Source organism: Coregonus lavaretus, assembly GCF_964263955.1.
Source record: "Coregonus lavaretus genome assembly, chromosome: 39".
In the NCBI taxonomy this organism is placed as follows: domain Eukaryota; kingdom Metazoa; phylum Chordata; class Actinopteri; order Salmoniformes; family Salmonidae; genus Coregonus; species Coregonus lavaretus.
This window is the reverse complement of record NC_140026.1, coordinates 30569409-31146124: the sequence shown is the minus strand read 5'-3', so window position 1 is coordinate 31146124 and position 576716 is coordinate 30569409. Positions and strand designations below refer to the sequence as shown.

The 576716-nt window shown below is 40.7% G+C and overlaps 1 protein-coding gene across 1 annotated transcript; it reads left to right on the top strand.

Annotated features, from left to right (window-relative positions):
- Nucleotides 1–164143: 164143 nt before the first annotated feature.
- On the top strand, nucleotides 164144–572201 carry LOC311113065 (uncharacterized protein; the record flags this gene model as incomplete). Its single annotated transcript, XM_084156203.1, has 38 exons — nucleotides 164144–164395; nucleotides 164576–164651; nucleotides 400670–400714; nucleotides 409808–409815; nucleotides 444135–444161; nucleotides 446074–446100; nucleotides 449393–449452; nucleotides 450439–450510; nucleotides 451125–451241; nucleotides 455939–455974; nucleotides 491508–491534; nucleotides 501011–501055; nucleotides 509919–509963; nucleotides 516925–516957; nucleotides 518050–518085; nucleotides 519842–519886; nucleotides 522208–522270; nucleotides 524638–524706; nucleotides 525995–526039; nucleotides 526347–526391; nucleotides 527389–527466; nucleotides 545615–545638; nucleotides 546655–546699; nucleotides 546903–546947; nucleotides 547178–547258; nucleotides 547469–547531; nucleotides 547795–547845; nucleotides 552048–552074; nucleotides 558050–558130; nucleotides 558911–558946; nucleotides 559148–559201; nucleotides 559329–559382; nucleotides 559541–559567; nucleotides 559962–560015; nucleotides 566926–567012; nucleotides 567320–567397; nucleotides 569093–569131; nucleotides 571028–572201. The coding sequence occupies 38 exons, from the start codon at nucleotides 164144–164146 to the stop codon at nucleotides 571052–571054; spliced, it is 2124 nt and encodes a 707-aa protein (XP_084012329.1). The 3' UTR covers nucleotides 571055–572201.
- Nucleotides 572202–576716: the final 4515 nt, after the last annotated feature.

The window sequence follows — 576716 nt, the reverse complement described above, 5'->3', positions numbered from 1 at the left end:
TTGACCACTAACGCAACCAATTTGAGAAAAATGGTATGATATAATAAAATCTTCCCCTACTACTCTGCTTTTCAAATTCACAATCGATTTCAAAATTGCATCAACCAATCAGAAACTAGCGCTGTTTTAGAAAGGCACTGTTGGTGGGTTACTATCTGCTGTAAATCTTGTCAAAAATTAGCAGATTCACTACATTCCAAACAACTGCCGATTTGACCACTAACGCAACAAGTTTGAGAAAAATGGTATCATATAATGAAATCTTCCCCTACTACTCTGCTTTTCAAATTCACAATCGATTTCAAAATTGCATCAACCAATCAGAAACTAGAGCTGTTTTAGAAAGGCACTGTTGGTGGGTTACTATCTGCTGTAAATCTTGTCAGAAAATAGCAGATTCACTACATTCCAAACAACTGCCGATTTGACCACTAACGCAACAAGTTTGAGAAAAATGGTATCATATAATGAAATCTTCCCCTACTACTCTGCTTTTCAAATCCACAATCGATTTCAAAATCGCATCAACCAATCAGAAACTAGAGCTGTTTTAGAAAGGCACTGTTGGTGGGTTACTATCTGCTGTAAATCCTGTCAGAAAATAGCAGATTCACTACATCCCAAACAACTGCCGATTTGACCACTAACGCAACCAATTTGAGAAAAATGGTATGATATAATAAAATCTTCCCCTACTACTCTGCTTTTCAAATTCACAATCGATTTCAAAATTGCATCAACCAATCAGAAACTAGCGCTGTTTTAGAAAGGCACTGTTGGTGGGTTACTATCTGCTGTAAATCTTGTCAAAAATTAGCAGATTCACTACATTCCAAACAACTGCCGATTTGACCACTAACGCAACAAGTTTGAGAAAAATGGTATCATATAATGAAATCTTCCCCTACTACTCTGCTTTTCAAATCCACAATCGATTTCAAAATTGCATCAACCAATCAGAAACTAGAGCTGTTTTAGAAAGGCACTGTTGGTGGGTTACTATCTGCTGTAAATCTTGTCAAAAATTAGCAGATTCACTACATTCCAAACAACTGCCGATTTGACCACTAACGCAACAAGTTTGAGAAAAATGGTATCATATGAAATCTTCCCCTACTTCTCTGCTTTTCAAATCCACAATCGATTTCAAAATCGCATCAACCAATCAGAAACTAGAGCTGTTTTAGAAAGGCACTGTTGGTGGGACACTATCTGCTGTAAATCTTGCCAAAAATTAGCAGATTCACTACATTCCAAACAACTGCCGATTTGACCACTAACACAACAAGTTTGAGAAAAATGGTATCATATAATGAAATCTTCCCCTACTTCTCTGCTTTTCAAATCCACAATCGATTTCAAAATCGCATCAACCAATCAGAAACTAGAGCTGTTTTAGAAAGGCACTGTTGGTGGGATACTATCTGCTGTAAATCTTGTCAAAAATTAGCAGATTCACTACATTCCAAACAACTGCCGATTTGACCACTAACGCAACAAGTTTGAGAAAAATGGTATCATATAGTGAAATCTTCCCCTACTACTCTGCTTTTCAAATCCACAATCGATTACAAAATCGCATCATCCTATCAGAAACTAGAGCTGTTTTAGAAAGGCACTGTTGGTGGGTTACTATCTGCTGTAAATCTTGTCAAAAATTAGCAGATTCACTACATTCCAAACAACTGCCGATTTCACCACTAACGCAACAAGTTTGAGAAAAACGGTATCATATAATGAAATCTTCCCCTACTACTCTGCTTTTCAAATCCACAATCGATTTCAAAATCGCATCAACCAATCAGAAACTAGAGCTGTTTTAGAAAGGCACTGTTGGTGGGTTACTATCTGCTGTAAATCTTGTCAGAAAATAGCAGATTCACTACATCCCAAACAACTGCCGATTTGACCACTAACGCAACCAATTTGAGAAAAATGGTATGATATAATAAAATCTTCCCCTACTACTCTGCTTTTCAAATCCACAATCGATTTCAAAATTGCATCAACCAATCAGAAACTAGAGCTGTTTTAGAAAGGCACTGTTGGTGGGTTACTATCTGCTGTAAATCTTGTCAAAAATTAGCAGATTCACTACATTCTAAACAACTGCCGATTTGACCACTAACGCAACAAGTTTGAGAAAAAAGGTATCATATAATGAAATCTTCCCCTACTTCTCTGCTTTTCAAATCCACAATCGATTTCAAAATCGCATCAACCAATCAGAAACTAGAGCTGTTTTAGAAAGGCACTGTTGGTGGGATACTATCTGCTGTAAATCTTGTCAAAAATTAGCAGATTCACTACATTCCAAACAACTGCCGATTTGACCACTAACGCAACAAGTTTGAGAAAAATGGTATCATATAGTGAAATCTTCCCCTACTACTCTGCTTTTCAAATCCACAATCGATTACAAAATCGCATCATCCTATCAGAAACTAGAGCTGTTTTAGAAAGGCACTGTTGGTGGGTTACTATCTGCTGTAAATCTTGTCAAAAATTAGCAGATTCACTACATTCCAAACAACTGCCGATTTCACCACTAACGCAACAAGTTTGAGAAAAACGGTATCATATAATGAAATCTTCCCCTACTACTCTGCTTTTCAAATCCACAATCGATTTCAAAATCGCATCAACCAATCAGAAACTAGAGCTGTTTTAGAAAGGCACTGTTGGTGGGTTACTATCTGCTGTAAATCTTGTCAGAAAATAGCAGATTCACTACATCCCAAACAACTGCCGATTTGACCACTAACGCAACCAATTTGAGAAAGATGGTATGATATAATAAAATCTTCCCCTACTACTCTGCTTTTCAAATCCACAATCAATTTCAAAATTGCATCAACCAATCAGAAACTAGAGCTGTTTTAGAAAGGCACTGTTGGTGGGTTACTATCTGCTGTAAATCTTGTCAAAAATTAGCAGATTCACTACATTCTAAACAACTGCCGATTTGAACACTAACGCAACAAGTTTGAGAAAAAAGGTATCATATAATGAAATCTTCCCCTACTTCTCTGCTTTTCAAATCCACAATCGATTTCAAAATCGCATCAACCAATCAGAAACTAGAGCTGTTTTAGAAAGGCACTGTTGGTGGGATACTATCTGCTGTAAATCTTGCCAAAAATTAGCAGATTCACTACATTCCAAACAACTGCCGATTTGACCACTAACACAACAAGTTTGAGAAAAATGGTATCATATAATGAAATCTTCCCCTACTTCTCTGCTTTTCAAATCCACAATCGATTTCAAAATCGCATCAACCAATCAGAAACAAGAGCTGTTTTAGAAAGGCACTGTTGGTGGGATACTATCTGCTGTAAATCTTGTCAAAAATTAGCAGATTCACTACATTCCAAACAACTGCCGATTTGACCACTAACGCAACAAGTTTGAGAAAAATGGTATCATATAATGAAATCTTCCCCTACTTCTCTGCTTTTCAAATCCACAATCGATTTCAAAATCGCATCAACCAATCAGAAACTAGAGCTGTTTTAGAAAGTCACTGTTGGTGGGATACTATCTGCTGTAAATCTTGCCAAAAATTAGCATATTCACTACATTCCAAACAACTGCCGATTTGACCACTAACGCAACAAGTTTGAGAAAAATGGTATCATTTAATGAAATCTTCCCCTACTACTCTGCTTTTCAAATCCACAATCGATTTCAAAATCGCATCATCCAATCAGAAACTAGAGCTGTTTTAGAAAGGCACTGTTGGTGGGTTACTATCTGCTGTAAATCTTGTCAGAAAATAGCAGATTCACTACATTCCAAACAACTGCCGATTTGACCACTAACGCAACAAGTTTGAGAAAAATGGTATCATATAATGAAATCTTCCCCTACTACTCTGCTTTTCAAATCCACAATCGATTTCAAAATCGCATCATCCAATCAGAAACTAGAGCTGTTTTAGAAAGGCACTGTTGGTGGGTTACTATCTGCTGTAAATCTTGTCAGAAAATAGCAGATTCACTACATTCCAAACAACTGCCGATTTGACCACTAACGCAACAAGTTTGAGAAAAATGGTATCATATAATGAAATCTTCCCCTACTACTCTGCTTTTCAAATCCACAATCGATTTCAAAATCTCATCAACCAATCAGAAACTAGAGCTGTTTTAGAAAGGCACTGTTGGTGGGTTACTATCTGCTGTAAATCTTGTCAGAAAATAGCAGATTCACTACATCCCAAACAACTGCCGATTTGACCACTAACGCAACCAATTTGAGAAAAATGGTATGATATAATAAAATCTTCCCCTACTACTCTGCTTTTCAAATCCACAATCTATTTCAAAATTGCATCAACCAATCAGAAACTAGCGCTGTTTTAGAAAGGCACTGTTGGTGGGATACTATCTGCTGTAAATCTTGCCAAAAATTAGCAGATTCACTACATTCCAAACAACTGCCGATTTGACCACTAACACAACAAGTTTGAGAAAAATGGTATCATATAATGAAATCTTCCCCTACTTCTCTGCTTTTCAAATCCACAATCGATTTCAAAATCGCATCAACCAATCAGAAACTAGAGCTGTTTTAGAAAGGCACTGTTGGTGGGACACTATCTGCTGTAAATCTTGTCAAAAATTAGCAGATTCACTACATTCCAAACAACTGCCGATTTGACCACTAACGCAACAAGTTTGAGAAAAATGGTATCATATAATGAAATCTTCCCCTACTACTCTGCTTTTCAAATCCACAATCGATTTCAAAATCGCATCAACCAATCATAAACTAGAGCTGTTTTAGAAAGGCACTGTTGGTGGGTTACTATCTGCTGTAAATCTTGTCAAAAATTAGCAGATTCACTACATTCCAAACAACTGCCGATTTGACCACTAACGCAACAAGTTTGAGAAAAATGGTATCATTTAATGAAATCTTCCCCTACTACTCTGCTTTTCAAATCCACAATCGATTTCAAAATCGCATCATCCAATCAGAAACTAGAGCTGTTTTAGAAAGGCACTGTTGGTGGGTTACTATCTGCTGTAAATCTTGTCAGAAAATAGCAGATTCACTACATTCCAAACAACTGCCGATTTGACCACTAACGCAACAAGTTTGAGAAAAATGGTATAATATAATGAAATCTTCCCCTACTACTCTGCTTTTCAAATCCACAATCGATTTCAAAATTGCATCAACCAATCAGAAACTAGAGCTGTTTTAGAAAGGCACTGTTGGTGGGTTACTATCTGCTGTAAATCTTGTCAAAAATTAGCAGATTCACTACATTCCAAACAACTGCCGATTTGACCACTAACGCAACAAGTTTGAGAAAAATGGTATCATATAATGAAATCTTCCCCTACTACTCTGCTTTTCAAATCCACAATCGATTTCAAAATCGCATCAACCAATCAGAAACTAGAGCTTGTTTAGAAAGGCACTGTTGGTGGGTTACTATCTGCTGTAAATCTTGTCAAAAATTAGCAGATTCACTACATTCCAAACAACTGCCGATTTGACCACTAACGCAACAAGTTTAAGAAAAATGGTATCATTTAATGAAATCTTCCCCTACTACTCTGCTTTTCAAATCCACAATCGATTTCAAAATCGCATCATCCAATCAGAAACTAGAGCTGTTTTAGAAAGGCACTGTTGGTGGGCTACTATCTGCTGTAAATCTTGTCAGAAAATAGCAGATTCACTACATTCCAAACAACTGCCGATTTGCCCACTAACGCAACAAGTTTGAGAAAAATGGTATCATATAATGAAATCTTCCCCTACTACTCTGCTTTTCAAATCCACAATCGATTTCAAAATCGCATCAACCAATCAGAAACTAGAGCTGTTTTAGAAAGGCACTGTTGGTGGGTTACTATCTGCTGTAAATCCTGTCAGAAAATAGCAGATTCACTACATCCCAAACAACTGCCGATTTGACCACTAACGCAACCAATTTGAGAAAAATGGTATGATATAATAAAATCTTCCCCTACTACTCTGCTTTTCAAATCCACAATCGATTTCAAAATTGCATCAACCAATCAGAAACTAGCGCTGTTTTAGAAAGGCACTGTTGGTGGGTTACTATATGCTGTAAATCTTGTCAAAAATTAGCAGATTCACTACATTCCAAACAACTGCCGATTTGACCACTAACGCAACAACTTTGAGAAAAATGGTATCATATAATGAAATCTTCCCCTACTACTCTGCTTTTCAAATCCACAATCGATTTCAAAATCGCATCAACCGATCAGAAACTAAAGCTGTTTTAGAAAGGCACTGTTGGTGGGTTACTATCTGCTGTAAATCTTGTCAAAAATTAGCAGATTCACTACATTCCAAACAACTGCCGATTTGACCACTAACGCAACAAGTTTGAGTAAAACGGTATCATATAATGAAATCTTCCCCTACTACTCTGCTTTTCAAATCCACAATCGATTTCAAAATCGCATCAACCAATCAGAAATTAGAGCTGTTTTAGAAAGGCACTGTTGGTGGGTTACTATCTGCTGTAAATCTTGTCAGAAAATAGCAGATTCACTACATCCCAAACAACTGCCGATTTGACCACTAACGCAACCAATTTGAGAAAAATGGTATGATATAATAAAATCTTCCCCTACTACTCTGCTTTTCAAATCCACAATCGATTTCAAAATTGCATCAACCAATCAGAAACTAGAGCTGTTTTAGAAAGGCACTGTTGGTGGGTTACTATCTGCTGTAAATCTTGTCAAAAATTAGCAGATTCACTACATTCCAAACAACTGCCGATTTGACCACTAACGCAACAAGTTTGAGAAAAATGGTATCATATAATGAAATCTTCCAATACTTCTCTGCTTTTCAAATCCACAATCGATTTCAAAATCGCATCAACCAATCAGAAACTAGAGCTGTTTTAGAAAGGCACTGTTGGTGGGTTACTATCTGCTGTAAATCTTGTCAGAAAATAGCAGATTCACTACATCCCAAACAACTGCCGATTTGACCACTAACGCAACCAATTTGAGAAAAATGGAATGATATAATAAAATCTTCCCCTACTACTCTGCTTTTCAAATCCACAATCGATTTCAAAATTGCATCAACCAATCAGAAACTAGCGCTGTTTTAGAAAGGCACTGTTGGTGGGTTACTATCTGCTGTAAATCTTGTCAAAAATTAGCAGATTCACTACATTCCAAACAACTGCCGATTTGACCACTAACGCAACAAGTTTGAGAAAAATGGTATCATATAATGAAATCTTCCCCTACTTCTCTGCTTTTCAAATCCACAATCGATTTCAAAATCGCATCAACCAATCAGAAACTAGAGCTGTTTTAGAAAGGCACTGTTGGTGGGATACTATCTGCTGTAAATCTTGCCAAAAATTAGCAGATTCACTACATTCCAAACAACTGCCGATTTGACCACTAACGCAACAAGTTTGAGAAAAATGGTATCATATAATGAAATCTTCCCCTACTTCTCTGCTTTTCAAATCCACAATCGATTTCAAAATCGCATCAACCAATCAGAAACTAGAGCTGTTTTAGAAAGGCACTGTTGGTGGGATACTATCTGCTGTAAATCTTGTCAAAAATTAGCAGATTCACTACATTCCAAACAACTGCCGATTTGACCACTAACGCAACAAGTTTGAGAAAAATGGTATCATATAATGAAATCTTCCCCTACTACTCTGCTTTTCAAATCCACAATCGATTTCAAAATCGCATCAACCAATCAGAAACTAGAGCTGTTTTAGAAAGGCACTGTTGGTGGGTTACTATCTGCTGTAAATCTTGTCAAAAATTAGCAGATTCACTACATTCCAAACAACTGCCGATTTGACCACTAACGCAACAAGTTTGAGAAAAATGGTATCATTTAATGAAATCTTCCCCTACTACTCTGCTTTTCAAATCCACAATCGATTTCAAAATCGCATCATCCAATCAGAAACTAGAGCTGTTTTAGAAAGGCACTGTTGGTGGGTTACTATCTGCTGTAAATCTTGTCAGAAAATAGCAGATTCACTACATTCCAAACAACTGCCGATTTGACCACTAACGCAACAAGTTTGAGAAAAATGGTATCATATAATGAAATCTTCCCCTACTACTCTGCTTTTCAAATCCACAATCGATTTCAAAATTGCATCAACCAATCAGAAACTAGAGCTGTTTTAGAAAGGCACTGTTGGTGGGTTACTATCTGCTGTAAATCTTGTCAAAAATTAGCAGATTCACTACATTCCAAACAACTGCCGATTTGACCACTAACGCAACAAGTTTGAGAAAAATGGTATCATATAATGAAATCTTCCCCTACTACTCTGCTTTTCAAATCCACAATCGATTTCAAAATCGCATCAACCAATCAGAAACTAGAGCTGTTTTAGAAAGGCACTGTTGGTGGGTTACTATCTGCTGTAAATCTTGTCAAAAATTAGCAGATTCACTACATTCCAAACAACTGCCGATTTGACCACTAACGCAACAAGTTTGAGTAAAACGGTATCATATAATGAAATCTTCCCCTACTACTCTGCTTTTCAAATCCACAATCGATTTCAAAATCGCATCAACCAATCAGAAATTAGAGCTGTTTTAGAAAGGCACTGTTGGTGGGTTACTATCTGCTGTAAATCTTGTCAGAAAATAGCAGATTCACTACATCCCAAACAACTGCCGATTTGACCACTAACGCAACCAATTTGAGAAAAATGGTATGATATAATAAAATCTTCCCCTACTACTCTGCTTTTCAAATCCACAATCGATTTCAAAATTGCATCAACCAATCAGAAACTAGAGCTGTTTTAGAAAGGCACTGTTGGTGGGTTACTATCTGCTGTAAATCTTGTCAAAAATTAGCAGATTCACTACATTCCAAACAACTGCCGATTTGACCACTAACGCAACAAGTTTGAGAAAAATGGTATCATATAATGAAATCTTCCAATACTTCTCTGCTTTTCAAATCCACAATCGATTTCAAAATCGCATCAACCAATCAGAAACTAGAGCTGTTTTAGAAAGGCACTGTTGGTGGGTTACTATCTGCTGTAAATCTTGTCAGAAAATAGCAGATTCACTACATCCCAAACAACTGCCGATTTGACCACTAACGCAACCAATTTGAGAAAAATGGAATGATATAATAAAATCTTCCCCTACTACTCTGCTTTTCAAATCCACAATCGATTTCAAAATTGCATCAACCAATCAGAAACTAGCGCTGTTTTAGAAAGGCACTGTTGGTGGGTTACTATCTGCTGTAAATCTTGTCAAAAATTAGCAGATTCACTACATTCCAAACAACTGCCGATTTGACCACTAACGCAACAAGTTTGAGAAAAATGGTATCATATAATGAAATCTTCCCCTACTTCTCTGCTTTTCAAATCCACAATCGATTTCAAAATCGCATCAACCAATCAGAAACTAGAGCTGTTTTAGAAAGGCACTGTTGGTGGGATACTATCTGCTGTAAATCTTGCCAAAAATTAGCAGATTCACTACATTCCAAACAACTGCCGATTTGACCACTAACGCAACAAGTTTGAGAAAAATGGTATCATATAATGAAATCTTCCCCTACTTCTCTGCTTTTCAAATCCACAATCGATTTCAAAATCGCATCAACCAATCAGAAACTAGAGCTGTTTTAGAAAGGCACTGTTGGTGGGATACTATCTGCTGTAAATCTTGTCAAAAATTAGCAGATTCACTACATTCCAAACAACTGCCGATTTGACCACTAACGCAACAAGTTTGAGAAAAATGGTATCATATAATGAAATCTTCCCCTACTACTCTGCTTTTCAAATCCACAATCGATTTCAAAATCGCATCAACCAATCAGAAACTAGAGCTGTTTTAGAAAGGCACTGTTGGTGGGTTACTATCTGCTGTAAATCTTGTCAAAAATTAGCAGATTCACTACATTCCAAACAACTGCCGATTTGACCACTAACGCAACAAGTTTGAGAAAAATGGTATCATTTAATGAAATCTTCCCCTACTACTCTGCTTTTCAAATCCACAATCGATTTCAAAATCGCATCATCCAATCAGAAACTAGAGCTGTTTTAGAAAGGCACTGTTGGTGGGTTACTATCTGCTGTAAATCTTGTCAGAAAATAGCAGATTCACTACATTCCAAACAACTGCCGATTTGACCACTAACGCAACAAGTTTGAGAAAAATGGTATCATATAATGAAATCTTCCCCTACTACTCTGCTTTTCAAATCCACAATCGATTTCAAAATTGCATCAACCAATCAGAAACTAGAGCTGTTTTAGAAAGGCACTGTTGGTGGGTTACTATCTGCTGTAAATCTTGTCAAAAATTAGCAGATTCACTACATTCCAAACAACTGCCGATTTGACCACTAACGCAACAAGTTTGAGAAAAATGGTATCATATAATGAAATCTTCCCCTACTACTCTGCTTTTCAAATCCACAATCGATTTCAAAATCGCATCAACCAATCAGAAACTAGAGCTGTTTTAGAAAGGCACTGTTGGTGGGTTACTATCTGCTGTAAATCTTGTCAAAAATTAGCAGATTCACTACATTCCAAACAACTGCCGATTTGACCACTAACGCAACAAGTTTGAGAAAAATGGTATCATATAATGAAATCTTCCCCTACTACTCTGCTTTTCAAATCCACAATCGATTTCAAAATCGCATCATCCAATCAGAAACTAGAGCTGTTTTAGAAAGGCACTATTGGTGGGTTACTATCTGCTGTAAATCTTGTCAGAAAATAGCAGATTCACTACATTCCAAACAACTGCCGATTTGACCACTAACGCAACAAGTTTGAGAAAAATGGTATCATATAATGAAATCTTCCCCTACTACTCTGCTTTTCAAATCCACAATCGATTTCAAAATCGCATCAACCAATCAGAAACTAGAGCTGTTTTAGAAAGGCACTGTTGGTGGGTTACTATCTGCTGTAAATCCTGTCAGAAAATAGCAGATTCACTACATCCCAAACAACTGCCGATTTGACCACTAACGCAACCAATTTGAGAAAAATGGTATGATATAATAAAATCTTCCCCTACTACTCTGCTTTTCAAATCCACAATCGATTTCAAAATTGCATCAACCAATCAGAAACTAGCGCTGTTTTAGAAAGGCACTGTTGGTGGGTTACTATCTGCTGTAAATCTTGTCAAAAATTAGCAGATTCACTACATTCCAAACAACTGCCGATTTGACCACTAACGCAACAAGTTTGAGAAAAATGGTATCATATAATGAAATCTTCCCCTACTACTCTGCTTTTCAAATCCACAATCGATTTCAAAATCGCATCAACCGATCAGAAACTAAAGCTGTTTTAGAAAGGCACTGTTGGTGGGTTACTATCTGCTGTAAATGTTGTCAAAAATTAGCAGATTCACTACATTCCAAACAACTGCCGATTTGACCACTAACGCAACAAGTTTGAGTAAAACGGTATCATATAATGAAATCTTCCCCTACTACTCTGCTTTTCAAATCCACAATCGATTTCAAAATCGCATCAACCAATCAGAAACTAGAGCTGTTTTAGAAAGGCACTGTTGGTGGGTTACTATCTGCTGTAAATCTTGTCAGAAAATAGCAGATTCACTACATCCCAAACAACTGCCGATTTGACCACTAACGCAACAAGTTTGAGAAAAATGGTATCATATAATGAAATCTTCCCCTACTACTCTGCTTTTCAAATCCACAATCGATTTCAAAATCGCATCAACCAATCAGAAACTAGAGCTGTTTTAGAAAGGCACTGTTGGTGGGTTACTATCTGCTGTAAATCTTGTCAAAAATTAGCAGATTCACTACATTCCAAACAACTGCCGATTTGACCACTAACGCAACAAGTTTGAGAAAAATGGTATCATATAATGAAATCTTCCCCTACTACTCTGCTTTTCAAATCCACAATCGATTTCAAAATCGCATCAACCAATCAGAAACTAGAGCTGTTTTAGAAAGGCACTGTTGGTGGGTTACTATCTGCTGTAAATCTTGTCAAAAATTAGCAGATTCACTACATTCCAAACAACTGCCGATTTGACCACTAACGCAACAAGTTTGAGAAAAATGGTATCATATAATGAAATCTTCCCCTACTACTCTGCTTTTCAAATCCACAATCGATTTCAAAATCGCATCATCCAATCAGAAACTAGAGCTGTTTTAGAAAGGCACTGTTGGTGGGTTACTATCTGCTGTAAATCTTGTCAGAAAATAGCAGATTCACTACATTCCAAACAACTGCCGATTTGACCACTAACGCAACAAGTTTGAGAAAAATGGTATCATATAATGAAATCTTCCCCTACTACTCTGCTTTTCAAATCCACAATCGATTTCAAAATCGCATCAACCAATCAGAAACTAGAGCTGTTTTAGAAAGGCACTGTTGGTGGGTTACTATCTGCTGTAAATGTTGTCAAAAATTAGCAGATTCACTACATTCCAAACAACTGCCGATTTGACCACTAACGCAACAAGTTTGAGTAAAACGGTATCATATAATGAAATCTTCCCCTACTACTCTGCTTTTCAAATCCACAATCGATTTCAAAATCGCATCAACCAATCAGAAACTAGAGCTGTTTTAGAAAGGCACTGTTGGTGGGTTACTATCTGCTGTAAATCTTGTCAGAAAATAGCAGATTCACTACATCCCAAACAACTGCCGATTTGACCACTAACGCAACAAGTTTGAGAAAAATGGTATCATATAATGAAATCTTCCCCTACTACTCTGCTTTTCAAATCCACAATCGATTTCAAAATCGCATCAACCAATCAGAAACTAGAGCTGTTTTAGAAAGGCACTGTTGGTGGGTTACTATCTGCTGTAAATCTTGTCAAAAATTAGCAGATTCACTACATTCCAAACAACTGCCGATTTGACCACTAACGCAACAAGTTTGAGAAAAATGGTATCATATAATGAAATCTTCCCCTACTACTCTGCTTTTCAAATCCACAATCGATTTCAAAATCGCATCATCCAATCAGAAACTAGAGCTGTTTTAGAAAGGCACTGTTGGTGGGTTACTATCTGCTGTAAATCTTGTCAGAAAATAGCAGATTCACTACATTCCAAACAACTGCCGATTTGACCACTAACGCAACAAGTTTGAGAAAAATGGTATCATATAATGAAATCTTCCCCTACTACTCTGCTTTTCAAATCCACAATCGATTTCAAAATCGCATCAACCAATCAGAAACTAGAGCTGTTTTAGAAAGGCACTGTTGGTGGGTTACTATCTGCTGTAAATCTTGTCAAAAATTAGCAGATTCACTACATTCCAAACAACTGCCGATTTGACCACTAACGCAACAAGTTTGAGTAAAACGGTATCATATAATGAAATCTTCCCCTACTACTCTGCTTTTCAAATCCACAATCGATTTCAAAATCGCATCAACCAATCAGAAACTAGAGCTGTTTTAGAAAGGCACTGTTGGTGGGTTACTATCTGCTGTAAATCTTGTCAGAAAATAGCAGATTCACTACATCCCAAACAACTGCCGATTTGACCACTAACGCAACAAGTTTGAGAAAAATGGTATCATATAATGAAATCTTCCCCTACTACTCTGCTTTTCAAATCCACAATCGATTTCAAAATTGCATCAACCAATCAGAAACTAGCGCTGTTTTAGAAAGGCACTGTTGGTGGGTTACTATCTGCTGTAAATCTTGTCAAAAATTAGCAGATTCACTACATTCCAAACAACTGCCGATTTGACCACTAACGCAACAAGTTTGAGAAAAATGGTATCATATAATGAAATCTTCCCCTACTACTCTGCTTTTCAAATCCACAATCGATTTCAAAATCGCATCAACCGATCAGAAACTAAAGCTGTTTTAGAAAGGCACTGTTGGTGGGTTACTATCTGCTGTAAATGTTGTCAAAAATTAGCAGATTCACTACATTCCAAACAACTGCCGATTTGACCACTAACGCAACAAGTTTGAGTAAAACGGTATCATATAATGAAATCTTCCCCTACTACTCTGCTTTTCAAATCCACAATCGATTTCAAAATCGCATCAACCAATCAGAAACTAGAGCTGTTTTAGAAAGGCACTGTTGGTGGGTTACTATCTGCTGTAAATCTTGTCAGAAAATAGCAGATTCACTACATCCCAAACAACTGCCGATTTGACCACTAACGCAACAAGTTTGAGAAAAATGGTATCATATAATGAAATCTTCCCCTACTACTCTGCTTTTCAAATCCACAATCGATTTCAAAATCGCATCAACCAATCAGAAACTAGAGCTGTTTTAGAAAGGCACTGTTGGTGGGTTACTATCTGCTGTAAATCTTGTCAAAAATTAGCAGATTCACTACATTCCAAACAACTGCCGATTTGACCACTAACGCAACAAGTTTGAGAAAAATGGTATCATATAATGAAATCTTCCCCTACTACTCTGCTTTTCAAATCCACAATCGATTTCAAAATCGCATCATCCAATCAGAAACTAGAGCTGTTTTAGAAAGGCACTGTTGGTGGGTTACTATCTGCTGTAAATCTTGTCAGAAAATAGCAGATTCACTACATTCCAAACAACTGCCGATTTGACCACTAACGCAACAAGTTTGAGAAAAATGGTATCATATAATGAAATCTTCCCCTACTACTCTGCTTTTCAAATCCACAATCGATTTCAAAATCGCATCAACCAATCAGAAACTAGAGCTGTTTTAGAAAGGCACTGTTGGTGGGTTACTATCTGCTGTAAATCCTGTCAGAAAATAGCAGATTCACTACATCCCAAACAACTGCCGATTTGACCACTAACGCAACCAATTTGAGAAAAATGGTATGATATAATAAAATCTTCCCCTACTACTCTGCTTTTCAAATCCACAATCGATTTCAAAATTGCATCAACCAATCAGAAACTAGCGCTGTTTTAGAAAGGCACTGTTGGTGGGTTACTATCTGCTGTAAATCTTGTCAAAAATTAGCAGATTCACTACATTCCAAACAACTGCCGATTTGACCACTAACGCAACAAGTTTGAGAAAAATGGTATCATATAATGAAATCTTCCCCTACTACTCTGCTTTTCAAATCCACAATCGATTTCAAAATTGCATCAACCAATCAGAAACTAGAGCTGTTTTAGAAAGGCACTGTTGGTGGGTTACTATCTGCTGTAAATCTTGTCAAAAATTAGCAGATTCACTACATTCCAAACAACTGCCGATTTGACCACTAACGCAACAAGTTTGAGAAAAATGGTATCATATAATGAAATCTTCCCCTACTACTCTGCTTTTCAAATCCACAATCGATTTCAAAATCGCATCAACCAATCAGAAACTAGAGCTGTTTTAGAAAGGCACTGTTGGTGGGTTACTATCTGCTGTAAATCTTGTCAAAAATTAGCAGATTCACTACATTCCAAACAACTGCCGATTTGACCACTAACGCAACAAGTTTGAGAAAAATGGTATCATATAATGAAATCTTCCCCTACTACTCTGCTTTTCAAATCCACAATCGATTTCAAAATCGCATCATCCAATCAGAAACTAGAGCTGTTTTAGAAAGGCACTGTTGGTGGGTTACTATCTGCTGTAAATCTTGTCAGAAAATAGCAGATTCACTACATTCCAAACAACTGCCGATTTGACCACTAACGCAACAAGTTTGAGAAAAATGGTATCATATAATGAAATCTTCCCCTACTACTCTGCTTTTCAAATCCACAATCGATTTCAAAATCGCATCAACCAATCAGAAACTAGAGCTGTTTTAAAAAGGCACTGTTGGTGGGTTACTATCTGCTGTAAATCCTGTCAGAAAATAGCAGATTCACTACATCCCAAACAACTGCCGATTTGACCACTAACGCAACCAATTTGAGAAAAATGGTATGATATAATAAAATCTTCCCCTACTACTCTGCTTTTCAAATCCACAATCGATTTCAAAATTGCATCAACCAATCAGAAACTAGCGCTGTTTTAGAAAGGCACTGTTGGTGGGTTACTATCTGCTGTAAATCTTGTCAAAAATTAGCAGATTCACTACATTCCAAACAACTGCCGATTTGACCACTAACGCAACAAGTTTGAGAAAAATGGTATCATATAATGAAATCTTCCCCTACTACTCTGCTTTTCAAATCCACAATCGATTTCAAAATCGCATCAACCGATCAGAAACTAAAGCTGTTTTAGAAAGGCACTGTTGGTGGGTTACTATCTGCTGTAAATGTTGTCAAAAATTAGCAGATTCACTACATTCCAAACAACTGCCGATTTGACCACTAACGCAACAAGTTTGAGTAAAACGGTATCATATAATGAAATCTTCCCCTACTACTCTGCTTTTCAAATCCACAATCGATTTCAAAATCGCATCAACCAATCAGAAACTAGAGCTGTTTTAGAAAGGCACTGTTGGTGGGTTACTATCTGCTGTAAATCTTGTCAGAAAATAGCAGATTCACTACATCCCAAACAACTGCCGATTTGACCACTAACGCAACAAGTTTGAGAAAAATGGTATCATATAATGAAATCTTCCCCTACTACTCTGCTTTTCAAATCCACAATCGATTTCAAAATCGCATCAACCAATCAGAAACTAGAGCTGTTTTAGAAAGGCACTGTTGGTGGGTTACTATCTGCTGTAAATCTTGTCAAAAATTAGCAGATTCACTACATTCCAAACAACTGCCGATTTGACCACTAACGCAACAAGTTTGAGAAAAATGGTATCATATAATGAAATCTTCCCCTACTACTCTGCTTTTCAAATCCACAATCGATTTCAAAATCGCATCATCCAATCAGAAACTAGAGCTGTTTTAGAAAGGCACTGTTGGTGGGTTACTATCTGCTGTAAATCTTGTCAGAAAATAGCAGATTCACTACATTCCAAACAACTGCCGATTTGACCACTAACGCAACAAGTTTGAGAAAAATGGTATCATATAATGAAATCTTCCCCTACTACTCTGCTTTTCAAATCCACAATTGATTTCAAAATCGCATCAACCAATCAGAAACTAGAGCTGTTTTAGAAAGGCACTGTTGGTGGGTTACTATCTGCTGTAAATGTTGTCAAAAATTAGCAGATTCACTACATTCCAAACAACTGCCGATTTGACCACTAACGCAACAAGTTTGAGTAAAACGGTATCATATAATGAAATCTTCCCCTACTACTCTGCTTTTCAAATCCACAATCGATTTCAAAATCGCATCAACCAATCAGAAACTAGAGCTGTTTTAGAAAGGCACTGTTGGTGGGTTACTATCTGCTGTAAATCTTGTCAGAAAATAGCAGATTCACTACATCCCAAACAACTGCCGATTTGACCACTAACGCAACAAGTTTGAGAAAAATGGTATCATATAATGAAATCTTCCCCTACTACTCTGCTTTTCAAATCCACAATCGATTTCAAAATCGCATCAACCAATCAGAAACTAGAGCTGTTTTAGAAAGGCACTGTTGGTGGGTTACTATCTGCTGTAAATCTTGTCAAAAATTAGCAGATTCACTACATTCCAAACAACTGCCGATTTGACCACTAACGCAACAAGTTTGAGAAAAATTGTATCATATAATGAAATCTTCCCCTACTACTCTGCTTTTCAAATCCACAATCGATTTCAAAATCGCATCATCCAATCAGAAACTAGAGCTGTTTTAGAAAGGCACTGTTGGTGGGTTACTATCTGCTGTAAATCTTGTCAGAAAATAGCAGATTCACTACATTCCAAACAACTGCCGATTTGACCACTAACGCAACAAGTTTGAGAAAAATGGTATCATATAATGAAATCTTCCCCTACTACTCTGCTTTTCAAATCCACAATCGATTTCAAAATCGCATCAACCAATCAGAAACTAGAGCTGTTTTAGAAAGGCACTGTTGGTGGGTTACTATCTGCTGTAAATCTTGTCAAAAATTAGCAGATTCACTACATTCCAAACAACTGCCGATTTGACCACTAACGCAACAAGTTTGAGTAAAACGGTATCATATAATGAAATCTTCCCCTACTACTCTGCTTTTCAAATCCACAATCGATTTCAAAATCGCATCAACCAATCAGAAACTAGAGCTGTTTTAGAAAGGCACTGTTGGTGGGTTACTATCTGCTGTAAATCTTGTCAGAAAATAGCAGATTCACTACATCCCAAACAACTGCCGATTTGACCACTAACGCAACAAGTTTGAGAAAAATGGTATCATATAATGAAATCTTCCCCTACTACTCTGCTTTTCAAATCCACAATCGATTTCAAAATTGCATCAACCAATCAGAAACTAGCGCTGTTTTAGAAAGGCACTGTTGGTGGGTTACTATCTGCTGTAAATCTTGTCAAAAATTAGCAGATTCACTACATTCCAAACAACTGCCGATTTGACCACTAACGCAACAAGTTTGAGAAAAATGGTATCATATAATGAAATCTTCCCCTACTACTCTGCTTTTCAAATCCACAATCGATTTCAAAATCGCATCAACCGATCAGAAACTAAAGCTGTTTTAGAAAGGCACTGTTGGTGGGTTACTATCTGCTGTAAATGTTGTCAAAAATTAGCAGATTCACTACATTCCAAACAACTGCCGATTTGACCACTAACGCAACAAGTTTGAGTAAAACGGTATCATATAATGAAATCTTCCCCTACTACTCTGCTTTTCAAATCCACAATCGATTTCAAAATCGCATCAACCAATCAGAAACTAGAGCTGTTTTAGAAAGGCACTGTTGGTGGGTTACTATCTGCTGTAAATCTTGTCAGAAAATAGCAGATTCACTACATCCCAAACAACTGCCGATTTGACCACTAACGCAACAAGTTTGAGAAAAATGGTATCATATAATGAAATCTTCCCCTACTACTCTGCTTTTCAAATCCACAATCGATTTCAAAATCGCATCAACCAATCAGAAACTAGAGCTGTTTTAGAAAGGCACTGTTGGTGGGTTACTATCTGCTGTAAATCTTGTCAAAAATTAGCAGATTCACTACATTCCAAACAACTGCCGATTTGACCACTAACGCAACAAGTTTGAGAAAAATGGTATCATATAATGAAATCTTCCCCTACTACTCTGCTTTTCAAATCCACAATCGATTTCAAAATCGCATCATCCAATCAGAAACTAGAGCTGTTTTAGAAAGGCACTGTTGGTGGGTTACTATCTGCTGTAAATCTTGTCAGAAAATAGCAGATTCACTACATTCCAAACAACTGCCGATTTGACCACTAACGCAACAAGTTTGAGAAAAATGGTATCATATAATGAAATCTTCCCCTACTACTCTGCTTTTCAAATCCACAATCGATTTCAAAATCGCATCAACCAATCAGAAACTAGAGCTGTTTTAGAAAGGCACTGTTGGTGGGTTACTATCTGCTGTAAATCCTGTCAGAAAATAGCAGATTCACTACATCCCAAACAACTGCCGATTTGACCACTAACGCAACCAATTTGAGAAAAATGGTATGATATAATAAAATCTTCCCCTACTACTCTGCTTTTCAAATCCACAATCGATTTCAAAATTGCATCAACCAATCAGAAACTAGCGCTGTTTTAGAAAGGCACTGTTGGTGGGTTACTATCTGCTGTAAATCTTGTCAAAAATTAGCAGATTCACTACATTCCAAACAACTGCCGATTTGACCACTAACGCAACAAGTTTGAGAAAAATGGTATCATATAATGAAATCTTCCCCTACTACTCTGCTTTTCAAATCCACAATCGATTTCAAAATCGCATCAACCGATCAGAAACTAAAGCTGTTTTAGAAAGGCACTGTTGGTGGGTTACTATCTGCTGTAAATGTTGTCAAAAATTAGCAGATTCACTACATTCCAAACAACTGCCGATTTGACCACTAACGCAACAAGTTTGAGTAAAACGGTATCATATAATGAAATCTTCCCCTACTACTCTGCTTTTCAAATCCACAATCGATTTCAAAATCGCATCAACCAATCAGAAACTAGAGCTGTTTTAGAAAGGCACTGTTGGTGGGTTACTATCTGCTGTAAATCTTGTCAGAAAATAGCAGATTCACTACATCCCAAACAACTGCCGATTTGACCACTAACGCAACCAATTTGAGAAAAATGGTATGATATAATAAAATCTTCCCCTACTACTCTGCTTTTCAAATCCACAATCGATTTCAAAATTGCATCAACCAATCAGAAACTAGAGCTGTTTTAGAAAGGCACTGTTGGTGGGTTACTATCTGCTGTAAATCTTGTCAAAAATTAGCAGATTCACTACATTCCAAACAACTGCCGATTTGACCACTAACGCAACAAGTTTGAGAAAAATGGTATCATATAATGAAATCTTCCCCTACTTCTCTGCTTTTCAAATCCACAATCGATTTCAAAATCGCATCAACCAATCAGAAACTAGAGCTGTTTTAGAAAGGCACTGTTGGTGGGACACTATCTGCTGTAAATCTTGCCAAAAATTAGCAGATTTACTACATTCCAAACAACTGCCGATTTGACCACTAACACAACAAGTTTGAGAAAAATGGTATCATATAATGAAATCTTCCCCTACTTCTCTGCTTTTCAAATCCACAATCGATTTCAAAATCGCATCAACCAATCAGAAACTGGAGCTGTTTTAGAAAGGCACTGTTGGTGGGATACTATCTGCTGTAAATCTTGTCAAAAATTTGCAGATTCACTACATTCCAAACATCTGCCGATTTGACCACTAACGCAACAAGTTTGAGAAAAATGGTATCATATAGTGAAATCTTCCCTTACTACTCTGCTTTTCAAATCCACAATCGATTACAAAATCGCATCATCCTATCAGAAACTAGAGCTGTTTAAGAAAGTCACTGTTGGTGGGTTACTATCTGCTGTAAATCTTGTCAAAAATTAGCAGATTCACTACATTCCAAACAACTGCCGATTTCACCACTAACGCAACAAGTTTGAGAAAAACGGTATCATATAATGAAATCTTCCCCTACTACTCTGCTTTTCAAATCCACAATCGATTTCAAAATCGCATCAACCAATCAGAAACTAGAGCTGTTTTAGAAAGGCACTGTTGGTGGGTTACTATCTGCTGTAAATCTTGTCAGAAAATAGCAGATTCACTACATCCCAAACAACTGCCGATTTGACCACTAACGCAACCAATTTGAGAAAAATGGTATGATATAATAAAAACTTCCCCTACTACTCTGCTTTTCAAATCCACAATCGATTTCAAAATTGCATCAACCAATCAGAAACTAAAGCTGTTTTAGAAAGGCACTGTTGGTGGGTTACTATCTGCTGTAAATCTTGTCAAAAATTAGCAGATTCACTACATTCCAAACAACTGCCGATTTCACCACTAACGCAACAAGTTTGAGAAAAACGGTATCATATAATGAAATCTTCCCCTACTACTCTGCTTTTCAAATCCACAATCGATTTCAAAATCGCATCAACCAATCAGAAACTAGAGCTGTTTTAGAAAGGCACTGTTGGTGGGTTACTATCTGCTGTAAATCTTGTCAAAAATTAGCAGATTCACTACATTCCAAACAACTGCCGATTTGACCACTAACGCAACAAGTTTGAGAAAAATGGTATCATATAATGAAATCTTCCCCTACTTCTCTGCTTTTCAAATCCACAATCGATTTCAAAATCGCATCAACCAATCAGAAACTAGAGCTGTTTTAGAAAGGCACTGTTGGTGGGACACTATCTGCTGTAAATCTTGCCAAAAATTAGCAGATTCACTACATTCCAAACAACTGCCGATTTGACCACTAACACAACAAGTTTGAGAAAAATGGTATCATATAATGAAATCTTCCCCTACTTCTCTGCTTTTCAAATCCACAATCGATTTCAAAATCGCATCAACCAATCAGAAACTGGAGCTGTTTTAGAAAGGCACTGTTGGTGGGATACTATCTGCTGTAAATCTTGTCAAAAATTTGCAGATTCACTACATTCCAAACATCTGCCGATTTGACCACTAACGCAACAAGTTTGAGAAAAATGGTATCATATAATGAAATCTTCCCCTACTACTCTGCTTTTCAAATCCACAATCGATTTCAAAATCGCATCAACCAATCAGAAACTAGAGCTGTTTTAGAAAGGCACTGTTGGTGGGTTACTATCTGCTGTAAATCTTGTCAAAAATGAGCAGATTCACTACATTCCAAACAACTGCCGATTTCACCACTAACGCAACAAGTTTGAGAAAAACGGTATCATATAATGAAATCTTCCCCTACTACTCTGCTTTTCAAATCCACAATCGATTTCAAAATCGCATCAACCAATCAGAAACTAGAGCTGTTTTAGAAAGGCACTGTTGGTGGGTTACTATCTGCTGTAAATCTTGTCAAAAATTAGCAGATTCACTACATTCCAAACAACTGCCGATTTGACCACTAACGCAACAAGTTTGAGAAAAATGGTATCATATAATGAAATCTTCCCCTACTTCTCTGCTTTTCAAATCCACAATCGATTTCAAAATCGCATCAACCAATCAGAAACTAGAGCTGTTTTAGAAAGGCACTGTTGGTGGGACACTATCTGCTGTAAATCTTGCCAAAAATTAGCAGATTCACTACATTCCAAACAACTGCCGATTTGACCACTAACACAACAAGTTTGAGAAAAATGGTATCATATAATGAAATCTTCCCCTACTTCTCTGCTTTTCAAATCCACAATCGATTTCAAAATCGCATCAACCAATCAGAAACTGGAGCTGTTTTAGAAAGGCACTGTTGGTGGGATACTATCTGCTGTAAATCTTGTCAAAAATTTGCAGATTCACTACATTCCAAACATCTGCCGATTTGACCACTAACGCAACAAGTTTGAGAAAAATGGTATCATATAATGAAATCTTCCCCTACTACTCTGCTTTTCAAATCCACAATCGATTTCAAAATCGCATCAACCAATCAGAAACTAGAGCTGTTTTAGAAAGGCACTGTTGGTGGGTTACTATCTGCTGTAAATCTTGTCAAAAATGAGCAGATTCACTACATTCCAAACAACTGCCGATTTGACCACTAACGCAACAAGTTTGAGAAAAATGGTATCATATAATGCAATCTTCCCCTACTACTCTGCTTTTCAAATCCACAATCGATATCAAAATTGCATCATCCAATCAGAAACTAGAGCTGTTTTAGAAAGGCACTGTTGGTGGGTTACTATCTGCTGTAAATCTTGTCAGAAAATAGCAGATTCACTACATCCCAAACAACTGCCGATTTGACCACTAACGCAACCAATTTGAGAAAAATGGTATGATATAATAAAATCTTCCCCTACTACGCTGCTTTTCAAATCCACAATCGATTTCAAAATTGCATCAACCAATCAGAAACTAGAGCTGTTTTAGAAAGGCACTGTTGGTGGGTTACTATCTGCTGTAAATGTTGTCAAAAATTAGCAGATTCACTACATTCTAAACAACTGCCGATTTGACCACTAACGCAACAAGTTTGAGAAAAATGGTATCATATAATGAAATCTTCCCCTACTTCTCTGCTTTTCAAATCCACAATCGATTTCAAAATCGCATCAACCAATCAGAAACTAGAGCTGTTTTAGAAAGGCACTGTTGGTGGGATACTATCTGCTGTAAATCTTGCCAAAAATTAGCAGATTCACTACATTCCAAACAACTGCCGATTTGACCACTAACACAACAAGTTTGAGAAAAATGGTATCATATAATGAAATCTTCCCCTACTTCTCTGCTTTTCAAATCCACAATCGATTTCAAAATCGCATCAACCAATCAGAAACTAGAGCTGTTTTAGAAAGGCACTGTTGGTGGGATACTATCTGCTGTAAATCTTGTCAAAAATTAGCAGATTCACTACATTCCAAACAACTGCCGATTTGACCACTAACGCAACAAGTTTGAGAAAAATGGTATCATATAGTGAAATCTTCCCCTACTACTCTGCTTTTCAAATCCACAATCGATTACAAAATCGCATCATCCTATCAGAAACTAGAGCTGTTTTAGAAAGGCACTGTTGGTGGGTTACTATCTGCTGTAAATCTTGTCAAAAATTAGCAGATTCACTACATTCCAAACAACTGCCGATTTGACCACTAATGCAACAAGTTTGAGAAAAATGGTATCATATAATGAAATCTTCCCCTACTACTCTGCTTTTCAAATCCACATTCGATTTCAAAATTGCATCAACCAATCAGAAACTAGAGCTGTTTTAGAAAGGCACTGTTGGTGGGTTACTATCTGCTGTAAATCTTGTCAAAAATTAGCAGATTCACTACATTCCAAACAACTGCCGATTTGACCACTAACGCAGCAAGTTTGAGAAAAATGGTATCATATAATGAAATCTTCCCCTACTACTCTGCTTTTCAAATCCACAATCGATTTCAAAATCGCATCAACCAATCAGAAACTAAAGCTGTTTTAGAAAGGCACTGTTGGTGGGTTACTATCTGCTGTAAATCTTGTCAAAAATTAGCAGATTCACTACATTCCAAACAACTGCCGATTTGACCACTAACGCAACAAGTTTGAGAAAAACGGTATCATATAATGAAATCTTCCCCTACTACTCTGCTTTTCAAATCCACATTCGTTTTCAAAATCGCATCAACCAATCAGAAACTAGATCTGTTTTAGAAAGGCACTGTTGGTGGGTTACTATCTGCTGTAAATCTTGTCAAAAATTAGCAGATTCACTACATTCCAAACAACTGCCGATTTGACCACTAACGCAACAAGTTTGAGAAAAATGGTATCATATAATGAAATCTTCCCCTACTACTCTGCTTTCCAAATCCACAATCGATTTCAAAATCGCATCTACCAATCAGAAACTAGAGCTGTTTTAGAAAGGCACTGTTGGTGGGTTACTATCTGCTGTAAATCTTGTCAAAAATTAGCAGATTCACTACATTCCAAACAACTGCCGATTTGACCACTAACGCAACAAGTTTGAGAAAAATGGTATCATTTAATGAAATCTTCCCCTACTACTCTGCTTTTCAAATACACAATCGATTTCAAAATCGCATCAACCAATCAGAAACTAGATCTGTTTTAGAAAGGCACTGTTGGTGGGTTACTATCTGCTGTAAATCTTGTCAAAAATTAGCAGATTCACTACATTCCAAACAACTGCCGATTTGACCACTAACGCAACAAGTTTGAGAAAAATGGTATCATTTAATGAAATCTTCCCCTACTACTCTGCTTTTCAAATACACAATCGATTTCAAAATTGCATCAACCAATCAGAAACTAGAGCTGTTTTAGAAAGGCACTGTTGGTGGGTTACTATCTGCTGTAAATCTTGTCAAAAATTAGCAGATTCACTACATTCCAAACAACTGCCGATTTGACCACTAACGCAACAAGTTCGAGAAAAATGGTATCATATAATGAAATCTTCCCCTACTACTCTGCTTTTCAAATCCACAATCGATTTCAAAATCGCATCAACCAATCAGAAACTAGAGCTTGTTTAGAAAGGCACTGTTGGTGGGTTACTATCTGCTGTAAATCTTGTCAAAAATTAGCAGATTCACTACATTCCAAACAACTGCCGATTTGACCACTAACGCAACAAGTTTAAGAAAAATGGTATCATTTAATGAAATCTTCCCCTACTACTCTGCTTTTCAAATCCACAATCGATTTCAAAATCGCATCATCCAATCAGAAACTAGAGCTGTTTTAGAAAGGCACTGTTGGTGGGCTACTATCTGCTGTAAATCTTGTCAGAAAATAGCAGATTCACTACATTCCAAACAACTGCCGATTTGACCACTAACGCAACAAGTTTGAGAAAAATGGTATCATATAATGAAATCTTCCCCTACTACTCTGCTTTTCAAATCCACAATCGATTTCAAAATCGCATCAACCAATCAGAAACTAGAGCTGTTTTAGAAAGGCACTGTTGGTGGGTTACTATCTGCTGTAAATCCTGTCAGAAAATAGCAGATTCACTACATCCCAAACAACTGCCGATTTGACCACTAACGCAACCAATTTGAGAAAAATGGTATGATATAATAAAATCTTCCCCTACTACTCTGCTTTTCAAATCCACAATCGATTTCAAAATTGCATCAACCAATCAGAAACTAGCGCTGTTTTAGAAAGGCACTGTTGGTGGGTTACTATATGCTGTAAATCTTGTCAAAAATTAGCAGATTCACTACATTCCAAACAACTGCCGATTTGACCACTAACGCAACAACTTTGAGAAAAATGGTATCATATAATGAAATCTTCCCCTACTACTCTGCTTTTCAAATCCACAATCGATTTCAAAATCGCATCAACCGATCAGAAACTAAAGCTGTTTTAGAAAGGCACTGTTGGTGGGTTACTATCTGCTGTAAATCTTGTCAAAAATTAGCAGATTCACTACATTCCAAACAACTGCCGATTTGACCACTAACGCAACAAGTTTGAGTAAAACGGTATCATATAATGAAATCTTCCCCTACTACTCTGCTTTTCAAATCCACAATCGATTTCAAAATCGCATCAACCAATCAGAAACTAGAGCTGTTTTAGAAAGGCACTGTTGGTGGGTTACTATCTGCTGTAAATCTTGTCAGAAAATAGCAGATTCACTACATCCCAAACAACTGCCGATTTGACCACTAACGCAACCAATTTGAGAAAAATGGTATGATATAATAAAATCTTCCCCTACTACTCTGCTTTTCAAATCCACAATCGATTTCAAAATTGCATCAACCAATCAGAAACTAGAGCTGTTTTAGAAAGGCACTGTTGGTGGGTTACTATCTGCTGTAAATCTTGTCAAAAATTTGCAGATTCACTACATTCCAAACAACTGCCGATTTGACCACTAACGCAACAAGTTTGAGAAAAATGGTATCATATAATGAAATCTTCCAATACTTCTCTGCTTTTCAAATCCACAATCGATTTCAAAATCGCATCAACCAATCAGAAACTAGAGCTGTTTTAGAAAGGCACTGTTGGTGGGATACTATCTGCTGTAAATCTTGTCAAAAATTAGCAGATTCACTACATTCCAAACAACTGCCGATTTGACCACTAACGCAACAAGTTTGAGAAAAATGGTATCATATAATGAAATCTTCCCCTACTACTCTGCTTTTCAAATCCACAATCGATTTCAAAATCGCATCAACCAATCAGAAACTAGAGCTGTTTTAGAAAGGCACTGTTGGTGGGTTACTATCTGCTGTAAATCTTGTCAGAAAATAGCAGATTCACTACATCCCAAACAACTGCCGATTTGACCACTAACGCAACAAGTTTGAGAAAAATGGTATCATATAATGAAATCTTCCCCTACTTCTCTGCTTTTCAAATCCACAATCGATTTCAAAATCGCATCAACCAATCAGAAACTAGAGCTGTTTTAGAAAGGCACTGTTGGTGGGATACTATCTGCTGTAAATCTTGCCAAAAATTAGCAGATTCACTACATTCCAAACAACTGCCGATTTGACCACTAACACAACAAGTTTGAGAAAAATGGTATCATATAATGAAATCTTCCCCTACTTCTCTGCTTTTCAAATCCACAATCGATTTCAAAATCGCATCAACCAATCAGAAACTAGAGCTGTTTTAGAAAGGCACTGTTGGTGGGTTACTATCTGCTGTAAATCTTGTCAAAAATTAGCAGATTCACTACATTCCAAACAACTGCCGATTTGACCACTAATGCAACAAGTTTGAGAAAAATGGTATCATATAATGAAATCTTCCCCTACTTCTCTGCTTTTCAAATCCACAATCGATTTCAAAATCGCATCAACCAATCAGAAACTAGAGCTGTTTTAGAAAGGCACTGTTGGTGGGATACTATCTGCTGTAAATCTTGTCAAAAATTAGCAGATTCACTACATTCCAAACAACTGCCGATTTGACCACTAACGCAACAAGTTTGAGAAAAATGGTATCATATAGTGAAATCTTCCCCTACTACTCTGCTTTTCAAATCCACAATCGATTACAAAATCGCATCATCCTATCAGAAACTAGAGCTGTTTTAGAAAGGCACTGTTGGTGGGTTACTATCTGCTGTAAATCTTGTCAAAAATTAGCAGATTCACTACATTCCAAACAACTGCCGATTTCACCACTAACGCAACAAGTTTGAGAAAAACGGTATCATATAATGAAATCTTCCCCTACTACTCTGCTTTTCAAATCCACAATCGATTTCAAAATCGCATCAACCAATCAGAAACTAGCGCTGTTTTAGAAAGGCACTGTTGGTGGGTTACTATCTGCTGTAAATCTTGTCAAAAATTAGCAGATTCACTACATTCCAAACAACTGCCGATTTGACCACTAATGCAACAAGTTTGAGAAAAATGGTATCATATAATGAAATCTTCCCCTACTTCTCTGCTTTTCAAATCCACAATCGATTTCAAAATCGCATCAACCAATCAGAAACTAGAGCTGTTTTAGAAAGGCACTGTTGGTGGGATACTATCTGCTGTAAATCTTGTCAAAAATTAGCAGATTCACTACATTCCAAACAACTGCCGATTTGACCACTAACGCAACAAGTTTGAGAAAAATGGTATCATATAGTGAAATCTTCCCATACTACTCTGCTTTTCAAATCCACAATCGATTACAAAATCGCATCATCCTATCAGAAACTAGAGCTGTTTTAGAAAGGCACTGTTGGTGGGTTACTATCTGCTGTAAATCTTGTCAAAAATTAGCAGATTCACTACATTCCAAACAACTGCCGATTTCACCACTAACGCAACAAGTTTGAGAAAAACGGTATCATATAATGAAATCTTCCCCTACTACTCTGCTTTTCAAATCCACAATCGATTTCAAAATCGCATCAACCAATCAGAAACTAGAGCTGTTTTAGAAAGGCACTGTTGGTGGGTTACTATCTGCTGTAAATCTTGTCAAAAATTAGCAGATTCACTACATTCCAAACAACTGCCGATTTGACCACTAATGCAACAAGTTTGAGAAAAATGGTATCATATAATGAAATCTTCCCCTACTACTCTGCTTTTCAAATCCACATTCGATTTCAAAATCGCATCAACCAATCAGAAACTAGAGCTGTTTTAGAAAGGCACTGTTGGTGGGTTACTATCTGCTGTAAATCTTGTCAAAAATGAGCAGATTCACTACATTCCAAACAACTGCCGATTTGACCACTAACACAACAAGTTTGAGAAAAATGGTATCATATAATGCAATCTTCCCCTACTACTCTGCTTTTCAAATCCACAATCGATATCAAAATTGCATAATCCAATCAGAAACTAGAGCTGTTTTAGAAAGGCACTGTTGGTGGGTTACTATCTGCTGTAAATCTTGTCAAAAATTAGCAGATTCACTACATTCCAAACAACTGCCGATTTGACCACTAACGCAACAAGTTTGAGAAAAACGGTATCATATAATGAAATCTTCCCCTACTACTCTGCTTTTCAAATCCACATTCGTTTTCAAAATCGCATCAACCAATCAGAAACTAGATCTGTTTTAGAAAGGCACTGTTGGTGGGTTACTATCTGCTGTAAATCTTGTCAAAAATTAGCAGATTCACTACATTCCAAACAACTGCCGATTTGACCACTAACGCAACAAGTTTAAGAAAAATGGTATCATTTAATGAAATCTTCCCCTACTACTCTGCTTTTCAAATCCACAATCGATTTCAAAATCGCATCATCCAATCAGAAACTAGAGCTGTTTTAGAAAGGCACTGTTGGTGGGCTACTATCTGCTGTAAATCTTGTCAGAAAATAGCAGATTCACTACATTCCAAACAACTGCCGATTTGACCACTAACGCAACAAGTTTGAGAAAAATGGTATCATATAATGAAATCTTCCCCTACTACTCTGCTTTTCAAATCCACAATCGATTTCAAAATCGCATCAACCAATCAGAAACTAGAGCTGTTTTAGAAAGGCACTGTTGGTGGGTTACTATCTGCTGTAAATCCTGTCAGAAAATAGCAGATTCACTACATCCCAAACAACTGCCGATTTGACCACTAACGCAACCAATTTGAGAAAAATGGTATGATATAATAAAATCTTCCCCTACTACTCTGCTTTTCAAATCCACAATCGATTTCAAAATTGCATCAACCAATCAGAAACTAGCGCTGTTTTAGAAAGGCACTGTTGGTGGGTTACTATATGCTGTAAATCTTGTCAAAAATTAGCAGATTCACTACATTCCAAACAACTGCCGATTTGACCACTAACGCAACAACTTTGAGAAAAATGGTATCATATATGGAAATCTTCCCCTACTACTCTGCTTTTCAAATCCACAATCGATTTCAAAATCGCATCAACCGATCAGAAACTAAAGCTGTTTTAGAAAGGCACTGTTGGTGGGTTACTATCTGCTGTAAATCTTGTCAAAAATTAGCAGATTCACTACATTCCAAACAACTGCCGATTTGACCACTAACGCAACAAGTTTGAGTAAAACGGTATCATATAATGAAATCTTCCCCTACTACTCTGCTTTTCAAATCCACAATCGATTTCAAAATCGCATCAACCAATCAGAAACTAGAGCTGTTTTAGAAAGGCACTGTTGGTGGGTTACTATCTGCTGTAAATCTTGTCAGAAAATAGCAGATTCACTACATCCCAAACAACTGCCGATTTGACCACTAACGCAACCAATTTGAGAAAAATGGTATGATATAATAAAATCTTCCCCTACTACTCTGCTTTTCAAATCCACAATCGATTTCAAAATTGCATCAACCAATCAGAAACTAGCGCTGTTTTAGAAAGGCACTGTTGGTGGGTTACTATATGCTGTAAATCTTGTCAAAAATTAGCAGATTCACTACATTCCAAACAACTGCCGATTTGACCACTAACGCAACAACTTTGAGAAAAATGGTATCATATAATGAAATCTTCCCCTACTACTCTGCTTTTCAAATCCACAATCGATTTCAAAATCGCATCAACCGATCAGAAACTAAAGCTGTTTTAGAAAGGCACTGTTGGTGGGTTACTATCTGCTGTAAATCTTGTCAAAAATTAGCAGATTCACTACATTCCAAACAACTGCCGATTTGACCACTAACGCAACAAGTTTGAGTAAAACGGTATCATATAATGAAATCTTCCCCTACTACTCTGCTTTTCAAATCCACAATCGATTTCAAAATCGCATCAACCAATCAGAAACTAGAGCTGTTTTAGAAAGGCACTGTTGGTGGGTTACTATCTGCTGTAAATCTTGTCAGAAAATAGCAGATTCACTACATCCCAAACAACTGCCGATTTGACCACTAACGCAACCAATTTGAGACAAATGGTATGATATAATAAAATCTTCCCCTACTACTCTGCTTTTCAAATCCACAATCGATTTCAAAATTGCATCAACCAATCAGAAACTAGAGCTGTTTTAGAAAGGCACTGTTGGTGGGTTACTATCTGCTGTAAATCTTGTCAAAAATTAGCAGATTCACTACATTCCAAACAACTGCCGATTTGACCACTAACGCAACAAGTTTGAGAAAAATGGTATCATATAATGAAATCTTCCAATACTTCTCTGCTTTTCAAATCCACAATCGATTTCAAAATCGCATCAACCAATCAGAAACTAGAGCTGTTTTAGAAAGGCACTGTTGGTGGGATACTATCTGCTGTAAATCTTGTCAAAAATTAGCAGATTCACTACATTCCAAACAACTGCCGATTTGACCACTAACGCAACAAGTTTGAGAAAAATGGTATCATATAATGAAATCTTCCCCTACTACTCTGCTTTTCAAATCCACAATCGATTTCAAAATCGCATCAACCAATCAGAAACTAGAGCTGTTTTAGAAAGGCACTGTTGGTGGGTTACTATCTGCTGTAAATCTTGTCAGAAAATAGCAGATTCACTACATCCCAAACAACTGCCGATTTGACCACTAACGCAACCAATTTGAGAAAAATGGTATGATATAATAAAATCTTCCCCTACTACTCTGCTTTTCAAATCCACAATCGATTTCAAAATTGCATCAACCAATCAGAAACTAGCGCTGTTTTAGAAAGGCACTGTTGGTGGGTTACTATCTGCTGTAAATCTTGTCAAAAATTAGCAGATTCACTACATTCCAAACAACTGCCGATTTGACCACTAACGCAACAAGTTTGAGAAAAATGGTATCATATAATGAAATCTTCCCCTACTTCTCTGCTTTTCAAATCCACAATCGATTTCAAAATCGCATCAACCAATCAGAAACTAGAGCTGTTTTAGAAAGGCACTGTTGGTGGGATACTATCTGCTGTAAATCTTGCCAAAAATTAGCAGATTCACTACATTCCAAACAACTGCCGATTTGACCACTAACACAACAAGTTTGAGAAAAATGGTATCATATAATGAAATCTTCCCCTACTTCTCTGCTTTTCAAATCCACAATCGATTTCAAAATCGCATCAACCAATCAGAAACTAGAGCTGTTTTAGAAAGGCACTGTTGGTGGGATACTATCTGCTGTAAATCTTGTCAAAAATTAGCAGATTCACTACATTCCAAACAACTGCCGATTTGACCACTAACGCAACAAGTTTGAGAAAAATGGTATCATATAATGAAATCTTCCCCTACTACTCTGCTTTTCAAATCCACAATCGATTTCAAAATCGCATCAACCGATCAGAAACTAAAGCTGTTTTAGAAAGGCACTGTTGGTGGGTTACTATCTGCTGTAAATGTTGTCAAAAATTAGCAGATTCACTACATTCCAAACAACTGCCGATTTGACCACTAACGCAACAAGTTTGAGTAAAACGGTATCATATAATGAAATCTTCCCCTACTACTCTGCTTTTCAAATCCACAATCGATTTCAAAATCGCATCATCCAATCAGAAACTAGAGCTGTTTTAGAAAGGCACTGTTGGTGGGTTACTATCTGCTGTAAATCTTGTCAGAAAATAGCAGATTCACTACATTCCAAACAACTGCCGATTTGACCACTAACGCAACAAGTTTGAGAAAAATGGTATCATATAATGAAATCTTCCCCTACTACTCTGCTTTTCAAATCCACAATCGATTTCAAAATCGCATCAACCAATCAGAAACTAGAGCTGTTTTAGAAAGGCACTGTTGGTGGGTTACTATCTGCTGTAAATCCTGTCAGAAAATAGCAGATTCACTACATCCCAAACAACTGCCGATTTGACCACTAACGCAACCAATTTGAGAAAAATGGTATGATATAATAAAATTTTCCCCTACTACTCTGCTTTTCAAATCCACAATCGATTTCAAAATCGCATCAACCGATCAGAAACTAGCGCTGTTTTAGAAAGGCACTGTTGGTGGGTTACTATCTGCTGTAAATCTTGTCAAAAATTAGCAGATTCACTACATTCCAAACAACTGCCGATTTGACCACTAACGCAACAAGTTTGAGAAAAATGGTATCATATAATGAAATCTTCCCCTACTACTCTGCTTTTCAAATCCACAATCGATTTCAAAATCGCATCAACCGATCAGAAACTAAAGCTGTTTTAGAAAGGCACTGTTGGTGGGTTACTATCTGCTGTAAATGTTGTCAAAAATTAGCAGATTCACTACATTCCAAACAACTGCCGATTTGACCACTAACGCAACAAGTTTGAGTAAAACGGTATCATATAATGAAATCTTCCCCTACTACTCTGCTTTTCAAATCCACAATCGATTTCAAAATCGCATCAACCAATCAGAAACTAGAGCTGTTTTAGAAAGGCACTGTTGGTGGGTTACTATCTGCTGTAAATCTTGTCAGAAAATAGCAGATTCACTACATCCCAAACAACTGCCGATTTGACCACTAACGCAACCAATTTGAGAAAAATGGTATGATATAATAAAATCTTCCCCTACTACTCTGCTTTTCAAATCCACAATCGATTTCAAAATTGCATCAACCAATCAGAAACTAGAGCTGTTTTAGAAAGGCACTGTTGGTGGGTTACTATCTGCTGTAAATCTTGTCAAAAATTAGCAGATTCACTACATTCCAAACAACTGCCGATTTGACCACTAACGCAACAAGTTTGAGAAAAATGGTATCATATAATGAAATCTTCCCCTACTTCTCTGCTTTTCAAATCCACAATCGATTTCAAAATCGCATCAACCAATCAGAAACTGGAGCTGTTTTAGAAAGGCACTGTTGGTGGGATACTATCTGCTGTAAATCTTGTCAAAAATTTGCAGATTCACTACATTCCAAACATCTGCCGATTTGACCACTAACGCAACAAGTTTGAGAAAAATGGTATCATATAGTGAAATCTTCCCTTACTACTCTGCTTTTCAAATCCACAATCGATTACAAAATCGCATCATCCTATCAGAAACTAGAGCTGTTTAAGAAAGTCACTGTTGGTGGGTTACTATCTGCTGTAAATCTTGTCAAAAATTAGCAGATTCACTACATTCCAAACAACTGCCGATTTCACCACTAACGCAACAAGTTTGAGAAAAACGGTATCATATAATGAAATCTTCCCCTACTACTCTGCTTTTCAAATCCACAATCGATTTCAAAATCGCATCAACCAATCAGAAACTAGAGCTGTTTTAGAAAGGCACTGTTGGTGGGTTACTATCTGCTGTAAATCTTGTCAAAAATTAGCAGATTCACTACATTCCAAACAACTGCCGATTTGACCACTAACGCAACAAGTTTGAGAAAAATGGTATCATATAATGAAATCTTCCCCTACTACTCTGCTTTTCAAATCCACAATCGATTTCAAAATCGCATCAACCAATCAGAAACTAGAGCTGTTTTAGAAAGGCACTGTTGGTGGGACACTATCTGCTGTAAATCTTGCCAAAAATTAGCAGATTCACTACATTCCAAACAACTGCCGATTTGACCACTAACACAACAAGTTTGAGAAAAATGGTATCATATAATGAAATCTTCCCCTACTTCTCTGCTTTTCAAATCCACAATCGATTTCAAAATCGCATCAACCAATCAGAAACTGGAGCTGTTTTAGAAAGGCACTGTTGGTGGGATACTATCTGCTGTAAATCTTGTCAAAAATTTGCAGATTCACTACATTCCAAACATCTGCCGATTTGACCACTAACGCAACAAGTTTGAGAAAAATGGTATCATATAGTGAAATCTTCCCTTACTACTCTGCTTTTCAAATCCACAATCGATTACAAAATCGCATCATCCTATCAGAAACTAGAGCTGTTTAAGAAAGTCACTGTTGGTGGGTTACTATCTGCTGTAAATCTTGTCAAAAATTAGCAGATTCACTACATTCCAAACAACTGCCGATTTCACCACTAACGCAACAAGTTTGAGAAAAACGGTATCATATAATGAAATCTTCCCCTACTACTCTGCTTTTCAAATCCACAATCGATTTCAAAATCGCATCAACCAATCAGAAACTAGAGCTGTTTTAGAAAGGCACTGTTGGTGGGTTACTATCTGCTGTAAATCTTGTCAAAAATTAGCAGATTCACTACATTCCAAACAACTGCCGATTTGACCACTAACGCAACAAGTTTGAGAAAAATGGTATCATATAATGAAATCTTCCCCTACTACTCTGCTTTTCAAATCCACAATCGATTTCAAAATCGCATCAACCAATCAGAAACTAGAGCTGTTTTAGAAAGGCACTGTTGGTGGGTTACTATCTGCTGTAAATCTTGTCAAAAATGAGCAGATTCACTACATTCCAAACAACTGCCGATTTGACCACTAACGCAACAAGTTTGAGAAAAATGGTATCATATAATGCAATCTTCCCCTACTACTCTGCTTTTCAAATCCACAATCGATATCAAAATTGCATCATCCAATCAGAAACTAGAGCTGTTTTAGAAAGGCACTGTTGGTGGGTTACTATCTGCTGTAAATCTTGTCAGAAAATAGCAGATTCACTACATCCCAAACAACTGCCGATTTGACCACTAACGCAACCAATTTGAGAAAAATGGTATGATATAATGAAATCTTCCCCTACTACTCTGCTTTTCAAATCCACAATCGATTTCAAAATCGCATCAACCAATCAGAAACTAAAGCTGTTTTAGAAAGGCACTGTTGGTGGGTTACTATCTGCTGTAAATCTTGTCAAAAATTAGCAGATTCACTACATTCCAAACAACTGCCGATTTGACCACTAACGCAACAAGTTTGAGTAAAACGGTATCATATAATGAAATCTTCCCCTACTACTCTGCTTTTCAAATCCACAATCGATTTCAAAATCGCATCAACCAATCAGAAACTAGAGCTGTTTTAGAAAGGCACTATTGGTGGGTTACTATCTGCTGTAAATCTTGTCAGAAAATAGCAGATTCACTACATTCCAAACAACTGCCGATTTGACCACTAACGCAACAAGTTTGAGAAAAATGGTATCATATGATAAAATCTTCCCCTACTTCTCTGCTTTTCAAATCCACAATCGATTTCAAAATCGCATCATCCAATCAGAAACTAGAGCTGTTTTAGTAAGGCACTGTTGCTGGGTTACCATCTGCTGTAAATCTTTTCAGAAAATAGCAGATTCACTTCATTCCAAACATCTGCCGATTTGACCACTAACGCAACAAGTTTGAGAAAAATGGTATCATATAATGAAATCTTCCCCTACTACTCTGCTTTTCAAATCCACAATCGATTTCAATATCGCATCATCCAATCAGAAACTAGAGCTGTTTTAGAAAGGCACTGTTGTTGGGTTACTATCTGCTGTAAATCTTTTTAGAAAATAGCAGATTCACTTCATTCCAAACAACTTCCGATTTGACCACTAACGCAACAAGTTTGAGAAAAATGGTATCATATGACAAAATCTTCCCCTACTTCTCTGCTTTTCAAACCCACAATCGATTTCAAAATCGCATCATCCAATCAGAAACTAGAGCTGTTTTAGTAAGGCACTGTTGGTGGGTTACTATCTGCTGTAAATCTTGTCAAAAATTAGCAGATTTACTACATTCCAAACAACTGCCGATTTGACCACTAACGCAACAAGTTTGAGAAAAATGGTATCATATGATGAAATCTTCCCCTACTTCTCTGCTTTTCAAATCCACAATCGATTTCAAAATCGCATGAACCAATCAAAAACTAGAGCTGTTTTAGAAAGGCACTGTTGTGGGTTACTATCTGCTGTAAATCTTGTCAAAAATTAGCAGATTCACTACATTCCAAACAACTGCCGATTTGACCACTAACGCAACAAGTTTGAGAAAAATGGTATCATATGATGAAATCTTCCCCTACTTCTCTGCTTTTCAAATCCACAATCGATTTCAAAATCGCATCAACCAATCAGAAACTAGAGCTGTTTTAGAAAGGCACTGTTGAGGGTTACTATCTGCTGTAAATCTTGTCAAAAATTAGCAGATTCACTACATTCCAAACAACTGCCGATTTGACCACTAACGCAACAAGTTTGAGAAAAATGGTATCATATAATGAAATCTTCCCCTACTACTCTGCTTTTCAAATCCACAATCGATTTCAAAATCGGATCATCCAATCAGAAACTAGAGCTGTTTTAGAAAGGCACTGTTGGTGGGTTACTATCTGCTGTAAATCTTTTCAGAAAATAGCAGATTCACTTCATTCCAAACATCTGCCGATTTGACCATTAACGCAACAAGTTTGAGAAAAATGGTATCATATGATGAAATCTTCCCCTACTTCTCTGCTTTTCAAATCCACAATCGATTTCAAAATCGCATCATCCAATCAGAAACTAGAGCTGTTTTAGAAAGGCACTGTTGGTGGGTTAATATATGCTGTAAATCTTGTCAAAAATTAGCAGATTCACTACATTCCAAACAACTGCCGATTTGACCACTAACGCAACAAGTTTGAGAAAAATTGTATCATATAATGAAATCTTCCCCTACTACTCTGCTTTTCAAATCCACAATCGATTTCAAAATCGCATCATCCAATCAGAAACTAGAGCTGTTTTAGAAAGGCACTGTTGGTGGGTTAATATATGCTGTAAATCTTGTCAAAAAGTAGCAGATTCACTACATTCCAAACAACTGCCGATTTGACCACTAACGCAACAAGTTTGAGAAAAATGGTATCATATAATGAAATCTTCCCCTACTACTCTGCTTTTCAAATCCACAATCGATTTCAAAATCGCATCAACCAATCAGAAACTAGAGCTGTTTTATAAAGGCACTGTTGGTGGGTTACTATCTGCTGTAAATCTTGTCCAAAATTAGCAGATTCACTACATTCCAAACAACTGCCAATTTGACCACTAACGCAACAAGTTTGAGAAAAATGGTGTCATATTATGAAATCTTCCCCTACTTCTCTGCTTTTCAAATCCACAATCGATTTCAAAATCGCATCATCCAATCAGAAACTAGAGCTGTTTTAGTAAGGCACTGTTGCTGGGTTACCATCTGCTGTAAATCTTTTCAGAAAATAGCAGATTCACTTCATTTCAAACATCTGCCGATTTGACCACTAACGCAACAAGTTTGAGAAAAATGGTATCATATAATGAAATCTTCCCCTACTACTCTGCTTTTCAAATCCACAATCGATTTCAATATCGCATCATCCAATCAGAAACTAGAGCTGTTTTAGAAAGGCACTGTTGTTGGGTTACTATCTGCTGTAAATCTTTTTAGAAAATAGCAGATTCACTTCATTCCAAACAACTTCCGATTTGACCACTAACGCAACAAGTTTGAGAAAAATTGTATCATATAATGAAATCTTGCCCTACTACTCTGCTTTTCAAATCCACAATCGATTTCAAAATCGCATCATCCAATCAGAAACTAGAGCTGTTTTAGAAAGGCACTGTTGTTGGGTTACTATCTGCTGTAAATCTTTTCAGAAAATAGCAGATTCACTTCATTCCAAACAACTTCCGATTTGACCACTAACGCAACAAGTTTGAGAAAAATGGTATCATATGACAAAATCTTCCCCTACTTCTCTGCTTTTCAAACCCACAATCGATTTCAAAATCGCATCATCCAATCAGAAACTAGAGCTGTTTTAGTAAGGCACTGTTGGTGGGTTACTATCTGCTGTAAATCTTGTCAAAAATTAGCAGATTTACTACATTCCAAACAACTGCCGATTTGACCACTAACGCAACAAGTTTGAGAAAAATGGTATCATATGATGAAATCTTCCCCTACTTCTCTGCTTTTCAAATCCACAATCGATTTCAAAATCGCATGAACCAATCAAAAACTAGAGCTGTTTTAGAAAGGCACTGTTGTGGGTTACTATCTGCTGTAAATCTTGTCAAAAATTAGCAGATTCACTACATTCCAAACAACTGCCGATTTGACCACTAACGCAACAAGTTTGAGAAAAATGGTATCATATGATGAAATCTTCCCCTACTTCTCTGCTTTTCAAATCCACAATCGATTTCAAAATCGCATCATCCAATCAGAAACTAGAGCTGTTTTAGAAAGGCACTGTTGGTGGGTTACTATCTGCTGTAAATCTTTTCAGAAAATAGCAGATTCACTTCATTCCAAACATCTGCCGATTTGACCATTAACGCAACAAGTTTGAGAAAAATGGTATCATATGATGAAATCTTCCCCTACTTCTCTGCTTTTCAAATCCACAATCGATTTCAAAATCGCATCAACCAATCAAAAACTAGAACTGTTTTAGAAAGGCACTGTTGTGGGTTACTATCTGCTGTAAATCTTGTCAAAAATTAGCAGATTCACTACATTCCAAACAACTGCCGATTTGACCACTAACGCAACAAGTTTGAAAAAAATGGTATCATATGATGAAATCTTCCCCTACTTCTCTGCTTTTCAAATCCACAATCGATTTCAAAATCGCATCAACCAATCAGAAACTAGAGCTGTTTTAGAAAGGCACTGTTGTGGGTTACTATCTGCTGTAAATCTTGTCAAAAATTAGCAGATTCACTACATTCCAAACAACTGCCGATTTGACCACTAACGCAACAAGTTTGAGAAAAATGGTATCATATAATGAAATCTTCCCCTACTACTCTGCTTTTCAAATCCACAATCGATTTCAAAATCGCATCATCCAATCAGAAACTAGAGCTGTTTTAGAAAGGCACTGTTGGTGGGTTACTATCTGCTGTAAATCTTTTCAGAAAATAGCAGATTCACTTCATTCCAAACATCTGCCGATTTGACCACTAACGCAACAAGTTTGAGAAAAATGGTATCATATAATGAAATCTTCCCCTAATACTCTGCTTTTCAAATCCACAATCGATTTCAAAATTGCATCATCCAATCAGAAACTAGAGCTGTTTTAGAAAGGCACTGTTGGTGGGTTAATATATGCTGTAAATCTTGTCAAAAAGTAGCAGATTCACTACATTCCAAACAACTGCCGATTTGACCACTAACGCAACAAGTTTGAGAAAAATGGTATCATATAATGAAATCTTCCCCTACTATTCTGCTTTTCAAATCCACAATCGATTTCAAAATCGCATCAACCAATCAGAAACTAGAGCTGTTTTATAAAGGCACTGTTGGTGGGTTACTATCTGCTGTAAATCTTGTCCAAAATTAGCAGATTCACTACATTCCAAACAACTGCCAATTTGACCACTAACGCAACAACTTTGAGAAAAATGGTGTCATATTATGAAATCTTCCCCTACTTCTCTGCTTTTCAAATCCACAATCAATTTCAAAATCGCATCAACCAATCAGAAACTAGAGCTGTTTTAGAAAGGCACTGTTGCTGGGTTACTATCTGCTGTAAATCTTGTCAGAAAATAGCAGATTCACTACATTCCAAACAACTGCCGATTTGACCACTAACGCAACAAGTTTGAGAAAAATGGTATCATATGATAAAATCTTCCCCTACTTCTCTGCTTTTCAAATCCACAATCGATTTCAAAATCGCATCAACCAATCAGAAACTAGAGCTGTTTTAGAAAGGCACTGTTGTTAAGTTACTATCTGCTGTAAATCTTTTCAGAAAATAGCAGATTCACTTCATTCCAAACAACTTCCGATTTGACCACTAACGCAACAAGTTTGAGAAAAATGGTATCATATGACAAAATCTTCCCCTACTTCTCTGCTTTTCAAACCCACAATCGATTTCAAAATCGCATCATCCAATCAGAAACTAGAGCTGTTTTAGTAAGGCACTGTTGGTGGGTTACTATTTGCTGTAAATCTTGTCAAAAATTAGCAGATTCACTACATTCCAAACAACTGCCGATTTGACCACTAACACAGCAAGTTTGAGAAAAATGGTATCATATGATGAAATCTTCCCCTACTTCTCTGCTTTTCAAATCCACAATCGATTTCAAAATCGCATCATCCAATCAGAAACTAGAGCTGTTTTAGAAAGGCACTGTTGGTGGGTTACTATCTGCTGTAAATCTTTTCAGAAAATAGCAGATTCACTTCATTCCAAACATCTGCCGATTTGACCATTAACGCAACAAGTTTGAGAAAAATGGTATCATATGATGAAATCTTCCCCTACTTCTCTGCTTTTCAAATCCACAATCGATTTCAAAATCGCATCATCCAATCAGAAACTAGAGCTGTTTTAGAAAGGCACTGTTGGTGGGTTAATATATGCTGTAAATCTTGTCAAAAATTAGCAGATTCACTACATTCCAAACAACTGCCGATTTGACCACTAACGCAACAAGTTTGAGAAAAATGGTATCATATAATGAAATCTTCCCCTACTACTCTGCTTTTCAAATCCACAATCGATTTCAAAATCGCATCATCCAATCAGAAACTAGAGCTGTTTTAGAAAGGCACTGTTGGTGGGTTACTATCTGCTTTAAATCTTTTCAGAAAATAGCAGATTCACTTCATTCCAAACATCTGCCGATTTGACCATTAACGCAACAAGTTTGAGAAAAATGGTATCATATGATGAAATCTTCCCCTACTTCTCTGCTTTTCAAATCCACAATCGATTTCAAAATCGCATCATCCAATCAGAAACTAGAGCTGTTTTAGAAAGGCACTGTTGGTGGGTTAATATATGCTGTAAATCTTGTCAAAAATTAGCAGATTCACTACATTCCAAACAACTGCCGATTTGACCACTAACGCAACAAGTTTGAGAAAAATGGTATCATATAATGAAATCTTCCCCTACTACTCTGCTTTTCAAATCCACAATCGATTTCAAAATCGCATCATCCAATCAGAAACTAGAGCTGTTTTAGAAAGGCACTGTTGGTGGGTTAATATATGCTGTAAATCTTGTCAAAAAGTAGCAGATTCACTACATTCCAAACAACTGCCGATTTGACCACTAACGCAACAAGTTTGAGAAAAATGGTATCATATAATGAAATCTTCCCCTACTACTCTGCTTTTCAAATCCACAATCGATTTCAAAATCGCATCAACCAATCAGAAACTAGAGCTGTTTTATAAAGGCACTGTTGGTGGGTTACTATCTGCTGTAAATCTTGTCCAAAATTAGCAGATTCACTACATTCCAAACAACTGCCAATTTGACCACTAACGCAACAAGTTTGAGAAAAATGGTGTCATATTATGAAATCTTCCCCTACTTCTCTGCTTTTCAAATCCACAATCGATTTCAAAATCGCATCATCCAATCAGAAACTAGAGCTGTTTTAGTAAGGCACTGTTGCTGGGTTACCATCTGCTGTAAATCTTTTCAGAAAATAGCAGATTCACTTCATTCCAAACATCTGCCGATTTGACCACTAACGCAACAAGTTTGAGAAAAATTGTATCATATAATGAAATCTTCCCCTACTACTCTGCTTTTCAAATCCACAATCGATTTCAAAATCGCATCATCCAATCAGAAACTAGAGCTGTTTTAGAAAGGCACTGTTGTTGGGTTACTATCTGCTGTAAATCTTTTCAGAAAATAGCAGATTCACTTCATTCCAAACAACTTCCGATTTGACCACTAACGCAACAAGTTTGAGAAAAATGGTATCATATGACAAAATCTTCCCCTACTTCTCTGCTTTTCAAACCCACAATCGATTTCAAAATCGCATCATCCAATCAGAAACTAGAGCTGTTTTAGTAAGGCACTGTTGGTGGGTTACTATCTGCTGTAAATCTTGTCAAAAATTAGCAGATTTACTACATTCCAAACAACTGCCGATTTGACCACTAACGCAACAAGTTTGAGAAAAATGGTATCATATGATGAAATCTTCCCCTACTTCTCTGCTTTTCAAATCCACAATCGATTTCAAAATCGCATGAACCAATCAAAAACTAGAGCTGTTTTAGAAAGGCACTGTTGTGGGTTACTATCTGCTGTAAATCTTGTCAAAAATTAGCAGATTCACTACATTCCAAACAACTGCCGATTTGACCACTAACGCAACAAGTTTGAGAAAAATGGTATCATATGATGAAATCTTCCCCTACTTCTCTGCTTTTCAAATCCACAATCGATTTCAAAATCGCATCAACCAATCAGAAACTAGAGCTGTTTTAGAAAGGCACTGTTGTGGGTTACTATCTGCTGTAAATCTTGTCAAAAATTAGCAGATTCACTACATTCCAAACAACTGCCGATTTGACCACTAACGCAACAAGTTTGAGAAAAATGGTATCATATAATGAAATCTTCCCCTACTACTCTGCTTTTCAAATCCACAATCGATTTCAAAATCGCATAATCCAATCAGAAACTAGAGCTGTTTTAGAAAGGCACTGTTGGTGGGTTACTATCTGCTGTAAATCTTTTCAGAAAATAGCAGATTCACTTCATTCCAAACATCTGCCGATTTGACCATTAACGCAACAAGTTTGAGAAAAATGGTATCATATGATGAAATCTTCCCCTACTTCTCTGCTTTTCAAATCCACAATCGATTTCAAAATCGCATCATCCAATCAGAAACTAGAGCTGTTTTAGAAAGGCACTGTTGGTGGGTTAATATATGCTGTAAATCTTGTCAAAAATTTGCAGATTCACTACATTCCAAACAACTGCCGATTTGACCACTAACGCAACAAGTTTGAGAAAAATGGTATCATATAATGAAATCTTCCCCTACTACTCTGCTTTTCAAATCCACAATCGATTTCAAAATCGCATCATCCAATCAGAAACTAGAGCTGTTTTAGAAAGGCACTGTTGGTGGGTTACTATCTGCTGTAAATCTTTTCAGAAAATAGCAGATTCACTTCATTCCAAACAACTTCCGATTTGACCACTAACGCAACAAGTTTGAGAAAAATGGTATCATATGACAAAATCTTCCCCTACTTCTCTGCTTTTCAAACCCACAATCGATTTCAAAATCACATCATCCAATCAGAAACTAGAGCTGTTTTAGTAAGGCACTGTTGGTGGGTTACTATCTGCTGTAAATCTTGTCAAAAATTAGCAGATTTACTACATTCCAAACAACTGCCGATTTGACCACTAACGCAACAAGTTTGAGAAAAATGGTATCATATGATGAAATCTTCCCCTACTTCTCTGCTTTTCAAATCCACAATCGATTTCAAAATCGCATGAACCAATCAAAAACTAGAGCTGTTTTAGAAAGGCACTGTTGTGGGTTACTATCTGCTGTAAATCTTGTCAAAAATTAGCAGATTTACTACATTCCAAACAACTGCCGATTTGACCACTAACGCAACAAGTTTGAGAAAAATGGTATCATATGATGAAATCTTCCCCTACTTCTCTGCTTTTCAAATCCACAATCGATTTCAAAATCGCATCATCCAATCAGAAACTAGAGCTGTTTTAGAAAGGCACTGTTGGTAGGTTACTATCTGCTGTAAATCTTTTCAGAAAATAGCAGATTCACTTCATTCCAAATATCTGCCGATTTGACCATTAACGCAACAAGTTTGAGAAAAATGGTATCATATGATGAAATCTTCCCCTACTTCTCTGCTTTTCAAATCCACAATCGATTTCAAAATCGCATCATCCAATCAGAAACTAGAGCTGTTTTAGAAAGGCACTGTTGGTGGGTTAATATATGCTGTAAATCTTGTCAAAAATTAGCAGATTCACTACATTCCAAACAACTGCCGATTTGACCACTAACGCAACAAGTTTGAGAAAAATGGTATCATATAATGAAATCTTCCCCTACTACTCTGCTTTTCAAATCCACAATCGATTTCAAAATCGCATCATCCAATCAGAAACTAGAGCTGTTTTAGAAAGGCACTGTTGGTGGGTTAATATATGCTGTAAATCTTGTCAAAAAGTAGCAGATTCACTACATTCCAAACAACTGCCGATTTGACCACTAACGCAACAAGTTTGAGAAAAATGGTATCATATAATGAAATCTTCCCCTACTACTCTGCTTTTCAAATCCACAATCGATTTCAAAATCGCATCAACCAATCAGAAACTAGAGCTGTTTTATAAAGGCACTGTTGGTGGGTTACTATCTGCTGTAAATCTTGTCCAAAATTAGCAGATTCACTACATTCCAAACAACTGCCAATTTGACCACTAACGCAACAAGTTTGAGAAAAATGGTATCATATAATGAAATCTTCCCCTACTACTCTGCTTTTCAAATCCACAATCGATTTCAAAATCGCATCATCCAATCAGAAACTAGAGCTTTTTTAGAAAGGCACTGTTGTTGGGTTACTATCTGCTGTAAATCTTTTCAGAAAATAGCAGATTCACTTCATTCCAAACAACTTCCGATTTGACCACTAACGCAACAATTTTGAGAAAAATGGTATCATATGACAAAATCTTCCCCTACTTCTCTGCTTTTCAAACCCACAATCGATTTCAAAATCGCATCATCCAATCAGAAACTAGAGCTGTTTTAGTAAGGCTCTGTTGGTGGGTTACTATCTGCTGTAAATCTTGTCAAAAATTAGCAGATTTACTACATTCCAAACAACTGCCGATTTGACCACTAACGCAACAAGTTTGAGAAAAATGGTATCATATGATGAAATCTTCCCCTACTTCTCTGCTTTTCAAATCCACAATCGATATCAAAATCGCATGAACCAATCAAAAACTAGAGCTGTTTTAGAAAGGCACTGTTGTGGGTTACTATCTGCTGTAAATCTTGTCAAGAATTAGCAGATTCACTACATTCCAAACAACTGCCGATTTGACCACTAACGCAACAAGTTTGAGAAAAATGGTATCATACGATGAAATCTTCCCCTACTTCTCTGCTTTTCAAATCCACAATCGATTTCAAAATCGCATCATCCAATCAGAAACTAGAGCTGTTTTAGAAAGGCACTGTTGGTGGGTTAATATATGCTGTAAATCTTGTCAAAAATTAGCAGATTCACTACATTCCAAACAACTGCCGATTTGACCACTAACGCAACAAGTTTGAGAAAAATGGTATCATATAATGAAATCTTCCCCTACTACTCTGCTTTTCAAATCCACAATCGATTTCAAAATCGCATCATCCAATCAGAAACTAGAGCTGTTTTAGAAAGGCACTGTTGGTGGGTTAATATATGCTGTAAATCTTGTCAAAAAGTAGCAGATTCACTACATTCCAAACAACTGCCGATTTGACCACTAACGCAACAAGTTTGAGAAAAATGGTATCATATAATGAAATCTTCCCCTACTACTCTGCTTTTCAAATCCACAATCGATTTCAAAATCGCATCAACCAATCAGAAACTAGAGCTGTTTTATAAAGGCACTGTTGGTGGGTTACTATCTGCTGTAAATCTTGTCCAAAATTAGCAGATTCACTACATTCCAAACAACTGCCAATTTGACCACTAACGCAACAAGTTTGAGAAAAATGGTGTCATATTATGAAATCGTCCCCTACTTCTCTGCTTTTCAAATCCACAATCGATTTCAAAATCGCATCATCCAATCAGAAACTAGAGCTGTTTTAGTAAGGCACTGTTGCTGGGTTACCATCTGCTGTAAATCTTTTCAGAAAATAGCAGATTCACTTCATTCCAAACAACTTCCGATTTGACCACTAACGCAACAAGTTTGAGAAAAATTGTATCATATAATGAAATCTTCCCCTACTACTCTGCTTTTCAAATCCACAATCGATTTCAAAATCGCATCATCCAATCAGAAACTAGAGCTTTTTTAGAAAGGCACTGTTGTTGGGTTACTATCTGCTGTAAATCTTTTCAGAAAATAGCAGATTCACTTCATTCCAAACAACTTCCGATTTGACCACTAACGCAACAATTTTGAGAAAAATGGTATCATATGACAAAATCTTCCCCTACTTCTCTGCTTTTCAAACCCACAATCGATTTCAAAATCGCATCATCCAATCAGAAACTAGAGCTGTTTTAGTAAGGCTCTGTTGGTGGGTTACTATCTGCTGTAAATCTTGTCAAAAATTAGCAGATTTACTACATTCCAAACAACTGCCGATTTGACCACTAACGCAACAAGTTTGAGAAAAATGGTATCATATGATGAAATCTTCCCCTACTTCTCTGCTTTTCAAATCCACAATCGATATCAAAATCGCATGAACCAATCAAAAACTAGAGCTGTTTTAGAAAGGCACTGTTGTGGGTTACTATCTGCTGTAAATCTTGTCAAGAATTAGCAGATTCACTACATTCCAAACAACTGCCGATTTGACCACTAACGCAACAAGTTTGAGAAAAATGGTATCATATGATGAAATCTTCCCCTACTTCTCTGCTTTTCAAATCCACAATCGATTTCAAAATCGCATCATCCAATCAGAAACTAGAGCTGTTTTAGAAAGGCACTGTTGGTGGGTTACTATCTGCTGTAAATCTTTTCAGAAAATAGCAGATTCACTTCATTCCAAACATCTGCCGATTTGACCATTAACGCAACAAGTTTGAGAAAAATGGTATCATATGATGAAATCTTCCCCTACTGCTCTGCTTTTCAAATCCACAATCGATTTCAAAATCGCATCATCCAATCAGAAACTAGAGCTGTTTTAGAAAGGCACTGTTGGTGGGTTAATATATGCTGTAAATCTTGTCAAAAATTAGCAGATTCACTACATTCCAAACAACTGCCGATTTGACCACTAACGCAACAAGTTTGAGAAAAATGGTATCATATAATGAAATCTTCCCCTACTACTCTGCTTTTCAAATCCACAATCGATTTCAAAATCGCATCATCCAATCAGAAACTAGAGCTGTTTTAGAAAGGCACTGTTGGTGGGTTACTATCTGCTGTAAATCTTTTCAGAAAATAGCAGATTCACTTCATTCCAAACATCTGCCGATTTGACCATTAACGCAACAAGTTTGAGAAAAATGGTATCATATGATGAAATCTTCCCCTACTTCTCTGCTTTTCAAATCCACAATCGATTTCAAAATCGCATCATCCAATCAGAAACTAGAGCTGTTTTAGAAAGGCACTGTTGGTGGGTTAATATATGCTGTAAATCTTGTCAAAAATTAGCAGATTCACTACATTCCAAACAACTGCCGATTTGACCACTAACGCAACAAGTTTGAGAAAAATGGTATCATATAATGAAATCTTCCCCTACTACTCTGCTTTTCAAATCCACAATCGATTTCAAAATCGCATCATCCAATCAGAAACTAGAGCTGTTTTAGAAAGGCACTGTTGGTGGGTTAATATATGCTGTAAATCTTGTCAAAAAGTAGCAGATTCACTACATTCCAAACAACTGCCGATTTGACCACTAACGCAACAAGTTTGAGAAAAATGGTATCATATAATGAAATCTTCCCCTACTACTCTGCTTTTCAAATCCACAATCGATTTCAAAATCGCATCAACCAATCAGAAACTAGAGCTGTTTTATAAAGGCACTGTTGGTGGGTTACTATCTGCTGTAAATCTTTTCAGAAAATAGCAGATTCACTTCATTCCAAACATCTGCGGATTTGACCACTAACGCAACAAGTTTGAGAAAAATTGTATAATATAATGAAATCTTCCCCTACTACTCTGCTTTTCAAATCCACAATCGATTTCAATATCGCATCATCCAATCAGAAACTAGAGCTGTTTTAGAAAGGCACTGTTGTTGGGTTACTATCTGCTGTAAATCTTTTCAGAAAATAGCAGATTCACTTCATTCCAAACAACTTCCGATTTGACCACTAACGCAACAAGTTTGAGAAAAATGGTATCATATGACAAAATCTTCCCCTACTTCTCTGCTTTTCAAATCCACAATCGATTTCAAAATCGCATCAACCAATCAGAAACTAGAGCTGTTTTAGAAAGGCACTGTTGTGGGTTACTATCTGCTGTAAATCTTGTCAAAAAGTAGCAGATTAACTACATTCCAAACAACTGCCGATTTGACCACTAACGCAACAAGTTTGAGAAAAATGGTATCATATAATGAAATCTTCCCCTACTACTCTGCTTTTCAAATCCACAATCGATTTCAAAATCGCATCAACCAATCAGAAACTAGAGCTGTTTTATAAAGGCACTGTTGGTGGGTTACTATCTGCTGTAAATCTTGTCCAAAATTAGCAGATTCACTACATTCCAAACAACTGCCAATTTGACCACTAACGCAACAAGTTTGAGAAAAATTGTATAATATAATGAAATCTTCCCCTACTACTCTGCTTTTCAAATCCACAATCGATTTCAATATCGCATCATCCAATCAGAAACTAGAGCTGTTTTAGAAAGACACTGTTGTTGGGTTACTATCTGCTGTAAATCTTTTCAGAAAATAGCAGATTCACTTCATTCCAAACAACTTCCGATTTGACCACTAACGCAACAAGTTTGAGAAAAATGGTATCATATGACAAAATCTTCCCCTACTTCTCTGCTTTTCAAATCCACAATCGATTTCAAAATCGCATCAACCAATCAGAAACTAGAGCTGTTTTAGAAAGGCACTGTTGTGGGTTACTATCTGCTGTAAATCTTGTCAAAAAGTAGCAGATTAACTACATTCCAAACAACTGCCGATTTGACCACTAACGCAACAAGTTTGAGAAAAATGGTATCATATAATGAAATCTTCCCCTACTACTCTGCTTTTCAAATCCACAATCGATTTCAAAATCGCATCAACCAATCAGAAACTAGAGCTGTTTTATAAAGGCACTGTTGGTGGGTTACTATCTGCTGTAAATCTTGTCCAAAATTAGCAGATTCACTACATTCCAAACAACTGCCAATTTGACCACTAACGCAACAAGTTTGAGAAAAATGGTGTCATATTATGAAATCCTCCCCTACTTCTCTGCTTTTCAAATCCACAATCAATTTCAAAATCGCATCAACCAATCAGAAACTAGAGCTGTTTTAGAAAGGCACTGTTGCTGGGTTACTATCTGCTGTAAATCTTGTCAGAAAGTAGCAGATTCACTACATTCCAAACAACTGCCGATTTGACCACTAACGCAACAAGTTTGAGAAAAATGGTATCATATGATAAAATCTTCCCCTACTTCTCTGCTTTTCAAATCCACAATCGATTTCAAAATCCCATCAACCAATCAGAAACTAGAGCTGTTTTAGAAAGGCACTGTTGTGGGTTACTATCTGCTGTAAATCTTGTCAAAAATTAGCAGATTCACTACATTCCAATCAACTGCCGATTTGACCACTAACGCAACAAGTTTGAGAAAAATGGTATCATATAATGAAATCTTCCCCTACTACTCTGCTTTTCAAATCCACAATCGATTTCAAAATCGCATCAACCAATCAGAAACTAGAGCTGTTTTATAAAGGCACTGTTGTTGGGTTACTATCTGCTGTAAATCTTTTCAGAAAATAGCAGATTAACTTCATTCCAAACAACTTCCGATTTGACCACTAACGCAACAAGTTTGAGAAAAATGGTATCATATAATGAAATCTTCCCCTACTACTCTGCTTTTCAAATCCACATTCGATTTCAAAATCGCATCAACCAATCAGAAACTAGAGCTGTTTTATAAAGGCACTGTTGTTGGGTTACTATCTGCTGTAAATCTTTTCAGAAAATAGCAGATTAACTTCATTCCAAACAACTTCCGATTTGACCACTAACGCAACAAGTTTGAGAAAAATGGTATCATATGACAAAATCTTCCCCTACTTCTCTGCTTTTCAAACCCACAATCGATTTCAAAATCGCATCATCCAATCAGAAACTAGAGCTGTTTTAGTAAGGCACTGTTGGTGGGTTACTATCTGCTGTAAATCTTGTCAAAAATTAGCAGATTTACTACATTCCAAACAACTGCCGATTTGACCACTAACGCAACAAGTTTGAGAAAAATGGTATCATATGATGAAATCTTCCCCTACTTCTCTGCTTTTCAAATCCACAATCGATTTCAAAATCGCATCAACCAATCAGAAACTAGAGCTGTTTTAGAAAGGCACTGTTGTGGGTTACTATCTGCTGTAAATCTTGTCCAAAATTAGCAGATTCACTACATTCCAAACAACTGCCAATTTGACCACTAACGCAACAAGTTTGAGAAAAATGGTGTCATATTATGAAATCCTCCCCTACTTCTCTGCTTTTCAAATCCACAATCAATTTCAAAATCGCATCAACCAATCAGAAACTAGAGCTGTTTTAGAAAGGCACTGTTGCTGGGTTACTATCTGCTGTAAATCTTGTCAGAAAGTAGCAGATTCACTACATTCCAAACAACTGCCGATTTGACCACTAACGCAACAAGTTTGAGAAAAATGGTATCATATGATAAAATCTTCCCCTACTTCTCTGCTTTTCAAATCCACAATCGATTTCAAAATCCCATCAACCAATCAGAAACTAGAGCTGTTTTAGAAAGGCACTGTTGTGGGTTACTATCTGCTGTAAATCTTGTCAAAAATTAGCAGATTCACTACATTCCAAACAACTGCCGATTTGACCACTAACGCAACAAGTTTGAGAAAAATGGTATCATATAATGAAATCTTCCCCTACTACTCTGCTTTTCAAATCCACAATCGATTTCAAAATCGCATCAACCAATCAGAAACTAGAGCTGTTTTATAAAGGCACTGTTGGTGGGTTACTATCTGCTGTAAATCTTGTCCAAAACTAGCAGATTCACTACATTCCAAACAACTGCCGATTTGACCACTAACGCAACAAGTTTGAGAAAAATGGTATCATATAATGAAATCTTCCCCTACTACTCTGCTTTTCAAATCCACAATCGATTTCAAAATCGCATCATCCAATCAGAAACTAGAGCTGTTTTAGAAAGGCACTGTTGGTGGGTTACTATCTGCTGTAAATCTTTTCAGAAAATAGCAGATTCACTTCATTCCAAACAACTGCCGATTTGACCACTAACGCAACAAGTTTGAGAAAAATGGTATCATATAATGAAATCTTCCCCTACTACTCTGCTTTTCAAATCCACAATCGATTTCAAAATCGCATCAACCAATCAGAAACTAGAGCTGTTTTATAAAGGCACTGTTGGTGGGTTACTATCTGCTGTAAATCTTGTCCAAAATTAGCAGATTCACTACATTCCAAACAACTGCCAATTTGACCACTAACGCAACAAGTTTGAGAAAAATGGTGTCCTATTATGAAATCTTCCCCTACTTCTCTGCTTTTCAAATCCACAATCAATTTCAAAATCGCATCATCCAATCAGAAACTAGAGCTGTTTTAGAAAGGCACTGTTAATGGGTTACTATCTGCTGTAAATCTTGTCAGAAAATAGCAGATTCACTACATTCCAAACAACTGCCGATTTGACCACTAACGCAACAAGTTTGAGAAAAATTGTATCATATAATTAAATCTTCCCCTACTACTCTGCTTTTCAAATCCACAATCGATTTCAAAATCGCATCATCCAATCAGAAACTAGAGCTGTTGTAGAAAGGCACTGTTGGTTGGTTAATATATGCTGTAAATCTTGTCAAAAAGTAGCAGATTCACTACATTCCAAACAACTACCGATTTGACCACTAACGCAACAAGTTTGAGAAAAATTGTATCATATAATGAAATCTTCCCCTACTACTCTGCTTTTCAAATCCACAATCGATTTCAAAATCGCATCAACCAATCAGAAACTAGAGCTGTTTTATAAAGGCACTGTTGCTGGGTTACTATCTGCTGTAAATCTTGTCAGAAAGTAGCAGATTCACTACATTCCAAACAACTGCCGATTTGACCACTAACGCAACAAGTTTGAGAAAAATGGTATCATATGATAAAATCTTCCCCTACTTCTCTGCTTTTCAAATCCACAATCGATTTCAAAATCCCATCAACCAATCAGAAACTAGAGCTGTTTTAGAAAGGCACTGTTGTGGGTTACTATCTGCTGTAAATCTTGTCAAAAATTAGCAGATTCACTACATTCCAATCAACTGCCGATTTGACCACTAACGCAACAAGTTTGAGAAAAATGGTATCATATAATGAAATCTTCCCCTACTACTCTGCTTTTCAAATCCACAATCGATTTCAAAATCGCATCAACCAATCAGAAACTAGAGCTGTTTTATAAAGGCACTGTTGTTGGGTTACTATCTGCTGTAAATCTTTTCAGAAAATAGCAGATTAACTTCATTCCAAACAACTTCCGATTTGACCACTAACGCAACAAGTTTGAGAAAAATGGTATCATATAATGAAATCTTCCCCTACTACTCTGCTTTTCAAATCCACAATCGATTTCAAAATCGCATCAACCAATCAGAAACTAGAGCTGTTTTATAAAGGCACTGTTGTTGGGTTACTATCTGCTGTAAATCTTTTCAGAAAATAGCAGATTAACTTCATTCCAAACAACTTCCGATTTGACCACTAACGCAACAAGTTTGAGAAAAATGGTATCATATGACAAAATCTTCCCCTACTTCTCTGCTTTTCAAACCCACAATCGATTTCAAAATCGCATCATCCAATCAGAAACTAGAGCTGTTTTAGGAAGGCACTGTTGGTGGGTTACTATCTGCTGTAAATCTTGTCAAAAATTAGCAGATTTACTACATTCCAAACAACTGCCGATTTGACCACTAACGCAACAAGTTTGAGAAAAATGGTATCATATGATGAAATCTTCCCCTACTTCTCTGCTTTTCAAATCCACAATCGATTTCAAAATCGCATCAACCAATCAGAAACTAGAGCTGTTTTAGAAAGGCACTGTTGTGGGTTACTATCTGCTGTAAATCTTGTCCAAAATTAGCAGATTCACTACATTCCAAACAACTGCCAATTTGACCACTAACGCAACAAGTTTGAGAAAAATGGTGTCATATTATGAAATCCTCCCCTACTTCTCTGCTTTTCAAATCCACAATCGATTTCAAAATCGCATCAACCAATCAGAAACTAGAGCTGTTTTAGAAAGGCACTGTTGCTGGGTTACTATCTGCTGTAAATCTTGTCAGAAAGTAGCAGATTCACTACATTCCAAACAACTGCCGATTTGACCACTAACGCAACAAGTTTGAGAAAAATGGTATCATATGATAAAATCTTCCCCTACTTCTCTGCTTTTCAAATCCACAATCGATTTCAAAATCCCATCAACCAATCAGAAACTAGAGCTGTTTTAGAAAGGCACTGTTGTGGGTTACTATCTGCTGTAAATCTTGTCAAAAATTAGCAGATTCACTACATTCCAAACAACTGCCGATTTGACCACTAACGCAACAAGTTTGAGAAAAATGGTATCATATAATGAAATCTTCCCCTACTACTCTGCTTTTCAAATCCACAATCGATTTCAAAATCGCATCAACCAATCAGAAACTAGAGCTGTTTTATAAAGGCACTGTTGGTGGGTTACTATCTGCTGTAAATCTTGTCCAAAATTAGCAGATTCACTACATTCCAAACAACTGCCGATTTGACCACTAACGCAACAAGTTTGAGAAAAATGGTATCATATAATGAAATCTTCCCCTACTACTCTGCTTTTCAAATCCACAATCGATTTCAAAATCGCATCATCCAATCAGAAACTAGAGCTGTTTTAGAAAGGCACTGTTGGTGGGTTACTATCTGCTGTAAATCTTTTCAGAAAATAGCAGATTCACTTCATTCCAAACAACTGCCGATTTGACCACTAACGCAACAAGTTTGAGAAAAATGGTATCATATAATGAAATCTTCCCCTACTACTCTGCTTTTCAAATCCACAATCGATTTCAAAATCGCATCAACCAATCAGAAACTAGAGCTGTTTTATAAAGGCACTGTTGGTGGGTTACTATCTGCTGTAAATCTTGTCCAAAATTAGCAGATTCACTACATTCCAAACAACTGCCAATTTGACCACTAACGCAACAAGTTTGAGAAAAATGGTGTCCTATTATGAAATCTTCCCCTACTTCTCTGCTTTTCAAATCCACAATCAATTTCAAAATCGCATCATCCAATCAGAAACTAGAGCTGTTTTAGAAAGGCACTGTTAATGGGTTACTATCTGCTGTAAATCTTGTCAGAAAATAGCAGATTCACTACATTCCAAACAACTGCCGATTTGACCACTAACGCAACAAGTTTGAGAAAAATTGTATCATATAATTAAATCTTCCCCTACTACTCTGCTTTTCAAATCCACAATCGATTTCAAAATCGCATCATCCAATCAGAAACTAGAGCTGTTGTAGAAAGGCACTGTTGGTTGGTTAATATATGCTGTAAATCTTGTCAAAAAGTAGCAGATTCACTACATTCCAAACAACTACCGATTTGACCACTAACGCAACAAGTTTGAGAAAAATGGTATCATATAATGAAATCTTCCCCTACTACTCTGCTTTTCAAATCCACAATCGATTTCAAAATCGCATCAACCAATCAGAAACTAGAGCTGTTTTATAAAGGCACTGTTGGTGGGTTACTATCTGCTGTAAATCTTGTCCAAAATTAGCAGATTCACTACATTCCAAACAACTGCCAATTTGACCACTGACGCAACAAGTTTGAGAAAAATGGTGTCATTTTATGAAATCTTCCCCTACTTCTCTGCTTTTCAAATCCACAATCAATTTCAAAATCGCATCAACCAATCAGAAACTAGAGCTGTTTTAGAAAGGCACTGTTGCTGGGTTACTATCTGCTGTAAATCTTGTCAGAAAATAGCAGATTCACTACATTCCAAACAACTGCCGATTTGACCACTAACGCAACAAGTTTGAGAAAAATGGTATCATATGATAAAATCTTCCCCTACTTCTCTGCTTTTCAAATCCACAATCGATTTCAAAATCGCATCATCCAATCAGAAACTAGAGCTGTTTTAGTAAGGCACTGTTGGTTGGTTACTATCTGCTGTAAATCTTGTCAAAAATTAGCAGATTTACTACATTCCAAACAACTGCCGATTTGACCACTAACGCAACAAGTTTGAGAAAAATGGTATCATATGATGAAATCTTCCCCTACTTCTCTGCTTTTCAAATCCACAATCGATTTCAAAATCGCATCAACCAATCAGAAACTAGAGCTGTTTTAGAAAGGCACTGTTGTGGGTTACTATCTGCTGTAAATCTTGTCAAAAATTAGCAGATTCACTACATTCCAAACAACTGCCGATTTAACCACTAATGCAACAAGTTTGAGAAAAATGGTATCATATAATGAAATCTTCCCCTACTACTCTGCTTTTCAAATCCACAATCGATTTCAAAATCGCATCATCCAATCAGAAACTAGAGCTGTTTTAGAAAGGCACTGTTGGTGGGTTACTATCTGCTGTAAATCTTTTCAGAAAATAGCAGATTCACTTCATTCCAAACAACTGCCGATTTGACCACTAACGCAACAAGTTTGAGAAAAATTGTATCATATGATGAAATCTTCCCCTACTTCTCTGCTTTTCAAATCCACAATCGATTTCAAAATCGCATCAACCAATCAGAAACTAGAGCTGTTTTAGAAAGGCACTGTTGGTGGGTTACTATCTGCTGTAAATCTTGTCCAAAATTAGCAGATTCACTACATTCCAAACAACTGCCAATTTGACCACTAACGCAACAAGTTTGAGAAAAATGGTGTCCTATTATGAAATCTTCCCCTACTTCTCTGCTTTTCAAATCCACAATCAATTTCAAAATCGCATCATCCAATCAGAAACTAGAGCTGTTTTAGAAAGGCACTGTTAATGGGTTACTATCTGCTGTAAATCTTGTCAGAAAATAGCAGATTCACTACATTCCAAACAACTGCCGATTTGACCACTAACGCAACAAGTTTGAGAAAAATTGTATCATATAATTAAATCTTCCCCTACTACTCTGCTTTTCAAATCCACAATCGATTTCAAAATCGCATCATCCAATCAGAAACTAGAGCTGTTTTAGAAAGGCACTGTTGGTTGGTTAATATATGCTGTAAATCTTGTCAAAAAGTAGCAGATTCACTACATTCCAAACAACTACCGATTTGACCACTAACGCAACAAGTTTGAGAAAAATGGTATCATATAATGAAATCTTCCCCTACTACTCTGCTTTTCAAATCCACAATCGATTTCAAAATCGCATCAACCAATCAGAAACTAGAGCTGTTTTATAAAGGCACTGTTGGTGGGTTACTATCTGCTGTAAATCTTGTCCAAAATTAGCAGATTCACTACATTCCAAACAACTGCCAATTTGACCACTGACGCAACAAGTTTGAGAAAAATGGTGTCATTTTATGAAATCTTCCCCTACTTCTCTGCTTTTCAAATCCACAATCAATTTCAAAATCGCATCAACCAATCAGAAACTAGAGCTGTTTTAGAAAGGCACTGTTGCTGGGTTACTATCTGCTGTAAATCTTGTCAGAAAATAGCAGATTCACTACATTCCAAACAACTGCCGATTTGACCACTAACGCAACAAGTTTGAGAAAAATGGTATCATATGATAAAATCTTCCCCTACTTCTCTGCTTTTCAAATCCACAATCGATTTCAAAATCGCATCATCCAATCAGAAACTAGAGCTGTTTTAGTAAGGCACTGTTGGTTGGTTACTATCTGCTGTAAATCTTGTCAAAAATTAGCAGATTTACTACATTCCAAACAACTGCCGATTTGACCACTAACGCAACAAGTTTGAGAAAAATGGTATCATATGATGAAATCTTCCCCTACTTCTCTGCTTTTCAAATCCACAATCGATTTCAAAATCGCATCAACCAATCAGAAACTAGAGCTGTTTTAGAAAGGCACTGTTGTGGGTTACTATCTGCTGTAAATCTTGTCAAAAATTAGCAGATTCACTACATTCCAAACAACTGCCGATTTAACCACTAACGCAACAAGTTTGAGAAAAATGGTATCATATAATGAAATCTTCCCCTACTACTCTGCTTTTCAAATCCACAATCGATTTCAAAATCGCATCATCCAATCAGAAACTAGAGCTGTTTTAGAAAGGCACTGTTGGTGGGTTACTATCTGCTGTAAATCTTTTCAGAAAATAGCAGATTCACTTCATTCCAAACAACTGCCGATTTGACCACTAACGCAACAAGTTTGAGAAAAATTGTATCATATGATGAAATCTTCCCCTACTTCTCTGCTTTTCAAATCCACAATCGATTTCAAAATCGCATCAACCAATCAGAAACTAGAGCTGTTTTAGAAAGGCACTGTTGGTGGGTTACTATCTGCTGTAAATCTTGTCCAAAATTAGCAGATTCACTACATTCCAAACAACTGCCAATTTGACCACTAACGCAACAAGTTTGAGAAAAATGGTGTCATATTATGAAATCTTCCCCTACTTCTCTGCTTTTCAAATCCACAATCAATTTCAAAATCGCATCAACCAATCAGAAACTAGAGCTGTTTTAGAAAGGCACTGTTGCTGGGTTACTATCTGCTGTAAATCTTGTCAGAAAATAGCAGATTCACTACATTCCAAACAACTGCCGATTTGACCACTAACGCAAAAAGTTTGAGAAAAATTGTATCATATAATTAAATCTTCCCCTACTACTCTGCTTTTCAAATCCACAATCGATTTCAAAATCGCATCATCCAATCAGAAACTAGAGCTGTTTTAGAAAGGCACTGTTGGTGGGTTAATATATGCTGTAAATCTTGTCAAAAAGTAGCAGATTCACTACATTCCAAACAACTGCCAATTTGACCACTAACGCAACAAGTTTGAGAAAAATGGTGTCATATTATGAAATCTTCCCCTACTTCTCTGCTTTTCAAATCCACAATCAATTTCAAAATCGCATCAACCAATCAGAAACTAGAGCTGTTTTAGAAAGGCACTGTTGCTGGGTTACTATCTGCTGTAAATCTTGTCAGAAAATAGCAGATTCACTACATTCCAAACAACTGCCGATTTGACCACTAACGCAGCAAGTTTGAGAAAAATGGTATCATATGATAAAATCTTCCCCTACTTCTCTGCTTTTCAAATCCACAATCGATTTCAAAATCGCATCATCCAATCAGAAACTAGAGCTGTTTTAGTAAGGCACTGTTGGTGGGTTACTATCTGCTGTAAATCTTGTCAAAAATTAGCAGATTTACTACATTCCAAACAACTGCCGATTTGACCACTAACGCAACAAGTTTGAGAAAAATGGTATCATATGATGAAATCTTCCCCTACTTCTCTGCTTTTCAAATCCACAATCGATTTCAAAATCGCATCAACCTATCAGAAACTAGAGCTGTTTTAGAAAGGCACTGTTGTGGGTTACTATCTGCTGTAAATCTTGTCAAAAATTAGCAGATTCACTACATTCCAAACAACTGCCGATTTAACCACTAACGCAACAAGTTTGAGAAAAATGGTATCATATAATGAAATCTTCCCCTACTACTCTGCTTTTCAAATCCACAATCGATTTCAAAATCGCATCATCCAATCAGAAACTAGAGCTGTTTTAGAAAGGCACTGTTGGTGGGTTACTATCTGCTGTAAATCTTTTCAGAAAATAGCAGATTCACTTCATTCCAAACAACTGCCGATTTGACCACTAACGCAACAAGTTTGAGAAAAATGGTATCATATGATGAAATCTTCCCCTACTTCTCTGCTTTTCAAATCCACAATCGATTTCAAAATCGCATCATCCAATCAGAAACTAGAGCTGTTTTAGAAAGGCACTGTTGGTGGGTTAATATATGCTGTAAATCTTGTCAAAAATTAGCAGATTCACTACATTCCAAACAACTGCCGATTTGACCACTAACGCAACAAGTTTGAGAAAAATGGTATCATATAATGAAATCTTCCCCTACTACTCTGCTTTTCAAATCCACAATCAATTTCAAAATCGCATCAACCAATCAGAAACTAGAGCTGTTTTATAAAGGCACTGTTGGTGGGTTACTATCTGCTGTAAATCTTGTCCAAAATTAGCAGATTCACTACATTCCAAACAACTGCCAATTTGACCACTAACGCAACAAGTTTGAGATAAATTGTGTCATGTTATGAAATCTTCCCGTACTTCTCTGCTTTTCAAATCCACAATCAATTTCAAAATCGCATCAACCAATCAGAAACTAGAGCTGTTTTAGAAAGGCACTGTTGCTGGGTTACTATCTGCTGTAAATCTTTTCAGAAAATAGCAGATTCACTACATTCCAAACAACTGCCGATTTGACCAATAACGCAACAAGTTTGAGAAAAATGGTATCATATAATTAAATCTTCCCCTACTACTCTGCTTTTCAAATCCACAATCGATTTCATAATCGCATCATCCAATCAGAAACTAGAGCTGTTTTAGAAAGGCACTGTTGGTTGGTTACTATCTGCTGTAAATCTTGTCAAAAATTAGCAGATTTACTACATTCCAAACAACTGCCGATTTGACCACTAACGCAACAAGTTTGAGAAAAATGGTATCATATGATGAAATCTTCCCCTACTTCTCTGCTTTTCAAATCCACAATCGATTTCAAAATCGCATCAACCAATCAGAAACTAGAGCTGTTTTAGAAAGGCACTGTTGTGGGTTACTATCTGCTGTAAATCTTGTCAAAAATTAGCAGATTCACTACATTCCAAACAACTGCCGATTTAACCACTAACGCAACAAGTTTGAGAAAAATGGTATCATATAATGAAATCTTCCCCTACTACTCTGCTTTTCAAATCCACAATCGATTTCAAAATCGCATCATCCAATCAGAAACTAGAGCTGTTTTAGAAAGGCACTGTTGGTGGGTTACTATCTGCTGTAAATCTTTTCAGAAAATAGCAGATTCACTTCATTCCAAAGAACTGCCGATTTGACCACTAACGCAACAAGTTTGAGAAAAATTGTATCATATGATGAAATCTTCCCCTACTTCTCTGCTTTTCAAATCCACAATCGATTTCAAAATCGCATCAACCAATCAGAAACTAGAGCTGTTTTAGAAAGGCACTGTTGCTGGGTTACTATCTGCTGTAAATCTTGTCAGAAAATAGCAGATTCACTACATTCCAAACAACTGCCGATTTGACCACTAACGCAAAAAGTTTGAGAAAAATTGTATCATATAATTAAATCTTCCCCTACTACTCTGCTTTTCAAATCCACAATCGATTTCAAAATCGCATCATCCAATCAGAAACTAGAGCTGTTTTAGAAAGGCACTGTTGGTGGGTTAATATATGCTGTAAATCTTGTCAAAAAGTAGCAGATTCACTACATTCCAAACAACTGCCAATTTGACCACTAACGCAACAAGTTTGAGAAAAATGGTGTCATATTATGAAATCTTCCCCTACTTCTCTGCTTTTCAAATCCACAATCAATTTCAAAATCGCATCAACCAATCAGAAACTAGAGCTGTTTTAGAAAGGCACTGTTGCTGGGTTACTATCTGCTGTAAATCTTGTCAGAAAATAGCAGATTCACTACATTCCAAACAACTGCCGATTTGACCACTAACGCAGCAAGTTTGAGAAAAATGGTATCATATGATAAAATCTTCCCCTACTTCTCTGCTTTTCAAATCCACAATCGATTTCAAAATCGCATCATCCAATCAGAAACTAGAGCTGTTTTAGTAAGGCACTGTTGGTGGGTTACTATCTGCTGTAAATCTTGTCAAAAATTAGCAGATTTACTACATTCCAAACAACTGCCGATTTGACCACTAACGCAACAAGTTTGAGAAAAATGGTATCATATGATGAAATCTTCCCCTACTTCTCTGCTTTTCAAATCCACAATCGATTTCAAAATCGCATCAACCTATCAGAAACTAGAGCTGTTTTAGAAAGGCACTGTTGTGGGTTACTATCTGCTGTAAATCTTGTAAAAAATTAGCAGATTCACTACATTCCAAACAACTGCCGATTTAACCACTAACGCAACAAGTTTGAGAAAAATGGTATCATATGATGAAATCTTCCCCTACTTCTCTGCTTTTCAAATCCACAATCGATTTCAAAATCGCATCATCCAATCAGAAATTAGAGCTGTTTTAGAAAGGCACTGTTGGTGGGTTAATATATGCTGTAAATCTTGTCAAAAATTAGCAGATTCACTACATTCCAAACAACTGCCGATTTGACCACTAACGCAACAAGTTTGAGAAAAATGGTATCATATAATGAAATCTTCGCCTACTACTCTGCTTTTCAAATCCACAATCAATTTCAAAATCGCATCAACCAATCAGAAACTAGAGCTGTTTTAGAAAGGCACTGTTGCTGGGTTACTATCTGCTGTAAATCTTGTCAGAAAATAGCAGATTCACTACATTCCAAACAACTGCCGATTTGACCACTAACGCAACAAGTTTGAGAAAAATTGTATCATATAATTAAATCTTCCCCTACTACTCTGCTTTTCAAATCCACAATCGATTTCAAAATCGCATCATCCAATCAGAAACTAAAGCTGTTTTAGAAAGGCACTGTTGGTGGGTTAATATATGCTGTAAATCTTGTCAAAAATTTGCAGATTCACTACATTCCAAACAACTGCCGATTTGACCACTAACGCAACAAGTTTGAGAAAAATGGTATCATATAATGAAATCTTCCCCTACTACTCTGCTTTTCAAATCCACAATCGATTTCAAAATCGCATCAACCAATCAGAAACTAGAGCTGTTTTAGAAAGGCACTGTTGGTGGGTTACTATCTGCTGTAAATCTTGTCCAAAATTAGCAGATTCACTACATTCCAAACAACTGCCAATTTGACCACTAACGCAACAAGTTTGAGAAAAATGGTGTCATATTATGAAATCTTCCCCTACTTCTCTGCTTTTCAAATCCACAATCAATTTCAAAATCGCATCAACCAATCAGAAACTAGAGCTGTTTTAGAAAGGCACTGTTGCTGGGTTACTATCTGCTGTAAATCTTTTCAGAAAATAGCAGATTCACTACATTCCAAACAACTGCCGATTTGACCAATAACGCAAAAAGTTTGAGAAAAATGGTATCATATAATTAAATCTTCCCCTACTACTCTGCTTTTCAAATCCACAATCGATTTCATAATCGCATCATCCAATCAGAAACTAGAGCTGTTTTAGAAAGGCACTGTTGGTTGGTTACTATCTGCTGTAAATCTTGTCAAAAATTAGCAGATTTACTACATTCCAAACAACTGCCGATTTGACCACTAACGCAACAAGTTTGAGAAAAATGGTATCATATGATGAAATCTTCCCCTACTTCTATGCTTTTCAAATCCACAATCGATTTCAAAATCGCATCAACCAATCAGAAACTAGAGCTGTTTTAGAAAGGCACTGTTGTGGGTTACTATCTGCTGTAAATCTTGTCAAAAATTAGCAGATTCACTACATTCCAAACAACTGCCGATTTAACCACTAACGCAACAAGTTTGAGAAAAATGGTATCATATAATGAAATCTTCCCCTACTACTCTGCTTTTCAAATCCACAATCGATTTCAAAATCGCATCATCCAATCAGAAACTAGAGCTGTTTTAGAAAGGCACTGTTGGTGGGTTACTATCTGCTGTAAATCTTTTCAGAAAATAGCAGATTCACTTCATTCCAAACAACCGCCGATTTGACCACTAACGCAACAAGTTTGAGAAAAATTGTATCATATGATGAAATCTTCCCCTACTTCTCTGCTTTTCAAATCCACAATCGATTTCAAAATCGCATCAACCAATCAGAAACTAGAGCTGTTTTATAAAGGCACTGTTGGTGGGTTACTATCTGCTGTAAATCTTGTCCAAAATTAGCAGATTCACTACATTCCAAACAACTGCCAATTTGACCACTAACGCAACAAGTTTGAGAAAAATGGTGTCATATTATGAAATCTTCCCCTACTTCTCTGCTTTTCAAATCCACAATCAATTTCAAAATCGCATCAACCAATCAGAAACTAGAGCTGTTTTAGAAAGGCACTGTTGCTGGGTTACTATCTGCTGTAAATCTTGTCAGAAAATAGCAGATGCACTACATTCCAAACAACTGCCGATTTGACCACTAACGCAAAAAGTTTGAGAAAAATTGTATCATATAATTAAATCTTCCCCTACTACTCTGCTTTTCAAATCCACAATCGATTTCAAAATCGCATCATCCAATCAGAAACTAGAGCTGTTTTAGAAAGGCACTGTTGGTGGGTTAATATATGCTGTAAATCTTGTCAAAAAGTAGCAGATTCACTACATTCCAAACAACTGCCAATTTGACCACTAACGCAACAAGTTTGAGAAAAACGGTGTCATATTATGAAATCTTCCCCTACTTCTCTGCTTTTCAAATCCACAATCAATTTCAAAATCGCATCAACCAATCAGAAACTAGAGCTGTTTTAGAAAGGCACTGTTGCTGGGTTACTATCTGCTGTAAATCTTGTCAGAAAATAGCAGATTCACTACATTCCAAACAACTGCCGATTTGACCACTAACGCAAAAAGTTTGAGAAAAATTGTATCATATGATAAAATCTTCCCCTACTTCTCTGCTTTTCAAATCCACAATCGATTTCAAAATCGCATCATCCAATAAGAAACTAGAGCTGTTTTAGTAAGGCACTGTTGGTGGGTTACTATCTGCTGTAAATCTTGTCAAAAATTAGCAGATTTACTACATTCCAAACAACTGCCGATTTAACCACTAACGCAACAAGTTTGAGAAAAATGGTATCATATGATGAAATCTTCCCCTACTTCTCTGCTTTTCAAATCCACAATCGATTTCAAAATCGCATCAACCTATCAGAAACTAGAGCTGTTTTAGAAAGGCACTGTTGTGGGTTACTATCTTCTGTAAATCTTGTCAAAAATTAGCAGATTCACTACATTCCAAACAACTGCCGATTTAACCACTAACGCAACAAGTTTGAGAAAAATGGTATCATATAATGAAATCTTCCCCTACTACTCTGCTTTTCAAATCCACAATCGATTTCAAAATCGCATCATCCAATCAGAAACTAGAGCTGTTTTAGAAAGGCACTGTTGGTGGGTTACTATCTGCTGTAAATCTTTTCAGAAAATAGCAGATTCACTTCATTCCAAACAACTGCCGATTTGACCACTAACGCAACAAGTTTGAGAAAAATGGTATCATATGATGAAATCTTCCCCTACTTCTCTGCTTTTCAAATCCACAATCGATTTCAAAATCGCATCATCCAATCAGAAACTAGAGCTGTTTTAGAAAGGCACTGTTGGTGGGTTAATATATGCTGTAAATCTTGTCAAAAATTAGCAGATTCACTACATTCCAAACAACTGCCGATTTGACCACTAACGCAACAAGTTTGAGAAAAATGGTATCATATAATGAAATCTTCCCCTACTACTCTGCTTTTCAAATCCACAATCAATTTCAAAATCGCATCAACCAATCAGAAACTAGAGCTGTTTTATAAAGGCACTGTTGGTGGGTTACTATCTGCTGTAAATCTTGTCCAAAATTAGCAGATTCACTACATTCCAAACAACTGCCAATTTGACCACTAACGCAACAAGTTTGAGATAAATTGTGTCATATTATGAAATCTTCCCCTACTTCTCTGCTTTTCAAATCCACAATCAATTTCAAAATCGCATCAACCAATCAGAAACTAGAGCTGTTTTAGAAAGGCACTGTTGCTGGGTTACTATCTGCTGTAAATCTTGTCAGAAAATAGCAGATTCACTACATTCCAAACAACTGCCGATTTGACCACTAACGCAACAAGTTTGAGAAAAATGGTATCATATAATTAAATCTTCCCCTACTACTCTGCTTTTCAAATCCACAATCGATTTCATAATCGCATCATCCAATCAGAAACTAGAGCTGTTTTAGAAAGGCACTGTTGGTTGGTTACTATCTGCTGTAAATCTTGTCAAAAATTAGCAGATTTACTACATTCCAAACAACTGCCGATTTGACCACTAACGCAACAAGTTTGAGAAAAATGGTATCATATGATGAAATCTTCCCCTACTTCTCTGCTTTTCAAATCCACAATCGATTTCAAAATCGCATCAACCAATCAGAAACTAGAGCTGTTTTAGAAAGGCACTGTTGTGGGTTACTATCTGCTGTAAATCTTGTCAAAAATTAGCAGATTCACTACATTCCAAACAACTGCCGATTTAACCACTAACGCAACAAGTTTGAGAAAAATGGTATCATATAATGAAATCTTCCCCTACTTCTCTGCTTTTCAAATCCACAATCGATTTCAAAATCGCATCATCCAATCAGAAACTAGAGCTGTTTTAGAAAGGCACTGTTGGTGGGTTACTATCTGCTGTAAATCTTGTCCAAAATTAGCAGATTCACTACATTCCAAACAACTGCCAATTTGACCACTAACGCAACAAGTTTGAGAAAAATGGTGTCATATTATGAAATCTTCCCCTACTTCTCTGCTTTTCAAATCCACAATCAATTTCAAAATCGCATCAACCAATCAGAAACTAGAGCTGTTTTAGAAAGGCACTGTTGCTGGGTTACTATCTGCTGTAAATCTTTTCAGAAAATAGCAGATTCACTACATTCCAAACAACTGCCGATTTGACCAATAACGCAACAAGTTTGAGAAAAATGGTATCATATAATTAAATCTTCCCCTACTACTCTGCTTTTCAAATCCACAATCGATTTCATAATCGCATCATCCAATCAGAAACTAGAGCTGTTTTAGAAAGGCACTGTTGGTTGGTTACTATCTGCTGTAAATCTTGTCAAAAATTAGCAGATTTACTACATTCCAAACAACTGCCGATTTGACCACTAACGCAACAAGTTTGAGAAAAATGGTATCATATGATGAAATCTTCCCCTACTTCTCTGCTTTTCAAATCCACAATCGATTTCAAAATCGCATCAACCAATCAGAAACTAGAGCTGTTTTAGAAAGGCACTGTTGTGGGTTACTATCTGCTGTAAATCTTGTCAAAAATTAGCAGATTCACTACATTCCAAACAACTGCCGATTTAACCACTAACGCAACAAGTTTGAGAAAAATGGTATCATATAATGAAATCTTCCCCTACTACTCTGCTTTTCAAATCCACAATCGATTTCAAAATCGCATCATCCAATCAGAAACTAGAGCTGTTTTAGAAAGGCACTGTTGGTGGGTTACTATCTGCTGTAAATCTTTTCAGAAAATAGCAGATTCACTTCATTCCAAACAACCGCCGATTTGACCACTAACGCAACAAGTTTGAGAAAAATTGTATCATATGATGAAATCTTCCCCTACTTCTCTGCTTTTCAAATCCACAATCGATTTCAAAATCGCATCAACCAATCAGAAACTAGAGCTGTTTTATAAAGGCACTGTTGGTGGGTTACTATCTGCTGTAAATCTTGTCCAAAATTAGCAGATTCACTACATTCCAAACAACTGCCAATTTGACCACTAACGCAACAAGTTTGAGAAAAATGGTGTCATATTATGAAATCTTCCCCTACTTCTCTGCTTTTCAAATCCACAATCAATTTCAAAATCGCATCAACCAATCAGAAACTAGAGCTGTTTTAGAAAGGCACTGTTGCTGGGTTACTATCTGCTGTAAATCTTGTCAGAAAATAGCAGATGCACTACATTCCAAACAACTGCCGATTTGACCACTAACGCAAAAAGTTTGAGAAAAATTGTATCATATAATAAAATCTTCCCCTACTACTCTGCTTTTCAAATCCACAATCGATTTCAAAATCGCATCATCCAATCAGAAACTAGAGCTGTTTTAGAAAGGCACTGTTGGTGGGTTAATATATGCTGTAAATCTTGTCAAAAAGTAGCAGATTCACTACATTCCAAACAACTGCCAATTTGACCACTAACGCAACAAGTTTGAGAAAAATGGTGTCATATTATGAAATCTTCCCCTACTTCTCTGCTTTTCAAATCCACAATCAATTTCAAAATCGCATCAACCAATCAGAAACTAGAGCTGTTTTAGAAAGGCACTGTTGCTGGGTTACTATCTGCTGTAAATCTTGTCAGAAAATAGCAGATTCACTACATTCCAAACAACTGCCGATTTGACCACTAACGCAAAAAGTTTGAGAAAAATTGTATCATATGATAAAATCTTCCCCTACTTCTCTGCTTTTCAAATCCACAATCGATTTCAAAATCGCATCATCCAATAAGAAACTAGAGCTGTTTTAGTAAGGCACTGTTGGTGGGTTACTATCTGCTGTAAATCTTGTCAAAAATTAGCAGATTTACTACATTCCAAACAACTGCCGATTTAACCACTAACGCAACAAGTTTGAGAAAAATGGTATCATATGATGAAATCTTCCCCTACTTCTCTGCTTTTCAAATCCACAATCGATTTCAAAATCGCATCAACCTATCAGAAACTAGAGCTGTTTTAGAAAGGCACTGTTGTGGGTTACTATCTGCTGTAAATCTTGTCAAAAATTAGCAGATTCACTACATTCCAAACAACTGCCGATTTAACCACTAACGCAACAAGTTTGAGAAAAATGGTATCATATAATGAAATCTTCCCCTACTACTCTGCTTTTCAAATCCACAATCGATTTCAAAATCGCATCATCCAATCAGAAACTAGAGCTGTTTTAGAAAGGCACTGTTGGTGGGTTACTATCTGCTGTAAATCTTTTCAGAAAATAGCAGATTCACTTCATTCCAAACAACTGCCGATTTGACCACTAACGCAACAAGTTTGAGAAAAATGGTATCATATGATGAAATCTTCCCCTACTTCTCTGCTTTTCAAATCCACAATCGATTTCAAAATCGCATCATCCAATCAGAAACTAGAGCTGTTTTAGAAAGGCACTGTTGGTGGGTTAATATATGCTGTAAATCTTGTCAAAAATTAGCAGATTCACTACATTCCAAACAACTGCCGATTTGACCACTAACGCAACAAGTTTGAGAAAAATGGTATCATATAATGAAATCTTCCCCTACTACTCTGCTTTTCAAATCCACAATCAATTTCAAAATCGCATCAACCAATCAGAAACTAGAGCTGTTTTATAAAGGCACTGTTGGTGGGTTACTATCTGCTGTAAATCTTGTCCAAAATTAGCAGATTCACTACATTCCAAACAACTGCCAATTTGACCACTAACGCAACAAGTTTGAGATAAATTGTGTCATATTATGAAATCTTCCCCTACTTCTCTGCTTTTCAAATCCACAATCAATTTCAAAATCGCATCAACCAATCAGAAACTAGAGCTGTTTTAGAAAGGCACTGTTGCTGGGTTACTATCTGCTGTAAATCTTGTCAGAAAATAGCAGATTCACTACATTCCAAACAACTGCCGATTTGACCACTAACGCAACAAGTTTGAGAAAAATGGTATCATATAATTAAATCTTCCCCTACTACTCTGCTTTTCAAATCCACAATCGATTTCATAATCGCATCATCCAATCAGAAACTAGAGCTGTTTTAGAAAGGCACTGTTGGTTGGTTACTATCTGCTGTAAATCTTGTCAAAAATTAGCAGATTTACTACATTCCAAACAACTGCCGATTTGACCACTAACGCAACAAGTTTGAGAAAAATGGTATCATATGATGAAATCTTCCCCTACTTCTCTGCTTTTCAAATCCACAATCGATTTCAAAATCGCATCAACCAATCAGAAACTAGAGCTGTTTTAGAAAGGCACTGTTGTGGGTTACTATCTGCTGTAAATCTTGTCAAAAATTAGCAGATTCACTACATTCCAAACAACTGCCGATTTAACCACTAACGCAACAAGTTTGAGAAAAATGGTATCATATAATGAAATCTTCCCCTACTACTCTGCTTTTCAAATCCACAATCGATTTCAAAATCGCATCATCCAATCAGAAACTAGAGCTGTTTTAGAAAGGCACTGTTGGTGGGTTACTATCTGCTGTAAATCTTTTCAGAAAATAGCAGATTCACTTCATTCCAAACAACCGCCGATTTGACCACTAACGCAACAAGTTTGAGAAAAATTGTATCATATGATGAAATCTTCCCCTACTTCTCTGCTTTTCAAATCCACAATCGATTTCAAAATCGCATCAACCAATCAGAAACTAGAGCTGTTTTATAAAGGCACTGTTGGTGGGTTACTATCTGCTGTAAATCTTGTCCAAAATTAGCAGATTCACTACATTCCAAACAACTGCCAATTTGACCACTAACGCAACAAGTTTGAGAAAAATGGTGTCATATTATGAAATCTTCCCCTACTTCTCTGCTTTTCAAATCCACAATCAATTTCAAAATCGCATCAACCAATCAGAAACTAGAGCTGTTTTAGAAAGGCACTGTTGCTGGGTTACTATCTGCTGTAAATCTTGTCAGAAAATAGCAGATGCACTACATTCCAAACAACTGCCGATTTGACCACTAACGCAAAAAGTTTGAGAAAAATTGTATCATATAATTAAATCTTCCCCTACTACTCTGCTTTTCAAATCCACAATCGATTTCAAAATCGCATCATCCAATCAGAAACTAGAGCTGTTTTAGAAAGGCACTGTTGGTGGGTTAATATATGCTGTAAATCTTGTCAAAAAGTAGCAGATTCACTACATTCCAAACAACTGCCAATTTGACCACTAACGCAACAAGTTTGAGAAAAATGGTGTCATATTATGAAATCTTCCCCTACTTCTCTGCTTTTCAAATCCACAATCAATTTCAAAATCGCATCAACCAATCAGAAACTAGAGCTGTTTTAGAAAGGCACTGTTGCTGGGTTACTATCTGCTGTAAATCTTGTCAGAAAATAGCAGATTCACTACATTCCAAACAACTGCCGATTTGACCACTAACGCAAAAAGTTTGAGAAAAATTGTATCATATGATAAAATCTTCCCCTACTTCTCTGCTTTTCAAATCCACAATCGATTTCAAAATCGCATCATCCAATAAGAAACTAGAGCTGTTTTAGTAAGGCACTGTTGGTGGGTTACTATCTGCTGTAAATCTTGTCAAAAATTAGCAGATTTACTACATTCCAAACAACTGCCGATTTAACCACTAACGCAACAAGTTTGAGAAAAATGGTATCATATGATGAAATCTTCCCCTACTTCTCTGCTTTTCAAATCCACAATCGATTTCAAAATCGCATCAACCTATCAGAAACTAGAGCTGTTTTAGAAAGGCACTGTTGTGGGTTACTATCTGCTGTAAATCTTGTCAAAAATTAGCAGATTCACTACATTCCAAACAACTGCCGATTTAACCACTAACGCAACAAGTTTGAGAAAAATGGTATCATATAATGAAATCTTCCCCTACTACTCTGCTTTTCAAATCCACAATCGATTTCAAAATCGCATCATCCAATCAGAAACTAGAGCTGTTTTAGAAAGGCACTGTTGGTGGGTTACTATCTGCTGTAAATCTTTTCAGAAAATAGCAGATTCACTTCATTCCAAACAACTGCCGATTTGACCACTAACGCAACAAGTTTGAGAAAAATGGTATCATATGATGAAATCTTCCCCTACTTCTCTGCTTTTCAAATCCACAATCGATTTCAAAATCGCATCATCCAATCAGAAACTAGAGCTGTTTTAGAAAGGCACTGTTGGTGGGTTAATATATGCTGTAAATCTTGTCAAAAATTAGCAGATTCACTACATTCCAAACAACTGCCGATTTGACCACTAACGCAACAAGTTTGAGAAAAATGGTATCATATAATGAAATCTTCCCCTACTACTCTGCTTTTCAAATCCACAATCAATTTCAAAATCGCATCAACCAATCAGAAACTAGAGCTGTTTTATAAAGGCACTGTTGGTGGGTTACTATCTGCTGTAAATCTTGTCCAAAATTAGCAGATTCACTACATTCCAAACAACTGCCAATTTGACCACTAACGCAACAAGTTTGAGATAAATTGTGTCATATTATGAAATCTTCCCCTACTTCTCTGCTTTTCAAATCCACAATCAATTTCAAAATCGCATCAACCAATCAGAAACTAGAGCTGTTTTAGAAAGGCACTGTTGCTGGGTTACTATCTGCTGTAAATCTTGTCAGAAAATAGCAGATTCACTACATTCCAAACAACTGCCGATTTGACCACTAACGCAACAAGTTTGAGAAAAATGGTATCATATAATTAAATCTTCCCCTACTACTCTGCTTTTCAAATCCACAATCGATTTCATAATCGCATCATCCAATCAGAAACTAGAGCTGTTTTAGAAAGGCACTGTTGGTTGGTTACTATCTGCTGTAAATCTTGTCAAAAATTAGCAGATTTACTACATTCCAAACAACTGCCGATTTGACCACTAACGCAACAAGTTTGAGAAAAATGGTATCATATGATGAAATCTTCCCCTACTTCTCTGCTTTTCAAATCCACAATCGATTTCAAAATCGCATCAACCAATCAGAAACTAGAGCTGTTTTAGAAAGGCACTGTTGTGGGTTACTATCTGCTGTAAATCTTGTCAAAAATTAGCAGATTCACTACATTCCAAACAACTGCCGATTTAACCACTAACGCAACAAGTTTGAGAAAAATGGTATCATATAATGAAATCTTCCCCTACTACTCTGCTTTTCAAATCCACAATCGATTTCAAAATCGCATCATCCAATCAGAAACTAGAGCTGTTTTAGAAAGGCACTGTTGGTGGGTTACTATCTGCTGTAAATCTTTTCAGAAAATAGCAGATTCACTTCATTCCAAACAACCGCCGATTTGACCACTAACGCAACAAGTTTGAGAAAAATTGTATCATATGATGAAATCTTCCCCTACTTCTCTGCTTTTCAAATCCACAATCGATTTCAAAATCGCATCAACCAATCAGAAACTAGAGCTGTTTTATAAAGGCACTGTTGGTGGGTTACTATCTGCTGTAAATCTTGTCCAAAATTAGCAGATTCACTACATTCCAAACAACTGCCAATTTGACCACTAACGCAACAAGTTTGAGAAAAATGGTGTCATATTATGAAATCTTCCCCTACTTCTCTGCTTTTCAAATCCACAATCAATTTCAAAATCGCATCAACCAATCAGAAACTAGAGCTGTTTTAGAAAGGCACTGTTGCTGGGTTACTATCTGCTGTAAATCTTGTCAGAAAATAGCAGATGCACTACATTCCAAACAACTGCCGATTTGACCACTAACGCAAAAAGTTTGAGAAAAATTGTATCATATAATTAAATCTTCCCCTACTACTCTGCTTTTCAAATCCACAATCGATTTCAAAATCGCATCATCCAATCAGAAACTAGAGCTGTTTTAGAAAGGCACTGTTGGTGGGTTAATATATGCTGTAAATCTTGTCAAAAAGTAGCAGATTCACTACATTCCAAACAACTGCCAATTTGACCACTAACGCAACAAGTTTGAGAAAAATGGTGTCATATTATGAAATCTTCCCCTACTTCTCTGCTTTTCAAATCCACAATCAATTTCAAAATCGCATCAACCAATCAGAAACTAGAGCTGTTTTAGAAAGGCACTGTTGCTGGGTTACTATCTGCTGTAAATCTTGTCAGAAAATAGCAGATTCACTACATTCCAAACAACTGCCGATTTGACCACTAACGCAAAAAGTTTGAGAAAAATTGTATCATATGATAAAATCTTCCCCTACTTCTCTGCTTTTCAAATCCACAATCGATTTCAAAATCGCATCATCCAATAAGAAACTAGAGCTGTTTTAGTAAGGCACTGTTGGTGGGTTACTATCTGCTGTAAATCTTGTCAAAAATTAGCAGATTTACTACATTCCAAACAACTGCCGATTTAACCACTAACGCAACAAGTTTGAGAAAAATGGTATCATATGATGAAATCTTCCCCTACTTCTCTGCTTTTCAAATCCACAATCGATTTCAAAATCGCATCAACCTATCAGAAACTAGAGCTGTTTTAGAAAGGCACTGTTGTGGGTTACTATCTGCTGTAAATCTTGTCAAAAATTAGCAGATTCACTACATTCCAAACAACTGCCGATTTAACCACTAACGCAACAAGTTTGAGAAAAATGGTATCATATAATGAAATCTTCCCCTACTACTCTGCTTTTCAAATCCACAATCGATTTCAAAATCGCATCATCCAATCAGAAACTAGAGCTGTTTTAGAAAGGCACTGTTGGTGGGTTACTATCTGCTGTAAATCTTTTCAGAAAATAGCAGATTCACTTCATTCCAAACAACTGCCGATTTGACCACTAACGCAACAAGTTTGAGAAAAATGGTATCATATGATGAAATCTTCCCCTACTTCTCTGCTTTTCAAATCCACAATCGATTTCAAAATCGCATCATCCAATCAGAAACTAGAGCTGTTTTAGAAAGGCACTGTTGGTGGGTTAATATATGCTGTAAATCTTGTCAAAAATTAGCAGATTCACTACATTCCAAACAACTGCCGATTTGACCACTAACGCAACAAGTTTGAGAAAAATGGTATCATATAATGAAATCTTCCCCTACTACTCTGCTTTTCAAATCCACAATCAATTTCAAAATCGCATCAACCAATCAGAAACTAGAGCTGTTTTATAAAGGCACTGTTGGTGGGTTACTATCTGCTGTAAATCTTGTCCAAAATTAGCAGATTCACTACATTCCAAACAACTGCCAATTTGACCACTAACGCAACAAGTTTGAGATAAATTGTGTCATATTATGAAATCTTCCCCTACTTCTCTGCTTTTCAAATCCACAATCAATTTCAAAATCGCATCAACCAATCAGAAACTAGAGCTGTTTTAGAAAGGCACTGTTGCTGGGTTACTATCTGCTGTAAATCTTGTCAGAAAATAGCAGATTCACTACATTCCAAACAACTGCCGATTTGACCACTAACGCAACAAGTTTGAGAAAAATTGTATCATATAATTAAATCTTCCCCTACTACTCTGCTTTTCAAATCCACAATCGATTTCAAAATCGCATCATCCAATCAGAAACTAGAGCTGTTTTAGAAAGGCACTGTTGGTGGGTTAATATATGCTGTAAATCTTGTCAAAAATGTGCAGATTCACTACATTCCAAACAACTGCCGATTTGACCACTAACGCAACAAGTTTGAGAAAAATGGTATCATATAATGAAATCTTCCCCTACTACTCTGCTTTTCAAATCCACAATCGATTTCAAAATCGCATCAACCAATCAGAAACTAGAGCTGTTTTAGAAAGGCACTGTTGGTGGGTTACTATCTTCTGTAAATCTTGTCCAAAATTAGCAGATTCACTACATTCCAAACAACTGCCAATTTGACCACTAACGCAACAAGTTTGAGAAAAATGGTGTCATATTATGAAATCTTCCCCTACTTCTCTGCTTTTCAAATCCACAATCAATTTCAAAATCACATCAACCAATCAGAAACTAGAGCTGTTTTAGAAAGGCACTGTTGCTGGGTTACTATCTGCTGTAAATCTTTTCAGAAAATAGCAGATTCACTACATTCCAAACAACTGCCGATTTGACCAATAACGCAACAAGTTTGAGAAAAATGGTATCATATAATTAAATCTTCCCCTACTACTCTGCTTTTCAAATCCACAATCGATTTCATAATCGCATCATCCAATCAGAAACTAGAGCTGTTTTAGAAAGGCACTGTTGTTGGGTTACTATCTGCTGTAAATCTTGTCAGAAAATAGCAGATTCACTACATTCCAAACAACTGCCGATTTGACCACTAACGCAGCAAGTTTGAGAAAAATGGTATCATATGATAAAATCTTCCCCTACTTCTCTGCTTTTCAAATCCACAATCGATTTCAAAATCGCATCATCCAATCAGAAACTAGAGCTGTTTTAGTAAGGCACTGTTGGTGGGTTACTATCTGCTGTAAATCTTGTCAAAAATTAGCAGATTCACTACATTCCAAACAACTGCCGATTTGACCACTAACGCAACAAGTTTGAGAAAAATGGTATCATATGATGAAATCTTCCCCTACTTCTCTGCTTTTCAAATCCACAATCGATTTCAAAATCGCATCAACCAATCAGAAACTAGAGCTGTTTTAGAAAGGCACTGTTGGTGGGTTAATATATGCTGTAAATCATGTCAAAAATTTGCAGATTCACTACATTCCAAACAACTGCCGATTTGACCACTAACGCAACAAGTTTGAGAAAAATGGTATCATATAATGAAATCTTCCCCTACTACTCTGCTTTTCAAATCCACAATCGATTTCAAAATCGCATCAACCAATCAGAAACTAGAGCTGTTTTAGAAAGGCACTGTTGGTGGGTTACTATCTGCAAATTCCAAACAACTGCCAATTTGACCACTAACGCAACAAGTTTGAGAAAAATGGTGTCATATTATGATATCTTCCCCTACTTCTCTGCTTTTCAAATCCACAATCAATTTCAAAATCGCATCAACCAATCAGAAACTAGAGCTGTTTTAGAAAGGCACTGTTGCTGGGTTACTATCTGCTGTAAATCTTTTCAGAAAATAGCAGATTCACTACATTCCAAACAACTGCCAATTTGACCAATAACGCAACAAGTTTGAGAAAAATGGTATCATATAATTAAATCTTCCCCTACTACTCTGCTTTTCAAATCCACAATCGATTTCATAATCGCATCATCCAATCAGAAACTAGAGCTGTTTTAGAAAGGCACTGTTGTTGGGTTACTATCTGCTGTAAATCTTTTCAGAAAATAGCAGATTCACTTCATTCGAAACAACTGCCAATTTGACCACTAACGCAACAAGTTTGAGAAAAATGGTATCATATGACAAAATCTTCCCCTACTTCTCTGCTTTTCAAATCCACAATCAATTTCAAAATCGCATCAACCAATCAGAAACTAGAGCTGTTTTAGTAAGGCACTGTTGGTGGGTTACTATCTGCTGTAAATCTTGTCAAAAATTAGCAGATTCACTACATTCCAAACAACTGCCGATTTGACCACTAACGCAACAAGTTTGAGAAAAATGGTATCATATAATGAAATCTTCCCCTACTACTCTGCTTTTCAAATCCACAATCGATTTCAAAATCACATCATCCAATCAGAAACTAGAGCTGTTTTAGAAAGGCACTGTTGCTGGGTTACTATATGCTGTAAATCTTGTCAGAAAATAGCAGATTCACTACATTCGAAACAACTGCCGATTTGACCAATAACGCAACAAGTTTGAGAAAAATGGTATCATATAATGAAATCTTCCCCTACTACTCTGCTTTTCAAATCCACAATCAATTTCAAAATCGCATCAACCAATCAGAAACTAGAGCTGTTTTATAAAGGCACTGTTGGTGGGTTACTATCTGCTGTAAATCTTGTCCAAAATTAGCAGATTCACTACATTCCAAACAACTGCCAATTTGACCACTAACGCAACAAGTTTGAGAAAAATTGTGTCATATTATGAAATCTTCCCCTACTTCTCTGCTTTTCAAATCCACAATCAATTTCAAAATCGGATCAACCAATCAGAAACTAGAGCTGTTTTAGAAAGGCACTGTTGCTGGGTTACTATCTGCTGTAAATCTTGTCAGAAAATAGCAGATTCACTACATTCCAAACAACTGCCGATTTGACCACTAACGCAACAAGTTTGAGAAAAATTGTATCATATAATTAAATCTTCCCCTACTACTCTGCTTTTCAAATCCACAATCGATTTCAAAATCGCATCATCCAATCAGAAACTAGAGCTGTTTTAGAAAGGCACTGTTGGTGGGTTACTATCTGCTGTAAATCTTTTCAGAAAATAGCAGATTCACTTCATTCGAAACAACTGCCAATTTGACCACTAACGCAACAAGTTTGAGAAAAATGGTATCATATGACAAAATCTTCCCCTACTTCTCTGCTTTTCAAATCGACAATCAATTTCAAAATCGCATCAACCAATCAGAAACTAGAGCTGTTTTAGTAAGGCACTGTTGGTGGGTTACTATCTGCTGTAAATCTTGTCAAAAATTAGCAGATTCACTACATTCCAAACAACTGCCGATTTGACCACTAACGCAACAAGTTTGAGAAAAATGGTATCATATAATGAAATCTTCCCCTACTACTCTGCTTTTCAAATCCACAATCGATTTCAAAATCACATCATCCAATCAGAAACTAGAGCTGTTTTAGAAAGGCACTGTTGCTGGGTTACTATATGCTGTAAATCTTGTCAGAAAATAGCAGATTCACTACATTCGAAACAACTGCCAATTTGACCACTAACGCAACAAGTTTGAGAAAAATTGTGTCATATTATGAAATCTTTCCCTACTTCTCTGCTTTTCAAATCCACAATCAATTTCAAAATCGGATCAACCAATCAGAAACTAGAGCTGTTTTAGAAAGGCACTGTTGCTGGGTTACTATCTGATGTAAATCTTGTCAGAAAATAGCAGATTCACTACATTCCAAACAACTGCCGATTTGACCACTAACGCAACAAGTTTGAGAAAAATTGTATCATATAATTAAATCTTCCCCTACTACTCTGCTTTTCAAATCCACAATCGATTTCAAAATCGCATCATCAAAATCAGAAACTAGAGCTGTTTTAGAAAGGCACTGTTGGTGGGTTAATATATGCTGTAAATCTTGTCAAAAATTTGCAGATTCACTACATTCCAAACAACTGCCGATTTGACCACTAACGCAACAAGTTTGAGAAAAATGGTATCATATAATGAAATCTTCCCCTACTACTCTGCTTTTCAAATCCACAATCGATTTCAAAATCGCATCAACCAATCAGAAACTAGAGCTGTTTTAGAAAGGCACTGTTGGTGGGTTACTATCTGCTGTAAATCTTGTCCAAAATTAGCAGATTCACTACATTCCAAACAACTGCCGATTTGACCACTAACGCAACAAGTTTGAGAAAAATGGTATCATATAATGAAATCTTCCCCTACTACTCTGCTTTTCAAATCCACAATCGATTTCAAAATCGCATCAACCAATCAGAAACTAGAGCTGTTTTAGAAAGGCACTGTTGGTGGGTTACTATCTGCAAATTCCAAACAACTGCCAATTTGACCACTAACGCAACAAGTTTGAGAAAAATGGTGTCATATTATGAAATCTTCCCCTACTTCTCTGCTTTTCAAATCCACAATCAATTTCAAAATCGCATCAACCAATCAGAAACTAGAGCTGTTTTAGAAAGGCACTGTTGCTGGGTTACTATCTGCTGTAAATCTTTTCAGAAAATAGCAGATTCACTACATTCCAAACAACTGCCGATTTGACCACTAACGCAACAAGTTTGAGAAAAATTGTATCATATAATTAAATCTTCCCCTACTACTCTGCTTTTCAAATCCACAATCGATTTCAAAATCGCATCATCCAATCAGAAACTAGAGCTGTTTTAGAAAGGCACTGTTGGTGGGTTAATATATGCTGTAAATCTTGTCAAAAATTTGCAGATTCACTACATTCCAAACAACTGCCGATTTGACCACTAACGCAACAAGTTTGAGAAAAATGGTATCATATAATGAAATCTTCCCCTACTACTCTGCTTTTCAAATCCACAATCGATTTCAAAATCGCATCAACCAATCAGAAACTAGAGCTGTTTTAGAAAGGCACTGTTGGTGGGTTACTATCTGCTGTAAATCTTGTCCAAAATTAGCAGATTCACTACATTCCAAACAACGGCCGATTTGACCACTAACGCAACAAGTTTGAGAAAAATGGTATCATATAATGAAATCTTCCCCTACTACTCTGCTTTTCAAATCCACAATCGATTTCAAAATCGCATCAACCAATCAGAAACTAGAGCTGTTTTAGAAAGGCACTGTTGGTGGGTTACTATCTGCAAATTCCAAACAACTGCCAATTTGACCACTAACGCAACAAGTTTGAGAAAAATTGTGTCATATTATGAAATCTTCCCCTACTTCTCTGCTTTTCAAATCCACAATCAATTTCAAAATCGCATCAACCAATCAGAAACTAGAGCTGTTTTAGAAAGGCACTGTTGCTGGGTTACTATCTGCTGTAAATCTTTTCAGAAAATAGCAGATTCACTACATTCCAAACAACTGCCGATTTGACCAATAACGCAACAAGTTTGAGAAAAATGGTATCATATAATTAAATCTTCCCCTACTACTCTGCTTTTCAAATCCACAATCGATTTCATAATCGCATCATCCAATCAGAAACTAGAGCTGTTTTAGAAAGGCACTGTTGCTGGGTTACTATCTGCTGTAAATCTTGTCAGAAAATAGCAGATTCACTACATTCCAAACAACTGCCGATTTGACCACTAAGGCAACAAGTTTGAGAAAAATTGTATCATATAATTAAATCTTCCCCTACTACTCTGCTTTTCAAATCCACAATCGATTTCAAAATCGCATCATCCAATCAGAAACTAGAGCTGTTTTAGAAAGGCACTGTTGGTGGGTTAATATATGCTGTAAATCTTGTCAAAAATTTGCAGATTCACTACATTCCAAACAACTGCCGATTTGACCACTAACGCAACAAGTTTGAGAAAAATGGTATCATATAATGAAATCTTCCCCTACTACTCTGCTTTTCAAATCCACAATCGATTTCAAAATCGCATCAACCAATCAGAAACTAGAGCTGTTTTAGAAAGGCACTGTTGGTGGGTTACTATCTGCTGTAAATCTTGTCCAAAATTAGCAGATTCACTACATTCCAAACAACTGCCGATTTGACCACTAACGCAACAAGTTTGAGAAAAATGGTATCATATAATGAAATCTTCCCCTACTACTCTGCTTTTCAAATCCACAATCGATTTCAAAATCGCATCAACCAATCAGAAACTAGAGCTGTTTTAGAAAGGCACTGTTGTTTGGTTACTATCTGCAAATTCCAAACAACTGCCAATTTGACCACTAACGCAACAAGTTTGAGAAAAATGGTGTCATATTATGAAATCTTCCCCTACTTCTCTGCTTTTCAAATCCACAATCAATTTCAAAATCGCATCAACCAATCAGAAACTAGAGCTGTTTTAGAAAGGCACTGTTGCTGGGTTACTATCTGCTGTAAATCTTTTCAGAAAATAGCAGATTCACTACATTCCAAACAACTGCCGATTTGACCACTAACGCAACAAGTTTGAGAAAAATTGTATCATATAATTAAATCTTCCCCTACTACTCTGCTTTTCAAATCCACAATCGATTTCAAAATCGCATCATCCAATCAGAAACTAGAGCTGTTTTAGAAAGGCACTGTTGGTGGGTTAATATCTGCTGTAAATCTTGTCCAAAATTAGCAGATTCACTACATTCCAAACAACGGCCGATTTGACCACTAACGCAACAAGTTTGAGAAAAATGGTATCATATAATGAAATCTTCCCCTACTACTCTGCTTTTCAAATCCACAATCGATTTCAAAATCGCATCAACCAATCAGAAACTAGAGCTGTTTTAGAAAGGCACTGTTGGTGGGTTACTATCTGCAAATTCCAAACAACTGCCAATTTGACCACTAACGCAACAAGTTTGAGAAAAATGGTGTCATATTATGAAATCTTCCCCTACTTCTCTGCTTTTCAAATCCACAATCAATTTCAAAATCGCATCAACCAATCAGAAACTAGAGCTGTTTTAGAAAGGCACTGTTGCTGGGTTACTATCTGCTGTAAATCTTTTCAGAAACTAGCAGATTCACTACATTCCAAACAACTGCCGATTTGACCAATAACGCAACAAGTTTGAGAAAAATGGTATCATATAATTAAATCTTCCCCTACTACTCTGCTTTTCAAATCCACAATCGATTTCATAATCGCATCATCCAATCAGAAACTAGAGCTGTTTTAGAAAGGCACTGTTGTTGGGTTACTATCTGCTGTAAATCTTTTCAGAAAATAGCAGATTCAATTCATTCGAAACAACTGCCAATTTGACCACTAACGCAACAAGTTTGAGAAAAATGGTATCATATGACAAAATCTTCCCCTACTTCTCTGCTTTTCAAATCCACAATCAATTTCAAAATCGCATCAACCAATCAGAAACTAGAGCTGTTTTAGAAAGGCACTGTTGCTGGGTTACTATCTGCTGTAAATCTTGTCAGAAAATAGCAGATTCACTACATTCCAAACAACTGCCGATTTGACCACTAAGGCAACAAGTTTGAGAAAAATTGTATCATATAATTAAATCTTCCCCTACTACTCTGCTTTTCAAATCCACAATCGATTTCAAAATCGCATCATCCAATCAGAAACTAGAGCTGTTTTAGAAAGGCACTGTTGGTGGGTTAATATATGCTGTAAATCTTGTCAAAAATTTGCAGATTCACTACATTCCAAACAACTGCCGATTTGACCACTAACGCAACAAGTTTGAGAAAAATGGTATCATATAATGAAATCTTCCCCTACTACTCTGCTTTTCAAATCCACAATCGATTTCAAAATCGCATCAACCAATCAGAAACTAGAGCTGTTTTAAAAAGGCACTGTTGTGGGTTACTATCTGTTAATCTTGTCAAAAATTAGCAGATTCACTACATTCCAAACAACTGCCGATTTGACCACTAACGCAACAAGTTTGAGAAAAATGGTATAATATAATGAAATTTTCCTCTACTTCTCTGCTTTTCAAATCCAATATCGATTTTTAAAATCGTATCAACCAATCAGAAACTAGAGCTGTTTTAGAAAGGCACTGTTGGTGGGTTACTATCTGCTGTAAATCTTGTCAGAAATTTGCAGATTCACTACATTCCAAACAACTGCCGATTTGACCACTAACGCAACAAGTTTGAGAAAAATGGTATCATGTAATGAAATCTTCCCCTACTACTCTGCTTTTCAAATCCACAATCGATATCAAAATCGTATCAACCAATCAGAAACTAGAGCTGTTTTAGAAAGGCACTGTTGGTGGGTACTATCTGCTGTAAATCTAGTAAAAAAATTGCAGATTCACTACATTCCAAACAACTGCCGATTTGACCACTAAGGCAACAAGTTTGAGAAAAATGTTATAATATAATGAAATCTTCCCCTACTTCTCTGCTTTTCAAATCCAATATCGATTTCAAAATCGTATCAACCAATCAGAAACTAGAGCTGTTTTAGAAAGGCACTGTTGGTGGGTTACTATCTGCTGTAAATCTTGTCAAAAATTAGCAGATTTACTACATTCCAAACAACTGCCGATTTGACCACTAACGCAACAAGTTTGAGAAAAATGGTATCATATGATGAAATCTTCCCCTACTTTTCTGCTTTTCAAATCCACAATCGATTTCAAAATCGCATCAACCAATCAGAAACTAGAGCTGTTTTAGAAAGGCACTGTTGGTGGGTTACTATCTGCTGTAAATCTTGTCAAAAATTAGCAGATTTACTACATTCCAAACAACTGCCGATTTGACCACTAACGCAACAAGTTTGAGAAAAATGGTATCATATGATGAAATCTTCCCCTACTTTTCTGCTTTTCAAATCCACAATCGATTTCAAAATCGCATCAACCAATCAGAAACTAGAGCTGTTTTAGAAAGGCACTGTTGTGGGTTACTATCTGTAAATCTTGTCAAAAATTAGCAGATTCACTACATTCCAAACAACTGCCGATTTGACCACTAACGCAACAAGTTTGAGAAAAATGGTGTCATATTATGAAATCTTCCCCTACTTCTCTGCTTTTCAAATCCACAATCAATTTCAAAATCGCATCAACCAATCAGAAACTAGAGCTGTTTTAGAAAGGCACTGTTGCTGGGTTACTATCTGCTGTAAATCTTGTCAAAAATTAGCAGATTCACTACATTCCAAACAACTGCCGATTTGACCACTAACGCAACAAGTTTGAGAAAAATCGTGTCATATTATGAAATCTTCCAGTACTTCTCTGCTTTTCAAATCCACAATCAATTTCAAAATCGCATCAACCAATCAGAAACTAGAGCTGTTTTAGAAAGGCACTGTTGCTGGGTTACTATCTGCTGTAAATCTTGTCAGAAAATAGCAGATTCACTACATTCCAAACAACTGCCGATTTGACCACTAACGCAACAAGTTTGAGAAAAATGGTATCATATGATAAAATCTTCTCCTACTTCTCTGCTTTTCAAATCCACAATCGATTTCAAAATCGCATCAACCAATCAGAAACTAGAGCTGTTTTAGAAAAGCACTGTTGTGGGTTACTATCTGCTGTAAATCTTGTCAAAAATTAGCAGATTCACTACATTCCAAACAACTGCCGATTTAACCACTAACGCAACAAGTTTGAGAAAAATGGTATCATATAATGAAATCTTCCCCTACTACTCTGCTTTTCAAATCCACAATCGATTTCAAAATCGCATCATCCAATCAGAAACTAGAGCTGTTTTAGAAAGGCACTGTTGGTGGGTTACTATCTGCTGTAAATCTTGTCAGTAATTAGCAGATTCACTAAATTCCAAACAACTGCCGATTTGACCACTAACGCAACAAGGTTGAGAAAAATTGTATAATATAATGAAATCTTCCCCTACTTCTCTGCTTTTCAAATCCAATATCGATTTCAAAATCGTATCAACCAATCAGAAACTAGAGCTATTTTAGAAAGGCACTGTTGGTGGGTTACTATCTGCTGTAAATCTTGTCAGAAATTAGCAGATTCACTACATTCCAAACAACTGCCGATTTGACCACTAACGCAACAAGTTTGAGAAAAATGGTATAATATAATGAAATCTTCCCCTACTTCTCTGCTTTTCAAATCCAATATCGATTTTTAAAATCGTATCAACCAATCAGAAACTAGAGCTGTTTTAGAAAGGCACTGTTGGTGGGTTACTATCTGCTGTAAATCTTGTCAGAAATTTGCAGATTCACTACATTCCAAACAACTGCCGATTTGACCACTAACGCAACAAGTTTGAGAAAAATGGTATCATATAATGAAATCTTCCCCTACTACTCTGCTTTTCAAATCCACAATCGATATCAAAATCGTATCAACCAATCAGAAACTAGAGCTGTTTTAGAAAGGCACTGTTGGTGGGTACTATCTGCTGTAAATCTAGTAAAAAATTTGCAGATTCACTACATTCCAAACAACTGCCGATTTGACCACTAAGGCAACAAGTTTGAGAAAAATGTTATAATATAATGAAATCTTCCCCTACTTCTCTGCTTTTCAAATCCAATATCGATTTCAAAATCGTATCAACCAATCAGAAACTAGAGCTGTTTTAGAAAGGCACTGTTGGTGGTTTACCATCTGCTGTAAATCTTGTCAGAAATTAGCAGATTCACTACATTCCAAACAACTGCCGATTTGACCACTAACGCAACAAGTTTGAGAAAAATGGTATCATATGATGAAATCTTCCCCTACTTCTCTGCTTTTCAAATCCACAATCGATTTCAAAATCGCATCAACCAATCAGAAACTAGAGCTGTTTTAGAAAGGCACTGTTGTGGGTTACTATCTGTTAATCTTGTCAAAAATTAGCAGATTCACTACATTCCAAACAACTGCCGATTTGACCACTAACGCAACAAGTTTGAGAAAAATGGTATAATATAATGAAATTTTCCCCTACTTCTCTGCTTTTCAAATCCAATATCGATTTTTAAAATCGTATCAACCAATCAGAAACTAGAGCTGTTTTAGAAAGGCACTGTTGGTGGGTTACTATCTGCTGTAAATCTTGTCAGAAATTTGCAGATTCACTACATTCCAAACAACTGCCGATTTGACCACTAACGCAACAAGTTTGAGAAAAATGGTATCATGTAATGAAATCTTCCCCTACTACTCTGCTTTTCAAATCCACAATCGATATCAAAATCGTATCAACCAATCAGAAACTAGAGCTGTTTTAGAAAGGCACTGTTGGTGGGTACTATCTGCTGTAAATCTAGTAAAAAAATTGCAGATTCACTACATTCCAAACAACTGCCGATTTGACCACTAAGGCAACAAGTTTGAGAAAAATGTTATAATATAATGAAATCTTCCCCTACTTCTCTGCTTTTCAAATCCAATATCGATTTCAAAATCGTATCAACCAATCAGAAACTAGAGCTGTTTTAGAAAGGCACTGTTGGTGGGTTACTATCTGCTGTAAATCTTGTCAAAAATTAGCAGATTTACTACATTCCAAACAACTGCCGATTTGACCACTAACGCAACAAGTTTGAGAAAAATGGTATCATATGATGAAATCTTCCCCTACTTTTCTGCTTTTCAAATCCACAATCGATTTCAAAATCGCATCAACCAATCAGAAACTAGAGCTGTTTTAGAAAGGCACTGTTGTGGGTTACTATCTGTTAATCTTGTCAAAAATTAGCAGATTCACTACATTCCAAACAACTGCCGATTTGACCACTAACGCAACAAGTTTGAGAAAAATGGTATAATATAATGAAATTTTCCCCTACTTCTCTGCTTTTCAAATCCAATATCGATTTTTAAAATCGTATCAACCAATCAGAAACTAGAGCTGTTTTAGAAAGGCACTGTTGGTGGGTTACTATCTGCTGTAAATCTTGTCAGAAATTTGCAGATTCACTACATTCCAAACAGCTGCCGATTTGACCACTAACGCAACAAGTTTGAGAAAAATGGTATCATGTAATGAAATCTTCCCCTACTACTCTGCTTTTCAAATCCACAATCGATATCAAAATCGTATCAACCAATCAGAAACTAGAGCTGTTTTAGAAAGGCACTGTTGGTGGGTACTATCTGCTGTAAATCTAGTAAAAAAATTGCAGATTCACTACATTCCAAACAACTGCCGATTTGACCACTAAGGCAACAAGTTTGAGAAAAATGTTATAATATAATGAAATCTTCCCCTACTTCTCTGCTTTTCAAATCCAATATCGATTTCAAAATCGTATCAACCAATCAGAAACTAGAGCTGTTTTAGAAAGGCACTGTTGGTGGGTTACTATCTGCTGTAAATCTTGTCAAAAATTAGCAGATTTACTACATTCCAAACAACTGCCGATTTGACCACTAACGCAACAAGTTTGAGAAAAATGGTATCATATGATGAAATCTTCCCCTACTTTTCTGCTTTTCAAATCCACAATCGATTTCAAAATCGCATCAACCAATCAGAAACTAGAGCTGTTTTAGAAAGGCACTGTTGTGGGTTACTATCTGTAAATCTTGTCAAAAATTAGCAGATTCACTACATTCCAAACAACTGCCGATTTGACCACTAACGCAACAAGTTTGAGAAAAATGGTGTCATATTATGAAATCTTCCCCTACTTCTCTGCTTTTCAAATCCACAATCAATTTCAAAATCGCATCAACCAATCAGAAACTAGAGCTGTTTTAGAAAGGCACTGTTGCTGGGTTACTATCTGCTGTAAATCTTGTCAAAAATTAGCAGATTCACTACATTCCAAACAACTGCCGATTTGACCACTAACGCAACAAGTTTGAGAAAAATGGTGTCATATTATGAAATCTTCCCGTACTTCTCTGCTTTTCAAATCCACAATCAATTTCAAAATCGCATCAACCAATCAGAAACTAGAGCTGTTTTAGAAAGGCACTGTTGCTGGGTTACTATCTGCTGTAAATCTTGTCAGAAAATAGCAGATTCACTACATTCCAAACAACTGCCGATTTGACCACTAACGCAACAAGTTTGAGAAAAATGGTATCATATGATAAAATCTTCTCCTACTTCTCTGCTTTTCAAATCCACAATCGATTTCAAAATCGCATCAACCAATCAGAAACTAGAGCTGTTTTAGAAAAGCACTGTTGTGGGTTACTATCTGCTGTAAATCTTGTCAAAAATTAGCAGATTCACTACATTCCAAACAACTGCCGATTTAACCACTAACGCAACAAGTTTGAGAAAAATGGTATCATATAATGAAATCTTCCCCTACTACTCTGCTTTTCAAATCCACAATCGATTTCAAAATCGCATCATCCAATCAGAAACTAGAGCTGTTTTAGAAAGGCACTGTTGGTGGGTTACTATCTGCTGTAAATCTTGTCAGTAATTAGCAGATTCACTAAATTCCAAACAACTGCCGATTTGACCACTAACGCAACAAGGTTGAGAAAAATTGTATAATATAATGAAATCTTCCCTTACTTCTCTGCTTTTCAAATCCAATATCGATTTCAAAATCGTATCAACCAATCAGAAACTAGAGCTATTTTAGAAAGGCACTGTTGGTGGGTTACTATCTGCTGTAAATCTTGTCAGAAATTAGCAGATTCACTACATTCCAAACAACTGCCGATTTGACCACTAACGCAACAAGTTTGAGAAAAATGGTATAATATAATGAAATCTTCCCCTACTTCTCTGCTTTTCAAATCCAATATCGATTTTTAAAATCGTATCAACCAATCAGAAACTAGAGCTGTTTTAGAAAGGCACTGTTGGTGGGTTACTATCTGCTGTAAATCTTGTCAGAAATTTGCAGATTCACTACATTCCAAACAACTGCCGATTTGACCACTAACGCAACAAGTTTGAGAAAAATGGTATCATATAATGAAATCTTCCCCTACTACTCTGCTTTTCAAATCCACAATCGATATCAAAATCGTATCAACCAATCAGAAACTAGAGCTGTTTTAGAAAGGCACTGTTGGTGGGTACTATCTGCTGTAAATCTAGTAAAAAATTTGCAGATTCACTACATTCCAAACAACTGCCGATTTGACCACTAAGGCAACAAGTTTGAGAAAAATGTTATAATATAATGAAATCTTCCCCTACTTCTCTGCTTTTCAAATCCAATATCGATTTCAAAATCGTATCAACCAATCAGAAACTAGAGCTGTTTTAGAAAGGCACTGTTGGTGGTTTACCATCTGCTGTAAATCTTGTCAGAAATTAGCAGATTCACTACATTCCAAACAACTGCCGATTTGACCACTAACGCAACAAGTTTGAGAAAAATGGTATAATATAATGAAATTTTCCCCTACTTCTCTGCTTTTCAAATCCAATATCGATTTTTAAAATCGTATCAACCAATCAGAAACTAGAGCTGTTTTAGAAAGGCACTGTTGGTGGGTCACTATCTGCTGTAAATCTTGTCAGAAATTTGCAGATTCACTACATTCCAAACAACTGCCGATTTGACCACTAACGCAACAAGTTTGAGAAAAATGGTATCATGTAATGAAATCTTCCCCTACTACTCTGCTTTTCAAATCCACAATCGATATCAAAATCGTATCAACCAATCAGAAACTAGAGCTGTTTTAGAAAGGCACTGTTGGTGGGTACTATCTGCTGTAAATCTAGTAAAAAAATTGCAGATTCACTACATTCCAAACAACTGCCGATTTGACCACTAAGGCAACAAGTTTGAGAAAAATGTTATAATATAATGAAATCTTCCCCTACTTCTCTGCTTTTCAAATCCAATATCGATTTCAAAATCGTATCAACCAATCAGAAACTAGAGCTGTTTTAGAAAGGCACTGTTGGTGGTTTACCATCTGCTGTAAATCTTGTCAGAAATTAGCAGATTCACTACATTCCAAACAACTGCCGATTTGACCACTAACGCAACAAGTTTGAGAAAAATGGTATCATATAATGAAATCTTCCCCTACTACTCTGCTTTTCAAATCCACAATCGATTTCAAAATCGCATCAACCAATCAGAAACTAGAGCTGTTTTAGAAAGGCACTGTTGGTGGGTTACTATCTGCTGTAAATCTTGTCCAAAATTAGCAGATTCACTACATTCCAAACAACGGCCGATTTGACCACTAACGCAACAAGTTTGAGAAAAATGGTATCATATAATGAAATCTTCCCCTACTACTCTGCTTTTCAAATCCACAATCGATTTCAAAATCGCATCAACCAATCAGAAACTAGAGCTGTTTTAGAAAGGCACTGTTGGTGGGTTACTATCTGCAAATTCCAAACAACTGCCAATTTGACCACTAACGCAACAAGTTTGAGAAAAATTGTGTCATATTATGAAATCTTCCCCTACTTCTCTGCTTTTCAAATCCACAATCAATTTCAAAATCGCATCAACCAATCAGAAACTAGAGCTGTTTTAGAAAGGCACTGTTGCTGGGTTACTATCTGCTGTAAATCTTTTCAGAAAATAGCAGATTCACTACATTCCAAACAACTGCCGATTTGACCAATAACGCAACAAGTTTGAGAAAAATGGTATCATATAATTAAATCTTCCCCTACTACTCTGCTTTTCAAATCCACAATCGATTTCATAATCGCATCATCCAATCAGAAACTAGAGCTGTTTTAGAAAGGCACTGTTGTTGGGTTACTATCTGCTGTAAATCTTTTCAGAAAATAGCAGATTCAATTCATTCGAAACAACTGCCAATTTGACCACTAACGCAACAAGTTTGAGAAAAATGGTATCATATGACAAAATCTTCCCCTACTTCTCTGCTTTTCAAATCCACAATCAATTTCAAAATCGCATCAACCAATCAGAAACTAGAGCTGTTTTAGAAAGGCACTGTTGCTGGGTTACTATCTGCTGTAAATCTTGTCAGAAAATAGCAGATTCACTACATTCCAAACAACTGCCGATTTGACCACTAAGGCAACAAGTTTGAGAAAAATTGTATCATATAATTAAATCTTCCCCTACTACTCTGCTTTTCAAATCCACAATCGATTTCAAAATCGCATCATCCAATCAGAAACTAGAGCTGTTTTAGAAAGGCACTGTTGGTGGGTTAATATATGCTGTAAATCTTGTCAAAAATTTGCAGATTCACTACATTCCAAACAACTGCCGATTTGACCACTAACGCAACAAGTTTGAGAAAAATGGTATCATATAATGAAATCTTCCCCTACTACTCTGCTTTTCAAATCCACAATCGATTTCAAAATCGCATCAACCAATCAGAAACTAGAGCTGTTTTAGAAAGGCACTGTTGGTGGGTTACTATCTGCTGTAAATCTTGTCCAAAATTAGCAGATTCACTACATTCCAAACAACTGCCGATTTGACCACTAACGCAACAAGTTTGAGAAAAATTGTATCATATAATGAAATCTTCCCCTACTACTCTGCTTTTCAAATCCACAATCGATTTCAAAATCGCATCAACCAATCAGAAACTAGAGCTGTTTTAGAAAGGCACTGTTGTTTGGTTACTATCTGCAAATTCCAAACAACTGCCAATTTGACCACTAACGCAACAAGTTTGAGAAAAATGGTGTCATATTATGAAATCTTCCCCTACTTCTCTGCTTTTCAAATCCACAATCAATTTCAAAATCGCATCAACCAATCAGAAACTAGAGCTGTTTTAGAAAGGCACTGTTGTTGGGTTACTATCTGCTGTAAATCTTTTCAGAAAATAGCAGATTCACTACATTCCAAACAACTGCCGATTTGACCACTAACGCAACAAGTTTGAGAAAAATTGTATCATATAATTAAATCTTCCCCTACTACTCTGCTTTTCAAATCCACAATCGATTTCAAAATCGCATCATCCAATCAGAAACTAGAGCTGTTTTAGAAAGGCACTGTTGGTGGGTTAATATATGCTGTAAATCTTGTCCAAAATTAGCAGATTCACTACATTCCAAACAACGGCCGATTTGACCACTAACGCAACAAGTTTGAGAAAAATGGTATCATATAATGAAATCTTCCCCTACTACTCTGCTTTTCAAATCCACAATCGATTTCAAAATCGCATCAACCAATCAGAAACTAGAGCTGTTTTAGAAAGGCACTGTTGGTGGGTTACTATCTGCAAATTCCAAACAACTGCCAATTTGACCACTAACGCAACAAGTTTGAGAAAAATGGTGTCATATTATGAAATCTTCCCCTACTTCTCTGCTTTTCAAATCCACAATCAATTTCAAAATCGCATCAACCAATCAGAAACTAGAGCTGTTTTAGAAAGGCACTGTTGCTGGGTTACTATCTGCTGTAAATCTTTTCAGAAACTAGCAGATTCACTACATTCCAAACAACTGCCGATTTGACCAATAACGCAACAAGTTTGAGAAAAATGGTATCATATAATTAAATCTTCCCCTACTACTCTGCTTTTCAAATCCACAATCGATTTCATAATCGCATCATCCAATCAGAAACTAGAGCTGTTTTAGAAAGGCACTGTTGTTGGGTTACTATCTGCTGTAAATCTTTTCAGAAAATAGCAGATTCAATTCATTCGAAACAACTGCCAATTTGACCACTAACGCAACAAGTTTGAGAAAAATGGTATCATATGACAAAATCTTCCCCTACTTCTCTGCTTTTCAAATCCACAATCAATTTCAAAATCGCATCAACCAATCAGAAACTAGAGCTGTTTTAGAAAGGCACTGTTGCTGGGTTACTATCTGCTGTAAATCTTGTCAGAAAATAGCAGATTCACTACATTCCAAACAACTGCCGATTTGACCACTAAGGCAACAAGTTTGAGAAAAATTGTATCATATAATTAAATCTTCCCCTACTACTCTGCTTTTCAAATCCACAATCGATTTCAAAATCGCATCATCCAATCAGAAACTAGAGCTGTTTTAGAAAGGCACTGTTGGTGGGTTAATATATGCTGTAAATCTTGTCAAAAATTTGCAGATTCACTACATTCCAAATAACTGCCGATTTGACCACTAACGCAACAAGTTTGAGAAAAATGGTATCATATAATGAAATCTTCCCCTACTACTCTGCTTTTCAAATCCACAATCGATTTCAAAATCGCATCAACCAATCAGAAACTAGAGCTGTTTTAAAAAGGCACTGTTGTGGGTTACTATCTGTTAATCTTGTCAAAAATTAGCAGATTCACTACATTCCAAACAACTGCCGATTTGACCACTAACGCAACAAGTTTGAGAAAAATGGTATAATATAATGAAATTTTCCTCTACTTCTCTGCTTTTCAAATCCAATATCGATTTTTAAAATCGTATCAACCAATCAGAAACTAGAGCTGTTTTAGAAAGGCACTGTTGGTGGGTTACTATCTGCTGTAAATCTTGTCAGAAATTTGCAGATTCACTACATTCCAAACAACTGCCGATTTGACCACTAACGCAACAAGTTTGAGAAAAATGGTATCATGTAATGAAATCTTCCCCTACTACTCTGCTTTTCAAATCCACAATCGATATCAAAATCGTATCAACCAATCAGAAACTAGAGCTGTTTTAGAAAGGCACTGTTGGTGGGTACTATCTGCTGTAAATCTAGTAAAAAAATTGCAGATTCACTACATTCCAAACAACTGCCGATTTGACCACTAAGGCAACAAGTTTGAGAAAAATGTTATAATATAATGAAATCTTCCCCTACTTCTCTGCTTTTCAAATCCAATATCGATTTCAAAATCGTATCAACCAATCAGAAACTAGAGCTGTTTTAGAAAGGAACTGTTGGTGGGTTACTATCTGCTGTAAATCTTGTCAAAAATTAGCAGATTTACTACATTCCAAACAACTGCCGATTTGACCACTAACGCAACAAGTTTGAGAAAAATGGTATCATATGATGAAATCTTCCCCTACTTTTCTGCTTTTCAAATCCACAATCGATTTCAAAATCGCATCAACCAATCAGAAACTAGAGCTGTTTTAGAAAGGCACTGTTGGTGGGTTACTATCTGCTGTAAATCTTGTCAAAAATTAGCAGATTTACTACATTCCAAACAACTGCCGATTTGACCACTAACGCAACAAGTTTGAGAAAAATGGTATCATATGATGAAATCTTCCCCTACTTTTCTGCTTTTCAAATCCACAATCGATTTCAAAATCGCATCAACCAATCAGAAACTAGAGCTGTTTTAGAAAGGCACTGTTGTGGGTTACTATCTGTAAATCTTGTCAAAAATTAGCAGATTCACTACATTCCAAACAACTGCCGATTTGACCACTAACGCAACAAGTTTGAGAAAAATGGTGTCATATTATGAAATCTTCCCCTACTTCTCTGCTTTTCAAATCCACAATCAATTTCAAAATCGCATCAACCAATCAGAAACTAGAGCTGTTTTAGAAAGGCACTGTTGCTGGGTTACTATCTGCTGTAAATCTTGTCAAAAATTAGCAGATTCACTACATTCCAAACAACTGCCGATTTGACCACTAACGCAACAAGTTTGAGAAAAATCGTGTCATATTATGAAATCTTCCCGTACTTCTCTGCTTTTCAAATCCACAATCAATTTCAAAATCGCATCAACCAATCAGAAACTAGAGCTGTTTTAGAAAGGCACTGTTGCTGGGTTACTATCTGCTGTAAATCTTGTCAGAAAATAGCAGATTCACTACATTCCAAACAACTGCCGATTTGACCACTAACGCAACAAGTTTGAGAAAAATGGTATCATATGATAAAATCTTCTCCTACTTCTCTGCTTTTCAAATCCACAATCGATTTCAAAATCGCATCAACCAATCAGAAACTAGAGCTGTTTTAGAAAAGCACTGTTGTGGGTTACTATCTGCTGTAAATCTTGTCAAAAATTAGCAGATTCACTACATTCCAAACAACTGCCGATTTAACCACTAACGCAACAAGTTTGAGAAAAATGGTATCATATAATGAAATCTTCCCCTACTACTCTGCTTTTCAAATCCACAATCGATTTCAAAATCGCATCATCCAATCAGAAACTAGAGCTGTTTTAGAAAGGCACTGTTGGTGGGTTACTATCTGCTGTAAATCTTGTCAGTAATTAGCAGATTCACTAAATTCCAAACAACTGCCGATTTGACCACTAACGCAACAAGGTTGAGAAAAATTGTATAATATAATGAAATCTTCCCCTACTTCTCTGCTTTTCAAATCCAATATCGATTTCAAAATCGTATCAACCAATCAGAAACTAGAGCTATTTTAGAAAGGCACTGTTGGTGGGTTACTATCTGCTGTAAATCTTGTCAGAAATTAGCAGATTCACTACATTCCAAACAACTGCCGATTTGACCACTAACGCAACAAGTTTGAGAAAAATGGTATAATATAATGAAATCTTCCCCTACTTCTCTGCTTTTCAAATCCAATATCGATTTTTAAAATCGTATCAACCAATCAGAAACTAGAGCTGTTTTAGAAAGGCACTGTTGGTGGGTTACTATCTGCTGTAAATCTTGTCAGAAATTTGCAGATTCACTACATTCCAAACAACTGCCGATTTGACCACTAACGCAACAAGTTTGAGAAAAATCGTGTCATATTATGAAATCTTCCCGTACTTCTCTGCTTTTCAAATCCACAATCAATTTCAAAATCGCATCAACCAATCAGAAACTAGAGCTGTTTTAGAAAGGCACTGTTGCTGGGTTACTATCTGCTGTAAATCTTGTCAGAAAATAGCAGATTCACTACATTCCAAACAACTGCCGATTTGACCACTAACGCAACAAGTTTGAGAAAAATGGTATCATATGATAAAATCTTCTCCTACTTCTCTGCTTTTCAAATCCACAATCGATTTCAAAATCGCATCAACCAATCAGAAACTAGAGCTGTTTTAGAAAAGCACTGTTGTGGGTTACTATCTGCTGTAAATCTTGTCAAAAATTAGCAGATTCACTACATTCCAAACAACTGCCGATTTAACCACTAACGCAACAAGTTTGAGAAAAATGGTATCATATAATGAAATCTTCCCCTACTACTCTGCTTTTCAAATCCACAATCGATTTCAAAATCGCATCATCCAATCAGAAACTAGAGCTGTTTTAGAAAGGCACTGTTGGTGGGTTACTATCTGCTGTAAATCTTGTCAGTAATTAGCAGATTCACTAAATTCCAAACAACTGCCGATTTGACCACTAACGCAACAAGGTTGAGAAAAATTGTATAATATAATGAAATCTTCCCCTACTTCTCTGCTTTTCAAATCCAATATCGATTTCAAAATCGTATCAACCAATCAGAAACTAGAGCTATTTTAGAAAGGCACTGTTGGTGGGTTACTATCTGCTGTAAATCTTGTCAGAAATTAGCAGATTCACTACATTCCAAACAACTGCCGATTTGACCACTAACGCAACAAGTTTGAGAAAAATGGTATAATATAATGAAATCTTCCCCTACTTCTCTGCTTTTCAAATCCAATATCGATTTTTAAAATCGTATCAACCAATCAGAAACTAGAGCTGTTTTAGAAAGGCACTGTTGGTGGGTTACTATCTGCTGTAAATCTTGTCAGAAATTTGCAGATTCACTACATTCCAAACAACTGCCGATTTGACCACTAACGCAACAAGTTTGAGAAAAATGGTATCATATAATGAAATCTTCCCCTACTACTCTGCTTTTCAAATCCACAATCGATATCAAAATCGTATCAACCAATCAGAAACTAGAGCTGTTTTAGAAAGGCACTGTTGGTGGGTACTATCTGCTGTAAATCTAGTAAAAAATTTGCAGATTCACTACATTCCAAACAACTGCCGATTTGACCACTAAGGCAACAAGTTTGAGAAAAATGTTATAATATAATGAAATCTTCCCCTACTTCTCTGCTTTTCAAATCCAATATCGATTTCAAAATCGTATCAACCAATCAGAAACTAGAGCTGTTTTAGAAAGGCACTGTTGGTGGTTTACCATCTGCTGTAAATCTTGTCAGAAATTAGCAGATTCACTACATTCCAAACAACTGCCGATTTGACCACTAACGCAACAAGTTTGAGAAAAATGGTATCATATGATGAAATCTTCCCCTACTTCTCTGCTTTTCAAATCCACAATCGATTTCAAAATCGCATCAACCAATCAGAAACTAGAGCTGTTTTAGAAAGGCACTGTTGTGGGTTACTATCTGTTAATCTTGTCAAAAATTAGCAGATTCACTACATTCCAAACAACTGCCGATTTGACCACTAACGCAACAAGTTTGAGAAAAATGGTATAATATAATGAAATTTTCCCCTACTTCTCTGCTTTTCAAATCCAATATCGATTTTTAAAATCGTATCAACCAATCAGAAACTAGAGCTGTTTTAGAAAGGCACTGTTGGTGGGTTACTATCTGCTGTAAATCTTGTCAGAAATTTGCAGATTCACTACATTCCAAACAACTGCCGATTTGACCACTAACGCAACAAGTTTGAGAAAAATGGTATCATGTAATGAAATCTTCCCCTACTACTCTGCTTTTCAAATCCACAATCGATATCAAAATCGTATCAACCAATCAGAAACTAGAGCTGTTTTAGAAAGGCACTGTTGGTGGGTACTATCTGCTGTAAATCTAGTAAAAAAATTGCAGATTCACTACATTCCAAACAACTGCCGATTTGACCACTAAGGCAACAAGTTTGAGAAAAATGTTATAATATAATGAAATCTTCCCCTACTTCTCTGCTTTTCAAATCCAATATCGATTTCAAAATCGTATCAACCAATCAGAAACTAGAGCTGTTTTAGAAAGGCACTGTTGGTGGGTTACTATCTGCTGTAAATCTTGTCAAAAATTAGCAGATTTACTACATTCCAAACAACTGCCGATTTGACCACTAACGCAACAAGTTTGAGAAAAATGGTATCATATGATGAAATCTTCCCCTACTTTTCTGCTTTTCAAATCCACAATCGATTTCAAAATCGCATCAACCAATCAGAAACTAGAGCTGTTTTAGAAAGGCACTGTTGTGGGTTACTATCTGTAAATCTTGTCAAAAATTAGCAGATTCACTACATTCCAAACAACTGCCGATTTGACCACTAACGCAACAAGTTTGAGAAAAATGGTGTCATATTATGAAATCTTCCCCTACTTCTCTGCTTTTCAAATCCACAATCAATTTCAAAATCGCATCAACCAATCAGAAACTAGAGCTGTTTTAGAAAGGCACTGTTGCTGGGTTACTATCTGCTGTAAATCTTGTCAAAAATTAGCAGATTCACTACATTCCAAACAACTGCCGATTTGACCACTAACGCAACAAGTTTGAGAAAAATGGTGTCATATTATGAAATCTTCCCGTACTTCTCTGCTTTTCAAATCCACAATCAATTTCAAAATCGCATCAACCAATCAGAAACTAGAGCTGTTTTAGAAAGGCACTGTTGCTGGGTTACTATCTGCTGTAAATCTTGTCAGAAAATAGCAGATTCACTACATTCCAAACAACTGACGATTTGACCACTAACGCAACAAGTTTGAGAAAAATGGTATCATATGATAAAATCTTCTCCTACTTCTCTGCTTTTCAAATCCACAATCGATTTCAAAATCGCATCAACCAATCAGAAACTAGAGCTGTTTTAGAAAAGCACTGTTGTGGGTTACTATCTGCTGTAAATCTTGTCAAAAATTAGCAGATTCACTACATTCCAAACAACTGCCGATTTAACCACTAACGCAACAAGTTTGAGAAAAATTGTATCATATAATGAAATCTTCCCCTACTACTCTGCTTTTCAAATCCACAATCGATTTCAAAATCGCATCATCCAATCAGAAACTAGAGCTGTTTTAGAAAGGCACTGTTGGTGGGTTACTATCTGCTGTAAATCTTGTCAGTAATTAGCAGATTCACTAAATTCCAAACAACTGCCGATTTGACCACTAACGCAACAAGGTTGAGAAAAATTGTATAATATAATGAAATCTTCCCTTACTTCTCTGCTTTTCAAATCCAATATCGATTTCAAAATCGTATCAACCAATCAGAAACTAGAGCTATTTTAGAAAGGCACTGTTGGTGGGTTACTATCTGCTGTAAATCTTGTCAGAAATTAGCAGATTCACTACATTCCAAACAACTGCCGATTTGACCACTAACGCAACAAGTTTGAGAAAAATGGTATAATATAATGAAATCTTCCCCTACTTCTCTGCTTTTCAAATCCAATATCGATTTTTAAAATCGTATCAACCAATCAGAAACTAGAGCTGTTTTAGAAAGGCACTGTTGGTGGGTTACTATCTGCTGTAAATCTTGTCAGAAATTTGCAGATTCACTACATTCCAAACAACTGCCGATTTGACCACTAACGCAACAAGTTTGAGAAAAATGGTATCATATAATGAAATCTTCCCCTACTACTCTGCTTTTCAAATCCACAATCGATATCAAAATCGTATCAACCAATCAGAAACTAGAGCTGTTTTAGAAAGGCACTGTTGGTGGGTACTATCTGCTGTAAATCTAGTAAAAAATTTGCAGATTCACTACATTCCAAACAACTGCCGATTTGACCACTAAGGCAACAAGTTTGAGAAAAATGTTATAATATAATGAAATCTTCCCCTACTTCTCTGCTTTTCAAATCCAATATCGATTTCAAAATCGTATCAACCAATCAGAAACTAGAGCTGTTTTAGAAAGGCACTGTTGGTGGTTTACCATCTGCTGTAAATCTTGTCAGAAATTAGCAGATTCACTACATTCCAAACAACTGCCGATTTGACCACTAACGCAACAAGTTTGAGAAAAATGGTATAATATAATGAAATTTTCCCCTACTTCTCTGCTTTTCAAATCCAATATCGATTTTTAAAATCGTATCAACCAATCAGAAACTAGAGCTGTTTTAGAAAGGCACTGTTGGTGGGTTACTATCTGCTGTAAATCTTGTCAGAAATTTGCAGATTCACTACATTCCAAACAACTGCCGATTTGACCACTAACGCAACAAGTTTGAGAAAAATGGTATCATGTAATGAAATCTTCCCCTACTACTCTGCTTTTCAAATCCACAATCGATATCAAAATCGTATCAACCAATCAGAAACTAGAGCTGTTTTAGAAAGGCACTGTTGGTGGGTACTATCTGCTGTAAATCTAGTAAAAAAATTGCAGATTCACTACATTCCAAACAACTGCCGATTTGACCACTAACGCAACAAGTTTGAGAAAAATGTTATAATATAATGAAATCTTCCCCTACTTCTCTGCTTTTCAAATCCAATATCGATTTCAAAATCGTATCAACCAATCAGAAACTAGAGCTGTTTTAGAAAGGCACTGTTGGTGGTTTACCATCTGCTGTAAATCTTGTCAGAAATTAGCAGATTCACTACATTCCAAACAACTGCCGATTTGACCACTAACGCAACAAGTTTGAGAAAAATGGTGTCATATTATGAAATCTTCCCGTACTTCTCTGCTTTTCAAATCCACAATCAATTTCAAAATCGCATCAACCAATCAGAAACTAGAGCTGTTTTAGAAAGGCACTGTTGCTGGGTTACTATCTGCTGTAAATCTTGTCAGAAAATAGCAGATTCACTACATTCCAAACAACTGCCGATTTGACCACTAAGGCAACAAGTTTGAGAAAAATTGTATCATATAATTAAATCTTCCCCTACTACTCTGCTTTTCAAATCCACAATCGATTTCAAAATCGCATCATCCAATCAGAAACTAGAGCTGTTTTAGAAAGGCACTGTTGGTGGGTTAATATATGCTGTAAATCTTGTCAAAAATTTGCAGATTCACTACATTCCAAACAACTGCCGATTTGACCACTAACGCAACAAGTTTGAGAAAAATGGTATCATATAATGAAATCTTCCCCTACTACTCTGCTTTTCAAATCCACAATCGATTTCTAAATCGCATCAACCAATCAGAAACTAGAGCTGTTTTAGAAAGGCACTGTTGTGGGTTACTATCTGTTAATCTTGTCAAAAATTAGCAGATTCACTACATTCCAAACAACTGCCGATTTGACCACTAACGCAACAAGTTTGAGAAAAATGGTATAATATAATGAAATTTTCCTCTACTTCTCTGCTTTTCAAATCCAATATCGATTTTTAAAATCGTATCAACCAATCAGAAACTAGAGCTGTTTTAGAAAGGCACTGTTGGTGGGTTACTATCTGCTGTAAATCTTGTCAGAAATTTGCAGATTCACTACATTCCAAACAACTGCCGATTTGACCACTAACGCAACAAGTTTGAGAAAAATGGTATCATGTAATGAAATCTTCCCCTACTACTCTGCTTTTCAAATCCACAATCGATATCAAAATCGTATCAACCAATCAGAAACTAGAGCTGTTTTAGAAAGGCACTGTTGGTGGGTACTATCTGCTGTAAATCTAGTAAAAAAATTGCAGATTCACTACATTCCAAACAACTGCCGATTTGACCACTAAGGCAACAAGTTTGAGAAAAATGTTATAATATAATGAAATCTTCCCCTACTTCTCTGCTTTTCAAATCCAATATCGATTTCAAAATCGTATCAACCAATCAGAAACTAGAGCTGTTTTAGAAAGGCACTGTTGGTGGGTTACTATCTGCTGTAAATCTTGTCAAAAATTAGCAGATTTACTACATTCCAAACAACTGCCGATTTGACCACTAACGCAACAAGTTTGAGAAAAATGGTATCATATGATGAAATCTTCCCCTACTTTTCTGCATTTCAAATCCACAATCGATTTCAAAATCGCATCAACCAATCAGAAACTAGAGCTGTTTTAGAAAGGCACTGTTGTGGGTTACTATCTGTAAATCTTGTCAAAAATTAGCAGATTCACTACATTCCAAACAACTGCCGATTTGACCACTAACGCAACAAGTTTGAGAAAAATGGTGTCATATTATGAAATCTTCCCCTACTTCTCTGCTTTTCAAATCCACAATCAATTTCAAAATCGCATCAACCAATCAGAAACTAGAGCTGTTTTAGAAAGGCACTGTTGCTGGGTTACTATCTGCTGTAAATCTTGTCAAAAATTAGCAGATTCACTACATTCCAAACAACTGCCGATTTGACCACTAACGCAACAAGTTTGAGAAAAATGGTGTCATATTATGAAATCTTCCCGTACTTCTCTGCTTTTCAAATCCACAATCAATTTCAAAATCGCATCAACCAATCAGAAACTAGAGCTGTTTTAGAAAGGCACTGTTGCTGGGTTACTATCTGCTGTAAATCTTGTCAGAAAATAGCAGATTCACTACATTCCAAACAACTGCCGATTTGACCACTAACGCAACAAATTTGAGAAAAATGGTATCATATGATAAAATCTTCTCCTACTTCTCTGCTTTTCAAATCCACAATCGATTTCAAAATCGCATCAACCAATCAGAAACTAGAGCTGTTTTAGAAAAGCACTGTTGTGGGTTACTATCTGCTGTAAATCTTGTCAAAAATTAGCAGATTCACTACATTCCAAACAACTGCCGATTTAACCACTAACGCAACAAGTTTGAGAAAAATGGTATCATATAATGAAATCTTCCCCTACTACTCTGCTTTTCAAATCCACAATCGATTTCAAAATCGCATCATCCAATCAGAAACTAGAGCTGTTTTAGAAAGGCACTGTTGGTGGGTTACTATTTGCTGTAAATCTTGTCAGTAATTAGCAGATTCACTAAATTCCAAACAACTGCCGATTTGACCACTAACGCAACAAGGTTGAGAAAAATTGTATAATATAATGAAATCTTCCCCTACTTCTCTGCTTTTCAAATCCAATATCGATTTCAAAATCGTATCAACCAATCAGAAACTAGAGCTATTTTAGAAAGGCACTGTTGGTGGGTTACTATCTGCTGTAAATCTTGTCAGAAATTAGCAGATTCACTACATTCCAAACAACTGCCGATTTGACCACTAACGCAACAAGTTTGAGAAAAATGGTATAATATAATGAAATCTTCCCCTACTTCTCTGCTTTTCAAATCCAATATCGATTTTTAAAATCGTATCAACCAATCAGAAACTAGAGCTGTTTTAGAAAGGCACTGTTGGTGGGTTACTATCTGCTGTAAATCTTGTCAGAAATTTGCAGATTCACTACATTCCAAACAACTGCCGATTTGACCACTAACGCAACAAGTTTGAGAAAAATGGTATCATATAATGAAATCTTCCCCTACTACTCTGCTTTTCAAATCCACAATCGATATCAAAATCGTATCAACCAATCAGAAACTAGAGCTGTTTTAGAAAGGCACTGTTGGTGGGTACTATCTGCTGTAAATCTAGTAAAAAATTTGCAGATTCACTACATTCCAAACAACTGCCGATTTGACCACTAAGGCAACAAGTTTGAGAAAAATGTTATAATATAATGAAATCTTCCCCTACTTCTCTGCTTTTCAAATCCAATATCGATTTCAAAATCGTATCAACCAATCAGAAACTAGAGCTGTTTTAGAAAGGCACTGTTGGTGGTTTACCATCTGCTGTAAATCTTGTCAGAAATTAGCAGATTCACTACATTCCAAACAACTGCCGATTTGACCACTAACGCAACAAGTTTGAGAAAAATGGTATCATATGATGAAATCTTCCCCTACTTCTCTGCTTTTCAAATCCACAATCGATTTCAAAATCGCATCAACCAATCAGAAACTAGAGCTGTTTTAGAAAGGCACTGTTGTGGGTTACTATCTGTTAATCTTGTCAAAAATTAGCAGATTCACTACATTCCAAACAACTGCCGATTTGACCACTAACGCAACAAGTTTGAGAAAAATGGTATAATATAATGAAATTTTCCCCTACTTCTCTGCTTTTCAAATCCAATATCGATTTTTAAAATCGTATCAACCAATCAGAAACTAGAGCTGTTTTAGAAAGGCACTGTTGGTGGGTTACTATCTGCTGTAAATCTTGTCAGAAATTTGCAGATTCACTACATTCCAAACAACTGCCGATTTGACCACTAACGCAACAAGTTTGAGAAAAATGGTATCATGTAATGAAATCTTCCCCTACTACTCTGCTTTTCAAATCCACAATCGATATCAAAATCGTATCAACCAATCAGAAACTAGAGCTGTTTTAGAAAGGCACTGTTGGTGGGTACTATCTGCTGTAAATCTAGTAAAAAAATTGCAGATTCACTACATTCCAAACAACTGCCGATTTGACCACTAAGGCAACAAGTTTGAGAAAAATGTTATAATATAATGAAATCTTCCCCTACTTCTCTGCTTTTCAAATCCAATATCGATTTCAAAATCGTATCAACCAATCAGAAACTAGAGCTGTTTTAGAAAGGCACTGTTGGTGGTTTACCATCTGCTGTAAATCTTGTCAGAAATTAGCAGATTCACTACATTCCAAACAACTGCCGATTTGACCACTAACGCAACAAGTTTGAGAAAAATGGTGTCATATTATGAAATCTTCCCGTACTTCTCTGCTTTTCAAATCCACAATCAATTTCAAAATCGCATCAACCAATCAGAAACTAGAGCTGTTTTAGAAAGGCACTGTTGCTGGGTTACTATCTGCTGTAAATCTTGTCAGAAAATAGCAGATTCACTACATTCCAAACAACTGCCGATTTGACCACTAACGCAACAAGTTTGAGAAAAATGGTGTCATATTATGAAATCTTCCCGTACTTCTCTGCTTTTCAAATCCACAATCAATTTCAAAATCGCATCAACCAATCAGAAACTAGAGCTGTTTTAGAAAGGCACTGTTGCTGGGTTACTATCTGCTGTAAATCTTGTCAGAAAATAGCAGATTCACTACATTCCAAACAACTGCCGATTTGACCACTAACGCAACAAGTTTGAGAGAAATGGTATCATATAATGAAATCTTCCCCTACTACTCTGCTTTTCAAATCCACAATCGATTTCAAAATCGCATCAACCAATCAGAAACTAGAGCTGTTTTAGAAAGGCACTGTTGGTGGGTTACTATCTGCAAATTCCAAACAACTGCCAATTTGACCACTAACGCAACAAGTTTGAGAAAAATGGTGTCATATTATGAAATCTTCCCCTACTTCTCTGCTTTTCAAATCCACAATCAATTTCAAAATCGCATCAACCAATCAGAAACTAGAGCTGTTTTAGAAAGGCACTGTTGCTGGGTTACTATCTGCTGTAAATCTTTTCAGAAAATAGCAGATTCACTACATTCCAAACAACTGCCGATTTGACCACTAACGCAACAAGTTTGAGAAAAATTGTATCATATAATTAAATCTTCCCCTACTACTCTGCTTTTCAAATCCACAATCGATTTCAAAATCGCATCATCCAATCAGAAACTAGAGCTGTTTTAGAAAGGCACTGTTGGTGGGTTAATATATGCTGTAAATCTTGTCAAAAATTTGCAGATTCACTACATTCCAAACAACTGCCGATTTGACCACTAACGCAACAAGTTTGAGAAAAATGGTATCATATAATGAAATCTTCCCCTACTACTCTGCTTTTCAAATCCACAATCGATTTCAAAATCGCATCAACCAATCAGAAACTAGAGCTGTTTTAGAAAGGCACTGTTGGTGGGTTACTATCTGCTGTAAATCTTGTCCAAAATTAGCAGATTCACTACATTCCAAACAACGGCCGATTTGACCACTAACGCAACAAGTTTGAGAAAAATGGTATCATATAATGAAATCTTCCCCTACTACTCTGCTTTTCAAATCCACAATCGATTTCAAAATCGCATCAACCAATCAGAAACTAGAGCTGTTTTAGAAAGTCACTGTTGCTGGGTTACTATCTGCTGTAAATCTTTTCAGAAAATAGCAGATTCACTACATTCCAAACAACTGCCGATTTGACCAATAACGCAACAAGTTTGAGAAAAATGGTATCATATAATTAAATCTTCCCCTACTACTCTGCTTTTCAAATCCACAATCGATTTCATAATCGCATCATCCAATCAGAAACTAGAGCTGTTTTAGAAAGGCACTGTTGTTGGGTTACTATCTGCTGTAAATCTTTTCAGAAAATAGCAGATTCAATTCATTCGAAACAACTGCCAATTTGACCACTAACGCAACAAGTTTGAGAAAAATGGTATCATATGACAAAATCTTCCCCTACTTCTCTGCTTTTCAAATCCACAATCAATTTCAAAATCGCATCAACCAATCAGAAACTAGAGCTGTTTTAGAAAGGCACTGTTGCTGGGTTACTATCTGCTGTAAATCTTGTCAGAAAATAGCAGATTCACTACATTCCAAACAACTGCCGATTTGACCACTAAGGCAACAAGTTTGAGAAAAATTGTATCATATAATTAAATCTTCCCCTACTACTCTGCTTTTCAAATCCACAATCGATTTCAAAATCGCATCATCCAATCAGAAACTAGAGCTGTTTTAGAAAGGCACTGTTGGTGGGTTAATATATGCTGTAAATCTTGTCAAAAATTTGCAGATTCACTACATTCCAAACAACTGCCGATTTGACCACTAACGCAACAAGTTTGAGAAAAATGGTATCATATAATGAAATCTTCCCCTACTACTCTGCTTTTCAAATCCACAATCGATTTCAAAATCGCATCAACCAATCAGAAACTAGAGCTGTTTTAGAAAGGCACTGTTGTGGGTTACTATCTGTTAATCTTGTCAAAAATTAGCAGATTCACTACATTCCAAACAACTGCCGATTTGACCACTAACGCAACAAGTTTGAGAAAAATGGTATAATATAATGAAATTTTCCCCTACTTCTCTGCTTTTCAAATCCAATATCGATTTTTAAAATCGTATCAACCAATCAGAAACTAGAGCTGTTTTAGAAAGGCACTGTTGGTGGGTTACTATCTGCTGTAAATCTTGTCAGAAATTTGCAGATTCACTACATTCCAAACAACTGCCGATTTGACCACTAACGCAACAAGTTTGAGAAAAATGGTATCATGTAATGAAATCTTCCCCTACTACTCTGCTTTTCAAATCCACAATCGATATCAAAATCGTATCAACCAATCAGAAACTAGAGCTGTTTTAGAAAGGCACTGTTGGTGGGTACTATCTGCTGTAAATCTAGTAAAAAAATTGCAGATTCACTACATTCCAAACAACTGCCGATTTGACCACTAAGGCAACAAGTTTGAGAAAAATGTTATAATATAATGAAATCTTCCCCTACTTCTCTGCTTTTCAAATCCAATATCGATTTCAAAATCGTATCAACCAATCAGAAACTAGAGCTGTTTTAGAAAGGGACTGTTGGTGGGTTACTATCTGCTGTAAATCTTGTCAAAAATTAGCAGATTTACTACATTCCAAACAACTGCCGATTTGACCACTAACGCAACAAGTTTGAGAAAAATGGTATCATATGATGAAATCTTCCCCTACTTTTCTGCTTTTCAAATCCACAATCGATTTCAAAATCGCATCAACCAATCAGAAACTAGAGCTGTTTTAGAAAGGCACTGTTGTGGGTTACTATCTGTAAATCTTGTCAAAAATTAGCAGATTCACTACATTCCAAACAACTGCCGATTTGACCACTAACGCAACAAGTTTGAGAAAAATGGTGTCATATTATGAAATCTTCCCCTACTTCTCTGCTTTTCAAATCCACAATCAATTTCAAAATCGCATCAACCAATCAGAAACTAGAGCTGTTTTAGAAAGGCACTGTTGCTGGGTTACTATCTGCTGTAAATCTTGTCAAAAATTAGCAGATTCACTACATTCCAAACAACTGCCGATTTGACCACTAACGCAACAAGTTTGAGAAAAATGGTGTCATATTATGAAATCTTCCCGTACTTCTCTGCTTTTCAAATCCACAATCAATTTCAAAATCGCATCAACCAATCAGAAACTAGAGCTGTTTTAGAAAGGCACTGTTGCTGGGTTACTATCTGCTGTAAATCTTGTCAGAAAATAGCAGATTCACTACATTCCAAACAACTGCCGATTTAACCACTAACGCAACAAGTTTGAGAAAAATGGTATCATATAATGAAATCTTCCCCTACTACTCTGCTTTTCAAATCCACAATCGATTTCAAAATCGCATCATCCAATCAGAAACTAGAGCTGTTTTAGAAAGGCACTGTTGGTGGGTTACTATCTGCTGTAAATCTTGTCAGTAATTAGCAGATTCACTAAATTCCAAACAACTGCCGATTTGACCACTAACGCAACAAGGTTGAGAAAAATTGTATAATATAATGAAATCTTCCCCTACTTCTCTGCTTTTCAAATCCAATATCGATTTCAAAATCGTATCAACCAATCAGAAACTAGAGCTATTTTAGAAAGGCACTGTTGGTGGGTTACTATCTGCTGTAAATCTTGTCAGAAATTAGCAGATTCACTACATTCCAAACAACTGCCGATTTGACCACTAACGCAACAAGTTTGAGAAAAATGGTATAATATAATGAAATCTTCCCCTACTTCTCTGCTTTTCAAATCCAATATCGATTTTTAAAATCGTATCAACCAATCAGAAACTAGAGCTGTTTTAGAAAGGCACTGTTGGTGGGTTACTATCTGCTGTAAATCTTGTCAGAAATTTGCAGATTCACTACATTCCAGACAACTGCCGATTTGACCACTAACGCAACAAGTTTGAGAAAAATGGTATCATGTAATGAAATCTTCCCCTACTACTCTGCTTTTCAAATCCACAATCGATATCAAAATCGTATCAACCAATCAGAAACTAGAGCTGTTTTAGAAAGGCACTGTTGGTGGGTACTATCTGCTGTAAATCTAGTAAAACAATTGCAGATTCACTACATTCCAAACAACTGCCGATTTGACCACTAAGGCAACAAGTTTGAGAAAAATGTTATAATATAATGAAATCTTCCCCTACTTCTCTGCTTTTCAAATCCAATATCGATTTCAAAATCGTATCAACCAATCAGAAACTAGAGCTGTTTTAGAAAGGGACTGTTGGTGGGTTACTATCTGCTGTAAATCTTGTCAAAAATTAGCAGATTTACTACATTCCAAACAACTGCCGATTTGACCACTAACGCAACAAGTTTGAGAAAAATGGTATCATATGATGAAATCTTCCCCTACTTTTCTGCTTTTCAAATCCACAATCGATTTCAAAATCGCATCAACCAATCAGAAACTAGAGCTGTTTTAGAAAGGCACTGTTGTGGGTTACTATCTGTAAATCTTGTCAAAAATTAGCAGATTCACTACATTCCAAACAACTGCCGATTTGACCACTAACGCAACAAGTTTGAGAAAAATGGTGTCATATTATGAAATCTTCCCCTACTTCTCTGCTTTTCAAATCCACAATCAATTTCAAAATCGCATCAACCAATCAGAAACTAGAGCTGTTTTAGAAAGGCACTGTTGCTGGGTTACTATCTGCTGTAAATCTTGTCAAAAATTAGCAGATTCACTACATTCCAAACAACTGCCGATTTGACCACTAACGCAACAAGTTTGAGAAAAATGGTGTCATATTATGAAATCTTCCCGTACTTCTCTGCTTTTCAAATCCACAATCAATTTCAAAATCGCATCAACCAATCAGAAACTAGAGCTGTTTTAGAAAGGCACTGTTGCTGGGTTACTATCTGCTGTAAATCTTGTCAGAAAATAGCAGATTCACTACATTCCAAACAACTGCCGATTTAACCACTAACGCAACAAGTTTGAGAAAAATGGTATCATATAATGAAATCTTCCCCTACTACTCTGCTTTTCAAATCCACAATCGATTTCAAAATCGCATCATCCAATCAGAAACTAGAGCTGTTTTAGAAAGGCACTGTTGGTGGGTTACTATCTGCTGTAAATCTTGTCAGTAATTAGCAGATTCACTAAATTCCAAACAACTGCCGATTTGACCACTAACGCAACAAGGTTGAGAAAAATTGTATAATATAATGAAATCTTCCCCTACTTCTCTGCTTTTCAAATCCAATATCGATTTCAAAATCGTATCAACCAATCAGAAACTAGAGCTATTTTAGAAAGGCACTGTTGGTGGGTTACTATCTGCTGTAAATCTTGTCAGAAATTAGCAGATTCACTACATTCCAAACAACTGCCGATTTGACCACTAACGCAACAAGTTTGAGAAAAATGGTATAATATAATGAAATCTTCCCCTACTTCTCTGCTTTTCAAATCCAATATCGATTTTTAAAATCGTATCAACCAATCAGAAACTAGAGCTGTTTTAGAAAGGCACTGTTGGTGGGTTACTATCTGCTGTAAATCTTGTCAGAAATTTGCAGATTCACTACATTCCAAACAACTGCCGATTTGACCACTAACGCAACAAGTTTGAGAAAAATGGTATCATATAATGAAATCTTCCCCTACTACTCTGCTTTTCAAATCCACAATCGATATCAAAATCGTATCAACCAATCAGAAACTAGAGCTGTTTTAGAAAGGCACTGTTGTGGGTTACTATCTGTAAATCTTGTCAAAAATTAGCAGATTCACTACATTCCAAACAACTGCCGATTTGACCACTAACGCAACAAGTTTGAGAAAAATGGTGTCATATTATGAAATCTTCCCCTACTTCTCTGCTTTTCAAATCCACAATCAATTTCAAAATCGCATCAACCAATCAGAAACTAGAGCTGTTTTAGAAAGGCACTGTTGCTGGGTTACTATCTGCTGTAAATCTTGTCAAAAATTAGCAGATTCACTACATTCCAAACAACTGCCGATTTGACCACTAACGCAACAAGTTTGAGAAAAATGGTGTCATATTATGAAATCTTCCCGTACTTCTCTGCTTTTCAAATCCACAATCAATTTCAAAATCGCATCAACCAATCAGAAACTAGAGCTGTTTTAGAAAGGCACTGTTGCTGGGTTACTATCTGCTGTAAATCTTGTCAGAAAATAGCAGATTCACTACATTCCAAACAACTGCCGATTTGACCACTAACGCAACAAATTTGAGAAAAATGGTATCATATGATAAAATCTTCTCCTACTTCTCTGCTTTTCAAATCCACAATCGATTTCAAAATCGCATCAACCAATCAGAAACTAGAGCTGTTTTAGAAAAGCACTGTTGTGGGTTACTATCTGCTGTAAATCTTGTCAAAAATTAGCAGATTCACTACATTCCAAACAACTGCCGATTTAACCACTAACGCAACAAGTTTGAGAAAAATGGTATCATATAATGAAATCTTCCCCTACTACTCTGCTTTTCAAATCCACAATCGATTTCAAAATCGCATCATCCAATCAGAAACTAGAGCTGTTTTAGAAAGGCACTGTTGGTGGGTTACTATCTGCTGTAAATCTTGTCAGTAATTAGCAGATTCACTAAATTCCAAACAACTGCCGATTTGACCACTAACGCAACAAGGTTGAGAAAAATTGTATAATATAATGAAATCTTCCCCTACTTCTCTGCTTTTCAAATCCAATATCGATTTCAAAATCGTATCAACCAATCAGAAACTAGAGCTATTTTAGAAAGGCACTGTTGGTGGGTTACTATCTGCTGTAAATCTTGTCAGAAATTAGCAGATTCACTACATTCCAAACAACTGCCGATTTGACCACTAACGCAACAAGTTTGAGAAAAATGGTATAATATAATGAAATCTTCCCCTACTTCTCTGCTTTTCAAATCCAATATCGATTTTTAAAATCGTATCAACCAATCAGAAACTAGAGCTGTTTTAGAAAGGCACTGTTGGTGGGTTACTATCTGCTGTAAATCTTGTCAGAAATTTGCAGATTCACTACATTCCAAACAACTGCCGATTTGACCACTAACGCAACAAGTTTGAGAAAAATGGTATCATATAATGAAATCTTCCCCTACTACTCTGCTTTTCAAATCCACAATCGATATCAAAATCGTATCAACCAATCAGAAACTAGAGCTGTTTTAGAAAGGCACTGTTGGTGGGTACTATCTGCTGTAAATCTAGTAAAAAATTTGCAGATTCACTACATTCCAAACAACTGCCGATTTGACCACTAAGGCAACAAGTTTGAGAAAAATGTTATAATATAATGAAATCTTCCCCTACTTCTCTGCTTTTCAAATCCAATATCGATTTCAAAATCGTATCAACCAATCAGAAACTAGAGCTGTTTTAGAAAGGCACTGTTGGTGGTTTACCATCTGCTGTAAATCTTGTCAGAAATTAGCAGATTCACTACATTCCAAACAACTGCCGATTTGACCACTAACGCAACAAGTTTGAGAAAAATGGTATCATATGATGAAATCTTCCCCTACTTCTCTGCTTTTCAAATCCACAATCGATTTCAAAATAGCATCAACCAATCAGAAACTAGAGCTGTTTTAGAAAGGCACTGTTGTGGGTTACTATCTGTTAATCTTGTCAAAAATTAGCAGATTCACTACATTCCAAACAACTGCCGATTTGACCACTAACTCAACAAGTTTGAGAAAAATGGTATAATATAATGAAATTTTCCCCTACTTCTCTGCTTTTCAAATCCAATATCGATTTTTAAAATCGTATCAACCAATCAGAAACTAGAGCTGTTTTAGAAAGGCACTGTTGGTGGGTTACTATCTGCTGTAAATCTTGTCAGAAATTTGCAGATTCACTACATTCCAAACAACTGCCGATTTGACCACTAACGCAACAAGTTTGAGAAAAATGGTATCATGTAATGAAATCTTCCCCTACTACTCTGCTTTTCAAATCCACAATCGATATCAAAATCGTATCAACCAATCAGAAACTAGAGCTGTTTTAGAAAGGCACTGTTGGTGGGTACTATCTGCTGTAAATCTAGTAAAAAAATTGCAGATTCACTACATTCCAAACAACTGCCGATTTGACCACTAAGGCAACAAGTTTGAGAAAAATGTTATAATATAATGAAATCTTCCCCTACTTCTCTGCTTTTCAAATCCAATATCGATTTCAAAATCGTATCAACCAATCAGAAACTAGAGCTGTTTTAGAAAGGCACTGTTGGTGGTTTACCATCTGCTGTAAATCTTGTCAGAAATTAGCAGATTCACTACATTCCAAACAACTGCCGATTTGACCACTAACGCAACAAGTTTGAGAAAAATGGTGTCATATTATGAAATCTTCCCGTACTTCTCTGCTTTTCAAATCCACAATCAATTTCAAAATCGCATCAACCAATCAGAAACTAGAGCTGTTTTAGAAAGGCACTGTTGCTGGGTTACTATCTGCTGTAAATCTTGTCAGAAAATAGCAGATTCACTACATTCCAAACAACTGCCGATTTGACCACTAACGCAACAAGTTTGAGAAAAATGGTGTCATATTATGAAATCTTCCCGTACTTCTCTGCTTTTCAAATCCACAATCAATTTCAAAATCGCATCAACCAATCAGAAACTAGAGCTGTTTTAGAAAGGCACTGTTGCTGGGTTACTATCTGCTGTAAATCTTGTCAGAAAATAGCAGATTCACTACATTCCAAACAACTGCCGATTTGACCACTAACGCAACAAGTTTGAGAAAAATTGTAACATATGATAAAATCTTCTCCTACTTCTCTGCTTTTCAAATCCACAATCGATTTCAAAATCGCATCAACCAATCAGAAACTAGAGCTGTTTTAGAAAAGCACTGTTGTGGGTTACTATCTGCTGTAAATCTTGTCAAAAATTAGCAGATTCACTACATTCCAAACAACTGCCGATTTAACCACTAACGCAACAAGTTTGAGAAAAATGGTATCATATAATGAAATCTTCCCCTACTACTCTGCTTTTCAAATCCACAATCGATTTCAAAATCGCATCATCCAATCAGAAACTAGAGCTGTTTTAGAAAGGCACTGTTGGTGGGTTACTATCTGCTGTAAATCTTGTCAGTAATTAGCAGATTCACTAAATTCCAAACAACTGCCGATTTGACCACTAACGCAACAATTTTGAGAAAAATTGTATCATATAATGAAATCTTCCCCTACTTCTCTGGTTTTCAAATCCAATATCGATTTCAAAATCGTATCAACCAATCAGAAACTAGAGCTATTTTAGAAAGGCACTGTTGGTGGGTTACTATCTGCTGTAAATCTTGTCAGAAATTAGCAGATTCACTACATTCCAAACAACTGCCGATTTAACCACTAACGCAACAAGTTTGAGAAAAATGGTATAATATAATGAAATTTTCCCCTACTTCTCTGCTTTTCAAATCCAATATCGATTTTTAAAATCGTATCAACCAATCAGAAACTAGAGCTGTTTTAGAAAGGCACTGTTGGTGGGTTACTATCTGCTGTAAATCTTGTCAGAAATTAGCAGATTCACTACATTCCAAACAACTGCCGATTTGACCACTAACGCAACAAGTTTGAGAAAAATGGTATCATATAATGAAATCTTCCCCTACTACTCTGCTTTTCAAATCCACAATCGATATCAAAATCGTATCAACCAATCAGAAACTAGAGCTGTTTTAGAAAGGCACTGTTGGTGGGTTACTATCTGCTGTAAATCTAGTAAAAAATTTGCAGATTCACTACATTCCAAACAACTGCCGATTTGACCACTAAGGCAACAAGTTTGAGAAAAATGTTATAATATAATGAAATCTTCCCCTACTACTCTGCTTTTCAAATCCAATATCGATTTCAAAATCGTATCAACCAATCAGAAACTAGAGCTGTTTTAGAAAGGCACTGTTGGTGGGTTACTATCTGCTGTAAATCTTGTCAGAAATTAGCAGATTCACTACATTCCAAACAACTGCCGATTTGACCACTAACGCAACAAGTTTGAGAAAAATGGTATAATATAATGACATTTTCCCCTACTTCTCTGCTTTTCAAATCCAATATCGATTTCAAAATCGTATCAACCAATCAGAAACTAGAGCTGTTTTAGAAAGGCACTGTTGGTGTGTTACCATCTGCTGTAAATCTTGTCAAAAATTAGCAGATTCACTACATTCCAAACAACTGCCGATTTGACCTCTAACGCAACAAGTTTGAGAAAAATGGTATCATATAATGAAATCTTCCCCTACTACTCTGCTTTTCAAATCCAATATCGATTTCAAAATCGTATCAACCAATCAGAAACTAGAGCTGTTTTAGAAAGGCACTGTTGGTGGGTTACTATCTGCTGTAAATCTTGTCAGAAATTAGCAGATTCACTACATTCCAAACAACTGCCGATTTGACCACTAACGCAACAAGTTTGAGAAAAATGGTATAATATAATGACATTTTCCCCTACTTCTCTGCTTTTCAAATCCAATATCGATTTCAAAATCGTATCAACCAATCAGAAACTAGAGCTGTTTTAGAAAGGCACTGTTGGTGTGTTACCATCTGCTGTAAATCTTGTCAAAAATTAGCAGAATCACTACATTCCAAACAACTGCCGATTTGACCACTAACGCAACAAGTTTGAGAAAAATTGTATCATATGATAAAATCTTCTCCTACTTCTCTGCTTTTCAAATCCACAATCGATTTCAAAATCGCATCAACCAATCAGAAACTAGAGCTGTTTTAGAAAAGCACTGTTGTGGGTTACTATCTGCTGTAAATCTTGTCAAAAATTAGCAGATTCACTACATTCCAAACAACTGCCGATTTAACCACTAACGCAACAAGTTTGAGAAAAATGGTATCATATAATGAAATCTTCCCCTACTACTCTGCTTTTCAAATCCACAATCGATTTCAAAATCGCATCATCCAATCAGAAACTAGAGCTGTTTTAGAAAGGCACTGTTGGTGGGTTACTATCTGCTGTAAATCTTGTCAGTAATTAGCAGATTCACTAAATTCCAAACAACTGCCGATTTGACCACTAACGCAACAATTTTGAGAAAAATTGTATCATATAATGAAATCTTCCCCTACTTCTCTGGTTTTCAAATCCAATATCGATTTCAAAATCGTATCAACCAATCAGAAACTAGAGCTGTTTTAGAAAGGCACTGTTGGTGGGTTACTATCTGCTGTAAATCTTGTCAGAAATTTGCAGATTCACTACATTCCAAACAACTGCCGATTTGACCACTAACGCAACAAGTTTGAGAAAAATGGTATCATATAATGAAATCTTCCCCTACTACTCTGCTTTTCAAATCCACAATCGATATCAAAATCGTATCAACCAATCAGAAACTAGAGCTGTTTTAGAAAGGCACTGTTGGTGGGTTACTATCTGCTGTAAATCTAGTAAAAAATTTGCAGATTCACTACATTCCAAAAAACTGCCGATTTGACCACTAAGGCAACAAGTTTGAGAAAAATGTTATAATATAATGAAATCTTCCCCTACTACTCTGCTTTTCAAATCCAATATCGATTTCAAAATCGTATCAACCAATCAGAAACTAGAGCTGTTTTAGAAAGGCACTGTTGGTGGGTTACTATCTGCTGTAAATCTTGTCAGAAATTAGCAGATTCACTACATTCCAAACAACTGCCGATTTGACCACTAACGCAACAAGTTTGAGCAAAATGGTATAATATAATGACATTTTCCCCTACTTCTCTGCTTTTCAAATCCAATATCGATTTCAAAATCGTATCAACCAATCAGAAACTAGAGCTGTTTTAGAAAGGCACTGTTGGTGTGTTACCATCTGCTGTAAATCTTGTCAAAAATTAGCAGATTCACTACATTCCAAACAACTGCCGATTTGACCTCTAACGCAACAAGTTTGAGAAAAATGGTATCATATAATGAAATCTTCCCCTACTACTCTGCTTTTCAAATCCAATATCGATTTCAAAATCGTATCAACCAATCAGAAACTAGAGCTGTTTTAGAAAGGCACTGTTGGTGGGTTACTATCTGCTGTAAATCTTGTCAGAAATTAGCAGATTCACTACATTCCAAACAACTGCCGATTTGACCACTAACGCAACAAGTTTGAGAAAAATGGTATAATATAATGACATTTTCCCCTACTTCTCTGCTTTTCAAATCCAATATCGATTTCAAAATCGTATCAACCAATCAGAAACTAGAGCTGTTTTAGAAAGGCACTGTTGGTGTGTTACCATCTGCTGTAAATCTTGTCAAAAATTAGCAGATTCACTACATTCCAAACAACTGCCGATTTGACCACTAACGCAACAAGTTTGAGAAAAATTGTATCATATGATAAAATCTTCTCCTACTTCTCTGCTTCTCAAATCCACAATCGATTTCAAAATCGCATCAACCAATCAGAAACTAGAGCTGTTTTAGAAAAGCACTGTTGTGGGTTACTATCTGCTGTAAATCTTGTCAAAAATTAGCAGATTCACTACATTCCAAACAACTGCCGATTTAACCACTAACGCAACAAGTTTGAGAAAAATGGTATCATATAATGAAATCTTCCCCTACTACTCTGCTTTTCAAATCCACAATCGATTTCAAAATCGCATCATCCAATCAGAAACTAGAGCTGTTTTAGAAAGGCACTGTTGGTGGGTTACTATCTGCTGTAAATCTTGTCAGTAATTAGCAGATTCACTAAATTCCAAACAACTGCCGATTTGACCACTAACGCAACAATTTTGAGAAAAATTGTATCATATAATGAAATCTTCCCCTACTTCTCTGGTTTTCAAATCCAATATCGATTTCAAAATCGTATCAACCAATCAGAAACTAGAGCTATTTTAGAAAGGCACTGTTGGTGGGTTACTATCTGCTGTAAATCTTGTCAGAAATTAGCAGATTCACTACATTCCAAACAACTGCCGATTTGACCACTAACGCAACAAGTTTGAGAAAAATGGTATAATATAATGAAATTTTCCCCTACTTCTCTGCTTTTCAAATCCAATATCGATTTTTAAAATCGTATCAACCAATCAGAAACTAGAGCTGTTTTAGAAAGGCACTGTTGGTGGGTTACTATCTGCTGTAAATCTTGTCAGAAATTTGCAGATTCACTACATTCCAAACAACTGCCGATTTGACCACTAACGCAACAAGTTTGAGAAAAATGGTATCATATAATGAAATCTTCCCCTACTACTCTGCTTTTCAAATCCACAATCGATATCAAAATCGTATCAACCAATCAGAAACTAGAGCTGTTTTAGAAAGGCACTGTTGGTGGGTTACTATCTGCTGTAAATCTAGTAAAAAATTTGCAGATTCACTACATTCCAAACAACTGCCGATTTGACCACTAAGGCAACAAGTTTGAGAAAAATGTTATAATATAATGAAATCTTCCCCTACTACTCTGCTTTTCAAATCCAATATCGATTTCAAAATCGTATCAACCAATCAGAAACTAGAGCTGTTTTAGAAAGGCACTGTTGGTGGGTTACTATCTGCTGTAAATCTTGTCAGAAATTAGCAGATTCACTACATTCCAAACAACTGCCGATTTGACCACTAACGCAACAAGTTTGAGAAAAATGGTATAATATAATGACATTTTCCCCTACTTCTCTGCTTTTCAAATCCAATATCGATTTCAAAATCGTATCAACCAATCAGAAACTAGAGCTGTTTTAGAAAGGCACTGTTGGTGTGTTACCATCTGCTGTAAATCTTGTCAAAAATTAGCAGATTCACTACATTCCAAACAACTGCCGATTTGACCTCTAACGCAACAAGTTTGAGAAAAATGGTATCATATAATGAAATCTTCCCCTACTACTCTGCTTTTCAAATCCAATATCGATTTCAAAATCGTATCAACCAATCAGAAACTAGAGCTGTTTTAGAAAGGCACTGTTGGTGGGTTACTATCTGCTGTAAATCTTGTCAGAAATTAGCAGATTCACTACATTCCAAACAACTGCCGATTTGACCACTAACGCAACAAGTTTGAGAAAAATTGTATAATATAATGACATTTTCCCCTACTTCTCTGCTTTTCAAATCCAATATCGATTTCAAAATCGTATCAACCAATCAGAAACTAGAGCTGTTTTAGAAAGGCACTGTTGGTGTGTTACCATCTGCTGTAAATCTTGTCAAAAATTAGCAGATTCACTACATTCCAAACAACTGCCGATTTGACCTCTAACGCAACAAGTTTGAGAAAAATGGTATCATATAATGAAATCTTCCCCTACTTCTCTGCTTTTCAAATCCAATATCGATTTCAAAATTGTATCAACCAATCAGAAACTAGAACTGTTTTAGAATCGCACTGTTGGGGGGTTACATCTGCTGTAAATCTTGTCAAAAATTAGCAGATTCACTACATTCCAAACAACTGCCGATTTGACCACTAACGCAACAAGTTTGAGAAAAATTGTATCATATAATGAAATGTTCCCCTACTTCTCTGCTTTTCAAATCCAATATCGATTTCAAAATCATATCAACCTATCAGAAACTAGAGCTGTTTTAGAAAGGCACTGTTGGTGGGTTACTATCTGCTGTAAATCTTGTCAGAAATTAGCAGATTCACTACATTCCAAACAACTGCCGATTTGACCACTAACGCAACAAGTTTGAGAAAAATGGTATCATATAATGAAATGTTCCCCTACTTCTCTGCTTTTCAAATCCAATATCGATTTCAAAATCGTATCAACCAATCAGAAACTAGAGCTGTTTTAGAAAGGCACTGTTGGTGGGTTACTATCTGCTGTAAATCTTGTCAGAAATTAGCAGATTCACTACATTCCAAACAACTGCCGATTTGACCACTAACGCAACAAGTTTGAGAAAAATGGTATCATATAATGAAATGTTCCCCTACTTCTCTGCTTTTCAAATCCAATATCGATTTCAAAATCGTATCAACCAATCAGAAACTAGAGCTGTTTTAGAAAGGCACTGTTGGTGGGTTACATCTGCTGTAAATCTTGTCAAAAATTAGCAGATTCACTACATTCCAAACAACTGCCGATTTGACCACTAACACAACAAGTTTGAGAAAAATGGTATAATATAATGAAATCTTCCCCTACTTCTCTGCTTTTCAAATCCAATATCGATTTTTAAAATCGTATCAACCAATCAGAAACTAGAGCTGTTTTAGAAAGGCACTGTTGTGGGTTACTATCTGCTGTAAATCTTGTCAGAAATTTGCAGATTCACTACATTCCAAACAACTGCCGATTTGACCACTAACGCAACAAGTTTGAGAAAAATGGTATCATATAATGAAATCTTCCCCTACTTCTCTGCTTTTCAAATCCAATATCAATTTCAAAATCGTATCAACCAATCAGAAACTAGAGCTGTTTTTAGAAAGGCACTGTTGGTGGGTAACTATCTGCTGTAAATCTTGTCAGAAATTAGCAGATTCACTACATTCCAAACAACTGCCGATTTGACCACTAACGCAACAAGTTTGAGAAAAATTGTATAATATAATGAAATTTTCCCCTACTTCTCTGCTTTTCAAATCCAATATCGATTTTTAAAATCGTATCAACCAATCAGAAACTAGAGCTGTTTTAGAAAGGCACTGTTGGTGGGTTACTATCTGCTGTAAATCTTGTCAGAAATTTGCAGATTCACTACATTCCAAACAACTGCCGATTTGACCACTAACGCAACAAGTTTGAGAAAAATTGTATCATATAATGAAATCTTCCCCTACTACTCTGCTTTTCAAATCCACAATCAATATCAAAATCGTATCAACCAATCAGAAACTAGAGCTGTTTTAGAAAGGCACTGTTGGTGGGTTACTATCTGCTGTAAATATTGTCAGAAATTAGCAGATTCACTACATTCCAAACAACTGCCGATTTGACCACTAACGCAACAAGTTTGAGAAAAATGGTATCATAATGAAATCTTCCCCTACTTCTCTGCTTTTCAAATCCAATATCGATTTCAAAATTGTATCAACCAATCAGAAACTAGAGCTGTTTTAGAAAGGCACTGTTGGTGGGTTACATCTGCTGTAAATCTTGTCAAAAATTAGCAGATTCACTACATTACAAACAACTGCCGATTTGACCACTAAGGCAACAAGTTTGAGAAAAATGGTATCATATAATGAAATCTTCCCCTACTTCTCTGCTTTTCAAATCCAATATCGATTTCAAAATCGTATCAACCAATCAGAAAATAGAGCTGTTTTAGAAAGGCACTGTTGGTGGGTTACTATCTGCTGTAAATCTTGTCAGTAATTAGCAGATTCATTAAATTCCAAACAACTGCCGATTTGACCACTAACGCAACAAGTTTGAGAAAAATGGTATCATATAATGAAATCTTCCCCTACTTCTCTGCTTTTCAAATCCAATATCGATTTCAAAATTGTATCAACCAATCAGAAACTAGAGCTGTTTTAGAAAGGCACTGTTGGTGGGTTACCATCTGCTTTAAATCTTGTCAAAATTTAGCAGATTCAGTACATTCCAAACATCTGCCGATTTGACCACTAACGCAACAAGTTTGAGAAAAATGGTATCATATAATGAAATCTTCCCCTACTTCTCTGCTTTTCAAATCCAATATCGATTTCAAAATCGTATCAACCAATCAGAAACTAGAGCTGTTTTAGAAAGGCACTGTTGGTGGGTTACTATCTGCAGTAAATCTTGTCAAAAATTAGCAGATTCACTACATTCCAAACAACTGCCGATTTGACCACTAACGCAACAAGTTTGAGAAAAATGGTATCATATAATGACATTTTCCCCTACTTCTCTGCTTTTCAAATCCAATATCGATTTCAAAATCGTATCAACCAATCAGAAACTAGAGCTGTTTTAGAAAGGCACTGTTGGTGGGTTACTATCTGCTCTGAATCTTGTCAGAAAATAGCAGATTCACTACATTCCAAACAACTGCCGATTTGACCACTAACGCAACAACTTTGAGAAAAATGGTATCATAATGAAATCTTCCCCTACTTCTCTGCTTTTCAAATCCACAATCGATTTCAAAACCGTATCAACTAATCTGTAACTAGAGCTGTTTTAGAAAGACACTGTTGGTGGGTTACTAGCTGCTGTAAATCTTGTCAGAAAATAGCAGATTCACTACATTCCAAACAACTGCCGATTTGACCACTAACGCAACAAGTTTGAGAAAAATGGTATCATATAATTAAATCTTCCCCTACTACTCTGATTTTCAAATCCACAATCGATTTCAAAATCGTATCAACCAATCAGAAACTAGAGCTGTTTTAGAAAGGCACTGTTGGTGGGTTACTATCTGCTGTAAATCTTGTAAAAAATTAGCAGATTCACTACATTCCAAACAACTGCCGATTTGACCACTAACGCAACAAGTTTGAGAAAAATGGTATCATATAATGATATCTTCCCCTACTTCTCTGCTTTTCAAATCCAATATCGATTTCAAAATTGTATCAACCAATCAGAAACTAGAGCTGTTTTAGAAAGGCACTGTTGGTGGGTTACATCTGCTGTAAATCTTGTCAAAAATTAGCAGATTCACTACATTCCAAACAACTGCCGATTTGACCACTAACGCAACAAGTTTGAGAAAAATGGTATCATATAATGAAATCTTCCCCTACTTCTCTGCTTTTCAAATCCAATATCGATTTCAAAATTGTATCAACCAATCAGAAACTAGAACTGTTTTAGAATCGCACTGTTGGGGGGTTACATCTGCTGTAAATCTTGTCAAAAATTAGCAGATTCACTACATTCCAAACAACTGCCGATTTGACCACTAACGCAACAAGTTTGAGAAAAATTGTATCATATAATGAAATGTTCCCCTACTTCTCTGCTTTTCAAATCCAATATCGATTTCAAAATCATATCAACCTATCAGAAACTAGAGCTGTTTTAGAAAGGCACTGTTGGTGGGTTACTATCTGCTGTAAATCTTGTCAGAAATTAGCAGATTCACTACATTCCAAACAACTGCCGATTTGACCACTAACGCAACAAGTTTGAGAAAAATGGTATCATATAATGAAATGTTCCCCTACTTCTCTGCTTTTCAAATCCAATATCGATTTCAAAATCGTATCAACCAATCAGAAACTAGAGCTGTTTTAGAAAGGCACTGTTGGTGGGTTACTATCTGCTGTAAATCTTGTCAGAAATTAGCAGATTCACTACATTCCAAACAACTGCCGATTTGACCACTAACGCAACAAGTTTGAGAAAAATGGTATCATATAATGAAATGTTCCCCTACTTCTCTGCTTTTCAAATCCAATATCGATTTCAAAATCGTATCAACCAATCAGAAACTAGAGCTGTTTTAGAAAGGCACTGTTGGTGGGTTACATCTGCTGTAAATCTTGTCAAAAATTAGCAGATTCACTACATTCCAAACAACTGCCGATTTGACCACTAACACAACAAGTTTGAGAAAAATGGTATAATATAATGAAATCTTCCCCTACTTCTCTGCTTTTCAAATCCAATATCGATTTTTAAAATCGTATCAACCAATCAGAAACTAGAGCTGTTTTAGAAAGGCACTGTTGTGGGTTACTATCTGCTGTAAATCTTGTCAGAAATTTGCAGATTCACTACATTCCAAACAACTGCCGATTTGACCACTAACGCAACAAGTTTGAGAAAAATGGTATCATATAATGAAATCTTCCCCTACTTCTCTGCTTTTCAAATCCAATATCAATTTCAAAATCGTATCAACCAATCAGAAACTAGAGCTGTTTTTAGAAAGGCACTGTTGGTGGGTAACTATCTGCTGTAAATCTTGTCAGAAATTAGCAGATTCACTACATTCCAAACAACTGCCGATTTGACCACTAACGCAACAAGTTTGAGAAAAATTGTATAATATAATGAAATTTTCCCCTACTTCTCTGCTTTTCAAATCCAATATCGATTTTTAAAATCGTATCAACCAATCAGAAACTAGAGCTGTTTTAGAAAGGCACTGTTGGTGGGTTACTATCTGCTGTAAATCTTGTCAGAAATTTGCAGATTCACTACATTCCAAACAACTGCCGATTTGACCACTAACGCAACAAGTTTGAGAAAAATTGTATCATATAATGAAATCTTCCCCTACTACTCTGCTTTTCAAATCCACAATCGATATCAAAATCGTATCAACCAATCAGAAACTAGAGCTGTTTTAGAAAGGCACTGTTGGTGGGTTACTATCTGCTGTAAATATTGTCAGAAATTAGCAGATTCACTACATTCCAAACAACTGCCGATTTGACCACTAACGCAACAAGTTTGAGAAAAATGGTATCATAATGAAATCTTCCCCTACTTCTCTGCTTTTCAAATCCAATATCGATTTCAAAATTGTATCAACCAATCAGAAACTAGAGCTGTTTTAGAAAGGCACTGTTGGTGGGTTACATCTGCTGTAAATCTTGTCAAAAATTAGCAGATTCACTACATTACAAACAACTGCCGATTTGACCACTAAGGCAACAAGTTTGAGAAAAATGGTATCATATAATGAAATCTTCCCCTACTTCTCTGCTTTTCAAATCCAATATCGATTTCAAAATCGTATCAACCAATCAGAAAATAGAGCTGTTTTAGAAAGGCACTGTTGGTGGGTTACTATCTGCTGTAAATCTTGTCAGTAATTAGCAGATTCATTAAATTCCAAACAACTGCCGATTTGACCACTAACGCAACAAGTTTGAGAAAAATGGTATCATATAATGAAATCTTCCCCTACTTCTCTGCTTTTCAAATCCAATATCGATTTCAAAATTGTATCAACCAATCAGAAACTAGAGCTGTTTTAGAAAGGCACTGTTGGTGGGTTACCATCTGCTTTAAATCTTGTCAAAATTTAGCAGATTCAGTACATTCCAAACATCTGCCGATTTGACCACTAACGCAACAAGTTTGAGAAAAATGGTATCATATAATGAAATCTTCCCCTACTTCTCTGCTTTTCAAATCCAATATCGATTTCAAAATCGTATCAACCAATCAGAAACTAGAGCTGTTTTAGAAAGGCACTGTTGGTGGGTTACTATCTGCAGTAAATCTTGTCAAAAATTAGCAGATTCACTACATTCCAAACAACTGCCGATTTGACCACTAACGCAACAAGTTTGAGAAAAATGGTATCATATAATGACATTTTCCCCTACTTCTCTGCTTTTCAAATCCAATATCGATTTCAAAATCGTATCAACCAATCAGAAACTAGAGCTGTTTTAGAAAGGCACTGTTGGTGGGTTACTATCTGCTCTGAATCTTGTCAGAAAATAGCAGATTCACTACATTCCAAACAACTGCCGATTTGACCACTAACGCAACAACTTTGAGAAAAATGGTATCATAATGAAATCTTCCCCTACTTCTCTGCTTTTCAAATCCACAATCGATTTCAAAACCGTATCAACTAATCTGTAACTAGAGCTGTTTTAGAAAGACACTGTTGGTGGGTTACTAGCTGCTGTAAATCTTGTCAGAAAATAGCAGATTCACTACATTCCAAACAACTGCCGATTTGACCACTAACGCAACAAGTTTGAGAAAAATGGTATCATATAATTAAATCTTCCCCTACTATTCTGATTTTCAAATCCACAATCGATTTCAAAATCGTATCAACCAATCAGAAACTAGAGCTGTTTTAGAAAGGCACTGTTGGTGGGTTACTATCTGCTGTAAATCTTGTAAAAAATTAGCAGATTCACTACATTCCAAACAACTGCCGATTTGACCACTAACGCAACAAGTTTGAGAAAAATGGTATCATATAATGATATCTTCCCCTACTTCTCTGCTTTTCAAATCCAATATCGATTTCAAAATTGTATCAACCAATCAGAAACTAGAGCTGTTTTAGAAAGGCACTGTTGGTGGGTTACATCTGCTGTAAATCTTGTCAAAAATTAGCAGATTCACTACATTACAAACAACTGCCGATTTGACCACTAAGGCAACAAGTTTGAGAAAAATGGTATCATATAATGAAATCTTCCCCTACTTCTCTGCTTTTCAAATCCAATATCGATTTCAAAATCGTATCAACCAATCAGAAAATAGAGCTGTTTTAGAAAGGCACTGTTGGTGGGTTACTATCTGCTGTAAATCTTGTCAGTAATTAGCAGATTCATTAAATTCCAAACAACTGCCGATTTGACCACTAACGCAACAAGTTTGAGAAAAATGGTATCATATAATGAAATCTTCCCCTACTTCTCTGCTTTTCAAATCCAATATCGATTTCAAAATTGTATCAACCAATCAGAAACTAGAGCTGTTTTAGAAAGGCACTGTTGGTGGGTTACCATCTGCTTTAAATCTTGTCAAAATTTAGCAGATTCAGTACATTCCAAACATCTGCCGATTTGACCACTAACGCAACAAGTTTGAGAAAAATGGTATCATATAATGAAATCTTCCCCTACTTCTCTGCTTTTCAAATCCAATATCGATTTCAAAATCGTATCAACCAATCAGAAACTAGAGCTGTTTTAGAAAGGCACTGTTGGTGGGTTACTATCTGCAGTAAATCTTGTCAAAAATTAGCAGATTCACTACATTCCAAACAACTGCCGATTTGACCACTAACGCAACAAGTTTGAGAAAAATGGTATCATATAATGACATTTTCCCCTACTTCTCTGCTTTTCAAATCCAATATCGATTTCAAAATCGTATCAACCAATCAGAAACTAGAGCTGTTTTAGAAAGGCACTGTTGGTGGGTTACTATCTGCTCTGAATCTTGTCAGAAAATAGCAGATTCACTACATTCCAAACAACTGCCGATTTGACCACTAACGCAACAACTTTGAGAAAAATGGTATCATAATGAAATCTTCCCCTACTTCTCTGCTTTTCAAATCCACAATCGATTTCAAAACCGTATCAACTAATCTGTAACTAGAGCTGTTTTAGAAAGACACTGTTGGTGGGTTACTAGCTGCTGTAAATCTTGTCAGAAAATAGCAGATTCACTACATTCCAAACAACTGCCGATTTGACCACTAACGCAACAAGTTTGAGAAAAATGGTATCATATAATTAAATCTTCCCCTACTACTCTGATTTTCAAATCCACAATCGATTTCAAAATCGTATCAACCAATCAGAAACTAGAGCTGTTTTAGAAAGGCACTGTTGGTGGGTTACTATCTGCTGTAAATCTTGTAAAAAATTAGCAGATTCACTACATTCCAAACAACTGCCGATTTGACCACTAACGCAACAAGTTTGAGAAAAATGGTATCATATAATGATATCTTCCCCTACTTCTCTGCTTTTCAAATCCAATATCGATTTCAAAATTGTATCAACCAATCAGAAACTAGAGCTGTTTTAGAAAGGCACTGTTGGTGGGTTACATCTGCTGTAAATCTTGTCAAAAATTAGCAGATTCACTACATTCCAAACAACTGCCGATTTGACCACTAAGGCAACAAGTTTGAGAAAAATGGTATCATATAATAATCGTTTGTGTAGCCTGTGCAGAGAGGAGAGAACAGGGATAGGCAGAGGCATAGTTGACAGGCTGTAGCAAATGGCTACAATAATGCAGAGGAGATCGGAATGAAATGAACTAAACATCTGGGAGAGTAGAGAGCAGGGCCTCCCTCACCAAAAACTTCTACCTCAGAAACTATAATTGTTTCACTGAACCACCCAAACAAAAACTCTACCAACTTCCACCTTTAGAAATCAGAATTGTTGTGAACCACAGCGGTTCAATGTTTAAAGGAATAGACTCAACCCACTTTATTCAGCTAGCTAACTATGACACCATAGCTAACTAGCATGCTAGCATCCAACAACACACAGTTTAGCACCAACACTTGGTCGCAACAAACCACCAATAGTGTGTTAACACACTAAGCAGATAATTCGTGTCCGTGTCTAGTTCCTTTCATAACGCAGCAATAATTAAACGTTGGCTAGCTAGCACAAATATATTGTATTTAGCTGCTACAGTACAGTTAGCTGGTCGTGTTGGCTAGCTAGCAATGGCTACTGTGTTGACTTTGTTTGAAAAACGGCTAGCTAGCTAGCTTCTTGCTACACCCGGCACCGCCGAATACAATGCTAACCTACAATAACTACCCACAACAGCCCACGATGCCTAACTATGACGCCATAGCTAACTAGCATGCTAGTATCCAATAACACACAGTTTAGCACCAATACTTGGTTACAACAAACTACCAATAGTGTGTTAACACACTAAACAGATAATTCATGTCCGTGTCTAGTTCCTTTCATAACGCAGCAATAATTAAACGTTGGCTGGCTAGCACAAATATATTGTATTTAGCTGCTACAGTACAGTTAGCTGGTCGTGTTGGCTAGCTAGCAATGGCTACTGTGTTGACTTTGTTTGAAAAACGGCTAGCTAGCTAGCTTCGTGCTACACCCGGCACCGCCGAATACAATGCTAACCTACAATAACTACCCACAACAGCCCACGATGCCTACCTACTATTAGGGATTTATTATTCTCCTAAACTGATGGGATGACTAACTTAGAAATAATGCATTCTTGACTGGGCTAATGTAGGCTGTGACACCTGGCAAGGCTGTGATTGATGTGAAGAGAAGATAAGGATTGTGTCTTCAAATACAAGACTATAATGGTTCATTGTGATCTATGAGTCTTCCTTTGACATGGGAATGATGTCTAAGGGAGCTGGCTCTTCTCACTATGACAGGTTTTTATGATAATCTTGTGCCTGCCTGAAGTGTGTAACAAAGGGCGCCGAAGAGATGAGACCAACCCCCTGCATCAACGTATTGGCTGAGATAGTTTAAACTGCTCAAGTCTTTACTCTAATTGGCCAGCAGAGAAGTGGGAAACTTCCTCTGTCTAGTATTTGGGTATTGTTTCTGGAGCAATGTGTTAGTTCTCTGGAATGTCCTGCGAGGCATATCAGAGAGCCCGTATATACGAAACATCATATTTACCATTGAAGGTTTTTGCATTAATTAAAATAACTAGTATACCTTAGAAGTCGTGTTGACCTCTTTTGTTCCTAATGCCAGATTTGAATTGACGCAACTTTGACAATTGGTGACCCCGACGTGATCTGGTAGAAGGGACTTCGCTGGATTCTTTCCGGCCCATTGGTCATCTCTTTCATTGGACTGTGTTTCACAAAAAGTCCGGACAAAATTAAAGGTAAGCAGATGCCTATTGTTAAATAACTGAAAATCTGCAAATTGGCTTTATTCAAATTAATTTTGTGAAACAACTGTCTGATGTAAGTGAACTAAATTATCAAACCATTATGAGTAGATAAGCACAATATTGTGACATGCAAGCCTTTGGTAGATGTGATGTTAAAACATTGGTACCATTGAGTATTGTTTCTTTGACACATATCCAGAAGAGATATGGCTAGGTTCTGAGAAAATACTGAAGTCTCCAGGCTAGGATCACCAGGGGTGAGAACTGTGAGATACAGGGAATTATTGGCTAAGGGCGTTGACTGCTGACACATATCCATCGAGATATGGCTAGGATTAGAGGAGCGCCAAAATTTTAGTTGAGTATTGTTTCTTTGACACATATCCAGAAGAGATATGGCTAGGTTCTGAGAAAATACTGAAGTCTCCAGGCTAGGATCACCAGGGGTGAGAACTGGAGATACAGGCAATTATTGGCTAAGGGCGTTGACTGCTGACACATATCCATCGAGATATGGCTAGGATTAGAGGAATGCCAAAAATTTTAGTTGAGTATTGTTTCTTTGACACATATCCAGAAGAGATATGGCTAGGTTCTGAGGAAAATACTGAAGTCTCCAGGCTAGGATCACCAGGGGTGAGAACTGGAGATACAGGGAATTATTGGCTAAGGGCAGAGGAGCGCCAAAATTTTAGTTGAGTATTGTTTCTGAGACACATATCCAGAAGAGATATGGCTAGGTTCTGAGAAAAATACTGAAGTCTCTGGACCACAAATGGTGGAACCGTGAGATACAGGGATTCATTGATCAAAGTGTAACGTTGTGGCACATATCCACTGAGATACGGCTACGATCATAACGGGCACTTAAATTTTAGATAGTGTTACACTACTGACAAGTATCAGAGGGCGAGATACAGCTAGAATCAGGGGGACACTGGGTGTTGTTGTATGCATGAGTGCGTGAATGATCACAGACTAAATAAAATAGTGAATAGGGGTTATTAAAAAATAATAAACCTGTATATTAAGACGTCTGTCGCTGTCCAAACGGTATAATTTGGGAATAACTGTTGGATTTGTGGTTGCTTAAACCATATAACCCGTTAAAAACAATTGGGAACATAAAGCTAAAGTGATGAATTGTGTGACTGAACTAAAACGGTTGAATTGATATATTGAAATATAACGTTTGGTGTTTGAAATAGCATAATACTGCTTTTGAATAGTTGTGTCGAAACAATTCGGTTTAGTATTTGATTTGAGGTTTGATGTTTGACATAGAATAATACTGGTTTTAGGTGCTTGGTTTGGGCTATTTGGTTTATTATTTGATTTAACGTTTGATGTTTGACCGTGCAAAATACTGGTTAAACAATTAGACCGAAATAATTCGGTTTATAAACGTGCACCAACTTTAACTAATTAGGTGGGAATTATTTGATTTAAATAAATGGACTGGAGTACTTTGAGTAACGGCGGAATATTGGAGGCGCGCTGGGACGAGAAGCAGCTCCTCACAGCTCCTCAAAAAGGTAGAGTTGCGAGGGGAGGGGCTGGAGAGAGCGAAAGTGTGGCTTTTGGAGCCATGAAAAGACTGGGAGATGGCTGGGAACGCATGTGGGTATCTGGCGAGAGAGTGTTCTAAACTTGCTCACCGAGCGTAGACGTGCGTTGGGTGAGAAAGTAGAGAATATTTACATGTGCGTTTTTGGTAATTTGGCAGACGCTCTTGTCTAGAGCGATTTATGGGAACAATTGGGGTTGAGTGCCTTGCTCGAGGGTACATCGGCAGATTTTTCGCCTGGTCGGCTCGGGGATTGTAACCGGTGACCTCTCGGTTGTTGGCGCGGCGCTATTGGTTACTAAACTGCCAGCCGCCCCATATGAGTTTAAGATTGTGGCGTTGTTGGATAATATGATGACGGAATAAACTGACCATAAGTAATGTTGTTTTAGACGTAATGTATAATATAGTACAAAGCAAATAGAGGGTTAAATCGAACTAATTATCATGGTAGAGCTAACGTAGAACAGTGAGGGAACTTCATTTTGTGTCAGAGGGTAAAATGAGAAATCATTGTAATATGCTATTGGTGGAAATCTATTTATCATTTCAAGGCATGGAGTAACAATCTGCATTTATGAGTGTAAAATCCACGGCTGATGTGTTGATTGAATGGGTACGATGGAGTATTTGGTTTGGTAATGTTGAATGGAGTATTTGTAGCGAGCGTGTTTAGGGGGTAAATAGAAAAACTAAATTATACAATAGGGAATCAAAGAGAGAGATAGTTTTTTGCTGAGGTGAAAGCTACTGCGATTTTCATTTGGTGACGTCACTTGCTCTATGAACTGGAAGTAGTTACTTTGAGAGCATCGCAGATGGTGTGAAGTGACTGGCGTTGTCCCTGGTTCGAACACAGGTAGGGACAGTAGACAAAGCTTTCACAATGGGGCTATATACCTAAATTACTATGTGGATTGAGAAATGTGAAAGATTGAATTAGATAGCTTAAATATAACTATTCTAGAAAAGTCTATGAAAATATGTAATAAGGTTACCATGCGCTCTCCCCGAAGGAGCAAGGGGAAGGTGAGAGACAGTATAGTTCAGATGATAAGAATGTCATTAAGCGTATGCTGACCAACGATAGCAAGTATTTGTTTTATTAATTAGGGCATAATCAGAGAGAACAGTTAAATACATTGAATAGCGAACTGAAATGGGTTAGCGGGGAAATACAAGATAGATGGACCATTTTGAAACTATAATTTATTTTGGTTGGGATGAAAGTATGCATTGGCTGTTGTGCTGGGGAATGGCGCCAGCCTGTAGTGGGTTATGGATTTGTTACATAAACTTATATTTTGGACTGGGGTGATAAAATAGGCTACAATTGTAGCATAATCAGAAAAAAGACACAATTTAATGTGAATTAGTTATTACAATTGTTGTTGATAGTTGTTACGGTTATTATCATTGATCCAGTAATGATATAAGGATAGTAGAGGAAGGCAGGGGATTTAATCTCATTTAGGGAAGTTATATTAGGAAGAAAATACCATTAAATGAGGGAACATTTGATGTAACTGTGATTGTATTGGCTAAAAACTCAAATATGACATATACAGGGAGGACAGGAACAATGGAAGGGAAGACAGGTTTTCCTAGGGAGTTGAATAAATAATTGATAAATGGATCATTTGAGATGAGATCACATGTAGCAAAGTTAGGGTAATCAATTAAATAATCATAGTATACTCGAGGAATTTTGAGTGGTTTAATGGATTAGTTAGGAGGAATTAGAATGATACAAACAATTATTAATGGGTTAAGACTGGGAATATCTATCATGTTTTGTGTGTACTACCATCTTTAGAATATAACTAGGAGAAAGAGATTAGCTCATCTCAGTTAGGCAGAATTTAGGTCATAAAAGCGAGCTATCAAATTGAGTGAGGCCTGGCTATTTGTGATTGTTGTTTTTTCAAATTGGGTTAAAATGGGTTCACAGAGCCAGAGGCTGTACAGAGAAAGGTGGAGCCCCCATGTTGTCCTAGTGAAAGAACATTCAGAGGAATGTTTATCACTAGGTAAATATATAAAACAAGGGAAGAACATTACTGACTGGCAGAATACACCAAATGGGGATCAGTATGGCCACTCCACTGGGAGATATAGAATAAAGTTGAATGGGAGAGCAAAAACCCAGCCCAGTGTCCATCTGGAGATAAGTTTTAACGGATGACAGGAAGAGATTTTCTTAACTCAGGAACAGGAGGCTGAGTTAGCAGCAATTCTGTTCAAATTATGGTCACAAGGACAACAAATGTAGGACTAATAATGGGGGTAGCTCCAGTAAAAGTGATTCCTCGATTCAATAATAGACCATACCAAAAATGATACTATGAAACCAGAAGCAATAAAAGGGATAACACCTACATTTGAGCATTTACTTAAGGGAGGGGTGATAATTCCTGGAGATGTGGTACAATGCAACTCTCCATTATTTCCTGTTAGAAAGGAGGCACCTAGCGCCGACTGGAGGATGGTCATGGACTTACAGTTAGTTTCAGAAAGTCTTACAATCTTTGCCCAGGCTATAACTAATAATTTGGGAAAGTTTGAACATAGGGAAGGATGCAAATGTTAGTTTATATAGATGATATTCTATTGGCTAATCCCACTCAGGAGGGATGTATGAGGGATACAATCCAATTGTTAACCTTCCTGGAAGAACAGGGACACAAAGTGAGCAGAAAGAAACTTAAACTTTGGTAGATCGAGGTCATTTACCTAGGACACACTATAACACAGGAGGGGAGAATGTTAAACTCATCCATAAAAACTGCTATATTTGGAGCGCCAAAACCGTTAAAACAAAAAACAAATGATGAGCTTATTGGTAATGATAAAGTGCTGTAAAGTTTGCGTACTCCATTATGTACTGCATACGGGTAAATTAAGTGGTCTTATCTATGGGAAGGCAATGGTAGCCCATGGTAAAGTAATTTGGAACTCTAAGGAGGCATACATACATCAGGGATGTTATCCAAATGGTAGAGAGTAACGAGGGATATGACATTGGTAGTGATTTAAAGATGATGAGGTTTTTTGGTGGGCTATTAGATATAACTGGGTTAATCATGAACATAGATATTTTATTCTTTGTTGCTAGACAGAAGACTTAGGTGACTTAAGAAATAGACTTGTCATGTCCAACAATTAGTCTTCAGGTCAAGCCCGGGAGAGCCTGGGTAGAACAGAGTTTGAACTAAACATAAGTATTTTTACAAGATAAGAGATTGATTGATTGGATTACTAAATGATTCTGAACTGGATGAAAGTTGAATTTAGCTGCCATAAAAGACAAAGGAAGTGGGAGGAGCAATAAAGGAGCAAAAGATAATCTAAAAAATGAAAGGCATGGCAATAGGATGATAAATTACATAAGGATGGTTTAGAAAGGTGGTAATATTGACACATGGGCAAATCATGTGTCAAAAAGGGGGAATGATAGGATTAAATAATAGTGATAGGATTAAATAATAATGATAGGATTAAATAATATTGATAGAATTAAATAAAAATACTTAAAAAGAAAAAACAACAATAGAAATTGAGAGCTGAGCATGTATGTGTGAAGATAGTTTATTAACCACACCCGTATGTCAGAGGTTTTGTGCCCCACAGGTGAACTAAAGGAGAAGGTGACCCACTCTATCACACCAGGAGACTGGGTGTGGATCCAGTCCCTAAAGAAGAAAAACTGGAAGCAGCCCTGTTGGGAAGGGCCCTATCAAGTCCTATTAGATCAATCTGGGTGCATGTCACACACTGCAAAAAGGTAAACCCAGTTACACCTGATGAACAAACACAGAGTTAGGAGAAAGATCCGATCACCACTATGGTTCGGGGGTTGGCTCCTTAACGAAGATTCCCTTACCCTGTCTGATCATCCCTGTGTGAGTTTGGTAGAAGGTAAAGTAATGGGTTGGCGTCTGACATGTTCTCAGGGCGATGGTGGGGATTCACAGGTTTCCTGACGGTAGGTAGCTGTCTGATTGTGGGGGCCATATTCCTAACACACTCAAACCCTTCTGATCAGCCAAAAGTAGTAGTTAACCTAAAACAAGTTGATAAAATAATACCTGAGCACAGTCTATGAAGGCATAGGAGACAGCTAGACGTAGGGAAAGGGGAAGATTAGGGACTTTAGGGGAGGACATCACTATATGTGTGTCGCCGTGTACATCCTGGGACTATGTAGTTGCTCATATCGAGAGCGTGGGGGATATGTAAATCTCCATACACAGTTTGGGGACAGGTGTAGTGTTGTGAGGGTAGGGAATTACCAGAAATGGCAGTGCGACCCATAGAAGGGTAGGTACTGTCTGAAAGTCTGAAGTACGCAAAAACAGGTTTATCCCCATGCAAACCACCTGGGAATGTGGTGAAAGAGTCTTGTAGTAACTTGAACTATCAGTATCCCCGATAACAAACTCATTCCGACCTAGGTTGCCTACGTTTGAAGTCTCAGGGGATTCTAATCGTTTTTCTAGGACTAGTAAGATAGGATACAGAGTAGGGCATCTTAGCTCTGCTCCTACACAGAGAATATCACAACTGAAAGAAAACATGACTAATATTTCCTTTTTGTTGCAGCCAGAGGATTGTAGGAACTAAAGCCAGGCCCGTGCTGACATCTGATGGTTGCGTGGTGATAACTGATTGTGAACTCACCTACATACGCAAACAATCAAATGTGTCAGAGACTGGTGAGTTGTCAAATAGAAAGTAGGACCTCCTCCTGGGATCCTTTGATGAAAGGATCCTGTGATGGGATAGGAGTACCTCGAGAGGTTCCAGAACAATTCAAAGCTAGGAATCAGACCGCAGTTGAGTTTGAATCAAGTATTTTTTGTTGGTCAACAATTAATAAAAACGTAGATTGGATAAATTATATTTACTATAACCAGCAAAGATTTATAAACCACACTTGTGATGCAATAAAGGGATTAGATGAGCAGACAGCGGCAACTATCTTAATGACAAAGCAGAATAGAATAGCGTTAGATATGCTTTTGGCTGAGAGGGGCGGAGTTTGTGTTCTGTTTGGATCTATGTGCTGTATTTTCATCTCCAACAATATAGCACCGGACGGGCCCGTGACAAAAGCGCTTGAGTGACCATCACCACGATGGCGAATGAACTGGTTGAGAACTCTGATATTGATAGCTCCATAAACGGTTGGTTTGATAACATATTTGATAAATGGAAAACTATTGTTGTAACTATTCTGGGTGAAGTTATAGCTTATATGGGTATACTTGTTCTTTGTGGATGTTGTCTTATTTCCTGTGTCTGAGGTTTGGTGAGAAAGGAGATGGAGAAGGTGATTTCCCACAGATGGTGAGATAAGGCCCAATCCTGGACTCCAACCTAGGAATGGAGGATATGACCTACCAGGCTTGGTGGAGTGACACTAGAGGGTGTCTAAAGGGGGCCAAAATATACTTCTCTGTTTGTGTTTTATGTTTTAATAGTCTTATGTTTTGTGTTCTATTAATCCTGTGTTTTATGCTTTATTAATCAAGTTAACCATGTGAATGTTTGTCTTTTCTTATGTGATGGTTTGAAGTTCCTTGGTGACTGGTAACAATTTGCAAGTGGGGTGTAGATGAACTGAGGGTTTGCATTTTTAGTAACATTATGGCTTATTCATAAAAGTGTGATTTTTTGTTTGTTTTGTATTATAATGAATGAAGATCTGTGTTTTCTTGTTTTTTGAATCACACCTTATTTGGTGTGAAAAGGGGGACTATTAGGGATTTATTATTCTCCTAAACTGATGGGATGACTAACTTAGAAATAATGCATTCTTGACTGGGCTAATGTAGGCTGTGACACCTGGCAAGGCTGTGATTGATGTGAAGAGAAGATAAGGATTGTGTCTTCAAATACAAGACTATAATGGTTCATTGTGATCTATGAGTCTTCCTTTGACATGGGAATGATGTCTAAGGGAGCTGGCTCTTCTCACTATGACAGGTTGTTATGATAATCTTGTGCCTGCCTGAAGTGTGTAACAAAGGGCGCCGAAGAGATGAGACCAACCCCCTGCATCAACGTATTGGCTGAGATAGTTTAAACTGCTCAAGTCTTTACTCTAATTGGCCAGCAGAGAAGTGGGAAACTTCCTCTGTCTAGTATTTGGGTATTGTTTCTGGAGCAATGTGTTAGTTCTCTGGAATGTCCTGCGAGGCATATCAGAGAGCCCGTATATACGAAACATCATATTTACCATTGAAGGTTTTTGCATTAATTAAAATAACTAGTATACCTTAGAAGTCGTGTTGACCTCTTTTGTTCCTAATGCCAGATGTGAATTGACGCAACTTTGACACTACAATACCTAACTACAATCTAAATACATAATTAAGCCTTACTCGACAAAGCCCAAGCTATGTATAAAGCCAAACTTACCCGACGCCAGCTGACTGGGTGGCAGACAAGAAGACATTTGTCTTCTGCAATCAGTAGGTGTAATTAAGTACAGTAGCTACTAACTACCTAACGTTGATGCCTCAGATAATGAGGTTAGAAAAACAGCTGAATGGTAGGTAGCTAGCTGGCTTAATTACAGGTACTCTTAAGCGTGAAATAACATTGGAAACAACTATCCACCGTTGCTAAACATTACCAGTAGCTACCCGCTACCCGCTAGCTAGCCTCGTGCTTCGCCGGGCTCCGCCGTATACAATACTTACCTACAATAATTACCTACAAAAACCTACAATAACTACCTAAATAAACTACCTACAATACCTAACTACAACTACCTACCTACAATCTAAATACATGGTTTAAGCTTTACTCAACACCATATAAGAAGCCAAGCTTACCTCCTGCTAGAGAAAACACAACCTCTCCCGACCTAATCAGCTTCAAAGACTACACAAGGTAAAGGATGTAATCCTGATATCCACAGTGTAAAAGCTCTTCAAGTCACAATGTTTTCATTATAATGCCTTTATACCATTTTTAATGACATCACAAAATATACATTAATTTTCCATATTCCATTTCTCATCATTCCCAACGTTTGGATGTTGAAATATATTGTCCCAATGTTCATTGTTGGATGTTGAAGTTTTTGGGCGGCAAAAAGTATCTGAAACAAAGGCATTCCTTTCACCATACTAGAGTGCCAGAGATAGATTCTCCTCCTCTCTAATTTATGGCAGTATTAAAGTGTCAAGACAGGCACAGCCAGCCAGCCCCCACCCCTCCCTCCGTGGGTAAGAGGGTCTGGTTTGTGTCGGCCATTTGCCAAGCTGATGTGAGGCCTTTGATCCTCACCCAGGGAGTGTCTTGACAGTCCCCCTCTGGTGGTTCAACCTTGGAAGGATTCTGCAAGTTTGCAACCCACCATAAATAATGACCACGGGATGTCCTGGTTGTGGATCATCATTGCAGGCCTGTCGTCCGGTTGTTCAGGCTGGTAGATCTAGGCAGTATCTTAAACAGACGTTAACAACGCACAACACTCAGGCAATACAACATTACATTTCTTCCCCAAATGGGCGGCCTTGTGGCACAAACTGGTGGTCGTATGGGGAACTTGTTTGTGGCAATATCTTTTCCTTAGTGTCAAAGGAAATAAAAAAATGAAAGAATAAAAACACAACAAAAGATATAAAAAATATACGTCCCCCACCTTAATCATCTACTTGGAGCCTATTCAATGTACGTCCATGGTCTTGGCTAAATGATCTATCATGACATTTGTCTAATGTCATATCTAGGATGATCCTACTTGAAGGTGGGTAGTTAAGGCAATCTCTAAAATGGCAGCCTGAATGACAAAGCTTCCATTGGTGGCACTAAAGGGCTGATCTGATTAGGTCTTCCATTGCGCGTATTCAGCTGTGTACATAGTAGGTGCACACGCCAAGGGCAATAAGATCAAGGATCATGGTAACAGTCAGGATACTGTCTGGCACCATCCAAGAGCAGGTGACAGACCAATCTTTTGGCTTATAGCCAATCGGGCCAAATTAAAGTGCCTCATTCAGTACGCTAAGATCAACAGTCATCGGTCCCTCGTACTAAATTTGGTTTTGAATAGCTGGTGGTAACTCAAGGGAACGTTTATCAAAAGCGTCAGACATTTCAATATCTGTGTCTATCCTGTCGTCAGGAAGTTGGTATAGGGCTAGGTCGTCTACGTGGATAATCGCCCCCTCTGGTACCTTAACAAAAATTGTCTGATTGGGGAGGTTCAGTTGGGTGGATGAGTCATGGCATTCGTAAGTCATAGTGGCGGACGTGAATGGGGTGTTAATCAGCCATTGATTCCCTACCACTTCCACTTGCGTTGTGGTGACTCCATCTCTTGCTGTTAGTTTGCCTCTACAGCGTTCTTCGCTGGTGATAGGCTTAAGGCCACAAAGGTGCTCAGTGTTATCCTTGATGAAGGGTTTGATAGGGCACAATTAGTGGACGTCTTTGGTTAGAGTGCACATTAAAAACAGGTTAGGGGTGAGATAGAAATTCAGATTCTGCACCAAGAGGTAAGTGGATCTGGCGTTTAGCTCCAACAGCGGGTTACCATTGATAGTTAGCCCCAGTTCTAATAATTGCGGCGAGGGTTGGAAGAACACAGTGGTGCCTTCTATCCGTTAGCCGGGCTCCAGGTTCAGTCTTATAGAAACCTCTGTGGTTCTTGCCGCTATCACCACGGCAGACTCAGTTATCACATTGCAAGCTTCAGGAATAGTCTGCCCTGATGCCATTCGCACAGGGTCGAAAGACAAGGCATGTTGAGCTGGCTGCGCCAAAGACAAAATAACTTGGTATATGGTATCGAGTTTAACACCCAATCTCACCAAAATGTCAGCTCCCACATAGACTGTATGCGGGAGGTTCGCCACAACCAGTAAGTAGTGAAATACTTCCTTGATTCCAATCCGGATCGATAGCGCACATACCCCTAAAGAGGTGAGTGTTGTCTGGTGAGTTGTTCCCGATGGGAATCTGAATGTTTTCGGAACAAGGGGGTGGCAGTTAGCCGCTTTTGAAATGTTGTTGAACATTTCCAAACTGATTGCAGATTTTTCGGACCAGGTCGCCAGTATGGCATCCTCAACCATTGTGCCGTTTAGGGTGGTATGTGGAGGGTGGTATGTATCGGCTGGTGATTCACCCAAGCTACATAGAAAAACCTCATGTTCGGTTAGTTTCCGAGTTGAACTAGTCACTGGTCCTCAACATGCAGCTTCATTAAATAGTACCCGCAAAACACCAGTCTCAACGTCAACAGTGAAGAGGCGACTCTGGGATGCTGACCTTCTAGGCAGAGTTGCAAATAAAAAGCCATATCTCAGACTGCCCATCTTAATCTTTTATTTGTATTGGCCAGTCTGAGATATGTCTTTTTCTTTGCAACTCTTTTTCTTTGCAACTTTCTCGCATGGAATAGCCTTCATTTCTCAGAATTTGATTATTTGTTTAGCAGTCTTATAGCTGTGGGGTAGAAGCTGTTAAGGAGCCTTTTGGACCTAGACTTGGTGCTCTGGTACCGTTTGTCGTGCGGTAGCAGAGAGAACAGTCTATGACTTGGGTGACTGGAGTCTTTGAAAATGTTTTGGGCCTTCCTTTGACACCGCCTAGTATATAGGTCCTGGATGGCACGAAGTTTGGCCCCAGTGATGTATTGGGCCATACGCACTACCCTCTATAGCGCCTTATGGTCGAATGCCGAGCAGTTGCCATACCAGGCGGTGATGCAACCGGTCAGGATGCTCACGATGGTGCAGCTGTAGAACCTTGTGAGGATCTGGGGACCCATGCCAAATCTTTTCAGTCTCCTGAGGGGGAATAGGTGTTGTCGTGCCCTCTTCACGACTGTCTTGGTGTGTTTGGACCATGATAGTTTGTTGGTGGTGGACACCAAGGAACTTGAAACTCTAGAAACACACTCCACTACAGCCCTGTCGATGTTAATGGGGGCCTGTTCGGCCCTCCTTTTCTTGTAGTCCACGATCATCTCCTGTCTTGCTCACATTGAGGGAGGGGTTGTTGTCCTGGCACCACACGGCCAGTTCTCTGACTTCCTCCCTATAGGCTGTCTCATCGTTGTCTGTGATCAGGCCTACCACCGTTGTCGCCAGCAAACTTAATGATGGTGTTGGAGTCGTGCGTGGCCATGCAGTCGTGGGTGAACAGGGAGTACAGGAAGGGACTAAGCAGGCACCCCTGAGCGGCCCCGTGTTGAGGATCAGCATGGCAGATGTGTTGTTGCCTACCCTTACCACCTGGCGGTGGCCCATCAGGAAGTCCAGAGGGAGGTGTTTAGTCCCAGGGTCCTTAGCTTAGTGATGAGCTTTGTGGGCACTATTGTGTTGAACACTGAGCTGTAGTCAATGAACAGCATTCTCACATAGGTGTTCCTTTTGTCCAGGTGGGAATGAGCAGTGTGGAGTGCAATTGAGATTGCGTCATCTGTGGATCTGTTGGGGCGGTATGCGAATTGGAGTGGGTCTAGGGTTTCTGGGATGATGGTGTTGATGTGAGCCATGACCAGTCTTTCAAAGCACTTCATGGCTACCGACGTGAGCGCTACGGGGCGGAAGTCATTTAAGCATGTTACCTTCGCATTCTTGGGCACAGGGACTATGGTGGTCTGTCAGTCAGGGAGAGGTTGAAAATGTACACGCCCTGGTAATCCATCTGGCTTCGTGGCCTTGTGAATGTTGACCTGTTTAAAGGTCTTGCTCACATCAGCTACAGAGAGTGTGATCACACAGTCGTCCGGAACAGCTGGTGCTCTCATGCATGCTTCAGTGTTGCTTGCCTCGAAGAGAGCATAAAAGGCATTTAGCTCGTCTGGTAGGCTCACGTCACTGGGCAGCTTACGGCTGGGTTTCCCTTTGTAGTCAGTAATAGTTTGCAAGCCCTGCCACATCTGACGAGTATCAGAGCCGGTGGAGTAGGATTCAATCGTAGTCCTGTATTGACGCTTTGCCTGTTTGATGGTTTGTCAGAGGGCATAGCAGGATTTCTTATAAGCGTCCGAATTAGTGTCCCGCTCCTTGAAAGTGGCAGCTGTAGCCTTTAGCTCGGTGTGGATGTTGCCTGTAATCCGTGGCTTCAGGTTAGGATATGTACGTACGGTCACTGTGGGGACGAAGTCATCGATGCACTTATTGATGAAGCCGGTGACTGAGGTGGAATACTCCTCAATGCCATTGGATGAATCATGGAACATATTCCAGTGTGTGCTAGCAAAACAGTCCTGTAGCTTAGCATCCGCGTCATCTGACCACTTCCGTATTGAGAGAGTCACCGGTATTTCCTGCTTTAGAATTTGCTTGTAGATAGTGTGGTCTACAGCTTATCATGAGGTACTCTACCTCAGGCGAGCAATACCTCAAGACTTCTTTAATGTTAAACATCGCGCATCAGCAGTTATTGACAAATAGACACACACTCCCACCCCTCATCTTACCAGATGTAGCTGCTCTGTCCTGCCGATGCAAAGAAAACCTAGCCAGCTCTATATTATCCGTGTTGTCGTTCAGCCACGACTTGGTGAAACAGTAGATATTACAGTTTTTAATGTCCCGTTGGTAGGATAGTCTCGACCGTAGATCATCCAATTTATTTTCCAATGATTGCACGTTCGCCAATAGCACGGATGGTAGTGGAGGTTTACTCACTCGCCTACGAATTCTCCGAAGGCAGCCCGACTTCCGCCCCCTTTAACTCCGTCATTTCCTTCATGCAAATGATGGGGATTTGGGCCTGGTCTCGAGAAAGCAGTATATCCTTTGAATCGGACTCGTTACATCCTCACATACGCTGGATAGGAGCAGTGAAATCGGTTGTTTTACAGGATCAGCCATAGTAGTACAGCACCCCTGGAGCAAATTAGGGTTAAGTGCCTTGCTCAAGGGCATGTCGACACGTTTTTCACTTTGTCAGTGCGCGTATTCAAACCAGCAACATTTCGATTACTGGTCCAACTCTCTAACCGCTAGGCTATCTGCATTGCATGAAAATATTTGCTGAAAAAAATCTATAAAAAATTTAAGAAACTAAAGTAAGTAAAAAAAAGTAACATACAATAACAAGGCTATATGTGCGGGGGTACAAGTTAGTTGAGGTAATATGTACAGTACCAGTCAAATGTTTGGACACACCTACTCATTCAAGGGTTTTTCTATATTTTTACTATTTTCTACATTGTAGAATAATAGTGAAGACATCAAAACTATGAAATAACACATATGGAATCATGTATTAACCAAAAAAGTGTTAAACTAATCAAAATATATTTTACATTTTAGATTCTTCAAATAGCCACCCTTTGCCTTGATGATCTTTGCACACTCTTGGTCTTCTCTCAAGCAGCTTCACCTGGAATGCTTTTCCAACAGTCTTGAAGGAGTTCCCACATATGCTGAGCACTTGTTGGCTGCTTTTCCCTCAATCTGCCATCCGACTCATCCCAAACCATCTCAATTGGGTTGAGGTCGGGGGATTGTAGAGGCCGCTTTCCTTTTTGGTAAAATAGCCCTTACACAAACTGGGGGTGTGTTGGTTCATTCTCCTGTTGAAAAATAAATGATAGTCCCACTAAGCCCAAACCAGGTGGGATGGCGTATCACTGCAAAATGCTGTGGTAGCCATGCTGGTTAAGTGTGCCTTGAATTCTAAATAAATCACAGACAGTGTCACCAGCAAAGCACCCCCACACCATAACACCTCCTCCTCCATGCTTTACGGTGGGAACTCCACATGCGGAGATCATCCGTTCACCAACACAGCGTCTCACAAAGACACAGCAGTTGGAACCAAAAATCTCCAATTTGGACTCCAGACCAAAGGACAAATTTCCACCGGTCCATTGCTCGTGTTTCTTGGCCCAAGCAGGTCTCTTCTTCTTACTGGTGTCCTTTAGTAGTGGTTTCTTTGCAGTAATTCGACCATGAAGGCCTGATTCACTCAGTCCCCTCTGAACAGTTGCTGTTGAGATGTGTCTGTGACTTGAACTCTGTGAAGCATTTATTTGGGCTGCAATTTCTGAGGCTGGTAACTCTAACGAACTTATCCTCTGCAGCAGAGGTAACTCTGGGTCTTCCATTCCTGTGGTGGTCCTCATGAGAGCCAGTTTCATCATAGCGCTTGATGGTTATTGCAACTGCACTTGAAGAAACTTCAAGAAAGTTCTTGAAATGTTCCGTATTGACTGACCTTCATGTCTTAAAGTAATGATGGGCTGTCGTTTCACTTTGCTTATTTGAGCTGTTCTTGCCATAATATGAACTTGGTATTTTACCAAATAGGGCTATCTTCTGTATATATCCCCTACCTTGTCACAACACAACTGATTGACTCAAATGCATTAAGAGGGAAAGAAATTCCACAAATTAACTTTTGAGAAGGCATATCTGTTAATTGAAATGCATTCCATGTGACTACCTCATGAAGCTGGTTGAGAGAATGCCAAGAGTGTGCAAAGCTGTCATCAAGGCAAAGGGTGGCTATTTGAAGAATCTCAAATGTAAAAGATATTTTGATTTGTTTAACACTTTTTTGGTTACTAAATGATTCCATATGTGTTATTTCATAGTTTTGATGTCTTCACTATTATTCTACAATGTAAAAAATAGTAAAAATTAAGAAAAACCCTTCAATGAGTAGCTGTGTCCAAACTTTTGATTGGTAGTGTACATGTAGGTAGGGGTAAAGTGACTATGCATAGATAATAAACAGTGAGTAGCAGCAGCTTTAAAACAAAAGGGGGTCAATGCAAATATTAATTTTATTAATTGTTTAGCAGTCTTATGGCTTTGGGGTAGCAGTTATTAAGAAGCCTTTTTGGACCTAGACTTGGCGCTCCGGTACCACTTGTCGTGCGGTATCAGTGAGAACCGTCTATGACTAGGGTGGCTGTAGTCTTTGACAATTTGTAGGGCCTTCCTCTGACACCGCCTGATATAGAGGTCCTGGATGGCAGGAAGCTTGGCAACCAGTGATGTACTGGGCCGTACGCACTACCCTCTGTAGCACCTTGCAGTCGGATGCCAAGCAGTTGCCATACCAAGTAGTGATGCAACCAGTCAGGATGCTCTCGATGGTGCAGCTGTATAACTTTTTGAGGAGCTGAGGACCCATGCCAAATCTTTTCAGTCTCCTGAGGGGGAATAGGCGTGGTCGTGCCCTCTTCACGACTGTATTGGTGTGTTTGGACCATGATAATTTGTTAGTGATGTGGACACCATTAACTTGAAGCTCTCGACCCGCTCCACTACAGCCCTGTCGATGTGAATGGGGGCTTGCCCGTCAGGAAGTCCAGGACCCAGTTGCAGAGGGAGGTGCTTAGTCCAAGGGTCCTTAGCTTAGTGATGAGCTTTGAGGGCACTGGTGTTGAAGGCTGAGCTGTAGTCAACGAACAGCATTCTCACGTAGGTGTTCCTTTTGTCCAGGTGGGAAAGGGCAGTGTGGAGTGCAATAGAGATTGCTTATTCTGTGGATCTGTTGGGGCGGTATGCGAATTGTAGTGGGGTCTAGGATTTCTGGGATGATGGTGCACTAACACCTGCAAGTGACTTGTTTGTTGGAAGTGTTGCAAGCAAGTGAAAGTGATGAAGACTTGTGTCGACTATTAGGAGAAGGGATAACAACTAAATGAGACTGATGCCATTGCATGAAGACAAACACCATATTATAAACATAAGCGAGGCCACAAATGTGTCCAATAATTGACACTAAATGACTATCAACACTTGCAATGCAATACAATGCAATTATTGCTTTTGTGCTGATTTTGACTATTTATCAAGCACACGTGGCGCTTATACTGATGTTTAGGCTACTGATGTTTTCATCATTTGACCGCCAGACTTGCTGACGTTGCATCTTGGTGGTTGGTGTATTTTTTTGACGTTATAAAAATACGCTCTCACTGTGTTCCAATGCACATGCTTTTTGTTTCATAGTTGTAACAGCAGCACTCCACAAATACAATAGATTTACCCTTAAATGTTGGTGTTTTAACAAAAATGAATGAAAATAATATTGTGTTCTTTAAAATTATTTATTTTTCATATTCTAATGTTACTCCAGACCTTCATAAACACAAACAAATTATCATTTTTGCGATAACATGTATGAAATGTATTTATTTGACAGTTAGAATGTGAGCATTCACAATGACTGCTGGCCTGGCAGATAAATGAGTCAGATAAATGAAAAGTTGATTTTTGCTGGAGTCTCCGGACTGATAGATACATGAAGAGAAATGTTTTCCCCACAAGCGTTTCTTCGCGATATGTGTACTCTCTATTACTCAGACTTTTCCTCTATCAGCTGACCTTAAATTAGCTCTAGAATTGTTCTCATCTATTTTTATCTCTCTGGCAGACAAACACGTTCCTCCTCTCTTACCTCAAACTCGATTCCACTTTGCCTCCGATGGTGAAGAGCAAGACACAGTAGTCCTCCGGTTCTCATCGTGGGAGGTGTTAATACGGAAAGTGGTCCAAGGTAGTGGCTACTGCAGAGGAGTCCAATCTCGTAGAGTACTCTGGATTATCCCCTCAGTCATTTAGAATTGTTCCAACAAAAACAACACACAGTCTTAAAGTCTCCTTAGCCAGAAGCGAGACATTATTTTACATTTCAGTCATTTAGCAGACACTCTTATCCAGAGCGACTTACAGTTAGTGAGTGCATATATTTTTCATACTGCCCCCCCCGTGGGAAACGAACCCACAACCCTGGTGTTGCAAGCGCCATGCTCTACCAAGTGAGCTACAGGAGGGCCTGTTTTAGGACCCTGTTCTCCTCTAGTAGTTCAATAATCCAGACATTTGAGGCAATGAGTTATGTACGCTTTTCACAAGTGTATACTGTAAGTCACTAAATTCTTCCTCATTCACTACGGTGAACATATCACAGGTCTCACATTTCACGGCTTTACCGCCCATCTCCAGGTCCAACTCCAAATCAGAGGTATCCGACATGCTTATACTTGGGTCCTGGCTACAAGAGCCAATCATGAGTGAGATAAGCTTTGCAGGTGACAGCCAGGTAACCTAGCTAGGTGGAGCTAGCCCGGGCTAGCCTGCTAACGTTAGCACCAGAAGACGGTAAAATCCAGCAAACACTAAAAACATGTTTTAAAGGTATAAAATGTATAAGTGTCTTAAAAATATAAAAAGTATAAAACACAGAAACGCTGTATCGCCACTCAAACTTCTGCTTCCTACTTCCTGGTCATGTGATGAGGTTAGTGCCATGATGGAGGAAGCTTTGAATTGGTCAGTAGCCTAGAGTTGGTATGAGAAGAGTGTCATCCTCCTGCATCTCACATCTGCCTGTAGTTATTAAACTGCCTGCTGGACCCATGGGTTGAGGGCCAGTGGCGGTCGGTGCCGTTTAAGATGAGGGAGGATTATTTTTATTTTTTTATGAGCATGGTCTTATTTCTATTACAACATATTGGATGAATGTCATTCATATTCCATTCACCCAGCTCAATGTAACATCGATAGGTTTAGGCTACTACATGATACTTGAATTTTCCCTATACCCATCATGAGGTTGCTGCAACCTAGCCTATGAATGAAAGTTTACAACGTAGGTGCATAGGTTGAGAGAAATGTGAATAATCAAGGTGACACAGTGACACACTCAATACCGCCTTGCACACTCTTGCCTGCATCTCGCTGATCTAGAGTGTAATCATTAGTCCAACAGTTGCAAACGACAGTTTCTATTGGAGAAATACAGATATGTTTATCCCGTTTCATTCCGTTTGCTTTCGTTTAAGAAAGTTTTTCAACAGAATCGGCAGAATGAATATACCCCTGATCAAACGCAAACACAGTTCACTTTCATAGCTGCCACATACAAACATCATGATCGCTTTGATCGTTGTAGCTATAATTCCTTCTCGCATATACGCGCTCTCCTCCTCTCACCGTTTCCCTTCGCTTGTGGATGTCAGTGCACAACACATCAGCTGTCTATGACCTTATATCGTTGTCACGACCATATTAGCTAACTTAATAGTCAACATAAATACTAGAACTAAAGTGTTAGTAAACCCGCTACAATTATGCAGTACAGTCAGCAAGCAGTTTAGCAGTTACATTGGTGGCAATAACTTAATAAAACCAAACACTTACCTCGACATGGAAGAGTTCCAGTGTTGGGTAGCCATAGGCAGCTAGCTAACATAGGATCCCTCTCTGTTTGAGCAGGGTGTTGCAGCTCTATTAATTTGTTGTATTTATTTACTTGTTTTGTTTTGTTGGGGCAAATCATACTCAAATGAACTTTTTGTTATTGTTGATGCTGTTGACATTGTTGTTATTGAGGTTTTTATTCTGATACCCGTTGTTTTTGTACTATACTCTTATTTTATTCTATTGAATGATTGAACAGCTGAAATTGTACTCTACACACAACAGATTTGTATATGCTAGGTAAGTGTAGGCATACTATCTTTATAAGCACATCAATATGATATTAACAGCAGAAAATGTTTTGTCTTTGTGACATGAACACATCCATAAAATAAATTAAAAAACGTTTTAATATAAATGTATCAAACTGGGAAATATGTGTGCAATGTCCACATGTAGCCTATGCCTATAGGGATATTAGTAGTTCTGGGATTTGTCCCCTTGGAAATATCTAACAGTGGTCATAAGGAGTGACGAGACGAGACAAAACGAGCAATTTATAGAACATTGTGTTGTAGGACAGCTGAGCTGACTGAAGACGTGGGCGTTCAACTCGCAGTTGTTTCCACGGTAACATGACGTAATGAAACTTTGAAACAAAGTTGCAAGCTCCTTTTGTAGCAAGGTCTTGTAGAACCCTGGTTTTTGCTGTCGTGGCAGAACTGTGATTTAACAGAGAAATATCAGCTAGCTAGCTAGATAGCCTAGCCAGCTGCAGCTATCCCCAAGCAATGCTAGCTAGCTAGTTGCTGTCCAAATGGTTACACACAAGGTCAGTGTTGGCTTTAGCTTACAGTACATTCGGAAAGTAATCAGACCCCTTGACTTTAAAAAAAACATTTTGTTACGTTACAGCCTTATTCTAAAATGGATGAAATTGTTTTTTCCCACTCATCAATCTATACACAATACCCCATAATGACAAAATAATAACAGTTTTGTATATATTTATTTTTGCTAATTTACTAAAAATAAACTGAAATATCACATTTTGTTGAACCACCTTTGGCAGTGATGACAGCCTCGAGTCTTCTTGGGTATGACGCTAAAATCTTGGCACACCTGTATTTGGGGAGTTTCTCCCGTTCTTCTCTGCAGATCCACTCAAGCTCTGTCAGGTTGGATGGGGAGCGTCGCTGCACAGCGCTTTTCAGGTCTCTCCAGAGATCTTCGATCAGGTTCATGTCCGGGTTCTGGCTGGGCCACTCAAAACTGTTTCAGAGACTTGTCCCAAAGCCACTCCTGCGTTGTCTTGGCTGTGTGCTTAGGGTGGTTGTCCAGAGAGTTTCTCATGGTCTGAGAGTCCTTTAGGTGCCTTTTGGCAAACTCCAAGCGGGCTGTCATGTGCCTTTTACTGAGGAGTGCCTTCCGTCTGGCTACTCTACCATAAAGGCCTGATTGGTGGAGTGCTGCAGAGATGGTTGTCCTTCTGGAAGTTTCTCCCATCTCCACAGAGGAACTCTGGAGCTCTGTCAGAGTGACCATCGGGTTCTTGGTCACCTCTCTGACCAAGGCCCTTCTCCCCCGATTGGTGGTTCCAAACTTCTTCCGTTTAAGAATGATGGAGGCCACTGTGTTCTTGGGGACCTTCAATGCTGCAGAAATGTTTTGGTACCCTTTCCCAGATCTGTGCCTCGACACAATCCTGTCTCGGAACTCTACGGACAATTCCTTTCGACCTCATGGCTTGTTTTTTGCTCTGACATGCACTGTCAACTGTGGGATCTTATATAGACAGGTGTGTGCCTTTCCAAATCATGTCCAATCAATTGAATTGGACTCCAATCAAGTTGTAGAAACATCTCAATGATGATCAATGGAAACAGGATGCACCTGAGCTCAATTTCGAGTCTCATAGCAAAGGGTCTGAATACTTATGTAAATAAGGTATTTCTGTTTTTTATTCTTTAATACATTTGCAAAATTTCTAAAAACCTGTTTTCGCTTTGTCATTATGGGGTTTTGTGTGTAGATTGAGGATTGTTTTTATTTAGTCCATTTTAGAATAAGGCTGTAAAGTAACAAAATGTGGGAAAAGGGAAGGGGTCTGAATACTTTCCGAATGCACTGTACACATAGAACTGAATTAGCTGACCATCGAGATTGCGAGTCAGTCAGGAGGGGAGAAGTCCTCAACTTTAAAACTTCTCTCCATAGCTTAACTTACCACGCTGTCACTATTCACTACTGCCCTTGTTTGTTGTGATTGAATGGCAAAGACATACCCAAGAAACATTCACATCAAACCACAACCCCAAACAACTCTCGTTGGCTTCAGTCATAGCATTTCTTAAGCGGCAATATGAAAAACAAGGTGAAATCAGGAAGTTCAGCCCCCCTTTAACAATACACACCAATTGACTCTTTAACAATTTTACCAACAAGCAGAATTGTGCACTAGGCTCTTTTCTGTCCTTCTGTGTGACTCCTCAGTGTAACCCTCGGGGTCTCAACATTCTAGAAGCCTAACTTAAGGGAACGCATAATACTTCTGTCCTCCTGCAAAAGAACAGGGTGATAGATTACTGAAGAAACATACCAGTTGAATACTAGGGAGAATACTTAGCCACTAGATGACACTGTCGCATAAGGCATGAAGCTCAATAGGCCTTCTGCAAAATGCACTACTAAGGCACTAGACTCAAGATAAGTGTTAGCTCTGAGATGACTGGAAAATCCACGGGATATATGCAGTGAGTGACTGTCCTCACCTTGTCACAAAGTATATATTCTCAGACGAGATATAGACTGGCAGGGGAGACAGAAAAAGGAAATTGCAGTATAAGCATTAGAGAGCTATACCTTGGACACAGCATTCTGTAGCAGATTGCATAATCTGGGTGGTTCTATAACCAGGTTAACACTGAAAAATCTCATCAGAAATTTTTTGTATTGACAGAAATGTAATGGAATATAGCCAATACTGTTCAAAGTTGTTCTGTTAAATTCATGTATGTGACAAGTAGCCGGAAGCGTGCTGGTACAAGCCCAGGTCAGGCGATGAAAGTGGGAACTGACCTGTCAACCGAAGGGCTGCTGTTCTCTGGTCCCAGGTGATATTCACTGTCATTGTATCCTTGAACAAGGCACTTAACCGCTGCAATCCTCCAGCAGTGCTGTTGTGCTTTTGTTCTGTGTTTGTGTGTGTGGTTGGGTATTATGACAGCAAAATGATCAATTTCTGTTGAAATTGAGACCGTAAAGGATCTGTTTTATTTCTATGCACAAATGTTTTTTGTTTTAATCATCACATACACTGCATAGGAGCAGTGAAATCGGTTGTTTTACAGGATCAGTCATAGTAGTACAGCACCCCTGGAGCAAATTAGGGTGAAGTGCCTTGCTCAAGGGCATGTCGACACATCTTTCACTTTGTCAGTGCGAGCATTCAAACCAGCAACATTTCGGTTACTGGCCCAATTCTCTAACCGCTAGGCTATCTGCAATGCGTGAAAATATTTGCTAAAAAAAATCTATAGAAAATTCAATAAACTAAAATAATTTAAAAAACAATACCGAGGCTATATAGAGGAGGTTACTGGTACCGAGTCAATGTGCGGGGGTACAGGTTAGTCGAGGTAATTGAGATAATATGTACAGTACCAGTCAAAAGTTTGGACACATCTACTCATTCAAGGGTTTTTCTATATTTTTACTATTTTCTACATTGTAGAATGTAGAAGACATCAAAACCATGAAATAACACATATGGAATCATGTCTTAACCAAAAAAGTGTTAAACTAATCAAAATATATTTTATATTTGAGATTCTACAAATAGCCACCCTTTGCCTTGATGATATTTGCACACTCTTGGCATTCTCTCAACCAGCTTCACCTGGAATGCCTTTCCAACATTCTTGAAAGAGTTCCCACATATGCTGAGCACTTGTTGGCTGCTTTTCCCTCACTCTGCAGTCCGACTCATCCCAAACCATCACAATTGGGTTGAGGTCGGGGGATTGTGGAGGCCAGGTCATCTGATGCATCGCTCTCCTTCTTGGTAAACTAGCCCTTACACAGCCTGGAGGTGTGTTGGGTCATTGTCCTGTTGAAAAACAAATGATAGTCCCACTAAGCCCAAACCAGATGGGATGGCATATCGCTGCAGAATGCTGTGGTAGCCATGCTGGTTAAGTGTGCCTTGAATTCTAAATAAATCACAGACAGTGTCACCAGCAAAGCACCCCCACACCATAACACCTCCTCCTCCATGCTTTACTGTGGGACCTACACTTGCGGAGATCATCCGTTCACCAACACAGCATCTCACAAAGAGACAGCAGTTGGAACCAAAAATGTCCAATTTGGACTCCAGACCAAAGGACAACTTTCCACCAGTCTAATGTCCATTGCTTGTGTTTCTTTGCCCAAGCAGGTCTCTTCTTATTATTGGTGTCCTTTAGTAGTGGTTTCTTTGCAGTAATTCGACCATGAAGGCCTGATTCACTCAGTCCCCTCTGAACTGTTGATGTTGAGATGTGTCTGTGACCTGAACTCTGTGAAGCATTTATTTGGGCTGCAATTTCTGAGGCTGGTAACTCTAATGAACTTATCCTCTGCAGCAGAGGTAACTCTGGGTCTTCCATTCCTGTGGTGGTCCTCATGAGAGCCAGTTTCATCATAGTGCTTGATGGTTTTTGCAACTGCACTTGAAGAATCCGTCAAAGTTCTTGAAATGTTCCGTATTGACTGAACTTCATGTCTTAAAGTAATGATGGACTGTCATTTCTCTTTGCTTATTTGAGCTGTTCTTGCCATAATATGGACTTGGTCTTTTACCAAATAGGGCTATCTTCTGTATACTCCCCCTACCTTGTCACAACACAACTGATTGACTCAAATGCATTGAGAGGGAAAGAAATTCCACAAATTAACTTTTGAGAAGGCATATCTGTTAATTGAAATGCATTCCAGGTGACTACCTCATGAAGCTGGTTGAGAGAATGCCAAAAGTGTGCAAAGCTGTCATCAAAGCGGCCATGTGAAGCATTTCAAATATAAAATATATTTTGATTTGTTTAACACTTTTATGGTTAATACATGATTCAATATGTGTTATTTCATAGTTTTGATGTCTTCACTATTATACAATGTAAAAAATAGTAAAAATAAAGAAAAACCCTTGAATGAGTAGCTTTTGACGGTTACTGTACTTGGATGTACTGTACTTGATGGGTACTGTACTTGAGTCAGCGTTTATTGCTGGCATGTCATGCCTAATCTTGCCAATGAAAAAATCTGTAAAGTAGTTGGCAAAATCAGTCGGTTTTGTGATGAATGAGACATCTGATTCAATGAATGATGGAGCTGAGTTTGCTTTTTCCCCCAAAATGTCATTGAAGGTGCTGGATACTGCTTTCAGGCACATTTCTGCAGCTATAGTAAAGATGTGATCAGTACATGTTGATGATTTCATTCCTGTGCTGTTTGTAAATACCCTGGTAGGTTGACTGATAACCTGAACCAGGTTGCAGACACTGGTTACAGTTTGAAGCTTTTTCTTGAGTGGGCAGCTTGATGAAAGCCAGTCAATATTTAAATCACCCAGAAAATATACCTCTCTGTTGATTTCACATACATTATATAGCAGCTTCCCACAAGAATGGGCTTTAGGTGAGGTAGATGAACCTTTAGCCATATTACATATTTAACATGAGATCATCTCTAAGCTTTACAGGAATGTGGTTCTGAATATAGACCGCAACACCGCCCCCATTGGCATTTGTCTTTTCTGTAACTGTTATAACCTTGTATTGCTACCACTGTATCATCAAAGGTATTATCTAAGTTAGTCAGAATATGAATTTCATCTGTTACTAGCAAGTTATTAATTTCATGAACCTTGTTTCTAAAGCTACATATGGTAATGTGGGCTATTTTGAGCACTTTTCTGGGATGCTTGCTTGTTTTCATTGCTTTACTGGGAAGTTTAGCAGAAGTAGGTATTTTCATGTTATTTATGTTAGTGCAGGGTGAGCTGCACACAGTGGACTTCCTGCTCGGGCACACCGCCTCAGTACTAACAGCCTAAATCTGGTCAATAGGCACATGATTGCTGCATACAATAGCTCTAGGATCATTCTTGGCAGTTCTAGGGACATTAATTCGGTTATTTACAATGTGTCTACTAACGCCCATGGTATAATGTACATTTGCTAACGCATTATGACGACTCAGCGACACAATGGAAAAAATGGTGCTTTGAATTTACTTAATTCAAATGTGTACATCAGTTCCACATGAATGAAACATGTTAGATAAACACAATTATTATTTTTCAGTTTACTTTTCTTTTTGTCAAGCAAATATAATTTGTTCAAGTAAATGCATTGTAATGGAATAGAATCAATTTAACATGATTTGGTAAAGCTCATTTTATTTGAATTAAATGTGTAGCTTCAAATGGATTTGATCATGTTCCCTAAACCTGATCACTACTTAATAATTAACATTCTTTTATTGATGATATTACTCATAATTATGTAGAACTTTGTCCATAATTTATGTTATGGACAAGGTTCTACATAATTATTAATGTAAGCACAAGATGAAATGCTGCCATTTTCTACCAGACAAGACCACTGCCTGTTTTTAAATTTTAGTCATTTAGCAGACACTCTTATCCAGAGCGACTTACAGTTAGTGAGTGCATACATTATTTTTATTTTATATGCTGGCCCCCTGTGGGAATCGAACCCACAACCCTGGCGTTACAAACGCCATGCTCTACCAACTGAGCTACATCCCTGCCGGCCATTCCCTCCCCTACCCTGGGCCAATTGTGCGCCGCCCCATGGGTCTCCCGGTCGCGGCCGGCTACGACAGAGCCTGGATTCTAACCAGGATCTCTAGTGGCACAGCTAGCACTGCAATGCAGTGCCTTAGACCACTGCGCCACTCGGGAGGTAATGCAACAGCTTTGTTAGAAAGTTTGTCCCCATTCAGTTCCATAAAAACCTTCTGTAAGACTTCAAAGGTGTAGCGGAGATCAGTAGGGTAACTGAAGTTCATGGCATACATGAGGCCGAACAGCATTGCAACAGCAAATGCTACGTTGCCCAGATCCTGCAGCACCTTGACGCCTTCAAGGACAATCCCAGTGTCCTCTGGTTCCTCACTTGTGGTATGGTCTTTGATAATGTAGATCCCCACAGTAGTGTCCTCAATGGCTGCCTTGGTGGACACTTCATCCATGCCCTGAACAAGACACAAAGGCAAAACTTGTCAATCATTCAAAATGTATCATTCATCAATGAAGTGTTTACAGTTAGGGACTCTAGATTGCAAAAAGTATAGCTCATGAAGCGCAAGAGCATGATCCAGACAGAAATAATTCAAGACTGGAGTCATTTTAAGTGTCAACTAAATCAAGAACTGCTGGTAATATTTGAACACCGCCTATTACAAGGCTAAAATTAAAAGTGGTTCTAACCAAGATTTCCATTCTATTCCGATTGCACTTGAGACATAGCCAATTTGATCACTGTATTCAGCATTCATGCAAACAAAAAAATACAGTCTTTCATCTGAATAATACAATTCTGAAGAAAAAAAAATTGTGCATCTAACCGCAGCTAATGAAATAAGATGGAAGACAGAGGAGATGACAAAGTAATAGAATAGCTAGTGATAGAATATGATGGTGGCACGGAACAGGAGAGGAAGAGAAAGAATAAGGAAGGAAGAAGAAAACACTTCAATCTATTAACATACCACATATTCCTGAACAAGGTTTTCTGGGTCTTCACCCATATACACACACACACTCCCTTTATGATGCACTCTCGTCCGACATCTATGTTGCTATTCTAAGAGAAGAGAAGAAGGATTGTTTAATTCATGTCTCATTTTGAAGTCAACTTTTGGTGTAGAACCACATATGAATGTGTCTTTTGAAGCATAAGGAATTCTTACATCAAATCAAATCAAATCAAATTTTATTGGTCACATGCGCCGAATACAACAGTTGCAGACATTACAGTGAAATGCTTACTTACATCAGCCATAGGTGCCATGATTGATATGAGTCTTCTGTCCTCCTCTTCTTTGGAACAACTTCAGCAGGTTATCTGAGTGTATATCAAGTTGAGAAAGAAATGTGGACTGGAGTGGGGTTGTGGTGATTCTCCTAAACTCAGCATTGACCTGAAAATAGTAATTCAAGAAATTAGATTAAAAACTGCAGAAAGGGAAATAGACTGGAGATGATCACACAAGCAGCAAACTAGAGGGTTCTCTATAGGGAGAGAAATAACTAAGCAGACAGCACAAATGGTGATAACTCTGAATAAGGTTCACTTATGTGGCAAGCTGAGGGAAAATAATCTTCTACCTTCACCAACAAATCCCAGATAACATACCCAATAGGTCAACAATAAGACAAGCATGGCTAACTTACCATCAATGACTTCAAAGAGCATAGGCCATCTTGCCATGAAGTCCTCTACCATGGGTGCATCACGGACAACTTCATATCTCCTGTATGCAAAAGTCTTCTCCATTTTGAACTTCACTGTCTCTCTGTTGTTCCTTTCCGCATGTCCTCGAGGCTCTCTTCTGTTTCTCCTGAGGGATATGTGGGGCAAAGTTCACTTCTGCTCTCTTTGCCCTTTTAACACCATAGGCTGCACTTGACTTCCCTGCAGGTTTGTGCTTCAAGGAGTTTATCGTCACCTCTGGACATCCCAGGCGAGTGTGGTAGTTAGCCAGTTTGTATTTCAAACTGGTTTTCCATCCACCACATCCAGTGAAGGAACACTTCTCAGTCATACATGGATGTTTCTTGATTAGACTCTGTGCAACCTCTTCCATCTCTCCATCAGTGGCATACACTTTATACTGGACAATTTCTTGCAACAAGCCATTGAGTATGTCTGACTTCAACTTAGGCTCTGGAACAAGTAGAGTTCCACTTTCAAGGTAAGCTGAATTGGCCTGCTGAAGTTTTAGCTCAGCATCATAGGACAATCGAGGCACACAGAACAAAGTAGGCCAAGAGCTAGTAGACTCTGGAGAAGACAGTATGTCAGTGTCAACTTAGCCACTGGATAGTGTTGAGTCATCGATGTGGCGTCGATTGAAGGTGGAGGTTGTCGGGAGTAGGGTTTTGCTACTGCTGGAGGTTTTAGCACAGTGAATTGTGGGGGGTCTCTGACATGTCAATAACTTTAAGAGTAGCTTTGTCCTCTACGTCTGTCATTGAGGTCAGGTTAAATAACTCATTTCCAAAAATAGGGTCCATGAACTGAAGTCTGAAGTTGCTGTGAAGTCCCCACTGCTTCTTTACATCGTTCAAAAGCTCAGTCACAGATTCAGATAGTCCACAAGGGAAGGTCAGTCTCTGGCAGCTGCCATCAATCAGGATGATCTTCATGATTGCAGGAGTTGACATTATCTTGCTTCGTAGTCTGCAAAGAAGACAGACAAGAACGACAGTCAAGGATTATTCTTCATGGTCCATAAAATTTTTATTATATTTGAATGTTGTAAGAAATATCGTTTTCATATCTATTTTCTACTGATTAGGCAGGCATGCATATTATTTGATATTCAACCAGTATGTGCTAAACATACTTAACCTCTTATTGGATATGCCATTTCAAAGTCACCATGCGGACTGATCCAATGATTTAGTCAACCAGTGGATAACTGTCTGCCAGTTCACTTAGTGCCACTAGAGTGACATCTCTTGTGGGAGCAGGACTAAGTTAAATGGCTCTATAATGTTCTCTGTACCAACCACACAGTTCCTTGTCAATGAAAAACACACTCTCATGCAAAATGTAAATTTGAACAATTTCACCAAAATCTGGTAATCCACCTGCTAATGTATGGGCAACTATCATTCCCTTCCTGTAGGTTATGCCCTTACTTGTCACAAACTGGGTAAGATGAACCTCAGGTGTGTCAGGGTACTTCTGTCTAATGGCTTCAGCTATTTCATTTTTGAGTAAATCCACTGGGAGAATGGACAGTTGAGACCTCAAGTTCAGACTTGCTAAGATATGGAGAGCTCAACTGGTAAGCAATCATCATCTGATGCTTGGAGGCTAATGAAACAGGCACATTTTTGAAGCACCTTGAGTGTGATAACTTGCTTAAAAAAGCTATGTTTGGCCTCAAACCGCATTGTCCATAGCCTTACAAGAGGACCAAAAAACCTAATCATCTGGGGGCAGTGTTCTAGATAATGATGCTTCGGTAGAAGCCTAACGCCATGGAACAACACAATTATTTTGCTTTCTAGATAAGAAATAGAGTCATCACTATGCACAGGGGCAACAACAAGCTCAATGATGTCTTTCAGGTTCATAAGTACAAGCCATGCTGGCTCATCTTCAGGTACAAGGGGGCCGATCAAAAATGGTAACAACCTTAGCAAGCACCAGTTTTCATGAGCGTTTCCACCCACTGTTTCTACTGGACAAACTGTGTGGTCTTGTCTGACCACTTGTAGGGGAAATTCAGAATAGCTTTATTCAGGTCATCCAATGTAAAAAGTTGTCTTGATACAAGTAATGCTAAGCAGTGAGACAGCTCGTTTGGGACAATACCCTCAAAAATATTGTGAGCAAGATCTGGAGGATAGACAGAGATGACGTGAAAATGAGAAGTTGCTTGTGAAAACAGTGTCTTGAGCTTGTTTTACATGAGTCTCATTAAGTTATTTTGTTCTCAAGCTGAAAGCACCAGATGCAACTTCATGTAACTGAATATCACAACACTTTCCTGTGCAAAACCTGCAATAGTACTCCCCTGAGAAACTCTCAATGAAACCAGCTATGCCGTAAACTCCCAGATTGTCAGCCACTACACTCTGTGCTGTACCTTTGACAGATACACCTAGTAGAGGGGCATAAACACCAAGTTCCTTCAAAGTTCGTAGATCTCATTGAAGAGGTTCTAAAACCTTACCATAACCATAGGTTTTAACATCATTGCTCTTGCACAGAACTGCTAAATAAATGTATGATCAAGAGGAATGAGACCCATGGGGCAAGTTAGCGAACACCCAATAAACAGCACACAGCTTGTGTTTCTTCTGTGAAGTGCCAAGGGGATTACACGTTTCGAAGTCGTCCACATAAAGACCTAAGAGTATCCTTAGCTCTTCTCCAGAGATAAAAGAGATCTCCTTAAAATATGAACCATCTTTGGAGGACTTGTATTGATATGATTTACATTTTACATTTTAGTCATTTAGCAGACGCTCTTATCCAGAGCGACTTACAGTTAGTGCATACAGTATTTTATCGAACCCACAACCCTGGCGTTGCAAACGCCATGCTCTACCAACTGAGCTACATCCCCTGCCGGCCAAATCCCTCCCCTACCCTGCACGACGCTGGGCCAATTGTGCGCGCCGCCCCATGGGTCTCCCGGTCGCGGCCGGCTACGACAGAGCCTGGATTCGAACCAGAATCTCTAGTGGCACAGTTTAGCACTGCTATGCAGTGCCTTAGACCACTGCGCCACTCGGGAGTTGATGGTCCAATATGATGGTCCAATATTAATGTCCTACTGTCCCCAATGACTCTCAACTACTTTATCAACAATGTCTCTTCTACTTAAAAGCTTCTGTAATGACTTCAGTATTGGGACATACTGGAAAGTGTGTCTATTTTTAGCGTTGAGTATGTATTCAATTGGCTCCACAACACTGCAGTTCTCCTTGTAATACTGCTTACGCTGATTAGCAGTGCGAAGACGACCACCTTTTTCAATAGACTTTTGCACAGGATTACCAGAACAAACTGCAACAGCAATTTCTTTAATGGTCGATTCATCCCCTTGGAGGTTATGTTGACGAAAGATGCCACTAACAAAGTCACTAGATAAAGGGACAGGTGCGGAACAGATCACATGATGGAGCTCCCTTAAAAACTCATCAATAGCTGAGCTTGGCACATGGACCAAATGCTCTAATTTCAGTAGAGAAGCTACAAATCTTTCCTCAATAATAGTTGCTAAGCCTTTAGTGGTACAATACAAATCAGAATAAGCATTGGCATCATCAACAAACTCTTCTTCCTGACTATTTGCAAGTGATTCATCCGCTGATGGTGAAGATACTCTAGTAGTTGTGACTACTCCAGGTTTAAAATCCAACCATGTGTGAGAGCAATGTTTGTGATTTTTGTGAGATTTGTCTGAAAATTACAGCCTACAAACATACAAGTGATAGTTTCATAACTCTTGAGATGGCTGTTGATGTGTACAAAATATTCATTTTCTGATGCTAAATCATTACAAGCACATAGATGACAACTGAATATTGCCACGTTTGTGAGATTTTTAGTAACCTCTGTTGAGTGGACTTTACTTTGGTACACAATTAAGGCATTCCAGGTCTTAAATGCGCATGGACAGTCAATGTATGTACATGGGTAATGGACAGTACGGCCGTAATGTGGGTGCTTTAACTTGTAATGATGCAAAAGTTGGGACCTACTTGACACGAATTCTGAACACTCCTTACATTTCCACATTCACACAACACTGAAAAAAAGAGAACAGAAATACCATAAGACCTAAAGACTGACATTCTGAGATAATTTTTTGGGGGTATTAAAACAACCTCTGATAACAGTACTCACCAACACTATTTAGCCTTTGAATGGGTAGACAAAGCAGCACAAATGTAGTAGGCAAACATCATGGACATGTAAATATACATTTTGTCCATGAAATTATATTTATTTTCATTATGAAATGTTTGATTAAATTATCTATTGATTTATGCATGCATCCACTCATATGCACATACGTTGATTTTTTTGTTTTGTTTGTCAAATCATTTTAAATGTATTGATAAATGGACACCCATAATATAGAGTAACACTAAAATGCTAAAATGAACTCCACATCCCATTTCAATAAGTCTGTATGTTACCTTTGCACCACGTTTTCCAACATGGAGGCAGCCATGGGCAAACTGTTAAACTGCATGAAAGCACCAATCCCATAGGATTAGGTGTATAATCATTAGATCTTAAATATGTAATGAAAAATAAAAAATAAAAAGCATTCAATGCCACGAATTTGATGCAAATACATTAACTTTGACAATTTGTAACTTTTACCTCACAAGGAAAAAAAAATTGGCGCACTAAATGCTGCTGCAATGTGATTGCAGACGATGTCGTGCACAAGCACCAAAGCATTAGGTAGCTAGCAAGTTAGCATTTTAGCTAGCTCAAGCGGTGTGCACTCCTCAGCAAACCTTAATTAGTTATTGGCTTGGTAAATTCAAAGTTCTTGACCAATAGGTAAATATCATGGTGTTTCGCCAACTAACTTTACCTAAGGAGGACATAATGTTAATCATTGACCTAGTCCTGTTTTACTGTTCAGAAGCTAGCTAGCAACATCGTCTTTTACCTTTAGCTGCCATGCCAATATGTTTCAGACTCAAGAGCACAAAATGAGGATATGGAGCAATCACTAATAACGTTACTGCTTACAACTCTGACTACAACCACACAGACCTTGACCAAGATTCTAGGTACTTGTAATATTCATATGTGTCAGCATTGGTACTGTCTTCTCCGCTAACGCGCCAGCGTTCTTTCTGGAAGATTCTTCTCTGGCGCGGTTTGAATTGTTCCTCATTACTTGTCATGAATTAGCTTTATTGGTTCACACTCGCCCTACATGATTCAAACTAGTGCTAAATGACTAAAATGTAATGTAAAAATGTAGTAGATCTGATTTTGCTTCGTGTTGCATTGATTACAAGCAATGAAATCGCGTTGAGAGGAGGAACAAAACATGTTTGAGTAAATAATTTTCATTTTAGTCATTTGGCAGACACTCTTATCCAGAGCGACTTACAGTTAGTGATTGCATACATAATTTTTTTATTTTTCATACTGGCCCCCCATGGGAATCGAACCCACAACCCTGGCGTTGCAAACGCCATGCTCTACCAACTGAGCTACATCCCTGCCGGCCATTCCCTCCTATACCCTGGACGACGCTGGGCCAATTGTGCGCCGCCCCATGGGTCTCCCGGTCACGGCCGGCTACGACAGAGCCTGGATTCAAACCAGGATCTCTAGTGGCACAGCTAGCACTGCGATGCAGTGCCTTAGACCACTGCGCCACTCGGGAGAGTACGAATCACACATAATATGTTTTCGTAAATCTGACAGCCCACCTCGTCCCGTTTTTTCAGTGTAGGGTTAACTGAGCTGGGCTTGGGTCATTGATAAGTCATTGTCTCAACGCAGCCTCGTAATGCTGTGAAAGGATCCATGAACCCAAATGATTTGGGTGGATCCCATCCTCCTTATAAAAAGTGTTTTGTTTCCAAAAGGTATCGAAATTGTCACACACTGACACTCTCACACAAAACCCACACACATGCACATACATTACACACACACACGCATACCGACACAACACAAACACTCATTATATGCTACTGCTACTCTGTTCTTTATTTTACTCTTATTATTATCTATCTTGATGTCTAGTCACTCCAAAAATAATCTGTAAACCACCAAGCGGTATTGTCTGTAAGAGAATGACAAAACGATATTAGACTTTCATGGGCAATCATTGTGTACTGTCTGTATTCCTACTGTAGCAGCTCAATGCAGAACATGACACATCTCACAGACACACGTTAGCTAGCGAGCTAGCTACAACACACAGGTATAGTTACTCAAAGACTAATATGAGTCATAAAGCCCATCCTTTACTCTTCATCATCATCATCAACATATTTATCAAATGTTGCTCCTAATGAGATGCACTGAGGCTTGCTAGACTAGCTAGCTAATGTTAGCTAGCTAGCTATAACATTAGGCTACTGTACATTTTGTGTATAGCAAACAAAGCCAGCTTAACTTGGCTAGCTTGCCTTGTAGTGGTACTAGCAAGCCCCGTTATGGCTGAATCGATCACGAAATTATACTGTACTGAACAACACTGTCTCGTGTAAAAAGATAGCTTCTATTGCTAGATAGGTACCGACAGCAAAACAACTTACTTGATTGTCATTTGCCCATCTAGTCCAGCTGGTCTAGGGTGCCGCCGCAGTCTCCAGCACCCCTCTCATCACTCAATCAATCTTCATGAATCATCAGAAGCAGCCTTTGAAATTATTTATCAATCTCGGATAGACAGTGCACATAGCTCCCATGAACCTGTAGAAACTAGTACCACCCCCGTTTTGAAAAGCCCGCCTTTCAAGGGTGGGAACACAATTGGACAAGGAAGAAGGGCTCCCGTCAGGCTGTAGTCTTTACAAAATGAGTCAACCTAGATATCCTGCAATGTCGTGGCAGATAGGAAGTCCAATGCCAGTGGTCACAGACGTCAGTTCAACATCTAGTTTTGATTTACATTTGGTTGAGTTGTCAACTAATGTGAATTCAACATGAAATCAACAAAAAAAATCACGGCCATTGGATTTAGGTTAAAAGTTGGGTAAAAAAAAAAGACGATATGCCTTTACGTTGATTACTTTTTGTAAAACCAATTAGAAACACAAATGCCACAATAGTTGCTACAAAACATGACTCAATTCATTTTAGATCAGACAGCAGGCTCAACCAACCAATGTGTCGGTATGGGTGTGTGTGTATCATTGGTTGAACTCTTCTGGTGTGAAAATTCGAAAATACAGCTATGGTGCATAATTATCACTGAAACACCTCTCATCACAAATAGTGTTTAGCATGAAGTTTCCCTTTAAAGTTGTAGTTTGTCAGACAATTGTGGCATTTGCATCTGTTAAAAATGAGAATTGTTTATCATGGGTAAAAGCCAGTACAGATCATACATTATCTGATATTGTCTGTAATTTAATCTCTAAATTGGCACCCATTTGTCCTGTCAAATTAAATACATAACATGTGATTGTTGGATCCAGAAGCATGAGAGGAGCCTGTCAATAAATTATGTTAATTAGACAGGACAGATTTGGAGGCTGTTACTGTAATAACGAAAGGGAGCGTGCTCTGTTCTGTGCACTGTGCAAAAACATTTGCAATTCAAGTGCGATTTCTGCTCTCATTGTAGTAGCCTCTACCTTGCCAGTTTTATTTTCATGGTTTTACTGCAAGTAGCCTACGGTGTCGATTATTATTTTCTCCAGCAGTGCAATTACTTTGTAGGGGTTGCTTCAAGCCATGAAATCAGTCACAGGTTGCACTGTTTTGCAGCGCCTCAGAGCGAGGGTCTTTGGTGCGAGCGCTTCACTGTCGCTGTAGGACCAGTTTACCTCATTGTGCGTTGACGTTGCGTCGTCAGACACATAGGCTAGACATAATAGAGTTTGAGTGCCTGAATTTAAATCATTCTTGACGGACTGTACATGCAGATTGCACTTAGTTTTGCATGGTCAAGAAATAGTCAAAAGTTGCAGAAACCAGGGGATCACCTAAGTGCACGGAAAAAATGGAGAGAGAAGCGGCATCTTTGAAGCAGCAATATTGCAGCATAACTGTCATGAACGTTATCTCGTCTTTATTCTCTGTGGCGTCCCTTTCCTTTTGCATATTATTAAGTGTGCAAACATCAGAGATCACGGACAGGGTTCTGGATTTGGAAACTGGACATGGCGAGCAAATCTTTCACGGAGTCCCCAGCTTTTCCGTGGATCAGTTTAATTCATTGATTCAAGAGAGAGTGGATGAGCTCCTGTCACAGGTAAGCATCACACGTGCACTTGCTACCAATATGGCCTGGTTGGCAAATGACTGAACGCTTGTAGCCTATTATTATTTATTTAACAATATGAGTGTATTCCCTAATCTGTTTTAATCTTTAATCTAGCCTCTGCTTTTCAAGTTTAGGTAATGTAGCCTGATGTTTGTTTTACATTTACAGCGCTCCTATGAAAATTTCTCGAAGATACGGATTGCCCGACAAGTTAGCAATACTCCTGATTGCAACTGTCCCCCAGGTAAGAGCGCGTTTATTAATGAACTTTACCATCAGTGTGTTATTGAGTTTGTTTAACAATAGTGATAAAGTAGCCTATCATAAGGAGGCTATCCTATTGTAAGAATGCTATCATATATGCCTATCTAAATATTGTTTGTGCCCACTAAACCCATTTATGCTATAGACAATGCTTTCAACTGCATTGATTAAAAACATCACAGTCACAGGAGACATAAGACAACCATGGTGGTTTACATAGCCTATATGTTTATTAGCCAGCATGGGGCAATGATGTATAAATACTGAGAGGGTCTATTTTCAAACCATTTAATTCCTAGAGCAAATACCAGAAAATATAGTTAGCCTAATATGAAGCTCCCAAATGTGTTATTTTATGATGGGCTACAATTGCTTTTTGCTATGCATTTCAATTATGGGATGCGCAAAATGGGTAGAAGTTAAGTCAATATGCAGTATAGGCTATTGCCAGGTCCCAGAGGAGAGACTGTTCACTTTGGAGCATGATGTGACACTATTCTTGTCTTTCCTTCTGTGTTGATAGTTGAGGGGAGTCTGAAGGATGCAGACAGCTGAATCACTGCTACAGCAAACAGAATGTGTAGTGTTTAACGTCTATACATGGAAGCGCTGAGAAGTTGTGAGGAGTGGGCGGTGTCTCAAAGCCTGCTCAGTACTCTTGCATATTTTACCCTCTGATAGGTTACATAGCCTACAGTCATGCACATGTGCTGATAGTAGTCACACACAGAGCAAGGATGCAGACAACAGTAGACTCATTGTGTTCATGTAGACCACAACTATTCTTTAGCCATGAATAGCTCATCAGTGATTTGATATTTTTGTGTTAGATCTATACAGGCTAAGGGCAGGCATATCAATGTAAAATAAATAAAACCCTCACATATTCCTCAAAATAACCTACCCTTCTGTCTGGTATACCCCACTGTCTGTTTTAAGGATTCCTTTTTTCATGGTATTTATTACACTGTATAACCTTGATAAATCCACTGAAATAACCCATTTTCACCAGCAGATGGAAACACTTATTCTTGGAATACTGATCAAGATCCAAATAATCAGGGATTATATGTGGTTATGTGCTGTTGAGGAGATTATGTTGGGGCATTTTTGCTACACTGTCCTCGGTTTTATAGAATCAACAGAGGCACACTCTGGACACTGAAGGACATAATTTATAGTATGAAACAGGCCTTTGTCACACTTTTACTTTGTCTATGCAATTATTTTTTCTTGAACATTGCTCATTAAATTAATAACATTGTAATAGACATTGAACAATGTTGTATTAGGCTATTGGTTGCTGTGCCGTTAGAGAGCCCATATAATTGATTTGTTGATTGGAAAGAATGAGGAACATGAATGATGGATGGCTCTGCAACATGGGTCACATTATTAAGTGCACTTTTGTCCATCAGTCATATCTTACCTCATAAACACATGTTCATGATCAAGAAACTCAACCAGGAGGATAGATTAGATGAGGTAGTCTGACTATTCATTGTTGAGCTTTGCTCCTATAGACCCACAGGGTGTACATGCTTTTGTTCCAACTATATACTCATACACCTATTCAGATAATGAAGGGTTCGATGATTAGTTGAATTGGCAGTGTTTTAGTGCTAGTGTAAAGAACGTCACACTGCTGGCTAGCGAGTACCACTTCCTCCTGATTCGGCTCATACTGAGGCTCGAACCCAGAACCTCTGCCGCGCAAACACACGTGACCCCCTTACCCAGTCGCGCCATCGAAAAGCTATCTATTTGGCAGCGCAAGTGTGGACACTTCAGGCGGTGGAGTGAGTTTCACACATCCTCTTGTGCTACACTAGACTAGAACAAAAGCCTGTACACAATGGTTTCACCGTCGTTATCATATAAAGACACCAATGGAAATATTTCAATTGGGTTGTAAGAGTATGGTAGGGTGCAGTTTTGTACATTCTATAGCAAGTCCAGCTTTCACTATACTATTGCCAATACTTGCTTCGAAAGCCTCATTTTTTAAAACCAAGTGTCTCCTTTCTCTATCTGAATGGATTCACTCAACGTAATCCTTGCTATGGTCACAGCCTGTGGCTCAGGCACAGACTTTTTCAGGGGGAACCATAATGTATTTTTCACAGTCTGCCAGAGTTGATGGAGCGGAAGCTCAGATAGAGAGATGGGCCATAGCTTCAGGATAAAACATTTCAGGTTTAGCACACAAAGTAATCTGGGACCTTAAGTTTAAAGTGGAACTGATAGCGTTTTAACTATTTTCCAGATATGAAACAATCAGTAAAAAATATCAAATTCCCAGTTTATGCTACAAAATCAACTTTATAAGAGGTTTTAAAAAGAGGTTCTATATTTGACTCAACGTTCCATGATGTACACTAAGGCATTGTTGGCAGAATAGATGTATGCAGTTCAATGCATGATTAATATAATTCAAAAATACATTTCTTGTTAGTCCCAAAAATATTGCTATCAGGTTGTAAATCACAGCTGGCCTGGTACATCGTTTGCTGCCTCCATTCGGGATCCACTGTTTCAGTTTCAGTGACTCAATATTCTGGACAAAAACGGACGAAGATAACTAAAGACTGGGAATGTCAATACAATCAAACTAGCAAGGGCAATGATCACAAGTCAGTCATAACGTGGCTAATAAACTAGCATATCTATTTATGTAGCAAGCTAAAAACACGGAGCCTAACGTTAGCTAGATAGATAGATAGCTAGCTAGCTGCTAGGAGGATGTCATTTCATGCCATTGGACTTTTTCCCCTCATATTGTTTTTCATTGGCTATACACAACTAGAGATGCAGTTGTCATTTGGTTAGCTAGCAATAACTTTTGTTATCCAGTTAGCATATCTCTTGCATTCGCAAATTCAGAACAACTGATGAATTTACGAACGCGCAACAACCGCTGAATATGACCAGTGTCAGTAAACTTAGACAAAAAAAGTAATAGTTAGTCAGTAACGCCCTAGATAACATGTAAACAGCCTAACCAGCTCTGCTACGGCGAGTAAAATGGTCAGTGAGGTGTTCTCTCATTTGTGTCTGGAAGTAACTAGCTAGCAAGCTAGCCAACTTTAGCCAGTTAGCTTGGGTGCTTGGTTGGGACAAGCATGCATTGGCAGGCAAGCTGCAGAAGGACGAGGAGGCTACAATTCCCCATCGTTTATCAGTGCAATTTCGACGGCCAACTAGCCCGTGTGGCAAATGGCTTGTTTGTATAAAGGCCTACTATAGCTCTGATTGGCTATAGTGCACCGGTCTGTGTAGACTCCGGTCCTGGACAAGACAGATGTTTTTATTTGGTTTTATTTACTGCAGTGTCGATTAATTGTCCAAACTCATGGCCGCTTTCCCACTCTATATTGCTATTAAATTTTCACAAATGCTTTAGAATGTTATGGAAATACGTCAGAAAACGTTTTAAAAAGTGTCATATTCTTCCTGGGGTTGTATATGAACAGATTTTAATGAGATTTCTTGTTTCTAAAATGCTGTCAGTTCCACTTTAAATGCAACATTGTTTCACACACAAGTTATTTTCAAAGAGATGGCTAACAACAGCAAGCGCGCTGCAATAGTTCCACTCACCATATGATGATCATTTGAAACTTAACTTCTTGTTGAAAGTTATTCTTGAAAAGGGAGAAGGTAACAAATTAGCAACAACATCGTCTTTGATAACACCTGCTGCAGCCCCTGCAAACTAGCCGACAACAAAAGCTAGCTAGCTAGACCGTGGGAAAACTACTGCTCGCTATTGTGCAGTGACCTGTTTTCCTTCAAGAAGGCAGGTTCCATAAGTTTTTGTAAATAGGGCCCACCCATTAAGTCAAAATGTGATTGGTTGATTCCACTGTCACTCCAAAATGTTGCCCTAATACAGTTGAATGGCAGATGCCTTTATCTAGCTTCTGATGGCCTAGCCAAAGGCTGATTAGCTATATTTATCTCCCCAGAGACCAGCAAAGAAAAATCCTCATTGGATTTTTTTTCTTCTCTTCAGTGTTAACCCTTTCATTTCCAACAAAAAATGAAGAAATTAAATCAGAACATAATAGAAAATAATATGATTATTATTATATTATTGTAGTCATTATTTGATAAATCCTTAGCCCTTCTCTGAAGGCGTAGAAGGCCCCACTGTCTTTGGGTTAGTAATAATTTGTAGAGTGCCTCTATTTTCCCTCAGCATGCATTTCTTCACTATTTTGAATGTCTAAAGAATCCATATGTTGTTTTGAAATATGAACACAGAAATACTGGACATTTTGAACTCTTATTATGGGGGTGATTTGACATAATTACAATCATGCTCTCGACTCGGACTCGATTTGCCCTGGTCTTGGTCTTGAATCGGTCTCGCTTTACATGCAGCAAGCGGTGGTGCTTTGCTCTTGCGTTGTATATTCACACCCCACCTCTCTCAATCCCCCCTCAAACACCCCCTTCAATTTACGCTTCAAAAACCTTGGCAGCCAAACGCATGCCAAAGGCCTTAAGGAAAAGAACAACAGCATGTAATATGAATGTGCGGTGTATGACTGTTTTTCAGTTTTGCTTGTCAATGAAAGGGGTCAACGAAAGGGCATATTGCTACTTTAGCGTAACTCTGTAATTGATCATTACAGATATTTGTTCTGACTCTGCGTGTTAGAAAGTTTTTTCTCATCTGCTATCGCACATTAAAGCCTGGTGTATTTTGCAGTGGCAGTAGCAACACACACAAGGCTACACAGACACATGCCCAACATGTCAAACAGCCAGAGGAATCGCTCCCTCTCCACTCTCTGTGACGGGATAGGGTTACAAGCTAGCGCTTTTCCCTCCAAACTCTCCCAACCGGATGGCCTGATCGTTTGCGTTTTTGTCAATCTTCTTAGACATCGGCAGCAACTACTAAAACAGGTACAGTGGGGAAAAAAAGTATTTAGTCAGCCACCAATTGTGCAAGTTCTCCCACTTAAAAAGATGAGAGAGGCCTGTAATTTTCATCATAGGTACACGTCAAGTATGACAGACAAAATGATTTGCAAATTATGGTGGAAAATAAGTATTTGGTCGATAACAAAAGTTTCTCAATACTTTGTTATATACCCTTTGTTGGCAATGACACAGGTCAAACGTTTTCTGTAAGTCTTCACAAGGTTTTCACACACTGTTGCTGGTATTTTGGCCCATTCCTCCATGCAGATCTCCTCTAGAGCAGTGATGTTTTGGGGCTGTCGCTGGGCAACACAGACTTTCAACTCCCTCCAAAGATTTTCTATGGGGTTGAGATCTGGAGACTGGCTAGGCTACTCCAGGACCTTGAAATGCTTCTTACGAAGCCACTCCTTCGTTGCCCGGGCGGTGTGTTTGGGATCATTGTCATGCTGAAAGACCCAGCCACGTTTCATCTTCAATGCCCTTGCTGATGGAAGGAGGTTTTCACTCAAAATCTCACGATACATGGCCCCATTCATTCTTTCCTTTACACAGATCAGTCGTCCTGGTCCCTTTGCAGAAAAACAGCCCCGAAGCATGATGTTTCCACCCCCATGCTTCACAGTAGGTATGGTGTTCTTTGGATGCAACTCAGCATTCTTTGTCCTCCAAACACGACGAGTTGAGTTTTTACCAAAAAGTTATATTTTGGTTTCATCTGACCATATGACATTCTCCCAATCCTCTTCTGGATCATCCAAATGCACTCTAGCAAACTTCAGAGGGGCCTGGACATGTACTGGTTTAAGCAGGGGGACACGTCTGGCACTGCAGGATTTGAGTCCCTGGCGGCGTAGTGTGTTACTGATGGTAGGCTTTGTTACTTTGGTCCCAGCTCTCTGCAGGTCATTCACTAGGTCCCCCCGTGTGGTTCTGGGATTTTTGCTCACCGTTCTTGTGATCATTTTGACCCCACGGGGTGAGATCTTGCGTGGAGCCCCAGATCGAGGGAGATTATCAGTGGTCTTGTATGTCTTCTATTTCCTAATAATTGCTCCCACATTTGATTTCTTCAAACCAAGATGCTTACCTATTGCAGATTCAGTCTTCCCAGCCTGGTGCAGGTCTACAATTTTGTTTCTGGTGTCCTTTGACAGCTCTTTGGTCTTGGCCATAGCGGAGTTTGGAGTGTGACTGTTTGAGGTTGTGGACAGGTGTCTTTTATACTGATAACAAGTTCAAACAGGTGCCATTAATATAGGTAACGAGTGGAGGACAGAGGAGCCTCTTAAAGAAGAGGTTACAGGTCTGTGAGAGACAGAAATCTTGCTTGTTTGTTTGTAGGTGACCAAATACTTATTTTCCACCATAATTTGCAAATAAATTCATTAAAAATCCTACAATGTGATTTAATAAGTGGCAGGTCAGATTGAGCCATCTGTGTGGTTTGGTGCATGGAGGCGCATGCATGCATGCATTTGCTGTGTAATTACTGAGTGCAAGGTAAAGCTAAGCAGACTCCCAGCTAGCCACCAGAGACAGCTGCTTCTCATTAGCAGCAGGGCCGGGAGACATGTGCTGGAGTCTAGGACTACTGTGGGGGGGCATCCTGGACTGCAGTCTATAGTGGTGCCCCCTTTTTATAGTGTGGTCTGTCTGTCTGTGTGTGTGTGCATGTGCGTGCATGTGAACACGTGAAATGGAGGGACAGACAATGAGTGATAAAATAAACTTGTGTGTTTGTATGAATCCTATTTAATGTTTATGTTTGCAGAAAAAAAGCATCTGCATTCTGTAGTGGACAATAAGAGCCTCAATTTCACAATGAGTCTTGGCCTCACATTGTCATAAATGGCATTGGTGTCAGTATGACTGCCCACTCCAACAAGCTGAATAATTTGCTGTGTGTCAACTGAGGGGCTACATTGACTAATGGACATGTCTTATCTGTGAGACAAGGCCAGAATTCTAGAAATAGCACAGAGTGGCTTTACCTTTGACACTGCAATGACCTTGAGAGGTGGGGGGGACGGCCGACTTACTCTCCATCATTGACTGTACATTAGAGCATTCCCTCAGGTTAGAGAGGAAGAAAAGGCTGATAGCATGACTTATGAGCAATGTCACATTGCCAGACTGTACTGAAAATTTAAGCGCTGTAAAACTGTTCCCTGTAAATGTACAGCATTATATTGTAAGCTGTACATTTTACAGTGAAGTTCTCCTTGAAATTAAAACAATACATTTGTACATAAAATACATTTAATCAAATTGGTAACAACATTAACAACAAATTAACCACAGCATTGACAATAGAAGTAACCTTCCCGATAGCCATGATTGGCTGAGATAATGAGTGGGCTGGACATGCCGAGAGATGAGTTCGGATTGGTCTGCCATATAGCAAGCTTCTGTCTATTTGAGGTGGTCAGTATGTGTAGGCAATCCTGTCTATGTTTCGTGTAGTAGAACTGCATAAGTGTTGCTCTCCACTTTCTGGAGGACCGAGTTTTGAAATCAGTGGAATTAGAGTATTCTAAGGAGATGGAGAAACACCTGTCTGCGGATTACAACTTCAAACTAAGGGCAACCATGGCATCCGTGACAGGGAGAAGCATCCATCCATGATGTATACGGGTAAGATAGTCTAGCTAGCTACACTTTCAGATATTACAAGTTTTTAATTTTGACAGAAAGTCATTTTCATTTAAAGTTAAAGTGTACTGTTAGCTACATCAAATAAAATCAAATTGTATTTGTCACATGTGCCAAATACGACAGGTGTAGACCTTACAGTGAAATGCTTAGCCCTTAAGCCCTTAACAAACAATGCAGTTTTAAGAAAGAATACCTAAAAAGAAGAGAAAAAAACCCAATAGCGAGGCTATATACAGGGGGTACCGGTACCGAGTCAATGTGCGGGGGCACCGGTTAGTCGAGGTAATTGAGGTAATATGTACATGTAGGTAGAGTTATTAAAGTGACTATGCATACATAATAAACAGAGAGTAGCAGCACATTGGGGGGATGGGAGGGGGAGGGGGAGTGTGGGGGGCGGGAAATGCAAATAGTCTGGGTAGCCATTTGATTAGATGTTCAGGAGTCTTATGGCTTGGGGGTAGAAGCTGTTTAGAAGCCTCTTGGACCTAGACTTGGCGCTCCGGTACCGCTTGCCGTGTGGTAGCAGAGAGAACAGTCTATGACTAGGGTGGCTGGAGTCTTTGACAATTTTTAGGGCCTTCCTCTGACACCGCCTGGTATAGAGGTCCTGGATGGCAGGAAACTTGGCCCCAGTGATGTACTGGGCCGTACGCACAACCCTCTGTAGTGCCTTTCGGTCGGAGGCCGAGCAGTTGCCATACCAGGCAGTGATGCAACCAGTCAGGATGCTCTCGATGGTGCATCTGTAGAACCTTTTTGAGGATCTGAGGACCCATACAAATCTTTTCAGTCTCCTTAGGGGGAATAGGTTTTGTCGTGCCCTCTTCACGACTGTCTTGGTGTGCTTGGACCATGTTAGTTTGTTGAGAAAAAGTATTTGTCCAGTTCAAGGTGAGTAATCGCTGTTCTCATGTCCAGAAGCTGTTTTCGGTAATAAGAGACGAGAGCAGCAACATTATGTACAAAATAAGTTAAAAACAATGCGAAAAAACAAACAAAATAGCACGGTTGGTTAAGAGCCCATAAAACGGCAGCCATCCCCTCCGGCGCCATTATTGTAAAAACCTAGCTAGCTAACGTTAGCTGGCTGGCTCGCTAGCTAACGTTACGTGTCTGATCTTATTATTCGGATCTCAGAGCCATTTGCTTTGCTAGTTATAGCCTAATGTTAGCTGGTTGGTTAGCTACCTGCAGATTCATGCAGGGTAGTAATGTCATGAGTTGGGATTATGGTTAATTGTTTACCTAGCTAGTTAGCTACATGTCTTAACAAAAGACTCCACTATGCAAGTAACCATTTCAATAGAATGTCACTGCGACAACTGTTGATAGACGTTGCTGGTAAATTCTACTCCGATTTTAGAGCACTCTCATCTGAGTGTGCCAGAGGCACACAGAATAACTGATGAATTTACTAACGCTCAACACTCCAGTGTCAGTAAACGTTGGCAAAAACGCATAAATTGTTGCCAGCAGCATAGTTGCAGTCACCAACGCTCTGGATAACATAACAGCATAACCAGCTCTGCTAGGGCGAGTAAAATGGTCAGTGAGCTGTTCTCTTTTGTGCCTGGAAGTAGCCATCCCTGACATCCATGGAGAGCTCATGGTCTTGGCCATGGTGGAGAGTTTGGAATCTGATTGATTGATTGCTTCTGTGGATAGGTGTCTTATACAGGTAACAAGCTGAGATTATTATTATTGTCACTGTTCAAATAAACCTACCATAAAAATTATAGACTGATCATGTCTTTGTCAGTGGGCAAACGTACAAAATCAGCAAAATCGTACACATTTTTTTCCCTCACTGTACATAAGACCGAATCAAGGCAGTTGGTGACATTTGATTTGAAATCATCATATTATCAGCGAGATTTAAAAAGTACTTCCAGCTCACAGAATTTCTGTCATTTTCGAAATAAAAGTCCCCCACATAATAGTAGAAAGTGTCAATAACCATTCATGATATATGAAAAATAAATATTAACAATTATTCATATTTGTTCATATTTAAGTGACATTTGCATTAAATGTGGGTTTTAAAACATGTTCCAAGGTAAAATACAGTGGGGAAAAAAGTATTTAGTCAGCCACCAATTGTGCAAGTTCTCCCACTTAAAAAGATGAGAGAGGCCTGTAATTTTCATCATAGGTACACGCCAACTATGACAGACAAATTGAGGAAAAAAAATCCAGAAAATCACATTGTAGGATTTTTTATGAATTTATTTGCAAATTATGGTGGAAAATAAGTATTTGGTCACCTACAAACAAGCAAGATTTCTGGCTCTCACAGACCTGTAACTTCTTCTTTAAAGGCTCCTCTGTCCTCCACTCGTTACCTGTATTAATGCCACCAGTTTGAACTTGTTATCAGTATAAAAGACACCTGTCCACAACCTCAAACAGTCACACTCCAAACTCCACTATGGCCAAGACCAAAGAGCTGTCAAAGGACACCAGAAACAAAATTGTAGACCTGCACCAGGCTGGGAAGACTGAATCTGCAATAGGTAAGCAGCTTGGTTTGAAGAAATCAACTGTGGGAGCAATTATTAGGAAATGGAAGACATACAAGACCACTGATAATCTCCCTCGATCTGGGGCTCCACGCAAGATCTCACCCCGTGGGGTCAAAATGATCACAAGAACGGTGAGCAAAAATCCCAGAACCACACGGGGGGACCTAGTAAATGACCTGCAGAGAGCTGGGACCAAAGTAACAAAGCCTACCATCAGTAACACACTACGCTGCCAAGGACTCAAATCCTGCAGTGCAAGACGTGTCCCCCTGCTTAAGCCAGTACATGTCCAGGCCCCTCTGAAGTTTGCTAGAGTGCATTTGGATGATCCAGAAGAGGATTGGGAGAATGTCATATGGTCAGATGAAACCAAAATAGAACTTTTTGGAAAAAACTCAACTCGTCGTGTTTGGAGGACAAAGAATGCTGAGTTGCATCCAAAGAACACCATACCTACTGTGAAGCATAGGGGTGGAAACATCATGCTTCGGGGCTGTTTTTCTGCAAAGGGACCAGGACGACTGATCCGTGTAAAGGAAAGAATGAATGGGGCCATGTATCGTGAGATTTTGAGTGAAAACCTCCTTCCATCAGCAAGGGCATTGAAGATGAAACGTGGCTGGGTCTTTCAGCATGACAATGATCCCAAACACACCGCCCGGGCAACGAAGGAGTGGCTTCGTAAGAAGCATTTCAAGGTCCTGTAGTGGCCTAGCCAGTCTCCAGATCTCAACCCCATAGAAAATCTTTGGAGGGAGTTGAAAGTCTGTGTTGCCCAGCGACAGCCCCAAAACATCACTGCTCTAGAGGAGATCTGCATGGAGGAATGGGCCAAAATACCAGTAACAGTGTGTGAAAACCTTGTGAAGACTTACAGAAAACGTTTGACCTGTGTCATTGCCAACAAAGGGTATATAACAAAGTATTGAGAAACTTTTGTTATTGACCAAATACTTATTTTCCACCATAATTTGCAAATAAATTCATTAAAAATACTACAATGTGATTTTCTGGATTTTCTTTTCTCATTTTGTCTGTCATAGTTGACGTGTACCTATGATGAAAATTACAGGCCTCTCTCATCTTTTTAAGTGGGAGAACTTGCACAATTGGTGGCTGACTAAATACTTTTTTTCCCCACTGTAAATGCCCCCAATGCGAATCACTGTATATGGAATACATATTGGCTTAGAGCAATAACTATTCTGGGTGGCGCAGTAAAAGTATTGTAGGGAATAGTCAGTGGGGTCTGTAGAATGTATATATGGTGTCATTTCATGGGGCTTTGAATATACAGTGATGCTGGCCTTTTACTCCACCCATTCCATTGGCGGCCAAATCACATCACATGTACGCTTACTGCACCACAGAAAACCTACTAACTAAACAACACTGAATTAAAGGGTAACTACACAAAAAATCTAATTGTCTTAGATTTTTCCCAGACATGAAATGTCATCCCCTGATATGGTTTAAGCATTGTTGTGAACACAGAAAATCACATTTTGTTGTTTTTCTATTTAAAAAGTGTGAACCAACTGTGGGAAACCAGAAAACTGAATTTAGCAGACGCTTTTATCCAAAGCGACTTAGTCATGGGTGGTCCCGGGAATCAAACCCAATATCCTGGCATTGTAATGCTCTACCAAGATGCATGACAGGGCAGCTTTGTGAAGCCTCAATTTAATATTATTTATAAGGCCTTTATTAAGCGGTGCTTATGCCACCCTTTATAAAGCACAGGTTTAAGTCACATTTGACATTGGTGATTGGGAGACCCATGGGGCGGCGCACAATTGGCCCAGCGTCGTCCAGGGTAGGGGAGGGAATGGCAGGCAGGGATGTAGCTCAGTTGGTAGAGCATGGCGTTTGCAACGCCAGGGTTGTGGGTTCGATTCCCACGGGGGGCCAGTATAAAAATAAATAATGTAACTGTAAGTCGCTCTGGATAAGAGCGTCTGCTAAATGACTAAAATGTAAATGTCAATGTGATTATGTCACACAGTTATGCCACATTTATGAACCCTTTATAAAGCATGACATACGGTTATAGATGATTTGTAACACATATATGTTGTATTCATGAAGGCTCTGCCATTTCCTGGTTGCTAAAACTGTAATAGTTTGCCTAATTTCAATTTATGTGGAAAAAATAGCTAGTATAGTGTAGAGAATCATTTTATCTAATATTTTCCAAAACCAAAAAGAGTGTTGATTCATCTGTTTGAAGCTGGTGTACAAAACCCGAAAGTAAAAGACGCAAAAACTAAACTTAAGAACGGGAAGCATAGAAATAGCGCACATAGAACAGCGTCTTAGACTTGCTCTCAAGTAGAATGACTGATCTATAACTCACATTTTATTTGAATTTGGTCGGGTCGCCCAAAAAGTTACATACAAGACTTTAGATGTTGGTTGGCAATAAAGATACTTATAAACAAGTCAAGGTACCTGCCCAGCAGCTGCTGAAAATATTCTTCCACTTCATCGCCACTTCAAGAAGATATTTACTAAGATAGTCTGAGCTTCATGTGTCACACCCGACAGCATGAGGTTGGCTCCTGAAACTGATCATTTGAATACAGCTATTATTGTAAAGAAATACAGTAGGCTTCCAATTACAGTTAATAACAGTATTTTTCAGAATTTTATCCATAATGCAGTGCAATCTACAGCATTAATGCTGTATTTTACTGTGGAAATTAGAGAAAAGTCTTAGTGTGGGCTGCATATGAAAACAGACTGAAAGAAGTAAGAAGCCTAGGAAGGAGGGGAAAAGGACCTATCATGGCTGCCGTTGCAGGTCTCTCCATCCTTCTGTCGGACAGCTCTTGGCAGCACTCCTGAGAAAGTCATCTAGTCTGGAATAGTTGGAAAGTGGGAGAGATCATAGTTCTGGTCCCCGGGTCTTACCACGGTTACATGGAGGGGTTTCATCACCACAACACATGGCACACCCCCAATTGAATTAAGGAATTGCAATCTCGTTTGAGCTTTGCGACCAACACAATACATATTTTTTTAAAGGTTTTACTGTTGTGAATGTGCAACCTTGGAAGAAATACTATATAGGGGAATACCAGTCTAGCTTTATTTGAGATGCCGTAAGGCACTGTAGGATGGACTCAAAGAAGCTCTTAGTGTAGGAAGATCAGTGGAGTTCTTTGGTACTGTTAAAATGGAATAACTAAACTGTACATTCAAACTGGTGCAGTATTTCAGTTGATTCTGTATGTTCACTCAAGCGAGAGAGATTTGAATGAAGGGCTGCACAAAGGGAAGACGGGAGAGATTTTATTGAAAGCTCCAGAAAGTCCTTTTGCTCACTGCACTACCACTGAGCTACTTGTTCGGCTGTGGAAGAAAATGTCTGTCTGTCTGTCTGTCTGTCTGTCTGTCTGTCTGTCTGTCTGTCTGTCTGTCTGTCTGTCTGTCTGTCTGTCTGTCTGTCTGTCTGTCTGTCTGTCTGTCTGTCTGTCTGTCTGTCTGTCTGTCTGTCTGTCTGTCTGTCTGTCTGTCTGTGTCTGTGTCTGTGTGTGTCTGTGTGTGTCTGTGTGTGTCTGTGTGTGTGTGTGCATTGGCTACAGTTCCTACCCAAGATGGTTTATCATGTGTCCAATCTCCATGGCCCCTTCAAAGACCACTTGTCTCCCTGAAGACAAAAAGTCACCCCATGCACCTTCTGTTTTCCCCCCACGAGGTCCATCATCCCTGGGCCCGCCTGTACGTATCCTGGGCCTCTCTGATGGAGGTGGGTGGTGGATTTCACAAAGGAAAGCTCACCCACGCTACATCCGATGGGTGCTTTTTGACACTAGGGCAAGAAAGTTCCAGTCACCCCGCCCCTCTTCTCTCTGTTCTACGAGTTCAACTAGCCTGAGCTTACCCTCAATCCTACATACTATCACAATTTTTTTCATTAGTATTATTATTATTTCTTATTTTACCAGGTGAGTTGACTGAGAATACATTCTCATTTACAGCAACGCCCTGGGGAAAGGTAAAAAAACGTACAAAAAATACATAGTTAACACACAAAATATATAAGCAAGCAAAAAAACACTAACACAATAATACAAACATAAGCATAGAATCATAAGAAAAGCACATTCTTGCTCACACAGCTGTCTGAACTGCCTCAGAGCCACCAATTAATCAAATTTCAGTGAAATCTGTCGCCCATTCCACAAGCAAGGTGCAAAATAGCTAAAGGCAGATTTACCTAACTCTGTTGAGATCAAAGGGATCTCCAGAGTTAGCCATCCCCGAGACCATGTCTGATAGCTTGTATTTCTGTAGGTTAACCGACAAGTGAGTTACGGTGGTAGTTTATGCAAGAGGGCTTTATAAACAAAAACCATACAATGCATCGATCTACAAGACTCCAAAGAGGGCCAGCATACTTTCTGATACAGAGTGCAGTGATGTGTGCTGAAACTGTTGCCCGTAATAAAGCGGAATGCACTAAGATAAACTCAGTGGTAGAAAAAGTATCTAATTATACTTGAGTAAAAGTAAAGATACCTTTATAGAAAATGACTCAAGTAAAAGTGAAAGTCACCCAGTAAAATACTACTTGAGTAAAAGTCTAAAAGTATTTGGTTTCAAATATACTTAAGTATCAAAAGTAAATGTAATTGCTAAAATATACTTAAGTATCAAAAGTAAAAGTAAAAGTATAAATCATTTAAAATTTCTTATATTAAGCAAACCAGACGGCACAATTGTCTTGTTTTTTATTTATTTACGGATAGCCAGGGGCACACTCCAACACTCAGACATAATTTACAAACCAAGCATTTGTGTTTAGTGAGTCCACCAGATCAGAGGCAGAAGGGACGACCATGGATGTTCTCTTGATACAGTAAGTGCGTGAATTGGACAATTTTCCTGTCCTGTTAAGCATTCAAAATGTAACGAGTACTTTTGGGTGTCAGGGAAAATGTATGGAGTAAAAACTACATTATTTTCTTTAGGAATGTAGTGAAGTAAAAGTAGTCGAAAATATAAATAATAAAGTAAAGTACAGATACCCAAATAAACTACTTAAGTAGTACAAGAATGGAATTAAGAAATATATAAATATTAGGATGAGCAATGTCGGTGGCATTGACTAAAATATAGTAGAATACAGTATATACATATTAAATGAGTAAAGCATTATGTAAACATTATTAAAGTGACCAGTGATTCCATTTATATTTACATAGGGCAGCAGCCTATTTAACTCTCTGATGGCCTTGAGATAGAAGCTGTTTTTCAGTCTCTCGGTCCCAGCTTTGATGCACCTGTACTGACCTCGCCATCTGGATGATAGCGGGGTGAACAGGCCGTGGCTCGGGTGGTTGAGCCCCACCTGTTTTGAGCCCCACCTGTTTAGCTAAAAAATAAAAATAAAAATACGTTTTGTTTTTTTGGCCTGTTTTGCATGTTATTTTGGCATAAAAATACGTGTCACATATCAGTTTGCAAACAATCAACCAAAAATAAATATCAATGAGTTAATAAAGCCACATACTTTCTTGAGTAAGGCAGCTCCAAAATGCAGGTGTTTCAGCCTAGCTCAGTGCTTTCTGTTGTGATGGGGCAGCCAGCAGAAAATACAGAGCGTAGGGGTTGGTAATGTTCTCTAGTTGCGCCGTGATTGGCTCATTGTTCTGTCACTCATGGGGACACTACGTCACCGCAAAATCTACAGGGAGAGCTCGGAAATTCAAGCCCCTTGGGTGCTGCCATAGAGTTACATTAGAAGTGCCCATCCAAGAAGGCTCAAGGTCATTGGCCACAGATAAAATGATGTCAAATCACGTTATATGTACCGTAGCTATGATTGGACTGATCATGTCAACATCATACTTTCAAAATCTTAGCTAGCAAGCTAGCAGTCATCATCATGAATCAAGTTGACAATCTACTGACAAATCCTTATTACACAACAAGTTGTAAATTGCAAATTCAACAATGAGTGGTTTGGAAGGAATCAGTGGCTAACTGCAAGCAGTGCAATGCAATCACTAGCTTGCTGTTCAGTGGAGTGGGTGTGTGGTCCCAAGTCTGGGTTTAAGGGTCTCTTTTCCAAGCTTAAAAGGATAAACATTCAACATTTGCCATGCTGTCAATCCAGCATGATTTCTGCCGCGCTCAAAACAACTGGAACCTCTGAACTGGAAAATCTGACTTCAGTGAGTTCAAGACAACTGTTGAAAGCACCATAAATCCAGAGAATGCCAGACTTTGATGACAAAGTTTTATGACAATTTGCCACGAAGGACTGCCACGCCACCTTCCTGTTCAAGTGAGCACAGCACAACAACGTGAGTCCAGAAATGTCTTGTATGCTGCTGCATAAATGACGTAATATGCCAGAGAGGTATGTATACTGTAGCTAAGAAAGTAATACTAAGTGTATGATGTGTAGTAAGCTGTTAGTAGCCCATGTGCCTCACTCTGACTTGGTGGTGCACATTTAGCGTATAGCCTGTTTTAGATAAATGTCATCATCGAATATTGTAAGAGCTTTCATTGTCTGCTTATATGCTCTGCTGATAGCCAGGTGTAGAAGTGGTAAGTTGTTGGGACTGCTGTTGGGACTCTGCTGTTGGGACAGCTTTATGTAGGCCCTAATAGTTTGTGTCCACCTTTTGTCACGTTATAGTGCAAAAAATCATAACTGCCTGGAGGGCAGGCAGTGTGCCCCCGGTGATGCGTTGGGCAGACCGCACCACCCTCTGGAGAGCCCTGCGGTCAATTGTGGATCTGTAAAAGTTTGTGAGGGTCTCAAGGGCCAAGCCAAATTTCTTCAGCCTCCTGAGGTTGAAGAGGCTCTGTTGCGCCTTCTTCATCACACTGTCTGTGTGGGTGGACCATTTCAGATTGTCAATGATGTGTACACTGAGCAACTTGAAGCTTTTCACATTCTCCACTGTGGTCCCGTCGATGTGGATAGGGGCACCACTCCACCAGGGCCCTCACCTCCTCTCTGTAGGCTGTCTCGTCATTGTTGGTAATCAGGCCTACTACTGTTGTGTCGTCTGCAAACTTGATGATACAGTTGGAGGCGTGCATGGGTGAACAGGGAGTACAGGAGGGTGCTGAGCACGCACCCTTGTGGGCCCCTGCATTGAGGATCAGTGTAGTGGAGGTGCTGTTTCCTACCTTCACTACCTGGGGGTGGCCCGTCAGGAAGTCCATGACCCAGGTGCACAGGGTAGGGTTCAGACCCAGGGCCCAGAGCTTAATGATGAGCTTGGAGGGTACTATGTTGTTGAAGGCTGAGCTATAATCAATTAACAGCATTTTTACATAGGTATTCCTCTTGTCCAGATGGGATAGGGCAGTGTGCAGTGCGATGGCGATTGCATCGTCTGTGGATCTATTGGGGCGGTATGTAAATTGAAGTGGGTCTAGGGTGACAGGTAAGGTGGAGGTGATATGATCCTTAACTAGCCTCTCAAAGCACTTCATGATGACAGTCATGTAGTTCAGTTACCTTTGCTTTCTTGGGTACAGGAACAATGGTGGACATCTTGAAGCAAGTGGGGAAAGCAGACTGGGATAGGGAAAGATTGAAAAGGTCCGTAAACACTCCAGCCAACTCTGCTCATGCTCTATGAACACACCTAGGGATGCCGTTTGGGCTGGCAGCCTTGTGAGGATTAACACGCTTAAATGTCATACTCACGTCGGCCACGGAGAATGAGAGCCCACAGACCTTGGGAGTGGGCCGTGTCGGTGGCACTGTGCTATCCTCAAAGCTGGCGAAGAAGGTGTTTAGCTTGTCAGGGAGCAAGACGTCTGTGTCCTTGACGTAGCTGGTTTTCCCTTTGTGATCCATGATTGTCTGTAGACCCTGCCACATACGTCTCATGTCTGAGCCGTTGAATTGCGACTCCACTTTGTCTCTGTACAGACGTTTTGCCTGTTTGATTGCCTTACGGAGGGAATAACTGCACTGTTTTTTATATTCAGCCATATTCCCAGTCACCTTGCCATGGTTAAATGTGGTGGTTCGCTCTTTCAGTTTTGCGCAAATGCTGCCATCCATCCACGGTTTCTGATTTGGGTAGGTTTTAATAGTCATAGTGGGAACAACATCCCCTATACACTTCCTGATGAACTCAGTCACCGTGTCCGTGTATACGTCAATGTTATTCTCAGAGGCTACCCAGAACACATCCCAGTCCACGTGATCAAAACAATCTTGAAGCATGAATTCCGATTGGTCAGACCAGCGTTGAATAGACCTTAGCACGGGAACTTCCTGTTTGTTTCTGCCTATAGGAAGGGAGGAGCAAAATGGAGTAGTGATCTGATTTACCGAAGGGAGGGCGGAGGAGGGCCTTGTAGGCATCCCGGAAGGGGGAGTAGCAGTGGTCGAGTGTTTTACCAGAGCAAGTACTACAGTCAATGTGTTGATAGAACTTCGGTAGTATTTTCCTCAAATTTGCTTTGTTAAAATCCCCAGCTACAATAAATGCGGCCTCAGGATATGTGGTTTCCAGTTTGCATTAAGTCCAGTGTAGTTCCTTGAGGGCTTTCGTGGTATCGGCTTGAGGGGGAATATACACGGCTGTGACTACAACCGAAGAGAATTCTCTTGGGAGATAATACGGTCAGCATTTGATTGTGAGGTATTCTAGGTCGGGTGAACGAAAGGACTTGAGTTTCTGTATGTTATCACAATCACACCATGAGTAGATAATCATGAAACATACACCATCGCCTTTCTTCTTCCCGGAGAGTTCTTTATTCCTGTCATGATTAGCCATGATTCCGTGAAACAGAGTATGTTGCAGTCTCTGATGTCTCTCTGGAAGAAGATCCTCGCCCTGAGCTCGTCTACTTTACATTTACATTTTAGTCATTTAGCAGACACTCTTTTTTTTTCATACCCCCCATGGGAATCGAACCCACAACCCTGGCGTTGCAAACGCCATGCTCTACCAACTGAGCTACATCCCCTGCCGGCCAAACCCTCCCCTACCCTAGATGATGCTGGGCCAATTGTGCGCCGCCCCATGGGTCTCCCGGTCGTGGCCGGCTACGACAGAGCCTTTATTGTCCAAATACTGAACATTAGCGAGTAATATACTCGGAAGCGGTGGATGGTGTGCACGCCTCCTGAGTCAACTAGAAGTCCACTCCGAATAACTCTTCTCCGCCGGCGGCGTCTTGGAGCAGCCTCTGGGATAAGTTCAATTGCCCTGGGGGGTACGAACAAAGGATCCAATTCGGAAAAGTCGTATTCCTGGTTGTAATGCTGGTGAGTTACCGCCAATCTGATATCCAAAAGTTATTTTGAGCTGTATGTAATAACACAAAAAAAATTCTGGGCTAATAATGTAAGAAATAATACACCAAAAAACAAAATACTGCAAAGTCTGTCGGCGCCATCTTACTCCTGTTCTGTTAAGTTTATCTGGTTAAACCTTGTTTTTACCCATTAACGCTAAAGCGAAATGTTTTGCCCATGGCCTTCCCCTCACAACTCATTGAAATGATTTCTATTTTAAGGATTCATTTATGAACATGTAATCTGTTTGATTGCAAATCTGGTCCTCATTAGCACCATTTTAATGGCAATGTCCCTCCTGCTTGCTTGAATGGAATTGAATGATTTATTTAGCATAATGACCTGTATTCAAACTAAAATGAGCCAGTGCTCTTCCGCTGTAGAACCAACTCTGTTCTCTGTAAATGTCAGTTTACGGAATGTCATGTACTTTCTGGATTTGCTGCCAATCAAGCTACATTGGCATGACTCTAGATGACAATATGGAAGAAATACATACTACTTGAGGTACTACGACTTTGTCTGATCTTAAGAAGTTAAACCCCTTCTACAGAATGCAATTCACATTTCCGGTCATTACTAAAACACAGACTGCTTTTCCAGTATCTGTCATCCATTTCTGATGCTCGTGAACTGCATCATGCCGGTTTGTTCACATCACGTCAATGCAGAGCCCTAGAATGGCATCACAGCCCTAGGCATTACCTACATGACCAAGCCCCTTCCTACTCTCCCTTGTTCCCCTCAGCCTCTGGCTTAGCGCCCCATGCCTTTTTAGCCTTGCAGACACAGGCAGGCACAGATGCTGCAGATCTGCACTCTGTCAGCCTAACAGTCACTAGAAATAAAATGGGCTGGTGAGTAAAATAATATATATGTGACATGGTATGAAGCTAAACTGTTGCAGGTATGTATCTCACACGCAATCTGTGGTCGACACGTCACACGACGTATTGAAACTCCCAAAGAAAAAGGAAAACTCAACCTTGACATACAGTGTATGCTCATATCATATATGCTAATGCTCATACCGTAGTTCAGATGTGACTTGAATGTGGCAGTTATGATGTGTTCTCCATTTAATGCCAGGTTCTCCCTTTATTGTGGACAAGAGCAGAGAATAGCCTTCTTTGATAGATACATACCTGACCTGCAATGACACCTTAAAGCAATTTGTTTTAACTTGCAGTGTGTAGAGACAATCCTTAGCATCTGGGAATTGTGCTTGTACACTCTTAGAAAAAAGGGTTCCAAAAGGATTCTTCGGCTGTCCCCATAGGATAATCCTTTTTGGTTCAAGGTAGAACCCTTTCGGTTCCAGGTAGAACCCTTTTGGGTTCTACCTGGAACCGAAAGGGTTCTACCTGCATCCAAAAAGGGTTATTCAAAGGATTCTCCTATGGGGACAGCCGAAGAACCTTTAAGATTCTATATAGCAAGAGTGTAAGGTCAGGGATGAGTTGGAACAGTTCGTAACATGTCAATGAGACAGAGGTCGGGTCAAGCTAGGTGAACGTAGGGGTTCAACTGTCTTTTCTCTGAATTAATGAATGGACTAAGCCAGGAGTCTTTGCAACAGGAGTGTGAGAATGTTGTAATACACTTTGAAATAATACGAGGACAGGTTTGGAATAATTTTCAGAACCGTTCAGGAACCTCTTTGTTGCTGTTGTTTGGAATGTCGACTGAAGTCATCCAAGACACACTTGTGTAAAACAACATTTTTATCATACATTTTCAATTTGTTTACATTGGGTAGTGGAAGTAGAATAATTAGAGCTGACGTATCTGACAGTCCATTTTCAATTTAAAAACCATTAGTCTCAATAAAAACTCTCCGACTCATCCAAGGACAACATTGGAGCGGACGATGTTTCAAAGTGAAAAAATGAAGAGAACTAATTAGTTTTGCTCAGCCATTGGCCTAGGGATGTCTGCTCCCAGACTCCCCTTGGGCTGTGTGACGTCAACCTCAAAGGGAAGATATTGAATCAGACCGTTGGCCTTTCCTGCCAACGATGCCTTGTGGCTAGACTGTGATGATCTGTGTCTTGGCTAAGCCCACCCGAGGCTGCACTCTTCTAATCAGCTCTTCCTCTACCAAGCTGTGTTAAATGTGATGTAAAATCATGCAGTGTATGTAAAAGACTAATAAACACATGTAAAGGCTCACAATCTCTAACATACACACTCTTGCAAAGTCAAAAGCACACATGCATGCTCAGATCTATGCATATATGCACTAATGCTATGCCTATAGCTTCTAGATATCACATTTACATTTAAGTCATTTAGCAGACGATCTTATCCAGAGCAACTTACAGTTAGTGCATTCATTTTAAGATAACTAGGTGGGACAGCCACATATCACAGTCGTAGTAAGTACATTTTTCCTCAATAAAGTATCTATCAGCAAAGTCAGAGATAGTAAGGGGGAACAAAGTCAAGTGCGATTGTTAGTTCACAAAAGGCTTTTTTCCCCTCTTTTTATTTTATTTTCTTATATTTAAAAAATATATGTTTTTAACTCGACCGATAGATTGTGGGAACGGTTCAGTTCCTCTGTTAGGTTCACTTGTTTTCATGAGAAACAGAAAAATGTGGACATGCCATATCGTGGTCCTCTGTAGCTCAGCTGGTAGAGCACAGCGCTTGTAACGCCAAGGTAGTGGGTTCGATCCCCGGGACCACCCATACACAAAAAAAATTATGCACGCATGACTGTAAGTCGCTTTGGATAAAAGCGTCTGCTAAATGGCATATTAATAATATTGATTGTTTGGAAATAATCTTCAACCTAACCTCAAGCTGTTACTCAATGTGTCCAGAAGTCATGGAATAGTAATATAGCTTGCAAGGTACAATTTTCAGAAATTCTAGGAGGTTTGAATATGTATTCTTGTTTGTGCACTGTACAGAATTGTGTCGTGAATGTGCTCTCAAATCGAATCTTTCATTGATCAATGTTTATTTAATGCTTCAGTGTATCAACCATATGATATGCCAACACAGTGACTTTGTTATTTTTTAGTAGGCCTGTAAGAGATGTCTCGAGGGTTACCTCAAAGATGTCTAACATTGGGTTGCCAGGTGGCAAATTACTCAGTCTAATGCAAGGTGTGCCTGCAACCCTTCTGTGTCAGTGTCAGATAAGGTTCAACGGTTGTGACCCCATGACCATAGAGGTGCCTCATGGTCCATGGTAGCGTGATACCTGCTAATGGCCCTTGCACTTGTATCTGATGGAGCAAAGGGTGAAAACAGCTGTGTAAGCTGCAGCTAGGTCAGGAATACCCACGGCGAGAGTGGTAACCCTTCGCTTTAATTTAATTGGACAGTCATTTGATATGGGCTGAGCTGTCTAGACGGCTGGTAAATTGAAATTTCGACGGCTTGATAAATGTTCCAATGCTCCGTATGGTGGCCCGAAAATAGTATGTCTAATTTCCGGTCTCGTTTAGCATGAATAATGCTGCTCTAGCAAGTCCTTGTGGCTTTTTATATCTTATAGAAGACAATAAATATAAATGCACGCTTGGAATATCAGTGTGTGTTATATTATAGTGGTAGTGATTGGTATAAAAGAGGACAGACATAGAAGATTATATCAGTTAATGAAGCAATCCATCTGGAAACAAGTTTGTAGGCTAGGCTATATTTTAGATAACATGAAACATGTTGTAATTAATATATTTTTTCTCCCATAGAAACTTTTGTAGTATCTCAGACGGAGTGTGCCTACTTTGAGTAGCCTATACTCTATCATTCTCCAAACTCAGACAAGAACACAATGCATACCTCCATTACTAATCATTACCCCTATCTCGTAGCCAACTGGTGGAAACATGCTAACAGCTAGGGAGGTGTTCTTTTGAGGCATGGACTCATTGGATCTATCAAAGCAGCCCTATATCTCCCGACTTTTGACCTGTCACTCCATCACAACTACACACTTCCAGTGGTGCCTGGGAGCTGATTAATATGCATCATCTCTCCAGAGCTACACTGCCATTTGGCAATGGATTCTTATCTCACCACAGAGAGAAATCGACTTTCTCGACAGGCCTTAAAGAGAGGCTGAACTTGCTGATTCCGCCTTGATTTTCCTCCTTCTCATTAAGAAATGCGACTGAAAAGACGAGATTTGTGTCTTGGAGGCGTGCCTTGATGTGGGTGATTCTTGTTTGTCTTCACACACTGTGAAGCGTTTGTACATTCACTCTGGCATAACAGTAACACAGTTACAGTCACTCACCTGTCTAGATACCTTGAAAACAGTCTAACCAGCTCTGTTAGGGTTCCGTCATTTGTGTCTGGAAGTAGCTAGCAAGTTAGCTAACTTTAGCCAATTAGCTTCAGCTGGTGTGCAACCATGGAAAGTTAGTTTGATGTTGGATATCTCGATGGGGCTAGTTAATAAATAAATTACACAATGTACAACAGGACACACCCAATATTTTCATGTTGCATACCTTTTAGTTTTCTCATTAAATGCTTTCAATATTTTATATGAATATTAACAATTTATAGTTGATTTTAGTTTTTTCAGTCATTGAAATGTGGAGCTATTGAAATGTGAAAATATTGTTTCAATGTACATTGTCACATTTTTGGACGGTACCTTACTAGCCCCATAGAGATATCCAACATCGAACTCATTTTTTTTTGTTATTTCTTTAATTTGTACCTTTATTTTAGGCCGTTTTCAACCACGAAAGTTGATTTCCATGTTCAGAACCTCTTTAAAGCCCCAGTGCAGTCAAAATTAAGTTTTTCCTGTGTTTTCTATCCTATTGTATAACAGCTGACAAGACTAACACTATAAAAGTGTGAAAAAATGTGATCAGTATTATTTTCTGATAGTTGCTGGTTGAAAATACAATTTACATAGGACCTTCTAATCAGCAGGTTTTGCATGGGTGCCTGGTGACATAACCAGGCGGTATAAGTTAATAGACCAATAAGAAAGAGAGTTCCAAACCTCTCTGGCAATAACAGCTAGTTTTCAGGTTACATATCCCTCCTATTAGGCCCCTCCAATTAGGCCCCTCACTCAGACCACTCCCAGACAGTCCTAGCAAAATTATTTCATTTTTATAATTTTAATAGAAAATTATTACAGTAAGGTAATTAAGTAGTTGTTACCCACAAATTATTTTATACTGAGATAACAAAAAAGGCTACATTGGGCCTTTTAAGTTATAAAAGCAGCGAAGGACAGAACAAGACACGCCCACCACACAGTAAAATGTGTTAATCCAGTATGCATTATTCATGGTTTTGTAGAATTAAGCACACTGTTTTTGAGATTATTTATCCTTCAGCACCTCCAGGGAGATGCTTTAATTATATTTTGGGTAACTGCTGATTTCTGGGAATGGGTAATCATTAAAAAAACGTAAAACATTACACACAGGATCAACAGACATGTTGAATTCCATGTAGTAGTCCTGTGCTCTTGTGGACTCATTTGCTTTATGGGAAATTCTTGGAACGCTTCTTCAGTTTACAAGCAACTGTCACATGTTTTGCAGGAGGTGAACAGGTTGTAAGGGATCAATCCCATATGCTACTCGACATACCTATATGTACAACTGTTTCCAATTATCCTCATAGGACATACATTATCAATGATTATACTGTAATTAATTACAATTGTGACACTTCAATGTATAATAAAGGTATACTTCTAATACTTCCTTTAATCCCTGACATTACTGGACTGCTCGTTGTAATCTTTGGCTTTTTAAACATACTTGCCAGAATGCCTTAAAATGTAGTGTAAATCAGAGCTAGTACCCATGAGAGAACACAGATTAGCACTCCAAGAATTGTGAGCTGGAGGATCAATAAAGCAGATTGAGCGGTTAGATTATAATGTGAACAAAATATACAATGGGAGGGGAGTGAGTACCTTCTTTGTATGCTTTGTTAGACAGAGTAGAGATAGTGGGAAAGTGCGTCAAACGGGCAGTGGGCCTGATTCGAACCCACGTCAACACTGAGAGATACAGCATGTGTGCTGTAGGCGGTGGCACTGAACGCTAGACCACCTAGGCCATGGGAGTCAATGCTTTTAGAGGCCATCATGAGTTGAGGCAGTTCTTTCCTGCTGTCCATGTGCAGATGGAGGCCAACAGAACTCAAGGGCAGCTGGATATCAGTTTATCTGCTCTTTAACGCATGTCAATGGTGTAAAGCTGTCAGAGTGGAGCGGGCATGTCTGCTGAAGCCTGGTGATTAGAGTGACAGTTGTATAGGGCCAACCTTCCCCTTTCCATTCATCAAGATAATGGATCAGGGGTGTAGGCATGGGTGGGCCATCCAATCAGATTGAGCAAAAAATAATACATTATTTTTGACAAAAATAGTCAAAATCAAGGTATCATTATTGTTTATTAATCAATATAATATTACATCATTAAAAAACAAAACAGTACAATACAGTTGAGGACAATAAATATATTTATTGAATACCTCATCTTATTCGTTATAGAAAGTATATATTTTTTTTATGAAATTGTGTTGTCCATATCGTCTGACAATGGTCAAACAAAAGTGAAACTGCACTCCCTGCTTTCACTTGATGTTAGCATTGTCTGACTATCAGTCCTTTGATTTCAGAAACTCTCATTTGTAGGCTGCTGAAGTCAAACAGAGGGAATAGACATAATGTCTGTATTGCTCCAAATGTCAGACCCAATAAGACTATGGGGTTAGTGGGAGTTTCCTCTATCTCTCCACTCAGGGGGACTAGGGAATAACACTACATAACTCAATGAAACTCAAGAGTTAAACCAAAGATGCTCTGGGCCATATGGACTCCCAGAGGAATGTAGTCATTCCAAGGCACCTTTACGTGTGAAGTTCATACCGATAAATCTAAGTTGGTCAGTCATGGATTGAGTTGCTATTGCTAAGTTTGTGATGTTTATTATTTAATGTATTGTAAAGTTGTTATTGTTCTACATACCAATGTAAAGGTGTAATTGTTATCTTTTAGACAAATCATACATTTCCATATTAAAGCTGTGAATGCATTAAATGGAAATTTGATCATTTCAGTAACTTGTTTTAATTGTTTAGGATATCTGGCCATATTAGCTAATTTTATATGATAGCTTTCAACTCTTTTGGTTTGTATAATAACCCCAAGGTGCAATTTTCGTCACAGTCAAAGCTGACTGGATATTACTGGCAACCTCTAAATCTCCATTACACTGAGGTGTTGGGCTTGGAGATGTATGTGGTTGGTAGACCCCAAGGCTGTGTTTTAACAGGCAGGAAAGACAGCAAGGCGATATCAGTGGCTCGGATATGAAGCTACCTCGGCGAGGTGCTGCCTGAGGCAGGGCTGGAAGGCTGATGAAGGGAGCCTCTCCCTTCTTTAACGCCCATAGTGACAGTATGCCAATGCTGCAAAATACAGGCTCTACTTTAGTCTGCTAGTCAGGGTACAAAGGAAAATTGGAAAATTACTGAGGATAATAGCGGATGATATTGCCATTCCTATTTGCCATATCTTTAATCTAAGCCTACTAGAAAGTGTGTGCCCTTAGGCCTGGAGGGAAGCAAAAGTCATTCCGCAACCCAAGAATAGTAAAGCCCCCCTTACTGGCTCACATAGCCGACCAATCAGCCTGTTACCAACCCTTAGTAAACTTTTGGAAAAAATGGTGTTTGACCAGATACAATGATATTTTACAGTTAACAAATTGACAACAGGCTTATAGAGAAGGACATTCAACAAGCACGGCACTTACTCAAATGACTGATGATTGGCTGAGAGGAACTGATGATAAAAAGATTGTGGGAGCTGTTTTGTTAGACTTCAGTGCGGCTTTTGACATTAGTCATTTGTGTAAGTGCAGTGCTTGTTGAATGTCCTTCCCTATAAGCATGCTGAAAGCCTGTTGTCAATTTGTTTACAGTAAAATATCATTGTATCTGGTCAAACACAATTAGTCTGCTGATGGAAAAACGTATGTGTTATGGCTTTACACCCCCTTCTATATTGTGGATAAAGAGTTACATGTCTAACAGAACACAGAGGGTGTTCTTTAATGGAAGCCTCTCCAACAAAATCCAGGTAGAACCAGGAATTCCACAGGGCAGCTGTCTAGGCCCCTTACTTTTAAAAATCTTTACTAATGACATGCCACTGGCTTTGAGTAAAGCCAGTGTGTCTATGTATGCGGATGACTCAACACTATACACGTCAGCTACAGTGCCTTGCAAAAGTATTCATCCCCCTTGGCGTTTTTCCTATTTTGTTGCATTACAACCTGTAATTAAAATGGATTTTTGGGAGGTTTGTATCATTTGATTTACACAACATGCCTACCACTTTGAAGAGGGGAGGCGGTGAATACTTTTTCAAGCCACTGTACTACAGCGATTGAAATCACTGCAACACTTAACAAAGAGCTGCAGTTAGTTTCAGAATGGGTGGCAAGGAATAAGTTAAATAAACCCTAAACCTCAACTAAATCTTGTGATAAATAATGTGGAAATTGAGCAAGTTGAGGTGACTCAATTGCTTGGAGTAATCCTGGATTGTAAACTGTCATGGTTGAAACATGTTGATACAACAGTAGCTAAGATGGGGAAAAGTCTGTCCATAATAAAGCGCTGCTCTGCCTTTTTAACAACACTATCAACAAGTAAGGTCCTACAGGCCCTAGTTTTGTCGCACCTGGACTACTATTCAGTCGAGTGGTCAGGTGCCACAAAGATGGACCTCAGAGAATTACAATTGGCTCAGAACAGGGCAGCACGGCTGGCCCTTAAATGTACACGGAGAGCTAACATTAATAATATGCATGTAAATCTCTCATGGTTCAAAGTGGAGGAGAGATTGGCTTCATCACTACTTGTTTTTGTAAGAAGTGTTGACATGCTGAATGCACCGAGGTGTCTGTTTAAACTACTAGGATACAGCTCGGACACCCATGCATACCCCACAAGACATTCCACCAAAGATCTCTTCACAATCCCCAAGTCAGGAACAGACTATGGGAGGCTCACAGTACTACATAGAGCCATGGCTACATGGAACTCTATTCCACATCAGGTAACTGATGCAAGCAGTAGAATCAGATTTAAAAAACTGATAAAAATACACCTTATGGAACAGTGGGGACTGTGAAGAGACACACACACACAGGCACAGACACACATACACATGATAAGACACGCACTCTCCACACACGTACACATGGATTTTGTATTATACAGTGGGGAAAAAAAGTATTTAGTCAGCCACCAATTGTGCAAGTTCTCCCACTTAAAAAGATGAGAGAGGCCTGTAATTTTCATCATAGGTACACGTCAACTATGACAGACAAATTGAGAAAAAAACATCCAGAAAATCACATTGTAGGATTTTTAATGAATTTATTTGCAAATTATGGTGGAAAATAAGTATTTGGTCACCTACAAACAAGCAAGATTTCTGGCTCTCACAGACCTGTAACTTCTTCTTTAAGAGGCTCCTCTGTCCTCCACTCGTTACCTGTATTAATGGCACCTGTTTGAACTTGTTATCAGTATAAAAGACACCTGTCCACAACCTCAAACAGTCACACTCCAAACTCCACTATGGCCAAGACCAAAGAGCTGTCAAAGGACACCAGAAACAAAATTGTAGACCTGCACCAGGCTGGGATGACTGAATCTGCAATATGTAAGCAGCTTGGTTTGAAGAAATCAACTGTGGGAGCAATTATTAGGAAATGGAAGACATACAAGAGCACTGATAATCTCCCTCGATCTGGGGCTCCACGCAAGATCTCACCCCGTGGGGTCAAATTGATCACAAGAACGGTGAGCAAAAATCCCAGAACCACACGGGGGGACCTAGTGAATGACCTGCAGAGAGCTGGGACCAAAGTAACAAAGCCTACCATCAGTAACACACTACGCCGCCAGGGACTCAAATCCTGCAGTGCCAGATGTGTCCCCCTGCTTAAGCCAGTACATGTCCAGGCCTGTCTGAAGTTTTCTAGAGTGTATTTGGATGATCCAGAAGAGGATTGGGAGAATGTCATATGGTCAGATGAAACCAAAATAGAACTTTTTGGTAAAAACTCAACTTGTCGTGTTTGGAGGACAAAGAATGCTGAGTTGCATCCAAAGAACACCATACCTACTGTGAAGCATGGGGGTGGAAACATCATGCTTTGGGGCTGTTTTTCTGCAAAGGGACCAGGACGACTGATCCGTGTAAAGGAAAGAATGAATGGGGCCATGTATCGTGAGATTTTGAGTGAAAACCTCCTTCCATCAGCAAGGGCATTGAAGATGAAACGTGGCTGGGTCTTTCAGCATGACAATGATCACAAACACACCGCCCGGGCAACGAAGGAGTGGCTTCATAAGAAGCATTTCAAGATCCTGGAGTGGCCTAGCCAGTCTCCAGATCTCAACCCCATAGAAAATCTTTGGAGGGAGTTGAAAGTCCGTGTTGCCCAGCGACAGCCCCAAAACATCACTGCTCTAGAGGATATCTGCATGGAGGAATGGGCCAAAATACCAGCAACAGTGTGTGAAAACCTTGTGAAGACTTTCAGAAAACGTTTGACCTGTGTCATTGCCAACAAAGGGTATATAACAAAGTATTGAGAAACTTTTGTCATTGACCAAATACTTATTTTCCACCATAATTTGCAAATAAATTCATAAAAAATCCTACAATGTGATTTTCTGGATTTTATTTTTTCATTTTGTCTGTCATAGTTGACGTGTACCTATGATGAAAATTACAGGCCTCTCTCATCTTTTTAAGTGGGAGAACTTGCACAATTGGTGGCTGACTGAATACTTTTTTTCCCCAATGTAGATATGTGATAGTGGAGTAGTGGCTTGAGGGCACACAATGTGTTGTAAAATGTGTTATGAAATGTAATATTTTTAAATTGTATATAACTGCCTTAATGTTACTGGACCCCAGGAAGAGTAGCTGCTGCCTTGGCAACAGCTAATGGGGATCCTTAATAAGTACAAATACAAAGAGGGATTAATAGAGTAAAGAAATCCTGTGACAAAGTAATGGGTCTATTTTATTTTCTGCATGACATGGAACAACAGTTATTTGAATATCACTGAGCGATAAACCTGTGGCATTTGGCTCGGGCACAGGGGATAATTAGATGGAGAGAAAATGGGAGGGAAGGGCAGTATTTAGGAGAGGGCAGTGGAAGTGGAGTCATAGTTTAATATCCCTCTCTTAATAGTTGGGGCCATTCTACTCCAGCTACAGTAGTTTGCTCCCCTCTGGCCTGTTCTCGGATTAGCGCTTCCCGGCCAAAGTTAACAAAAGCGGAAGTGGAGAAATGACTTCCCTCATTCTCATGGATACCGCTAATGCCTCACCAGAGCCTGTGTGAAAGAGACTGATTTTATTGGGATGTGAGAATGAATGTGTGTTGAAGCATGCCATTGTCCGTTCATAGCTGTTTACAGCCACTGAAGCAATACCTCGTAATCAGGACCTAATTTCATTACAAGATTGGTGTTGAACGGACATTATCTTATTTTCTTCATCTGCATTAGAGACAGTTGCGGCTTAATTAAAATAGGCAGTCAGCAATTTACTTGAATCGGTTTAGACAAACATGTTGTCAGGGTTCAAACCTCCGCTTTCTGACTGGAACTTTTAAACAGTTGAATCTTTTTGGGCCAAGTAAGATGTTCTGAGGATTCCTGAAACAGGACACATATTCTTTAGCTAGAACAAGTGGCACTAAGTCACCGGTGGAGCATTAATGTGGGTGAAGCACTGCTGCCCTCCTCTTGATCTTGAAATTGGGTCACGTTCTGCCCCCTTCCCAAACCAACTGTGTTTAATTGCCCTGCGCTAAAGAATTTCCCATGTGCACACAAGTCGAGTCTTAATGATTGTTCACTTAACTCGCCTCATTGTGTTGCTGTCTATGCTACGGCTGCCAAGATTTTTTTCCCTCCTATGGCAAGCCCCGATGGTAAAGAATGAGCCAAAGCAAAACACTCTCTAATTGATAGGGGTTATCTCCTCAAAAAACCTGACGCTCCCCTTTGCTACCATTCCCTGCCATATGAAAGCCTTTGTTTAACAGTTTGATTTCAACCAGCGGCAACATTTTCTTTACAATCAATCTTTTAATCATGAAAGTCTTACTCATACTTTCTTCTATCCCAACTTCCTCCCTCCTTCTCTCTCTCCCTCCCTCATTCAATCCCTCCCTCTCGCTCCTGTTTCAGTGAAAGTAGCCTGACATGCTTTTTGGATACATGGCTGGTGGTTGTTTATTTTGTATGGTGAATGGGCTAGACGAAAAAGCTGCCAAAAAAACACCAAACCACAAACAGGAAGTGGACTGGTGGGAAAAATGCTTCTCAAGCGGAGCGCGGCTGATACGGGTCCCCCCGAGAGGGTCGGGTAACTGAACGTCCTCAAACGGTCCTGAAAATATTTATTCCTTTTTCTCTGCTTTGAAGTTGCTAAAATCGGAAGCAAACAGAGGACGCTTAGCACTACAGCCTCGGCGAAGGAGTTTGAAAAGGAGTTTTGTGACTTCAGCGATAAATTGTACAAATGTCTGAGGAGCTATAGACATTAAATGGGTAATGCAAAAACTCCCGTCCCTTGGAGTATGTGAGAGCTTTGATGATATTAAAGGCCACACTGTCCTATCCACTGTGACAAATATCAAAGGAGCAAAAGGTTTCATCTAATGATACATCCTCTGTGTATGGGTGCATTTTCCATCCAATGACCATGACGTGTCATTCCACGAATAGTGTCTTTTGGGTAGTGAAATATTGTCTAAAATACCTTTTCACTTAATTTCACAAAATGTTTACATTCTGTCATAAAGAGCACATGTTCAACTTCATAACAAACATGTTTTCCCATCTCAAGAGGTTAAATTAAGAAAAATGACTATAAAAGTGACTATTAAAGTGACAGGGTTCACCGTAACAAGGATGAAGATTTCATCTTAAATCATCCATAACTCCTCTTGTGACAGGGGGAATGGAAGATTGTTGTGTGCAACAGGTAGGGGCAATTAAATGCAAGCTTTAAAAAAAAATTGTTGAAATTGTTAAAAGATTTTTAGCCTATGGGTAACAGGGTTGATGTGTTATGCTCGACGTGCTGTTTTCCACCACAAAACACCGGCCATAAAGAGCCGAACCAACTCACCTGCTTTTACACCATGATTTGACTATAAGATGTTAAATGTTTCTTTAGATTTGTTTACTTTTACCATATTAAAATGATTGTTCAGTTTACATAACAGGGTTGACCTTAAACCTGGAGGGACAAGTGTAAATTAAAGGCCCAGTGTAACAAAACACATTATTTTCCTGTGTTTTCTTAATACACTGCTCAAAAAAATAAAGGGAACTCTAAAATAACACATCCTAGATCTGAATGAATGAAATAATCTTATTAAATACTTTTTTCTTTACATAGTTGAATGTGCTGACAACAAAATCACACAAAAATTATCAATGGAAATCAAATCTGGATTTGGAGTCACCCTCAAAATTAAAGTGGAAAACCACACTACAGGCTGATCCAACTTTGATGTAATGTCCTTAAAACAAGTCAAAATGAGGCTCAGTAGTGTGTGTGGCCTCCACGTGCCTGTATGACCTCCCTACAACGCCTGGGCATGCTCCTGATGAGGTGGCGGATGGTCTCCTGAGGGATCTCCTCCCAGACCTGGACTAAAGCATCCGCCAACTCCTGGACAGTCTGTGTTGCAAGGTGGATGGAGCGAGACATGATGTCCCAGATGTGCTCAATTGGATTCAGGTCTGGGGAACGGGCGGGCAGTCCATAGCATCAATGCCTTCCTCTTGCAGGAACTGCTGACACACTCCAGCCACATGAGGTCTAGCATTGTCTTGCATTAGGAGGAACCCAGGGCCAACCGCACCAGCATATGGTCTCAGAAGGGGTCTGAGGATCTCATCTCGGTACCTAATGGCAGTCAGGCTACCTCTGGCGAGCACATGGAGGGCTGTGCGGCCCCCCAAAGAAATGCCACCCCACACCATGACTGACCCACCGCCAAACCGGTCATGCTGGAGGATGTTGCAGGCAGCAGAACGTTCTCCACGGTGTCTTCAGACTCTGTCACGTCTGTCACATGTGCTCAGTGTGAACCTGCTTTCATCTGTGAAGAGCACAGGATGCCAGTGGCGAATTTGCCAATCTTGGTGTTCTCTGGCAAATGCCAAACGTCCTGCATGGTGTTGGGCTGTAAGCACAACCCCCACCTGTGGACGTCGGGCCCTCATACTACCCTCATGGAGTCTGTTTCTGACCGTTTGAGCAGACACATGCACATTTGTGGCCTGCTGGAGGTCATTTTGCAGGGCTCTGGCAGTGCTCCTCCTGCTCCTCCTTGCACAAAGGCGGAGGTAGCAGTCCTGCTGCTGGGTTGTTGCCCTCCTACGGGCTCCTCCACGTCTCCTGATGTACTGGCCTGTCTCCTGGTAGCGCCTCCATGCTCTGGACACTACGCTGACAAACCTTCTTGCCACAGCTTGCATTGATGTGCCATCCTGGATGAGCTGCACTACCTGATCCACTTGTGTGGGTTGTTGACTCCGTCTCATGCTACCACTAGAGTGAAAGCACCGCCAGCATTCAAAAGTGACCAAAACATCAGCCAGGAAGTATAGGAACTGAGAAGTGGTCTGTGGTCACCACCTGCAAAACCAGTCCTTTATTGGGGGTGTCTTGCTAATTGCCTATAATTTCCACCTGTTGTCTATTCCATTTGCACAACAGCATGTGAAATGTATTGTCAATCAGTGTTGCTTCCTAAGTGGACAGTTTGATTTCACAGAAGTGTGATTGACTTGGAGTTACATTGTGTTGTTTAAGTGTTCCCTTTATTTTTTTAAGCAGTGTATATTTCTACACTAAGAGGTTGGAATAATACTGTGAAATGGTGTAAATGATGATAATGACATCACCGGGTGGTAAATTAGTTAATAGACCAATGAGAAAGAGAGTTCCAAACCTCTCTGCCAATAACAGCACATTTTCAGTTTTCCCCTCCCCAGTCAGACCACTCCCAGACAGTCCTAGCAAAATTCTTGCTTGAGAATTTGCTAAATAGCTAAGGATATATGTATATTTTTAACCATTTTAATTGAAAACAATTACAGTAAGGTACTTAATTGTTACCCAGAAATGATTTGATATTGAGATAAAAACGGTTGCACTGGACCTTTACCCACGTGGCACAGATGTCAATTAAATGTCTTTTCCATGTTGGTTCAACATAATTTCATTGAAAAGCAACAAAACTAGGGCATTACAATGATGGTGAAACCTTGGAAAAATCATGGGGTTAAGTGGGTTAAAATCTTCCTAGAAGTTGGACAAACATGACGTGGGACATTCCTAAATTGGTATTTTCTGTGAAAACAAATAATTTATTTAAATGAAAACACACTGCTATTGGATTTTATTTTACATGGTTTAGTTAGAGCATAGATGAATGTGATCCAACTGTTCCAGCAGGGCTGGTTCATGTACAGGGAGTATGCAACTCCCATGGACACCTCTAATCCAGTCTATGTATGCCATGCACAGAGAAAGTAGTTGAAACCCAAAACTTGTCTTTGGGAAGAAGTGGGTCAAGTAACACCCAATATTGACGTACTGGAATACAAAAAAATATCAATCTGGTAGCTGGTTAGGGGTGTTGCAGCTCAAGCTCATGCCAGACAGATGGTTGGCACAGCTCCAGCCCCCACCGAGGAGAAAATAGCCCAGTCTAACTCCTGAGGCTCCTGGGACAGAGATAAAACAGAGAAGAGTGTGCGTGAACTCCGGGCATCTCTGCGTAACCCTGTGCCTCTTCTTGACATTTCCAAACGGTGGCATGTAAACAAGGTTGCCTACCACAGCAGGTGTGAGGAGCAGGGGAGCTCTGCACCTCCTCAGCTCCCGCAAGAGCCACACTGTAGAATGTCAGTATTTGCACACCATTTCAAAGCCACCCCTGTTTTGTATCACTCACTGCATCTACTGGAGGGGGTTTGTCCACCTGCAACCTCGGCGATGTCAGGGATGCATTGTGGCATTGGCTTCTGGCATGTCCCTCCCTGTCTCTCAAGAATGCGTGGAAAAACACTTGGTTTTGATTCGAGTTGTGCGCGGATGGTCCAAGGTTTCCATCAACAGTATCTCTCATGTGGTACACCAGCCCTGCTCTCGACTACCCCCGAAGCCGTCCTCTTAACAGGCCTCCAAAACATGAAAACGTCTGGACATAGTCACAGTGAATTTTAAGATTTAACAACCTGGTTGAGTCTAAACTGGATTTTATTCTGTACATTTTATGTGGATAGTATAGAATGGCCAGACTCAACCACTCTTCAGAGGGCAAAGAGGAGGCAGATTGAAAAGTAAGAAAAGTACATAAGGGATAAAGGGTTATGTTAAATTGGAAAATATTGCTAGGAACAAATTCCCAACATAAACAACCTAATGAAAGATGAGGAAGATGCACAAAGGTGTATAAGATTATCTGATAACCCTTAGGGAAGCAAAACAAAGACCAAGCAAAAATGATCAGATGGGCCCACCACTCTGTTGCAGCAGAGCTCAGGACCTTGTGGTAAATAAGTCCAGTGGGGTGCTACTGCCCGTTTTTACTGTGTCGCACTGTTTTAGTATCCTTTTATAGCCTCCTTCCTTCCTCCTCACACTCCACATTCTTATGAGTGCCCAGGCACACTGGGGAGTGAGGAAGTCAGCATGGTTTATTAAGTGAATGTGGCACACCACCCATGTCATTGAGCACAACAGAGAGTCTGTTTGAAAAATAATACTAAGCCAGAGACTGTCTGGATTGACCAGTGGTAATAAGGCCTCCAGCTGTGGTTCACAGAGTTTTTTTTCTGGCTAAGGACTTCTGCTGCTAGATCTGCTGAGGAAAGGCCCAGTTCGTTTCATTTGCCACCTCAGCTTGCAAAAAGAATGTACCAGCTATTGACCACATATCTCTACCACTTAGTCAAAATTAGTTTGTTCAATTTAAAGGGATTGTTCACTCAAAATGCAAATGTATTATTTTTCACTTACCTAGGCTGCTGTCAATCAACTCAGGCAACCTCAAAATATTATATATTTTCTAGATTGTGTTGGGGTTTGGTTTTTACACCATGCCAACAGTATACACAGTTCAATTTGGGGTTACCTTTGGTTGTTAGAGCATACAATAATAATATATGCCATTTAGCAGACACTTACAGTACCATTCAAAAGTTTGGACACACCTACTCTTTCAAGGGTTTTTCTTTATTCTTACTATTTCTACATTGTAGAATAATAGTGAAGACATCAAAACTATGAAATAACACATATGGAATCATGTATTAACCAAAAAAGTGTTAAACAAATCAAAATATATTTTATATTTGAGATTCTTCAAATAGCCACCCTTTGCCTTGATGACAGCTTTGCACACTCTTGGCATTCTTTCAACCAGCTTCATCAATCAATCAATCAATTTTATTTTATATAGCCCTTCTTACATCAGCTAATATCTCGAAGTGCTGTACAGAAACCCAGCCTAAAACCCCAAACAGCTAGTAATGCAGGTGTAGAAGCACGGTGGCTAGGAAAAACTCCCTAGAAAGGCGAAAACCTAGGAAGAAACCTAGAGAGGAACCAGGCTATGAGGGGTGGCCAGTCCTCTTCTGGCTGTGCCGGGTGGAGATTATAACAGAACCATGCCAAGATGTTCAAAAATGTTCATAAGTGACAAGCATGGTCAAATAATAATCAGGAATAAATCTCAGTTGGCTTTTCATAGCCGATCATTAAGAGTTGAAAACAGCAGGTCTGGGACAGGTAGGGGTTCCATAACCGCAGGCAGAACAGTTGAAACTGGAATAGCAGCAAGGCCAGGCGGACTGGGGACAGCAAGGAGTCACCACGGCCGGTAGTCCCGACGTATGGTCCTAGGGCTCAGGTCTCTCAGTTGGCTTTTCATAGCCGATCATTAAAGAGTTGAAAACAGCAGGTCTGGGACAGGTAGGGGTTTCGTAGCCGCAGGCAGAACAGTTGAAACTGGAATAGCAGCAAGGCCAGGCGGACTGGGGACAGCAAGGTGTCATCATGCCCGGTAGTCCTGACGTATGGTCCTAGGGCTCAGGTTCTCAGAGAGAAAGAGAGAACGAGAGAATTAGAGAGAGCATACTTAAATTCACACAGGACACTGGATAAGACAGGAGAAGTACTCCAGGTATAACCAACTAACCCCAGCCCCCCGACACATAAACTACTGCAGCATAAATACTGGAGGCTGAGACAGGAGCGGTCCGGAGACACTGTGGCCCCATCCGAAGAAACCCCCGGACAGGGCCAAACAGGAAGGATATAACCCCACCCACTCCGCCAAAGCACAGCCCCCGCACCACTAGAGGGATATCCCCAACCACCAACTTACAATCCTGAGACAAGGCCGAGTATAGCCCACAGAGGTCTCCACCACAGCACAAACCAAGGGGGGGGGCGCCAACCCAGACAGGAAGATCACGTCAGTAACTCAACCCACTCAAGTGACGCACCCCTCCCAGGGACGGCATGAAAGAGCACCAGCAAGCCAGTGACTCAGCCCCTGCAACAGGGTTAGAGGCAGAGAACCCCAGTGGAGAGGGGAACCGGCCCGGCAGAGACAGCAAGGGCTGTTCGTTGCTCCAGCCTTTCCGTTCACCTTCACACTCCTGGGCCAGACTACACTCAATCATATGACCTACTGAAGAGATAAGTCTTCAGTAAAGACTTAAAGGTTGAGACCGAGTCTGCGTCTCTCACATGGGTAGGCAGACTGTTCCATAAAAATGGAGATCTATAGGAGAAAGCCCTGCCTCCCGCTGTTTGCTTAGAAATTCTAGGGACAATTAGGAGGCCTGCGTCTTGTGACCGTAGCGTACGTATTGGTATGTACGGCAGGACCAACTCGGAAAGATAGGTAGGAGCAAGCCCATGTAACGCTTTATAGGTTAACAGTAAAACCTTGAAATCAGCCCTTGCCTTAACAGGAAGCCAGTGTAGGGAAGCTAGCACTGGAGTAATATGATCAAATTTCTTGGTTCTAGTCAGGATTCTAGCAGCCGTATTTAGCACTAACTGAAGTTTATTTAGTGCTTTATCCGGGTAGCCGGAAAATAGAGCATTGCAGTAGTCTAACCTAGAAGTAACAAATGCATGGATTAATTTTTCTGCATCATTTTTGGACAGAAAATTTCTGATTTTTGCAATGTTACGTAGATGGAAAAAAGCTGTCCTTGAAACAGTCTTGATATGTTCGTCAAAAGAGAGATCAGGGTCAAGAGTAACGCCGAGGTCCTTCACAGTTTTATTTGAGACGACTTTACAACCATCAAGATGAATTGTCAGATTTAACAGAAGATCTCTTTGTTTCTTGGGACCTAGAACAAGCATCTCTGTTTTGTCCGAGTTTAAAAGTAAAAAGTTTTCAGCCATCCACTTCCTTATGTCTGAAACACAGGCTTCTAGCGAGGGCAATTTTGGGGCTTCACCATGTTTCATTGAAATGTACAGCTGTGTGTCATCCGCATAGCAGTGAAAGTTAACATTATGTTTTCGAATAACATCCCCAAGAGGTAAAATATATAGTGAAAACAATAGTGGTCCTAAAACGGAACCTTGAGGAACACCGAAATGTACAGTTGATTTGTCGGAGGACAGACCATTCACAGAGACAAACTGATATCTTTCCGACAGGTAGGATCTAAACCAGGCCAGAACTTGTCCGTGTAGACCAATTTGGGTTTCCAGTCTCTCCAAAAGAATGTGGTGATCGATGGTGTCAAAGGCAGCACTAAGGTCTAGTAGCACGAGGACAGATGCAGAGCCTCGGTCTGACGCCATTAAAAGGTCATTTACCACCTTCACAAGTGCAGTCTCAGTGCTATGATGGGGTCTAAAACCAGACTGAAGCATTTCGTATACATTGTTTGTCTTCAGAAAGGCAGTGAGTTGCTGCGCAACAGCTTTTTCTAAAATTTTTGAGAGGAATGGAAGATTCGATATAGGCCGATAGTTTTTTATATTTTCCGGGTCAAGGTTTGGCTTTTTCAAGAGAGGCTTTATCACTGCCACTTTTAGTGAGTTTGGTACACATCCGGTGGATAGAGAGCTGTTTATTATGTTCAACATAGGAGGGCCAAGCACAGGAAGCAGCTCCTTCAGCAGTTTAGTAGGAATAGGATCCAGTATGCAGCTTGAAGGTTTAGAGGCCATGATTATTTTCATCATTGTGTCAAGAGATATAGTACTAAAACACTTAAGTGTCTCTCCCGATCCCAGGCCCTCGCAGAGCTGTGCAGATCCAGGACAGCTAAGCCCTGGAGGAATACGCAGATTCAAAGAGGAGTCCGTAATTTGCTTTCTAATGGTCATGATCTTTTCCTCAAAGAAGTTCATGAATTTATCACTGCTGAAGTGAAAGCCATCCTCTCTTGGGGAATGCTGCTTTTTAGTTAGCTTTGCAACAGTATCAAAAAGAAATTTTGGATTGTTCTTATTTTCCTCAATTAAGTTGGAAAAGTAGGATGATCGAGCAGCAGTGAGGGCTCTTCGGTACTGCACGGTACTGTCTTTCCAAGCTAGTCGGAAGACTTCCAGTTTGGTGTGGCGCCATTTCCGTTCCAATTTCCTGGAAGCTTGCTTCAAAGCTCGGGTATTTTCTGTATACCAGGGAGCTAGTTTCTTATGACAAATGTTTTTCGTTTTTAGGGGTGCAACTGCATCTAGGGTATTGCGCAAGGTTAAATTGAGTTCCTCAGTTAAGTGGTTAACTGATTTTTGTCCTCTGACGTCCTTGGGTAGGCAGAAGGAGTCTGGAAGGGCATCAATGAATTTTTGTGTTGTTTGAGAATTTATAGCACGACTTTTGATGCTCCTTGGTTGGGGTCTGAGCAGATTATTTGTTGCGATTGCAAATGTAATAAAATGGTGGTCCGATAGTCCAGGATTTTGTGGAAAAACATTAAGATCTACAACATTTATTCCATGGGACAAAACTAGGTCCAGAGTATGACTGTGGCAGTGAGTAGGTCCAGAGACATGTTGGACAAAACCCACTGAGTCGATAATGGCTCCGAAAGACTTTTGGAGTGGGTCTGTGGACTTCTCCATGTGAATATTAAAATCACCAAAAATTAGAATATGATCTGCTATGACTACAAGGTCTGATAGGAATTCAGGAAACTCAGAGAGGAACGCTGTATATGGCCCAGGAGGCCTGTAAACAGTAGCTATAAAAAGTGATTGAGTAGGCTGCATAGATTTCATGACTAGAAGCTCAAAAGATGAAAACGCCATTTTTTTTTTTTTTTTTTTTGTAAATTGAAATTTGCTATCGTAAATGTTAGCAACACCTCCGCCTTTGCGGGATGCACGGGGAATATGGTCACTAGTGTAACCAGGAGGTGAGGCCTCATTTAACACAGCAAATTCATCAGGCTTAAGCCATGTTTCAGTCAGGCCAATCACATCAAGATTATGATCAGTGATTAGTTCATTGACTATGACTGCCTTTGAAGTGAGGGATCTAACATTAAGTAACCCTATTTTGAGATGTGAGGTATCACGATCTCTTTCAATAATGGCAGGAATGGAGGAGGTCTTTATCCTAATAAGATTGCTAGGGTGAACACCGCCATGTTTAGTTTTGCCCAACCTAGGTCGAGGCACAGACACAGTCTCAATGGGTATGGCTGAGCTGACTACACTGACTGTGCTATTGGCAGACTCCACTAAGCTGGCAGGTTGGCTAACAGCCTGCTGCCTGGCCTGCACCCTATTTCACTGTGGGGCTAGAGGAGTTAGAGCCCTATCTATGTTGGTAGATAAGAGGAGAGCACCCCTCCAGCTAGGATGGAGTCCGTCACTCCTCAGCAGGTCAGGCTTGGTCCTGTTTGTGGGTGAGTCCCAGAAAGAGGGCCAATTATCCACAAATGTTATCTTTTGGGAGGGGCAGAAAACAGTTTTCAACCAGCGATTAAGTGCTGAGACTCTGCTGTAGAGCTCGTCACTTCCCCTAACTGGGAGGGGGCCAGAGACAATTACTCGATGCCGACACATCTTTCTAGCTGATTTACACGCTGAAGCTATGTTGCACTTGGTGACCTCTGTCACCTGGAATGCGTTTCTCTGGGCTATAGTTGTGAAGGCCATTTTTTGGGGGATCATTTTATGTATATTTGTTATACCTAAAAGGGTCAAAAAATTCAAAATCAAATAGCTAAATGATCCTCTTAAAAATAATTCCATATGGTTTCCTGCTACCCCTCAATAATCCTATTGTGGAGCTGTGCACCTCCACCAGGGAGTAACTTGAGGTGTGCACATATGTGGCCAGGCTTTGATCTAACCCAACAGGCCGGCATTCCACCCATTGGTTTTGTGAATAGGGGCAAACTGGTCCCCCTAATCCTCTGGGATCACTTGATGTTTTCTTTTGGGATTTTTCAGATGATTTCATGTGCAATTTTTTGCTGCCCAAAGCTGGGACCCTAAACCCCATATCCTTGGAGAATCTGCTCCTCTGGCCATGGGATATACCTACAGTGGCTTGCGAAAATATTCACCCCCCCCTTAGCATTTTTCCTATTTTGTTGCCTTAAAACCTGGAATTAAAAAATATTTTTTGGAGGGTTTGTATCATTTGATTTACACAACATGCCTACCACTTTGAAGATTTTTCTATTGTGAAATGAACAAGAAATAAGACCAAAAAAATTGAGCGTGCATAACTATTCACCCCCCCAAAGTCAATACTTTGTAGAGCCACCTTTTGCAGCAATTACAGCTGCAAGTCTCTTGGTGTATGTCTCTATAAGCTTGGCACATCTAGTCACTGGGATTTTCACCCATTCTTCAAGGCAAAACTGCTCCAGCTCCTTCAAGTTTAATGGGTTCATTAATCTTTAAGTCATGCCACAGATTCTTAATTGGATGAGGTCTGGGTTTTGACTAGGCCATTCCAAGATATTTAAATGTGTCCCCTTAAACCACTCAAGTGTTGCTTTAGCAGTATGCTTAGGGTCATTGTCCTACTGGAAGGAGAACCTCCGTCCCAGTCTCAAATCTCTGGAAGACTGAAACAGGTTTCCCTCAAGAATTTCCCTGTATTTAGCGCCATCCATCATTCCTTCAATTCTGACCAGTTTCCTAGTCCCTGCCGATGAAACACATCCCCACAGCATGATGCTGCCACCACCATGCTTCACTGTGGGGATGGTGTTCTCGGGGTGATGAGAGGTGTTGGGTTCGCGGCAGACATAGACCTTTCCTTGATGGCCAAAAAACTCAATTTTAGTCTCATCTGACCAGAGTACCTTCTTCCATATGTTTGGGGAGTCTCCCACATGCCTTTTGGCGAACACCAAACGTTTGCTTATTTTTTTCTTCAAGCAATGGCTTTTTTTCTGGCCACTCTTCCGTAAATTCCAGCTCTGTGGAGTGTACGGCTTAAAGGCGTCCTATGGACAGATATTCCAATCTCCGCTGTGGAGCTTTGCAGCTCCTTCAGGGTTATCTTTGGTCTCTTTGTTGCCTCTCTGATTAATTCCCTCTGTGGGTGGCCCTCTCTTGGCAGGTTTGTTGTGGTGCCATATTCTTTCCATTTTTTAATAATGTATTTAATCGTGCTCTGTGGGATGTTCAAAGTTTCTGATATTTTTTATAACCCAACCATGAGCTGTACTTCTCCACAACTTTGTCCCTGACCTGTTTGGAGAGCTCCTTGGTCTCCTTGGTCTAGGGATGTAGCTCAGTTGGTAGAGCATGGCGTTTGCAACGCCAGGGTTGTGGGTTTGATTCCCACGGGGGGCTAGTTTGAAAAAAATTAAAATAATGTATGCACTCACAAACTGTAAGTCGCTCTGGATAAGAGCATCTGCTAAATGACGTAAATGTGAATGTCTTCATGGTGCCGTTTGCTTGGTGGTGCCCCTTGCTTAGTGGTGTTGCAGACTCTGGGGCTTTTCAGAACAGGTGTATATATACTGAGCTCATGTGGCACTTAGATCGCACACAGGTGGACTTTATTTAACAAATCATGTGACTTCTGAAGGTAATTGGTTGCACCAGATCTTATTTAGGGCCTTCATAGCAAAGGGGGTGAATACATATGCACTCACCACTTTTCCGTTATTTATTTTTTTGAATTTTTTGAAGTAAGTAATTTTTTTCATTTCACTTTTCAATTTCGACTATTTTGTGTATGTCCATTACATGAAATCCAAACAAAAATCCATTCAAATTGCAGGTTGTAATGCAACAAAATACGAAAAACGCCAAGGGGGATGAATACTTTTGCAAGGCACTGTACTCTTGGGGTGTTTCCTTTCACAGTTTAAAGTGGTGGAGCCATTAATCCAGGCTCTTTTAGGCAGCTTGTGAGTATTAGCAGCTACTGGAGGTTCCATTAGAGAACAAAAGGCATCTCAATACTCCTGTAGTGATATGCTATTCTGTGAGGTGCACAGGAAGCTTTTCTTCGATGGCATGTGTGTTAAACCAGTGCTGACCATCATGAGGTCAAATGCATCAAGTCAAAATGAGGCCAGAGAAATGTTTACCATCACACAAAGGAAGCCTTCATAAGGAGAATGCCCTGGCCCCTAGTATGTATTGTATACTGAATATGAGTGTATAATTCTTTAATAATATATAAATATATCATTCTTTAATGATACATTATGATCATGTTACTCACCAGCTCTTGTTGTCAGCTCTTGATAAATGGTGAAAAGCTGATGCATTTAATGCCTAAATAGTAAAACAACAGCCTCTGCGGGTCTTTGGTCAGTGTTATAGTTTTGTGGTTTGAGAGTGAGGGTTAGAAAGCACTGTGTCAGCTCCAGATTCAACTGAGCCGAGGTCACCGCATATAAGTGGCACCAGGCTGGTTGCTCATGTTGACAAGCCGGCAGGCAGACAGGCAGACTCGCCCACAGCCGTCTGGTACAGGGACAGGAGACAGACTGATGGCCGACTTTGAGGTCTCCCTGAGCCCATCCATCAATCGTCACCTTTCTGAGCCAGGGAGGCTGCTGGGAGATGCCACAGATACCACCCAAACGTCAATACTGACAACAGGAGGGGAGCTGGGATGTGGAGGCCACTGTTCATGGTTGGGTGCACTCAGAGTGGATAAGGCCTTTGACCTTAGAGACCGCACATAACATTTCAACATTTAGTCAGAATTAAAAAACAGGACATCATGAGGTTTTCTGGCCATCTGTTGAAATGAGTCCCTACGAGCTCATACTAAAAATGGTATCCTAACATACAGTATGTTGAGACTTGAGATACATATGCTCCAGATATTTGAGCGATACATATTTGGAAAGAAGTATTACTAATAGAGGATCATGATTTTCATACAGTACTTGTGAAATACAGCAATGTAAATGTGTCAACCACAACTGATTTACATCTCTGATCCTTTTTATACCATAGAATTAAACAAATGCTCATGTACAGTATGTTGTGCAGTTTGGAATGAAAGTGTATAGAAAGTTTGGAAACTGAATCAAAGTAAAATACATTATACACCTACTCATTATGCAGTGAAAGACACCTCAAAGTCATTATAGTAAGTAAAGCACAGATGCTAGGGTCAAAAACACGTTTGGGGAATGAGATGCATGCCCTATGGTGCAGTCCTCAGATCCCTGGAGATGTTGGCGAGGTGACAATGTGAGTGGAGAGATTACTCAACAGATTACTTGAAATCCTTTGCCCCGAACCCTGAATCTCACCATACCAGGTCACTTCAAAAGCACATTTAAACAGTAGAGACAAAAGGTACTTTGAGAAGGGCCTTGGTCACATACACATAATTAGCTGATGTTATTGCGTGTGTAGCGAAATGCTTGTGTTCCTAACTCCAACAGTGCAATAGTATCTAACAATTCACAACAATACACACAAATCTAAAAGTAAAAGAATGGAATTAAGAAATATATAAATATTAGATCGAGCAATGTCGGAGTGGCATTGACTAAAATACAGTAGAATAGAATACAGTATATACATATGAATGAGTAAAGCAGTATGTAAACATTATTATTAAGTGACTAGTGTTCCATTATTAAAGTGGCCAGTGATTCCAAGTCTATGTAAATATTGCAGCAGCCTCTAAGGTGCAGGGTTGCATAACCGGGTGGAAGACGGCTAGTGATGGCTATTTAACAGTCTGATGGCCTTGAGATAGGAGCTGTTTTTCATTCTCTCGGTCCCAGCTTTGATGCACCTGTACTGACCTCGCCTTCTGGGTGATAGCGGGGTGAACAGGCAGTGGCTCGGGTGGTTGATGTCCTTGATTATCTTTTTGGCCTTCCTGTGACATCGGGTGCTGGAGGGCGGGTAGTTTGCAGACTGCACCACCCTCTGAAGAGCCCTGCAGTTGCGGGCGGTGCAGTTGCCGGTGGTGATACAGCCCGACAGGATGCTTTCAATTGTTCATCTGTAAAAGTTTGTGAGGGTTTTAGGTGCCAAGCCAAATTTCTTCAGCCTCCTGAGGTTGAAGAGGCTCTGTTGCGCCTTCTTCACCACACTGTCTGCGTGGGTGGACCATTTCAGTTTATCTGTGATGTGTACGCAAAGGAACTAGAAGATTTCCACATCTCCACTGCGGTCCCGTCGATGTGGATAGGGGGGTGCACCCTCTGCCGTTTCCCGAAGTCCATGATCATCTACTTTGTTTTGTTGACGTTGAGTCAGAGGTTATTTCCCTGGCACCACACTCCCAGAGCCCTCACCTCCTCCCTGTAGGCTGTCTCGTCATTGTTGGTAATCAAGCCTACTACTGTTGTGTCGTCTGCAAACTTGATGATTGAGTTAGAGGCTTGCTTGGCCATGCAGTCATGGGTGAACAGGGAGTACAGAAGGGGGCTGAACACGCACCCCTGTGGGGACCCAGTGTTGAGGATCAGCAAAGTGGAGATGTTGTTTCCTACCTTCACCACCTGGGGGCGGTCAGGAAGTCCAGGATCCAGTTGCACAGGGCAGGGTTCAGACCCAGCTTAATGATGAGCTTGGAGGGTACTATGGTGTTGAATGCTGAGCTATAGTCAATGAACAGCATTCTTACATAGGTATTCCTCTTGTCCAGATGGGATAGGGCAGTGTGCAGTGTGATGGCGATTGCATCGTCTGTGGATCTATTGGGGCGGTAAGCAAATTGAAGTGGGTCTAGGGTGACAGGTAAGGTAGAGGTGATATGATCCTTGACTAGTCTCTCAAAGCACTTCATGATGACAGAGGTGAGTGCTACGGGGCGATAGTCATTTAGTTCAGTTACTTTTGCTTTCTTGAGTACAGGAACAATGGTGGCCATCTTGAAGCATGTGGGGACAGCAGTTATCTAAGTCAGAAGGTGCTCCTCCTTTATGTAGGGGAGGACTTGCCGCTTCCCAGATTTTAGGGATAACACTAGAAACAAATAAGTGAAGCAGAGAGCTGCAGTAAGAAGGGATTAAGTGAATCCTATGGATTAAAACAAATATATATAAATCACTTAGTACACAGTTCATATTGGAATCCAGCCAGAGTTAGTATATCCAGCAGTTGGAATTTTTATTCACCCGTAACCTACATTTGTAATGACTGCCAGGGTTAGGAAAAATGAAAATAAAGCCTGTGAGTCTATTAGTGCATCATTCTCTACAGTCTGTTCTGAGGTGACTAGACAACTCCCTCTAGTGAAATGAGATTACTTTTCAGAGACTATCCTTTCAAGCAGGTGGCCAGCTGAAGCAAAATTGTCATTAAAAGCACCACAAATTCCAATTTTAGTACGGGACCAGAGAATGTCAGAATCTGCTGGGGCAATGAGGGGGTGGAGTTTTGTTTAGAAAATTTGACCACTTTAAAGAAGTTAAGTTGATTACCACCACTCTCCGATACACAATTCAAGAAATATGTTGATTTTGCTTTTCTAACCAGAGATAGATATCTATTTCTCGAATGTCTGAAGGACTGCAAATGAGACATAGAATCAGTCAGTCTAGCCTTAGCCCAAGCTACACTTATTTCCAGTAATTTCATATACAACTCATGCGTGAGCCAAGGATTAGATCTGTCTTTCACCCTTAGCATTTTGTGTGCCACATGTTTATCTGCAACAGAGTTAAACAGGAAAATAAAACAATTATGGGCCTGATCTGAGTCAGTGATAGTTGTCACAACCCACCAGTCACAACCTCAGCTCAGACAAAAAATGTTGCTAATAAAATTACCAAAATGTCTCTTTGTAATAATGCATGAGTGAAATTTAGGTAGCTTAACATCTCTTATGCAGGCAATGGGACAATGGTCACTGAACTCATTGGAAAATACCCCATTGGCTGTAAACTTATGAGCGGTATTTGTTAGAATAATATATAAGAGTAGATTGTTCAGGGTGTTTAAAGTTGGGGCGAGTTGGTTTAGTTATCGGCTGAGTTAGATTTAGCTCAGTACAAATATCTTTCAGCCCATCAGATACTGGCATCAACTAATCCAGATTAAGATCACCCACTAATATTCATTAGGATTTAGCATAGTTAGACAGCAGGTAAAACAATTTGTTAAGAGCACTTAAGAAGGCAGAGGGAGGGCGATAAATTCCCACTAGTGTCAAATGGGCATTATTACCAAGGCCCACATTTAGGACTAGACATTCAAAACATTTAAGTTGCTCCTTATGTGTATGGCAACACCACCTCATCTGCCAACTCTATCAGATCTAAAAACATTATAACCAGTCAGAGACACATCACAGTCCGGTATAAACTTATTTAACCAAGATTCAGTTCTAACCAGAATGTCCACGTTGGTCTGAGTTACAATAAAATCAATTTTCCAAATCAAACTTCTAGCACTTACATGAATCAGGTGCGTGATTTCAGATCAGACGGAGTCTCTAATACGAATATGCCATGTTCATCAGGTAATTCCCTATTAGAAAATACCATTGGGTTGGCTACAATTGGAATAGATACAAGATTGCCTAAAACTGAGCCATTAGGTCTATGCCTCGAATTAGGATGTTGATTAAAACAAGAGTCAATTAGGTTTCCTGTTGAGGGAAAGGACTGATATCCCATAATTTGTTGTAGTGCCTCTTCTATATTAGCACTTAGCATCTGTGATGGGTGATTTGAAGGAGTCAGGCGCAGGAGGTTAAATCACAGAATACAGAATTTATTCCGGAATACAGTTACGCAGAAATGCGTCAAACAGTCCAGTGCGCAAAACAGGCGCACTGGAACCAAACAGGCACACAGGGAAAATAACCCGGCAATACAAAATACACGGAGCTCAACCGAGCTACACTCTCCTCGCAATAAACAATCCCACACAAGGACAAGGGGGCAGAGGTAACACTTATACAAGTACGGATGAGGGGATATGAACCAGGTGTGTGTAATAAACAAGTCAAAACAAATGGAATGATGAGATGAGGAGCGGCAGTGGCTAGAAGGCCGGTGCCGACGAACGCCGAAGCCTGCCAGAACCAGGAGAGGAGGCAGCTTCAGAGGAAGTCGTGAGAGGCAACTCTCACCTCCTCTCCTGTTCGGGTGCAAGCCGTCCCTTTTTAAGAAAGGAGGACATTCCCAAAATAAGTTGAAATTGTCAATAAAATCCAATAATCTTTCAGGACAGCGTTTCAACTTAATCCAAGAGTCCAACAATAATACCCAGGATAAACTATCAACTCCACGATCGTGAGTAGGAATAGGGCCAGAAAAGATAACCCGTTTCCCAGTATTCCCTAGCCTGTCCCAAAGGAATTCAAAACCTGTGTGCAGCTTCAGATTTTGGTCTAGGATGACTGGAAGATCTCGGGCAATATCACGCACCCTGGCTCCAGGAAAGCAGAAAGTCTTTGCCCCGGCAACCACCACATCAAAGAAAATGGAACTCCTGATGATGGCTACCCTGGGAGGAGGGGGTCATGGATTCTCAGATCGCACAGATCCAGCAACCCTGGATGGCTGAGTTGGTGGGCCTGTGGGCCGTGGTCTGTGGGACGCTCCATGGAATGGCCGACTCAGTAATCCAGGACCAGAGGTTGAGTTGAAAGGACGGGGAGAGCGGAGTAAATCCCCATCGGAGGGCCCCGGTGAAGTCAGGGGGCTCAGATCCGAAAAAAACTGTTACAGAGCCACAGGTCTGGATGAGAGGGGAGAAGGAGGATGCGTTGGAATAATCCTTCTCTCCTATTTCTAACTGGATTCCACTTTGCTTCCAATGGAGTAGAGAAAAACACAGTAGATCTCAGATTCTCGTCGTTGGGATGTGTTAATACGGGAAAGTGGTTCAAGGTAGTATCCTCAGTAGCTACTGCAGATGAGCCCAGTCTCATAGAGCACCCTGGATTTCCCCCTCGGTCATTTAGAATGGTTGCATCAAAAACAGCATGCAGTCTTGAAGTCTCCTTAGCCAGAGCAAGACGTTCTCTTAGGACCAAATTCTCCTCTAGTAGCTCAATGATCCGCTCCTTTGAGGCATGGAGCTGTTTGCATTTATCACAAGTACAGTGGGGAGAACAAGTATTTGATACACTGCCGATTTTGCAGGTTTTCCTACTTACAAAGCATGTAGAGGTCTGTAATTTTTATCATAGGTACACTTCAACTGTGAGAGACGGAATCTAAAACAAAAATCCAGAAAATCACATTGTATGATTTTTAAGTAATTAATTTGCATTTTATTGCATGACATAAGTATTTGATACATCAGAAAAGCTGAACTTAATATTTGGTACAGAAACCTTTGTTTGCAATTACAGAGATCATACGTTTCCTGTAGGTCTTGACCAGGTTTGCACACACTGCAGCAGGGATTTTGGCCCATTCCTCCATACAGACCTTCTCCAGATCATTCAGGTTTCGGGGCTGTCGCTGGGCAATACGGACTTTCAGCTTCCTCCAAAGATTTTCTATTGGGTTCAGGTCTGGAGACTGGCTAGGCCACTCCAGGACCTTGAGATGCTTCTTATGGAGCCACTCCTTAGTTGCCCTGGCTGTGTGTTTCGGGTCGTTGTCAAGTACAGTGGGGAGAACAAGTATTTGATACACTGCCGATTTTGCAGGTTTTCCTACTTACAAAGCATGTAGAGGTCTGTAATTTTTATCATAGGTACACTTCAACTGTGAGAGACGGAATCTAAAACAAAAATCCAGAAAATCACATTGTATTATTTTAAAGTAATTAATTTGCATTTTATTGCATGACATAAGTATTTGATCACTTACCAACTAGTAAGAATTCCGTCTCTCACAGACCTGTTAGTTTTTCTTTAAGAAGCCCTCCTGTTCTCCACTCATTACCTGTATTAACTGCACCTGTTTGAACTCGTTACCTGTATAAAAGACACCTGTCCACACACTCAATCAAACAGACTCCAACCTCTCCACAATGGCCAAGACCAGAGAGCTGTGTAAGGACATCAGGGATAAAATTGTAGACCTGCACAAGGCTGGGATGGGCTACAGGACAATAGGCAAGCAGCTTGGTGAGAAGGCAACAACTGTTGGCGCAATTATTAGAAAATGGAAGAAGTTCAAGATGACGGTCAATCACCCTCGGTCTGGGGCTCCATGCAAGATCTCACCTCGTGGGGCATCAATCATCATGAGGAAGGTGAGGGATCAGCCCAGAACTACACGGCAGGACCTGGTTAATGACCTGAAGAGAGCTGGGACCACAGTCTCAAAGAAAACCATTAGTAACACACTACGCCGTCATGGATTAAAATCCTGCAGCGCACGCAAGGTCCCCCTGCTCAAGCCAGCGCATGTCCAGGCCCGTCTGAAGTTTGCCAATGACCATCTGAATGATCCAGAGGAGGAATGGGAGAAGGTCATGTTGTCTGATGAGACAAAAATATAGCTTTTTGGTCTAAACTCCACTCGCCGTGTTTGGAGGAAGAAGAAGGATGAGTACAACCCCAAGAACACCATCCCAACCGTGAAGTATGGAGGTGGAAACATAATTCTTTGGGGATGCTTTTCTGCAAAGGGGACAGGACGAATGCACCATATTGAGGGGAGAATGGATGGGGCCATGTATCGCAAGATCTTGGCCAACAACCTCCTTCCCTCAGTAAGAGCATTGAAGATTGGTCGTGGCTGGGTCTTCCAGCATGACAACGACCCGAAACACACAGCCAGGGCAACTAAGGAGTGGCTCCATAAGAAGCATCTCAAGGTCCTGGAGTGGCCTAGCCAGTCTCCAGACCTGAACCCAATAGAAAATCTTTGGAGGAAGCTGAAAGTCCGTATTGCCCAGCGACAGCCCCGAAACCTGAATGATCTGGCGAAGGTCTGTATGGAGGAATGGGCCAAAATCCCTGCTGCAGTGTGTGCAAACCTGGTCAAGACCTACAGGAAACGTATGATCTCTGTAATTGCAAACAAAGGTTTCTGTACCAAATATTAAGTTCAGCTTTTCTGATGTATCAAATACTTATGTCATGCAATAAAATGCAAATTAATTACTTAAAAATCATACAATGTGATTTTCTGGATTTTTGTTTTAGATTCCGTCTCTCACAGTTGAAGTGTACCTATGATAAAAATTACAGACCTCTACATGCTTTGTAAGTAGGAAAACCTGCAAAATCGGCAGTGTATCAAATACTTGTTCTCCCCACTGTATATAGGTCAGTATACTCTTCCTCTTTGACTACAATGAACATGTCACAGGTCTCACATTTTATGACTTTGCTCTCCATCTCTGGATCTGACTACAAAACAGAGGAGTCTGACATGCTTATACTCAGGTCAGAAACGGCAGTCCCAGCTACAAGAGCCAACCACGGCATGAGACAAGCTTTGCCAGTTACAGCTAGGTAACCTAGATAGTCGAAGCTAACCTACTAATGCTAGCTAAAAAATCCAGCCAAACACAGCGTGTTAAAAGCAGCACCAACACTGTGGTCCCGAAAACAAGGTTTGAAAATTATAAAATGTATATGTGTATAGAAATATAAAATCTTGTAGCAGCTAAGTGTTTTCTTAAAAGTATAAAACACTGAAGCGTTGCACCGCCACACACACACCAAACATGTCTACTTCAGTGGTGTGCATATCACATCGCTCGTGCTGCTCCAAAGGCATCAGTAAGGTGGGTATTGAGGGTACACAAAATAAGTTTGTACCCTGGGAAACAGAAATGTACCTTTACACCGTACCCCTTTTTTTAGAGAGTGAGAGTGTGATTATTATGCCTTTATATTCAAAATATTGGGTACAAAACTGTACCATTATCTTTATCTTGGCCAGGTCGCAGTTGTAAATGAGAACCTGTTCTCAACTGGCTTACCTGGTTAAATAAAGGTGAAATAAAAATAAATAAATAAATTTTAAAAAATAACTTTTTATCCACACGTAGCCTAAAAGGTACTAAACAGTACCATGTGAGATCATTATTTACCTCTGAATGTATATTTTGATATTTTTGTACCCAAGGGAACAATACTGTAGTCTAACTGTACCCTTATTTCTAAGAGTGCATGGTCGGACATTGTTCTGGGAAATGTTACTCAGAATGAGAGACTGTGGTGAAAAGTTTATAATGTAGGAACTATAGGCAATCTTCAGGGAGAAACCAACCAGCATGTTTCATTCAATATGTCCTTTGTTTGCCGAACACATAGCCTCTGACTTCACAACTCCCCGCTATATGGTCCATGTTAGGATCTGCAGTCAAGCAGCTGCATTGTGGATCTGGTTTGATGAGGGGTAATGCCAGAGTCTTATGGACATCTAAATGGTCCTTACTGATGGTGACTGGCTTAGCACAAACATAGAAACCTCAGCATTGATAAGCCCTGCCCAGTTTCACATTACTAACACAGTGGGACTCACACTTGGATAGCTGGAAAGATTGTGCTTATCACTCTGTCAAAATCCATAATTGCCCAGTTGATAGACTGTATGAGCTCCTATTGATAGTAATCTAATTTCCAGAGAAGTTGTCTGAAGAACATTGCTGCTGACTCACCAATCCATCCTCTGGTCATACAGTGGCTTGCAAAAGTATTCACCCCCCTTGGCATTTTTCCTATTTTGTTGCCTTAAAACCTGGAATAAATTTTTTTGGGGTTTATATCATTTGATTTACACAACATGCCTACCACTTTGAAGATGCAAAATATTTTTTATTGTGAAACAAACAAGAAATAAGACACAAAAACAGAAAACTTGAGCGTGCATAACTATTCACGCTAGTACGTAGGGCTTGATTTGGGATTGGCATGTTGAAGTAAAGTAGAGCGCTGGAATTGAAACTGTCATTTTGTGGTCAATACTTTGTAGAGCCACATTTTGCAGAAATTACAGCTGCAAGTCTCTTGGGGTATGTCTCTATAAGCTTGGCACATCTAGCCACTGGGATTTTTGCCCATTCTTCAAAGCAAACTGCTCCAGCTCATTCAAGTTTGATGGGTTCCGCTGGTGTACAGAAATCTTTAAGTCATATGACAGATTCTCAATTGGATTGAGGTCTGGGCTTTGACTAGGCCATTCCAAGACATTTAAATGTTTCCCCTTAAACCACTCGAGTGTTGCTTTAGCAGTATGCTTCCTGCTGGAAGGTGAATCTCCGTCCCAGTCTTAAATCTCTGGAAGACTGAAACAGGTTTCCCTCAAGAATTTCCCTGTATTTAGCGCCATCCATCATTGCTTCAATAATGATCAGTTTCCCAGTCCCTGCTGATGAAAAACATGCTGCCACCACCATGCTTCACCGTGAGGCCATGCTTCACCTCTGGCCTGCTGGCTCCCCTTCCTCTGCGGAAGCATAGTTCCCACTCAGCCCAGTCAAAACTGTTCGCTGCTCTGGCACCCCAATGGTGGAACAAGCCCCCTCACGACGCCAGGACAGCGGAGTCACTCACCACCTTCCGGAGACATTTGAAACCCCACCTCTTTAAGGAATACCTGGGATAGGATAAAGTAATCCTTCTGCAACCCCCCCAACCCCCCCCCCCCCAAAAAAAACACAAAAAAAACAAAAAAAACAATTGTAAAGTGGTTATCCCACTGGCTATAGGGTGAATGCACCAATTTGTAAGTCGCTCTGGATAAGAGCGTCTGCTAAATGACGTAAATGTAAATGTAAATGAGAGGTGTTGGGTTTGCGGCAGACATAGTATTTTCCTTGATGGCCAAAAAGCTAAATTTTTGTCTAATCTGACCAGAGTACCTTCTTCCATATGTTTGGGGAGTCTCCCACATGGCTTTTGAAGAACACCAAACGTGTTTGCTTTTTTTTTCTTTAAGCAATGGCTTTTTTCTGGCCATTCTTCTGTAAAGCCCAGCTCTGTGGAGTGTACGGCTTAAAGTGGTCCTATGTATAGATACTCCAATCTCCGCTGTGGAGCTTTGTAGCTCCTTCAGGCTTATCTTTGGTCTCTTTGTTGCCTCTCTGATTAATGCCCTCCTTGCCTGGTCTGTGAGTTTTGTTAGGCGGCCCTCTCTTGGCAGGTTTGTTGTGGTGCCATATTCTTTCAATTTTTTAATAATGGATTTAATGGTACTCCGTGGGATGTTCAAAGTTTCTGATGTTTTTTTTATAACCCAACCCTGATCTGTATTTCTCCACAACTTTGTTCCTGACCTGTTTGGAGAGCTCCATGGTGCCGCTTACTTGGTGGTGCCCCTTGATTAGTGGTGTTGCAGACCCTGGGGCATTTCAGAACAGGTGTATATATTCTGAGATCATGTGACAGATCATGTGACACTTAGATTGCACACAGGTTGACTTTATTTAACTAATTACGTGACTTCTGAAGGTAATTGGTTGCACCAGATCTTATTTAGGGGCTTCATAGCAAAGGGGGCGAATACATATGCACGCACCACTTTTCCGTTATTTATTTTTTATAATTTTTTGAAATAAGTATTTTTTTTTCATTTCACTTCACCAATTTTGACTATTTTGTGTATGTCCATTACATAAATTACAGTTTGTAATGCAACAAAATAGGAATAACGCCAAGGGGGTTTAATACTTTTGCAAGGCACTGTAGATACCATTTTGGAATGTACGTGGTGATAGCATGATCACAGGAAAAAACCTGTCATTAATGACAGTAAATAGTGTGTTAGTATTACGTTAGCAATCATCAACCCTATTCATAACAGCTGTAACAATATGCTACAGACTCATTTCTGTGTGGGGCATGTGGGCCATTAGTCAAGTAATGAAGACCCCCAACCCTGAACTATCCAAGGAACTGGGTCAGGTAGACTACATAGACAAACATTGGCAGTAGAATGGTAAGTAATGTTATTGTGAAGTGGAAAGTCTAGTAGCAACAACGGCTCAGCCGTGAAGTGGTAGGCCACACAAGCTCAAAGAACGGGACCGCCGAGTGCTGAAGCGCATAAAAATCATCTGTCCTCGGTTGCAACGCTAACTATCGAGTTCCAAACTGCCTCTGGAAGCAACGTCACCACAAGAACTGTTCGTCGGGAGCTTCACGAAATGGGTTTCCATGGCCGAGCACCATGTGCAATGCCAAGCGTCGGCTGGAGTGGTGTAAAGCTCGCCGCCATTGGACTCTGGAGCAGGGGAAACACGTTCTCTAGAGTGATGAATCACGCTTCACCATCTGGCAGTCCGACGGACAAATCTGGGTTTGGCGGATGCCAGGAGAACGCTACCTGCCCGAATGCATAGTGCCAACTGTAAAGTTTGGTGGAGGAAGAATAATGGTTGGGGCTGTTTTTCTGGGTTCGGGCTAGGCCCCTTAGTTCCAGTGAAGGGAAATCTTAACGCTACAGCATACAATGACATTCTAGACGATTCTCTGCTCCCAACTTTGTGGCAACAGTTTGGAGAAGGCCCTTTTCCTGTTTCAGCATGACAATGCCCCCGTGCACAAAACGAGGTCCATACAGAAATGGTTTGTCGAGATCGGTGGGGTAGAACTTGACTGGCCTGCACAGAGCCCTGACCTCAACCCCATCGAACACCTTTGGGATGAATTGGAATGCCGACTGCGAGCCAGGCCTAATCGCCCAAAATCAGTGCTCGACCTCACTAATGCTCTTGTGGCTGAATGGAAGGTAGTCCCTGCAGCAATGTTCCAACATCTAGTAGAAAGCCTTCCCAGCAGCAAAGGGGGGACCAACTCCATATTAATGCCCATGATTTTGGAATGAGATGTTCGACAAGCAGGTGTCCACATACCTTCACGTAAAGTAGGGTGCTTGCTTCAAGCTCTTATGCACCCAGTATTCCTACTGGCATGATGAGCTGTTCAAAAGGGCCATGCACCTGTTACTCCCTTGGCTCTCCCCAAAGCATGACAACTGGCTCAAAGTCAAAACAGTGGGTCTGAGAGGAGCTCAGCCATGTCTGTCACTGGATCTGCCGAACCCCTCTGTTTTGCATCTCAAATAGCCTCTGGCAACATTGCTGCAAAATGCAAGGACTTGTTCAAATAATTTTTCTAGATAGTCCAGCCCTTTACATTTCATTGAAAACTAGTCTTAATGCCTGAAGCTATAGTAAGAAAAAGGACTCTTCAAAGGTTTGAGATGAATGTTTTGTACAGAGGGAATAGGACTTATTATTCAATATGAGAAAGGTTTGGCCATGTCTTCAAAAGTAGGTTAGGCAGTTCCTGTAAGACTCTCCCATGCAATAAAACACAACCAAATAAAAAATGGAGGTCAAAGTTTGGAATTGTGTTATTGGTTGGTGGCCAACAAGGCGAGGACAGCTGTGCCCACCCCAGACAACATTCTGTAAGTGCACTTCCCCTTTTAGGGAAGACACATTTTTTATACCATGGGCATGCTACTCGTACGGTATACATTACAGCCAATCGCATTTCATTAAACATCACATGGTTAAAGGGGGGCTGAGGTCAGCACGTCATTACATTTGTACCGTTGTATCTCCTAAAATAAGGGTGTAGCGGAAGGGTGGGGAGCAAGTGCTTTTTCAGTTGGGAGGAACATTCACATTATTGCAGATAGGAATATTAGGTATAGACCGGGCATCATTTTATTCCACATAATGGAGAGTTGCGTCTATTCTATCTGGCATTTTCTATCTGCATCGTTGAGAATGTTCTACTTCACTAAAAAAGTCCCAGGCCAAAGCACTGACATTGCAGAGTCTACTCTTTTCCCATGGAAATGTGTCCTCCATGCTCTACCCTGGGTTTATCAATCCCAATTACATACATATAGCATGTATGTTCGCATTACACTCAAAATGAAGCGTCATCCAGTGAAATTGCCCTTTAGAGCAGAGATTCTCATTTCACTAATGTAAATTAATTGCACAGGTGTAGAATAATTGTTTCTAATCCTTACAATTGACTTTGTTTATTTGGGCTGTCCTACTGAAAATAACTTACTTCATTTGACCCTTAGCCACACCATAATACAGGGTTATTCCACGAAGAGAGTGCCTTTTATGTCCCTCAGACATTATGTGTGTAAGTTTTGATTTACCTTTGGTTGAGTTGTCAACTAATGTGAATTAAATGCGAAAACATCACCCTGTCATTGGATTTAGGTTAAAAGTTGGGTGAAAAAAAGACAAAATTCCCTTATGTTGATAACTTTTTGTAAATCCAATCAGTTTTCCACGTTGATTCAAGGTCATCATATTGAATTTCTTGGTTGTAATGATGTGGAAACAACGTTGATTCAACCAGTTTTTTGCCCAGTGGGTTTTGATTAAACATTCGCTTTAACAGTTTGATCAAAAGTTTGGGGTCACATAGAAATGTCCTTGTTTTTGTCCATTAAAATAACTTCAAATTGATCAGAAATATAGTATAAACATTGTTAATGTTGTAAATGGCTATTGTAGCTGGAAACGGCAGATTTTTTATGGAATATCTACATAGGCGTACAGAGGCCCATTATCAGCAACCAACAGTCATGTGTTCCAATGGCACGTTGTGTTTGCTAATCCAAGTTTATCATTTTAAAAGGACAAATACATTAGAGTGTCTAGTTTGAAAATCAGACGCCTCACAGGTCCTCAACTGGCAGCTTCATTAAAAAGTACCCACAAAACATCAGTCTCAATGTCAACAGTGAAGAGGCGACTCCGGGATGCTGACCTTCTAGGCAGAGTTGCAAAGAAAAAGCCATATCTCAGACTGGCCAATAAAAATAAAAGATTAAGTTGGGCAGTCTGAGATATGGCTTTTTCTTTGCAACTCTGCCTAGAAGGTCAGCATCCCGGAGTCGCCTCTTCACTGTTGATTAGCAAACACAACGTGCCATTGGAACACAGGACTGATGGTTGCTGAGAATGGGCCTCTGTACGCCTATGTAGATATTCCATTAAAAATCAGCCGTTTCCAGCTACAATAGCCATTTACAACATTAACAATGTCTACACTATATTTCTGATCAATTTGATGTTTATTGCTTTTCTTTCGAAAACAAGGACATTTCTAAGTGACCCCAAACTTTTGAACAGTAGTGTATGTCTATGTTTTAACTCAATTAAACCATGTTACAAATTCCAATAGCAGTGTGTTTTCATTAAAATAAATTGTGTTTTCTCTGAAAATCCCAATTTTGGCACCTATGGGCCATTCAGTTCGGGGTTTGGCCCCGTAATTTCTCCTTGGGAACTCTACTTGTATGCCCATTTGTATAACTTTTTGACAATCTGGGCTTGAGATAGTGGCCCCATGCAAGGAGAATCTAACAAAACCAAATATGTGACTCGTTTCAGGAAACTAGGCGTATGTCGCGCGTCACTACATCACAGGAGAGCCATTTGAACATAAACATATTTTTATCAAAATGCGTTTCTTGGCAGAAATGCCTTCTGGAACATGTGAACTTTCATGTGCCTTAATAACAAACTTGTATGCCATCTGTAAATACGAATAAAATTGTTACATTACGAGCCTAGTTGGTTTAGCCACAGAAAAAAAGCAGCAACCTTCCTGCTAGCCATGATTGGCTGAGATAATGAGTGGGCTGGACATGACAAGAGATCGAGTTTTGAAATCAGTGGAATTACAGTATGATAGCTAAGGAGATGGACAAAACACCTGTCTCCAAAATACATCTTCAAACTAAGGGAAACCATGGCATCCGTGACAGAGAGGGAGAAGCATTCATCCATGTATATAGGTAAGATAGTCTAGCTAGCTACATTTTCAGATATTACACATTTCTAATTTAGTCAGAAAGTCGTTTTCATTTCAAGTTAATGTACTGTTAGCTAGCTAGCTAATGTTAGCTGGCTGGCTCGCTAGCTAACGCTACATGTATGATCTGTGTAGTAATATTATTAGTATCTCAGAGCCATTTGCTTTGCTAGTTATAGCCTAATGTTAGCTAGCTAACATTGAACCTGGTTGGTTAGCTACCTGCAGATGAATGCATTGTAGTAATGTCATGAGTTGGGATTATGGTTATTTGTTTAGCTAGCTAGCTACATGTCTTAACAAAAGACCCCACTATGCAAGTAACCATTTCAATAGAATGTTCATGATGTCAATGCGACAACTGTTGATAGACGTAGCTGGTAAATTCGCTCTGGCTATCTACTCCGATTTCAGAGCACTTTGTCGTCTGAGTGTGCCAGAGCGCAGAATAACTGACAAATTTACGAACGCTCAACACCTGTTGAATATGACCGGTGTCAGTAAACGTTGGCAAAAAAGCATAATTCAATTGTTACCAGCAGCACAGTTGCAGTCACCAACGATCTGGATAACATAAAAACAGCCTAACCAGCTCTGCTAGGGCGTAAAATGGAAGTAGCTAGCATGGTAGCCAACGTTAGCCAGTTAGCTTGGGTGCTTGACTGCTTCTTAAGAGGGTGTGAACGATGCTGAATGGGTGTAGACAAAGAAGCGCTCTCCAGTGGGTGTACCAAAACATTCAAAGGCCATTTTCTCAAAAGTGAGGTTACAAGTTTATCAACTTTCAAAGCAGAATTACTTTCCCATTGTTCCCCAACTGTAGTGTATGATATACAATTTTCTCTACTTGATCCAATGTAAAAAACACAATTTCTAATTTTGCTACATTAGACCGAATCGAGCCGGTCGGTCACCTATAGCTGCAAGCAGCAACGAAGGCTCATAGCTTCAATATTTCTTTTTAAAGGGGGCTGAATTCACTGATTCCGCCTTGGTTTTTCTCCTCCTCATAAAGAAAAATGAGATTTGCATCTTGGAGGTTTGATGTGGGTGTGTTATGTTCACTATATCGTAACCTGGCAGTAATTGTTGTTTGTTCTTCTTCACTCACCGTTGTTTGTGTTTCTTCACTCACCATCCTGAGCCACCATACTATCTATGACTCTGGCTAAAGGAATGACAGTTGTGTGGATGTTTGTTGGGGGAAAAAACAAGCGGTTTAAAAAGAAGTCTTGTTCTTTCAACATAATATTGGTGACAATGTATTGTAGCTATGTCTCGTTCATTGTCTCATGTCAATCAAACAAGTCCTGAGGCGCTGTGTACTAATGACTCAATTGGGTAGTTCTGCTGTCTGTAAAGAAATGGATGGGCTGTAGGTTGATTCTGCTGCCACGATTGGAACGCTTGCTGGTGTGCTCTGATAATTTGGGTGCTGCCAGGTAGGGGTCCCGTGTTAGTCAACATGTGGGCAGGATTTAAACCCAACGCTATGAAAACAGTAATATCTTTGATTCCTTAAAATAAAAATAAAAACAGTTTTGAAAAATACTGACATTATGACCAATTTTATTCTGCTTACACTTTTTAGTCAATTTTGGGACTACAATTAATGTTTATGACTATTTTAACCATATCCGTTTTTTCCCCGTTCAGCTCCTCTTTAATTTGAATGAAAACAAATGTATTTTGTTAGTGAAACACACTTCAAATCAAACTTTTATTCATCACTTACACAGTTTACAGAAGGTACAATGGTGCAGCGAAATGCTTACTTGCAAGCTCCCTCAACAATGCAGTACAAATATCAGTATCAATAATAATCAAAAGTCAATCAAAAATAACAAGTAAGTAGAATAAACTCATATGCATAGCAATACAACTGATATATACACCTATATAATAAATGTTGAATGTGCAGTTCAAGTGTGACTGTATTTACAATATAAAGTGGATAGTGTTTTGGTCGCGCTGTTGAATACATTTACTGAACAAAAATATAAACGCAACATGTAAAGTGTTGGTCCCATGTTTCATGAGCTGAAATAAAGATCACCCAAATGTTCCATACGCACAAAATCTTATTTTTCTCAAATGTTTGTTTATATACAGTGCATATACAGTGCATTTGGAAAGTATTCAGACCCCTTGACATTTTCCAAATGTTGTTACCTTACAGCCTTATTCTAAAATCTACACACAATGCCCCATAATGACAAAGCAAAAACTGGTTTTTAGACATTTTAGCAAATTTATTCAAAATAAAAAACAGAAATACTTTATTTACATAAGTATTCAGACCCTTTGCTATGATACTCGAAATTGAGCTCAGGTGCATCCTGTTACCATTGATCATCCTTGAGATGTTTCTACAACTTGATTGGAGTCCACCTGTGGTAAATTCAATTGATTGGACATGATTTGGAAAGGCACACACCTGTCTATACAAGATGCCACAGTTGACAGTGCATGTCAGAGCAAAAACCAAGCCATGAGGTCGAAGGAATTGTCCGTAGAGCTCCGAGACAGGATTGTGTCGAGGCACAGATCAGGGGAAGGGTACAAAAAAAATTCTGCAGCATTGAAGGTCCCCAAGAACACAATGTCCTCCATCATTCTTACATGGAAGAAGTTTGGAACCACCAAGACTCTTCCTAGAGCTGGCCGCCCGGCCAAACTGAGCAATCGGGAGAGAAGGGCCTTGGTCAGGGAGGTGACCAAGAACCTGATGGTCACTCTGACAGAGCTCCAGAGTTCTTCTGTGGAGATGGGAGAACCTTCCAGAAGGATAACCATCTCTGCAGCACTCCACCAATCAGGCTTTATGGTAAAGTGGCCAGATGGAAGCAACTCCTCAGTAAAAGACACTACTACAGCCCACTTGGTGTTTGCCAAAAGGCACCTAAAGGACTCTCAGACCATGAGAAACAAGATTCTCTGGTCTGATGAAACCAAGATCAAACTCTTTGACCTGAATGCCAAGCGTCACGTCTGGAGGAAACCTGGCAGCATCCCTACGGTGAAGCATGGTGATGGCAGCATCATGCTGCGGGGATGTTTTTCAGCAGCAGGGACTGGGAGAACCAGTCAGGATCGAGGGAAAGATGAACGGAGCAAAGGACAGAGAGATCCTTGATGAAATCCTGCTCCAGAGCGCTCAGGACCTCAGACTGGGGCAAAGATTCACCTTCCAACAGGACAACCACCCTAAGCACACAGCCAAGACAACAAAGGAGTGGCTTCGGGACAAGTCTCTGAATGTCCTTGAGTGGCCCAGCCAGAACCTGGACTTGAACCCGATCGAAATAAATAACTAAAAGCTGGTGCGTGCATATGTATTCACCCCCTTTGCTATGAAGCCCCTAAATAAGATCTGGTGCAACCAATTACCTTCAGAAGTCACATAATTAGTTAAATAAAGTCCACCTGTGCACAATCTAAGTGTCATATGATCTGTCACATGAGCTCAGTATATATACACCTGTTCTGAAATGCCCCAGAGTCTGCAACACCACTAAGCAAGGGGCACCATCAAGCAAGCAGCACCATGAAGACCAAGGAGCTCTCCAAACAGGTCAGGGACAAAGTTGTGGAGAAGTACAGATCAGGGTTGGGTTATAAAAAAATATCAGAAACCTTGAACATCCCACGGAGCACCATTAAGTCATTACTAAAATATTGAAAGAATATGGCACCACAACAAACCTGCCAAGAGAGGGCCGCCCACCAAAACTCACGGACCAGGCAAGGAGGGCATTAATCAAAGAGGCAACAAAGAGACCAAATATAACCCTGAAGGAGCTGCAAAGCTCCACAGCGGAGATTGGAGTATCTGTCCATAGGACCACTTTAAGCCGTACACTCCACAGAGCTGGGCTTTACGTAAGAGTGGCCAGAAAAAAGACATTGCTTAAAGAAAAAAAGAAGCAAACGTTTGTTGTTCGCCAAAAGGCATGTGGGATACTCCCCAAACATATGGAAGAAGGTACTCTGGTCAGATGAGACTAAAATTGAGCTTTTTTGCCATCAAGGAAAACGCTATGTCTGGCGCAAACCCAACACCTCTCATCACCCCGAGAACACAATACCAACAGTGAAGCATGGTGGTGGCAGCATCATGCTGTGGGGATGTTTTTCATCGGCAGTGACTGAGAAACTGGTCAGAATTGAAGGAATGATGGATGGCGCAAAATACAGGGAAATTCTTGAGGGAAACCTGTTTCAGTCTTCCAGAGATTTGAGACTGGGACGGAGGTTCACCTTCCAGCAGGGCTATGACCCTAAGCAAACTGCTAAAGCAACACTCGTGTGGTTTAAGAGGAAACATTTAAATGTCTTGGAATGGCCTAGTCAAAGCCCAGACCTCAATCCAATAGAGAATCACTTAGCGGAACCCATCCAACTTGAAGGAGCTTGAGCAGTTTTGCCTTGAAGAATGGGCAAAAATCCAAGTGGCTAGGTGTGCCAAGCTTATAGAGACATACCCCAAGAGACTTGCAGCTGTAATTGCTGCAAAAGGTGGCTCTATGTTACAGGAGTGTGTCGCAGTTCCGGAGTGACCCACTAGTTGTCATCCTCCGACAACCATAGGCACCTCCTCACTCACAGTCGGGACTAATTATCTGCCTATTGGTGTCACCTGTGGGTATTTGATTCACCTGTGTATTTATGCCCTCACTTCCCTGTGTTCCCTTGCTCAGTTTTCTCTGCTAGTTCTTCGATGTCAAGCAGTACGTATCAGTGTCGGATCACGTGATGGAGTTACAGGTACTCGAGAAGTGTTCTCCCTATGTCATTGTGTTTTTCCAGTCAGAGTTAGTATTTCGTATTGTTTGCTCTCAGCCTGTTTTTTGGAGATCTATGTGCTCCTCATTTGTTTTCGTGTATAGTCCGTTGTTTTGTATCATGGTTTTTGGACCTCCAGTAAAGATCCTTGTTTCACCATCCTTGCCTACTGCCTAATGTCTATCCTGCACCGCACCTGGGTCACACCTCACACCAACCCTTACAGCTCTACAATGTATTGACTTTTAGGGAGGTGAATAGTTATGCACGCAAGTTCAGTTTTTTTTTTTTTCTTGTTTCTTTCACAAGAAAGAAAATATTTTATCTTCAAAGTGGTAGGCATGTTGTGTAGATCAAATTATACAAACCCCCAAAAAATCAATTTAAATTCCCGGTGTAAGGCAACAAAATAGGAAAAATGCCAAGGGGGGTGAATACTTTCGCAAGCCACTGTATATGTTTTCCTCTGCCTGTCATCATGACATAACATCAACGCTGATGGTATTAGCTGGTCCCGTCCAGTAAACATGGGCACTTTGGGTCCAGACAAGGCAGTGCTCGGATGGGTTTGGTGTTGTGCTTGGATTAAAGAGCTGTACACCAAAGATGGCCCTGACAAAGCATACACTGTCTTCAACCGCATTGCACCCTGGGATACCCTTCAGAACACTACCTCACACTGTGTGCCGCTGCTTAACTCATAATCCCATTCCTATACACACTGTCATGTGTGTTTATTTTTACCAACATAGTCGTTCGAGTCCCAATTAGGAATTTGGAAACAATTGTCAGATTTAGTCACCGTGTTAATATGGTATTTGCATGGCATGCAATAAGGGATCATCCAAAACATTAAGGACTCCTGCTCTTTCCATGACATAGACTGCCTAGGTGAATCCAGGTGAAAGCTATGATCCCTTATTGATGCAACTTGTTAAATCCACTTCAATCAGTGTAGATGAAGGGGAGGAGAGAGGTTAAAGGAGGATTTTTAAGCCTTGAGACAAGGATTGTGTATGTGTGCCATTCAGATGGTGAATAGGCATGACAAAATATTTAAGTGCCTTTGAACGGGGTATGGTAGTAGGTGCCATGCGCACCGTTTTGTGTCAAGAACTGCAACGCTGCTGGGATTTTCACGCTCAACAGTTTCCTGTGTGTATTCGCAATGATCCACCACCCAAAGGATATCCAGCCAACTTAACACAACTGTGGGAAGCATTGGAGTCAACATGGGCCGAGAGCAGGAAAGAGTAGTGGAACGCTTTCGACACCTTGTAGAGTCCATTCCCCAACGAATTGAAGCTGTTCTGAGGGCAAAAGAGGGGGTGCAACTCAATATTAGGAAGGTGTCCTTAATGTTTTGTACACTCAGTGTATTTGTCATTACTAATCTTTAAATTAGTCATTTCAAATTTGAACCACACTAGATAATGTTAATTATTCAATATGTCAACTGTGGCATTGCTCTGATTTGAGGCCAAGCACATAAGGACCACTGGATTTGAAATCTGTTTTTGAACTGGAGCACAATGGTTAAAACAGTTTGCAGGCACCACTTTTTACATCTCAATGTTGCACTCTAGTATGATCCTTAGAGAGACCCTGAACGTGGGCAAGACTCGTACTGGTAATGACTACAGCGTGGGAGTTGGACTAGGGATGTCCCTAGCTCACACTCATTCTGCCTTTAATGTGTAGTAAGACTCTAACAGGTTGAAGCCTGTTTCGCAATCAACGATTGATTGTTAGGTTAACCTGCGCTTATCCATAAAATGTCAAAGCACCAGTTGACTACCTCTTGATTATTTGGGTCTAATGTACTGATTGCTTGTCTTTAGAATGGCATTAAAAATCTGTATCTTGGATGTACTTTAATTTCTCCTTTACCCCTTTCACACTATTCCGACCTGAACCATAATCTTACTTTTCACTTTGCACTCTCCAGCACACCTCAGCTCGCTAAAAGCAAGCTGAGCTGACTCGATAACATATTTAGTGCCATCCCGATTATAAGTGGTCTGAAGGCTTGAGACTCATGCCGTATTCCATAGAACTCTGAAACTTCCAATTCTACTGCCACAACAATTTAAGTGCAATGAGCTAGGTGAAAAGAAAGAAGGCTAACCCTAACGTAATGGAAACACTGTAAATATGGTTTGGCTCCGCATGAAAGTGTGAAATATATATTTATCTAAGTACTTTATTTTAGGATTTCTCCTTTTCAGCCATCAGTTTCATTCTATTTTTACAACTCTTTCCTATTCTTGCTTGTGCCATACATCACAAAAAAGAGAACAAAGATAACTTAATTTTGGTGAGTGTTGATTGTTTGTGCAATTGAAAAAAGTTCTACTTTTATACAGCTGAAATGTTTACAAATTAGATGCACTGAAATGAAAGCAATTTTCGATAATCTACACACGGATTATAGTGATATACTGTCTGATCTCGCAAACAATTTAAAGTATGTATAGGTACACTATATATACAAAGGTATATGGACACCCCTTCAAATTAGTGGATTTGGCTATTTCAGCCACACCCGTTACTGAAGAGCTCAGTGACTTTCAATGTGGCACCGTCATAGGATGCCACCTTTCCAACAAGTCAATTCATCAAATTTCAGCCCTGCTAGAGCTGCCCCGGTCAACTGAAAGTGCTGTTGTTGGTGAAGTGGAATAGTCTAGGAGCAACAACGGCTCAGCCGTGAAGTGGTAGGCTACACAAGCTCAAGAACGGGACCGCCGAATGCTGAAGAACGTAGTCCTCGGTTGCAACACTCACTACCGAGTTCCAAACTGCCTCTGGAAGCAACTGTTCATCGGGAGCTTCATGAAATGGGTTTTCATGGCCGAGCAGCCATACACAAGCCTAAGATCACCATGCACAATGCCAAGCGTCGGCTGGAGTGGTGCAAAGCTCGCCGCCATTGGACTCTGGAGCTGTGGAAACGCATTCTCTGGAGTGATGAATCACGCTTCACCATCTGGCAGTCTGACGGACGAATCTGGGATTGGCGGATGCCAGGAGAATGTTACCTCCCACAATGCATAGTGCCAACTGTAAAGTTTGGTGGAGGAGGAATAATGGTCTGGGGCTGTTGTTCATGGTTCGGGCTAGGCCCCTTAGTTCCATTGATTTAGAGTTGTTAAATGGTGTGACGAGTATGTTGATATAATGGTAACTGTTGTAAAAATGCTGCTTTTAACAACCATCAGAATTGGTTAAAAAAACGGTTATGCATGTGTCGTGACGTGACTTTCATTAATGTGATGACTGTTATGTAACGAATAATTACCTACTAAGTTTAATTGTTACTAGATTAAATTAATCATGTAACAATTAACTCATTAGGAATTTGGGGCTCCACGGGAGAAGTTGTTTAACGAGTTACCATCTCCCGAATTAAACTCAATAATATATAGATATCGATAACAGTCACTCATTAATCATTTACCTCATATCAGTCTCATTCTGAACATCGCAGACTTCTTGAATCTGCACAAACCCGAGTCTTACTGATCATTCCGTACCACACATTGATTTGATTATTTATTTACTACCAAACTAAATGATAACACAGGATACACACACACACAGGAATAGGTTATTGATTAGCAACTTCATACGATGACGACAGGTCCCTAGCGGACTAACACAATGTGACACTTGTTACAAAAGATGGAGAGTTAAAGAAAGAGAGAAAGCGAGAGAGGAAGAGAAGCAACACTTGGATACATTTGGGAATTACTCTCACAGTAATCCTAATACCTTGCCCCGAACTGCCAGCCCTTTTGGGTAAGAAGGTATTTACGTTTTGAAAGTCTTCGTCGTGTATCTCTGTTGGACCCAGGCCTTTGTGGAAAGGGTTCGATTGGGCCTTCTCCTTCGGATGGGCCTTCTACTTCATTCTCAGATGTAAGGCTCTGATTGTCCACAAGAGGTCACAATGTCCTTCTTAGTTGTCTGTTTACTTTCACTTGTTCTGTAAGTAGTCTTCTGAGGACGGCGTATCGATGATCCCCAGAGGGGTGTAGTAGACGATGGTTTGAAGAGAGTAACAGGATGGTCCCACTTAAATTCACCTTCTTAGATACAGTACTTAGAACAGCTAATCAGTCGTAACATTGATTGTTAGAGAGGCGACTTTGTCGTCTTCACCTCGTGTTGATTTTCAGGGTCGTAACCAATGGAGACAAAAGCTGCAGCTTGAGTCCGTCTGGTCTGTTGGTTAATTCTTATTCCTCGGGTAAAAAGGGGCGTTTCCGTCATACTGACACGCTCTCTCAGCTCCCTCGGGCGTGGCTAGTTACGAGGCAAAATATTATCATCTCTAGGATCTTGTTAGAAAGCTAAAATCACATTCCTATCTTCACGAAAACTTTGTCTTCCTCCTTTATATTTTCTACCCAAGGTAAAGGATGTAATCCTGATATACACAGTGTAAAAGCTCTTCAAGTCACAAAGTTTTCCTTATAACGCCTTTATACCATTTTTAATTACATCACAAAATAGACATTAATTTTCCATATTCCATTTCTCATCATTCCCAACATTCGGATGTTGAAATATATTGTCCCATTGTTAATTTTTGGGCGGCAAACGTCTCTGGAACAAAGAAAATCTCAGTCTTACTATACTAGAGAGCCAGAGGGAGAGTTTTTACAAACTATTTATGACCGGCTGTTAAGTCCTAAAACCGGCACAACCCACCCCCCTCTCCTCTCCTGTGGGAGAAAGAGTCATGACACATGTCAACATATTATGCAAAAATTAAGAGTAGGCAAAGTGATCGTGTCAGGTGAAAATTATATCAAAAGTTTTATTGCAACATTTAATGTACAGTCACTGTGGTTGTCTGAGGCGTGCTAAAGAGCTGGCGATGCTTCATCATGATTGGTTATTCCCCAATTTGCAACAATGTCAATCACTATCTTTCCTTTGCATGTCCTATTCCTATAAAGGAATCCCATTTTAATTCCTAACTTAACTAACTCATCGATATGCTTTTTGAAAGATAGCTTTTCGTCAATCCAGATACCCAGATATTTATAAGTGGGGACACAATCAATTTGGGCACCATCTAATGCATAAATCATCGGAAACATCTTTAAGATTTTTGGAAAATTAAATATACTTAGTTTTACCAGCATTAAGTACCAATTTCAGTTCAGCAAAGGCTTTCTGTAAAGCAAAAAAGGCAGATTGCAGTTCTGAAAGAGACTTGTCAACAGAATGGGCAACAGAATACACAACAGTATTGTCAGCATACAAGTGGATGTTACAATTTCTTACAGACAACCCAATATTGTTTATATAGATAGTAAAAAGTACAGGGCCCAACATTTACCCTTGGGGGACACCTTTAGTAATATCAAGGAAACCTGACTTAACACTATAAGAAGAAACATATTGTGTCCTGTCTGACAGTTAGTTTCAAACCAAAAACAGGCTGCCTGACCCAGGCAAATTTCAGACAGTCTACAAATTAATAATGAATGGTCAACAGTCTTGAAAGCCTTCAACAGGTCTATAAAAATGGCAGCACAATGCTGCCTTTTGTCCATGCAATTTACAATGTCACTAAACACCAAAGAAGCAGCAGATATACTGCTATGACCTGGCCTGAAACCAGACTGATTACATTTTGAAACTAGAAACCACCTTTGTGGCGAGAGAGCACATGGGCAGCCTTCCAGACCCTAGGGATAGCACCCAAGATAATTATGATGTAAAAAATATGTGTCAATAAATCCACAATTACAGGATCAGAAAGCTGCAGCAAGAAAGAATCAAGCAAATCAGCCCCAATGAATTTTTTTAACATCAATCTTAAGCAGAGTGTCTAGCGCATCACAAGTAGAGAGTTGCTGAAATGAAAACAAAGATTCACTAGAAGTTCACGGATTTTCCATTCTGCCAACTAAAGGCTGGGAGAGGGAAGAGCAGTCGATAGATTGATCAGGGTCAATTGAACCACCATTTCTTTCAAATAAAAGGCCTGCGGACATAAAATGTTGATTAAAAGCATCACTTATCTCATTTTTCGAAGTAAAGATGCTAGACCCTGACACAACTTGATTAGGCAAGGAGGGGGAGATTAATTCCCACACTACTATTTTCTAAATGTTCTCCAAATCACCAGCAGATTCTGAGATAGAACTTAGAAAGTAGCATGATTTAGCTTTCTTAACTGAGGAGGTGCATCTATTTCTCCATTGCCTGAAAAGCTGCCAATCTACAGAGTCAGTTTTTCTAGCCTTGGCACAGGCCTGATTTCTCATCATAACAAGATCTTAATGTTCTATAGAGAGCCAAGAATTTGTTCTACTTTTACTGTAAGGCGTTTTTAAAGGGTGTGAGTTTGTCTGCCAGAGAGATACAAATAGATGAAAACAGTTCTAGAGCTAATTCAGGGTCAGGCATGCAGCTGATAGAGAAAAAGTCAAATATTCTTAAAATGGTCTGAGGCTGGGGTAAACCAATCTAGATTAAAATCCCCTAAAAAGATCCAGTGACCTAGGGCAGCACAGAGTTAGTACTTGGTGTCTATCGCTCATAAAGATCTAACGTTACACCAGCTGCCCACCCAGATTTGCTGTTAACTTTAATTGTCCAAATTAAGATCACTGCCAACGGTGAGCTCAAGCCCTTAGGAGAGTATTGTGTCTATGACAAACATACTGTAATATCCAGCTGCTGCATAGGGGAGACAGTGGGGAGCTAAGTGTTCGCACTGCGGGTAGGTTACAATGAGCCACAAATCAAAGGTACTCCACCCATTACTGGAGATGTCAAGTAAAGCACTGGAGAATGTATACCAATCTCCAATGTGTGTGTGTGTGTGTGCATGGATGTGTGAGTGTGTGTAATAGGGCCCGATTCAGACTTAGGAAATGTACACCTTTCCTACGCATTTCTCAGTAGTTGGTATTCAACTTTACCTTATGCAGGCGTGGTTCTGTTGCACACGCTGAATAAATGTAATTCAACCGCTGAAAACCCTCCCACTTGTTGGCAAACAGATTTTCTCTATTTCATTCAATAGGGTTTTCAGTACATTTATCTAAAGCCATCCCTTTAAATTTGGTGTACCTTTAATTTGAATTTTCTTAACAGACTCACAAGAATATATGGAGAGAACGGTTCAGAATATTAGGGATGAATGAAAAAAAGCCATGTAAATACACATGTATTCGTCTACTTTTCAGCACCAATTGGTAGATTTAAAAATACTCTGATCTTGTTTATTATTTAGGTTTAGGAAAGTATTTATGAATAATAATAAATAAAAAAACTGGTCTGGAGAGTCTTTACGCATGAAATATATAGGTGAATAAAAGTATAAGAGTGGTTTGATTCATCCTTAAAGGTGTGATATTGAATTGTTCATCCATTAAATATTAGGACTCCCGAGTGGCGCAGTGGTCTAAGGCACTGCATCACAGTGCTAGCTGTGTCACTAGAGATCCTGGTTCGAATCCAGGCTCTGTCGTAGCCGGCCGCGACCGGGAGACCCATGGGGTGGCGCACAATTTGTCCAGGGTAGGGGAGGGAATGGCCGGCAGGGATGTAGCTCAGTTGGTAGAGCATGGTGTTTGCAACGCCAGGGTTGTGGGTTCGTTTCCCACGGGGGGTATAAAAAATAATGTATGCACTAACTGTAAGTCGCTCTGGATAAGAGCGTCTGCTAAATGACTTAAATGTAAATGTATATTGGAAGGTGAGAGAAGTGTATAATAGGGGATGAACAGTAGTCCTATAAAACTACTCTAATAATCTTCACTAATCATGGAACTGTGATGACAGCGGTCCAGTCATCGTGAACCGTGCGCCAGGCTCCAGGTTTAAACTGCTACAGTGCCTTGCAAAAGTATTCATCCACCATAACTCACGGACCAGGCAAGGAGGGCATTAATCAGAGAGGCAACAAAGATAACCCTGAAGGAGCTGCAAAGCTCCACAGCGGAGATTGGAGTATCTGTCCATAGGACCACTTTAAGCCATACACTCCACAGAGCTGGGATGTACGGAAGAGTCTTATTTCTTGTTTGTTTCACCTCAAAAAATATTTTGCATCTTCAAAGTGGTAGGCATGTTGTGTAAATCAAATGATACAAACCCCCAAAAAATCAATTTTAATTCTAGGTTGTAAGGCAACAAAACAGGAAAAATGCCAATGGGGGTGATTACTTTCGCAAGCCACTGTATACTGTCATATGCGCATGGCTACAGAAGCCTATAGCTTGGGTCTCCAAATTTCATCACAAGTTATAAGGCCAGCATTTCATAAACTTCACTGTGGAAAAGGTGATAGGTTGATATGCTTCAGTTTGCTGCCATATGACTGGTTTCACCTTTCACCTTCACTTTTTCCACATTTTGTTAGGTTACAGCCTTATTCTAAAATTGATTAAATTGCTATTTTCCCTCATCAATCTACAAACAACACCCCATAATGACAAGGCAAAAACAGGTTTTTAGAATTCTTTGCTAATTTATAAAATAAAACAGAAATATCACATTTACATAAGTATTCAGACCCTTTACTCAGTACTTTGTTGAAGCACCTTTGGCAGCGATTACAGCCTCAAGTTTTCTTGGGTATGACGCTACAAGCTTGGCAAACCTGTATTTGGGGAGTTTCTCCCATTCTTCTCTGAAGATCCTCTGAAGCTCTGTCAGGTTGGATGGGGAGCATTGCTGCGCAGCTATTTTCTGGTCTTTCCAGAGATGTTCGATCGGGTTCAAGTCCGGGCTCTGGCTGAGCCACTCAAGGACATTCAGAGACTTGTCACGAAGCCACTCCTGCGTTGTCTTGGCTGTGTGCTTAGGGTCGTTGTCCTGTTTGAAGGTGAACCTTCTCCCCAGTCTGTGGTCCTGAGTGATCTGGAGCAGGTTTTCATCAAGGATCTCTCTGTCCTTTGCTCCGTTCATCTTTGCCTGATCCTGACTAGTCTCCCAGTCCCTGCCACTGAAAAACATCCACACAGCATGATGCTGCCACCATCATGCTTCACCGTAGGGATGCTGCCAAGTTTCCTCCAGACGTGACACTTGGCATTCAGGCCAAAGAGTTCAATCTTGGTTTCATTAGACCAGAGAATCTTGTTTCTCATGGTCTGAGAGTCTTTAGGTGCCTTTTGGCAAACTCCAAGTGGGCTGTCTTGTGCCTTTTACTGAGGAGTGGCTTCCGTCTGGCCACTCTACCATAAAGGCCTGATTGGTGGAGTGCTGCAGAGATGGTTGTCCTTCAGCAAGGTTCTCCCATCTCCACAGAGGAACTCTAGAGCTCTGTCAGAGTGACCATCGGGTTCTTGGTCACCTCCCTGACCAAAGCCCTTCTCCTCCGATTGCTCAGTTTGGCCTGGCAGGCCAACTCTAGGAAGAGTCTTGGTGGTTCCAAACTTCTTCCATTTAAGAATAATGGAGGCTACTGTGTTCTTGGGGACCTTCAATGCTGCAGAAATGTTTTGGTACCCTTCCCAAGATCTGTGCCTCGACACAATCCTGTCTCTGAGCTCTACAGACAATTCCTTCGACCCCATGGCTTGGTTTTTGCTCTGACATGCACTGTCAACTGTGGGGCCTTACATAGACAGGTGTGTGCCTTTCCAAATCATGTCCAATCAATTGATTCTACCACAGGTGGACTCCAATTAAGTTGTAGAAACATCTCAAGGATGATCAATGGAAACAGGATGCACCTGAGCTCAATTTCGAGTCTCATGGCAAAGGGTCTGAATACTTACGTAAATAAGGTATTTATATTGTATTTTATTTATAAATGTGCAAAAATGTCTAAAAACATGTTTTCGCTTTGTCATTATGGGTTACTGTTTGTAGATTGCTGAGGACATTTTTGTTTTTGTATCCATTTTTTAATAAGGCTGTAATGTAAAAAAATGTAAAGGAGTCTGAATACTTTCCGAAGGCACTGTAAAACAATTGTCATTTATATTTGCAATCCCCTTATCCAAATGGCTTAATCATTTACCTTGCTCTTACCAGTCTGTAAATTACGTTGCATTGAGAATGGTGTTATTTCTATTGGAAAAATAAAGTAGATGTTGTTCCACTTGGAACCGACAGGTTGCTCGACCTTATTCATTGTTTCAATGAGCGTAAAGGTGGTGGGAATTAAGAATAATGTGTATCTGTAGACATATATCTGTTGATACATATCTGTAGACACACCTCTGCCACACCTAGGGCTGTTACGGTGACCATATTACCGCCACACCGGCAGTCACGAGTCATGATGGCAGTCAAATTCCATGTGACCGTTTAGTCACGGTAATTAGGCTTCTCCAAGCTCTGATGCTGCTGATGGTCATTAGTAGCCTACCAAATGTGCTAACTGCCTAGTACTCAGCACTCCATTGTCCCTCTAATCACTCTGACATCAATGCAAATGTAATCGAAAATCTAATCTAACACTTCATGAGAGCCCATGAGCTCATGTTGCTCAACATTTCTATATGCAATGCAATTTTGTGAGAAAACAGAGTGATGGCCTCTATCAAAAAGAGGAGGATCCCATCAGCTTTCTATAGGCTAGGCCTACTATATTTATTTCTCAACTTTCCTAATATTAAGCACATTGCTTCTCTTTATAGCCTACCTGGCTGGCATGAAAATGTACCACAGGAAAAGCGTCCTCCATTCACTATTTAAGTGCATAGATGACATGTATTTTTTTCCGCTGCCCCTGTTTCGAGACAGGTGCATGATAATGGTCCATTCTAATTCCAAACAAATTTCACACATATATTATTTAGTATATGTAAAGACAAGATGAAATCAAGAATAGTGTGATTGGTGACAATATTAGGCTATCACTTGTGAATGATATATCACTTATGAACGATGCCCAGCTTCAGGCAAAAAACAGTGCAGGCTTTTTTTGCTAGTTTTTCTAATCATAGTCGCACACCTCATGTAGCCTAGCCTATAGGCCTATTTGTTTGTATCACAACTAAAGTGGCCAAATAACGTCTTAAAATGAAGCACATTAATCCTCTTTAGAACTGGTGTAGAGCCTAACTGGCATACATACGCAGCACATGAGCTTCAAGTTTGGGGAAGATACATTTCACCATAAAAATGCACCTTTATAATAAAAGCATTACATGCATAATCGCATTTGTGGTCACTTTTGAGAATGGTATTTTTCTGCTAATGGAACATTCGCACTTATAACCTACTGTCGTGTGTCGTGTGCGCATTACTGTGCTTATAATGTGAAGAAATAGCTTAATAGTTAATCAACATTTTAAGCTAAACGTTCTCATCTGTTGTGACAGGCTCATAGCTTAAAATAGGTTTGTTAATGCCAGTGGTTGTATTAATTTGGGATCTACCGCATCCCACAACTGTCCCAGACTATGTTTGGAATATTTATTTCTAGCACAGAATAGAATAGGTCAACTTTTGTACTATGGGGATAGTACATTGACATAGGCAATTGCTTTTGCTGTTCATTAGGTCTACTCATCTTGTTGGCTGACGAAAAGTAAATGTGGACAGTTCTTCCAATATCTTCAATATGTGCCTCGGAATTGGATAAGGACACACGCAGTTGCGTCCCCGATGTGTCTGTCTTCACTTGTAGCCTGTGAGAAAGACCTGATCATGTGACGGTGAGCCATGTGTGTGAGAGGTGCTTCTGCATGCAGCCAGGAGAAGGGAATTATAATATTCAGCCCAAGGGCACAACAGCCACTGGCCGCAAAATACATTGATTTCTTTTAGGGGGTATTACGGCCACACAAATGGGATGCAGCCGGGAAATTTGAGGAATTATCAAGTGCTTGTCAAATTGTGAATGAGAGACTGTAAGGTTCTGTATTTATTTTCTTAGTCAACCTTGTGTTCTTGAACGTAGCCCTGTCTTTCATTTTTGTTCATTGATTTCACCTGTGTTTGTTACTCACCTGGTCTCATCAGCTCCTTATTTAGTTCAGTTCATTCTGTTTTTGCCTTGTGAGGTATTGTTCATTTTGACTCTACTAAGCCTTTTCCTAGCTCGTTTCTGAGAACCAGTTATAGCCTTCAGTCCTAGTTTTTGATTCTCCTGCCTGTTTGCCTACCTGTGTATGACCATTGCCTGCCTTTGACCACTTCCTGCCTTTTGCGAAGGCGAAATAAACACCAGCCGCGCCCTGCGCGTGAATCTACACCTTTTTCTCCCTGAGTATTCATTACAGAGACTGATGATGTGTGTACAGCCTGTGAGAAAACAAAGCAGAGTTAATGCCTTTCATGAGACTTTTTTTCAAATCATAATTATAGTCGCATCATGCAGCCTTAGAATGTATAAAAAATCTAAACATATAGCCCAACATTTGTATCACAGCTAAAGTTACATCAATAACTCTAAATTAATATAGGAATAACTGTTTCTTTGTTAACCGCTCAACACAGAATAGCCGCATGTGCGCTCTTGTAACGTGTACGCTGGCAGTCAGGAAGAAAGTACAGGGAGTGAATTTAATAATAAATAATACATAGAACAAAACAAGAAACACGAGTAGCGTACAGACATGAAACACTGAAACAGAATCAGTAACGCCTAGGGAAGGAACCAAAGGGAGTGACATACAGTACCAGTCAAAAAGTTTGGACACACCTACTCATTCCTTTATTTTTACTATTTTCTACATTGTAGAATAATAGTGAAGACATCAAAACTATGAAATAATACATATGGAATCATGTAGTAACCAAAAATGTGTTAAACAAAACATAATATATTTTATATTTGAGATTCTTCAAATAGCCACCCTTTTCCTTGATGACAGCTTTGCACACTCACAAAAAACATATTTCTCTAAAATTTGGTGCGCACATTTGTTTACATCCCTGTTAGTGAGCATTTCTCCTTTGCCAAGATAATCCATAAACCTGGCAGGTGTGGCATATCGAGAAGCTGATTAAACAGCATGATCTTTACACAGTTGCACCTTGTAGTGGGGACAAAAAAAGGCCTCTCTAAAATGTGCAGTTTTGTCACACAACACAATGTCACAAGTTTTGAGGGAGCGTGCAATTGGCATGCTGACTGCAGGAATGTCCACCAGAGCTGTTGCCAGAGAATGTAATGTTTATTTCTGTACCATAAGCCTCCAACGTTGTTTTAGAGAATTTGGTAGTACGTCCAACCGGCCTCACAACCGCAGACCACATACAGTGGTAAAAAAAAGTATTTAGTCAGCCACCAATTGTGCAAGTTCTCCCACTTAAAAAGATGAGAGAGGCCTGTAATTTTCATCATAGGTACACGTCAACTATGACAGACAAAATGAGGAAAAAAAATCCTGAAAATCACATTGTAGGATTTTTAATGAATTTATTTGCAAATTATGGTGGAAAATAAGTATTTGGTCAATAACAAAAGTTTCTCAATACTTTGTTATATACCCTTTGTTGGCAATGACACAGGTCAAACGTTTTCTATAAGTCTTCACAAGGTTTCACACACTGTTGCTGGTATTTTGGCCCATTCCTCCATGCAGATCTCCTCTAGAGCAGTGATGTTTTGGGGCTGTCGCTGGGCAACACGGACTTTCAACTCCCTCCAAAGATTTTCTATGGGGTTGAGATCTGGAGACTGGCTAGGCCACTCCAGGACCTTGAAATGCTTCTTACGAAGCCACTCCTTCGTTTCCCGGGCGGTGTGTTTGGGATCATTGTCATGCTGAAAGACCCAGTCACGTTTCATCTGCAATGCCCTTGCTGATGAAAGGAGGTTTTCACTCAAAATCTCACGATACATGGCCCCATTCATTCTTTCCTTTACACGGATCAGTCGTCCTAGTCCCTTTGCAGAAAAATAGCCCCAAATCATGATGTTTCCACCCCCATGCTTCACAGTAGGTATGGTGTTCTTTGGATGCAACTCAGCATTCTTTGTCCTCCAAACACGACGAGTTGAGTTTTTACCAAAAAGTTCTATTTTGGTTTCATCTGACCATATGACATTCTCCCAATCCTCTTCTGGATCATCCAAATGCACTCTAGCAAACTTCAGACGGGCCTGGACATGTACTGGCTTAAGCAGGGGACACGTCTGGGTCTGCAGGATTTGAGCCCCTGGCAGCGTAGTGTGTTACTGATGGTAGGCTTTGTTACTTTGGTCCCAGCTCTCTGCAGGTCATTCACTAGGTCCCCCCGTGTGGTTCTGGGATTTTTGCTCACCGTTCTTGTGATCATTTTGACCCCACAGGGTGAGATCTTGCGTGGAGCCCCAGATCGAGGGAGATTATCAGTGGTCTTGTATGTCTTCCATTTCCTAATAATTGCTCCCACAGTTGATTTATTCAAACCAAGCTGCTTACCTATTGCAGATTCAGTCTTCCCAGCCTGGTGCAGGTCTACAATTTTGTTTCTTGTGTCCTTTGACAGCTCTTTGGTCTTGGCCATAGTGGAGTTTGGAGTGTGACTGTTTGAGGTTGTGGACAGGTGTCTTTTATACTGATAACAAGTTCAAACAGGTGCCATTAATACAGGTCACGAGTGGAGGACAGAGGAGCCTCTTAAAGAAGAAGTTACAGGTCTGTGAGAGCCAGAAATCTTGCTTGTTTGTAGGTGACCAAATACTTATTTTCCACCATAATATGCCAATAAATTCATTAAAAATCCTACAATGTGATTTTCTGGAAAGAAACATTCTCAATTTGTCTGTCATAGTTGACGTGTACCTATGATGAAAATTACAGGCCTCTCTCATCTTTTTAAGTGGGAGAACTTGCACAATTGGTGGCTGACTAAATACTTTTTTCCCCCCACTGTATATTCAAATTTTCTTTCTCTCTAACACCCCTTCTCCATCTGTCTTGCCTTTGTGGTCACTTAAACGTTTTAATCATAGAAGTTAATCAAGCACATTCTCATTTGATTTCTGGACCTCTGACCTAATGGCTTTATGATGGCACTCTGTTGCACATTGCTGGGTTTGTACAGTATGTTTGGTATCATAGCAACTGAAGGGATAAGTGTTCTGTTGGGTGGCTTTTGAAGCCCATTCGATGAAAGGCCAACATTGTCAGCATCCAAAATATATGTTTGTGTGTGGATGTGTTTGATGCGGCCTTGTCATCTTCATGAGGCGGTATGTTTGTTGACTCACAGTGGGAGGCCTTTGTCAGGGCTTGGCATTACAAACACCAGTCGTTCAAATGCCAGAAGCACTCAAACCGACAGCACTACAGAAAGACTACCATTTTTTTGTTTTGCACAGATACATGGTCTGTGACTCTCTCCTCTTAGGTGGCCATTGCATTGATTTATCTCCTTGTGTTCAGAATTGTACAGGCCATAACAATTATAATTTTAATGGTAATGTGTGAGATTTCTATTATTACAGTCAAATGCAGACTAAAGAATGTACAGAATGTTTATATTCAAAGAGAGTTATCACTATAACTGAAGTTTCCAGTGATGTACTAGTCAGCTTCACTGAGTGTACACCAGCATAGTACAATATAGTGCTTAGCTTCACTATAATACACCACTTACAGTACCAGTCAAAAGTTTGGACACACCTACTCATTCAAGGACTGTTCTTTATTTCTATTATTTTTTACATTGTAGAATAATAGTGAAGACATCAAAACTATGAAATAACATACAGTGGGGAGAACAAGTATTTGATACACTGCCGATTTTGCAGGTTTTCCTACTTACAAAGCATGTAGAGGTCTGTAATTTTTATCATAGGTGCACTTCAACTGTGAGAGACGGAATGTAAAACAAAAAGTAATTAATTTGCATTTTATTGCATGACATAAGTATTTGATACATCAGAAAAGCAGAACTTAATATTTGGTACAGAAACCTTTGTTTGTAATTACAGAGATCATACGTTTCCTGTAGGTCTTGACCAGGTTTGCACACACTGCAGCAGGGATTTTGGCCCACTCCTCCATACAGACCTTCTCCAGATACTTCAGGTTTCGGGGCTGTCGCTGGGCAATACGGACTTTCAGCTCCCTCCAAAGATTTTCTATTGGGTTCTATTGCTTCATGGTTGGGATGGTGTTCTTGGGGTTGTACTCATCCTTCTTCTTCCTTCAAACATGGCAAGTGGAGTTTAGACCAAAAAGCTATATTTTTGTCTCATCAGACCACATGACCTTCTCCCATTCCTCCTTTGAATCATCCAGATGGTCATTGGCAAACTTCAGACAGGCCTGGACATACGCTGGCTTGAGCAGGGGGACCTTGCGTGCGCTGCAGGATTTGAATCCATGACGGCGTAGTGTGTTACTAATGGTTTTCTTTGAGACTGTGGTCCCAGCTCTCTTCAGATCATTGACCAGGTCCTGCCGTGTAGTTCTGAGCTGATCCCTTACCTTCCTCATGATCATTGATGCCCCACGAGGTGAAATCTTGCATGGAGCCCCAGACCGAGGGTGATTCACCGTCATCTTGAACTTCTTCCATTTTCTAATAATTGCACCAACAGTTGTTGCCTTCTCACCAAGCTGCTTGCCTATTGTCCTGTAGCCCATCCCAGCCCTGTGCAGGTCTACAATTTTATCCCTGATGTCCTTACACAGCTCTCTGGTCTTGGCCATTGTGGAGAGGTTGGAGTCTGTTTGATTGAGTGTGTGGACAGGTGTCTTTTATACAGGTAACGAGTTCAAACAGGTGCAGTTAATACAGGTAATGAGTGGAGAACAGGAGGGCTTCTTAAAGAAAAACTAACAGGTCTGTGAGAGCCGGAATTCTTACTGGTTGGTAGGTGACAAATACTTATGTCATGCAATAAAATGCAAATTAATTACTTAAAAATCATACAATGTGATTTTCTGGATTTTTGTTTTAGATTCTGTCTCTCACAGTTGAAGTGATAAAATGATGATCAAAATTACAGACCTCTACATGCTTTGTAAGTAGGAAAACCTGCAAAATCGGCAGTGTATTAAATACTTGTTCTCCCCACTGTATATGGAATAATGTAGTAACCAAAAAGGTGTTAAACAAATCAAAATATATTTTAAATGTGAGATTCTTCAAATAGCCACCCTTTGCCTTGATGACAGATTTGCACACTCTTGGCATTCTGTCAACCAGCTTCAACTGGAATGCATTTCCAACAGTCTTGAAGGAGTTCCCACATATGCTGAGCACTTGTTGGCTGCTTTTCCTTCACTCTGACATTCGACTCATCCCAAACCATCTCAATTGGGTTGAGGACGGGGGGATTGTGGAGGCCAGGTCATCTGATGCATCACTCCATCACTCTCCTTCTTGGTAAAATAGCCCTTACACAGCCTGGAGGTGTGTTGGGTCACTGTCCTGTTGAAAAACAAATGATAGTTCCACTAAGACCAAACCAGATGGGATGGCGTATCGCTGCAGAATGCTGTGTTAGCCATGCTGGTTAAGTGTGCCTTGAATTCTAAATAAATCACAGACAGTGTCACGAGCAAAGCACCTCCACACCATAACACCTCCTCCTCCATGGTTTACGGTGAGAACTACACATGTGGAGATCATCCGTTCACCCACACCGCGTCTCACAAAGACACGGCGGTTGGAAACAAAAATCTCAAATTTGGACTCCAGACCAAAGGACAAATTTCCAACGGTCTAATGTCAATTTCTCGTGTTTCTTGGACCAAGCAGGTCTCTTCTTCTTATTGGTGTCCTTTAGTAGTGGTTTCTTTGCAGCAATTCGACCATGAAGGCCTGATTCACACAGTCCCCTCTAAACAGTTGATGTTGAGATGTGTCTGTTACTTGAACTCTGTGAAGCATTTATTTGGGCAGCAATTTCTGAGGCTGGTAAATCTAATGAACTTATCCTCTGTAGCAGAGGTAACTCTGGGTCTTCCTTTCCTGTGGCGGTCCTCATGAGAGCCAGTTTCATCATAGCGCTTGATGGTTTTTGCGACTGCACTTGAAGAAACTTTCCAAGTTCTTGAAATGTTCCGTATTGACTGACCTTCATGACTTAAAGTAATGATGGACTGTCATTTCTCTTCACTTATTTGAAATGTTTTTGCCATAATATGGACTTGGTCTTTTACCAAATAGGGCTATCTTCTGTATACCCCACTACCTTGTCACAACACAACTGATTGGCTCAAACAAATTAAGAAGGAAAGAAATTCCACAAATTAACTTTTAAGAAGGCACACCTGTTAATTGAAATGCATTCCAGGTGACTACCTTATGAAGCTGGTTTAGAGAATGCCAAAAGTGTGCAAAGCTGTCATCAAGGCAAAGGGTGGCTATTTGAAGAATCTCAAATATAAATATATTTTGATTTGTTTAACACTTTTTTGTTTACTACATGATTCCATATGTGTTATTTCATAGTGTTGATGTCTTCACTATTATTCTACAATGTAAAAAATAGTAAAAATAAAGAAAAACCCTTGAATGAGTAGGCGTTTCCAAACTTTTTACTGGTAGTGTAGTTTCATTAAGGCTTATGCTGCCCATGGTAAACTAACCAATCCAAATACCAGGAGAGCCATAAGCAATAATTAGCTCTAAAATTGATATTCAGAATAAAGGTCTGTGTAAGCACATTCTTAGCTTGCAGTAGTCAGACTCTAAAGAGGTGTCAAATCCTTGAGGTGACAGATCGTCTGAAATCCTGTCAACTGCAGATACTGCTGTGGGGAAGCAAGTAGCCCGGGACTGAGCAGGAGTCTGCCAAAATCACTCAAACTTGACTGGATTGTGTGTGTCTATTCCCTGATCCACGGCACTTGCGGCTCATGGTATCAAGTGCAACAGGGGGTCAGGAATTCAAGGAGGTGGGAGTCTGTGTGTGGAGTTGGGATTAGGGGAAGGGGTGAAGGGGGTTGAGGTTGGGGGTTGTTGAGGCGCTAGAGCAGCTGGCAACTCCAGTCCTTGTGCGTTTTAAATGTCTGGCACTGGACCCAGAGCCAGGAATCTAGCCATTCATCCCCTGCGAGAGTAAACAAGATATTAACGTAGGGCTAGGTCGGTGTCCAAGGTCACGGCCACAACAGCCTTTATGGAGATGCAGATTTTGCCACATCTCCTTTTTGGAGATGGATAGGGTGTGACAGAGGAGGATGTATTTCAGGAAGAAGATAGAGGGGCATCAAATAATTTTTCTTAGATTGGCATAGCCGGATCAGGAAAAAGGATAAACTTGTGACTTAAACAGAGAACAATATTTGTCTTCACCTCAGTGTTGAGGAGTGAGAGATGCCTTTAAGAAGCTGTCTCTCTGCTGGGCTTTGGGCTACTTGGTTGATGGCAAGGAAATTACCCCCCAGTTTGACTGAGCACACTGAGATAGCAAAATCGACTAGTAGCAGCACAGAAGGTCTTTAACTAGTCTTTCCTTTTACCCAAATGACAGATGTTAAATGAGGAAATTATAAAAGAGCGACTCACTTTGTTTGATACAAGCCACCCTTGCTTCCCTTCTCTTCCCTAGAACCAAGTTTGGGATTGACTGACATAGTTTTTAGGTTCAGACCCCTCAAAGTTGTCAGCATTGGGCCTCATCGGTCAGTCGCTTACCACTCAGCCTCCATTTGAAGTGCACGGACATAGCTCTCTCTCTGACCACATCTTCCCCCCTGCCTGACCCCTCTGGCCCCAAATCACCACCTCATGGCCCAGAATGTTTTGGATCCGAAACAGCAACAGGTGTTTCTCTTGGCTGCCGGGCGACTGAATTCAAAACGTTTTACAGCTAGTGCCATTGCACTGAAAATGCGCCTGTGCCTTGTCTCACACAAGCCAAAAGTCAGGCTGTGCACTTATACCCAGACTGGGTAGCCATGCATGTGGACATTACTCACAACTGTCACCGACTGTGGCCACATCACATCTCAATATCAACTGAGCTTGACCTCACACTGTCTGGTTACCGCAGCTTCGCTGTTCTCTCTACCACACATATCTATGGCCTGAAATCAGTTGGCGTCTTGGATATATTTGTGTGATTGTCTTTTATTGAATGAGTTTCAAGATCTTCATGTGTTACTGAAGTGCCTAGTAGAAGTCCCCTGTAGCTCAGTTGGTAGAGCATGGCGCTTGCAACGCCAGGGTTGTGGGTTCGTTTCCCACGGGGGGCCAGTATGAAAATGTATGCACTCACTAACTGTAAGTCGCTCTGGATAAGAGCGTCTGCTAAATGACTAAAATGTAGAATATACTGAAAGCACGAGAGGAAAACATCTCCCTGGCTTACTTGGTCTGTACTATTGAGGTGAATGACACCTGTTATTTAGCGGGGTATTACATTTACAATCTTATGTGACATCGTTACACAACACTCCAAAATAAGCTCTTGCGTAGCTCACTGATCCTGCTGTCCAAAGGACAAATGCAAAAGCCAAACACCCACATGCACAAACCACGCACACCCACATGCACAAACCACACACACACACACACACACACACTTCCCTTGGATGTTTTGTGTGGGAATGTGGTTCACTGTCTAACAACATTTAAGCCTGCTGACATCAGTCTATCAAAAGGTCAGTGAAGAGGTCAACGAAAAATAAATCACATTTAAGTGAAGTGAACGGCAGCCTCACACATTCTTCCTTCCACTCTCAGTGAAGTGATTAATAATTTAAAAGCAGCACTCTCTCGCATGTGGTCACCTTTTCTCTCTTGCTATGTTACCCTGTTAGCAATTTCTCAACTTCTGACATGTAGGAGACATGTTCTTTCACACAAGGTCATGTCACGCATGGCTTGGTAGGTTGAAGTGTACTCTTGGTTCAGTGTTGGTGGCTGTTTTACTTATATTCTGTTTGGCTTTGTAACCCTGCACTCTTGAATGAAGCCCACAATTTTTGTATGCCTACTCAACAACATACAGTACATTTTTATTCAGAATATATACGGTACTTTTGCTTGGTTAAGTCCTTTACAATATGTGACCAAACTGCCATTACAAACTGATGAAAACACCTTCTGACCATAGTCTCCCATACAAACCCAATGCATTTTTATACAGTCCAACACATGTTGGGTTATTGGGTTTGTTTCAAATAAAGCCTTTCACAGCTCTTACATGACTGATATCATTCACATAATTATATTTAAATGGATGTTGACAGGAAATAAACATATTTGCCTTGTAGTTGACACGGCCTTATTGGATCAAATCAAGTAATATGTGCTGTTAAGGCCTCTACATATGTTTGTTCCATTCATAAATTTGCTAAAGCTTAAGCCACACATGCCTTTAACAACTCCTGTCATTTTAAGGCCTCCTTTGGGTTCTATTTGAAAACTGTTAGATTTTGCGCCAGAAAAACTGATAGATCAGAAGGGGAAATCATTTGCAATCCTTTCATAAACATATATAGCCTCCAATTTCCTCGGCTGCTGCACTCGGAGAGAGCATAATGTTGCCTCTAGTTTGCTCAATATTTATTGAAAAGCACAGCATGGTTGCATTTCATTTTGTTTGGAAACTGATATGTTTACAGTTCAGCAAGACTTTTTGCAAATAAATGAGAAAGTTGAGTGCTAAAGCGTTGTTTCTTTGCAGCTCAATGTGGAAATAAGTTAATTTCATGACTGTAAATTGTTTCCGTTCTAATTTAGCCTATTTATAGCCTCTATAATTATTGGTGCTTAATAGCCACTATCAGCCCCTGAGCAGCTATTTGCATTTATGGGTTTGCTAATGAAACTAAGAGTATTTCACAGTCTGGCATTAGGTTTAGTCTCTTTCCTCCTGTGCCTGGGCAAGAGGGATACATATTATCTGTCTCATTTTCTTCTTTTTTTTTTTACCGCTGATTACTTACCATTATGCCCCCTCTGGCCTATGAAGTGTATAGTAATGTAAAAAAAAAAATGTGTATCCTTGGATGTTTTGTGTGGGAATGTGGTGCTATGTTGACACTCTTGGTATCTATTTCTTTGATCATTTTTGGTAATCAGGGGCAATCCACACCATTAGCCTGGTCTGTGGCAAATTATCCATGCCCACCAGACATATCCCAAGCTATTTGTTTTCATTAATATATTTTAATATGTTTAAGTATGTCTGTGATACATAGACTTAAGTATATAAATATTTTAAATACATTTAATGCATTTAATGTCTTTTTTTGCATTTAAGTATATTAAATACATTTAAAATGATCTAAATAGGGACACTTTTTTGTATAGTATATTAGAGAAAGAGCAAAACAAATATACTTTTCTGGAAACTTAAGTCAATTTTATGTATATTTCTCATAAAGAAGAAGTAAACTAAAATGGTATTTGAATTAGAATTCCTGTATTTTCATTACAAATAAATTGTATTTCTAATGCGTTTCAAGTATACTTTTACAAATAAAGTTCTACTCATTAATCACATTATCTATTGTAATTAGCCATGTAAATGTTACCTTGATAGACCAAGGCATCTTCTCACGCTATATACAAAGCAGTTGTGGCTGGAGCAGCAATTTACAAGTATTTTTTTTATAACTGCGCAGAAGTGTCATTTCAGACTTTAGTTGTTCCATTTAAGGTGATAAATTAACATAAAAAACATGTGTAATGTGTAATATGTCATGTGTAATTAAAAGTACATGTCCCGATCGTCGGATACAGAGGACCAAGGCGCAGCGTGGAAGGTGAACATATTTATTAAATAATGATTACACGAACAAAAACAACAAATCGATACGTGACGTCCAAAGGTGCAAAAACACAAACCTACACAGGAACAAGATCCCACAAACACTGTGGGAAAACAGGCTGCTTAAGTATGGGTCCCAATCAGAGACAACAAGCAACAGCTGATACACGTTGCCTCTGATTGAGAACCACACTGGCCAACATAGAACTACAAAACTAGAACGAAAAACAAATGAAAACTCACACCCTGGCTCAACATACTAGAGTCCCCAGAGCCAGGGCGTGACAGTACAGTATCTCCTATCTAAAAACATTGACCCCTATAGGTTTGAATATTGACTTTGATCTCAGGCCCTTCTTATGAACAAATCTAATTTATTATGAACAAGTCTGATTAATGAAAGTATTCTTTCTACAGCTTATCAGCGTACACCAAATATAATCCCCTTTTTGATGATGCTTATTATGCATTATGGTTGAACCAAAAGATGACATGTAACAAAAATTAATTAAATTCAAAAAATGATATATATATATATATATATATATATATATATTACATTTAATAATAATGTATGTTGATGCTAATATTATGTACAATATCTAATTATGTTGCCATATGATAACAATATCGTAATATATTCAACATGCTGTAAACTATTGTCTTTTAGCACTTCCACTCAATTAATTCTCATCAACCTAATAACTATGACACACCCCTCACTATGGTCATTGGTTGCACTAATTGCACTGTTTGTCTACATAACCTGGTTCAAGCATTCATGACATTACCCTGAAGAAGGCACAGTGATGCTGAAACGTTGGTGGTTTATCCAATAAATTAATGGGAGTTTATATATAGAGAACAATACACAAATCTAAAAGTAAAAGAATGGAATTAAGAAATATATAAATATTAGGACGAGCAATGTTGTCAATGCCACTCTGACATTGTTCGTCCTAATATTGACATATTTCTTAATTCCGTTATTTTACTGGATTGTTGTGTTTTGTTAGATACTACTGCACTGTTGGAGCTAGGAACACAAACATTTCGCTACACCCGCAATAACATCTGTAAATATGTCTATGTGACCAATAAAATTTGATTTGATTTGATTTTGAGTGTGCGACTCTCTTTATTTATTTTTATACCGTTTGTAAACAATTATTATCAGTAGCTAAGTTTCCATCCAATTGGTGACATATTTTCATGTACTTTTTGCTTAGGTTTTCATGTACCGAATAAAAATAAAAACTTCAATGTGTTTCCATTGCATTTTCAACTCTACCGATAGTTTTGTAACGAAAACTGCTGCGTTAAATAGCATTACATTTTACATTTACGTCATTTAGCAGACGCTCTTATCCAGAGCGACTTACATGAGCAATTAGGGTTAAGTGCCTTGCTCAAGGGCACATCGACAGATTTTTCACCTAGTCGGCATGGGGATTAGAACCAGCGACCTTTCGGTTACTGGCACAACGCTCTTAACCACTAAGCTACCTGCCGCCCAAATCGGCAGGTAGGCAAATGTGCCTACTCTGGTCTTGGCACGCGTGCTCTAGCCAACAGCTCACAGATAGCCTACAGTGCGGGCATTATGGATAAGAGTGAGAATATTTGTATTTGTCAAACGGCAGTCAAGCATCGATCATCATGTCTTCAGAATAAGACCCTTGATATTTATTGGAAAGCAGCATCAAACTTATCACCGTGCACTTTCACCACCATGTAAAGTTCATCATACCTTACTGTATTTAATTTGTAGCCTAGTAAACTGCATGGTTTCTCAAGTCGTAGTGGGAGGACCACACACATTGTCATCGCGTGACTCCAGGTTTACTTCGATATGATGGTTATTATATCAATATTTGCTCAAAAAGGCTATCCACCGCCATTTCTCGCATAATTCATTTTACCGACACAAAAAGATCCCACCATGTCGAATTAACAAACATTTATAAACTTGTTCCGAAACTTCCGGTTTCTGTCACAGCTGTCGTGATTTTTTATTATACAGTATGCCTTTACTCGCATGGAAACATGGTTAGTGTCAACTTTCTCTGCACGTTTCTGAACAGGAATTTAGAGAGTACTTCAAAACTAATTATTGGCACTGAAACTATACTTAACTCTCACTCAACAAGCAGTGTTTCATAAAAAAACTATTCTTCAACTTCAAAACTACTCCAACTTTATTTTGAATGAATATACTAAATTACAATTAAAGTGTATGAAATTGAAGTACAATTGTAATAAGTGTGTTTAAGTGTAATGAAAGTGAACATATAGTATACTTAATTACTGAAAAACAATTAATTTAAAGTATACTTTTAATACCTGTATTGAAGTGTGATGATAATACATTTATAGTATACAAAAAGACTGAAAAAACAATGGATTTAAAGTACACTTTTAATAAGTGTATTGAAGTGTGATGATAGTACATTTAGAGTATACTTAAGATATACTAGAAAAGTACATCTCATATTTGAAATATATTATTAGAATTTGTAGTATATTTAAGTATACTTGTAATATATTAAAATATACTTTTTTTCTCGCTTGGGACAACTAGAAATAATGGAGCTGGCACTTGGGGGCTTGCCACTGGTTTCCTGGAGACTGGTGAAGTAAGATGAAGCAAAATGAGGTTGTTTGATACTTGTTGGCATTGTGATTAGATAGTTTATGATACTAGGGCTGCACAAGTGTGCCCTCCAAAAATATAAATCACTAGATAATACAAGGCATTTTAACAGCCACCTCAATAGTCCCTCAAGAGCTAATTTGTTAGGAAGAAGCAACAGACTTGATAGGCACTTACAGTTGAAGTCGGAAGTTTACATACACCTTAGCCAAATACATTTAAACTCAGTTTTTCACAATTCCTGATATTTAATCCTAGTAAAAATTCCCTGTCTTAGGTCAGTTAGGATCACCACTTTATTTTAAGAATGTGAAATGTCAGAATAATAGTAGAGATAATTATTTATTTCAGCTTTTATTTCTTTCATCACATTCCCAGTGGGTCAGAAGTTTACATAAACTCATTTAGTATTTGGTAGCATTGCCTTTAAATTGTTTAACTTGGGTCAAATGTTTCGGTTAGCTTTCCACAAGCTTCCCAAAATAAGTTGGGGAAATTTTGGCCCATTCCTCCTGACAGAGCTGGTGTAACTGAGTCAGGTTTGTAGGCCTCCTTGCTCGCACACGCTTTTTCAGTTCTGCCCATACATTTTCTATAGGATTGAGGTCAGGGCTTTGTGATGGCCACTCCAATACCTTGACTTTGTTGTCCTTAAGCCATTTTACCACAACTTTGGAAGTATGCTTGGGGTCATTGTCCATTTGGAAGACCCATTTGCGACCAAGCTTTAACTTCCTGACTGATGTCTTGAGATGTTGCTTCAATATATCCACATAATTTTCCTTCCTCATGATGCCATCTATTTTGTGAAGTGCACCAGTCCCTCCTGCAGCAAAGCACCCCTACAGCATGATGCTGCCACCCCCGTGCTTCATGGTTGTGATGGTGTTCTTTGGCTTGCAAGCGACCCCCTTTTTCCTCCAAAAATAATGATGGTCATTATGGCCAAACTCTTCTATTTCTGTTTCATCAGACCAGAGGACACTCCAAGTACGATCTTTGTCCCCATGTGCAGTTGCAAACCGTAGTCTGGCTTTTTTATGGCGGTTTTGGAGCAGTGGCTTGTTCCTTGCTGAGGGGCCTTTCAGGTTATGTCGATATAGGACTTGTTTACTGTGGATATACAGTGAGGGAAAAAAGTATTTGATCCCCTGCTGATTTTGTACGTTTTCCCACTGACAAAGAAATGATCAGTCTATAATTTTAATGGTAGGTTTATTTGAACAGTGAGAGACAGAATAACAACTAAAAAAATCCAGAAAAACGCATTTCAAAAATGTTATAAATTGATTTGCATTTTAATGAGGGAAGTAAGTATTTGACCCCCTCTCAATCAGAAAGATTTCTGGCTCCCAGGTGTCTTTTATACAGGTAACGAGCTGAGGTTAGGAGCACACTCTTAAAGGGAGTGCTCCTAATCTCAGCTTGTTACCTGTATAAAAGACACCGATACACAGAAGCAAATCAATCAATCAGATTCCAAACTCTCCACCATGGCCAAGACCAAAGAGCTCTCCAAGGATGTCAGGGACAAGATTGTAGACCTACACAAGGCTGGAATGGGCTACAAGACCATCGCCAAGCAGCTTGGTGAGAAGGTGACAACAGTTGGTGCGATTATTCGCAAATGGAAGAAACACAAAACAACTGTCAATCTCCCTTTTTCCTGGGGCTCCATGCAAGATCTCACCTCGTGGAGTTGCAATGATCATGAGAACGGTGAGGAATCAGCCCAGAACTACATGGGAGGATCTTGTCAATGATCACAAGGCAGCTGGGACCATAGTCACCAAGAAATCAATTGGTAACACACTACGCCGTGAAGGACTGAAATCCTGTAGCGCCCGCAAGGTCCCCCTGCTCAAGAAAGCACATATACAGGCCCGTCTGAAGTTTGCCAATGAACATCTGAATGATTCAGAGGACAACTGGGTGAAAGTGTTGTGGTCAGATGGAACCAAAATGGAGCTGTTTGCCATCAACTCAACTTGCCGTGTTTGGAGGAGGAGGAATGCTGCCTATGACCCCAAGAACACCATCCCCACCGTCAAACATGGATGTGGAAACATTATGCTTTGGGGGTGTTTTTCTGCTAAGGGGACAGGACAACTTCACCTCATCAAAGGGACGATGGACGGGGCCATGTACCGTCAAATCTTGGGTGAGAAGATCTGCAAAGAGGAATGGGACAAAAACCCTCCTGAGATGTGTGCAAACCTGGTGGCCAACTACAAGAAACGTCTGACCTCTGTGATTGCCAACAAGGGTTTTGCCACCAAGTACTAAGTCATGTTTTGCAGAGGGGTCAAATCCTTATTTCCCTCATTAAAATGCAAATCAATTTATAACATTTTTGACATGCGTTATTCTGGATTATTTTGTTATTATTCTGTCTCTCACTGTTCAAATAAACCTACCATTAAAATTATAGACTGATCATGTCTTTGTCAGTGGGCAAACGTACAAAATCAGCAGGGGATCAAATACTTTTTTCCCTCACTGTAGATACTTTTGTACCTGTTTCCTCCAGCATCTTCAGAAGGTCCTTTGCTGTTGTTCTGGGATTGATTTGCACTTTTCGCACCAAAGTACGTTAATCTCTAGGAGACAGAATGCGTCTCCTTCCTGAGCTGTATGACGGCTGCATGGTCCCATGGTGTTTATACTTGCGTACTTTTGTTTGTACAGATGAACGTGGTACCTTCAGGCGTTTGGAAATTTCTCCCAAGGATGAACAGAATTTTTTTTCTGAGGTCTTGGCTGATTTCTTTTGAATTTTCCCATGATTTCAAGCAAAGAGGCACTGAGTTTGAAGGTAGGCCTTGCAATACATCCACAGGTACACCTCCAATTGACTCAAATGATGTCAATTAGCCTATCAAAGCTTCTAAAGCCATGACATCATTTTCTGGAATTTTCCAAGCTGTTTAAAAGCAAAGTCAACTTAGTGTATGTAAACTTCTGACCCACTAGAATTGTGATACAGAGAATTATAAGTGAAATAATCTGTCTGTAAACAATTGTTGGAAAAATTACTTGTGTCATGCACAAAGTAGATGTCCTAACCGACTTGCCAAAACTATAGTTTGTTAACAATAGATTTGTGGAGTGGTTGAAAAACGAGTTTTAATGACTCCAACCTAAGTGTTTGTAAACTTCCGACTTCAACTGTAACTGTGCAAAGTCCGGAAATGTTTTAGTCTAATGCATGCCTTTCTCCCTGTTCTTCCCCTAACATTCAAACACTTGAGTAACTTTGTAGAACAGGCCTAGAAATTCCTGCACTTCTATTCTCTTGACCAATTGCCTCACAATTTTTTTTTTTAGATGAGACAAAGGCAGGCACTCGCCAAGGCTGGCTTCAAAACATTTGCTTATTGTTACTAAACCAGAAGGCTCAGAGGGCTACACAAGTGGATGCTTGACAAGAGCAGTTCGAACAAAAGATAATAAACTAAATCCTTTTTGAAAGTTAGGGATGTTGGCGTTTTAGGCTGGGTGATAGATCCTTAGTGACGTGGACACCGAGGAAATTGACGCTCTTGACTCGTGGACTACAAGAAACGGAGGGCCGAGCACGCCCTGATGTGAATGGGGGCGTGCTCGGCCCTCCGTTTCCTGTAGTCCACGAGTCGAGAGCGTCAATTTCCTCGGTGTCCACGTCACTAAGGATCTATCATGTTCCACATACACCAACACAGTCGTGAAGAGGGCACGACAATGTCTCTTCCCGCTCAAGAGGCTGAAAAGATTTTAATGGGCCCAAAGATCCTCAAAAAGTTATACAGTTGCACCATTGAGAGCATCTTGACTAGCTGTATCACTGCTTGGTACAGCAACTGCTTGGCATCCGACCACAAGGCGCTACAGAGGGTAGTGCGTACGGCCCAGTACATCACTGGGGCCGAGCTCCCTACTATCCAGGACCTCTATACCAGGCGGTGTCAGAGGAAGGCCCTAAAAATTGTCAACGGCTCCAGCCACCCAAACGGTACCAACAGGACCCTGAACTGCTTCTACCCCCAAGCCATAAGACTGCTAAATAGTTAGTTAAATAATTAACCAAATAGCTACCCGGACTATCTGCATTTACCCTTTTTGCACTAACTTTTTTGACTCTACTGTTTATTATCGGTCCCTTTATTCCTAGTTATATGTAAATATCAACCTCAATTACCTCAAACTCCTGCACATCGACTCTATACTGGTACCCTGTGTATACATAGCCAAGTTATCATTACTCATTGTTTATTATTACTTTTATTATTACGTGTTTTACTTTCCTATTTCTCTATTTTCTTTCTTTCTGCATTATTGGGAAGGGCCCGTAAGTATTTCACTGTTCGTCTGTCAATCAATCAATGAAATTGTATTTATATAGCTCTTTTTACATCAGCAGATGTCACAAAGTGCTATACAGAAACCCAGCCTAAAACGCCAACATTCCTAACTTTCAAAAAGGATTTAGTTTATTATTGTTTGTTCGCACTGCTCTTGTCAAGCATCCACTTGTGTGGCCCTCTGTGCCTTCTGGTTTAGTAACAATAAGCAAATGTTTTGAAGCCAGCCTTGGCGAGTGCCTGCCTTTGTCTCATCTCAAAATAAAGAGTAGTGAGGCAATTGGTCAAGAGAATAGAAGTGCAGGAATTTCTAGGCCTGTTCTACAAAGTTACTCAAGTGTTTGAATGTTAGGCGAAGAACAGGGAGAAAGGCATGCATTAGACTAAAACATTTCCGGACTTTGCACAGTTACAGTTGAAGTCGGAAGTTTACAAACACTTAGGTTGGAGTCATTAAAACTCGTTTTTCAACCACTCCACAAATCTATTGTTAACAAACTATAGTTTTGGCAAGTCGGTTAGGACATCTACTTTGTGCATGACACAAGTAATTTTTCCAACAATTGTTTACAGACAGATTATTTCACTTATAATTCTCTGTATCACAATTCTAGTGGGTCAGAAGTTTACATACACTAAGTTGACTTTGCTTTTAAACAGCTTGGAAAATTCCAGAAAATGATGTCATGGCTTTAGAAGCTTCTGATAGGCTAATTGACATCATTTGAGTCAATTGGAGGTGTACCTGTGGATGTATTGTAAGGCCTACCTTCAAACGTAGTGCCTCTTTGCTTGACATCATGGGAAAATTCAAAAGAAATCAGCCAAGACCTCAGAAAAAAAATGGTAGACCTCCACAAGTCTGGTTCATCCCTCCGTTTCCTGAAGTCCACGATCAGCTCTTTTGTCTTGCTGACGTTGAGGGAGAGGTTGTTGTCCTGGCACCACATTTCCAGGTCTCTGACCTCCTCCCTATAGGCTATCTCATCGTCGTCAGTGAACAAGGTGTACAGGAGGGGACTAAACACACATCCCTGAAGGGCCCCCGTGTTTTGGGTTAGCATGGCGGATGTGTTGTTGCCTACCCTCACCACCTGGGGACGGCCCGTCAGGAAGTCCAGGATCCAGTTGCAGAAGGAGATGTTCAGTCCCAGGGTTCTTAGCTTAGTGATGAGCTTGGAGGGCACTATGGTGTTGAACGCTGAGCTGTAGTCAATGAACTGCATTCTCACATAGGTGTTCCTCTTGTCCAGGTGGGAAAGGGCAATGTGGAGTCGAGTGCAATAGAGATTGCGTCATCTGTGGATCTGTTGGGGCGGTATGGGAATTGGAGTGAGTCCAGTGTGTCTGGGATGATGGTGTTGATGTGAGCCATGACCAGCCTTTCAAAGCATTTCAGATGTGTCTGCCATTGTTCTAGAGGCCACTTTATACCATCCTAGATGCAAGCAATAGTTCACGCCGATTTCAATTCTGTCAGTGTCTCTTAGTTGAGCTGGTAGTGTATTATGTCATCATCAATTGTCACATTGATCAGACTCCTTAATACAGGGTGCTATTTACCATGAGGCTGCCATCATCCCACTATCCCCTTTTGACTAGATTGTTTCCTCTTAAAAAGGAGTGTCTGTGTGGCTTTTCATCAGTTCAGTGGCAGGGCACAGGGATGTTTGAGACTTAAAAGGCTCATCCTCGACAGACATTAACAAACATCTGGTGGCCTGCTCTCTTTTGACTTTCAAATGTGGAACTTTCAATCATGTGTTGCGGGTAACCAACAGCAGCATCATATTAGAGATTAATTCCAAGTGTGCCATGACACTTAGATTAATGATTTATACAGGACTCTTAAACTTTCTTCCCTACTGTAGATATAATATTATAATCCTTGATTAATTCTCAGCTAAGATCTTTATTATCTATGAAATGTATTCTAAAGTGCTGTTAGTTAGCTAGCAAACGTTAGCTTTCCGGCTCGCTAGCTAACATTACGTGTATGATCTGTGGGGTAATATTATTCGAATCAGAAAGCATTTGCATTTCTAGTTATAGCCTAATGTTAGCTAGCTAACATTGAACCTAGTTTGTTAGCTTTAGCTACCTGCAGATTCATACTACAGCTATGACAGTGTTTGTATTGGTAGTAGTATGAGTTGGGATTATGCCGGTTCATTGTTTAGCTAGCTAGCTAGCTACCTAGCTAGCTACATGTGTAAACAAAAGACTTCACTTCGACCAGATTATTACATGACCCATCAAATTATCCAGGTGTGTCTGGGTGTGATTACGGCCATCTATTGTATTTCATGACATGTGTACATGTCTAGACAATAGTGACCCATCCACTAGCTAGATGTGTCTGGGGGGTGGTTATATTATTTCCTTCACATGACCCATCAATTTAGACAAGTGTGTCGAGTAAGCGTCATCTAATAATACATTTTTTTTTATATATTTCCCATTCCGGAGCGAGTGCGCATAGGAAGTGGCTATGTTGAGCGTAAAAGTGATCATTTGAAACAGGTCCTATATTTACATTTACATTTATTTGGCAACTTCAGTTGTGAATGATACAAACCTTAGAATGTCTTAGAAATCAACATATATATATGGGCTGCATGATGTGATTATAGGCTATTGATGATTTGAGAAAGTTACAAAAAACATCTTGCGCTCTGGTCCTTCTCAGGCTTCACACGCCATTCTCTCATCAAGTTATCAGATTTTCACCCATCAGACTATTCTGAAGGTAATCTTGTCTTTACTAATATGTAACATTTGTTTAAATTTAGAATGGCCCATTATCAAATGGGCAGGAACAGGGGCCGCTTTCCCGCCAGTTCGTTTTCAATCATGCCATGTGCTTAATATGAGCAACCATCAAAACTCTGCTTTCACATGGGATTACATATAGGAATGTCTGGCCTTATAAGAACACTTATTTCACTCCACGCATCAACCACTGTTTGAGGAGAATGCAGCCAAACTCTGTATGCCATGGGCTCTCCAACCCTGTTCCTGCAGCTACCCAGTGCTTAATTTGGGAAACCAAGTGAAATCTGTTTGGGAACATCGATAGTAACATGTTTTCACAATGAAACATATTTCATTAAATTGTTAACAGCCCCTCTCTCTGAAGGAGCGAGAGGAGGAGATGGAAACACACGGTGGTGAGACATTCTGTAGCTAAAGGTAATGTGTAAGCCTATTAATTATGAAAAAAAAAGCTCTATTACTAGGCTATTCAAAATCAAATACAAATTCACTATAATTGTGGGATAACTCTGCAAGCTGACCTGCACAATCAATGAACCAACAGCATCATCTAGGCCTCTCCCAGACTCATAGATGGAACATTTGGAGCATAGCATAAGGTAACCAGTCCATCCAGTATACATAATAATACAGTCCACACTCAAAGGAGTATAAGCTAGACCAATTATGCACCAAAGCCATCTTAAATCATTTTTTTGATTAATGGCACAATCATTATTTTAATTCAGTGGTTTTTTTCGGGCTTGGGCTCATATATAGGCGTATGCGTATGCATAAGCTCTAATATGCGTATGGGTGTTTTGAAATAATCATCACCTTAGAAAGTGCTGTATATTCCGTTGCATCAGGCGTTGAAACAACATCCACAACGCCCACTCAGTTTCAACCTGTTGTTTAACTTTTTTCTTCAAATTGATCAATCACAGTGAGGTGAATTTTAAAAGCATGATACTATTTTGCTGATGTGTTTGATGTGATTTTCAATTGCATTTGCATGTCAGAGTGGTTAGAGGGACAACGGAGTCCTGACTACCAGGTGGTCGTTAGCGAGTTGGGTACTACCAACGCATGTCCAAAGTGCATACGTGATGGGTGATTTGAAGGAGTCAGGCGCAGGAGGGTAAATCACAGAATACAGAGTTTATTCCGGAATACAGAGTTATGCAGGATAGCGTCAAACAGTCCAGTGCGCAAAACAGGCGCACTAGAACAAAACAGGCAAACGGGGAAAATATACCCCGGCAATACAAAATACACAGAGCTCAACCGAGTTACTCTCTCCTCACATTAAACAATCACCCACAAGGACAAGGGGGCAGAGGGAACACTTATACACATACTAATGAGGGGATATGAACCAGGTGTGTGTAATAGACAAGACAAAACAAATGGAATGATGAGATGTGATGCGACAGTGGCTAGAAGGCCGGTGACGACGAACGCCAAAGCCTGCCCGACAAGGACAGGAGGCAGCTTCAGAGGAAGTCATGACAAGATTACCGTGACTCAACAGTCACGTGGAATTTTACTGTGGTCATGACTCATGACTGCCGGTGTGGCGGTAATACGGACACAACTAATCACCAACACAGTTTAGATCTTCAGCTGTTGGGATTTGTCACCTAGTTCAGATAACTTGATTCTCCAGTGATGGAGGTCTCCTATCTGACCACCAGGAGGATGTCTCTTGATTGGTTCCCACCCTGGCCAGGAGGGATGACTTTACAGTCCCTCTCCAGAGCCTCCGTCAATGGAAGGGTGTGCCTTCGGGAAATGTAGGAAAACTGGGATTTAAATCAACGCTGTGTATATTTATCGGAAAATTCACTCTGTGGGTTTGGGAGTAAGGGCAGAAGGAATCCCAATTACTGGCCAATTACTGCCTCGCTCAGAAGGGTGTTGAAATTCTCCTTAGCTGGGAGAGCCGGATGTGGAGACTCGAGACTCCCAGTCGGGCCCTGAATTAACAGATGCCACATTCAGATCTGGGAGAGAACTCTGAAGTTAGCTGGAAGGAGAGGGAAGTGGAGAAGTGGAGAGAGATGGGAAGACGGCAGTTGTCCTATAGGTATTACTTCTGTTCCCTACCAGCCTTGTGTTAATTGTGGCAATCTTTACACCTTTTGGTGGAGAAAATAGCAACACGCAATTCACAATGTACTTGGTAAAGTATTCCAATGAAGCCCATAGAGAGAAACTGTGCTTTTGTTTGCCAATATACTTTTTCAACTGTCAAATGAAATACAATGTATGTTGAATAATTTATGTTACATTTAAAAGAGGTAGAACGGGATGGGATGTGTATATTCTCAATATTTCCCCTCTGCACCCCAATAGCTCAACCACAATCATCTGGAATCTGTAAAGGCATGAATCATATCCTTATGGTTTATTTCTGTAGGACCAATTGTTCAACATTTGCACCATACACAATGTAACCAGTAAACCACCTTTGGCGAACAGCTGGCGATATTTCATTCCTATATTGAACCACAAACTATTAGTTGGCTCATACACTACATGTTAAATTACAGAGGTTCACTTTAAGTTCAGAGCTGTATTGAAGTATCTCATAAACAACTTAAACCAGAGAATGGTCTGTGTTTTTTAAACAGATTGTTGAAACAACAAATTGCATCTCTTGAGGAAAATGAAGAATGTACATGCCTAGAAACCCTTGATGTGCTTCCATACAACCTACATGTATTGTTTAGACCTTTCCTATTGTCAATTGTTTGATTGATATTTAGGTTAACTGATGTAAAACTGATGTAAAGAATATTAACTTTGATAGAATCAACACATATACAAATTAAGGGCCACCAGTGAATACCAAATAAATCTGACCTAATCCAAGGTTACAATCCATGCAGCAAGAACATCGGTAACAAGCCTTATAGTATGACTACATTAGATTATAACTCAACCTGTCCAACAGCTATCAGTGTATTTACTTAATGTTTACTTGGTTCCCATGATCTAGAGCAGGGTTGTCTAACATACAGCACAGGGGCTGGATCTCGCCCACGAGGGGGTCCAATATATATATATATATTTTTTTTTTTGGGGGGGGGGGGGGGGGTGAACTCAATATACTTAAAATGACTAAAACCAAATCGAAACAGTGTAGAAATGATAATGCCCCTACATTCATGCAGTTTCTTGACTGTGTCCAGCTCGCTAATAATCACCGAAATGAAAGGTAGATAGTCAGGGAGCATCGATAATTCCAAAACCGATGGAGAGAGGACTATTTTGAATTTTGACGGCAAGGAAATATTTGAAAGGATCAGTGCGGCCCTTCGGACCTCGTTGAAGAGCGAATTCGGCCCCGGGGGCAAAATGAGTTTGATACCCCTGCTCTAGAGAAATCAGAAGGAAAGAGGCAGGATAACCTAGTCTAAGTCATGCACCACACTGCAGACTACCACTAACAACCATCTGACTAAATGGAGACACAGTGCAGAGCGACTTGCACCCTGGAGCTTGGAAAGATGTTGGCCTCAGCAAATCCAGAGCACAGCAGGTTTAGCTGTCATAAACGTGAAACGATTTAGGAGCCAACCTGGGATTTATGGTAGTACTCAAAGGCATCTGGCACGGCGGTGCATTAGTCAGTTGTGTAAACACATATAAAAAGTGAAGTTACCCGCACAGTCTTGGTTCGCCCTCAATTTTAAGTGTATGGATTTTGATGCAGTTGTTATGTACACATTAACAGCAAGCCCAGGCTGATCCTGAGGCACTCTTCCAAATGAATACTTGGGCCTGGTGACCAAAAGAGTTGATCCTCTCCTTAAAATGGAAAACATTAAAAAACCAGTAGAATTCCATCCAGGAAACCTTGTGTAAGGTTATTTTATGAGCATTTATATTTTGTAAAACTGAACAAACCTGTTTCCTACGGCAAAATATGGCCATCCAAAAAAGGTGTGGGGCTATAAGTGGAGCTGGAGAGATTGTCTGAAAACACATCGGTTCTGATGCTCCATCCAGTAGGCTACATTTCATCATCACCTTCTGGCAGGACTGCCAAGGCAGTTCTAAGCCTTCACTGGCCATTCACATGATTATGGAGAGATGTATTGTGACCCACCACAGTCATCGCCTGGTGCTTCACACAAAATAATGTATATAGATCAACTTGTAGACAGCTGGGACCCATCCAAGGCCATGGATTCATGACAGACCAGCATACCTACATGAAAAAATACTATAGCGTACTACAGTATAGTATAAATACTATAGTATTTTGCGGACTACTGTAGTATACTGTAGTATAGTTAACTATAGTATAAATGCTGTAGTAAAAGAAAACTGTAGTATATACTATAGTAATTAATGTAGTGTTTTTGCGGATTGTAGTATACGGTAGTATTTACTGTAGTGTTTTTGCTGACTTTCTCTTTTCTCCCTCACTCACCTGTTGTAAGGTTCTGTATTTATTTTTCTTAGTTCACCTTGTGTTCTTGAACGTAGCCCTGTTTCTTTGTGTTCTTGAACGTAGCCCTGTCTTTCATTTTTGTTCATTGATTTCACGTGTTAGTTACTCATCTGGTCTCATCAGCTCCTTTTTTAGTTCAGTTCATTCTGTGTGTGCCTTGTGAGGTATTGTTCGTTTTGACTCTACTAAGCCTTTTCCTAGCTCGTTTGGTAGAACCAGTTATAGCCTTCATTCCTAGTTTTTGATTCTCCTGTGTGTTTGCCTACCTGTGTATGACCATTGCCTGCCTGTGACCACGATTCCTGCCTTCTGCAAAGGCGAAATAAACACCTGCCGCGATTTGCGTGTGAATCTACACCTTTTTCTCCCTGAGTATTCATTACAGAATACCTCACCTAAAAACAGAATGGATTCAGTGGAGCTACAGCGGCACCTAACCCAGCAAGAGGAGCGTATGGAGGAAATCTGCCATCTTCTCTGCCAGCCTATCCCTACTCCTCTCCCAGAAGCAATTCTCCATCCCAGTATTGATAACCAAGAAGGGGGTTACTAAGTACGTAGAGGGCTTGATAAATTCGGGAGCAGCAGGTAATTTTATCAATCACCAGCTAGTACAAGAGCTTGACATTGATCTAACACCTGTCACCCCTCCCTTAAGGAATTACACCCTGGACAGGCAGCCATTGGGCACGGGCTTCATTACGCACCTGACAGAGCTTCACCCCCCAGATTGGCGTCTTCCACACCGAAACCATTCAACTCATGGAACTCTCATCCCCCAAACAGCCACTCATCCTCGGACACCCCTGGCTTTGTCGTCACGACCCTGCCATCTCGTGGCGACAAGGTGAACTACTGTCCTGGTCTTCTACCTGCTTCACCAGTTGTCTCAGCCTAACCTGCAGAGCCACCACCATTGAGGACTCTGCCTCTGCAGTGCCACCCACCATACCATCTGAATACGCCCAGTACAGCAGTGTCTTCAGCAAAATCAAGGCCTCCACTCTGCCACCAAATCGCCCAGGGAACTGTGCTATTGACTTACTCCCTGGAGTGTCCCCCCCGAAGGTCCGTGTTTACCCCCTATCTATCCTGGAAAATGAGGCAATGGAGAACTACATTGATGAAGCACTCAAACGGTTTCATTCATCCTTCCTCTTCCCCGGCTGCGTCCAGCTTCTTCTTCGTTGGAAAAAAGGACGGTGGTCTCCGTCCATGTATTGTTTACCGTTCCCTGAATGACGTCACAGTCAAGAACCGTTTCCCTCTTCCTCTGATCCCAGCGACCCTTGAACAAGTGGGCCGCGCCAACATCTATACAAAACTCAACCTGCGAAGTGCATATAACCTTGTCCGTATACGTGAAGGCGACGAATGGAAGACGGCCTTTATCACCGCACGAGGGCACTACAAATACCTGGTCATGCCCTACGGCCTTACTAATGCCTCCGCCGTCTTCCAATCCATTATGAACAAGGTTTTCCAGGATAGGATCAACTGCTTTCTCATCGTCTACATTGATGACATCCTGATTTACTCCCACTCCCTGAAGGAGTACAAAAGGTTCTTCAACAGCTCCTTGACCATAACCTTTATGTGAAGACTGAAAAGAGCACCTTCCATGTCACCTTGGTAAACTTCCTCAGTTTTGTACTGACACCTGGAGGGGTCAGCATGGATGAGAACAAAGTCACCGCCGTCAGTAACTGGCCCAAACCCACCACCATTAAGGAACTCCAACGTTTCATTGGGTTCTCCAACTACTATCGCTGGTTCATTCGGAACTTCAGTTCTACTGCCGCTCCCCTCACTGCCCTTACCAGGCAAAATACCCTGACCCTTCAATGGACTGATACCGCCCTGACTGCTTTCAACACCTTGAAACACCTCTTCCTTCGCCAACCTGATCCGAACCTTCCTTTCACCCTGGAGGTGGATGACTCCGAAGTTGGAGTAGGAGCCATACTCTCTCAGTGGGTGGAAACACAGGGATGTGACAAAATCACATCCCTGTGCCTTCTTCTCCAGGAAGTTATCCTCCCCTGAGAGGAATTACGATGTGGGGAACAGAGAACTCCTCGCCATCAAGCTGGCCCTTGAGGAGTGGCGCCACTGGTTGGAGGGCACACAACATCCCTTTCTTGTCCTAACAGATCATCGTAATCTGGAATATATCAGAGGGGGCAAGAGGTTAATCTCCAGACAAGCCCGCTGGGCTCTCTTCTTCACACGCTTCCATTTTCATGTTACTTACATCCCTGGAAAGAAAAACGTAAAAGCTGATGCTCTATAACGCCAGTTTGACCTTCCAACCAGTAACTCAGACCCTACACCCATTCTTCCTTCCTCTTGCATTATGGGACCGGTACAGTGGGAGGTTCACTCTGCTATACAAGAAGCCCTAACCTCAGACCCGGCTCCTCCTGAGACACCAGCTGGGAAGAGTTACGTACCAGCAGCTCTTAGACCCCAACTGATACAATGGTGTCACACGTCCTTGGGGTAAGGACATCCGGGCATTACACGAACCACCGAACTTCTAGTCCGTAAGTTCTGGTGGTCTTCACTGGCATCCGACGTCAGGGATTACGTACTCTCCTGTCCAGTCTGCGCCCAAACCAAAAGCCCTCGTCATCCCCCTTCCGGTAAGCTTCAGCCTTTGCCAATTCCTCACAGACCCTGGTCCCACATAGCTGTTGACTTCATCATAGACCTTCCTGAATCCTCTGGTAAGACCTCCATCCTTGTCATAGTAGACCATTTTTCAAAAATGTGTCATCTGGTTCCTCTTCCTCATTTACCTAACGCCATGGAATTGGCTGAGTGTATGTTCCAGAAGGTGTTCCATCTGTATGGGACTCCGGAGGACATCTTCTCTGACCGCAGGCCCCAGTTTGTCTCCCGGGTGTGGCGAGCCTTCTGTGATCGACTGGGGGTCGCTCTAGGCCTCTCCTCTGGGTACCATCCCCAGACCAACGGGCAGAAGGAACGCCTGAACCAAGAAATAGTACCTCCGCCAACAATGTTCTCTCCACACAACAGGAGTCAGTACAGTGGGGGAAAAAAGTATTTAGTCAGCCACCAATTGTGCAAGTTCTCCCACTTAAAAAGATGAGAGAGGCCTGTAATTTTTATCATAGGTACACGTCAACTATGACAGACAAATTGAGAAAAAGAAATCCAGAAAATCACATTGTAGGATTTTTAATGAATTTATTTGCAAATTATGGTGGAAAATAAGTATTTGGTCACCTACAAACAAGCAAGATTTCTGGCTCTCACAGACCTGTAACTTCTTCTTTAAGAGGCTCCTCTGTCCTCCACTCGTTACCTGTATTAATGGCACCTGTTTGAACTTGTTATCAGTATAAAAGACACCTGTCCACAACCTCAAACAGTCACACTCCACAAACTCCACTATGGCCAAGACCAAAGAGCTGTCAAAGGACACCAGAAACAAAATTGTAGACCTGCACCAGGCTGGGAAGACTGAATCTGCAATAGGTAAGCAGCTTGGTTTGAAGAAATCAACTGTGGGAGGAATTATTAGGAAATGAAGACATACAAGACCACTGATAATCTCCCTCGATCTGGGGCTCCACGCAAGATCTCACCCTGTGGGGTCAAAATGATCACAAGAACGGTGAGCAAAAATCCCAGAACCACACGGGGGGACCAAGTGAATGACCTGCAGAGAGCTGGGACCAAAGTAACAAAGCCTACCATCAGTAACACACTACGCCGCCGGGGACTCAAATCCTGCAGTGCCAGACGTGTCCCCCTGCTTAAACCAGTACATGTCCAGGCCCGTCTGAAGTTTGCTAGAGTGCATTTGGATGATCCAGAAGAGGATTGGGAGAATGTCATATGGTCAGATGAAACCAAAATATAACTTTTTGGTAAAAACTCAACTTGTCGTGTTTGGAGGACAAAGAATGCTGAGTTGCATCCAAAGAACACCATACCTACTGTGAAGCATGGGGGTGGAAACATCATGCTTTTGGGCTGTTTTTCTGCAAAGGGACCAGGACGACTGATCCGTGTAAAGGAAAGAATAAATGGGGCCATGTATCGTGAGATTTTGAGTGAAAACCTCCTTCCATCAGCAAGGGCATTGAAGATGAAACGTGGCTGGGTCTTTCAGCATGACAATGATCCCAAACACACCGCCCGGGCAACAAAGGAGTGGCTTCATAAGAAGCATTTCAAGGTCCTGGAGTTGCCTAGCCAGTCTCCAGATCTCAACCCCATAGAAAATCTTTGGAGGGAGTTGAAAGTCCGTGTTGCCCAGCGACAGCCCCAAAACATCACTGCTCTAGAGGAGATCTGCATGGAGGAATGGGCCAAAATACCAGCAACAGTGTGTGAAAACCTTGTGAAGACTTACAGAAAACGTTTAACCTGTGTCATTGCCAACAAAGGGTATATAACAAAGTATTGAGTAACTTTTGTTATTGACCAAATACTTATTTTCCACCATAATTTGCAAATACATTCATAAAAAATCCTACAATTTGATTTTCTGGAAAAAAAATTATCATTTTGTCTGTCATAGTTTACGTGTACCTATGATGAAAATTACAGGCCTCTCTCATCTTTTTAAATGGGAGAACTTGCACAATTGGTGGCTGACTAAATACTTTTTTTCCCCACTGTATATGGCCTGGGCCGAATACGCTCAGAACACTCATGCATTCATCCATCCGCCTTACTCCGTTTCAGTGTGTACTTGGTTACCAACCCCCCTTGTTTCCCTGGGACGCGGAGACTGGTACTGTCCCAGCTGTTGACGACTGGTTTCGGCGTAGTGAGCGGGTATGGGAGACCGCTCACCGGCATCTGCAGGAGGCCTCTAATACCCATAAACGCTTTGCCGACAGACGCTGCCGACCTACGCCACTCTTTCACCCCGGACAGCGTGTGTGGCTCTCTACCAGAGATATCCGGCTCTGTCTCCCCTGCAAAAAGTCCTGTCCTCGCTTCATTGGTCCCTTCAAGATAACCCATCGCATCAAACCTGTCACGTACCGCCTCCAGTTACCCTGTCAGTATAAAATATCCTCGTCCTTCCATGTGTCTCTGTTAAAACCGGTCACCTACAGTCCTCTTCATCCTCCAGTCTCAACTCGCACTGCGCCCCCACCTTTGGATGTCGGAAGGGAACCTGCCTACGCCATTCTGGCCATCCTTTATCTCAAACGCCTGAGAGGTCGGATCCACTACCTAGTGGACTGAGAAGGTTATGGGCCTGAAGACCAGTCCTGTATCGAGAACATCCTCGACCCAGAGATGATTCAGGCATTCCACCGTAACCGTCCGGATCGTCCCACTCCCGGACCTTGGGTTTGACCCCCAAACAGACCCACTGGACATCAGCCTCGACGCAGAACATCGGGTCAGTCCACGACCGTATCGAACCAGCCTGCCGGACCTTGCCCCGAGGTAGGCGGCCGCCTCTGCTCCCCCGCCCGCCCGCTCCATCCTCCGGTGCCGTCAGGAGCCTCCCTTGTGGGTGGGGGGGGGGGGGGGGGGCTCTCATAAGGACCGCCACAGCAACTGGCTCTCTTGAGGACCGCCACAGGAAAGGCAGACTCAGAGTTACCCATGTTCATTAGAGTTAACTGCACCTCAGATTGCAGCCCAAATAAATGCAGTAACAGTTACATCTCAACATCAACTGTTTAGAGGAGACTACATGAATCAGGCCTTCATTGTCGAATTGCTGCAAAGAAACCACTACTAAAGGACACCAATAATAAGAATATACTTTTTTGGGCCAAGAAACACGAGCAATGGACATTACACCGGTGGAAATCTGTACTTTGGTCTGATGAGTCCAAATGTGAGATTTTTGGTTCCAACCGCCGTGTCTTTGTGAGATGCAGAGTAGGTGAACGGATGATCTCCACATGTTTGGTTCCCACCGTGAAGCATGGAGGAGTAGGTGTGATAGTTTGGGGGTGCTTTGCTGGTGACACTTTCTGTGATTTATTTAGAATTCAAGGCACACTTAACCAGCATGGCTACCACAGCGATACGCCATCCAATCTGGTTTGCGCTTAGTTTTTCAACAGGACAATGACCTAAAACACACCGCCAGGCTGTGTAACGGCTATTTGAACAAGAAGGAGAATGATGGAGTGCTGCATCAGATGACCTGGCCTCCACAATCACCCGCCCTCAACCCAATTGAGATGGTTTGGGATGAGTTGGACCGCAGAGTGAATGAAAAGCAGCCAACAAGTGTTCAGCATATGTGGGAACTCCTTCAAGACTATTGGAAAATGATTCCTCATGAAGCTGGTGGAGAGAATTATTATTGTTATTATTAGTGGAGAAAATGCTCAAGGTACTTGTATATATTTGTTATCAGTGATTTTCATAGCGGTAGTGCCAATGACATAAATTATTAGGTGGGTGCTTATATTTGTCCTGTTTCACATAAATGTGTATTTATGCATGTGTGAAATGGATATGTGTTTTTTGCATATCCCAACTCCCTGGGCACGATCAGCGTTATCAACGGTGGCCCTGGAGCAATTAGTGTTAAGTGCTGTGCTCAAAAGCACAGACATATTTTTCACCTTGTCGACTCTGAGATTTAAACTAGCGAACTTTCAGTTACCTGCCCAACACACTATCCACAAGGTAACCTACCACCTGAGGGACACATATTATACCAGTAAAGAAAATAAGTATTTTAATAGCCGTCTTTGTTTTTATTTATTTATACAATGTATTAAATAATTTTGTTCACTGTCTAGCATTCTAAATAATATATATATATATATATATATATATATATATCTTACTGGTATGTCCAAATTAATCAACTGTAGGCCTACTATATTAATCCTATAGGCATGTCACTTTTTTTTTCACTCCTAACTGGTTTTGACTTATTTCAGACACTGATATACAGTGCCTTCAAAAAGTATTCACAGCCCTTGACTTTTTCCACATTTTGTTCTGTTACATCCTGAATTTAAAATGGATTAAATAGAGATTTTTTTGTCATTGGCCTACACAGAATACCCCATAATTTGAAAGTGGAATTAGGTTTTTTGAAGAAAAAAAAGAATTAATAAAAATGAAAAGTTGAAATGTCTTCAATCAATAAGTATTCAACCCCTTTGTTATGGCAAGCCTAAATAAGTTAAGGAGTAAAAATGTGCTTAACAAGTCACATAATAAGTTACATGGACTCACTCTGTGTGCAATAATTGTGTTTAAAATGATATTTGAATGATGTTAAACAGAAGCTGCTGTTTTACAGCCCTCTAACTAATTGTACTATTATGTGTGTTTTTTCGCGTTATTTGTAATTTATTCTGTACATAATGTTTCTGCCACCGTCTCTTATGACCAAAAAGAGCATCTGGATATCAGGACAGCGATTACTCACCTCGTATTGGACAAAGATTTTTTCTTCAATGAGCTGGACGCGAAGGATATCCTACAGACACCTGACAAGGCCCAAATCCCTGTCATTCGCATGAGAAAGAGACAGAGATATCGTGGATGTAGGTCGGGGTGCCTTGTAAGGATCCGATGGCGAGCGAGTAAACTGCCTCTTCGATCAATCCTATTAGCCAATGTTCAATCATTTGAGAACAAATTGGACGACCTAAGATTACGGTTATCCTACCAACGGGACATTAAAAACTGTAATATCTTATGTTTCACCGAGTCGTGGCTGAACATACGCTACATCGGCAGGATAGAACGGCTGACTCCGGTAAGACAAGGGGTGGCGGTCTGTGTATATTTGTAAACAACAGTTGGTGCACAAAATCTAATACTAAGGAAGTCTTGAGGTTTTGCTCGCCTGAGGTAGAGTATCTAATGATAAGCTGTAGACCACACTATTTACCAAGATAATTTTCATTTATATTTTTCGTGGCTGTCTATCTACCACCACAAACCGATGCTGGCATTAAGATTGCACTCAATGAGCTGTATAAGGCCATAAGTAAACAGGAAAACGCTCATCCAGAGGCAGCGCTCCTAGTGGCCGGGGACTTTAATGCAGGGAAACTTAAATCCGTTCTACCTAATTTCTACCAGCATGTTACATTTAACATGCTGGTAGAAATTAGGTAGAACCAGAGGAGAAAAAAAACCTCTTGACCACCTTTACTCCACACACAGAGACGCATACAAAGCTCTCCCTCGCCCTCCATTTGGCAAATCTGACCATAACTCTATCCTCTTGATTCCTGCTTATAAGCAAAAACTAAAGCAGGAAGCACCAGTGACTCGGTTAATAAAAAAGTGGTCAGATGATGCAGATGCTAAGCTACAGGACTGTTTTGCTAGCACAGACTGTAATATGTTCAGGGATTCTTCAGATAGCATTGAGGAGTACACCACATCAGTCACTGGCTTCATCAATAATTGCTTCGATGACGTCGTCCCACAGTGACCGTACATACATACCCCAACCAGAAGCCATGGATTACAGGCAACATCCGCACTGAGCTAAAGGGTAGAGCTGCCGCTTTCAAGGAGCGGGACTCTAACCCGGACGCTTATAAGAAATCCTGCTATGCCCTCCGACTAACCATCAAACAGGCAAAGAGTCAATACCGGACTAAGATTGAATCGTACTACACTGGCTCTGACACTCGTCGGATGTGGCAGGGCTTGAAAACTATTACAGATTACAAAAGGAAGCACAGCCGCGAGCTGCCAAGTGACACAAGCCTACCAGATGAGCTAAATCACTTCTATGCTCGCTTCGAGGCAAGCAACACTGAAGCATGCACCAGCTGTTCCGGATGGCTATGTGATCACGCTCTCCGTAGCCGATGTGAGTAAGACTTTTAAGCAGGTCAACATTCACAAGGCCGCAGGGCCAGACGGATTACCAGGACGTGTACTCCGAGCATGTGCTGACCAACTGGCAAGTGTCTTCACTGACATTTTCAACATGTCCCTGACTGAGTCTGTAATACCAACATGTTTCAAGCAGACCACCATAGTCCCTGTGCCCAAGGACACTAAGATAACCTGCCTAAATGACTACCGACCCGTAGCACTCACGTCTGTAGCCATGAAGTGCTTTGAAAGGCTGGTCATGACTCACATCAACACCATTATCCCAAGAAACCCTAGACCCACTCCAATTTGCATACCGCCCCAACAGATCCACAGATGATGCAATCTCTATGGCACTCCACACTGCCCTTTCCCACCTGGACAAGAGGAACACCTACGTGAGAATGCTATTCATTGACTACAGCTCAGCGTTCAACACCATAGTGCCCTCAAAGCTCATCACTAAGCTAAGGATCCTGGGACTAAACACCTCCCTCTGCAACTGGATCCTGGACTTCCTGACGGGCCGCCCCCAGGAGGTAAGGGTAGGTAACAACACGACTGCCACGCTGATCCTCAACACGGGGGCCCCTCAGGGGTGCATGCTCAGTCCCCTCCTGTACTCCCTGTTCACCCGTGCATGGCCAAGCACGACTCCAACACCATCATTAAGTTTGCTGATGACACAACAGTGGTAGGCCTGATCACTGACAACGATGAGACAGCCTATAGGGAGAAGGTCCGAGACCTGGCCGTGTGGTGCCAGGATAACAACCTCTCCCTCAACGTGATCAAGACAAAAGAGATGATTGTGGACTACAGGAAAAAAAAGAGGACTGAGCACGTCCCCATTCTCATCGACGGGGCTGTAGTGGAACAGGTTGAGAGTTTCTATCATGGTCCAAACTCACCAAGACAGTCGTGAAGAGGGCACTACAATGCATATTACCCCTCAGGAGACTGAAAAGATTTGGCATGGGTCCTCAGATCCTCAAAAAGTTATACAGCTTCACCATCGATAGCATCCTGACTGGTTGCATCACCGCCTGGTATAGCAACTGCTCGGCCTCCGACCGCAAGGCACTACAGAGGGTAGTGCGTACGGCCCAGTACATCACTGGGGCCAAGTTTCCTGCCATCCAGGACCTCTATACCAGGCGGTGTCAGAGGAAGGCCCTCAAAATTGTCAAAGACTCCAGCCACCCTAGGCATAGACTGTTCTCTCTGCTACCGCACGGCAAGCGGTACCGGAGCGCAAAGTCTAGGTCCAAAAGGCTTCTCAACAGCTTCTACCCCGAAGCCATAAGACTCCTGAACAGCTAATCATTGCTACCCAGACTATTTGCACTGCAAAAAAAATTCAATATTTTTTTAAATTCAGGCTGTAACACAACAAAATGTGGAATAAGTCAAGGGGTATGAATACTTTCTGAAGGCAATGCGTTGTTTATACAACTGATACCAAGTGAAGTGCCAAGGAAGCGGTGTAAGGCTTAGGTCCCTTATGTAAATTAATATGTAATTAAAATAAATACATTAATTCAGATCAAAGGCCACTAAATCCCTGGTGGATAGGCTACATTTGGAGCTTTGGAGTGGCTGTAACTTCACAAAAAGTGAACACCCTGCAGAAAGTGATGGTTTGCGGGCAGAACACCCTGATATCTATGTTCTCACCACAGAATCTGGGCTGGAATGGTTCTAGAGTCTCATGGGCCTTACGTATCTTGGACGGATGCGGCTTGGCAACACATTCTCTCCTGCGGTGTATGAGTATTTTTTTGTTCAATAATAAGCATGATTTATGCAATAACCGAGGGATGGCAAAGGGAGTCAGCCTCGGTATATTGGACTCCACACCCAACCCTGTATATTTCTCCTGAAGTATTCCATCCTAGAATGCAATATCAGGATGGTATTTTAACTGAGCACCACAGAGAATAAAGTGGCTCAAAATGTCAATCAGGATATTAATGGGCAGTGGCAATAGTAGGAGGGCTTTCTTTAATGCTGACGTGTGCGACTAAGGGATCAAATGAAAATACTTGTAATCCCTGGCACTTAATTGCAGTGCTTTGCCAGCCATCCAAGTAGTTGACTGCACCAACCCAGGACAATCAGACCCTTAATCTCAATCTCAATCTGATATGGTAATTATGGGGGGATTGGTGTAATGCGTATGATCCCTATAAACAGAGAGTTGGCCTTGTGCTATTCCGGTCAAAAACGTCCAGGATGTTTCACTCCAAACTCATAAAGTAAGAAATATTAAACTGTGAGTTGATACGGTACACACATAATGACAAAGCTCCCAGTCAGAGAGAGACAGCTGACTGGGCTGCGGACAGGAGATAACCCCTGGCTCACAGGGCTCAGTGATGGGCTTCAGTGTTTGCTCTGTGCCAGTTTGCCCCCCCCCCCCAACACAACTGATTGGCTCAAACGCATTGGCAGTCTTTCAACCAGCTTCATGAGGTAGTCACCTGGAATGCATTTCAATTAACAGGTGTGCCTTCTTAAAAGTTAATTTGTGGAATTTATTTCCTTTTTATGAGCCAATCAGTTGTGTTGTGACAAGGTAGTGGGGTATACAGAAGATAGCCCTATTTGGTAAAAGACCAAGTCCATATTATGGCAGTGCAGTGCAAAATGGCCAGAAACAAATAACTTTCTGATTGGCTCAAACACATTGGCAGTCTTTCAACCAGCTTCATGAGGTAGTCACCTGGAATGCATTTCAATTAACAGGTGTGCCTTCTTAAAGTTAATTTGTGGAATTTATTTCCTTTTTATGAGCCAACCAGTTGTGTTGTGACAAGGTAGGGGGGTATACAGAAGATAGCCCTATTTGGTAAAAGACCAAGTCCATATTATGGCAGTGCATATTATGGCAGTGCAGTGGCGGGCAGTGATAATAATTTTCGCCTGTTGGGCTGGGGCACTCATTACACCCTGGGCTGTAAATCAATGATCTGGAGAGAGGCATAACTGGGCATGCAGGCTGGGAATGTAGCTGGCACATATATCTACGCCTGGCACTCACTGGCCATGCTTAAGCACTAAAGGCCAGAGACAGACTGGAATAGTAGGAGCGATGAGGCCAAGGTTAGAACAATGTCCACTTCACTGAGAGAGGGAATAACAGAAGGAAAAAGAGAGAGAGAGAGAGAGATGCACTAAATGACAGGATGCTGGTAGCTAGGTCGTTAGTCTTGCCAAATGTGAATCCTGGGTTAGGGCTTTTGCTTTCTACCCTTTGCAGTGTAATTTCAATATCGCCCCAGCTCAGTGTAACTTCAGCTAGTTCATTGACCAATTTACGTTAGACTATATGATGCTATGATAATGATTCCTTTACTCAACCTGCTTCATATGACCACCATGAACAAAACTTGTCACAGAGACGCAGAAACTATCTCAAGTGCCACAGTCATTTCCTCAAGGACATCTGTTTGCTTGCCCATGTTGTAAACTAGCTCAGTTGAGGAACTCTGTAAGTGATACATGTCTGCAATTGAAAGATGAGCACATGGTAGGGGGTTAGAGGGTATAACACATGAAAGAGTGGGCAGTGGATGTGATCTGGGTGTGGGTGACAAGGTCATAGGTCTTGTCTTTGTCGAATGACCGTGGGGAACACAACAGCCTCAGCCCCCCTGGCTTTGAAATGGGATGCAGGCCGCCGGCATTTGCATGCCGGCCTTCTGTCCATATGCCACAGCCTTCGATCAGACACAGTTGTCACGTCAGTTGCTTCCGTGGGACAGGATATTTTTAAGGAGGGGAAGGGGAGATGTGTGGGTGTACAGCAGGGATCATCAACTAGATTCAGCCATGGGACGATTTTTTTCTTGAGTGGATGGTCAGGGGGCCTGGAACATACACTACCGGTCAAAAGTTTTAGAGCACCTACTCATTCAAGGGTTTTTCTTTATTTTTACTATTTTCTACATTGACGATTAATAGTGAAGACATCAAAACTATGAAATAACACATATGGAATCATGTAGTAACCAAAAAAGTGTTAAACAAATCAAAATACACTACCGTTCAAAAGTTTGGGGTCACTTAGAAATGTCCTTGTTTTCGAAAGAAAATCAATTTTTTTTTCTTTGTCCATTTGTCACAAGAAATTAGCTCCCTGGTATACAGCAAATTCCGGAACCCTGAAGCAAGTGTCCAGAAAATTGGAAAAACCATAGTACACTATAGTATTTTTTTATAACTTCATGATGTCAAAACACAAAAAAACACAAAAAAACACAAAAAATAAATAAATAAAAATAAATAAATAAATATAAAATTAAATAAATTGTGAAGTGGTTATCCCACTGGCTATAAGGTGAATGCACCTATTTGTAAGTCGCTCTGGATAAGAGCGTCTGCTAAATGACGTAAATGTAAATGTAAATGTAATGTCATATTAATTATGAATTTGTGCATTTTCATGATTGATTACAACAAAGAACAGAGTGACAGAGGGCAGGCCAGTTCCGATATGCTTGTATGTGGCTTTGTAACAGTAGACTTGAAAAGAGTCCTTTCCATGTCTCCTTTGCCTCATAACCACAGATCTACAAGGACCTGATGATTCACGTTCAGGACAGTACACGGTTCCTTTTCCTTGTCTATAAGGACTAACTTCAGTAAGGAGAGAGGGAAAGGAAGCTACCTAAGACTACTGGAATACAGCCTGTGTCTGTAGGAGTGTTGTTGCGCCTTGCAATATTGGAGACTGCCTCTGCACTGTACAAACATGACAACAAACACCCCAATGATGAGCAAACCAGCAACAGGAAATAGATGAGAGGAAATGGAAAAGGCAAACTGAGCCCGAGTGACGCCCACTGACTCCAACACTGTGCTGGTACACATTAACTTAGCTGTCACTTCATGTTGCCCAGATCCCTTGTTTTCCCATGATACCCTTATTGGATCCTTAGAGGGTGACTGTTTGGTGGGTTTCCGTGCTGGTCATAGCCACTCTGTTCACAGGCAGTATTGTCTTAGTGCCAGTGGCACCTCTGTCCTGCCCATTACAAACATGCAGATGGTAGGCATGCCTGACAGCTCGAAGGAGGAGGAAGTCAAACATCGTCTTCCCTGCTCTTCGTCTGGGAAGGCAGGGGCACTTGGGATAGGTGTCAGCCAGACGACATTCAGCTGGAAGTGCCCTTTCCATTTAATCATATCCTTCTCTACCAGCTCCAACACTTTTTTAATTAATTTTTTGTTTTGGTTCTTTTTGGAGAATTTGTATCCCCAAAAATATTTCATGTTAAACATATATTTAATATGTGGCCCATGTGTAAACCAAACTCTGGTTTGACTAGCATGATGTATCAACCACCTGAGCCAGGGTTAGAGGCATCATCTCATTCTGAAGAAGTAATTAAATAATTTAACTTAAGTTATGTTCTCTCAAAATCGTAACTGTATGGGAGAGTTAGGTTAACATTTAGAATCAGTGTTGCTGTATACATTAGGATTGCTACCTTGCAGTTATTGAGCTTAAGAGGATCAGTATTATGTATAATATAATAATGTAATGCGGTGAGCGAAGGGTCGTCCTGCAATTAACGGGAAGCGATTAAACAGCCTTTGAATTCTTGGCCTTTGAATGTTTTTGTTTTTCTTGCAGGCCTGCCCAGCCTCATTAGCAGGAACACAGTTAGCCGGGCAGGGGTAGTCATGCAGACGGGAAAATGTCCGCGCTGCCGGGCCTTGTCACCTCACATTAATCCTTCCCGCAGATGAAAAAAACATTGGCAGCGACATTCCCAGCAATGGAATGCACAGACAGATGAGAGAAGGGAACATGGATGATGGACCCTCATTATTCCCCCCCCCTCTGATGTTGTGCACTTGTATTCCAACAGTGTCCTCCCTTGATAAGAGGCCCTGGGCCGCCACGTGAAGGTCAGGGACATGACTGGGTGGTTTGCGATGGCTTCCGACACAGAGGATGGGCCACAGGGGCAAGCTTTGACTGCCCTCTGTGGCATATAGGGCAGTTGAAATACCTGGGACTATCAATATCTTTCACTTCAGTCCAGCAGTCACATACCCCAGTCTTGATCCTAAAGTCAACAGCTGCTATCAGTATGTTTATCATCATAGCACTGTGATACATTGTGCTTTTTATCACTTTATTATATTATATTATACTTTAAATTGCTCAACGATTTTGAGGTACTATTCAGTTGACTTTTTTTTAATTGGTCTATTCCTACGGCCAGGATTATAGCAATGTGTGGTGTTCCACAATTATACCAATGAAAATGTATTTGATCTTTAACCCATTGAAACCAAGGTCTCATTCGCAAGGGAGCCCTGCATCTTCTAATTACACACAATGTACACATAAGACAATACACCAGAAAATATAACAAAATAGCTGGCTGCACCTGTAGTCCATGGTCATCATTAGTATCAGTGTGTTTTATGGAGGCTCACTGTTTTAGCTTCAACACACAAGCCTTGGAGAAATATGTACTCCTCCCACCTACTCTCTGGCAAACATTATCTTATCGTAGCTCAACAAGAACAGATACACATTTCTATTTCACGCCTCTGCACACAGGTAGTGTTTTGTTTCTGTCACTATTAGCTTCACAAAAGAAGAAGCCCATCTCCTACCACCTCCAGGTCCACCATAAATTCACTCCTTCAAACTCCAACCCTCGAAAATGAAAGTGTCGCAAACACTGGTAAACACAAGAGTGGAGGGTTTATTTTTCACCGTCAGCAGAATAGGAACTTCCAGAAGAAAGTACATGCATTTTTTAAGTATTTTTGGCGCAACAGTCATGCTTGCAAAACTGATGCTCAAGGAGGGATAATTGTTTTGCTTGCATTTTTTTCTCAACATGCCTCAAAAGTAATTGGAAGTTACACCTTGATGAACTTCATTGATTACAATCTGAGTAAATAGGAAGGTCATCCATTAAAGTGAGAATGTTGCTTGCGACCTGCGGCTCATGCTCAGACACATTTTCTTCTAGATAAAATGCCAATTAGGAAAGGAGTGCAGAGAGTAATGTATAAATGTTGTGGATCTTTGAGCAATGAGACAGTCCAATAATGATATTAATTGCACGGCATGCATGGTGAGAAACTTGTTTTCGAATACAGTGTGTCCAGTCATTTGTTTTCAAATTTTACGATGTAATGAACCGTGACGGGTGTGCATCCAGTGAATTTTTTGTCTGTAATCAGACATGAAGCACTCCTCATGGGAGCGGCCATGGTTAACAGACCTGATCTGCAGGAAGTTACAGATTGTGTGTAAGTGTGTGTTTTTGCTAGCATGCATGTGTATGATATACATGTGTGTATTATAAGATTATGTAGAGACTGGAGTATTTTGTTTACCAAAGCGAAAGCGTGTTTATTTGAGCAGTCTCTCTCTAATTGCCATCACCTTGTCTTTCTCTTTGGAATCAATTTTGCAGCATACAGTGGGGAAAAAAGTATTTAGTCAGCCACCAATTGTGCAAGTTCTCCCACTTAAAAAGATGAGAGAGGCCTGTAATTTTCATCATAGGTACACATCAACTATGACAGACAAATTGAGATTTTTTTTCTCCAGAAAATCACATTGTAGGATTTTTTATGAATTTATTTGCAAATTATGATGGAAAATAAGTATTTGGTCACCTACAAACAAGCAAGATTTCTGGCTCTCACAGACCTGTAACTTCTTCTTTAAGAGGCTCCTCTGTCCTCCACTCGTTACCTGTATTAATGGCACCTGTTTGAACTTGTTATCAGTATAAAAGACACCTGTCCACAACCTCAAACAGTCACACTCCAAATTCCACTATGGCCAAGACCAAAGAGCTGTCAAAGGACACCAGAAACAAAATTGTAGACCTGCACCAGGCTGGGAAGACTGAATCTGCAATAGGTAAGCAGCTTGGTTTGAAGAAATCAACTGTGGGAGCAATTATTAGGAAATGGAAGACATACAAGACCACTGATAATCTCCCTCGATCTGGGGCTCCACGCAAGATCTCACCCCGTGGGGTCAAAATGATCACAAGAACGGTGAGCAAAAATCCCAGAACCACACGGGGGGACCTAGTGAATGACCTGCAGAGAGCTGGGACCAAAGTAACAAAGCCTACCATCAGTAACACACTACGCCGCCAGGGACTCAAATCCTGCAGTGCCAGACGTGTCCCCCTGCTCAAGCCAGTACATGTCCAGGCCCGTCTGAAGTTTGCTAGAGTGCATTTGGATGATCCAGAAGAGGATTGGGAGAATGTCATATGGTCAGATGAAACCAAAATAGAACTTTTTGGTAAAAACTCAACTCGTCGTGTTTGGAGGACAAAGAATGCTGAGTTGCATCCAAAGAACACCATACCTACTGTGAAGCATGGGGGTGGAAACATCATGCTTTGGGGCTGTTTTTCTGCAAAGGGACCAGGACGACTGATCCGTGTAAAGGAAAGAATGAATGGGGCCATGTATCATGAGATTTTGAGTGAAAACCTCCTTCCATCAGCAAGGGCATTGAAGATGAAACGTGGCTGGGTCTTTCAGCATGACAATGATCCCAAACACACCGCCCGGGCAACGAAGGAGTGGCTTCGTAAGAAGCATTTCAAGGTCCTGGAGTGGCCTAGCCAGTCTCCAGATCTCAACCCCATAGAAAATCTTTGGAGGGAGTTGAAAGTCTGTGTTGCCCAGCGACAGCCCCAAAACATCACTGCTCTAGAGGAGATCTGCATGGAGGAATGGGCGCAACAGCAACAGCAAATACCAGCAACAGTGTGTGAAAACCTTGTGAAGACTTAAAGAAAACGTTTGACCTGTGTCATTGCCAACAAAGGGTATATAACAGTATTGAGAAACTTTTGTTATTGACCAAATACTTATTTTCCACCATAATTTGCAAATAAATTCATTAAAAATCCTACAATGTGATTTTCTGGATTTTATTTTCTAATTTTGTCTGTCATAGTTGACGTGTACCTATGATGAAAATTACAGGCCTCTCTCATCTTTTTAAGTGGGAGAACTTGCACAATTGGTGGCTGACCATGGGCGGTGTGTTCAATAGGGCGATATGGGCGACGCACTGCCAAACGGGAAAAGGAAGGGATTTTTTTTCTAATCAATTATATCACGGCAACAGTAGTTATCAGTGTTCACGTCTGATCTGCCAGCCACTAAATATCAAATCAGGCTAAAGTCGTGCTTCAAATGGCCCCGCCCGTTTTTGGGGCGATTTCAGTCAAGTTGAAAATCGCCCAGAAGTCTCTCATAGCCTGTCATGTAAAATCTATTTTTTTCAAATTTCAAAGCTTTCAATACATTCTCTATGGGTGTCTGTGGGCATGCACTTACGCGCTTTCGTCATACGTGACGTAACCATGAACGTAACTAAGACAATGGCGGCGAGCAGCGTCTCTGTTGTGACCTGCAGTGTGGCGTTATTTTATGTTTTTAATTTGTAGACTTAGTTTACAAACATTCTGCAAACATTCTGCTTTGAACTGATCTTTCGGTTTTGGACTGATCTTGTTGATCGTGTACATACCCGCTACGAACGGACTAAATAATGAAAACGCTGCAGGCAGCTGTAATCCCAATACAGCTGGGAGACTTGGCTGGATGACAGAGTCCCGGACAGAGAAGTGGAGCCGGCCACCTTCACCCTGGTCAGAGCGGACCGCGATCCTGGTAAGAGAGCGACTCTGTACCCCGACATTGAACTGCTTTCTGTGTCATTGCGACCTTACTATCAATTCAATTCAATTTAAGGGCTTTATTGGCATGGGAAACGTGTGTTAACATTGCCAAAGCAAGGGAAGTAGATAGTAAACAAAAGTGAAATAAACAATAAATATTAACAGTAAACATTACACTCAGAAGTTTCAAAAGAATAAAGACATTTCAAATGTCATATTATGTATATATACAGTGTTGTTACAATGTGCAAATAGTTAAAGTACAAATGGGAAAATAAATAAACATAAATATGGGTTGTATTTACAATGGTGTTTGTTCTTCACTGGTTGCCCTTTTCTTGTGGCAACAGGTCACAAATCTTGCAGCTGTGATGGCACACTGTGGTTTTTCACCCAGTAGATAAGGGAGTTTATCAAAATTGGGTTTGTTTTCGAATTCTTTGTGGATCGCTGTAATCTGAGGGAAATATGTGTCTCTAATATGGTCATACATTTGGCAGGAGGTTAGGAAGTGCAGCTCAGTTTCCACCTCATTTTGTGGGCAGTGTGCACATAGCCTGTCTTCTCTTGAGAGCCAGGTCTGCCTACGGCGGCCTTTCTCAATAGCAAGGCTATGGTCACTGAGTCTGTACATAGTCAAAGCTTTCCTTAAGTTTGGGTCAGTCACAGTGGTCAGGTATTCTGCCACTGTGTACTCTCTGTTTAGGGCCAAATAGCATTCTAGTTTGCTCTGTTTTTTTGTTTGTTCTTTCCAATGTGTCAAGTAATTCTCTTTTTGTTTTCTCATGATTTGGTTGGGTCTAATTGTGTTGTTGTTGTTGTTGTTGTTGTTGTTGTCCTGGGGCTGTGTGGGGTCTGTTTGTGTTTGTGAACAGAGGCCCAGGACAAGCTTACTTAGGGGACTCTTCTCCAAGTTCATCTCTCTGTAGGTGATGGCTTTGTTATGGAAGGTTTGGGAATCGCTTCCTTTTAAGTGGTTACTATCTGCCCCGTGAGTTCCCCCAATTGTTTGTTACCGTTGTGTACTGTTGATAATCACAAGTTTACTGGAGAACTGAGACCAAGTAGAGACTTTGGACAGGGTGGATATGGTATAATAAAGGCAGTTTATTCAGAGGTAAAGATATCTGGAATCGCGTGCACGGACTCGTTCGTGCACGCGAGTAAAGTAAAAGTGTCCTGTCTTAGGTCAGCTAGGATCACCACTCCTTGGCCACCTGCTGACAAGGCTGACAAGATAGGACTCTTTTGTCCATTGTTATAGGATAGGAACAGAAACAAACGCCCAACACAAAATGGGTCATGCACAAGATTTTAGTCAGACCAAGCTATAACATTATATATTTACTACGACAGTACATTCAACCAAAAGCTAATATAACAAAGGCATCAGAGATTATTTATAATCTGTCACAGAAACTGGAATCCATCTCCCCAGATCAGTCAATAAATGCTTCTGGTATTGACTTATATGCTGCCCCTGTCTTCATGTTGTTGCTGGACATATCTTTTTTAAAATGTGTGTAGGTCACCTAAATCATCAGAAAAATTGCCCCTCCTGAGAATTTTTTCAGGAGCCGCCACTGTGGCTGACTAAATACTTTTTTTCCCCACTGTACATGTTTATAGCGTGTAGTCAAGGAGTAGATAGAGAGTGGAGGGTATGAAGCATGATGCAGAGGGTATGAAGCAGCTCTGTCCCTAATCAGTGAGTGGAGGAGATATAATTCCCGGAGCCTGCGGCTCATTTGGGATTTGTATAGGTGGGGGAGTTTGTAGCAGGGGGAGCTGCCATCACATCTCATTCTCCTCGTATTATTCATTAACTGACATCTGAGACACCAGGAGGTTTGGGACATGAAACTCAAACCACATGTACTTCAACCACCTGTGGTAGAGACAGAATGGACTCTTGCTGTAGAAGTGCTAATATAAATGGTTCTTAGTCCTATTTTGTTCTCTGTGTGCTATCAATGACTCAGACGTTTTTGTGTCTTGTAAAATCACAGTTTGCCACAGACAGACCATCAATGCCTTCAGAAGTGTAAGCTATGACTAATATCGCTTAATAATAAGAGGTTGAGATTTATGCAATTATATTACAGTACTCTCCCAGCTCCAGAGATCAGTGTGTGTTTTTTATGTATCTTTGGAAGAAAAGTGCTTCAAATCCAGAAGGCCTGTGAACTGCCAAACAGCATCAATCTGTCAGTGAACACACCTCTGCTATAACTGCCTATTCATTTCTCTGCCTGGCCAGTCCCAGCAGCCGGCCTCGGCTTTCAGCTCACAATCTTGAGCGGCGTGCCACCAGTGGTGGAAAAAGTACCCAATTGTCATACTTAAGTAAAAGTAAAGATACCTTAATAGAAAATTACTCAAGTAAAAGTGAAAGTCACCCAGTAAAATACTACTTGAGTAAAAGTCTAAAAGTATTTGGTTTTAAATCTACTTAAGTACCAAAAGTAACTGTAATTGCTAAAATATACTTAAATATCAATAATTTCAAATTCCTTATATTAAACAAACCAGACGGCACAGTTTTCTTGTTTTTTAAATTTACGGATAGCCAGACATAATTTACAAACTAAGCTTTTGTGTTTAGTGAGTCCGCCAGATCAGAGGCAGTAGGGATGACCAGAGAATTTGACAATTTTCCTGACCTGCTAAGCATTCAAAATGTAACGAGTACTTTTGGGTGTCAGGGAAAATGTATGGAGTAAAACGTATATTATTTTCTTTAGGAATGTAATGGAGTAAAAGTAAAAGTTGTCAAAACTATAAATAATAAAGTACAGATACCCCAAACTTAAGTAGTACTTTCAAGTATTTTTACTTTAGCACTTTACACCACTGCGTGCCACATACAGTTGAAGTCGGAAGTTTACATACACCTTAGCCAAATACATTTAAACTCAGCTTTTCACAATTCCTGACATTTAGTCCTAGTAAAAATTCCCTGTTTTAGCGTCAGTTAGGATCACCACTACATACACTCAATTAGTATTTGGTAGCATTGCCTTTAAATTGTTTAAGTTGGGGGAATTTTGGCCCATTCCTTCTGACAGAGCTGATGTAACTGAGTCAGGTTTGTAGGCCTCCTTGCTCCCACACACTTTTTCAGTTCTGCCCACAAATGTTCTATAGGATTGAGGTCAGGGCTTTGTGATGGCCACTCCAATACCTTGACTTTATTGTCCTTAAGCCATTTTGCCACAACTTTGAAAGTATGCTTGGGGTCATTTTCCATTTGGAAGACCCATTTGCGACCAAGCTTTAACTTCCTGACTGATGTCTTGAGATGTTGCTTCAATATATCCACATAATTTTCCTTCCTCATGATGCCATTTGTGAAGTGCATCAGTCCCTCCTGCAGCAAAGCACCCCCACAACATGCTTCACGGTTGGGATGGTGTTCTTCGGCTTGCAAGCACCCCCTTTTTCCTCCAAACATAACGATGGTCATTATGGCCAAACAGTTCTATTTTTGTTTCATCAGACTAGAGGACATTTCTCCAAAAAGTATGATCTTTGTCCCCATGTGCAGTTGCAAACTGTAGCCTGGCTTTTTTATGGCGGTTTTGGAGCAGTGGCTTCTTCCTTGCTGAGCGGCCTTTCAGGTTAGGCCGATATAGGACTCGTTTTACTGTGGATATATATACTTTTGTACCTGTTTCCTCCAGCATCTTCACAATGTCCTTTGCTGTTGTTCTGGGATTGATTTGCACTTTTCGCACCAAAGTATGTTAATCTCTAGGAGACAGAACGCGTCTCCTTCCTGAGCGGTATGACGGCTGTGTGGTCCCATGGTGTTTATACTTGCGTACTATTGTTTGTACAGATGAACGTGGTACCTTCAGGCGTTTGGAAATTGCTCCCAAGGATGAACCAGACTTGTGGAGGTCTACAATTTTTTTTCTGAGGTCTTGGCTGATTTCTTGTGATTTTCCCATGATGTCAAGCAAAGAGGCACTGAGTTTGAAGGTAGGCCTTGAAATACATCCACAGGTACACCTCCAATTGACTCAGATTATGTCATTTAGCCTATCAGAAGCTTCTAAAGCCAAGACTTCATTTCCTGGAATTTTCCAAGCTGTTTAAAGGCACAGTCAACTTAGTGTATGTCAACTTCTGACCCACTGGAATTGTGATACAGTGAATTATAAGTAAAGCAATCTGTCTGTAAACAATTGTTTGAAAAATTACTTGTGTCATGCACAAAGTAGATGTCCTAACCGACTTGCCAAAACTATAGTTTGTTAACAAGAAATGTGTGGAGTGGTTGAAAAACGAGTTTTAATGACTCCAACCTAAGTGTATGTAAACTTCCGACTTCAACTGTATACTACCACAGCACTGTCTTTAGCTTAGTCTCTATTGAGGCTTTTCAGTTAGCCCAATGAGCCTTTCCCCATGGCCAGCACCTGTTGGACCACAGGAGTATGAACGTACTATGCCTCCCTGTCACAACAATGTTCCTTTGCAGATTGGGGGGTAGCGAGAAAAGAGGGGATCGGGGCCAGGTCAGAGTTTAAAGCTATATTATTCCAAAGCGTAGTGCACATTCAAGCTCTATTTTTCTGAATCTCAGTTGTATCCAAACATTCAAACAAATGCAGTCTCCTCTGAACAGTTGATGTTGAGATGCGTCTGTTACTTGAACTCTGTGAAGCATTTATTTGGGCTGCAATCTGAGGTGCAGTTAACTCTAATGAACTTATCCTCTGCAGTAGAGGTAACTCTGGGTCTTCCTTCCTGTGGCAGTCCTCATGAGAGCCAGTTGCATCATAGCGCTTTATGGTTTTTGCGACTGCACTTGAAGAGCCTGGTCAGCTGTGGGAGCAATAGCATACACTACAGTGTCATCTGCATACAGGTGTTTTTTTTTAGTTGTTAATGTAAATAATGAAAAGAACTGGACCAAGAATCGATCCCTGTGTGGACGCCCTTTGTTACAGTGCCTTGACTTTTTCCACATTTAGTTGTGTTACAGCCTGAATGTCAAAATGGAATTATGATTTTAGACACTTTTACAAATTAATAAAAAATGAAAAGCTGAAATGTCTTCAGTCAATAAGTATTCAACCTCTTTGTTATGGCAAGCCTAAACGTGTCCAGGAGTAAAAATGTACTTAACAAGCCACATAATAAGTTGCATGGACTCACTCTGTGTGCAATAATAATGTTTAACATGATTTTTGAATGACTACCTCATCTCTGTACCCCACACATACAATTATCTGTAAAGTCCATCATCTATGGATGTTTTCCAATACCTTGCATAGAAGCATACATTGAATATCCCTTTGAGCATGGTGAGGTTATTAATTACACTTCGGATGGATTACAATCAGCCACTACAAAGATACAGGCGTCCTTCCTAACTTAGTTGCCTGAGAGGAATGAAACCGCTCTGGTGTTTCACCATTAGGCCAATAGTGACTTTAAAACAGTTACAGAGTTTAATGGCTGTGATAGAAGAAAACTGAGGATGGATCAACAACATTGTAGCTACTCCACAATACTAACTTAAATTACAGTGAAAAGAAGGAAGCTTGTACAGAATAACAAAATGTTGTTGACTTAAATCAGCTTATAAAACTCTGGAAAGACTTGAAAATGTCTGTCTAGCAATTATCAACAATCAACTTGACAGAGCTTGAATACTTTTTTAAAGAATAATGTGCAAATATTTTACAATCCAGGTGTGCAAAGCTCTTAGAGACTTACACCGAAAGACTCACAGCTGTAATCGCTGCCTAACATGTATTGACTCAGGGGTGTGAATACTTATGTGAATTACATATTTCTGTATTTCATTTTCAATACATTTGTAAACATTTCTAAATACATATTTTCAGTTCGTCATTATTGGGTATTGCGTGTAGATGGGTGAGAAAAAAAAATATTTAATCCATTTTGAATTCAGGCACAACAAAATGTGGAATAAGTCAAGGGGTACCAGAAATAATTGTAAGGTTAAAAATATGTGTTAAAGATCCTGCAATCAGAGGAGCAAAAAGAAAGGATCAAGAAAATCAGACCTAGTGGATTTTTACATCAATCTTGTGCAAGGCGTCTAGCACATCACAAGTAGAAAGTTGTTGAAATGAAAACAAAGATTCACTAGAAGTTGACGGAACACTCACAGGCTGGGAGAGGGGCAGTCGACTGGCGGACCAGGGTCAATTAAAACACAATTTATTTCAAATAAAAAGCCTGCCGAGATAGAATGCTTATTAAAAACATCTCATACACTATACATACAAAAGTATGTGGACACCCCTTCAAAAGAGTGGATTTGGCTATTTCAGCCACACCCGTTGCTAACAGGTGTATAAAACCGAGCACACAGCAATGTGTCGTGATGTGACTTACATTAATATGATGCCTGTTATTTATCGAATCAACTAGCTAAGTTTACTTGTCACTCCATTAAATTAATCTGTGTCACATTTAACTCATTAGGATTTGTGGCACCACGGAATAAGTTGTTTATAGAGTTACCATCTCCCGAATTAAACTCTAAAAGGTCTTTACCTATCACTATGTATAAAACAGTCAACGTATCAATCATTACCTCTTATCAGTCTCATTCTGAATGGTTGTAGACTTCTTGTATCTGCACGAACCCCAGCTTTACTTATGATTCAGCAAAACCCAAATTGGCTTAATTATTTATTTACTAGCTAACTAAATTATAACACAGAATACATATATACAGTTGAAGTCATAAGTTTACATACACTTAGGTTGGAGTCATTAAAACTTGTTTTTCAACCACTCCACCAATTTCTTGTTAACAAACTATAGTTTTGGCAAGTCGGTTAGGACATCTACTTTGTGCATGACGCAAGTAATTTTTCCAACAATTGTTTACAGACAGATTATTTCACTTATAATTCACTGTATCACAATTCCAGTTGGTCAGAAGTTGACATACACTAAGTTGACTGTGCCTTTAAACAGCATGGAAAATTCCAGAAAATGATGTCATGGCTTTAGAAGCTTCTGATAGGCTAATTGACAGCATTTCAGTCAATTGGAGGTGTACCTGTGGATGTATTTCAAGGCCTACCTTCAAACCCAGTGCCTCTTTGCTTGACATCATGGGAAAATCAAAAGAAATCAGCCAAGACCTCAGAAAACAAATTGTAGACCTCCACAAGTCTGGTTCCTCCTTGGGAGGAAGGTACCACGTTAATCTGTACAAACAATAGTATGCAAGTATAAACACCATGCGACCACGCAGCCGTCATACCGCTCAGGAAGGAGACGCGTTCTGTCTCCTAGAGATGAACGCACTTTGGTGCGAAAAGTGCAAATAAATCCCAGAACAACAGCAAAGGACCTTGTGAAGATGCTGGAGGAAACAGGTACAAAAGTATCTATATCCACAGTAAAACGAGTCCTATATTGACATAACCTGAAAGGCCGCTCAGCAAGGAAGAAGCCACTGCTCCAAAACCACCATAAAAAAGCCAGACTACAGTTTGCAACTGCACATGGGGACAAAGATTGTACTTTTTGGAGAAATGTCCTCTAGTCTGATGAAACAAAAATATAACTGTTTGGCCATAACGACTATTGTTATGTTTGAAGGAAAAAGGGGGACGCTTGCAAGCCGAAGAACACCATCCCAACCGTGAAGCACGGGGGTGGCAGCATCATGCTGTGGGGGTGCTTTACTGCAGGAGGGACTGGTGCACTTCACAAAATAGATGGCATCATGAGGAAGGAAAATTATGTGGATATATTGAAGCAACATCTCAAGACATCAGTCAGGAAGTTAAATCTTGGTCGCAAATGGGTCTTGGACAATGACCCCAAGCATACTTCCAAAGGTGTGGCAAAATGGCTTAAGGACAACAAAGTTAAGGTATTGGAGTGGCCATCACAAAACCCTGACCTCAATCCTACAGAAAATGTGTGGGCAGAACTGAAAAAGCGTGTGCGAGCAAGGAGGCCTACAAACCTGACTCAGTTACACCAGCTCTGTCAGGAGGAATGAGTCAAAATGCACCCAACTTATTGTGGGAAGCTTGTGGAAGGCTACCCGAAACATTTGACCTATGTTAAACAATTTAAAGGCAATGCTACCAAATACTAATGGAGTTTATGTAAACTTCTGACCCACTGGGAATGTGATGAAAGAAATAAAAGCTGAAATAAATCATTCTCTCTACTATTATTCTGACATTTCACATTCTTAAAATAAAGTGGTGATCCTAACTGACCTAAGACAGGGAATTTTTACTAGGATTAAATGTCAGGAATTGTAAACTGAGTTTAAGGTGTGTGTAAATTTCCGACTTCAACTGTACTTAATATATGAGAAAAAGCCCCTAGTGGACTAACAACAGCATGACGGCTTGGTTATCAAAAGAGGGAGGGGTAGATCGGGAGAGGGAGATGGTGAGACAAAGAGAGAGTCAAACTTATCGTTGATACATTTGTAAGCTACCCTGAAAGTAATCATAATACCACCACTCTTTTTGGAGTAAGAAACCAATGAATGTATTTATATGTTTGCTGCTCGTCTATCTCTGTTGACCCAAGCCCACTTGGAAAGGAGGTTTTGGCTGGGTCTTTGCTCAGCTCACTTGTAAGGCTCTGATTGTCCACCAGAGGTCAAAATGTCCTCCTTCTTTGTTCTGACTTGTAGTGGAGTTTACTCAGAGCAGATATACTGGGATTGTCTGAGATGGGATGTTCTCCTTCCCACCTTGGGTCTTTAGTCAAAGTTCTAGATCACTTTACATGTTCTGGTCTAGTGAGTTTATCTTCTTCACCTCATTTTGAGATTCAAAGTTCTAACCATTTCAAATGTGTGGACTACCATTTCCACGCTTTCTGGTCTTTCTGGTCTAACCATTTTAAGCCGTGTAGCCACAGCGCCACGCTTTCTGGTCTAATGTAAATTATGTTACCAAGGCTTTTTATGCACTCTGGTAAAAGGGGCATTCCATCTTGCTGACACGGCGTGTCTAGTCACCGTGCAAAGTTTATATGAAAACCTATGATCTCATTAGAAAACTAAAATCTCATTCCTATCTTAACAAAGATACTCTCGTATTTCTCCATATTGTATACACAACATATTGGATGTAAACGTGACAAATAAAGTGTGTATACTTTCCAAATTATAGTATGTTCATTATAACATTTTTAATGACATCACAAAATAATAAACAATATGACATGGTTAGTCTTTAGATCCCCACCGACCATTCCAAACATTCTGATGTTAGGAATATTGTTCCAGTGTTTACTTTTTAGACGTAAAAGTTTTGGCGGCAAAAGTATTCTGGAGACAAAGCACATTCCTTTCACCATATTAGAGGGTCAGAGATAGATTCACCTTCTCTCTAATTTATGGCTTTGTCTCCCCCTCTTCTGTGGGTAAGAGGGTCTGGTTGTTGTCAGCCTTTGCCAAGCTGATTTGAGGCCTTTGAGCCTCACCCTGGAGAGTCATGACACATGCAATCTCCATAGACAAACATTGGCAGTAGAAGGGCCTACTGAAGAGCTCCGTGACTTTCAACATGGCACTGTCATAGAATGCCACCTTTCCAACAGGTCAGTTCGTCAAATTTCTTCCCTGCTAAAGCTGCCCCAGTCAACTGTAAGTAATGTTATTGTGAAGTGGAAACGTCTAGGCTCAGCCGCAAACTGGTAGGCCACACAAGCTCACAAAACGGGACAGCCGAGTGCTTAAGCACGTAGCGCATAAAAATAGTCTGTCCTAGGCTGCAACACTCACTACCGAGTTCCAAACTGCCTCTGGAAGCAACGTCAGCACAAGAACTGTTCATCAGGAGCTTCATGAAATGGGTTTCCAAAGCCGAGCAGCTGCACACAAGCCTAAGATCACCATGTGCAATGCCAAACGCCGGCTGGAGTGGTGTAAAGCTCGCTTCCATTGGACTCGAGAGTAGTGGAAATCCGTTGTCTGGAGTGATGAATCACTCTTCACCATCTGGCAGTCCGACGGACGAATCTGGCTTTGGCGGATGCCAGGAGAACGCTACCTGCCCCAATGCATAGTGCCAACTGTAAAGTTTGGTCGAATAATGGTCTGGGGCTGTTTTTCATGGTTCGGGCTAGGCCCCTTAGTTCCAGTGAAGGGAAATCTTAATGCTACAGCATATAATGACATTCTAGACAATTCTGTGCTTCCAACTTTGTGGCAACAGTTTGGGGAAGGCCCTTTCCTGTTTCAGCATAACAATGCCCCTGTGCACAAAGTGAGGTCAATACAGAAATGATTTGTTGAGATCGGTGTGGAAGGGCCTGCACAGAGCCCTGACCCCATCGAACACCTTTGGGATGAATTGGAACGCCGACTGTGAGCCAGGCCTACCTCACTAATGTTCTTGTGGCTGAATGGAAGCAAGTCCCCGCAGCAATGTTTCAACATCTAGTGGAAAGCCTTCACAGAAGAGTGGAGGCTGTTATAGCAGCAAAAGGGGGCCTAATTCCATAATAATGCCCATGATTTTGGAATGAGATGTTCAACGACCAGGTGTCCACATACTTTTGGTCATGTAGTGTATTTCTCAGTAATGATGCCAGAATCTGACACAACTTGCTTAGGCAGGGAAGGAGAGGAATTTCCACACTTCAGAGCATTAACTTTTTTCCAACATTTTGACAGATCACCAGCAGGGTGAGGTAGAACTTATAAATTAGTTAGATTTTGCTTTCTTTTACTTTGCATCTATTTCTCAATTGCCTGAAAAGCTGACAATCAGCAACAGAGTCAGTTTTTCAAGCCTTGGCCCAGGCCTGATTTCTCATCATAACAAGATCTGAAAGTTCTATAGGGAACCAAGGATTTGTTCCGTTTTTTTTACATTTACACATTTTCATTGGACCCCCGTGGGAATCAAACCCACAACCCCAGCACTCCAAGTTCCATGCTCTACCAACTGAGCCACACAGGACTCTAAGCAGTTTAAAGGGAGTGTGTTTGTCTGCCAGAGAAATACAAATAGAGGACCATTTTAGAGCTAATTCAGGGTCAGGCATGCAGCTGTTGAAGGAAAAGTCAGAGTAATACATAACATGAAGAAAAGCTTGTGGGGAAGAATGTTTACAATTTCTCTTCTGAATTTTACGAGGATCCGTTTGCTATCTCTAATACATGCAATAGTGATCACTGAGATCATTAGCAAAGAAACCACTGGACAAGTACTTGTGTGGGCTATTTGTCAGAATTAGATCAATTAGTGAGGAGTTTGCTGGATTTTTAAAAAACATTAATCCATGTGGATTTTGCAATCAGTTGAGTCAGGTTAAAGTCAAGACAATTATTATTTAAATGGTCTGAGGACGGGGTACGCCAATCTAAGTTAAAATCCCCTAAGACGACTCATTCAGATGACATAAAAGGTTTTAAATACTCAGAAATAGTAACAACAGCTTCTGCCAGTGCAGAGGGGGTGGGGGATAAATGTGTATTTTGGCTTATGGCCACATCTATAACCAAAAGCTCAACATGATGCCACAAGAGTTGATTTCACGTACTCTATATAGGGAAAGGGGATACCTAGTCAGTTGCACAACTGAATGCATTCAACCGAAGTGTGTCTTCCACATTTAACCCAACTGAATCCGAGAGGTGTGGGTGCTACAGTTGTTGTTGGGGGTTAACTGCTTTGCTCAAGGGCAGAGTGACAGATTTTTTCACCTTGTATGAAAATGGTAGAATAATGAAAGTATTTCTATAGACATATACGATACATATTAATTTATGCTATTTTTATTTGCAATGTATGCATATGATTTTGTATACATTGAGAATATTTGACATATTTGGTCAGTATGCTACTTGAGAGTATTTTATGAAAATTGCCTCCAAAATAAGAGAGTTTGTTGACTTTTGAAAGTTTTCCCCCATTCCTCTTTCTTGTGTATAACCATGAATAAGGCCAAACTCTGCTGATTCAAAAGCTTAAATTGACCTTGTGCCATCCCCTGTCATCGATTCACAGTAAGGCATGATTATTGAGACTAGCAGCATCTGGATTAAAAAATATCAAGCAAAATTGCCTTGTTGCATCCTGGTTTGTTTGTTTATTTCATTTTGTCTGTTCATCATGCAATGCCTTTTTGGGGTCTTTTGTTCATTATGTTTGTTCGCATGTTACTGTACCTTGATGAATCAAGCCCGGATGTCGAGCTTTGAATGCCAGAGGTAGGCGCTGGCAAACTCCAGATCTCTGGCTACCCTTTACTCAAATAAATACAGTCAATGTTGAGCATGTCAATTATTTATGCTTCCCTGGCCAGAGTCAACATCACATGCTGCAACATCCAGCAATTACACATCTCAAAACTAATTTCATTATTAATGCTGACAGAAAAAATAAAATGGAAATGTTCTCTGGTGCTAGATCCGGCTGTGGTCTAATGACTCGCACCAGCAGCCACTTTGAAAACCGACACCGTAATAACAGGAACAAATATTTAGCAAGCCGCTTCAGAGAGGGGTGTTTAAGGCACGATTAATATCCTTTCTGACAAACACGGTTGTGAAGCAGCCACAAGACCCAATGATACAATGATAACATCAAGTGGGATCGACATTTCAGTCAAATACACTGAACAAAAATATAAATGCAACATGCAACAATTAAAAATATTTTACTGAGTTACAGTTCATATAAGGAAATCAGTTAATTGAAATAAATGCATTAGGCCCTAATCTATGGAGTTCACATGACTGGGACTACATATATGCATATGTTGGTCACAAAAAAAAGGTAGGGGCCTGGATCAGAAAACCAGTCTGTACCTGGTGTGACCACCATTTGCCTCATGCAGCGCGACACATCTCCTTCGCATAGAGTTGATCAGGCTGTTGATTGTGGCCTTTGGAATGTTGTCCCACTCCTCTTCATTGGCTGTGCGAAGTTGCTGGATATTGGCGGGAACTGGAACACGCTGTCGTACACTTCGATTCAGATCATCCCAAACATTCTCAATGGGTGACATTTATTGTGAGTATGCAGGCCATGGATGAACTGGGACATTTTCAGCTTCCAGGAATTGTGTACAGATCCTTGCGACATGGGGCTGTACATTATTATGCTGAAACATGACGTGATGGCGGCGGATGAATGGCACGACAATGGGCCTCAGGATCTCGTCACTGTATGTCTGTGCATTGAAATGGACATTGATAAAACACAATTGTGTTTGTTGTCCGTAGTTTATGCCTGCTCATATCATAACCCCACCGCCACCATGGGGCACTCTGTTCACAACATTGACATCAGCAAACCTCTCGCCCACACAACGCCATACACGCTGTCTGCCATCTGCCCGTTACAGTTGAAACCGGGATTCATCCGTGAAGAGCACACTTCTCCAGCGTGCCAGTGGCCATCTAAGGTCAGCATTTGCCCACTATAGTCAGTTATGACGCCGAATTGCAGTCAGGTCAAGACCCTGGTGAGGACGACGAGCACACAGATTAACTTCTCTGAGACAGTTTCTGACAGTTTGTGCAGAAATACTTCGGTTGTGCAAACCCACAGTTTCATCAGCTGTCTGGGTGGATTGTCTCAGACGATACCGCGGGTGAAGAAGCCGGATGTGGAGGTCCTGGGCTGGCGTGGTTACACATGGTCTGCGGTTGTGAGGCCGGTTGGACGTACTGCCAAAACAACGTTGGAGGCAGCTTATGGTAGAGAAATTAACATTACATTCTCTGGACATTCTTGCAGTCAGCATACCAATTGCACGCTCCCTCAAAACTTGAGACATCTGTGGCATTGTGTTGTGTGACAAAACTGCACAATTTAGAGTGGCCTTTTATTGTACCCCGCACAAGGTGCACCTGTGTAATGATCATGCTGTTTAATCAGCTTCTTGATATGCCACACCTGTCAGGTGGATGTATTATCTTGGCAAAGGAGAAATGCTCACTAACAGGGATGTAAACACATTTGTGCACAACATTTGAGAGAAATAAGCTTTTTGTGCCTATTGAAACATTGTGGAATCTTTTATTTCAGCTCATGAAACATGGGACTAACACTTTACATGTTGCATTTATATTTTTGTTCAGAGATTGTGAGAAACTATCTGAGAAGGTTTCTCTTTTTGCTAATTGTTACATTTTGAATGCAAAAACATGTTTGCCTTTTTTATTGGCTTTCTGAAAATGAGTGGGTTGGGGTCTCAAATCTGTGCCCAACGCATATGCTTTTATGCATCAGCAGTTTAATTTCAATAGGGTCAATGCTTACGCTTCGGTTATGTCAAGCACATTTCCCACATGCACTACTTGCCTGTCTAGCCTACATTTTACTTTGCTCAGCATTTTGCTCACCTCTTTGAGGAAAACTTTATGCCCTGCTTTTTTATGGGTACCCACCGATAACTCGAGTTCTGCTCAGAGTTCTGTCACACTACACATAATTTGTGCATAACATACTCCAAACAGCAACTTTGAAGAGCATAGATAGCCTATATTAGCAAAATATCAGGCAAAGGATGCAATGATTTTCTCTTCTATATCCCTGCGAATGCAGCATGGACCCACACAAACACAGACAGGTGCATGCTGTAGGCTTACGCATACCTCCACTACCTCTTTATTCAAACCCCCCTCTGTGTCCTTGGCGGTTCTGAGAAAGTGCCCCCCTTCATTTAGAGGGGTGTGGACCCTCCTGCGTCCATGTCTGGACATAACTGGGAGCAGAGTGTTAAAATAATATGTGTGGGCTGTCTGGAGGTCACCAAGGTCAGAGCCCAGCAGCTCTAGGGTTACGTACCCAAACTGGCTTCAGGTTAACAATGGCCCACTCATTGGGTAATTGTGAGAAGTGTAATCCATAACTACAGAAAGGTCAAAGATCATTGTTCAGGAATGTGCATATGGGCATGTAGATAGACAAAGAAGCGGAGTAGTTGCAAAACAATGACCCAAGCCATGAGGGCTTTCTGCTTTCTTTCCTTTTTCGTTATCACACAGGGTGGGTGAATCTCACTCAAATCAATTAAGCTAGCTGGTTGTTGGCTAAATGTGAACTAATCTATGTTGATATTGTCTATGGTCTTTGCCTATGTCTAGGGTCTTTGCCTTTTTTTTTCACAAACCTCCCACTGGGCGAACACCAGTTGAATCAACGTTGTTTCCACATAATTTCAATGAAATTATGTTGAACCAATGTCGAATAGATGTTGAATTGACGTCTGTGCCCAGTGGGCTTGTTTGGTCCCAGTACATTTTTGACCAGTTCCTGAAAACGGTTGACTTAATGATCTGAAAACTGCACAAATTGAAAAGAGAACAAAGAGGTGACGTCACCTCTGCCACTTGAAAAGGTTAGGTACACTGTGCGAGTTCTCGAAATACATTTGACTTGACTTGGTCCCTGTTCATAGAGTACGTAGAGAGCCTTTCATTTACATAGTAACACTCTTGTATTGCAGCATATGCAGTCATGTCCTGTGTTAGTGGCCACACTGTGCTAATAAGATATCATACTAATTGGGTAACCTGTTTGAATTATGTGTCTCTTTTTTTGTATGTATTGTTTATATTAACAGCTATTTGTGTTTTATAATTTATTTTTCCATTCTGTTATTCAATGCAATGCTGACACTGTTGCCTTGCTGCTTTCCGTTACTACTGTTTGGACCAGTTTCTCCCGGTCCTGATGCACATCTTTGTTCTTGCTGTAGCGCTAGCGCACTCGACTCAACTCAACTCATTATTTATTTATTTAACCTTTATTTTGACAGGGAGTCAATGCTGAGACCAAGGTCTGTTTTCCAGATGAGCCCAGTATAGCACCTCTGCTGTCTTGCTTTTGGCTTCTCTCCATCCTCAACCTCCGGACACTGGTTGGCATTCGAATCAAAACATCTAGCTAGCCAGCTAATGTTAGCTATCTAGCCAAACAAACAAATGACTTGCCAGCTTCAGTCTTAACTATGTTGTGGATTCTGATGATAATAATTAGCTATAGTTATTGTTCATTCTTAAAACAAAAAGATTGTAGGTAAAGAATAATATGCCATAAAAATGAATGATTTACAAATATATTTTCAAAATTAGCTCTCTGCTTAGGCTGCTGCTAGGGCGCCATGGCAACTATCTTGTTTATGATGGTAATTATATCAATATTTGCATATAAAAATGTTTCTCACATAATTAATTTTACTGACACAAAAAGATCTCATCTTGTCTAGAGTATTTAGTTTTGTCGACATTTGGAAAGTTTACCAAAAAATATTCTGTTTCCATCAGGCCTGTCATGACATATTTTATTAGACATGTACTCTACTCACATAAAAAGGTTGGATGGAAACTTGGTTAGTGATTGTGTATATAGCGCGTATACAGTATATAGTCTTATGAATGTGCATAGAGTCAGTGCAAGATCGGGTCAATGCAGATAGTCCGTGTAACCATGTAATTAACTATTTAGCAGTCTTATGGCTATTTAGCAGTCTTATGGCTTGGGGGGTAGAAGCTGTCTCTGAGCCTGTGGTCCGAGAACTGATGCTCCGGTACCGTTTGCCGGACAGTAGCAGAGTGAACTTGGGTGGCTGAAGTCTTTGTCAATTTTTCGGGCCTTCCTCTGACATCGCCTGATATAGAGGTCCTGGATGGCAGGGAACTTGGCCCCAGTGATTTACTGGGCTGTCCGCACCACCCTCTGTAGCGATTTGCAGTTGATGGCGGTGCATTTGAAATACCAAGCGGTGAGCCAGTCAAGATGTCTCGATGGTGCAACTGTATAACTTTTTGAGGATCTGAGGGCCAATGTCAAATCTTTTCAGCCTCCTGAGGGGGAAGAAGCACTGTCGTGCCCTCTTCACGACTGTTTATGTGTGTGTGTAGAACATGTTAAGTCCTTAATGATGTGGACGATGTGGACAACCCACTCCAGCTGTCGAAGTGCTCGCCCCTCTTTCTCGTGTAGTCCACGATCAGCTCCTTGGTCTTAATGACATTGAGGGAGACGTTGTTGTCCTGGCACCACACTGCCAAGTCTCTGACCTTCTCCCTGTAGGCTGTCTAATCGCCGTCGATGATCAAGCCTACCACCGTCATGTCATCAGCAAACTTAATGATGCTGTTGGAGTCGTGCATGGCCACGCGGTCGTGGGTGAACAGGGAGTACAGGAGGGGACTAAGCACAAACTCCCTGATGGGCCCCCGTGTTGAGGATCAACGTGGCAGAGGTGTTGTTGCCTAGTCTCACCACCTGGGCCGGCCCTTCCAGGATCCAGTTGCAGAGGGAGGTGTTCAGACCGAGGGTCCTGAGCTTGGTGATGAGCTTGGAGGGGACTATGGTGTTGAACGCTGAGCTGTAGTCTAGGAACAGCATTCTCACATAGTTATTTCCCCTCTTGGCATTGTGAAGTGCAATTGAGATTGCGTCATATGTGGACCTGTTGGGGCGGTATGGGAATTGGAGTTGGTCCAGGGTGTCTGGGATGATGGTGTTGATGTGTGTCATGACCAGCCTTTCGAAGCACATCATAATTATAGATGTGAGTGCTACAGGGCAATAGTCATTTAGGCAGGTTACCTTGGAGTTCTTGGGAACAGTGACAATGGTGGTCACCTTGAAATACAGTATGTTGGGATAACCGACTGGGACATGGAGAGATTGAAAATGTCCTTGTAATGTGGTTGTCTGTAGCAGTACTTTGATAATTCTGTAAAAAAGTGGCAAAATTGTCAATGTTCTCCAAATCCATCGAGGAACAGTAGGATTTAAGCCAGTAGTGTAGCCAGTGGAGACGACTAAAGCATTCCATTCCGGGACCTATTGTTGGTAGAGGCCCAGAAAATGAAACACGCTTGTTTGTCTATGAGCACTCAAGTCAGAATTTAATTCCTCTGATGTACGAATATTGATGTTGTTTGTACCAACATGAATGACAACTCTGTGAGCATTCGTGTGCTTCTCCGTCACAGCAGGGACCTGGTGATCTACAGTACCAGTCAAACATTTGGACACACCTACTCATTCAAGGGTTTTTCTTTATTTGTACTATTTTTTACATTGTAGAATAATAGTGAAGACATCATAACTATGAAATAACACATATGGAATCATGCAATAACCAAAAAAGTGTTAAACAAATCAAAATATATTTTATATTTGAGATTCTTCAAATAGCCACTCTTTGCCTTGATGACAGCTTTGCACACTCTTGGCATTCTCTCAACCAGCTAAACCTGGAATGCTTTTCCAACAGTCTTGAAGGAGTTCCCACATATGCTGAGCACTTGTTGGCTGCTTTTCCTTCACTCTGCCGTCCGACTCATCCCAAACCATCTCAATTGGGTTGAGGTCGGGGGATTGTGGAGGCCAGGTCATCTGATGCAGCACTCCATCACTCTCCTTCTTGGTAAAATAGCCCTTACACAGCCTGGAGGTGTGTTGGGTCATTGTCCTGTTGAAAAACAAATGATAGTCCCACTAAGCCCAAACCAGATGGGATGGCATATCACTGCAGAATGCTGTGGTAGCCATGCTGGTTAAGTGTCTGCATTTGTGAGGCCGGTTGGACTTACTGCCAAATTCTCTAAAACAACATTGGAGGCAGCTTATGGTAGTGAAATTAACATTACATTATCTTGAAACAGCTCAAGTGGACATTCCTGCAGTCAGCATGCCATTTGCACGCTCCCTCAAAACTTGACACATTGGTGACATTGTGTTGTGTGACAAAACTGCAGATATTAAAGTGGCCTTTTCTTGTCCCCACCTTTGTAATGATCATGCTGTTTAATCAGCTTCTTGAAATGCCACACCTGTCAGGTGGATGGATTATCTTGACAAAGGAGAAATGCTCACTAATAGAGATGTAAACAAATTTGTGCACAACATTTGAGAGAAATACGCTTTTTGTGTGTATGGAACATTTTTGGGATTTTTATTTCAGCTCATGAAACATGGGACCAACACTTTAGATAATTTTGTTCAGTGTAGTTTGTAGCTCAAACGGTTCGGACGCTACAGACAGAAGTTGGCACATCAGCGTGACATGTGGGGGTCGTAGAGCAAAACATTTGTAGGCCAAACCGTTCGGACGCTACAGACATTTTCGTGTGTAAGACCGGTTTTCGGGATAACTCATGGTCTGACAAATACAGCTGTAGCTTGGTCACCTTCCACCGCAGATGCGTAAGGCTGACATAGGCGGATGCGGTGGATTGAGACACATCCAATGATATCTCTCGCTTAAACAGATGGATTTTGATGGGGAATGTTTTATTATGTTACTTAGATTGATGCACAGATGTGTTAGGTCATGGCAAAAGTTAAAAAGGAAGCATAGAATTCATGATTGACCATACTGCCATGGCTATAAACTGAAACAATAAGTATGTAAGAGCGCTTCCCTGGTGGTGCAGAGGACAAAAGACCTGGCTTCGGAACCAAAAATTGCAGGTTCAAACCCAATATGCAGATTGTCAACATATGATGTGTAAAAAATATGGTTCTGTTTGTATGATTAAATGTTATGTGAATGGAATTTAAATGCTGTGTGTCTCTGTGTCACCTACAATACAGTCCTCAGATGTGAATTGCTATTAAATCTGGAGAGAAACATAATGGGGATCTATTCCAATCTGCTTTCTTATCCTATAACCTTTTACTGCAGTGGGCTAAATCAGGGTCACACAGAGTGTTTCTTGGTAATCTTAAACAGATCTATATTGAAACAAAAGTATACACCTCACACACATGGTTATGGGCTTAAAAAAAGAAGACAACTGCAGCATGTCAGATATAGAATTGAAATGTATTCAATTTTGAGTTTACATCCCAATATTACACTTTATATACAGTGAGGGAAAAAAGTATTTGATCAACTGCTGATTTTGTTCATTTGCCCACTGACAAAGAAATGATCAGTCTATAATTTTAATGGTAGGTTTATTTGAACAGTGAGAGAGAATAACAACAACAAAAATCCATAAAAACGCATGTAAAAAAAATTATAAATTGATTTGCATTTTAATGACGGAAATAAGTATTTGACCCCTCTGCAAAACATGATTTAGTACTTGGTGGCAAAACCCTTGTTGGCAATCACAGAGGTCAGATTTTTCTTGTAGTTGGCCACCAGGTTTGCACACATCTCAGGAAGAATTTTGTCCCACTCCTCTTTGCAGATATTCTCCAAGTCATTAAGGTTTCGAGGCTGACGTTTGGCAACTCGAACCTTCAGCTCCCTCCACAGATTTTCTATGGGATTAAGGTCTGGAGACTGGCTAGGCCACTCCAGGACCTGAATGTGCTTCTTCTTGAGCCACTCCTTTGTTGCCTTGGCCATGTGTTTTGGGTCATTGTCATGCTGGAATACCCATCCACGACCCATTTTCAATGCCCTGGCTGAGGGAAGGAGGTTCTCACCCAAGATTTGACGGTACATGGACCCGTCCATCGTCCCTTTGATGCGGTGAAGTTGTCCTGTCCCCTTAGCAGAAAAACACCCCCAAAGCATAATGTTTCCACCTCCATGTTTGACGGTGGGGATGGTGTTCTTGGGGTCATAGGCAGCATTCCTCCTCCTCCAAACACAGTGAGTTGAGTTGCCAAAGAGCTCGATTTTGGTCTCATCTGACCACAACACTTTCACCCAGTTCTCCTCTGAATCATTCAGATGTTCATTGGCAAACTTCAGACGGGCCTGTATATGTGCTTTCTTGAGCAGGGGGACCTTGCAGGCGATGCAGGATTTCATTCCTTCACGGCGTAGTGTGTTACCAATTGTTTTCTTGGTGACTATGGTCCCAGCTGCCTTGAGATCATTGACAAGATCCTCCCGTGTAGTTCTGGACTGATTCCTCACCGTTCTCATGATCATTGCAACTCCACGAGGTGAGATCTTGCATGGAGCCGCAGGCTAAGGGAGATTGACAGTTTCTTCCATTTGCGAATAATCGCACCAACTGTTGTCACCTTCTCACCAAGCTGCTTGGCGATGGTCTTGTAGCCCATTCCAGCCTTGTGTAGGTCTACAATCTTGTCCCTGACATCATTGGAGAGCTCTTTGGTCTTGGCCATGGTGGAGAGTTTGTAATCTGATTGATTGATTGCTTCTGTGGACAGTTGTCTTTTATACAGGTAACAAGCTGAGATTAGGAGCACTCCCTTTAAGAGTGTGCTCCTAATCTCAGCTCGTTACCTGTATAAAAGACACCTGGGAGCCAGAAATCTTTCTGATTGAGAGGGGGTCAAATACTTATTTCCCTCATTAAAATGCAAATCAATTTATAACATTTTTGACATGCATTTTTCTGGATTTTTTGTTGTTATTCTGTCTCTCTCTGTTCAAATAAACCTACCATTAAAATTATAGACTGATTATTTATTTGTCAGTCGGCAAACTTTCAAAATCAGCAGGGGATCAAATACTTTTTTCCCTCACTGTACATCACAGAAGACTGAAATATAACAAAAACTTTTGACATAGAAACACCAGATTTTCAGCGTAAAAAAATACAAAAACATGTTTTTAATTATGAAATTATGAAAAATATGAATAACATTCCACCCATGAGGCCACTAGAGGGCGATTTTGTAATTTGACTGCACAAAGCTTTTTAAGGAGCTAAAAATGTGCATGCTGAGAATGTTGTGTTAATATTAGGTCAAACTTAAATATATATAGTGCCATTCAAAAGTTTGGACACACCTACTCATTCAAGGGTTTTTCTTTATTTTTCACTATTTTCTACATTGTAGAATAATAGTGAAGACTTCAAAACTATGAAATAAAACATATGGAATCATGTAGTAAACAAATAAGTTTTAAACAAATCAAAATACATTATATTTGAGATTCTTCAAATAGCCACCCTTTGCCTTGATGACAGCTTTGCACACTCTTGGAATTATCTTACCAGCTTCACCTGGAATGCTTTTCCAACAGTCATGACGGAGTTCCCACATATGCTTAGCACTTTTTGGCTACTTTTCCTTCACTCTGCGGTCCAACTCATCCCAAACCATCTCAATTGGGTTGAGGTCGGGGGATTGTGGAGGCCAGGTCATCTGATGCAGCACTCCATCACTCTCCTTCTTGGTAAAATAGCCCTTACACAGCCTGGAGGTGTGTTGGGTCATTGTCCTTTTGAAAAACAAATGATAGTCCCACTAAGCCCAAACCAGATGGGATGGCGTATCGCTGCAGAATGCTGTGGTAGCCATGCTGGTTAAGTGTGCCTTGAATTCTAAATAAATCACAGACAGTGTAACCAGCAAAGCACCCCCACACCATAACACCTCCTCCTCCTTTATGGTGGGAACTACACATGCTGTGATCATCCGTTCATCCACACCGCGTCTAACAAAGGCACGGCGGTTAGAACCAAAAATCTCAAATTTGGACTCAAGAACAAAGGACACGTTTCCACCGGTCTAATGTCCATTGCTCGTGTTTCTTGGCCAAGCAGGTCTCTTCTTCTTATTGGTGTCCTTTAGCAGTGGTTTCTTTGCAGCAATTCGACCATGAAGGCCTGATTCACACCTACTCATTCAAGGGTTTTTCTTTATTTTTACTATTTTTTACATTGTAGAATAATAGTGAGACATCAAAACTATGAAATAACACATATGGAATCATGTAGTAACCAAAAAAGTGTTAAACAAATCAAAATATATGTTATATTTAAGATTCTTCAAATAGCCACCCTTTGGCTTGATGACAGCTTTGCACACTCTTGGCATTCTCTCAACCACCTTCATGAAGTAACCACCTGGAACGCATTTCAATTAACAGCTGTGCCATCTTAAATGTTAATTTCTGGAATTTCTTTCCTTCTTAATGCGTTTGAGCCAATCAGTTGTGTTGTGACAAGGTAGGGGGGGGTACACAGAAGATAGCCCTATTTGGTAAAAGACCAAGTCCATATTATGGCAAGAACAGCTCGATCTCTGCATGTGTATTTCCCACAATAAAGCATGGAGGAGGAGGTGTTATGGTGTGGGGGTGCTTTGCTGGTGACGCGGACTGTGATTTATTTAGAATTCAAGGCACACTTAACCAGCACAGCTACCACAGCATTCTGCAGCGATACGCCATCCCATCTGGTTTGAGCTTAGTGGGACTATCATTTGTTTTTCAACAGGACATTGATATAACACACCTCCAGACTGTGTAAGGGCTATTTTATCAAGAAGGAGAGTGATGCAGTGCTGCATCAGATGACCTGGCCTCCACAATCCCCCGACCTCAACCCAGTTGAGATGGTTTGGGATGAGTCGGACGGCAGAGTGAAGGAAAAGCAGCCAACAAGTGCTCAGAATATGTGGGAACTTCTTCAAGACTGTTGGAAAAGCATTCCAGGTTAAGCTGGTTGAGAGAATGCCAAGAGTGTGTAAAGCTGTCATGAAGGCAAAGGGTGGCTATTTGAAGAATCTCAAATATAACATATATTTTGATTTGTTTAACACTTTTTTGGTTACTACATGTTTCCATGTGTGTAATTTCATAGTTTTGATGTCTTCACTATTATTCTACAAAGTAGAAAATAGTAAAAATAAAGAAAAACCCTTGAATGAGTAGGTGTGTCCAAAATTATCTAGATAATCTATGAGGCTGTGGAGGGGTCCAAATTGTGGATTTAAAAGAAAACAAAAATCATCAGCTTTTATGCCCTGGATTTCTAGGCCCTTGATACTATTGTTGGATTTTAATAGCTAACATTTCGATGGCCATAATATATATATATATATATATATATATATATATATATATATATATATATATATATATATATATTTTAAATAAAGAAAAACCCTGGAATGAGTAGGTGTGTCCAAACCTTTGACTGGTACTGTATATCTACAGTATATACACATCAATTACACAATACATGAAAAGCCAACACAAAACATGAAAAGCAAAAGATAATAATAATCACATGAAGCAAACTGATTCTTCAGTAAAAATGCACTCTAACATCCACCTGAATTGCCCTAGAGGCTCCAACCACCAATTTTATGGAGTTTTGGAGATCTTTCCACATGAGAAGTGCAAAAAATACTAAAAGCAGATTTACCTAACTCGGTGGAGAGTCTGGGTCTGGTAACTTATATGTCTGAAGGATAACAATGAGTTAAGGTATGGCGGAAGTTTATGAAAGAGGGCTTTATAGACAAAAACAACGCAAGGCAACGATCTACGAGACTTCAAAGAGGGCCAGCCTACAAAATACAATGATGTGTACTGAACCTATCACCTGTAATAAAGGCCAATGCACTATGATAAACTGTGTCCAATGGCTTTAATACAGTGGCAGCTGCATTCATATAGACAATATTGCCATAGTCAATAAATAACCGGAATGAATGTGTCACACCCTGATCTGTTTCACCTGTCTTGTGATTGTCTGCAACCCACACCAGATGTCTCCCATTACCTCGTGTATTTATACCTGCGTTTTCTGTTTGTCTGTTGCCAGTTCGTCTTGTCCCGTCAAGTCCTACCAGCGTGTTCCCGTGTTTCCTGTGCTCTAGTTTTTGCTTTTTGTAGTCTCCCCAGTTTTGACCTTTCTGCCTGTCCAGACCCTGATCCTGCCTGCCATCCTGTACCTGCCTGACTCTGATTTGAATAACAACTCTTTGCCTGCCTTGACCTACTGATTCCCTGCCCTTTGCACTGTAATAAACTCTGAGACTCGTACTATCCGCCTCCTGTGTCTGCATCTGGGTCTAAGCCTGAGCCGTGATAGTACCAACTGGCCATGACTGACCCAGCAGACAAACCGGATCACTCGGAGTTCCAATGCGGCAATTGTTTATTTCCAGAGGATTATAGGCTTGAGGTGGCTTCCTTGATCAGCCAGCCTACGTAAGAAACGCAGAGTGGAATGTTAAAATTTTCTACAACAATGGCTGGACAGCGATTGCGCTTCTTGGATGCATCTCCGCCTTGTCATTTGTTGTTATCCGACTGGCCGGTGTTGCCCGGAGCTCCCCCATCTGATAGCGCCGTCGAAGGAGCACAGCATGAGGAGAAAGGCAATCAACGATGGTCGCATGTCACGAGCCGTGGAAGCCGAAGACAGCGACCTCCCGCAAAGCAGTCTACACTCCCAACGAGAGGCCCAGAGCGGATACAAACAACGAATAGTTTCGCCGTCCTGGAGCCTGATCTTCCTGCACCTTCGTTGCTGGGGGTGCCTGTGTCTGTGGCCGCAGTGCCAACTACTACAATTTCGAAATCGGCAACCTTCCGTCCCTGCTCTGGATCGAGCAGGGCTTCTCCATCTGTCGGCCCTTTACATTTACATTTTAGTCATTTAGCAGAGCATCACGTCATATCCAGAGGATTCTTGCTCTTCACAATTGGCTACATGATTATTGCAGCTCAATGGGTGTAACTTATGTTGACAATTTCTATTCTTTTGGAAACAAAACACATTTTATAAGGAGGATGGGATCCACCCAAATAATTTGGGCTCCTGGATCCTTTCACAGCATTATAAGGCTGCGTTGAGACAATGACTTATCAATGACCCAAGTCCAGCTCATTTAATCCCTACCATTGTGACGCAGAGTTGTCATAATGATTCAGCAAATGTACATTATCCTAGGGGTTTTGGAAGACACAATGTAAATAACCTAATTTATGTCCCTCTTGCTGATCCTACAGCTATTTTATGCAGTAATCATATGCCTATGAACCAGAGTAATACTGTTAGCAATGAGGTGGTGTGCCCTAGTAGGAAGTCCACTGTGTGCAGCTCACCGTGCACTAACATAAAGAACATGAGCATATCTACTGCTGCTAAGCTTCCCAGTAAAGCAATAAAAACAAGTAAGCATCCCAGAAGAAAAGTGCTCAAAATAGCCCACGTTAACATATGTAGCTTAAGAAACAAGGTTCATGAAATCAATTAATTTACTAGTAACAGATGTATTCACATTCTGACTATCTCTGAAACTCACTTAGATAATACCTTTGATGATACAGTGGTAGCAATACAAGGTTATAACATTTACAGAAAATGTAGAAATGCCAATGGTGGAGGTGTTGCTGTTTATATACAGAACCACATTCCTGTGAAAATTAGAGAGGATCTCATGTTAAATACTGTTGAAGTAATATGGCTACAGGTTCATCTGCCTCACCTAAAGCCAATTCTGGTGGGAAGCTGCTATAGATCACCAAGTGCTAACAGTCAGTATCTGGATAACATGTGTTTAATGCTTGATAATGTATGTGATATCAACAGAAAGGTATACTTTCTGGGTGATTTAAATATTGACTGGCTGTCATCAGGCTGCCCACTCAAGAGAAAGCGTCAAACTGTAATCAGTGCCTGCAACCTGGTTCAGGTTATCAGTCAACCTACCAGGGTGGTGAAAGAAATAAAAGCTGAAATAAATCATTCTCTCTACTATTATTCTGACATTTCACATTCTTAAAATAAAGTGGTGATCCTAACTGACCTAAGACAGGACATTTTTACTAGGATTAAATGTCAGGAATTGTGAAAAACTAGGTTTAAATGTATTTGGCTAAGGTGTATGTAAACCTCCGACTTCAACTGTAGCCTCCCCATTAAGGCTCGAAACCTTAATGACTTGGAGAAGATCTGCAAAGAGGAGTGGGACAAAATCCCTCCTGAGATGTGTGCAGACCTGGTGGCCAACTACAAGAAACGTCTGACCTCTGTGATTGCCAACAAGGGTTTTGCCACCAAGTACTAAGTCATGTTTTGCAGAGGGGTCAAATACTTATTTCCTTCATTCAAATACAAATCAATTTATAACATTTTTGAAATGCGTTTTCTGGATTTTTTTGTTGTTATTCTGTCTCTCACTGTTCAAATAAACCTACCATTAAAATTATAGACTGATCATGTCTTTGTCAGTGGGCAAACGTACAAAATCAGCAGGGGATCAAATACTTTTTTCCCTCACTGTATGTGTCTCCTTTTTTTAGTGTCTCATTTGTGAAATGTTTTTAAAAGCTCAGTGCAGTCAAAAACGTGATTTTCCTGTGTTTTATATATATTTCCACACTATGAGGTTGAAATAATACTGTGAAATTGTGAAAATTATGATAATGGCCTTTTAGTGTAAGAGCTGTTTGAAAAGCCTGTTTTGGTGGGATGGAGTTTTGGCCTGCCTGGTGACATCACCAGCTGGTAAATTAGTTAATAGACCAATAAGAAAGAGTTCCAAACCTCCCTGCCAAAAACAGCTAGTTTTCATTTTTCCCCTCCCCACTCAGACCACTCCCAGACAGTCCTAGCTAAATTCTTGCTTGAGACTTAAGAATATATTTTTGTTTCTTTTTGACAATTTTAATTGAAAATAATTACAGTAAGGTTCTTAATTTGTTACCCAGAAATTATTTGATATTGAGATAAAAATGGCTGCATTTGACTTTTTAATTAAAAACATATTTAGAACATATCTCATAGAAAAAAATGCATGTGCATGGCTTTGAACAAAGACAACTATGTACCTTACCATACCAAGACACCAATAATTATTCTACAAGAGACAGGCCCTTTCATTTTATTTTGCTGTATAAGTCTTCTGGATGAGAAACGAAGATTCTTGTGTTAATGTGAGAAGACGTCTTTGGTGGTTTTCTGCAACTCGGTCTGGATTCAGTCAAACCTGTCATAGCTAAGTTTATGCAGATATATTTTTTTGTACAATATTGCCTGCACTCACACACATCGTATTCAGAAAACTGTATTTACCTGCGAGAGGTGTCCACCAACTAATTTTACAGTATCAGCAACCCCTCTTTATTGACCACAGGTAGAAAGTGTATGTTTATACCTTCAGAAGTACTGTAATGTGGGTTGGGTTGAATAGAGAACCAAGACAGATAACGCTTCATTCTTACAGTCTAACAGTTCAAACTTACTATACATTTAATGTCATATTATCAATCAGGCTATTCTACTTGTGGTACTTGACTACTGAATGGTAAAGCATAGCGTTTGTTGGTGTCCCTTACATTTTTCTCTCTCTGACCCCTAAACTCATTTACTTTTGTTCCACTCATACAACCTAACATAATTTTTCCACTTACCTTGGCTCTAGTTGATTCCCCAAGATTTTGGATATTTAGTTCCCTTACTGAGATACCAATAGCCGTATTCTGTTGAGTCAGCATTGCCATAGGTCCCCATTCACGCCCAACTACAGTCAACTGCCTCCATTGTCTTGAACTTGGTCTTCTCCTTGTCATGCACTAAATGAGGTGCATTACCTTAAACTGTATATCAAATACCACTTCATTCTAATTAACTGTGAAAAATGAACACAGTTCAGTCATACCTAACTTTAAAAGTCACAGAGTTTAATACCATCTTTAGTATTGGGACGGATTGGTGCATGGTGTGGTGTAAGGTTATTACTGAGCTTAGAGAAGATCATGCTTTAGCTGCGAGAGATGCCAGGACAAAATACAGCAATTGCTTGGAGAATTGAATGTCAAGGTTTTGGGATGTATACAACAAGGAAATTGGACTCTAATTTTTTAACTATTCTAAGATGAGACTGTCTTAGTCATCATGCAGACTTCAACTACTGTAAATGTATGAAAAAGTTACTCCCACTGCTTACCTGTTAGGAAACATTCCTAACTGCAACTATAAAGTAATTTGTATACTAATCATTCCTTTGACGTTGATAATTGCCATTTACATTGTGCGTCATGAACATGGTTGGGTTATCAAAGGTGCGACGAGGGTCAGCAGAGTAATGATTAATTCATTTTTAAGGAAAGTGGTTTAATCGTAGAGCACTTTACTCCCTATTTAATTGTTCCCATTTATAATTAACTAACTCGTCCCCATTCAAGCAATTCCATAAAGGTATGTCTTGGTTGAGGAACCATTGTCCGTGATTTGCATTTGATGGGGAAGTGGCTTCTCTAGAGGTCAGACAGGGATGGACTCTTGTTTATGTTGGTAGTCGGCAAAGTTTCAGCATGTCCTGGCTTGGTGAGAAGGGGGAGGCTACAGTTGAAGTCGGAGGTTTACATACACCTTAGCCAAATACATTTAAACCTAGTTTTTCACAATTCCTGACATTTAATCCTAGTAAAAATGTCCTGTTTTAGGTCAGTTAGGATCACCACTTTATTTTAAGAATGTGAAATGTCAGAATAATAGTGGAGAGAATGATTTATTTCAGCTTTTATTTCTTTCATCACATTCCCAGTGGGTCAGAAGTTTACATACACTCAATTAGTATTTGGTAGCATTGCCTTTAAATTGTTTAACTTGGGTGAAACATTTCGGGTAGCCTTCCACAAGCTTCCCACAATAAGTTGGGTGAATTTTGGCCCATTCCTCCTGACAAAGCTGGTGTAACTGAGTCAGGTTTGTAGGCCTGCTTGCTCACACATGCTTTTTCAGTTCTGCCCACACATTTTCTATAGGATTGAGGTCAGGGCTTTGTGATGGCCACTCCAATACCTTGACTTCGTTGTCCTTAAGCCATTTTGCCACAACTTTGGAAGTATGCTTGGGGTCGTTGTCCATTTGGAAGACCCATTTGCGACCAAGCTTTAACTTCCTGACTGATGTCTTGAGATGTTGCTTCAATATATCCACATAATTTTCCTTCCTCATGATGCCAGCTATTTTGTGAAGTGCACCAGTCCCTCCTGCAGCAAAGCACCCCCACAGCATGAGGCTGCCACCCCGGTGCTTCACAGTTGGGATGGTGTTCTTCGGCTTGCAAGCACCCCCTTTTTCCTCCAAACATAACAATGGTCATTATGGCCAAACAGTTCTATTTTTGTTTCATCAGAACAGAGGACATTTCTCCAAAAAGTACGATCTTTGTCCCCGTGTGCAGTTGCAAACAGTAGTCTGGCTTTTTTATGGCGGTTTTGGAGCAGTGGCTTCTTCCTTGCTGAGCGGCCTTTCAGGTTATGTCGATATAGGACTTGTTTTACTGTGGATATAGATACTTTTGTACCTGTTTCCTCCAGCATCTCCTTTGCTGTTGTTCTGGGATTGATTTGCACTTTTCACACCAAAGTACGTTCATCTCTAGGAGACAGAACGCGTCTCCTTCCTGAGCGGTATGATGGCTGCGTGGTCCCATGGTGTTTATACTTGCGTACTATTGTTTGTACAGATGAACGTGGTACCTTCAGGCGTTTGGAAATTGCTCCCAAGGATGAACCAGATTTGTGGAGGTCTATACTTTTTTTTCTGAGGTCTTGGCTGATTTCTTTTGATTTTCCCATTATGTCAAGCAAAGAGTCACTGTATATTTATCTCTCTCTCTTGCTATATTTCTTTCTCTCTCTCTCTCTTGCTATATTTCTCTGTCTCTTGCTATATTTCTCTCTCTCTCACTCTCCCAAAAAATAACCTAGCATCCGCTTCTGAAAGCATTGAGAACATGTCTAAACCCCACTTGCTAACCTCTAGGGACCATCAGTAAATTACCCAATTTCAATGACTTAAAAATCTCAAACCAACTATAAATTGTAGAAATTCATATTGAAAGCATTTAATGAGACAACAAAAAGTCCCATTTACATTGTGTACTTTTTTGACAGCCACTAACTAGCCCCAGAGATAGGCTATCCAATATCAAACCAACTTTACCACAGTCGCACACCAGCCGGCTGAAGCTAATTGTGGAAACATGTTGGCTAGCACTAGCTAGCCTAGGCGACTTCAAGACACAAGACCGTTTCAAGTTCTCTAGAAGGGTGAGTGACTAACTGTGTACTGTTTCGACAGAGTGAATGTACAAATACACACACACAAGAGACACCCAAATCACATTTGAGGAGAACAGTGAATTCAAAACAGCGCAGGACCGATCTTACCTGTGGTCCCCTGTGTGCTGCCTCCTCACTCTGTGGAAAGCACCTGTTTCCCGGCTGTACCCTATGCACTACACAGTGTAGTCCACTGTGGTTGGAGTGCCCTTAAAAGGCAGCGAGCACAGTCCCAAAGCTATTCACTGTTTCTCAACTTAGGAGATGCTGAATCGGTAGTGGAGCTGACCCAGACAGGAACAAAACATTTTAAAGTCTGAAGAAAAGCCACTTTGGGGTGTGAAATATCAGCTCTGTGATTTTGAGAGGTATGCCAAAAGCTGGAGGATTTTGAAAGCGCATTACTCACAAATCATTACTGCCACACATGTCATTTTCTCCAATGACCAGCAAGGTGATTATGGTATTTTTCCACGGCCTCAAATTCCACACGCATATGACATAAGATATTGATTGAAACGCTTGAAATTCTTATCAACTTTATTTTGCTAGTTTATTTGCATTATGCACACATGTTTTTTAGTCTGTGTATGAAGGGATTATTTAATCAAATGTAAAGTGAAGTGTGCAACTAAGCTCAATATTTTTTAAATAAAATCTGACTCTTACCAATTACTACCTCAAAGGGATAGTGCACTCAGTAGTGATGACTTGCAGGTCCTTCTGTATCCTCCACTGTCTCATCTGCACAGTTTCTCTACACTATTGTCTGTCAGGGAGTGATCAGTGAGCAAAGACAGGTTGCCAGGTTGGACAGTCATGTAGAGAGGCTGATTTCCCACACCCTCCCCACGCTACACCCTGTTTTTCCTCTGCATCATAGGCCTGGCCCGCTCTCCAGCTGGACCCATGAGCTAACTCCAGTTTCCCACCCCTAAAATCACAGGACAACAACGGGTGAATGGGTTTCACGTCGGGGTGGATGCTCTGTAGTATTTCACACACGTAACGCCTCCTGGCAACATGTACTCATGTGCTTTGTCTTACTTGACTGTGCATACAGTACCATCAATACATATACACAGTACTATCAATACCTATACTTAGTACCATCAATACAGTACCATCGATACCTTCAATACTCTCTTCTTTTGACATGAGGAGAGGGATGATAAAGGTTAGTGTGGCTGTGTCTGTCTAGTGTCCAATGTCACAGACAGCGGATGGACAACAAACTTGCTCTCAAGGTACACCTATAGAGGCCATTAAGAGCTCATGGTCCAGCTGTTTTATTCATCAGAACGTAACAGAACCCGATCGAGATTGATAGCCACCCGTACATCTCTCGCCATTATCTCACCATTACCAATCAAATTACAAATCGCACCGTTCTTACTCCACTGTTTTGGAACTTTGCAGAACAACGTGCCTTTTTTAAAACTTGTATTTATTCAGGGGAGCCCAATTGAGACCAGGGTCTCATTCACAATGATGCCCTGAGTACAACAATTTTCACTATCAATAAAATGAACATTTAAAAAACAAAACAAAAAATGACAAGGTACAACAACGGGAATTTTCACCGTATAACTACAAAATTGGCATTTTTAAGGGGTCCTTTTAACGAGGTAAAACCAGAGTTATATGGTGGGACAATGCACAGGAGGGTTTTACTGTACACACAGAAAAAAAATATTGCTGACATAAAGCTTTGCAGAGCTCTTTGTGGGCACAGAGGCCTTCATAAAGCCCCATTTATTCAAAGGTTATGTGTGGGATTAATGTTGTGTGGCCATAAAGAGTGCGCCGAGACCAGCATCAAAGGGGCTATCTGGCAGCGTTTTGGCATGGGGAGGTTGACAAGCCCGGGACTGAGCATCTGCAGCTTGGGGTAGGGAGGTAGTGGAGCCTTCTCCTACTCCCGCCCCTTAACAGAGCTGCATCCCTCCTAGTCTAAACTCAAGGCCCCATAAACCCCCCCTGCTTTATTGGAAACAGATACCCACTGATTGCTATAGGGACCAGGCTGCTGTGCCACTTGGTAGTAATTGCCAGAAACAAAAGAAGCAGAGAGGTAGCCTACAGTATAACAGAGTTTATCTCGGTGGAAGTTAAAGCCACTTCACCCTTGTGAGCCACACACCCCAAAAAAAAGATTCAAAGCTTAATTTTCTTGCGGCTAGGCTTCATTGACGTGCCACTCACAAGGCCAGTGTAACCGGTTTGTCTTAGATTTGCAATACATAGCCCCAAAGAAAAGTGCTCTAGATGCACCAGTTTATTTTCTGCAGATGACAACAGTTATTCAACATGAGATTTGTATAACATACTATACAGCTATTGGTTGTTCCGACTGGGTGAATTACATTGTGGCACTGTGGGGTTGTGGCATTAATAAATGTGTTGGTCTTGAATGGTGGTGTGTTTTACTGTTCCTCCTGCTGATTTCTGTGCGGTTGCACTCAGTTAATCATATTGAAACAAAATATTTTGGGGCGACCAACCTCTATTTTGATGATGAAAATATCCTAATCCAACCATTCACATGTTAAGTTAGTATTTGCAAGGCTCTAATAAAACTGGAGCAGATACACAAAACAGAAAGAATCTGAAAGTGATTTGACTGTTTATGGACCGAGACGGATTATGACTCTGCAACTGATCTATGTGCAGGTATTAACTCCATAAACATAAGGACTGAGCCAGACTAGATTCAATCAGTTCAGCAAGTACCCGATAACCAGTGCTTGCTAAGCATATCATTGTTTTTTATTTCTATTAGCCTAATCGAGGTGTAGATTACATCACACATTCCAGTGTTCAAACTTGTAAACACGGCTGCATGGGATTTATACTAATGCAACGATTTATACTGTGCAGCCAATGGCAATGTCCACGATAGATATAACGTAGCAGCTTGTGGATTTGACAGCTCTAAGACAGTTCCACCTCCGACACCCTCAAAACAACAGCTATGGGAGTCGGCTAGCACGAACCTGTTTGAATCTAGCCCTGAGACTCCAAAACTGATTTGAGAGCAGTTTGATGAAGTGATATTCATCAAACAATAAGTGTCATTCATTCTCTCTCCTGTCTGTCCTAAAACGACAGTTGCTCTCATCAAATCCCCAACAATCTAATTCTGGCTAACCGTAGGTTTACGTGCCCGTTCTTCAGTCATCAACAACATCATTAAGACTTCTCAGTTATAAATGTGCTTCTAATGTGAGTGTAAACAGAGCACTCTCAGACTCTCATGACAAGGATTGAAGCTGCTTCCATAATTAATCCATTAGCGTAAGGCATAGAATGCATAATGCACAGATTTATTTGCAGTTTATTTATTTATTATAAAGATAATGAAATGCTTTAATTGATCTGAAATGTATCCTTCTATAAATATTTGCTGATAATATCCAATTGTGTACACAACTCCATCGCCATGGCTTATTTTGCATTGAGTCAATCCCATAAAGCTGTGTTCTCAATTGTTCGATGTGCATTCATATTGTTGTTACTTCTTATCAAATTAAGGTGTAAAAAAATTTATCACAGCAGCCTGTGGCACTGATGTTTACTAACAGGGTCAGACCTAATGGCATCATATTTGTTTGTAGAAACGACTGTGTCAACTGTGAACCTGGGGTCCTGCTAACATCTTTGTTGAACATTATGCAAAATGTTGGATCCTAACACGCATGAGACATTTGTTTGTTTTAACAAGAGAAATTATATTATGATCTTACTCATTGTGTTCCGTTTCATTGTTTTTCTCAGCAATATGAAGTGTTTTTTCACAGTTAATAATAATAATAATTGTGACTTGTTTCAGGAAGCTAGGCTGTATGTTGCGCGTCACTACTTCACAGGAGAGACATTTGAACATACATTTATTTATTTATCAAAATTCGTTTTTTTTGTTGTTGCCAGAAATGCCTTCTGGAACATGTGAACGTTCATGTGCCTTAATAACAAACTTTTATGCCATCTGTAAATACAAATAAAATAGTTAAATTACAAGCCTAGTTTGTTTAGCCATGGAAAAAGACAGGAACCTTCCCGCTAGCCATGATTGGCTGAGATAATGGATGGGCCGAGAGATGAGTTCGGATTGGTCTGCCATGTAGCTTGCTTCTGTCTCTAATGAACTGCTCAGTATGTGTATGTATTATTATAATATTTTTGTATTATTTAGTATTTTCTAATTTTGTGTGTTTTTATATATGTATTTTTCTTTTTTAAAGTTTTAATATATATATATATATATATATATATATATATATATATATATATATAAATATACAGTGGGGGAAAGAAGTATTTAGTCAGCCACCAATTGTGCAAGTTCTCCCACTTAAAAAGATGAGAGAGGCCTGTAATTTTCATCATAGGTAAGTCTTCACAAGGTTTTCACACACTGTTGCTGGTATTTTGGCCCATTCCTCCATGCAGATCTCCTCTAGAGCAGTGATGTTTTGGGGCTGTCGCTGTGCAACACGGACTTTCAACTCCCTCCAAAGATTTTCTATGGGGTTGAGATCTGGAGACTGGCTAGGCCACTCCAGGACCTTGAAATGCTTCTTATGAAGCCACTCCTTTGTTGCCCGGGCGGTGTGTGTGGGATCATTGTCATGCTGAAAGACCCAGCCACGTTTCATCTTCAATGCCCTTGCTGATGGAAGGAGATTTTCACTCAAAATCTCACGATACATGGCCCCATTCATTCTTTCCTTTACACGGATCAGTCGTCCTGGTCCCTTTGCAGAAAAACAGCCCCAAAGCATGATGTTTCCACCCCCATGCTTCACAGTAGGTATGGTGTTCTTTGGATGCAACTCAGCATTCTTTGTCCTCCAAACACGACGAGTTGAGTTTTTACCAAAAAGTTATATTTTGGTTTCATCTGACATTTTCCCAATCCTCTTCTGGATCATCCAAATGCACTCTAGCAAACTTCAGACGGGCCTGGACATGTACTGGCTTAAGCAGGGGGACACGTCTGGCACTGCGGGGTAGTGTGTTACTGATGGTAGGCTTTGTTACTTTGGTCCCAGCTCTCTGCAGGTCATTCACTAGGTCCCCCCGTGTGGTTCTGGTATTTTTGCTCACCGTTCTTGTGATCATGTTGACCCCACGGGGTGAGATCTTGCGTGGAGCCCCAGATCGAGGGAGATTATCAGTGGTCTTGTATGTCTTCCATTTCCTAATAATTGCTCCCACAGTTGATTTCTTCAAGCCAAGCTGCTTACCTATTGCAGATTCAGTCTTCCCAGCCTGGTGCAGGTCTACAATTTTGTTTCTGGTGTCCTTTGACAGCTCTTTGGTCTTGGCCATAGTGGAGTTTGGAGTGTGACTGTTTGAGGTTGTGGACAGGTGTCTTTTATACTGATAACAAGTTCAAACAGGTGCCATTAATACAGGTAACGAGTGGAGGACAGAGGAGCCTCTTAAAGAAGAAGTTACAGGTCTGTGAGAGCCAGAAATCTTGCTTGTTTGTAGGTGACCAAATACTTATTTTCCACTATAATTTGCAAATAAATTCATAAAAAATCCTACAATGTGATTTTCTGGATTTTTTTTCCTCAATTTGTCTGTCATAGTTGACGTGTACCTATGATGAAAATTACAGGCCTCTCTCATCTTTTTAAGTGGGAGAACTTGCACAATAGGTGGCTGACTAAATACTTTTTTCCCCCACTGTATTTCTTGGTATTGTTTTAGTTGTGATGATTTTTCTTAGCTAAAAAAATAAACATTGGAAATGTTATTGGTTTGCGATGAAAATCAGTTGAGGGGAGCTTTTTCATGCTTATTAAGTATTGAGAAACTTTTGTTATTGACCAAATACTTATTTTCCACCATAATTTGCAAATAAATTCATGCAACATCCTACAATGTGATTTTCTGGAAAAAAAAATCTCATTTTACATTTACATTACATTTTACATTTTAGTCATTTAGCAGACGCTCTTAACCAGAGCGACTTACAGGAGCAATTAGGGTTAAGTGCCTTGCTCAAGGGCACATTAACGTCATTTAGCAGACGCTCTTAGCCAGAGCGACTCACAAATTGGTGCGTTCACCCTATAGCCAGTGGGATAACCACTTTACAATTTGGGGGGGGGGGGGGGGGGTTAGAAGGAATACTTAGCCTATCCCAGGTATTCCTTAAAGAGGTGGGGTTTCAAATGTCTCCGGAAGGTGGTGAGTGACTCCGCTGTCCTGGCGTCGTGAGGGAGCTTGTTCCACCATTGGGGTGCCAGAGCAGCGAACAGTTTTGACTGGGCTGAGGGGGAGCTGTGCTTCCGCAGAGGAAGGGGAGCCAGCAGGCCAGAGGTGGATGAACGCAATGTCCTCGTTTGGGTGTAGGGACTGATCAGAGCCTGAAGGTACAGGGGTGCCGTTCCCCTCACTGCTCCAAAGGCAAGCACCATGGTCTTGTAGCGGATGCGAGCTTCAATTGGAAGCCAGTGGAGTGTGCGGAGGAGGGGGGTGACGTGAGAGAACTTGGGAAGGTTGAACACCAGACGGGCTGCGGCATTCTGGATGAGTTGTAGGGGTTTAATGGCACAGGCAGGGAGCCCAGCCAACAGCGAGTTGCAGTAGTCCAGACGGGAGATGACAAGTGCCTGGACCAGGACCTGCGCCGCTTCCTGTGTAAGGCAGGGTCGCACTCTCCGAATGTTGTAGAGCATGAACCTGCAGGAGCGGGTCACCGCCTTGATGTTGGCGGAGAACGACAGGGTGTTGTCCAGGGTCACGCCTAGGCTCTTCGCACTCTGGGAGGAGGACACAGCGGAGTTGTCTACCGTGATGGCGAGATCATGGAACGGGCAGTCCTTCCCGGGGAGGAAGAGCAGCTCCGTCTTGCCAGGGTTCAGCTTGAGGTGGTGATCCGTCATCCATACTGATATGTCTGCCAGACATGCAGAGATGCGATTCGCCACCTGGTGATCAGAAGGGGGAAAGGAGAAGATTAGTTGTGTATCGTCAGCGTAGCAATGATAGGAAAGGCCATGTGAGGATATGACAGAGCCAAGTGACTTGGTGTATAGGGAGAAAAGGAGAGGGCCCAAAACTGGCTGTCATAGTTGGCTGTCATAGTTGACGTGTACCTATGATGAAAATTACAGGCCTCTCTCATCTTTTTAAGTGGGAAGAACTTGCACAATTGGTGGCTGACTAAATACTTGTTTTCCCCACTGTAGATCAGAAGGAAAAAAAAAGCTGTACCACACAATATTAGTGTTTAATTTGATACAAAGTGTCTGTTTATGAGACTCCCACAACTGAATGTTGGTTTTATAGCCTCTTTGACCATTGTAAAAACATGTTTTTTGATGCTATGACTCAGCTCCGGTGGAAGGCCCTAAATGCTGTTATTGCTCTGTCATCAAATAGCCCTCATTTAGGGGAATTAATGGCTCGCAAAAGTAGCTGAAGGTCTATTGGTTTTATGAGTTTGGAGAGGAAAGATTGACAAAGGTTAGGAAAACAGAGCCTTGTTCATTACAGAATGTTGCACTGCACCAGCCAAGTCTTTGCAGTGAGAAATGCTCACTGCCGCTGAGTATGTATATATATATATATATATATATATATATATATATATATATATATATATATATATATATATATATATATATATATATATATATATATACAGTGGGGAAAAAAAATATTTAGTCAGCCACCAATTGTGCAAGTTCTCCCACTTAAAAAGATGAGAGGCCTGTAATTTTCATCATAGGTACACGTCAACTATGACAGACAAAATGAGAAGAAGAAAAATCCAGAAAATCACATGTTAGGATTTTTAATGAATTATTTGCAAATTATGGTGGAAAATAAGTATTTGGTCAATAACAAAAGTTTCTCAATACTTTGTTATATACCCTTTGTTGGCAATGACACAGGTCAAACGTTTTCTGTAAGTCTTCACAAGGTTTTCACACACTGTTGCTGGTATTTTGGCCCATTCCTCCATGCAGATCTCCTCTAGAGCAGTGATGTTTTGGGGCTGTCGCTGGGCAACACGGACTTTCAACTCCCTCCAAAGATTTTCTATGGGGTTGAGATCTGGGGACTGGCTAGGCCACTTCAGGACCTTGAAATGCTTCTATTAATACAGGTAACGAGTGGAGGACAGAGGAGCCTCTTAAAGAAGAAGTTACAGGTCTGTGAGAGCCAGAAATCTTGCTTGTTTGTAGGTGACCAAATACTTATTTTCCACCATAATTTGCAAATAAATTCATAAAAAATCCTACAATGTGATTTTCTGGATTTTTTTCCTCAATTTGTCTGTCATAGTTGACGTGTACCTATGTTGAAAATTACAGGCCTCTCTCATCTTTTTAAGTGGGAGAACTTGCACAATTGGTGGCTGACTAAATACTTTGTTCCCCACTGTGTGTATATATATATATATATATATACAGTGGGGAGAACAAGTATTTGATACACTGCCGATTTTGCAGGTTTTCCTACTTACAAAGCATGTAGAGGTCTGTAATTTTTATCATAGGTACACTTCAACTGTGAGAGACGGAAAAATCCAGAAAATCACATTGTTTGATTTTTACATAATTTGCATTTTATTGCATGACATAAGTATTTGATCACCTACCAACCAGTAAGAATTCCGGCTCTCACAGACCTGTTAGTTTTTCTTTAAGAAGCCCTCCTGTTCTCCACTCATTTCCTGTATTAACTGCACCTGTTTGAACTCGTTACCTGTATAAAAGACACCTGTCCACACACTCAATCAAACAGACTCCAACCTCTCCACAATGGCCAAGACCAGAGAGCTGTGTAAGGACATCAGGGATAAAATTGTAGACCTGCACAAGGCTGGGATGGGCTACAGGACAATAGGCAAGCAGCTTGGTGAGAAGGCAACAACTGTTGGCGCAATTATTAGAAAATGGAAGAAGTTCAAGATGATGGTCAATCATCCTCGGTCTGGGGCTCCATGCAAGATCTCACCTCGTGGGGCATCAATGATCATGAGGAAGGTGAGGGATCAGCCCAGAACTACACGGCAGGACCTGGTCAATGACCTGAAGAGAGCTGGGACCACAGTCTCAAAGAAAACCATTAGTAACACACTACGCCGTCATGGATTAAAATCCTGCAGCGCACGCAAGGTCCCCCTGCTCAAGCCAGCGCATGTCCAGGCCCGTCTGAAGTTTGCCAATGACCATCTGGATGATCCAGAGGAGGAATGGGAGAAGGTCATGTAGTCTGATGAGACAAAAATAGAGCTTTTTGGTCTAAACTCCACTCGCCGTGTTTGGAGGAAGAAGAAGGATGAGTACAACCCCAAGAACACCATCCCAACCATGAAGCATGGAGGTGGAAACATCATTGTTTGGGGATGCTTTTCTGCAAAGGGGACAGGACGACTGCACCGTATTGAGGGGAGGATGGATGGGGCCATGTATCGCGAGGTCTTGGCCAACAACCTCCTTCCCTCAGTAAGAGCATTGAAGATGGGTCATGGCTGGGACTTCCAGCATGACAACGACCCGAAACACACAGTCAGGGCAACTATGGAGTGGCTCCGTAAGAAGCATCTCAAGGTCCTGGAGTGGCCTAGCCAGTCTCCAGACCTGAACCCAATAGAACATCTTTGGAGGTAGCTGAAAGTCCGTATTGCCCAGCGACAGCCCCGAAACCTGAAGGATCTTGAGACGGTCTGTATGGAGGAGTGGGCCAAAATCCCTGCTGCAGTGTGTGCAAACCTGGTCAAGACCTACAGGAAACGTATGATCTCTGTAATTGCAAACAAAGGTTTCTGTACCAAATATTAAGTTCTGCTTTTCTGATGTATCAAATACTTATGTCATGCAACAAAATGCAAATTAATTACTTAAAAATTATATAATGTGTTTTTCTTGATTTTTGTTTTAGATTCCGTCTCTCACAGTTGAAGTGTACCTATGATAAAAAATTACAGACCTCTACATGCTTTGTAAGTAGGAAAACCTGCAAAATCGTATTTAGTTATGTTTATCTGATATGTTTCTCTCCGTGAGCGTAAACTGTGGGCCACAGGGTTTGGATTACAGTATTGGGGTTCCATTGAGGTGAACTCTTAGGGTTCAAAGCAACGGGACTGTAGTGGAACAGGTTGAGAGCTTCAAGTTCCTTGGTGTCCACATCACCAACAAACTATCATGGTCCAAACACACCAAGACAGTCGTGAAGAGGGCCTATTCCCCCTCAGTAGACTGTAAAGATTTGGCATGGGTCCTCAGATGCTCAAAAAGTTATTCAGCTGCATCATTGAGAGCATCCTGACTGGTTGAATCACCGCCTGGTATGGCAACAGCTCGGCCTCCGACCGCAAGGCACTACAGAGGGTAGTGCATACGGCCCAGTACATCACTGGGGCCAAGCTTCCTGCCATCCAGGACCTCTATACCAGGCGGTGTCAGAAGAAGGCCCACAACATTGTCAAAGACTCCAGCCACCCTAGTCATAGACTGTTCTCTCTGCTACCACACGGCAAGCGGTACCGGAGCGCCAAGTCTAGGTCCAAAAGGCTTCTCAACAGCTACTACCCCCAAGCCATAAGACTACTACTAGACCCGGACTACTTGCACTGCCCCCCCACCCCCACCCCATCTTTTTACGCTGCTGCTACTCTGTTAATTATTTATGCATAGTCACTTTAACTCTACCCACATGTTCATATTACCTCAACTACCTCAACTAGCCGGTGCCCCCACACATTGACTCTGCACCGGTACCCCCCTGTATATAGCATGCCTACTGTTCTTTTATTTTACTTCTGCTCTTTTTTTGGAGGGGTGTTCTGACTAGGAAAATTAATGGGAAGCTGGCCGAATGTCAACATGTCCCAACCTACGGTGAAGCAATGACACTTTATTTTTGTTTCCACTCAGGAGCACCAGAGAGACACTAAGGCCATTCAGCATTCACATGAAACTAATCCGCAGAGTTGGTTACATCTTACAGGCTGATCATTAAATACTATGGGGCCATACTTGCGAACATTAGAAACAGTTTGAATTTAAACAGTTGCTCTGGCTCAAAATGCACATCAGCAAATAACAATTGTCGATTTACTTGCACGTAATAGAACGTTACATTGTAGTTGGTCAAATCAGATAACCTGGCACTGTCGTGGATAATTATCACTATACTTATTAAAAATCTAAGTTCTTCCAGAGTTTTTGTAGAATCAAGATAGACTTTATTACACAGAGCAACAAAAGCCGAGCTGGTCTGCAGAGCAACTAACCCTCAGTTTATATACAGTGTCCATTCTTGCTCGTTTTACATACTTTTAGCTTAAAACCCACCCAGTTCAGTTTCTCCACCATTGTCTCCAAACTTTCTTCTTTTGACCGCTCCGCCCACTCTCTTAATTTATGATAGTGGCGAAATCTGACTTCTCCTCCTATATTTATTTAGTTTGGATACAATGGTGGCCAAACCAAACTTTCTCATGTAAAAAATAACAGAGCCACCACCTGGCTCTGCTCTGTCTAATCCAAAACATATCAATTGATACTTAAATATGGTTTAAACATAGCAGATCCATAACCCATTTTCAACCACATACATTTATGTCTTTCCTAATGCAATTAATCATACATAAAAGTATAATCAATCAAGAGCCATCTCCTGACTCTGGCTCAGACTCCCTCCTTGTGTACCACTCGGTACCACACTCCACATCACTCAGTCTTATTGCCTCATCCTCCGTACCATTCTGTACCACACTCTGTCTTTATATTTAGCTATATTTTAATCTTTATAGTCTAGAATGATTTACTATTTTTAACCTATGGTCTGACCCTGGGTACCACTCTTTACCATGGCTCTGTATGGTCTTCTGAAAAAATTATCCACACATCCCCCTTTGGAACTAAATAGCTCCCACACTTCAAATATATATAGTGACTAAGATATGAATACTGAGATATATAGAGACTAACATAAAAATACTCCTTCATGAAAATATATTTTCAAAACATTACTTATTCAAACAATAACAATATACATGTCTCTATTCTGAAATAAACAATGTAAGTGTTAGTATCCTAACACCTAAAATAATGTTTTAAACATAATATCTATTTAAGGCAGTTATCTTGCGGTTTGTATAAGCAATACATGAAATACTAAATCCCTTTTAATATTATTCTTCATAATATCATCCCTTATGTTTTACATGGCCTAGTAATGCTTGCTATCCCTTTCGGACACCTCCCTAACAACCATTTTCTGAATCTAAGCAGAACCTGTGTAGGGGATTAAGAGACATGTCCTTGGACACATGTAACCGGAAACCCTATGTTACATGCATATACTTCATAGAGAAAACATGAGAGAGGCCTATTCTATCTTTTTAGGATTTGAGGTTTACCCCAGGCGTCCTATATGGGACCCCTAGTTCCAATACCAAAATCTAAATGTTACCTCACCTACTTCCCTTAATTAATGCTTAGACTCTTTATCACCACTAAAGTAATATGGAACAGGATTTAAGTCTGGGAGATTAATATCTCCAAGTGCAGTGTGCTTCAGCTGTTGCTTGTCCTTGTAGTCATGACAAGCCCATCCACCTCCTGCCACTACCCCAGACAGACTTACTTGGTTGCAGTCAAGTGGTCCTCATTGTTGTGAGGGCCAAGCAGGGCTCTCTTCCGATATTGACCATCTGCCGGCGTTGGTTCCTTTCGCTCAGGACTCCCTCTACAATGACCATCTACTTCTGGCCCACTACCCCGGGCCGGCATTGGGTCCCTTTGGCTCGGGACCTTCTTCAGTCACTAGTGTCTCGGCATTCTCAGCTTCCTCATCTTTTGGTCGTCGGTTTCCATGCGGTACTCTGGTGCAGTGGTTTAGATGATACCAGGTCGAGCTCCCCTCGACCCTTACGGCAGTTGGTGTAGCCTGGATGAAGGTGTAGGGTCCCTCACGTCTCTGTTCATTCCACTTCCTTCTGAAGACCCTGAAGTAGACCTTCTACCCCTGGGACCACTGGTCATGGTGGATTAACCTCTGATTTTAGAACTCTGCTTCTCTCCTGTTGGTATATAACTTCATGTATGACAGTTAGTTGCCTGATATACCCTTCTAATTCCCTTTCCAATTGGTCTAGAGGTGGACCCTGATATGGTCCTCTATGCCCCGGCACTGGTATGGGTCAACCCGTAAGCATTTCATGCGGTGTTAGATGCGTTATTCTGTTAGCTTGCATGCGATAACTCATTAGTACCAGAGGTAAGCCCCCCCCCCAAAAAAAAACAACAACAACAACAACATTGTCCGTTAAATCACAATAACAAATCAAATTAGAATGAAAACACTTGATAATACCTTAACTTAATTGTATCCCATAAGGTAATTGAAGGAATAGTAAAATTGATTAGCGACAGGTGTCCCTCATTCAGGGCTAGTTCTCGTTCTCTGTCCTTGTCATGGTATGAATCATACATAGGCCTATTGCTAAATTATAAACGTATTCCTTATTATTAGTGTTTACATACTACATATAAATCTCACACAATGTCTCTAGCTTTCTAGTGAGGGTGATCGGGCCTCCCCAGAAAGTCAGAACAGAGGTCAGATGTCACGATCGTCGGGAACAGAGGAGGACCAAGGCGCAGCGTTGAAGACGAACATACTCTTTATTTAGTGATTACACGACCAAAACAACAAAACGATAACGTGACAGTCCACGGTCTAACACAAACCAACTAGAACAAGATCCCACAACTACTGTGGGAAAACAGCCTGTTTAAATGTGGTTCCCAATCAGAGACAACCAGCCACAGCTGACACTCGTTGCCTCTGATTGAGAACCACACTGGCCAACATAGAAATGAAACAACTAGAACTACAACACAGAAATCTACACACCCTGGCTCAACATAACAGTGTCCCCAGAGCCAGGGCGTGACAATACCCCCCCCTAAAGGCGCGGACTCCGACCGCGCCAACCAAATACCACAGGGGAGGGACCGGGTGGGCACTCCGCCTAGGCGGCGGATCCGGCTCCAGGCCTGATCCCCGCTCCCTCTCCAACCCCCCAAAGTACCCCTGGTCCGGTCTGGCCCCGCTGGCCGGAGCTGGACTGCACACTGGTGGAGCGGATTGCTCTAGCTCCGGCGTGAAGCATCTGACCGGTGCCGGACCAGGCACCGGTGGAACAGGCACGGGACGTGCCGGACTGACGACGCACACCACTGGCTTGGTGTGGGGAACAGGCACGGGCCGTGCCGGACTGACGACGCACACCACTGGCTTGGTGTGGGGAGCAGGAGCGGGCCGGACCGAGCTGGCGACGCGCACCATTGGCTTGGTGCGGGGAGCAGGAACAGGACGGGCCGGGCTGGCGACGCGCACCATTGGCCTGGTGCGGGGAGCAGGAACAGGACGGGCCGGGCTGGCCACGCGCACCATTGGCTTGGTGCGGGGAGCAGGAACAGGACGGGCCGGGCTGGCGACGCGCACCATTGGCCTGGTGCGGGGAGCAGGAACAGGACGGTCCGGGCTGGCCACGCGCACCATTGGCCTGGTGCGGGGAGCAGGAACAGGACGGGCCGGGCTGGCGACGCGCACCATTGGCTTGGTGCGGGGTGCAGGAGCGGGCCGGACCGGGCTGGAGACTCGCACCATTGGCCTGGTGCGGGGAGCAGGAACAGGACGGGCCGGGCTGGCGACGCGCACCATAGGCTTGGTGCGGGGAGCAGGAGCGGGCCGGACCGGGCTGGAGACTCGCACCATTGGCCTGGTGCGGGGAGCAGGAACAGGCCGGACCGTACTGGGGACACACACCACTGGCCCTACGCAGGGATCTGGAACGGGCCGGACCGGACTGGTAACACACCCCAGTACCTCTCGCCGTGCCTCTACACCTTCCTTCCCCTCTTCGACCAGTGGCCCCCGTAACCTGGCAGCCTCCTCTGCCAACCCGCTGGGCCGCTCTGTCGCGGTCTCCTGCTGCCCCGTCGTCCACGGCGTTAGCCCCCCCCTAAAAATGTTATGGGCTTCACTCCTACCCGTGGACCAGGTCTCCATACTTCTCGCCAGACTTTCGCCCTTCTGCTTCCACGTCAAGCCCCTCTCTTCCTCACCCGGCTTGACCCAGTCGAGGAGGCGCTGGATATCCGCTAGGGATTTCCCTGGCGATGGCTCCTGGACCCGCTGCTTGGTCCAGTTCTGGTGGGATCTTCTGTCACGATCGTCGGGAACAGAGGAGGACCAAGGCGCAGCGTTGAAGACGAACATACTCTTTATTTAGTGATTACACGACCAAAACAACAAAACGATAACGTGACAGTCCACGGTCTAACACAAACCAACTAGAACAAGATCCCACAACTACTGTGGGAAAACAGCCTGTTTAAATGTGGTTCCCAATCAGAGACAACCAGCCACAGCTGACACTCGTTGCCTCTGATTGAGAACCACACTGGCCAACATAGAAATGAAACAACTAGAACTACAACACAGAAATCTACACACCCTGGCTCAACATAACAGTGTCCCCAGAGCCAGGGCGTGACATCAGAGGTCATTCAACCCCATTTAAGTGAGTGTTTCTTTCCCTTTACTTCCCCTTTACCTCAGATATTATTTAACAATATTTCAAATATTTTGTGTACCAGGTTTACATTGGGTTTTTTCAGTATATTTCTTATCAGCAGAATTTGCATGTGTGTAATTAAAATTCTGGCAATAGAAACTAACAATGTTTTATTTATTTATGTGCCCTTTAAGGTGTATTATCTCTAACCTGTGAAAAATCCACTAAACCAAAAATAAAAACCATACACAACTACCAAAAATTCATAATAGGTGGGCTGTGTGTGCTGGTGTGTGTGGTGAAATGTAGGGCAAAAACAAACAAATGGCTAGGCCTTATTTAATTTGGTAGCTCCCTCTTACGGCCTATTTATAAGATTGCTGAGTTTTACTAACTGCTCTCCTCAGCTCACAGTCTCAGGAAACATTCCAAAGAGAGATAATGAAACTCCCATTCTCCTGGAAAAGAAAGTGTACATTTCATTAACATTCACTATAGTACATGTTAATAAGCCATCCAAACGTTTTAACTACAAACAAAACATGAAGATAATTCCACTGTACTCCATCAAATTAGTAATTATTTGTTTCTATCTAATTCCTTGTTTATATAAATTGCTGTCCTTTGTAAGTAAACGCAAACAAGTGTCTACTTTCTTATGCTAAAGGTACACAAAAAAAAATGCTCCACATAAGTCTATTACTGAGAACCATTTTGCATCTGGTGAAATGTTAACAGTGTGTGTGGATTGGGCACCTCTGCTTTGTAGTCTTAAACTACCTCATTCACTGCTCTTAGGTCATGAACCAGTCTCCACTTCTGTTTGTCTGCCTTTAGTACTGGTAACAGTGGCGTGTTACAGTCACTCTGAGTTTTAACCAGTACCCCTGCTTTTCTCAGTCCCTCTATTGTAGCTTGAATTCCTGTCTCTGCTTCCGGGTTTATAGGGTATTGCTGTTTCCAAGGGGTTCTTGCCTTTACTTTAACACAGATTGGACTAGCTGATTTTACCAAACCTACATCTGTATCATGTTTTGCCCATAAGTCTGTGATCATACTTTCCATTTGTTTCCTTAGCTTTTCTTGTTTTGTTTCTTCTTTAACTACTGGCATCTGTCTTTCCTCAGTTATTTCCACTTCCTGTGGTTCCCCCATCAGTCCTGCAAAGCATAGGACTTTAATTAGGTTTTTGTCAACAGACTTGAAAATTAATAGATTCTCTGTTTCTACCCACTGTGTATTTTTAGCCTTTGTCATCATTGGTCCTAGATCTTTTGCCTGATATCCCTCTGCCACTAAAAGTGTAATATGAGGTTCTGTTCCTGGTATATCAAACCAGGTCTGTATGATATCAGATCCTGGAGCATCTTGTGCTTCTATTGCTGACCCTTGTTTCCCTATTACAAAATATTGCGACCTCATGGAAACTGGTTTACTCCATGCCTTCCTTAACCATAGTTGTTCTAGCAAATGATTTTGATATGGATCATACTGCAGTGTACAATGATAGCCTAATTTTGGTACTCTCATTTCTGGAACTTCAGCCCTGATACATTTTCCCCATTTCTTTAATACCTCTTGTATTGGTGAGTCTATGTTCCCTATCCAGTATACATTTGTTGTTTTGTCTGTAGCCATCATCACCTGTGGACATACACCTTCCTGATCTATTATTAGTCCCTCTGATGTGCATTTAATTTGGATGCCCATTCTACACAGTGCATCTCTTTCTAATAGATTAACTGGAGTTTGTTCTGATATTAATATAGGTATGCAGGTAACTTTTCCTCCTGCTTCTAGTTTTACTGGAACTGTCACAGGTATTAGCTGTGTTTGTCCCAAAAATCCAACAGTCTTTACATATTTGCCTGACATGGGGAGTTGAGAGGCATAATTTGGACTTACACATGAGTAAGTTGCTCCAGTATCTATCATCATGGGTGGGCCTCTATTATTCACCTGAACCTGAAGCATAGGTTCTTCATCAGCCTTCATAGTTACTGCCACTAGCTGACCCTCCCCTCTAGGATTCTCTGGGCATCCCTAGTACAGTGGGGCAAAAAAGTATTTAGTCAGCCACCAATTGTGCAAGTTCTCCCACTTAAAAAGATGAGAGAGGCCTGTAATTTTCATCATAGGTACACGTCAACTATGACAGACAAATTGAGAAAAAAAATCCAGAAAATCCCATTGTAGGATTTTTTATGAATTTATTTGCAAATTATGGTGGAAAATAAGTATTTGGTCACCTACAAACAAGCAAGATTTCTGGCTCTCACAGACCTGTAACTTCTTCTTTAAGAGGCTCCTCTGTCCTCCACTTGTTACCTGTATTAATGGCACCTGTTTGAACTTGTTATCAGTATAAAAGACACCTGTCCACAACCTCAAACAGTCACATTCCAAACTTCACAATGGCCAAGACCAAAGAGCTGTCAAAGGACACCAAAAACAAAATTGTAGACCTGCACCAGGCTGGGAAGACTGAATCTGCAACAGGTAAGCAGCTTGGTTTGAAGAAATCAACTGTGGGAGCAATTATTAGGAAATGGAAGACATACAAGACCACTGATAATCTCCCTCGATCTGGGGCTCCATGCAAGATCTCACCCCGTGGGGTCAAAATGATCACAAGAACGGTGAGCAAAAATCCCAGAACCACACGGGGGGACCTAGTGAATGACCTGCTGAGAGCTGGGACCAAAGTAACAAAGCCAACCATCAGTAACACACTACGCCGCCAGGGACTCAAATCCTGCAGTGCGAGACGTGTCCCCCTGCTTAAGCCAGTACATGTCCAGGCCCGTCTGAAGTGCATTTGGATGATCCAGAAGAGGATTGGGAGAATGTCATATGGTCAGATGAAACCAAAATATAACTTTTTGGTAAAAACTCAACTCGTCATGTTTGGAGGACAAAGAATGCTGAGTTGCATCCAAAGAACACCATACCTACTGTGAAGCATGGGGTTGGAAACATCATGCTTTGGGGCTGTTTTTCTGCAAAGGGACCAGGACGACTGATCCGTGTAAAGGAAAGAATGAATGGGCCATGTATCGTGAGATTTTGAGTGAAACCCTCCTTCCATCAGCAAGGGCATTGAAGATGAAACGTGGCTGGGTCTTTCAGCATGACAATGATCCCAAACACACCGCCCGGGCAACGAAGGAGTGGCTTCGTAAGAAGCATTTCAAGGTCCTGGAGTGGCCTAGCCAGTCTCCAGATCTCAACCCCATAGAAAATATTTGGAGGGAGTTGAAAGTCTGTGTTGCCCAGCGACAGCCCCAAAACATCACTGCTCTAGAGGAGATCTGCATGGAGGAATGGGCCAAAATACCAGCAACAGTGTGTGAAAACCTTGTGAAGACTTACAGAAAACGTTTGACCTGTGTCATTGCCAACAAAGGGTATATAATAAAGTATTGAGAAACTTTTGTTATTGACCAAATACTTATTTTCCACCATAATATGCCAATAAATTCATTAAAAATCCTACAATGTGATTTTCTGGATTTTTTTTTCTAATTTTGTCTGTCATAGTTGACGTGTACCTATGATGAAAATTACAGGCCTCTCTCATCTTTTTAAGTGGGAGAACTTGCACAATTGGTGGCTGACTAAATACTTTTTTTCCCCACTGTATCTCTGATTTTGTCCTCCCCACTGGTTTACTGGGCCCCGTGGATCCTGTGTCTGAGACTTCCTCCATGCATCTGAGCTGGTGTTATTTCTTTACCAATTACCCTGCTGTGGTTGCTTAGGCAGCCATGGGTTGGTAGGACAATTCCTTTTTAGATGTCCTGATTGTTGACACCCCCAGTAGACACCTAGCAGTCCTCCTGGTCCACCATTTTGGTATGTCTGCTGTTGTGATCGGTACCTTGGATTCTTTGGTCCGTTTCCATTTCCTTTGTTTTACTAGTGTTCAGGGGATTGTTGTGTGTACACATTCACTACTGGTAAGGCAGGAGCTCTTTGGCCTTGCGGTTGAGGCTGTAGTTGTGGACCTCCTTGGAGAACAGGTGCCATGGCGCCCTCCTCTGGCGGTGTCAAAGTAATCACTGGAGCTTGTGTTTTCTTTTTGTCCTTTTTTGTTAGTTCTTCCAGCTTCATCTGTGTCAGTTTTCTTGGAATGTCTCTCCCTTGCTCTGCCAGTTTCTGTTCGTCCTTCCTGTATTTTTCCACTGCGTGGATAACATGGTCGCAGAATTCCTTGTGTGATTTTGACGTTAGTCCCACCACATCTTCCAGTCTGCTTCTGACAGGCGTTGGCATTGCCTCCATCAGTGATGTCCTGAATAGTGTTGTCATCAGTGGATCCCCCTCTGGGTCTTTTTCTGTTTCTTGTCGCCACCTTTTGAACTGATCCTCTAGGTAGCTTGCAGGGTTTTCTTTATCCCCCAATGGTTCCCCTCTCAGTGCTTTAGGGTCCATTTTGGCTTGATACTCCATTCTCAGAGTGTGCCATAGTCCTGGCCTATAATTGTCAAAGGCCATTCCATCCAGTACCGTCCTCCGCACCGCCTGTATGAGGCCACCCGCCTGCAACAGGTCCTCCATTTTGGCCATTCCCACCACCCTGGCCAGCAATGCCTTCAAATCTCCCACCGCCAGTAGCTTCCCCATTGTTTGTTCTTCAAATGTTCTTATCCATTTTCCTGCTCCTTCATGTATGTTTGGCAGTCTAGTCACCAGGCCTTTCAAGTCCTGTGATCCCCAAGGCACATAGTGAACCTGTGTCCCCTTTACCAAAATGGGATACTAGGCTCCATACTTGTCTGGCTTTTTTATTGTTCTTCTGTTTCTTAATTCTCTCTTTGATTTTTCCAGGTGGGCTTGCAGTGCTTCACCTAGTTTTGTTACTATAGATTTGCCTCTGTTCTTGCTCAGAGTCAGCACACTGTTTTAGTTCCTCATCTTCCTCATTACTTGCATCATCCCACTCACTCTGTCCATCAACATCTTGTTCATCTGTCCCATAATTTTCCAGTTTGTTTAACATACTCCTCAGTCCCTCAGAACAGTCTATATCTAAGCATGATCCTCTCTCCCTTTTTGGGGTGGAAGCCTGCTGCTTCCCTTTTTCTACTTCTATCTCTACATTCCCTGTTATTGAGACTAGTCCTGTGACCTGAGGATATTGCCCCCCTTGTGTGTATGGTGGTGGTGCAGTTGAGCCATCCTTTTTGGTTCTCTCTCCTTTTCCATTATTATCCTTCTAGCTTTGGCCATGCTCTTTTTCTCTCCGCTTCTTTCTTTTCTATAGTTCTTTATTAGGGTATCCATTTCCTCACACACTGTCACATCAAACATCCCTTCCTTTGGCCATTTTGTTGCTATTTTTCTGGTAATGTTATCATTGTAACCTGTTGCATTAATTTAGTCAAAAATATTAATTTGTTGTTTAATAAATCTAGAACCTACAACAAGTTGGTGCTATCCCATCAACGTAATAGTCAAAACTACTTGCAATCCACTGTTCCACGTAACGAAAACAAATTATCATTTTAGAATTCATTAACTATTTGCATACGTCACTGGTGTTACGCAAACACTAGAATTTAGTAATAACAATTAGAATTTGTCAAAGAATGTTTCCCGATTCAACTATTCAGACCTATGCTTCAAATGTCCCTTACAACCAGATACAGTCCAGCAAGTACAACTCTCTTTCACCCACGAACTAAAACATGGCATCAGTAAAGTCTATTCACAAACCACCAATAACTGATAGTATATTTGCATTCATATTATAAAAATACATTATTTTCATTCCAGTGTACCCAAACAATTCAAATTTGAAATTCTCATTTCCCTATTAACTTACTTTCCTTTGTTATCATTTAAAATCATGACCACAACTCTAAAGTAATTGCCAGTCCGCTATTACATTTATGTAAATGTCCTTTCTGATTAGGCTATAGATAATAGAACAACTTGCTATATTTGACAACCATATAATATTGAATTAATATCCATATTCAATTCAATATTCCAAATTACAACCCTATTTCCAGTAGTTTAAGCTATCAAATCATTAGGCAATGAAAAAAATGACTACTTCGAAATCGTCCCACTATTCATGTTGAATAAGTGAGCCTTTCAATTTGAAACAAGCAAGCTGCTAAATCGTCCAGTCTTACATCACACACCAAACACTGAATGTTCTATCAATCTAAGCAACCCATAACCATAGTCAAACTCCTATCATAAAACCTAGATTTTAGTCAGTAATGCAGAACCTATGCTTTATTGAAATGACGAGTAAATCCTCCTTTATTTCAATTATAATGGTCTGTAGTCTTAACATCTGGCACATAACACAATCATCAGAAAATAGCTTTACAAGCTCGAAGGGAATTAATTAGCAGTCAACGAGTCAAATCTACATTCATTGATTTGGAAACAGATCTAACGAGTTTAATCAAATGGATTATGTTTTCCCCTAAAATATACTAAAATTCCTTTACTATATCACCTCTGCTCTGAAATCATAGATAGTTATTATAATGCTTAACCTTATTTCTATCAAATGATCTATGTACTGTCTCCCACCCCTCATGTATGTCTACTTCCAGCAGAACAACAACTTTAACTACCCAGACCCTTCCCCTCAGTCATAGAATCCTCCCAGAATCTTATAGACTGGTCACTATTCACTGATCTTACAATATACTATGACAGGCAGTGTTGTACGAAACCCCCAATTATCATTATATCAAAATAATATAATGCAAACGTATATAAAATTATCATACACACAAAATTAAATGAATCACAGCCGCTCAAGCAAACCATTCACCCACACGAGATGAGCAGACCTACTCTATTTAACACTTTCTCTATATTTTGAAGCCCTAGTGGCTATTTCACACCCGTTCACCTACTCTGGATGACTAGCGCTACTTCCAATTGATGGTGTCACCTACTCAGGATGACCTACTTTTTTACCCGATTGGCCCTATCTAATTATTGCATCACCACCATAGGATGATGAATCACCTACCCGAGCAGCCTCTAACACGTTAGAGCGATAACTGTAGGCACTCTTGGCTAGCCACCTGCCCGTTCAGCCCTCTGGAGTGCTAATTTTAGCTCTCCAAAGCAGTACCACAGGATTTAACTCTTGGCTAGCCACCTGCCCGTTCAGCCCTCTGGTGTGCTAATTTTAGCTCACCAAAGCAGTACCACAGGATTCAACAATCAATAACATTGCATGCATGCTTATGTCTCATTCCAACAAAAACTCTGTACCTTTCCTAAATGTAGTCCTTAATACTGAAGAGACCACTCCCGTACCTGACCCTCCGATTCAGCTTGATCGAATCACACAATTTCTATGTTAAAAGTAAGAACATCGCTTACCTCTATTAACAGTGGCCACTAGGGGTGTAACGATCCATCTACTACATCAATGTATCGATTTATATTCCTATGATCCAACTACATCGATCTGTGCTCGGCGAGTTGGCCTTTTGGACAACATATATCAATCTAACATCGTTTTAAAATGTAATAAATCGATTGTATCGATACTAGGAAATAACCCATTGGATTTAAGCACGTCAGACTTTATATGGATGTTTTTCCTTAGCACTTTTAATGATAAAGGCTTTAAACATTACTCGATTCAGTCTGCCTATCCGTGACGTCATCGCCCCGCGCCAGCAGCAGCGCAAAGGCGCAAAGACAACAAAACATAGCATGGCGGACGACAGAGGAGAAGCCGACGAGCGAGAAATTATCAAGCCACCATTGTGGACCTTACAAGAAACAGGAATCTAGGAAACTTCACCTGCACTGTCCAGTTTCCAGGTATTTATTTCAGTCACACTGGTTGAATTTTTGGCTAAAAGGTTACTGAATCGATTTCAAGTCACTGAATCGTTTCGGATCGTATCGTTCTAAATGAACCAATATCGTCCTTGAATCGTATCGACAACCACGAATCGTGATACAAATCGAATCGTTGTTAAAACGAATCGTTACACCCCTAGTGGCCACTGTATTTTTTTGTGTGATTCGTCCAAACTTTCTCCAATGGCGCATTACCCCAATGGTCTCTTTCCAGTCCCATCTGGGGATCAAATTATGTTGTGGATAATTATCACTATATCACTTATTAAAATTCAAAGTTCTTCCAGAGTTTTTGTAGAATCAAGATAGACTTTATTACATAGAGCAACAAAAGCCGAGCTGGTGTGCAGAGCAACTAACTAACAACACTTGGCCCTCAGTTTATATACAATGTCCATTCTTGCTCGTTTTACACACTTTTAGCTTAAAACCCACCCAGTTCAGTTTCTCCACCATTGTCTCCAAACTTTCTTCTTTTGACCACTCCGCCCACTCTCTTAATTTATGATAGTGGCGAAACTGACTTCTCCTCCTATATTTATTTAGTTTGGATGCAATGGTGGCCAAACCAAACTTTCTCATGTAAAAAATAACAGAGCCACCACCTGGCACTGCTCTGTCCATTCCAAAACATATCAATTGATACTTAAATATGGTTTAAACATAGCAGATCCATAACCCATTTTCAACCACATACATTCAAGATTTTCCTAATGCATTACCTCATACATAACAGTATAATCAATCAAGATCCATCTCCTGACTCAGACTCCCTCCTTGTGTACCACTCAGTACCACACTCCACATCACTCAGTCTTATTGCCTCATCCTCCGTACCATTCTGTACCACACTCTGTCTTTATAATTAGCGAAATTTTAATCTTTATAGTCTAGAAAGATTTACCACGTCTTTATAATTGGCTATATTTTAATCTTTATAGTCTAGAAAGATTTACTATTTTTAACCTATGGTCTGACCCTGGGACCACTCGGTACCATGGCTCTGTATGGTCTCCTGAAAAAATACCCCACAGCACACGTTAGCCCTATGCTAACTTCACCAGATGACAGTGATTATTTCCTGTAACAAAATTACGCATCAGCCTATCAAAGATCTTAGACTTTATATCCACCAACCAATGGCATTTCTTAAAATAGGTCAACCCTGGCCACCAGAGGGATATTTTAAACCTACAAATTCAAGGTTTACTTTGTTCCGTTAGTCTGTAACAAAATGGTGTGTGCCAATATTGCATTGATGCATCCTTGACTAGGCTACTACCTACTAGTAGGCCTACTAACGTTAGACAAAATGTTCAAATTTTTGCATATATAACAAAATCCAACACATTCGTGTGCTTTCACAAAAGATGTAAAACATATACGTTTATATTCGTACATCGTAAAGAGAAGTCGAAGACGCTCGTGGTCTTGTCAAATAGCTGTAATTTACCCTTACTGCTATCACTAATTGGTGGCGTGTTCCACTAAGGCGGCAAGGTATGACGGCCGGGAGTTCGAATCTCCCTCAGGGCAAGGTTTTTATTTGAGGAAAAAACGTGATGAAGTAGATGATTATAAAAATGCATAAAAAATGTGTACATGTACAGTTGAAGTCGGAAGATTACATACACTTTTTAACCACTCTACAAATTTCTTATTAACAAACTATAGTTTTGGCAAGTCAGTTAGGACATCTACTTTGTGCATGACACAAGTAATTTTTCCAACAATTGTTTACAGACAGATTATTTCACTTATAATTCACTGTATCACAATTCCAGTGGGTCAGAAGTTGACTGTGCCTTTAAACAGCTTGGAAAATTCCAGAAAATGATGTCATGGCTTTAGAAGCTTCTGATAGGCTAATTGACATCATTTGAATCAAGTGGAGGTGTACCTGTGGATGTATTTCAAGGCCTACCTTCAAACTCAGTGCCTCTTTGCTTGACATCATGGGAAAATCAAAAGAAATCAGCCCAAAAAAAATGGTAGACCTCCACAGGTCTGGTTCATCCTTGGGAGCAATTTCCAAACACCTGAAGGTACCACATTCATCTCTATAGACAATAGTACGCAAGTATAAACACCATGGGACCACGCAGCCGTCATACCGCTCAGGAAGAAGACGTGTTCTGTCTCCTAGAGATTAACATACTTTGGTGTGAAAAGTGCAAATCAATCCCAGAACAACAGCAAAGGACCTTGTGAAGATGCTGGAGGAAACAGGTACAAAAGTATCTATATCCACAGTAAAACGTGTCCTATATCGACATAACCTGAAAGGCTGCTCAGCAAGGAAGAAGCCACTGCTCCAAAACCGCCATAAAAAAGCCAGACTACGGTTTGCAACTGCACATGGGGACAAAGATCTTACTTTTTGGAGAAATGTCCTCTGGTCTGATGAAACAAAAATAGAACTGTTTGGCCATAATGACCATCGTTATGTTTGGAGGAAAAAGAGGGTTGCTTGCAAGCTGAAGAACACCATCCCAACTGTGAAGCACAGGGGTGGCAGCATCATGCTTTGGGGGTGCTTTGCTGCAGGAGGGACTGGTGCACTTCACAAAATAGATGGCATCATGAGGAAGGAAAATTATGTGGATATATTGAAGCAACATCTCAAGACATCAGTCTGGAAGTTAAAGCTTGGTCGCAAATGGGTCTTCCAAATGGACAGTGACCCCAAGCATACTTCCAAAGTTGTGGCAAAATGGCTTAAGGAAAACAAAGTCAAGGTATTGAAGTGGCCATCACAAAGCCCTGACCTCAATCCAATAGAAAATAATTTGTGGGCAGAACTGAAAAAGTGTATGCAAGCAAGGAGGCCTACAAACCTGACTCAGTTACACCAGCTCTGTCAGGAGGAATGGGCCAAAATTCACCCAACTTATTGTGGGAAGCTTGTGGAAGGCTACCCGAAACGTTTGACCCAAGTTAAACAATTTAGAGGCAATACTACCAAATACTAATTGAGTGTATGTGAACTTCTGACCCATTGGGAATTTGATGAAAGAAATAAAAGCTGAAATAAATCATTCTCTCTACTATTATTCTGATATTTCACATTCTTAAAATAATGTGGTGGTCCTAACTGACCTAAAACAGGGAATTTTTACTAGGATTAAATGTCAAGAATTGTGAAAAACTGAGTTTAAATGTATTTGGCTAAGGTGTATGTAATCTTCCGACTTCAACTGTAAGTGTAGCCTAAACATCTATGTAATATACCTTATAGTAACAATGTTTATTTATGTAGGCTACCTGTGATTTCGTAATTTGATAACTTTTATTATTTCGCTGTGTAAATTCACTTGATATACAGTGGGGAAAAAAAGTATTTAGTCAGCCACCAATTGTGCAAGTTCTCCCACTTAAAAAGATGAGAGAGGCCTGTAATTTTCATCATAGGTACACGTCAACTATGACAGACAAATTGAGGAAAAAAAATCCAGAAAATCACATTGTAGGATTTTTTATGAATTTATTTGCAAATGATGGTGGAAAAAAGGTATTTGGTCACGTACAAACAAGCAAGATTTCTGGCTCTCACAGACCTGTAACTTCTTCTTTAAGAGGCTCCTCTGTCCTCCACTCGTTTCCTGTATTAATGGCACCTGTTTGAACTTGTTATCAGTATAAAAGACACCTGTCCACAACCTCAAACAGTCACACTCCAAACTCCACTATGGCCAAGACCAAAGAGCTGTCAAAGGACACCAGAAACAAACTTGTAGACCTGCACCAGGCTGGGAAGACTGAATCTGCAATAGGTAAGCAGCTTGGTTTGAAGAAATCAACTGTGGGAGAAATTATTAGGAAATGGAAGACATACAAGACCACTGATAATCTCCCTCGATCTGGGGCTCCACGCAAGATCTCACCCCGTAGGGTCAAAATGATCACAAGAACAGTGAGCAAAAATCCCAGAACCACACGGGGGGACCTAGTGAATGACCTGCAGAGAGCTGGGACCAAAGTAACAAAGCCTACCATCAGTAACACACTACGCCGCCAGGGACTCAAATCCTGCAATGCCAGACGTGTCCCCCTGCTTAAGCCAGTACATGGCCAGGCCCGTCTGAAGTTTGCTAGAGTGCATTTGGATGATCCAGAAGAATGTCAGATGAAACCAAAATATAAGTTTTTGGTAAAAACTCAACTCGTCGTGTTTGGAGGACAAAGAATGCTGAGTTGCATCCAAAGAACACCATACCTACTGTGAAGCATGGGGGTGGAAACAACATGCTTTGGGGCTGTTTTTCTGCAAAGGGACCAGGACGACTGATCTGTGTAAAGTAAAGAATGAATGGGGCCATGTATCGTGAGATTTTGAGTGAAAACCTCCTTCCATCAGCAAGGGCATTGAAGATGAAACGTGGCTGGGTCTTTCAGCATGACAATGATCCCAAACACACCGCCCGGGCAACGAAGGAGTGGCTTCGTAAGAAGCATTTCAAGGTCCTGGAGTGGCCTAGCCAGTCTCCAGATCTCAACCCCATAGAAAATCTTTGGAGGGAGTTGAAAGTCCGTGTTGCCCAGCGACAGCCCCAAAACATCACTGCTCTAGAGGAGATCTGCATGGAGGAATGGGCCAAAATACCAGCAACAGTGTGTGAAAACCTTGTGAAGACTTACAGAAAACGTTTGACCTGTGTCATTGCCAACAAAGGGTATATAACAAAGTATTGAGAAACTTTTGTTATTGACCAAATACTTATTTTCCACCATAATTTGCAAATAAATTCATAAAAAATCCTACAATGTGATTTTCTGGATTTTTTTTTCATATTTTGTCTGTCATAGTTGACGTGTACCTATGATGAAAATTACAGGCCTCTCTCATCTTTTTAAGTGGGAGAACCTGCACAATTGGTGGCTGACTAAATACTTTTTTTCCCCACTGTATGCACTGCCGTATTAAGCCTTACATTGAGCTAATGAATTATGGGCTAATATGCATACGCTTCTAACTTAGGCTACACGTCTCGAGCCTGTCTGTCTTCATTGTTTTGTTGCGCAATTATGCACCTGGCTTCTCTGCTGCCTCGGCTATTCCTCTTAAATCCTGTGTAGTCCCACGAAAAGCCAGACTAAAATAGCTGGTTGGACACCTATTTCAACTTAATTTCTTTACTAATAGCCTAGAGAGATTGCTCTTGATTGCTGAATGTAAAATAGGCTACATCATTAAGAACTGGTTGGGAGTTGGAAAGGAGAGAGAGAGCTCATCTCAGTGTCAGAAGAAGCCCATATTTTCCTATGGTGTCTTAGCACCGATACATCCTAACAAAATACACCACATGAGTGGCCTGCTAATGTACCTTTCTGGACTTTCTAAACTGTCAAGAATAGACCTAAAATTGTTTGAAATAGTTGCATAATCAGGCTGTATGCAGTTATCTCGGCTTAAAACACAACAGGACAATTGAGCGGTTATTCAAATTAGCCAACATCACTGCAGTTTACAGCCTATAGACAATAGTTGTGTACTCACTTGATAGCTTAGGTAGAATATTTTCTTAAACATAGGGTTAATCAATAGGGGAGCTTTGTGTGCCCGGGGTCGCATAGCACAGCCTGGAGGGATGCACAGATCTGCAATTTCATCATCTTTTTTTTGTTGCACTTTGACAGGTAAATATTTATAGCCCTAATATTTAGCTTCTTACTTTGGCTTACTTTGTGTTTATACTTGCGTACTATTGTTTGTAGAGATGAATGTGGTACCTTCAGGCGTTTGGAAATTGCTCCCAAGGATAAACCAGACCTGTGGAGGTCTACCATTTTTTTTGGCTGATTTCTTTTAAACTTATTTTTACATGTTTTATTTAACCTTTACCATTTACAGGGAGTCAATGCTGAGACCAAGGTCTCTTTTCCAAATGAGCCCTGTATAGCACAACAATACACATCAAAATACAATAAACAAATTAAACGACACATTCATATACACATTAAAAAACAATACACAAAAATAAAAACAAAATTTTAAAAAACAGACACAGTCTTCAGTAAAAAGGTCCCCTAACAACCATCTGAAATGCCCTAGATGCACCAATTCCTCCAATTTAGTGCATATCTACCCAACTCTATCTACCTATACATCTATAGGTTAACAATGAGGTAAAATATGGGGGAAGTTTATGCAAGAGGGCTTTATAGACAAAAAGAGCTCAATGCATCGATCTCCGAGACTTCAAGGAGGGCCAGCCCACATCTGATACAAAATGCAATGATGTGTACTGAACCCATCACCTGTAATAGAGTGCAATGTGCTATGATAAACTGAATCCAATGACTTCAATAGAGTGGCAGCTGCATTCATGTAGACCAGGACTGCCCAACTCTGTTCCTGGAGAGCTACCGTCCTGTAGTTTTTTTTATTTATTATTAATAATAAATAAAAAAATTAGGGGGTGGATCAACTTTAATATTTCAGAAAAATTGTAACTTCCATCAATGTAATTGTCTGCATCACTTCCAATCCCCCATATGTTTTTTTCTCTCGCAAATATATATATATACAGTGGGGAGAACAAGTGTTTGATACACTGCCGATTTTGCAGGTTTTCCTACTTACAAAGCATGTAGAGGTCTGTCATTTTTATCATATGTACACTTCCAGAAATCAAGAAAATCAAGAAAATCACATTTGCAAGATCTCACCTCGTGGAGTTGCAATGATCATGAGAACGGTGAGGAATCAGCCCAGAACTACACGGGAGGATCTTGTCAATGATCTCAAGGCAGCAGGGACCATAGTCACCAAGAAAACAATCGGTAACACACTACGCCGTGAAGGACTGAAATCCTGCAGCGCCCGCAAGGTCCCCCTGCTCAAGAAAGCACATATACAGGCCCGTCTGAAGTTTGCCAATGAACATCTGAATGATTCAGAGGAGAACTGGGTGAAAGTGTTGTGGTCAGATGAGACCAAAATTGAGCTCTTTGGCATCAACTCAACTTACCGTGTTTGGAGGAGGAGGAATGCTGCCTATGACCCCAAGAACACCATCCCCACCGTCAAACATGGAGGTGGAAACATTATGCTTTGGGGGTGTTTTTCTGCTAAGGGGACAGGACAACTTCACCGCATCAAAGGGATGATGGACGGGGCCATGTACCGTCAAATCTTGGGTGAGAACCTCCTTCCCTCAGCCAGGGCATTGAAAATGGGTCGTGGATGGGTATTCCAGCATGACAATGACCCAAAACACACGGCCAAGGCAACAAAGGAGTGGCTCAAGAAGAAGCACATTAAGGTCCTGGAGTGGCCTAGCCAGTCTCCAGACCTTAATCCCATAGAAAATATGTGGAGGGAGCTAAGGGTTCGAGTTGCCAAATGTCAGCCTCGAAACCTTAATGACTTAGAGAAGATCTGCAAAGAGGAGTGGGACAAAATCCCTCCTGAGATGTGTGCAAACCTGGTGGCCAACTACAAGAAACGTCTGACCTCTGTGATTGCCAACAAGGATTTTTGCCACCAAGTACTAAGTCATGTTTTGTAGAGGGGTCAAATACTTATTTCCCTCATTAAAATGCAAATCAATTCATAACATTTTTGACATGCGCTTTTCTGGATGTTTTTGTTGTTATTCTGTCTCTCACTGTTCAAATAAACCTACCATTAAAATTATAGACTGATCATGTCTTTGTCAGTGGGCAAACGTACAAAATCAGCAGGGGATCAAATACTTTTTTCCCTCACTGTACATACACACACATTCTTTTTAAAATTATATTTCCCTTAATTACTTTCCAACCCCACCACTCCTTCACCAATTGGAGTAAACTAGTGAACAACAATGCTTAGGCCTCTACTTCCAGCCAATACATACTATATACGTTTTATGGACACAGTCAAATCCTACAATGATTATATTTTGTACTCTAACACACTCAACCCCTTTCCTCCACAATCAACCATGAGATCAGATGCTCAACGGTTGTTACATCCCAGAGCCCAACTCAAGAAGACCTGATTTACGAATGCATATACAGTTACAGCTGTTTGAGAAAGCATGCAAGATTGAGCAAAAATGGACAACAATATGAGATTTGATTAATCTATTTAATCTATGTCAAGTCCTAGGTGATGGAGATCAGATCCACCCTCTTCACCTGAAACACAAACACTCTGGTACCCCGTTGTAACCATTTTTCCCAAGCATCTCCATGCAATCAGACCTTTGATTATTTTGTGCCACTTGGGCCACATCCTGTAGGTTTTTGCTCCAACCCTAATCTAGCAAACCTGATTCTAATAATTAGCAGGTTGATACGATGAATCAGGTTAGTAACACCTGGGGTTGGAGCGAAAACCTACAAGAGGGTAGCTCTCCAGGAACAGGGTTTGGGCAACCCTGATGTAGACGATATCACCATAGTCAATAACCGGAATGAATGTTGACTGAATGATTTGTTTTCTGCTATTTAATGAAAGACAGGACAGGTTCCTATAGAAGAAGCCTATTTTAATTCTTAATTTATTAACTAGCCCATTAACATGCTTTTTGAAAGATAGCTTTCGATTAATCCAGATGCCCAGATATTTATAGGAGGCGACATGAGGGCACCATCCAAAGTACATATACATAAATCATCAGATACATTAACGTGATTTGGAAAACAACATACAGTGCCTTCAGAAAGTATTCATACCCCTTGACTTATTCCACATTTTGTTGTGTTACAGCCTGAATTCAAAATGGATTACATTATTTTTTCCCCTCACCCAACTACACATAATACCCCATAATGACAAAGTAAAAACATGTTTTTAGAAATTGTTGCAAATTTATTGAAAATGAAATATAGAAATATCTCATTTACATAAGTATTCAGACCACTGAGTCAATACATGTTTTAACCACCTTTGGTGGCGATTACAGTTGTGTTTGCCTGTTATGTTTTTCAAAATTCTTCAAACTCTATCAAATTGGTTGTTGATCATTGCTAGACAACCAATTTTAAGTCTTGCCATAGATTTTCAAGTAGATTTAAGTCAAAACTGTATCTCGGCCACTCAGGACCATTCACTGTCTTCTTGGTAAGCAACTCCAGTGTAGATTTGGCCTTGTGTTTTCGGTTATTGTCCTGCTGAAAGGTGAATTCATCTCCCAGTATTTGGTGGGAAGCAGACTGAACCAGGTTTTCCTCTAGGATGTTTCCTGTGCTTAGCTCTATTCCATTTCTTTCTTATCCTGAAAAACTCTCCAGTCCTTAATGACTACAAGCAAACCCATAACATGATGTAGCCACCATTATGCTTGAAAATATGGAGAGTGGTACTCAGTAATGTGCTGAATTGGATTTGCCCCAAACATAACACTTTGTATTCAGGCCAAAAAGCTAATTGCTTTGCCACATTTTTTCAGTATTACTTTTTATTCTGTACAGGCTTCCTTCTTTTCACTCTGTCAATTAGGTTAGTATTGTGAAGTAACTACAATGTTGTTGGTCCATCCTCAGTTTTCCTCTATCAAAGCCATTAAACTATGTAACTGTTTTAAAGTCACCATTGGCCAGCCTCATGATGAAATCCTTGAGCGGTTTCCTTCTTCTCCGGCAGCTGAGTTAGGAATGACGCCTGTATCTTCCAAAGTGTAATTAATAACTTCACCATGCTCAAAGGGATAGTCAATGTCTTCTTATTTTATTTTTACCCATCTACCAATAGGTGCCCTTCTTTGCGAAGCATTGGAAAAGCTTCCTGGTCTTTGTTGTTGAATATGTGTTTGAAATTCAGTGCTCGACTGAAGGACCTTACAGATAATTGTATGTGTGGGGTACCGAGATGAGGTAGTCATTCAAAAATCATGTTTAACACAATTATTGCACACAAAGTATTTCTATTTGAATTTGTATTTATTATGGATTATGCCAAGGCAGTAGCTACTCTTCCTGGTGTCCAGCAAAATTAAGGCAGTTATACCATTTTAAAAACATTACAATACATTCACAGATTTCACAACAAACTGTGTGCCCTCAGTCCCCGACTCCACCACTACCAAATATCTACAATACAAAATCCATGTTATCGTCTGTGTGTATGCATGTGTCTGTGCCTATGTTTGCGTTGCTTCACAGTCCCTGCTGTTCCATAAGGTGTATTTTTATCTGTTTTTTCAATCTGATGTTTCTGCTTGCATCAGTTACTTGATGTAGAATAGAGTTCCATGTAGTCTTGGCTCTATGTTGTACTGTGCACCTCCCATAGTCTGTTCTGGACTTGGGGACTGTAAAGAGACCTCTTGTGGCATGTCTTGTGGTGTATGCATTAGTGTTCGAGCTGTGAGCCAGTAGTTCAAACAGACAGCTCGATGCGATCAACATGTCAATACCTCTCATAAATACAAGGAGTGATGAAGTCAATCTCTCCTACACTTTGAACCAGGAGATATTGACATGCATATTATTAATGTTAGCTCTCTGTGTACATCCAAGGGCCAGCCGTACTGTCCTGTTCTGAGCCAATTGCAATTTTCCTAAGTCCCTTTTTATGGCACTTGATCACACGACTGAACAGTAGTCCAGGTGCGACAAAACTAGGGCCTTTAGGACCTGCCTTGTTGATAGTGTTGTTAAGAAGGTAGAGCAGCGCTTTATTATGGACAGACTTCTCCCCATCTTAGCTACTGTTGTATCAATATGTTTTGACCATGACAGTTTACAATCCAGGGTTACTCTAAGGAATTTAGTCACCTCAACTTGCTCAATTTCCACATTATTTATTAAAAGGCTTAGTTGAGGTTTAGGGTTTAGTGAATGATTTGCCCCAAGTGCAATGCTTTTAGTTTTAGAAAATTTTAGGACTAACTTATTCCTTGCCACCCACTCTGAAACTAACTGCAGCTCTTTGTTAAGTGTTGCAGTCATTTCAGTCGCTGTAGTAGCTGACGTGTATAATGTTGAGTCATCCGCATACATAGACACACTGCCAGTGGCATGTCGTTAGTAAAGATTGTAAGGGGCCTAGACAGTTGACCTGGGAAATTCTTGATTCTGTTGGAGAGGCTTCCATTAAAGAACACTCTCTGTGTTCTGTAAGACAGGTAACTCTTTATCTACAATATAGCAGGGGGTGAAAAGCCATCACACATAAGTTCTTCCAGCAGCAGACTATGATCGATAATGTCAAAAGCCACACTGAAGTCTAACAAACAGCCCCCACAATATTTTTATCATCAATTTCTCTCAGCCAATATTCAGTCATTTGTGTAAGTGCTGTGCTTGTTGAATGTCCTTCCTTATAAGCATACTGAAAGTCTGTTGACAATTTGTTTACTGTAAAATAGCATTGTATCTGGTCAAACACAATTTGTTCCAAAAGTTTACTTTTTGATAGACAACAATAATCTTTGCACCTCTTCCACACTCACTTAACGGAATTCAAAATTACAATGCTTGTCATTCATAATTTGATTCAATGAATGATGGAGCTGCTTTTTAAAAGCATTCTTTATGTCCTTTATCTTTGTTTCATAGCACAGTTTCTTCTTTTTATTCAGTTTAGTCATATGATTTCTCAATTTGCAATACGTTTGCCAATCGGTTGTGCAGCCAGACTTATTTGCCATTCCTTTTGACTCATCCCTCTCAACTAGGGCTGTTACGTTGACCGTGTTACCACCATACCGGCGGTCATGAGTCATAAAGTCAGTCAAATTCCACATGACCGTTTAGTCACAGTAATTAGGCTTCTCCAAGCTCTGATGCTGGTCATTAGTATCCTACCGAACTTGCTAACTGTCTGGTACTCAGCACTATTGTCCCTCTAATCTAATCAAGAGCCCATGAGCTCATGTTGCGCAGCATTTCTACAGGCTATGCAATTGCGGGAGAAAACAGATTGATGGCCGCTAATAAAAGAGGAGGATCCCATCATCTTTCTATAGGCTAGGCCTACTATATTTATTTCTCAAATGTCCTAATATTAAGCACATTGCTTACATTTACAACAGGAGTATAGCCTACCTGGCTGGCATGAAAATAAACCATGGGGAAAAGTGTCCTCCATTCGCTATTTAAGTGCATAGATGACATGTATTTCTCCAGCTGCCCCTGTTTGATACAGGTGCACGATAATGGTCCATTCTAAATCAAAACAAATGTCACACATATATTATTTAGTATATGTTAAGACAAGATTCAATCAATAATAGTCTGATGGGTGACAATATTAGCCTATCACTTGTGAAATATACATTATCACTTGTGAATGATGTCCAGCATAAGAAACAATGCCTTTTCTTTGCGACTTGTTCTAATCATAGTCACACACCTCATGTAGCCTAGACCATAGGCCTATATGTTTTAAGTATGTTTGTATTACAACTAAAGTAGCCAAATAAATCCTTAAAATTAAGCACATTAATTTGCTTTGCAAAGGGTGTGGAGCCTAACTGGCATATATACAGTTTCTTGCAAACATATTCATCCCCCTTGGTGTTTTTCCTATATTGTTGCATTACAACCTGTAATTTAAAATTATTTTTATCTGGATTTCATTTAATGGACATATACAAAATAGTCCAAAATGGTGAAGTGAAATGAAAAAAATATTTTTTTTCAAAAAATTCTAAAAAATAAATAACGGAAAAGTGGTGTGTGCATATGTATTCACCCCCTTTGCTATGAAGCCCCTAAATAAGATCTGATGCAACCAATTACCTTCAGAAGTCACATAATTAGTTAGATTGCACACAGGTGGACTTTATATAAGTGTCACATGATCTCAGTATCTATACACCTGTTCTGAAAGGCCCCAGAGTCTGCAACACCACTAAGCAAGGGGCACCACCATGAAGACCAAGGAGCTCTCCAAACAGGTCAGGGACAAAGTTTTGGAGAAGTACAGATCAGGGTTGGGTTATAAAAACATATCCAAAACTTTGAACATCCCACGGAGCACCATTCAATTCATTATAAAAAAATGGAAAGAATATGGCACCACAAAAAACCTGCCAAGAGAAGGCTGCCCACCAAAACTCACAGACCAAGCAAGGAGGGCATTAATCAGAGAGGCAACAAAGACACCAAAGATAACCCTGAAGGAGCTGCAAAGCTTCACAGCGGAGATTGGATTATCTGTCCATAGGACCACTTTAAGCTGTACACTCCACAGAGCTGGGCATTACGGAAGAGTGGCCAGAAAAAAACCATTGCTTAAAGAAAAAAATAAGCAAACACGTTTGGTGTTCGCCAAAACGCATGTGAGAGACTCCCCAAACATACAGTGGGGAAAAAAAGTATTTAGTCAGCCACCAATTGTGCAAGTTCTCCCACTTAAAAAGATGAGAGAGGCCTGTAATTTTCATCATAGGTAGACGTCAACTATGACAGACAAAATGAGGAAAAAAAATCCAGAAAATCACATTGTAGGATTTTTAATGAATTTATTTGCAAATTATGGTGGAAAATAAGTATTTGGTCAATAACAAAAGTTTCTCAATACTTTGTTATATACCCTTTGTTGGCAATGACACAGGTCAAACGTTTTCTGTAAGTCTTCACAAGGTTTTCACACACTGTTGCTGGTATTTTGGCCCATTCCTCCATGCAGATCTCCTCTAGAGCAGTGATGTTTTGGGGCTGTCGCTGGGCAACACGGACTTTCAACTCCCTCCAAAGATTTTCTATGGGGTTGAGATCTGGAGACTCCAGGACCTTGAAATGCTTCTTACGAAGCCACTCCTTCGTTGCCCGGGCGGTGTGTTTGGGATCATTGTCATGCTGAAAGACCCAGCCACGTTTCATCTTCAATGCCCTTGCTGATGGAAGGAGGTTTTCACTCAAAATCTCACGATACATGGCCCCATTCATTCTTTCCTTTACACGGATCAGTCGTCCTGGTCCCTTTGCAGAAAAACAGCCCCAAAGTATGATGTTTTCACTCCCATGCTTCACAGTAGGTATGGTGTTCTTTGGATGAAACTCAGCATTCTTTGTCCTCCAAACACGACGAGTTGAGTTTTTACCAAAAAGTTATATTTTGGTTTCATCTGACCATATGACATTCTCCCAATCCTCTTCTGGATGCACTCTAGCAAACTTCAGACGGGCCTGGACATGTACTGGCTTAAGCAGGGGGACACGTCTAGCACTGCAGGATTTGAGTCCCTGGCGGCGTAGTGTGTTACTGATGGTAGGCTTTGTTACTTTGGTCCCAGCTCTCTGCAGGTCATTCACTAGGTCCCCCCGTGTGGTTCTGGGATTTTTGCTCACCGTTCTTGTGATCATTTTGACCCCACGGGGTGAGATCTTGCGTGGAGCCTCAGATCGAGGGAGATTATCAGTGGTCTTGTATGTCTTCCATTTCCTAATAATTGCTCCCACAGTTGATTTCTTCAAACCAAGCTGCTTACCTATTGCAGATTCAGTCATTCCAGCCTGGTGCAGGTCTACAATTTTGTTTATGGTGTCCTTTGACAGCTCTTTGGTCTTGGCCATAGTGGAGTTTGGAGTGTGACTGTTTGAGGTTGTGGACAGGTGTCTTTTATACTGATAACAAGTTCAAACAGGTGCCATTAATACAGGTAACGAGTGGAGGACAGAGGAGCCTCTTAAAGAAGAAGTTACAGGTCTGTGAGAGCCAGAAATCTTGCTTGTTTGTAGGTGACCAAATACTTATTTTCCACCATAATTTGCAAATAAATTCATTAAAAATCCTACAATGTGATTTTCTGGATTTTCTTTTCTCAATTTGTCTGTCATAGTTGACGTGTACCTATGATGAAAATTACAGGCCTCTCTCATCTTTTTAAGTGGGAGAACTTGCACAATTGGTGGCTGACTAAATACTTTTTTTCCCCACTGTATGGAAGAAGGTACTCTGGTCAGATGAGACTAAAATTGAGATTTTTGGCCATCAAGGAAAATGTCTGGCGCAAACCCAACACCTCTCATCACCCCGAGAACACCATCCCTGTGGGGATGTTTTTCATTGTCAGGGACTGGGAAACTGGTCAGAATTGAAGGAATGATGGATGGCACTAAATACAGGGAAATTCTTGAGGGAAACCTGTTTCAGTCTTCCAGAGATTTGAGACTGGGACGGAGGTTCACCTTCCAGCAGGACAATGACCCTAAGCATACTGCTAAAGCAACACTTGAGTGGTTATCAACATTTTAAGCTAAACGTTATTATCTGTTGCATAAGCCACATTGCATAAAAAATGTTTTTTGATGCGAGTAGTTGTATTGATTTGGGATCTATAACATCCTACAACTGTCCCAGACTATTTTTGGAATATTTATTTCTCGCACAGAATAGAATAGGTTGACTTTTGTACTATGGGGGATAGTAGATTGACATAGGCTAGTTCTTTTGCTGTTCATTAGGCCTACTTATCTTGTTGGCTGACGAAAAGTAAATGTGGACAGTTCTTCCAATATCTTCAATATGCACCTCGGAATTGGATAAGGACCCGCGCAGTTGTGTCCCCGATGTGTCTGTCTTAACTTGTAGCCTGTGAGAAAGACCCGATCGCGTGATGGAGAGCCGTGTGAGTGAGAGATGCTTCGGATTGTGCAGCACACTCAGGGAGAAGGGCACAACGCAGCACTCAGGGCCGCAAAAGGCATTGATTGTTTAGGGTGCATTACGGCCACCAAGGGGATGCTGCCGTGAAATTCGAGGCATTATCAAGTGCTTGTCAAATTGTGAATGAGACTATTGGAGTGTGTACATGCCTTCCAAGCAACCTTTTTCAAATCATCATTAGAGTCTCATCATGTAGCCTTACAATGTATTAAAAATCAAAACATATAGCTTAACGTTTGTAGAACAACTAAAGTTACATTAATAACTCTGAATTAAGCATATAGGAGTACCTATTTCTTTGTTAACCGCTCAACACAGAACAGCCGCATGTGCGCGCTCCCTCAAATCATTTGGAGAAAATATTTATATTTTATTCAGCTTTGTTCAATTGTATTCTTCATACAATAAAATAATATAAAATAATGCCACGGAATTATAAGCAAATCTTGTCTGCTAAATTAACTAGTTTAGCCCACAGCCATTTGGCATGCCACATCAGGAGTATGCTATTCTTTTCTTCTGAAATAGACTACATTTTCTTCATATCATGCTTCTTTAGACCTGTCTAAAATAAATAATGGATTTATTGTGAAGGTGTAGGCTATATTACATGGATTTATTAGACTTTTTAAAATGGCTTGTAGGCTATATGTGGAAGCCAGGAGATGCTAAATCTGTTTATGTTAATTAACGGTCAATTACCGTCAGACCGACAGTTATTTGCTTGACAATTTTTCAATTCCTCATCAATCCATGGGGATTTAAAAGTTTTGACCGTCATTTTCTTAATGGGTGCATGCTTATTAGTACCTGGAATAATTTCATAAACGTGTGAGTCCATGCAACTTATTATGTGACTTGTTAAGCACATTTTTACTCCTGAACTTATTTAGCCTTGCCGTAACAAAGGGGTTGAATACTTATTGACTCAAGACATTTTAGCTTTAAAAATTGTATTAATTTGTAACAAAATTTTAAAACATCATTCCCCTTTTACATTATGGTAAGTCGCTCTGGATAAGAGCGTCTGCTAAATGACTAAAATGTAAATGTAAATTATGGGGTATTTAATCAATTTTAAATTCCGGCTGTGGTAAAGTCAAGGGGTTAAATACTTTCTGAAGGCACTGTATGTTTATTTATACTTGCCTATTGATCTGTTCATTTTTGTATTGTGCAGGGCTCATTTGAAAAAGAGACTTTAGTCATTTTTTAAAACATTTTCAGTCATTTAGCAGACACTCTTAGCCAGAGCGACTTACAGTTAGTGAGTGCATACATTTTTCATACTGTCTCAATATGACTTCCCTGTTGAGATAAAGTTAAATACTGTCCAGAAAACCAGATTTTGTCCTTTAAATAACTTTAAAACCAGCTACACAGCCTGTTCCAGGCCAATTGATTAAAGCCTCTGAATAAGTAGCCTCTGAATAAGTAATGAGTGATCCCATTGTCAAAGGCTTTAGACAGGTCAATAAAAAGGTCTGCACAATGTTTCCTTTTATCCAAACAATTTAGAACATAATTTAAAACCAAAGACGTAGAAAAGCTAAGACCACACTGAATTAGCTGTACAGGCCATAAGCGAACAAGAAAATGCTCACCCAGATGTGACGCTCCTAGTGGCTTTCCTAGGGATTTTAATGCAGAGAAACTGAAATCCGTTTGACCTAATTTCCACCAGCACGTCTCCTGTGCAACTACAAAAAACTCTAGATCACCTCCACTCTACACACAGGGACGCATACAAAGCTCTCCCTCGCCCTCCATTTGGCAAATCTGATCATAACTCCATCCTCTTAATTACTGGTTACAAGCAAAAACTCAAAGAGGAAGTACCAGTGATGCGCTCAATATGGAACTGGTCCGATGACGTGGACGCTAAGCTACAGGACTGTTTCACTAGCACAGATTGGAATATGTTCCAGGAGTTTCCCACGTCAGTCACCGGCTTCATTAATATGTGCATCGACGACGTAGTCACCGCGTACATATCCTAACCAGAAAGTATGGATTACAGGCAACATCCACACTGAGCTAAAGGCTAGAGCTGCCGCATTCAAGGAGCGGGACACAAATCATCAAACAAGCAAAGCATCAATAAGGGACTAAAATGGAATCCTACTACACTGGCTCTGATGGTCGTCGGATGTGGCAGGGCTTGCAAAATCATTGTCCTTCAAGCGCAGCATGTTTCAAGTTTCAAATGTTTATTGTCACGTGCACAAGTACAGTGAAATGGCTTTCTTGCCAGCACTTTCACAACAATGCAATAATCAATAACCATATTACTATAAAATAAAGTAAAGTAGAGCAAAAACATATTCTAGTCAGCGCTAGCAAAGCACATCATGGGTACTTCCTGTTTGAGCTTCTACTTGAAAACAGGAAGCAGGAGTATAGAGTCTTGATCTGATTTGCCAAAGGGGGGGTGAGGGAGGGCCTTGTATACTTGCTTGTGAGTAGCAGTGGTCTAGGACTTCAAATAAAATAAATTATAATTATATTGGTCACATACACATATTTAGCAGATGCTATTGTGGATGTAGCGAAATGCTTGTGTTCCTAGCTCCAAATGTGCAGAAGTATCTAACAATTCACAACAATACACACAAATCTAAAAGTAAAAGAATGGAATTAACAAATATATACAGTACCAGTCAAAAGTTTGGACACACCTACTCATTCAACGGTTTTTCTTTATTTTTACTATTTTCTACATTGTAGAATAATAATGAAGACATCAAAACTATGAAATAACACATATGGAATCATGTAGTAACCAAAAAAGTGTTAAACAAATCAAAATATATTTTATATTTGAGGTTCTTCAAATACCCACCCTTTGCCTTGATGACAGCTTTGCACACTCTTGGTATTCTCTCAACCAGCTTCACTTGGAATGCTTTTCCAACAGTCTTGAAGGAGTTCCCACATATGCTGAGCACTTGTTGGCTGCTTTTCCTTCACTCTGCGGTCCAACTCATCCCAAACCATCTCAATTGGGTTGAGGTCGGGGGATTGTGGAGGCCAGGTCATCTGATGCAGCACTCCATCACTCTCCTTCTTGGTAAAATAGCCCTTACCCAGTCTGGAGGTCATTGTCCTGTTGAAAAACAAATGATAGTCCCACTAAGCCCAAACCAGATGGGATGGCCTATCACTGCAGAATGCTGTGGTAGCCATGCTGGTTAAGTGTGCCTTGAATTCTAAATAAATCACGGGCAGTGTCACCAGCAAAGCACCCCCACACCATAACAACTCCTCCTCCATGCTTTACGGTGGGAACTACACATGAGGAAGTCATCCGTTCACCCACACCGCATCTCACAAAGACACAGCGGTTGGAACCAAAAATCTCCAATTTGGACTCCAGACCAAATTACACATTTCCATGCTTGTGTTTCTTGGCCCAAGCAGGTCTCTTCTTCTTATTGGTGTCCTTCAGTAGTGGTTTCTTTGCAGCAATTCGACAATGAAGGCCTGATTCACACAGTTCCTCTGAACTGTTGAGATGTTTCTGTGACTTGAACTCTGTGAAGATTTTATTTTGGCTGCAATTTCTGAGGCTGTTAACTCTAATGAACCTATTCTCTGCAGCAGAAGTAACTCTGGACCTTCAATTCCTATGGCGGCCCTCATGAGAGCCTGTTTCATCATAGCGTTTGATGGTTTCTGCGACTGCACTTGAAGAAACTTTCCAAGTTCTTGAAATGTTCCGTATTGACTGACCTAAAGTAATGATGGGACTGTCGTGGACTTGGTCTTTTACCAAATAGGGCTATCTTCTGTATACCCCCCCACCTTGTCACAACACAATTGATTGGCTCAAACGCATTAAGAAGGAAATAAATTCCACAAATTAACTTTTAAGAAGGCACACCTGTTAATTGAAATGCTTTCCAGGTGACTACCTCAAGACGCTGGTTGAGAGAATGCCAAGAGTGTGCAAGCTGTCATCAATACATTCATAACAGATTTCACAACATATTAAGTGTGTGCCCTCAGGCCTGTACTCTACTACCACATATATATAACACAAGGTGACTATTTGAAGAATCTCATATATAAAATATATTTTGATTTGTTTAACACTTTTTTGGTTACTACATGATTCCATATGTGTTATTTCATAGTTTTGATATCTTCACTATTATTCTACAATGTAAAAAAATTTAAAAATAAAGTAAAACCCTTGAATGAGTAGGTGTGTCAAAACTTTTGACTGGTAGTGTAAATAGTAGGACGAGCAATGTCGGAGTGGCATTAGAATAGAATACAGTATATACATATGAAATGAGTAAAGCAGTATGCAAACATTATTAAAGTGACTAGTGTTCCATTATTAAAGTGACCAGTGATTCCATATGAATGTATATAGGGCAGCAGCCTCTAAGGTGCAGGGTTGAGTAACCGGGTGGTAGCCGTGTAGTGATGGCTATTTAACAGTCTGATGGCCTTGAGATAGAAGCTGTTTTTCAGTCTCTCTGTCCCAGCTTTGATGCACCTGTACTGACCTCGCCTTCTGGATTGTAGCGGGGTGAACAGGCCATGGCTAGGGTGGTGGATGTCCTTGATGATCTTTATCACCCCTTGTGCCGAAGGAGACATGTTGGAAGTTGGAGGCATGGTTTCCTACTTGTTTATCGCCTCATACAGTTCGTTAAGTGCCAGCTTATTGTTGCACGGCTCTTGAAATGGTGTGTTTGTGGACATACAATTAGGTGAAAACCACACATGTAGTATGTATAATACATTGACACACACACACACACACACACACACACACACACACACGCACACAAGCTGTGTGAGTGGGGCAATCGATTAGTTGGTTTGATACACTGGTGCGGTTTGCACTAATCAAGCTCTCTTTCAGGGTGAGACAGCAGCCTCCCGGCCCATTCTGTCAGTGCTGACAGGTGGGGGCAGGGAGGGGAGACTGCCCATGTGTCAGCTGGACAAATCCATTAGCTCTTGGTTGATTTGTTTTTTGTATTTGTATTTATTACGGATCCCCATTAGCTACTGCTACTCTTCCTGAGGTCCAGCAAAATTAAGGCAGTTATACATTTTAAAAACATTACAATACATTCATAACAGATTTCACAACATATTAAGTGTGTGCCCTCAGGCCTCTACTCTACTATCACATATCTATAACACAAAATCCATGTGTACATGTGTGTATAGTGCGTATGTTATCGTGTGTTTATATGAATGTGTCTATGTTTGTGTTGCTTCACAGTCCCCGCTGTTCCATAAGGTGTATTTGTATCTGTTTTTTAAATCTGAATTTACTCCTGGCATGAGATACTTGATGTGGAATAGAGTTCCATGTAGTCATGGCTCTATGTAGTACTGTGCGCCTCCCATAGTCTGTTCTTGACTTGGGGACTGTGAAGAGACATCTGGTGGCATGTCTTGTGGGGTTTGCATGGGTGTCCGATTCATTGAACAAGTAGTGTATTTAGAATGAATGGTGCCGGAGAAGATGGCTGCCGTTTTACAGCCCTCTAACCAATTGTACTACTATGTGTGTTTTTCCGCGTTATTTGTAATTTATTTTGTAGATAATGTTTCTGCCATCGTCTCTTATAACCAAAAAAAGCTTCTGGATATCAGGACAGCGATTACTCACCTCATATTGGACGAATATTTTTTCTTCAACGAGGCGGCCGCGAAGGATATCCTACAGACACCCGACAAGGCCCAAATCCCTGTCATTCGCATGAGAAAGAGACGGAGATATTGTGGACATAGGTTGGGGTGCCTTGTAAGGATCTGACGGCGAGCGAGTAAACTGCTTCTCCCTTCAATCCTATTAGCCAATCTTCAATCATTTGAGAATAAATTGGATGACCTAAGATTACGTTTATCCTACCAACGGGACATTAAAAACTGTAATATCTTATGTTTCACCAAGTCGTGGCTGAACAACGACATGGACAACATACAGCTAGCGGGCTATACGCTACATCGGCACGATAGAACGGCTGACTCCGGTAAGACAAGGGGTGGTGGTCTGTGTATATTTGTAAACAACAGCTGGTGCACAAAATCAAATACTAAGGACGTCTCAAGGTTTTGCTCGCCTGAGGTAGAGTATCTAATGATAAGCTGTAGACCACACTATTTACCAAGAGAGTTTTCATCTATATTTTTCATAGCTGTCAATTTACCACCACAAACCAATGCTGGCATTAAGATTGCACTGAATGAGCTGTATAAGGCCATAAGTGAACAGGAAAACGCTCATCCAGAGGCATCGCTCCTAGTGGCCGGGGACTTTAATGCAGGGAAACTTAAATCCGTTCTACCTAATTTCTACCAGCATCTTAAATGTGCATCCAGAGGAAAAAAAAACTCTAGACCACCTTTACTCCACACACAGAGACGCATACAAAGCTCTCCCTCACCCTCCATTTGGCAAATCTGACCATAACAGCAAAAACTAAAGCAGGAAGCACCAGTGACTCGGTTAATAAAAAAGTGGTCAGATGACGCAGATGCTAAGCTACATGACTGTTTTGCTAGCACAGATTGGAACATGTTCCGGAATTCTTCAGATAGCATTGAGGAGTACACCACATCAGTCACTGGCTTCATCAATAAGTGCATCGATGATGTCGTCCCCACAGATTACCAGGACGTGTACTCCGAGCATGTGCTGACCAACTGGCAAGTGTCTTCACTGACATTTTCAACATGTCCCTGACTGAGTCTGTAATACCAACATGTTTCAAGCAGACCACCATAGTCCCCGTTCCCAAGGACACTAAGATAACCTGCCTAAATTACTACCGACACGTAGCACTGACGTCTGTAGCCATGAAGTGCTTTGAAAGGCTGGTCATGGCTCACATCAACACCATTATCCCAGAAACCCTAGACCCATTTCAATTTGCATACCGCCCCAACAGATCCACAGATGATGCAATCTCTATTGCACTACACACTGCCCTTTCCCACCTGGACAAGAGGAACACCTATGTGAGAATGCTATTCATTGACTACAGCTCAGCATTCAACACCATAGTGCCCTCAAAGCTCATCACTAAGCTAAGGATCCTAGGACTAAACACCTCCCTCTGCAACTGGATCCTGGACTTCCTGACGGGCCGCCCCCAGGTGGTAAGGGTAGGTAACAACACATCTGCCACATTGATCCTCAACACGGGGGCCCCTCAGGGGTGCATGCTCTGTCCCCTTCTGTACTCCCTGTTCACCCATGACTGCATGGCCAGGCACGACTCCAACTCCGACGATACAACAGTGGTAGGCCTGATCACTGACAATGATGAGACAGCCTATAGAGAGGAGGTCAGAGACCTGGCCGTGTGGTGCCAGGATAACAACCTCTCCCTCAACTTGACCAAGACAAAGGAGATGATTGTGGACTACAGGAAAAAAAAGAGGACTGAGCACGCCCCCATTCTCATCGACGGGGCTGTAGTGGAACAGGTTGAGAGCTTCAAGTTCCTTGGTGTCCACATCACCAACGAACTATCATGGTCCAAACACACCAAGACAGTCGTGAAGAGGGCACGACAAAGCCTATTCCCCCTCAGGAGACTGAAAAGATTTGGCATGGGTCCTCAGATCCTCAAAACATTATACAGCTGCACCATCGAGAGCATCCTGACTGGCTGCATCACCGCCTGTTATGGCAACTGTTCGGCCTCCGACCGCAAGGCACTACAGAGGGTAGTGCGTATGGCCCAGTACATCACTGGGGCCAAGCTTCCTGCCATCCAGGACCTCTATACCAGGTGGTGTCAGAGGAAGGCCCTCAAAATTGTCAAAGACTCCAGCCACCCTAGTCATAGACTGTTTTCTCTGCTACCGCATGGCAAGCGGTACCGGAGTGCCAAGTCTAGGTCCAAAAGACTTCTCAACAGCTTCTACCCCCAAGCCATAAGACTCCTGAACAGCTAATCATGGTTACCCGGACTATTTGCACTGCCCCCCCACCCCATCTTTTTACGCTGCTGCTACTCTGTTAATTATGTATGCATAGTCACTTTAACTCTACCCACATGTACATATTACTTCAACTACCTCAACTAGCCGGTGCCCCCGCACATTGACTCTGCACCGGTACCCCCCCCCCTGTATATATAATCTCCCTACTGTTATTTTATTTGACTTCTGCTCGTTTTTTCTCAACACTTTTTTGTTGTTGTTTTATTTTACTTTTTTATTAAAAATAAATGCACTGTTGGTTAAGGGCTGTAAGTAAGCATTTCACTGTAATGTCTGCACCTGTTGTATTCGGCACATGTGGCCAATACAATTTTATTTTATTTGATGAAGTCATTCTCTCCTTCACTTTGTGTACATACAAGGGCCAGCCGTGCTGCCCTGTTCTGAGCCAATTGCAATTTTCCTAAGTCCCTCTTTGTGGCACCTGACCACATGACTGAACAGTAGTCCAGGTGCGACAAAACTGCCTTGTTGATAGTGCTGTTAAGAATGCAGAGCAGCACTTTATTATAGACAGACTTCTTCCCATCCTAGCTACTGTTGTATCAATATGTTTTGACCATGACAGTTTACAATCCAGGGTTACTCCAAGCAATTTAGCCTCCTCAACTTGCTCAATTTCCACATTATTCATTACAAGATTTAGTTGAGGTTTAGGGTTTAGTAAATGATTTGTCCCAAATACAATGCTTTTTGTTTTTGAAATATTTAGGACTAACTTATTCCCTGCCACCCATTCTGAAACTAACTGCAGCTCTTTGTTAAGTGTTGCTGTCATTTCAGTCGCTTCCTGATTCTACCTGTCTAACAAAACAGCCCCCACAATCTTTTTATCATCAATTTCTCTCAGCCAATCTTCAGTCATTTGTGTAAGTGCTGTACTTGTTGAATGTCCTTCCCTATAAGTTTGCTGAATGTCTGTTGTCATTTTGTTTACTGTAAAATAACATTTAATCTGGTCAAACACAATTTTTTCCAAAAGTTTGCTAAGGGTCGATAACAGGCTGATTGGTCGGCTATTTGAGCCAGTTAAGGGGGCATTACTATTCTTAGGGAGGGGAATAACATTTGCTTCCCTCCAGGCCTGAGGGCACGCACTTTCTAGTAGGCTTAAATTGAAGATATGGCAAATAGGAGGGGCAATTTTGTCTGCTATTATCCTCAGTAATTTTCCATCCAAGTTGTCAGACCTTGGTGGCTTGTCATTGTTGATCGACAATAATACTTTTTTCACCTCTTCCACACTTACTGTATGGAATTCAAAATTACAATGCCTGTCTTTTAGAATTTGGTCAGATATACTTGATGTGTAGTGTCAGCATTTGTTGCTGGCATGTCATGCCTAAGTTTGCTAATCTTCCCAATGAAAAAATCATTAAAGTAGTTGACAATATCAGTTGGTTTTGTGATGAATGAGCCATCTGATTCAATTAATGATGTAGCGGAGTTTGCCTTTTTGCCCAACATTTCATTTAAGGTGATCCAAAGCTTTTTAACTATCATTCTTTATGTTATTTATCTTTGTTTCATAGTGTATTTTCTTCTCCTTTTTATTCAGTTTCGTCACATGATTTCTCAATTTGCAGTATGTTCGTCAATCGGTTGTACAGCCAGACCTATTTGCCATCTCTGTTGCTTCATCCTCTCAACCGTACATTTTTTCAATTCCTCATTAATCCACAGGGATTTAAGAGATTTTACAGTCATTTTATTAATGGGTCCATGCATCTCTTGAGTGGGCAGCCTGATGAAAGCAAGTCAATATTTAAATCACCCAGAAACTATACCTCTATTGATATCACATATATTATCTAGCATTTCACACGTTATCCAGATACTGACTGTTAGCACTTGGTGGTCTATAGCAACTCCCCACCAGAATGGACTTTAGGTGAGTTAGGTGAACCTGTAGCCATATTACACCAAATCAAATCAAATCCAATTTTATTTGTCACATACACGTGATTAGCAGATGTTATTGCGGTTGTAGCGAAATGCTTGTTGTTCTAGCTCCGACAGTGCAGTAATATCTAACAAGTAATATCCAACAATTTCACAACATATACCCTATACACACAAACCTAGTAAGGAATGGAATTTAAGAATATATACACATATGGACAAGTAATGACAGAGCGGCATGGACTAAGATACAGTAGAATATTATAGAATAGAATACAGTATATACATATGAGATGAGTAGTGCAAGATATGTAAACATTATTACATTGACTAGTGTTCCATTTCTTAAAGTGTCCAGTGATTTCAATAGGCAGCAGCAGCCTCTAATGTGCTAGTGATGGCTATTTAACAGTCAGATGGCCTTTAGATAGAAGCTGTTTTTCATTCTCTTGGTCCCAGCTTTGATGCTCCTGTACTGACCTCGCCTTCTGTATGATACCGGGGTGAACAGGCAGTGGCTCGGGTGGTTGATGTCCTTGATAATTTTTTCGGCCTTCCTGTGACATCAGGTGCTGTAGGTGTCTTGGAGGGTGGGTAGTTTGCTCCCGGTAATGCATTCGGCAGACCGCATCACCCTCTGGAGAGCCCTGCGGTTGCGGGCGGTGCAGTTGCCGTACCAGGCGGTGATACAGCCCGACAGGATGCTCTCAGTTGTGCATCTGTAATAGTTTGTGAGGGTTTTAGGTAATAAGCCACATTTCTTCAGCCTCCTGAGGTTGAAGAGGCTCTGTTGCACCTTCTCCACCACACTGTCTGTGTGGGTGGACCATTTCAGTTTGTCAGTGATGTGTACGCCAAGGAACTTGAAGCTTTCCACCTTCTCCACTGCGGTCCCGTCGATGTGGATAGTGGGGTGCACCCTCTGCTGTTTCCTGAAGTTCACGATCATCTCCTTTGTTTTGTTGACATTGAATGAGAGGTTATTTTCCTCGCACCACACTCCCAGAGCCCTCACCTCCTCCCTGTAGGCTGTCTCGTCATTGTTGGTAATCAAGCCTACTACTGTTGTGTCGTCAGCAAACTTGATGATTGAGTTGGAGGCGTGCTTGGCCATGCAGTCATGGTTGAACAGGGAGTACAGAAGGTGGCTGAGCACGCACCCTTGTGAGGCCCCAGTGTTGAGGATCAGCGAAGTGGAGATGTTGTTTCCTACCTTCACCACCTGGGGGTGGCCCGTCAGGAAGTCCAGGACCCAGTTGCACAGGGCTGGGTTGAGACCCAGGGCCTCGAGTTTAATGATGAGCTTGGAGGGTACTATGGTGTTGAATGCTGAGCTATAGTCAATGAACAGCATTCTTACATAGGTATTCCTCTTGTCCAGATGGGATAGGGCAGTGTGCAGTGTGATGGCGATTGCATCGTCTGTGGATCTATTGGGGCGGTAAGCAAATTGAAGTGGGTCTAGGGTGACAGGTAAGGTAGAGGTGATATGATCCTTGACTAGTCTCTCAAAGCACTTCATGATGACATTATGATCCAACAGTATTTAACATGAGATCCTCTCTAAGCTTTACAGGAATGTGGTTCTGATATAGACCGCAACACTTCCCCCATTGGCATTTGTCTTTTCTGTAACTGTTATAACCTTGTATTGCTACCACTGTATCATCAAAGGTATTATCTAAGTGAGTTTCAGAGATTGTCAGAATATGAATGTCATCTGTTACTAGCAAATTATTGATTTCATGACCCTTGTTTATTAAGCTACATATGTTAACGTGGGCTATTTTTAACACTTTTCTGGGATGCTTGATTATTTTTATTGCTGTACTGGGAAGCTTAGCAGCAGTAGATGTGCTCATGTTCTTTATATTAGTGCACGATGAGCTGCACACAGTGGAATTCCTACTGGGGCACACCACCTCATTGCTAACAGTATTACTGTGGTTCATAGGCATATGGTTAGTGCATACAATAGCTGTAGGATCAGCAGAGGCATTCCGGGCAGTAAGAGGGACATAGATTAGGTTATTTACGTTGTGTCTTCCAATGCCCCTAGGATAATGTACATTTGCTGAATCATTATGACAACTCAGCGACACAATGGTAGGGATTAAATTAGCTGGACTTGGGTCATTGATAAGTCTTTGTCTCAACGAAGCCTTGTAATGCTGTGAAAGGATCCAGGAACCCAAATGATTTGGGTGGATCCCATCCTACTTATAATATGAGCTTTTTTCCAGAAGGTATCAAAATTGTCAATAAATGTTACACCCATTGAGCTTCAGTAGTCTCGTAGGCAGTTATGGAGGGCTAAAAGTCTGCTGAACCGTTCAATGCCACGATTTAGAGAGGGCAGAGGGCCAGATATTATGAGGCATTTGTTGGTGTCAAGTAGAGACCAAATCAGTTCTTTAAAATTCATCTTCGGCTGTTCTGAGCTGCCCTTTATTTAACATACAGGACATACAGGACCATTATTTTATGCTCATTTGGACTGCAGAAAGAAGACTGCATTTTCCCAACATCCGTCAAGTCTATGGCTAACAGAGGGCTTAATTGGTAGCTCTTGGTGTGGGTATTCAGTTTGGGTATTTAGGGGGGTATTTAGTGTCAATGTTTTCCAAGTTGAGTACAGCACTTGTTGGAATGACACTTGGATGATAATGAAGTGTGAGGAGAGAATAGAGTCTTGCATCCAGTGAGTCATTTAAATGGCTTTACTTGCAGTCCTGCATCCAGGCACATTGCTGGTCCAAAATTCCTACCCATACGGCCATCACAGTGAAGCTTTGCAGGTTTAGGATTAGTGCAAGTAAATATTGTCCATTTCAGCGCCTACAGTACAACAGTAATTTGTGAAAGTGAGTCATACGAAAAATGTCCCTTCCTAATCCCTATGGCCTGCTCCTGTGATACCCCCTTTCTCCTCTTGCCCCCCCTTAAGGCCTCTCATGTTTTATTTTCCTTTCCTGTTTACGAGGGGGTATCTGTGACATAACAGCCTGTACCAGTTACCCTGGCGTGTCTAGGCCATAGGGGGAATAAACATGTAGCGAACAAGCAACACTAGAGTGCTGGCTGATAAATGGGGAGATACTGAAAGGTCAAAACAGAGGGATGCACACAGCATGTGATAATTGTGCTAGTATATGGTTGAAGTCAAGTGTGTGGAAGGCGGCCAGGGATGTTGCTTGAGTAAGTGGGTGGACTTCAGGGTCTGTATTCATAAAAGTAGGATTCTCATAGTAGGAGTGCTGATCTAGGATCAGGTCCCCTATGTCCATTCATTATAAAATAGATCAACACTCCTATCCCTACTCCTACTAACTGAGATACTTTATGAACACGGGCCCTGGGTAACAAGTTGCTCACATGCTTGGTATTATATTTGATCCCATTTTACACTAATAGGAATTATAAAATGATAAAAACACAGTATTTAGATTTCCTTCCATGCATTAGATTTGCAAACAAACTGATATTACTCGAACTGACAGCATTGGAGCGATTTGCTCCTATATTTTCTATGCCCAGATAAAATACAATATAGAGAGGGCCATGAAGAATAGACTAGTAATCCAATATATCCACAGAAAGCTGCAAATCTGTAGAATACAGTGGACTAGTCCATATGTGTGTGAGAGTTAAAATATATATTTTTCTATACAAATATTGAGTACAACAAAAATTATAATATCAATTGTAGATGTGAATGAATAGGTATTTTCACCCTTTGAATCCTTTCCAAATATTGTTTCACATCTTTTTTAAATGACATTACATTTTGAATTATTTGTCTTCTACTGTGAAAATGTATTATGAAGTTATGAGTAACTGTAAAATAATTCCAAAATGCTATTCTGTGCTACTAGTTCCATGGATTTCACTGTAGCGTTGTGCCTATGTCGGACACGGACAAACGATACACCAACTCAGAAGGCCCAGGCGCTTCTTCTGGTACAGCTTGTGTCCAAATCAGACAAACACATGCATATGTATTGAACATATTCTTGTATTTGACCTTTTATTTAAGAGGTCTGGGGGGGTTGAATGTAAAAGATGTTGACATCTGGGTGCATGACACGAGCCCGGATATTTTGGTTCTCACAGAGACTTGGCTCGATCCCGGATAAGGATGGATGAACAGGATAAGGATGGATGAACAGCGCCGGAAGAAGATGGCTGCCGTTTTACAGCCCTCTAACCAATTGTACTATTATGTGTGTTTTTCCGCGTTATTTGTAATTTATTTTGTACATAATGTTTCTGCCATTGTCTCTTATAACCAAAGAGAGCTTCTGGATATCAGGACAGCGATTCCGGGTGCCTCGTAAGGATCCGACGGCGAGCGAGTAAACTGCCTCTCCCATCAATCCTATTAGCCAACGTTCAATCTTTTGAGAATAAAATTGACGATTTAAGATTACGGTTATCCTACCAACGGGACATTAAAAACTGTAATATCTTATGTTTCACGGAGTCGTGGCTGAACGACAACAATGATAACATTCAGCTAGCGGGCTATACGCTACATCGACAGGACAGAACTGCAGACTCTGGTAAGACAAGGGGTGGCGGTCTCTGTATATTTGTAAACAACAGCTGGTGCACAAAATCAAATACCAAGGAAGTCTCAAGGTTTTGCTCGCCTGAGGTAGAGTATCTTATGATAAGCTGTAGACCACACTATTTACCAAGAGAGTTTTCATCTATATTTTTCATAGCTGTCTATTTACCACCACAAACCAATGCTGGCATTAAGATTGCACTGAATGAGTTGTACAAGGCCATTAATCAACAGGAAAACGCTCATCCAGATGCAGCGCTCCTAGTAGCCGGGGACTTTAATGCAGGGAAACTTAAATCCGTTCTACCTAATTTCTACCAGCATGTTAAATGTGCAACCAGAGGGAAAAAAACTCTAGACCACCTTTACTCCACACACAGAGACGCATACAAAGCTCTCCCTCGCCCTCCATTTGGCAAATCTGACCATAACTCTATCCTCCTGATTCCTGCTTATAAGCAAAAACTGAAGCAGGAAGCACCAGTGATTCGGTTAATAAAAAAGTGGTCAGATGACGCAGATGCTAAGCTACAGGACTGTTTTGCTAGCACAGACTGGAACATGTTCCGGGATTCTTCAGACAGCATTGAGGAGTACACCACATCAGTCACTGGCTTCATCAATAAGTGCATCGATGATGTCGTCCCCACAGTGACCGTACGTACATACCCCAACCAGAAGCCATGGATTACAGGAAACATCCGCACTGAGCTAAAGGGTAGAGCTGCCGCTTTCAAGGAACGGGACTCTAACCCGGACGCTTATAAGAAATCACGCTATGACCTCCGACGAACCATCAAACAGGCAAAGAGTCAATACAGGTCTAAGATTGAATCATACTACACTGGCTCTGACGCTCGTCGGATGTGGCAGGGCTTGAAAACTATTACAGACTACAAAGGGAAGCACAGCCGCGAGCTGCCCAGTGACACAAGCCTACCAGACGAGCTAAACCACTTCTATGCTCGCTTCGAGGCAAGCAACACTGAAGCATGCATGAGAGCACCAGCTGTTCCGGACGACTATGTGATCACGCTCTCCGTAGCCGATGTGAGTAAGACTTTTAAGCAGGTCAACATTCACAAGGCCGCAGGGCCAGACGGATTACCAGGACGTGTACTCCGAGCATGTGCTGACCAACTGGCAAGTGTCTTCACTGACATTTTCAACATGTCCCTGACTGAGTCTGTAATACCAACATGTTTCAAGCAGACCACCATAGTCCCCGTGCCCAAGAACTCTAAGATAACCTGCCTAAATGACTACCGACCCGTAGCACTGACGTCTGTAGCCATGAAGTGCTTTGAGAGACTGGTCATGGCTCACATCAACAGCATAATCCCAGAAACCCTAGACCCACTCCAATTTGCATACCGCCCCAACAGATCCACAGATGATGCAATCTCTATCGCACTCCACACTGCCCTTTCCCACCTGGACAAGAGGAACACCTACGTGAGAATGCTATTCATTGACTACAGCTCAGCATTCAACACCATAGTGCCCTCTAAGCTCATCACTAAGCTAAGGATCCTGGGACTAAACACCTCCCTCTGCAACTGGATCCTGGACTTCCTGACGGGCCGCCCCCAGGTGGTAAGGGTAGGTAACAACACATCTGCCACACTGATCCTCAACACGGGGGCCCCTCAGGGGTGCGTGCTCAGTCCCCTCCTGTACTCTCTGTTCACCCATGACTGCATGGCCAGGCACGACTCCAACACCATCATTAAGTTTGCCGACGACACAACAGTGGTAGGCCTGATCACCGACAACGATGAGACAGCCTATAGGGAGGAGGTCAGAGATCTGGCCGTGTGGTGCCAGGACAACAACCTCTCCCTCAACGTGACCAAGACAAAGGAGATGATTGTGGACTACAGGAAAAAAAAGAGGACTGAGCACTTCCCCATTCTCATCGACGGGGCTGTAGTGGAACAGGTTGAGAGCTTCAAGTTCCTTGGTGTCCACATCACCAACGAACTATCATGGTCCAAACACACCAAGACAGTCGTGAAGAGGGCACGACAAAGCCTATTCCCCCTCAGGAGACTAAAAAGATTTGGCATGGGTCCTCAGATCCTCAAAAAATTATACAGCTGCACCATCGAGAGCATCCTGACTGGTTGCATCACCGCCTGGTATGGCAACTGCTTGGCCTCTGACCGCAAGGCACTACAGAGGGTAGTGCGTACGGCCCAGTACATCACTGGGGCAAAGCTCCCTGCCATCCAGGACCTCTATACCAGGCGGTGTCAGAGGAAGGCCCTCAAAATTGTCAAAGACTCCAGCCACCCTAGTCATAGACTGTTCTCTCTGCTACCGCACGGCAAGCGGTACCGGAGTGCCAAGTCTAGGTCCAAAAGACTTCTCAACAGCTTCTACCCCCAAGCCATAAGACTCCTGAACAGCTAATCATGGCTACCCGGACTATTTGCACTGCCCCCCCACCCCATCCTTTTTACGCTGCTGCTACTCTGTTAAGTATTTATGCATAGTCACTTTAACTCTACCCACATGTACATATTACCTCAACTACCTCAACTAGCCGGTTCCCCCGCACATTGACTCTGCAACGGTACCCCCCTGTATATATAGCCTCCCTACTGTCACTTTATTTTACTGTATATATAGCCTCCTTACTGTCACTTTATTTTACTTCTGCTCTTTTTTTCTCAACACTTTTTTGTTGTTGTTGTTTTATTCTTACTTTTTTTGTTTAAAATAAATGCACTGTTGGTTAAGGGCTGTAAGTAAGCATTTCACTGCAATGTCTGCACCTGTTGTATTCGGCGCATGTGACCAATAACATTTGATTTGATTTGATTTGATTTGACATTGACATTGCTTATTACAACATCTTCAAATGTGACAGACTGAAAAAAAGGGGAGGGGTGGCTATATATGTGAAATCAACTCTTGTGGCATCATGTTCTCTAAATATCACTATGTCCCAAAGATAAATGTGTATTTTGGCTTATGGCCACAATACAAATGTAACATTTTGCATATTTATTGAAAATGAAATACAGAAATATCTCATTTACATAAGTATTCACACCCCTGAGTCAATACATGTTACAATCACCTGGCAGCGATTACACCTGTGAGTCTTTCTGGGTACGTCTCTAAGAGCTTTGCACACCTGAATTGTACAATATTTGCCCATTATTCTTTAAAAAATTCTTCAAGCTCTGTCAAGTTGGTTGTTGATCATTGCTACACAGCCATTTTCAAATCTTGCCATAGATTTTCAAGCCAATTTAAATCAAAACTGTACCTAAGCTACTCAGGAACATTCAATGTCATCTTGGTAAGCAACTCCAGCATATATTTGGCCTTGTATTTTAGGTTATTGTCCTGCTGAAAGGTGAATTTGTCTCCCAATGTCTGGAAAGCAGACTGAACCAGGTTCTCCTGTAGGATTTTGCCTGTGCTTAGTTCTATTCCATTTATTTTTATCAACAAACAAAAAACTCCCTAGCCCTTGGCGATGAAAAGCATGTATGAAAATGTGAAGAGTGGTACTCAACAATGTGTTGTGTTGGATTTTCCCCAAACATAACGCTTTGTATTCAGGACAATAAAGTAAATTTTTTGGGGCCAAAGGTTCAAGGTATGTGAATACTTTCTGAAGGCACTGTATATATTACTCTGACATTTCCTCTATCAGCTGCATGCCTGACAGTGAATTAGCTCTAGAATTGTTCTCATCTATTTTATCTTTCTGGCAGACAAATAGAACACATCCTTGGTTCTCTATAGAAGTTCAGATCTTGTCATAATGAGAAATCAGGCCTGGGCCAAGGCTAGAAAAACTGACTCTGTAGCTGACTTTCAGATTTTCAGGCAATTGAAAAATAGATGCAAAATCTATCTCCTTTCTAAATTGAATCTCAGACTCTGCTGCTGTTTCTAAAACAGTTAATGCACTGAAGCTTGGAAATTAATCTCCTTCCCTGTTGCAAATTGTGTGAGACTCTGGCATCATTACTGAGAAAAATGTGATAAGTGATGTTTTTAATAAGCATTTTACCTCGGCAGGCTTTTTATTTGAAAGAAATGGTTGCTTAATTTACCCTGGTCAGCCAGTCGACTGCTTGTCCCTCTTCCAGCCTCTAAATGGCTCGATGGAAGTTATGTCAACTTCTAGTGAATCTTAGTTTTTTGCTGTAAAACTACTAGCCAGTTTTATGAAGTTGGCTTTAGCTAGCCCAGATAGGTTCCCAATCTCCCAACCTCATAACTACAGTAGAAGTCGGAAGTTTACATACACTTAGGTTGGAGTCATTAAAACTCGTTTTTCAACCACTCCACAAATTTCTTGTTAACAAACTATAGTTTTGCCAAGTCGGTTAGGACATCTACATTGTGTATGACACAAGTCATTTTTCCAACAATTGTTTACAGACAATTATTTCACATATAATTCACTGCATCATAATTCCAGTGGGTCAGAAGTTTACATACACTAAATTGACTGTGCCTTTAAACAGCTTGGAAAATTCCAGATAATGATGTCATGGCTTTAGAAGCTTCTGATTGGCAAACTCCTGGCGGTCTCCTAGAGATTAACGTACTTTGGTGCGAAAAGTGCAAATCAATCCCAGAACAACAGCAAAGGACCTTGTGAAGATGCTGGAGGAAACAGGTACAAAAGTATCTATATCCACAGTAAAACGAGTCCTATATCGACATAACCTGAAAGGCCGCTCAGCAAGGAAGAAGCCACTGCTCCAAAACCGCCATAAAAAAGACAGACTATGGTTTGCAACTGCACATGGGCACAAAAATCATACTTTTTGGAGAAATGTCCTCTGGTCTGATGAAACAAAAATAGAACTGTTTGGCAATAATGACCATCGTTATGTTTGGAGGAAAAAGGGGGTAGCTTGCAAGCCGAAGAACACCATCCCAACTGTGAAGCACGGGGGTGGCAGCATCATGCTGTGGGGCTGCTTTTCTGCAGGAGGGGGACTGGTGCACTTCACAAAATAGATGGCATCATGAGGAAGGAAAATTATGTGGATATATTGAAGTAACATCTCAAGACACCAGTCAGGAAGTTAAAGCTTGGACGCAAATGGGTCTTCCAAATGGACAATGACCCCAAGCATGCTTCCAAAGTTTTGGCAAAATGGCTTAAGGACAACAAAGTCAAGGTCTTGGAGTGGCCATCACAAAGCCCTGACCTCAATCCTATAGAAAATAATTTGTGGGCATAACTGAAAAAGCGTGTGCGAGCAAGGAGGCCTACAAACCTGACTCAGTTACACCAGCTCTGTCAGGAGGAATGGGCCAAAATTCACCCAATGTATTGTGAGAAGCTTGTGGAAGACTACCCGAAACGTTTGAACCAAGTTAAACAATTTAAAGGCAATGCTACCAAATACTAATTGAGTGTATGGAAACTTCTGACCCACTGGGAATTTGATGAAATAAATAAAAGCTGAAATAAATCATTCTCTCTACTATTATTTTGACATTTCACATTCTTAAAATAAAGTGGTGATCCTAACTGACCTAAGACAGGGAATCTTTACTAGGATTAAATGTCAGGAATTGTGACAATTCTGAGTTGAAATGTATTTGGCTAAGGTGTATGTACATTTCCGACTTCAACTGTATCTACCAAAAATCTATTTCAGGCTATCAATCAAGTTAGAGTATCTAGCTTTTCTTACTATGTTAGCTGGCATGCCTGCTGGCAAGGTTGGTAGAAAAGCAAGCAATAACTACATGTACTAAATAAGACTCACATTCCTTTCAATCTTTTACCCAGATTTTAGCAGAGATGTAGAGTAGCATATTTAGTTTATTTAAAAAAAGAACCAATAGTCAGGAGGATACTGACAGCTCAAGAGGTATGCTTAGATATGCAGAAAAATAGACATACTGTATTTTATAAAAGTAGAATTGGCATAATGATTATGGCTCTAGAATGCATGAAAAAGCAGTTTCAGGTATTTGAACAATTCAAAGTTCTCCAATTTACAGATAATGGGGGCTAGTCCCCCTCCAGACCACTCCCCAACCATCCTCACGTACTGTACTTGTGTCCCATCAGATGTTTGGGGTGCATGACGCCCTTGGATGTGCTAGATGCCTTGCGCAAAATTTATGTAAAAAAAAAGCCACTCTGGCTGATTTGCTTGATCCTTTCTTGCTGCAGCTTTCTGCTCCTCTGATTGCAGAATCTTTAAAACATATTTTTAACCTTACAATTATTTCTGGTACCATCCCCAGGGTCTTGAAGGAGGCCCAAATACTCCCCCTTCACAAAGATGGTGACCCTTGTGACCTAAATAATTATCACGCCATTTCCAAACTCTTGTCTAGTAAAAATTATAGAATCCTTGGTAAATACTCAACTTAGATCCTTTTTAACTACGACATTTATTTTAAATGTAGACCAGTCAGGTTTCAGACCAGGTCATAACACCATGTCTGCAACTTCTTTGATTTAAAAGTATGTTCTTAATTGTTTGGATAAGAAGAAACACTGCGCGGCCCTTTTTATTGAACTGACTAAAGCCTTTGACACTGTAGATCACTCATTACTTTCAGGCTTTCATCAATAGGCCTGGACCAGGCTGTGTGTAGCTGGTTTGAAAATGATTAAAGGACAGAACACAGTGTATGCTTACTGATGGTGTTAAAGGTAGACTCAGCTAAATTACTTTGCCACAAGCAGCACCGCATATATCGAAATGATCGAGACATTTGACTTCACTCTCACATAGTCACACACAGTATATGCTCATGCGCACAGGTTTGCTTCATGCTGTTAGAGCGTGGTAGCCACGGGACCAAAACAGCGGAGAAGTTGAGCCTCGCTTTTCAACGATCTTAGTTGTTGCGGAAATTGACCCACTACGCTGTTTACTTTCTGCATCTACATCATATGGCTGAGTCTACCTTTAAATCTGGTTTTCTGGCCCACAGGGATCAATTATTGGTCCGGTTCTGTTCACAATTTACATTAACAATATTGGTTATAGGGCCTTCTGAGTTTCAATCTGCCTTCATTGCCCTGCAGAAAGCATTTGTTGAACAGAAATTGGTACTTAATACAGGTAAAACAAAGTATATGTTATTTTCCAAACCATGTAAAAATGTATCTTATGATTTGATGAGTACTTTGGATGGTGCCATCATTCATCGTGTCCCCGCTTATAAATATCTGGGCATCTGGATTGATGAAAATCTATCTTTCAAAAAGCATGTTGATGACAAACAGCAGAGGGGCTAAGGACCTTAGAGATGGGGAAAGGGCCGATTAAAATTAGGGGAAAGTTTGCCGGACTCCACCTGGAGGGGCAGATCCCGAGTGTATTTGTATTTTCAATTTTTATTTATTATACCAAGGCAGCAGGTACTCTTCCTGGGGTCCAGCAAAACTAAGGCAGTTATACATTTTAAAAATATTACAATACATTCATAACAGATTTCACAACATATTAACTGTGTGCCCTCAGGCCTCTACTCTACTACCACATATCTATAACACAAAATCCATGTGTACATGTGTGTATAGTGCGTATGTTATCCTGTGTTTGTATGCATGTGTCTATGTTTGCGTTGCTTCACAGTCTCCGCTGTTCCATAAGGTTTATTTTTATCTGTTTTTTAAATCTGAATTTACTGCTGGCATGAGTTACTTGATGTGGAATAGAGTTCCATGTAGTCATGGCTCTATGTAGTACTGTGCGCCTCCCATAGTCTGTTCTTGACTTGGGGACTGTGAAGAGACCTCTGGTGGCATGTCTTGTGGGGAATGCATGGGTGTCCAAGCTGTGTGCCAGTAGTTCGAACAGACAGCTCGGTTCATTCAACATGTCAATACAAGTAGTGATGAAGTCAATCTCTCCTCCACTTTGAGCAAGGAGAGATTTACATTAATTTGTATTTGTATTTATTAGGATCCCCATTAGCTGCTGCCAAGTCAGCAGCTACTCTTCCTGGGGTCCTGCAACATTAAGGCAGTTATATACAATTTAAAATATTACATTACATTATATTTCATAACACTTTACCCAATACATTTAGTGTGTTACCTCAGGCCACTACACCACTATCACATATATACAATATGACCTCCATGTGTACGTGTGTGTAGAGTGAGTGTCTATATGTATGTGTGTATGTACCTGTGTGTGTGTCTCTTCACAGTCCCCGCTGTTCCACAAGGTGTACTTTTACCTGTTTTTTAAATGATTCTACTGCTTGCATCAGTTACCTGATGTGGAATAGAGTTCCATGTAGTAATGGCTCTATGTAGTATTGTGCGCCTCCCATAGTCCGTTCTGGACTTGGGGACTGTGAAGACACCTCTGGTGGCATGTCTTGTGGGGTATGCATGGGTGTCCGAGCTGTGTAATAGTAGTCTAAACAGACAGCTCGGTACATTCAGCTTGTCAACACCTCTTACAAAAACAAGCAGTAATGAAGTAAATCTCTATTCCACTCTGAGCCAGGAGAGACTGATATGCATGTCTCTTAGCTCTCCGTGTTCTTTTAAGGGCCAGCCATGCTGCCCTGTTCTGAGCCAACTGCAATTTTCCCAAGTCCCTCTTTGTGGGACCTGACCACACTACTGAACAGTAGTCTAGGTGCGACAAAACTAGGGCCTGTAGGACCTGCCATGCTGATAGTGTTGTTAAGAATGCAGAGCAGCGCTTAATTATGGACATCTTCCCATCTTAGCTACTGTTGTATCAATATGCTTGGACCATGACAGTCTACTATCCAGGGTTACTCCAAGCAGTTTAGTAACCTCAACTTGCTCAATTTCCACATTAATCATTACGAGATGTAGTTGAGGTTCAGGGTTTAGTGAATGATTTGACCCAAATACAATGCTTTTAGTTTTTGAAATATTCAGGACTAACTTATTCCTTGCCACCCATTCCGAAACTAACTGCAACTCTTTGTTAAGTGTTGCAGTAATTTCAGTTGCTGTAGTAGCTGACGTGTATAGTGTTGAGTCATCCGCATACATAGACACACTGGCTTTACTCAAAGCCAGTGGCATGTCATTAGTAAAGATGGAAAAAAGCAAGGGGCCTAGACATCTGCCCTAGGAAATTCCTGATTCTACCTGGATTATGTTTGAGAGGCTTCCATTAAAGAACACCCTCTGTGTTCTGTTAGACAAGTAACTCTTTATCCACATTATAGCAGGGGGTGTAAAGCCATAACACATATGTTTTTCCAGCAGCAGACTATGATCGATAATATAAAAAAATGTGCTGAAGTTTAACAAAACAGCCCCCACAAAATTTGTATTATCAATTTCTCTCAGCCAATCATCAGTCATTTGTGTAAGTACAGTGCTTGTTGAATGTCCTTTTCTATAAGCATGCTGAAAGTTTGTTGTCAATTTGTTTACGGTTAAATAGCATTGTATATGGTCAAACACAGTTATTTCCAAAAGTTTACTAAGGGTTGGTAACAGGCTAATTGGTCGGCTGTTTGAGCCAGTAAAGGGGGCTATTCTTAGGTAGCGGAATTACTTTTGCTTCCTTCCATGCCTGGGGGTAGACATACAGTGCTATGAAAAAGTATTTGCCCCCTTTCTAATTTTCTCTACTTTTGCATATTTGTGATACTGAATGTTATCAGATCTTCAACCAAAACCTAATATTAGATAAAGGGAACATAAGTGAACAAATAACACAACAATTACATATTTATTTCATAAACAAAGTTATGCAACACCCAATTCCCCTGTGTGAAAAAGTAATTGCCCCTTACACTCAATAACTGGTTGTGCCACCTTTAGCTGCAATGACTCTAACCAAATGCTTCCTGTAGTTGTTGATCAGTCTCTCACGTTGCTCTGGATGAATTTTGGCCCACTCTTCCATGCAGAACTGCTTTAACTCAGTGACGTGTGGGTTTTCAAGCATGAACTGCTCGTTTCAAGTCCTACCACAACATCTCAATTGGGATTAGGTCTGGACTTTGACTAGGCCATTCCAAAACTACAAATTTGTTGATTTTTATCAATTTTCATGTAGATTTGATTGTGTGTTTTGGATCATTGTCTTGCTGCATGACCCAGCTGCGCTTCAGCTTCAGCTCACAGACGGATGGTCTGACATTCTCCTGTAGAATTATCTGATACAGAGCAGAATTCATGGTTCCTTCTATTAAGGCAAGTTGCCCATGTCCTGAGGCAGCAAAGCATCCCCAAACCATCACACCACCACCACCATGCTTGACCTTTGGTATGATGTTCTTACTGTGGAAATAGAAGGAACCATGAATTCTGCTCTGTATCAGAGAATTCTACAGGAGAATGTCAGACCATCCGTCTGTGAGCTTAAGCTGAAGCGCAGCTGGGTCATGCAGCAAGACAATGATTCAAAACACACAATCAAGTCTACATTAAAATTTATAAAAAGCAAAAAATTGGAAGTTTTGGAATGGCCTAGTCAAAGTCCAGACCTAATCCCAATTGAGATGTTGTGGCAGGACTTGAAACGAGCAGTTCATGCTTGAAAACCCACACGTCACTGAGTTAAAGCAGTTCTGCATGGAAGAGTGGGCCAAAATTCCTCCAGAGCGGCGTGAGAGACTGATCAACAACTACAGGAAGCATTTGGTTCATTGGAGTCATTGCAGCTAAAGGTGGCACAACCAGTTATTGAGTGTAAGGGGGCAATTACTTTTTCACACAGGGGAATTGGGTGTTGCATAACTTTGTTTATGAAATAAATGAAATACATATGTAATTGTTGTGTTATTTGTTCACTTATGTTCCCTTTATCCAATATTAGGTTTTGGTTGAATATCTAATAACATTCAGTATCACAAATATGCAAAAGTAGAGAAAATTAGAAAGGGGGCAAATACTTTTTCATAGCACTGTATTCTAGTATGCTTCAATTGAAAATATGGCAAATAGGAGTTGCAGTATCGTCCGCTATTATCCTCAGCAATTTTCTATCCAAGTTGTCAGACCCTGGTGGCTTGTCATTGTTAATACAACAATAATTTGTTCACCTCTTCCACACTCACTTTACGTAATTCAAAATTACAATGCTTGTCTTTCATAATTTGGTTAGATATACTTGGATGTGTAGTGTCAGCAATTGTTGCTGGCATGTCATGCCTAAGTTTGCTAATCTTACCAATGAAAAAATGATTAAAGTAGTTGGCGATATCAGTTGGTTTTGTGATGAATGAGCCATCTGATTCAATGAATGATGGAGCTGAGTTTGCCTTTTTTCTCAAAACGTCATTTAAGGTGCTACAAAGCTTTTTACTATCATTCTTTATGCCATTTATCTTTGTTTCATAGTGTTGTTTCTTCTTCTTTTTATTCAGTTTAGTCACATAATTTCTCAATTTGCGATACGTTTGCCAATCGGTTGTGCAGCCAGACTTATTTGCCATTCCTTTTTTCTCATCCCTCTCAACCATACCATTTTTCAATTCCTCATCAATCCACGGGGATTTAAACGTTTTTACAGTCATTTTCTTAATGGGTGCATGCTATTAGTAAATGGAATAAGCAATTTCATGAATGTGTCAAGTGCAGTGTCTGTTTGACCCTCACACCACGGACCAACATATATTCTTTACATCAACAACATAGGAATCACTACAAAACATATTGTATGACCTCTTATACACTATATTAGGCCCAGCCTTTGGAACTTTGGTTTTCCTAGATATGGCTACTATATTGTGATCACTACATCCAATGAATTTGGATACTGCTTTCAAACAAATCTCTACAGCATTAGTAATGATATGATCAATACATGTTGATGATTTAATTCCTATACTGTTTGTAACCATCCTGGTAGGTTGACTGATAACCTGAACCAGGTTGTAGGCACTGGTTACAGTTTGAAGCTGTCGTGTCGAGTCAATGTTGCTAATCATTGCTGCTAAACAAAGGAGTCCGCTCATACTGAACCTTGATCATAAGGTTTATTCATATCACAAGATTTCAGCATAAGTTTACGGATGTCATGACCACCCGGAGAGCAGTGGTTCCCAAATTGCAATGTCTGCTCTGCTCCTCTTCGTTTAAACCCAGTATATATAATCTTCCCAAGATATGGGTGGCTCCCTCTACTGTCCAATCCCCTGTCTACAACACACAGACTTCTCTGTCCTATGTGGCGTCACACTAAAACAATTCCCTCTGACACTAAATAAACATCCTCTCAGGTTCCACTTAAAACCATTAACAAAGTCATAATCTTAATACACTACAAAGCTTTCTCTTGAGTGGGCAGCCTGATGACAGCCAGTCAATATTTAAATCACCCAGAAAGTATACCTCTCTATTGATATCACATACATTATCAAACATTTCACACATGTTATCCAGATACTGACTGTTAGCACTTGGTGGTCTATAGCAGTTCCCACCAAAATTGGCTTTAGGTGAGGCAGATGAACCTGTAGCCATATTACTTCAACAGTATTTAACATGAGATCATCTTTAACCTTCACAGGAATGTGTTTCTGTATATAAACAGCAACACCTCCACCATTGGCATTTCTATCTTTTCTGTAAATGTTAATTGCTACCACTGTATCATCAAAGGTATTATCTAAGTGAGTTTCAGAGATAGTCAGAATGTGAATGTCATCTGTTACTAGCAAATTATTGATTTCATGAACCTATGTTAATGTGGGCTATTTTGAGCACTTTTCTTCTGGGATGCTTACTTGTTTTTATTGCTTTACTGGGAAGTTTAGCAGCAGTAGATGTGCTCATGTTCTTTATGTTAGTGCACGGTGAGCTGCACACAGTGGACTTCCTACTAGGGCACACCACCTCATTGCTAACAGTATTACTCTGGTTCATAGGCATATGATTACTGCATACAATAGCTGTAGGATCAGCAGAGGCATTCCAGGCAGTAAGAGGGACATACATTAGGTTATTTACATTGTGTCTTCCAAAACCCCTAGGATAATGTACATTTGCTGAATCATTATGACAACTCTGCGTCACAATGGTAGGGATTAAATTAGCTGGACTTGGGTCATTGATAAGTCATTGTCTCAACGCAGCCTTATAATGCTGTGAAAGGATCCAGGAACCCAAATGATTTGGGTGGATCCCATCCTCCTTATAAAATGTGTTTTGTTTCCAAAAGTATCGAAATTGTCAACATAAGTTACACCCATTGAGCTGCAATAATCATGTAGCCAATTGTGAAGAGCAAGAATCCTGCTAAAGCATTCAATGCCACGATTCAGAGAGGGCACAGGGCCAGATATGATGTTTTTTTTGTTAGTGTCTAGCAGAGAGTCAATCAGCTCTTTAAAATCCAGTTTCAACTGTTCAGAGCTGCCCTTCATAATGTCATTAAAACCCACATGGACTACGATAGAATCAATTTCCATGTCCTGACTTAGTACATTCGAGAGCAGCTTAGTAAGTCATTTACTCAAGCTCCGGGATAGGACATTGTTTTTGCACCAGGAACGGTCACATTTCTTACCGTGGAGCTGCCCAAAATCATGGCTGGCGAGAAGGGCGAGGAAATTCGCCCACTCCCACGCTTCACAGGATGCAGGCCTCCGACAGATGGAGAAGCCCTGCTCGATCCAGAGCAGGGACGGAAGGTTGCCGACTTTGAAATTGTAGTAGTACGCACTGCGGCCACAGACACAGGCACCCCCAGCAACAAAGGTGCAGCAAGATCAGGCTCCAGGACGGCGAAACTATTCATTGTTTGTATCCGCTCTGGGCCTCTCGTTGGGAGTGTAGACAGCTTTGCGGGAGGTCGCTGTCTTCGGCTTCCACGACTCGTGACATGCAACCATCGTTGATTGCCTTTCTCCTCATGCTGTGCTCCTTCGACGGCGCTATCAGATTGGGGAGCTCCGGGCAACACCGGCCAGTCGGATAACGACAAATGACAAGGCGGAGATGCATCCAAGAAGCGCGAACGCTGTCCAGCCATTGTTGTAGAAAATTTAAACATTCCACTCTGCATTTCTTACGTAGGCTGGCTGATCAAGGAAGCCACCTCAAGCCTATAATCCTCTGCAAATAAACAATTGCCGCATTGGAACTCTGAGTGATTCGGTTTGTCTGCTGGGTCAGTCATGGCCAGTTGGTACTATCACGGCTCAGGCTTAGACCCAGATGCAGACACAGGAGGCGGATAGTACGAGTCTCAGAGTTTATTACAGTGCAAAGGGCAGGGAATCGGTAGGTCAAGGCAGGCAAAGAGTTGTAATTCAAATCAGAGTCAGGCAGGTACAGGATGGCAGGCTGGATCAGGGTCTGGACAGGCAGAAAGGTCAAAACTGGGGAGACTACAAAAAGCAAAAACTAGAGCACAGGAAACACGGGAACACGCTGGTAGGACTTGACGGGATAAGACGAACTGGCAACAGACAAACAGAAAACGCAGGTATAAATACACATGAGGTAATGGGAGACATCTGGTGTGGGTTGGAGACAATCACAAGACAGGTGAAACAGATCAGGGTGAGACACATTCATTCCGGATAGTTATTGACTATGGCAATATTGTCTAAATGAATGCAGCTGCCACTGTATTGAAGCCATTGGACACAGTTTGCATTGGCCTTTATTGCATTGGCCTTTATTGCATTGGCCTTTATTACAGGTGATAGGTTCAGTACACATCATTGTATTTTGTAGGCTGGCCCTCTTTGAAGTCTCGTAGATTGTTGCCTTGCGTTGTTTTTGTCTATAAAGCCCTCTTTCATAAACTTCCGCCATACCTTAACTCATTGTTATCCTTCAGACATATAAGTTACCAGACCCAGACTCTCCACCGAGTTAGGTAAATCTGCTTTTAGTTTTTTTTGCACTTCTCATTTGGAAAGATCTCCAAAACTCTAGGGCAATCAGTTGTGTTGTGACAAGGTAGGGGGGGTACACAGAAGGTAGCCCTATTTGGTAAAATACCAAGTCCATATTATGGCAAGAACAGCTCGATCTCCGCATGTGTATTTCCCACCATAAAGCATGGAGGAGGAGGTGTTATGGTGTGGAGGTGCTTTGCTGGTGACACTGTCTGTGATTTTTTTTTAAATCAAGGCACACTTAACCAGCATGGCTACCACAGCATTCTGCAGTGATACGCCATCCCATCTGGTTTGGGCTTAGTGGGACTATCATTTGTTTTTCAAAAGGACAATGACCCAACACACCTCCAGGCTGTGTAAGGGCTATTTTACCAAGACGGAGAGTGATGGAGTGCTGCATCAGATGACCTGGCCTCCACAATCCCCCGACCTCATCCCAATTGAGATGGTTTGGGATGAGTTGGACCGCAGAGTGAAGGAAAAGCAGCCAACAAGTGCTAAGCATATGTGGGAACTCCTTTATGACTGTTGGAAAAGTATTCCAGGTGAAGCTGGTAAGATAATTCCAAGAGTGTGCAAAGCTGTCATCAAGGTAAAGGGTGGCTATTTGAAGAATCTCAAATATAAAATGTATTTTGATTTGTTGAACACTTATTTGTTTACTACATGATTCCATATGTGTTATTTCATAGTTTTGATGTCTTCACTATTATTCTACAGTGTAGAAAATAGTAAAAATAAAGAAAAACCCTTGAATGAGTAGGTGTGTCCAAACTTTTGACTGGCACTATATATATTTAAGTTTGACCTAATATTAATACAACATTCTCAGCATGCACATTTTTAGCTACTTAAAAAGCTTTTGTGCAGTCAAATTACAAAATCGCCCTATAGTGGCCTCATGGGTGGAATGTTATTCATATTTTTCATAATTTCATAATTAAAAACATGTTTTTGTATTTTTTTACGGTGAAAATCTGGTGTTTCTATGTCAAACATTTTTTGTTAAATTTCGGTCTTCTGTGATGTACAGTGAGGGAAAAAAGTATTTGATCCCCTGCTGATTTTGTACGTTTGCCGACTGACAAAGAAATGATCAGTCTATAATTGTAATGGTAGGTTTATTTGAACAGTGAGAGACAGAATAACAACAAAAAAATCCAGAAAAACGCATGTCAAAAATTTTATAAATTGATTTGCATTTTAATGAGGGAAATAAGTATTTGACCCCCTCTCAATCAGAAAGATTTCTGGCTCCCAGGTGTCTTTTATACAGGTAACGAGCTGAGATTAGGAGCACACTCTTAAAGGGAGTGCTCCTAATCTCAGCTTGTTACCTGTTTAAAAGACAACTGTCCACAGAAGCAATCAATCAATCAGATTCCAAACTCTCCACCATGGCCAAGACCAAAGAGCTCTCCAATGATGTCAGGGACAAGATTGTAGACCTACACAAGGCTGGAATGGGCTACAAGACCATCGTCAAGCAGCTTGGTGAGAAGGTGTCAACAGTTGGTGCGATTATTCGCAAATTCAAGAAACTGTCAATCTCCCTCAGCCTGCGGCTCCATGCAAGATCTCACCTCGTGGAGTTGCAATGATCATGAGAACGGTGAGGAATCAGCCCAGAACTACACGGGAGGATCTTGTCAATGATCTCAAGGCAGCTGGGACCATAGTCACCAATAAAACAATTGGTAACACACTACGCCGTGAAGGACTGAAATCCTGCAGCGCCCACAAGGCCCCCCTGCTCAAGAAAGCACATATACAGGCCCGTCTGAAGTTTGCCAATGAACATCTGAATGATTCAGAGGAGAACTGGGTGAAAGTGTTGTGGTCAGAATAGACCAAAATCGAGCTCTTTGGCATCAACTCAACTCGCCGTGTTTGGAGGAGGAGGAATGCTGCCTATGACCCCAAGAACACCATCCCCACCGTCAAACATGGAGGTGGAAACATTTTGCTTTGGGGGTGTTTTTCTGGTAAGGGGACAGGACAACTTCACCGCATCAAAGGGACGATGGACGGCACCATGTACCGTCAAATCTTGGGTGAGAACCTCCTTCCCTCAGCCAGGGCATTGAAAATGGGTCGTGGGTGGGTATTCCAGCATGACAATGACCCAAAACACACGGCCAAGGCAACAAAGGAGTGGCTCAAGAAGAAGCACATTAAGGTCTTGGAGTGGCCTAGCCAGTCTCCAGACCTTAATCCCATAGAAGATATGTGGAGGGAGCTGAAGGTTCGAGTTGCCAAACGTCAGCCTCGAAACCTTAATGACTTGGAGAATATCTGCAAAGAGGAGTGGGACAAAATTCTTCCTGAGATGTGTGCAAACCTGGTGGCCAACTACAAGAAACATCTGACCTCTGTGATTGCCAACAAGGGTTTTGCCACCAAGTACTAAGTCATGTTTTGCAGAGGGGTCAAATATTTATTTCCCTCATTAAAATGCAAATCAATTTATAAAATTTTTGACATGCATTTTTATGGATTTTTGTTGTTGTCATTCTGTTTCTCACTGTTCAAATAAACCTACCATTAAAATTATAGACTGATCATTTATTTGTCAGTTGGCAAACGTACAAAATCAGCAGTTGATCAAATCAACTTTTTTCCCTCACTGTATATAAAGTGTAATATTGGGATGTAAACTCAAAATTGAATACATTTCAATTCTATATCTGACATGCTGCAGTTGTCTTCTTTTTTTAAGCCCATAACCATGTGTGTGAGGTGTATACTTTTGTTTCAATATAGATCTGTTTAAGATTACCAAGAAACACTCTGTGTGACCCTGATTTAGCCCACTGCAGTAAAAGGTTATAGGATAAGAAAGCAGATTGGAATAGATCCCCATTATGTTTCTCTCCAGATTTAATAGCAATTCACATCTGAGGACTGTATTGCAGGTGACACAGAGACACACAGCATTTAAATTCCATTCACATAACACTTAATCATACAAACAGAACCATATTGTTACACATCATATGTTGACAATCTGCATATTGGGTTTGAACCTGCAATGTTTGGTTTTGAAGCCAGGTCTTTTGTCCTCTGCACCACCAGGGAAGCGCTCTTACATACTTATTGTTTCAGTTTATAGCCATGCCAGTATGGTCAATCATGAATTCTATGCTTCCTTTTTATCTTTTGCCATGACCTAACACATCTGTGCATCAATCTAAGTAACATAATAAAACATTCCCCATCAAAATCCATCTGTTTAAGCGAGAGATATCATTGGATGCGTCTCAATCCACCGCATCCGCCTATGTCAGCCTTCCGCATCTGCGGTGGAAGGTGACCAAGCTACAGCTATTTGTCAGACCATGAGTTATCCCAAAAACCGGTCTTACACACGAAAATGTCTGTGGCGTCCAAACGGTTTGGCCTACAAATGTTTTGCTCTACGACCCCCACATGTCATGCTGATGTGCCAATTTCTGTCTGTAGCGTCCGAACCTTTTGAGCTGCAAACTTCACTGAACAAAATTATCTAAAGTGTTGGTCCCATGTTTCATGAGCTGAAATAAAAATCCCAAAAAAATTTCATGCACACAAAAAGCGGATTTCTCTCAAATGTTGTGCACAAATTTGTTTACATCTCTATTAGTGAGCATTTATCCTTTGTCAAGATAATCCATCCACCTGACAGGTGTGGCATATCAAGAAGCTGATTAAACAGCATGATCATTACACAGGTGCACCTTGTGCTGGGGACAAGAAAAGGCCACTTTAATATCTGCAGTTTTGTCACACAACACAATGTCACCAATGTCTCAAGATTTGAGGGAGCGTGCAAATGGCATGCTGACTGCAGGAATGTCCACTTGAGCTGTTTCCAGATAATGTAATGTTAATTTCACTACCATAAGCTTCCTCCAATGTTGTTTTAGAGAATTTGGCAGTAAGTCCAACCGGCCTCACAAATGCAGACCACGTGTAACCACGCCACCCCAGGACCTCCACAGCTTCTTCACCTGCGGGATCTTCTGAGGGCGGGTGGGGGTGCTGAGGAGTAATTCTGTCTGTAATAAACCCCTTTTGTGGGGAAAAATTCATTCTGATTGGCTGGACCTGGCTGCCAAGTGGGTAGGCCTATGCCCTCCCAGGCCCACCCATGGCTGCACCCCTGCCCAGTCATGTGAAATCCATAGATTAGGGCCTAATTAATTTATTTCAATTTCACTGATTTTCTTATATGAACTGTAACTCAGTAAAATCTTTGAAATTGTTGTGTGTTGCGTTTATATTTTTGTTCAGTATAATATGGAACCTCACTATGGAAAGGGGAGACTGACGAACACGATGGTGTTCTCTGTTTTGCTCTACGACCCCCACAAGTGTCACGGGACTCGTCTAAATGTAACCCATACAAATGAATGGAAGGTTAAATATGTGTCCGAAAAAAACATTAAACATTAAAACATTAAATTAAAATATTAAATGAGCTTTCTTATACAGTATCTCCTAGATATAAGACAGACACTTCCAAACCTTATTCCCTATGATTTATTTTGTTACTATCTTTTTTGTCATTTCTGAATGTGTGTTCTATGGGCTATAGTAGTGAATAGTGGTAACATATATTTTGATGTACCTAAAGGTGTCCTAAAATTCAAAATCAAATAGCTTAATTATCTATGCTATGATCCTGTGGGGAATATAAAAAGCTATTCACATCGTTTTTTTGGCGATGTGGGTGCCATCTATTGCTCTGTTTGTAGGCTATTTGGGAACCCATTGATGGCAAAGTAAACATTACATCCAAAACGTTGGCTCATCGACGGATGTGCGGTGCTGATCAGCAAGCTCCCGCTGAACGTTGCCAAAAACCAGAGGGTGGATAGCACTTTTATGTGCACCGGAATGGCATGTCTTTGCCTTTCTAAAGAAGGTCTTAAATCCTCATAAAGACCCTATAAGATTGGTTTTGGGAAACGGTATCTGATGGGACAATCTGCACTCTCTAAAAATGTCCCACCTGTCTCTAAAAATGTGCTCTCTGCTAAATACAGTGTCTGGCAAATCTTCCAACAGAGCAAGATCAGCCATCTCATTTAATTTCCCATTATTTCAGTATTTTATAGTATTTCTAAAATGGTTTCACTTTCACACGTGTCTCTAATTTAACAAATGATTGTTCTTTATATGGATTATTATCGTAACAAATTTTTAGCCCATTCTGCGCTTGACAAGCAGTTCCCTTATTCCACCACTTGGCACTGTGTGTACGCATGGTCATGGCTCTGCGTAAATTTACGCACACTCTCAAGCAAACGTTCATATTGATCAATCCCACACTTTGCATTGAAATGATCCCACGCATGGTTTATGCACAGATTTGTGCCTCCGCTTGATTGATAAATGAGGCCCCTGGAGTTTGCTAAACGTCATTGGCACTTGGATTGGAACCAGTGCTATGGTCAGATGACATGAAAATTTAGCTGATTTTGCCATGCACACCAGTGGTGGGTTTGGCTTCTAAATTAGGATGCATTTGCAAAAAATGACCACATACCTACGGTGGTGGATCTTTGATGTTATGGGGCTATTTTTCTTTCACTCGTCCTGGGGCCTTTGTTGAGGTCAATGGCATCATGAACTTTACCCAATACCAGGACATTTTCGCCAAAAACCTGGTTGCCTCTGCCAGGAGGCTGAAACTTGGCCGCAAGTGGATCTTCCAGTAACCCCAAGCACACATTAAAATATACAAAGAAATGGTTAAATTTCAACAAAATCAACATTTTGCAATGGCCATCTCAGTCTCCGGGTTTGAACCCCATTGTAAATGTGTGGTTTGAATTAAATAATTGTATTAGTATCAAAAATATATAATTTCATTTTTTTTCCTTAGCAGACAATATAGCTCAGGATTTGTATTATTTATTTTATAGTCTTTTTTGCTCATCTTTATCAACGGTGTCAATCATTTTGGACCTAACTGTATAGTCCTAGGACTATGTTTTTGTTAGGTGGAGTTAAGAGCCAATTTGGAATACATTCACTTTTGATCCTGTAATTACACATGTGGAACTGCATAAAAATAGTTTTTTCCCCTTTTCTAACCATTCAGAAATGTTGATCCCTATTTCACACATTGGCCTCATTATTTATAGAAAAACCCACATTTACACTGTCACTCGGTCCTGGAATTGGCTAATGTTACAAGCCCATGTAGAATCCCCCTTCTGGATGACTGAATGTTCTAATGGATGGATCGTTAGTTTAAACCAGTGCTTCTCAATTATTTTCTGTTACGCCCCCCCTAGGAAGAAGTAAACATTTTGCGCCCCCCAACTCTCCACCACGACTGTATATATAATCAATAAATAATAATAAATTCAAATTGATCAGCAACATTAACTCAGGACCACAATATATGAAACACTTTGACCTATAAAACAAAAATGAATAAAACAATTTGTGCTGATTTTTTAAAAATCAAAATGGCTACAATGAGCACGTTTTGCAGTGCACAGCTTTTCGAAGCAGGGTTTGAAGCATGATACTGCAACTCTCAGCTCCTGCTCAATGTTTAGCTGGGACCGGTACTTGGTCTTCAGTGCAGCAACAGCAGAGAAGCCAGTCTCACAAAGATAAGATAAGATGTTGCAAAAGGAAGAAGAATGCCCATGGCCCTCTGCCCTAAGAGTGGATACTGCCTCTCTACACTCAGCCAGAATTCACTCAGTGTCTGTGATGTGAACCTCACTCTCAATGTGGAGTCAGACGTCATATCAATGAACTGGTCCTCCTCTGCAGAGCTGAAACCAGTTGGAACTGGTGCATTGAAAGGATCTCTCACCCAGTCATATTGGGAACTGTTTTCAGGGAAGTACTTTTTAAAGAATCCCATCAGTGATGAAATGTGCTCCTTAATATATGGAATCACTGAGGTGGCATCATAGTCAGTAGTGTCAACAAATTCATGCAGGTTCTCGAATGAATCAGTATTTCCTTCATCAAGTCGCCTGTCCCACATTGCAAGCTTTCGAGTGAAAGAGCTGATCTTGTCTGTGACCTGAGGGAGGTGTTTATCTTTCCCTTGAAGCTGTAGATTTAGTTCATTTAGCTTTCCAAATATGTCACTCAGGTAGGCCAGTTTTGCCAGGAAGTTCTCATCACAAAAATTTTCTGCGAGATCATATTTGTGCTCCTGCTCTGAAAACATTCTTATCTGCTCTCTGAGCTCAAAAACTCGGGACAATACTTTTCCTCGTGACAGCCACCTTGCTTCACTGTGAAACAGCACAGCTTGATGTTCAGCTCCCATCTCCTCACAGATAGCAGAGAAGACTCTTGTTTTTAGTGATCTGGTCTTTATAAAATTGACTACACCTACAACGTCAGTCATAACCACACTTAATTCAGAGGAAAGGTGCCTTGATGCCAGTGCTTCTCTGTGTGTAACACAGTGTGTCCACTCAGCATTAGGTGAGGCCTTCTTGATGAGTGCCCGAAGTCCTTTTCTCATCCCTGCCATGGTCTGTGCACCATCACTGCAAACACCAATGCAGTTCTCCCACTTTAGCCCATTCTCAGTCAGGAAGCAGTCCAGCATTTTGAATAGCTCTTCAGCTGTGGCTCAGTCTCTGACATATTTACAAAAAAGTAGATCCTCACACAAGAAGTTTGTCATCTCAAAACATACATAAGCGATAAACAAACACTCTTTGTTGCTGTCAGTTGCTTCATCGAACTGTAAGGCAAAACATTTGTCTTTGAGTTTATCTACCAGCTGTTCTTTAAGATCGTTAGCAATGTCATTTATACGTCTGGCGACAGTGTCATTGGACAGAGGGATAGTTTTTATTTTTGCAGCACTTGCGTCATCCAGCATGACAGAGACCATGTCTAATGCTGCAGGCAGTATCAGCTCCTCTGCTATGGAGTGCGGGGTTTTGCACTGAGCAATTTGGTACGCCACCTTATATGATGCTAACAGTGCTCGCTGGTTTACTGAAGTAGCATTCACAAAGCGGGACAATTGTTGGCAATATTTGGCACGTTTCCGCTGAAAAAACTCAAGCGGCTTATCAGCGTGATTGGGGTGTAATGTCTGTAAGTGACGCCTTAATTTATTTGGCTTCATGCTGTCCGCTGCCAACATTTTTAGGCACAGTAATACCGGTCTTTCCTCGTCTCCCACCGTAGTCACAGTGAAGCCAAGCGCTACATACGCTTCATCATATTTCCTCGTCTTAGCATTCGGGAGACTTATGTTTGTCTCATTATCTCCGTCTCTCTCCGCCTTACTTTTCATCCCTGTTAAATATTTTTCCATGGTGTCTCTTAAGGGTTTGTTATCTGCACTTCATATCTCCTGCTCTGTGCTGTGTGCTCTTGTTCGGTGCAAAAAAAAACTACTCCCTGCGGCAAAAAAAAGCATGTTCCCCGGGGTCACACTATTTGAGAAGGACTGGTTTAAACTCACAATAGGCTGATGAAGTGGTGCTTGTCTACAACAGGCTGATACTGTTTTATGATTAAAAACGTTGTTAATATATCTCTGGTGGATCATTTAAAAATCCATTAAGTAGACACATTGCTTGTACAGCATGCACATGCCAAGCCATGCTATACTTTCCCCACTAGTTCTCCGATATAGCCATTAAAACAGTCGCCGAGACAAATTAACTTGTGCTGTAAGGCAACGGCTTGGCCGATCAATCAGCTTATTACTGACCTCCCCCATCAGAGTGTGTGTTCTGCCTCAACGTAACCGCAGCGAGTCCTGTGGGGAGGATAATTTTAGGGGGTAGATCAGCTTTAATATTGCAGATAGATTTTAGCTTAAATCAATGTAATTGTCTACATCATTTCCAATCCCACATGTATGCAGTCGTGATCAAAAGTTTTGAGAATGACACAAGTATTGGTCTTCACAAAGTTCGCTGTTTCAGTGTTATGAGATATTTTTGTCAGATGTTACTATGGTATACTGAAATATAATTACAAGCATTCCATAAGTGTCAAAGGCTTTTATTGACAATAACATTACATTTATGCAAAGAGTCAATATTTGCAGTGTTGACCCTTCTTTTTCAAGACCTCTGCAATCCGCCCTGGCATGCTGTCCAATTAACTTCTGGGCCACATCCTGACTGATGGCAGCCCATTCTTGCATAATCAATACTTGGAGTTTGTCAGAATATGTGGGTTTTTGTTTGTCCACCCGCCTCTTGAGGATCAACCACAAGTTCTCAATGGGATTAAGGTCTGGCGACTTTCCTGGCCATGGACCCAAAATGTCGATGTTTTGTTCCCCGAGCCACTTAGTTATCACTTTTGCCTTATGGCAAGGTGCTCCATCATGCTGGAAAAGGCATTGGTCGTCACCAAACTGCTCTTGGATGGTTGGGAGAAGTTGCTCTAGGAGGATGTGTTGGTACCATTCTTTATTCATGGCTGTATTCTTAGGCACTCCCTTGGCTGAGAAGCAACCCCACACATGAATAGTCTCAGGATGCTTTACTGTTGGCATGACTCAGGACTGATGGTAGCGCTCACCTTGTCTTCTCCGGACAAGGTGTTTTCCGGATGCCCCAAACAATCGGAAAGGGGATTCATCAGAGAAAATGACTTTACCCCAGACCTCAGCAGTCCAATCCCTGTACCTTTTGCAGAATATCAGTCTGTCCCTGATGTTTTTCCTGGAGAGAAGTGTATTTGTGTCATTCCCTTCTTGACACCAGGCCATCCTCCAAAAGTCTTCGCCTCACTGTGCGTGCAGATGCACTCACACCTGCCTGCTGCCATTCCTGAGCAAGCTCTGCACTGGTGGTGACCCGATCCCGCAGCTGAATCAACTTTAGGAGACGGTCCTGGCGCTTGCTGGACTTTCTTGGGCGCCCTGAAGCCTTCTTCACAACAATTGAACCTCTCTCCTTGAAGTTCTTGATGATCCGATAAATGGTTGATTTAGGTGCAATCTTACTAGCAGCAATATCCTTGCCTGTGAAGCCCTTTTTGTGCAAAGCAATGATGACAGCACGTGTTTCCTTGCAGGTAAACATGGTTAACAGAGGAAGAACAATGATTTCAAGCACCACCCTCCTTTTAAAGCTTCCAGTCTGTTATTCTAACTCAATCAGCATGACAGAGTGATCTCCAGCCTTGTCCTTGTCAACACTCTCACCTGTGTTAACGAGATAATCACTGACATGATGGCAGCTGGTCCTTTTGTGGCAGGGCTGAAATGCAGTGGAATTTTTTGGGGGGGATTAAGTTCATTTTTATGACAAAGAGGGACTTTGCAATTAATTGCAATTCATCTGATCACTCTTCATGGCATTCTGGAGTATATGCAAATTGCCATCATCAAACCTGAGGCAGCAGGCTTTGTGAATATTAGTATTTGTGTCATTCTCAAAACTTTTGACCACAACTGTATATATATTTTTAAATATATATATTTATACATATACAGTACCAGTCAAAAGTTTGGACACACATACTCATTCAAGGGTTTTTCTTAATTTTTACTATTTTCTACATTGTAGAATAATAGTGAAGACATCAAAGCTATGAAATAACACATATGGAATCATGTAGTAACAAAAAAAGTGTTAAACAAATCAAAATATATTTTAGATTTTAGATTCTTCAAAGTAGCCACCCTTTGACTTGATGACAGCTTTGCACACTTTGCTTCTATATGCCTTATCTTTCTAACTGTGCTCTTTCCCAAAAGCTCCCAACATACAACATATATACTTATTATGGACACAGTATGCTTACATTATTAGCTATATTTGTTATTATTTGTTGTTATTTGTTATTAGTCCCATCCTTCAACTCCATTCAATACCTCCCATCTATCTCTTAACACCATCCATATAGGATTTCTATTTGTCATATATATTTCAACCGTACTGTGATGTTTTACAAAAGTTCTGAACCTTTCTATTCTCATTGCTTCTACAGATTGTGAATTAAAAATATTTTTTTTGGCTAAAAGTATTATTGTATTATTGATCGATTGACTATGACTTTTCAGTTCACCCAGTAATGCTATCTGCAAGGTTAGCTCCAGGTAAATATTGCAATCCTTTAGCCATTCCTGGACCTGTGTCCAAAAACAAGCTACAAATGGACAGAACCAAAACAAATGATCTAATGATTATGTCTCTTCACAGCAAAACCTGCAGAGCTGGGAAGATTGTATCCCCCATATAAATAGCATTCTATTGGTAGCAAGAATTTTATATAATAATTTAAATTGAAAGATTCAAATTTTTGAATCCGGTGTCGTTTTGCGTGTCAGTTCATAAACACTATGCCATGGGATCGGTACGTCAAAAATCTCTTCCCAACTATTTTGCAATCTATATGGGACGGCTGTCAATCCTTTGGTCCTTAAGTGAAACTGATATACTTTTTTATTTATCACAGTTTTCCTTAACCAATTATGTTCTTTAATGCAAGGCCGACAGACAAGTTCCTTACTTTCTCCCCCTTCTACTTTTCTCTTCCACTTTTGCGGTCAGGCTGCAATTATTTGGTTGTAATTTTGGGTAGAGCAGACATTTCCATATGTTTTTGTTAGCTGCATGTGCAACATAACTCCACCAGTCCTACCGATGATATCATTTACGAAGATTATACCTTTTTTAAACATTCTGTCAAAAAATAAAGTTTTTTTGTCAAATAGTATATTTGAATTTAACCACAATATTTGTTGCATTATTTGTTCTGTCGTTTCTGGAGGATTAAATTGAAATTGCAACCAACTTTCTATGGCTTGTTTTAGAAATAGTGATATTTGGGAGATTATTTCCTTTTCAAATAACTGAAAATGAGATGTTGTAATCTGAAGAAAGGGAAAAAGGCCTTTCTTGAACATTGGGTGAGACAATCTTACTAATTTGCTTGAGAACCAGTTCGGATTTAAGTATAACTTTTGTATAACTGAAGCTTTTAGTGATAGGTCTAATGCTTTAATATTTAATAATTTCTGTCCTCCGAATTCATATTCATTATATAAATAGGCCCGTTTAATTTTGTCTGGCTTGCCGTTCCAAATTAAATTAAATATTTTTTTCTAATAGAATTTAAAAAACTGTTCGCTAGGCGTAGGCAAGACCATAAGCAAATAGGTAAACTGGGATAATACTAAAGAGTTAATCAGGGTGATTTTTCCACACATTTACAGGTATTTTCCTTTCCATGGTAGTAAGATCTTATCTATTTTTGCTAACTTTCTATTAAAATGTATTGAAGTGAGATCATTTATTTCCTTTGGCATATGTATTCCGAGTATATCCACATCACCATCAGACCATTTTATTGGTAAACTACATGGTAATGTAAAAATTGTATTTTTTAGTGATCCAATACGTAATATAGTACATTTGTCATAATTTGGTTGTAATCCAGAGAGGTTAGAAAATGTATCTAGATCCTCTATGAGGCTGTGGAGGGATTCTAGTTGTGGATTTAAAAGAAAACATGAATCATCAGCGTACAATGACACCTTTGTTTTTAAGCCCTGGATTTCTAATCTTCTGATATTATTATTGGATCTGATTTTAATAGCTAACATCTCGATGGCCACAATAAATAGATATGCCGATAGTGGATTCTCTCATCCAGCTCTTGGCATTCTCTCATCCAGCTTCACCTGGAATGCTTTTCCAACAGTCTTGAAGGAGTTCCCACATATGCTGAGCACTTGTTGGCTGCGTTTCCTTCACTCTACAGTCCAACTCATCCCAAACCATCTCAATTGGGTTGAGGTCGGGCGATTGTGGAGGCCAGGTCATCTGATGCAGCACTACATCACTCTGCTTCTTTGTCAAATAGCCCTTACACATCCTGGAGGTGTGTTGGGTCATTGTCCTGTTGAAAAACAAATGATAGTCCCACTAAGTGCAAACCAGATGGGATGGCGTATCGCTGCAGAATGCTGTGGTAGCCATGCTGGTTAAGTGTGCCTTGAATTCTAAATATATCACCGACAGTGTCACCAGCAAAGCACCCTCAAACCATCACAACTCCTCCTCCATGCTTCACGGTGGGAACCACACATGAGTTGATCATCCGTTCACCTACTCTGTGTCTCACAAAGACACGGCGGTTGGAACCAAAAATCTCAAATTTGGACTCATCAGAACAAAGGACAGATTTCCACAGGTCTAATTTCCATTGCTCGTGTTTCTTGGCCCAAGCTAGTCTCTTCTTCTTATTGGTGTCCTTTAGTAGTGGTTTCATTGCAGCAATTCAACCATGAAGGTCTGTTTCACACAATCTCCTCTGAACAGTTGATGTTGATATGTGTCTGTTACTTGAACTCTGTGAAGCATTTATTTATCTTAAAGTAATGATGGACTGTCATTTCTCTTTGCTTATTTGAGCTGTTCTTGCCATAGTATGGACTTGGTCTTTTACCAAATAGGGCTATCTTCTGTATGCCAACCCTACCCTGTCACAATACAACTGATTGGCTCAAACGCATTAAGAAGGAAAGAAATTCCACAAATTAACTTTTAAGAAGGCACACATGTTAATTGAAATGCATTCCATGTGAATACCTCATGAAGCTAGTTGAGAGAATGCCAAGAGTGTGCAAAGCTGTCATCAAGGCAAAGGGTGGCTATTTGAAGAATCTCAAATATAAAATATATTTTGATTTGTTTAACACTTTTTTGGTTACTACATGATTCCATATGTGTTATTTCATAGTTTTGATGTCTTCACTATTATTCTACAATGTAGAAAATAGTAAAAATAAAGAAAAACCTTTGAATGAGTAGGTGTTCTAAAACTTTTGACTGGTAGTGTATGTTATGTCTGAAAAAGATTATAAATTATTCTGTCCTAGTTAAAAACAAGTTATCATCCAATAGGCTTTGATAACATTTCCAATATCTTCGCCCACGTGGGAATTCTGTAAGAGTAATATATATGCTAATTATGTGATGGTCCGACTGCATTCTGTCCCCAATGAACACTTTTAAAACTTTTTGTGCCAGCGAGAATGACATAAGAAAGTAGTCAAGACGACTAGCTTGATTGAGCCTCTGCCATGTATATCTCACTAGATCAGTATATTTAAGCCTCCATATATCCATTAGTTCCAATATATCCATGATATTTGTGATTTCCTGAAGTGCATGAGGGTGATAGTTTGTAGTGTGATTTCCTTTACGGTACATTGAGGTATTTAAAACCGTATTATAATCTCCCACCATCCATAATAATAGTATTGTATTGCTTGTAGGGTTGATAAATTATTATATGTATTTTCAAAGAAGCATGGATCATCATTATATGGACCATATAGGTTAATGAGCCATATGTTATTGGACCATAAACATATAGTTCAAATCATCCATCTACCTTGAGGATCTGTTCGTATCAAAATTAGTGTTAATTAATAACATCACCCCTTTTCAATTTCTTTGCCCATGGGAGAAATATATCCCCCCCTCTCTGCAATGGTTGTTGATGGCTTCACAACATCTCTTTCACAACTAGGGTTGCAAAATTCCAGGAACTTTCAATAAATTCCCTTGTTTTCTAGAAATCCTGGTTGGAGGATTCTGGATTTCTGCTCATTTTCTCTTGATTCTGTGAAACCTCCAACCGGGATTTCAGGGAAATCTGGAAATGTATTGAAAGTTTTACCTAGTCACAATATATTACCATCACAGAAATGAATACAATGGATCCCTTATGGCAGTTGTGTCTCTCATGGTAATTCTTTACATTGACCTGAATACAAATGACAGCCTCTGCTATTAATGAAGTTGTTTGACATTGGCTCAAGTTCACTTCACTTCATTCACCAGTAGTTGTCCTGCACATGCTATGCATGGTAGAGTATGGTAGATATGGAAATCGTGGACGTCATACTTACAGTAAGTCTTTTAAACAGGTTGGTCACTCATGCTTGTGCAATGTATTATTACTGCAAAGTAAGATGAAAGCAAACAAATGGGTTGATTTGTCTTCACATTTACATTTAACATTTACATTTTAGTCATTTAGCAGACGCTCTTATCCAGAGCGACTTACAGTCTTACATAAATAAATAACTCTCTTACATCTATACACCTGATATGGTAGAAGCAGACAATGGTAAAGTGAGAGGCAAACTTCTTCACCTGTAGCTACAGAACCAAATTAATTCCAAACTTCAGCGTTTAAAACCTCCTTGCACAAGCCACCACTTTGCAACCCCATTCTTACTTTAATTGTCGTTAACTTGGCAAAATAATAAACCCCAATGTTTTTAGTTTTTTTACTTTTACCCCCTTTATCGTGATATTCAATTGGTAGTTACAGTCTTGTCCCATCGCTGCAACTCCTGTACGGACTCGGGAGAGGCGAAGGTCGACAGCCATGCGTTTTCCAAAACACAAACCTGCCAAGCCGCACTGCTTCTTGACACACTGCTTGGAAGCCAGCCGCACCAATGTGTCGGAGGAAACACCGTCCAACTGGTGACCGAGGTCAGCTTGCAGTCACCCTTCCCGCCACAAGGAGTCGCTAGAGCGCGATGGGACAAGGAAATCCCGGCCGGCCAAACCCTCCCGTAACCCGGACGCGGCCGGCTGTGACACAGCCTGGGATCGAAACCGGGGCTGTAGTGACACCTCAAGCATTGCGATGCAGTGCCTTAGACCGTTGCGCCACTCGGGAGGCCTTATAAAACACAATGCTTGTCAGAACAGTGCTCAAAAGGGAATTTACAATACTGTTTCACACTGTTGCTGTCTGAAAGTACACTACATGGCCAAAAGTATGTGGACACCTGCTCATCGAACATTTCATTCCAAAGTCATGGGTTGGTCCCCCCTTTGCTGCTATAACAGCCTCCACTCTTCTGGGAAGGCTTTCCACCAGATGTTGGAACATTGCTGCGGGAATTGCTTCCATTCAGCCACAAGCGCATTAGTGAGGTCGGGCACTGATGTTGGGCGATTAGGCCTCTCGCAGTCGGCATTCCAATTCATCCCAAAGGTGTTCGATTGGGTTGAGGTCAGGGCTCTGTGCAGGCCAGTCAAGTTCTTCAACACTGATCTCGACAAACCATTTCTGTATGGACCTCGCTTTGTGCACGGGGGCATTGTCATGCTGAAAGGGGCTTCCCCAAACTGTTGCCACAAGGTTGGAAGCACAGAATTGTCTAGAATGTCATTATATGCTGTAGCGCTTCAGCAGTCGGCAATCCCGTTCTGTGAGCTTGTGTGGCTGTTGTTGCTCCTAGACGTTTCCACTTCACAATAACAGCACTTACAGTTGACTGGGGCAGCTCTAGCAGGGCAGACTTTTGCCGAACTGACTTGTTGGAAAGGTGGCATCCTATGACGGTGCCACGTTGAAAGTCACTGAGCTCTTCAGTAAGACCATTCTAGTGCTAATGTTTGTCTATGTAGATTGCATGGCTGTGTGCTCGATTTTATACACCTGTCAGCAACGGGTGTGGGTGAATTTGAAGGGGTGTCCACATACTTTTGTATATATAGTGTAGATCTGGATAGAAGTCTGTGGTGAAAACCGAGCGGTGAGGTTTGTCTCGCTTGGTTGGTTTAGATTTGACCTCCCCTCAGATGATGATGGAATATGGCAGGCCCATTTTAGGTCTGTGTTGAAAAGTCAATTACGTTTCTAGCAGGGGTCAGTCTATCAAGACATGTATTTAAATACTGTAACAACCATAAGCCATGCAGAGTATCCTTGAGAGCAACCTGGTTTTGAGTGCCAGCCCCCCGTAGCAAAGCATGTTCATTTCCCCCATGAAGAAGCTCAATTTTGGCAAGCGGCTCTTACATCCCCAGAGGTTGTCCAGACAGCACTGCGGACTACCCACGTACAATGCAGTCAGGTTCCCAGCATGTAAAACTTAGCAATGCGTGTAATTGTTTTACCCTTCTGGCTGAGCATTAACAGATTGATGCTATTCACGAAAGGCACAAGGGAAGAGGCAAACTGAAAATGACTGTTATAAAAACAAATTAGAAATCAGGGCATCCATGCTGAAAAGAATAACACCAAGAAAAAGAAAGATGAAACCAAAAGGGGAAAAAAAACTCTTGCAGCAAGAGAGCATGTGCCCCGTTTCCAGTTGAGTTTGCCTCTAAATTGTGTCTAAATACTTAATGAACCTTGAGGTGCATAGGAGATCCAAAGGCAATATTTTGACACGGCCTCCTCCTCTCCCCTTTAGGGTGGTTTGAACCTGAGGGCATTTAAATGCAAATTCCAAATTGTAGAATAGAAAACTGAAGAAAGAATGGAAGCCCTGACCAGAAATGTTTTGTGTTTCTCTCTATGCAGGCCCGCCAGGAAAGCGGGGAAGAAAAGGCCGGAATGGCGAACCTGGTAAGTGAGTGCACTCACAGATCACTCTCAATCCAGTGGAGTTTTACCCTACCACCATAATTGTTTTAACAGGATATGAAAATGTAACTTTTCAGGCAAATGCTGAGAATCAGAGTAACTTCCTGCAACTAAATCGACCAGAAACAAGATAACACATGTACCGCATGATGTCCTCAGTGGCACAGCGGTCTCTAAAGAGCAGACAATGCAAAACATAGGACGACAATCTTTCCCATTGTGTTATGATAATAGCCTTATCCCAGGGTCACATACGGGCAGGTTAGAGAGGATGCGTTTCATTTTGCTTCCCCATTTCATCAACCACGGATGACCTTGGGTGACTGTCATTCTCTACCACAATCTCTGTAATGCCCACATAAACTTCTGGACAGCTCGAGCATCAGGGAACATTCCCGTATTTCACCCCTGTCTTAATAAAGGGATTAAAGCACGTGTACTTCTCATAGATTGCTGGGGTAAATCCAGGGTAAAGTAGTTCCTTGGTACAAAGGTCAGAGACCAATACTGTACTGCATTATTGCCACCTAATGTAAAGCTCTTCATTGAATGGGGAGAACAAATTTGAAAAAACTAAAAGGGACACTTCATTAGAACTTGACTGTTTGTTTTCAGTGAAGCTTAGACTGTTTGTGGCAACAACTCCATGTTATGAACCACAGTTTAGGACTGCAGTTGTCTGAGGCAGACCTAGTGGGTGGTCAACATTGGACTGCATTATTTAGAAGTTTCCTTTTTTTTATTCTGTAAAATGTCACAGCTCTTTGAGAAATGTCAGGATTTATAACATTTTTACATTTGACATTTTAGTCATTTAGCAGACACTCTTATCCAGAGCGACTTACAGTTAGTGAGCGCATAGATTTTCTCCCCACAACCCTGGCATTGCAAGCACCATGCTCTACCAACTGAGTTACCTGCACTTTGGTGCATTTTGCAAAACTCTTAGTACAAAAATTTAAACTGATCATCAAAATAGCTACAGCGGGGAGAACAAGTATTTGATACACTGCCGATTTAGCAGGTTTTCCTACTTACAAAGCATGTAGAGGTCTGTAATTTTTTATCATAGGTACACTTCAACTGTGAGAGACGGAATCTAAAACAAAAATCCAGAAAATCACATTGTATGATTTTTAAGTAATTACTTTGCATTTTATTGCATGACATAAGTATTTGATACATCAGAAAAGCAGAACTTAATATTTGGTACAGAAACCTTTGTTTGCAATTACAGAGATCATACGTTTCCTGTAGGTCTTGACCAGGTTTGCACACACTGCAGCAGGGATTTTGGCCCACTCCTCCATACAGACCTTCTCCAGATCCTTCAGGTTTCGGGGCTGTCGCTGGGCAATACAGACTTTCAGCTCCCTCCAAAGATGTTCTATTGGGTTCAGGTCTGGAGACTGGCTAGGCCACTCCAGGACCTTGAGATGCTTCTTACGGAGCCACTCCTTAGTTGCCCCGGCTTTGTGTTTCGGGTCGTTGGCAAGTGGAGTTTAGACCAAAAAGCTTTATTTTTGTCTCATCAGACCACATGACATTCTCCCATTCCTCCTCTGGATCATCCAGATGGTCATTGGCAAACTTCAGACGGGCCTGGACATTCGCTGGCTTGAGCAGGGGGACCTTGCATGTGCTGCAGGATTTTAATCCATGACGGCATAGTGTGTTATTAATGGTGTTCTTTGAGACTGTGGTCCCAGCTCTCTTCAGGTCATTGACCAGGTCCTGACGTGTAGTTCTGGGCTGATCCCTCACCTTCCTCATGATCATTGAAGTCCCACGAGGTGAGATCTTGCATGGAGCCCCAGACCCGAGGGTGATTGACCGTCATCTTGAACTTCTTCCATTTTCTAATAATTCACCAAGCTGCTTGCCTATTGTCCTGTAGCCCATCCCAGCCTTGTGCAGGTCTACAATTTTATCCCTGATGTCCTTACACAGCTCTCTGGTCTTAGCCATTGTGGAGAGGTTGGAGTCTGTTTGATTGAGTGTGTGGACAGGTGTCTTTTATACAGGTAACGAGTTCAAACAGGTGCAGTTAATACAGGTAATGAGTGGGGAACAGGAGGGCTTCTTAAAGAAAAACTAACAGATCTGTGAGAGCCGGAATTCTTACTGGTTGGTAGGTGATCAAATACTTATGTCATGCAATAAAATGCAAATTACTTAAAAATCATACAATGTGATTTTCTGGATTTTTTAGATTCCGTCTCTCACAGTTGAAGTGTACCTATGCTAAGAATTACAGACCTCTACATGCTTTGTAAGTAGGAAAACCTGCAAAATCGGCAGTGTATCAAATACTTGTTCTCTAAACTCTAAGTACTTTTTCAATTGACTGAGTACAAAAAACACATTCACAAAGTCAATTGTTTACAGCACCAAATCACTATTTCAATTTGCATACATATGCAATCAAAGTATCTGCTTTTCACCATGCAATATTCACATTACTTTTGGTATGATTTTCTTGTCATTTGTTAACAATCCATTTAACTGTCACTTAATCAAACTGCTCAAAACTGATAACTACTGAATCCAAATAACTCCTTAACCAAATAATACATGGATGTGGCTGTAAATACTACATCATCTTCCTCCATCAGCCAGTGTGCATCAATACAGTATGACAACGTGTAAAGAGTGACTTACTCTGTGTACTACCATTTGAAATTATGGAGTAGTGTACAATGCACTGCTGAAATACTTTGGTAAATTACAGTATATTCTACTCATTATCTAAATTTCATTGATATACTGTAAACTGATGGTTTTAGCTGATGATACTGTAGCAGTTACATTCACAAGTCACATAGAAACGTTGATATTGTGCACTGTCATGGGGCAGAAATGGAATACATACTGTATACCAGGCTAAACCAATAGCTTTTTACTATAGGCTTCTGCTTTACAATACATGCCGCAATACCCATATATCTGACAATTTCTTCTACGTATGTACTGTATAAGGATACTGAAACAGTAAGACCGACATTTTTCTCAACATGCTCCAAACTTTACATTGGATACAAACAAATCTGTAAAAAAAAAATTGGGTTGAGGTAAACTTGAAAAAAGGTACATACTGGTAAATAGTTAAATACTGTATGGAGAACGGTATTAATCCTCTATTATTGCTTCTATTCAGCACTTAAAAAATATAATTGGATTAAATGTTAGTTAAAATGACTAAACAAAATGTTCTCATGCATTTTCAGAGCATGGCGTTTGCAATGCCAGGGTTGTGGGTTCGATTCCCACGGGGGGCCAGTATAAAAAAAATATGTATTCACTAACTGTAAGTCGCTCTGGATAAGAGCGTCTGCTAAATGATTAAAATGTAAAATGTAAATGTAAATGTATGAATGAGATGGGTTCTACTCCAATTAATACTCAATCAAAGGTTCTGAACATAAGACAGGGGGCATTAGAACTGTTATCAGTTTTGACCTTTGTACTAGGAGTTTAGAAAATATACCACTTCTGGAAAATGTAATCAATTATTTTTCCTTTTTCCAAAAAAGTTTTGATTACGCCAAATTTAAAGAAACATATCAGGTTTGACCAAGTTATGGAAATTAAATTATTAATCATCAATAAATAAATAAAAATCGTAAGAAGTAAAAATATGTTTTCAGTGGACTAGGCCCATGCAGCTGTCATTGTAAAACACTATAACCTCAGTCACTTCAGACAGTGATAACGAATTCCCCTGTCATGTGAGCAGACATATGCACCATACATCTCCAACGAGGCCAGCGACCTTAAACTGTCACATGGTGAACTAATGTTGTCAATTACAGGATGGGAAACACATAGAAACACATGACAAGCATTGCCAGTTTGGAATAGTGTGATAACAGATGGTGTATAATCATGCTGGATTGAATTGCTTTCATGATGGATTGTTTTAAGTGCTCTTAAAAACCATGGAATATCACATGCTTCTTATGGGTTATAATATGTATCAATGTTCACATGCAGGCAGATATATAGAAGCGTATACAGGGGGACCCTAGTTAATTTGTGGTTAGTAAATCAGAGGGAATTAATCCTTCCCTTATGTTCGATTTGGCTGACACCGTTTATGTTACGGGTCAATTTGACCCGTACAGTAAGTACATCAATATCATAAATATATGATTTTAACCTCCCAACATGTATTTTCCAGTAGCTGAGAATGACGACTTTCATATGCTTTTTTCCATGAGTTGATAGACCCAACTGTTCAAAATGTAGAGCCAAATGTTTGATTACTGTACCAAAGTCATAAATACACTGAGCAAAAATATAAACACAATGTGCAACAATTGTACAGTTCATATAAAAGAAATCAGTCAATTGAAATAAATAAATTAGGCCCTAATCTATGGATTTCACATGACTGGGAATACAGATATGCATCTGTTGGTCACAGATACATTTTTTTTTTAAAGGTAGGGGCGTGGATCAGAAAACCAGTCAGTATCTGGTGTGACCACCATTTGCCTTTGCATAGAGTTGATCAGGCTGTTGATTGTGGCCTGTGGAATGTTGTCCCACTCCTCTAAAATGGCTGTGCGAAGTTGCTGGATATTGGCGGTAACTGCATACTGTCGTACAAGTCGATCCAGAGCATCCTAAACATGCTCAATGGATAACATGTCTGGTAACTATGCAGGCCATGGAAGAACTGGGAAATGTTCAGCTTCCAGGAATTGTGTACAGATCCTTGCGACATGGGGCCGTGCATTATCATGGTGAAACATGAGGTGATGGCAGCAGATAAATGGCACGACAATGGGCCTCAGGATCTCGTCACGGTATCTCTGTGCATTCAAATTGACATCAATAAAATGCAATTGTGTTCATTGTCCGTAGCTTATGCCTGCCCATACCATAGCCCCACTGCCACAATGGGGCACTGTTCACAATATTGATATCAGCAAACCGCTCGCCCACACGACGCTGTCTACCATCTGCCCGGTACAGTAGAAACCGGGATTCATCCATGAAGAGCACACTTCTCCAGCGTGCCAGTGGCCATCGAATGTGACTATTTGCCCACTGAAGTCGGTTATGACACCACCTATGCTATTAATAGTGTCATATCAAGCTATCGTCTTGCTACATGTGCTCATAAGTATAGTGGTATTGTCAATAGTAATCTTGTGCACATTTACCTGAATTCTACTATTAGCTCTGCAACTTTGAATCCAATCAGGAAACCTTTTGTGGCTAGCTCATCCAGTTCTATTGACTCTTGTGTCACCATGGATACTCCTGCTGTTTTCAAATCTCGCAGAGGGCTTGGACTGTTACATGTAAATGTGTGAAACCTGATGTCTAAACTTGTCTTTCTGGATGTCTGGGTGCATGACACTAGCCCAGACATTCTGGTTATCTCAGAGACCTGTCTGAATAATTTGATTATGGATAAGGATGTTGTCATTTTTAGATGTGATAGAAAAAAAAGGGTGGAGGGCTGGCTCTTCTCTAATGGCATCATGCACTCTTAGCATCTCTGTCCCCAAAATATGTGAGCTGTTAGTTATAAAAGTGGTCATATGGGGTCACTTGAGTTACATAAAGGGGTGCCCCAAGGTTCGATACTCGGCTCACTACTGTTTACAATTTATACAAATAACATTGTTAATGCTGTACAAAAAAAATATTTTCATTTGTATGCATATGATACAGCGTTGTATTCCATTGCTCCATTGGTTGGCCAAGTCTTTTCACATTTGAAGTCTGATTTTCAAGCAATGCAGAGGTCACTATTGGATCTAAAGTTAGTGCTAAATGCAAACAAAACAAAATGCATGCTTTTTTCTAGGTCCCATAATCCAGATTTCAATTTATTTGTAATGACTAGTTTGAACAATGCACAAATTCAGCGAGTTCCTTCCTACAAATATCTTGGTATCTGGCTTGGTGACAAACTGTCATTTAAAATACACGTAAAAGAGTTGATGAAGAAGTTGAGGTTCAAGGTTGGTTTATTTTACAGAAACAAAGCATGTCTGACTTTTGTTAATCGGAAGGAAATTGTCCAGGCCACTTTTCTGTCTATTTTAGATTATGGGAATATTATCTAAATGCATGCAGCAGCATCTACACTTAAACCACTACATCAGGGATCATCAACTAGATTCAGCCTCAGGCCGATTTCTTTCTGGAGCGGATGGTCGGGGGGGTTACCGCAAGAAGCCCAAACAGATATAATGTTTGACTAAAACATAATCATTCCAAACCTATATGATCACGTGTCTCTCTATTATGCATGGGAATACTTGGGAACAGATGTTTTAAATTAAAATAATTTCGAACTGATTTCCTAGTGTCATTTATGTCCAACAATGAACAATTCCACACACATTTTATGTTTATTAATTTTTTGCTTAGACAACTTGGGGAGCCAAATAAAACCACCCGCGGGCCGCCAGTTGGGGAACCCTGCACTAGATGCTGTTTTCCATTGTGCCCTTACGTTTATTACTGATGATGCTTATAGAACTCACCATTTGTGTTTTGTATCAAAATGTGTGTTGGACTTCTTTGAATGTAAGGAGAGAGTAGCATTTTCTTGTATTTATGCAGATAATTCCTATGTATCTATCATCATTAATTCAATTTAGACTTACAAATTACCAAACCCGGTCTCAGGCTTGGATAACACTGGAGAACCCTTCGGTCTCCACAGAGTTGGGTACAACATACAGAGCTCACGACTTCCTCCGAAGCTGCCACCTCTCCTTGTTCGGACAGGCTTCGGTGTTCGACGTCACCGGTCTTCTAGCCACTGCCGCTCCTCATCTCATCATTCCATTTGTTTTGTCTTGTTTATTACACACACGTGGTTCATATCCCCTCATCAGTACCTGTATAAGTGTTTCATCTGCCCCCTTGTCTTTGTGTGTGATTATTTATTGTGGAGGATAGTGAAGCTCGGTGGAGCTCCGTGTATTATGTATCTCCGGTATATTTCCCCGTGTGCCTTGTATTTTCCAGTGTGCCTGTTTTGTGCACTGAAGTGTTTTGACGCATTACTGCATAACTCTGTATTTGCGGAATAAAGCCTGTTATTCTGTGATTTACCCTCCTGCGCCTGACTCCTTCGACATCACCTCATCACAGAATCACACACCAGACATGGAGTCAGCAGGAGAGGAGCACATGCCTGGATTCGTGGCATGGGTCCGGGAGCATTCGACAATGCTAGCCAGCTTGGGAGAAGTGATGGATCAGGTTCTCCAGGTCGTCCAACGCCTGGAGAGGAGAGGACCCGATCTTTCGGGACCAGCTGAGCGACCGGATCCAGCCACCCCAGCACCCAGAGGGAGGGGACAGCTGCCCTCTGCCAGGGATTCCTCCTACAACTGGAGTTATACTTATCGAACATCAGCCCATCTCCATCAGAGCGGGAGAAGGTGTCCGCCCTCGTCTCCTGCCTTTCGGGGTAAGCCCTGGAGTGGGCCAACGCGGTCTGGAGTGAAGGAGGAGCCGCGTTGGACAACTACGGGAAGTTCACTCACCTATTTCGGGCCGTCTTCGATCACCCGCCCGAAGGTAGAGAGGCGGGCGAGCGGCTGGTCCACCTGAGGCAGGGGACGAGGACCGTGCAGGACTTCGCCCTGGAGTTTCGGACTCTAGCGGCTTGGTCCGTGTGGAATGAGCGGGCCCTCATTGACCACTTCCGGTGCCACCTACGAGAGGACGTCCGAAGGGAGCTAGCCTGCCGGGAAACCACGTTGTCCTTCAACCAACTGGTGTTCGATACCTGAGGTGACGCGAGAGTGCCCTTCCTGCCGCCTCCAGACCCAAAAGAACGCTGACGACAGCGTGCAGGAGAATGTCAACCTCCGCTCTCCCGGATCGTCACTCCACCCAGCTCCATCATCTCGTAATCCGGGTTGTGGGGGGAGCGGAACGGGCAGGCCTCTTCCAGGACGTCCTCTAGCAGCCAGCAGGTTGTCCAACCGGATGGCTGCTAGAGGACGTCCTGGAAGAGGACCGAGCACGCCCCCATTCTCATCGACAGGGCTGTAGTGGAGCAGGTTGAGAGCTTCAAGTTCCTTGGTGTCCACATCACCAACAAACTATCATGGTCCAAAGACAGTTGTGAAGAGGGCACGACAAAGCCTATTCCCCCTCAGGAGACTGAAAAGATTTGGCATGGGTCCTCAGATCCTCAAAAAGTTCAACAGCTGCACCATCGAGAGCATCCTGACTTGTTGCATCACTGCCTGGTATGGCAACTGCTTGGCCTCCGACCGCAAAGCACTACAGAGGGTAGAGCGTATGGCCCAGTACATCACTGGGGCCAAGCTTCCTGCCATCCAGGACCTCTATACCAGGCAGTGTCAGAGGAAGTCTCTAAAAATTGTCAAAGACTCCAGCCGCCCTAGCCATAGACTGTTCTCTCTGCTACCGCACGGCAAGTGGTATCGGAGCACCAAGTCTAGGTCCAAAAGGCATCTTAACAGCTTCTACCCCCAAGCCATAAGATTCCTGAACAGCTAACCAAATGGCTACCTGGACTATTTGCATTGTCCCCCCCCCCTCTTTTATGCTGCTGCTACTCTCTGTTTATTATTATTTTTTGTTGACATTTTAGTCTTATCCAGAGCGACTTACAGTTAGTGAGTGCATACATTATTATCTATGCATAGTCACTTTAATGTAGGTTATGCATAGTCATACGTAACCTACATGTACATACAGTATTACCTCAATTACCTCGACTAACCTGTGCCCCCGCACATTGACTCTGTACCGCTATCCCCTCTATATGGCCTCGCTACTGTTATTTTACTGCTGCTCTTTAATTATTTGTTATTTTTTACTTATCTATTTTTTACTTGACTTTTTCTTAAAACTGCATTGTTGGTTAAGGGCTTGTAAGTAAGCATTTCACTGTAAGGTCTACACCTGTTGTATTCGGCGCATGTGACAAAAACTATTTGATTTGATTTGCATCTTCAGGCTAGAGGGGATATGGATCTGAGTGACATTTGAATATACTGTTTATGTTGGACCTCAAAAATGTGTATTAACTTTATCTCTTTTGTGTTTGTTCTTTTTCAGGACCTCCTGTAAGTATACATGACTTCACAGCCTCTCTGAGTGTGGTATGTATGACTCAAAGGTACAAAACCTCTCAACAGATGCAGATCAATGGATCAAGGGAAACCATGCACTATAGCAACCTACTGTCTGTACCATAACACCTAATAAAACACTAGATCATTCTGGTAACTATAGTGTGTGCTATCAGAAATGTCAAATTAGAGCAAAGTACTTGTTACATTTTATTTTCCAAGTAAAGTTATTTTGTGTTGTACCCACTGAATGGCAAATCTGGCAAATCCAGCAAATCCAACCGCAAATATAAGCTATTTATGTGCACTGTATAACAACCTTTCAGTTTGCCCAACTTATCTGACTGTATAATTAAAACATATTTTCATCCATGCCTTCCCCTAATAAGGGACATCTAGGGCAGCATGGTTTGCAATATCCCACTACCAACCCCTTTTGCTTCCAGCCCCCCGCACCCAAAATAAGTGTCTCACAGAATCACTCGACCTCCACAGAAGAAAAACTATTGTGTTTCTGAAGATGAAGACAATCAAATCAAATCAAAGTTCATAGGTTGTGTACACAGTTTAGCAGATGTTATAGCGGGTGCAGCGAAATGCTTGTGTTAGTTGCTTCTAACAATGCAGTAAAAGTACACAAATAAAAAACTGTCAAGAAATGTCCGAACAAATCCAATTAACAACCCAAATAGCACTGTAACAGTAATCCAAATGCAATCTATATGTATATACACCGGATGAATTTACACAAGATATATTAAGAATGATATGTACTGCAGTAGATATATTACAGTGAGCTATGTTAAGAATCCAGTATATAAATAAATATGTGGTGTGTATAAACAGTGTAACTAAAATGCAATGTACTGTAGTAGAAATATTAGAATGAGCTAAGTCGAGACTACAGTATTTAAATACACAGTACAAAATACCATGGCAAAAAGGATAGAATTGCAGGAAATTAGTTTATAAACAGTATGGACAGTATGTGAATAGAAAAGGTGTGTACAGAATACAGTATATACATTTAAAGTGAGTAAAATAGTACGTAAACATTATAAAAGTGACCAGTGTTCTATGACTCTATGTACATAGAGCAGCAGTCTCTAAGGTGCAGGGTAGAGTACCAGGTGGTAGCCGGCTAGTGACAGTGTCTAAGGTTCAGGGCAGGGTACTGGGCGGAGGCCGGCTGTGATAACTGTTTAACAGTCCGATGGCCTGGAGATAGAAGCTGTTTATCAGTCTCTCGGTCCTAGCTTTAACTTTGATGCACCGGTACTCTCAGGCTGAGGTCCTTGATGATCTTCTTGAGCACTGGGTACTGTAGATGTCCTGGCGGGCAGGCAGTGTATCACCCTCTGGAGAGCCCTGCGGTTAATGTCATCTGACAGTACAGAGGCAGAAGTGGTAATCGGGTCAAACAGGCTGTGTGTGCTCTGTTAAAGTCATTTATGGAGTAGGGAGGGAAAGGCGATTTGAATAGGCATAATAACATGTGCCGAACAAGCCATAAAAGTAGGAAGTTAATCAGCTGCTCAATGCCTTTGCTCCTGGGGGTCGTAGCGTAAGTGAATGCAGGTGGTCTCGCCTCTCAACTCCCTCTGGCAGGTCTCGTATCCCGGACTTGATCTACTGTTGTCTGACATGAGTCCACCAGCATACCACTACCTCATGTTAACAAAGTCACTACGGGCAGCCGGAATTCCAGTATGGAAGGGCTGGCGTCTTTGCAGTCCCTAGTTTAAAGGGGATGAAAGGAGATTTTTATTTTATTGAACTTTTATTTAGACAGAAGGAAAAAAAATTGTGTTTCTAAAGATGAAAACAATATTCTACAGACCAGGGTCTCATTCTCAAGGGATGCATAACTGGCAAGTGTTGTATCAAATTCTGGCAACCCTGAGCTCTGGACCTGTTGTACTGCTGAGGCTTTGACTTCTATAAGCACAGCAAGGCCAAATGAAAGTCCACCAGCTTGATTTCTGGAAAAAATTGACTACATAATGTTGTTAACCTCTACTTATGGATTTCTGCTCATTGCATTGTGTCTTCATAGATTGCAATGATCTGACAATGAGTCATTGATGGCCAAAAATCCTGCTAAGGAAAGAAATGAATGTCAGTAAGGCATCTCATGTGGTTTCTCATTCATTATGCCTACGCCGGGCTTGCAGAGAACACATCTCCATGCATATTTGATAGGCTCCCTTGAAACATTGGTTAATTTGTACCCAGTGTTCTGAACAAAATGGACCCTGGTGCATTCATTACAAACCCTTCTGCCTAGCTTAAGTGTCACTTAGCACTGATGAATAGGAAGGGACCTGTGGTTTCAAATGGGTCTGTTTACTCAGAAATGGTTAGAACAGATTTAATTTATGCTAATGTATGGCATTCAAAAATGGAAAAGAGATTCACTATGCTTCCCCATTTCCTCTCCTTGATTATCTACATACTGTAGATCTTGCAAGTAGATCATGGTTAATTAAGTGATGATGGTTTATTATAGGGAATGCAAAGTAGGACATATATTTTCTTGTCTTCAAGGGAGATTAGAAAAGCATTCTCTGACTGGCTCAGACAAGGAAAGAGTAGTTTGGCTAGTTGACACAAAAGACAGAGAATATTTTTGTATGTAATTGTGGCTGAAGTATAGATAACAGTAAAGGGACAGTGCAGTCAAAAACGTGATTTTTCTGTGTTTTATTTGTATTTCCACACTATGAGGTTAGAATACAATTTTGAAATTGTGAACATTTTGATAATGCACTTTTAGTGTAAGAGCTGTTTGAAAAGACCACCTTCAATTTCAGCTTGTTTGGCTGGGTGGGTTTTTTGGACCATCTGGTGACCAGTGGAGGCTGCTGACCACATCAAACACGTGGTTTCCATTTGTTTGATACCATTCCATTTACTCCATTCCAGCCATTATTATGAGCCATCCTCCCCTCAGCAGCCTCCACTGCTGGTGACATCACCAGGCAATATAAGTTAATAGACCAGTAATAAAGAGAGTTTGCCCTCCTCTCTGCCAATAACAGATCGTTTTCAGGTTAGACATCCAGCACATAAAGCCCCTCTCTCAGACCACTCCCAAACAGTCCTAGCAAAATTCTTGCTTCAGAAATAGCATTTTTACGCAATTTATTTTCTTTTTGATAATTTTAATTGAACACAATCACAGTAAGGTACTTAATTGTTACCCAGAATAGATTGGATATTGAGATAAAAATGGCTGCATTGGACCTGTAATGCCACTTGCCAAATACACTGAGTGTACAAACATTAAGAACACCTTCCTAATATTGAGTTGCACCACCCCCTTTTTGCCCTCAGAACAGCCTAAATTTGTCAGGGCATGGTGTCGAAAGTGTTCCACAGGGATGCTGGCCCATGTTGACTCCAGTGCTTCCCACAGTTGTGTCAAGTTGGCTGGATATCCTTTGGGTGGTGGACCATTCTTCTGCTTGACACAAACAGGTGCGCCGGGCACCTACTACCATACCCAGTTCAAAGGCACTTAAATACTTTGTCTTGCCCATTCACCCTCTAAATTGCACACATATACAATCCATGTCTCAATTGTCTCAAGGCTTAAAAATCATTATTTAACCTGTCTCCTCCCCTTCATCTACACCGATACACCGCTGCCGAGTATATTACTTGTTAACGTTCAGTCCCTGGACAATAAAGTAGACGAGCTCAGGGTGAGGATCTCCTTCCAGAGAGATATCAGGGACTGTAACATACTCTGTTTCACGGAATCATGGCTCTCTCCGGATATACTGTCCCCATACAGCCAGCTGGGTTCTCAGTACATCGCACAGACAGGAATAAAGAACTCTCCGGGAAGAAGAAAGTCGGAGGTGTATGTTTCATGATTAACTACCTATGGTTTGATTGTGATAATGTACAGGAACTCAAGTCCTTTTGTTCACCAGACCCAGAATACCTCACAATCAAATGCCAACCATATTACCTCCCAAGAGAATTCTCTTTGGTTATAGTCACAGACTTGTATATTCACCCTCAAGCCGATACCACGACGGCCCTCAAGGAACTACACTGGACTTTGAGCAAACTGGAAACCACATATCCTGAGGCCGCATTTATTGTAGCAAATGTGAGGAAAACACAAAGTTCTATCAACATATCGCCTGTAGTACTTCTCCTTAAAAAACTTTCGGCCACTGTTACTCTCCCTTCCAGGATGGCTACAAGGCCCTCCCCCACCCTCCCTTCGGCAAATCAGATCATGACTCCATTCTGCTCCTCCCTTCCTATAGGCAGAAACTCAAACAGGAAGTACCCGAGCTAAGGTCTATTCAACGCTGGTCTCACCAATCGGAATCCAAGCTTCAAGATTGTTTTGATCACGCAGACTGGGATATGTTCCGGGTTGCCTCTGAGAATAACATTGACATATACACTGACATGGTGACTGAGTTGATCAGGAAGTTATAGGGGATGTTGTTCCCATTGTGACTATTAAAACCTACCCAAACCAAAAATGTGGGTAAATGGCAGCATTTGCGCAAAACAAGCGCGAACCACCGCATTTAAACAGGGCAAGATGACTGGGAATATGGTGGAATACAAACAGTGCAGTTATGCCCTCCGTCAGGCAATCAAGCAGGCAAAACATCCATACAGAGACAAAGTAGTCACAGTTCAACGGCTCAGACTCAAGACATATGTGGCAGGGACTCCAGACAATCACGGATTACAAAGGAAAAACCAGCCACAACGTGGACACCAACGCCTTGCTCCCGGAGAAGCTAAACACCTTCTTCGCCCGCTTTGAGGATAACACAGTGCCACTGAAGCGGCCGGCCCCTGAGGACTGTGGGCTCTCATTCTCTGTGGCCAACGTGAGTAAGACATTTAAGCGTGTTAACCCTCGCAAGGCTGCCAACCCAGATGCCATCCTTAGCCGTGTCCTCAGAGCATGCGCAGACCAGCTGGCTGGAGTGTTTTTATGGACATATTCAATATCTCCCTATCCCTGTCTGCTGTCCCCACTTGCTTCAACAAGTCCACCATTGTTCCTGTACCTAGAAAGCAAAGGTAACTGAATTAAATGACTATCGCCCCGTAGCACTCACTTCTGTCATCATGAAGTGATTTGAGAGGCTAATTAAGGATCATATCACCTCCACCATACCTGACACCCTAGACCCACTTCAATTTGCGTACCGCCCCAATAGATCCACAGACGATGCAATCACCATCGCACTGCAAACTGTCCTATCCTATCTGGACAAGAGTAATACCTATGTAAGAATGCTGTTCATTGACTACAGCTCAGCCTTCAAAACCATAGTACCCTCCTACATCATTAAGCTCGGGGCACTGGGTCTGAAACTCGCCCAGTGCAACTGGGTCCTGGACTTCCTGATGGGCCGCCCCCAGGTGGTGAAGGAAACAACACCTCCACTACGCTGATTTTCAACACAGGGGCCCCACAAAGGTGCTTGCTCAGCCCCATCCTGTACTCCCTGTTCACCAATGACCGTGTGGCCACGCATGCCTCCAACTCAATCATCAAGTTTGCGGACGACACAACCAACAATGATTACCAACAATGATGAGACAGTCTACAGGGAGGAGGTGAGGGACCTGGCAGAGTGGTGCCAGGAAAATAACCTCTCCCTCAACATCAACAAAATGAAGGAGCTGATCGTGGACTTCAGGAGACAGCAGAGGGAGCACACCCCATCCACATCGACGGGACCACAGTGGAGAAGGTGTTCCTCTGCGTATAAGTCCCTCGGGGTACACATCACTGACAATCTGAAATGGTCCACCCACACAGACAGTGTGGTGAAGAAGGCGCAACAGCGCCTCTTCAACCTTAGGAGGCAGAAGAAATTTGGCTTGGACACTAAGACCCTCACAAAGTTTTACAGATGCACCATTGAGAGCATCCAGTCCGACTGTATCACCGCCTGGTACGGCAACTGCACCGCCTGCAACCGCAGGGCTCTCCAGAGGATGGTGTGGTCTTCCCAACCCATCACCGAGGGCAAACTACCTGCCCTCCAGGACACCTACAGCACCCGATGTTACAGGAAGGCCAAAAAGATCATCAAGGACATCAACCACCCGAGCCAAGGCATGTTCAAACCTCTATCATCCAGAAGGCGAGGTCAGTACAGCTGCATCAAAGCTGTGACTGAGAGACTGAAAAAAAGGTTAAATCTCAAAGCCATAAGTCTGTTAAATAGCCATCACTAGGCGGCCTCCATCCACTACCCTGCCCTGAACATAGTCACTGTCACTACCGGGTACCACCCGGTTACTCAACCCTGCGCCTTAGAGTCTGCTGCCCTATGTACATAGACATTGAATCACTGGTCACTTTAATAATGTTTACATACTGTTTTACTCATTTCATATATATATATATATATATATATATATATATATATATATATATATATATATATATATATATATATATATACAGTGCATTCGAAAAGTATTCAGACCCCTTTACTTTTTCCAGATTTTGTTACGTTACAGCCTTATTCTACAATTGATGTATTTATTTTTCCTCATCAATCTACACACAGTACCCCATAATAACGAAGCAAAAACAGGTTTTTAGACATTTTTGCAAATGTATTAAAAATAAAAAACTTAAATATCACATTTACATTCAGACCCTTAACTCAATAGTTTGTTGAAGCACCTTTGGTAGTGATTACAGCCTCGAGTCTTCTTGGGTATGATGCTACGAGCTTGGCACACCTGTATCCCGAGTGGCGCAGTGGTCTAAGGCACTGCATCGCAGTGCTAGCTGTTCCGCTAGAGATCCAGGCTCTGTCGTAGCCGGCCGCGACCGGGAGACCCATGGGGCGGCGCACAATTGGCCCAGGGTAGGGGAGGGAATGGCCGGCAGGGATGTAGCGCAGTTGGTAGAGCATGGCGAATTGACCACAATTCGAATTGAATTGACCACAGGTGGACTCCAATCAAGTTGTAGAAACATCTCAAGGATGATCAATGGAAATAGGATGTACCTGAGCTCAATTTCGAGTCTCATAGCGAAGGGTCTGAATATTTATGTATATTAGTAATTTCTGTTTTTTATTTTTATACATTTGCAAACATTTCTAAAAATCTGTTTTCGCTTTGTCATTATGGGGTATTGTGTGTAGATTGATGAGAATTTGTATTTACATTTGTAGTCGGAAGTTTACATACACCTTAGCCAAATACATTCAAACTCAGTTTTTCACATTTCCTGACATTTAATCCTAGTCTTAGGTCAGTTAGAATCACCACTATATTTTAAAGAATGTGAAATGTCAGAATAATAGTAGAGAATTATTTATTTCAGCTTTTATTTCTTTCATCACATTCCCAGTGGGTCAGAAGTTTACATACTTTCAATTAGTATTTGGTAGCATTGCCTTTAAATTATTTAACTTGACTCAAACGTTTCAGGTAGCCTTCCACAAACTTCCCACAATAAATTGGGTGAATTTTGGCCCATTCCTCCTGACAGAGCTGGTGTAACTGAGTCAGGTTTGTAGGCCTCCTTGCTCACACACGCTTTTTCAGTTCTGCCCACACATTTTCTATAGGATTGAGGGCTTTGTGATGGCCACTCCAATACCTTGACTTTGTTGTCCTTAAGCCATTTTGCCACAACTGTGGAAGTACGCTTGGGGTCATTGTCCATTTGGAAGACCCATTTGCGACCAAGCTTTAACTTCCTGACTGATGTCTTGAGATGTTGCTTCTATATTTCCACATAATTTTCCTTCCTCATATTGCCATCTATTTTGTGAAGTGCACCAGTCCCTCCTGCAGCAAAGCACCACCACAGCATGACGCTGCCACCCCCGTGCTTCACGGTTGGGACGGTGTTCTTCGGCTTGCAAGCAACCCCCTTTTTCCTCCAAACATAACGATGGTCATTATGGCCAAACAGTTATATTTCTGTTTCATCAGACCAGAGATCGTACTTTTCTCTAAAAAGTATGATCTTTGTCCCCATGTGCAGTTGCAAACCGTAGTCTGGCTTTTTTATGGTGGTTTTGGAGCAGTGGCTTCTTCCTTGCTGAGCGGCCTTTCAGGTTATGTCGATATATGACTTGTTTTACTGTGGATATACAGTGGGGCAAAAAAGTATTTAGTCAGCCACCAATTGTGCAAGTTCTCCCACTTAAAAAGATGAGAGAGGCCTGTAATTTTCATCATAGGTACACGTCAACTATGACAGACAAATTGAGAAAAAAAATCCAGAAAATCCCATTGTAGGATTTTTTATGAATTTATTTGCAAATTATGGTGGAAAATAAGTATTTGGTCACCTACAAACAAGCAAGATTTCTGGCTCTCACAGACCTGTAACTTCTTCTTTAAGAGGCTCCTCTGTCCTCCACTTGTTACCTGTATTAATGGCACCTGTTTGAACTTGTTATCAGTATAAAAGACACCTGTCCACAACCTCAAACAGTCACATTCCAAACTTCACAATGGCCAAGACCAAAGAGCTGTCAAAGGACACCAAAAACAAAATTGTAGACCTGCACCAGGCTGGGAAGACTGAATCTGCAACAGGTAAGCAGCTTGGTTTGAAGAAATCAACTGTGGGAGCAATTATTAGGAAATGGAAGACATACAAGACCACTGATAATCTCCCTCGATCTGGGGCTCCATGCAAGATCTCACCCCGTGGGGTCAAAATGATCACAAGAACGGTGAGCAAAAATCCCAGAACCACACGGGGGGACCTAGTGAATGACCTGCTGAGAGCTGGGACCAAAGTAACAAAGCCAACCATCAGTAACACACTACGCCGCCAGGGACTCAAATCCTGCAGTGCGAGACGTGTCCCCCTGCTTAAGCCAGTACATGTCCAGGCCCGTCTGAAGTGCATTTGGATGATCCAGAAGAGGATTGGGAGAATGTCATATGGTCAGATGAAACCAAAATATAACTTTTTGGTAAAAACTCAACTCGTCATGTTTGGAGGACAAAGAATGCTGAGTTGCATCCAAAGAACACCATACCTACTGTGAAGCATGGGGTTGGAAACATCATGCTTTGGGGCTGTTTTTCTGCAAAGGGACCAGGACGACTGATCCGTGTAAAGGAAAGAATGAATGGGCCATGTATCGTGAGATTTTGAGTGAAACCCTCCTTCCATCAGCAAGGGCATTGAAGATGAAACGTGGCTGGGTCTTTCAGCATGACAATGATCCCAAACACACCGCCCGGGCAACGAAGGAGTGGCTTCGTAAGAAGCATTTCAAGGTCCTGGAGTGGCCTAGCCAGTCTCCAGATCTCAACCCCATAGAAAATATTTGGAGGGAGTTGAAAGTCTGTGTTGCCCAGCGACAGCCCCAAAACATCACTGCTCTAGAGGAGATCTGCATGGAGGAATGGGCCAAAATACCAGCAACAGTGTGTGAAAACCTTGTGAAGACTTACAGAAAACGTTTGACCTGTGTCATTGCCAACAAAGGGTATATAATAAAGTATTGAGAAACTTTTGTTATTGACCAAATACTTATTTTCCACCATAATATGCCAATAAATTCATTAAAAATCCTACAATGTGATTTTCTGGATTTTTTTTTCTAATTTTGTCTGTCATAGTTGACGTGTACCTATGATGAAAATTACAGGCCTCTCTCATCTTTTTAAGTGGGAGAACTTGCACAATTGGTGGCTGACTAAATACTTTTTTTCCCCACTGTAGATACTTTTGTACCTGTTTCCTCCAGCATCTTCACAAGGTCCTTTGTTGTTGTTCTGGGATTGATTTGCACTTTTCACACCAAAGTACGTTTATCTACATGAATAGAACATAGAAATGTATAGAATAGAAAGCACCTACATTAACATTTCCATCACAGGCATTAGGAAACAAATTTGAATTTTTTTACATACACAGCCCTGATTTGCTGATAGGATGGTCTAGAGCCCACCCACTTACCCAGATGAACAGTCATTGGTCTATTATTATCAGACCACATTGTGACGTCGTGATGTGGGCCAAAAGTTCCATCCCACCTGAACAGGCTGAAATTCCAGATTTTTTTTTCAAAGAGCGCTTACACAAAAAGGGCATTATCATTTTCACAATATTATAGTGTTATTTCAACCTCATAGTGTGAAAAATAAAATATACTGGGAAATCACATTTTTACAGTTTTTTTTTCCATTGCTTTGGTGCAATTTTTACAATTCTTAGTACAAAACTCAAAACAGATAATCAAAAAGGCAGTTTCAATTGACTAAATACAACACACAAAATCATACAGCCACTTTTTCACCAAATTTATTCAGTTTTTCATTTAGAAATACATGCTTCACATTGCAATACATGTTCATATAAAGTAATTGGCTTTCACAATGTAATGCTCATATTACTTTTGAGATGATTGTCTTCTCTTTTGTTAAAATACATTTTACTATTACTTAAACCGAATGCTCTTCATTGATGATCACTTAAGTGTTTGGTAAAGCTATAGATTTTACATCTGGTTTGTCTACTACAGAATTGCGTATTAGTATTCATTAAGAATCCCCATTACCTGCTGCCAAGGCAGCAGCTACTCTTCCTGGGGTCCAGCAACATTAAGGCAGATTTTGAGAACTACATAATGAAAATGTATGTCTGTAATACCGTAATATATGCAATTTACGTAGCAGACACTTTCATCCAAAGTGACAACAGTCCACACAACTCTGGTGTTGCTAGTGCCATGCTCTTAAAAATACATAAGTACAATACAATACTGTAAAATACTATACACGATTACAATACAGGTGGAAGATGTATGTGTAAGGTTCTGTATTTATATTCTTAGTTCACCTTGTGTCCTTGTATGTAGCCCTGTTCCTTTGTGTTCTTGAACGTAGCCCTGTCTTTCATTTTTGTTCATTGACTTCACCTGTGTTAGTTACTCATCTGGTCTCATCAGCTCCTTATTTAATTCAGTTCTTTCTGTTTGTGCCTTTTGAGGTATTGTTCTACTAAGCCTTTTCCTAACTCTACTAAGCCTTTTCCTAACTTGTGAGAACCAGTTTTAGCCTTCAGTCCTAGTTTTGTTTCACCTGCCTGTTTGCCTACCTGTGTATGACCATTGCCTGCCTGTGACCACGATTCATTACAGTATGATTGCCATCCCAATGAGCGTACCACCCTCATCCGGCCATGGATGAGGCATGGAATGATTTCAATCCAGACCTATGTCAGGCATAGCTTGGATTTGCCATGCCAAAAGGTTTTTCCCCAGGTGCATGAACAATTAGGTTCTCATCAAAATCACAGTAAATATTCTATGTCCAAATGCTCAAGACAGGCTTGATAAAAACTAGTGCCTGCTGAACATTCTGTATTAAAAATAAACAATAAGTTTCATTTGATTACATTGTGAAGGATGTCTTCAATGATCACACCTTTGATCACACATGGGATAGAAATTATGGAAATTTGATGTTCAGTCAATTTCAATGGGTAGTTTAAATGTATTGCCTAATTTACCATATTGTAGCATAAAAACATTCAAAGGGCAATTTTGAAACATGTATCTTAAATGTTTTGCTATTGGATTAACTGGTTGTTAAAAGATATCATGTTGTGTTTTGGTGATTAAACCAATGAGTCCTACCATATTGTACTGTTGGATTAATCTATTTATTCTGCAATCGTAGATACCAACCATTAGTCTGTGTGGTTGACATGGCTGAGTTAGAGCTAGGTGTTTGTGAGAAAAGGCTGGATCCCTCAGGGGCCCAGGGCTGGGTCTTTTATACAAAAATGTATGTAGAGTCCGAATTGTTTGACCTACAAACTATTATAAGCTATCTATTAAAAGCTAAGACTCTCACGAACATGCACATGTAACATTTTGCTACACAAGAGTCATTAGAATGTAAAGGGTTCTTCTACATAGAATATCATTGGAAATCCCAGGACATAGTTTCAATAATACTGTAATTTTTAATTTTAAATTTTTTTATTTAACCTTTATTTAACCAGGTAAGCCAGTTGAGAACAAGTTCTCATTTACAACTGCGACCTGGCCAAGATAAAGCAAAGCAGTGCGATAAAAACAACAACACAGAGTTACATATGGGGTAAAAAAAACATAAAGTCAAAAATACAACAGAAAATATATATACAGTGTGTGCAAATGTAGCAAGTTATGGAGGTAAGGCAATAAATAGGCTATAGTGCAAAATAATTACAATTAGTATTAACACTGGAATGCTAGATGTGCAAGAGATTATGTGCAAATAGAGATACTGGGGTGCAAAAGAGCAAAATAAATAACAATATAGGGATGAGGTAGTTGGGTGGGCTAATTTCAGATGGGCTGTGTACAGGTGCAGTGATCGGTAAGGTGCTCTGACAACTGATGCTTAAAGTTAGTGAGGGAGATAAGAGTCTCCAGCTAGAGAGATTTTTGCAATTCGTTCCAGTCATTGGCAGCAGAGAACTGGAAGGAATGGCGGCCAAAGGAGGTGTTGGCTTTGGGAACGACCAGTGAGATATACCTGCTGGAGCGCAGACTACGGGTGGTTGCTGCTATGGTGACCAATGAGCTAAGATAAGGCGGGGATTTGCCTAGCAGTGATTTATAGATGGCCTGGAGCCAGTGGGTTTGACGACGAACATGTAGTGAGGACCAGCCAACAAGAGCGTACAGGTCACAGTGGTGGGTAGTGTATGGGGCTTTGGAGACAAAACGGATGGCACTGTGATAGACTACATCCAATTTGCTGAGTAGAGTGTTGGAGGCTATTTTGTAAATGACATCGCCGAAGTCAAGGATCGGTAGGATAGTCAGTTTTACGAGGGCATGTTTGGCAGCATGAGTGAAGGAGGCTTTGTTGCGAAATAGGAAGCCGATTCTAGATTTAACTTTGGATTGGAGATTCTTAATGTGAGTCTGGAAGGAGAGTTTACAGTCTAACCAGACACCTAGGTATTTGTAGTTGTCCACATACTCTAGGTCAGACCCGTCGAGAGTGGTGATTCTAGTCGGGTGGGCGGGTGCCAGCAGCGTTCGATTGAAAAGCATGCATTTAGTTTTACTAGTGTTTAAGAGCAGTTGGAGGCTACTGAAGGAGTGTTGTATGGCATTGAAGCTCGTTTGGAGGTTTGTTAACACAGTGTCCAATGAAGGGCCAGATGTATACAAAATGGTGTCGTCTGCGTAGAGGTGGATCTGAGAGTCACCAGCAGCAAGAGCGACATCATTGATATACAATGAGCTCACATAGTTGCTGTCACAAACTCCAAACTCCATACAGTTGTCACTGACTATTTGGATATTAATTTCCCAGTGAGCAAACAGTTTTTGTACTTACAGCATTAATATAAATTCATTTTTATGAATTTCTATCCTATCGCAGGCCTAGGTATTTTATTGACATTTATTGACATAAAACTTGTGCTTCTATATCTGCATTGCTTGCTTTTTGGGGTTTTAGGCTGGGTTTCTGTATAGCACTTTGTGACATTTGCTGATGTAAAAAGGGCTTTATAAATACATTTGATTAATTAATTAATGCATCTGTTTATTTCAAATTGTTTTGTGTTCTACTTGTAGCCCTGGTTGTCCTGAAAAGGAAATGATAAAACCCTTAATTGTGAGGCTAAATATAAGGCCTAGACATGCAGATAAATGAAAAGTCAATTTTTACTGGGATCTCGGGACTGATAGAGTTAAACCAATGTACTCGTTATATTTCACAGTAAACTTATATTTTGGATCAATGGTGAAAGATGTCTACAAACAAAATTAATGCATAATATAAGGTTTTCAATGTAAGACTGGCTGCTTTACAAGTGTTACCAGTTTGGAGTTTTGTACTAAGAGATTTGCACTAAAATTCAGCACATACTTGTGAAAATAGCGGCAAAGCACAAAATAAACCTTTTATTGTATATATATATACAGTGGGGAGAACAAGTATTTGATACACTGCCGATTTTGCAGGTTTTCCTACTTACAAAGCATGTAGAGGTCTGTAGTTTTTATCATAAGTACACTTCAACTGTGAGAGACGGAATCTAAAACAAAAATCCAGAAAATCACATTGTATGATTTTTAAGTAATTAATTTGCATTTTATTGCAGAACTTAATATTTGGTACAGAAACCTTTGTTTGCAAATACAGAGATCATACGTTTCCTGTAGGTCTTGACCAGGTTTGCACACACTGCAGCAGGGATTTTGGCCCACTCCTCCATACAGACCTTCTCCAGATCCTTCAGGTTTCGGGGCTGTCGCTGGGCAATACGGACTTTCAGCTCCCTCCAAAGATTTTCTATTGGGTTCAGGTCTGGAGACTAGCTAGGCCACTCCAGGACCTTGAGATGCTTCTTACGGAGCCACTCCTTAGTTGCCCTGGCTGTGTGTTTCGGGTCGTTGTCATGCTGGAAGACCCAGCCACGACCCATCGTCAATGCTCTTACTGAGGGAAGGAGGTTGTTGGCCAAGATCTTGCGATACATGGCCCCATCCATCCTCCCCTCAATATGGTGCAGTCGTCCTGTCCCCTTTGCAGAAAAGCATCCCCAAAGAATGATGTTTCCACCTCCATGCTTCACGGTTGGGATGGTGTTCTTGCGGTTGTACTCATCCTTCTTCTTCCTCCAAACACAGCGAGTGGAGTTTAGACCAAAAAGCTCTACTTTTGTCTCATCAGACCACATGACCTTCTCCCATTCCTCCTCTGGATCATCCAGATGGTCATTGGCAAACTTCAGACAGGCCTGGACATGCACTGGCTTGAGCAGGGGGACCTTGCGTGCACTGCAGGATTTTAATCCATGACGGCGTAGTGTGTTACTAATGGTTTTCTTTGAGACTGTGGTCCCAGCTCTCTTCAGGTCATTGACCAGGTCCTGACGTGTAGTTCTGGGCTGATCCCTCACCTTCCTTATGATCATTGATGCCCCACGAGGTGAGATCTTGCATGGAGCCCCAGACCGAGGGTGATTGACCGTCATCTTGAACTTCTTCCATTTTCTAATAATTGCGCCAACAGTTGTTGCCTTCTCACCAAGCTGCTTGCCTATTGTCCTGTAGCCCATCCCAGCCTTGTGCAGGTCTACAATTTTATCCCTGATGTCCTTACACAGCTCTCTGGTCTTGGCCATTGTGGAGAGGTTGGAGTCTGATTGAGTGTGTGGACAGGTGTCTTTTATACAGGGAACGAGTTCAAACAGTTGCAGTTAATACAGGTAATGAGTGGAGAACAGGAGGGCTTCTTAAAGAAAAACTATCAGGTCTGTGAGAGCCGGAATTCTTACTGGTTGGTAGGTGATCAAATACTTATGTCATGCAATAAAATACAAATTATTACTTAAAAATCATACAATGTGATTTTCGGGATTTTTGTTTTAGATTCCGTCTCTCACAGTTGAAGTGTACCTATGATAAAAATTACAGACCTCTACATGCTTTGTAAGTAGGAAAACCTGCAAAATCAGCAATGTATCAAATACTTGTTCTCCCCACTGTATATATATATAAATCAAATAATGTTTTAAATATATTTACTTTATTATTGTCCCTAACCCTACCACCCCTCCCCTAATTTGAATAAATGAATGGCCAACAACACTTAGGCTTCTACTTCCAGCTTATACATACTATAAACATTTTTACGGACACATGTATTTTACAATAGTTATATTTTGTTTGTTTTTAATCCCATTCAGCTACCCTCAACCCCTCCCATCTATCTCTGAAGACCATCCAGTTAGATTTTTGCCATATATGTTTTACTGTGCTGTTTCACAGAAGTTCTGAACCTATTTACATTTTATGGACACATAATATTTTACATTAGTTATCGTGTTGTTTTTAGTCCCACCCTTCAGCTCCACTCAACCCCTTCCATCTATCTCTTAATAATAATATGCCATTTAGCAGATGCTTTTATCCAAAGCGACTAACAGTCATGTGTGCATACATTTTATGTAGGGTGGTCCGGGCAACGAACCCACTACCCTGGCGTTACTAGCGCCATTCTCTACCAATTGAGCTACAGAGGACCACCATCTCTTAACACCCTATATTTTCCAACTGTGCTGTGATGTTTCACAAACTATTCTCATAGTTTCTACAGATTGTAAGTTAAAGATACATTTTTTTGCTAAAAGTATTATGACTTTTCAAATCACCCAGCAGTGCTATTTGCAGAGTTAGCTCCAGGAAAATGTTGCAATTCTTTAGCCATTAAAGGAACTGTGACCAAAAACATGCTTCATATGGACAGTACCAAAACAAATGATCTAATGATTCTGTCTCTTCGCAGCAAAATATGCAGAGCTGGGATCATTGTATCCCCCATATATATATATATATATATACAGTGAGGGAAAAAAGTATTTGATCCCCTGCTGATTTTGTACGTTTGCCCATATAATTTTAATGGTAGGTTTATTTGAACAGTGAGAGACAGAATAACAACAACAAAATCCAGAAAAACGCATGTCAAAAATGTTATAAATTGATTTGCATTTTAATGAGGGACCTTGCGGGCGCTGCAGGATTTCAGTCCTTCACGGCGTAGTGTGTTACCAATTGTTTTCTTGGTGACTATGGTCCCAGCTGCCTTGAGATCATTGACAAGATCCTCCTGTGTAGTTCTGTGCTGATTCCTCACCGATTCCTCACCGTTCTCAAAATTCAAACTGGATGGTCTTCAGAGATAGATGGGAGGGGTTGAGGGTAGCTGAATGGGATTGTATAATAATTTAAATAGAACAATTCTAAGCTTTGCGTATCAGTTCATAAACCATATGCCATGGAATCGGTACATCAAAAATCTCTTCCCAACTATTTTGCAATATATATGCCACAGCTGTCAATTTTTTGGTCCTTAAATGAAACTGGTATACTTTTTTATTTATCACAATTTTCTTTAACCAATTTTGGTCTTTAATACAGGGCCGACAGACAAGTCCCTTATTTTTTCCCCCTTCCACTTTTGCAGTAATGCTGAAATTAGTTGGTTGTAATTTTGGGTAGAGCAGACATTTCCATATATTTTTGTTCGCTGCATGTGTGACAACTCCACCAGTCCTATTTATGATATAATTTACATTTTAGTCATTTAGCAGACACTCTTATCCAGAGTGACTTACAGTTAGTGCATACATTTTTTTTCATACTATCCCCCCATGGGAAACGAACCCACAACCCTGGCGTTGCAAGCGCCATGCTCTAACAACTGAGCTACACGGGACCTCTGGTGTCATGTCTTGTGGGGTATGCATGGGTGACGGAGCTGTGTGCCAGTAGTTCCAACAGACAGCTTGGTGCATTCAACAACCTCTCACAAATACAAGTAGTGATTTACGAAGATTATACCTTTTTTAAACATTACTTCCAAAAAGAATGTTTTTTTTTTAATCAACTAGGATATTTGAGTCTAACCATAATATTTGTTGTATTATTTGTTCTGTCTTTTCTGGTAGATTAAACTGTTATTGCAACCAACTTTCTATGTCTTGTTTTAACATTACTATATTTTGGAGATCATTTCATTTTCAAATTTGTATTTGTATTTATTATGGATCCCCATTAGCTGCTGCCAAGGCAGCAGCTGCTTATCTTCCTGGGGTCCAGCTAAATTAAGGCAGTTATACAATTTCTTAAACAGTACAATACATTCACAACAGATTTCACAACACATTAAGTTTGTGCGCTCAGGCCACTACTCTCCTACCACATATATACAACACAAAATCCATGTGTACATGTGTGTATAGTGCGTATGTTATCATGTGTTATCGTGTGTGTGTATGCATGTGTCTGTGCCTGTGTTTGTGTCTCTTCACAGTCCCCACTGTTCCATAAGGTGTATTTTTATCTGTTTTTTAAATTACATTTTGCTGCTTGCATGAGTTACTTGATGTGGAATAGAGTTCAATGTAGTCATGGCTCTATGTAATCCTGTGCACCTCCCATAGTCTGTTCTAGACTTGGGGACTGTGAAGAGACCTCTGGTGTCATGTCTTGTGGGGTATGCATGGGTGACGGAGCTCTGTGCCAGTAGTTCAAACAGACAGCTTGGTGCATTCAACAACCTCTCACAAATACAAGTAGTGATGAAGTCGATCTCTCCTCCACATTGAGCCAGGAGAGATTGACATGCATATTATTAATGTTAGCTCTCTGTGTACATCCAAGGGCCAGCCGTGCTATCCTGTTCTGAGCCAATTGTAAAAATCCTAAGTCCCTCTTTGTGACACCTGACCACAAGACTGAACAGTAGTCCTGGTGAAGAACCGCGCTTTATTATGGACAGACTTCTCCCCATCTTAGCTACTGTTGTATCAATATGTTTTGAAAATGACAGTTTATATTCTTGCACATGGGGTGAGACATTCTTACTAATCTGCTAGAGAACCGGTTTGGATTTAAGTATAACTTTTGTATGACTGAAGCCTTTAGTGAGAGGTGTAATGCTTTAATATTTAATCATTTCTGCCCCCTGAATTCATATTCATTAAATAAATAGGCCCGTTTAATTTTGCGTGGCTTGCCGTTCCAAATAAAAACATTTGCTCATATAATTTAAAAAAACAGGTCGCTAGGTGTAGGCAAGGCCATAAGCAAATAGGTAAACTGGGATATACATTTACATTTACATTTTAGTCATTTAGCAGACGCTCTTATCCAGAGCGACTTACAGTTAGTGAACACATATATATATTTTTTTATACTGGCCCCCCGTGGGAATCGAACCCACAACCCTGGCGTTGCAAACGCCATGCTCTATCAACTGAGCTACATCCCTGCCGGCCATTCCCTCCCCTACCCTGGACGACACTGGGCCAATTGTGCGCCGCCCATGAGTCTCCCGGTCGCGGCCGGCTGCGACAGAGCCTGGATTCGAACCAGGATCTCTAGTGGCACAGTTAGCACTGCGATGCAGTGCCTTAGACCACTGCGCCACTCAGGAGATATGACCAAAGAGTCAATCAGGGTGATTTTTCCACAAATAGACAGGTATTTTCCTTTCCATGGTAGCAAGATCTTATCTTTTTTTGCTAATTTACGATTAAAATATTTTGTAGTGAGATAATGTTTTTGTTTTGGGATATGAATACAGAGTATGTCCACATCACCATCAGACCATTTTATTGGTGAACTACACGGTAATGTAGAAGTTGTATTTTTTTGTGATCCAATATGTAATATAGTACACTTGTCATAATTTGGTTGTAATCCAGAGAGGTTATAAAAAGTATCAAGATCCTCAATGAGGCTGTGGAGGGATCCAAATTGTGGATTTAAAAGAAAACCTGAATCATCAGTGTACAATGACACCTTTGTTTTTAAGCCCTAGATTTCCAGCCCCTTGATGTTATTGTTGGATCTGATTTTAATAGCTAACATTTCAATGGCCATAATAAATAGATATGCCGATAGTTTTACTCCTCTTGACAGTTTAATACTTTCTGAGAAGTAGCTATTATTTACTATTTTACACCTAGGGTTACTATACATAACTTTAATCCATTGAATAAGAGATTCTCCAAAATTGAAATATTCCAGGCATTTATATAGAACTTCTAGTCGTACTTTATCAAAAGCCGTTTCAAAGTCAGCTATGAATACCAGGCCTGGTTTCCCAGATTTTTCATAGTGTTCTATTGTTTCCCGTACTTGTCTTATATTATCTCCAATGTATCGTCCATGTGAAAAACCTGTCTGATTAGGATAAATAATATCCGACAATACCTTTTTAATTCTATGCACTATGCATTTTGCTAGAATTATTGCATCACAACACTGAAGTGTAATGGGCCCCCAATTTTTGAAATGGACTGGATCTTTTATATTTACCACCTGGGTCCTGTTTCAGTAATCATTAAATCAGACCTTCTTGTTGAGTATCTGATAATCTATCCTTTTTATAGGAGTGGGTAAAACATGCTAATAACGGTCCTCTGAGTACATCAAAAAAGGTTTGGTATACCTCAACTGGTATGCCATCCAGCCCAGGAGTTTTCCCGGACTTAAAGGCTTTAATTGCATCAAGAACTTCCTCCTCTGTAATTTGTCCTTCACATGAGTCTTTCTGTAAAGCTGTTAATTTTACATTATTAATAGAAAAACAATCTGTACAATTAGCTTTGGTTAGTGGAGATGGAGGAGACTCTTTCCAAATATTGTTTGGTGAATCATGGGTGACTCCGTCATTTGTAACAAGTTTCAGTAAATTATTTTTGGTAGCATTTCTATGTTGAATATAAAAAAATAATTGGTTGAATTTTCCCCCATATTCCATCCAGTTCGCTTTATTTTTTATAATATATTACACTTGCTCTTTCTTGAATAAGTTCCTCTATTTAAATAAACAAAACTGTTACTGCACTGCCCCTTTATGTTTCTAGATAGCACCTTTTTTTCTAAGAGTGTATGTTCTTTCATACTGAAAGAAATGTTGGTTGTATCAAATGGAATGCAACGATTACTACACCATGCTGTCCCCTCATGGAATAATTTGTCCATATCATTAGTCAGATGAAATCAAATGAAATCAAGCTTTATTTATACAGCACATTTCAGACATGGAATGCAACAAAATGTTCTTCACAGGAAAAAAAAAACAATGAAAAAAACAATGAAAATAAAAGCTGAAATATTTACTACACAACAAACATAAGATAAAAAACTAAAGACTTACAAAAACTGAAGGACTATAAAGCACCTTAAAGAATACAAAAGCTACATTATTTTATTTTAAATATGTCCACAGTTTATCTGGCAGGCTATTCCAGAGGCTGGGGGCATAATAACTAAAGGCTGCCTCTCCATATCTCTTGGTCTTAGGCTTTGGGATAGTTAAAAGACCTGTGCCAGACAGAATTTGCCATATAACTTAATGTTCCTAAAGTAGAGGGCAGCTCAAACTACTCATATTATTTTACAGCCATGTTTTACAACAATTGCCAGCACGGTTTTATTAGTGACGTAAGTTATGATCTGCCACTGCCGTCTTACATATTCCCCCTTATAATGGGACTATGTAAGACAGCTTTAGTGCTGCAAGCTCAAAGGCCTTAATTTGAAGCAGGTTGTCGATGAAGCGTGCTGCACGACGTAAGCTCCATTTTATTGATTTATTTGCTGGATCTGGACACGCTCCGATGGAAACCAATACAGTGTTGTTTTTTTTACAGAAGTAATGCATAGATCTTCACTGCTGACTTTATGCATCTCCTTGGATTGGGTGGATTGTTTCACAAGATTGTACTAATATCATGTGGCCAAACCCACTAGAACAATTTTACTCGTGTCAACAACAGGGAAAACTGTAGAAGGGTCCAGCGTCGTGTTCCAGACACGTGCGAGTCCTGTTGAACTCTCATCCATCACATTTTGGGAACATTATAGGAGAATAGCCAGGTGAAATACAGTGTCTTGCGAAATTATTCACCCCCCTTGGCATTTTTCCTATTTGTTGCCTTACAACCTGGAATTAAAATGAATTTTTTTGGTGTTTGTATCATTTGATTTACACAACATACCTACCACTTTGAAGATGCAAATTTTTTGGGGGGTGAAACAAACAAGAAATAAGACAAACAAACAGAAGACTAGAGCGTGCATAACTATTCACCCCCCCCCCCCCCCCCCCCCAAAGTCATACTTTGTAGAGCCACCTTTTGCAGCAATTACAGCTGCAAGTCTCTTGGGGTATATCTCTATAAGCTTGGCACATCTAGCCACTGGGATTTTTGCACATTCTTCAAGGCAAAACTGCTCCAGCTCCTTCAAGTTGGATGGGTTCCGCTGGTGTACAGCAATATTTAAGTCATACCACAGATTCTCAATTGGATTGAGGTCTGGGCTTTGATTAGGCCATTCCAAGACATTTAAATGTTTCCCCTTAAACCACTCAAGTGTTGCTTTAGCAGTATACTTAGGGTCATTGTCCTGCTGGAAGGTGAACCTCCGAGTCTCAAATCTCTGGAAGACTGAAACAGGTTTCCCTCAAGAATTTCCCTGTATTTAGCGCCATCCATCATTCCTTCAATTCTGACCAGTTTCCCAGTCCCTGCCGATGAAAAACATCCCCACAGCATGATGCTGCACCACCATGCTTCACTGTGGGGATGGTGTTCTCGGGGTGATGAGAGGTGTTGGGTTTGCGCCAGACATAGCATTTTCCTTAATGGCCAAAAAGCTCAATTTTAGTCTCATCTGACCAGAGTACCTTCTTCCATATGTTTGGGGAGTCTCCCACATGCCTTTTGGTGAACACCAAACGTGTTTGCTTATTTTTTTCTTTAAGCAATGGCTTTTTTCTGGCCACTCTTTCGTAAAGCCCAGCTCTGTGGAGTGTATGACTTAAAGTGGTCCTATGGACAGATACTCCAATCTCCAATGTGGAGCTTTGCAGCTCCTTCAGGGTTATCTTTGGTCTCTTTGTTGCCTCTCTGATTAATGCCCTCCTTGCCTGGTCTGTGAGTTTTGGTGGGTGGCCCTCTCTTGGCAGGTTTGTTGTGATGCCATATTCTTTCAATTTCTTAATAATGGATTTAATGGTGCTCTGTGGGATGTTCAAAGTTTCAGATTTTTTTTTTATAACCCAACCCTGATCTGTACTTCTCCACAACTTTGTCCCTGACCTGTTTGGAGAGCTCCTTGGTCTTCATGGTTCCTCCTACTTGGTGGTGCCCCTTGCTTAGTGGTGTTGCATACTCTGGGGTCTTTCAAAACCGGTGTATATATATTGAGATCATGTGACATTTCATGTGACACTTAGATTGCACACAGGTGGACTTTATTTAACAAATTATGTGACTTCTGAAGGTAATTGGTTGCACCAGATCTTATTTAGGGGCTTCATTTCTGTAGAAAAATGTTTAACAAGTTATTTCTTTAATTCCACTTCACCAATTTGGACTATTTTGTGTATGTCCATTACATGAAATCCAAATAAAAATCCATTTAAATTACAGGCTGTAATGCAACAAAATAGGAAAAACGCCAAGGGGGGATGAATACTTTTGCAAGGCACTGTATGAACATTCAGTGCCCTGACCTCTCCTTGAAATATCTGAAACAGGGCTGACAGATTTTTATACACAGTGATAATAATAGGTTAGGCATTCTCGCACGGTTGATTATAGGGCTCTGCAATCGAGAACTTCTTCTGTCAATGCTAATGAGAATAAAACATATATTGATTTGTTATATTAAGGCAGAACAATTAATATAATTGAAGGTGTCCATTCAAACGATATGTTTGTGCCTAGGGAGGAAGTTTCATTTGCAAATGATTTTGAGTTGATTTCCAATTTTTTCTGATTATGGTTTTTCTCCAACTATTTCCGAGGCAAGCCAGGCCAACGCAGACTGTATGAAGTCTTGTTCCCATTGCTCTCAGCAATCTGCAGTGCAAGGGCCACAAATGAAGTGCTGTCACGCCCTGACTCTGGGGACTCTTATTTGTTGAGTCAGGGTGTGTATTTTCTATGTGGTGATTGTCTATGTTGTATATTCTAGTATTTGTATTTCTATGTTGGCCAGTGTGGTTCCCAATCAGAGGCAGCTGTCGCTCGTTGTCTCTGATTGGGGACCATACTTAGGCAGCCTATTGGCACTAGTGTGTTGTGGGATCTTGTTTCGTGTGAGGTATGTTGTTTGTGTACCTTGGACTTCACGTATCGTTAGTTTATTGTTTTGTCGTTGTGTTTATTCGTTAAATAAACATGTTGGCATATCACGCTGCGCCTTGGTCCGTCCCGTCCTTCAACGAACGTGACAGAAGATCCCACCAAATGAGGACCAAGCAGCGTGCCCAGGAAGAGCGAATAGCCATGTCACAGGTGGGCAAATGGTGGTCCTGGGAGGAGATATTTGCGGGGAAAGGGCCATGGACGAAGGTAGATGCCCAGGCAGGAGAGGTGAAACGGCGCCAACCGTGCCGACGACGGAGACCCGAGAGGCAACCCCAAGAACATTTTTTTGGGGGGGGCACACGGGGTGGATGACGAGGCTACAGGAGGCTAAAAGGGAGAAGGAAAGTGTAGAGGCACGGCGAGAGGAGCTGGTTAGGCAGCAGAAGGAAGTGGTGCGTGTCGCCAGTCCGGTCCGGCTCGTTCCTGCCCCTCGCACCAAGCCAGTGGTGCGTGCCGCCAGCCCGGCCCGGCCTGTTCCTGCCCCTCGCACCAAACCAGTGGTGCGCGTCGCCAGCCCGGCCCAGCCTGTTCCTGCCCCTCGCACCAAGGCAGTGGTGCGCGTCGCCAGCCCGGCCCGGCCTGTTCCTGCCCCTCGCACCAAGCCAGTGGTGCGCGTCGCCAGCCCGGTCCGGCCTGTTCCTGCCCCTCGCACCAAGCTAGTGGTGCGCGTCGCCAGCCCGGCCCGGCCTGTTCCTGCCCCTCGCACCAAGCTAGTGGTGCGCGTCGCCAGCCTGGCCCGGCCTGTTCCTGCCCCTCGCACCAAGCCAGTGGTGCGCGTCGCCAGCCCGGTCCGGCCTGTTTCCTGTCCCTCGCACCAAGACAGTGGTGCGCTTCGCCAGCCCGGCCCGGCCTGTTCCTGCCCCTTGCACCAGGCCAGTGGTGCACGTCACCAGCCCGGTCCGGCCTGTTCCTGCCCCTCGCACCAGGCCAGTGGTGCGCGTCGCCAGTCCAGTCCGGCCTGTTCCTGCTCCTCGCACCAAGCCAGTGGTGTGTGTGTCCAGTCCGGCACGGCCCGTGCCTGTTCCACCGGTGCCTGGTTCGGCACCGGTCAGCTGCTCTACTCCGGAGCCAGAGCAGTCCGCTCCACCGGTGCCCAGTTCAGCTCCGGTCAGCTGCTCCACTCCAGAGCCAGAGCAATCTGCTTCACCGGGGTCCAGTCCAGCTCCGGTCAGCGGCTCCACTCCGGAGCTAGAGTAGTCCGCTCCACCGGTGCCTGATCCAGCTCCGGTCAGCTGCTCCACTCCGGAGCCAGAGCAGTCCGCTCCACCGGTGCCCAGTTCAGCTCCGGTCAGCTGCTCCACTCCAGAGCCAGAGCAATCCGCTTCACCGGGGTCCAGTCCAGCTCCGGTCAGCGGCTCCACTCCGGAGCCAGAGCAGTCCGCTCCACCGGTGCCTGATCCAGCTCCGGTCAGCTGCTCCACTCCGGAGCCAGAGCAGTCCGCTCCACCGGTGCCCAGTTCAGCTCCGGTCAGCTGCTCCACTCCAGAGCCAGAGCAATCCGCTTCACCGGGGTCCAGTCCAGCTCCGGTCAGCAGCTCCACTCCGGAGCCAGAGTAGTCCACTCCACCGGTGCCTAGTCCAGCTCCGGTCAGCGGCTCCAGTCCGGAGCCTGAGCAGTCCGCTCCACCGGTGCCTGGTCCAGCTCCGGTCAGCGGCTTCAGTCCAGACCCAGACGTCAGCCCCTCTCCAGGTTCGGGGTCTCCCACACCAGGGTCCAGACAGGGCTTGGAGTATAGTGGGAGGAAGGAGAGGGGAAGCAACGCGCCGAGGTCTAGACCAGACCAGGGGCGCAACAGGGAGGCGAAGAGTGAGAGGTCGTCACACCCTGAGCCGGATCCGCCTCCGAGGCGGAATGCCCACCCGGCCCCTACCCTGTTATGTATATGTTGTGCGGTCGGAGTCCGCAACTTTGGGGGGGGGGGGGGGTACTGTCACGCCCTGACTCTGGGGACTCTTATTTGTTGAGTCAGGGTGTGTATTTTCTATGTGGTGATTGTCTATGTTGTATATTCTAGTATTTGTATTTCTATGTTGGCCGGTGTGGTTCCCAATCAGAGGCAGCTGTCGCTCGTTGTCTCTGATTGGGGACCATACTTAGGCAGCCTATTGGCACTAGTGTGTTGTGGGATCTTGTTCTGTGTGAGGTATGTTGTTTGTGTACCTTGGACTTCACGTATCGTTAGTTTGTTGTTTTTGTCGTTGTTTATTTCGTTCAAATAAACATGTATGCATATCACGCTGCGCCTTGGTCTGACCCGTTCATCAACGAACGTGACAAGTGCATCCAAATGAAACATAATTTACTGTTTTATATTGATTAAGTGGGGTAACTTAGATTATCAGATTTGACTGCTCTGTGGGGCCGGGTTCTCCAGGTTCTCTGTGGTCTTTGGCGCTGTTTCTCCAGGTCTTTCAAAGTTTTCCCCCTTTTTCATTAGTGTGCCAGGGGTTTCTTCTTTTAAAACAGACCATTGGAGAACATGGACTTGGAATCTGCAGCTTCACATGTACATGTTCTTAGATTAATCCTGCAGTTTACAAGGCGCAGAGAAGAGACTAGATGGTGCCGATAGACATGGTCGCCCTGTTCATGGCTCCTAAGCAACTTTGTTCAAGCATTTCACTATACCCGCAATAACATCTGCTAAATATGTCTATGCGACCAATAAAATTTGATTTGATTTTATATGGAATTGAAATTGTAAATTGAAACAAAGGTGACCAATTATATTATTCATTCTAACTGAAGAAACTGCATAAACATTGCTAAGGCAGGTTACATTTTTATTTATGTTTTATTTTACCTTTATTCATTGAGACCAAGGTCTCTTTTGCAAGAGAGCCCTGCATAACAAGATCAGCAGCAATTACACATTAAAAGTAAGACACAAACACTTAAATCTAGGCAGTGTACAGGAAACACAAATATACAAAAACACAACTATAAAAAACAAGCACAATCCTCTGTGAAAAGGCGCTCCACCAAGAAGAAAAAGAGGCGCTCCACCAACACTCTGAACTGCCCGAAAGGCACCAATGCATCCAACTGTAGGGTATTCAGTTTTACCTAAATCTTTAGTGACAGAAGGAATTTGAAGAGTTAGCCACCCCTGTGAGCGGGTATGTACGGTATCTTGTACTTCTATAGGTTATTAACGATGGAAGGTAATGCGGGAGTTTTTCCGTAAGAGCTTTATAAATGAACAGAATGCCAAGTAGGAGTGAGTCTGATTTTGGGGGGGACATGTTTTCTATTAAAACAGGTTTGAAATGCTAATTTCTATTGACTTTTGAGAAAAGGATACAGACAAATATTAATTTATAAATGGGCAAATTTACAAGGCTATAAGGGGGGTCTTGCAGAGGGGCACTTACTCTGGTACAGTCCAATCAGGTACAGTCCAACGATAGCCATTCATACTGTACTGAATACCAGTGTGACTGTTCATGTAGATATATTCAATTAAACAACCATTTTGTACTCTTTCTCTGCTACTACTGTATATGAAAAATATCCTAGTATTTTTCTAACTTTCCCTATGTCAGGTTGTTACTACTGCTGCTTTACAGACTGTATGGTTTGAAACAGCGTAATATTTTCAACTTATAATACAGTTATTATACTGTAAAAATAACCAGCAACATACACAGTAAAAAAAAAATGTTTCATTTAAAAAAAGTAGGCATGAAAGGTCAAACTGAAATTAATCAATCTTCACTCTACAAAATAATACAAAATAAATTATCATGGCTGCCTCTCTCCTGCATGAAGTTAGAACGTGCAATACACCCTCTAGATTTAAGTTGCTATAATTTCATCAGAGATCATATATGATTATTCCGATTGATTCACACTATGACAGATCATCAGCCTATGAACTCTATGAGCTTGGAGTAGGCACTTCCCCCTGAAGCTAGGACTGCAGAGTACCCGCCCATATTCTGAAAGCACCTGTAACCCTACCTCTTCAAAGAGTATCTTAAATAATACTGGTGTCAATAAGGGCAGCAGAAAAACCACTTCTCTCCAGGAAAAACATCAGGGACAGACTGATATTCTGCAAAAGGTACAGGGATTGGACTGCTGAGGACTGGGGTAAAGTAATTTTCTCTGATGAATACCCTTTCCGATTGTCCGGAGAAGACAAGGTGAGCGCTACCATCAGTCCTGTGTCATACCAACAGTAAAGCATCCTGAGACCATTCATGTGTGGGGTTGCTTCTCAGCCAAGGGAGTGGGCTCACTCACAATTTTGCCTAAGAACAAATCCATGAATAAAGAATGGTACCAACACATCCTCCGAGAGCAACTTCTCCCAACCATCCAAGAACAGTTTGGTGACGACCAATGCCTTTTCCAGCATGATGGAGCACCTTGCCATAAGGCAAAAGTGATAACTAAGTGGCTCGGGGAACAAAACATCGACATTTTGGGTCCATGGCCAGGAAACTCCCCAGACCTTAATCCCATTGAGAACTTGTGGTCGATCCTCAAGAGGCGGGTGGACAAACAAAAACCCACAAATTGTGACAAATTCCAACCATTGATTATACAAGAATGGGCTGTCATCAGTCAGGATGTGGCCCATAAGTTAATTGACAGCATGCCAGGGCGGATTGCAGAGGTCTTGAAAAAGAAGGGTCAACACTGCAAATATTGACTCTTTGCATAAACTTTATGTAATTGTCAATAAAAGCCTTTGACACTTATGGAATGCTTTTAATTATACTTCAGTATACCATAGTTACATCTGACAAAAATATCTAATAACACTGAATCAGCGAACTGTGTGAAGACCAATACTTGTGTCATTCTCAAAACTTTTAACCACGACTGTATAGGGAATAGGGGGCCATTTGGGACGCATCCTTAGTCCAATTTCTGGGCAATTCCAAGGTAAAATGTATGCCAAAGTAAAACCACTGATTTAAAAGTTTAACAAACCATACAACTCAATGCACAATGACTACTTTGAACAATTTACACAGTAAAAAAAAAACATTTACTTGAAAAATTGTGCAGATGCAAATTCTGGTTACAGAATTACAGTAGAATCTCTCTCAGTTTTATTCCGTTACCAAACTTTGTATCTGCAAAGTTTGCAAACGGAAGTCTGCAAACTTTGTATCCGCACACCAAGCCAGTGGTGCGCGTTGCCAGCCCGGTCCGGCCTGTTCCTGCTCCCCGTACCAAGCCTGTGGTGCGCGTCGCCAGCCCGGTCCGGCCTGTTCCTGCTCCCCGTACCAAGCCTGTGGTGCGCGTCGCCAGCCCGGTCCGGCCTGTTCCTGCTCCCCGCACCAAGCCAGTGGTGCGCGTCGCCAGCCCGGTCCGGCCTGTTCCTGCTCCCCGCACCAAGCCAGGGGTGCGCGTCGTCAGCCCGGTCCGGCCCGTGCCTGCACCCCGCACCAAGCCAGTGGTGCGCGTCGTCAGTCCGGCACAGCCCGTGCCTGTTCCACCAGGCACCGGTCAGCTGCTCCACACCGGAGCCTGAGCAATCCGCTCCACCGGTGTCCAGTCCAGCTCCGGCCAGCAGGGCCAGACCAGACCAGGGGCGCTACGGGGGGGTAGCGAGAGAGTGGTGGTCACGCCCAGAGCCGGATCCGCCCCGGGGGGGGGGGGGGGGGGGGTGGGGGTACTGTCACGCCCTGGCTCTGGGGACTCTTTAATGTTGAGCCAGGGTGTGTAGTGTCTGTGTTGTGTTTTCTATGTTCATGTTCTGGTTCGTGTATTTCTATGTTGGCCGGGGTGGTTCCCAGTCAGAGGCAGCTGTGGCTTGTTGTCTCTGATTGGGAACCATACTTAGGAAGCCTGTTTTGCACAGTTCATTGTGGGATCTTGTTCTGTATAGGTTTGTGTTGGTGAACCTGTAGACTTCACGTATCGTTTGTTGTTTTGTTGTTTGAATAAAGTACTCATTAAAAGATGTATGCATATCACGCTGCGCTGCGCCTTGGTCCGCTACTCACGACGTTCGTGACAGAGAGACACCGTCAACGCATCAATTCACGTACACTGCGTAGCATATGCCAATTTAATTGTTAGGAGAATCCATAATAAACAGTTGTATTTGATATGTTCGCTATGTAGCCCTTGTGAATTATTGATGTGTGTTCCTTTTGACTCACCTTACATATGGGAGCCACCATACCTGCCTCCGGTTATGTTGGCTCATGAACGTGAGGAGAGTTGTAGCTAATACACCCTAGCAGTTTATAAAGAATTTAGCTAGTCTCGTTCTTTCAAGATTATCTCTTGAAAGGAGTTCCTCGAGTTTCCCAGCCATAGCCTGCCTAGGCTATATGCCTGTGCTATAAATTAACAAAGGTAGGCATAAAGTTATTGTTTTCAAATAGCCTATGTATTATTGGCACTGGCAGCTAAACTTAACACTAAATATAAACATTTTAACTATACATGTCACAATTCCAGACGTAATAATGCACAACAGTCTATTTTCTAGCAATTTATCTGCTCACTTTACTAGCATTGCTTCGTCTTGATGCAAGAGAAATATTTTGTAACATCTGAAAAAAATATCTCATAACACTGAAGCAGCGAACTTTGTGAAGACCAATACTTGTGTCATTCTCAAAACTTTTGACCACGACTGTAGTTCGTCCAAGCCGTCCACAGCTGCAGATCTTTCACCGTTCTCGGTCCCTTTTTGCCAATTCTGTTCGGTGACACCAAGATGTGTCGTGGAAATACTTCTCAAAGATATCTCTCAGACACTGGAGCGTGTGAGTTCAGAATAGACTTTATTACAAAGTAACAAGCCGAGCTGGTCCGCGGAGCAACTGCCAGTCCCAGACTTGGAGCTCTCTTTTATACAGCTTCATCTTTTCACATCATATCGGAACCCCCTCTTTATCCAAATAGCCACCCTCTCTTGACCTTGAGCCACTATGGTTTCTTTGTCTAGCCTCTTTCCTGTCTATCCCCATGTCTGCTTGGTTTCCCGTCCTCTTGCCTGACTCTATTGGTGGCGTGATAAAGACAGTTCCTTTAAAAATAATATACATACACACCTGATGATAATTATATAGTACATTGATTACTGCAGTCACAATGTGGTTGTCCAGTCATGCATCTGAATTACAAAATAGGTTTCATAATATGTTTCATACATCATATGTTTCAAAATATGTTTCATACATCATAGACAGGTGTAGTCACTAATCCTCTTTTAAACCCATAATGATTCTGCTTATTGTTAAATGATTTTATAATATATGTAATAGAAAAATACCTATATGTGCAGGCCAGTCAAGTTCTTCCACACAGATCTTGACAAACCATTTCTGTATGGACCTTGCTTTGTGCACAGGGGCATTGTCATGCTGAAACAGGAAAGGGCCTTCCCCAAACTGTTGCCACAAAGTTGGAAGCACAGAATTATCTAGAATCTCATTGTATGCTGTAGCGTTAAGATTTCCCTTCACTGGAACTAAGGGGCCTAGCCCGAACCATGAAAAACAGCCCCAGATCATTATTCCTCCTCCACCAAACTTTACAATTGGCACTATGCATTCGGACAGGTAGCGTTCTCCTGTCATCCATTAACCCAGATTCGTCCGTCGGACTGCCAGATGGTGAAGCGGTGATTCATCACTCCAGAGAACACCTTTCCACTGCTCCAGAGTCCAATGGCGGCGAGCTTTACACCACTCCAGCCGACGCTTGGCATTGCACATGGCGATCTTAGGTTTGTGTGCGGCTGCTCGGCCATGGAAACCCATTTCATGAAGCTCCCGACAAACAGTTCTTGTGCTGATTTTTATGCACTACGTGCTTCAGGCTGTCCTGTTCTGTGAGATTGTGTGGCCTACCACTTTGCGGCTGAGCCGTTGTTGCTCCTAGAAGTGACCACTTCACATTTACCAGGGCAGCTCTAGCAGGGCAGAAATTTGACGAACTGACTTATTGGAAAGGTGGCACGTTGAAAGTCACTGAGCTCTTCATTAAGGCCATTCAACTGCCAATGTTTGTCTATGGAGATTGCATGGCTGTGTGTCCCTTTTTTTTTTTTTTCACCTGTCAGCAACGGATGTGGCTGAAATAGCCGAATCCACTAATTTGAAGGGGTGACCACATACTTTTGTATATATAGTGTATATTGAAACTAATTTCATACATATAATAATACACTGAGTGTACAAAACATTAAGGACACCTGCTCTTTCCATGACATTCACCAGGTGAATTCAGGTGAAAGCTATGTCACTTGTTAAATCCATTTCCATCAGGGGAGGAGACCGGTTAAAGAAGGATTTTTAAGCATTGAGACAATTGAGACGTGTACCATTCAGAGGGCAAAAGGGCAAGACGAAATATTTAAGTGCCTTTGAATGGGGTATGTGTCAAGAACTGCAACACTGCTGGGTTTTTCACGCTCAACAGTTTCCCGTGTGTATCAAGAATGGTTCACCACCCAAAGGACATCCAGCCAACTTGATAGAACTGTGGGAAGCATTGGAGTCTACATGACTGTGGGAAGCATTGGAGCCTACATGGGCCTGCATCCCTGTGGAACGCTTTCAACACCTTGTAGAGTCCATTCCCAGACTAATTGTGGCTGTAATGAGGGCAAAAGGAGGTGGGGTGCAACTCAATATTAGGAAGGTGTACTTAATGTTTTGTGCACTCAGTGTAGATGTAGACACGCAGTGACAGTCTGTTGGGTTACAATATTATCAATTGACACATTGTGAATTAAATTGTAATTGACACAGAGGCAGGGAATGGAGAACATGCTTTTTTTCAAATCCTCCTACAGAGTCGCATACAGCCCAGAGGTTTTTGATTTGTATAGACCATCGGAAAGAGCAGACTCTAAGGTTTCTAATACACTACATTTGGCAAACAACTCTACCATCTTTTTTCAATATTTCAGTTTTTTGTAGAATAACCACCAGATCAACTCACTCCAAACGTGAGGACTCGCGACACTCAGCAATAGTTTGTTTAGGGAAAATATCATTTCTATTTTATTCTGTTATATTGAAATGTATTCTTACTATAAAATATATGTGTGTTGACTGTGATAAGGGCAGGGGAATATAAGCGTGTCTTGTCTGCAAAATTAACAAATTCACTTTTTGATTTCATTGGCATGGCGCATAGCCATATAGACTAAACACAGTAACATAAGCTACATTAAACTCAAAGTATGCTATTCTGTTCTTTTGAAATACATTTTTTTTCTATGATGTTTCTTAAGATCTTCCTAAACAAAATAATGGATTTATTTGTGGTGGTGGATATGAAATGGCTTTTATTAGACTGTTTAAAATGTAGATGTCCAAAGGGCATGGCATTGGCGTCTATTTGTATTCGTAGAGGCCGCGCTATTCTAGTGTTAGCCTGCCAACAAAATACGTAAAACAGGCTTGCGTTAAAACTGCAATCTGTATTTTAAAAAATAAAATAATTGTCCAGCATTTTATACATTTGTGGCAACAGCTGGTCAATGGTGTCTATATTTGCCCAAATATTTTCCCTTACAATGAAAACCCCAACTGATTTATAGTTGACTAATTACATTGCACTACAGGAATGCAGTTGAAACGTGTTTGTCATCCAACCATGTTTCTTGTCCAAACATGGCTCAGTTGTATGTCTGGCTTGAGGGTATACACCAGTGTTTCCCACTGTTTCCCCAGGGGATAAACTTGCTCAATGTTGCACTTGCAATGGCAATTATTGTAATTGAGCACATTGACTATCTGCATTATTCTGCCTTGAGATCTGAATACTGAATGTTGTATTTTCTCGCAAATCTGACATCAATAAATGAGTCAGAGTTGGGCGCAACAGATCTCACGTCAGAATACCAACCCATGTTCTCTGTATATTATGCCTCTTTGAGGGGCCAGCAAAGGAAACATCAGCCTCTGTCCTTTAAATCATGAATGTATAATTGCAATGCTTGTCAGTGGCCAGCAACTTGACTTTGAGCTAGTCAGAGAGCATGAACCCCTACGTGGGGGAGCCAACAAAAAAGGCGGGCATTTTCTCTGTACATCCATGGATGAACCAGTCACACTTCATATGCAATGTAGGCTATGAGATGGACTGCATTAGAACAGTGTTTCTCAACCTCCGGTAGGTACAATGTTGCTGACCGGTTGGTCAGTTAGTGAGCTGACACTGATTTTATTAGAGTTTAAATGGCAATTTTACTATACATGGTGCTCAAAGGAGGGAAACCCCGGCATGCCAGTCCCTGGAACAAAACAGGTTGAAAAACACTGGGTGACCTCATTAGGCCTATTACTGAGAATACGAACGGCATCCTGCCTTAAAATACAATTGTTCACCCATTACCTTTTACAGGGCCCACCCAGGAGCTTTTTGCCCATTGATTGACAGACTTTGGAATGTAGAACTTACCTTTCAAAAGCAATTGTGTAAAAAGTAAGTGTTCCCATTGTGTTCCAATTGTGAAGAGCATACATAGTTTCTCCATACCACTTGTCAGAGCTTTGTTGGATATTGCTGGATTTATGCACATGGCCTTGTTTTGCACTCAGTTTGCAGCTTTGGCTGTACATTTTTGTAAGGCTGTGAATATGTATAAAATGTTCTACTTTTTTAATTGAATGTTTTTCACCTCAATAGGGTCCTCCTGGTCTACAGGGTGACAAGGTAGGTAAACAAATGTTTATAGCTGTTTTATTCATATGTTCAATATGTAATTAATGCATTACTTTCCAAGGACTAACTTTCTTTGATTTCTCTGGCATTGGCACTACAGTGGATGGACATTATCTAAATTCCTTGGCTTCCCACCCTCTCTTACAATACATTTTTGGGTCAAAAGCATTCATGTTTGACACTAATGTATTCCATAATTAAATATGTCCATAAAGAATGTAGTTTTGTATGGCATTCTGCAGTTCCCATTAAAATGTTAAGTCCTTCCTACCTCAAGTCTCAGTTGTGAATATTTAAATATTCACGTTGTTCACAAATCCACTGCACACTACAGTAATGACTTAACACCAGGGCCTCCATAAAATGGCAGCCGAGCAGCTGTTGGTATTCGTGTTTAATGAAAGTTCTGTTTGCTATCAATCCTTGTTGTTCAGTCAGACCCCTTTAATAACTCAATGGACCTCATCAACAAACTGTGTGTCGGGCACAACACGTACAGTAAATACCAGAAATGCAGAATGGGTCATTCAAAAGTTGAGGTTTATACTAGTGTAGCTAACTGACAGTTGGTAATTGGATACACTTACATATTGTTTGGCCTCGTTCAAGCAACTCTGTTCAATCACCCACCCAAGTTGAATAAAGTACACCGTCTGAGGATGTGCCAGTCCAGTGGTAGTTCATGTCAGTTTTATTAATAACGCAAGTCAAAAATTAGAGGAAGAATTGGCATGTCTTAAATGTGTGGCATTCCAAAAGAGGTGTTTTATTACCCGTTGTTCAGTATTTACCTTATCTGGATCCTTTCATGTGTGTCTCTCTACATCTCCTGGCGAGGTATTAAGAGATTGGTCATGTATGCATTTTACTCTATTATCAGCTGTTCATCTTTATGAGGAGATGATTCTGATAGCTTAAAGGGGCCATATTCAGTTCAAACAATAACAAAGAGGATCATTTGGTAAACAGCTGAGGGATGGGGCTGGAGAAATGTTACCACTCTCGATTGTTATGGACAGAGCTATCAACACAAGGACTGACCATCCATGATATCAAAATGATAGTTTTAACCATATATACAATGTTTGTGTACAATTAAATTGATTACAAAAAAAAAGGTTTATATTTTGGGTTCTGATGTGGTATTACAGAACTAAGCTCATGAGGCGTCTATAAGTTATAGTCTTCAAGAAAATCAATGGGTATATAATTTTCATTTAAAAGTCTAAAAATAGATGTAGCAATCGCAGATTGCCCCTTTAATAAAGAGGCTATACAGAGCTTCTGCCTCTGGGGTGCTCTTGAGCCAAAAGGGGTTGCATATATCGACAGTAATATTGTCCAGAAATTACCTCATTGGACTGAAAGTGGCACATTTTCCCACACCCATGAGCAAAAGTGTAGCCTAAAACTACCCCCCCACACACACACACACATACGCACACACATACACATGCACACGCACACACACACATGCACATACACACACACACACACACACACACACACACATACACATACACACACACACCACACATTTTCACAGTGTAAAATGAGCCTTTAATAGTTTCTTCCTCAGGGGAACCTAAAGGCTATGAGCCAGGAGAGAGCTCTTGAGGGACAGCATGTCTCACCAAACCTCCCCAAACCCACACCACTGTCCCGCTCCCCCTTCCCCTCAACCCTGTTCACATCAGTCTGTGTTATCATAAGTGATTTTACTCTCAATCACAATTAATATTTGAGGCTGACTATATTATTTTTCCTTTCTTCTGTGTGTGTGCATGTGTGTGTGTGTGTGTGTGTGTGTGTGTGTGTGTGTGTGTGTGTGTGTGTGTGTGTGTGTGTGTGTGTGTCTGGTTGATACATTTACTTCAAGACATATTCTTTCTGCCCTTTGCAGGGGGATCAAGGTGACCAAGGACCGCGGGTATGTGGTTTGCTCCTTCTTGTCATTTTCTGATTGGCTGTTGAATGTGACTTTGTGTGACTGTAGTCCTCGCCCAAATTGTGGGCAAAAGATCTGAGATGCATGAGATTCCAGGGATGTGGTTTTTGCATGGGATTCCAAGGATAGTTTTAACTCTTTTTTTTTTTTTTACAAAGACAACCAGAGCGACATACTGTAGTTCCAATATTATCAGAAAACTACAGACGGGTTATATAGGTTGCTGAAAATGACTGTCCATAATTTATTGTTTTAGTCATCTCAGGGATCCTACTTGAAAACCTGACAGAGAAGCAATTTCCAGTTTTGCTCATCACTAAACAGTCAATAGACATTAAATCATAAAATTACACTAAAACTGTGTAGGACATCACTAAAGACTTCACAATAACAACCCAAATGTTAAATGTGGCGGAGAACGCTACCTGCCCCAAATGCATAGTGCCAACTGTAAAGTTTGGTGGAGGATAAATAATGGTCTGGGGCTGTTTTTCATGGTTCGGGCTAGGCCCCTTAGTTCCAGTGAAGGGAAATCTTAACGCTACAGCATACAATAACATTATAGACAATTGTGTGCTTCCAACTTTGTGGCAATAGTTTACACTTCCGCGTTTATATTTTTGTATATATAACAGCCTAGCTCGAACCATGAAAAACAGCCCCACACCATTATTCCTCCTCCACCACACTTTACAGTTGGCACTATGCATTCGGGCAGGTAGCGTTCTCCTGGCATCCACCAAACCCAGATTGGTCCGTCGAACTGCCTGATGGTGAAGTGTGATTCATCACTCCAGAGAACAGGTTTCCACTTCTGAAGAGCAGATATCTTTGTTTCTTGGGACCTAGAACTAGCATCTCTGTTATGTCCAAGTTTAAAAGTAAAACATTTGCCGCCATCCACTTCCTTATGTCTGAAACACAGGCTTCCAGGGTAGGCAATTTTGGGGCTTCACCATGTTTCATAGAAATGGACAGTGTGTTGTCTGCATAGCAGTGAAAGTTGACATTGTGTTTCTGAATGACATCACCAAAAGGAAGAATATATAGTGAAAACAATAGTGGTCCTAAAACGGAACCTTGAGGAACACCAAAACGTACCATTGATTTGTCAGAGGACAAACCATCCACAGAGATTAACTGATATCTTTCCGACAGATAAGATCTAAACCAGACAAGAACTTGTCGGTGTAGACCAATTAGGGTTCCCAATCTCTCCAAAAGAATGTGGTGATCAATGGTGTCAAAAGTGGCACTAAGGTCTAGGAGCACAAGGACAGGTGCAGAGCCTTGGTCTGATGCTATGAAAAGGTAATTTACCACCTTCACGAGTACAGTCTCAGTACTATGATGGGGTCTAAAACCATACATTATTTGTCTTCAGGAAGGCAGTGAGTTGCTCCGTAACAGCTTTTTTTTTTATTGAGAGGAATGGGAGATTCGATATAGGCTGATCGTTTTTTAAATTTCTTCCACTTTTAGTGAGTTTGGTACACATCCAGAGGATAGAGAGAGGTTTATTATGTTCAATATAGGAGGGCCAAGCACAGGAAGTAGTTTTTTCAGTAGTTTAGTTGGAATAGGGTCCAGTAGACAGCTGGAAGGTGTTGAGGCTATTTTCGTGAATGTGTCTCCATTGATTCTAGGTCCTGACAGTTCTGTGCAGACTCAGGACAACTGAGTTTTGGAGAAATACGCAGATTCAGAGAGGAGTCCGTAATTTCCTTTCTAATGATCTTGATCTTTCCGGCCAAGAAGTTAATAAATTCATCACTGCTGAAGTGAAGGCCATCCTCACTTGGGGAATGCTGCTTTTTAGTTAGCTTTGCGACAGTATCAAAAATACATTTAGGATAGTTTTTATTCTCCTCAATCAGGTTGGAAAAGTAGGCTGATCGAGCAGCAGTGAGGGCTCTTTGATATTGCACGGAACTGTCTTTCCAAGCTAGTCAGAAGACTTTCAGGTTGGTGGAGGGCCATTTCCGTTCCAATTTTCTGGAAGCTTGCTTCAGGGCTCGGGTATTTTCTGTATACCAGGGAGCTGATTTCTTGTGACAAATGTTTTTCGTTTTTAGAGGTGTGACTGCATCTAGGGTATTACGCAAGGTTTAATTTAGATCCTCGGTTAGGTGGTTAACTGATTTTTGTACTCCGACGTCCTTGGGAGGGAGTGTGGAATCTTTGGTTTGTCCGAGAATTGATAGCGTGGCTTTTGATAATCCTTGGTTGTGGTCTGAGCAGATTATTTGTTGCGATTTCAAACATAATAAGATGGTGTTCCGATAGTCCAGGATTATAAGAAAAAACATTTAGATCCACAATATTTATTCCATGGGACAAAACTAGATCCAGGGTATAACTGTAGCAATGCGTAGGTCCGGAGACATGTTGGACAAAACCCACTGAGTCGATGATGGCGCCGAAAGCCTTTTCGAGTGGTCTGTGGACTTTTCCATGTGAATATTGAAGTCACCAAACATTGTAATATTATATGCCATGACTACGAGGTCCGATAGAAATTCAGGGAATTCAGTGAGGAACTCTGTATACGGACCAGGAGGCCTGTAAACAGTAGCTATAAAAAGTGATTGATTAGGCTGCATAGATTTCATGACTAGAAGCTCAATAGACAAAAATGCTGTCATTATTTTTGTAAATTTAAATTTTCTGTCGTAAATCTTATCAACACCTCCACCATTGTGGGATGCACAGGGGATATGGTCACTAGTGTAACCAGGAGGAGAGGCCTCATTTAACACAGTAAATTCATCAGCCTTGATCCATGTTCCAGTCAGGCCAATCACATCAAGGTTTTGATCAGTGGATTAGTTCGAAAAAACTCTAACTTTTTTTTTAAATCAGGGAATAAGTCCCTTGACAAATCCTTTTGGGTGGCAATTGTATTGACAGGTGTTTGGCACACAATAAAGTCAAAGCTACACAATCATCAAAGCTAATTGCTTCAAAATAACATTTGATGTTGTTGGCATGTAGTACAATTCCTTACAATGTATTTAAAATATTATCCTGAAACTGGTTTTCAGTGTCTTTCAGAGATAAATGAAAATGTTAAGTCCATTATTACGTAACCAAAAAAAATAGTGGGGAGACAAAACAATTAACTTTTTCATGGCTTGTTGATGTCGATGAAATGTGGAACCGATAGCTTGACTACTCCGCTGTTATGGATGTTTTCATAACTTTGATTGTGTTGTGTCTGGAGCTCTTTATGTTTTGTCTGTGTTGAGCCATCTTGTGCTGTATGTCCTTTTAGGGATTGCCTGGTCTCCCTACACTGGCTGCTTTGCACAGCAATCAGATCCTGACTGTCAAGGTTTGTTGGTGTGGCCTAGCTGCTCAGTCTGACCCCTGGACGACACACACTGAGAATGAATGCATCACTGGTGGGCCCTTACTGCTGGCCCCAATGACAGACCAGGGCCAGGCACAGTAGTTAATCAGGGCCACCAACAGTCTTTTACCCGAGGGGTTTCCTTTTCATGTAAAATGCCAGGGCCCCATTGAAATGAAAGGTAGCTTTTTATAACCCAGTAATGTGTAGTTGATTATGACCAGAATTGCAATTTTTCTAACCAAGACATGGTCTGGCTAATGTCCATTGATGCTGAATGAATGGAAGGATCTTAGCTAGGAACATTAAACGATAAACCAAAGTAAAAAATAAAAAAATAAAAAAGAATCCCATACCCATGGTTCACCGCAAATCTCTCAATCCGAGGTATAATCTTCAATGGGCTATTTAGTGCTAAATATACTGTATATCCTGAAGTATGATTTCCATATTTCAATCACACAAATTAAACTCCAATATATTTAGGTATTTCTAGTAATGGATCATTCGAGTTAATACCAATGGACACCGCCAGAGATATATGCCCATCTTAAAAAACACAGGGTAAACAATTGATCTTCAGAAGGTCAACCATGCAGCTCTCTGTGTGTGCAACTCTGGGGGTTTGGCTTGGCACTAAGCACTACTGTGATGATGTCAGCGCCTCCGCAGAGGAGGAGTCCCCATTTTTCCTGGATCTGCGAGCCCAGTGTTGCGTCTCAGCATCCCTGAGGTGGTAATTATGTGTTCTGGCTCCAAAATGAAGTCCAGACTTCCAAAGACACTGGAAAAGTGTGGATTTCTCCCCATTTGTGAAGGTGCTTAGTTGGGTCTTGTGACGCAACGTCTAATGAAATCTATTTTTTGCCCTTTGCCTCCTTCCTCCTTTTCTTCTGGGACCTCATCCTCCTCCAACCTCTCTTACCTCTGACCTTCGACCTTTTGACCTCACGCACCTGCTCGCTCAGATGGTCTTCCCTAAGATCAATCATGGCTTTCTTTCTGCTGACCAGCAGCTCATAAAGCGGCGGCTTATTAAGGTAGTGGCTGTCCTTGCTCGTCTTTATCCGAAGGGGTTTATCACCTGACAACTTCTCCCTGTTCATTCCTCAGTTTGCATGCCAGCCTTTAGTCAGACCTATCAGAAGCACTCTGCTGCCCATTCTGTCATCTTAGAGGAAATTCTAGAAGCATACATTTAGTTTAGAGGTGGAATGAATGATCTTCATACATTGCCACTTGTAAGTAATGAATGAATTTGCAGAATGGTTTATATTCATCTTAATCAAAATCTGACACTTACTATTGTTGTTTGTCAAAGCTTAGTGTAGACAAATTTGTTAATTAAACTGGGAAATTCTAATTGGGAATACTCCAAGTAGCAATTATTATTTCAGCTATAGACCACTTAGAAAATGTTAGTAAATTAACATTATTTCTAAAGTCCTACTCCAGTGTCATTAACTTAACATCTGAGACACTAAAGTAAGAGTTGCAAACTTCCCACCATGTTCCCTATGAAGGTTTTCCATGCCTGTCCGATTACTCATTTCACTGTTATTTCTAATGATTGCTCTACTGATGCCTTCATTATTTATCTAAAAGGTTGAAGCCATTTTAATGTAATATTCTGATTGGTTGCGTTGCTCTACAGGGAGATCAGGGTTCGGCAGGTCCACCAGGGCCTCCTGGACCCCCAGGTCCGCCTGGCCCCAGAGGGCCACCAGGGGACACAGGCAAGGATGGGCCCCGGGGAGTGCCAGGTCTGCCGGTGAGTACAGTATTGCTGTATGTTTGTATGGGTACAGTACAGTCCATCCCTGTCCTTGGCCTGTGAAATGGCACAAAGGGAAACCCCTTCAATGAATGTAACACAAACAACATCGCTTCTGATTGCCTCCTGTAGCTCAGTTGGTAGAGCATGGTGCTTGCAACGCCAGGGTTGTGGGTTCGATTCCCTCGGGGGGCCAGTATGAAAAATGTATGCACTCACTAACTGTAAGTCGCTCTGGATAAGAGCGTCTGCTAAATGACTCAAATGAGTGTAAAAGTGTAAAATTGCCCATATATCAGAGGAAAGTGCAAGATGCAATTTTTAAAGCTAAATTATAAACAAAAAACAATAAGCAGTCTTTTTATTAACAACTTTATGTTTCTAAACGGGCTTCCTACAGTCACTGACATGTTTTATTCTATGGGCATCGCACATAATGAGTCCAAAGTTGATATTTTAATAAAACATTGGTGATAGGCTACTGATTAGGCTACTGATTAGGCTACTGTGCGCTTCCGCTGGCAAAAGCGATGCCATAACTAACTGCCTTACCACTAAGATCAGCTTTTGGTCAGTCTTAAATATGAAATTGGCATGTCTTTAAAGGGATAGTTCACCAAAATTACAGACTTACATTTTGTTTTCCTTACCCTGTAAGCAGTCTATGGACAAGGTATGACAGCAACTCATGCTTTGGTTTAGTTTCCCTGGAACTGTTTCCAAATGCAAATATTTTAGCATTTGTGGCACAAATCCCATTCACGTCATGGGACCGATATTAGCATTTTTCGCGCATCATGTCCAAATCATCCATGACTTTAATGAGATTTGTGCCACAAATGACAATTAATGAACTAACTCCATAGATGTGTACCATAAGCTTGAACGTTTTTCATTTTGGTATAAAAGCATGAAAATTGGCACAATTTTTTGCGCTGAACAAAACCTGATATAGTACCATTTCAGACAGGCCTTGGGTTGGCCTGTAAGGTTAATGGTGAAGATGAATTTCACCTGTGTGTACGTTTTAGGTCATGGCTTCCCCTGTGTTGGGTCTACATGGCCAAAACCATATGGCCTTTGTTTATTGCCTTTATGATCGCAGCAATTATGAAAAACCATCAGAAATCACGAAATTGTGATATCTTTTCTTTCAGTGGTGTATTAAATATAAAGTTACCTTTTACACTCTAAAAAAGTTATGTAAGTGTTACCTGAAGTCTGCTGATTACAATTATATATATTATGATATTATATACTGTGTCACTTTGAATAACTTTTACAGGAAACCTTTATAATTAGACCACAAAACTTTTACAAAAAGACAGAATATGTCCAAATAAAGATGTTTAGCTGTAGTGCCATTGTATATTTAACATATTACACCCTAGGGCACCAGTTTTTCACAATGGCCACCAACTAGCTGCATAGGGCCAAATTGGACAGGTGTCACATGGCCGTACCTACATAAAGAATTTGTACATGCAGCCCAAAACTGCACCAATACAGATTGCATATTTTGTTGCATTACAACCTGCAATTCAAATTGATTTTTATTTGGATTTCATGTAATGGCATACACAAAATAGTCCAAATTGGTGAAGTGAAATGAAAAATATAACTTGTTTCAAAAAATTCTAAAGAATAAATAACAGAAAAGTGGTGCGTGCATATGTATTCACCCACTTTGCTATGAGCCCCTAAATAAGATCCGGTGCAACCAATTACCTTCAGAAGTCACATAATTAGTTAAATAAAGTCCACCTGTGTGCAATCTAAGTGTCACATGATCTGTCACATGATCTCAGTATATATACACCTGTTCTGAAAGGCCCCAGATTTTGCAACACCACTAAGCAAGGGGCACCACCAAGCAAGCGGCACCATGAAGACCAAGGAGCTCTCCAAACAGGTCAGGGACAAAGTTGTGGAGAAGTACAGGTCAGGGTTGGGTTCTAAAAAAATATCAGAAACTTTGAACATCCCACAGAGCACCATTAAATCCATTATTAAACAATGGAAAGAATATGGCACCACAACAAATCTGCCAAGAGAGGGCCACCCACCAAAACTCATGGACCAGGCAAGGAGGGCATTAATCAGAGAGGCAACAAAGAGACCAAAGGTAACCCTGAAGGAGCTGCAAAGCTCCACAGCGGAGATTGGAGTATCTGTCCATAGGACCACTTTAAGCCGTACACTCCACAGAGCTGGGATTTACGGAAGAGTGGCCAGAATAATGCCATTGCTTAAAGAAAAAAATAAGCTAACGTTTGGTGTTCGCCAAAAGGCATGTGGGAGACTCCCCAAACATATGGAAGAAGGTACTCTGGTCAGATGAGACTACAATAGAGCTTTTTGGCCATCAAGGAAAACTCTATATCTGGCACAAACCCAACACCTTTCATCACCCCGAGAACACCATCTACACAGTGAATCATGGTGGTGGCAGCATCATGCTGTGGGGATGTTTTTCATCGGCAGGGACTGGGAAACTGGTCAGAATTGAAGGAATGATGGATGTCGCTAAATACAGCGAAATTCTTGAGGGAAACCTGTTTGAATAGTTATGCACGCTCAAGTTTTCAGTTTTTTGTCTTATTTCTTGTTGGTTTCACAAAAAAATATTTTTCATCTTCAAAGTGGTAGGCATGTTGTGTAAATCAAATGATGCAAACCCCCCAAAAAACAATTTTAATTCCAGGTTGTAAGGCAACAACTTAGGAAAAATGCCAATGGGGGTGAATACTATCGCAAGCCACTATATTCATTTTAATCAACTGCTATTCACAGTAGAGTCCACCAGATGCAAAAGGAAGGATGGACTCCTAATTAGGATGTGGATTGTTGCTTTTTATCATTGATAAACTGAAGAATTTGCCTCAGTATTGAATACTAACATCCATCTGCATAACCCACAATTCCAATCCAAATCTTCATAACCAAATGTCTGATTTGAAATATAAATAATTTAATTTTCCAAATCCAATTCAATTACAGTGGGGAAAAAAAGTATTTAGTCAGCCACCAATTGTGCATGTTCTCCCACTCCCACCAGATGAGAGAGGCCTGTAATTTTCATCATAGGTACACGTCAACTATGACAGACAAAATGAGAAAAAAAAATCCAGAAAATCACATTGTAGGATTTTTTATGAATTTATTTGCAAATTATGGTGGAAAATAAGTATTTGGTCAATAACAAAAGTTTCTCAATACTATGTTATATACCCTTTGTTGGCAATGACACAGGTCAAACGTTTTCTGTAAGTTTTCACAAGGTTTTCACACACTGTTGCTGGTATTTTGGCCCATTCCTCCATGCAGATCTCCTCTAGAGCAGTGATGTTTTGGGGCTGTCGCTGGGCAACACAGACTTTCAACTCCCTCCAAAGATTTTCTATGGGGTTGAGATCTGGAGACTGGCTAGGCCACTCCAGGACCTTGAAATGCTTCTTACGAAGCCACTCCTTCGTTGCCCGGGTGGTGTGTTTGGGATCATTGTCAAGCTGAAAGACGCAGCCACGTTTCATCTTCAATGCCCTTGCTGATGGAAGGAGGTTTTCACTCAAAATCTCATGATACATGGCCCCATTCATTATTTCCTTTACACGGATCAGTCGTCCTGGTCCCTTTGCAGAAAAACAGCCCCAAAGCATGATGTTTCCACCCCCATGCTTCACAGTAGGTATGGTGTTCTTTGGATGCAACTCAGCATTCTTTGTCCTCCAAACACGACGAGTTGAGTTTTTACCAAAAAGTTCTATTTTGGTTTCATCTGACCATATGACATTCTCCCAATCCTCTTCTGGATCATCCAAATGCACTCTAGCAAACTTCAGACGGGCCTGGACATGTACTGGCTTAAGCAGGGGGACACGTCTGGCACTGCAGGATTTGAGTCCCTGGCGGCGTTGTGTGTTGCTGATGGTAGGCTTTGTTACTTTGGTCCCAGCTCTCTGCAGGTCATTCACTAGGTCCCCCCGTGTGGTTCTGGGATTTTTGCTCACCGTTCTTGTGATCATTTTGACCCCACGGGGTGAGATCTTGCGTGGAGCCCCAGATCGAGGGAGATTATCAGTGGTCTTGTATGTCTTCCATTTCCTAATAATTGCTCCCACAGTTGATTTCTTCAAACCAAGCTGCTTACCTATTGCAGATTCAGTCTTCCCAGCCTGGTGCAGGTCTACAATTTTGTTTCTGGTGTCCTTTGACAGCTCTTTGGTCTTGGCCATAGTGGAGTTTGGAGTGTGACTGTTTGAGGTTGTGGACAGGTGTCTTTTATACTGATAACAAGTTCAAACAGGTGCCATTAATACAGGTAACGAGTGGAGGACAGAGGAGCCACTTAAAGAAGAAGTTACAGGTCTGTGAGAGCCAGAAATCTTGCTTGTTTGTAGGTGACCAAATACTTATTTTCCACCATAATTTGCAAATAAATTCATTAAAAATCCTACAATGTGATTTTCTGGATTTTTTTTCCTCAATTTGTCTGTCATAGTTGACATGTACCTATGATGAAAATTACAGGCCTCTCTCATCTTTTTAAGTGGGAGAACTTGCACAATTGGTGGCTGACTAAATACTTTTTCCCCCACTGTATTTACCACCAACTGTAATTTCTAGCCTTTGAAGTAGAACAAACCTCTCCTTTTATCTGTGTTTTACTAATTGGGTATTTTATATTTGTACAGGGAGAACCCGGGACCCCAGGAGAGCTAGGACTTATGGTAAGTAGGTCTTTATGTTATGACATCCACTTCTTCCAATGCTGGTTTACCCAATGTGGTTATTTAGAGTTTAACCTACATTGAACTGATTCTGTGAAATGGATCCGGAGATGCTACAATTATTACTATTGCCACAGTGTTTTTTTGCCTAATTATTAAAGAATGATGTTAAGGTTATATTTAAATTTCTGTTTCCAAAATAATAATACAGTATAACATATTGCCATGTTGAGGATCTACTTGACAGTGTAGCTGTGTTGATTTCTTCAGGAAATTATATTAAGACCACATGTTGCCCCATGGGAAAAATGATGCCTTCTCATGTTTTCTGTGCTAAAATGGGTTTGCCAGTTAGATTCATATGTCCAACACTGTGGCATATTTTAAGCCTATTTTAATAGATGTTTTTCTCTCACAATAATTTTTTGTCTAAGTACAAATGCAATCACTTAAGGAAGCTACCTCTTATTTAGAACATCCATACTTGCATCATGCATTCGATTTTTACGGGAATTTAAATAACTGATTTGTTTGAACCATGATGAACGGCTACAGCACTTTCATGAAACCCTGTTAAAAATGTTTATTTTCACACATGAAACTCATTATAGAGTTTAACAGCAATTGCATACTGCTTTTAGTATTTAGCAAAGAAGGCATTTAATGAAAGGTCCCTCATAAAAATGCATAGAATATGTCAACCCAGCCTGTATCTTCTGATGACAAAGAAGTGAGGACAGATAATGGGACAAACAAGCACACTGTATTTGTATTTATTATGGATCCCCATTAGCTGCTGCCTTAGCTACTCTTCCTGGGGTCCAGCAAAATTAAGGCAGTTCATACAATTTTAAAAACATTACAATACATTCACAGATTTCACAACACACTGTGTGCCCTCAGGTCCGTACTCCACCACTACCACATATCTACAGTACAGAGAGAGAGAGAGAGAGAGAGAGAGAGAGAGAGAGAGAGAGAGAGAGAGAGAGAGAGAGAGAGAGAGAGAGAGAGAGAGAGAGAGAGAGAGAGAGAGAGAGAGAGAGAGAGAGAGAGAGAGAGAGAGAGAGAGAGAGAGAGAGAGAGAGAGAGAGACAATTTATTATTCAACCCACCCTTTCGCTGTACCCTTTGAGCGCAAATAAAATTGTGTAATGCTTTCTGTCAATTTGACACAGTGCTCTCTCTCTCTTTGCTTGAGTTTGCTTTGAGTTTGTTTCTACATCTCTGGGAAAAAATAAGAAATGGTTCTAGCTACAATAATACCCTCTATCCACCTCAATATAGTACATTATGAATGCTTATATCACACATATAGTGGATTATAGAAACCTTCTATAAGCATTCATAGCAGCTTATGGCTCCTTAATAAAACAGAATTTCTGAATACATGAATGATTGAATGTAATCGCAATGCATTAGATAAAGTGGTTCATATTAAGTGTTATCAAAAGGAGGAAGTAAATTCACTGTTCTGTGTCCTCTATGTTTCACAGGTCAGAGGTCCTCACTAACGTTTAGTCCCTACAATAAGTCAAAACAGCTGCTAACACATTTGTCAAACGATGAATTATAAATCACTCTCAAAATGAGAATGCACTTACGCAGTACTTTGAGTGAAAAATAGATCATGTGAGCTGTAATTCATGAGTCAAGGCTTAATGTTCCAGCAGTTTATTTGAACAGTGACACTAATGTACTTTTAGGACAAATTTAATCGTTTGGGAATCCCTCCGCCTTTAAAGCAGTGTGAGACAAGAATACACACCCCAACGGTCATAAAAGGATATGGAGCTACTGCCGAAACACAATGGGGTTCTGCAGGTTGTCAGTCTCTTGAGTTTCAGCCTCAGACAGTGGCTTCTGTTTCCCCCGTCACGCTCTTGGTTCTCCCCGAACTTCTCATCGTGGATAAAAAATCTCAAACCAAGAAATGTGAAGAGAAGCTCAAGTGGGGTGGAATACAGAGATGTCTTTGAAACCAAGTGCGCAACTATCACTGGGGACAGGGGAGGGGACATGTCCCCCCCACATTCTGAAATTGCATTTTTGTCCCCCCCAGTTTTATCATTGGAATGTGATACAAAAGGAGGCAACGGTGTGCTTTAGGACCATGCTGACGCCTCCGAGCATTTAGGTAGGCTGTTTGGAATGTTTATCCGACTGGATAAAAACAATTAAAAAAAATAATGTCCCCCCCACTTCTAAAACCAAAGTTGCGCCCTTGTTTGAAACAGTACATCATGTTTTTGGTAACTGCATTTCTGGAAGGACAATGGAGCCATGCCACTATTCATGCTTCTCTAGGACAGCTTCCAGGGGCCAGTGCCCACTTGACACAGTTTTGATGCAGATGCTATTGTTAAAGAGGCTAAAGTGAATTCCAAAGTTTCCAAAGCCAACCAGGACATCTGGTGCTGGTTAGGAGGATTAAGCTTCCATGGAGTAGATAGGAGGGGGAAAAGGAAATATTTTCAGGAATCAATTTGAAATCATCAGTGCCATGATGTATCTCTAAGGAAAATTAGGGGTTGTCTGCTTTCCAAAGGTGGTTTGCAGCCACACGTTTGAATATATTTTAAAAGGCTTAATATGGAACACCAGTGAGATATTGTACATGGTATTCCATGCGCAACTGAAACAGTCTCCCCGCTTTTTCATGGAGTTATTGTCCATCATTTAATGAAATGCATTGCAGGCCTGTGGGGTCACACTACAGTAATATCCTTTTGTAATAAGGAGATACTTTTAAAATTTTGGTATCCTTGATATTAAGTTTCCTTTCATCTTCCAGCCAAACATAAGGAGCAAAGATGTGTCAGTAAATAGCAAAAGACACGCTTGAGGGACACAAAATCGAGTTGTCCTATGCCTGTTACGCCAGATGTTTGGTAGAAAGAGCTTTTTCCTTTAAAAAATATCTCTGGTGATTTGTTGAATAAGCTCATTAGCTCTTTGACCTTGAGCTGAATCAGTGCACTGCTGACAATATGCCTTTTAAAGGCAATTTCCCTGATGTTTGCAGAGATCGCATTCACGGTAAAGGCTACGGATGTCGGCTCAAGTGTAAATTGTCTTTACAAGTCAAGTGCATGTGGACCTTTGATTTAATCCTGGCCACAGTTTCCCAGGGCTGTACTCTGACAAAGCTTTCCAACTTCTTCTACAGTTGGCAGAGGTTCTACTCTAGAGTGGGGGAATAAAGACAGTTCACTGGCAATGGAGTCAGTTATTTCCCCGTCATGAATTAATGCATGAACCAATCATTGTAGATTGTTTTGTTGACTGCATTCAGTAACTGGGATGGTCAAGCTGACCTCTTCTGAAAGGCTAGTTAATGCTGTGTATTTGTGGATGGGGTTACCTAGTTTTGGTTGTTTAATCGCAAGCAAGCTCACATAACCACAATGGAAATTTTTCTGATGATTTACTGAACATCTTTCCAAATAAGATATATTCTCATTGTCAATAATCTAAGCTGAAGACAAGGTAGCATTGCCCCGTCCAAAAGTGGGCTCTTGATTTTCCTGGAGAAACTCTTTGAGTGCTCTCAGCTGCAGCTACTGTACACTAATTAGCTCTATAGCAAGAGGCCATGCTCTCACATACCTAGTGGGTCAAAAAATGCTTTTCCAGACTACTACCTTTTTTTTTTTCTCGTGGTAGGTAGGGGGAAAGTTGTTTATTAATTAAGGTTCTCTAATCACAGGAAAGCTGCTGCAACTGTAAGCAATTAACATTTGAGAACCTGTAGCCATAGGTATTTTTTACAGGCCAGCCTCTTAAACATGCAAACAAAGCTTTGGAGGCCTGTTGAATTTGGAATACAAATGTAATTAACTGTTTAACAGATTTCATTTTTGAAAAGTAAGGCAAGCAAGCGAGAAAAAAAAGAACAAGAAAAAGTTGTACCCCTTGTAATAATATTAGTACAACGCATTAGTATAACAACCTTAGTACTTTTGGTATTGTGGCGAATAGCAGGGCAGGGAATAGAACCTGTGTCGCTGGCGTGAAAGGCATACACCCTACGCATTGCTCCAATAATAATTGTAACGTGGCCCCTTTGAACGCGAAAGCACATCCATGTGGTTCAACTACTCAACTCCCTCACACCTCCGGGCTGTGTGAAATGTAAATAGGGGACTAAATGGAGAATCTCCATGCTCCCAATTAGATTTTCGACATAATGTTAAGATTCATCACTTCAAGGAAGAGAGAGACATTTGAAAATGGTAATGTGGGTGCCACCTATCTTTTTATAGGCCATTTACATTAGATGAGATCAGCACAATGCCAGTCAGAGGGTAACTGTAGTTCCATGCACCGCCCTTGTTCAGGTTAACTGGGGCTTGATCTGAAGAGCCTCCTGGCTACTTCCCAATTTGGAGGACAGTACAATGATGAGCCAAATCGCATCTTCCAGTGAACCGACTGTGCAATAATTTTTGGCAAACAATAAGTGCCACAACAACTGAGGCAGCCTCTCAACAGCATAGGGTTCTCAAGCCCATTGGCTGAAATTGAGAGTGAATCCAGTTGAAGACAGCGCCTCCATGCGCATTTGTGTCTGAGTCTTTCCACTGTTAGTCAGATTTTTAAATTTTTACTCTTATCCAGAGCGACTTACAGTTTTATTGAGTGCATACATTTTTCATACTATAGCTTTTTTCCTCCATTGACTTGCCCAAGGAACTGTTTTTCAGCTAGAGGCAGATCCAAAATGGCCCCCTGTTCCAGTCTGACCAGCAGCGATGCTTAGCTCATAGACACTACCTGGCTGGAGACAGAACCATCTTTTAAGAGAGTTGCACCAATGGAATCACTGGAGGATCCAATAGTTCCTAATCATACAATGCTATTATTGTAACATTCTGGTCACCTTTTGCTGTAGATCCACTGTAACCAAGTAGACTATGCTATGACCTTGGTTTTTTAAATAATATGCAATGAGACATTTGCTATGCTTTCTATTCAATCCTGGACAAGTCCAATGTAATTTTGCCACAAAAATGGAATGAAAGAAAAATCAACATGTAAGATACAATCACAAGTGCTTTCTTTATTCGGACCTCATTCAAATGTATATTTATCACCAGCTCAATGAAAAGATAGCACACTGTGTATTTTTTCTCCCCAAAAATGAATCAAGGGATTGATTGTAATAATTTTCTTCATCCAAACTGCGTTAAGGGTTTATGCTCACTGCTCACTACCCAGCAAAGGACATTAGGCAACCTTCCTATTAGGTCCCTTTTAGGGTTTCGGCGAGACGCTATCCCACTGATGTTCTGAGAATGTTCTAGGAACATTAAAACATGACGTTAACCTCAGGACCATAAGCGGACATTTAGTACAGGTCCCGGTTTGGTTGCGGTATAAGGGAACATTACAAATATGTTTATATTTGGTTCTGATAGGAAGTTATTCTTGGGACATTCAATGACCACAAGGGGACGTTTTAGACAGGTCCCATGGTCTTAGTGTGACCATTAGGGAACGTTACAATTAGGTCCCTATTTGGTTCTGACAGGATGTTGTCCTTGTCCCATTCAATGAGACATTCATTTACAAAAAGATCCAGTACAGGTCCTGGTTTACTACCAACAGAACATTACAATAAGGTCTTTGAATGACCTTTAGGGAATGACCCCGTTTGGCTCTGACAGGACATTCTCCTCATGACATTCAATGACGACAGAGGGATGTTCTATACAGGTTCTAGTTTGCTCACGCCAGGACATTGTCCCCAAAAGGGGTTTGTGTAGTTCACAGTATGTTCCAGGGATGTCATGAAGGAGATTTTTAGGACGTTCTCAATATATTCGGTGTACCAGTCCTCAGGATGTAAAATGATGATCACATTGGAACGTTCTCTGGCAGACTTTTGTCTAGTTCCCTGCAAGTTACCAGGACGTCACTGAGGACCATGTCAGGACTTTTTTAGAACATTCTCAGGACATTTATTTTACCAGTCATGGTCCCAAGGGGTCTTTTGTCTCGTTCCCTGTAAGTTACCAGGACGTCGTTGAAGACCACGTGAGGACATCTTCAAAATGTTCTCAGGATATTTGTTTCACATGATGGTCCTCTGGGAACGTTCTCTGGGGACCTTTGTCTAGTTCCCTGTAAGTTTCCAGGTATCACGGCTCAGGATAAGACCCAGATGCAGACACCGGAGGCGGACAGTTCGAATCTCAGATATTCGTTATAACACTGGGGGCAGGCAAACGGCAGGTCGAGGGCAGGCAGAGGTTCGTAATCCAGGTCAGAGTCAGGCAGGTACAGGACGGCAGGCAGGCTCAGGGTCAGGACAAGCAGAAAGATCAGAACCGGGAAGACTAGAAACAAAACTTGAGAACAGGAAAACAGGAAAAACGCTAGTACGACCTGACAAGACAAGACGAACTGGCAACAGACAATCAGAAAACGCCAGTATAAATACACAGGAGATAATGGGTAAAAATGGGAGACACTTGGTGGGGGGTGGAGACAAGCACAAGTCAGGTGAAACAGATCAGGGAGAAGGTCGATAGCGCAGTTGTAGGGTCTATGCTGAGGAAGAGATGTGGCGCGGGCCTTGTTGAAATCCTCCCGGAGGTCCTGGTACTCTGCAGGAATGGTGGAGAGATCAAAGGCTTTTCCCAAGCCCGCAGGAAGAAGTCCCGGGGCAGACTGCGCCGACTTCAGACAATGCGCGTGGCAGAACGGGCTCCAACCCATGATAGAACCAGTAGCCCAGTGAATCAGGGGATTGTGCCTCTGGAGCCATGAAAACCCCAAAACCACGGGTACATGAGTAGATTCGATGAGCAAGAACTGCATAGACTCAATGCGATTACCTGACACTCGCAGGTTGATAGGAACCATATTCTGCCCATCCAGCGCTCTGGCTTCCATGGGAATGGAGAGGGGTTATGTGGAGAGTCAATGAGCACCCAGAGATATTTGGACCGGTCAGCCCACAGCAGGATGGCATGAAGAGGGGTATGAGTAATGGGAGATTGGAAACTCCCCGTACGGCTCACCAGCGTACTCGTACCTACTGATGAGCCTGGTCTTTTAATGGGCAGGTAGATATGTATTGTCCTGTTGTTCCACAATACAGAAACAGATCAGGGTGTGACACAAGGGCATTGATTAGGACCATGTCAGGACACTTTCAAGATTTTCTCAGGACATTTATTTTACCAGCATTCAGGGTATTGCGTGATGGGTTAGGTGCTGCTCAGTATGGTGAAGAGAGGAGGGTCTTTGTGGTGTATTTCTTTGCTTGTATGTACACTATATATACAAAAGTGTGTGGACACCCCTTCAAATTTGTGGATTCTGATATTTCAGGCACACCTGTTGCTGACAGGTGTATAAAATCGAGCACACAGCCATAGAAAAACATTGGCAGTAGAATGGCCTTACCGAAGAGCTCAGTGACTTTCAACGTGGCGCGTCAAATTTCTGCCCTGCTAGAGCTGCCCCGGTCAACTGTAAGTGTTGTTATTGTGAAGTGGAGACGTCTAGGAGCAACAACGGCTCAGCTGCGAAGTGGTAGGCCACACAAGCTCACAGAATGGGACCGGCAAGTGCTGAAGCACGTAGCGCGTAAAAATCATCTGTCCTCGGTTGCAACACTCACTACAGAGTTCGAAACGGCCTCTGGAAGCAACGTCTGCACAAGAGCTGTTAGTCGGGAGCTTCATGAAATGGGTTTCCATGGCCGAGCAGCCGCACAAGCCCAAGATCACCATGCACAATGCAAGGCGTCGGCTGGAGTGGTGTAAAGCTCGACGCCATTGGACTCTGGAGCAGTGGAAATGCGTTTTCTGGAGTGATTTAAAAACAATTTAACTAGGAAAGTCAATTAAGAACAAATTCTTATTTACAATGACGGCCTACACCAGCCAAACCCGGACGACGCTGGGCCAATTGATGAATCACACTTCACCATCTGGCAGTCCGACGGACAAATCTGGGTTTGGCGGACGCCAGGAGTACACTACCTGCCCCAATGCCTAGTGCCAACTGTAAAGTTTGGTGGAGGAGGAATAATGGTCTGGGGCTGTTTTTCATGGTTCGTGCTAGGCCACTTGGTTCCAGTGAAGGGAAATATTAACACTACAGCATACAATTAAATGTTAGACGATTCTGTGCTTGCAACTTTGTGGCAACAGTTGGGGGAAGGCCCTTTCCTGTTTCAGCATGGCAATGCCCCTGTGCATAAAGTGAGGTCCATACAGAAATGGTTTGTCGACATTAGTGTGGAAGAACTTGACTGGCCGACTGCGAGCCAGGCCTAATAGCCCAACATCAGTGCCCAACCTCACTAATGCTCTTGTGGCTGAATGGAAGCAAGTCCCCACAGCAATGTTCCAGCACCACTCCCAGAAGAGTGGAGGCTGTTATAGCAGCAAAGGACCAACTCCACATCAATGCCCATGATTTTGGAATGAGATGTTCGACGAGCAGGTGTCCACATACTGTTGGTCATGAGGTAGTCCCCTGCTGACGTCATCAGCGTGCGCAGCTGAACATTGTATGCTGGAAAACACTTGTTTTGTTACTTTTGATTAAAACAAAAATGCTATTCATAAAAACAAAAACAGAACTTGTTTTTGCATGGATTCCACAACGCGGTTAGCTTTGAACAGCTACAGTTGAAGTCAGAAGTTTACATACACCTTAGCCAAATACATTTAAAATCAGTTTTTCACAATTCCTGACATTTAATCCTAGTAAAAATTCCCTGTCTTAGGTCAGTTAGGATCACCACTTTATTTTAAGAATGTGAAATGTCAGAATAATAGTAGAGAGAATGATTTATTTCAGCTTTTATTTATTTCATCACATTCCCAGTGGGTCAGAAGTTTACATACACCCAATTAGTATTTGGTAGCATTGCCTTTAAATTGTTTAACTTGGGTCAAACGTTTCAGGTAGCCTTCCACAAGCTTCCCACAATAAGTTGGGTGAATTTTGGCCCATTCTTCCCGACAGAGCTGGTGTAACTGAGTCAGGTTTGTAGGCCTCCTTGCTCGCACATGCTTTTTCAGTTCTGCCCACAAATGTTCTATAGGATTGAGGTCAGGGCTTTGTGATGGCCACTCCAATAACTTGACTTTGTTGTCCTTAAGCCATTTTGCCACAACTTTGGAAGTATGCTTGGGGTCATTGTCCATTTGGAAGACATATTTGCGACCAAGCTTTAACTTCCTGACTGATGTCTTGAGATGTTGCTTCAATATATCCACATAATTTTCCTTCCTCATGATGCCATCTATTTTGGGAAGTGCACCAGTCCCTCCTGCAGCAAAGCACCCCCACAGCATGAAGCTGCCATCCCCGTGCTTCACGGTTGGGATGGTGTTCTTCGGCTTGCAAGCATCCCCCTTTTTCCTCCAAACATAACGATGGTCATTATGGCCAAACAGTTCTATTTTTGTTTCATCAGACCAGAGGATATTTCTCCAAAAAGTACGATCTTTGTCCCCATGTGCAGTTGCAAACCGTAGTCTGGCTTTTTTATAGCGGTTTTGGAGCAGTGGTTTCTTCCTTGCTGTGCGGCCTTTCAGGTTATGTCGATATAGGACTCGTTTTACTGTGGATATAGATACGTTTGTACCTGTTTCCTCCAGTATCTTCACAAGGTCCTTTGCTGTTGTTCTGGGATTGATTTGCACTTTTTGCACCAAAGTACGTTCATCTCTAGGAGACAGAACGCGTCTCCTTCCTGCGGGTTATGACGGCTGCGTGGTCCCATGGTGTTTATACTTGTGTACTATTGTTTGTACAGATGAATGTGGTACCTTCAGGCATTTGGAAATTGCTCCCAAGGATGAACCTGACTTGTGGAGGTCTACCATTTTTTTATGACGTCTTGGCTGATTTCTTTTGATTTTCCCATGATGTCAAGCAAAGAGGCACTGAGTTTGAAGGTAGGCCTTGAAATACATCCACAGGTATACCTCCAATTGACTCAAATGATGTCAATTAGCCTATCAGAAGCTTCTAAAGCCATGACATCATTTTCTGGAATTTTCCAAGCTGTTTAAAGGCATAGTCAACTTAGTAAACTTCTGACCCACTGGAATTGTAATCTGTCTGTAAACAATTGTTGGAAAATTACTTGTGTCATGCACAAAGTAGATGTCCTAACCAACTTGCCAAAAATATAGTTTGTTAACAAGAAATTTGTGGAGTTGTTGAAAAACAAGTTTTAATGACTCTAACCTAAGTGTATATAAACTTCCGACTTCAACTGTAGGACCGCTATTTCTTGTCCCGGAATCCCACATAAGAGACAGGTTGCTTGCTTGACTGCTTGACAGAGACGCTAAGCTGCTAGTCATCAAGCTAACGAAATTGGTACCAGATGAGTTTTGCAATAAGCCCTCTTTGTCTGGAGAGCTAAATGAACGGTTCCAGCGCTCTAGGAGCTGTATCTTTTACACTTTGTTTCGGGACAAACCGGATCACTCGGAGTTCCAATGCGACAATCGCCTGCTTGACAGAGACGCTAAGCTGCTAGCCATCAAGCTAACGAAATTGGTACCAGATTAGTTTTGCAATGGAGCCCTCTTTGTCTGGAGAACTAAATGAACGGTTCCAGCGCTGTAGGAGCTGTATCTATTACACTTTGTTTCGGGACAAACCGGATCACACGGAGTTCCAATGCGACAATCGTTTACTTGCAGAGGATTATAGGCTTGAGGTGGCTTCCTTGATCATGCAGGTCGCCAGCGTACGTAAGAAACTGGGGAAAACGCAGAGTGGAATGTTTACATTGTCTACGTCGGTGGCTGGACGGCATTCGCGCTTATTGGATGCATCTCCGCCTTGTCGTTATCCGACTGGCCGGTGTTGCCCGGAGCTCCCCCATCTGATAGCGCCGTTGAAGGAGCACAGCATGAGGAGAAAGGCAATCAACGATGGTCGCATGTCACGAGCCGTGGAAGCCGAAGACAGCGACTTCCCGCAAAGCAACGAGAGGCCCGGAGCAGATACAAACAACAAATAGTTTTGCCATCCTGGAGCATGATCTTCCTGCACCTTCGTCGCTGGGGGTGCCTGTGTCAGCGGCCGTAGTGCCTACTACAACGATTTCAAAGTCGACGTCGGCAGCCTTCTGTCCCAGCTCTGGATTTAGCGGGGATTCTCCATCTGTTGGAGGCCTGAATCCTGTGAAGCGTGGGAGTAGGCGGATTTCCTCGTCCTTCTCACCAGTTGTGATTTTGGGCAGCTCCATGGTAAGAAATGTGACCGTTCCTGGTGCAAAAACAATGTCCTATCCCGGAGCTCGAGTAAATTACATTACTAAGCTGCTCCCTAATGTATTATGTCAGGACATGGAAATCGATTATATCGTAGTCCATGTTGGTTTTAATGACATTATGAAGGGCAGCTCTGAACAGTTGAAACTGGATATTAAAGAGCTGATTAGACACTAACAAAAAACGAACTAACATCATATCTGGCCCTCTGCCCTCTCTGAATCGTGGCATTGAACGCTTTAGAAGGATTCTTGCTCTACACAACTGGCTACCGTGATTATTGCAGCTCAATGGGTTTTGTTGACAATTTCAATACCTTTTGGAAACAAAACACGTTTTATAAGGAGGATGGGATCCACCTAAATCATTTGGGTACCTGGATCCTTTCACAGCATTATAAGGCTGCGTTGAGACAATTACTTAGCAATGACCCAAGCCCTGCTCAGCTAATCCCTACCATTGTGACGCATAGTTGTCAAAATGCATCAGCAAATGTATACTGTTAGAATTGAGCCGGTGTGCCCGAGGAGGCAGTCCACTGTGTGCAGCTCACCCTGCACTAACATAAAGAACATGAGCACATCTACTGCTGCTAAGCTTCCCAGTAAAGCAATAAAAACAAGTAAGCATCCCAGAAGAAAAGTGCTCAAAATAGCCCATGTTAACATACGTATGTAGCTTAAAAAACAAGGTTCATGAAATCAATAATTTGCTAGTAACAGATGACATTCATATTCTGACTATCTCTGAAACTCACTTAGATAATACATTTGATGATACAGTGGTAGCAATACAAGGTTATAACCTTTACAGAAAATTTAGAAATGCCAATGGTGGAGGTGTTGCTGTTTATATTCAGAACCACATTCCTGTGAAGATTAGAGAGGATCTGTTGAAGTAATATGGCTACAGGTTAATCTGCCTCACCTAAAGCCAATTCTGGTGGGAAGCTGCTATAGACCACCAAGTGCTAACAGTCAGTATCTGGATGACGTGTGTGAAATGCTTGATAATGTATGTGATATCAATAGAGGTATACTTTCTGGGTGATTTAAATATTGACTGGCTTTCATCAGGTTGCCCACTCAAGAGAAAGCTTCACACTGTAACCAGTGCCTGCAACCAGTTCAGGTTATCAGTCAACCTACCAGGGTGGTTACAAACAGTACAGGAATTAAATCATCAACATGTATTGATCATATCTTTACTAATGCTGCAGAGATTTGTTTGAAAGCAGTATCCAAATCCATTGGATGTAGTGATCACAATATAGTAGCCGTAGCTAGAAAAACCAAAGTTCAAAAGGCTGGGCCTAATATTGTGTATAAGAGGTCATACAATACGTTTTGTAGTGATTCCTATGTTGTTGATGTAAAGAATATATGTTGGTCCGTGGTGTGAGGGGCAAACAGACACTGCACTTGACACATTCATGAAATTGCTTATTCCATTAACTAATAAGCATGCACCCATTAAGAAAATGACTGTAAAAACTTTTAAATCCCCGTGGATTGATGAGGAATTGAAAAATGGTATGGTTGAGAGGGATGAGAAAAAAGGAATGGCAAATAAGTCTGGCTGCACAACCGATTGGCAAACGTATCGCAAATTGAGAAATCATGTGACTAAACTGAATAAAAAGAAGAAGAAACAACACTATGAAACAAGGATAAATGGCATAAAGAATGATAGTAAAAAGCTTTGGAGCACCTTAAATGACATTTTGGGAAGAAAGGCAAACTCAGCTCCATTATTTATTGAATCAGATGGCTCATTCATCACAAAACCAAGTGGTATTGCCAACAACTTTAATACTTTTTTAATTGGCAAGATTAGCAAATTTAGGCATGACATGCCAGCAATAATTGCTGACACTACACATCCAAGTATGTCTGACCAAATTATTGTAATTTTGAATTCCGTAAAGTGAGTGTGGAAGAGGTGAAAAACATATTGTTGTCTATTAACAATGACAAGCCACCGGGGTCTGACAACTTGGATGGAAAATTGCTGATGATAATAACGGACGATATTGCAACTCCTATTTGCCATATTTTCAATTTAAGCCTACTAGAATGTGTGTGCCCCCAGGCTTGGAGGGAAGCAAAAGTCATTCCGCTACCTAAGAATAGTAAAGCCCCCTTTACTGGCTCAAATAGCCAACCAATTAGCCTGTTACTAATCCTTAGTAAACTATTGGAAAAGATTTGTGTTTGACCAGATACAATGCTATTTTACTGTAAACTTTCAGCATGCTTATAGAGAAGGACATTCAACAAGCACTTACACAAATGACTGATGATTGGCTGAGAGAAATTGATGATAAAAAGATTGTGGGGGCTGTTTTGATAGACTTCAGTGCGGCTTTTGACATTATCGATCATAGTCTGCTGCTGGAAAAACGTATGTGTTATGGCTTTACACTCCATGCTGTAATGTGGATAAAGAGTTACTTGTCTAACATAACACAGAGGGTGTTCTTTAATGGAAGCCTCTCAAACATAATCCAGGTAGAATCAGGAATTCCCCAGGGCAACTGTCTAGGCCCCTTGCTTTTTTCAATCTTTACTAACGACATGCCACTGGCTTTGAGTAAAGCCAGTGTGTCTATGTATGCGGATGACTGAACACTATACACGTCAGCTACTACAGCAACTGAAATAACTGCAACACTTAACAAAGAGCTGCAGTTAGTTTCAGAATGGGTGGCAAGGAATAAGTTAGTCCTGAATATTTCCAAAACTAAAAGCATTGTATTTGGGTCAAATCATTCACTAAACCCTAAACCTCAACTACATCTCGTAATGAATGTGGAAATTGAGCAAGTTGAGGAGACTAAACTGCTTGGAGTAACCCTGGATTGTAGACTGTCATGGTCAAAGCATATTGATACAACAGTAGCTCAGATGGGGAGAAGTATGTCCATATTTAAGTACTGCTCTGTCTTCTTAACAACATGTTATGAGAATTATTTAACAAACTATTTCAGTGTCTCTGTGCGTCTCCCAAAAGGATCAAGAAACGGACAGAGTCCCGGTCTGCATAGTCAGAGATTTATTCATTGAGAATTCTGCCATCACAATTTCAGAGTCCATCTTTTATACTCATACGTCATACAAAAATCCCTCCCCTCTTTAGGCAGGCTGTAGTGTTCCACTTTATAATTGCTCTCCTGACCATCAGTTCACACACACACTTTCTTATCATAGCCTACTCCCTGCATTCCTCAGTTATCGCCGTTCTCACAATATTCTGCACCATGTTTCATACTCCTTAAAAAGCCTAACAGTTTCTCTCCTCCCTAAATTGGGAGGCCTCTTTATCTTGGTTTCTCAGTTGTCTGTAGACAGCTCTCCTTGTCATTTGTTGTCTGGTCTAACTCTTACTCACATTGCTAAATAGTAGCTCAATGTCATAATCTTTACTGGTCCTACACTCACACATTCTAACACATTTCACACAGTTTCAGGGTGTAATAATTAGTCATTAATAATTATTCAATCAATCCACCCTTTGACTAAATATTACACACATACTCACAAAATATATGTTGTTATAGAAATGAATCACACACATTGAAGCATATAAGTTGATTTGCATATAAAAACATAACAAATTGTCTCATTCAATAACATTACTCTTTAGCAATGGTACCTAACCTGTTTACCCACTATCTGGAAACAACAGTCTAAGCCTATAGTGAATAACATTTGCTTCATCACATCCTGCAACATCGGTTAACTACCTTTTTTTTACATTTTTAGTCATTTAGCAGACGCTCTTATCCAGAGCGACTTACGGGAGCAATTAGGGTTAAGTGCCTTGCTTAAGGGCACATCGACAGATTTTTCACCTAGTCGGCTCGGGGATTAGAACCAGCGACCTTTCGGTTACTGGCTCAACGCTCTTACCCACTAAGCTACCTGCCGCCCCAACTAGTACATCATACAAGACTTTAATACACAAAAGATCATTACAATAACTTTTAAACTAGAGATTTATAGTTCTAAGAAAACATCCAGTCTCAAACTATCTGAATCGTCGTCATCCTCCACCAAGCCTGGTGGGTCATATTCTTCATTCGGTTGGTCGGAGTCCGGGATTGGGCCGTATCTCACCATCTGCTGTGATACTCCATTTTCCAACACCTTGCTCACCAACCCTCGGACACAGGGAATAAGACAACATCCACAAAGAACAAGTATACCCATAGAAGCTATAGCTGCACCCAGAATAGTTACAACAATAGTTTTCCATTTACCAAACATGTTATCAAACCAACCGTTTAGGGAGCTATCAATACCAGAGTTCTCGGCCAGTTCGTTCGCCAACGTGGTGAGTCCCTGAAGAGCTTTGGTCACGGACCCGTCCGGTGCGGTATTGTTGGGGATGAAAGTACAGCACATAGATCCAAACATAACACAAACTCCGACCCGCTCAGCCAAAAGCATATCTAAAGCTATCCTATTCTGCCATGCCATTAAGCTAGTTGTCGCTGTCTGCTCAGCCAATCCCTTTATTGCATCACGAGTGTGGTTTATAAATCTTTGCTGGTTATAGTAAATATAATTTATCCAATCTACGTTTTTATTAATTGTTGACCACCAGAAAATACTTGATTCAAACCCAGCTACGATCTGATTCTTAGCTTTGAATTCTTCTGGAACCCCTCGAGTTACTCCTATCCCATCAATATATATCCTTTCATTAAAGGATCCCGGGAGGAGGTCCCGCTTTCTACGTGACAACTCACCAGTCTCTGACACATTTGATTGTTTGCGTATGTAGGTGAGGCCACAATCTGTTATCACCACACAACCACCAGATGTCAGCACAGGCCTGGTTTTGGATCCTAAAATCCTCTGGCTGCAACAAAGAGGAGAGATTAGTCATGGTCTCTTTAGTTGTGACATTCTCTGTGTGGGAGCAGGAGCTAAGATGCCCTACCCTGTATCCTATCTTATTAGTCCTAGAAAAACAATAATAAGAATCCCCTGAGACTTCAAACGGAGGTAACCTAGGTCGGCGTGACTTTGTTATCGGGGGATACAGATAGTGCAAGTTACTACAAGACTCCTTCACCAGATTCCCAGGTGGCTTGAACAATTTAATCATGCAGGATAAACCTGACGGAGCGTTAAAGCCCATTAAGGGGAACAGAGTAGTTGTTAATCTTGGTTTGGCTGTCCCACAGGCGTAACAGTCCTCTTTGGACATAGTTCTTGCCGTATAATGTATCCATTCCAACCATAGGTTAGGATACCTATACCCAGTCTCCACCTGTACTACTTCCTTCAGGTCTATAGTTTGCACTATCTTCACCACAGCCCCGGTCTCACTACCTCCCTCAGAGAGGTGTACTCTATAGGGTGCCCCAGTTGAAGAGGATATCTCACTTGTCAGGTAAGATTGACATATCCCCCCCCCCCCCCCCCCCTCTCGGTATGAGCAACTACATGGTCCCAGGATATACATGGTGACATACATATATATCTCCCATCCTTTACGATACTACCAGCCAGTAGTCCCCAACTCCCCAACTGGTCCGCAAAGACCTCAAAGGTGATGTCCTTTCCTACAGTCACTAGTACTTCTCCTTCCCCTACGTCAAGCTGTCTCCTATGCCTACGTAGACTGTGCTTGGGTATTATTTTATCAACTTGTGTTAGGTTAACTACTACTTCTGGTGGATCAGGAGGGTTTGAGTGTGCTAGGAATATGGCCCCCACAATCAGACAGCTACCTACCGTCAGGAGACCTGTGAATCCCCACCCTCGCCCTGAGAACATGTCAGACGCCAGAGGCCAACCCATTGCTTTACCTTCTATTGAACTCACACAGGGATGATCAGACAGGGTAAGGGAATCTTCGTTAAGGAGCCAACCCCTGAGCCCTAGTGGTGATCGGTTCTTTCTCCTAACTCTGTGTTTGTTTGTCAGGTGTAGCTGGGTTTACCTTTTTACAGTGTGTGACATGCACCTTACAGCAAGGCCGTCACCAACAGGACCTGATATGGACCTTCCCAACGGGGCTGCTTCCAGTTTTTCTTCTTTAAGGATTGGATCCACACCCAGTCACCTGGTTAGATAGAGTGGGGCACCTTCTCCTTTAGTTCACCTGTGGGGCACAAAACCTCTGACATACAGGTGTGGTTAATAAACTACCTTCTCACGTGTTCTGCTAGGGTGCTCTCAATTTCTATTTCTGCCTGCTCTGGTCCTCCTAACTCGGGCATTCTGTATGGTCTACCAAATCCCTTCTCCAATGGCAATAGCCCTTCTTTATCTGGAGTTCTCCTGATAGTAGATAATACTATCGGTAGACATTGTACCCCATTTCTTCCTGCTCTCCTGTGTGTTTTCCTTAACCCCTCTCTAATCATACCGTTCACATTAGTATTCTATTTCTAGACTGTATCTAGTTTATCTATCTATTTTTTAAAAAAGTATTTAATCTTTACTTTGTCTATTTATCTTTAATCCTACCATCTACCATCATCCCCCCTCTTGACACATGTCACTGCCCATGTGTCAATATTACCACCTACCTAAACAATCACTTAGATAATATTGGCAATTTATCATCCTTCCTCATCTATTTCTGGACAGCTAGTCCTAAATTCTCATATCCATCTTCCTATTATTACTATCTTCCTGATCTCATTACTAAATCAATGACCTAGGTAATAGCTGTTTCACATTAGATTGTGCCTTCCTCTGATTACTGCAGCTCATTGCATTAATTTAGTTTCAAATACCAACTTGTTGTTTATTAAAGCATAATAAAAAAAAGAAATTTAAATGACAACATTTGATAATACCTGAACTTACTTCTATCCCGTAAAAGTAATCCAAGATTAGTACAATTAACTAGCAACAGATATCCCTCATTCAGGGAAAGCTCTCTCTCTCTTCTGTTATTTTATGGTTCAAATCATATATTTTATTACCAAATTATAATTTTCACAGTATTATAAATTACCATCAACTTGGTAAAATAAACTATCTTAAAGTCCTCCTCTCATGCCTTTAGAATTACCAGTGTGGATGATTAATTAACACCAGAAAGTCAAAACAGAGTTCAGAGGCAATTGAAATCATTCAATGAACTGTTCCATCCCATAGTATACTAAACATTACCATCATTCTAAATATTTCATAAATGTTACTTATCCCAAGTGTTCATTAAGTCCTCATGACATTTATTCTCATAAGAAATCATATATACCCTAAACTCAGTAAAAACCGAAAAACTACATAAAATTCACTGTGTGTGCTCCTTTAAGACTTATCATCTTTGACCTGTTGAAACCCCCCTAAAATCAAAATAACAAGGCTTTATAAACATCATACTAGGTGTGTTGTTTTTTATTTGAAAACCCCAATTAAAAAACAACAACCAAAAATAGCCAGGCCCCACTTAATTTGGTAGCTCACTTTTACGACCTAAATCCTGCCTAACTCCACCTATCCCTGGGCAACATTCCAATGAGATAAGCACATGCCATGCTGTACCAACTGAGCTACATCCCTGCCGGCCGTTCCCTCCCCTACCCTGGACCAATTGTGCACCACCCCATGGGTCTCCCGGTCGCGGCCGGCTACGACAGAGTCTTGATTCAAACCAGGATCTCTAGTGGTACAGCTAGCACTGCGATGCAGTGCCTTAGACCACTGCGCCACTCGGGAGGACATCAATCTAATTCCTCATAACTAATCCATAAAACCACTCAAAATTCCTAGAGTATACAATGATTATGTTTAATTGATTACCCTTCAGATCATATCCTCTTTAAATCTCACAATGATTATTGAACCCCTAAATCTGCTCCATGTAATCTCATATCAAATGATCCATTATCAATTATTTGATCAACACCATAGGAAAATCTGTCTCCCCTTCTATCGTTCCTGTCGCCCCTGTAAATGTCATATTTCATTCATTAGCCAATACAATCACATACTCCGTTTAAGTAAGACATTATATTTTATCCCAGGCATCTATTTAAAAATTGTTTGATATGTTGTCTCCTACTCTCCCCTTAACATAATCCGGAACCATATATTATTTTTCTTTGTTCTCAATTCAAATTATTGTCACAGCTCTATCGCAATTTCCAGTCGCTCCACAAAATCCGCTCTCCTTGCAAAGCACGCCAAACAACCACTTCCATGTCGCACAGCCAGCCACGTCATCACTCCCAACTAGCCAGCCCTTTCATCCCAAACACTAAACCCCCTAGTAGCCAAAATAAAACACACTCTCAAACAGTGTTCTGCATTTACCTCTATCATCGGGTTTAATAATAATATGCCATTTAGCAGACACTTTTATCCAAAGCAACTTATAGTCATGCATGCATACATTTTTTTTTTCATGTATGGGTGGGGATCGAACACACTACCTTGGCGTTACAAGCGCCATGCTCTACCAGCTGAGCTACAACATTAACCATTAAACATCCTCTATTGCTGTAGTAACGTCATGTTTGGTTCAGTTTATTTATTACGATAGTATGTCCATAATACTTCTCTATTCTCAGTAGTTTAACTCTCACTTCATTCAGCAACACAAAAACTCTCTCCCCGCACCTATTCCTGTTGAATAAGTGAGACTTTCTATTTAACCCAAAACACGCTACAAATGTTCCATTCAACATCACCAAACCAAATACTCAGTAGTATCCGGTTACCACCCATACCAGCCGTTGAATTACACTCATAAATACCGATATCACCTTATGACATTGAAATTACAAATAAATCATAATAGTTCAATGGAACCCTATATTGGCTTTCTACTATATTATACATTACGTCTATAACCACATTAGTTATGGTCCTGGTCCGATTACCCATTAAACCTTATCACATGATCCAACAACTGTACAACCTTAGAGAACTCATATTCTCTACTTTCTCACCCATGACGTAGGTCTACGTTTGGGTGAGCAAGTTCATACATATATAACGTTAGGAATTTCTAGGTACCTCTCAAATAATCCCTTCGTGGTGTTTTTAGCCAATTCTTAATTGACACAAATCACTTCTTCAAACTTTTTACACGTGGAACCAAAAGAATAGACTGTCATTTCCCGGACACTTCCCTTTCCTTTATCTCTGCCGTCGCGATGGTTATGACCTGTTTTGTTACAGTATTTACACAGGGCCTCACACTCTCTTGCAAAATGACCTTCCTTGTTACAGTTAAAGTACTTCCTCTTAACTTCTCCACTATTCTGCCTCCCTGGCTTATTATAGCTCTCTAATCTCTTCAACTCTCTGTGTTTAAATTATCTAGTCTTTCCTGACTCTCTTCTGAGCCTCCAAGAGCCATACTCTCGCTGTGTCTAGCCCCTCTTTTCTGTTTCTTTAGATCATTACCACAATTTACATGCATTTGTTTAATCATGGATTCCAGTTTAATTACATCAAGTTGCCCAGTAAAGCCATATTTCTTTCTCCAATTAGGTCCATAATACACATTCGTTTGTCTCGCATTTCCATGTATTTCTCGTCCCCAGTAAATTCTGGGACCTCTTGTGAGGATTTGTCCCCCATGGTTGGTACTGTTAAAAATCCCTTAGCCACCTCTTCTATATAACAAGTTATTCAAAACAGTTTCACACAACAATTGGAATCACCCCTTCCTGTATAGGTTCTAGTCCCCCAGAATTATCTCCTACTCTACGGAGGAATTCATCCCCACAATGTAATCTTGATAATTCCTGATAGTCTCATACAACAGGAATGGGTTCTCCCTCCTCTAGCCACCTCTTCTATATAACAAGTTAGTTAAAACAGTTTCACACCACACCTGGAATCACCCCTTCCTGTATAGGTACTAGTCCCCCAGAATGATCTCCTACTCTACGGAGGAATTTATCCCCACAATGTAATCTTGATAATTCCTGACAGCCCCATACAACAGGAATGGGTTCTCCCTCTCCTGGTGATCTTAACCATCTAAATTTACTCAATTATATCCTCTCTTTTCTTTTTGTATTTGTTTAACCCAGATTATTTGTTGACAGTTCTATAATCTCTTACAGGTTACATCCCATAGGTGTACTTTTAATAGTTCCTTCTATTTCAACACCGGGTAGTTTCTTTTGGTAATTGGCCTATTACCGTGAATCGTTACGGACCCACCCACCTTAAATTGGCTACAACCTTAAATTGGCTACCTTAAAATGGCTGCGCATTGATCAATTTGCTACTTTAAATGATGACGTTACCCTCAGTCAATATTTTAGCAAGTTCTCAAATCAATTTCACCAAGTAATGAATAAAGACTACTGACCTTATCCTTGCAGCCGAGATTCAATGTAGGTTTGGATTCTGTCACCGTCTCTGTCATTAATCAGGTGTCCTCTGGCCTGTCTCAACCCTTAATGTCAAAGGGCAGGACTTTCTATCTACGAATGTATCATTCGCCCGTCGACAGTTTTCAGAGTTACCTGGAATGACAGAGGCAGGTATTGGATTCCGGCTCAGAAGGACCAAGCTGTTATGAGAATTATTTAACAAACTATTTCAGTGTCTCTGTGCGTCTCCCAAAAGGATCAAGAAACGGTCTGCATAGTCAGAGATTTATTCATTGAGAATTCTGCCATCACAATTTCAGAGTCCATCTTTTATACTCATACGTCATACAAAAATCCCTCCCCTCTTTAGGCAGGCTGTAGTGTTCCACTTTATAATTGCTCTCCTGACCATCAGTTCACACACACACTTTCTTATCATAGCCTACTCCCTGCATTCCTCAGTTATCGCCGTTCTCACAATATTCTGCACCATGTTTCATACTCCTTAAAAAGCCTAACAGTTTCTCTCCTCCATAAATTGGGAGGCCTCTTTATCTTGGTTTCTCAGTTGTCTGTAGACAGCTCTCCTTGTCCTTTGTTGTCTGGTCTAACTCTTACTCACATTGCTAAATAGTAGCTCAATGTCATAATCTTTACTGGTCCTACACTCACACATTCTAACACATTTCACACAGTTTCAGGGTATAATAATTAGTCATTAATAATTATTCTATCACAACACTATCAACAAGGCAGGTCCTACAGGCTGAATGTACCGAGCTGTCTGTTTAAACTACTATCACACAGCTCGGAAACCCATGTATACTCCACAAGACATGCCACCAGAGGTCTCTTCACAGTCCCTAAGTCCAGAACAGACTATGGGAGGCGCACAGTACTACATAGAGCCTTGACTACATGGAATAAATAAATAAATAATATGCCATTTAGCAGACGCTTTTATCCAAAGCGACTTACAGTCATGCGTGCATACATTTTTTTGTATGGGTGGTCCCGGGGATCGAACCCACTACCTTGGCGTTACAAGCGCCATGCTCTATCAGCTGAGCTACAGAGGACCACATGACTCTATTCCACATCAGGTAACTGATGCAAGCAGTAGAATCAGATTTAAAACACAGGTAAAAATACACCTTATGGAACAACGGGGACTGTGAAGAGACACACACACAAGGGTATAGACACATGCATACGCACACATTGTGATATTGTTGTATGGTGGTATTAAACATTTTGTATTGTAGATAGGTAGTGGTGTAATAATGTCATATGATGTGCTGTTTTATATTTTGTTTTATATGTAATGTAAGTGCTTTAATATGTTTGGACCCCAGGAAGAGTAGCTGATGCCTTGGCAGCAGCTAATGGGGATCCATAATAAATACAAATACAAATGTAGTGTATGCGTGTGTGTGTGGTTGGAGGGGGAGGGGGGGTGGGCTTATGGGTGGGCCTTGTCAATGAGGTGGGGCTTTAAGAGGGACTGAAGGGTAGTGATGGACTCTGAGTCGTGGATGGCTGGAGGGAGGGAGTTCCAGAGCCTAGAAGCAACCCTGGAGAAGTCCCTATCACCGAAGCTCTTGGGCTTCGATCTGGGGATGACAAGGTGGCCTGCTGTGGTGGAACGGAGTGCACGTGTGGGTTGATAAGGGAGAAGAAGGTCATTTGAGGTAAGGGGGGCAAGGTGGTGAAGGGCTTTGTAGGTTAGAAGGAGGATCTTGTAACCAATACGTTGGGAGACAGGGAGCCAGTGGTGTTCACAGATGACAGGGGTGATGTGCTGCTAGGACTTGTTGTGGGTGAGGAGTCAGGCTGCAGAGTTTTGAACCATTTGGAGCTTATGGAGAGAACTTGAGTTGATGATGGAGAGTAGTGAGTTGCAGTAGTCAAGACGGGAGGAGATGAATGCATTTATGAGGGTTTCAGCGGCAGGACGGTAGAGGGAGGACCTGTGGTGGTCTAAGGAGAGGGTGGAGTCAAGGATGATGCCAAGGTTACATGCATGGAGGGAGGGCGAGACAGTGGTGTCGTCAATGGTGAGGATGAGGTTGCCAGCTTTTGTGAGGGGGGATTTGGTGCCTGTGAGGAGGAGTTCAGTTTTATCACTGTTGAGCTTGAGGAAGTTTTGTTGCATCCATGGTTTATGTTTTTATTGCAGAGGGGCAGGATTCAATGTGGGTCAGAGGTGGGTTGAGGAGGGATTTGGTGCTGAGGTAGATCTGGGTGTCATCAGCATAGCAGTGGAAGTCAAGGTTGAAGTGACGGAGGATCTGACCAAGGGGGAGGATGTAGATGATGAAGACTGCAGCTGAGTCTGAGGTGTGGCCATTGAGGGAGATGTAGTGGGTCCGGTTTGTGAGGTCTGATTGTAGCCAGGAAGGTCAGTTTTGAGATATAGTCAATGGGGGCAAATTCGGAGAGCCGGGTTTCAGGGGTGACGGTTGGGAGGTTTGGTATTTGGTATTTTATTAGGATCCCCATTAGCTGTTGCAAAAGAAGCAGCTACTCTTCCTGGCGGCAGCCAGCTTGCTTCAGGGCGCGGAGCTCAGGGGTAAACCAGGGAGAGGAGGAGGAGAATGAGACAGGTTTAGTTTGGAGGGGGGCCAGAGAGTTGAGAAAGACAGATAGAGCAGTATTGAATTGGGCCGCTAGTTCATCAGAGAGTTGGAGGGGGTCAACAGCCTTGATGCTGTGGAAGGAGATGAGGCGTTTGTCAGTGTTGTTGGGTGAGTATGAGGTAAAAGAGAAATTAAGGATCTTGTGGTTAGACAGAGGGAACAGGGAGCGGGAAATATTAGTTAGGTTGAGGCCAACAGAGCAGACGAGGTCAAGTATGTGTCCCTTGATGTGAGTGGGAAAATTGACATGTTGGGTAATATTGAAACAGTCCAGAGCAGCAATGAAATCAGAGGCAAGTTTTGAGTTTGATGAGTCCACGTGAATATTCATATCGCCAAGCAACAGTAAGCGGGGGGAGAGTGTGACAGCAATGGTGAGTAGGTCAGATAGTTCAGACAGGAATGATTAATTAGCTTTAGGAGGACGGTACACAAGGATAGTGGTTATGGAGCAAGATGATTTGTAGGTAATGTATTCAAATGAGGAGACAGTAGGGAGAGACAGTTCAGTTATTTTGATTTTGGAGTTATACAGTACAGGGAGGCCGCCACCACGGCCAGTGGAGCGGGGGTGAAACAGGTAGCCATAATCAGTGGGAGAAGCTTGGTTAAAAGAAAATAAATCACCAGGTTGTTGCCAAGTTTCAGTTAGGAGGAGGAAGTCTAGCCTGTTGTCAGATATTAGTTCATGGAGCAGTGGGGCTTTGTTGTTCATTGATCGAGTGTTGAGGAGAGCAAAGTTAGTATTGTGAGACTGAGAGGTGAGTTTAAGGATAGTGGTAGGTTGAAGGCAGTCATGATTTACAGTACAAGATGATGGATTGGGAGAAGGGCGCTATTGAGACCAGAGAGAGTTAATGTTGCGAGAGTTAATAGTTGACAGACTAGTTGCGACGTGAGCCATGATGCAAGTAGCAACGTCATGATGAGCAGACAGGGATAAGTACATCAGAGGAGAGCCGATAGTTACAGTGAGGGAAAAAAGTATTTGATCCCCTGCTGATTTTGTACGTTTGCCCACTGACGAAGACATGATCAGTCTATAATTTTAATGGTAGGTTTATTTGAACAGTGAGAGACAGAATAACTACAAAAAAATCCAGAAAAACACATTTGCATTTTAATGAGGGAAATAAATATTTGACCCCTGTGCAAAACATGACTTAATACTTGGTGGCAAAACCCTTGCGGGCGCTGCAGGATTTCAGTCCTTCACGGCGTAGTGTGTTACCAATTGTTTTCTTGATGACTATGGTTCCAGCTGCCTTGAGATCATTGACAAGATCCTCCCGTGTAGTTCTGGGCTGATTCCTCACCGTTCTCATGATCATTGCAACTCCATGAGGTGAGATCTTGCATGGAGCCCCAGGCCAAGGGAGATTGACAGTTATTTTGTGTTTCTTCCATTTGCGAATAATCACACCAACTGTTGTCACCTTCTCACCAAGCTGCTTGGCGATGGCCTTGTAGCCCATTCCAGCCTTGTGTAGGCCTACAATCTTGTGCCTGACATCCTTGGAGAGCTCTTTGGTCTTGGCCATGGTGGAGAGTTTGGAATCTGATTGATTGATTGCCTCTGTGGACAGGTGTCTTTTATACAGGTAACAAACTGAGATTAGGAGCACTCCCTTTAAGAGTGTGCTCCTAATCTCAGTTTGTTACCTGTATAAAAGACACCTGGGAGCCAGAAGTCTTTCTGATTGAGAGGGGGAATTATGTCTGAGCCATGGACATGCCAAATGTTGTCAATAAGCAATATTAAATTCACTAAGACAGTGAATAATTGTAATCAATTTCTAAAAAACCAAAACAACAAATTGTTTTAAATAGGCTATATCTAAGTAATTGCATGGCTTCAATTGGTCGTGGCCCTCTGTAGCTCAATTGGTAGAGCATGGCTCTTGTAATGCCAGGGTAGTGGGTTTGATCCCCGGGACCACCCATACGTAAAAATGTATGCACACATGACTGTAAGTAACTTTGGATAAAAGCGTCTGCTAAATGGCATATTATATTATTGTTATCTAAATACAGTTACAGGCACCATAATTGCTCCCTGTGGGCATATAATATTAATATAATATGGAGGGTTTTACACACATTCAAACTTTTCACTGGAGCTGGAAAAATATTCAATATAAAGAGAAAGGAGGAATATCCACTCACTGTTGTACTGCTCCCAAATGTAATGTTTTCTAAACATCATGGAACTATCTTTCAGATCAAATTCACACTTCTCCACTTCTCCACAAATAAGCTACGGCTGATCCATGGACGTGCTCGTAAGCAATGGTCAGTGAATCATTCTAATACGTTTTGGTTTTTAATCAAATTAGGCTAAACAAAAAACAAGCTATTTATTTTTATGACAACAATATGTCTAAAGAGGATCGGAGCAGAAGCATAATATCATAAATCGCATCTCGCATTGCATGAGCTGGCGTGGAGTAGGATGTTTGTCCTATCCTTTGAAGATAGTTTATTAAATAGTAGCCTAGGCCTATACAGTAACCCTACAATAGGCCTAGTTATAACAAACATGTAGCCTATCTAGTTTTCTACATTAAATAAGTAATTTGCTTAAACATGGAAATATTTTATAGTCTACACATTGCATTCACATTTCAAAAATGTATAGGACACTGCCTACCAAACTTTATAATAAGATTAGCCTATCATAACTGGCAGCAGCTACTGTTCCTGGGGTCCAAGCACATTAAGGCAGAGAGGCATAGAGACCCAGCCAGCCAGGCATATCGCAATATAAAAAAATACAATTGCGGAAAAACTGTTGGAACGCAAATGGCTATTGCTGTTAGGAGATGACAATGAAAAGACTCCAATCTATCTTTTAGTTTATCAAAACTCTTAACTTAATTGAGCGAACAGTAGCCTATCTTATTTGCACTAGAGGAGAACATTGGCCATATCCCCGGGGAGTGTTCATATTCACTGTCTTTATCATTGGGTCAGTGCCACTTTTGTTTGTTTTTGGACAATCATTTCCTCCTCCAGGTTAGATGGACGTCATATCATATTGTCTCCCCTTCTCCTAGGTCTAATATATGGATTAGACAACATCGTTTTTATTGATATGTTTGTCAGTGTCAGCAGAGTAGGCTACCCTGTAATTTTTGTAGTATAAAAAAAAATCAGTGTTCACACCCCATATACAAAAAAAAATAAATTATGCACGCATGACTGTAAGTCGCTTTGGATAAAAGCGTCTGCTAAATGGCATATTAATATTAATTAATTACTTGGGTGTCCCGTACCGGTAAGAAATTAAATCTACGTTCACCCCTGATTCAAATGTACGTGTGTGTAGAGTGCGTGTGCTAGCTTGTGTGTGATTATGCTTGTGTGTGTGTGTGTCTCTCTCTTCATAGTCCATGTTGTTACATAAGGTGTAGTTTCATCTGTTTTGTAAATCTGATTATACTGCTTACATTATTTACTTGATTTGGAATAGAGTTCCATGTAGTGATTGCTTTGTGTAGTATTGTGTGTTTCTCAGAGTCTGTTCTGTACTTGGGAACTGTGAAGAGTCTTTTGGGGTATGCATGGGTTGCTGAGCTGTGTGCTAGTCATTTGAACAGCTTGGTGCTTTCAACATGTCAATACCTCTCACAAAGACAAATTGTAATGCAGTCAATCTCCCCTCTACTTTGAGCCAGAAAAGATTGACATGCATGTCATTGATGTTAGCTCTCTGTGTACATTTAAGGGTCAGCCGTGCTCCTCTGTTCTGGGACAATTGTAATTTGCCTATGTCCCTCTGTGGCACTTGACCATATGACTGGACAGTAGTCCAGGTATGACAAAACTAGGGCCTGTAGGACTTGTTTGTTGATAGCAATGTCAAGAAAGCAGAGCAGTGCTTTATTATGAACATACATTTCCCCATCTTAGCTACCGTTGCATCAATATGCATTGACAATCACAACTAACTGTAAGTCGCTCTGGATAAGAGTGTCTGCTAAATGACTAAAATGTAAATGTATATGTAAATGTAATTTACAATCCAGGGTTACAACAAACAGTTTAGTAGTGTATAGACAGAACGAGTCAAAAGTTTGGACACACCTACTCATTCAAGGGTTTTTCTTTATTTTTACTATTTTCTACATTGTAGAATAATAGTGAAGACATCAAAACTATGAAATAACAAATATGGAATCATGTAGTAACCAAAAAAGTGTTAAACAAATCAAAATATATTTTACATTTGAGATTATTCAAATAGACACCTTTTGTCTTGATGACAGCTTTGCACACTCTTGGCATTCTCTCAACCAGCTTCATGAGGTACTCACCTGGAATGCATTTCAATTAACAGGTGTGCCTTCTTAAAAGTTAACTTGTGTAATTTCTTTCCTTAATGCGTTTGAGCAATCCGTTTTTTAAAAATATTTTTATTTATTTAACTAGGCAAGTAAGTAAATAACAAATTCTTATTTACAAAGATGGCCTACACAGTTGTATTGTGTTGTGACAAGGTGGGGGGTATACAGAAGATAGCCCTATTTGGTAAAATACCATGTCCATATTACGGCAAGAACAGCTAAAATTTTTACATTTACATTTACGTAATTTAGCAGACGCTCTTATCCAGAGCGACTTACAAATTGGTGCATTCACCTTATAGCCAGTGGGATAACCACTTTACAATATGTTTTTTTTTTCTTTCTTTGGGGTGGGGTAAGGGGGGGTAGAAGGATTACTTTATCCTATCCCAGGTATTCCTTAAAGAGGTGGGGTTTCAAGTGTCTCCGGAAGGTGGTGAGTGACTCCACTGTCCTGGCGTCGTGAGGGAGCTTGTTCCACCATTGGGGTGCCAGAGCAGCAAACAGTTTTGACTGGGCTGAGCGGGAACTGTGCTTCTGCAGAGGTAGGGGGCCAGCAGGCCAGAGGTGGATGAACGCAATGCCCTCGTTTAGGTGCAGGGACTGATCAGAGCCTGAAGGTACGGAGGTGCCGTTCCCCTCACAGCTCCGTAGGCAAGCACCATGGTCTTGTAGCAGATGCGAGCTTCAACTGGAAGCCAGTGGAGTGTGCGGAGGAGTGGGGTGACGTGAGAGAACTTGGGAAGGTTGAACACCAGACGGGCTGCGTCATTCTGGATGAGTTGTAGGGGTTTAATGGCACAGGCAGGGAGCCCAGCCAACAGCGAGTTGCAGTAATCCAGACGGGAGATGACAAGTGCCTGGATTAGGACCTGTGCCGCTTCCTGTGTAAGGCAGGGTCGTACTCTCCGAATGTTGTAGAGCATGAACCTACAGGATCGGGTCACCGCCTTGATGTTAGCGGAGAACGACAGGGTGTTGTCCAGGGTCACGCCAAGGCTCTTCGCACTCTGGGAGGAGGACACAACGGAGTTGTCAACCGTTATGGCGAGATCATGGAACGGGCAGTCCTTCCCCGGGAGGAAGAGCAGCTCCGTCTTGCCGAGGTTCAGCTTGAGGTGGTGATCCGTCATCCACACTGATATGTCTGTCAGACATGCAGAGATGCGATTCGCCACCTGGTTATCAGAAGTGGGAAAGGAGAAGATTAGTTGTGTGTCGTCTGCGTAGCAATGATAGGAGAGGCCATGTGAGGATATGACAGAGCCAAGTGACTTGGTGTATAGCGAGAATAGGAGAGGGCCTAGAACTGAGCCCTGGGGGACACCAGTGGTGAGAGCACGTGGTGCGGAGACAGATTCTCGCCACGTGACCGGTCAGGTAGGACGCAATCCAAGAGTGAGCCAGGCCGGAGATGCCCAACTCGGAGAGGGTGGAGAGGAGGATCTGATGATTCACAGTATCAAAGGCAGCAGACAGGTCTAGAAGGATAAGAGCAGAGGAGAGAGAGTTAGCTTTAGCAGTGCGGAGAGCCTCCGTGACACAGAGAAGAGCAGTCTCAGTTGAATAAGCAAAGAGAAACGACAGTCCATCATTACTTTAAGACATGAAGGTCAGTCAATATGGAACATTTCAAGAACATTGAAAGTTTCTTCAAGTGCAGTCGCAAAAACCATCAAGCGCTAGGATGAAACTGGTTCTCATGAGGACCGCCACAGGAATGGAAGACCAAGATTTACCTCTGCTGCAGAGGATAGGTTCATTAGAGTTACCAGCCCAAATAAATGCTTCACAGAGTTCAAGTCACAGACACATCTCAACATCAACTGTTCAGAGGGGACTGTGTGAATCACGCCTTCATGGTCGAATTGCTGCAAAGAAACCACTACTAAAGGACACCAATAATAAGAAGAGACCTGCTTAGGCCAAGAAACACGAGCAATGGACATTAGACCGGTGGAAATGTGTCCTTTGGTCTGGAGTCCAAATTGCAGATTATTGGTTCCAACCTTCGTGTCTTTGTGAGAGGCGGTATGGGTGAACGGATGATCTCCGCATGTGTAGTTCCCACCGTAAAACATGGAGGAGGAGGTGTGGGGGTGCTTTGCTGGTGACGCTGTCTGTGATTTATTTAGAATTCAATTCACACTTAACCAGCATGGCTACCACAGCATTCTGCAGCGATACGCCATCCCATCTGGTTTGGGCTTAGTGGGACTATCATTTGTTTTTAACAGGACAACCCAACACACCTCCAGGCTGTGTGAGGGCTATTTTACCAAGAAGGTGAGTGATGGAGTGCTGCATCAGATGGTTTGGGATGAGTCGGACGGCAGAGTGAAGGAAAAGCAGCCAACAAGTGCTCAGCATATGTGGGAACTCCTTCAAGACTGTTGGATAAGCATTCCAGGTGTAGCTTGTTGAGAGAATGCCAAGAGTGTGCAAAGCTGTCATCAAGGCAAAGGGTGGCTACTTTGAAGAATCTCAAATTTAAAATATATTTTGATTTGCTTAACACTTTTTTGGTTAATACATATTTCCATATGTGCTATTTCATAGTTTTGATGTCTTCACTATTATTCTACAATGTAGAACATAGTAAAAATAAAGAAAAATCCTTGACTGAGTAGGTGTGTCAACTTTTGACTGGTACTGTATATTTACAATAATATATACAGTGGGGAGAACAAGTATTTGATACACTGCCGATTTTGCAGATTTTCCTACTTACAAAGCATGTAGAGGTCTGTCATTTTTATCATAGCTACACTTCAACTGTGAGAGACGGAATCTAAAACAAAAATCCTGAAAATCACATTGTATGATTTTTAAGTAATTAATTTGCATTTTATTGCATGACATAAGTATTTGATACATCAGAAAAGCAGAACTTAATATTTGGTACAAAAACCTTTGTTTGCAATTACAGAGATCATACGTTTCCTGTAGGTCTTGACCAGGTTTGCACACACCGCAGCAGGGATTTTGGCACACTCCTCCATACAGACCTTCCCAGATCCTTCAGGTTGCGGGGCTGTCGCTGGGCAATACGGACTTTCAGCTCCCTCCAAAGATTTTCTATTGGGTTCAGGTCTGGAGACTGGCTAGGCCACTCCAGGACCTTGAGATGCTTCATACGGAGCCACTCCATAGTTGCCCTGGCTGTGTGTTTTGGGTCTTTGTCATGCTGGAAGACCCAGCCACGACCTATCTTCAATGCTCTTACTGAGGGAAGGAGGTTGTTGGCCAAAATCTCGCGATACATGGCCCCATCCATCCTCCCCTCAATACGGTGCAGTCGTCCTGTCCCCTTTGCAGAAAAGCATCCCCAAAGAATGATGTTTCCACCTCCATGCTTCACGGTTGGGATGGTGTTCTTGGGGTTGTACTCATCCTTCTTCTTCCTCCAAACACGGCGAGTGGAGTTTAGACCAAAAAGCTTTATTTTTGTCTCATCAGACCACATGACCTTCTCCCATTCCTCCTCTGGATCATCCATATGGTCATTGGCAAACTTCAGACGGGCCTGGACATGCGCTGGCTTGAGCAGGGGGACCTTGCGTGCGCTGCAGGATTTTAATCCATGACGGCGTAGTGTGATACTAATGGTTTTCTTTGAGACTGTGGTCCCAGCTCTCTTCAGGTCATTGACCAGGTCCTGCCGTGTCGTTCTGGGCTGATCCCTCACCTTCCTCATGATCATAGATGCCCCACAAGGTGAGATCTTGCATGGAGCCCCAGACCGAGGGTGATTGACCGTCATCTTGAACTTCTTCCATTTTCTAATAATTGCGCCAACAGTTGTTGCCTTCTCACCAAGCTGCTTGCCTATTGTCCTGTAGCCCATCCCAGCCTTGTGCAGGTCTACAATTTTATCCCTGATGTCCTTACACAGCTCTCTGGTCTTGGCCATTGTGGAGAGGTTGGAGTCTCTTTGATTGAGTGTGTGGACAGGTGTATTTTATACAGGTAACGAGGTCAAACAGGTGCAGTTAATACAGGTAATGAGTGGAGAACAGGAGAGCTTCTTAAAGAAAAACTAACAGGTCTGTGAGAGCCAGAATTCTTACTGGTTGGTAGGTGATCAAATACTTATGTCATGCAATAAAATGCAAATTAATTACTTAAAAATCATACAATGTGATTTTCAGGATTTTTGTTTTAGATTCCGTCTCTCACAGTTGAAGTGTACCTATGATAAAAATTACAGACCTCTACACGCTTTGTAAGTAGGAAAACCTGCAAAATCGGCAGTGTATCAAATACTTGTTCTCCCCACTGTATATATATATGGGGGATTGGAAATTATGCAGATAATTACATGGATAGAAGCCACAATCTATCTGCAATATTAAAGCTGATAAAGCTGATAAAATAAAAAATAAAAACAGAGCGTGGTTTCTCAAAAGCATCTTAAGTCTAAGTTCATCGTTAGAACCATTGAGCTGACCCAGGAAAATAGCCTACAAGCGGATTCAGCACCATGGACAGCGACCGATTTGACAGAGGTCCAACAGAGGAAGATGCATTTTTTGACAAAATGATCAACGGAAAACAACAAGAAGTCCTTTTAAATAACTTGATGTTCCTAAACAGGCTTCACAGAAGCTCGACAAAAAGAATGTGCAATATAAATAAAAAAAGGCGAATGTCTGTTGACTGTTTTGCTGCTCGTGATATTTTTATAAAACATTGGTGATGTACTAAGAAGGCTTATGTGTGTGTGCCTCCGTTGGCAAAATCAATCCCATACCAATTGCGTAATGCTAAGACCAGTTGTTGGTCGGTCTTAAATATCCCTAGTTTGTTGAATGAAATTGGCATATTGGCGCACGTTTTTAAAGACACACCTCAAATATTTCCACCCCTCCCACCTCAGCGCAAGCGTGCTGATGTTAGACAGGTAAATTACCAACACTGGCGCAAAGGTTGGAAAATAGCAGAGTGCCGGCTTTTACAAGTCAAAATTGCCAACGAGCGTGCGTTTGACAGTAGTGCCGTCTTAACACCAGTCGAAAATAGAGCCCTGTATTGTGTGTGTGGGTGTCCCCAGTGGCATGTATTCATGGATGCCAAGGGAAGCCAGGCTTCCCCAAAAAATGTACCAAGTAAAAAATACAAAAACATAAAATAATATTTATTTAGTCTCTCTGTTTCATACTTTTCCTTCAATTTGCAAGAGGCTTAATGTATCACACAGGAGAAAGCATCTGAGCGAGCGAAACAGCGCCCCTCTGTCTCTCTATGTGTAGGCAATCTATCTCATACTGTCTGGTCCAAACGAGTATGACATTGTTGCCGCATTGAAGGCAAGGGAAGCCAGCGAGCATCTGGTTTCCCTTGACAAAGAAAGTATAAAAAATGTGCCAATCAGCGTTGCGCTAAACTGAGCGAGCTCAACTGTGAATGGTCCTGGCGCACCAAAAAAAAGTGTAAAGGGAAGCCAGTTTGGATTTGGCATCACTCCTATCAAATCTCATTGAGAGCTTACGTAATTGACAGAAAAACGTCAACTGTTGCATCTCGTTGTGTTGTTGTCCTCTGGTGGCTAGCTAGCCAGCTAGCTAAAATTGCCCTAAATTAGCCATGGATTGAGATAGGGATTTGGACTTGTGGTTTTACTTAATTCTCTGTACTAGCCAATAATTATAATGACGATTCTGATCCAACCATTAATTCATATATTGTTGTGCCCCTGGCCTGAGAGGATGGATGTTCAATATGTAGCTAGATGTAGATGGCTAATGTTAACTAGCTAACGTTGCCGATGAATGGAAGTTAGGCTAGCGAGCAAGCATTTTAACCAGGTAGCCTACGACAAAAATAAATAAAAGCGTGTACTGTATGACAGAGTGATAAGACTGTTTCGTCAACATGAAAGAGAGGAGGATGGCATTGGCGTTTCTCTACAAGTAGGGTGAATCAACATGTTTTTCTACTTGCACGAACGCACACACGCAGACAGAAATCAGAACCATGGACAGCCACATCATATTTAGCGTATGTTGATTGGACTAAATAGTTTTTGGTATCTTTTAGTTGTCACTGTATTAGACTAAGCAGAGGTGATTTGATGATGATGAAATGTTGAAGTTGAAATGGTGCTGGAAAAGTGGAGGCAGCTCCTGTTTTCTTTGCGACTCTCTGTGGTTCTAAATCAATAGTTGTTTAGTGGTCCGAAAAAGTCAGAAACATGAACTTGCTTGACCATTCTGTAGGTCATGTAACTGTCTGTTACTGTACATGCAATATGCTTTGTGGACTTCACTGGACAGAGGTTGCTATCCGGTTTTGTGATAAAACAAAGGTGTGGTTGAATTTATTATGCCACTGGGTCTTCTTATTGTCTCGGCCTTTAGGCCTATATATCACAGTTGTAAGGCATATGAATTATCAGGTTATAGAGCAAACAATGCAATTATCACAACACATAGGTTGTTATATGGTTGTCATAGGTTGTAATATGGGGGTGGTCTTGGCTTCCCCATTGATTTTACCCACGTACCGGTACTGGGTGTCCCTAACCTTTCCAACAGACAAAGAGCTGTGAATGGTCAACAGTAACAAGGGGTGATGTGTAATGAAACGAGGATGCGCGTGCCCAGGTAGTTGGGTTTCTTTTGGACCATCAGGTGACATCCTGATGACTGATACACTGAATGTCCTGAAAATGTCCTAAAAACATCTCAATGACATCCCAGGAACATAGAGATAACTTTGTGACATCATGTGACGTTCCCTTGTGAACGTCACACGATGTCCCAATGAAAGGAGAAATTATGTTTTGGGAACTAGACAAAACCTCCACAGGATCATGACACAACGTTCTAAAATCATCCTCAGGGACGTCCCCGGAACAAACCGGGAACTAGAAAAAACCTCCACAAGAACATGACACAACGTCCTGTCGACTTTAGGCGACCATTAAATCATATTATTTCATCTAAAATCATGACTTCTTTTCCTCTTTCTTTCTAGGGACCTGAGGGGCCACCAGGACAAAAGGTAGAGTTGATTTAATCTTCTGTAACCATTATTTAACCCGTATCTCCCCTAGGTAAATCGGGAAGGTGAGTAATGCATTCATTAGATTCTGAATCATATAATACAACTTTTAGGAGGTTGTTTTTTATGTATTATTATTCTTGTTTTATTTGTAATGTACATGTGAAAAATTTCCTTTATGTCCTTTTTGTGAGAAAATGTTTGTACTCAGGGTACCATTGGGAAAGAGACTCTGGTCTCAATTGGGCTACCCTGAATAAATAAAAGTAAATAAATGTAAAAAAAAAAAAAAAAGACAACTAGATTGACATGCACTTTTATAGTCATACTGAAGTCCTCTGTCTCTGTGATGTTTTAGAAATTCAGATCACAATAGTTTATCATATAGTAATTTAGCAACCTGCTATCCGGGTTTGATTGAAGAGGGCCCAAAGTCACGACTAATAGCCTAGGTCTTAATAGGGCTGGGTGGTATACCGTATTTTACGATATATACCGGAATTGATGCACGGACCGGTTTAGGTTTTTACTTTACCTTCTATAACGGTATTTGAATGTTTTGTTTGTTAAATGTGATACGCCATGGATAACGTCCATGAGTACAGGAAATGCAGAAAGTGATCAAAAGTTGAATTGAACAGTATAAAACAATCAGAATGTAAAAAGACCCATTGAAATCACTTGGAATGTATGTGTTGCCACCCTAGGGCCACGCACAACTCAAAGCAAATGTCTAACTTTTATTATTCAAAAACATAAAATACCGTCAAATACCATCATACCGTCAAATGTTTTACAAATACCAGCCCTAGGTCGTAAGTGTCCTAGTGTCGGCTACTGTTAATAGTTCTCCTCTACAATGGGACATCTCATCCATATCCCCTCATGAGACCTAGACAGACCCTTGGGAGACTAATCCTGGCCTCACATACTCAGGAAACAAAAGACATTCTCAACATCTTACACTCAAAATAACCAATATGCCCATTCAACAGTCCAGTGAGTGGGGTGCAAGGTGTGTTAACTCAACCCATTCAGCTCCACTGTTAAATGGGCATATTGGTGCATCAATTCCGGTATATATCGTAAAATGCGGTATACCACCCAGCCCTATTAAGACCTAGGCTATTAGTCGTGACTTTGGGCCCTCTTCAATCAAACCCGGATAGCAGGTTGCTAAATTACTATATGATAAACTATTGTGATCTGAATTTTTTTTTTTACATTTATTAACTTTTATTTATTCAGGGAAGCCCAATTGAGACCAGAGTCTCTATCCCAATGGTACCCTGAGTACAAACATTTTCTCACAAAAAGGACATAAAGGAAATGTCTCACATGTACATTACAAATAAAACAAGAATAATACAGTTTTTCTCAATTGCTAAGACACATTTCTTGAAAGCTGCTCTCCCTTTCTCTTAACTGTGAACACAAAACCCAATTTTCAAGCTACATTCACAAAACCTCAGACTCTTCTTGCAAAACCAAACTTTCACCTCAAAACAGTTCAATCTGTGCTCAAAACTGAACTATGTTGTCAAATCGTGGCCCGAGTCAATCAAAATTAAAAACACTACTGAACAGTCACTAAACACTACGTAGAAAAATAGAAAACACAATGCTCAGGACATGAAGCTGGAGAAAGAAATGTTTATTGTTCACTGTAGGCTAAATGCATGTTGCAAAACAAAAAAAAACTGTGCATTTAGCACTTGTACAAAAAGACAAAACAGAAATCTTGTGCATTTACATGTAGCACTTGTAAAAACAAACAGAAATCTTATGCGTTTGCCACTTGTGTACAGTAAGCCCATGTAAAAATAAAGTACAAAAATATACAAATAAGTGCATTACTCAGCCACAGCATCATGTCTCCGTACTGGGTCAGGCCACAGGACTTCATCCACATCACAGGCCACATTTTGTCTGGCCAGGCAACGGGGGAAAAAAACCCTGGCATGCCGTATCCAGGCTTGGCATGCCTCCACACCTATGTCACCACAGGCAAGTCCCATGGCTTGCAGGAGATTTACTCTGGTGTAAGGTTGGCGTTCATATACCTTCCACCGCCATGAGGAAAATAATTCCTCAATGGGGTTTAGGAAAGGGGAGTACGGTGGAAAGCAAAGATTGATAAAACCTTGGTTCATATTGTACCACTCTCTAACCTGGAGGGCTCTGTCAAAACTCACATTGTCCCAAACAACAACATAGATGGGATGCTCATCCTGCTGCCCTAACAAAGCATCTCGCATGTGATTGAGGAAAATGAGGAGCTGGTGAGTGTTGTAGGGCCCCAGGTTGGCATGATGGTGGACAATCCCATGATTGCTGATGGCAGCACATAATGTGACATTGCCACCACGCTGCCCAGGAACACCAACAATGGCCCGATGGCCAATCACATTACGGCCTCTCCTTCTCCTTTTGGTGAGATTAAACCCAGCTTCATCCATGTAGATGTATTGATGGGGTCTTTCCATTGCATCCAGTTGAAAAACCCTCTGTAGAAATAGATATAGTTTTGTAAGTGATACGGAAAAAGTGATTTAGGCCACTACAGTAAATCACTACTTAGAGTAATCAACATTGAATGTGTCTGGATATATGCCAACCTGTACATACTGGAATCTTTGCTCTTTGACTCTGTCTGAGTTGCGATCAAAGGGCACTCTGTATAGCTGTTTCATGCGCAGTCTGTTGCGCTTGAGGACACGATCAACAGTAGAGAGGCTGACACTGTTGATACCCTCAAAATGTAAATGGTCCTCAATGATCTTCTGCTGAATTTCGCTCAGTTTAATGGCATTGTTCTCACGGACAATATCAACAATTAGGGTCTCTTGGTGTGGGGAGAACATACCTGTCCTCCCACCCCCATGTGGCAGTCTTTCAATTCTACAAAAAGAGAACATGGAGTTACAAAAAATATACATGGAATACTAGGCCTACAAACAGTTAGACCAACCCTCCATTACAATACTACAGTACATTGGTACAGTGATGTACTGAAACATATATTTACTTACAGTATACTGTGGTACAGTATATAGTATGTCATACAGTAATTGCTGTCAACATTTACATACTGTACTATAATGTCAAAAAAAGGTAATTACCTGTTCTCTTCTCTAAATCTTCGGATTATGGTGGACACAGTGAATCTACTGATGTTTGGTTGTACCCTTTGTCCAGCCTCCCTCATGCTCATACCATGGACAAGAACATGGTCAATCACAGTAGCTCTGATTTCATCAGATATTACTGTTCTTTGTCTTCGCTGACCACCTCGACCACCTCGACCTCCTCTCACACGAACTCTTCCTCTCAGATTTCTATCCATTGTAGGGCCTCACAAACCAGTGCTCTCTGAACTGGCTTACTGTATATGTTCCCTCACATCATTAGCCACAAGTGTGATCAATTTTGAGTTGTTGTGTTCAAGTGGTGACACCTGTGCTCTAATTGTGTTTGACTTTTGTCACCTGTGCTCACCATTATGCAGCACGGGTGCATCACAATGAAAATGTGTTGGCAAGTTATGTCTAAACAGGTGAAAAGTGCTTATGGTTTTGCCAAAAGAGTGATTGATTCAATCAGTGGGTTCAGGCAACTGAGCATTTGGTTCAGACAATAGGGTTTAGTGTTCTAGCAATTGAGAAAAACTGTAATACATAAAAAACAACCTCCTAAAAGTTTTATTATATGATTCAGAATCTAATGAATGCATGGCGGCAGCCATTATGCACCAGATTGTTCACCACACATTGCAGTGGAGAGCTGAGGACTAACACATACTGCTACATTTAGTTCTGTATCTGTCTCCCCTTCAGATATAATTTGAGAGAGAGAGAGAGAGAGAGAGAGAGAGAGAGAGAGAGAGAGAGAGAGAGAGAGAGAGAGAGAGAGAGAGAGAGAGAGAGAGAGAGAGAGAGAGAGAGAGAGAGAGAGAGAGAGAGAGAGAGAGAGAGAGAGGTAAGTTAATATTGATTTTGTGCATAAGGTACGGCATCTCTGCAGGTGATCTGTCTATCTGGTCAAAATCACTGATGCAGGTCCCCCTTCACCGTCTGGTAGTATGGATAACCTAATATTATGTCTCCAGAGAAACCTGTATTCAAATGAAGACTTTTTAAAGATTTGCTCTAGAATGAGGACCTTTAAGAGAATACACGCTAATACAGCTCTGGGTGTAGATTCAGAGCGTATCTGAGTTCTTTATTGCAGTTCTATCAAGTATTTATACCATTGGCAGACTTTTTACACCATTGGCATATTTGTATATGCACAAAAATAAGGATATTTTGGTTTTGTACACAGCCATACGATATGTGGCATAGAAAAGTACAGTCTTAGACGAGTACATGGGGAGCTATATCACTGCAGATGATATGTCTATCTTGTCAAAATCTGATACACGCTCTGGTGGTATAGATAACTTGTTACTATGTCTCCAGAGAAACCTAGATTCAAATAAAGATCCTATCTACAGTGGGGGGAAAAAGTATTTAGTCAGCCACCAATTGTGCAAGTTCTCCTACTTAAAAAGATGAGAGAGGCCTGTAATTTTCATCATAGGTACACGTCAACTATGACAGACAAATTGAGGAAAAAAAATCCAGAAAATCACATTGTAGGATTTTTAATGAATTTATTTGCAAATTATGGTGGAAAATAAGTATTTGGTCAATAACAAAAGTTTCTCAATACTTTGTTATATACACTTTGTTGGCAATGACACAGGTCAAACGTTTTCTGTAAGTTTTCACACACTGTTGCTGGTATTTTGGCCCATTCCACCATGCAGATCTCCTCTAGAGCAGTGATGTTTTGGGGCTGTCGCTGGGCAACACGGACTTTCAACTCCCTCCAAAGATTTTCTATGGGGTTGAGATCTGGAGACTGGCTAGGCCACTCCAGGACCTTGAAATGCTTCTTACGAAGCCACTCCTTCGTTGCCCGGGCGGTGTGTTTGGGATCATTGTCATGCTGAAAGACCCAGCCACGTTTCATCTTCAATGCCCTTGCTGATGGAAGGAGGTTTTCACTCAAAATCTCACGATACATGGCCCCATTCATTCTTTCCTTTACAGGGATCAGTCGTCCTGGTCCCTTTGCAGAAAAACACCCCCAAAGCATGATGTTTCCACCCCCATGCTTCATAGTAGGTATGGTGTTCTTTGGATGCAACTCAGCATTCTTTGTCCTCCAAACACGACGAGTTGAGTTTTTACCAAAAAGTTATATTTTGGTTTCATCTGACCATATGACATTCTCCCAATCCTCTTCTGGATCATCCAAATGCACTCTAGCAAACCTGGACATGTACTGGCTTAAGCAGGGGGACACGTCTGGCACTGCAGGATTTGAGTCCCTGGCGGCGTAGTGTGTTACTGATGGTAGGCTTTGTTACTTTGGTCCCAGCTCTCTGCAGGTCATTCACTAGGTCCCCCCGTGTGGTTCTGGGATTTTTGCTCACCATTCTTGTGATCATTTTGACCCCACAGGGTGAGATCTTGCGTGGAGCCCCAGATCGAGGGAGATTATCAGTGGTCTTGTATGTCTTCCATTTCCTAATAATTGCTCCCACAGTTGATTTCTTCAAACCAAGCTGCTTACCTATTGCAGATGCAGTCTTCCCAGCCTGGTGCAGGTCTACAATTTTGTTTCTGGTGTCCTTTGACAGCTCTTTGGTCTTGGCCATAGTGGAGTTTGGAGTGTGACTGTTTGAGGTTCAAGTTCATACAGGTGCCATTAATACAGGTAACGAGTGGAGGACAGAGGAGCCTCTTAAAGAATAAGTTACAGGTCTGTGAGAGCCAGAAATCTTGCTTGTTTGTAGGTGACCAAATACTTATTTTCCACCATAATTTGCAAATAAATTCATAAAAAATCCTACAATGTGATTTTCTGGATTTTTTTATTCTCAATTTGTCTGTCATAGTTGACGTGTACCTATGATGAAAATTACAGGCCTCTCTCATCTTTTTAAGTAAGAGAACTTGCACAATTGGTGGCTGACTAAATACTTTTTTGCCCCACTGTATCAAACTACTATAGGCGGAATTAGGTGTTTTTGTCTGGGGTCAAAATGACCCCAAAGTACTTGAATTTTTTAAAGTCCATATTGATACAGAAATACTAAACAATGTTTTTGATTCATTAAGAACAACTTAATTGACAAAATCATGAACGTTTTGAAGAATTGAATAAACAACCTTTGGGCTATGATCAAAAATATACTCATTCGTTAGTATGAGGGTTAATACCACTACTGAGCCATGAAATCCTATGCTAGTCTCAAGGTTACTATAGAGTGGTAGTGCACACATGATAACCACCATGTAAAGAGTAGGAAATCATGAATCCCCACTTGTAATGTCTACAGAGTCTTAATTGCTGTGTCTAGAAAAGAACAAGGAGAATGTGCAAACATAACAGAGCGCTGTCTCCTTAATTTCTTTTAACTCCACATTGACTAAGCATCTCAGTGTGGCTATTCCCAAAATCCTGTGCCTTCTGTCATTCTAATCTCACAAGTCTTAAAATATGACCCTGGACGGTGTTTTAAGGTAATCAAACCCTCTCAGCCCCAAAGAGGAGGCCAGAGATATCAAAGGTTGTCTCAGCTTGTTTTTCTCCCGTTTTCTCCTCGTCTGTTTGCAGTGCTGTGTCTCGCAAGGACTGGCACTGGAGGTTTTGCGCCCTAGTGTGAACCTGTGTCTCAGGTACCAGTGGCCCAGTGGGGTCATACTTAGGGCTGTTACAGTGACCGTATTACCACCACACTGGCGGTCACGAGTCATGACGGCAGTCAAATTCCATGACCATTTAGTCACGTAATTAGGCTTCTCCAAGCTCTGATGCTGCTGATGGTCATTAGTTGCCTACCAAACTTGCTAACTGCCTGGTCCTCAGTACTCTGTTGTTCCTCTAATCACTGACATCAATGCAAATGTAATCGAAAATCTAATCAAACACTTCATGAGAGCCCATGAGCTCATGTTGTGCAACATTTCTATAGGCTATGCAATTGCGTTAGAAAAGTGATGGCCTCTATTAAAAAGAGGAGGGTCCCATCAGCTTTCTATAGGCTAGGCCTGCTATATTGATTTCTCAACTTTCCTAATATTAAGCACATTGCTTCTATTTACAACAGGAGTATAGCCTACCTGGCTGGCATGAAAATGAACCACGGGAAAAGGGTCCTCCATTTGCTATTTAAGTGCATAGATGACATGTATATTTTTTTGCGCTGCCCCTGTTTCGAGACGGGTGCATGATAATGGTCCATTCTAAATCAAAACAAATGTACACATATATATTTTAGTACATGTAAAGACAAGATTAAATCAAGAATGGGTGACAATATTAGCCTATCATTCATTAATGATATATTATCACTTTTAAATGATGCCCCACTTAAGGCAAGAAACAGCACATGCTTTTTTTTGCGACTTTTTCAAATCATAGTTGCACACCGCATGTAGCCTAGCCCATAGGCCTATATGTTTTGATAAGATTTGTATCACAACTAAAGTGGCCAAATAAATTCTTAAAATGAAGCACATTAATCCGCTTTATAATGGGTGAGGAGCCTAACTGGCAGCGTGTGAGTTTCAAGTTTGGGGAAGATAATTTTCACCATACAAATGCACCTTTATAATAAAAGCATTACATGTGAGAAAGACCTGATCACGTGACAGAGAGCCATGTGAGTGAGAGGTGCTTCGGCACGCATCCGGGAGATATTATAATCAGCCAAAGGGCACATCAGCCACTGGCCGCAAAAGGCATTATTTAGGGGGCATTACGGCCACACAAAGGGGATGCAGCCGGGAAATTCAAGGCATTATCAAGTGCTTGTCAAATTGTGAATGAGAGACTGATGAAGTGTGTACGGCCTGCTCAAAAAAACAAAGCAGAGCTCATGCCTTTCATGCAACTTTTTTCAAATCATCATTAGAGTCGCATCATGCAGCCTTAGAATGTATAAAACATCCAAACATATAGCCCAACATTTGTATCACAACTTAAAGTTTTAAAAAATAACTCTAAATTAAGCATATAGGAGTACCTATTTCTTTGTTGACAGAGGAAGGCCCTCAAAATTGTCAAAGACTCCAGCCACCCTAGTCATAGACTGTTCTCTCTGCTACCGCACGGCAAGCGGTACCGGAGTGCCAAGTCTAGGTCCAAAAGACTTCTCAACAGCTTCTACCCCCAAGCCATAAGACTCCTGAACAGCTAATCATGGCTACCCGGACTATTTGCACTGCCCCCCCACCCCATCCTTTTTACGCTGCTGCTACTCTGTTAAGTATTTATGCATAGTCACTTTAACTCTACCCACATGTACATATTACCTCAACTACCTCAACTAGCCGGTGCCCCCGCACATTGACTCTGCAACGGTACCCCCCTGTATATATAGCCTCCCTACTGTCACTTTATATTACTGTATATATAGCCTCCCTACTGTCACTTTATTTTACTTCTGCTCTTTTTTTCTCAACACTTTTTTTGTTGTTGTTTTATTCTTACTTTTTTTGTTTAAAATAAATGCACTGTTGGTTAAGGAATGTAAGTCAGCATTTCACTGTAATGTCTGCACCTGTTGTATTCGGCGCATGTGACCAATAAAATTTGATTTGATTTGATTTGAACTCAACAAAGAATAGCCGCATGTGTTTGGAGAAGATATCCTATTTTATTCAGCTATGTTAAATTGTATTCTTCATACTATAAAATAATGCCACGGTTCTAAGCAAATCTTGTCTGCTAAATGAACCTAGTGTCGCCACAGCCATATGGCATAGCCAGATCAGGGCCTAACATAAAGACAACTCAGGGTATGCTATTATGTTCTTCTGAAATAGACTCTATTTTCTTCATACCATGTTTCTTTAGACCTGTCGAAAATAAATACGTGATTTATTGTGATGGTTTAAGCTATATTACATGGATTTATTTGACTTTTTAAAATGTAGATGTTACAAAGGTCTGTATCAGTGGCTTGTAGGCTATGCGTGGAAGCCAGGAGATGCTAAATGTGTTTATGTTAATTAATGGTCAATTACTGTGAGACTGGCAGTTATTTGCTTGACAATCACCAGATGACAAAATTTCATGACCGCCACAGCCCTAGTCATGGTTTAGGCATTTGTCAAGTAGATTTGAAGGTGAGCCACAGAAAGTCGGAGTTGAGCACAAGGGGTTTTAGTGGCAACCATAAGTCTGACTTCTCCAGAACTGTCAAATAATCAGTCAACACTGAGAAGTTATGTCACTCTGCATATGACACCTTTCATTAAATCATGATACAACTAGTCTTAACAGGGAAAAACACAAAGACATACAGTTTAATTAGGACTGCACATCATAGTCACCTTCCCCAAAACACATGCAAGCATACTTTGTGTTATATAAAAAATGGAATGTCATAGAAGTGTTTGTTTTGTGTCTTTTTACAGGGTTCCCTCGGGCCTCCTGGCATCCCAGGTGTTGATGGGCTGAAGGTAAGATCATTGTTATAGAGGAAGACCTGATAGATGTGACACATAGGTAGATGACAGATTTCAATAGCTTTATTTGCAGATTACCTAACCTCGTCCCCAGGCTCGAATTGCTGACGCATAGTGCCTGGTAACAGTGTGGGACTGTTTGGAATTTAGGGGGTGTAGATTTACTGAGTGACATGCTAATTAATTCAAATTCTGAGTAAATCACACGACTATGGGGCATGGCTCTAAATCGAGGCAGAAGATGGAAGGAACCTGTGACAGTTCTTTTAGATGGGACTTTGAAAAAGTGTGAAAATTGCCAATCAAAATTGATGTCTATCACATAAAACACGTTATTTTTGGGAAGCCCAATTGATTCTGAGTTTGGGAATATAACGTTTATATGTAAAAACTATTTTTAAGATGCATACTTTCTTGTTTAAATCAATTGTGCTGCTCATGCTTTGAAGTCCACAATGTAGGGGGGAGGTTCTAAGGGTTATGCAAGATGGTGATGGACTGAGAGATCAGCCAATTAAAACCGGTGGCTGTTTTCGCCACTCCTACCATAGGCTTCCATTGAATCCATTCAAGTTCCATTCTGAGAAACTGTGAAACCAGACTGTTCAACAGAGAGAGAGCCGGCTGGTGGACGAGATAACAGATTACCTAACAACCTGGTGTTTTAACCTAGGATAATAATTTATGTTATTCCTGTATAATACCCTACTGTGGAAATATTCTATAACTGTTGGGTTTTATTTGTAGGTTTATTGGTATATTGGTTTATTGGTTTATTTGGATCGCCATTAGCTTTTGCTGAAGCAGCTGCTATTCTTTCTGGGCTCCACAAAAAACACAAAACATGACAAGTAATAAAACACTGTTACACTAATAGACAAGACAAATTGAAAGTACAAACAATACAAAAAGTGTGTCTGTGTGTGCGTGTGTGTGTCTTTTTGTGTGTCCCCTCACAGTCCCATCGTTCCATGAAATGTTGTTTAACCTCTTAAGGACCTGATCCTTTTTTTCAATTTTCGCCTAAAATTACATACCCAAATCTAACTGCCTGTAGCTTAGGACCTGAAGCAAGGATATGCATATTCTTGATACCATTTGAAAGGTAACACTTCATCCAATGAAGCATTGCAGTACTGGACTATTTTGTATCAAGTCTGCCCAAATGTGCCGAATTGGTCAATTGATACATTTTCAAGTACATAACTATAGAGAACTTACAAAAATGATATGGTTATACAAAATGTAAGTTTATAGACTCCCAGGAATGTCATACATGATGGATCATTAGCTTATACACTAACTTTCACACATCTAGATGGCCGGGCGGGGTGGGTGTGGTGCCAGACAGCAGGGGTTCAAACTGTAGAACCCAGTTCCTACATTTGTTTATAAAAATTGATTTGATCAAACAAAACTATGCTACATTTTATCTCTGGGACCCTTAGGATGACAAATCATAGCAAGATTACTGAAAGTATTCACCCCCCTTGGCATTTTTCCTATTTTGTTGCCTTACAACCTGGAATTAAAATTGATTTTTTGGGGGTTTGTATCATTTGATTTACACAACATGCCTACCACTTTGAAGGTGCAAAATATTTTTTGGGTGTGAAACAAAGTCAATACTTTGTAGAGCCACCTTTTGCAGCAATTACAGCTGCAAGTCTCTTGGGGTATGTCTCTATAAACTTGGCACATCTAGTCACTGGGATTTTTGGCCATTCTTCAAGGCAAAACTGCTCCAGCTCCTTCAAGTTGGATGGGTTCCGCTAGTGTACAGCAATCTTTAAGTCATGCCACAGATTCTCAATTGGATTGAGGTCTGGGCTTTGACTAGGCCATTCCAAGACATTTAAATGTTTCCCCTTGCAAAATGTTATAAATTGATTTGCATTTTAATGAGGGAAATTACTATTTGACCCCTCTGCAAAACATGACTTAGTACTTGGTGGGAAAACCCTTGTTGGCAATCACAGAGGTCAGATGTTTCTTGTAGTTGGCCACCAGGTTTGCACACATCTCAGGAGGGATTTTGTCCCAGATCTTCTCCAAGTCATTAAGGTTTCGAGGCTGACATTTGGCAACTCAAACCTTCAGCTCCCTCCACAGATTTTCTATGGGATTAAGGTCTGGAGACTGGCTAGGCCACTCCAGGACCTTAATGTGCTTCTTCTTGAGCCACTCCTTTGTTGCCTTGGCCGTGTGTTTTGGGTCATTGTCATGCTGGAATACCCATCCACGACCCATTTTCAATGCCCTGGCTGAGGGAAGGAGGTTCTCACCCAAGATTTGACGGTACATGGCCCCGTCCATCGTCCCTTTGATGCGGTGAAGTTGTTCTGTCCCCTTAGCGGAAAAACACCCCGAAAGGATAATGTTTCCACCTCCATGTTTGACGGTTGGGATGGTGTTCTTTGGGTCATAGGCAGCATTCCTCCTCCTCCAAACACGGTGAGTTGAGTTGATGCTAAAGAGCTCGATTTTGGTCTCATCTGACCACAACACTTTCACACAGTTCTCCTCTGAATCATTCAGATGTTCATTGGCAAACTTCAGACGGGCCTGTATATGTGCTTTCTTGAGCAGGGGACCATGCGGGCGCTGCAGGATTTCAGTCCTTCACGGTGTAGTGTGTTACCAATTGTTTTCTTGGTGACTATAGTCCCAGCTGCCTTGAGATCATTGACAATATCCTCCCGTGTAGTTCTGGGCTGATTCCTCACCGTTCTCATGATCATTGCAACTCCACAAGGTGAGATATTGCATGGAGCCCCAGGCCGAGGGAGATTGACAGTTCTTTTGTGTTTCTTCCATTTGCGAATAATCGCACCAACTTTTGTCACCTTCTCACCAAGCTGCTTGGCGATGGTCTTGTAGCCCATTCCAGCCTTGTATAGGTCTACAATCTTGTCCCTGACATCCATGGAGAGCTCTTTGGTCTTGGCCATGGTGGAGAGTTTGGAATCTGATTGATTGATTGCTTCTGTGGACAGGTGTCTTTTATACAGGTAACAAGCTGAGATTAGGAGCACTCCCTTTAAGAGTGTGCTCCTAATATCAGCTCGTTACCTGTATAAAAGACACCTGGGAGCCAGAAATCTTTCTGATTGAGAGGGGGTCAAATACTTATTTCCCTCATTAAAATGCAAATCAATTTATAACATATTTGACATGCCTTTTTCTGGATTTTTTTGTTGATATTCTGTCTCTCACTGTTCAAATAAACCTACCATTAAAATTATAGACTGATCATGTCTTCGTCAGTGGGCAAACGTACAAAATCAGCAGGGGATCAAATACTTTTTTCCCTCACTGCATTCTCTCAACCAGCTTCACCCAGAATGCTTTTCCAACAGTCTTGAAGGAGTTCCCACATATGCTGAGCACTTGTTGGCTGTATTTCCTTCACTCTGCTGTCCAACTCATCCCAAACCATCTCAATTGGGTTGAGGTCGGGGGATTGTGGAGGCCCGGTCATCTGATGCAGCACTCCATCTCTCTCCTTATTGGTCAAATAGCCCTTACACAGCCTGGAGGTGTGTTGGGTCATTGTCCTGTGGAAAAACAAATGATAGTCCCACTAAGCACAAACCAGGTGGGATGGCGTATCGCTGCAGAATGCTGTGGTAGCCGTGCTGGTGAAGTGTGCCTTGAATTCTAAATAAATCACTGACAGTGTCAGCAGCAAATAACCCCCACACCATAACACCTTCTCCTCCATGCTTTACGTTGGGAACTACACATGCGGAGATCATCCGTTCACCCACACCGCGTCTCACAAAGACTCTTCGGACAAATTTCCACAGGTTTATTGTCCATTGCTCCTGTTTCTTGGCCCAAGCAGGTCTCTTCTTATTATTGGTGTCCTTTAGTAGTGCTTTCTTTGCAGCAATTCGACCATGAAGGCCTGATTCACACAGTCCCCTCTGAATAGTTGATGTTGAGATGTGTCTGTTATTTGAACTTTGGGTCTTCCATTCCTGTGTCGGTCGTCATGAGAGACAATTTCATTATAGCACTTGATCGTTTTTGCGACTGCACTTGAAGAAACTTTCAAAGTTCTTGAAATGTTCCGTATTGACTGACCTTCGTGTCTTAAAGTAATGATGGAATGTCGTTTCTCTTTGCTTATTTGAGCTGTTCTTGCCATAATATGGACTTGGTCTTTTACCAAATAGGGCTATCTTCTGTATACCCCTCCTACCTTGTCACAACACAACTGATTGGCTCAAACGCATTAAGAAGGAAAGAAATTCCACAAATTAACTTTTAAGAGGCACACCTGTTAATTGAAATGTATTCCAGGTGACTACCTCATGAAGCTGGTTGAGAGAATGCCAAGAGTGTGCAAAGCTGACATCAAGGCAAAGGGTGGCCATTTGAAGAATCTCAAATATAAAATATATTTTGATTTGTTTAACACTTCTTTGGTTACTACACAATTCCATATGTGTTATTTCATAGTTTTGATGTCTTCACTATTATTCTACAATGTAAAAAATAGTAAAAATTAAGAAAAACCCTTGAATGAGTAGGGGTGTCCAAACTTTTGATTGGTAGTGTAAGTCTCCATAGCCTTGGTTTCCGGACCCGACAGCGAGTACAGTCATCCCCGGGTGGGGTGGTGCCTGGGAGAAGGTCGATTCCGCAGTCTTAGCGTCGGTGCGGCGGAAGCGAAGTGGCACCGGCCTCACTGAACACCTCCCGGAGATCCTGGTACTCCACGGGAATGGCAGAGAGGTCAAAGGCAACTTCCGAGCCCCCAGGAAGACGTCCCGGGGCAGGCTGCGCTGACTTCAGGCAATGAGCGTGGTAGAACGGGATCCAGCCCATGATGAAACCAGTAGACCAGACAATAAAGGGGTTGTGTCGCTGGAGCCAAGAGAAACCCAATACTATGGGAACCTGAGGAGACTTAATTAGCAGGAATTGGATCGTCTCGCTGTGGTTCCTTGATACTCGTAGTTTGATGGGGGTGGTATTGTGGGTGACCTGGCCTATAGAGCACCCGTCCAGTGCTCTAACGTCCATGGGAATGGAGAGGGGCTGAGTGGGGATGCCCAGCTCGACGCCAGGGTAGTGTCCATAAAGCTCTTATCGTCAATGAGTACCCGGAGAGATTTTGACTGGTTCCCCCACCACAAACGATGGCATGAAAGGGGATGCGAGTAAGGGGAGAGGAAAAGAGTACCCACCAGAGTTCTCGCTCCTACCGGTGAGCCTGGTCTTTTAGCGGACAGGTGGACACAAAATGACCAGTAGTCCCGCAATACAGGCAACTCTTTGTATGAAGCCTGTATTGCCGTTCGCCTGGAGACAGCCTAGCTCTGCCTAGTTCATCGGCTCGGGAAGAGGTGAATCGGCAGACTTCGGAGACTCGGGTAGCATCTGGTTCTCTCGGCAACCGAGCCGTCGGGGACTTCCGGGATGCCTTGGAGGCATCGGACTTCCTCTCCTTCCATCAATCCGAATGGTCAAGCCGATGAGTGAGTCAAAATCTGTCGGTAGTTCCCGGGCTGCAAGCTCGTCCTTAACTTCATCCGATACTCCGTGCAGGAACGTGTCGAACAGCGCTTTCGGGTTCCAGGCACACTCAGCTGCCAACGTGCGGACATCCACTGCATAGTCTGCCACACTGCGGGATTCTTGCCGAAGCTGGAGTAACTTCTGGGCAGCCTCTCTCCCGGACAACGTTGCATCGACAACCTTCTTTACCTCCTGCATGAACTCCTCCAGACTGAAGCATACGGCCGACTGTTGTTCCCACACTGCCGTAGCCCAGGCGAGAGCCCTCCCGGACATCAGCGTGATGAGGTATGCTATCTTAGAGCGGTCTGAGGGGAAGGAGGAGGGCTGCAGCTCGATGATGAGCGAACACTGAGTGAGAAATGCCCGACAGGTTCCCAACTCTCCAGCGATGCGTTCCGGGGAAGGTAAGCAGGGTTCTCGGGAAACCGGGGTGGCCGGGGAGGCCGCGCTGCTAACAGCCGGGTTACTGAGGAGCTGGGAGGTTACCGTCGTGGTAGGCTGCCTAACAGACAACCCGCGGAATGTGTTAAACGCTCGGTCATGGCGTTCGGCCAAGGTCTGGAACCCTTCCATGAGACCACAAAGCAACTCCTCATGCCTTCCAATGGTGGCTCCTTGGGAGGCGATGGCGTTGCGGAGCCACCATTGGAAGGCAAAGAGAAACGGCAGTCCATCATTACTTTAAGACATGAAGGTCAGTCAACACAGAAAATGTCAAGAACTTTGAAAGTTTCTTCAAGTGCAGTCGCAAAAATCATCAAGTGCTATGATGAAACTGGCTCTCATGAGGACCACCACAGGAATGGAAGACCAAGAGTTACCTCTGCTGCAGAGGATAAGTTCATTAGAGTTACCAGCCTCAGAAATTGCAGCCCAAATAAATGCTTCTCAGTGTTCAAGTCATAGAAACATCCCAACATCATGTAGTAACCAATAAAGTGTTAAACAAATGAAAAAATATATTCTTCAAATAGCTACCCTTTGCATTGATGACAGCTTTGCACACTCTTGGCACTCCCACATATGCTGAGTGCTCTGCGGTCCGACTCATCCCAAACCATCTCAATTGGGTTGAGGTCAGGGGATTGTGGAGGCCAGGTCATCTGATGCAGCACTCCATCACTCTCCTTCTTGGTCAAATAGCCCTTACACAGCCTGGAGGTGTGTTGGGTCATTGTCCTGTTGAAAAACAAATGATAGTCCCAGTAAGCCCAAACCAGATGGGATGGCGTATCGCTGCAGACTGCTGTAGTACCCATGCTGGTTAAGTGTGCCTTGAATTCTAAATAAATCACTGACATTGTCACCAGCAAAGCACCATCACACCTCCTCCTCCATGCTTCACGATGGGAACCACACATGCAGAGATCATCAGTTCACCCACAACAAGTCTCACAAAGACACAGCGGTTGGAACCATAAAGGACACATTTCCACCGGTCTAATGTCCATTGCTCGTGTTTCTTGGCCCAAGCAGGTCTCTTCTTATTATTGGTGTCCTTTAGTAGTCGTTTCTTTGCAGCAATTTGACCATGAAGGCTTGATTCACACAGTCCCCTCTGAACAGTTGATGTTCAGATGTGTCTGTGATTTGAACTCAGTGAAGCATTTATTTGGGCTACAATTTCTGAAGCTGGTAACTCTAATTAACTTATCCTCTGCAACAGAGTAAACTCTGGGTCTTCCATTCCTGTTGCGGTCCTCATGAGAGCCAGTTTCATCATAGCGCTTGATGGTTTTTGCAACTGCACTTGAAGAAACTTTCAATGTTGTTGAAATGTTCCGTATTGATTGACCTTCATGTCTTAAAGTAATGATGGAATGTTGTTTCTCTTTGCTTATTTGATCTGTTCTTGCCATAATATGTAGTTGGTCTTTTACCAAATAGGGGCATCTTCTGTATACCCCCCTACCTTGTCACAACACAACTGATTGGCTCAAACGCATTAAGAAGGAAATAAATTCCACAAATTAACTTTTAACAAGGCACACCTGTTAATTGAAATGCATTCCAGGTGACAACCTCATGAAGCTAGTTGAGAGAATGCCAAGAGTGTGCAAAGCTGTCATCAAGGCAAAGGGTGGCTATTTGAAGAATCTCAAATATTTGTTTAACACGTTTTTGGTTACTACATGTTTTCATATGTGTTATTTCATAGTTTTGATGTCTTCACTATTATTCTACAATGTAGAAAATAGTAAAAATAAAGAAAAACCCTGGAAAGAGTAGGTGTGTCCAAACTTTTGACATGTAGTGTACGCCTAGTTTCCTGAAACGATTAAAAATGTTTAATTACGAACCTTGTTTGTTTAGCCACAGAAAAAGACCATGGTTGGCTGAGGTAATGAATGGGCTGGACATGCCGGGAGATGAGTTTGGATTGGTCTGCCATGTAGCATGCTTCTGTCTATAACTTGAGTTGGTCAGTATGTGCCGTTTTTGAAAGATATAAAGTTAGCCATGGAGAACTACAAAAGTTTTGTCAATTTTCTCAACAACATTGATGCCCTGAATTTAGCAGGCGCTATCGACAGATCAGTTGGAAAAAGTGAAGGTTCCATTGAATCACTTTATATCTAACCCCAAGACAGAATTGTGATGTTAGAACCAAACCATTTTTAGAGGGCATATCACAAATCCCTCCCAAGTTTCCGGACATCAGCAGGGTCAATTATGTTGAGTCACTGAGCCCTCATAGGACCCGAGCTTGTTGCAAGGCCTTGGTGGAACCTAATCAGCCAAGATTTTGAGGCTATGCAGTGGTGCTGCTGGGCAAACGAAAGACCCAGCTCCGTCCCTCCCAGTCTAATGATTTGATTTGCTATTATTGGCTGGGTGCGAGAGGGAGGTGAAAACTCTCACCCCGTCCCCTGGGCCAGGGAGGTAGGACGGGATGTGGTTACTTGTCAGCTCATTGGCACCATCGCCCCAATGACAGAGAAGGCCTTATTTAGCATGCCGAAAGGGACCTGGCCCCTTCTCACTACCTCTCAGCGAAGTGTCCCAGTAAGCCCTTAAATCAGGGGCAATCTGTTCAATGCTCTTGAATTTGTCAACAGTTATGATGTTTCTCATGCTAGTCGAGACTATGGATGAGACTACAGAAGCCAAGATGTGAAATCAGCACCAATAGTGTGTTACTAAGCACTGCCTGCTGTCAACTGCCATTTATTAACAGCTACTATGTACTAAAACAGGTATTCTAGTCTGAATAGCCACAATTATCCCATTTAATTTCCAATGTTCTTATCTGTTTGTAAATTATGAATAAGCCATTTAAAGATTATTGGTAAATATAATTGCTTATCTGCTGTTTCGCACACAGGGTGACATGGGAGAAGATGGGCAAAGAGGTGAAGTCGGGGAGAAGGTATGTCAATTCAACTTCACCTTCTTTCCTTTGTGTTTACTCCTGGAACCTGATAGAGAGAGAGCCTGGCTCTAGAAAGGAGCAACAGCTTAATGTGAGCAATTTGAGAAACAAACAGTGGAAAGGAGCTGAAGTAGCCAGTGAAAGCAGAAGCTAAGAAAATAAGTCAGGCACTCCTGGCACTTAACATTCTTTCTTTGCGTGTAAGTGTGCCTAATTGTTGCGCTTCGGTTATGCTACATTTCCTGGTTGGATGCTTCTTGAGTTAATATGGGGCCATTTATCATTAAGACAGCTCATCTATTTATCCTACATTCCAACAATAAGGGGCAGGTCTTTGCAGTACGCCTTGTGTCAAACCAGCCTACTGGTTTGCCCATGCCTTTCAAAAACAAGGCATCGTTTCACACAGTAATCATGATTTTACTGATTTGTGTATTTGTGGGAGCCCAGTCCCAGATTAGTTTACAGTTGAACAATTCTAGGTGAAAATTGGTAATACTTTATAATACTGTTCATAATAAACCATTGATAAGGTATTTAGAAACAGTTTGCTCAACATTTTATTAATGTAAGAAAGCTAGTTATTCACACATTTTTAAACAACTTGATGATTCAAAATGATCCACTGGTCCTTATAAACCATTTACTAATCATTAGTAAAGTATTATTGCAGTCCCTAATGTCAGGGATATTTATACTTTATAAATACTTTTAAAATGTTTTGAGGAACCAGTGTAATTTCTAACAAAAAGATGGACATGCCTTTGGTAGTCATTCCAGCAGTACTTAATGGTCTCAAAATGACCTAGAACATATCAATGGTTAAAAAATAACCACAGAGGATGTTTTAACTAAATATAAAAATGGTATTCCAAAACAGTCACATTGTTGTAGTAGTGTGATGTGTCTATGCTGAGTAAAGTAACTTTTTTCATACGAAAATGCTAAAATTAGCATTTGTTGACAGTGACCTTGTGTGGAATGCAGTCAACCAAGGTGAGAAAACAAACATCTAAATACATAATTTCGCTGAACTATTCCACTATGTTTAAAGGGTTACTACATTTAAAGGCCAAGTAAAAGTGCAGCCAAACAAAGCATTGTGAAACTAGTCTGCGGTCAAAAGACTTAAGCACTGGAAATATTTAAAGGTTATATTGTGTGCGTAACATTTCTACCTGCAAATACCTTTAAATGTCAATCACATCAAGGAATATAAATCCACTTGAGAAAAACTTGCCGGTCTGACCAGTTGTTGTGTGTAGGCTAAATCTCCCTGTTTTATGATTAGTTTGCATTCGCAAGGTTTGCAGTTTAGCAGACGCTCTTATCCAAAGCCACTACAGTATTGAGGGCAGAGATTCTTGAACTTGTCCTGCTTGGGAATCAAACCCACAACCCTGGCGTTGCAAACGCTATGCTCTACGAACTGAGCCACGTGGGATCATTAGCAAAACATTCACATCCTTTTTTACAGTTTTTGTGATTAGAATGTTATATATATTTCCTTAAATACCCCCTCCAGCCTCCTTAGCACCTCATTTATCACGTGATGTAAATAATAAAAGGTACATTTATATAGGTGGTGCAGGTCTCCATGACACAACTGAGAGGGTGGGCTTGTCTTCTATTTTGTATTTGAATGTATTATGGATCCCCATTAGCTGCTGCCAAGGCAGCAGCTACTCTTCCTGGGGTCCAGTAAAATTAAGGCAGTTATACAATTTTAAAAAATTACAATACATTCACAACAAATTTCACAACACATTAAGTGTGTGCCCTCAGGCCCCTACTCTACTACCACATATCTACAACACAAAATCCATTTGAATGTGTGTGTATAGTGCGTATGTTATCGTGTGTTTGTATGCATGTATGCAATTTCGCTGCTGCTACTCTGTAAATTATTTATGCATAGTCACTTTAACTCTACCCACATGTACATATTACTTCAACTAGCTCAACTAGCCGGTGCCCCCGCACATTGACTCTGCACCGGTACCCCCCTGTATATATAGCCTCCCTACTGTTATTTTATTTTACTTCTGCTCTTTTTTTCTCAACACTTTTTTGTTGTTGTTTTATTTTACTTTTTTTTATTAAAAATAAATGCACTGTTGGTTAAGGGCTGTAAGTAAGCATATCACTGTAATGTCTGCACCTGTTGTATTCGGCGCATGTGGCCAATACAATTTGATTTGATTTGATTTGATGTTTGTGTTGCTTCACAGTCCCCGCTGTTCCATAAGGTGTATTTCTATCTGTTTTTTAAATCTAATTTTACTGCTTGCATAAGTTACTTGATGTGGAATATGTAGTCATGGCTCTATGTAGTACTGTGCGCCTCCCATAGTCTGTTCTGGACTTGGGAACTGTGAAGAGACCTCTGGTGGCATGTCTTGTGGGGTATGCATGGGTGTCCGATCGGTGCATTCAACATGTCAATAACTCTCACAAAAACAAGTAGCGATGAAGTAAATCTCTCCTCCACTTTGAGCCAGGAGAGATTGACATGTATATTATTAATGTTATCGCTCTGTGTACATCTGTAGCTCAGTTGGTAGAGCATGGCGCTTGCAACGCCGGGGTTGTGGGTTCGATTCCCACGGGGGGCCAGTATGAAAAATGTATGCACTCACTAACTGTAAGTCGCTCTGGATAAGAGCGTCTGCTGAATGACTAAAATGTAAGGGCCAGCCGTGCTGCCCTGTTCTCAACCAATTGTCCTTCTTTGTGGCACCTGACCACACGACTGAACAGTAGTCCAGGTGCGAAAAAACTAGGGCCTGCAGGACCTGCCTTGTTGATAATGCTGTTTAGAAGCCAGAGCAGCGCTTTATTATGGACAGACTTCTCCCCATCTTAGCTACTGTTGTATCAATATGTTTTGACCATGACAGTTTACAATCCAGGGTTACTCCAAGCACTTTATTGTCCTCCATTGTTCCCACAATTATGGCTGATGACACAACTCCATTGATATGTTCTCTGCCATTTTGTGACCTGGAATGTCTACCAATGGCATGTCCATAATTTTATGAGAAATTACACTGGCCGCTCAAAACAATTGTAAGGTATTTATAAAGGATAAATAGTTCTCAATTTAAAAAGACACACTCAGCCAAGGATGTTTAAACACACTGTGAATATACACTCTTTCCATTACAGACTGACCAGGTGAAAAGCTATGATTCCTTTTTGATGTCACCTGTTAAATCAACTTCAATCAGTGTAGTGGCGCAGGAGGAGTTGGCTGCCGTTTTTACGGGCTCCAAACCAATTGTGCCATAGTGTGTGTTGTTTTGCGTTATTTGTAACTTATTTTGTACAAAATATTTCTGCCACAGTCTCTTATGACCAAAAAGAGCTTCTTGATATCAGGACAGCGATTACTCACCTCGTACTGGATGAAGATTTATTCTTTAACGAGTCGGACGCGAAGGATTTACTTCAGACACCCGACAAGGCCCAAATCCCCGTCATTTGCAGGAGAAAGAGACAGAGATATCGGGGACATAGGTCGGGGTGTCTGCAAGGATCCGACAGCAAGTGGGTAATCTGCCTCTACCATTAGTTCTATTTACCAATGTGCAATCATTGGATAACAAAATAGACGAGTTACGATCACGAATATCCTACCAACGGGACATTAAAACCTGTAATATCTTATGTTTCACCGAGTCGTGGCTGAACGACGACATGGATAACCTACAGCTGGCGGGGTTTACTTTGCATCGGCAAGATAGAACAGCTGCCTCCGGTAAGAGAAGGGGTGGCGGTCTGTTTATATTTGTAAACAGCAGCTGGTGCACAAAATCTGATATTAAGGAAGTCTCGAGGTTTTGCCTGACTGAGGTAGAGTATCTTGATAAGCTGTAGACCACACTATATACCAACATATACCTATATTTCTGCAGGGAAACATCAGCATGTTAAATGTGCAACCAGAGGAAAAAAAAACTCTATACCACCTTTACTCCACACACAGAGACACGTACAAAGCTCTCCCTCGCCCTCCATTTGGCAAATCGGTGGGAAGCATTGGAGTCCGCATAGGCCAGCATCCCTGTGGAGACTTTCGACACCTTGTAGAGTCCATTCCCAGACGAATTGAGGCTGTTCTGAGGGCAAAAGCGGGTGCAACTCAATATTAGGAAGGTGTTCCTAATGTTTTGTACTCTCAGTGTAGAATATAACTGACCAGTATTACATTTTAGCCCTGGTCTCCCTTATGCACTCAACCTGACAGGCCGAGTGCTAATGTGCCTAAACCATGCTGCTGCTAAATATTTCCAGTTCGCTCATTTTTTGGAGTTAAAAAATAAATGTAGTAGCAATGGAAAGTTGGGATCCCCCTGTTTTAACAATGACCATCAAATCTACATTCAAGAGTGTGGTTTTCCCTGGATTGCAAATGTTGTCGAATGACTGGGTTTATCAGAAAGCATGTGGCCCTCACAATCTGAAAGCGCCTCGAGAGGAATACTCTTTTCTCATTTAATAGGTAAACTAGCTTATTCTACTATGGGGTTGTCTAATTGTATTGTTCATTACTCATCTTGTTGGCTGAGTAATGCTTAATATGGCCAGCTCTAGCATCTTCAAAGTGCGCCGGCAGAAATAATTTTTGGTGTTCTATAGCAGCGCTACTAAATGAATACAGGGGAAACACTAGAAGGTTGCACAAGACTAGCTTGAAATTGGGACCATATTTTGACAGAGTCCTGGCAGCACATAGGTTTTCATCGACTTGGCAACAGATTTTAATGCAAATATTATAAACTCTGCATAGAACAAAACAATTCCACCAGAGGTATGTTTCCATCAAACTCACTTGTTGCGGGAAATATTATAATACGGGTATAGATGTATATCAGAATAAAATACCTATACATATGCCACATCACGTTCCAGTCCCATGGTAGACACCCCTTTGAAAAGGAAATCCCTGTTTCCACATATACAGTGGGGAGAACAAGTATTTGATACACTGCCGATTTTGCAGGTTTTCCTACTTACGAAGCATGTAGAGGTCTGTCAGTTTTATCATAGGTACACTTCAACTGTGAGAGACAGAATCTAAAACAAAAATCCAGAAAATCACATTGTATGACTTTTAAGTAATTAATTTGCATTTTATTGCATGACATAAGTATTTGATCACCTACCAACCAGTAAGAATTCCGGCTCTCACAGACCTGTTAGTTTTTCTTTAAGAAGCCCTCCTGTTCTCCACTCATTACCTGTATTAACTGCACCTGTTTGAACTCGTTACCTGTATAAAATACACCTGTCCACACACTCAATCAAACAGACTCCAACCTCTCCACAATGGCCAAGACCAGAGAGCTGTGTAAGGACATCAGGGATAAAATTGTAGACCTGCACAAGGCTGGGATGGGCTACAGGACAATAGGCAAGCAGCTTGGTGAGAAGGCAACAACTGTTGGCGCAATTATTAGAAAATGGAAGAAGTTCAAGATGACAGTCAATCACCCTCGGTCTGGGGCTCCATGCAAGATTTCACCTCGTGGGGCATCAATGATCATGAGGAAGGTGAGGGATCAGCCCAGAACTACACGGCAGGACCTGGTCAATGACCTGAAGAGAGCTGGTACCACAGTCCCAAAGAAAACCATTAGTAACACACTACGCCGTCATGGATTAAAATCCTGCAGCGCACGCAAGGTCCCCCTGCTCAAGCCAGCGCATGTCCAGGCCCGTCTGAAGTTTGCCAATGACCATCTGGATGATCCAGAGGAGGAATGGGAGAAGGTCATGTGGTCTGATGAGACAAAAATAGAGCTTTTTGGTCTAAACTCCACTCGCCATGTTTGGAGGAAGAAGAAGGATGAGTACAACCCCAAGAACACCATCCCAACCGTGAAGCATGGAGGTGGAAACATCATTCTTTGGGGATGCTTTTCTGCAAAGGGGACAGGACGACTGCACCGTAAGCCTCCCGAGTGGCGCAGTGGTCTAAGGCACTGCATCGCAGTGCTAGCTGCGCCACTAGAGATCCTGGTTCGAATCCAGGCTCTGTCGTAGCCGGCCGCGACCGGGAGACCCATGGGGCGGCGCACAATTGGCCCAGCGTCGTCCAGGGTAGGGGAGTGAATGGCCGGCAGGGATGTAGCTCAGTTGGTAGAGCATGGCGTTTGCAACGCCAGGGTTGTGGGTTCGATTCCCACGGGGGGCCAGTATGAAAAAAATAAAATAATGTATGCACTTACTAACTGTAAGTTGCTCTGGATAAGAGTGTCTGCTAAATGACTAAAATGTAAAATGTATTGAGGGGAGGATGGATGGGGCCATGTATCGTGAGATCTTGGCTAACAACCTCCTTCCCTCAGTAAGAGCATTGAAGATGGGTCGTGGCTGGGTCTTCCAACATGACAACGACCCGAAACACACAGCCAGGGCAACTAAGGAGTGGCTCCATAAGAAGCATCTCAAGGTCCTGGAGTGGCCTAGCCAGTCTCCAGACCTGAACCCAATAGAAAATCTTTGGAGGGAGCTGAAAGTCCGTATTGCCCAGCGAATTGCCCCGAAACCTGAAGGATCTGGAGAAGGTCTGTATGGTGGAGTGGGCCAAAACCTGGTCAAGACCTACAGGAAACGTATGATCTCTGTAATTGCAAACAAAGGTTTCCGTACCAAATATTAAGTTTTGCTTTTCCGATGTATCAAATACTTATGTCATGCAATAAAATGCAAATTAATTACTTAAAAATCATACAATGTGATTTTCTGGATTTTTGTTTTAGATTCCGTCTCTCACAGTTGAAGTGTACCTATGCTAAAAATTACAGACCTCTACATGCTTTGTAAGTAGGAAAACCTGCTAAATCGGCAGTGTATCAAATACTTGTTCTCCCCACTGTATATGTATTGTTGTTGCACATACAGTATCTTTATTGTTGCACATAGAGATGTTGTTATTATTTGTCTCTTGTAGGGTGATGCAGGCTCCTCTGCTGCAGGCATTAAGGTAAGTTGAATGGGTTAAATGCTGAAATATGTTCCATGAATAGAGTGCCTTTTATGTCCTTCAGACATTATTTGTGTCAATTCCTTTTAGCAGTTGCATCACATACATTGTACATTTATGCTCTAACTAAACTATGTTAAAAGTAGACTCAGCAAGATGACATTGCATACACGAAGTAAACACATAGTGGGTCAATTACAACTAAGAGCGTTAAAGCGCGAGGCTAAACCTCGCCACTGTTTTGGTCTCGTAGGTACGATGTTGTAGCAGAATGAAGAGCACCAGTGCACATGCTCAGATACTCTGTGTGACTGAATGGGAGCAAAGTCTTGCATCGCACTCATCTCAACATCTGTGGTGCTCTTCGTTGCAACATCATCTCGCTGACTCTACCTTTAAAAACTCCAATACCAGTGTGTTTTCAATTAAATAAGTTATTTGTTTTCTCTGAAAATCCCCATTTCGGCATGTCCCATGTTATGTTTGTCCAACTTCTGGGAAGATTTTAACACGGTTAACCTCAAGTTTTCACCATCATTTTAAAGCCCTAGTTCATTTGTTGCTTTGGGAGAGACAATTTTTACTTATTTAAAGTGATTAATTTACATTTGTCCCTCTCATTTTAATAGGGTGAAAATATTCCTTTTAAAATAGTGTATTACCCATAGATAGATAGGCTAAAACATTTTTAATAAGTTAAATTTTTTGGTTAAGCTTGCTTTCAATTGCCGCTCCCTGTTGCAAACAACAAGCTTCCATTCCCCCTGTCACAAGGGGAGTTATGGCTGATTTAAGATGAAATCGTCAACCATGTTACTTTAATTGTCACTTGAATAGTCATTTTCCTCTTGAGATGGAAAAACATGTTTGGTATGAAGTTGAACATGTGCTCTTTATGAATGCATGTTAACATTAGGTGAAATTGTTTTTGACAAAATTACACTACCCAAAAGGCACTCTATTCGTGGAATAATACAGGTAATATTTAGGTAAGAACAAAATAAATAAATAAAAAATAAATAAAAAATTGCATCCGTCATTATTGCTAACCGCAGTGGTTAAAAGTGAGCCCTACTTCTGCCTGTATTACAGGGTGAACCAGGAGAGCCAGGACGTGGAGGAACAAAGGTAAAACTAGCCTGCACTAAAATCCCATGGCACGTGTTTCCCATGTTTCAAAATTCTCACGATAGGAATACTTGTTATGTGATGAAGCATAACTACACCATTACAGCATTAGCTTTAAAATCACCAGGATTAACACTTACACCAAAAAGAGCAAGACCACTTGCAAAATACTGACATGTTCTTCAATTTCTTATACATCCTTCCACTTTTTTGGTATTACTGAGACCTTTGCTTGTACTTGTGTGGGTATTGATGTGGGTAGGCAGAACCGTGAGCCACTGCAGCCCCTCATGATGAGTTCCAATTTTTTTTGTGGCCATCCCTGTTCTAGACATATAGCTTGTAAGCCACTCACGTAACTTGGCATTCAGGTTAGAAGTATGGGTTTTGATACAGAGGCTGGAATATTCCATCAATTGCAGATAGTGGATTTTCAGATAGCGCATTCAGGAGTGTGTTGGATTTTCCCAGCAGTGTCTCTGATGGAAAGAATTGACACTTGATATGGAAATTCGCAGTCCCTTGGCCCCATGACCTGTTCAGTTCTGCTGACAAACCTGGCTGAGCGGTCATCCACTGTACGCAATCAGATTTACAATTTCTAAATCAAGTGAAACCGTCCAACTGGGACAGCCTACTATGCTAATTAAACACATTTCTGAAAGGGCAGTCTGGAAATACACTACTGTATCTGCACAAATTCATTGAATACTGGCCACAGAGTACAAAGTGAAGCACCCCATCCTGACAAAAAGCAAACCTAGTACTTTTTCTAGCAGTGTCTGCCCTCTCTTTTCTTGCAACGACAGAACCATTTGCTAGGCACAGCCAGAGCTGCTGTCAAGACTGCACCAGGATCCCATCTAATTACACTATTTACTCCCGAGAGCCACACCCCATTAATTCCCCCTTTCTTTATCTTCTCAAGCAGCCCTTTCCTGCTGTGCTGCAAAATAGGTCCTGCCCGACACAGAGTCAGATTTTTATGAGTTTTATGGCAGCTCACAGTTGTTCTATCTATTTGCTTTAATACGCTTTCTAACCAAGTTTTATTTCTCTTCCAGTTACCTATTAGGGAACTGTTGGTCTCCATTAAATAATTAATTTGGGTGACAGTCAGTGGAGCTTGTGAAGTAGTATTTCCAGATGAGCAACTTTTATTAATTACATTTATAATGCTCAATTGTAATTTACAGGCCTCTCGCTGAGTTCCGAATGCTATTACGCTTGATCATTGTGAGCAGTGCAAAATATTTATTCTCATATGCCATAAATGTAATAGTCTTAAATAGAGCATTCAATTATTCACAGTCAGAAGATTTTATGTTGATATGCTTCTGAGTAATCTAATGAAATGCTTGACCTCTTGCATTTTCCATAGTTCACTCAAACCCAGTTGAGTTTCCATCAGTTTCTGCTTTGAATGCGAGTCCAGAATTCTTCACTTTGAAAATGGAGAAGAAAAACTAAAATATCAGTAGAAAACAATCCAAACGTACTGAATTGCATCCCTTTGAAGCCCTTATAGACCTCTTAACTTTATTAGTCAACATAATCAGCACCACAGTGGCCCTAACTAATGATGATTGCATGTAACACTGGTACATAACTCAAGTGCAAGTTGTAATCTTCATCAGGGCCCAGCTCACCGGAGAGCTGTTTGGGACCCAATGATAGAGAGGGTAGAGACTGCTGTTGAAGGCCCCAGGACAGAGGTTCAACTCGGCTGTAACATGTCACCATTTTTCCTGTGTAGGGAGAGCCAGGACTTCCAGGGCTGCCTGGACTTCCCGGGATAAAGGTACATTCTGTTGTCTTCATCCCTAAGAATTCCCAGTCTTCCCTGTCCTTTGTCTTCCCACCTACTTACATTCAGCTAGGTCATACATTTAGATCTATTCTATACAGCACATTGCACAGTTGGATGCTGTGGGGGTAAGGGGACACTGTGGCATAAATCTAAGCCAATACATATTTGTCATTGTTCATGATTCAGTGGTCAAGGATGAAAACTATTTACATGTTATTCACAAAAACAAATGCAAATGATTGCTAAAATTAGAATGGAACATACAGTACCATCAGATTGTGATTTGTGAGTTGGCCAGCTGAAAAGCAACGCTGATTGATAAATACAGCCCTGGAAATGCTGCAGTCAGGCATACCACTAAGTGATTGGTCACTGACATTTCCTTTAGTTCAGTCACACATCATCTGAAAGAGCATCTGTAATGCATCGTTCAAGGATTATAATGACGATATGTTGGGCGAAAGAGCACTTAATATTAACTTCAGTGCAGTGGTCCAAGGCACTGCATCGCAGTGCTTGAGGCGTCACTACAGACCCGGGTTCGATCCCAGGCTGTGTCACAACCAGCCATGACCGGGAGTCCCATAGGGCGGCACACAATTGGCCCAGCGTCGTCCGGGTTAGGGGAGGGTTTGGCCATGGGTCTTTACTTGGCTCATCGTGCTCTAGCAACTCCTTGTGGCGGGCCTGGCGCCTGCAGGCTGACTTCGGTCGTCAGTTGAACAGTGTTTCCACCGACACATTGGTGCAGCTGGCTTCCGGATTAAGCGGGCAGGTGTTAAGAAGTGCGGTGTGGCAGGTCATGTTTCGGAGGACGCATGACTCGACCTTCGCAACTCCCGAGCCCATTGGGGAGTTGTAGCGATGAGACAAGATCGTAATTGTAACACAATTGGATTTCACAAAATTGGGGAGAAAAAAGTGGCAAAAAAATATATATATAATTATTACCAAAATATGTGTGTGTGGGGGGGGGGGGGGGTTAATGCCTTGAAACAAACATTGGTACAGTGTACGCAATGCTTAAATGTGCCATGATGAACACAATTCACAGCATTGTACACTCAGAACAAATGAGCATATTACTGAGCTATAACGTGTGAATGCAAGAATGCTAAAACAGGCGTGTGATAATGTTTGATGCTCTTTTGGTTTGTTTGCCTGTACCGCTTTTGTATGCTGTAAAAATCCTTTCCATTTTATATAATCCTGGTTTTACTTTTAAAAAAGGGCTGAATGCTTTTGGAATCTAACAATGTTATACTAATGTAATACTCACATGTTCTCCTACAGCTTAAAAATATAGAACTTCTCTATAAAGTATGGTATTGATTGAACTTAACAAGCACTATGGGGCACATTCATATATGGCAAAAAAGACCGTCAAAAACAAATCATAAGGAATAAGGTTTTGAATCTCTGTCCTATATGTAGGAGATATAAGAAGTTCAGGAAATATTTTCATTTTTGTTGGCACAAAGCTACAGTACCTCCATACTTCCATTTGTTTGTATGGGTTACCTTTCAAACTTGTTGCCTTTAGACTAGAGCTAAATGGAAAGTGAGAGACTCCCCTTTCCGTAGAGTGGTCAGAATAGTTTTTTAGACCAAACCGTTTCTCACAAAATCATCTGTAGGGTCCGAACGGTTTGGTCTAGAAACTATTCCACCGCAGATGCAGAAGGCCGACATACTGTAGGTGGATGCGGTGGATTGAGACGCAGCCCATCATAGGCTGATATCTCTAGCTTAAACTGACGGATTTTGATGGGGTATTTGTTATTATGTTACTTAGATTAACGCACGGGTGTGTCATTAGACTCTGAAAGCCAACATTCGACTCTCTATGAATCAAATGAGGCATGTGAGCTTTAAACCTCCCAGTGTTGTCCTTAAGTGTGGAACCAAAGTGGAAATGTTTTGTCACTTCAGAATTTAAAAGGGTTCCTGTATATATAGATCAGAACAGGCAGCAGACTTGCATTTGTATACACTTAAGCTAAATACACTTAAGTTACAAATGAGGGCTTGCTTAGAATGCCCTTGAATTGAAATAGAGATTATTCCGAGAGGAGTGTGTGTGTGTGTGTGTGTGTGTGTGTGTGTGTGTGTGTGTGTGTGTGTGTGTGCGCGTGCGCGCGCGTGCGTGCGTGCGTGAGTACCAGAACCAGTACCATTTACTCAACCCTTTACAAAATCTTCTTTGTTGAAATAAAAAAGAACAGAGTAAATTAACTGAGGACCGTTCTGAGGTGTGGCTTCAGTAACCTATTTATTTAATGACACATCTCTTATCTCCTTCCTGATTACAGGGTGAGCCTGGATTCCTAGGACCTCAGGGAGAACCGGGGCTCCCAGGACTACCAGGAACCAAGGTATGTTTCAATTTGATCAATGACAGTCACATATGGGTCATAAACCATGTATGTCATGCATATACAGTAGTGTGTGAGTGGATGGCTAACACAAACAGATGGGTGACTGTGGGTTGTTAAATACTATGCCATTTAGCAGACGCTTTTATCCAAAGTCATGCGTGCATACATTTTTACGTATGGGTGGTCCCGGGGATCGAACCCACTACCCTGGCGTTACAAGCGCCATGCTCTACCAGTTGAGCTACAGAGGGTTATCCGAGAATGCTGTGACAAGGTAAATAAAATGACAATCAGATCTATCACTGTCATTGACATGATCATTTATAACTTAGTAAACTTTAGGAGACCTAACAAAAGGCCTTACCAAGAAAAACTTCCAGAAGGACGAATTTGAGGCAGTTACTCTGGTTTAACTGTAGTACTGAAATAGATTTTGAGGGCAAAGCTAATGATATGCGCGCCAGGTTCATGCAATGTGGGTATGATAAGAGTGTCATTGACCAGGCCTATACCTGTGCTAGAGAGACTGAATGTTAAAACCTATAGAGGGATAACAATACAATAACAATATGGTAACTAGTACTGGGTTTGAGGATTAGGGTTGGAAAAGCGAATCCCTGTGTGTTATTGTATTGTTACGCCTCTATTATGTATGTGGTGTATTACCATGAAACAATATAATATAATTACACTGACATTACATTTTTTTCACCTTTCTTTTATCAGTGAGTCCCATTGAGACTAATATCTATTTTACAAGGGAGCCCTGCATATACACAATTTACAAATACAACCTAATACAAAGATTACAAAACATACTCAAGGGAAACATTCACATTCCTGCCCGAGGCAACAGTACATCTAGTTGTAGGGAACTCTGTAGATTGTTCCATACTTGGGGTGCAAATAAACCAAAAGCAGATGTACCTAATGATGTTAGGTATGGCGGAATTTTATGTACGAGAGCTTTATAAATAAAAAGAGAGAAATGAATCGATCTATGTGACTTCAAAGAGGGCCAGCCTACTTTCTGGTAAAGAATGCAGTGATGTGTACTGAACCTGTCGCCCGTAATAAAGCGCAGTGCGCTATGATAAACTGGGTTCAATGTCTTCAATAATAGTGGCAGCTGCATTCATATTGACGTTTCGCCATTGTCTTTAACCGGTATGGATGTCATCTGTTTTCTGCTATTCAACAAAGACATTACCTATTTCTATAGAAGAAGCCATTTTTATTCTTAACTTCTTAACTAATTCATCAATTTGCTTTTTAAAAGATAGATTTTCGTCTATCCAGATGGCCAGAAATGTATATGCGGGGACTTGATCAAGGTGGGCACCATCCAAAGTACATATGCCTAAATCATCATATACATTTCTAAGTGTAATTAAGGTGTAACTTGGCAAAATAACATCAGTGAGTAACTATAACTTGTTACCATACTATTACCATGGTATTACCACTTTGTCCCGTGCTGTATTGAAAAGTGCTACAGCTTTATTAAATATTTGACAGAATTATTTTTGAGGTTCTGACTTTCCAATTTTGTTTGGCGAAAGTTAGTCTGATTTCAGTTTGAGATACATTCAGAGGTAATTGATTCTTCCAAGGACATTTATATTATGTATGATATTACATAACAAAATGTTCCCTATGATGAAGAGATTAACCCTCACCTAACCTAGGCTTCATGAATAATTTCCAACCTTGACCCACTGTCCAGCTAATCTACCTGTGGTTCTCAAGCTGGCCAGTCCATCACTAGCACACAGCCACTTCAACCTTTACAGCACTTTTAATTGTGTTTTTTAACTAAGGAAGGGATAGGAAATATCATCTTACCACATTGCCCTTTTGTAGATATCATTTGACATGGGGGTAGATTAAGCTTAATCTTAGATGCTGATCAGTGCAACTTCACCCAGTAGGACAGTGGTTCCCATCCAGGGGCACTAGGAACCCTGGGGGTACTTGACCTATCCACAGGGGGTACTTGAGAAGACTCATAGGCTCATGACCATAGGCTTTCTGGTAAAATGCACATGAGGGGATACATCAGGGGTACTCTGGACAGAGCAAAATTCAGTTGGTGGTACAGTAACCGAAAAAGGTTGGGAACCACTGCAGTAGGAGATGCAGTATGTTGCTTGACTCAACATTATTTTTTACACATAGCTATGGAAACCTGAAGGTTGGCCAACCCTCCAAGCTGAAAAGAATTAGCAATGCAAGCATCGCAGTTCGGTTGACCTCACAGACAAGTGTGTGCGTTCATGTAATGATGAGATGGGTCAAGGGGTCAGAGAGCGAGTCCTCCAGGCCACAGTCCCTGAAAGTGTCTTTCTTCTCTTCTGTCTGTAGGGCGAGCGAGGGGAACTGGGCCCACCAGGCAAGGGAGAGCGGGGTGAGACTGGACAGGCCGGTCAAAAGGTCAGTGTTGGGGGGGGGCTGGGACACAAGAGAGAGAGACCATTCAGTGATGTGATTTGAGCAAGTGATTCAAGCAAGTGCATGTTCTTTTTCTAACATTCTAAGCTCTACCTTTTGGATCATTGGTACAGCATTTGCTGCTCTCTAGTGGCTTTTATGTTTCTGAAACATAACCAAATTAAATAGCAAATTCATCCAACAAATGTGTAGAGTCACAAGCTTAATGTTTTATTTTAATTTTTATTTCACCTTTATTTAACCAGGTAGTTAAATAAAGGTGTAGTCATTGTATGCTATGAATATGGGTCCAAATACTGAACTTTTTACTACTTTAATACACATATAAGGGAATTTGTCCTAATACTTTTGGTCCCCTAAAATGGGGGGACTAGGTACAAAAAGTGCTGTAACCTCACTGTATATTTTTCCACACTATGAAGTTGGAATAATACTGTGAAATTGTGGAAATGTTGATAATGCCCTTTTAGTTTAAGAGCTGTACCTCCTGAAATTTCAGCTACATTTTGGTGGGTGGGGTTTTTGGACCACCTGGTGACATCATAAATTAATAGACCAATAACAAAGAGAGTTTGCCTTCCTCTCTGCCAATAACAGATAGTTTTCAGGTTACACATCGCTCCCATTAGGCTCCTCCAATTAGGCCCCTCTCTCAGACCTCTCCCAATTGTATACCTAAGATGATATTGCTGCTAATGTTCACTTTGCAAGGACAAAGATTGCTTAATTAGTGATTAACATACTGGTGAATATGGAGAGTGGGAACAGAAAACGCTGGGTTTTTGGTTTTCCCCTGTGCCCAAACTGTGGGTATAAACACGACTAAAGCAGATATGTATGGGTTTACCGTTGTTTATGCATGGCAGCAACCCTACAGGTGGTTTTTGTTCCAGCCTAAACAGGGACAGGGCCCCACAGTCCCAAAGGGAATAAACCCTCAATTTGCAGTAACTGGAGTTCAAATAAACACATTTTGATTGGATTTCTTATTATGCCAAAATGCCATTGGATTTGATGAAGCAAACATAAAAGACTTCATCAACAATAAAATGATGGTTACCCTTCCGTGCCACCTTTGGTTTAATATGATATTCCTCTCTTATGTGGACTGGAAAATGTTTTAGGTCACAGCATGTAAAATGTTTGGTCATACGAATGCATATTTGTAGTATGGCCCTGTCTTACAATCGAAAGTGTTTGCTCATACTGAGAAGTCATGTGGTGACTTCCTACTCTCCTGTTGCTCCTTGTCTGTCTACCTCTTCTGCAGGGAGGGGCAGGAGAGGCAGGGACCCCAGGCCCTAGAGGTTCAAAGGTCAGTGCATGACACCTTGACATTTGTATTTTTTACTACATATCTACAGTTCCACTTCTCAATCATATGTATGGCGATGATTGGCCAACACTGATATATTGAGGAATCACTCTTGAGAACAATTATAAAGGGCACACTGCACATTCCCAATGAGTAAATGTTCATGGGGAAAATAAAACAAATGTCATTGTCAGCAAATGGATAATGTATTCTACTCTGTTCTAAGCCACTGCAGGTCTAAGTTTATGATAAATTACTGTACTCCATGCATGTTCCTACATCTTACAGCCTTTTCTTACTAACTTAGGGCGAGACAGGAGACAAGGGAGACCTGGGCTCTATGGGACCAAGGGTGAGTGCACTCAACAGAATGTAAAAAAGAAAACGACATAATATATCAGCAAAGTTGCACTTGTTACTAGTAGGGCACTGAATACTCAATAAACACTAGAGGACATTGTTCACCCTCACATGTCATATTGACACCATTTCTATTACACACAACTTTGTATACAAAAACAATGAACAATGCACTTTTTGAGTTGCTCTTCCCACTTGTGCATAGTAAATGAAATGTGGGACTAAAAGCTTAGTATCCACCAGACGGAAGTGTTGCACTAGTGGCACTAATGGTATTGTACACTAATGTATTACATTATCTACTATACATGTATCCTGCTCTGACTGATTTAACTATCAGAGGTGTCAATGTTTTGATAAAGAGGACCAAAAGATGATTTGGCATCTGTTTCTATTACTGCAGACTTAGATCCATGGGCACAAACTTGTTTGACTATGCAATTAAATTAAATAAGTTATGGGGAAATTTAATGTTAAACTCCACCATGCAAATCCTCTGAGATGGATTTCATTTAGTTGAGGAGATCTAATAAATGTTTAGAATAATCATTTTGATATTCAATTATTACCTCTGTCAACCTAAGAAGCATCCTGGTATTATCCTAAAGCAAATATAGTAATTAGGCAGGCACCTGATAACTATATAGGCCTATTGTCAACAGCATACTATAGCTACTGTAGTAGGTCAGAGCTGTGTGCTGTAAAATGTTGGCAGTGCATGCATTTAGGCCTTGTGTTGCTCATGTGAATTTCCTTCTTTTTTGGGGGGCTTCAGACCAGCCAAATTTCTAACTTAAAGGGATAGTTCACTCAAAACTATGTTTTGTATTTTGTTCATATAAGTAATAAATGAACAAATGAACTAAATACGAATAGATTGTTTTGAGTATACAAAGCCTTTAAAACATTGTTTTTGTGTTTAATTATATTGAACTCGAGCCCTTTATTCCATGGATTTTAATTAACATCTAAATGTTATCCACACACAGGGACCCCCTGGGCAGAAAGGTGACCAAGGAGCCACTGAAATCATTGATTACAACGGGAGCATCCAAGAGGCTTTACAGGTCAGAAACACCATGGTCTCCAGCTTTAAGGAAAGATTCACCCATTTTGAATGTTATATTGTTTTTGTGCTTCTCTGAGCAATGTTCTACCGATTCCCAGGGTAATTTCATGTTTTTATATGTATCTGAGCTATTGCTGCTCAAGCAGGCAGAAATTTGGCCGGTATGACGTACCATTGCAATAAAGCCGCTTTCACTACACTGGAAGTTAATAGGAATAAGACTTTTAGAGCGCGAAAACGTCTATCATAATAATAATAATAAGCCATTTAGCAGACGCTTTTATCCAAAGCGACTTACAGTCATGCGTGCATAAATTTTTTGTGTATGGGGGTGGTCCCGGGGATCGAACCCACTACCTTGGCGTTACAAGCGCCGTGCTCTACCAGCTGAGCTACAGAGGACCACGCATACATGTCATATTGTAATCCTGGCCAATGTCATAACGGGGGAGGTTGTCTTCTCTCGAATGTTTTTGCGATATTCCTACCTCGAGAAATATGTAATTTAAAAGAGGGTCCACCATATTTCTGCCATTTGTCTGCCTCTTCAGTCCAGGCACATCGATCTGCAGGTTGAACATGGTGAGATTGTGGACTCCTAAATTAATAGTGCAGTTTGTTTAGGCAATTGTACAGCTAACTAGGTACTTCACATGCTGATATTGACTTTTGTATTATTGTGTCTAACTACAGTGAACTTCAGAAAGTATTCACACCGCTTGACTTTTTCCACATTTTGTTATGTTACAAAGTGGGATTAAAATACTCTGTATTGTCAGTGGAAGAAAAATACTAACATTTGTAAAAAACAAACATGAAAAATAAAACATTAATATACACTGAGTGTACAAAACATTAGGAACACCTGCTCTTTACATGACATAGACTGACAAGGTGAATACAGGTGAAAGCTAGGATCCCTTCAATCAGTGTAGATGAAGGGGAGGAGACAGGTTAAAGAAGGATTTTAAAGCCTCGAGACAATTGAGACATGTATTGTGTATGTGTGCCATTTATATTTTTGTATTTTATTCCGGATTCCCATTAGATACTCTATATGTGTACATATAGAGAGAGGGTACCTGGTTTCTGTATTCTCTATTTTTTTTGCCTTTATTTTAACAGGGAAAACATATTGAGACCTAGGTCTCTTTTACATTAAAATACAAAATACAGTCATGGGAAGCATAAATAAAACATCACAAATCACCCAGAAAAATTGTTACATTCCTCCACAAATAAGTCCCCAATCAATACTTTAAATTGCCCGAACGGCACTAGAACATCAAGATTAAATGTATTTTGAATTTTGTTCCAGCAACACAGTGCATTATGTCCCTAGCTAGATTTACCTAGCTCGGTGGAGACCCTAGGGACCTCAAGAGTTAAACAATCCTGTGAACGGGTTAGGAAACTCAGGTGTCTATACTTCAACAGCAAAGTTAGATAAGACAGAAGTTTATGAAGTAGGGCCTAGTAAACAAAAAGGGAGTAATGTAGAGATCTACGGGTCTTCTGCATATAAATAGAATTTACAATATCTGACATCATCACCAATGTTGTTTATATAAAGTGAGAACAATAGTGGGCCAATTATTGAACCCTGAGGGACCCCTTTAAGTAACTGTAAGGGGTCAGACTTGACCCCGTCGACCATGACGGCCTGAGTTCTATCTTTAAAATAGTCATAAAACCATCGACAGGCATCAGTGCCCAGTCCTATAGATGACAGCTTACTCAAAAGGATAGCATGGTCTACAGTGTCAAAAGCTTTTGACAAATCTACAAACAACGCAGCACAGTGCTTTCTATCATCTAAGGCATTTGCAATATAATTTACAACAAGCATAGTGGCCAATGTGGTACTGTGTTTAGATCTAAAACCAGATTGATTGGGGCTAAAAATACTGTTAACAGAAAGAAAAGATTGTAACTGTTTGTTGACTATAGATTCTAGGATCTTTGCCAGACAAGGGAGCCTAGAGATGGGTCGATAGTTATCCAAATCACTACCGTCACCTCCCTTATGTAATGGCAGAACAAAAGCTGCTTTCCACACCTTAGGGATATTTCCTGTGCTTAATGTTAGATAAAAAATGTGTGTCACTGAACCAGCAATGATAGGTGCAGCACACTTAAGTAAGTACGGGTCTAAATTGTCAGCGCCTAAGGATTTCTTAGTATCAATGGCACACAGGGCAGCTAGAACCTCTGCTTCAGTTATTTTCTGGAAACTAAAAACAGGGTTACCATTTTTCAGAGTAACAGTTGAAAAGCAAGACGAAAAATCAACTAACTGGCCAGTACCACAATGGCCACTTTTCTTTTCAAATAAAAAACCAGCAGAGATTAAATGCTTATTAAAAGCATCACAAATATCATTTTTTTCACTTAGAATACAGGAGTCTGAGATAATTTGCTTAGGAAGAGAAACAGCAGAATTCCCGCGTTTCAGTGAATTAACAGTTTTCCAGAATTTTGCAGGATCTCCTGCAGAATCTGTCATAGCATTAAGGAAGTAATTTGATTTAGCCTTTTTGACAGCTGCAGTACATTTATTTCTCAATTGTCTAAAAAACAGCCAATCAGCTGGAGTACCTGTTTTCCTCGCCAAGGCCCAGGCCCGATTCTTTTGCAGAAAAAGACCTGACAATTCAGGAGAGAACCAAGAACTGGTTCGGTTTCTTACTCTGTGCTTAATGTGTGTCTGGAAGGAGAGTTTACGGTCTAACCAGACACCTAGGTATTTGTAGTTGTCCACATATTCTAAGTCAGACCCGCCGAGAGTAGTGATTCTAGTCGGGCGGGCGGGTGCAAGCAGCGTTCGATTGAAGAGCATGCATTTAGTTTTACCTGCGTTTAAGAGCAGTTGGAGGCCACAGAAGGAGTGTTGTATGGCATTGAAGCTCGTTTGGAGGTTTGTTAACACAGTGTCCAATGAAGGGCCAGATGTATACAAAATGGTGTCGTCTGCGTAGAGGTGGATCTGAGAGTCACCAGCAGCAAGAGTGACATCATTGAGTCAGCCCGAGAATTGAACCCTGTGGCACCCCCATAGAGACTGCCAGAGGTCCAGACAACAGGCCCTCCGATTTGACACATTGAACTCTATCTGAGAAGTAGTTGGTGAACCAGGCGAGGCAGTCATTTGAGAAACCAAGGCTATTTAGTCTGCCAATAGGAATGCTGTGATTGACAGAGTCAAAATATTTGAGTATACCTTTTCATGTGACAACACTGAAGAAATTACACTTTGCTACAATGTAAAGTAGTGAGTGTACAGCTTGTATAACAGTGTACATTTGTTGTCCCCTCAAAATAACTCAACACACAGCCATTAATGTCTAAACCGCTGGCAACAAAAGTGAGTACACCCCTAAGTGAAAATGTCAAAATTGGGCCATAAGTCATAGATTTATCGGTGGTAACAGTGTTTCCTAGCCTTAGTGCAGTGGGTAGCTGGGAGGAGGTGCTCTTATTCTCCAAGGAAACAGTGTCCCAAAACTTTTTGGAGTTAGTGCTACAGGATGCACATTTCTGATTGAAAAAGCTAGCCTTTGCTTTCCCAACTGATTGTGTATATTGGTTCCTGACTTCCCTGAAAAGTTGCATAATCGCGGGGGCTGTTCGATGCTAATGCAGTACGCCACAGGATGTTTTTGTGCTGGTCAAGGGCAGTCAAGTCTGGGGTGAACCAGGGGCTATATCTGTTCTTAGTTCTGACTTTTTTGAATGGGGCATGCTTATTTAAGATGGAGAGGAAAGCACTTTTGAAGAACATCCAGGCATCCTCTACTGACGGAATGAGGTCAATATCCATCCAGGATACCCGGGCCAGGTCAATTAGAAAGGCCTGCTCGCTGAAGTGTTTTAGGGAGCGTTTGACAGTGATGAGGGGTGGTCGTTTGACCGCGGACCCATTACGGACGCAGGCAATGAGGCAGTGATCGCTGAGATCCTGGTTGAAGACAGCGGAGGTGTATTTAGAGGGTAAATTAGTCAGGATGATATCTATGAGGGTAGCCATGTTTACGGATTTAAGGTTGTACCTGGAAGGTTCCTTGATAATTTGTGTGAGATTGAGGGCATCTAGTTTAGATTGTAGGACGGCCGGGGTGTTAAGCATATCCCAGTTTAGGTCACCAATCAGTACGAATTCTGAGGATAGATGGGGGGCAAGCAATTCACATATGGTGTCCAGGGCACAACTGGGGGCTGAGGGGGGTCTGTAGCAAGCGGTAACAGTGAGAGACTTATTTCTGGAAAGGTGGAATTTTAGAAGTAGAAGCTCAAACTGTTTGTGCACAGACCTGGATAGTATGATAGATCTCTACAGTAGATTGCAACTCCGCCCCCTTTGGCAGTTCTATCTAGACGGAAAATGTTGTAGTTCGGAATGGAAATGTCTGAATTTTTGGTGGCCTTCCTAAGCCAAGATTCACACTGCTAGAACATCAGGGTTGGCAGAGTGTGCTAATGCAGTGAATAACTCAAACTTGGGGAGGAAACTTCTGATGTTAACATGCAAGAAACCAAGGCTTTTACGGTTACAGAAGTCAACAAATGATAGCGCCTGGGGGGTAGGAGTGATACTGGTGGCTACAGGGCCTGGGTTAACCTCTACATCACCAGAGGAACAGAGGAGGAATAGAATAAGGATACGGCTAAATGCTTTAAGATCTGGTCTTCTAGTGCGTTGGGTACAGAGAAAGGGGGCAGATTTCCGGGCGTTGTAGAATAGATTCAGGGCATTATGTACAGACAAGGATATGGAAGGATGTGAGTACAGTAGAGGTACACCCAAGCATTGGGTAACTATGAAAGAGATAGCATCACTGGAGGTACTGATTGAGCCGTTCTCCGCGTGTATGTGGGGTGGGACAAAGGAGCTCTCTGAGGCTGGTTGAGCTGAACTTGGGGCTCTACAGTGAAATTGTATAATAAGAACTAACCCAAACAGCAATAGGCTAGGAATATTGACATGGGAGTGTGGCATAACGCAATCACAGGTGTTATTCGAGAGGGTTAAGACAACAACTGGTAATGGCGACGAAAGTTTGGGCTGAGGCTAAACAGATAAACAGGATGGGGTATCGAAATGGTCGGTGATCTGTTTGTTAACTTGGCTTTCAAAAACTTTCGAAAGGCAGGGCAGGATGGATATAGGTCTGTAACAGTTTGGATCTAGAGTGACTATTGCACTCCACACTGCCCTTTCCCACCTGGACAAGAGGAACACCTACGTGAGAATACTATTCATTGACTACAGCTCAGAGTTCAACACCATAGTGCCCTCAAAGCTCATCACTAAGCTAAGGATCCTGGGACTAAACACCTCCCTCTGCAACTGGATCCTGGACTTCCTGTCGGGCCGCCCCCAGGTGGTAAGGGTAGGTAACAACACATCTGCCACACTGATCCTCAACACGGGGGCCCCTCAGGGGTGTGTGCTCAGTCCCCTCCTGTACTCCCTGTTCACCCATGACTGCATGGCCAGGCACGACTCCAACACCTTCATTAAGTTTGCCGACGACACAACAGTGGTAGGCCTGATCACCGACAACGATGGGACAGCCTATAGGAAGGAGGTCAGAGACCTGGCCGTGTGGTGCCAGGATAACAACCTCTCCCTCAACGTGATCAAGACAAAGGAGATGATTGTGGACTACAGGAAAAAAAAGAGGACTGAGCACGCCCCCATTCTCATCGATGGGGCCGTAGTGGAACAGGTTGAGAGCTTCAAGTTCCTTGGTGTCCACATCACCAAAGAACTATCATGGTCCAAACACAGCAAGACAGTTGTGAAGAGGGCACGACAAAGCCTATTCCCACTCAGGAGACTGAAAATATTTGGCATGGGTCCTCAGATCCTGAAAAAGTAATACAGCTGCACCATCGAGAGCATCGATGTCAGAGGAAGGCCCTAAAAATTGTCAAAAACTCCAACCACCCTAGTCATAGACTGTTCTCTCTGCTACCGCAGGACAAGCGGCACCGGAGCACCAAGTCTAGGTCCAAAAGGCTTCTTAACAGCTTCTACCTTCAAGCCATAAGACTCTTGAACAGCTAATCATGGCTACACCTCCAATTGACTCAAATGATGTCAATTAGCCTATCAGATGCTTCTAAAGCCATGACATCATTTTCTGGAATTTTCCAAGCTGTTTAAAGGCACAGTCAACTTAGCGTATGTAAACTTCTGACTCACTGGAATTGTGATACAGTGAATTATAAGAGAAATAATCTGTCTATAAACAATTGTTGGGAAGATTACTTGTGTCATGCACAAAGTAGATGTCCTAACCGACTTGCCAAAACTATAGTTTATTAAAAATAGATGTGTGGAGTGGTTGAAAAACGAGTTTTAATGACTCCAACCTAAGTGTATGTAAACTTCCAACTTCAACTGTACATACATATACACATACAGACATATAAATACATACATATACATATCCTTTTATTTAATATATTTCCCTTTATTACTTTCCAACCCAACCACCCCTTCCCTAATTGGAGTAAACTAGTGAACAACAACGCTTATGCCTCTACTTCCAGCTTATACATACTATATTTTGTTAGACTTCAGTGTGGCTTTTAACATTATCGATCATAGTCTGCTGCTGGAAAAACGTATGTGTTATGGCTTTACACCCCCTGCTATAATGTGGATAAAGAGTTACCTGTCTAACAGAACACAGAGAGTGTTCTTTAATGGAAGCCTCTCAAACGTAATCCAGGTAGAATCAGGAATTTCCCAGGGCGGCAGCTGTCTAGGCTCCTTGCTTTTTCCCATCTTTACTAATGACATGTCACTGGCTTTGAGTAAAACCAGTGTGTCTATGTATGCGGATGACTCAACACTATACATGTCAGCTACTACAGCAACTGAAATAACTGCAACGCTTAACAAAGAGTTGCAGTTAGTTTCGGAATGGGTGGCAAGGAATAAGTTAGTCCTAAATATTTCGAAAACTAAAAGCATTGTATTTGGGTCAAATCATTCACTAAACCCTAAACCTCAACTACATCTCGTAATGAATAATATGGAAATTGAGCAAGTTCAGGAGAATAAACTGCTTGGAGTAACCCTGGATTGTAGGCTGTCATGGTCAAAGCATATTGATACAACAGTAGCTAAGATGGGGAGAAGTATGTCTATAATTAAGCACTGCTCTGCCTTCTTAACAACATTATCAACAAGACAGGTCCTACAGGCCCCCACAAAGAGGGACTTGGGAAAATTGCTGTTGGCTCAGAACAGGGCAGCACGGAGAGCTAACATTAATGACATGCATGTCAGTCTCTCCTGGCTCAGAGTGGAATAGAGATTGACTTCATCACTGCTTGTTTTTGTAAGAGGTGTTGACAAGCTGAATGTACCGAGCTGTCTATTTAGACTACTATTACACAGCTCAGACACCCATGCATACCCCACAAGACATGCCACCAGAGGTCTCTTCACAGTCCCCAAGTCCAGAACAGACTATGGGAGGCGCACAGTACTACATAGAGCCATGACTACATGGAACTCTATTCCACATCAGGTAACTGATGCAAGCAGTAGAATCAGATTTTTAAAACAGGTAAAAATACACCTTATGGAACAACGGGGACTGTGAAGAGACACACACAAGAGTATAGACATATGCATACGCACACATTGTGATATTGTTGTATGGTGGTATTAAACATTTTGTATTGTAGATAGGTAGTGGTGTAATAATGTCATATGATGTACTGTTTTATATTTTGTTTTATATGTAATGTAAGTGCTTTAATATGTTTGGACCCCAGGAAGAGTAGCTGCTGCCTTGGCAGCAGCTAATGGGGATCCCTAATAAATACAAATACAAATATACACTACCGTTCAAAAGTTTGGGTTCACTTAGAAATGTCCTTGTTTTCAAAAGAAAAGCAATTTTTTTGTCCATTAAAATAACATCAAATTGATCAGAAATACAGTGTAGACATTGTTAATGTTGTTTATGGCTATTGTAGCTGGAAACTGCTGATTTTTAATGTAATATCTACATAGGCGTACAGAGGCCCATTATCAGCAACCGTCAGTCCTGTGTTCCAATGGCACGTTGTGTTTGCTAATCCAAGTTTATAATTTTAAAAGTCTAATTGATCATTAGAAAACCCTTTTGCAATTATGTTAGCACAGCTGAAAACTGTTGTGCTGATTAAAGAAGCAATAAAACTGGCCTTCTTGAGACTAGTTGAGTATCTGGAGCATCAGCAATTGTGGGTTCGATTACAGGCTCAAAATGGCCAGAAACAAATAACTTTCTTCTGAAACTCGTCAGTCTATTCTTGTCCCACCGTAATCCCCACCGGCTAGGTAAAAGGTTGTCAAGGTTCTCATTAGCAGCTTTGAGAATTTCCTTGTATATTATGCTCTCCCATTAGGGGGCTCTGACTTTGTAGGACCAACCCTGCTATGCAGGCTCAGAATCTTGAGGGGGCGGTGCTGCTCTACAGTCATTTTCTTAATGGGTGCATGCTTTTTAGTAACTGGAATAAGACATTGTATAAATGATTCTAGTGCAGTGTCAGGATGTTCCTCATTACACACATCAGACCAACAAATATTTTTCACATCTTCAACATAGGAATCATTGCAAAACCTCTTGTATGATCGCTTATACACTATTTTAGGTCCAGTTTTTGGAACTGGTTTTCCTAGATATGGCTATTATATTATGATCACTACATCCAGTGGGTGTGGATACTGCTTTAGAGGGTGAATGGGAGAATGGGCAAGACAAAAGATTGAAGTGCCTTTGAACGGGGTATGGTAGTAGGTGCCAGGCGCACCGTTTTGAGTGTGTTAAGAACTGCAACGCTGCTGGGTTTTTCATGCTCAACAGTTTCATGTGTGTATTAAGAATGGTCCACCACCCAAAGGACATCCAGCCAACTTGACACAACTGTGGGAAGCATTGGAGTCAACATTGGCCAGCATCTCTGTGGAATGCTTTCGACACCTTGTAGAGTCTATGCCCCGACGAATTGAGGCAGTCCGGAGGGCAAAAGGGGGTCCTAATATTTTTTTTTGTTCTAATAATATATTAGAACCACCTTTGGCAGTGACTACATCTGTGAGTCTTTCTGGGCAAGTCTCTAAGAGCTTTCCACACCAGGATTGTGCAACATTTGCCCATTTAATATTTTCAAATTCCTTCAAGCTCTGTCAAATTGGTTGCTGATCAATCAATCAATCAATCAATTTTATTTTATATAGCCCTTCGTACATCAGCTAATATCTCGAAGTGCTGTACAGAAACCCAGCCTAAAACCCCAAACAGCTAGTAATGCAGGTGTAGAAGCACGGTGGCTAGGAAAAACTCCCTAGAAAGGCCAAAACCTAGGAAGAAACCTAGAGAGGAACCAGGCTATGAGGGGTGGCCAGTCCTCTTCTGGCTGTGCCGGGTGGAGATTATAACAGAACCATGCCAAGATGTTCAAAAATGTTCATAAGTGACAAGCATGGTCAAATAATAATCAGGAATAAATCAGTTGGCTTTTCATAGCCGATCATTAAGAGTTGAAAACAGCAGGTCTGGGACAGGTAGGGGTTCCATAACCGCAGGCAGAACAGTTGAAACTGGAATAGCAGCAAGGCCAGGCGGACTGGGGACAGCAAGGAGTCACCACGGCCGGTAGTCCCGACGTATGGTCCTAGGGCTCAGGTCTCTCAGTTGGCTTTTCATAGCCGATCATTAAGAGTTGAAAACAGCAGGTCTGGGACAGGTAGGGGTTTCGTAACCGCAGGCAGAACAGTTGAAACTGGAATAGCAGCAAGGCCAGGCGGACTGGGGACAGCAAGGTGTCAGCATGCCCGGTAGTCCTGACGTATGGTCCTAGGGCTCAGGTTCTCAGAGAGAAAGAGAGAACGAGAGAATTAGAGAGAGCATACTTAAATTCACACAGGACACTGGATAAGACAGGAGAAGTACTCCAGGTATAACCAACTAACCCCAGCCCCCCGACACATAAACTACTGCAGCATAAATACTGGAGGCTGAGACAGGAGCGGTCCGGAGACACTGTGGCCCCATCCGAAGAAACCCCCGGACAGGGCCAAACAGGAAGGATATAACCCCACCCACTCTGCCAAAGCACAGCCCCCGCACCACTAGAGGGATATCCTCAACCACCAACTTACAATCCTGAGACAAGGCCGAGTATAGCCCACAGAGGTCTCCACCACAGCACAAACCAAGGGGGGGGGGGGGCAACCCAGACAGGAAGATCACGTCAGTAACTCAACCCACTCAAGTGACGCACCCCTTCTTGCTCCAAACACGGCGAGTGGAGTTTAGACCAAAAAGCTATATTTTTGTCTCATCAGACCACATGACCTTCTCCCATTCCTCCTCTGGATCATCCAGATGGTCATTGGCAAACTTCAGACGGGCCTGGACATGCGCTGGCTTGAGCAGGGGGACCTTGCGTGCGCTGCAGGATTTTAATCCATGACGGCGTAGTGTGTTACTAATGGTTTTCTTTGAGACTGTAGTCCCAGCTCTCTTCAGGTCATTGACCAGGTCCTGCCGTGTAGTTCTGGGCTGATCCCTCACCTTCCTCATGATCATTGATGCCCCATGAGGTGAGATCTTGCATGGAGCCCCAGACCGAGGGTGATTGACCGTCATCTTGAACTTCTTCCATTTTCTAATAATTGCGCCAACAGTTGTTGCCTTCTCACCAAGCTGCTTGCCTATTGTCCTGTAGCCCATCCCAGCCTTGTGCAGGTTTACAATTTTATCCCTGATGTCCTTACACAGCTCTCTGGTCTTGGCCATTGTGGAGAGGTTGGAGTCTGTTTGATTGAGTGTGTGGACAGGCGTCTTTTGTACAGGTAACGAGTTCAAACAGGTGCAGTTAATACAGGTAATGAGTGGAGAACAGGAGGGCTTCTTAAAGAAAAACTAACAGGTCTGTGAGAGCCGGAATTCTTGCTGGTTGGTAGGTGATCAAATACTTATGTCATGCAATAAAATGCAAAATAATTACTTAAAAATCATACAATGTGATTTTCTGGATTTTTGTTTTAGATTCCGTCTCTCACAGTTGAAGTGTACCTATGATAAAAATTACAGACCTCTACATGCTTTGTAAGTAGGAAAACCTGCAAAATCGGCAGTGTATCAAATACTTGTTCTCCCCACTGTATATACAGTGTGGAAAAAAAGTATTTAGTCAGCCACCAATTGTGCAAGTTCTCCCACTTAAAAAGATGAGAGAGGCCTGTAATTTTCATCATAGGTACACGTCAACTATGACAGACAAATTGAGGAAAGAAAATCAAGAAAATCACATTGTAGGATTTTTTATGAATTTATTTGCAAATTATGGTGGAAAATAAGTATTTGGTCACCTACAAACAAGCAAGATTTCTGGCTCTCACAGACCTGTAACTTCTTCTTTAAGAGGCTCCTCTGTCCTCCACTCGTTACCTGTATTAATGGCACCTGTTTGAACATGTTATCAGTATAAAAGACACCTGTCCACAACCTCAAACAGTCACACTCCAAACTCCACTATGGCCAAGACCAAAGAGATGTCAAAGGACACCAGAAACAAAATTGTAGACCTGCACCAGGCTGGGAAGACTGAATCTGCAATAGGTAAGCAGCTTGGTTTGAAGAAATCAACTGTGGGAGCAATTATTAGGAAATGGAAGACATACAAGACCACTGATAATCTCCCTCGATCTGGGGCTCCACGCAAGATCTCACCCCGTGGGGTCAAAATGATCACAAGAACGGTGAGCAAAAATCCCAGAACCACACGGGGGGACCTAGTGAATGACCTGCAGAGTGCTGGGACCAAAGTAACAAAGCCTACCATCAGTAACACACTACGCCGCCAGGGACTCAAATCCTGCAGTGCCAGACGTGTCCCCCTGCTTAAGCCAGTACATGTCCAGGCCCGTCTGAAGTTTGCTAGAGTGCATTTGGATGATCCAGAAGAGGATTGGGAGAATGTCATATGGTCAGATGAAACCAAAATATAACTTTTTGGTAAAAACTCAACTCGTCGTGTTTGGAGGACAAAGAATGCTGAGTTGCATCCAAAGAACACCATACCTACTGTGAAGCATGGGGGTGGAAACATCATGCTTTGGGGCTGTTTTTCTGCAAAGGTACCAGGATGACTGATCCGTGTAAAGGAAAGAATGAATGGGGCCATGTATCGTGAGATTTTGAGTGAAAACCTCCTTCCATCAGCAAGGGCATTGAAGATGAAACGTGGCTGGGTCTTTAAGCATGACAATGATCCCAAACACACCGCCCGGGCAACGAAGGAGTGGCTTCGTAAGAAGCATTTCAAGTTCCTGGAGTGGCCTAGCCAGTCTCCAGATCTCAACCCCATATAAAATCTTTGGAGGGAGTTGAAAGTCCGTGTTGCCCAGCGACAGCCCCAAAACATCACTGCTCTAGAGGAGATCTGCATGGAGGAATGGGCCAAAATACCAGCAACAGTGTGTGAAAACCTTGTGAAGACTTACAGAAAACGTTTGACCTGTGTCATTGACAACAAAGGGTATATAACAAAGTATTGAGAAACTTTTGTTATTGACCAAATACTTATTTGCAAATAAATTCATTAAAAATCCTACAATGTGATTTTCTGGATTTTTTTTCCTCATTTTGTCTGTCATAGTTGATGTGTACCTATGATGAAAATTACAGGCCTCTCTCATCTTTTTAAGTGGGAGAACTTGCACAATTGGTGGCTGACTAAATACTTTTTTTCCCCACTGTATTTTTTTATTTATTTTTTGTCATTTAGCAGACGCTCTTATCCAGAGCGACTTACAGGAGCAATTAGGGTCAAGTGCCTTGCTCAAGGGCACATCGACAGATTTTTCACCTAGTCAGCTCGGGGATTAGAACCAGCAACCTTTCGATTACTGGCACAACGCTCTTAACCACTAAGCTCCCTGCCGCCCACTGTATATATACACTACCAGTCAAAGGTTTGGATACACCTACTCATTCAAGGGTTTTTCTTTATTTGTACTATTTTCTACATTGTAGAATAATAGTGAAGACATCAAAACTTTGAAATAACACATATGGAGTCAAAGTAGCCACCCTTTGCCTTGATGACAGCTTTGCACACACTTGGCATTCTCGAAACCAGCTTCATGAGGTAGTCACCTGGAAATCATTTCAATTAACAGGTGTGCCTTCTTAAAAGTTAATTTGTGGAATTTCTTTCCTTCTTAATGCGTTTGAGCTAGTTAGTTGTGTTGTGACAAGGTAAGGGTGGTATACAGAAGATAGCCCTCTGGTAAAAGACCAAGTCCATATTATGGCAAGAACAGCTCAAATAAGCAAAGAGAAACGACAGTCCATCGTTACTTTAAGACATGAAGGTCAGTCAATCAAGAACTTTGAAAGTGCAGTCGCAAAAACCATCAAGCGCTATGATGAAACTGGCTCTCTTGAGGGCCGCCACAGGAATGGAAGACCCAGAGTTACCTCTGCTGCAGTTCATTAGGGTTACCAGCCTCAGAAATCGGCAATTAACTGCACCTCAGATTGCAGCCCAAATAAATGCTTCACAGAGTTCAAGTAACAGACACATCTCAACATCAACTGTTTAGAGGAGACCGCGTGAATCAGGCCTTCATGGTCAAATTGCTGCAAAGAAACCACTACTAAAGGACACCAATAATAAGAAGAGACTTGCTTGGGCCAAGAAACATGAGCAATGGACATTACAAATGGAAATCTGTCCTTTGGTGATGAGTCCAAATTGGAGATTTTTGGTTCCAACCGCCGTGTCTTTGTGAGAAGCAGAGTAGGTGAACGAATGATCTCTGCATGTGTGGTTACCACCGTGAAGCATGGAGGAGGAGGTGTGATCATGTGGGGGTGCTTTGCTGATGACACTGTCAGTGATTTATTTAGAATTCAAGGCACACTTAACCAGCATGGCTACCACAGCATTCTGCAGCGATACACCATCCCATCTGGTTTGCGCTTAGTGGGACTATCATTAGTTTTTCAACAGGACAATGACCCAAAACACACCTCCAGGCAGTGTAAGGGCTATTTGACCAAGAAGGAGAGTGATGGAGTGCTGCATCAGATGACCTGGCCTCCACAATCACCCGACCTCAACCCAATTGAGATGGTTTGGGATGAGTTGGACCGCAGAGTGAAGGAAAAGCATCCAACAAGTGCTCAGCATATTTGGGAACTCCTTCAAGACGGTTGGAAAAACATTCCAGTTGACTACCTCATGAAGCTGGATGCGAGAATGCCAAGAGTGTGCAAAGCTGTCATCAAGGCAAAGGGTGGCTACTTTGAAGAATCTCAAATATAAAATATATTTTGATTTGTTTAACACTTTTTTGGTTACTACATGATTCCATATGTGTTATTTCATAGTTTTGATGTCTTCACTATTATTCTACAATGTAGAAAATAGTAAAAATAAAGAAAAACCCTTGAATGAGTAGGTGTTCTAAAACTTTTGACCAGTAGTATATATATGTCCCCCCCACTTCTAAAACCAAATTGTATGTGTGGGGTACAGAGATGAGGTAGTCATTCAAAAATCATGTTAAGCACGATTACTGCACACAGAGTAAGTCCATGCAACTTAGAATGTGACTTGTTAAGCACATTATTACTCCTGAACTTATATAGGCTTGCCACAACAAAGGGGTTGAATACTTATTGACTCAAGACATTTCAGCTTTTCATTTTTTATTAATTTATAAAAATTTCGAAAAACATAACATTACACTTTTACATGATCTCTTATTGTGTGTTGGCCAGTGACAACAAATCTCAATTCAATCCATTTTAAATTCAGGCTGTAACACAACAAAATGTGGAAAAAGTCAAGGGGTGTGACTACTTTCTGAAGGCACTGTACTTTATCTAGCCAGCCCATTGAGAGAGCATTACATTGTGGGTTTTGTAGTCGACTTGAGATACAACAGATTTCCACAATGATTTTCACATGTTGCTACCAACCTTATTATAACGACAAAATAAAACATTTGTTCACAAAAAATATTGTTCTCACATGTTTGTGTTATTTAACACTAGCTAGATTTCTATCCAATTGGCAACAGATTTTCATGCAAATATTCTAAAATCGACATGAAGAAAATATGCGAATTTTCCCACCAGTGGTGTGTTTCTACGAAATAAGTCAGTATGTGATGACATAGAGCACACAAAATGTCGTTTTTTGCTTAAGTTTTCATGTACCAAATAAAAATATAATGTTCAATGCGTCGCATTTTGAACTTTACAGATAGTTTTGTCACAAAACCAGTTGCGTTAAATAGCAAATGTGCCTACTCTGATCTTGGCACGTGCACTCTAGCCAACAGCTCGCAGATACAGTGCAGATAGGCTGTGCGGGTAAGCTAGTCCACAGTGCATTCGGAAAGTATTCAGACCCCTTAACTTTTTCCACATTTTGTTACGTTGCAGCCTTATTCTAAAATGGATTAAATAAAACATTTTCCTCATCAGTCTACACACAATACCCCATAATGACAAAGTGAAAACAGGTTTTCAGAATTTTTTTCAAATGTATTTATTTACATACGTTTTCAGATCCTTTGCTATGAGACTCGAAATTGAGCTCAGGTGCATCCTGTTTCAATTGATCATCCATGAGATGTTTCTACAACTTGATTGGAGTCCACCTGTGGTAAATCCAATTGATTGGACATGATTTGGAAAGGCACACACCTGTCTATATAAGGTCCCACAGTTGACAGTGCATTTCAGAGCAAAAACCACGCCTTGAGGTCGAAGGAATTGTCCGTAGAGCTCCGAGACAGGATTTTGTCAAGGCACAGATTTGGGGAAAGGTACCAAAAACTATCTGCAGCCTTGAAGGTCCCCAAGAACACAGAGGCCTCCATCATTCTTAAATGGAACAAGTTTGGAACCACCTAGACTCTTCCTAGAGCTGGCCGCCCAGCCTTGGTCAGGGGGGAGAAGGGCCTTGGTCAGGGAGGTGACCAAGAACCCAATGGTCACTCTGACAGAGCTCCAGAGTTCCTCTGTGGAGATGGGAGAACCTTCCAGAAAGACAACCATCTCTGCAGCTTCGGGACCAATCAGGCCTTTATGGTAGAGTAGCCAGACAGAATCCACTCCTCATTACAAGGTACATGATAGCCCGCTTGGAGTTTGCCAAAAGGCACCTAAAAGACTCTCAGACCATAACAAAAGAGATTCTCTGGTCAGATGAAACCAAGATTGATCTCTTTGGCCTGAATGCCAAGCATCACATCTGGAGGAAACCTGGCACCATCCCTACAGTGCAGAATGGTTGTGGCAGCATCATGTTGTGGGGATGTTTTTCAGCAGCAGGGACTGGGAGACTAGTCAGGATTGAGGGAAAGATGAACGGAGCAAAGTACAGAGAGATCCTTGATGAAAACCTGCTCCAGAGCACTCAGGACCTCAGACTGGGGCGAAGGTTCACCTTCCAACATGACAACAACCCTAGGCACACAGCCAAGACAATGCAGGTGTGGCTTCGGGACAAGTCTCTGAATGTCCTTGAGTGGCCCAGCCAGAGCCCGGACTTGAACCCGATCGAACATCTCTGGAGACATTTTACATTTTAGTCATTTAGCAGACGCTCTTATCCAGAGCGACTTACAGTTAGTGAGTGCATCAATTTTTTGTTTTTTCATACTGGCCCCCTGTGGGAATTGAACCCACAACCCTGGTGTTGCAAGCGCCATGCTCTACCAACTGAGCTACACGGAGCCTGAGTATAGCTGTGTAGCAACGCTCCCCTTTTCAACCTGACGGAGCTTGAGAGGATCTACAGAGAACTCCCCAAATATAAGTGTGCCAAGCTTGTAGCGTCATACCCAAGAAGAATCGAGGCTGTAATCACTGCCAAAGGTGCTTCAACAAAGTACTGAGTAAAGGGTCTGAATACTTATGTAAATGTTATATTTCAGTATTTTTTTTTTATACATTTGCAAAATTTTCTGTTTTTGCTTTGTCATTATGCGGTATTGTCTGGAGATTGATGAGGGGGGGAATTTAATCAATTTTAGAATAAGGCTGTAATGTAACAAAATGTGGAAAAAGTCCAGTTGTCTGAATAGTTTCCGAATGCACTGTACATTATGAGATTATTATGGATAAGAGCAAGGATTTTTTTTGGAGTCAAAAAGCAGCCAAGCATCGATCATCATGTCACTAGAATAAGACCCTCCATATTCATTGGAAAGGAACATCAAGATCACCGTGCACTTTCACCACCCAGTGAAGTTCATCATAACTTATTTCATCTGTAGCCTAATAAACTGTATGGTTTCCCGAGTCATAGTGGGAGGACCACACACCATATAATCGCGTGACTCCAAGGTTACTTCAATATGATAATTATTATATCAATATTTGTGCGTAAAGGGGTTTCATCACCGTTTCTCGCATAATACATTTTACTGACACAAAAAGATCCTACCATGTCGAATGAACACATATGTCGTCATTTATGCAATTCTTGCAAAACTACCTGTTTCCATCACTGCTGTCGTGATTTTTTTTATATACTGTGGATGGAAACGTGGTTACAGTAAATTATAGGAATTTGGTGGGTGGATTTTTCCTTTAAGTTAAACATTGATGTCTGGCCAATTGAGCTGTATTCCTATATTTCTGATAGATGAGATAGATGAGTTGTTAGATGAACCTCTGAAGTACCATTTTGATTTTGATTAATGGTGAAATATTTTTTTATGTGGCCCCCACCACACTCATGTCAAATTTACAGCATTAAAATACCATATTCTTTAATGGACTTGTAAATGTATAGTTTTGTGCTTCAGTGGATGTCAGGCAATATATTACAGTCCCCTTTTAAAGCATTATGACATATTTACAACAGAGGATATTTTCTTATCCTACTATCTGACTAATAAAATTGCTTGTGAACCTATACTGGGTATTAGCCATCTGAGTGTACTGTACAATGCTTTCAAATACTCCAGACAGTTCAAATTCCATTTGGCACTGTTCGAACTCTAGGTTAATGAAGAGGGAGAACTATAGCATGCTGACAGGTTTGTTTCGTGCATAACCAGTTATCTTATCTTTCACCTCCTCCCTGGCCGACCACAGAAGATTACCACTATTACAGTGACGGTAATTCACCCCTATTCTGTCTGTGTGATATTTGAGTGATGCATCTTTGATCCGGCATGAACCCAACCCCACCCTGCCTTCCCCTGCTCATTATCCTCTTTTCTCAGCTAACACGTAACTCCCACACATTGTTGCATAACACTAAGACAATGACAATTCCTAAATTATGTGTTTGTGTGTCTGTGAAATTTCGTAAGCATTTTGAAATGGGCACTCAAGTGTGAAAGAAATGTATTGAAGTGCCTAAGTCCATCACAATGTTGTCAATCATTGAAAGACACTAGACATTAACCCCCACAAACTATTCCAACTCTGAAGAAGTGCATGTGAGTACACCACCATGTTGCTAGTCTGGTCCCAGATCTGTCTGTACTTTTTGGAACTCCATTGCTGTCATTGTCATGCCAAACTGTTTGGCATTATGACAGCGAATGACAAGGAGATAGCATGATAGCACAAACAGACCGGCACTCAGGCTATCACCTTTTCATGGCTTATTGTAATAATGGTGTTGAACATCATTTCATCAGGCCATTATCTCTCATACCCCTATCAAATTATCTGGCTTATGGTGATCTCAGGTTCCTTGGTAACTTCTATTTATATTAAAGTTCAGCTATTAAATTAACTATACTATACTGTAAATAGACACTTACTTTCAGAGGATATGGAGATTATTTTAAACATAATAAATAAGATGATCTCCTGATGATCTTAGTTGCAGTTTTTCCCACACTATCCTTGTGACCTCGGTGTGGGAATTGTTGTGATCTTTTTCGATCATCATTGTGTCATGTTTATTCTCAAGTGATTCGTAACATGTGTGAGGATATGTTTGCGTCTATCTATTCTATTTCAGTCAATTCGAGTGATGAGTTTACAATTGTCCATTATTTTCTATTTAATTGCAACATTGACTGAATTGGAGGGGAATTGACACCAACCCTGGCATATATTCATGTACTACATGTGTATATGATGGTAATAACAATCAAATATTTATCTTGTGAATCTAGGGTCCCGCTGGGCCTCCTGGACTATCAGGACCAGCGGGAATCAAGGTAATCCATCACTCTCTGTGTGTGTGTGTGTGCGTGCGTGCGTGCGTGCGTGCGTGTGTGTGTGTGCAAGCAAGCAAGCAACAGCGAGTGAGCGTGTGTATCTAACACGCAATATAAACAAAGGAAAATAGTCTAAACATTTGTGACAACAAGTCACCATACATTTTTGCTATGCGTTTGCCACACTCCATTCTCTGTTTCAGGGAGATCAAGGCATGCCTGGCCTCCCTGGACTGGATGGTGAAAGGGTAAGTAGTCCCAGATGTCTCAGTACCCAGTCATGCCTAGTAAAGATCATCAAAAGCCATTCTTGAAGATTCTTACCTTTTACATTGGAGTTCCTAACTAATCATTGACCTTAATGGATTAATCAAATATGAGGGAGGAGCGAAAACCTTGACGACACACGGCCCTTTAACACCCTTGCAATACGTTTTCCCATATTGATTGTCATTCTGATTACTTTACCACTGCCCAGGGTTTCAAAGGTTCCAAAGGAGACATGGGAATCCCTGGCACGTCTGGAGACAAAGGAACTGTTGGCTTACCTGGTTTACCAGTAAGAGTCTATCCACCAACCTTAACACATATCAAATTATTCCTGACACCAATAAGTGATAGCAAATAGCTTCAGCGTTGACAATTACCACTATAACTTCCTTTGTAGGACAGCATTTACAGATAAGATATGCTGACTGTTGAGTGATTAAGTCTTGAACACTTTGAGCAGCATTCTTTAGAATGTCATAATGAATGTCCTGTTTCTTAGGGCGTCAATGGATTGAAAGGAGATAAGGGTGATTCTGGTCTGCCTGGTCCTCAAGGGCCCTCAGTAAGTTAACTCAAAACGGACATACAAATGTATTACATCTACATATGGCAATGCATTTAATCAAGATACCAATAAAGCATTGTGGAAGTTCCTTCACACTTAGGTTTTCTCTAAGTGAGGGAAATGTGACAAGGTCAAGTCATTTCATACAACTTCAGAGACCTGAAACTGTCAGTGTATGATCTTAATGGGCCATATGATGATAAATGCCATGTGAGTAATATTGGTTCAACCTGATTGGATTGTCTCCCTCTCACATGCAGATTATTGGCCAACCTGGAGCACCTGGGCCCCATGGCCCCCCAGGCCCCATGGTGAGTTGTCCCCCTAAATCAAGGTTGGGCAGTTCCAGTCCTCAAGGGCCGAATCTGTGTCACACACACACATCTTATTAAACAAATTGTAATTGTGGTCTAAAGTGAAGAGTATTAGTTGATTATTTGAATCAGTTATGTTAATGTTTGGTTGGAGTAAAAGTGTGACACCCTCGAGAACCAGAGCTGCAACCCCTACCCTAGAACATCCACTACACTCTTAGGGAAAAAAAAAATCTTCAAAATGGGACAGCCGAATAACCATTTTAGGTTCTAGAGAGAACCTTTGTTTCTGAGTGTAAAACAACTCAAATGCATCTCTGGCTGGTCTATGCAGTGGCCAAGAGGCATATTACCATACAATGAAATGTAAGTGCAAGCCAGACAGCCAGTTAGATTTTAGATTGGCAGTGAATTTTGGATTCAGTGTCATGGAGTTTCAGTCCAAGCTGTTATAATGTGTCATGTAGATGAAATAACAAGATCCTGAAGTTATTGTTCATGTTGATGTTATACAGTGTTTGCAATATGTGTCATAGCTCAAAGAGACAATATGGTCACCACCCTTTTCTTAAAGCTGTACACTGATGTATCATGCCTTCCCACTGTCTGGTTGATTCCCGTAGATTACCTGCTCACTCATAACAACTGACACACCGCCACTCATTACTCAGAGGCACCCACTCAAAATACACTGAACAAAAATATAAACGCAACATGCAACAATTTCAAAGGTTTTACTGAGTTAAAGTTTATATGAGGAAATCAGTCAATTGAAATAAATAAATTAGGTCCTAATTTATTAATTTCACATGACTGGGAATACAGATAGGCATCTGTTGGTCAGACTTTAAAAAAACGTAGGAGCGTGGATCCGAAAACCAGTTACTATCTGGTGTGACCACCATTTGCCTCATGCAGCGCAACACATCTCCTTCGCATAGAGCTGATCAGGCTGTTGATTGGGGCCTGTGGAATGTTGTCCCACTCCTCTTCAATGGTTGTGCGAAGTTGTGGGATATTGGCGGAAACGGGAACAAGCTTTTGTATACGTTGGTCCAGAGCATTCCAAACATGCTCAATGGGAGACATGTCTGGTTAGTATGAAGGCCATGGAAGAACTGGGAAATGTTCAGCTTCCAGGAAATGTGTACACATCCTTGCAACATGGGGCCGTGCATTATCATGCTGAAACATGAGGTGATGGTGCCGGATGAATGGCATGACAATGGGCCTCTCTCAATTGTGTTTGTTGTCCATAGCTTATGCCTGCCCATACCATAACCCCACCGCCACCATGGGGCACTCTGTTCACAACGTTGACATCAGCAAACTGCTCGCCCACACGATATACAGTGCCTTCGGAAAGTATTCAGAGCCCTTTACTTTTTCTACATTTTGTTACGTTACAGCCTTATTCTAAAATGGATTAAATAAAACAATGTCCTCATCAATCTACACACAATACCCCATAATGATAAAACGAAAACTGGTTTTTAGAAATTTTTGCAAATGTATTAAAAACAAAAAACAGAAATACCTTATTTACATAAGTATTCAGACCCTTTGCTATGAGACTTGAAATTGAGCTCTGGTGCATCCTGTTTCCATTGATCATCCTTGATGTTTCTACAACTTGATTGGAGTCCACCTGTGGTAAATTCAATTGATTGGACATGATTTGGAAAGGCACACACCTGTCTATATAAAGGTCCCACAGTTGACACAGATCTGGGGAAGGGTACCAAAAAATGTCTGCAGCATTGAAGGTCCCCAAGAACACAGTGGCCTCCATCATTCTTAAATAGAAGAAGTTTGCAACCACCAAGACTCTTCCTAGAGCTGGCCGCCCGGCCAAACTGAGCAATCTGGGACAATGGCCTTGGTCAGGGAGGTGACCAAGAACCCGATGGTAACTCTGACAGAGCTCTAGAGTTCCTCTGTGGAGATGGGAGAACCTTCCAGAAGGACAACCATCTCTGCAGCACTCCACCAATTAGGCCTTTATGGTAGAGTGCCAGACGAAACCCACTCCTCAGTAAAAGGCACATGACAGCCCACTTGGAGTTTTCTAAAAGGAACCTAAAGACTCTCAGACCATGAGAAACAAGATTCTCTGGTCTGATGAAACCAAGATTGAACTCTTTGGCCTGAATGCCAAGCGTCACATCTGGAGGAAACCTTGTACCATCCCTACGGTGAAGCATGGTGGTGGCAGCATCATGCTGTGGGGATGTTTTTCAGCGGCAGGGACTGAAAGACTAGTCAGGATCGAGGCAAAGATGAATGGAGCAAAGTACAGAGAGATCTTGATGAAAACCTGCTCCAGAGTGCTCAGGACCTCAGACTGGGGCGAAGTTTCACCTTCCAACCGGACAACGACCCTAAGTACACAGCCAAGGCAACGCAGGAGTGGCTTCGGGACAAGTCTCTGAATGTACTTGTGTGGCCCAGCCAGAGCCTGGACTTGAACCTGATCTAACATCTCTGGAGAGACCTGAAAAAAGCTGTGCACCATCCAACCGGACAGAGCTTAAGAGGATCTGTAGAGAAGAATGGGAGAAACTCCCCAAATAGAGGTGTGCCAAGCTTGTAGCGTTATACCCAAGAAGACTCAAGGGTGTAATCACTTCCAAAGGTGCTTCAACAAAGTACTGAGTAAAGGGTCTGAATACTTCTGTAAATGTGATATTTCGTTTTTGAAATATTTTTTTTATTATCAACAATTTTTTAAAAACTGTTTTTTCATTCCTGCAGTCAGCATGCCAACTGCATGCTCCCTCAAAACATGAGACATCTGTGGCATTGTGTTGTGTGACAAAACTGCACATTTTAGAGTAGTGTTTTATTGATTTGCATTTTAATGAGGGAAATAAGTATTTAAAAAAGTAGAAAAACACCCCCAAAGCATAATGTTTCCACCTCCATGTTTGACGGTGGGGATGGTGTTCTTGGGGTCATAGGCAGCATTCCTCCTCCTCCAAACACTCATACGGCCCAGTACATCACTTGGGCCAAGCTTCCTGACATCCAGGACCTCTATTCCAGGCGGAGGAAGGCCCTAAAAATTGTCAAAGACTCCAGCCACCCTAGTCATAGACTGTTCTCTTTGCTACCGCACGGCAAGCGGTACTGGAGCACCAAGTCTAGGTCCAAAAGGCTTCTTAACAGCTTCTACCCCCAAGCCATAAGACTCCAGAACAGCTAATCATTGTTACCCGGACTATTTCCATTGTCCCCACCCACCTCACCCCCTCTTTTACGCTGCTGCTACTCTCAGTTTATTATCTATGCATAGTCACTTTAACTCTACCCACACATATTACATATTACCTAAATTACCTAGACTAACCTGTGCCCCCGCACATTGACTCTGTACCGGTACACTGTGTATATAGCCTCCCTACTGTTATTTTATTTTACTGCTGCTCTTTAATTATTATTATTAAATTTTTTTACTTATCTATTTTTACTTAACACTTATTTTTCTTAACTGCATTGTTGGTTAAGGGCTTGTTAGTAAGCATTTCACTGTAAGGTCACCTGTTGTGTTCGGCGCATGTGGCAAATAACATTTTATTTGATTGTCAACTAACTTGTCCTATTTGAAGTATCTCTACCTCTGGTGTTGACAAGTGATAATGGGCTGGTTTCCTAGACACAGATTAAGCTTAGTCCTGGGCAAACAAATATCCATTGAGAATGCTTTTTAGTCAGGGACTAGGTTTAATATGTGTCTAGGTAACTAGCCCGATAACTACTATCCAAAGCCAAGTAGTCAAATGTCATGATTTTCTTTAGGGTCAGGACTTGGAGTGTTAAGGGATTCTTGCACCTGAAATACTATAGGAGTCTGCAATCCACTTTTACTTATGGAAATCCGCTTTTCCCATTATCTGCATGTTCACTCAGCAATATAGGGCTAGTTATCTTCCCAGTGTTATTCCACAACAATGCCCACATAAACCTACTTAGATTAAACAGCAGAGGTACAGTAAACGTTTATCATGGATCCACTGATAAGATAATGTATTGAGTTTCAAAACGTAGCTTCTTCTAAAGTGAACGCTCATAGCTTGCTCCTAATGCAATTTACTTAAACTAGTAAGAAATTACATTAATTCCATGTAAAAATGTCATCAGGTCAAATTAATTGATACAACTAATCAAAACACATGCATTTTCTTGATTCTGTTTTTCAGGGACCCCATGGCTTCCCTGGACCAAAGGTAAATCCAGATAAGAAAATTGCTTTTGCAATTTTGCAGATAAGACCGCTTGCTTTTATTTTAAAAAATGCATGCATGACCCACATTCAAATGTTAATAGTGTAACCATCAGATACATGTAATACCTTATTATACCTTTCCTTGTTAGGTGCTGGCAAACTGTATACCATGCTGCATATTCCAATGTCCTGCACAGAAATCTGGGCTGTGATAGAATACTTTGAAATTGAATCCTTCTTTCTTTCTCACCTTAAAGTCTGTGCTGTTCTGATAGCATTTGTTGGGTGAAAACACATTTTCCACCATGTTGATTTCATGTATCTAGTTGTATTAGATCAGTGATCGGTTTGAGGCGGGTAGGCAGGATATTTTTATTTTTTTGACATAGCCCAGTGCTCTCCACTACCAACTGTTTTATGTAATTCTACCAGAACAATTTGGCCGGAGAAAATTATATTTGGGACATTAATGGAGCTATTAATGAATTTTACTCTCTAAGGCAGTGTCACGGTTTCGGCCGAGGCTGCCTCTCTTCCTTGCTCGGGCAGGCTTCGGCGTTCGTCGTCTCCGGAATACTAGCTGCCACCGTTGTATGTTTCATGTTCGTTTGGTCTGGTCTGGTTTTGTACACCTGTTATCGTTTAGTGTCATTAGTGTCCTATAAGTTCTCGTTGGGTTTGTCTAGTGTTGTGTGTGATTGTTTTCACTGTCGTGCGTTTTGCTAGTGATTATACATTTTGCTCGGTTGAGCTGTTCTCCATTGTATTGAAGTATTTTGTCGCACATGTGTAGTGCGCCCGTTTTATTTTCGCCTGCGTGCGGAGTTCTCGCCTCAGGGCATTTATTTCGTGCTTGTGTTTGTGCAAACCACTAAAGTCTTTTGGACTTACTTTCTGCGTCCTGCGCCTGATTCCACCAATACACCCACCTACAGCAACACTGACAGAATCACACACCTGCTCGAATGGAATCAGCAGGAGCCGCAGCAGCACAGGAGACGTTGGAGGACAGGGTCCGGGAGCAGAATGACCAGATCCTGCGGATGGGGGCCGCACTGCAGGAGGTGATCACCACCCTCCAACGCTGGGAGACCCGAGGGACACCCCCAACGCCATCTTCCCTGCCCTCACCATCGGCAAGCCAGCCCATTCCCGCTCCGGAACCCAGAGGAGTTCGACTCTCGCTCCCGAGGGCCTACGATGGGACCGCTGCCGGGTGTCAGGGCTTCCTTCTCCAGGTGGAGCTTTACCTGGCCACCGTGCACCCGGCGCCCTCGGGGCACGAGAGCGTGTCCGCCCTGATCTCCTGCCTTTCCGGCAAGGCGTTAGAATGGGCCAACGCCGAGTGGAGGAGAATAGACGCTACCACCATCACGTACGACGAGTTCTCCCGCCGCTTCAGGGCGGTGTTTGACCATCCCCCGGAGGGGAAAGCGGCGGGGGAGCGTCTGTTCTGCCTCCGGCAGGGGAGAAGGAGTGCCCAGGAGTTCGCTTTGGAATTCCGTACTCTAGCGGCGGATGCAGGGTGGAATGAACGGGCCCTCATTGATCACTACCGCTGTAGTCTACGTGAGGACGTCCGTAGGGAGCTGGCCTGTCGGGACACCAGCCTCTCGTTCGACCAGTTAGTCGACATGTCCATCAGGCTGGATACCCTGCTAGCTACCCGCGGACGCCCCGAGGGGGGTCCGTCCATTTCACCCTCCAGCGCCTCCGAGCCGTGCCCCATGGAGCTCGGGGCCGCTGGCGCTAGAGAGAGGAAGGGTCGGAGTACGAGGGGGTCCATCTCCTGCACCAACTGTGGTCGGGGAGGACACACCGCGGCTAGGTGCTGGGGATGGCCTCCTAGGGGAGAAGACGACAGGCCCCGCACTGGGGAGCCCTTCCAGGTGAGTAGGCGCCCCACTCACCCAGAGCTCTCTGTTGCGCACTTCTGTATACCTGTGCGTTTTCCACAGGTCGCACCTCATTCCCAGCATAAGGCGCTGGTAGATTCAGGCGCGGCTGGGAATTTTGTTGATAAGAGATTTTGTTTAGCCTTAGGGATTCCCCTTCTCCCTGTTGACGTCCCCTTCCCCGTTCATGCCCTAGATAGCCGTCCGTTGGGTGCGGTCTTGATCAGGGAGGTCACGGCGCCACTTAGGATGTGTGCGCAGGAGGGTCATCAGGAGATGATCCAGCTATTTCTGATCGACTCGCCTGCGTATCCGGTGGTGCTGGGCATGCCCTGGTTGAGTACCCATAACCCGTCTATTTCGTGGCAGGAGAGGGCTCTGATGGAGTGGTCTGCCCAGTGTGTGGGTCGATGTTTAGGCGTTTCCGTAGGGGCTACCTCGGTGGAGAGTCCAAACCAGGTGCCCGCACTGCACGTTCCCCCTGAATATGGGGATTTGGCTATTGTGTTCAGTAAGTCGAGGGCGACGCAGTTGCCTCCCCATAGGCAGGGAGATTGTGCGATAGACCTCCAGGCAGGAGCTGCGCTCCCACGGAGCCATGTGTATCCTCTGTCTCAGGAGGAGAAGAGAGCTATGGAGACTTACATAGATGAATCTCTGAGACAAGGATACATACGGCCCTCCACTTCCCCTGCGTCCTCGAGTTTCTTTTTTGTGAAGAAAAAGGATGGTGGGTTACGCCCGTGCATAGATTACCGTGGTCTCAATCAGATCACGGTGAAGTACAGTTATCCACTCCCGCTGATTGCGACCATGACGGAGTCATTGCACGGGGCGCGTTTCTTCACTAAATTAGATCTCAGGAGCGCGTACAACTTGGTGCGCATTAGGGGGGGGCGATGAATGGAAGACAGCCTTTAGTACCACCTCGGGCCATTACGAGTATCTTGTCATGCCATACGGGTTGATGAACGCTCCTTCAGTTTTCCAATCATTCGTGGATGAGATCTTCAGGGACATGCAGGGGCAGGGGGTGGTCGTGTACATAGATGACATTCTCGTGTACTCGTCTACCCGAGTCGAGCATGTGGCCCTGGTGCGGCGAGTGTTGCGGAGGCTGTTGGAGCACGACCTGTATGTTAAGGCAGAGAAGTGTCTTTTTTCCAGGAATCGGTCTCCTTTTTGGGTTATCAGTTGTCTGCGTCAGGGGTGAAGATGGAGGTAGACCGGGTGTCAGCCGTGCGTAATTGGCAAACGCCAACCACTGTGAAGGAGGTGCAGCAGTTTTTGGGGTTTGCGAATTACTACCGGAGGTTTATCCGGGGTTTTGGACAGGTGGCAGCTCCCATAACGTCTCTTTTGAAGGGGGGTCCGGTGCGTCTGCAGTGGTCAGCCGAGGCGGACAGGGCGTTTGGGAGCCTGAAGGACCTGTTTACCTCGGCCCCGGTGCTGGCGCATCCGGATCCCTCTTTACCATTTCAGGTAGAGGTGGACGCTTCAGAGGCCGGTATAGGAGCCGTGCTTTCGCAACGGTCCGGCGCGCCACCTAAACTCCGCCCCTGTGCTTTTTATTCCAAGAAGCTCAGTCCGGCGGAGCGAAATTATGACGTAGGGGACAGGGAGCTGTTAGCCGTGGTACAGGCCCTAAAGGTGTGGAGGCACTGGCTTGAGGGGGCTCAACACCCTTTCCTCATTTTGACGGACCACCGTAACCTGTACATCCGGGCAGCGAGGAGACTGAACCCTCGCCAGGCGCGGTGGAATATGTTTTTGACCCGGTTCGTATTTAAGATCACGTACATCCCTGGGTCACAGAACGGTAAGGCAGATGCACTGTCTCGGCGGTATGACACGGAGGAGAGGTCCGTGGAGCCCACTCCCATACTGCCGGAGTCTTGTCTGGTGGCACCGGTAGTGTGGGAGGTCGATGCTGAACTCGAGCGGGCGTTACGCACCGACCCTAGTCCACCTCAATGCCCGGAGGGTCGGAAGTACGTTCCGCTCGAGGTTCGGGATCGATTGATCTATTGGGCTCACAAGTCACCCTCCTCTGGACACCCTGGTATCGGCCGGACAGTGCACTGTCTTAGTGCTAAGTACTGGTGGCCCCACGTTGGCGAGGGATGTGAGGGTTTATGTTTCCTCCTGCTCGGTGTGCGCCCAGTGTAAGGCGCCTAGACATCTGCCTAGGGGTAAGTTACTACCCCTGCCCGTTCCACAACGACCATGGTCTCACCTCTCTGTGGATTTCATCACTGACCTTCCTCCTTCACAGGGGAATACCACTATACTGGTCGTTGTGGGCCGGTTCTCTAAGGCCTGTCGTTTGCTCCCTATGCCGGGCCTTCCTACTGCCCTGCAGACCGCCGAAGCGCTATTCACCCATGTGTTCCGGCACTACGGGGTACCCGAGGATATTGTGTCTGATCGAGGTCCCCAATTTACCTCCAGAGTCTGGAGAGCTTTTATGGAGCGGTTGGGGGTCTCGGTGAGCCTCACCTCGGGTTACCACCCGGAGAGTAATGGGCAGGTGGAACGTGTGAACCAGGATGTGGGTAGGTTTCTTAGAACATACTGCCAGGACCGGCCGGAGGAGTGGGCAAGGTACGTTCCCTGGGCCGAAATGGCCCAGAATTCCCTACGCCATTCCTCCACTAACCTAACCCCTTTCCAATGTGTGTTAGGTTACCAGCCGGTTCTGGCACCTTGGCAGCAGAGCCAGATCGAGGCTCCTGCGGTGGATGAGTGGGTGCGGCGCTCGGAGGAGACATGGAACGCTGCACACGTCCACCTGCAGCGGGCCCTCCGTCGTCAAAAGGCGAGCGCCGATCTCCACCGCAGTGAGGGACCGGTGTTCGCACCTGGTGATCGAGTCTGGCTCTCTACCAGAAACCTGCCCCTCCGCCTGCCCTGTCGGAAACTGGGTCGGCGGTTTGTAGGGCTATTTAAAGTCCTGAGAAGATTGAACGAGGTGTGTTACAGATTACAACTACCTGTTGAGTATAAAAGTATTAACCCCTCGTTCCATGTGTCTCTTCTCAGGCCGGTGGTAGCTGGCCCACTCCAAGAAAATGAGATCAGGGAGACTCCTCCGCCCCCATTGGACATCGAGGGGGCACCGGCGTACTCCGTGCGGTCCATCTTGGATTCGAGACGTTGGATGGGGGGTCTCCAATATCTAGTGGAGTGGGAGGGGTACGGCCCGGAGGAGCGGTGCTGGGTGCCGAGGAGAGACATTTTGGACCCGTCTCTCCTGACGGAATTCCATCGTGGTCACCCGACGCACCCTGCTCCGCGTCCTCCTGGTTGTCCCCGAGGCCGGAGTCGGCGCACGTCTGGAGCCGCGCGTCAAGGGGGGGGTACTGTCACGGTTTCGGCCGAGGCTGCCTCTCTTCCTTGCTCGGGCAGGCTTCGGCGTTCGTCGTCTCCGGAATACTAGCTGCCACCGTTGTATGTTTCATGTTCGTTTGGTCTGGTCTGGTTTTGTACACCTGTTATCGTTTAGTGTCATTAGTGTCCTATAAGTTCTCGTTGGGTTTGTCTAGTGTTGTGTGTGATTGTTTTCACTGTCGTGCGTTTTGCTAGTGATTATACATTTTGCTCGGTTGAGCTGTTCTCCATTGTATTGGAGTATTTTGTCGCACATGTGTAGTGCGCCCGTTTTATTTTCGCCTGCGTGCGGAGTTCTCGCCTCAGGGCATTTATTTCGTGCTTGTGTTTGTGCAAACCACTAAAGTCTTTTGGACTTACTTTCTGCGTCCTGCGCCTGATTCCACCACCACACCCACCTACAGTAACACTGACAGGCAGTAGGTAGCTCTCCAGCCCAGCACAAATGTGCCGCTTCAGCTAATCAAGGTTTTGTTGAGCAGTTGATTAGTTGAATTAGGGGTATTCATACTGAGCTGGGACAAAAGCCTGCACACCTTTTAGTTATCCAGGACCAGGTCTGGTGGTGACCACTGCTCTAGGGAAATGGAGCTTGCAGCAGTAGCCTATATGTGTCTACTGAATTCTGTCCATCCACGTATTGCTCATCGCCTGCTCCTAAGTCAACCTCTGCCACTCCTCTTGCATTTAGGGGGAGGCTGGGAATCATGGTCTGAAGGGCGTACGTGGGGAGTCAGGGCACAAGGGGGACAGAGGAATCCTGGGCCTCCCCGTAAGTACAACACTCAGTCCTCCATCCTGAGAAATCATCTCACCACCACAACCCTGTCCTCTGCATTCAGCCGCTGGTCTATTTCCTGCTCTTTGTGTGCATTCCTGCACACCATATATTTATGTGTGTCTCTTTTGTGTCTATGTCTGTCTTCTCCTGCGTTTGTCTTTCTCTCTCCTTTGCCTGCTTGTGCCAACAGCATTTCAACCTCCCTGCAGTGTTTCCCCGAGGATTTTTTTCACCAGCGGTGGCAAAGTTAGCATAGGGGTGGGGGGCATGCAGTCTCAGACCAAACATTTTACAGTCTCTCCTCTTGGCTGCAGAGACAACATTTAACTTTTTTAAAGTAAAATGTGCAGTTTTAAAGCTAATTTCCTTCAATTCTACACATTTTGCCATGGCTTATGCCATGTTCTTATGCTATTTGATTGACTCAAATGTTATAATAAAATCCAAATCATGCCGTGACATTTTTGGAATTTTAGATTCTCCCTGACTGTCTAGTTTTAATTTAGGTAGTTGTTAGTTCTCAAAGATAATCTTATAAAAAAAATATATAGCTCCATTATCTTTTCTACATACTTTATATCTGGTTTTAGTATTTTAAGTTTACATTGAAAACGAGTGGTGACCCACCACTGCTAAATGAATATAGGGGAAACACTGTTTGTTTTTTCACCCTGTCCAAATAACAACCTTAAAAAATAAGTTATTTTCACTGTGTTCATCTTGTATTAATCACGCCTTGTTCATATCACTCATACATCCATAACGGCAAAGGGAGCCTCCGGCTTGGACGGCAAGCCTGGAATTAGGGTGAGTTTCATGTGAACCAGCTTCAACCCCCCAAGCCCCCCCCCCTCCCGCCACCCGCCCCTCGCACCACACACACTTTTCCATCTGGAAAGGTTCGGGTGGACAATATCAACATTATGGTAAAGTATATGGGAATGTAGTCTGACCAAAGTGTGGTCCTACCTGAGGGTATTGCTGACAATTGTTTCCACCTCTCCACAGGGTATGGACGGGCCTGTGGGTCCCTCCGGTCCAGCCGGGCCAAAGGGGGACAGAGTAAGTCTGTGATAAATTATATACTATAAGAAAGGTTGCCTGTGTTAGCCAGCTACCACACTAATTTTGATAACCTTTTGGTAAATGTGTGTTGTTAAAATGTGATGCCTCTTTGTGCTTGTGTCAGGGTGAGAGAGGAGCTGCAGGTGAACTCGGGCCAAGGGGACCTTATGGACTTCCTGTAAGTGTTCTCTGATAAAAACAAAACCCCAGCCAACACACAATACAGTTCTAATAACAAACACAATCTTAATATCAGTCTTACAAGTTCGTAACTAACTTAAAACATGTAGTACAGTATCTGAAAAAGCGCTTAGGTTATTCTGTGTTTACTTTCAGGGAGCGGCTGGAACACCTGGCCTTGATGTGAGTGAGGCAGTTATGTCTGTCCCTGTCAGACCTGTGATATCTGTATCCTATATTGCATGCTGTTATTTCTTAATTTGTTCTTCAAGAGAAGAGTCATTTCATTTCATCATGAAAACTGGATGTATAAGGCTGTAAAAATGACAGCACTAGTCTCTCTTTCTCACTGAGTACATGCATTTCCCCCATAATGCACATTCCCTTGTGTTCTCTTTGTATCTCTTTTATTGTCCCTCTCTCTTCCTCCTCCTCTCTGTTCAACTTCTCGCCTTTCTAGGGTTGTAACATTGTCAGAGAGGGATGTGAACCTCCTTGGATGTTCTATCTACACTGTTCCTAGATCAGGTCTTATCAGATACACTCCCCAGGGTACTGAACTAGTTGTATTTTGCAGGGGTTGCCAGGCTTAAGGGGAGAGAAAGGCGACCCGGGGGAAAGAGGAGAAAAGGTAGATCTAGATATGCTACCTTGGGGAATGAATGACAACCCCCTAATTTTACCTAGAAGAACTGGTGTCAATGGACAATGAAGGAAAGGAACTAAGCCTCGTCTTTAGAAAGGGGATTCACCAATGAATATCTTTTGAAAATTGAATATCACTTTAATTGAGTGGAGTGGACATATGACAGTTGTTATGACAATTTGGAAGGAGTGGTATGGTATTTGACATAGCTGTAGTGAAATTCATTGGGTTTTTGATGACATAATTCATGGGTCTCAGGATACTTTCATAGTACTAATGTGCTGTACAAATTGTATGAGTATTTGTATGAGTCATTACGAGGGTCATATGGCGAAGGTGCATAAAGATGTCAGAATTCAGTTATGACGTTATTGTTTTAACACTGTCCACTTAGTTTCTAAACTACGGCATGCGACATGGTTCAACGCGCCAATAAATAAGCACAATATACTTTTTCTGTTTCTCAAATTGCCGGCATCTTGGAGCTAGAATTTGATGAATGTACAGTGAGGGAAAAAAGTATTTTATCCCCTGCTGATTTTGTACGTTTGCCCCCTGACAAAGACATGATCAGTCTACATTTTTTATGGTAGGTTTATTTGAACAGTGAGAGACAGAATAACAACAAAAAAATCCAGAAAAACGCATGTCAAAAATCGTATAAATTGAATTGCATTTTAATGAGGGAAATAAGTATTTGACCCCTCTGCAAAACATGACTTACTTGATGGAGTACTTGATGGAAAAACCCTTGGCAATCACAGAGGTCTGACGTTTCTTGTAGTTGGCTACCAGGTTTGCACACATCTCAGGAGGGATTTTGTCCCATTCCTTTTTGCAGATCTTCTCCAAGTCATTAAGGTTTCGAGGCTGACGTTTGGCAACTCGAACCTTCAGCTCCCTCCACAGATTTTCTATGGGATTAAGGTCTGGAGACTGGCTAGGCCACTCCAGGACCTTAATGTGCTTCTTCTTGAGCCACTCCTTTGTTGCCTTGGCCGTGTGTTTTGGGTCATTGTCATGCTGGAATACCCATCCACGACCCATTTTCAATGCCCTGGCTGAGGGAAGGAGGTTCTCACCCAAGATTTGACGGTACATGGACCCGTCCACCCTTTGATGCGGTGAAGTTGTCCTGTCCCCTTAGCAGAAAAACACCCCTAAAGCAAAATGTTTCCACCTCCATGTTTGATGGTGGGGGTGGTGTTCTTGGGGTCAGAGGCAGCATTCCTCCTCCTCCAAACACAGCGAGTTGAGTTGATGCCAAAGAGCTCCATTTTGGTCTCATCTGACCACGACACTTTCACCCAGTTCTCCTTTGAATCATTCAGATGTTCATTGGCAAACTTCAGACGGGGACCTTGCGGGCGCTGCAGGATTTCAGTCCTTCAAGGCGTAGTGTGTTACCAATTGTTTTCTTGGTGACTATGGTCCCAGCTGCCTTGAGATCATTGACAAGATCCTCTCGTGTAGTTCTGGGCTGATTCCTCACCGTTCTCATGATCATTGCAACTCCACGAGGTGAGATCTTGCATGGAGCCCCAGGCCGAGGGAGATTGACAGTTCTTTTGTGTTTCTTCCATTTGCGAATAATCGCACCAACTGTTGTCACCTTCTCACCAAGCTGCTTGGCGATGGTCTTGTAGCCCATTCCAGCCTTGTGTAGGTCTACAATCTTGTCCCTGACATCCATGGAGAGCTCATGGTCTTGGCTATGGTGGAGAGTTTGGAATCTGATTGATTGATTGCTGCTGTGGACAGGTGTCTTTTATACAGGTAACAAGCTGAGATTAGGAGCACTCCCTTTAAGAGTGTGCTCCTAATCTCACTCGTTACCTGTATAAAAGACACCTGGGAGCCAGAAATCTTTCTGATTGAGAGGGGGTCAAATACTTATTTCCCTCATTAAAATGCAAATCAATTTATAACATTTTTGACATGCGTTTATCTGGATTTTTTTGTTGTTATTCTGTCTCTCACTGTTCAAATAAACCCACCATTAAAATGTTAGACTGATCATTTCTTTGTCAGTGCAAAATCAGCAGGGGATCAAATACTTTTTTCCCTCACTATCTAATGACAGCACAAAAAAAAGAGTAAAGTAGAGCAATGTACAATACAGAGAACTTATCAAATGAGGCATTTGTGGTAAGTGCACAGAGCCATCTTTATGCACCTCCACTATTAGATTAAAGTCCAATTAAAGGGAAATTTCAACAATTTTGAGCTTCATATTTATCATCTCCAGCACATCTCTCTCTTTTTGTCATTTAGCAGACGCTCTTATCCAGAGCGACTTACAGTTAGTGAGTGCATACATTTCCATACTGGCCCCCCGTGGGAGACGAACCCACAACCCTGGCGTTGCAAGCGCCATGCTCTACCAACTGAGCTACAGTACAACATACTGTATTTGAAAATGGCACGTTTCTATGTTTTGTTGGAAAAAAAGAGGAAGATAAGTGTTTCCAATGACATTATCGGTGTGCATCATGTGATTTGAACCAATTATGAGTAGGCATTGCCTACTAATTGCTTACTAATTGTCTACTAATCAGTTGATGATTTCATTGGAAACAATTATCTTCCTCTATCTTTTTGACTATAAAACATAGAAATGCACTATTTTCACATTTGTTGACGTTGGGGTGGTTCTGGAGATAATGAATATGAAGTTGAAAAATTCAGACATTTCCCCTTAACTCTAAATTCCATTCTCAATTCTCTCAAATGTCAACTTTTGTTATTTACCATTGAATAATGTGTCATCTCATTTATCAAAATCATTTCAATCAAATCACATTTTGAAGCCTCCAAATATTAAAATAAAGTATATATTTTTGTAAACACTTACATTCGCTTAATAAGAAGCTGAACACAATAGCAAATTAGACTAAAAGTGAATTGAGAGGTCGTCCATTGACAACAGGCAGTTGTAACTCATCTTTCTATTGGTTTTCTGCCATTTCCATGCATGAGCATAACCCTTCTAACATCCCATGTTGTGTTCTTTGGCCTGTTGTTGACCCGGTTTGTCTTTTTTAATTGCCTGTAACATTGACCGTCTGTGTCAGTACACTGCTTTAGTGTCCCAATGAAAGTGTATTCCTTATTTTGCCTACACCAGGGATGGGCAACTCCAGTCCTGATTGGTGTCACACTTTTTCTAAACTGAAGACCGTGATTTGTTAATTATTGGAGTCAGGTGTGTTAGCTGGGGCTGGGGTAAAAGTGTAACACCAATCAGGCCCCGAAGGACTGGAGTTGCCCATCCCTGGCCTACACAGTTCAATCGTAGCCTAATGCAACCTATCTTTTTTCACTATAATGCTGTCACACATTCTCTGGCAAATATGAATGACTTATTAAGCTTCCTCCATGTTACATTTCTTACCTCATTCTGCTTTCATTTTCAGTATTTCTTCAGACCTAATGCATTCTGAAACCATATCTATTACGGTTTAATGTAGTCTAAGTCTTGGGTACCTCCATGATTCATGGTTGGGGCTTTTTCCAATGTAGATCAATTCAGGAAAATGTTATTCAATACATCAATTGAAAAGAAACAATAATGGTCACATTTTCTGATCAACAAATTGAATTTCAATTTACTTTCTGAATAGACTCAGTGGAAATGAAACAGACCTCAAACCTGATTATGCACTTTTGCAGAGGACTGTGAAAAGGGATAGAGTTTTTGCTGTTTCTTGTTGGGGGAATGGGGTGTGTTCTGTGCCTCTGGAGGCATCTTCCCTGCTACTCTTTCTCCTCCCTTGTGCCCTCTACGTCTCAAGTGACCAGCTCTCTCCTCTGCTCCTTCCCGCCGTTCCCCCTCCTCCTATTCAGAGGAATGTTCTGGACTTCCAAATTCCAGGTCCCTAATTCTGGTACCTCTCCTATCTAACATTGACTACAGTATGTCTTCCCTCCCTCCCTCCCTCCCTCCCTCCCTCCCTATGTAAGCAGTAGCTTCACTTTTAATCTATCCCCCTTAATTTGCAGTGTCGTCTTAATGTTCTGAGCTGACAATTGTGACCATTGTGGACCATTGTGCAACTGTGGTCCTTGTGTCGATGAATCTATTCAGGGCTTATTTAAACCGTGCAATAGGAACCTGTCCAAATGAGAGCTCCATGAAACATTTGGAGGAATACAGTGAGCTACAAAAGTATTGGGACAGTGACCCATTTTTGGTTGTTTTGGCTCTGAACTCCAGCACTTTGGATATTAAATGATACAATGACTATGATGTTAAAGTGCAGACTGTCAGCTTTAATTTGAGGGTATTTCATTCACATCAGGTGAACCGTTTAGAAATTACAGCACCTTTTGTACACCCCCCCATTTTAGGGGACCATTGGTATTGGGACAAATTCACCTATATGTGTATTAAAGTAGTCAAAAGTTTAGTATTTGGTCCCGTATTCCTATCACACAATGATTACATCACGCTTGTGACTTTACAAACTTGTTGGATGCATTTGCTGTTTGTTTTGGTTGTGTTTCAGATTATTTTGTGCCCAATAGAAATGAATGGTAAATAATGTATTGTGTCATCTTGGAGTCCCTTTTATTGTAAATAGGAATAGGATATGTTTCTAAACACTTCTACATTAATGTGGATGCTACCATGGTTACAGATAGTCCTGAATGAATCGAGTGAGAAAGTTAGACGCACATAGATCAGATCCAGATCCTTAATGTGCTTCTTCTTGAGCCACTCCTTTGTTGCCTTGGCCGTGTGTTTTGGGTCATTGTCATGCTGGAATACCCATCCACGACCCATTTTCAATGCCCTGGCTGAGGGAAGGAGGTTCTCACCCAAGATTTGACGGTACATGGCCCCGTCCATCGTCCCTTTGATGCGGTGAAGTTGTCCTGTCCCCTTAGCAGAAAAACACCCCCAAAGCATAATGTTTCCACCTCCATGTTTGACGGTGGGGATGGTGTTCTTGGGGTCATAGGCAGCATTCCTCCTCCTCAAAACACGGCGAGTTAAGTTGCCAAAGAGCTCGATTTTGGTCTCATCTGACCACAACACTTTCACCCAGTTCTCCTCTGAATCATTCAGATGTTCATTGGCAAACTTCAGACGGGCCTGTATATGTGCTTTCTTGAGCAGGGCGACCTTGCGGGCGCTGCAGGATTTCAGTCCTTCACGGCATAGTGTGTTACCAATTGTTTTCTTGGTGACTATGGTCTCAGCTGCCTTGAGATCATTGACAAGATCCTCCCGTGTAGTTCTGGGCTGATTCCTCACCGTTCTCATGATCATTGCAACTCCACAAGGTGAGATCTTGCATGGAGCCCCAGGCCGAGGGAGATTGACAGTTATTTTGTGTTTCTTCCATTTGCGAATAATCGCACCAACTGTTTTCACCTTCTCACCAAGCTGCTTGGCAATGGTTTTGTAGCCCATTCCAGCCTTGTGTAGGTCTACAATCTTGTCCCTGACATCCTTGGAGAGCTCTTTGGTCTTGGCCATGGTGGAGAGTTTGGAATCTGATTGATTGATTGCTTCTGTGGACAGGTGTCTTTTATACAGGTAACAAACTGAGATTAGTAGCACTCCCTTTAAGAGTGTGCTCCTAATCTCAGCTCGTTACCTGTATAAAAGACACCTGGGAGCCAGAAATCTTTCTGATTGAGAGGGGGTCAAATACTTATTTCCCTCATTAAAATGCAAATCAATTTATAACATTTTTGACATGCGTTTTTCAGGATTTTTTTGTTGTTATTCTGTCTCTCACTGTTCAAATAAACCTACCATTAAAATTATAGACTGATCATTTCTTTGTCAGTGGGCAAACGTACAAAATCACCAGGGGATCAAATACCTTTTTCCCTCACTGTATGCGTCGGTAACTTTCTCACTCATTATTCACGTTTCATTAAAAATTATCCGTAATCATGGTAGCATGAGTAGAGTCACAAGCTTGATGTAATCATTGTGTGCTAGGAATATGGGACCAAATACTATACTTTTGACTACTTTAATACATATCTAAGTGGATTTGTCCCAATACTTTTGGTCCCCTAAAATGGGGGGACAACAGTATGTACAGGAAGTGCTGTAATTTCAAAACGGTTCACCCGATATGGATGAAAATACCCTCAAATTAAAGCTGACGGTCTGCACTTTAACTTCATAGTTATTGTATCATTTAAAATCCAAAGTGCTGGAGTACAGAGCCAAAACAATAACATATGTGTCACTGTCCCAATACCTTTGTAGCTCACTGTAAATTAATATTTTGTCACGTCCTTTAATCAGTCAATGTAGCCATTTCTTAGAAAAGTTTGTAGCACTTTATTATATGGTATAGAAATTACCAGGTATAATGACAATTGACCTAGTTAAATTGTAATGACACAATAATAACCTAATAATATATTAGGTTTCTTTAGAATTTATCAAATCAAGCACCGCTAGGCACTATTTGGAAATAGGTAGTTACAAGTTGTGTTGTGTAGAATTATTTAAAATGAGTTCCAGAAAGTACCAATTGTTACCACATAAATAGGTAGATACCAGTGGAAACAGTACCGTGGAATAAAGTGCCAACGAAAAGTTTAATCTTTAAGGAGGTCTCTCCTTATATGATGCTTAAATTGGCCTTGCTATACCCAGGGTATGACATTTCGTAAAATATGCAATTTAGCCAACAATGTGCTTTGTGAAATTCTGCAAATGGTGAGATATAGTTCAGGTTTAGTTTCATCTTCTAATTTGATTAGTTATATGAGATTTCCTCATTTCCTCAAATTGTGAATCAAATGCAAAAAAATATATATATAACACAAATGGTTGTTCTTGTTGGACTCAGAGAATATTCACCCTTCATCATCTCTGAGCGGAAAAGTTATTGACCTGACCAAACCATTGTATCCACAGGGGGAGAAGGGAAAGAAGGGCAAAAAAGGGCCTAAGGGGGAGAAAGGAGAACAGGGTGCCCCTGGATTAGATGCACCCTGCCCATTGGTATGTCCAAGCTAAAAGCGACGTAAGACAGTGGGCCCCCAAAAAGGAGGAGCCCCCCTGACTAACTTGGCACCCACCAGCCTTGAAAAAGTCCCTCTGTCCCTCTGAAGTCCTGTTGCCAAGTGCTATGACCTGGGCAAAGGACCAGATATTGAGTACATTATTGGAGGATGGGCTGGATCTTAGTGTCTGTAGGTCACAGGGTGGCTCCTTCTTCCACTCGATCGTATCCCCTTAGCGGGGGGATGCATGGGGTGCTCCGTCCACATCTCTCCCAGTAACACTCCCAGGTCATCTTTATGAACAGGGGTTCCGGGGCTTTAAGGGTGAAAAGGGAGAGCCAGGGCAGCCTGGTCTGGATGGGCTGGATGCCCCGTGCCAATTGGTACAGTATTCCTCTTTTCCTTTACCTCTCCTGTGCATGCTACTGACCTTTGCCACTGACCAAATTGCCAATGAGAAGCCACCGTTTTGCTTTCCTTACCTATGCATGGCTTTAGCATGAGGATTGGACCCACCCAGCCACCCACACCCCCACCCCCACCAACTCCCACTCCAAATGACCACCAGCTCACATGCTAAATCACCTCCAGGTTTTTCAGACATTTATTATCTCTTTTAGTTCCTTAAAGGCTACCAAAACACACTTCTTCCTGACTAACTGTCTGACTGCAAGCAGCCCTTCTTAGATACATATTTATCAGATACAGATCTACTGTAATCTGCAATTGAATGCCACTGTACTTAAATGTAAAGCACACAAGCAGTGGATCTGTTGATATTCTCCCTTGATATTCTCTAACTGAATTCCCCTCCCCTACTTTCTCAATAAGTGTACAGGGACTCTTTCCTATAAACGACGTAATTCCTTAAATGGACTTCCCTTCCAAATTCCTTTAACATCCCCAGTTCCTAAACAGACTCTAACCATGGCAAGCTATAGTCTAAGTTCCTTCAGTTCTCTTCTTTACTGATGCTTTTCCATGCAATAGCAGCATGGACCTTACCTCTCCTACCTTTAACCCCCTCCACCCCTTCTGTATTTGTACCAATTGGGCACACCATGACCAAGGGGAGAAGATGTGAAATCGGTTATTGCCCCAGACCTTTCCAATGCCAGCTACAACTCAAATTTGTAATTCTTCTTTGGTTTCGGGGAGAAGTGTTGTTATCTTGTGTGATTTCTGAGACGTCGTTAATGTATGTTGTGTAATGCATGGAGCTGATGATTGCTTTTGTGCCAAGGGTCCTTTTTGAGTGAGTATATTAAGCTAGATTAAATGTATGTTACTTTATAGTGGTATGCATCCACATATTATTCTCATCACAGAACAAATTACACTTGTATTGATATGTTTGCTATATGTTCGCAATTTCACATTTGTTTAGGACTATAGATTGATTATTCATAACTTTGGATACATTAAAACATGTACTAAATATAAACCTAAGGGAGGACCATATATCATTGCATGATGAGATTAATTTCACTGTATCTAACCTGCATGAGTGCAAATTCATTGAAATGTGTTAAAACATTATCAAATGTGAGCATGCCATCACATTTTCCCATTACATTTTGGTCGAACACAAGACAATTAAACATGAAACATCTAAATTACACAAGCAATTAAATCAAACATAAGTGCTATGTTAAATTTACCAGCAGATATTTTAAGAGATTACATTTATTAATGTACCATTCTCAAAAAATATATATCTTAATATTATAATGTCTGTTAATGTCTGTGAAGTAGTGTACTGTACTTCCTCTCTCCCTTGAAAGCCCTGTGTCTGTCAATCAAATATCTTACATCGCTTGGTTTTATGTCTTCCATCACAGACATTATAATATATTTGGGAACCCAGTCTTTAAAAAACAACACTGTTTTTGTACATGGAGCTTGTACCGGAGATATGACGGTACACTTCTTCACAGACCTTGTACCACATAATCTGAGATTTAGAGGCATAACATCAAACAAACATTTGTGAACTAATATCAGTTTTGAGCAAAAAAAAGTATGTTTGTTTTGTGTCACTAACTAGTAATTTCTTCCCTTTCTTCTCCCCTTACTAGGGCCCAGACGGACTACCAATGCCTGGTTGTTGGCAAAAGGTAAGTAAGCTCTTTTAAATGACAGTACACACAAACACACAGTGTGTACTGTATTTGAGCTTCACTCAGCCTTGGCCATATGCATGTTTTTTTTTTCCGGCGGTTCACATTAGAGGTCTTCACGGATCCACCTGTACCCGAATACCCGAGACCCAATACGGGACCCAAGCGGGTCCGGATCCAGAATTCTAAAAAATTTCATGGGTCTGGTCAGAACTGATATGATTGTCACGGGTCTCCGGTATGTGTAATTTTAACTGACTTGTTCGGAAGGGCCCGTACAGATCAGAACGCGACTGCTGCAGTAGAGAGAGAAATGTTATAATTTATGCTGCTGCTCTTGCTTTTCAAGAGAGTGGAGCGTGGTACGTGTAGCTTGTTGTTGATGTTTACCAATCATAAGTCATCAAAGCGGCAACAGGCTATAGTCAGTGCCTACATGTGTGGCAAAAGTTAGGAGATATAAAATCAATGGAAGATGCAATTAAAATGACGGAATTAAAAGTTAAAGGAGAAGGATAGGCTACAACGACCAAGATCCAACAGGTAGGCTGCTACTTAATATGTGAATGGAGTTGTTGTTATTTGTAACTGTAGGATGAGAAAGTGCATGCATTGCAGTCTCAATTAGCCTAGCTAGCTCACATTAGCTAGCTTATCTAGCTTCCATCGGTTTGATTCTGTCAAGACAGGTACTACGTAATCATATTTGATGATAAATAACTTAGCTATGGCAGCTATTAGTCAACTATAGCGCGAGTCGGGTTGGTTGGTTGCTGTCTCTCTTCCCTCCCTCCTTCCTCCCTGCTCCCCATGTCACTCACTCACAGTACAGCCCCTCCCCCGCCTGCTAGAGCTGCACTTCTCTCTCCCTCTCCTCTCGCACTTTATCAGCTCCGGTTAATGAAGTACCTTAAAAAATAACTTTTCCTCACTCAGATCAGATTGGACTGGGTCTGGATCCGACAAGGTCTATACGGTATGGGTCTAGTTGTCCTCGGGTCCGTTCGGAAACAGGTCAATATTTTAAAAAAGTATTTATGTATATCGGGTCCGGTGGGGAAAGTTCCATTTCGGAATGGGTCCAATTCTTTGTACCCGTGAAGACCTCTAGGTCACATAAATATTTGAGTGGTGTGTAAAAAAGTAAAAATGTCAGGCCTAAAAACCCTTGCTTAAAGATTATTTCACCCCATGTCTCTCTCTTACCTCTTCTCACTATATCTTTCTCTCTGTTGTGTTTTCTTGCAGTGATCAATCTAATCCGAAAAGCATGGAGTTTGTAAAAAAAAAAAAAATATTGTTGGGGTATTTATAATTTTTTTAAAATATAAAATAAATAAATCTATGTGTACAATGAAAAAGAGCAAAGGTCCATCACTCCTAGCTGCTTCTACTCACCTCGCTCTGTGGAACGTGTGTCACTCTCACATCCGCGTCTTGGAGTCCAGATCTTTGGCCATCGGCAGAACTTGCACACACACAATTATGTTTAGTCCTTGCATGACCAGAGTGCTCGGGCACAGATTGGAATGTCATGGCTAATTCGGATTCAAGGGGAGTAAGGAAGTCGTGACAGCAGAGGATGAGGAGAAGGAGGCGTTGGAGGGATCTGAACTGGCTCTTAACAGCTCTAGCTCTCGCGTTCACCATCCATTAATGCCATACTACTAGCTCAAAAGACTCCATCCCAACAAAACACCCTCCACACCCCCCAAAAAGCATGAGGACTGTCCCAAACTATATTTATATGTATTAATAAACATATTTCATTGGTGTGTGATCGAATTGTATGGCTTCAGCAAAACACTAACTGGCTGTCAATCTTACCTACTCAAAAAAGACAACCCAGAGCTCAACATTTTATTTGTTCCTTTTTCTTTTAATGTTCCAAAGGGAGTCACGCCTTGGCTGGTGGCTTGAAAAGAATTGTTGGGTAGAGTTGGGTTGATTTTCTTTATTGTGGTGAGATCTGCAATGGGTCAATAGATGCAGGTCTGCACCGTTGCACTTATCTGGGTCCCAGGGCCCATTCCCTGCCAACGGCCGCTTGTTATTGGACTCAGAGGAGAGTGTGGGAGCTCAATGCACTGTGCACAGCCAATCGGAAAGGAGCTAGGCTGACAAGGACTTCGGATTGAACAGACCTGTTTGAGATCCCTTGGAGTAGGGCAGACAGTGGGCCTCAGCAGAGAGATTACAATCATCTCTCCTGCCAATCACTGGTCTCCATGGAGACCAAGGAGCGTCTGCCTGTAACAATGTTACAGTCACAACACTACAAGGTCAAGAGGGTCAATGGAATTCTGCATTTTCAGTTAAAGTTTGCTCTTCTACTTACTTTAAAAAATGTTTTATGTATAATAGCCTTTGGTGCCTCAAGCTTTTGTTCATTCCTTTATGAGAAATGTACAACTTTTATTCTGCTTTGAGTAACTGGAATGGTGTTTATTGCGGAATGGCAACCTCTTGTAAATTGTTGAAGTATAAAAACACCTACTTTGCGCACTGTTGTTAGTATGTATTGAACGTTGATATTACTGGGTGTTAATAATATGGCATGTACATTATGTATTCAAATGAAAATAAGCTTCTGTGTAACGAAAGGGAATTTGAGTTGGTAGCAAAGATTGAAGTAATTTTGATGATTACACAGCATCAGCTTTTACACTGATTTGAAGAAGCATATAGTTTGTGCAAACACCAAGTTATATAATATTATAATAACACTTGTTCATTGTTGCCATTAAGTGGAAAATACAGTCGGTGAGTTACAATGTGCTGCACTGCAAGTTTCTTGTATCTTAACATTTAAATGCAGTGTTTATTTGCAGTAATATGTCTGCAACAATAACATGTTTGTACATTATGAGCTGGTAATTCAGTATGGTACATTTGCAGGTGAAAATGCCTTTTGGAAAAATTCATCATTTTTTTGCTAGATAATTGTTGTTTTTTCCAAATGTCAAACGGCAGTTTGCCTCAATTGGGTCATGTCTACACTACATGCAACATTCTACCTTTTTTCTATATACAGTACCAGTCAAAAGTTTGTACACACCTACTCATTCAAGGGTTTATATTTATTTTTACTATTATTCTACATTGTAGAATAATAGTGAAGACATCAAAACTATGAAATAACACATATGGAATCATGTAGTAACCAATAAAGTGTTAAACAAATCAAAATATATTTTATATTCTTCCAGGTAGCCATCCCTTTGCCTTTTATTTTTCCTTTATTTAACTAGGAAAGTCAGTTAAGAACAAATTATTATTTTCAATGACTGCCTACACCGGCCAAACCCGGACGACGCTGGGCCAATTGTGTGCCGCCCTATGGGACTCCCAATCACAGCCGGTTGTGATACAGCCTGGAATCGAACCAGGGGGTCTGTAGTGACGCCTCAAGCACTGAGATGCAGTGCCTTAGACCGCTGCGCCACTCGGGAGCCCCTTGATGACAGCTTTGCACACTCTTGGCATTCCTTCAACCAGCTTCATGAGGTAGTCACCTGGAATGCATTTCAATTAACAGGTGTGCCTTCTTAAAAGTTCATTTGCGTAATTTATTTCCTTCTTAATGCGTTTGAGCCAATCAGTTGTGTTGTGACAAGGTAGGGGTGGTATACAGAAGATAGCCCTATTTGGTAAAATAACAAGTCCATATTATAGCAAGAACAGCTCAAATAAGCAAAGAGAAACGACAGTCCATCATTATTTTAAGACATGAAGGTCAGTCAATCTGGAAAATTTGAAGAACTTTGAACGTTTCTTCAAGTGCAGTCGCAAAAACCATCAAGCGCTATGATGAAACTGGCTCTCATGAGAACCGCCACAGGAAAGGAAGACCCAGAGTTAACTCTGCTGTAGAGGATAAGTTCATTAGAGTTACCAGCCTCAGAAATCGGCAATTAACTGCACCTCAGATAGCAGCCAAAAAAATGCTTCACAGAGTTCAAGTAACAGACACATCTCAACATCAACTGTTCAGAAGAGACTGCGTGAATCAGGCCTTCATGGTCGAATTGCTGCAAAAAAACCACTACTAAAGGACACCAATAATAAGAAGAGACTTGCTTGGGCCAAGAAACACAAGCAATGGACATGTGCAAGTGGAAATCTGTCCTTTGGTCTGATGAGTCCAAATTTGAGATTTTTGGTTCCAACCGCCGTGTCCAACCGCAGAGTAGGTGAACGGATGATCTCTGCATGTGTGGTTCCCACCGTGAAGCATGGGATGAGTTGGACCGCAGAGTGAAAGAAAAGCAGCCAACAAGTGCTCAGCATATGTGGGATCTCCTTCAAGACTGTTGGAAAAGCATTCCTCATGAAGCTGGTTGAGTGTGCAAAGCTGTCATCAAGGCAAAGGGTGGCTACTTTAAAGAATCTCAAATATAAAATATATTTTGATTTGTTTAACACTTTTTTGGTTACTACCTGATTCCATATGTGTTATTTCATCATTCTGATGTCTTCACTATTATTCTACAATGTAGAAAATAGTAAAAAAAATTATAAAAACCCTTGAATGAGTAGGTGTATCCAAACTTTTGACTGGTACTGTATATATATATATATTTTTTACAACATGGAAATGGTGTATTACATGGACAGGCTCAATAGGTAACACATTTCATTTCAGTTGAATGGCCCTGCTTCCATTTGTATCCCAGAATCGTATTCATTGGCCATTTACATCACATTCCATAGCAATTTGATCAGAAAATTGGGCCTGTTTCTTCATTTCATAATATCAAGGATATCCTAATTCTAACAATGCCCTTATGCACAATGATATTTGATGCATAATGCCATTTGGAACAGTTATTGTAAGATTAGTAATCAATTAGTACAAATGGGCTGGTTTCCCAGACACAGATTAAGCCTACTCCTGAACTAAAAAGCACTTTCGATGGAGAGTCTCTATTGGGCATACTTTTTAGTCAACGATTAGGCTTAATCTGTGTCCGGCAAACCAACCCTCTAGCTCCGTTTTTACCTGGTTCTAACTTACGTCCTTTGTCCTGATCTTGTCCACATTCTGATTGTGCCCACATTTTTTAGATTGTGTAGACAATCAAAAGACACATTGTGATCCAATTGTGATCAGATCATCCTGCCCACCTCTGGAGGCGTTGTGTCTGGATATCTTACAAGTGTAGACAGATCTGTACAGAGAAACCATTTAAATCATAATTATTCCGCCCTCTAAAATCATTGACCAGTGGCACCATTGACTGATTACATCAATATGTGTCTTACATCTACCCCCAATAAAAAATAAAAATAAATTTAAAAAATGTGTCTTACAATAAATAAATACATATTATTTTGAAAGAATAGCTGTGAAACAATTTGTATTGTGACCAGATTTCCTGGCCCCTTCCTTTATGCAGACACAATGGATGGATAATAGACACATTTTAATACTATGTGTAGACATATTTCTGGAAATGTGGGTACAATCAGAATGTAGACAAGATCAGGAGAAAGGACCCATGTTAGCACAATGTATAAACAGGGCTTATATGTAGTACAGGCACATGTCCACTCCATAAAAGTGTTATTTTTGTGACAAGTTTGACCACCACACCAACTGTACAGGGTTATCAGCTACGTCACAAAGTAAATAGTATGCGTGTGAATAGTAGGTCATCTGTTACAATATGGTGTCATTATGGTGCTATCATCTTGTTTGAAAAATCTCTAAAGGGTATTCCCTATCCATGGCAACCATAAGACAACAGAGGTTTCTTTATAATTTTTCATGTAACAGTTTAAATAATTTTGTGCATATACTTTTTATATTTTTCTCACTATTTTAAGTGTTACATTATTTATTTTTGTATTTTTCTTAGAAGGCATTTTGGTTTTTAACAGGCATTCCTTATAAAATGGGGGTAGCTTTTGAAGGTCCTGATACCAGTTTTTTCAGCTTTTGTCTATCATAGTGGTGCATTGTTATTTAGATGTCACACAAGTACATTAGATGTGAAGGAAGTTTGTCATTATCATCAGATTTATATGTTGGTCATATTATTTACAATGCTAGTTCACTTCCAATTTTGCAGGCCTTACCTTGGCATGCAATTGTATTCATAAAACAAGAAAGTGTTGATGGGCTTGGCTAAAATGTTGTCTGTCCCCGACAAGCAGCATAAATATGATAATATTGTTCTTTCTCTATTTCTCTCTTTGCATTGAATGTAGTTGGAATGTAGTATGTATAGTGGATTATAAATGTGGAGTTTAATATGTGCTTATTTGACAAAACATTTATTATCAGGACAATATGTTAGTCAATTTGTTTCCTCACGAAAAGTACCACTACACTGGCTTAGAAAAAATACAAATGTTTTGATTGACAAGTTTAATTTTTAGTTACAAACTTGTAAATATACACTTTCTTGCTATCCATATTTTGAGGCTTGATTTGAATTGATTTATTGTAGCCTCAATTGTTGTCCACAAATTATTTGCTTTTAAGTTTTTAGTGGTGTGATAGAAAACACATAATTCTTCTATGATTCTGTCTGTCTTTTATTCAGAACCTTCGTAAGATTTTGTACTACGATGGTGCTGTGTCTTCAGTTAACGTGCAGCTGATTCTTCTTTGTATCTTTGTTCAATGTATTAAGGGTAATTTGGTTGTGATATATTATGAAGTTACACACTTACATTTAAAGGCTGGTAGAGGGAGGTCCCCACATAGTTGATACACACTTCTTTAACCCACCAAGTACCAGGCACCCAATTTTCAACACCCACTTTTTATTTATTTAGTGGCAAATATACCAGAGCCCTTTTTTCTGACATATATACTGACATTTCCTTTAACATTTCCTTTAACACTATAGCCTATTCCCCTCAGTGCAATAATGCAACCCAATAGAAGCTGGAAAAGTAAAGATACAACTTAAATTGAACATAGTGGTCTAACTATTCTAAAATGTTCATGCAACAGTTAAGTCCATCTCACAGCTTTTGAATAATTTAAATTGCATTTCTGTTGTTATGGATTATTTTCTATTCTGCATTTGTATCACTCCTTTTTTACAAGTTTGCAAATGAATAAAATTTGCTATCAGATTATGGATACTTCTGCACACATTATTTCAAAACCATTTCATATGACTGTACTGTCGGAGCCAAATAAATGCAGTCTTTCAAATAACCCTTTTCAGTCTTAATTTACAGTCCTTTTAAAGTCACTCCTGACACTTCTTCTCTGAATATTAGGGCTTCAACAGCTCTTCTTGTATGTGATTTAGTTTTACAACTGTTGTTTCAGAGGCCTACACTATCACCATTTTAGAGTTTTGATTATTATGAGTGTCAATCCCTCATGAAAAAGTACTACTGAATTACTACTCATCACTACTACACAATATTTACACAAAACCTACTTGTTTTACTATTATTATTATTATTATTATTGTTGTTGTTTTACTACTATTGAGAAGTCTAATAAACCATTGGTGATTTATGTACTATAGTAATTTAAGTAGTAATGAGTGATAAATTAGGACGTTTCACTACCGGTGAACTACATATTTCCTATTCAAATCACGACATAATT